The sequence below is a fragment of the Grus americana genome, chromosome 8 (genome assembly GCF_028858705.1).
Source record: "Grus americana isolate bGruAme1 chromosome 8, bGruAme1.mat, whole genome shotgun sequence".
NCBI lineage: Eukaryota > Metazoa > Chordata > Aves > Gruiformes > Gruidae > Grus > Grus americana.
Window position 1 is genome coordinate 5,679,241 of NC_072859.1, and position 511,902 is coordinate 6,191,142.

Below are 511,902 nucleotides of genomic sequence, written 5' to 3' on the forward strand. Positions count from 1 at the left end.
TTTTTTAAACACCATGAGATATGTATCCTCCTCTCTACATCCTAACACCTCCTAACTAATAAATAAAACCCGCTGGCTGAGCTGTTGGGTTAATGCAGACTCATCCGCAGCTCAAGCAAATAACATCTGTCCCACCAGCCACCCGCCTGGGGCAGAATTTGGGCAGGATGGAGCTGGGGTCCAGCCCAGCGCTGCCTCACCTACGTTCTCATAGCACAAGGATGGCCTCACCCTATAAGAGACTGGGGATTCCTGCCCGGACACCCTTCCCCAAACTCCCCTGGGAACCTTAAAAACCAAAAAAAGGAGTAAATTAAGGCAAATGGCATCATAAAAAAAAACCCACGGTAAAAGCTAGATATAAGAACTAGCATCTTCCGCCCAGCAGCCTAGCGACGTGCCATTTTCTCCCCCTTCGCCAGGGAAAGCACGCGCGGTTTCCTAACCCCCAAAGCTTCCGTCTGAGTGCCAGCAGCCAGATTTCAGCCTGAGGGCAGCACAGAAGAACATGGGATGACCCGCAGAAAAACAGCTTTTTTTCTTTTTTCCCTTTTTTTTTTCCCCCCCTCCACTTTTTGCAGTCCCAGCTTTCCCTGGGAAATTTCCTCCAAATTACCTCCGCCGTGACACCGCAACACCGATTGATTTGGGATTCACAGGCAGGAGCGTATTCTTTGCATCGCAGCAGCACTGCCAGAAAAACCCTATTTTAATGATGTTAGAAGACTACATATATTATAGCTTCAGAGCTTGAAATTTCCACCCTGCTGGGACAGTAAAAATTTTTCCCTGGTGATCCTAAGAAATAAGCAGTCGGTCTCCGCAGAATTCAAAATTTCAAATAAAAAAATATCCTTAGCACTCAGCCGTACCGAGACCCGACTGGAAGAAACACAAACCAGGGAAGCGCTGTCTTTGTGCTGCCAAGCTGCTTTGCTGGAACAAAATTAAACATCTCCTATCTGTTTGACAGCTGCCCTTCAAAACTTTAAGAGACTTTGAACAAAGTAAAACTAATGTTAGAGACAGGTCAGGTGTCTCAGGAAAGCTAGAAAATATCCCGAGAGACCATGAGCATCCCGTTTTTTAATGTATAAATATGTATATCTCGTACTTTCGCTTGGCTGCTGGCTAATAATATTGAGTTTCTAGCCAGGAGGTGACTGCTGGATGTTTCCACCCTGTTTTCTAGCAACCACACAAATTTATACTGGGAACCTGCGAGGGTTCAGCCAGCACCACACGAAGAGGCTGAGAGCAGCCCCAGCACCTCGGGCTGCTGTCGGTGACCAAACCTGGGGCATTTGGGTCACGAGGAAGACTCGGGAGCTTGACTTGCATAAAAGCAGCTGCAAGTTGTAACGCTTTGCGGTTGGGATGAGTGGAAACGCTGTACCGGTTCATGGTAGGGAAGGAGATGCAAAAATTAAAAAAAAATGCTACCGGCAACGTCGAGCTTTCGAGCAAAAGTGGTTTGAACTGGACGGCTGGGGAGCACCAATTTCAAAGGAAAAGCGGAAAAGTGCTTTGGAAGAGGAGAGAGTTGGGGAAGGAGTTGGGAAATGGGAAGTGAAGGGGAAAAAAACCAGAGATAAAAGGATCAGACAGGCTAGAAAGAGGGAAAGAAAAGGGTAACCCTCTAACTATATCGCTTCTAGCCAAGAAATTTCTGTTTTAAAAGGATTCATAGGTTTCTTGGTAACCCAAGCTCTGCGCCACGGGGCTGCCATCGAGCTGAGGACGGTTGCGAAGCAGGCAGCACCCGCCACAGATAGCATCTGTCAGAGCTGAAGGGAGCAGTACCTCTTTAAAAAATTGTATTTTTCTGCTTTAAAAGGTTTCACTGCTGTTGTCACAGTAACAAGATTAGGTGGAAAACATTTTTTCTTCATGCCTTCGGGGTGTTTGCACACCATTTTGGGGTTCTGCTCGCAGACAGCCCCGGACACTTGGGCCAGTTCCCCCCACATCAAACCCAATGGGTGAGAATAATTAGCCAAGCCTCATCAGAAATCTTTGTAACCTAAGAGAAGAAATGCAGGTAGCTTCAGGTATTTTTAGGTGATTTATGTTGTTTCTAATTGGTTCTGAGATGAGATTATTATTTTTTTAAATGGCATCAATAGGAAGCTTTGTTCATCTCCAAGCTTTAGACCCCTAGAAAAGTGAGATAGATACACACACGCACACACACTTTTTTCATGGAGGTGTCTTCAGCATCATGTCACAGCACAGGGGAGTTTGACAGGGCTGGCTACAGCCAAGAGAAAAAATTTAAACCAGCTTGTCTCTCATCACATCTGCGCAGCAGAAATGCAAGTAGTAAATGGGCTACATAAAATGTGAAAACTCATCTTAAATATTCGAGCGAAAACATCAGCCCTGAACACGCTGCCAGCACGTCAGACATTTGATGGAGTACGACATGTCACACAGACCCGGAAAACTTAACAGTGTCCAGGAGGAGCAGGATCTCGGGTTCCCAGGCAGGCTGAGCACCCGCACAGGGAGCGCAGAGCCCTCATCCTCCATCCGTCTCAACAGCCACTAATTAACTTATTAGCTTGATTGCTCCTGCCAGGCTTACAGGGAAGGAGCGGTAAGAGCCCCTGCTCAAGTTGAGGGGGACATTTGGGGCCTTCCCAGGCCAGGGACATCCCGGTGGGAGGAAGGTGGTGGCCCCCAAAGCAGCCGAGATCCACCCGCTCCCACCCGCAGCCGCTGCGTTAGCACCATCGTGTGGATTCGATCCGGCCAGCACGGCACCACCGCACCTTTCCCCGCAGCCACTTCGCGCCCTTAAAGTTGTCACCGATGGTTTTGCACCTTTCTTCCCCGCATTCGGTTGTTTCCAGCTCCGAGGGACTGAGCCATCCCTCCCATCGCCCCCAGCCCGGGCACCTACACAGTCACGTTCAGCAACATCCAGACACGCCTGTTAATTTTTTGAGACTCAGGCAAGAATATTAACTGCGTTCCGAAGGCATTCGGCACGCAGCAAATTAAGAAAAAGCATTTTACACCCTGCATCGTATCCATGGAAGAAGCAGAGCTGCAAAAAGCTATTATTTGTGGAAATCAAAGCATGTCTGTGCAAAGCGCCGTATGAGTCCCCGGTCTGGCTGCAGCAGAAAGGTAACTCCAACCTTCTGCACCAGCTCCTATTACAAAGCAAGCCCCCCCAAAAAACCCACTTTGAAGTCTTCCCCTTACTTTATTTCTGCTTCAGCAAAACCTCTTAACTCTTGGCTGTGAATACTAAGTCCTCGCTATTTGCATCTCCCACCCCTAAAGGTTGTGCTGCTGCATCCCATCCTGGCAGGCTCTGCCACGGCATCTCGCCTGCCCCGACCCACCGCCGGGAAGGATCGGGATGCACAAGAGCCAACGGAGATGCAAGAGCTAAAACCCAACCGCGTCGAGGAGGTCGGAGAGTTTTCGGTATTCAGGTCCTCTCGTTTTTCAGTGCAACACCCCTTATGTTTTCCCAGCCATAAAATTGATGTTTATCTCGCTGCTAACTGCCTTACAGAGATCATTACACATTGCAAATTCAACCATTTGCAGATAAAACAAGCACGAGCAGCCTGGAAACTGTCACATCGCCCCTGTCGCCTTGCCACATCGCAATGCGTTACAACCTTTAAGCTGAAAATTAACATATAAAACCAAGAAGCCTGGAAATATTCACCGGGCAAATGATGAAAACCAAGCAGAGGTAATTCCTCCGCCCGCCCCACACCTCCCCCTGCTCAACCAGGGGAAATTAATTTTTAAGTGAGACGAATTCTGAAACCATTCTTGTGTCGTTAAGCAAAACATACAAGAGGAAGTTATTCTTCCTTGTCTAAAATTTCCTTGCTAGATGAAATATCCCTCCGGATCTGTGTCTGTTGGAAAATACAGAGGGAACGGAAGGCAGAGGGGGACACAGATGCCAAAACAAGCCTTAGAAGAAGCACCACCGGCTACAGCTGCTGCATCTCGTGGCATGGGTGCCATGAAAGAGCAGGGGAGGGATGCTGAGCTCAGGTCTGGATTGGGCCACGCAGCTGGGGCTACCAGCCCTACTTGTGCTGATGCCCTCGGAGATCTCCACCTCACCCCACACACCTTCAGGGTCCTTTACTGGTGGCCACGGATGGAGCGAGCCGGACGCAGACCCTTTCCCAGGGTCTCCAGCAAGTGCCGGAGCGAGGAAAGCTGACAGCTTGGAAATCTTTAACCCCGAGATATTCCAGGGTGTCCTTTTGAAAAGATTGCCATCTTGTGTCTTTTCAGACACTCGAATGTTGGTTGCCTTCGTATTTAAGACCACGGGTCTCGTTCAGGAGCTTTATTGCACGCAATCAGGGACAATAAAGACCCTTGACAGTTACAGATGGCTTCGCTGTGTCCTGTTCTTAGTGCTACCTTGTAAAGTTGGACAGTAATGTTTCCCTCATTTTTTTTCATCTCAATTTATGACTCCTCTACCATGAAAAGCCACTTACGCCCTCCACGGTTACATATACCATATCCTTCAAGGCCAGTAAATCACAGTCTCAAGTCATGTCAAATTTTGCAAAATAAAACTAAATTGCAGTTGTCCTCTAAGGCAAGAAACTGCAAAATTGAGAGAGAACGAGCTCTGTTTAAAGGCAGAAATCTGGCCGGCAGCCTCCCACGGTGTGCGGGTACAAGGATCACCAAAACATCTAAGCGAAAGAGAAAAATTTGACACAAGGGAGCCCAGGGGACCCCCCGTGCCACCCCAACAAGCTGCCTCCGTAGGTACTTCCGTGGTCTAATGCCAAGAGGTAAAGCTGCTCCAAACTCGTGGGATTTCTCTGCGTAAGCTGAGCCTCCAGCTCCCCACAGCCAGGATACGGAGGGCTGGGAGCAGGACAGAGCCAGGCTCCAGCAGCATTTAGCCATTGGCGCTCAGTCCCTGGGCCGGATTTGTGCTCGGAAAGAAAACTTGGGAGCTGATGGGATGGATAGCTGCTTGCTCTAAGGGTTTTCTGCGCAGACAGAAAAGTTAGCGAAGTGCTAAAGCGGCAGGAGTTCACTTGGCGGAGCCCACCGGGGTTCGCTCAAAGTGCTGGGCACCTCCCCAGGGACTGGGGAAACTGAGGACAAAGATAGAGCACAAACACCCCCCCCCCCCCATTGACCCCAAACCCACCCTTTACATTTTTCAGGGCCGCAGTGACTCGTCTTTTCCCTTCTGCAGGAGAGTTAAACTTTCATGACAGCTGAATTAAGCTGGAGAAGAGCCAGCTCCAGGGACGGGCAGCAGCACGCTCGAATAAGAGCGGGGAAGTCCCGTACCACCGCTGCGCTTGCCAATTCCCCTCCCCGCATCCCACGCAGCTCATTTGCAGGGGGCTCAAATTGCTCCGTGTGTTGCAGATTCTCCATCACACCATGGCACAGCATCCAGCCTGGCACAGCCATCGGGGCAGCTCTTTCACCGCGTGTGACCATCTCTCAAGCAAAAACGTCGTGGCAAGCGCTGCTGGTTTGGATAACCCTCTTTTAAAGTTTGGTCCATGGTCTGAGCTCAGGAGGCAGCTCTGTCTTTGCTTCACAAGGTGACCTCACACCACGGCACGTGAGCCCAGAGCATAAGGTGCAAGCTCTTCCTGTGGAACAACCCCCAAGAAGCAGGAAAGATCCAACACGTACAGAAAAAAGGGAAAATTACAGCAGCCATGACAAAGACAAGGAAAAATGCAAAGCATCTCATGCCAGATCCGTAGCTGATAAAAACCCAACGCGCGTAAGATACAGCTTCGGGCTGGGATACGCTTGCCCATCTCTGAATGTTTAATGGGAGCGTACGCATCAGTTAATCAGCAGCACAAGACACAAAGCGTTTTGTACCTCCTCTCCACGTGTTGTGCAATTAAAAGGCTTCTCATTCAGGCACAGAGAGAAAAGTCAAGGGACTTTGGCTGCGAAACATCCATTATTCAAAAGTGTATCCATTATTCAAAGTTTTTCTTAAAATCCTATTGTCAGCTTGAAAGGAAAAAGAAAATGAGTTTTTGAAAGCTGTGCTCCGTTGATATTCCACTCCAATTTTTGCTGATTGTAAGTACTAAAACTCCAGACATTCTGAAGAGCTGAAGAAATCCTTCACAGTTCCTGAGAAAGGCAACACCCTGCGGGTAGTCGCAATTTTTCCCCCCTCACTTTGCTAACAGGGATGCGATACGCTGTGGCCAACAGCACGTTCCTTTCCCAAATTGCTCAGCTACCCCAGCGTGAGGCTGACAAGCATCTATTCAGCAGAACACCATAGCAAATGACTCAGGAAGCAGTAGCAGATGCCCACTGTTGCACCTGACCGTATTGACATCCATAAGCTCAGCTCAATGAGGTCTGGGTGGGATGCAGCTTCGGCATGGGGTGCCAGGACTAGGCTGCAGGAGGTCGTGTGGGAAATGAGTCCCAAGGGTGCCTCCCGCCACCCAGATGTGGGTGCAGAGGGGCAGCAGGCCCCACAGAGCCATTGCAAGGGAAAGCCCAGCACTACCACAGCTCCTGCTGCAAAGGGAAGATGCCAGGACAACCAAACAGTGCTGCTCCAGGGAAGATGTCAGACAGGAACCACCCAGACACTGGAAGATCTTTGGCAAGAGCAATAATCAATCAACTGCTGACACTAGGATATAAAAAGCAAGTAATAAAGGGGATTTTACCTCCTCTAGGACCTGGAGGACCTAGAGAGAAGTGTTGAAAGCCCCTACATCCAGGTTCCCAGCACCTCTGTAGGGATGAGGTGGGTCTGAAGTCCAGCTGGCAAATCCACAGGTCAGAATCAGGTCCAGAGAAGGTACCCAGGCCAAACACACTTGACTAGGCATAGGGCAGCAGAGCCTAAGGTTAGGCTAGCCAGGCTGAGCTGAAGACTAGCACTTCCACAACACAACTCAGAAAAGAAGCAGAGCCCCCCCAACGCTGAGCTTATATAGGGCCCCAGGCCTGGGGTGGGGGTGCTCAGGTGAGGCCAGTCAGGGCCACTGAAGCTTATTAAGGCACTCAGAGACACAGCAGGGGCTAGTGGGGGGTGGAGTAGCAAGAGGTGGGTCTCTGATCTAGGGCTGGCTGCTGAAGAAGAAGAGGAAGCTAGAGTGAAATTGTTCATGAAGCTGCATCTTGTATCAAGACAGTGGAGACTACAAACCTGAAAAATAATATAAAGCTGTGAGTTAAAAATAGATGCTTATTATTTTATCTAAAATCAATATTTGTGATAAAAAAAAGTCAGAAGCCTTTGAAAGGCTTCCTTGTCCTTGAAGAAATAAGGCTGTAAGGTATAGGGGTTTCTGAAGGCCTGAAGACTCTTCTACTTGGGTGAAGGAGCATCAAAAGAGGCTGTGATGGAAGTGAGCAGCACTCAGTGCTGAGGGATGTGTTGTTGCTGTAATGGTATATTAAAAAAACATAATTTCCAATAGACTTAAAATTAGTTTGTTTAGGTTTTCTCCATACATAGCACATAACTAAAATGTGGAACCTCCTGTGGGGTGACCTGAAGGCACCAAAGATGCTCTTTGAACAAAGCAAACTGATGGAAGGATGATGATTAAAGACTAATAAAGGCAGTAACCTAGGTGTAATGTATTAAAGTCTTCAAACACTGCTGGAAGCTCAGTGGGTACAACATGGTGAGAGTCCTGGTCTTCTGCCATCACGCTAACTACTTCACTACTATCAAGCTACTAATTTTAGGTGTTGTCAATAACTTAAGGGACAGCTTGAACATATAAACCATTGTTCAGTGGTCTATGCTGACTGCTTTCTTGAAGCAGCACATTTACCTAAAGTATAACGATGCTTTAATAGTGGAGACTTGTAGAGTGCTTCCAGGATGTTATAATGAGCTGGATGATATCTACAGGACAGCTATGGCTCACAGCTTATTTGGACAAATTCTTTGCTGCGATAGGCCGTTTTCTGCTATTACCAGTAAAATAAGCTAAAAAACCCATCTCTCTCCTTCTGCAATGAGAAGCTGTGCGTAACGTGATGGATTTGCAAAGCTTTGAAAGGATGAATGAGAGTTAAATAACTTCCTCCAGGGTCTAAAGCACCGCAAAGCGGGACTGGAGTTGCTGCCGCAATAGAGGCACGCTAAGAAAGACGGGAGGGTTGCTGCAGCAGAGGAAGCACTTTGTAATTGGAGGCAACACTGAAGCGGCTTGTGTAGCCCGAGTCTATGCGGTGCTGGAACAGCAGGGCACAGCACAGTCAAATTTAAGTATTGTCAGATGAAATGGTTTGACGGTTGTGTCTCCGCAGTCTGTTGTAGTTCAAGTCTCTCTCGTTAGGCTTCAAAGAGTAAAGCCAGCTTGTTACCCGAGTTTCAGGTTCCTTTTGTTTGCAGCAATGCTTATGAAGGTAACAGTATCTGTAATTACCCCTCCTGGGACGAACCTGGACTGATGCAGGGTCGGGAGCACGCTCCTTCTCCAGAAATGCCTGGGAACGTGGAGGCGAGGCAGGAGAGCAGAGGTCTCCCTTCCTTGCTGGTCGCTGCTGGAGGCGGGATGGGCCGGTGATTTCATTCTCTGTTCAAAACATACATGCAAACCTTTGTCCCTCCACCCACATCTTTCTCATTTTGGGCCTCGTTTCAGATCAGATCTTTCTGTCAAGCTGCAAATCAGATGCCTGGTGGGGTGCTGCTCTGATGTCCTACAGCGGTGGCTGCCAAATGGGGATCGGTGGGACCGCGATTAGACTCAGTTGCTCTTTGCGTAGCTCAAACTGTAAAAAGAAACTGGAAGTGAGCTGCCATCTTCTGCTCCCTAATATTCTGTGTTGGCTGAGGTTATTGGTTACGGATGTTGTCAACAAGGGAAGAGTGGTCCATGGCCTACCGATGGCGTTGGACAAGCTGTGTAAGAAGTCAGCTTAGATCTGGACTATGTATGTGACCCTCTGCCACCAAGAAATGTTGTTGGGTCAGATTTTTGAGTGCTGTGTAAACTTATTCCAGATTTTGGGAGGTCAGGCAACCTGGTGCAAATGCCTGTTCCTGCAGCTGTGGTGATACAGGACATCTGCATGGTAAGCTTGATGTGGAGGGATCCTCAGGTTTAGCATACAGCACACGTGTGCAGTCATGCAAGAGATCCCCCACAGTACTATGGGGTCCCCCGGGCTGCGTGGAGGCACGAAGCAAAGCATCAGCCGTGCGACTACGCGGTGGCTGCGAAAGTTTCCCCCTCTGGCTTGGGCAGCAGAGCTCTGAGCCTTGGCAGGAGCATCTCCAGCTGGTGGGTGAGACCAGAAAGGAGACAGGCTAAAAGCACGTGGCCATCAACAGCTGCCCCTGTTCAGCTGCTGTGCAGCAACTGCTTAAGCCACCACAACCAAGTTGTGTCCCTGACTCATTTGGCTTGTCCACTCTTGGGGTGGGAGCTTGGAGACTCTCCTTTTCAGGGCAGGGAAAGAGCAGGAGGCTGAGTCCTGAGGAAACTGCATATTTATTTCATGGAGATGATGAGCTTTCCCGTGGCCTTGTGTGGGAGGACGTGGTCGAAGGCTTCTTCTACCTGCAAACTCAAAGCCACCCATATTTATGGCGATGGCCATCCAGGCAGCGCCCTGCAGGGAAGGCAGGGGTGGAACGAGGGTGCGTGGGAGACGTCTGCATCGGAGTCTGGGCTTTCCATCCCTGGGCTCCACTGCTGGGATTGCGATAACTCAGGGTCACACCAGCTCCTGGGTATTCCTCTGCCTCACATCCCTGAATGTGCTGGGTGGTGGCTGTGTAAATATTTCCAAGGAGTTGAGCTGTTACTCAAGGATTAAAATACCATCAAACAAGGAGGAAAAAAAAAAGTGTTTTGAACACCTTCAGAGGTGCTCAGGGGGAAAATGCAAATGAAGGCACATCAGGATCCACTAATCCACTTCTAAAATATTATCCCAGCACATTACTCTTTAAGAACACAAACTCTTTGGTACGGGAGTGACTGGGTTTTATATGACTTTGCCATTGAGCACATCGCTTTCTGACCTTGCAGTACCAAACCAGGAGTTAACGACTCCCTGGCTCAAACCCAAGGAAAGAAGATTAAAAAAGGTGAGGGGAAAAGGGGATTTCTTGATTTAATATTTTTATTTCTTAGAGAAGTAAGGCTCTGGAGACTTCTGTGCCAGGAGCCTAACTGCATGCAAAAATCTGTTTCTATCTACAAAAGAAGAGCTTTGCTAGAATAATCCTGAGGAATCTGCTGCACGCTTACCTCTTCTAGTTCGAAGAGTGCTCCAACATGGGGATGGATGTTTTCTTCCTAGCAATACTGGGGAACGAAGGAGGTAGTAGAGGGGAAAAAAGAGGGAATTAGTCTTCCTGGTATGACTCAGAATGGTCCCATGGCAGACACCTTCTTTAGGAGGAGTAGATTAGTGGGAATTGAGGGGGCTTTTTCCTCCAGCAAAATCCACCCCACGATCCCGCTCTCCCAAGCCAAGCTGCAAGGAGAGGGAGGAGAGATGACGGATCTATTGGAGATCTCGCACCTTGCCTGGAGGCTGTACTTGCACTCTGAGGAGGGCTGAAGAGCTGCGGATGCTGAGCTTTCGGGTAGGAAAAGCTTTGGGCCTTCGTACTTTAGTGGTGATTTTCAGAGAGCATACTTAGAACCAAAAAAATAGTGCAACAAGCCAAGGTCCTGTCCTACCCACACCCCGTCCGTGTGCACGGGGGGGCTTAGGCACAGGCATCACCCCGGGAGGTGGTCGGCTGCATCTGGGCCCTAAACCAGCCTCCCCTTGGCTGCATCTCTGCAGACAGAGCTCAGGGTTTGCTCAGCCTCCCCCCAAAGGGCAGCAAATCCTTCACAAACAGGTCGACGGCATCCCCTGTGCTTGCACAGCTTTGTCGTGAGGCAGAGCAAGGCAGGGGTGTTTTATCTAGCGCACCTTTGCAGAGCTGCCTTGTCCCTGCTGACAGCCTCCGCTGTCCCGTTGACCCTTCTGCTGCTGGTCAGCTGCTTCAGCCCGAGCGGACAGAGGAGGTGTAGCTCGTGCCATGGCTCCTGCCGCTCTTCAGAGCCAGCTCGTCTCTGGGGGTGCTTCCAGCCGCCGCTATCGCCCGAGACCAAAGGAAAACCCACCACCCAGTGCGAAAGCTGCTCTGCACAGATAAGCACGGGGCATCGCGGGCTGGAGGTATCTTCCTTCTGTATTTTATTTATAGCAAATGGGAAGTGGGAGCCAGTGACCCAACTCTTTCTCTGCATGTGTTTAAAAAGTGTATATGTATACGGCACAGCGGAAAAACACATCATTGATTTCTGAAAGGGACAACATGTTTCCAGGCCACAGGAATCCCCCCTGCCATCAGGGATGTGCTGGGTACCACAGCCGTTCACGGGGTACCTCGGGAAAGGAGGTCCGTCCCCTCCCCGAACCCACGGCGCTGGCTCTGCCCCAGCACAGAGCTTTGATGTTGCAAAGTGAGATGATCTGCTAAGCAAGGATTTGCGTTCGCCGGCTGACTTTACAAGCAGAAGTACATTAACTCCAGGCTGTAGAGAAAATGTCACTCCTGTACTGTTCAGGCAGACCATGTAATTGCCTCTGCTGCGGGGAGGGGGGAGGAGGATTGCACGAATCAAGGTGTAGACGTGATTTCTGCAGGCTGTCCCCTCCTCTGTTGTCGTCTCTCTGTATGAACGTCAGGAAGTTGCTTAATCTCTGTGACTTTGTCCAGTGACGTTTCCGTATTTCAGAGGAGCGGAGAACTCGGCATTGCAGCTGCTGCCGAAAATCCAGTGAGTTACAGACCTGCCCCGGTACAGGTCCCTAGCCGTGGCAGAGCGGTACAACCCCGCTCCTCCAAACCAGAGCTGCTGCCCTGGAGCCCCGTCAGGAGAGACGCACGTGGACAGCGAGGTCCTCTTTGGTGAGACAGCTATACGATGTCTCCTGCCCGGGACACTTCCCAGCGAGGGGAACGGGGAATTAATTCACGACCGCATGTGGCCTGTGGCTTATAAAGTCTCTCAGTGCTGCATAAGTTCACCAGGAATGTCAAATCCTTCATAGAAAGATCGTGCTGAACACTTTTAAAGCTCGTGCTGTGCCTGTGTGGGTTCAGTGTATAAGAGTTGCCTTTCCTGCAGGCCCCCACAATTTCATATTATTGAAATTCAACAGGTTGGGGCTGCTGACCACATCTCTCTCTGGGTACATCTGCCCTGGATGCTGCACCGTCCTCACCGCCACGCGATCTGCACGCTTCCCGCCCGCTGAGAGGGAGGGAAAAATCAAGGTGCAAACCTGAAATGATCCGCCCCAGCTTATACAGATGTGTGCGGAAGAGACAAGATGCCACAACGTTTTTGACAGCCGAAATGCCCAGGTTTGGAGCGATATCTCATGTGCTGCCCTCCGAGCTGCCGCCGCCGCTTACCCCGGCTGAAGCCGTACCCTATGGCTGAGAACCGGCGAGGTTGTGGCATGCAATGACCCGCAACGCAAGTAATCCCAAGCAGGGATGGGGCTGAAGCTCTGCTGAACTGAACCCCTGGCGAGGCATCGGGCGTGGGATTGGTACGTGAAAAGGGCTGTTTGAACAGTTTTCCCAGCATTTAGCGGCCCGCGGTTTGGAAAAACTCCCCCGAATATCCCACTCTGCCAGTGGTGCCAAGGGAAGGGGGGGAAAAGTAATCGGAGGGGTGTGAGGCAGGGGCTCTGGCAGAACTAAAGCCCTGAACAAAGAGGCAAAAGTCTTTTGCAATTTTGGAAAGCAAATGCTCTGTATCCTTACCTTCTGATCAGCGACACGCTCCGCTGCCACAGCTTTAGCGCCAGTCACACCAATTACTCGGCATCCCTGGCAAATAAACCTTACGGGATGGGCGTCAGGAGAGACATCGCGCGGTCCTGCTGTTCTCTCCAAATTAAGCATTTGATTTTTCGGCATTTTCAGGAAGAACTGTGAACAGCTCAAGCTGTGTCTAATAACAGTCCACTTAGCAATTGCATTAACCACGTGTATTTACCCCCTTCATCTTCTGAGCGTGGCTCCTCACGCAGAGCCTATGCCTCCTTCATCCGGCAGAGCTCAGCACCCCTCGCTTGCACCCCCAAGCAGGATGCGCACGCTTGCAGAGGACAACCCCTATGACACACGATCTGGATCTCCATCCACAGTGACCGATGAGGGACCATGAGGCCGTTCCTAAACTCTTACATTCCTGCCTTTTTCTTCTCCCCTTTACCTTGCACATGGGTAGGTCCCTGGGCTGGGGAAGGTTTTTTTGGCAGCAAAGCACCAGGTGAGCAGAAGATGGCAGCATCAGCCCAGCAGACAGCAACTGCTTTGCTTAACCAGCTAGGGCTTGTTTTTAATTGGGAATACCAATACGTTTTTGCAGGGGAAAGGAGGTTTTCACACCTTTGAACTTCGAAAGTGTGATCGAGGCACAAGGCACAACACTCCTGGACTGGCAAAGCCAGAAGAGATGGCTCGGCCCGAGGGGTTTAGCGTGAGAAGGACCACGTAAGCATCGCCTGCGCGTTAAAAGATGCAGGGGCTGGGGGTGAAAGGGGTTTTCCTGCAAAGGGAGAGGATGTGCCGAGCAGGGGAACGGTCCCTGTTCCTGCAGGGTGGCACCCCCACCCATGAGCTGGGCTGTCTCACGGGCTTATGTGGATTATTGCGGCACTGAGGAGCTCTAGGCTTAGGACAGAAGAACGCAGCCCTGCCCAAAACCTCTCTGCCTTGGGTTTCTTAGCTTTCAGGCAAGCTTAACGTTTACTGCAGCCCTCCCCAGACTAGCATGGGTGCTCTTTGCAGGCTACCTAGAAAAAGCAAGATATTTTACAGTGAGTATTTTCAGAGAGGATGTTTAAATGTGGTGGTCTTGTCGGCTCCAAGAAGATGCCTTAAGTGATCCTCTGCTTTACCTGCAGCGACCTTCATTTCCCAGCTCTTAACCCAATGAGAATTTAACACTTTAGTTCCTTTCAGTCCCTCTACGCTTTCTGAACAGATCAGTCGCCTTCTCGCCAGGAGCGAAGGGAAGAGCATGGTTTTCCTGATACGATCCCTGGCAGGTTGAGATACCAGCAACATTTAACCTGTAGTAATGGACACCCACTGGGACCTGCAAGAGAGAAGGGGACAAACATCAACTCCCACCCCACAGCAGCAGAAGACTTTTAGAGAGGCTGCCCTGCATCTGCAGCAAAGTCTGCATAGCCCAGTCCTGACCTCCCAGGCTGTCACGCCAACCCCTGTGCTGTCCCAGCTCTGGGAAGCCACCGGTGCTCTCTAAGTCACAGCGTCACAGTATCAAGCAGATGAAACTGGGGACAGGGATGGGTTTTGCTGTGGGGGTTCTCCCATGGGATGTTGTCCCATGGCACCCGGTGGGAAATGGACAGTGTGCATAGAGGAGCTGCTGTTGTGCTGGGACAGTTTTGTGTTACACCCCAGTCTGGGGCTGTTTATTCTTTCAGTGGGTCATTATAAGAGACTTCCAGGCGTTTTACTCCTCGGTGCAGGTACACAAGGCCCTGTGGATTTTAAGCTTATCATCCTTTTTTTTCCCAGCGCAAACTGGGAATAAAACCACTTTTGCAGAGCTCTGCTTTTTCAAGGGTAGACCAAATATGTACTACATGCCCCACCACCGTGATGAGGTGTACATCAGGGTGGGCTGGCAGGTACTGGAAGTGACCGGGAGGGGGGTGAGATCTCAACATCGTGCTGCCTTGCAGCTTGGATTTAACCCTCCTCTTTCCTTCCATCTTCTCTACCATTTGCAACCTGCACGTAACCTCTGTATGTCCTGTTCTCAGATGCCTTCACTGGGATGGGACTTGGGAGATCTTGTAGCTCTGCTGCTGTTTCTTTGCCTGGAGATTTTGCACGAGTCGCTTGTCCAGTGTCCACACTTGTAACGTGGGGACAAAGACCCTCTTCTCTGTAAAGCAACGTCCTCTGCTTCTCCTGAGCTTCTAGCACCTGGCAGAACTGATGGAGCTCCTGTCAAAGAATGTGACCACTGAGGCTTCAGGCTCCCTGAAGTTATTCCTGGAGATGGAGGGAAGAAGAAGAAACAATGGTGAGTTATGGGCATGGGGAAAGAAAAAGAGAAAAAGAAAGGGTGTCTTGGAGCTTTCCGTGCCCCTCTGTGCCCCGTCTCACCTCAGGGTGGCTGGGGAGGTGCCAGGGTCGCTGTCGCCTGCAGCGGTCCAGCCCCACAGCGCAGCTGCCCGCGTGGCTGTGCATCGCCAGGGGACCAGGCGTCGAGTCCTGACTGATGCTTTCAATATTGGGTAAACATTTAAATGCTGGGTAAATATTTAAATATCTAAGTAGATCTTTGCAGCTCTGGTGAACCATACTGGTGGAAAACTCTGCGGAGGAGTGTTTTGCATCCCGAAGGCTCGATTATTTTTTTTTTTCATAGCGAGTGTGCCTTTACAGCAGCACATGGTGGTTCCCAGCAGCTATAAATGGCCGCGTGCTGCTGGTGCAGTGTCATCGCACTGGATTTCCAGATAGGGAAACCGAGCGTGCGTGAACCACGCAGGGGTCACAGACTGAGTCAGAGCTCACAGAGCCAGGGGGTGAGAAACGCCAATCTACTGACTCCCCATCCCATGGTTTAACCACAAGCTCATCGTTTCCCCTTGGGGGATCTCCCACTCTGAAGCTGCGTTGCTGTTTGCATGCGATTTTCAGAGAAAAGTATTTGCAGAGAAAATAATGTGCTGCTCCGGCTGAACCGTAGCGCTCTGTCTGGAAAGCGGATGGGAACGCGTATGGGGGGGAGAGTATGAGACAACAAATCCGAGTCTGGAGAAAGTGGTGTGGCAATTTCTTACTGTAGTGACCCTAAGAGGAAGACCACGGTACATTGAGCAGTTACTGGTCCATGGAGCAGTTGCTCAGCCTGTGAAGGTGCTGTGCTGTACGTACACCGTGGCCACCCAGCCCGTGCCATGCCATACGTATCCCTTGGCACGGAGTAAACTCTGCTGGTTAATCATATCGGAGGCAGCTCCTGCTTGGCACCGGCGATCGCACCACCTGCGTGCCCTTGCCTTTATCTTCAAGTGAAGCAACACGTTCACATGTGACCATGCTATTGCTTGGCACTCGGGATGAGGAACAGAGTTGGTTTCTTTTAATAAAATCCTGCGGGAGCTCTAAAGAGCAAACCTTCGGTGACAGGACAGACGGATGGGATCTGCCCGGGGTGCCGTGACCTGGTCAGATATCCAGCTGATGCTGCACGACTCGGAGTGCCCTGCATCTGAATGGAGGTGAGATTTTTCCATGTTTATCCCTTTTTTTCCTTTTAGGAAACGCTGGTACCATTTTCAGATATGCCGGGGCATGTCGTTACAAGATGGCATACGCAATCTGGAGTCCTGCAAAGGGATGACATACAGGCTCTTCTCCAGGGCAAGTGGATTTTAAAATATCGGCTATGGTCACAGAAGATACAGTGCTGAGACTCTATTCTTCCATGGCAAATACAGAGGAGGGAGGAAAAATAGCCTGTATATCTCCCAGATGCTTAGTATTTCTTAGGTAAAAATTTGCATTTGTGCACAGGGAGCCCTAAATATTTCGGACTGCACCTGCAGAGGTGACTGGGCATTGCACGTTTGGAGAGCAGAGCGGAAGCTCACGGGAGCATAACCTGCGGTTTGGGAGTCCGGGCTCCCCAAATTAAAGCTATATATCTGCAGGGCAGTCGTGGCGTGGGCTCTCTCCGTATATGCTGTTCTTTGCATCTGCCCTTCCCAGGCATCTACCTGTGAGATGAAGGGGACAACTTGAAAAGCTTTTTGCTGCGATTTGCCAAGAAGAAATTTGTCAGCTCATTTCATCCATCAAATAAGCATATGTCCAGTAGTAATTGCTTCTTGTCTCTGTTGTACGGGGCTTGGTCATACACCAGAGGCACAGCTGTGAAGTGGCAGTGGTGGCGCAGCATTATCTGGCCAGAAAAACAATCGCCGCTTCCCTCCCGTAAGCAACGGAAGGTCTCACGTTAATGTCCTTGCCGTAAAGGCAGATGCAACCAAATGAAATGTATGTGAACGACTCTGCCCCTGCCCAGGATGACCGTCTGGGGAACGGACCAGTGTTTCTTGGCTTGCGGTATAGGAAACAAGATGGTCAGTGCTGCATTTTCCTCCTTGAAGCAGGGCAGATGCAATTCAGATGAATCCCTCGTGGAACCCTCCTGGCTTCTGCTGAACTATGACACAGATGGGTCTGGCTCATCGCATGCAGCAAAAGCTGCTTAATTAGAGCAGCAGCTCAATTTATTTGTTTTGGATCATCTTTATTAGCTATCACTTAAGCTTGTTAATTAAGGGCAGAATAGGGACGGTAAAAATGGTACCACCCCATGCTGCTTGTCTGCTCCCGGCGTTGCAGCCACTGAGCACTGCTCCTGTCTGCTCAACACCTTCGAGTCTCTCCCCTTCTGTACGGATGGCGCTGCTGTCATCTGCACTCCCAATGCATGCTTTAGTCCTGGCAAAGCAGAAAGGAAATGGCAGTATTTTCGTCCTGGGACACTTTAATTGACTAAGGTAGAACATCTGATGCCCCAAATGCCATGCAGGCACAGCAATGAGCAGCAGGTATGACTCCCGGAGGGATGTTGCTGCTTGTCTCCTAAATTAAAAAAAAAAAAAAAAAAACCCAAAAAAACCCCGAAGCGTTAACACTCAGCAGAAGAGAGCACCAAAATTCTCGCAGAGACTCTGGCAGGCAAAACAAAGGCAGAGGGATTGAGACCTGAGGCTCGTGTGGTAACTGAGGAAGCCCAGACCTTCTTCCCAGGAGAGAGTGCTGCTCAGAAATGCCAAGCTTCATCATTGCTCTGGTTGTGGCTGTTGTTAATATTGTCATTTGGTTATAACCTTGTGTTTGGTGGAGGTGTTTCTGTTTGGGTGTCGCTTCTGAAGCGTCTGAGATGCCTTTATGGTTTTCAAACTGCCTCTGTACCACTGCAAAGTCCTGAGTTGTCCTTGCAACCCCAAATCCTGGTTCTGCTCTTTGGGCTGAAGGGCTGCTGGGACCAGCACCACGCAGCCGTTTTCCACCACGAGGCAATTCATGCTCTGAGACTCAGGTTTTTTTGTCTCGCCCAGCCCTGGGATTCCTACATTTTATTTTAAACAGGACTTGAACCAGTACAAGCGTGGGCATGTAGCTTTAATGATCTCTGTGTTTTTAACGAGTTGAGTCCACAACGACTATGCTGGTATCTTATTCATGTCACCATAATGCCTAGCCCTGGACCAAGACCCACCTTGGCCATCACCCTGCGGGGCAGGCTCTGCTCCCAGGAGGTTCACAGGCGACATTTCCATCCCAGCATCTCTGCAGGTGCCCTCCCTGTGGGACGCAGGGCTGGACTTGGCTTTGAGAGCTGGCAGCTACAGTCACCGCTTCCACGTGGTCCACAAGGAAATTCCCCAAAGTGGCATCCAGCCCCCGTAAAACCACGAGCAGCTACTGTTTGTGGTGCAAAGCAAGTGTATCAACTCCTGGGTCTGCTCACCGGACAGGGGAGAAAGCTGGATGTTGATATTTGTGTCTACATGAGCAGTTATGAAGCGACTACCGTGTGCTCCAGAGCAGTGGGGTTTTTTTCCTTTATTTATTCAACTATCTAAAGGAACAATAGGTTAGAGAATTGGGAGGGGAGAGGAGGAGAACTTATACATTTTTTGCTCCTCGGCTCCAATGAGAAACGTTGAAGGGCAGCACGGGGCACCCCACGGCAGTATTTTTAATGAAGTGCATCTCCAGGCTACACCAAAAGAGGCTATTTGTGTCCCGGTACAGCCTTTGTTTGCAAACAACGGCCTCTCTAGGTAACCACACACCAGAGCACAAGTGTCTATTTATTTGCCTCTGTCTCCACTCACAATAGCAAAGGAAGGGAACCCATCTGTTTGGGCAATGCAGAACAAAAACTATAGCAGGGAGAAGCTGGATAAATTAATAATATAGACAGGCAACCCAGAAAAAGAAGCCCATATTTGTAAAGATGTAGATAAATCCAGTGACTATTCTTTTCTCAAAGTTGAAGCCAAGTCATCTAACCTGGTGTCTGACGAGAAAAATAGGGACGAATCAATCATTCCTCCTTTGTTGGCCTCATTTCTTGCCCAAAGATAAAGCCCAAACCTCTTTAGCTGAGCAGAGGCCAGTAAACGTACCCTTGCACTGACCCCGCGTCCATCCCACAGCCTCCTCTGCACTGACTCATCCAGCATCTGCTGGCGTCACCTCCCCGACGTCCCAGGAACCGCCTTTATCACAAAAAAAAAAAAAAAAAAAAAAAAAAAAAAAAGGACCGGTTCAAAGGGTACATTTTTAAACGGCACTCCTGTGCTCCCTGAAGGTGATCCAGTCCACGAAGAGAAAGCCGGCAGGTTCGTCGCAGTCTTGCCGTTGCTTGTTAGAGCCAGTTGGCGAGTTTTACAGATCTGTTCTGAAGGTTGCTGGAGGCTGGCTGTTTTGGTTTAAAGTAGGGGCAGCAGCAGACAGGCAGCCGCTATTAAAAAGAGAAATTTAAAAAAAAAAAAAAAAAGGTGAGTTATTTGGGCTTTAAAGCCAGCTGACTGCTTTTGACAAGCTGAAGGATTTTTTTTTTGTGTGTGTGTCTGAATGTTCCTGACCTGCAAGGCGAGAGCACACGTTGGCAGAGCAGAGGATTTGAGCATCTCCAGCAGACAGAGAGGAACCTCCACCTTCTTTACCAGGGGCCCGGCACCGACCTGTGAGTGCCCTTGATCAAACTTCAGGCACCTTGGCAAGGCCACGTACAGCCGTTCCTCAAGCTTTGTGTCCAACCCTCACACCCCAGAGCCCAAAGAAAAGATATCCCAACTCAGAACTTCATATCCCAGCACCAGCCTTTCTTCATTCCCCTCCTCCCCAAATCCCACGGGAGGAGGAAAAAAAAAAATAAAAATAATCAGTGCTGTGCATCTCTTCGCATTTGCTTTTCATAAAGGATGGGATGAAGGCAGATTTCACCGTCAGAGCGTCCCGTTGGCAGGATGAGGTGCTGTTATCTCAGGCTGATCCCTTAGTCTCCTTTGTGTAGTTTTGCTCAGGGTGAGAGATCGTTTCTCAGCAGTTAGACGGAAACTGGCCGGTTTGGCGCTCTTCTGACGCATTTTGCAAAGGGATTGACTTAAACGAGAGAAAAAACATCAATAAATGTTTCCCAAACAGAAGAGTTCTGGAAGTGAAGAGCTCCCAAGGGTTCAAATGGTCACCCCTGCACCCCAAAGTGTCCACAGAATCACCAGGGTTTATATTCGGGCGATGTTCTCCCAAGACTGAGTCGTATTTCTTTCCTCAAGAGCTGTTCCTAAAGCGAGCGGTGTTGCGGGAAGGGTGGCCGTTTCTGCCTGGTTCGTGCCATAGGCAGGAGCGGCCCTTTCCGTCGCATTCAAATGGATTTGGATTACCGAACACATATGAAAATTAGACCCGAGCTGAGTAAACAAATATTGATCTACCCAACCTCAGGTCACTGCTGAGAACAGTATTTTGAAGTAGTATATCGAAGGGGCAGGATCCCGTCAGACGGTACAAACACAGGGTGAAATTCAATCCTGCTCCAGGAAGTTTGCAACCTCGGTACAATCAATAGTAGCATCTGAAAACGCTGGTCTCATCTGGGTTACAAAAATCTGTGTCTCCTAGCAGTTCCTCCTTTTGTAGCCGCGTATCAGGAAATAATTAATAAACAGTCCAGATCTCCTGAAACGAGGAGGAGAGATGCTAAAATAGCTGTGGTTTTGGGGGTCCACGGGGATGGCAGGAGAGGAACAGCCCATTTGAGATGAAAGTGGGGCAGTGGGGTAGACTTTCTCGAGATGATTAATGCCAACTTACACCCCATCATCATTCAGGAGATGAGCGTTCATTTTATACAAGCGACTTGCGCTGCTGAACGTGCGGTCTGGTAATTTTCCAGGTACTGGGCAATTTGACTTGAGGGTTTTTTAAACACGCCGAATGAGATGTGATGTCTCGTGAGCGCTGGAGTGGAGGCAGCGGAGCGGATTTTTCCCACCATGGTGAATTAAGTAGGACACGCCGCCTTCCCAAGCGGAGTCTCTGACCCTCCCGTGTCTCCACAGGGTCACAGCTTATTCGTTAACACCTTGGAGAGAAGAAGAGTCGGGGCCGGTCGGTCTCTTCTCGATCGTCTGAATTTTCCTCCAAAATCCATGTTGTGATTTCCGAAGAAAATTCAGACTGTCGAGGTTGGCTTATTCAGGCTGATGAGGTTGGCTCACTGCAGGCTTGATCCCTGACCAGCAAAATCTTTGGGATTACTGAGTAAATTGCTATTATTTTCCCCGTCAGACGGGTTTTTCCCCATTTTCTATCCACCAGGATGGAAGGACAGGAGCAAGCCTGTCCATTGAGGCACATTGTCACCAGCCCGGCAGACAGCGAGCACCAAGTGTTGAGAGGACAAGTTCTCACAAGTCCCCATTTTTAGGACCGGTTTCTGTTTCACGTCGCAGCAGGCTGGCCTCGACCTGCCGCCTGCCCCAACGGAGCGGGACACGGCGGCTTGAAAGGAGATGTTGAGTGAAGAACAGCTGAGAGCTACAACGATCCTGGCGTGTGTATAAATAGAGACAGAGCTGTTATCCTGATGAAACGAGACCAGATGTTTCTCCAAAATCCCTCTTCTCCGCTGGCGAAAATTATAGTTTAGTTACAACAGGGCTAAGCAGGCTGCAAAATATTTTAGACCTACTAATGTTAGGAAATCAAAGGAAACACCGGAGGAGCAAAATACCTCGTTGGGGCAGGGGGTGCCGGCGTAGCCACCCCGCGATGCTGCAGGGATGGATCGGGCACGGTCGGAGTGGGTGCGAGCCGGAGGAGCCCCGCGCTGCCTTCGCTTTGTTTTTCTGCTTCCTATCTCGGCATTAACGGCCTGAGTTTAAAGCCCACGCTGCGGCCGCTTTTGCGAGGTAGAAATTCAGTGTCAGCATATGTATCCTGGAGGCAGTTGGCATGAGATGAAGGAGGGACGGCAGCAGCAGTTAAAACTGGGCCTTAGCTCTTTAATATTTAACTTTCCCCAGCGCTGGGGGTTTTTTTTAATCAGTTTGCGCATTATCTGCCATCCCTGTTCAAAGAGGGTTTTAGCACGGAGATTTCAGTGCTTAATCCCAGGGGCAGGGAAAGCGGAAGAGTCTCTCTGAAGGTTTCAGGGCTCAATCTGGCCTCAATTACGCCAGCCTAAATCAGCAAAGAGTGGCCACCGTGGACTTTGCTGGGACCGCGTCGGGCTGGATGTCACAAAATCAGGGGTCAGTCCCGTATCTGGCCGGGAGCCGCCTCTGGTCCCCCAGGCTCCATCCACAGGGAGTCACCGGGAGGATATAAGCATTGCCGGGCTGGCACAGGATAAACGTTCACCTTGGGCGATAACCAGCGCCTGGCCGTGGCCAGCTGCAGATGCTTAGGAAGGGATATCGGAAGAGGGAGAGTATAAAGTGATCCTTCCTCCGGCATACCCTCCCGGCTCCCGGTAATCAGCAGTTGAGAGACTTCCTGAGCCGGAGGTTACATGAATTTGTCTAATCCTTTTTTCTTTTTTTTTCTTTTTTTTTTTTGTTTGAATTCATTTATACTTTTGGCCTCCGTGACATCCTGTGGCAATAAGTTCCACAATGTAATTATGTGTTGTGTGAAAAAGTACTTCCTTTTGTCTGCTTTAGACCCAGCTCCTGAACATTTCTTTCCACGTTCCTTCACTCTCCTGTTGAGACAAACGGGGAAAAATAACTCCAGGTCCATACCAGACCTCTCCGACCTCTTCAGACTTCTCCATCTTCACTTGCCCCAATGTTTTGTCCTTCCAAACTGGAGTCTCTTCATTTTTCTAGTCTTTCCTCCTCATATGGTATCTATCCCACCAATTCCACTGTCCTTACCACCCTCCTCCACGTCTCTTCTCATTTTATTATCACCTTTTTTTGCGATAAGATCACTGAAGTGAGACTTGCTCACTCCTGAAGATGCAAATGTGTTCTCCTGGAAGAAGGTCAGCTCAAAAGCTTTATTTTCTCAAGTCAGACTGATGTAGTTCCTTTTTTTTTTTTTTTCCTACAACACAGAGTCTTTGGCTTAATACACATGCAGCTCTCCCAACACTTTGATTTAACCTATTCTGAGTAAACCCCCAGCCCTAATTTAACTAGAGCCTGTGGGTTAACGTGACAGCCACGAGTAGATCAACTAATGGGGCTGGTTTACACGGAGGGAATTTCATGCATGTGCTTGTATTACTGCTCACTTACGCCTGCACAAATCCCCTCTGCGCTAGTGGCGGAGAAGACCCCTAGCCAGAACAGCTGAGCTGATGAACATGAAACTCGGGAGTCTCTGGTTTCCAGGACATCTTTATTTATAAAATATGTCTATTTTTGCTACTGTCATGCCTGCAAAACCAGCCTTCCTATTTTAGTCATCCCTGCTCTTTATTATTGTTTATATTGCACCAAACCCCACAAATAAAGGCAGGAGTGTGGATTTTGTTTTCTTCTACCGTGTGAATTTCAGAAACCTCACTATCCAGTCGTTCCAGACCTCGCTGTTAGGATGGCTTGATCATACTTGCAGATACAACCGGTCCTCACTTGACTGGAACCAGTTGCTGGTGTCTCACGCCGCTCCTGCGTAATCGTCATCCCAGGATGGTGTGGCAGCTTTTTAAAACTCCCAACTCTTCCCCTTTTGGCAGTAGGTCAGCAGCCACATCCTTCCCTCGCAACACGCCAGCTCCTCTTCTCTCTCTCAAAACAGCTTCATCCTCCCCTTTTCCCCTCCAGCTGCTGCTGGAAGCTCCCTACAGCTGCAGCAGGTAAAGATCCCAGACTTGTGTGAGGGATGGAAAAGTCTCCGGGAGGCTGACGGCAAGAAAAGGGGCTGCGGGGAGAGTAGGAGGGGAAAACCTTGAAGAGTTTATTGGATTGCAGCCACTAAATGATAAGCTTGGAGAACACGTATGTTGTTAGATTAGCAGCAGCGGTGGGAATGAGCAGGGGTAGAGAGAATGTAGGAGGGAAAAAGTGGTTTTCTTACTGCTTTATGGTATTATTATGGCAATTTATGCAGATGTTTGCTCTAGGAGTAGCCCGCGTGCCCTCAGCTCCCAGTCCTTTGGAAACCATGATGCAGAGCGTGTTTTGGGGTGGGAAGGAGCCAGGAGAGGTTACTGGGTGTCCCGGCTGTGCTGCTTCTGTGCAGAACTGGGCAGAATTGCCCCGTGCCTGTCACAGTGATGGAGGGATGAATCCTCACCAGATTTCAGCCTGGTTTAACTCTTCTTGGTTCTACAGGTAGTTTTAAAATCCTTATTTCCCGGAGAATTGAGGCTGCCACCACCCAGCTCACAGGTTCTCTCTTTTCCCCTCATCCTGTGTCTCACCCCCTACAACCTCAAGAAGCGTTCAACTCACTGGTCTGTTTCAAACAAAACAAACAGAGGGATAAAGGTCCAAGAGCTAATTAAATCCCTGCAGGAACAATGAAAACTGGCAGCAAGGTAAAGCAGGGCGATCCTACAAGGCTCTCCGCTGAGGGTGTCCACCCTCTGCTAGATACCAGGTGATCTATGCTGCGGCGTGAACCTGTAGGAAACTGGGCTACACCAGTTCTGCCAATCACGGAAGAACCAAACATTTTGAAGAAGGAGGTTTCTTTGTTTTCAAATTCAGCTTGGAAATTGCAGCAGGGAGCATATTCCCACCGTACAATGGCAAAACTTCAATGCGAACTTATCCCGTTTCAGAAAACAGGGCTCCCGACTGGGTAGAGAGTGACCCAGTTGTAGGGCAAGATTCAGGTCAAGCTCTCAGTCAAGCATGAGATAGAAACCCACAGGAAACGAGGTTTCATTAATTAAGCATAAGGCTGGCAGGACTTTCTTTTCTCCATTGAAATAGTTAATACATCTTCCATGGCGGAGGCAGTTTTACCAGTATACAGGTACTCCAACCCAGTCGGTTCAGGAGGCCATCGCTCGCTGCCACTTTGCAAGTCCTCAGCTCGCAAGAGGAGTTTTTGGGAACTCCCAAGACAAACCTTCAGGTTTGGGCAGCTGATTGCGACCTGCCAAGCTGCAGAACTGGGAAAGTTACGGCCCTTTCAGAGGGAAGTTACTGCTCTTCAACAGAGCTGCGGTAACTCGCTGTGTGAACCCTCTTAACTCTGTTGTAGTGCAAAGTAAAACAAGGCGATGTGGAGCACGGTGAGAAAGTGGGGGAGCTGTATCTAGTTTAAAGGAGCTTCATGGCAGTGTATCTGCCAAGAGATTAAAGGGAAGGAACGCAAAGCAAGCTGAACCCCTTTGCCCACCCTCCCTGAAAATCACAGTTACAATACCGTGATGTAAAAGATACGGTGGGATGCACGCTATATTCAGAGATATTTTATTCTGGATTTTTAAGAACACGCACCTTAAGCAATGGGAACTTCAATGGGAAAATTGAAAGCTTGTGTGATCAGGGAGATCGGTAAACAGGCATTCAGAAAACAAACCTGCAAATCCCCTAAATGAAATAAACTTAATCAAGGCAGTCGTCTTCCTTTCCCTCCAGCACATCTCCTTCCCACCTACCTGAAAGAAAAGGACTGTGTTAGTGCACGAAAGATTTAGCAGTCTCGACGCAGCATGCTCCCGAACCCAACGCGAACGCTGACAAAAGGTCTGCACCCCAGGAACCCGGGGAACCCCATCTCATACTGCTTTTTTGAGTCTAAACCCACCCTTTTCAGATTTCTGTGATGTGACCAGAGAAAGGGCGGCCATGAGACGCATGTGGCACATATGGCACGTACCACGTACCCCCTCAGCGGGCTTTATCCCCCGGTGGTGACTTCTCTGGGGTGCTTCTATCCAGCCACCAACTCCGCTGCCAGCCGCCTGCCCAGCCAGGCTGGCTCCTGCCGGGGGGGGGGGGGGTGAACCGTCCAGCCGGGGAGCTCCGGCAAGGAGGGCGGGCACGGCCGGTGGGGCCGGGCCTGAGGGGAACCCCCTCGGAGGCCATATGGAAACCCCTCTCGGGGACCAGGACGAGAAGCCCCGCCTGGGGAAGCGGGGCCGAGCAGGAGGCGGGCGCGGGGTGGGGATGCCGGGGCGGGGGGAGAGCGCTGTCCGCGTCCCTGAGGGGTCGGAAAGGCCGCGGCCAGCCCAGCGCCGCCCGCCATCGCCCACCGCCCCCCTCTCCCTCAGGGCAGGGGCGGGGGTCCCGGCTCGCTGCCTCAGCGGGCGATTACTCTGGCCTGGCCTGGCCGAGCCCCGCCGTCCACCTCCTGCCCCGTCCGCGCGGGCGCTCGGCCCGCCACTGCTCGTGCCTGTTCGCCCGGGATGCCGCCGGCGCTGAGGGCGCGGCGGGGCCGCCACCGCCGCCGGGTGTTGGAACGGGCGCGCAGCGGCCGCCGTCTCCTCCTCCTCCTCCTCCCGCGCTGACGCAGGGGGCGGCGGGGCCGAGGGGCGGGGAGGGGTGGGATGGAGCCGCGCCGCGGCGCGCACTGAGGCGAAGCGAGGCGCGGCGCGGCCGGGGCGCAGCGCGGGCGGGCGGCGGCGTCTCGTCGTCCGTCCGTCTCCCCCCCACCTCAGCATGGAGGCGCCCCCCGCAGCGGCGGGCGAACCGGCGGCCTGGGCGGCGGAGGCGTTCGCGGAGCCGGAGCTGGGCTCCGAGGAGCTGGAGGCGGCGGCGGGCGGCGCGCTGGACCGCGTCCTGCTGGAGTCGGTCTGCCAGCAGCAGGGCTGGGTCCGCGTCTACGGTAAGGGGACGCCGGGGGGGGCCGGGCCGGGCCCCGCGCAGGGCCGGGCCGGTGCAGGGCGGGGGCGGGCCGGGCCGGGGCCCGTTGCCGGCTGCGGCGGCAGGTTAGAAGCGGGGAGCGTCGGCAAACTTCCCGGCCCTAACTTTTTCTTTCTCCTTTTTCCCTGCTGCCGAAGCTCCCAGTACTCCAATTTCCCTAGTCTCCCCCCCCCCGCTTTTCCCGGCAACAGGAGCCCCGGTTTCAGCCGCACCCCGCGTCTTGGCAGCCCCTTTCCCGCCGGTGCCCCCCCCCCCCCCCCCCCCCCCCAGCAGGGATGCAGGATGCCCCGCGTTAAGCCGGGGCCAGCACCGGCGGGATGTGTCGGTGTTACCGGGCGGGGATCCGCATCTAAACCTTTTGTGTCGCCGGGAGTCAAGTACAGGATGCGAGTGCACGCGGGGCTGAGCCGGCTCTGATTAGTATTAATGAGGTACTAAAGGCCTGGGAGGTACTGATACGGTGGGTCCCGTCGCCCCAGACTTACCGGTGTGTGTTAAATTGGCACCTTTATTATTTATAAAATGGATGTTAAAATTCTTTAGCAGTCTGGCCAGCGTACAGGACCCGGTGTTGTTTCTCCTTCTTTCTCAAACTCTCCCTGGTATGTAACCTTTTAAAATTAGCTTGATTTATGTGAGCGGGCTCTGGTTTGTTTAGGCTCCCAACTGAAATGCAGTCAGGCTTAATCTCTCGATCAGCACCTAAATAGTGGAAATTCTGTTTTATCTTTTCCTTGTCTTTCCCTCTTGTTTGTCTTGGTAATCTAACGATAATTACTCCCATGTTGCAGAGTGAAGATCACTGTGGACAGTATCTTGTTTTCCCTCCTGTAACAAATTTGATGGTCCATCCTTGAAAAGGCAGCAGTTGTGGTGTTTCACGTGCAGTTACTATGTTACCGTTGGCTAATATTTTGTAGAGCCTGTAAAAACACTTTCTTTTATCGGTACTTTTTTACATCAGATCCTGTCATGCTGGTGGCTGTCCCTGTCTTCTTCCTCCTCTGCCCTGAATCCCAAAGAGATTCTGCAGGTTGTCCCTGGTCTGTAAAACTAGAAGCAAATGCTCTCTGTTACCTGTATCATCGGTCTGTTACTGCTTGCATTATTCCTGAAAGACAAAGGTGACATAAATAAGTTATCTACAAGAACTGTGCTGGATTTCTTGGCTGACGGCAGTTTAATTATTGTGAGTACCACCAGCATTAGCCTTTGCACATATCAAATGAGGAAGATCAGGCTGCAGGTTTTCTGGAGAGCACAGTCTGTTCAAAGACCTTTGTGTTTATTTTGGAAGCTTGAAAAGCTGGTGCAGTGGGATGAGGTTGTCTGTCTGCTTTCTGTCTGGTGCATCAATGAGCAAAGTTGTACTTAGCACAATTAATTGTAATAGAAGTTTGGGATTTTTAGTAGCTTCCACTGTGCCTAGCTTGCTGCTTCTTGCGTGGCTTTGTTACTCTCGGCCCAATGCTGAGACTGTAAAACCCAGCCTTCTAAAAAAAAAAAAAATAAATCTCTGCTGTTGTCAAGGGGAGCTCAGAAGCAAGCAGATTGCCTTCAAATTGTTTGTTTGTTTGTTTAGAATACTTTCCAAAGGTAAAATGAGAATGTACTTAAGAAGAGGATGTCTGGCACCAGGCTATCTGATTGTTACCCAAGGTTATATCTTGTATGAGTGGAAGCAGGAATGCGGTTTCAAAATTAGCCACAGCGAAAAAACATTGCTTGTTGATAAAGTCATATGTTGTGATGTGTTTGTAGTCTGACACTAACATGTAGATAAATAGGGAGAAATTCCCTGTGACAGAGCAGCTAGCTCACAGGCTATAAAAATCAGCATAGACTTCAAGCATGTAAAAATACATCTTGTAGCCCAAGGACAATAACTAATTATTCCTAGTCTGTGTTTAAAAACAACTCATTATCTCTCTCCCTCATAAAGAATCTGATGTGGTAGTGTGTTCTCTTGTCCCTATGAAATTGCAATCGGATTAGCTAGTATTTGTTTATTTCCTCCTGCTTATTAGCCTTTTTTTCTTGCGTGAACACATCTGGAGAAGTTTGCAGACAATGAATCAAGCTGAAACTGTGCCATGTTTGTGCACAACTAAATATGGGTTACAAACCTATGAGTGACAAGTGTTATTTATAGGATTAAAAGTAAAGCCTTGCACAGTTGTTTGAGAAACCATAGCAGCATAGTGAAAGAAAACAGGAGCAGAAAGCTTAGCCTTATTGTCTGTATTGTCTGATAAACAATGAGAACACTAACACTAATTATTTCACCATGAATGGCTGGGGGAGGGAAGGAGTATCGAATATATGAAAAGTGGAGGCGCGTCTTCTAGCATGGCAAGAAAGGCAGCTTTTGATGTCATAGCGTTTCTTTTCCATGTGTCTTCACGAATGTGGACCGCTGCATTGGGGACTTGTGCCAAATGGAAGGTGACTGTCTGAAAAGTGGCTTGAGTAGTGGAAACGTTTATTTTAAAGAAAAAGGAGTTCAGCAGCCGCTTAAAGATGACTGTTTATTTCTGTGCATCTCTGTTCTGCGGTGGCATGCCATCCACTTTGTCTCTATCCAAGGAGGTAATTACTGGCATGAGGGGAGCTGGTCCGGCTGCACAGCCTGTAAAACTTCATCTGTAAGCACAGAGAAAAGAATTTAGTAGTAAAATACCATCATTACTGGTCTCTGTGGCTTGCCAGCAGTATGACAGTGATGTGAATACAGCAGGACTTCACGATGTCTGGGATGTGATTTCAGTGTGACACGGAGGTCTCGTCTGACTTCACAACGAGATCTAAATCATAGTCTGGCTATTTTTGCATTTCGTGCGTTAGCTGCAGTAGTTAAAGTGTAGCTTTTTCATTCTGTGTTCTGGAGGTTCGGCAGCTTCTGGTTAAGTGAATTAGCAAGGACATTATCAAACCATGGAAATACAATTTCCTTACTGAAGGACAGAGTTCATAATGTAAGCAGTTTCCTCTAACCTGATGTTTGAATAGTGAACAGGAACAGCAAATTTGCTTGTCGGAGTGATAGGTTTAATTGCTCGTGAAACACAAATCATGTGAGTGTTGTTAGATGATGTTTCCAAGAACCAGTTTTGACACACAACTAATATTTCTGTAAAATATGCATCAACATGTGTTCTGGATGATGGCTTCCTATCAGACTCGTGGCATGTGTGTAATGGGTAGGAGGGAAGAGGTGGTCTTGCCTGGATTAATGCTGTGACTTCTTTTCTATGTAAAAGGGATAACTGACTTTTGAAAGCATCCACCAGTGTTTCAAAGTCTTTTTCTCTGCTCTTTGAAACAGATTTTGGGGGGAGAAGGGAAGGGAATAAGTGAATTTACAGCATTCTTGGTGCCAACTGTGAAAACGGAGCAATTATGTTGCCTGGTGTGGCTGGCTGAACATCCATGGATTTTTTGTATCAATGAATTATAAAGCCAGCATCGCAGCATTGGTGTTAAATGTTGCATGTGATGGGGGCAGAATCGGATTTTGTCTGACTTACAGCCTGTGTCTAAACAAGTCGTAAACTTCTCTGACAGTGGTTGTCAAATTTGTTTCTAATGTGCCTGTTCTAAGCTCACTGCAAATGCTCGTGCACTGAAATGATTAATTTCAAAACAGAAATTGCTGAAATATGTAGAAAATAGCATGGGGGAGAGGACATTGCTGCTCTGGGGCTTTATCTGGACTAGGAAATGTCTTTCTCTTTTAGCAGTGGTGCTAAAAGATGAGAGTAGTTGTACAAACTCAAGGGTAGATTGGACAGGGACGTTTTCATCACCTTGTCCTCTAATCCTGCGAGCAGTCTGGAGACATTCCTCGCTGCCAGAATAAGCCTCCTCACTCCCCCTTTCCTGGCAAAAAGAGAAGGCTCTTCAAACACAGACTTGAAGGGCTCCATGCTTTTTCATGGATATTGATCTACAGACAGAGCTTTGCTGGCTCTGACTCCAGAAAAAGCCCTAGACCCTGTGCAACCAGACAAAAACGTCTCTTGGCTGCCTCAAACCTGAGTTCCAGGCTTTTAAGTATTGGCCCTCAGAAAATATTAGGCTTGTGCCCAGGGCTGAAGCCACAGTAATGCACGTAGTGTCATGTGGAGATTAAAAACCAGCTCTGACTCGAGTACTGAACAGAAGCATCTCCTAATCATGTGGAATTCAGTCCAAAAGCCCGATTTCTGCAATTTCCCATTTCAGCAATCCATTGTCTACCTTGCTGAACTCTTGTACCAATGACTCAACTCTGTTCTCAGGGTGTTCTGGTTCTTTACAGCCTGCCTTGCTATGACTTTGTAGGCAGCTTGAAGCCTACCTTTTTTTTTTTTTTCTATTTCTTTCTTTTTTTTTCCTTTCTCTCCTTCTCCTCTTCCATTTTCTGCAGTTGAACTTAAAAATGCAAAGGTTATCCATTTCCAAACCATCTCTCTTTGGACGAGCACCAACAGGCTTTGGTAATGAATAGCATCTTGTCATTGTCAGCAAATCCTCTCCATCCAGCCCTGCTCATGCTGCCAGCCAGCTTTTTCCGAGATGTCCATGTGAGGATGGTGAGTGTGGTCCACTAGCCACCCTGGGGATCAGTGTCCCTTCCCCGTGGTCCAGCCTGTTCCCCCCGCCCTCTCCCCAGCCGGTGGAGATCCCACCAGGTGGCGGCATCTTCATTGCGGTGGTGCAGGAGCTGCTGAAGGACGCCCGAGGCTGCCAGAAACAGGCTGGGGGATAACGTCCTCTCCACTTCTGAACCTTATCGCTCATCTCCATAAGCTCAATTTAAAACTTGTCTGGAGGCTGTTTAACAAGGGATAGGTAGGAAGGGTGTATTTAATACAAACCCCCCAAAAAACCCTCATAACGACTTGAAGTGGTGAGGCAATCTGATAGTTGGATGGCTGTTAACAGCCATAGAAGGTTTTCTTCTCATTCTCGAGATGCATCCAGATAGTGTAGCTGGGCTAGGTTTTATATGCCGCTGTATTTACGAGCGCGTGCAGAGCTGCAATTCGTTGCAGGAGATTGTTTGCTGTTATGAAGGACTTAACGTGAGATAAGCTGAAGGTGCGGATGAGGCCCTTGGAAAGCTGGAAGGGAGCTGAAGAGCTGCACGGCGTGTCTGTGCAGGCAGTGTTGTATTGGAAAGTAGAGAAGGTCAGTGTTCATGAGCATTTCTTTCCCTTCTGATCAATAGGCTTATTTTTAACTCACCTAGAAAGTTGGTGTAAAAGCAGGCTTGGAAGATAAACCTTACTGGGCTGGGAAATGTCATTTCCTGTGTATTTGGACAATGCCTCCTATAGTGATATCTGACCTTATCGTGGCCTTCAGGTACTGCTGCAGTGTATTAGTTACGAACATTAAATAACGAAGGTATAAAGCTTTTTTTTTTATGTTGTTGAGATGATAAAGAACAATGATTTCTAGTTGGTGCCTGAGTTTAGTCAAAACCAAGGTTTTAAGTGACTGCATTTGCTACAGATTAAAAACGGCCAAGTGCGCTGTGGACAGAGATACCGCTTTCCCTTGCCAGGCAGCAGCAGGAAGTATCAAAAGATGTGACTGAAGTGCTCTTACAGGTGATCAGCTCATACCTGCTGTCTGACAGCTCTTCTGATAGCTCTTTTGGACTGCAGGGGATTCTAACAAGCGCATATGGGGTGAATTATGGGTCCTCTGTGCTACCGCAGCTATTGAATCTCTGCTGACTTTCTTGTGTATTTGCAGTGGTGGTTTTCTTCTTGGTTGCTTTACTCCCAAACGTTATTCTAGAATTCATCCTTTGACGTTAGAACTGTTTGCCTTTCCTCTTTTTAAGAAACATTGACGTTATTTATACATAAATTGATTTATTTTTTTTTAGGAGTTTTTAGCTGGGCTCTTTCAGCTGGCTGTGTTGTTGCAAATGTTGCCTAGGTTACTAATTTATTAAGTCACTTAAATATTTGGAGGCATCAACAATACTAGAGTATGTTGGGGAAAATGAGGATGACATTATTTTAAAACACCAGTTTCCTGACTCCTGTATTTCAGTCACACGATTTATCTCTGACCGAACGTTTTCATGTGGTGCCGTTTCCTATTTTTAAACAATAGGAAAAAAAGAGGGAAGATAAGAGGAGCATAACTGACCCATTGACTTAATATGAGATCATGGGTTCCTTTCAACTGATATTTATAGATTTTTATAAAAATAGCTGAGATTTCAGCATTTTCTGGCATATATGCCTTCTTAGCCCCAGGGTCACTGAGTTAAGTTCTCATCTGATTTCTTTCGAAATCTCCGTAAAGGCACATAGTAATCATGGAAACACAATTTGTATCTGCAAGGAAAGTAACTAAGTGAAGAGAAAAATTACTGCATTTTGGTTTGTAAACTTTCCATGAAGTCCTTTGTGTGTTTTGACACCCCATATCTCAGAAAACCTTTATAAAAGTGATCAGGAGGGAATAACATTTGTTAATTCTCTTTAATGGGGTTTCAAAAGGTCACAAAACTGTAGAAGGGCTCTTCTCCAAGAATCGGGATTATTTTTAATTATAAAGCAAGCTGGAGTAGTGCGAGTAATGAGCTCTTGGAGGTGAAGGGGGTCTTTGCACTTAAATAAATGTAAAACCAAGTCTTGGATTTAGATCCCTTATTATCTAAAGGGAGGTTTTGTTTTTTTTTTTTTTACAGCTGGGAATACCCCATTAAAAATTAGGTCTTATATTGCAAGCAGTCAGGCACTTAGTTAAACACATTAATTCTGCAAACTGTGGGAAAATGACACCTATTTCAGCAGATGTGCAATGCGTCTGGTGTAGATTTGCATAAGAATGCATGTGCTTCTCTGTTAGTTTCTGTCTTGATTAAAACTTGCAGGCACCTCTTCCCTTCCTGTAGTGCTGTATCTGCATTCTTGGACATTAGTGGTTTAATTGAAAATGCCCCATTTTTCTTCGGTGTTAAGATCATTCATTTTATTTAAACAGTACTACACTGTAGGTGCGCTTGGTGTTTTACAGACAGAGGCTGCTTCGCTTCCCTTTTGGAATTTGTAGCCTGGACCGGAGAAGAAAGGAAATAGCAAAGATGAAAAATGGCAAATGCATTTGGAAGAGGATGGAGGATTACACAGTAGAGTATCATGAGACAGGAGGGGTTTGTGTGTATTCAGCCCTTGCTTCCAAGGAGGAGTGGGAATGGAAGCCAGTGCTGCGGTGAGAGGAAGAAGAGAAGTGTTCAGGAACCTGTGACTAAAAACGATCGCCCATCTCTTAGACTTAACCCCCCGCAATGTTAGGCTTTCATGTAACAGTCCAAAGGATTCAGCAGAACCTCTTCACCTCCATCCCGTTCCCAACCTGGATGGCATGACAAAAGCACAGAAAATTTCAGGTAGACCATAGATACTGTAGCATTAATTCTGAGAGCGCTTTTTTCTCTGGGTAGCAGGGGATTTTAGCAAGGTGTTGGGAGGCAGGACATTGGACAAGAGGATGAGAACTTGGATTTCTACGTGAATTTTCTGACAAGGAGAGAGAAACTAATTAGGAAGTGATGTTTTGTATAGATTTTATCCACGTATGACAAACATTGGATGCCCACCACCGTGATCCAGGGCTTTGGGAGAAGAGGTTTTGTGTCAGGACTGTTATTAGGGTTTTTTTGGCATGAGGGAACAAAAGACAATTTAGCAGTATTCTAGACAAAGCTTAATGCTGGAGGAATGCAGGTCTGGAGCTGTGCTGCTCCATCTCCTGCTGGCGATGGTTTTGCATAGGCCTGGTAGCCAGCAGAGCACTTTTGGGTTGGCCAGCACCAAAAGGGAAGGGAACGTTATCTCACTAGATGAGAAGCGGTGAGCGTTGCCTGCATGCAGCACTTCTAGCTTTGTCGTTTTATCAGTTGCAAGGTATTTAGTGGCGTGGAAGTGAGAAGGAAAGGAAGGGAATGCTCTTAGTGGGCAAGCAGGGGTCTGCGGGGCTGCGAGCTGTCGCTGGATGGCAGTCAGCCACCTTGCACCTTTAACAGCTTCAAGCTCTCTTGCGAGAGAACTGATGTTCCCCAACTCTAGAATTATTAAAATGTTAGAATAGAACAGTGGTTATGTTTAGGCTGAGTAAGTTGGAAAGGCTAGAAATTTATGTCATAGCCATTTTTTGGGATATCCTTCACAGAAGAACTTAAAGTGACTACATGGAATATAGCAGCATAACTGCATTTTTCCTCTTAGGAAACACATCTCCTTTTGTCAGTGAAGGTTTGGAGGAAATATGGATGGGATTGATACTTCTGGAGAGATTTCTTTTCCATGGTTGGTACTTGTATGGCAGATAGCGTTAAAAACCTGCTTGCTTGCTTCAGTTTCTCATTACTTGAGTCAGTGGATTGGCTTGAGATAAGGTAATTCACACCCTCGTTTAGCTGACTCTTTAGTGCACTGATACCCGTCTCAACAAGATAGGGTACAGATGCCACACTAGTCAGCGCGACATGGAGCATGAGGGATTTCAGGTTTGAGGAAAATACATGTGGAAGGTAGCAGTGGCTGGGAGGGCCAAATCCAGTCTTTGAATCCCTTTAAGGAATTAAATGGTCATTTTGCTTCAGTTTTGTGTACCATTTTGTCATGGCAAATGGTGACTGCCTTATTAGCAATTCCTGTACTGCCCATTGGGGTGAAGTAAGGAAAGATCAGTTTCACTTACTCGGAGCATTTGTTGCCTTGCTATGCGAGTGCATCCAAAGCATTAACGGTTTAATTTGAGAGTGCTGCTGTGAGCTGGGAAGGTGAACAAATGAGGCACGAGTAGGTCAGATAACTTGCCCAAGGATGTACAAGAAACTTGGCACTAGAAGTCAGATCTCCTGAGACCTCCACAGCGCTTTGCTTGCATGCTTTGGGTTGTACTGCCTCATGTTTTTGGGGTACCTTTAAGTCTGCTACTTTACTTGGATCCTCTTGTGACTATTAATAATCCTCTCAAATACCCTATTAGCTGTCAGATCTGTAGGTCAGCGGGGCAAGATGCTCCCAGAGGGGAAACACTCATTCAGGTGGTTTTGTCTGCTGGCTTCCCCCCCTCCCCTTTTTTTTCTCTCAAAAAAACCCCAAATGTAAGGGTTTGTTGGCCTTCAATATCTAATAAACTTGTCTCATTACAGTGATAGCAAGCTGGACTGCTGGTATGAAGGAGTTTGGATAGCTGGCACTGATTAACTTCTCTTAATTTGTGCACAGGGCCAGGTGTTTGACTAAATCATTATTTCCAAGTAGGTAACTCTTCACTGTAGACTGTGGGAGGAAAGTATATCGCAGATTGAGACTGGAAAACCATAGAGCAATGATTAAACCACCTGAAGCTCCAACATCCTTTCCATGGCATTTGAGACCCTGTACCACTCGGTAACACTTTTATGTTTTGTTGGCTTTGCCAACAGTTGACTGATCCATAGTAGTTTTCCAGTAGTTGGTATTTTATCTCAATGTGCAGGAGTACAGCACAGAACAGGCACTATGAAAGAAGAGGAGACAAAAAGCTTCCGGAAAAGATGTTTATTTACATTACGAGGTTATACCTCAGGCTGTACAGCCAAGCTGCTGCCTTTGCTGGGTTTCCTATCTTGCTTGAGTATACTGGAACATGTACATCACGCATCAAAAACACAATGTGCTCACACTTGCTGGGAAATCATTAGACTTCCTCATCAAATAACACTGACCATTTGCTACTCTGAGGTACATTTCTGTAATTATTTTCCATCTTTTTGCTCAGGATGGTGGGTAGTTGATAGATCTCTTGGAAAATAAGAAATGAGGAAAAATGAAGTGGTATCACCGAAACAGAAAGAGAGCAATGCAAAAGGATATGGTGTTTGGGGAAAAAAAAAGTAGTAATAAAAAAAATCAACATCCTTTTAAACCTGATTTGAGAGGATTTGTCTTCTAGATGGCATAGGTTTATGGAGTCTCTTTCTCTCTTGCTTTGTGGCAGCACTTGGTAGGATGTCAGTGAGGTATGGGGTGATTGATTACCCTGTTGAATGGATTTCATGGAGTTCTTCCTTAACTCCTTCCATTAGCTAAGGCCTTGCTCACTGAAGTTTTCAAATAGCCTAAACTCCTTGGAAGTAATGACTTTTATATCCCATATAGTAAGGTAGCAGAAAAGTTTTATGGTCTTGCCATAAATATTTATGTCAGTTTTCTTTCACATGCCCTCGGCTGGTCACTCCTCTGCTTAAAGAAGCCCCTGTGGTTGTTCACGTCAAGATCTGTAAGTAGTGGCAGAGCAGTGTGAACCGAGGCCATTTCAAACTCAACTATCCTCATTTTGATTCCAGTGGTTGCTAATTTCTCAATTTATAACCATTAAATCATTATAACCATTAAATCAAATTAAGGAAGAAAGCCTCTTTTTTTTTTTTGTCAGCCTAGACAAGCTTTATAGACGGAAGTTAAGCATTTTCTGCTCTAATTTCTTTTTTGTTTTTGTTCTTTTTTTTGGACTTACTAATAGGGAAGTCAGGAATGTGAAGTAAACAGCCTCTGTTCGCCAAAATGATGAATGTGTAGGAGAAAGGAAAGATAATAAGAAGGAAGCAAATAATTTTGATTCCAGCCCAGTGCTGGAAAGGGGGAGTTTGCATGCTGTAAAAATGAAAATATGTCTGAAACTTTGGTGGAAAAAAAAAAATTGAGAGGAATGCAGTAGTAATTGTTAACCAGCTAAGTGGTATGAAAAGGCATTAATCTTCCCTGTACTGGCACAACTTGCTTTCTGCTATTTCTTTGTCAGAACACATTGCTTTTGCTGTGTTAAAAAATAGAAAAGGGTGAAAATAGAAAACTGTCCGAAAATGCAGTATGACTATCAACGATAAATAAATGTTTATTGTAAGAGCAGCATTCACCTGAAGCCTTGTGTCTCGAAGTTATCTGGATCCTGACTTCATTGGGGTGTAAGGCCAGTTATCTCAAATTGCACATTTCAGTAATTTAGGTTTAACAGCTCTCTTGGCACCTTTAACCTGATGCTTGGAAGGAGGAGGCAGCCAGTCATATATAATTTTAAGCAACTGTGAATTATCCATAAACAACTAGGAGATTATCTCCTTAGTCCTATATTCCAATTTAAATATTTTTTAAATATATTATAAGCCCTGTCTTTATGAAGAATTTGAAGTGCAATAGCTGTTACTATCAAGAGATAGTAACTGTTTTCCTTGCAATGGTCCAACTCTCTTCTCAGCATGGGTTTGCAACCAGCTCAGCCCAGGACACAGCAAGCAATGTAAGGTAGTTTACCGTATGAGTAGGTTAGGTGTTCCTGTAGACAGGTGCCAAGAATTAGATTGACGTACTTCTTCCTTGCTGAGAAAATACTCGCTGCAATTGCGGCTTACATTAGCTTTGACGTTTCACTAACATTTTAGGAAAAAAAGTGAGAGTGGACTGATGGACACAAGTTTTCCATGCATTCAGGCTGATGACCTTGGATAGCCTGCTCTGCAGGCCTTGAGATCTCTTGACTGATGTATCCGTCCAGTTGTAGACCATAACCACCACATCTTAGAGATGGCTGGAAGATAACTTGGGGAGGAATCTTAAATTAAAACTGTGGTGAGGGAGGGGTGTTGGGGGGCTTGATATCCAATAGCGTAAATCTTTGCTGTCAAGATTGCTGTTGTTGTTGATGGAGTTTAGAAGGGTTACCGTGAGTTAGATATAAAAAGCATGCAATTGTATTTAAAACTATAGTGGCTTTGCAGGAGACTTACAAAGGAAAAGCTGCAGTGCATCACTTACTGTGTACTTATATTTAATCCATGAAATAGCTTACCAGTCAAAATGTTCTAGCTGTACTTTTGATGTCCATTTATAATAACCACCCGATTCTATATCTGACGCAGTATCCCTCCCTGTTTTGTTTCCAGACTTTATTGATGTGGCTTCTTGGTGACCTACTTCGTGTTCACTGCTTTAAGGTTGCCTTTTTTTCATTCCTTTCCATAAGGAAGTGCCTTCCATGAGAAATGTTGGAAGCTCACTAGCCAGTTTTTCATACTGGTAGATGGAAACTTGGACCTGACCGACTGAGTGGCCTTCCACTTACACCCAGGACAGATGACGTGACTGACTCTTAGGTGCTTTCCTTACTAAGCTCAGTTGTTAATCATTTTAAGACCCTGGAGGTGGGTGTTTGGAGAATTAGGGAAGGAAATGCCTGTATTTCCTTGGAGCTATCATTACTCATGACTGAATTGGTTAGCCCTGTGACTCTAAGGGCATTGCGTTTGCCTCTTGTCCTTGCAAGGGGCCAGCAGTATGTCATGTGCTTATTACTTAAGCACTTACACAGCTGGAGGAAGGAACATCCCAGTTCTTACTCTCTTACTCATTCTGGGGTATTCTTCATTTGCATTGCTCCTTGTGGGTTTTTCCTGTAATTTCCGCTAGCAGTGATTCAGTTCAAGGCTTAGCTGTATCTCTTCAATTAGTGGTGCTTTTGCTTTTTGTCTGGGGCATGAGGTATGTGTTTACTTATTTGTGGGGACACTTAAAAACCAGTTAATGTGATGCAGATGTGCAGTTTTCAGCAGATACATAGCATTTAGCTAAGTCTTATGGAGGGATTAATACCTCAAGGTATTGCATGTCATTGGAAAAGAATAATTCACTTCTATAATTTCACAAAGTGGACATAGCTTAGCATTTGTAATCATCATCTCATAAGACTTGCTGCTTCTCCCTCTGCCCCCCCTGGCTCCATTTCACTTGGGTGTCATGTTGGTATAAACATTGGTTATCCTAAAGAAAAAATCCATACCAGTCCTTTTCCTGGAATCTTGATGGCTTTTTGGTTTCCAGCAAAGATCTTTATGTGTGTGTGTGCTTTTACTACAAAATGAGCATTGTGGCTGCACAGTTTTCGCTTGGAACAGCAAAGAAAACCATGAGGGAAAGAGTTTGTGTGTGTAAATGTCAAAGGAATTTCAACAAAGGTGACATCCAGCTCCCATTAGGATCTGGAGGTGAACTTGTCTTCAGTCTACTGGTGTTGTGGGTGTGCAGTGCCTCTAACCCTCTTAAAAAAACCTTTAGCAGAAGATGAGTGAAGAACTTAAACTAGCAAGAGACGTTCACCAGTGGTGCAGGTAGCAAGGCATTTGAGGAGAAATTTCTTCGTGTAGGCCACTGTTATGAATAATAACCCTCACTCCCTTCCTTGTTTCCTCGTATCATGTTTAACTGGACGCGGGCACGGGTGGTGGTACAAATACAAAGTGGAAGTATGCTTGTGAAAGGAGTGCTGGAAGAGTCTGAGGGGCTAAAAATGTAGCTAAAAGTACCTGCATTTGAGTCTCTTGCCTCAAAAGGCAAGCCTAGAGCATTTGAGTATCACCAGGGCTCTGAGGTTAAATGAACTGCATGTGATTGGCAAGAAAATGAAGAATTCAGCAAACGCTGTGAATGCCAGCTGCAGTGCGGTGGCAAGCTGTGTTACCCAGTAGATTGCTGGATAGACCAGCTATTTCTCCACGTTTCTTGCCAGCAGGGTATTGGGTGAAAGGGGGGTGGTGCTGTTTTTGTTGGAAGCAAGCTCGCTACAGAGGCCGTGCTTGTCCAGAGGCATGGCATGGGAAAGATTTTAGTGGTTTGAAGGCTTTTTTTTTTTTTTTTAGGATGTTCTTTTTCTCTGGTTGAAATAACCAGCAAAGCAGGTGAAACATTGGGAAAGTTACTAAGTTTTATACTACTTTTTTTTTTTTTTTTTAAAAAAAAAACAACTTACCCTTTGTCAGCAGATAGGAAACAATGAATGCAAATCTATTCCCCAACACGTGCAGATGCATTTTGTTGCTTGGAAGCTGAGCAGCAGCTCTGATGAATTATCAGCATCTGATTCCAGCGCTCTGACAATCTGCAATCTCCTTAATATTCTGACGAGCCATCGTGGGTATTATTTCTCTGCATTTTTTCCCCTTTTGTATTCTTCAAACCGGTATTGCAATCTGAATGCTGTTGGCTGAGGATTGAAAGAAATACTGGCTGGCTCTATGCTTTGCTCAATTTTCCTTTGACAACAGAGGGGGAGAGAGTGGATAGCATGATTCTTTTTGTCCCCTCTTTGATAGTACAAATACAGCCTGAATTAGAAGCAACTTTGAAAACTGAAGAGTTATCTCCTGTTCTGTTCATAATTGTGTGTCTCTAATATTAAGAGTATCAAGGCATATAAATTATTCATGTCAAGAAGAAATCCTCAATAAACTTTTCTTATGAAATCATAGCACTTCCAGGGAAAAAAAAAACTTTTTGCCTCTAAAGACTTTGAGCAACTCTGCTCCAGATTCTCTGGCAAGAGTATTATTCCAGTGACAGCTTATCGTTAGAAATAACTGCAGATTAATTTACACATGTCTTTTAAAATGTAGCTTGCTTACCCAGATGGCAATTACATTCAAGTTAATGGTAATGTAAAACAGCAGGATCTAGAGTAGCTCTCCAGCCTAAGGGCTGACCATTTTTACCATCCAGCTGTTTTCCAAATGATTTATTTCATTTTCCCACTTGGTTTCTTTGCCTCACCCCTCAGTTCCAGTCTTGCTGCTCGCAGTACAGTGTGGGTGGCAAGGCAGGGGAAGAACAGCTGCACTTAGCAGCTCAAATAAATGACTTTATTAGAATTAGAATTGTGTCTGCGTTACACTAATACCAAATGTCTTAGTTCATCTTGTAGCTTCTAAAACAGATTGTCATCATTTCCACCCTGCCTGCTTACAGTGGGGAAGGACAGCTCTGACTCAGCCCCCTGGATAAATAGGGATACAGTGAATTGCGTGCCACCGCCGGGTCATTTGTTCAGGCTTTGTCAGCAGCCAGAAATGTCTTTTTCTCCACTTCTTGCATGTTAGGCTTAATATGCAGGAGGAAGGACATGCTTTCAAAGAGCTCGGGAGTAAGGATGACCTACCATTCTGTCAAAATGATGTAAAAATGTGCTTATGCTGTGTTTCTAGCTTGAGGATTTACTGTGGAAATTTAGAGGCATGGTACAAATGTTATCTTAGGACACAGCAAAACCAATGCTAATCCTCCATCTCAAACCTGTGAGCTCTTTAGCGTTCCTTGCTGAGAGAGAGAGAAAATAAAATGCAAAACCTTACGCTTTTCAGGTTTTCCAATGAAGAACAGGCTCGTGAGCAGGGAGTTATTTGTTGTGAAGTAGCTCACATTTTGTATGGCAAGGTGAAAAACAATTTCTTGCTGCTTCTACTAATTCTTTGACCTTTATAGAAATCGAAGTACGTGCCAGATGCAGTAGCATTGTGTGCAATCCCGGGGAAGCCATCCCTGAGCAAAGCAAGCCTTGGAGGTCAAACTCAACTCCAGGATCCACCTTGCTACTCCAAGGTCTATTTGAAGGTCTGGAGGAGGAGGTGGTGCTCAGTGGTGCCTGGAGAGGGCCTCGCTAACAGGCTCGCTTGCTCAGGAGGAGGATTCAATTTGAAACACTGCCCCTGGGCTTCATTTTGAGGCTTCTCATCTTTTCATATCTGCTGGTTAAATGTGAGCTGCTGTTTGCGTTTGTCTGGTCTTTGGATCAAGAACGTTGGAAGCTCACTGCAGAGCACTGGGGAATTGCCGCTGGAGAAGAAGCCCAAGTGCTGTTACTTCTGAGGGTAGTAGGAAAAAACATTTCCTCTTCTGCATTTTGTAATTTCGTAATATATTTTGTCTGTAGCTAGTTATTTTTTCAAATTAGTCTTTGTCTGAAGTACACCTGCATGGACTCTTAAGCACAACTTCATCTGTTTTAGAAGTACAGGCCAAACAGCGTATTAACATCCTTTTAATTTATTTTGTGAAGGAAAGGCTAAAAAGGGAGCAATTCGTATTAGATCTTGTTCACCTTATTTAACATCAGTACTTAAAGTATTTCATTGGAACATTTCCACCTTTATTGTAAGTAAGCGGATGGTCTTCAGGCTGGTAGGCACAAGGTATATGCTTCCATTCACACATCCTTGCCATTGCTTTTTCCCCCCTCGCTTCAAATACCAGTTGTTTCTTTTGAGTAGTTTCTGGTGGCAAACAGAGTGAGTAGAAGAAATGAGGTTTAATTTCATCTTTCCTAAGGCGTGCCCCTGTCTTGAAGAAAAGATAAGTTGATATTTATAAGCAAAATAATGTATTTTAAAATGCAGGGTGTAGTTTTAGTTTTTTTTTTTTTTTTTAACTCTTCTGCTTTTAACTGGAATTCTGTGGGTGAAGTGCTAGAATAAAACCCAGCAGCTGGATGCTGTACACCCACTTTAATGGTAAAGCAGAAAAAAAAAATACCAAGAAAGCTGGGGAAATGGACGCAGCCCTAAAAATCTAAACTCTCCCTAATCCCTGCCTTATTGTTGTGTTACCCTACTCTCAGGAGCTCACAGGCAGCCTGAAAGCAGAGACCGAAGTACTTCAAGGGAGATTTGACAAATCCACTTGTCAGTGTCACCAGACAACTGATTTATCATCTTTGACAAGTAGAAAATTGCTTTGACTTGTCTGCAGGACAAGTAAAATTTAGTAATAGTGATCGGTTATTTTAAAAATTGTCATGATCATGTAAATCCTGTTATCTCTGTAACCCAATGCTAGCAAGTTCTGAACTGTAAAATGACACTGACTTCCTTGAAGAAAAAAATAAAATAGTCTAGTATTAACAGATAACTGGACATTTTTCCCCCTCAGTTAATTTTTAAATCCTGTTGCCTTTCAAAGGCTGACACTTCTGTCTCTTAGCCCTATTTCCCTGGTAATAGAATATTGAAGGAGACGTCTCTTAAAGAAAAAAAAAAAAAGAGCATGTGGCTACATCACATCATAAAATACAAAGGAAGCAAAGTATGCTTAATCTGACAAAGCATCAGTGTTTAGGCTATAAGCTCATTATGAGGCTTGTGTAGCGGGAGCCGATTTTTTCAAATTAATTTCTATGTATTACCATAATAAACATTTTAATAATATCCTTTCCTTCCCTCATATCCTCAGCAGCTGAATATTTCAGTAAGTTATCTGGTCTTTCATAGCAGCCTTTATCCCCATCATCCATGCATGATCTGTGTACAAGAATGCTTATAGGTATTTCCAGTTTAATTAAATGTTTCGTGTTACGCTGTTTCAGCAGTTTCTCTCAGTGCATTTATGCTAGCACTTGGGATGCTTCCACAAAATACATGGGGAATATTGACGCTTCCTTTTTTTTTAATTTCTAATTTTATTTGATAGTAAATGCAAAAAAAACCCCAAAAACCAAAACCCACCAAAACCCCCCACCACATCATTCTGTTTTAAATCTTTCAAGTGTATGAAAAATAACTTGCTGTAGCTAGCATCCAGTGCCTTGAAAGACAAGGCATGCACTGTGTAGGGTTTTGTTTGGTATGTTTGTTATTTGCCTACAATAATAAGTAAAGGCTCGTGTTTTGCTGACTGCTGTAACTGAAAGGTTGGGGGAATCTAGAAAGTAGGAGTGGGACACTGTTCAAGTGCAGAAATTGGTAGGGATTAGGGATCTGCTGAGAACCCAAGACTACTTCCAGCTCCTTAGAAGCTGGTGAAGTTTCAGGTTGTCAGATCACTTAGGTTTAGTCTTGCGGCTCAGTATTCTGCTATTGCTTTTCTTCACTCGCAGTTCGTGAGAAGCTCTCTAGAAATGTCCAACAAAATATGATACTGATCTAGGCATGGTCAGAACATACATCTGCTGGAATCCTTCATTTGCATCCAAAACCTGTCTTAGTTACCGGCTCAGTTTTCCCCACAACAATCTCATGTTCAGTATATTGTCCACGATTACCCCATCTCTTTCAACACTCCAGCTTCCACGGTTTCTTTCCCATCAGACACTTTGGATATTTGTCATCTTGCCTGGAGTGTCTCTTTTTTTGTGTCTCGCACTCTACCAAGCTAGTTGTCAGCAAGTAGAAGAGATGCAGCTCTCCAGTTAGAGATCTGGAAAGCTGTGTATGGGAAGGCTAGATGAGCATTTGAAATCAAATTAAAATCTCTCAGGAAAATATCAGCTTAATAATGAATTCTAGTGTGTAAAACTGATTTTTCTAACCTGTCTCTTTTCCGCCCTCAGTTCCCCCCACCTCCCATCCTTTGTTTGGCCCTTCTGTTGCCTTCTGCTTGTGCTTTGGGGGGGACACCTTTTTAAAAATAAGATGCATTAAGTGCAGTAGCTAAATTTATTGATCTAAGAAAACTGCAGAAGAAGAATGTAATAATTGTCAAAATCTCCTATCAAAACGTCTGTAATAGAAATAAAACATGGATAAAATGTATGACATTTTTGCAGTGATTACATCCATTAGTACTGAAGATAGACAGCAAAATCTAGATATGCTTTTGATTTTTCTTTTTTTTCCATTTTGAAGTTTTTGCTTGGTTGCTGGTAAGTGACAGTAATACCGCTATCTTCAGGCTTTTCAGTGGCAGCTTGTTAAGAAATTATGTTTTCCCAGAACTGCATTATTTAAAAAAGGGGGGTGTGGGGGATTGCGTGCAAATGAGGAAGTAAACAAAAAGGCTTTGGAATTCCAGGGCAATGCAAAGAGGAACAGGTTCGTTGCTGCAGGAAGAAATTGTTTCTAAGTTCTAAGAAACTTCTGAAAAAAGTAGGAAGAAAATAGCAACCCTTATCCTGTGACCTGGTACACACTTGAAAAGTGTTTCAACATCAACATGGATACAAGCAGTAAAGATGGAAGATAGACGCTAAAAGCACCTCTAATGAAAGTACTGATAAGACCAGAAGAAACAGGTTTTGCTGTAGATATGAAATGCTTCTTGCACTTGCATTTTAAGCAGTGTTATGGTTTTTTTACGAGTGTTTATGAGGAAGACAAAGATAAAGTAGTAGAAGACGTGATAGTTACATGAGGAAGCTCTTTACTTCTGGCACGTCACATCAACCAGTAAGTCAGGAGATGTGACGCAAGCAGGTTTAGAAGTTTGCTTTGCTAAACTTGAGCTGTCGTTGTTTTTCCATTTTATTTTAGTTGTAATTCTGTCATATAAAACCAGTGAAGGAATAAGTGCGTACAAATATTGCAGCCTTTTAAACTTGCCCTGTTCCCTAGTGATTGATGTAGGAAGCAGCCGCTGCCTGTTGATGCTGTCCCTCTGGATAGGGTTACGTGCCTCAGTGGCTGTCATGTGGAGTTGAGGAATGTGCTTTAAAAAGTCGCTTTTTGGAATACCAATAGTAATACTGGTTTTTTTTTTTTCCCAATCTCAAATATGAAGTTGTTGATTTCAGTGTTTTTGACCCTCATTTCCTGCTGGAATGAGATGCCTTTTTTTTTTTTTTTTCTTCTTCTTCTTCCCCCGATGTGGAGAAATACCAGTGGCCAATGAAGACACAAGCTGCTTGGACTTGAAAATTGATCACCAGGAAGGAACTTTTTTTTTCTTATTTTAAGCTATGCAACACGTATTAATTCCATGATTTTCTGTCCTCAGTGTCAACTTGCAATATCTCAGCTTCCTCCTCATTTACTCCAAAGACATCCACATATTAAAAAAAAAAAAAAAAAAGAGTTTATCTTTCCCCTTCCTAACTATAAGCCTTCAGTAACACTAATGCTATTGTTATCACCAGGCTGAAGTTTTCAGGGTGATGCTTAAGTGAGAAATAGGCAGAGTGTAAAGAAATTACTTTATCATGCTCAAAGCTTTTTTTCAAGCGGGAAAATCAAATGCCCTGTTAGAAGTTCAGTAAGCATCGATCACTGATGTCTGTTTTTTAAAGATACATAATTAGAGAGCAGACTGACAGTGGGATAGAAAGAAGATGCACAGCATCTGCTGCTATGCCTGAAATGGTACAGATTCCGTTCAGTAAACTTGGTTACTTGGGTTAAATTTTACCATAGTTTACTTAAAATGTTTAACTGGACAAGTAAAGTTTTGGCAGCTGCCTTAGTTATATATGTATGATTGGTTTCTTTATGTCTTTATTTTTGCCCTGTAGCCTTGTTAATCTGACCCTTCTTTCAGATAGCATCATTAAAATATGCAGGCTCATTAGAAAAATGCCAGTTTTACAACATCTTCTTAATATAGTCTGTGTGCATCTACTTTCTGTAGTAATAGTGTATGCAAGCCTGCATACTTTTTTCTTTTTTTTTCTTTTACTTTTTCCCCCCAGCACATTATCAGCTGTGGTAGATGAACCAAGAGCAGGGACCCCTACAGTTCACTGTTGGAGCTCAAGACTTTAGTAATGACTTATCTGAAGTTGTGCCTGAATAATGGCTCTGTCAACATTTGCTGAAGTGGATAAATTTTGCTGCCTTGGTCACAGGGTACCAGGTCCAGTCTTCTGTTAACACCTTTGACTCGGCTGGCTAAAAAAAAAAAAAAAGTCAGTCGGTTACAGGTTACTGCAGCCAAGTTACAGGCAGAGGTACATGGTTAATCCTGTCTTCATTTGAACAGTATTTTGATTATATGAGATGGAAAAGTTTTAATTGCTCTGTGTCTGCTTGGTATAGGTGGGTCACAAACACTCTATATCACTATTAAATGCAAAAGAATAATATTCTTGAAATTTAACTTGGCTGTTTTTTTTTCCTCTCTCTCTTGTGATCTGAGAGATTGGGGTATTTTCTCTCCCACTTTCCTCCTTCTCCCCAAACTCATTGTTTCTTGACACTGAGAGATAAACAAGATACAGCAAAAACTTATTTTGGGTTTGTTGCAGCGACCTGCTGGACTCTGTGAATGGTGCTTTGTAGAACAATTATCTGGAAATCTCTTTGCTCTCTTTTAGGACTGACCCATTACCTCCAAAACTGTTCCGGCTCACTGACCTTGACCAGCGTATTTGTAGAGCATCCATTGTCTTTATAAACCAAATGCAAATCTACCAGACCCCACATTTCCCAGCAAGAGGCTTTCTGTCACTCTAATTCCCTTATCATAAACACTGCAACTTCAGTTGTCCCTGAATCCTGGCCCATCTGTCTCGGATTTACTAGAACAGTATCGTGGTTTAAATAACATTTCCTCCATCTGTGGAAGCAAACATTTATTGTTTTATCTGCAAGGGGAATTGATGAATATTAATATTTGCAAAGATAACTGGCTTTTTATCATGGACTTGTACCAATACTCCACCTGGCTGCACCTGCTGTTTGAGACAAAGTGCAGGGAACAAATGAGCAAGTTGACTTACAGGCTCAGAGGAGAGCGAGTACTGCTCTACTTCTCAAAAGGATATGTTTATAAATGATTTTTTTTCCCCATAATTTGAGTCATCTGTTTCAACTTTGAGTTTTATTTTTGTGATCAAATGCTTATCCCAACTCCTTTTCCCCACTTTACTTGAGCATTGTTTTTTCCCCCGTGGGTAATAAGAAGCGATAACATGATTCAGCTTGGGGATACACATTTGTTTGAATGCTGTACCATTTGATTAGGCATCCTCGATGATCTAAACTTGCCGCTTTTTTAACCTAGCTGGCCTGGAGCTGAACTTGGTTTCAGCTTGGGAAAGATTAAAGATTCCTTGGTATTTGTGCTGATTTCACAGATGGTGAAACTTTATTTCCCAATTTTACAAGCTGATTCTACAAATATTAGGAGGAAAATCATAAATCATCCTATTGTGTAACTAGCATGAATAAGGGTGAAACCTTTTCTGTAGCTTTCCAGTATCTTTCTGCTGACAGTTTTTCTTGTTACAGTGATTTTTGCAAGTCTTTTATATCTACTTTACTGCTGGCTTTTAGCAACTGTGAGGAATCTTTTAAATAAGGGCAGTTGCTAGTGGGGGGGGTGTTGAGAAGTTATGAATTCACAGCCACTTGTATGTGCAGAAAAAATATCATTTTGAGGGGGGAAATCAGTCATTTCCATGGTCATTTCACACTGCCAGATTTCTCTGCATCCTCCAGGTACGGGCCAGCGCTGTCATCCTGAACAGCACAGCCTGCGTCGGGTCCTCTGGTCGGCTTCAGAAGATAGTAGGTCACCGTTGTAAGTCAGAGTGTATGCACATGCTCTGCTGCATTGGAAAGCTTAACTAATTAGAGGCTTATCATATTGCTCTCTGGACAGTGAGACAGAGCTGTACATAGGCACACACACGTGCATGCATTAGGCAGCTGCCGTGAAGTTTTCTGAGCCAGGCTCTCCTTTCACATCCCTTCTGTCACTTCCCGATCCCAGGAGGAGGTGATTCTCCAAAGATAAGGTCCCAAGGCACAGCCAGTTGTGCTAGGAGGAAAGACACTGACTCTGGGTTTAGCGCTGAGCAAAGGGTGTTGTGAATTTTACTCAATCCATCAATTTGCCAATCCCAAAGAAATAAGTAGCCTGTCTGTGTTGGATCACCTGTTTACTAGCCAAAGTTTAGGAACAGAAGGAAAAAGCACTATGTGTACTCTCAAAGTAGCTGCTAAACATTTGATTATAGGGTTAGAAAGAAAATCCTAAGACAGGAAGACACAAGTGCAGATTACATGTGAAAATGAGATTCTCCCTCAGCTGCTCTGGGAGCCTGGCAGCATGCTGTCCTGCTCCTCACGGGGCTTGCTGGCTTTGGGATTTCCTCAGATGTATAATTTACTTGCTTCTGTTGCTCAAATAGAATATCAATAGGCTGGGCTTTGAGAAGTCGGGCGCAAGTGTGGGAGCAGGATAGTTCTCCCCTTGTGCTTTCAGCTGGGATAAAAAGCAGGGGGAGAAGCTTTTTCTTGTTTTTTTCCACTTAATTTGCACATTACTCAGACTTGTGTTGGTTTCTTACATGTCGCAGCCTTTATGGGGCTTCAGTCTGTCTTCAGCTGTTCCTCAGGCTTTGGGACTTTTCTTCTCCATAGACCTTATGCGCTTCCTTCCATCTTGCCGCACGTGGTGCATGACAGGCACGTGACAGGTTTGCCATTCCCTATTTTCTTTTTTCTTTTTCCCTAAGCTACCTTCCTTCCTTCCTTTCCCACCACCTCTTTTTAGCATTTTTAACCACTATAACGTATATGCTATAATTAACTCTGAGCATGACTCTCGTTATCTTTACAGAGTTTAATTTTTAAAAGACAGTCTGGAGGAAGTAATGCTCATTTGGCTGAAATTCTTTTATTGTTCTAGCCGGGTGGCCAGCTTGAGATCATAACACACAACGGACTTCTTAAACTTACCTGCTTGTCCTCTTCAGGTCTTCAGCCTAGGTAAAGGATCTGATGTACCTTGTGATGTACAACTCAAAAGATATACACACATGCTCCCCAGTGCATACACTGGTTTATTTTGATTTAGTCTGGATTTGCATCAATATAATTTCTCTATCATATCTAGGTCACTGGTGAAAATAAGCTCAGGGTATTACACCCAACAACCATCAGAGCTATGTTAAAGACAATCTGATTTTTGACTTACAATACTTCTTCAGTAGGGAACATGTCAGCTGTAGGTTTTGGAAAGGTTGGGGCTTGAATGTATGGAGGAAAGAATTTATCCTTGCTTTGAAGCTTGTGCCAATTAAGGCTGAGATGGTGCGGTGGAAGCTCTGCTGCAGTGTTTCCATGGGCTGCTGTAGCCTGAGCCCTGTTCACTCGGAGAGTACGCGCACCCCAAGGGATTCTGCTCCCTATCTTTTGCCTGCAGCTGCTCGTTGCTATTCACGAGCTCTGCTACACACTTTTTTTTCAGTGTTCTTTTGGTTTTTAATCAGCATCCAGTATAGGATAACTTTTTACTCCTTTCACTCTTTTTCCTTTTTGTGCACGTATGAGTGAATTTTGTCTCGGTGTTTATTGGTGCGATATTACAAAAAAAAATTAAAAATCAAACAGGATATGGGATCATTAACTTTGACTTCACTTTGCACCATCTTGCAAACAAATCAGCAGCTATCGTAGTGCCCTTCCCAGAACTGGGTGTGGTGGTTGAAATAAAACATGTCAGGAGTACAAAGAGAACAGAGTCCTATTGTTTTGTGGCAGGCAAAAAGATGATTTCTGAAGGCCAAAGTGTAGGGGTTTCATATTTATTTAAAGTAGAATATTTGTGTTGCTCTTGTCACTTTTTCTCCAGTCTTACTATTTTGTTGATTATCTAAATAAAGCAATTCTACAAGGAGCCTTCAGGGCCAATTTCTCTATAATTCGAAGCTGATTTCGAAGTATCAGCTCCCATTTAACTGAAGAATTTCAGCGAGCAGTAGCTTAGCTTTGAAGTGTCCCCCTGCACTGAGGAGGGATTTCACCAAAGCAGAAACTCCCTTAACAGTTGCCTCAATATTTAGCCTCAGAGAAATGTTCGTATCCCTTTCTCTTCCTCGTCATCATTGTTTTATACTCATGCTTACAACTATCTCGAATTTGATTTTTAGTTTTCAAGGCAAAATAATTCCTTGTGCACTTTATGAATGCAATGCCATGCAGGATTCAGCCTTATACGTTAAACCCAGTCTAGATTTAATGCCTACATAGCAAACAAGATAAGAAGGCCTCCTATATACCTGATTTAATTTTTCTTGCTGAATAAAACTGTTCTTATCATCAATTCTTAACTGGCAGTAGTCTCAAAAGGTTTGTAGAACTAGATGCTCATGCATGCCCAAGTCCTGCTTTGTGACTTTTACCCATGTATGGGGTCTAAAGTGTATCTGATGTAAGCGTTTGTCTTGGAGAGATGCTGTGTCCTGAACAAAATAGCTGGACTTGGTACAAGGATAACTAGCTGAAAGCTTGAGGATTTGTGTTATGGAGGAGAAAAGCCTTACGAACTGTAAGATAGTCACTTGGATCTCGGAACGTGAGTCTCCCGAAGAACCCTGGATGATGGTGCAGCGTAACTAAAGATAAAAGGAAAATCATGTGTAATAAAAGCATAATTTATGATTGTGGCTTCCTTGTGCCAAATAACCACGTGTGGAGACAGTCATCCTTAATAATGTAAGGAGTGGTCTTTGTGTTTATAATTTTATTTACTCAAAACACTAGTTGAGATGGAGTGTGTTTGAAAGGAAGTGATTTTAGGGTGGCTTCCCCCCTGAAAACACAGAGTGCAGTGCTAGTTTCTTCCTTGCAAGCACCTACCTCCATGGTGCACCGGGGCCCAGCATTTGGCATTTCGGCAGATCTCTTACTGATGTCACTTTGTGTAAAGTAACACTTGACAGTGTACAGCAATGCTTTTTTTTAAACTTTTATTTTTATTTGCAATTGGCATTACTCTGTGTGGAAAATTAAAACATTTCCCTTTAAGACCTGTTGTAACTCCTTTCATATCTGATCTTTCAAATATATTCTTGTGTGGCTTCTCTGTCACTCTGTGTTTTGGAGCAAACCTGATAAAAAAAATGATTGAAAAAAAAAAACCCAACCAAACAAAAAAACCCCCACCTATTTATAATCCATTCATTCTGCTTCAGTACAAACCCAATGATAAAAATTTTAGAAAGTTAACATCTTGTCAGAGCTGTCATTTCAGGTTGTTTACCACGGTGGACTAACGTTTAATCCTTCAATCTCCTTTGGAAATATGAAAATACAAATTTTAAAAACGTCCCCTCTCTTTCAGACTGAAAGCTTAGACTGTGTAAAGTGTAAGTACGTTGGAGCAACATGTGCTAGTCAAATGAGAGACATATTTGATGTCCTTCAGCTCTGGTAACAAAAGGACCATAGTCTGTGGAATCCCTAATGCCAGCTGTGTTGAAAGTTGCTGACTGTTGGCCTGTGGCCGTTCGCTGCTCATACAGTATCGCACTTTCATAGGCACAGTCCAAGCTGTGTGCAGGGGTTTTTTTAATAAAGAAAAAAGCCAATCATATGCACAAAAGCAGAGAGATACGTGAAAGATGGAAAATAAAAAGCAGGCAACAAAGCATGTTTATTTTTGAGAGTTTCTTTGTGAATAATCTTTTTTTTTTTTTTGACTATGACACCTTCATTATCCTTGTTTCCTTTTTTTGTTCCTCTTCTTTGCAAGTGCTGCAGCTTTGCCTAATTCCTTGAAAAGAGGGGTAAGAAAGTGGTAGTATTGCCAAGGAATGCAGTGTCATGTCTCTGACTGTGCAGCCTTCTTCATGTTTGCTCTTGGACTTCTTGGTCTTTGCTACATGCAAATAATCCCTCTCCTTTTTAAAGGGCTCTTCCTGTGTGTTGAATTACACGTAATATAGATACAGCAGCTCCTGATAGGTGGTGGTTTGTTTTTTTTTTTCCTTTCTCCTTGTTGTAGTGGGGAGAGGTGAGTAATGGAGAAGTGTTTTGTTTTTTCTAACCACTGTTAGAAAAACAGAGCAATCCGTAATATGTCCAGGATGCAAGCAGGACTGTTAACTTGTGAAAGATCAATCTGTTGTGCCATAGAGTTTTTAAGCAGGGATGGTAGCTGTGCACAGATTTGATGATATCTACATGCTGGCTACTGATAAAAAGAAGAAATTGTGATATTCTTTAGAAAAGTTAAGTATTTCTCCAAATATTTTCTGAATCATGGTCTTTAAGTGTAGGAGCAAGATAAAATTGAATTAATGTGAAATTGTAGAAAACATGCCAATATTTTATGTGACTAATTTTGGTAAGCTTGACCTGAGAATGTAAATATCTGTTTCACAGTGTCATTTACACAAGAAAACAGGCAGGAACACATGTTTCTTTGAAGGGTGGCTCTTTAGGCTACAACAGAATTTTATTAGGGGGCTCTTGGGATTAGTTTGCTCTACAAAATGCATTGCACTCCAGTAGCAATTCTCCCCTTGCGGAGGAGGATTGGCTGGTAGGGTTAACTGTTGAAGGGCTGTTGGTCTGAGGAATTCACTGACACATCTTCCTTACCAAAGGTGAAGCTGCCTTCTGAAGTCGGAATCATTTTCACAACAATAAAACTGTTAAGAAAGTGTAGCGCTGTGATTTTTACTTTGGTAATGCAGTTGGGAAACCCTTCAATTTAGATGCAAGGTGAGAATTTCTATCACTAATCTGCTGTAGAAAGGCAAATTAGATTTAACTGATGTACTTCTAAATGCAGCCTGTGTGAAATGAAGTTCTTTGTAGTGTAATTTTTTTTTTTAAATATAGCACAATTTATTATTCCATAAGTAGGTAATTTCTCATTGCTGATAACCATGTGGCTAGTCTTCCCTTCTGCCATCGCAGTTCCCTTGCAATAGCAACGTTTCCTCTCAAAATACCATTGATTGAGTTGTAGCCCCTTGGGGGGCTGTATTTAGACTCGCTGTTAATAGATCAGTTCGTTCATGTAATTACCGAGCTCTGACAGAGTAGCTTCTGTAGCTCAGTGCACATTATCGCTTTACATTTGCTCTCTTTGAATCACAGGACAACCCTTCATGCTTGGTGAGGAGTTTACAGCTTTAGAAAACGAAGAAACCGTCTTGTAGCTCTCAGCAGACATTTTAATAAGTTTTAGCAAGTTCTGTTTATCCGTGAGATAGTAGGAAAATATTTTCCTGTCTGATTCTGCATCATGACTTCATTGGCTTGACATTACACGTTTTGCTGCAAGCTGAAGTGCCTCTCCCGCTGGGATGCGTGAGTTGCTGTCTTTGGCACTTGGAGTAACGAGTTAACTCCTGCCTGTGTTGGGAAACGGGCTTCACCAAAAATCCTTGGTGAAGGATCAAACATGAAGCTGTGCCCGGCTCTGCAGCCACTCTGTTTGCTCGACTTCAGGGAGGACTGACGATGTTGGAGACAGGATTTTTTTCTGAGGCTTTTTCTATGATTTTAGTTCTGTTTGAACATCACAGAGCGGTATAATGAGGCGGTGCGGAGATCGAGAGAAAGGCTTTGTGGTTTTTATTAGCAGCAACTGTGCAAGCAAACTTAATTTGGCATTCTGAAGTCCATTGGTGTTTTTCCAACTTTACCCCTCAGCTGTTGCTAACTGCATTGCAGAGGACTGTGTAATCTAGCAATTTCTCATTGTCTCCAGTCCCTGCCATTTATAAGTGGGGATTCAGATTGCATAGCAGATTAAGAGAGCATTCCCTTTTATTTTTAATTTTAATACAAGTATTTCCTCAAGTCCTTGGAAAAATATACCTGGCACTTACTAGCCTGAGGATATGTGCTTATACGCAAGGGTGAAAAATACCTGTATGATCTTGTCCCATATGCTTTTATAGGAAAGAAACAGTTATATATACTTTGCTTATTATGCTTCCTATGTTTCTTCTCTGTTCTCCCAACCCCCAAAACAACTAGCCTGGCTTTATTCTCTTCTGTTCTTCCTCCTTCTATAGTTCATGGTATATCTTATCCTATCTCCTTGTCTGTGTGTTTCCCTTTCCTTACCATTGCCCCACATGGAGCAGTGTGCCATCTTGCTGGTTTTTCTACCAAAATTCATATCCTTTTGATGAGAATGTTCTGTGGGATGTCTTTTACCTGTGGTCTTTTTCAGTCCATCAGAGAATTAGAAAGGTTTTCAGCAACCGCCGCTAAGAGGCCAAGCCTTCCCTTCTCTCTGTGCTGAGGGGATAATCTCTCCTGTCCCCTCACTCAGCTTCCATGTTTGTATTCATGGGAATAAATGCATGAGGGGATTTGTGGCTTTCACTCACCTGGCCCCTGTTCCCTTGAAACGATCATTTTACATAAAACCATTTTGCACAAATGATTCTAGGCTGTTACTGACATGATGGTGGTGATTTAACATTTGAAACCATACTTTGGGGGTCTAAAGTGGCTTTTGCTTTTCATGAAAATGGTATCCCAGAGCTGTTTTACACTTGTGGGGAAGGCTTCTCTCTCAGTATGTGAATTTTGGCTGCGTGTTGCTTCCACTGGTTGTGGTCCAACAGCCTGTCAAATGTCTGACTTACCCCCTTTTAGAAAACCTTCCGCAACTCTGGCATGACACTCAGCTACACTCTGAGGTTTTTCAGCTGGCTGTTGACTCACAGTTACACTCACAAGAAAGCAATGAGCAGTCGAGTCAACTCTGCTTCGATGAACGAGGTAACTGTTGCTCATGCATAAAGATATTCCTCATTCCTTCAGTAAAATGAGCATCTCTCTCATAAATACTACCACTGCTTCATGCTTTCACCCTCTCCAGACAAACTTTTGAAGGTCGGTGGGTTTTCTTCTTGATAGGTAGCCACTAATTGTAGTACAAACAAAAGCCCAGGACTACAAGCACATAGGAGGGTAAAAGTCACTAATTTTCATTTAGTAACATGACTGGAATCTGGTGTGAAGGTGTGCTTTGATTTTTTGGGCTACAATATCTTGTAGCTTTTTTTTGTCTTCTCTCACCTACTCTAAAATACAGGTACCCGCCCCTTGGCAGAGGTGTGCGTATGCTCAGGTAAAAATCTGCTTGGGAAAGCAGATGAGGAAGATTTGTGCAAAACAATTGAAAACAACTGCCTTTCTGTTCTGCTAAAGGAAAAACAATTGCTTCATTAAACTACAGATTTGGACTTTCACACAGCCAATGTACAAATCTATGATTTTTCAAAACTGGTAGTTTTGATTCCCATGATGACATGGGACTGAAATGCTCATTTGAGGTTTTGTAAGGAAAAATACATTCCTTTGCACGTGGATTGCCATGGGCTTTTAGGGTTATTTTGGAGAGCAAATTACAAGATTCTCATGTGGTTCTGAACTCTTCTGTTTTTCTTACGAATGTGCTCAAGTTTAGGGATTAAGAGTGGGTTTCTGGCAGCTGTCTGCCAACTGCAAAAGCCTAAGATCTCATATGTAGTCACAGCGATTAAAAATGTCTGGTTGGTGGTGGGGGCAAGAGGGAGATCCTGGGAGAAGAAAGGCAGAGACTGGCCAGTTTCTTCTGCTGTCCTGGAGGAGGACTCCAGCAGCCTGGCCTCTCTCACACTTCCAAATTCCTTCTGGGAGGATTGCTCCAGGCAGAGGGTGGCTCCGCTTCATCCTCTCCTGCAAATGCATGGTCCCTTTTAGGACCAGAGCATGGTTCTGGTTATTGCATGCTGGGGAGGTTTCATAATACACCTCAACCAGTATCACAGCTCACTGCTACCAGAATTTTTTGCCCCTCCTATACCGGCTCCGGAGCTCAGTAGTCCCTTTTACTGAAGGTTTGGGGAGCAAGCTGCCTTGAGGGTGCAGTCGCCTGGAAAGGTGACATGCTTGGGAGCTGGGAAGGCAAAAGGGTTCATACCTCTTGCATTTTTAAAACTTAACCTTAAGGCTTAGGGGAGTATGTTAATATTTTAAGAGCCATGAGAATTATTTTGAACAGGTGAGAGGGAGACAAGTTGTTATCTGTTGAGAAAGGCTTTTAAAAAATTGTTTTGGTTGTCTGAGCTTCTTGATAAAGAAAGCCTTTATGTTAAAGATTTAATATCTGCATCCTGCTTTTAAGATATTGACACCAGCAATAAACCTATTCCAGACTTGGAGTTATCAATGAAGCTGCAAATTAGTAAGTTTGATATCACCAAGGGGTGACTGAAAATGAAGGAGAGGGACTTTTTTGAATCTCTTCTATCTTGCAGAGTAGGCAAAGCTCCCATTGCTGTCAGTTACTTTCATTAACTGCATGTTTTATTTTTTTATAACTAACATTATTATTACTGAAATTTATTTGAATTTTAGTAATAACACAGTAATAGCGCTATTTTGTTATTTTAACTTGACAATATCCTACAATAAAATAGGTAATTCATTAGCCTACTAGTGAATGATGTACTCTTTATGCAGAGCACCAGTAAGGTATGTGAGAAGGCACTTCTTGTCTCTCTTTATCGTCTTTCAGTTGGAGAGCCTCCTCTGAAACAAGGGGCACAGGGCAAAGTGAGGTCTGATGCATTTTTTTTTTCTTTGCACTGGTGCTGACAACAAAATCGTTGATCTCGCCTCCCAGCAAAGTCAGTGGCAAGAACTGGGAACAGTCCTGCAGTAACAGCAATCGGAAGTGAGATGGATGTTCTGCAAGTGCAAACAGCATTTTCTCCCCGTGCTGAGCATAGGGTTATAGAAACACACTTCTGTCTCCTGTACACACCCCAAAATTATTTTTCTAGAGAGATGCCGTGTCCATTTCCAGCTTATGTATGTCTGTTTACACTGGACTAAGGACTGCAAAGTCCTGTATGAGGACCAGAAGAGTATGTAAAGACAAAACCTAAGTGTGCATTTCTTCTCTTTTTTCCCCATTTAATCTGTTGTAGATATCTGATCTTTTTTTTTTTTTTGAGCTTCCCATTCTCAGTCTCCCTGACTTCCCCCTTCCCTTCTTTCCTCCCATGCATCTTTCAAATATGTGGTTTGATTAGGAAGCTATAATCTCTTAATTGTCCATTTCATTTAAAAGCGCCTTAACCTGCAGAATGAACCACTGGCTGTTTTTTGTTCAGTTTCCAATAAATTTCCTGTTTGTCGGGATTCTGGGTTATTCACTTAGCAGTTAACAGAGGCGATGAGGCCGCTGAAAACTCCTTGCTGCTGAGATCTGCCAGGCTGGCACACACAGCTATGTGTCAGCCACAAAGGCATTCCCCCTTTACTGGCAATGGCATGATTTATCCAGTTCTTTTTCATCTTTCGTTTCAGATTTCCTGTCTTCTGAATTTAGCTGCTGCTTCTTTTTTTTTCTTTTGGTCTGGCTCAAATAGCAGCTCGAAAACAATCTTTAGCACGTCTTTACTTGCACATTTGTGCAGAAAATTGTCTGTCTTCCAGGGGAGGGAGGGCAATGGGAGAGGAGAAAGCAATCTGTAAATTTTTCCTTATCAAAACCTTTCATTGGCAGAATTTAAAACCTCACTCTTATTTATAGATTTTTTTTGTTTGTTTGTTTAGTGCGCCTTATAATACCGGATAAATTCCAGCAAAGTTAATTTGTTCATCAAGGATATTGTGCTAGAGGTAAGAAACACTTGTCTCAGTGAAGCTTATATGTTTGTGGGATTTTTTTGCCTTATCCATGCAGGTTTTGTGTGTAGGCAGAACAGACACTTGCATGCAGTAGCAGACTGCCTGTTTTGTTTTGCGACCACCTGTAGCTGCTGAGATTGCCCTGCAGATCCCAACGACTGCTTCTCTAAGGACAGACACAAGATCCCCTCTTCTAGACTCACATCCCTCTGTTAGACAACCTGCCTCATCTTCCTGTCCTCTTTTGTTCTCCGCAGAGAAAGGGACTTCTTCCAGAGGAGGTAGATTGCTGGGGAAGAAAGGGAGACCTGTTTGGGGGAAAAACCGTGGGGTTTGGAAAAATGGAGACAAGACAGCTCTTGTACCGCACGCGTTAGGACCTCCACAGCCATGGTGAACTTGGTTGTTGAGGGGAGGATGAACCTCAGCCCCGTACTGAGAACTTGCTGAGCTGCTGGTGGAAAGTTTGATTTTGCAGACAGTAAAATGTAGATAAAACAATGGTCTCTATTTCAGACAATTCATGCTGCATGCAGAAAAGGGTGAGTCCATGTTTGCAACTTTTTTACAGTGGTTCTTTGTCCTTTCAAGAGTTATTAGACACGTTTGTTTTTGACAGATTCAAGAAGACATTATGTCCTTTTATCAATGCATTTCTGGAAGTCTATATGGTTCTCCCCACACACACACACACCCCCCTTGCTATAGATGTCTTGTAAAGCATTATTGTTGTATCAGTCACAGCAGCATTAATAATGTCTGCAGTTACTGATAATTTCCTTGTGTTTCAAATTATGCTAAAGCAAACCAGAAACACAAAGCTATTGGCATTTAGACATAGAAAATATACTCAAATTTATAACCATCTCTGTCATCTCAGTACTCTTTTTCCCTGGCTATCTTGATTCCCAGTTAATGTGCAGAGACATGTGGTACTGAAAAGACTTTAAAAATTGAGGTTTTTCAGGTTGATTACTTTTTCTAGATTGGACACAATTTGCAGGGGTGGAGATTTGGTGAATATATGTAGAGATAAACCTTAAAAAAAAATGAACATGCAAATGTGAATATTTTCTTTAACAATCCAGTGGGTCTTTAATCTCTTTGGGTTGTGTTTTTTTTTAAAAAGAAAGTCTTTGAATGCATACTGTGTAAATACTTTGAGAATGATCAAAACTGTTAATGCATGATTGATTTCCTCCATTGAGTTGTCCGTTAGATATTTAATCTCTTCTTTTTTAAAAGTGTGTATTTTTCTGTTTCAAAAGCAACCTCCCACTGTCCTTTGCATAGCGGGAAGCATCTCCCACTGGCTTTCTGTCGCTTCGCCAGCCTTGAGACTTTGCTTTCAAGGGCGGTTGAATGCTTTGGACTTTTCCCATCCTTCTGCTGGAATTGGTGGAGTTGGGGTGCAGAGTCCCCCATTGCACGCTCAGCTTTGTGCCTGGCCGTGGCTGTCCCGGCCAATGTAATCTGTCTTCGGTGCCAAACCCACGGCAGGAGCAGTCTGAAAGGAATTGCAGCAGTGTCCAGGATACTCCCTGTCCTGCGTGCTTTTTTTTTCTGTACCTCCTTTCTCTTTACTTATACCAGTTGTAATCATGTTTTTTAGGTGGTCATGGGTGATGAGGTTTTTCTCATAGTAACAGCTGTTATAAAGAATTGCCTGAACTGCATCTGTTTTGGAGTTCTATAATAATTCTGTTTTTAAGAACATATTTCACTTTAAAAAAAAAAAAATACTCAAAAATGAGAAATTATCTCTTCTAGGCTCAGCACAGGTTTTGAACTTCTGCAACAACTTGTTAAGTTGAATGCCTGAGAAACAAAGTAATTTGACTCATTGCTTATATTTAGTATCATTACCTAGTGTATTAGGTTCCATTTTCTTCTGAGCATTAATGTTTTTGGTCAGGAAGGTTAACAGGGAAAACGCCCAGCAGAAGGCATTTGTGTGCTTATCAGAGGGCAAATGCATGGAAAACATCAGGTCACTGTGCTGGGTGTCAACTTTTTTTTCTTTTTTCTTTTTTCTTTTTTTTTTTTTAAGAGTCTGTAGAAGGAGAGGTATTCAAGGGTGGGGAGAGGATGTCCTTCCTCTTTGGTAAAGCCTGTAAAATTGGAGGTGCTAGTGGATCCTTAGTACAAATGGGACCTGAAATCACAACACCCTCTTTATGTCTTGATTCAGAATCGCGTATCATAAATGTATGAGATCCCAAACTTAAAATAGGATCCTACCTACCCAAAGTTATAATTTCTCTGGTTTTGAGTATATTTGCAAATGAAGCAAAAATTCTAAGTACTGCTTTTATATGTAATGTTAAAAATATGATTGATCTTATATTTTTGTTAGGAACAAGCTTTCATTACATCTTTCCATAATCCATATGGCAAACAAAGGGGAGATGCCCAGTTTTAAGGTGCTGCTTTTGAAGCTTTAGACTAAAGCATTAAACCTTTGAAGTAGGTTTGAAAGTCCTAGCCACCAAGAGAGCCATAAACCTGGGCAGGCTCTGCTCGGGAGACTGCGTGCCTCCTTGTGTTTCTGGAACCGGGTGAGGAGCTGTAATCGGCTATCACTGCAAAAGTATACAATATACCATTAAATTTGGTGTGTAGCAGGTGAAAGCCCCTAATACTGAGGAAGTGGGGTTGAAAATGGAAATGAGTGGAAGAGTTTGAGCACAGTTTTGCTGGACTGAAGCCCGCGTGCTGCTCTTCGTACTCTCCATTCCCGTCTCTGTATGTTACGGTGTTGGTTTATCCCAGAAAACCTCTTCACGGAGTTCACTGACCAGACTCTTCTTTTTACACAATCTTAAATAGATACCACAGTCAAGACAATTTTTCTTCTCCTGATGGGGTGTGAGAAGCAGCAGAGCTGCTGTCGTCTTTTTCCCTTTCTGAAAATGTGAAAACCTGTGACTCCTCAGAGTGTAGTCAGTGGAAGCAGCAATGTTTTCTTTCCATTGCTCCCAAGCTGTCTCATCCTGGGGCTTGTTATTTTTATTACGTGGAACCCCCTCTGTAACCAGGCTGAGGAGCCTCTGCTGCCTGAAGTAATCGCTCTTTTAATTGATATAAATTTGAGGCATTGTGAAGAGTCTCGCAGCGACTCCTGAGATTCCCTGTGATAATCGCATCATCCTGCCGAGGAACCCCGTTAATATTCATGCAGTAATTGTTTCAGTACTTGGCAGGGACGAGGGCGTTAATGTGAAGTCTTCTTCGGCTGACGTGTATTAAAGAAATGATTTGTGTTTTGTTCTGTAGCAGTGATTTCATTACACTTGAACAATGAAATTCTGGATGTCTTTCAGTAGATGTGCACATAAACACTTGTATTAAGGCAGTTAGCTGGCATATGGGACTACACGAACCTCACGTTATCTTGTGTACAGATCCGTTTCCCAAGTGGGACTTGCATGATGTTGATGCTGGTCACAATGTGCTTCCCAACCTCTCAAGGGCTACCCAAGAGATTGGAGATGGTCCTGCACTGTCGCTGGATGTGTGCATGTATACACACATATGTATCTAGGCACGGTCCTACGGGATGGTTTATGTCTGTGTGGCTGGGCAGTCTCAAGCCCAAATGGATGTGAATGCACGTTTTGTTATTGGAGACTGTTAATGTTTGGGTTTGTTGTTTTTTTTTTTTTTTTTTTTTAAATCATCATGCTATAGGTAGAGGTTGATCCCAGGGCCCACTTGAAAGATTAGCAGGGAAGAGTTTGCCAGAATAACAACTTGCATGACCTGTTCCCTGCCTGGATCTCAGGAGAGAAGACTGAGAGGTGAGCCAACGTCTGGATGAAGGCTTCTGGCAGGGCAGGGGCTGGCTGCGGCACATGGGATGGTGTGGCTGGCCAAGCAAAGGGGTGCAAGCACGGAGGGACACTTTCTCAGTCACTCTTACATGATAGTGTGTTGCTTCTGGTTAAATGGAAATGAAGGTTTGAAACTGTGTCCACTTCTACCATAAGGAAGTGTCACTTTTTAAGCTTGGATGGTGGGACACGGAGAAGCCCTTTGGCAGAAAATTGGTGGGCTTGCACGGTGCTTGCCCAATGTTCCCTTCTTTCTCTGTAATTAGACTTCTCTCTCTTACGTGGAGGATTGTTGTGCAACTTGTCCCGTGTACCCTGTGAAGTCTGATTTTAAGAGCAGCTCTATCTCTTTTTTTTTTTAACCCCAACCCCTTGATCTCACAGTTACATGCCTTAAGCAATAGCAGCAATTTAATTTTATTTCACTTTTATGAGAATTTGGTTTGTCCTGAAAGACACAACAGAAAGAGGGGAGGGGAAGAAGTGGACTGTGGAATCTGCTGTTGCCATATCAAGAGATTAAGCAAAAATGAGAGATCTTTTAGTAGCCAGCTTTGCAAGGTGATAATAAAAAGGATGTTTGTTGAGTAGTTGCAGATCTTTCAGTGTTCCAGCTTGGATGTAATAAAGCTCTTTTATGAGATAAGTGGTCTTTGATACAAAGATAAATAACATGCAGCTGTCTGAAAAGGCGTAAGATGGCAGCTTTTTCAGAAAGGCACTTCTTATCATCCTGGGACTAAGTATTGCCAAGCTGCCAGCTTCTCTTCACTCAGCCTTTTGTGCTGGCCACTGTGCGACTTAGCTTGAGAAACCACACAGGGGTCAGGCATTACTCCATTAGTGTCATCAATAAAGATCCGGCTGCTGAAGATCCCAGATCAAGAGCTGCTGTAACTTTGGTACACTGTCAGAGACAAGGGGAACAGTTTCTGGTGCTGTGAAGCCACATGCATCTCAGCCTTTCCTGCTGTGGATGCGTGGGGAGAAGTCCACCAGATTTGTATTTCCCAGCATCTGGGCTGCTGTGAGCCAAAAGGCTGCTACAGCTGGGCCCTGGTCCTGGGTGAGGATGGTCACAGTTTGGCTGATCCTTGTTAACACTTGGCTCCTTGGCGAGGGACCAAAGCTGCCCTGTCCGTCTTCTCTTCCGGAGGTGCTTGGAGGAGGCAGGCTTGCAGGCTTGGAGGGCTGCTGCTGCAGCCTGTTGTAATGCAGAGGATGGGCAGTGGTCTGTGTTCTGGCTCACTCCCTCCGCAGACCTGGTAGGATGTTCTCCAGAGCCACCCAGCTTGGCACGGTCTGCAGCAGGACATCCGTGAGGGCAGCAGTAGGCAGAAGTGGCTGTTGCCAGCTCTCTTGTGGGTTCTGCTTGCCCTTGCTCATCCTGTCTGCCAGGCATGTGGGCCTGCTGGAGATCTAGGTTTGGTGGCCTGTCCAATGCACGCTTGTGGTGTGTTCTCCGGTTTGCTCAGAGGTGGGAGCTGCCATGAGTTAAATGCCTTAAAATGGCGGTGAAAACCCATTGAAGATGGAAGGAGCCTGAAGCTGTGTGGGGTGAGATGGAGATCTCTCAAGACGATGTGGTTTGGCTCCTGCCTGATCCCTGCACACGAGTGCCCTCCTGCCAGGCTGACCTTGTTCCTGAGAGCTGGCAGCTGGCTTGTGGGGCAGGGCTGGTAGCCACGTGGTCTGATCCAGATGTAAGCTCAGCATCCCTACCCTGCGTGTTCATGGCACCTATACCATGAGGTGCGGTGGTTGTAGCTGGTGGTGTTTCTTTTAGGGCTTGTTTTTGCAACCTCCTCCCCTTTCTTTGCCTTCTGTCCCCAGAGCAACACGAACACTTCTCAAGGCTTTCATCCAGGCACTCGGAAGGCTTACGGGACGCTTCGTACTGGAAATCCAGGAGACCTCTCCAGAGGAGGAAGCAGCGTCTCCTGTTTGTCTTGAGATATTCTGTCACAACAATGGTTTCAGAATTTGCCTAATTTAAAAGCTAGTTTTAATCTGATGGGAAGATGTTTGTGTATTTAAAATAGTTATTCCTTGCTGGAGCCACTCCCTTCTTTTGTCCTTCTCTGCTGGACTTTTCGGCTTCGCTTAGCTAATATGCAGTGCTTGTTTACAGCAGAGATACTGGAGCATGAAGAAGGAAGTCGGTACGTTTAATACTGATTCAGTTCCAAGCTTCCTGTGCGTGTGCATGCACGTGTGTGTGTGTGTGTGTTTTCATCCTTGTTCATCCAGACGCTGTGCAGCCTCAGTAGAAAAAGCCAAGGGGCCAGCGGAGACGCAGAGACTAGATGCAGGCGGGTTTTTTTAACTCTTCCACCCGGTTTGGTCCTGAGCAGGTTTAGACAACGTGGGTAAAATTTCCAGTATGGCAAGCCTGGTGAGGAAGGTGCTAGTGCAGACAAAGCCGTTGAGTGGTGAGTATGAGAAACATCTTGCCTGATGGGAAAGATAACTGATCAGAAAGTGTTGGTTTAAGTGTCTAGGAGGAGAAACACAGTAGCGGGCAGAGAGCTGTTGCGTATTGTTGTTGTTTTCATCTTCCATTTCCAGCGTGAGATGGCTACCTGGAAATGCCAAAACCTTTGTCCGCGGAGAAGATGGTTATCCAGAGGAATGCGCTAGTTATGGGGTATGGTCACTTTTAAAGTCTGTTCCTTTGCCTGCCCCGGGATTTCTGCCTTAGCTTGGCTAAATAACTGCAGCAGCCCATCTAAGTAGGATGGCTTTTAATTTGGGATGTTTTGGGGAGAGTGGGGAGCTTGCAGGAGGCAGGCATCTCAGGAGTGTATAAACTATTGTGTCAGTTGTGATTGTACCAAAAGATGGGATTGAGAAGGAAACAATGCTAATGAGCTGTAGGAGAAACAATTTTATTGCTTCATTTTTATTCTTTTGATTTGGTGGTAGGTACCTAACTGGATTTGAATAAGGTGCTCTCGTGTTGCAGCAGTTAGAGAAATCGTCAGCAGCAGTGTTGTATATTTTGGATTTTAAAATATTCCAGTAGCAGCACCAGCCTGTGTCTGGGGTTTTTCATTTGAATTTATGGTGTTTATTCAGCTCTTAATTGTGCAAATTAGAATAATTATGGAGTGTGATTATATGCGCACCCGGTGAGTGTTTTTAAGAGGTCGGCTCAAATTTCAGGAATTTATTTTATTAGCCTTATGTCTTTCTGATGCAAGCATCCTTTCTTCAAGCTGCTGTTCCACAAAGCAAACATCATAACCTGGCACAGCAGGAAACAATTTCTGCAGCGACTTATCTGAGCAAATCAATCTTTAATAGGGCAGAAGGCTTTTCAATAACTTGGGCTAATTAGATCTGATGGGGTGAGTTATCAGAAACTGAAACGACCCTCCCCAAGCAGAGCAACTTCTCTCTGTTCCACGGTTTGATAAGGACAGGAGGGCACTATTTGAGCCATTGTGCAAGTGCCAATTTTATCAATGTATAAACTTTAATGAAAGGTTGTTCTTGGAAAATAGGACTTTTGTGTGAATTACTGGCTGCTGCTAATCTCTCCCAAGGCTGCAACTGAGCCTCTATTTGTGGAGGGGACAGTTCAGACACAGATGTAAGCAGTTTATCTTGCGTAGAAGTTATGGACTGGATGTGCGAAGTATTGCTTTAGTCTTTGCTGGGCAAATGCTATTCCCTTCCAGCCCAAACTTGGTAGTCTCTCTTTGCTCACTCAAGACTTCTCAGAAACTATGGATTTCTGCCTCTAGGAAAAATGGAGCTATCACTTGAAACAGAGTAATCTCCTTGATTACATTGTAATAGATGTGGCATATGGGAAACTGAAGAGGAGATCTCCCTGATCTCTCTGGAAATAACTTGGGACTTTGGATAAATTAGCCAGTCTTTACAAAAAGAAACTGAATGAAAATAAATAGATAGATATTTTCTTGCTTCAGACATAAGGAGATTAGAATGATTCTAGCTGAAATTTCACTTGGAAAAAAAAGGCAGTCTGAGAATTAACGTAGAGGGGTTTTTTGTAGGGAAGTCTATCAGATATTAAATGACTACAGCATATGTTCACCTTGCATAGATTTCTTCAGAGAAGTTTTTGCCCATCAATGTTTGAAAGCACAATTCTTTGATGAGGGAAACATAGCCAATAGGGAAACATGGAATAAGCATCGGCTTGATGACTTTCAGCATGACTTCAGAATCTCTGGAGAGGATTTTTTTAGACTTAAATCTCATTATTTACTCTGTGGGGGATGTGTGTTAGATGCATTTTTTTAAATACCTGCAGGATGTTGGGAAGTTCAGGATGGTATGAAATACAGCTGGTGGGAGGGTGACCCCAGAGAAAGGCATACCCACTTGGAAACCTACTTGGATAGGGTGTATAAATGCAAGCACTCGTTGTGTCCCGTGTGAAAGTGTGTGCTCAAAGGCAGTTTGGTTTCTTCATTTGGGGAGTTTGGGTGCTGAGACCTCAGTTCTATAATCCCAGGCTACTACCCAGAGCTTCATACTAGTGTGTGGATAAAAGGAACACTGCAAGGAGTGCTCACATGGAAAAAGAAATGGCACAGGAAGGAAACATTTTAAGGAAGCATAAAGGACACTTACAGTATTTTATTTTCCGGTGTTTAAAGTATGGGGAGCAGCAAGAATATAGATCTATCCCTTATGTTGTGTTATCACATGTAATTCTGGCAGAAGAAAAGTCTGCAGTGAAATAGGCTGATGCACATTGGATCTTTACTATGTAGGGTCTGTGTCTGGTTACCACTCTTCTTTATTTAACTCTTCTCATGCCATTAATTTTTTTTTTCTTTCATTCTTAGTTCCTAGTGAGTGATTTACTTATAGGATGTCTAAAAGTGATCTTGCATTTGCATGTTCTAAATTTATGCATGTGCTTAGCCACCGCCAACTGGCAGCAGCTTTCAGAGATTTCAGGATTAATGAACTAAATGAAAGAACATCAGCCTTTAGAAGAGACTTCTAGGTGGTGACTTCTGTATAAAAATAGACATGGTTAGAGGCTATTTCAGCAGCAGTTATATTCCACTTACTTTGAAACAGTTGCATGGTTTTGGTTTTTTGGTTTTTTTAAATGACCCCCTCTGTACAAATACATTTAAGGTTGGTTATGGTAGAAAACTTGTGAACACTTCATGAAGTGGTGGTGAAACTCAACATTCTAAGGATTTGATCTTTATTTAAAACAAAAAGATTATAAAAAGTCAAGGTCAAAGTAGGCAAATGGCATTTTGCCAGCTTACCAAATGCTATTGTATTTATCTCTCCTCTCCTGAGATCCCTGTTACTCTTAAAATGCTGTTTAATTTGCCTGTCTGCTGGTCTACAGCTGCAGGAGAAAATGCAAATGGTTTTTTGGATTTGAGATAAACTGAAATTAGCTTAAGCCATGCCCTAGCTGAAGAGGCACTTAAATCAACTGAAATTGGCTGTTCTTTAACATTGTTGTTTGCCTTGTAAAAATAGAAAAAGACAAACTGTATGGAAATCTTAAAATGTTAAAGAACAGCAAAGTAGCAAAGACTCATAAAGAAGGACTGAGCTAAGCAATAGCCTTTGTTTTCTAACTATATGCTGCATTTCCTTTTAGTTAACGTTTGAAATGACACTCATTATTTCAGCTGCATTGCCACAAACGATGCTGCCGTATCAGCTTGCACAACCTTCAGATGATGTTTAATGCAAGGAGCTGTTAAATGAAAGTTGAAGTTGTCACATCAAAGCTCTCAAATAGCAGAAAAGTAACAACCTTAATGGTTGCACCATCTTAACGTTACTTTCTTTTGGCAGGTAAATAATCGTAGTCTAACAGAAACCTCTGGTGCCTTGGAGGATTTTTTTTTAAGCATGAGGAATATCTTATATCTGAGAATCCTGAGGATGATACATTGGGGACCTTTACAGTAAATGGCCATACATAAAACAGTATAGATTTTAAAGGTAGTAGCCACTAAGCCGTGATATCAGAACACCATGGCTAAGGGAGCTTCAGTATTAATTTAGTCACCTGAGTGCAGTGACATTTATGCTGCCAGTTCAATTGAGCATGCTATAGAGCATATTTACTAACAAAAGCATCCAAATGAAAACCTTGCAGTACAGCTGTCAGGAATATTCCAAGTCTGGTTTGGATTTAGTAATGCTGTTTTCTTCTGTCAAGGAACCATCAGAATCCCATCTTCAGAAAGTCTTTTAATGTTCCAAAAAAGAAAAAAAAAAAAATCTGTTTAAAAATAATGTGGCGTTGCCTTGTATATTCATTGTTCTTATAAACCTAGCTAAGCACAGAATGTTGTGTGTTATTTCCTCTGCAGACAGGTAATTGCAGTAGGGAGCGGAAATTGAGCGGTGTAAAGTACAAAATCTTAAATAGTGTGTATAAATTCCTATTTCTGTTTACTGGGAACTTAAGATGGCTTTTCTTCTTGATTTTTTTAAATAATGAAAACATTTTAGCCTCTAAAAAAGGAAAGTTGTCATTAGTAATAAATCACTAAAGGTATCTTCAGAGACAATATTGTATTAAAAGTAAACTTTTTCCTGTTTTTTGTATCTCTGTATCTCCTCTTTGCTACAAATAACCCAGGGACTGCAACAAGGCTGCTTGTATTGTCCCATAGCAGCTTTTCTTTGTGGAAGTAAATGTGCAGTCCCCTTCTGATATGCCAAAACAGGGTATTTCTTTATTCCTGGAGTGCAAGGTGTATTCTCTGACAGTTCTCTGACCCGGCTTTCCTTTCTAGCTCCACAATAGATTTGGGCTTAGATTCTCCAAAAGATAATTAAGAGTTCCATGTTGTAGTCTTTCCAGCTTCAAAAACTGGGCTGATAATACTCTTCAGTGTCCTCTCTGTGGTTTCGCTCAGAGAGTTCAGTCGACAGAGCACCCTGTCAAGGGGATTTCTGAGTTTTGGAGATTTGTGCGTTCCCCACCATCACATGCTGTAGATACCCCAGCTGTTTTGGAACAGGCTTTTTTAGTGATCCATAGAATTTTTCCTGATTTAATACCAAACTGAATTAAGCCATACCAGAGGAAAGCCACTGTAATTCTGAATGGGAAATGGGGGGTTTTTTAATGTTTCATTATCCATGTTAAATTATCTTAATTGCTGGACCTAATCAGTGTTTTGAGTATCCCTGTTTATCCACCTAAAGTTTGCAGAGGGTGATTGTAATATCAGCTGTGACATGAAGCTATTTTGCCCTCCGCTACCCAGCTCTCCACTACTGCCACTATGTAAATAAACACCAATTATTCCTGGTGGTGTAAACACTCAAAGCATTTGGGTTCACTTGTCAGTATATATTCTGCTGCTGTCGTGATTAAATTTGCAATCCTGAGGGTTGTTATCAGATAATGGTAAGGGAGAGAAATGGTTTTGAAAAATGAGATTTCCAGTCTTAGTAGGGCCTGAGAGGAGGTAACAAATTTGATGATAGTTTAGGTAGAAGAGTAAATTTAAACTTTGAGTTCAGTTAATACTTAAAGTTGCTTTGGGGCTGAAAGTTATAATTAGGCTAGTCAGAAAAAGTAGAAACACTAATTTCCTGCTTGTGTAGATTTTTTAAAGCTATATGAATCTTTTGACATCGCCATACTTTCTGGGACAATCACAGGCAGCGGCTAGTTCTTCTCTGAGCTAAATTCAGCTTTTTCCTGAGTAAGTGCTCCAAAATAACTACCCTTGCTAAATTACAGCTTTCTAGCTGTCAGATTTCAAGAGCTCTGCATCAATCGTCAAATTCGTACAGCCAGGTAATGCCAGTGTTAGACCTATCTATGTCAGAAGAAGCTGCAGTGGAATTTCTTTGCAGCTGCTTTATTCCTCCTGGAATCCCTGAAGTTAAGATCTTGAGATAATGTTTCTTCCTTCTCTTCCCTTCCCCTTCCTCTCTATGTCACGTTTCCCCTCTTATTCCTGGCTCTAGATTTCTGAGCTTTAAATATACATTTATTCCTCCTTTTTCTTTAATGGGAAATTGTGTTATGTATCACTAATCTCTTTTGTGTTGCTGCATTGTTCTTTTTATTCTGCTTAACCTTCTCAGTAGTGTAGTTTGTGGTGATTGGCTTTGGTTATTTTACTAGGAATCCTTGCATTTAATTATATTGCATTTAGTAATAGAAAAAGAATGTGAAGGCAGTGATTTATTTTTTTACACGCACACACCTGGGTGAGATTACACAGAAATTGCCAGTCAGAAATTCCCTTAACTATCTAGTACAAAATTTAGAGATCTCTAAAATGGCGAAGGAGCTGAAGCTCTCATTTTAGTATTCCCCTCATTGCCAACTTTAAAAAGCATTAAAAAGAGAAAATCTAAATTAGTGTTGGAATAGATAATTTCTTGCATTGTTAAATCTATTGAACTATAATTCATTTGATAGTCTAGAGTTGTGGTTATAAGAAGGATTATCAAAAATGGACTGAAAGCAGAGGTGCAGGTGGGTGAACTCTCCTTTTAACTTCAGTGATATGCAATCTCTTAAAATCCCTGTAGATTGGAATGGAATGGATATGGACTATTCAGCTGTGAAAATACAATGACTACAACAAGAAAGGCTCCATGATTTAATCTATCTATTGGTTGTGTTTGATAGTTGTTACACGGGAAGAGCAGAGAGGAGAGAGTGGAAAAAGGAACTGGAAAAACCCAGTACAGTAGAAGAATGAAGGACAGGAATAAACTCAACTTTTTTTTCCAGTGAATGTGACAAAAAGATTCTGAATAAGGAACTGATGTGCAATTATCTCTGTATAAATCTTGCACTATTTCTGGAAAGCTTTTTGTAGACTTGAAATGCCACTGTAGACTGATTTCAGTAAAAAAAGTCAGTTTAAGAGGTCCGTGTTCTCCCACCTTTGCTACAGGTTCCTCGGGTGTGCCACCTTAAACAGTGGAGTTGCAAACCCACAATCACTGAAGTGAAAGGTTTTAAACAGCTCTGAACAACAAGTGTCTCCCACAAGGTCACCTCACAGCCAGAGCTTCTGCAAGGTACAACAGCAGCCTGGTTTGAGCAATGAGTTTTGGATTTGCTTGTGTTTGCTTGTACTTCTGTGATCCAGGATGCCCAAGTAAATACCAAATTGATTCTCTCTGGACTTGACAGTCTTAACGATCCTCCTTCTGTCAAGCTGACCATTGCAGCGTTGCAAACTCAGTCTCTGTGTACCTGAATTTCCACCCAAACCACTAAGACACGCTAAACTGAGTGTACATTCTAAGATTTGAACATGGTTTAGTGGTTTGGCAGGAAACGTGAATTTTTGTTCACTTGACAAAAAAGAGCTCTTAATTTAGGCACACTGAAAGCTTGCAAAATGTTACGACTTGGGCAGAAAGTGTGGGAGATCTACTCACCAGACAGGGTATAAGTAGTGAATTGTGCTGTCTGCTCCAGGAACAGAGCATTCCTCTTCTCAGCTGGTTGGGGAACATCTTTGTGTGTGGATCAAAGCAAGTAAGAAAATACAGGAAAAAAAGAGCTTATGCTTTCTATGCATGGAAAATAGAGCCCATATCTAAACTTTAGCGACTCAGAAGAGACCTTGTTAAAATAACTTTCAATATCTAAGGAGTGTATAAGGGTTATTTTAAATATCAACAATTAAACATGTCTTAAGTGTAAAAGTGATGATGTATTTACTGTAGGACGGTAAATATCTATAGCATTATCAGCTCTTTTCAAACACTTTGGTATCCAGAATTTCTTGGTGATCTGTGAGAGTCTGAGTCAAAAAGTTGGATGGCAGGATACCCAACTTCCCATGGTGACGTCGCTGTGTCTGGTAGATGAATACATCATGCTCTGCAGAAGTTCAGGGAAGTTATGAACAATACAAGCTGAGCCCTGAGACTTGAAAGTTTAAGAATTAACTTTCTCAACAAACAGGTTTAGAATATTTATCTTGGTGGTCCTAGAAATTAACCTGTCTTGCAGACTTTCTATTCTGGCTCCCATGTTCATCAGTTGTGAGAAGCTCAGAAGTAGGTTTGACAGGTCAGTTTAAAACACTAATACATGCATTAAAAAAATCCCCCAAATCATAACTTATTAAACTCTAAAGGTGATTCGTTAAGGATTATCTTGAGGATTGTCTTTTTATATTTAATTGCTGCAAATTATATTCCTTGAGGGGTTTATATTTTAAGAAGATAAGCTCTGATTTATCCCTGTTTTGGTTTTTTTTTTTCCTCTGTTCCAGTTTATTCCAGAGTAATACTCGTTTTCTTCTGCCAGTTTTTTAGACAGTCAGCAAGATAAAAGGAGGACTTGATAGCTTGACAGCATTTCAGACAGGAGAAGCTTGATTTTGCTTTGGTTTCAGTTGTCCTTCTGTCCCTACGTGTTTGTTTATACAGGGAGGTAATTTTTGGCCTCTGTTGCTGGAAATCACACCAACTGCATGATGTTAAAACCACGTGACTTCTCCCTGAGTCTGAGAATTGTGTGTTAATCCTGTGCCACCAGCACCTTTTAGTGTGAAGCTGTTTGTGCCTCGCTCTGCCGTCAGTTTACAGGAGGGCACAGCTGCTCTGAAGCGGGAGCCCAGGTTTGGAAAGGAGACTTTTGAGTGTGCTCCGTCACCTTTCCTACTTTTCCACGTCTGCTGTGAGCAGGAGCAGACCTAACGGGGTCCCTGTCCCCCCTACAGCGGGGTTGCAAGTGGACAGAGTTGTTCTGAGCTTTGGGGTCTTTTCCTTCTGTCATTCTTTCCCTTTTAACCAACTCTACCCCCAAAATTCTGCCGGCTGGTGATGTAAGAGGAGAACCTCATTGGCTTTTGCAGGAGGCCTGGTCAGTTAATCTTTGGTTTAGAGATGAGAAGTCTAGGAGGAGCTTTACCAACCCTAAGACCTGATCTGGATTTTCATAGTTAAAAAAATGGATGTGTTAGTATGGGATAAGAAGTTGCATGTTACCCAAACAAATAGCATCACCCCAAGCTTGTGCAGAGTTGACCGACGGAGCAGCTTCTCTGTAGCATCCCTGTGAGAGATATCTGACGTCAGCATTGTCCTGCTCTGTCCTCGCTTGCTGTGAAGTGAGGAGGGAACAGGAAGCGAAGGCCTTGTATTTCATCCAGTGATGGTGTTGGGAATGCCAAATTGGGAGGATTTCCTGGCCTTTCTTGTTTTTATGGAAAGAAGAAAACAAAACTTTTAAGACCAAAAAAAAAAAAAACCCCACCTTGTTCTGTCTGCCTCTTCCCTTGCCACTCCCCGCCACTTCTGCCTTGTGCATCGCCAGCCTAAGGGGGAATGTTTCCAGGCTCCTTTTTGAAGATATTTATAAATAAGTTGCACTCCATATGTTTGTTTTGGTTTTTTTCCCAAAATGATTTCTTTACTGTAAGTCATTGAATTTCTGTATAATTGATTTATGCATGGCAACTTGCATCTAGGGAGGGAAGTCGCAAATGGGCTTGGCCTGTGCTGTGCAAGCATGGAGAAATGAAATAAAAAAGTAGTGTGACAATAACCCTGCAATGACACCTGGGGAGAGAAACTTATTTTAAAAAAAAGTTAGTTTTAACTTGTTTTGAAACAATAAGGATAAACGTGCTACATAACTGTTATGAACTAAAACAAAGTGGGGAATACGGGGTACAGATTTCTCTCCTTTAGCCTCAGCCTGCCCAGTAAAATCGAGCTTTACTTTTATAAATATCAATAGATCAAGAAGGGCAAAGGCGTTTTAAGTCATGAGTATTTATAGCAAGAAGGAAAAGCACTTCAGTTGTGTTCCTTCCCATACGTTATGGTTATAAATTGCATCACCTTGGTATGCTTAAGAACAAATCAAGATTTCAGGTTAGGTCTCTTCAGTATGTAGATTTTTGCTTCCCAGCACAACAGGGGTGAAATTCTATTTGTTTACAGCATGTGTGTTCCTATGTGGTTTGGGGAAAGAGGGAATGTATGGCTGGATGTATGCTGCAGCCAGGAGTATCTGTGGTGGAAAAACATCAGCTACAGCAGGGCTGGGGGGAGTAAATGCCTCGCCATGTCCCGCGTAAGAAGATTAGGTTAATACTGCAGCATGGACTTAGCAAAAATTAGAAAGGATAATGCTGCATTAATTCACACAGGTCTAGTTTTGTAGCTCAATGACAAAACAAAACTAGTAATAGTCTAAAAATATAACCCTGAATAAAAGAACTTTCTCCTCCTCCTTTTTTTCCTCGTTCCCCCCTCCTCCCCTCATTTCCTGCTTGGACACCCAAAGTTGGAAACTTAGAATGGGTTTTCAATGGGATTTTTTTTTTCTTTTTTTTTTTTTCCCATGCCTTCATTTAAAAAAAATTAATAATAATAAAAAGTCTCTGTTTCTGTAGCTGTGACTCTCAGTCCTGCAGTGCCTATCTGCCTTGTGTCAGGCATGGGGCTGTCTGGGGGAAGCAGAGTACGCACATACCCAAACCGTGATGCAAGCTTTGAAATTGCACCAAGTGCACTCGTAGCATCAAATGTGCCGGATCACGCTGCGTTTTCCAGTAACAGCCAGAACTCTCTTGGCTCCGAATGGGAAAGTGGTCATGCAGCCTGAAAAGGGGAGAGAGGCCAAATTGCACATTCATTTGGATAATTAGGTAAACAGTAAATATGAGAAGTCTGTCTCCTACTAAAACTCCATTGTTTTTTCCTAACAGTCTATATTTAGATTTGGCAGCCAGATTTATCACAATAATTGGTGCATTGTTTAAACAAGGTCACTGATGTGTGTGCGTGTTTATCTCTGCTTAACTGGATTGCTTATTTGAAGTAGAAATACCTCCAAAAATATTATCCAGAGCTCTTGAAAACTTGCATATTCGACTCCTGAGGCACATGGTCTTTATTAGAAAATAGATGCAATTATTCACATTCAGTTTTGCAGCTTGAAGTCCTGAGGGATTTGTACTTAAAACTGTGGAGATTTGATTACATCCTGATTTTGTGTCTCACTGGTATATGAGTGTTTCATATGTGTAAAAACCTTTTTATAAGGCATAGATTATAATAAGTTACTAAGTGAAGCCATGCAAGTGCTGTCCTGTCTGTTGGAATTGGAATACACATGTTCATTAATTTAGTCTAGCTTCAGTGGTTGCTTATGTATTTACAAAACCCAAAGCGGCTTTGTGTTTTATATGTAAAGCAAATACTTCTGGCCGTGTTGGCAGGTTGGTTTGAAATGTCAGGATACAATTTCAAAGTCGGACTTTATTGTTCACAGCAGTTCTGCACTGCTGGGTGAGGATGGAGCAGAGTTTGCTAACAGTCTAGGGTGGTCAAGGTAAAAATAGCAAGTAACAGCTCATTTTCCTTTTTACTGATGAAGTGAGTAAACATGAAGGCCTTGAAATAGGCTCATGGAGTAGTTCGAGGAGGAATGTTTTAATCAAGTAACTTTTTGACGATAGTTGCACATCAAGAGAGGGTGGGACAGAAGTGTCTTTACTGAAACTACTGAGCCTGGGTGCAGCAGGGATTGGCAGGTCATTTCACAGAGCTGGCAGTAACTTGCTTTGTGGACAATTAGTGGCTTCTTTCTGAAAGCTAATTTCTTTGTGGCTGTGATAGTAGCACCCTAAAGAGCCTTGTACAAAACTATCTGAGGGTTTAAACATAAAGCATTTAAGAATGTCAACTGGAGAGGATTTTTCTGTAAGCAAGAGCATGCAGTATAGGGCTTTTTGTTTCACTGTTGTTATTTTCTGGTCCTGTTAAACCTTTTGGTTAAAACTTCCATTTTTCAATGGAAATACTTGAATTTATATTTTTTTAAAGAGATTGCTGAACAGTGCCTGTCTGCTGGAAGTGCCGCGTGTGCAGACTTACAAATGGGACTTTGGATGCTCAATTTGGAAAGGACTGACCTCAGAAATAGACAGTTCTGTCATCTGGTAAGCCAGCGTTCGCACCTAATGAAACAAAAACAAAGTCCTTTCGGAACATTTGGAAAGAGAAGTAGTCTTGGTACAGTAATAATGAATGGAAAGACAAAAAGAAATGAAGTGCTTGTGTTGTGGGCATGGCTCGCTGTTGCGCGCAGTTGTTCTAGGACTGGGCTTCAGCCTCCCTGACCGGCTGACACAGACAGCAGTCCCCAGAAGGACAGCTTTAACGCTTGGGGACTCTGCCTGGGATGCAATGGCTCGTGCTTTGTACAAATCCTTTTTCACAATGTCTAGGCTTTTTTTGGTTTTGGTTTGTTTGTTCTGTAGTGAGGAGGTGTGTGCATGTGTCACAAATTTGTTCCATAAATAGTCTCACAAAAAGACATTCTCTTCCTTCCCTCTCCCTCCCTCTTCAAAGGTTGAAATTATTCTGTATCTTTCTCTTTTTGGGAGAGCCTATTCTGTACATGTTACCATCAGACAGATTTTAATATTAACTTTTAATCATTCTTTAAATTACAAACACAGACTTAGATTTAGTCAAAGAGGGTGTGCTCCTTTCTTTCCCCCAGTCTGGTGCTGCTTCAGTGCCCGCAGGTCACCTTGCTTCATCCTTTGGCTCTGCACGCTGTTGCCAGTTGTGAAATCTCCTCCAGCCCTGGCGCCGGGCTCGCAGCTGGCTTGGTTTGGCTGGCAGAAGGTACGTCTTCATTTCAGCGCTTCATCACTGTCCCTGTCTTCTGGCTTTTGCACTGATTCAAGACTGTTCCCGATAGGCAACCTGTGGAGAAAGAGCCCTTCTGGTTAGAAGGTCATTTAAATTTAATAACTGCTCTTTTTTTCTCCCCCTCATCTCTCTTTCTTTCACTTTTGGTTGTTTCTTTTACCTCTTTCTCCATGCGGCGTGTAGTAGTTAGTGCTACAGCAACTGGAATTTTACACAGACCCTCTTTCCAAGCTGGTACTAAATGTTTTAATTCCAAACTCTTGGCATTTTGAGATACTGGCATGTTTCATCTTTCTTCCCTGTGATCCATTTCTCCCTTTAGATGAAGGTTTAGTATTAAACTCCTACACATCACTGATGTATTGTCAATTTTTGCACATTAATTTGCTAGTAATACAACATTCTGGAGGGGCTATGAGGTGGGTGTTAGGCTAGTTCTCATATAGCATAAGGAATTTCACTGCCTAATTTCAGAGCCCAAAATAACTCTGGATTTGTAAATTCTTCCTCCTGGTTGGTTGTATGCCCAGCTCCCAGTGCCTGTCTCTGCGGCTAATGCTGTAACGCTGTCATGTAGCAGGTTCTCAAACCATTGCTGCTTGTAGTCCGGTCTAGCAGGCAGAAACACCACCGGATGTCAAAGCTGTCGTGAACCCCTGTGCAGACTGGATATAAAACTGACCAGCAACTCAAGTGTGTCCTCGGTAAATTCAAAAATTATGTTTGTTTGGTCACATTCCTTCAGTTCACGCACAGATTCCATAGGTGTCAAACATTTTGTGTGTTAGATAGAGCAGAAGTACGTCTTGGTTTGCGTGAGCTAATTGTTCACTTTCTTGTTATGGACTGGACTTTTTAAGTCTTCCTAGTTTGGCCATGGAATACCCCAAGTCTGCCTGCTGGCATTTTCTAGCAGTAAACCAAACTCCAGACCGGGTAAGTGCTTGGCTCCAGGTATTGGAAAAACCTCTCTGCTGGTGTCCTGGTGCTCCCATCTTCCCACCTGAGCTCCCACAAAGTCTTGCCGCTTAACAGCAATGCGGAGTAAGAGCTGTGACAGGAGACAGAGTATTTCTATTAAAGATTTCTGGGGTTTATATGGTAAATGGAAGCATTATAATTGTGGATGTTGCTGAAGTTTGTTCCTTATTTATACCGTAATAGTACACTGATACACAATGATATTGGAGTGTTGTCGATTAGTTGGTGGTTATCTGTCACTGGTAGTTGGCTTCACTGCAGGACTTCCCATGTTTGAGAAGCTATGCTTTAAAATATATTTACAAAGCTAGTATTGCATGAAGGATTTGCTGAAATAATTTAGTTTATTCATGCTGTTGTAGGGAAGAGCAAAACAAAATAAGGCCAAGTGAGTTAGAACTATTAGGTTTTTAAATAATGTATAGAATGAAATTATAAATTCAATTCCTAATGTCCTTGGTGGTCACTAGAGCTAATAGGTCTTATTTTTGCAACAGTCAGCACTGAGGACGTGCTGCTTTACAGTGACATACAAATAAAGGGTGGAAAGTTTGAATATATACACCTGCTATTTGGGCATAGTTAGCAAGACCACTTTTAAGATGTTTATCCATTAACATGCCTATATACGATGACTGTTTTTCCTCTCTTAGTAATGTTTAAGCTGCAGTTGGTTTGATGCACTCAGGGATCACATCTAGCAATACTGTTCTGCAGGTAAAACTCTGCTTTAAGATTGCAGAATAATGTTGGGGGGGTGGGGTTGCCTCCCCCCCCCGAAAAGTCCAAAACACTTCAATTGGAAAAGGAGTGGGGGGATGGAAAGGTAATTTTGCCCGCTGAAAAATGACATCATTAAAAACCTACATCAGTAGCTTGCATATGATGTTTCAGATGGTACCAAACCCAGAGCGTCATAGTGAAGAACTGGATGTCAGAGTGGGGATAAGCACTTCTTTATTTATATAGTTGAAGGACAGTCCTGCAAAAGTTGTCAGTGAAGTAGGTCAGTGCGCTTGTCTGTCTTCAGGGGCTGAAGTTGGTGGCTGTGGTTCCGTGGGGTTTCTTCTCACCTTGAGCCCCCCCATACGTGTTGGTGGCTTAACAGCTCGGCACAGCGCTAAGCCCACGGAGGAGCCAGACCTGCGGGAGCAGCTGTGTTGCAGGTCAGGGCTGAGGGTTTGCCTGCCTGCCTGAAACCTGTAAATCTCTACAAATTTCCAAGGCAAGTACCTCCATTCACTACAAATGGGACTTTTTACTGTTAGGACTTCCCGTGCTACGAAGTAGCTGCCAGAGTGTTTACCTTCAGGTTATATATTTGTTTATTTGCACCAGTGCATGTTGCTAAAATACTTGGCTGGCTCGGGGTGGCGTTGCTCGCAGCTGTGTGTGGGCTCGCTTAGCCGCTGCGCACGCTTGGCTAGCTTCTAAATGTACATTTTTATGGGCCTTGAAACTTGGCATGAGCTGTGTTTTGTCGACAACAACAACAACAAAAGATTGCTAGTGAAATTAAAATCTGGCATCACTGTTCTACAGGTTTATTTGCGACATATTGAAATGGGATTTTCTTGCTAACTTTTCCTGGCGTCCGTCCAAAACTCAGCATCTCATAAATTTAGATTATCTCTGCTCAGTTGACAGGGCTGTAGCAGCTTCTCATGCAGATCATGGGAACAGCATGGGAAAATGGAGCCAGGAGACTTTCCAGTGGGGAGGTTCTATCAGCAGAGAAAGTGTAGAAGAAGAATTTGAGGTGGAAATCTTGAACAGTGGTTCAGTACCTGCCTTCAGATGCTAGGCCACCACAAATGCAGACCCGAGTCAGTCCGCATCACCGCGCCTTTGGCTATAGTGAAAGGTAAAGGGCTTGGACATGCAGGGTGATGACTGTTCAACACAGCGTGCCTTGGCACAGAAACTTCTGATCATGAAAATGAGGTGCGTCCTGGCATTTAAATGTGCTGGTATCACCATTTAGCTTGTTCGTAGGTGCATTTCATTCTCAGCATAGTGACAGTGAAAATAGCATACCTCACTGATTTATCTGGGACAGGTGAGCTTTCTGCGTGGTCACTGATACGCGTTGCCGGCTCAAAGCTGGGCACATAAACACGTGGCAGCTTTGCTCTCAGGAACTCTAATCTGGGCTCGGTAAATTATCTGTGTTCCAACCGTGCTGACTCCAAATTCCAGCAAGCCTTGCTCTTCCAGTCACTCTAATCCCAAATGCAACAATTTTTAAGGTGCTATTTCATTTTTCCTCTGTGTAACTTCACCACGCACTAAATATTAAGCGGTCAAGTAAGTCAGGTGCACTGGTTTGCGCTGAGCTGAGGAGAAGTGATATCCACCTGCAGGAAATGTTGCAGGGGGAAACAGATGCGTCTCGGTGATAGGAGATGGGAAGGGGATGTTAGGTCATTAATTACTTAGCCTTGCATAAACAAAACTTAATATTTTGAAAAGTCTCTAATTTAAAGGGAAGGAAAAATCTTTCATCTTCTATGCTATTTAGCCACATGTCAAGTTGGGTCAATTGGAAGACTTTTGTGATGGTTTCTGCTTTATATATTGATTACTCCTCCACAAACTGTTCCAGTGCAATAAGCACTGGACTAGTTTTGAAGAGGAAAAGAGCTAAGAGGAGCTAGACTGCAAAATCGAGGATCCCTGCCTACCTGAATCTCTTCTGGTTTGTCTGGGGAGGGTGCAGGGTGCAATTTGTTTTACTTTTCTACATGTTAAAGAACTTATTTGATGATTTGGGGACTTAATCTGGGATCTTCTCAGAAGCAGCGTTTTCTTAACCTGCTGTCTTTACGATTTAGAAGAGAGGACTTGGTTGAAAACCCAAGTGTGGTGAATAAATGTTATGGGTTTGTCATGGGGTTTGGTGGTTGTGTGGGGTTAAGGGTGTTTCTAGTTTTTTTTTTTTGTTTGGGGTTGGTTTCTTTTAACTCTCTTCTCTTCCCTCCCTCCCCCTCCATATCTCGGCAAATGTTTTAAAAAATGAGAAGTTGGTAAGTTTGTGCTTGGTCCAAAACTAATTTAAAATGGAGTGGTTCAGTCATGGGAGGTTTCAATTCATTTTTTTCTCAATATAAGCTGTGCGAAAGATGAACTAAAATTTACACATTGTAGTGCCTTTACTCAAGCAGTAGACGGCTTTCAGAGAGCAAGTGAGCATTTAAACATTAATTTTTATCATCAGAGACAGGTTCTCCCTCCAGCTGCCTGGCAATGATGCATTTGGGTTTTTTGTGGGGTTGCTTTTTTTTTTTAATTGGATGGTAGTATTTATTAAACAGTAGATACTCTGAGGAATTTCTGAAGCTTCATGCAGCAGAGCTGGGTAGTTTTTCTGGAATGCCAAATGGAGGGGAGCAGACTGCCCACGCAGGAGGCGATTGCCAGAGAAATATCTTCATATGCTTGGTGAAAATGTAATACTGCTTGTGTACATTTTCTGTGAGATGTTGTTATAAAGTGAAGAAAGATTGTTTTCCAATATAATCCTAAAACTGAAATACAGTTACATTCCAAAATAGCAAATCTGCATTTTGTGCATAAATTACTTAAATATCTAGGAGTAGTGAAAAATATGCTGTTAAACATGTCAAATAGGATGATTAAATGACTGGATTGTTAGGAAGAAAATAGTAATTTTCTGAAAACGCTAAATGAATGATTTGGCACAATGAACTGCAAACATTACCAAAAAAACCCTACTTCTGAGGAAAATTTGCTAGCTGAGAATCAGGTTTTTATGCAGTAGGTATTAAAAACAGGAGGTATAAGTGAAAATATTCCAGATTTTCTCAAGTTAATTGACAAGCTCCTTCCTTGCACTGAAATTATTTTACCTGCTGACAGCTGAGTGGGTGGCTCTGTATGGGTAAGGATCTCGCATAACCAATATGTTAGCAGTCACTGCTGTAAGCCGATTTCTCTGTGAAATCTTGGGTAAATGCCTCCCAAGATAAATTGCAGCTCTGAAAGGACTCGAGTTTTTGCAAGGAATAACTGGACTGCGGATCAAGGAGAAAGTTCTGCTGTGTGGATTACTTTCTCGCATGTTATATGTATGCGAGAAATGCTGGACGCAAGCGAGGCCGATATTTACTCGGTGGCGTTGGATTAGTATAGATGAAGGGTTTGTTTGGGCATCATCTTTGCTATTCGTGATGTGGATGAGGAAGAGAGAGTCCAGTTTGACTCAAAACCCAGGCTAAAATTTTTGAGCTAGCAATTTAAAAGAATTGTCTTATTTGTAGACTAAGCAAACGTGTGCATCGGCGATTTTATGTCAATAAGCATGCAAGCCTTTTACGCTGTTTTTAGAAGCGCTTTGAGAAAGACCATTTTACCCTCTGTAGAGTAAGTACACTGTGAAGTCTCAGCTAAGTGAAGGCAGCTGGATAACTGTTTTCTTTGATCATGAAGTGCATTTGTCTGAGCAGTGGTAACATGGAATCAAAAGCGAAATCAAAAGTCAGAAGTAAAGACCCTTCTTAACATTATTCAAACTTAAACTAAACTTTGACTTTGATGTTCCTGGGGTTCATGTTGAGTGCTTATTGAAACCTGTCTTTTTCTGTGGTGTTAGTTCTGTACAGAACTGTGGTCCAATCCCTGGCCACACCAATAAAAATGTTTTTAAGTAGAAGTTAACCCGTAGCTGGTTTTGCACATTGCTTCATGCTGTAACTTGATACATGGCTAATCTTTCTTGCTGAAATGGGTGGTCTGTGGAAGTCAGTGACTGATGTAACGCAAGCTGTATTGGGAAGGAGATGAAATGATCTTTCCATACAGTCAGGTGTCCACAGGATGGTGGTGAAAAACACAACTAGGATTAGAGCAGTCCTGGTGATCATCTCTGTCCTCATGCAAAGAACAGCGGCTCTTCTGAAGTTTCATTCTGTCCAAAGTGCTACTGTGCTAAATCCCTGCCTCAGAATAACGTTGACACGGCCGGTGTCATATTATCTGAGTTGAGTCATTTTTGTTGCCCATACTGAGTCCTCAGACACAGCAGATAAGTGCTTTCAAAACACTGTTTCAACGCATGGTTTGTATGAGTGCTCACCTTGGTCGTTACGTTTCAACAGGAGTTAGAAAGCGTGCTAGAAATCTACAGTAAAGCAAGCAAATCCCAGGAGGACTTCAGCTACCTCACTGTCTGTGTCTGTCTTCTGTCCTCTCCTGCCCTTCTGCACTACCAAACCAAAAGTAGATGTAGATGTGCTAGCGGAAACTTGTACAAGCAAGGCTTGCAGAGCTGACCAGAAACCTAGCTCACATTCTCAGTTTTCTCTGCTGATTATGGCTTGTGCCATTAGAGTGAACCACACTGTCGTCTGTCAGATTTATTTATACTTATTTCTGAAGTTCCATAAAGCCTATTTTACCAGACTGGCTAATTCAAAGCATTTGTTCAAAGCACTACTGCCATATTAGTAGTAAAGGGCTCAACAAGGGAAACAAGGACCCATTGCTGAAAGGGGAGGGTGATGTAATAACAGCAGACTCAATTAAAGTTGGGGTCCTCAATGCTGTGTTGGCCTCAGTCTTCAGAAACAAGGACTCTCAGGCCTCCGTGCTTCGTGAAGGGGATCAAGGAGGAGAAAAAAATATCAGCAGTGGGTGAGGGTCAGGCAGGACTTGTTTGTGAGAACTCAACCCCTACACGTGCAGGGCACCAGAGAGGCTGCACCCAAGGGTGATCAGCAGCCCCTGGGACCAAGAAACAGATAACTCTTTCCTGGTGAATTCTGTAATTTTCACGATGGGAGTACTTGTATCTCTGCACGTATTTGCTGCTCCTCGTGCCTCCTTGAGGACATCATTGCTCTGGATGGAAATTGTAGCAGAATTCTTGTTTAGGTACATTTTGTCATTTAAGACTCATGCTCTGAGCAGCATGACTTCCTACAAAGCACGAGAGTCAGCATCATTATTTTTGATGCAGAATTTGCATTGCAATGCCTGAGCTGTTCTTGCTTCTGAGGTTGGTTGTTGTAACTTCTTGAACATGGCTACTTTAGGTAGTCGCTTCTGTTGCTTCTAACTGAAGAATGTAACTTGCTACTGAATAAGGAAATTATTTCTCGATGTGATGGAGGTCTTTGGGTAACTCCATCCCTATTTTAGGGAGCAGTGATACCCTTTTCCATATATACACATAAGTATGGATGTTTTTGCATGCGCAACTTTCAGGAATGTACTTTGGCTGATGAATGCAGCCTAGCTTAAAGGCGAGATCCCATAGTGGGTCAGTTAAGCTTTATTGGTCTGCCAGACCAGATTATCATTTTATTTAACCAGCGAAGTAGTTTTCATTGTCACTTGATTGCCAAGGGTCTGTCAGTGTTTCCATTATAAACCCACTATTTTCAGGGATTTAAGTAGACTTGAGATTGAAGTGTTCTGGTCTAAAACTTGGCAAGCATGATCTGAGTTCACCAGCGGATATTTTCTTTATGAGATTTTAAAATAGTCAGCTGTTTCTTAAATTGTAGAGAAGGCAAGGTTGGGTTTTTCCCCCCGCCCTCTTGGTTAAACAGATAGGACTATTTTTTCCATCCCGTTTATTCCAACTAGATTTATAAAAATAAAACCCTGTTTTGTTGTTTAAAAAGGGGGGGGTGGATAACACATAAGAAAAGGGGAAATCTGCCTGCTGTCCTTTTGTTTGCCAGAGGATCATGCCTCAAAACCTTCCCTTTGCTTTGGTCTGTGTTTGACGAAGTCCCACCCTCTCTGTCCCTTTTCTCCTCCCGTTTACTTATTTCCCTTCAGTGTTATTTACACTCTCACTACATTAAATTGCAGCGTTTCTTCTCCTTACTCCATTCCTCCCCTTTGCCTTTCTCTCTGGGGCTTTCAGCGCTTGATTCTGATATATCTGCCTATTTTACCTCTCTCTAAAAGGCAACTCTGAGGTATTATTAAGTGATACGACGTACCTATGGTAAATACAAACTCTAGGAATCATCTTTATGTTGTATATTACTTTATACTTAACTACAAGTGTATATAGTTATATACTTTACTACTTAACTGAAGAACATAACATGCATGACTCTCAGTTGAGTACTGCAATTTTTTTAACGCTTTTTGAGACTTTTCTGTAACTCTAAAGTACTTTCACATTCTTTTTTTTTTTAAACCAAATCTTTAATGTAGACCGAAAAAAGCGAAGTGTGATTGGTGCAGAACACCACTGTGGGTTTTCATGGCTGGGCTCTTTTAGTCATTTCCTGAAAGCTTGGTGCAGAAATGTGACAGCGCAGGAAGCAGCAGCAAGCTCAGCAAGGCTTCATGTGCTGTTAGAAGTCTGCTTGCTATAGGTGAGGGCACGTCCTTCTTGCTGAGATGTAGAAATACCCAGTTCTGGAATTGATGCTCAGGATCTTCAGGAAGAACTTCTGCTGTCTTGCGGTTCACAGCAGTGATGAACAAAGTGGCTGGGATTTTAAAATGGTGAGTGAGGAACTACAGCTATGTGACTATTAAACAGCAAGGAATGTAAGTTAAGAGCTGAAATTCAAGGGGTGGAAAATGAGTGCTTTCAAAAAGCACTATAGTCTCTCTCCCAGGCCCTTCAGAAGATCATTGTCAGATCAAGATGCTGGAACTGCTGCATTGAAGGACTATCATTGGTACCACCAAATGAAAAGCAAGATGAAGAATAAACAAATGAGTTCTGACCCAGTGAAACCTCTCGGAGCATACAGGTGGCAGACACATCCTCGTTTTCCCTGGAGGATAAGCAAAAGAGAGGGCTTGTGCAGCCTGAAAGGGGAATGCAATGAGCCAAGTCTTGCCAAAAGTTCTGCAAGCGTGGATGCTACCAGTGCTGATGATCTCCACAAAGACCCAACGGAGATGCTTTTCCCGGCCAGGACTAGACCGTTTCGGGTCCCCTTCAACCGATCTCTGTCTGAACCCGTGCCACACGTTGGAAACAGGAATGCAAAGCCATTTCTGCAAGCCGTGCATTCAGTAGACTCTGAACAGCAGGGCTATTTCATCCGTGGCATTTTCTCCTCTCTCTCAAGTGGCTTTTCAAAGATAATGAGTCGAAAAGGAGAGCCTAGCAGTGAGTCAGTAAATGAAGGGAAGACAGATGATAATCAAATTGACTTGAGTACAGGTAATGAACTCATTTTGGTTTTGTTCTACTTCTCTTTGTGTAGCAGGTGAGTATAGTGAGGTGTTCTTTGAGAGATACGATAGTTGTTTAAATTGTTTTTTAACTTAATTTTCTTAACATGACATTGATGACTCTCTGATATTCTATCTTAATTTAAAAAAAGGCAACTGAAAAAGGGCCTTTCCTGATAAGGAAGTGGTGTGAGATATTTTGGTGTGTGCTTAAAAACTTGGAGCTTCCTTTAGAACAAGCATCATCTGGTGGAAGCAGTAGCATTTTGCTCCCAAACACACCACGTGTGCGGTGGATGCAGTCCTGCAAGGACGGTAGCCTCTGTGGCATTGTAGTGCCCTGACTGAGATATCAAGCCTGCTACTGTAAACGAAGTACTAGGGGGAGAGAGAAATAAAGCTGTCTTCTAAACAGTGTTTGAGACAGTGGAATGGATCTAGTTCCTCATACCAGATTCCCCATTTTGTAATCAACCGGCTAAATTGATGTCTGGTCACTTATAGATGCCAAGGACAGTAGCGTTGCAAAAGGTTTGGCCAGCTGGGATTGAGGTCAGCAAGATGCCAGTCTGAGATTTCATTTAAATCTGCCCTGCTGATAACAATACTCATAAAGCAGGAAGAAAAAAAAAAAGAAAAAGAAAAAAAAAGAGGGGGGAGAAGGGGAGAAATTTGCCTTCTGTTCTCTCGGTCTCTCCTGTAACTTTCTAGTGGGCTACCCAGCCTGAACCAAGTAACTGATGAGGCTTTGGGGGGGTGAAATAAAAGCACAAATAAACCTTCCTTCTCCCTAAAACCGCAGCACTTTCCAGAGTCCTCCAGATTATGGTATTAAAAGCCTGATAACATCTGGATCCAGTTGAGACTGCTGGACAAGTCATCAGTATTCAAAAAAAACCCTCAGCTTAGTACTAGTGGAAGAAGAATGTCCCTTACAGGCTCATGTTTGCTACTAGAAGCAGTCACATATTGCTTTAAAACAAAACCAAATGGCCCAAAAGAAGTAACGAAGGAGGACTATATCTGTTCAAACCTAGTTACATACAGTCACTGATTTGTGTTTCTCCAAGACCTTTCCAATTGGACTTTGTCTTGATGATGCTTGTTAAATCCCATGGAATAGGGGGGGGGGGGGAGTAATAAAACTATTTTTTTTTTTTTTTTCCCCTGTTGAAGGCTTCTTGTTAGGGGGTTGGTTGATTTAGTCTTTTCTCTCCTCTGTAGTCATTCACACTAGAAACAAAGATTTCTACTGCAGGATCCCACTGTTGTTGAGACTTCCTGGGAGACTGAATTAGACTGCTTGGGATAGTTTTTCTGTTTGGTCTCAAGCAATATTAGGGAGGTATTCTATGTGATATAAGCGTTTTGGATCAAAATCTTGCAGTATATGAAGGCCAGAGCATGCTGTAGTTCCTCTTTTTCCTCTGTTCTGGTGCACTTTGATACCAAATAGTTCTCTCGTAATTCCTAAGTATTGTCACTCGGCTAGGTTATTGGGACACCTTGCTTTTAGCAGCGTGGAAGGCGAACAGAGGAAAAGGATTATTTGTGAGAAGGCACCACTTGGTGAATACTGCACATCGGTTATGGGACAGTGATGGTCTTTTGGCTCTTTGGGGTCGGACAAACCTCTGTCTGAGTCTGCCAAAACTGGTTTTGCAGAGAGTCACAGTTCAGGAACTGAGAGAAAAACAATGGGACTCTAGATTAAAAGTCAAACTTTCTCGAGGGAGGAAGTCGCAGCCAGGGAGGTGTTTGGCAAAACAAGATTAATGCAGTCACCCACAAAATCACCTGAAACGGCCAGGTCCTGCTTGGGCTGCTGTCGTGGGACCACAGAGCTTTTAGTGGGATGGACACCTCCGTGGAGTTTCTCTTCAGCCTTTGCTTTCTCAAAGGTTCAGCCTCTGATCTTCAAGTAGACAACAGCTTAGCTTTAAGAGAACTAGCTCACCCTGTAAGACATGCTGCTGTGTGGGATATATAGCCATAGGACAACTAATTGCTTAACACCGGGTTTATTTTTCCTTAAAGAAGAGCTGCTCTTGCCAGAGCTAGCTGGAGCTGCTGGCTAGAGTCTCCTGTCCCACACAGTGCTGTAGGCTGAGACCTGATAAAACTGTGGCAAAACCTGTGAGCTCTTAAGGTTTAGGTCTTGGGTCTGAGGGAGGTAGCTCAGAGACAAAAAGGGCAAGAGAAATAGATCTTGTCTGTTGTGTTCTTCAGCCGCAGCCTAGATGCTCAGAACTGATTAAATCTCTTCTCCTTCCAAATACCATGAGTTTGGTTCTGTGAGGGGGTCACCAAATTGTCCACTGACGGTTTTGGTGCTTGGGCAGGCAGAAGGTGTCTTCCCATGCCTACAGTCCTGTTTACTGTTCAAGCAAAAAATCTAAGAAAATGGATTCTGTTTTCTCTGAGAGACGCAGAATTTGGGAATCCTCAGGCAACTGAACCCAGTGGTAAAAGTGTTCGGGCACAAGATGGTGTGAGACACAGGGTTTCTCCAAAGTATATAAACAGTTTAACTTGGAAAAGCTTGATGAAAAGTCTCCCAGGAAACATCTGTTTGGATAGAAATTCTTATCAGTACAACCCAAACCCAAGAGGACCTTTTCTGTGTTGTTAAATACACAGTGGGAGAGGAGTGCTTTCGAGGTCAACCAAGAGAACCTGGAGGCATGCTTTCTGTCTCCCTTCTGTCCAAGGAGCCAAGCTCACTTCATTAAAAGTATTTCTGCTTTCCTCTGAAATAATTGCAGGTTAAAAAGACTATCTTCCTACTAATGCTTGCCTGGCCTCTTGTGTTTTGCCTCATCTCTGCACCAGAATTGCAGGAGCTGGGTCATCTGCATGAGTTTGTGTAGCGAGTGGTGGAGTTTGCTACTGATCTTTGTAAGCCTAGGGAGGAGCAGTTCCCTTCTTCAAGAAATGGTTACTGCCCAAAAGAGGATCAGTTGGGTTTTTTGGCAACTTAAAGAGGGAAGTGGGATTTAAAAAGAAGGGGGGGGGGGGGGGGGGCGGAATCTGGATGAATATTTTCCAGTTGGTGTGTCAGTCTAGGAAGCATGTTCAGACACGGCTTCATCGGTTCTCGACTGTAGAAATCCCTGCAGGATGGACTCACTCATCCTCTTCGGCGATGAAAGGATGCTGAACCTCAGGAGAGCTGCCTCCTTTGGCTCTGCCCAGAGCTTTGGTGAGACGCAGAGGCTCCCCAAGGCGTGTGGCATGCTTTCTGCAACACGCTGCAGCGTGGGTTTTAGGGGGAAGAGGACAGACGGAGTTGGATGGTCGGTGGGAAGAGCAGAGCTCTTTCCTGCTGTGCTCTGTGGGTCTTCACAGGAGAAACCTGGGCCTGGTTTGGGTGTGAATGAAGGGCTTTTGGTGCATGTGTGCTGATGTTTAAGTACTTCTAGAGCCAGGCATTTTGAACGAGCATTTACATTAGCATATGCAAAGCCTGAAGGGAAGAGGATTTATATTCGATATTAAGTTGTTATAAATAACTTAAGAAATATAAGAACATTTTAATTTCTAGTAAATGTACCAGCTTGAGGAAGGAGAAGTATCATTCTGATAAACTTGTTGATTGTGAACATACCATGATTGCAGTAGAAATAAGATAAGGAAGGAGCTATGCAGCCAAAGCTTTGGATGCAAGGGTTGTACGTGAGCTGCTGCACCTTTTTTTGTTATTTCTGAGTATTACCAGTCACCCTGCAACACTGCTGAGAATGGGTTTGTGAGAGCATGCTTGGATAACGTTTATTTCACTGCTCCTTCTTACCTGGATCTTAGGGCAGTGTGAGTTTAATGGTAGATAGATGACAAAATAATTCTTCAGTAGAATCAATTACCTATATCTTCCCTAGGTATGTCTGTTTTGGTTTAGGGGGGAGAGGGTAAACACTGATTTCTTTTATTTAGCGTGCATTTAGCTTTCACAGTTGCTCTCTTGTTACAATCTTTTTATAAAGACACTTCCTCAGAATTATTTCCTTCTTTCTTCACCTGGCTAAAGATATGTTTCTTCAGTCTTTTAATTTTGATTTCATACTTTAATTCATTTTATAGAGATTTTTGTGTCTAGAGTGAGAGAATATTTTATATCCTTGCTTTTCTGGAATGGATTTTGTTTGGGTTTTTTTATAATTCACTAAAGTTATTCAAACTCTGTGCTCTTTTTAATATCTTTACAGTCTAGATTAATTAAATTCTATTTCTTATATCTTTCCATATAAACTTATTTAGAGATTTGTATTTTCACGTTTATAACTCAAAGTAGAGCCAAGGCAGTCCCACATTCCTTTCAGCAATTCCCAAAATACAAAACTGTTTCTTCCTGTCTGAGATGGGAATTTAGTATTTATTACTCATTGGAGCAGCTTTTCTATTTTCCTGTTTTTAAAACCACTTTCTCATTTTAGAAGTCCTTCTGCTGACTCATGTTCCTCCACCCCCAAATCTCTTTTGCTCTTAAGTAGTTTATGTTTGGTGGGGTTTTTATCAGGGAACTTTTACACAATTGAGCTTATTCTGTAATTCACGTGTTCATTTAAGTGCTGTGCAACTGTCAGTTTATATGCCTTCTGCTACGATCCCCTATGTTTTGTTGCAAGGTGTAGTCTTAATGTTAAAACTCGTTCACTTTTAATTGTCAGCTTTAATTGACCAGATTCAAGATAGCTGCTTATGCTTAATCCTTATGTAGCATTTAAACGACTGTAGTTTTTGTGCAGAGTTATAACTGAAAATAACACATTGCTATCGGTCTGTCTTTTTTTAACTGTAGTGTGGCTTTGTGGTAGTAAATATTGTGTTACGTGGTATATTGACAATTACAGGGGGCTGGGGATGCACAGGGGAGCGTTTCTGGCATTTGGCAGCTTTGAGTATCACTTAAACACCCCAGCACCTCCCTGCACCCCGAAGATACTTCCTTTTGCTGGTAAGCTACGCTTGGTTCATCCCAAGCATTGTAATGTTTAACGTGGGCAATAGGCTGATACTGTTCAGCTGAATATTTATGAACACAACACAAAATAATGAGCCATACTATCTGAAGCTAATAAAATTACGCTTATCTGGTTTTAATTACACTTAACAAATGGTGTCTCTAAGTAGGTAGTTGTGCTCATTTCAGCGCTGACTGTTGATTTTCATTTCTTTAATCCCCAGACCGTTTTGTCTGAATCAAAAAATTACCGTTCAGTGGGATGAATGAGGACATTTATATTCGTAAGAGCTATTTTCTGACTCATGAAATCACAGCAAGTGAATGTTAGTGTCTTGCATTCCAGGTTGCTTTTTGTTGGTTTTTGTGGTCCGTATCCGTGGGACTGTTGGGATGCTGTACTTCATGCTGCATGTGCAGAGGAGGCCGACAGCTGGTGCATGCAAGAATATTATCTGTGATTGCCTCGATCATGAGAAATTATTGCATGGGAATTATCTGAGAAGAGGGTAATTGTGTCCTAGAGCCGTCTTGTCTCCTGTATTTTCCTTTGCAAGGAGATAGGGGTTTGAAGACATGCAGCTTTCTTAGCGGCAGCCAAAGAGTGCAAGTGTGGAGATTAGGAGAAAGGGTTCCTGGTGAAGTGAAGATTTGGGGTTTTGGTGGGAGAAGCTTTTCCTTTGATAACAGGCCAGACAGGGTCGAAAGGAAGTGGCTGGAGGAGGAAAAACAGTCTTTGCTTTCCAGAGGAGGAGCTCTGTCTGGAGCAGTTGGATTTGGAGTCTTTGGCAAAGCTTCACATTTCAACTGTTGAGGCTCCGGAAGGAGAAACTTCAGCTGTGAGACCCAACGGGGCAGGATCCCCGGGAGGGCAGCGGGAGATGCTCATGGGCTGGGGGGTGTCTGCAGTATGTCGACACGAACCCCGCAGCCCAGGGGGGCAGGTGGTACTTGCCATCTCCCTGGAGGGATAAGCGAGCCCAGGCTTAGGAAGTATGAAAGAAACTGTGTTAGACTTTTTCTCAAAATTCGATATTCTTCATAAAGATAGACCTAAAGAACAGCTGGTTAGAGCGTTCAGAAAGGGGAACTGTACCCAGTGGTTCAGCTATCCTGGAAGACTCAGTCCCTGCTAAGCTCGTTCGATACTCGAAATGGGAACCTTAACTCTTGTAGATGTGCATATTTAGAGCCTGTAGCGAGAGGGTAAGTTCTGCTGTGGTAAAATTTTCTTCAGGCAAAGCTCCCTGGTTTGCGTTTCCACAAATGCTGCCTGTAATGGAACTTGGCGCGAGATGAAAATTGCCTGCATGCTTACACAACGAGCGCTTCCTAGGCATGTTGACCCTTTTTTCCTTAAAATAACAAACCCAAAGGAAAGTATTTGGTTTTTAGGTCTTTGGGTTTTTTCCAAATAATGAATGGTGTAGATTTGTAATGCTATCAGTATGTGATTCAGGACTCAAAGCAATGGCATTTTAGAAGTAAACAAACATGTACAAGATTATCTCAGTGTCCTTATTTATACCATTGCTTTACTATAGAGTTACTTGATCGCTTGCTGTAACTAATTAACTTGTATTATCATTTAGCCTTACGCTTTCTGTGGTGATACTTTCTCTGTGGTAGTTACTCAAGAGACTCTTTAGACTCTTCTGAAATAAATACTTCATAATCCTGTAAAACATCACTTGTTTAAAGGAAGCTGTTTGTGTAAACAACAGGCTAATGCATTAAACTCTTGACATGTTAGCATTGAAACCAACTGTCCCCTGAGTGGTTTTGTTCTTACTATGAGGAAATCTGAAGCTAGACATCTGGTCTTCTGTGGGCGAGAGAGCTTTTTACAAGTTAGGGGACCGCTTGTTCAAGTGAAGTTAAATATTTTGTATAGAGAAGGTGGAAAAAAAAAAAATTAGTGAAATTGCTGGTTTCTCAAAGAAGCTTATGTTTTAGGGAGTGGGCATTCTCTTTCTTTATTCCTTACAGGGAATATGCTGGTTATTTTAACGTGTGCATTTGCCATAGGAGCGTCCTTCTCAAAACCTTCTGAGAACTGATGCAGAGAGGAGCCGCATTATGGACAGTGGTGTGTGAGAACAGGTAGTGAGCAAACACACTTTCCTAGCTCAGATGCATGTATTTTTGTCAGCTGTCACCACACGTCGCTATTGATGCTGTTTATAGGTTTGAGACCGTGGGGATCAGAGTTATGTGCTGGTTTAATAGTTTCTTGTCTTTGTATGAGGTTTGCATTCTAGTCCTCAAGATGTCTTTATTTTGCAAAGCTCTCTGATTCTTCTCGTCCTCCCTCTCCCCTCATCACAGACAAATCCCTCTTTCTAAAAAGTAAAATGCAAGAAAGTATGCTGCCAGGTCCAATGGCAAGTTGTAAGCAGGCTTGCTTCTTCATTTTATGTCAGAGTTCTCACTCGTCTTCAGCTGTGTTGCTGCAGATTTTCTTCTACTTACATCTCTGAGTTTACAACGCATTTTCCTAGAAAAAATAAAAGCCCTTTTAATGTAGTCACTTTTAAGAGCAATTTTCCTCTAACAGTCATTTAGTGACACAGATGCCTCGGCAAGCGGTTTTGATAAATTACTACAGAAAAAACTGCCGCGCTTTAAATTCTTGCAGCATCTCTCCATCTACCTTATCATTCCTATTAGCTCTGGCTGCACTTGTACGTGAGAAGAGGCTTTATCAGCGACACTGCTCCAGGTAGAGCCACCGAATGAGCTGCATGCGAGGGGAAGAAGGTAAATACATAGATCTGAATAGCTCCCTGTTGCCTACAGTCATCTCCACTCAAGCAACGCTTTTATTACATTACTGATCACGTATATTGGCTGCATCCTGTATAAATAGCCTTAGTAACCAGTTCCTCTGCGAGCTTTATTAAGCAATGAAGAGCTGTGCGGTTAATATAGTAAGATGCTGGGGTTGCTGAGTGTGTGGTGCTTAGCAAGGGCAGGCTTCTGGCTGCAGTGTGGTTGGCAGTGGGTTTCCTATCAGCCCTCCTGTAGCTTGGTAAAACGAGTAAGGTTCAAGCCACTGATGTTTCGGAATGACAGTCCTTTATTGAGGTGGTACTAAATGATACTGAGGCTTATTTCTATTGAAAATAGGATGAAGTTTTGAAAAGGAATGGGAGAGGAAGGGATAATCGTTCAGAGTCTGCTGCGACAGAGCTGAATCATTTGTCTCAACGCTGGTTTTCATAATTTCTGACTGTGGTTTCCACCCCCACTTGCATGTGCTAACTGTCATGTGAAGATTTGACTCTTATTTACAATGTCTCTTCTTTAGAGATGACCTGTGTCATAGAAGCCTTTTAATCTGGAAGAATCGTAGAAAGCATGGGGCACCTAGGAAGGTGTTGAATACTCTGGCAGGCTGGGAGGTGAGGCCCTTGTGACTTTGTGGGGTTAGGCATCAAGAGGTTTATATATCTTTTACTGTTAATACATAATCTTAAGGAAATGGCTGAGCTAGTCACCCTGGTACTTCAGAAAAGTCAGTGGGATAGCAATGTACATAATTAATAATAAGGAAAGAGCAAACCAACTTATGTCAGTGAAAGATGGTGCAAAATTTTCTTTATCTTAGTCCTGCAGAGACAAATCCTGTACATGTCCAGAATCAGGCTGGTGCCCTCTTACACACTCGTTGGGTGCCGGTGAGCACAAGGGAGGGTTGGGGAGCTGAGACGGGCAGCCCTGCTCTGCCGATAACCAGGCATCTCTGCTCGGGCACTGCTACAGGCTGCTTCCAGGCTGGGCTAGCTCTCAGGTCTACCCATAAGCCATGCAGCACTGCTAATGACTTTTTTCCCCTTCCCATACAGATACCTGATGGCTGCAGCCACTACTTTAGCTGTGCTAACAAGGTAGTTTTTAGCTGGCTTGTCCGCAGCAGCAGCAGAGAGCTCAATGCAGTTGCCACAAAACCTGCCTGAGGAGCTCCTTCTAATGACAAGTCTTTTTCTCTTGCTTAGATATACTCTAATAGCTGCAAAAGGGAAAAACTTTCCAGGAAATAGGGTTTGGGGTTTTTTTTCTTTCTTCATTGTGGAGTTTCTTCTGAGCTTTCTGTGAATGCTACATGTCTATATACAGAAGCGAAGGCCCTTGAATATAATTGTAAAATGCCATTGGGTTTGTCTGGGGGGAATTATGTGTAGAGCAGGAGTTTTGAGTTACTTTAAGAAAAAACATGAATGGTTCAAATGTACTAATTGAGAAATTTGTGTTTGCGCAGCAACCAAAACAATTCATTATGTGCATGTGTAGCATCTTGAATTTGGTGGATGTAGCTCTACAACAGCCGAGCTGTGCTGTGCAGCATATGTGCCCAGACTTCTGACACCTTCCTACTGTTACTGTGGAAACTATAATTTCTAACTCCAGACTTGTATGTCCCGGAAACGAGGTTTTTGGAAGGTTTTTTTGTGGGTTTTTTGTTTTTTTCCTGCTGAGGCAAAAGGGGACAAAGTCTGCAGATGAGAAAGAAATACTCCTGTGCAGTATGAGCCCAACTGGTACACTGACTGTATTTGATTTACATGGTTGTGCTTGATGGGGAATCACATCTTCAAATGGATGTAGATACATTTATTTTAATGGTGAAACTCCAGGTAGGCGTGCTACATATAAACTTAGACATACGAATCTAAGGCGACCTATCCCAAGCCATGGAAACTGTAGAATGCAAGGGGAAGAAAAACATCCTTACTAAGTCATATGTTTCTGAATCGTCGAGTGTGTGGAGGGGAAAAAAGCCTCATCAGGCTCCCTCCCTGCCGCCAACAGGCCCAGGCTGAATTGGAAACACATATAGCAATCTCCGCTCTGAATAACTTCTGCATGGCTATATAATTTCAAAGAGAAATGCTTTCAGGGTGATGATAGGTTTTGTCTACATCTGTAATGTCTCATTTGTCTTTGGATACCCAACAGGCTTCGCTTTGTTTATTCAGAGATGAGCAAACATGAAGCTGAATGTACTTTTCAACAATCAATGTAAATCAACGTGAAAAATGGAGATCATTATAAAATATATACGCACATATATATTTTGCAAGGTTTACTAGATTGATTGCTCCTAAACTGTGAGAGCTCGACTCCTCTTATGTGCAGAGAATTCACAAAGAGACAGTCATAGCCCAGGGACAGTGAAGTGTGGTCACTGATGGATAAAATAAAATTCAAGCCTGTTTGCATTTTAATGAATTTTAACCACATGAGAGCTTGGGAAAGAAAAAATAGATTCCCCCCCCCCCCCCCGCTTTCTTCCTTTTCATCATTGTGTCTGATTGCTTCAGGGCTAGCAAAACAGGTGCCAGGTACCAAGATATCATTGTCGGTTCTCGTCCTGTTGTTAAAAGAGGCTTTTACAAAGACAAGAGATGTGCATGATCATCATTAGTCACTGAGAGCAGAACAAATAGTACTGGTCTGTAGATGTGGCAAGGAAAGCAGAGCTTAAAGATTTTGGCAAACCAAGGAGTAAGGAGGAAATGAACAAGATGCCATGCGTGGTTTTTATCGCCAGAGATTTACAAAAATAAGTTTGACATCCGTCAGGGGTTGGGGGGTAGGGTACCATCCAGCTCTAATGATGTGGAAGCAGCACCATCTGTCTTTAACAAACTAAAAGTCTTGAATAAAAGGGAGTTTTTCCTTAATCTTTCACTCTTTGGTGCTGCCTCTCATCTGTTTGTCATTTCTGCTGTCTGTGACAAGATCTTCATACGTATTATAAATGTTCTTGCTTTGTAGTGCTAGCGCAGACTAGCTCTGCCTGATTCCCCGCTCCCTCCTGCTGCCTCATTCATGCTTTATCGGCTGCTGCTTGTTTCATCTGAAACTCGATTCCCTGTGCGATAATATTGGGTGAGATTTATCCCTCAACCCCCAGAAATCATTTTTGTTCAAGAACACCATTGCAAAGACAGCTAAGCAGGGTATTTTGTGATAATACTGTCACTTAAAAAACCAAGGAGGGGGTGAAGCAGAGGATGTTTAAAATGCCGAGATATTTTATAACGGGCAGAAAATAGAGAAGCTCAAGATTTTTTCCCTGTATTTTCTTTTGTTATATCACTAAGTGGATGTTTGTGTCTGTTTATACTCTGATTTCTTGTGTGTTTTGAAATCTCATTGTACTCAGTGGTGGAAAATTGGCTGCTTAAGTAAAGGCATGTTAAGGACAGCTATCTACAGTAGCTGGAAGGAAATGCTTCTCAAATGTATTGTCCAAGTTGGTTGTAGTTAATAGTCTCTTGGGTATGTGAACTTTCCTTACCTTCTCCACCCATCTTCTGGCAGCAAACAGAATTCTTAGTATTTCAATGTAAAAATAAATTAAATAATAAAAATCTGTGCTGTCCCTGTAAATTGTTTCCCAATAGCAGTGAAATGAATTTCAGTAATAACTCATAAAATCACTTCTGTGGGTTGATTATTCCTACTGGGCAGGACCCCACAAAACAGTAATATAACGCAAATCTTTTCAAACTGGATGAAAATTGTTATATTTATATAATGATTTCCCTTTCCTCCAGGTCTGCTTGGAGTTATTGTTACAAAATGCAGATGTGCATGGGGACTGCTAATAAGATGTTATCAGACCTGTTTCTGCAAGGTTGTGACCTATAAATTTCTGTTTAGCATTGCTGTAGGAAAGACAATTTCTCTCCACCAGTTATTTATCCTTACTGGGTTCATTTGTTCTCCTTCTAGGATTTTGGAGATGAGCACCTGTGGCTTTACCCTTCTGCTAGAAGGGGGTTTAGGGGCTGTGGGGGCTTCATGATGTCAGTTTGAAAACAGACGGCAGGGAGAACATTTGGGAACAAGCGTGTGTTTGCGCTTAGGGGATTTGTGGTGTTACCACTAAGCATCAGATAAAAAACCAGCATAGTGAATAAGGAAAGGTTTAGTCCTCACAGGCTTTGTATTTTGCAGGTTTTGGGGAGGGTAGCAGGAGTGAGGAGGAAAAACTAAGGAGGCGTGAGCTCTAGAGTGGAGGGTGTTTGGGGTGAGGAGGTGGGCTTGCCTTTATTCTTCATAGCCTAGTCTACCAGAGAGAGAAGGAAACATATTAAGTGGAGGGAAAACCCAGTTGAAGAATACCTGAAATACTGCACCCTCGCTACAGATCCTTTTAATTAGCTAGCCCATCATCAAAGGATACATTAATCATGCTGATTTAGGTTTGCCAAAAGCACGGTAAACCTGCTCCACCTGTTTTGGTGGTATCCCAGGAGCCTTGATCTCAGCAGGGCTAAGATGTCCAAACCGAGCTGGTCTACAAGAATGAATTTCCCCTGACACACTGTTAGCTTGACACTTGCAATTTCTCTGCCCTGGCACTGTTATTTTTGCCCATGTTGCCTCTTTCTTTCACAGTTACTTTCCTTCAACATCCCATGGTATAGGCAAGAAGAAAGAAATCACCTGCTCTGTTCTGAAATTTCGGAACAGAATTGAGCTTTGATTTGCAAATATTTAGATTGTGTGGCACTAAGGAGACCAAGGTGCTCTGAGTCAGAAGGCTTCTTCATCTGAGCCAGCAACTCAGTGTCCTGCCTTGACCAAATTGGTGGTGACCTCCTTATGCTTAATCAAAGTGGATTTTTCTCCCAAAGCCTGCTTTCCCTCCCTAAAAACAGGTACAATAACTGGGTTAAATTACAAAGGGAAACTAACCTCATACAGCCCTTAACTAAAGGTTAAAGGGTAGAGCTGATAAAAGAGGTATTACAGGTTGTTACCTCGCTGTACTGAATTAAATGTGGGATTCAGATTATTTGCAATAAGACATCTCTTTGCATAAATCTAAATATTGCTCAGAATGCCCATTGCATTTATGTAAGATCCAGTCTCCTTCCTCTAAAGTTTTGTGTCTCAGCCATCTTTAAAGGATGAAAAAAGTCCAGTCCTTTGTCTATTAGCATTGCATTACTGAAATGCATGAAGACTTTTCAAACATTAGGGAGAAAAATGGAACGAGGAGCATTCTGGTGCTTTTGTATGGGGTTTTGTTTTTAAGTAGGTCAAATCAATGAATTGGTGTCTAATAGCTAGTTTGAGGTTCTTCTGAAAACATTTTGTAGATGCCAGACAGAAGCAGAGTGGGTCTTTTTAAATAGCATGGGGAGTACTGGAGGGCTTCTTTTACATTATATTTGAATCCCTTGAGGTGGTCCCTTACTAAGGCATTTGTTTTAAGTAGTTAAAATAAGAAAGCTAAGTTTAGCCTGTATGCCTGAATGACCTGGATAATATGCCAAAAAAAAAAAGCACATCACCACAGTAGATTTTCATGTCCTGTGAACTCTCCCTTCGACAAGGGAAATAAACTCGTCTGAGACATCAGCAGTGGTTACAACTCCTCTATTCTCTTTTCCCAAAAGTCTGTTGAGGCAAAAAATACCAAACCCAAAAGAAGCACTCCTAATTGCTCGTGTATATCCTCTGGCTTCAAGAAATCTTCAGGTTGAAAATAGCTAAAAGAGTACAGCAGCAACAGGCTGTGCAGTGATGGCCAGGCAACCAGGCATTTAAAACTCCTAGGTATGGGAGAGCATCACGTGAGAGCTTTGTGATTTATGTTTTAATTATTCTTTATTTTTCCTTTATTCTTCTCTCTCATCATGAAAACCACCACACACAGGGAGGGTTGTTTTCTGAGACCACAGAGGCTGTGTTTCTGTAGAAGTACGTTTAAGGGAAGGGGAATTCATCAATCCTGCCATTGCTCTGAGAAATGAAGTTTACAGGCTGAGATTGTTCAGATCGGTGACAATGAATATATCCATTTTCTTGAAGGAAAGCCAAAGATGAAAGCTTCTAAAAGAAACAGCCTGCATAGTGTAATTCAAACTGCATGCAAAAGCCTGAAAGACGGTGTGTTTGTTTTTCAGTTGTTCATCTTGAACGTGTTGTGGTCACTATCTCATCACCTTGTTTGTTCCTGTGGCTCGTTCTTGTCTCCACAGAAATGCTTCTTTACCTTTGCTCTTCCCATACCTCCCTCCTTGGCAGAAGAAGGCAGAAGGGTCTTGCTCTCTTGAAATCAGTCTGTAACAGATGAATGTCAGCTGGTTAAACCCATCAGGGGGGCGGGTAGAACCTTTGGTACACTGGTGCTTTTGCCAAGATCCGTGCCCTGCTTGTGGTACACATATGTTTAGCTTTGACTGCAAGTACACTGGTACATTTTTGTGCACCCAAAAAATGTGCAGGAACTGAGCAGAGTTTGCTTTTAAATTGTTGGTTGTTTTGTGTTTCTTTTTTCACAGCTGCCCTGGGCCAAGGTCCTTTTCAAGTCCAGGATGCTTCTCCTCTTGTCTTCTTCCTGCACTGCTGCAAAGAATAAAGAATTCAGAGGGAACAGCCCAGTCTGGATGCTCTGTGCTGAAGAGGCTCTAAGATGGAGATTAGGGTTTAGTGAGAGCAAGCATTGCAGAGAAAAGAACAGGAGAACGGGTATAGAGCTGAGTAAGAAAAGGGCCATGCATAAATTAAGAGGAAAAACTGCAGATTTTTTTCCTCCCACGAATAATTAACTTTTCTGCTACTCTCCATTTTCTACTTCCTAAACCTCTCATGAAATCTTCTCCTTGCTTTGGGGAGAAGTGTCACTTGAGAATCTTCTCAGAACTTGGCAGCTATGTAATAGGGGCATGTAATCTTTTATAATCCTCTCTACAGGTTTGTAATAACCATTTCTGTTTTGAGATTCCAAAGTGTTTTGTAGGCCAAGTGGGAATTTAACGGTGAGAGAAAAAAATGTACTTAATATTCAGGAGCAAAGATGAGTGGTCCTGGGCAGGGAACGAGAACTGAATAAGAAGGCAGGAAAACCTGCTTAGTATTGAAGGAAGGGTCACAGCAATGGCTTTGAGCAACTGCGGGTTCTTTGAAATCCTAGGTATCCTGGGAACCAAATTGGTTTTTTACACAGATAGCAGCTTCTGTTCTGGTGATGTCATGAGATTTACAAGGCTGCACAATGAGCCGCTTGTTTGCAGGCGCGCACGGGAGGCTGGGCTGAGCATGAAGTGCACCTGCGTGTTTTGTAAGGTCCCCACCTTGATTGGGTTGTGTTTTCTGGTTCCACTCGTTGAGCTACGAAGCACGCAGATGATTGCATGATTTGAGGTTTCTGGCACCAATCCATTCAAGAAGGTGCCGATGTCTCCCGATAGACGCATCTGTCACGCTGTCTCTCATGAACCTGGCTGGGTGCAGACCAGGAGAACAGGGATGTGGAGAGAGGCGCAGCCGAGGGGAGCGAGGATCAATTACCCTTTGTAAGTTTAGCAATCGGCTATGCAGCACGTAAGAAGCTTAGAGGAGCTCAGTGGTGTTCAAGCTAATTGGCAGCTTTAAACTGCTATTAACAGCTCCCACACCTTTTGCTCAAAGAAGCTGCACAGTGACAGCAAGCTGTTGCAACTTTCTTCTTTCTAATCAGAATTACCCTGCCAGGCCAATTTTAGCTTTATGCCTAATTTTTGCTTCTGCTGGTAGCTCCTTAGCTCTTGATTTTTAGGACTTTGCAAGAAAGCTCGAGACTTTTGGCACACTCAGCGTCTTGCTCGCTAAACTACTCGTAAGATTTTAAGACTTGCGGTTTCTTTTTTGGAACGACTCCATGATTTTCCCTTTTGAAAAAAAAATCTCGGTGAAACTGCTCGCACGGTTGTGGCCTAACTGAATTTGTGCTCTCGAACTTCCGCAGAGCGCTTGTGTACTGGGGAACACTGAGCCCTTTTAGCAAATATTGGGGGCTGAGGGTGGTAAATGTGTCGCGGGTCTTGCGAAAGGTTTGGGTTTTGAATTGCATGTGTTATGGGGAAATGACAGGGGAAATCTTGGCTGATCTCTCCTGTAGTCTCAGCCTTGGTGTGAAAACTACTGGGTTTTTGATGGGCAAAGCGGTGACGTCGCAAGTATAGGGCAGATGTACTGACTGGGGACCAAGGTAAATTGGCAGAACCGTCTGGGAGCCCAGCTGGGGGAGTGAGCCTGCTGTACCTTGCTCACTGCCGGCCGTCTCTTGTACAAGCAAGTCAAATCTCTCCTAGAGAAGGAATGAAGGAGTGGGAGTGATGTCAGCAATGGGGAGGAGAGGCAGCAAGAGCTCATCCTTCTGGGACATGCCAGGTTCGTTCAGCAGTAGCATCCTGTATTTTGTCTCCTGCTGGTTGCAAAAGGAGACAGCCCTTGGCTGGCTATTAGGTATTCTCTCATCTGATGGCTTAGCCCTTCCCACATAAATCACTCCCTACACTTTTAATGCAGATAATCTGTAGGAAATTCAAGAATCTGGCTGGTAGCTCTGATCTCGCAGACAAAACGTTGATGCCCACTCTTCCAACTTTAAAGGTTAGTCTTGCTTTCTCTGTGTTGAGGCGAGACTGCTGCACGTGAGAAACCCAGAGCAGAAAGGTGACTCTTCTCCCACCCCATCACAGATCTCATCAAAGCTTTCCAGCAACTGGTGGAAAAAAGCTGTGCCCTTATCTGTTTGCAGAAGACATGCACAGTCCTCATTCAGAGGAGGGAAAAAAACCAACCTCAAAACCTTATCCATAAGCAGTGAGCAGCAGATACCTTCAGACTTCTCATCTCTAAATTTAAAGAGAATCCTTCACCTAGAGTTGGCATACTGATGGGAGGGAAATGGAAGCACACACAATAAGTGTAAAAATTGCCACAGTGATATATCTATGAGGGTGCAGGGCATGAATACTGCACCTGACTGAACAGTTTTTACGTGAGTCTGTCTATGGCTTATGAGGTTCTCTACTGGGATAATGGAAAACCAATTTTTTGACTGTACCTGATCACTGCCACTCAATAAAAGAGTAGTGGAAAGTTAATAGGTTAGATTAGCCTATACTAGAAAAATTAAAGATCTTGTGAAGAATTCGTGTTGCAGTGCCAAATGTGTTGGAATCTGAGAAAATCATGGCACTGGTCATGGCTTTTGCCAGCTTCTAAAATACCATTTTCACCTACTTAAACCTTTTATGGCTTTATTCTGTGCAGAATGGATTTTCCAGGTAGTGTTTTGGGTGCAACCAGTTGGTGTGAATGCTTTTGAGATCACTGAAATCTGATGATTTGACTGAGCTTTCTTTACCTCCTACCCATGATAATAGGTTTCCATACAAGAATTTGATTACTGCATGCAGCTGCCAGAGGAGAGCAACTGGATTCAGCTGAATTGAGGGCTAGTCGTTCCATGTGTAATGAAGTTTGTTGAGTGTGGCTATTAAATATAACAGAAAGAATTCACACTAGATACTTACCTTTGTAATAGCATCCTACATAAATAGCATGCCTCTCATCCCAAAGGATCTGCTCACGCTTTCTATGCTTCAAATAACATGTGCTTCATCAGAGAGATCTGTTGTGGACCATGAAAATGTAGGTACCCCTTAACTGAAATGGAGCCATGCCATGCAGTGATTTAGAAGGGCAAGTGGGCAGCGCTGTATCTCGCAGTAGTAGCTACAAGAAGCTTCCTAGACAACCTACAGTCATTGCCTGTGTTGTGATTTGAAATAAAATGGCAGGATTAATGGTTTTATTTCTGTAATGTGTACTGGTCATATCTCTAAGTGTGTTGTGATTCAGAGAAGAATTAATCAACCCTAAGAGCATCATATTTTCTCTGTAGCATGTGAGTCTCTGTGTTACCACACGCAGTATGTGCTGAATTTTCCTTATCGTATTATACAATTAGTCATGAGCATTGTGTATTGGGACATCGTGGTGGTTGTCTGTACGAACTTGGATGATGAGTGTCCCCCCCTTCTCCCCAGTAAATTTGTACATCATCACAGGTTTTCTTTGAGCAGTTGTTTCTGATGTGCTTGTCTGCAGTCCTGCTTGGATCAGAAACCATTGCATGTGGCTGGGACTTGGTTTGAGAAATAAGAAATGTAAACAAAAGCTATATATATCAGCATGAGAGAAAGTGGAAGTTGTCTTGATTGTGCTTTTCCTAGCAGACCCTTGGTAACTGACCTCTGTCGTCATCTGCTCTGTGTAAATGTTGAGAGATTGTCTCTCTTTTGGTGAGCCAAGGTTGCTCCGACGCCTGCTCTCAGGGCAGAGGCGCTTGAATTTTCTTCTGTTTTAAATCCAGATCCTGCAGACCTTCATCTGAACATCACACAGCTGTCTGAAACAGTTGCATATACACACAGCTGTATGTAGCATAACTGTGCCATTGCTGTTTATTTTCACTCACATTTGTGACTTCTTTTGCGGAAATCCTGCCTTATTACAAAATGCAGGTTTAAGGCAATGAAATGTGTGGAGACACAGTGTATTTCCCTTTCTGCCATATCTTCTCCTTGAAATCACAAGCTTCATCGGCCTTTAGAGATGGTGTAAGTTTAGTAAAGGCCCTTTAATTGCTATTTGTCTTTGAAGCTTCACGTCAATAGTAAGACTTGAAGTTTCAGCTTCTGTTCAACTGCTCAATAAAGGTTCAAACTGATGATTATTGGAAATGGACTGCATGCCCACGCACAGCTAGGTAGGTTGGGATACCCACAAGCTCTCAGATGACAGCACTTACCTAAGGCTCTCTGAGTCCCGTCTCTATGGTAAATATATAAAACATCGTGAAAACATTGACATTGGGCAAGTAGACCTGTTGTCGAAAGGTGTTAGGGCTCCTACTAATCTCTCTTCAGGGGGAAAAAAAATCTTCCCTGCATACAAACCTGGCCACTACATTAGTTACTCAGCTGCTTGGCAGCTCCTTATTGGAAATACTAGGAACAGAATATGGACCCTAATAAAGCTGACGAAAGTTTGGCAAGTACTTCAGTAAGCCCTTGATTTCACCAAGGTGAAAGTGTGTGGTTCAAAAAAAGGAGCTTTGACACATGCCAGAGGTGCTCTTGTCATCACCGGGATGGAGGTTTAATTTTGTGTTTTTATTGATGGTAGGTAGAGAGTGCTTTTTGGCAAAGAGACCGAAGGAATTAATTTACCTTTAATGTAGTTTTGTTGGCCTGATTTCTGCTAATTCTGTACTTTTCACTAGTTTGGAAAAGGAGAGGAGATGCCCTTCTTCTGGTGGTAGCAGAGCTGTTGGGGACTAAATGACAGTGGAGCGCTTGTCGTCTCTTGGAAATAATTTTCTGGTTCTGCCCATTGCCTGCTTTTTGGAAAGTGTTCTCCACTTGCGAATCCAGCTGGAATTTAAAAAAAAAAAAAAAAAAAAAAAAAAAGAATTGTTGCACATTTGCAATGGAAGATTCATAAATGTTCCCATCTGATAGCACTGGTACTACTCCCTAAATACTACAGAACTGCCGTCAGTTTTCATAAAATGTCTTACCCTTTCTGCAGGGATCAGCTTGGCACTGGCTGCTTCTTTCCTTGTTCCCTCACCCTGCACCAGTCAACACTTCTGTTATGTGGTTATGGCATAACTGTTCTTTTTTCTTTTTTTCCCCTCCTTTTTAAAAATAAGCTCTGTACTTAAAGAATAATAAGGTACAAGTTGTCATTTGGCTGAGAGAAAGGGAGCTTTGTGGATATTTATAACATGCCTACTGGCGTTTCAGAGCCCTGAGAAAAAACAACACAGTTTCTAATCTTCGGCGATGTCGGATGTGGCAGGCGGGCAATGATGCTCTTCTCGGTTCAGTGGGGAGGATGTACCGAGAAGGGGATTTTTTCCAAGCTGTTACTTAACTGATATTAGCATTTGAAGGCACATAAGGCATGACCTTTAATCCTGTGTGTAGACTAACTGATCTGCTTGCTTGAATGCCTCATTGTACTGATGCAGAATGGAAAGGGTTGCATCAGACCAGAGAAAGAAATCTTCTGTCACCAGAACTTGCATATTTAGGTGTCTGGCTGCATGAGCCCATCCCACATGTAACATCTGCAAACTCAGAGCTTTCAGATGCACCTGCCTGATGTCTCCTCCAACTCCTGTCTGAAATTGCATTCATCAGTGAGTTACCCTCCAAAGCACAAGCCTTCCTGTATGAGCTGAAAGATAGCAGCCCCAAAGTGAGAAAGAACAGCCCTGACTTTCGGTCTTTCCCGAAAATGTAAGTGGTCCACATGGACTTTTTGTCATTCACTTCCATAGCAATTCAAACAGTGATGGTAAATTAGTTTTATGTGTCTTTAGTGGAAGAGGTCGGTGGGTTTTATTATGTTCACGTGAAAAGTTGGAGCCAAGAATGTAAAATGAAAACTGAAGATGAAGAGTACCGAAAAGCAGAACAGGGTTTGTGAAGTGTCCAAGTGTATATGTGATACTGTGTAAAGTCCTAAAGAGTCTTCAGTCTAAACTGGTAACATACTTCAGAATAAGTTTTGAAGCTACAGCTGTTGCAAGAGGCTCCGAAGAGGTCAACCACGCAGGAGGGCTGGCTGAGAAATAACATAAATAGGGACAAATGCACCAAAGCTATGCTGCGATTTTTGTTGCTGTGAGTTTTCTTGCAACGTGTATTCAGTATCCATCTAGTTTGCAAGATGGGTTTGCAGCATCAGCCTTGGGGAGAGGACTGAAGTTACAGGATCTGATATATCGGAAAACCAGCTTGTAACCGCTCCTCTTTTGTTGAAGAGAGTGCTTGGTCAGCCTGCAATGGTGGCGATGCTGTGTCCTGACATGCGTTCAAAAGGATATCAGTACAAACACGAAATATTAATGCTGTGGTGTTCTCTAGTGGTGATTGACAGCTCCAGATACGAAGATGGCATGTTACTCTGCCAGCAGCCTGTGGAAAGCAGTTCTGACGTAGCCAACCCGCTTGGCGGCAGAGCTGTGGCTGGCCCGCAGCGCCTGATGACTCAGTGAAGTCCTGGAGTTGTTATTGCAGTGAAAGAAGTCGTTCTGTTCTTTAATTCCTTTGTGCAGCCCATAGATCAGTTGAATGGTATCCTGCCAAGGCCTGTAGTTAGTAGAAATTATAATGCGAAAGTTTTTTGGGGCTGGGCGAGTTGTGACTGTAGATTCTGCGTTGGAGTTAATGGTCCAGAAGGGTTTTCTTTTGCCATGAGAAAGTCTTACAAGCAGTTTAAAATATAGTTTACTTCGTTATCACTCAGCGTAGCAGCTGGAGGCACTCTCTTGCCGCTAGCCCACCCACATGAGCAGGACAGGGCACGCCTTCATCCTTTTTTTCCCCTCAGTGATTTATCATGTGCTTCCATTACCCAAGAGAGACTAGATCCCCAGAGCTCTGGTCTTCACATTTCTGTAGCACACTCATGCTAGAAGCCTGTGGCTTCCTCCTCCTCGCTCATCTTCCCTCCATCAGCCCGTTGCTCATAGGTTTGTGTTGCTTAGGTGCGGGTAGGCTTCATGTGCTGTTGTTTGGGAAACAAAGGTCTAAGCAGGAACATCAGTGGTTTTATTTTGCTTCTGGTTTTTGGTTGGAAGCCATGGTAAATGTGAGTCGAAGATGTGCCAAAAGTCTACCGGGAGGGTTAATGTCTATAAGATGGACAAATTCATAACTTGTGAGACTCTGTTGTGCAGTTTGCACAAATGCACTTTTGCTTCACAGAGATTGTGGTGGTTTCCCTTAGTTATACTTACACCTAAGTAGAGTTTTGGGCAATTTCAAGATACAGAGCTTTGATTGTCACTATTGGAAACTGAGCTTTGTTAGGAGAGGTGACAGTGTGGAGCCTGATTCTGAATCTCAGCTGCTTCCCTGAGTTATCTCATCTGAAATTGAGGGATCAAAGGCATATTTCATTATTATTCAGAGAAGTCCTCTTCTTTTTCTTTTTTAGTTTGTGTGTTTCAAGCATTCTTCCGAATGATCACAAAAATCCTATTGCAACATGAGGTCAAACTAGGTACTGAAAGCCAGTTTTCAAGTTAATTCTCCAGCTTTAGAAGTCGACACATTCCTTTCAGCGCAGAGACAAAGTTGCTATTATGTGCAGGAAAAGAGCATGAAGATGTCGCAGCTTTTTTAATAATTAGGTGGGATTTGGCATACACAGGGTCTGCAAGGAGTGAAGTCAGTTGGAGGGGTTGGTTACTCAAGGTTTAATGCTTGTGTTTGGACTTGCACCCTTCCTTGCTGGGTGTTTGAGGATTCGCTGGCCTCTAGTGGTGAAGCTGGGTATTAGCTACAAGAAGCATCTCTACTTCGGTCTGTGCAAGCACTGGGGTAGTATGTATCCTAAAAGGAAGGTAACGTTACAAAACACTTTGGGTTTGAACACTCGTTTTGCCTAATGGGCTCCTGAAATAGTTGAAGGAGGTCCTGGACACCCTGCAGCAAGCCCTTGGTTTTTGCAGTGTCTGTTTTAGACCCCTTACAGGTAGCCCAGGGACTTAGGGCATCTACAGTGTGTGCACTGAGAATGGCTGATTTTTAGATCAATGCAAGTTTAAGTTTCAGTTTTAACTTGCATTCTAGTTTTATACAACTTTATGTTACAAAACAAGCAGAACTTAGTCTCAAAACTTTAGAAAGAGGTGACTTGAAACTGTTTTCTGAGTTTGTAAAAGTGGTGCTACGCATGTCTCTGTTGCATGCATCCCTTTTTCTGTTATTCATACAGCATTTCTGTCTCCTCTAAAGAGATTTTTATAAGTTGACTGCACACATGTAGAGTTCCTACGGCGGCATTCTTTGCACCCAGACTTCTCGCAGCACCGACAGCATACCTTGCTGCTCCACGGCTTTCTCTGCTTTTGAGCTTGGCTGCTTGGCAGTGAAGTCTGTCGTCTGTGCCTGTTTGTGTGCTTTCCTTTCTCAGTCTTGGAGGAGACCTCTTAGTAGTGAGTGGCACAATGTGATATGTAGCTCAAGCCTGAGAGACTTAAGGGAAATTGATCTTTAAATAAATTTTAAAAGATTAGTCCTGGGAGCCAGACAAGTTGGATTTTGTTTTGGTTGGGTTTTTGGGGGTTTTTTGTTGGGGTTGGTTTGCTTGGAGTTTTTTTGTTGGGGTTGGTTGGTTTGGGGTTTTTTGTGTTTGAGTTTCTGTCACTATAGTGGCTGTAGCTAAATGAAAACTGGAAGACTCCTATCTGTCACAATTTAATCAAATAGCTTCCCTACTAAAAGATGCTAGTAATCCCTTCTCAATTAAATGCCTATTCCTTTGAATTTTTCTCTCCCTTCTTCAAACCTGCCTTCCTTGAACCGCATCTTCCTTCCTATGTTTCTCTATCTTTAATCTCAAATAATTTATTAAGATTTAGGGTACATTCAGGGCTCTACCCATTTAACCATGTTTTTGAGAAGGGAGTGGAGGGAAGATGAAGTTTGAATGAGAGCTCTTGGTCTTTTCTTTTGATTATATTTCAGTCTTTGACAAAGACATTTATATTCATCTTGGGTATTGCTATTTTTGTAAGTCATGCTATAGGTAAATAAGTATTCATAGTGTACATTATGTAGCGTTCCACATGGGTGCCTGCCGGGATTAGCATTTTGTCTTTTAATATGCGGAAACAGGCACTGCTAAGTACAGATTGCAGTTTTGGTTTGCATCTAGCTGCAGAACCACAAAAGCAAAGAAGGTGGTTGATGACACATGCTAATGATTCTGGCGTCGCGGTTTTCTGTTCGCAGATGTGAAAGGACCACCTACACACAGACTGTCCTGCGGCCAGTCCCCCTACACCGAAACGACAACATGGGAGAGAAAATACTGCATCCTGACGGACAGCCAGCTGGTGCTGCTCAACAGAGAGAAAGAGGTGAGAGAAGCTCACATTGGCCCCTCGGGATTTACCTTTTGGCCTTTATTGGTAAAACAGGAAGGCAGCTTTTTTCATCTCCCCCTAACTTTGTTCACGAGTTCAGTGAAATGCATGAAAAGGGAGAAAAAGGGAGCTAACCTATCCTGCGTATGGATGGCATGGTAGGTACAGTTATAATCCATCTGGCCCAGATGCCAGTTGCATGGAAGACGTGACAGCAAACTGTGTGCGTCCAAAACTCCCTCCTGGAGTTTTACGGCCTGCGTTTAAGTCTGCCACTACATCTTCCTATGTTATTGCTGCTTTTATTGGTAGCCAAAGCCACCACAGCTAGATAAACCTACCTCCTCACGTCAGTGCAGACATAAAGGTAGAGAAAAGTGCAATAAAGGTAGGGAAAAAGTGTTCATTTGTGTCTGTATTGGAATGCTGGGCAGAGAAGGTGTGTGCAACCTTCCCACTGTACAGTCATCCTTGCTGCAGTCACAAGGTATATTGTTTGAGACAGAGGTTTGCCTTCTCTCTTGCTAAATGCAACAAGAAAGATTGGGTGCCCCTTGGCATGGATACTCAAAGCCATTGCAACCATCTTTGCTTGAATGATAAAACTACTTTGTGTGTGTGTATATAGCATGTAGAACTTGGCATTGTGCCTTGCCGTGAAGGTAATGTCAGTATGGTTAAAGAATAGGTGTGGTTTAGTTGATTGAAACACTGAACAAACAAATGCTGATAATTCCCTTCTAGACTATGCCATGATATGTTTTTTTTCTTGTGATACTTGATGTCTACAGATTGTCACGACTACATGAGCTTTAGTAGTATTTGATAATGCTCCTGGGTTTGTTTGTTTAGTTATTCTGCTGTAGATTTACCCTGCTTAAAAATAAATATTTCAGGAGGAGCTATAAAATAGGAATGTTTTCAAATTACTGAAATAGATTTTATTACATATAAATGCCCATGAATTTGAGTCTAATACCATGGTTTCCTACATTTGGAGATGACCTGATTTTTTGTGCTTTTTCTCGATTCCTTTGAAGCTTCTGTGTGTGGCTCTGTACAGGCTGAGAGTATGAGACCTGTTTCTGGTGTAGCATTAAATATTATTCATCCTCAGCTGTGATCAGGTTGATATACAAGGGCTGAAATATTTCCTTGCATAGGGGAGAGTAGGAGGAAATGGCTTAGAGAAGGACTCGAGCTATTAGAAGGGAACAACATCAATGCTAATGCGTAGGAGAGGTGATCAAACGCAGGGAAAATGGAAGGCCCATATCATGATGTTTGTTTACTATGTAATTCTTTTTCTAGTCTGACAGGACTGTCACCTAAGGAATTAAAGCATACACTGAAGAAACTTAAGGACATGTGAGAATTATTCCTAAAACTGTACTGTACTAGCACAGCTGGGCTGAAGGGATGCATCTCATTAAAGAAATGTAATTGAAAACAACACTGGTTCATATCACAAATAATTAGCTGAAGGTGGTAATCATGCACTTACGGGTTCTTAATTTCTCCTACCACATCCAGTTAAAAGCATTTTGCTGGGAGTAAGATGAGTCTTTTGCTTAGATCCTGAAGAGTAAATATGGGAAGTCTGATGTATCACTGGTGTATTAAGTCATTATATACTATGTTTAAATATACTCTGTTTTGGGGGGTTTTTTGCCAGAAGCCGGAGAAATTCAGTATCAGGCTATACAGAGCCTGAGTTTTAAGTACAGCAGTAACACCCAAAAATGGAGCAGTAGAGTAAATCTTTGCTCTCTCCAAGGAGCCTGCTCACACTATCACAATGCGAAATAACTTGTTTTGGGAAATGCTGCATGCAGATGGGCCAAGCAGACATGCCTTTGGTGCAGGTGTGACTCCACATGCTGATAATGTGATATTGTTTCAGAAGCTGGAGTCAGATTTGCCATTCTGATTTTCAAGTAATTTGGGACTACTGTAAGTGTAAGGAAAAAGGGAACTCCTTGCAGAGTCATGAGTATCCCATAGGAAAATAAGAGGTTGTTTTGATTTAGCTTCTGAGTCTGTACACATGGCAGCGTACACACGATCCCTTATAGAAACACAAAACATATAGAACTGCTAGTTAAGAGAGAGGGGCACAGAGCTGATACTCTGGATTTGCAAGTTCTCATTTTTCTGAACTAGAACTATCCCTTCTAGCTTTCATGAGGAAGGGAAGGGGAGGCGACCTGGTTAAATCTTACTTGGCAAGTCAACCGGAGTTGAAAGAGGCTCTATGAAATGTGATCTAGAAGTAAGAGCGAACAAAGGGGAGAGATGCTTGGGAAGAGCATAATGATTGAAAAGTATGTAGGAGGGGAACTGAAAAAAGCCTGTGGGTGGGACCACAGGTACAGGGAGCCTAAGCAAAAGACCAGGTGAGTGAGGAAGATGGAGGTTACTTAAAGAAGAAAATTGTAGATTGTTTAGAGTAAAATTATTGGAAGGGTGATGCTGGAGGAGGTTTTTTGTTAACCTGAAATGAGGTGAGAGAGGCAACAGGAAGCTGAAGGTGGAGAGGTTCCTGCTCTGAACATGGAAATTGCTGATAGAGTGGTAGGTCAGAATTCCTTTGGAGTGCTGAAGAGGATCTTAGAAACAACTTGAGGGACAGGATTATGCCCATCAGTAAGGGGGTGGGTGTGGGGGAAGAAGGAAGAGGCGTTAACAGCAGAGTGCCCTTGCAGCCGAAAGAGACCACTTACATCATCACAAGGCTGGTGTCATTTGAAAACTGTAAGTCTGAAACATTTTATTTTCTATGCGTCTGCTTTGTTACTTCATGGAATAAAAAAACCCAAGAAGCTTAGCCCGTGTGAAATTGAAAGGGAACAAAAGTGTTTGATGTTTATAATGCTGTGTAAAATCATTATACAAGTATGTATGTCAAAGCCAAAAAGTAGGAAAACACGTACAAAATGCAAACAGGTAAATGAAAGATGTCTTAATTGTTTCAGGTAAAACACTACGTTTGGTTTCTTTCAGCTAATGCTGTTAGAATACAGCTTATGAATTGCACAGATTTTTAAGACTGAGGGAACAGTACAAAAATAAAAGTACTAGTAAGTAAAGCTTTTCTTATAACACCCCACCAGTATGGATTTATTGTCAAGGCAGTTTGGATTGAGTATATGCAAGAGGGATTTTTGCACTGTGCAAGCGTAAGAGTAGGTTGGAAAGAAGAGAAATTGTGAGGTACAACTTCATCCAAAAATTACTTGGACAAAAATACTCTGATGGTATCACCTTGTGCAGTGTAGAAAAATATTAATTACTTGACACCTGTCAACTTTATAAAAGGAAAGTAGGTGAGACTGGAGAATGAGGATTATTAATGAAGAGACTGATGCCCAAAAAGTAAGTGGAAAGAAAATGAACCCCTGTAGCGACATGAGAGATGACTTAGCAAATAAGGAGTCATGAGTGACAGGAGATGTGCAATAACTACAACATATTGTGGTGTGGTAGTATCCAGCAGCATCTTCCAAGACTAGGAGAACAGGTCTAGATTGATTCACTTACAAATCAGGTTGTTTTTCTAAGAGGAAGAGACTCAGGAAGGTGGAGATGTTTTCATCATTTGTGAAACCTATTCCATAGGGTAAGAGCTGTGAGGGCACAGTAAAAGTGTCTGCAAAATCAGCGCCATTTGAACAGGGAAAGGGAATGAGTTAGTGTTTATGAAGAGCGGATTCAGATAGTTAATCCATTGCACAGCACTTTCATGAGGGATGTGACAAATGGCTGCATCTGGTTGTGGGCTGCTTTTTAGTTAGTCTTTGTCTGTAACTTGGCTGCTGTCCTGCAGAATATTTTAATTTTGTGTTCAGTTGGAAATGAAGAACACTTTTCACTGTGTTAGACTCTTCCTTTTTCCTCCCTGCACCCAAAACCTCATCTTTCTTCTTGGATTTAGAGGAGATTTTAATCAAGGGCAATGGATAGTCAAGACCTGCATTCACTGTGACAAGATCTACTACTTATTGCTGCTGGTGACAGGCTGGCGGCAGGACGTCTCTGATGTATTTTCCTACTCTGCCATCTCCTGTGACTGACACCAGCAGTGGAGTGACAGCGGTGGTCCCAAGAGAAAGTAGCAAGAGCAAACACTGATGCATGGGGCCCCGGGGGAGGTTCTTCAGAAATGCCCACTGCCATTCTCAAAAGACTTGTTCACGTTGGTATTTTACAGCGAATATGTTTTACCTGTAAATAGGAGTTTGTCAGAGCTGAACCCAGTCACAAGAAAAGATTTATGTCGATTCCCAAATGGACGTAATTATTTATTTTCCAAAAGCTCAAAGAAATGTTTGTTGTCAATGTTTTAAAAGTGGATTTTTGTGTCAAAGTTTTAGCCAGCTTCTAACCTTCTTGAGGAAGGTAAAAATTAAAATTAATTATTTAACTGTTTTTTGATGTGATTCCAAACTTCCTTACTATTAGTTCAGAAGAGGTTGCAAGTTCTCAAGGTTTTATCACGAATCAGTCTTTCCAGTCTCAAAAAATCTATCTGCAACAAAGAAACTTTTTTCATACCTCTTTTTTAAAAAAAAAAAAAAAAAAAAAAAAGAGCCTAGCTCAGTTTGCATGTTCAGTGCCAGGTGAGCTGTGATGCTGTTCAAGAGTTTAGCGTCCCAGCTCTGGACCCGTCCTCGTTAGATTGAGAAATTTGCCTGTGAAACATGGCCTATGATCAAAATTGTCAAGATTGCCAAAATTACCAGCATTTGGACTGTCCCTCCACGCCTTCTTATCCCAGAGTTCCACTGCTTGGAGTCCAGCCCTGAACCAGCAGCTTCAGCATGTCAGCTCAGGATCGGACAAATTCCCAGGCTGGTGAAGAAGGGCAAAGAACAGGATAACAAAGCTGGATGGAAAAGGAAAAAAAAAAAAAAAGAAAAGAGAAAAAAGAAAAGGGGGGGGGGGGAAAGAGCTGAAAGCCTAAATTGCCATTAGAGCCCTGACTCTGTGAGACTTTGTCATTCCCTTCAATCCTTTGCTGAACTGCTTGCTGGAATGCAGGGGCTGATTGCGGATGTCTGCCTTGGTGTTTACATGGTATTTAGTTGTGCACTTGGTTGTTTTGGTGCCACCTCATCTGTAAATGCATTTCACCTACCACAGAGCAGTTTACATACCTGTTTAAAAACATGTCCAGCCCCAAGAGATGCAGAGCTGCTGACCAAGCTCATTTGGCATGCTCATGAAGCTATATTTTTAAGAGCAGGCTGATCTTATGCTAAGCAATAAATACTGGTCCTGCCGTCTTGGTATTAGTTATTTTTTGTCAGTATAGACTGAGGCTATGGTTTTGGAGGAGTGTTACTTAAAATAACACAGCACTTTTAAGTCAGACTTAAGGGGGGGGATCTTTCCTAGCTGCTTTGCTACTTTAATCTTGTCCCTGAAATTGTGTTTGTATATTCTCTGGTGTAGATCAAGCTATGTAGTGTTAAAATGTTATACCTTACACAGTTTATAGAATTACTGAGTGAAGCAAACAGTATGAAGTTTTTCTCAAGCCATTATAAATACACTAACAAAAGCTGTTGTTTGCTGGTGTAGACTGTACTGCACTAGTTGAACGTAGCTACACCGATGAACCTTTTTTAGTGTGCAGCCTAACCATGTTTTCCCAGTCTGGGCAAATTTTAAGTACAAAAGGCTAAGTGACCCAGAATTAGGACCTGAGCTCTCAGACAGTCTTCCTGTTAATGGCTTAGTTCCTCTTTGAAGATAAAACCTATCTCTGGTATGCAGAAGTAGATTTGTTTTTGACACCGACTCCGGTGTGCTGCAGCCTGTTTGCTTTTCCCAAGGACACAAAGGACAGCGTGGCCTCGATCACCATTCTCCTCATCCTCAGCAGCAAGTCAGTACATCCATAATGTCCTCTTGGCTATTGTCTCCATTCTTATACACGCTGTTATCAGGGTGGTAGTAGCACTTTTTTTTCGTGTCAGTGGATTAAAAGAAAGGTTAAAGGGACTATATTCATTTCTCTGTTAAAAAAATCCAATAGTGGAGATATCTACCCCGCAGGAGCTATACTGGTATAGAGCTGGCAGTTAGGTGTAGGTGCAGCAAGGTGTCTGAGAAAGGAGGGTCACAGGGTGGTAGCTTGATGCTTTTAAGGTGTGCAGAAGCAGGCATGTGGTATGACTGGTAGTAACTATTCTGGAGATACAGCTTGCAGCATCCCACCAAAAAATGCTCTGAAGGAAATGAGGAGAGGCAGAAGGGCCGGTGGAGCAGAAGAGAGTTTAGAAGGGACTAAGACTAAGTGGAGCCTCCAGATGAAAACTGAAAATCTAATACGTGATCTTGATTGAACAAATGTGGCATAAACTAACAAAATTAGTCTCTGCTTCCTAATGTGCTCTTGCACAGAGATCATTCGGCAAAGGAGCTGCTGTAAAATCCTCCCAGCAAAGCAAGTAGGTTTAACAGAATAGCCACTAGGGATTTAGGAAACTTGTTTTGAAAAATGAGCACTGTTTGAAGGAGACAAATAGACTAGCGTAGTAATAAATAGCATTAAAAAATGACCTTAAGAGAATGCTAAGTGCTTAAAAGTCAGGAAATGCCAGAACTAGTTTGTGAAAACCATTGTAGTGCAGCATGTTTCTAAAATAGTATGGTATCTTGTACATCTTTTACAACCTTCAGTACAAATGAATAATATCTTTTTGTTTGCTATTAATACTCGTTTTTTAGAGATGATTGAAGATATGAAATGATAAGCAGCACAGGAAATGTGACAAGGGCTTCTATTCCTTTAGCTGCAAGCTGTCTTTTATGTAGCTATAAGAAAATAAATTGCCATATTGCATGTATCGCAGTAGTACTGTTGAAGCTATTGTCCTTGTCAAATGTGTGCTGAGATATTTTGGGCAGTGATGGGTTGTGCCTGCCTCTAGCCCCTGGATGCTGCATCTCTCTCTCATCCCTGGGATTTCTTCCAGCTGTTGAATATAGGGGCTGCAGGCAGCCCCACTGAATTACAGGTTGCAGATAGGGTAACAGATACCAGACCAATAGCTTCAGGGATAAACAATTTATCTCTAAATAACATTGCGATAACAAATACAGATCAGGACTATAATTATCCAGGTTGTTACAACAAGAAATGCAGTAACTCAGCACAGTTATCTGGGTTGAAATGACAGCAAATCCAGTAATTCACCAATCGTGAGCTAAACTTAATATCTGAGCATGCAAAGACCTACAAAACCATGTTCATAACCATGACTATCTGGCAGGCCAGCAGGAAGCAGGCCATGGCTTCCTCAAATGAGCGACTCAGATCAGCCAGCGGGTTCAGGGAATTCCCAATTGCCCGATTGGGCTGTCCTCTTGTTGAGACATGGAAGCACTATCTGGACTTGCTAATCAACCATCACATCCCACCTCTGGCTCCCCCTCTGTACCAGTTCTTTTTGGGGTGTATGGGGCCCAGAAATCCTGTAGAAAGCAATACTGGCCCCAGGTGCCCACTCGGTAGTGACTCAGTCGAGGAAACAATGGTTACCATGGGCCAAGAGCATGTTTAGCTGTGTTCCGGAGACAGGGTTTTCCCATGCAGTCTCCATCTTTGGTGACCAGCCTTTGACCTGCTTGAAGGATCCTTGCTGTCTTTTGAACCTCTTCAGAACAGTGTCTATGTTCTTGAGAAGGGTAGAGTGAAGGATGTCTTCCTCCTGCTGGAAGCAATGTTTTCTTCCTGCTGTAGGGATGTCTTCTGCGGGCTTGGGCAATCTGGATTGCACCTCTGGCGAGCAGGTAGCTGTCTGAAGTTTTTGTCTGTCTGCCCTTCTCTATGCAAAGTAACTGATGCTTCAATTAACCCCTGCTGATCATGTCAACAAAATCAGGATGCACAAAGGTGTCCATATAAATCCAGGAAGTAGTTGGATTCTCTTCCTTATCCTCCAAATCCCGTTGTACATTTTTTGGGGATTGGATTAGGAGTGCATCAGCCTCATTTCTTGTTCCCAGACATACGTGCTGATGGACAAAAAGACTCTATTGCTTAGAGTCTTTTAGAGCTCTTGGCTGTTGCCTAAATGCCCTGCAGCTGTAGTGATGGGTAGCATAACTTAACAGGTTTTTCTCCAGCATAAGCACCTCTCCAGCAAAATGCAGTCATCCAGGCAGGTGTTTAAAGTCAAGGCTGGGGGGGAGCAAACCCTGAGGGGTCAAGTTCTGCCAAAATTTCAGAAGGGAAACAAGATCTTTATACATTCAGTACTTTTAAAGAGAATTAGTGCACAGAATTTTATTACTATGAAATAGTGAGGACCCCAAGCCTTTCTTAGAGCCTTCTGAGGTCCCACTTACAGAATAAGATTGACTTAATCATAGCAGGTATTCTCTTTCTCCATGTGCCCAATACAACCAGCCAAATGTCAGTTTTCCTTTGACATGCTGAAGCTGATCACCAAATATGTGCTGAGACCGCAAAAATGCCTTTGTAATCTCAAAGTTTCGCACGTACCTATCTGACCAGCAGCCTCTGCCTGACTTTCCCAGCATGGAAGCGGGCAAGGCAGGGTAGCAATGGGTCCGGCATTGGAGAACAAGTTTCAAAAGGCAGGACTTGCCTCGTTAGTCAGATGGGTTGGCTGTGTTGTGACTTGATGCCTCTGGAGTGCAGGTTGCTGCACACCTGCATGCAGCTCTCTCCGGGCTGCGCACCCGTCTGCGTATACTAATGCTCCTGAGTGCTTTCCCAGTGAGCCTCAGGAATTTTGTGGTAAGGCCAGGCTTGGTGAACTGCGCCTGAAAGTTATTACCAGATGAGTAGAAAATTAAGTTCTTATTAAGGTGGCATATTAACAGTGTGGCCCAGTGGCAAATTAACAGCTATTGGCATCCTTTTTATGCAGGTGCCTATCGATGGGGTCCCAGAGACGCAGCCGGATGCTACCAAAGGGCGCTGCCTGCGCCGGACAGTGAGCGTCCCCTCCGAGGGCCAATTCCCCGAGTACCCACCAGAGGGGGCCGCCAAACTAGGTAAGTCCAAACCTTGACCGTAACAAATTGATTTTAATTTACAGCTGCGAGCTGTATCACGCGGCACTGCTTCCCGGGCAGCATCCTTGCAAAGGAGCCCGCTGAGGTGGGTAGTGTCGCAGCTAGGTGGTGGGGGGGGGGGGAGATTGTGCAATCACGACGTTATTTCTAAATGCCCGCCAGCAAAATGACTTCCAAACACCAGGATTTATCCAAACATCAGTGAGGTTATTATGGAGTACCAGAGAAGCTGAGCTGTTGGTGCAGACGGGAAGGTTTGTAGCTGTGTTTGTGAGATTACTAGACAGCCCTGGGATTTACAAGTGAGAGCTGCTGAATGCAGGTCAATAGGAATGCAGCTTTTGAAGAGAGCTGTAAGTGGTTCCCGCTGGTTTTTAGAACTGTTACGTGGTTACGTTTTACCTCACTTTGAGTCTCTCTGGAATTTCCTTTGCTTCATATTTTCATAACAAGTACTGGATAACAGGTTTTTCTATAACTTACCTCATGCCTGTTCAGGATGAAGTTCCTAAATGAACCAGCCAACTGCCTGCTGCTGTTGGCTGTAATTATGTATGTTGAAATCTAGGGAAAGCAAAAGAAAGAGCAGGTATTAAAAATGACAGACAAAAGCTCTGTTGCAGTAGTTTCCCAAGTCCAGATTTGGCCCAGTTCCCCCTCTTTATTCCACCCCACCTGTGGTTGCATAAAAAGCATCATTCCAACTCTTTCCAGAAGAAGGGAAGAGTGAAGGGAGGCAGCAACCACAGACAAGAGAACTCTTCTTTCTATTCCCAACCTATGCAAGAAACTTGCCTTGCCATAGGCTGATAGGATCTAGAAGCAAAATTCTTCCTTAGTTCAACTGTAAAAAAAAAAGACCAGTCCTGGGAGAGAGTGAGCTATGAGGAAAAAAGTAACATGCATCTCTAAACAGTAAAGCAGCCTTGATAACATCATTATCAAAGGTGAAGAGGGGGTAAGGTATTTTTCATTTCACAGGCTCAGCTGTTTTCTATGCCAAGGAATTTTATTCTGTGAGTATATTGCACACAAGTCATTAAAATCCCACTCTTCTAGATAGTTAATTAACACGTTGCAACTGTAGTACTTATCTATTTGTACTTGCCAATAGCACTACCTAACTCTGCCTTATTTGAGGAAGGCAGACAGGGTTCTTTTGTTGTTGTTTTGTTTGACTCCTGGATTACAAATCTGAAACAGGCAGGTCAGGGATTTAGGAGAGAAAACTGCGAAATACTTGGGGATGAGTGGCATAAACAGAACCCCTGCTGGATTTGTTTGTGGCATTTCAAACGCAGCTGTAAATGATCATCTTGGTTTGCCATATGAACAAATACTCATTCTTGTTCAGGACTAAAACTAGTATTAAACGCATTTACAGTGTTATAGGCAAATACTTATTCCAGGTGCGTGGCTAGTGAGATGAATGCCAGTCTGCACTAGGCAATGAATATTATTTGTAGCTTTGTACGCTAGAAAGACTTTTAAAACCTAGGATTTAAAGGCCCTCTTTTTCTATACCATGTGCAAAAAAAGTGTAGAAGAATTTCTAGACTTCCCTGAGCACCTGAAGAGCTGGAAATCCCAGTGTTATGTTCTTAAGTGTATCCTTGTAACCTTCTTCATTTTTCTTGAATTGCCATACAGAATGGATGACTGTGCTATTTAGGTATCTGCCTTACTATGTATTTTGCTACAATTTTAGATGCATGTGGCATCTTGTAGCATGCTACTTAGTGTACGCCTGACAAGAATCTATTAAAAATACAAGAGAAACAACATATCCACATGGTCTTCCCCATATGAGAGCTACAACTGTAGTGAATGTAGAAGTCACAGAGCATGTAGCTAAAGGAAGTGGGCATGCAGTGGGAGGGGAAGAAGAAAGGCATGAGTAGGAGAAGTTGAGCAATGCCTATGCTGTGAGGAAGGATGAGGGTAAGCGGGAGGGAAGGTTATATATAATCTCTGCAGCACCCTAGGTAGTTCCCTTGTTTTCACATCCTGGTTAGAAATGTCTCTTAGCACGATTACAGAGTTCCTGCTGATGGCAAAAAGTGGGTTGGTAGAGAGCAGTGGGGATGGCTTTTTGTCGAGGTGTTGAGCCAGAGGACAAACCAGTGAAGGAAACCACTGACCATCTTTCTAAAGAGATAGAAGCGAATGGTGGGAGCCAGAATGTACCACCAGCGGCACAGATAACAAGTGGACTAAAATAGCTTTGGAATGGACACCAAAAGCTGAAAAGCACAGCAGAGGCAGCTAAAATATCTAGCAGAGAAATTGCTATGCAGAGCTGATAAGAATATCTAGCTTGTCCTAGGGAAACACAGGCATAACATGGCAACAAGCAGGCATTGCATCTTACGATGATGCCTGAAATTACTATGTGCAGATGAGCTCCTTAGGGCTGGCTCTAGTGCAGAGGTTAAGACATAGCAATGGTGTTTGCTTTTTTCCCTAAGTAAGGTTGCCATACCTTTCTTGTGATTTATTTATTTATTTAAAGAAAAGGGGGGGGGGGGAAGGGAAAATCAGGTGATGGAACTCTTTTTCATCTGTAGCACTACAGTTACACCTTGTATGAAATGTCTAGAGTATTGTATGAGGTCAATCTTTTTGTTCATGGAGCAACTGGAACGCTGCACGTTCTTCAGAGGCTCTGCATAATCAGCAGTAGTACCCATCCTGCAAATTTTTGTGGCGTTCTTTATAGCGTTGTGCACACATCCTTGTAGTGCCGTTCCTAGGAAGTGCATGGGAGAGAAACTATCCACATTACAGCTGAGAAGTTGAAGCAAGAGATGTGTAACTTGCCAAAGGTCAACATGAAGTCAAGTGTACTTTACCCAAGGGCTGTTATAGTCATTCTTGTCGTCTCTTTCATTTTTACCCTTGCTGCAGGGTTGGCTCAGCTGTTCGTGAGGCAGCTGCTGAACCACCGTGGTTTACAGTCCCATGTACTAAGATAGACACCAATTTCCACATACTTCAGTACAGTAAGCTGTAATTTGTGATGGTTCAGCAGCTGCTAGAGGAGCAGCTGAGCCATCCCTTCTGTGCAGGCAGAAACCACTAGTCACCCTCGAATGAGAGCCGGAGGGGCGGACACAAAGATAAAACACAAGATAGAAAGTGACTTGTTTAAACAGTGAAAACTAATAAGATCATTTAAAAACTGTAACTCCGGAGGACACTCGCCATCTACTGCTAGTGTAGGAGCTTGCCCTCTGCTTGCAGGCAGCGGAGAGGTTGTTTCTAATGTTGAAATTCTTAATTCCCATCTGGAAGGTACATTGTACACAAGAATTGTGACAGCAACCCATCCGTTAAATATATGCCATGAAATTTCCTTGGTGCGTAATCTGTATCATTGTAGTAATACCTCTCTGTGAGTGAATAGGCACACTCTAAATATGTCATTTACTTGCTAGGATTTCATCTTGGCAGCACTTACTCAGAGGCGCTTCCATTCAGGGAAGCTAAAAATGTAGCTGTAATTTCTCCCTAACTCCAGCTTGACAGCCTCTTTCCTTCTTCTTTCAAGCATTACTTTCAATGAGCTAATTCTGGTATGAAGTGTGATATAGGCCCTGGAGACCAGCACCTAAATGCTATAGGAAGAGGTAAGATGAAGAAAACTTAAGCTGGTCCATCCCCTGTACTTGCCTCCCTTTCGACTTCCCATCCTGCTCTTTTCTAACAGGTGTGTTTTTTCCTGTTAGGAGATTACATACTTCATAAAGGATTTTTGTTTATAATAGCATATTGGAATTAACCATTCATACAGTAAAAGCACGATTCAGATTTCCACCATTCATACTGTTTGACAGACTAGTAACAGTTATTGCTTCCTTTCCCAAAATAATCCTCTTCTCTCTTACTCTGCTTCCTTCTCACCACCTGCTCACACTAAATGAGAGTTGTTAAGGAAAATACGTAGCAAAAGTCTCGATTCTGGCATCTGGGTGCATCTTTGTGGCATTAATAAGAGATTTTTTTTTTTTGCCTGCCTATGTGAAAATATCAGGAGGGACTGAAAGTGAGGAAATGGGTTTTGGTTTTGCTTTTTTTAATTTATTTTTAAATTGATAGGAAAGAACATCATCAGAAGGAGAGTTTTTTTGAGATTCTCTGATGCTTAGAAAGGCTAGCGTTGATGCAAATAGATTTTTCTTTTTATATTTTGAGATGAAGTCATCTGAGAAGAAAATGAAGACTGTTTCACTTGTTGAAACAAGTTAACCCTGTTTTTTCTCAGTTGCATCTATGACTGCTGAATATGAAGGCTCTTGAGAAGAGGTTGCTGAAAGCAGGTCAGAGGTGAAGATGCTCTGTGCAAATTTTCGTTTTGTCCTTACCTTGAGTCACTAGCACTGAGAAATTTTGGGTTTTATCCAGTCACTTGGTCTAAGCAATGGGAAAACATGGTTTGTACCCTCTACCCACACTAAATGCTAGATGTTGCTGCCTTCACTGATCTAATTGTTCTAAACAATATTAACATGGCATGTAGATGAGGAGCTCTGATGGAATGGTTCTGTAATACAAACAAGCCACCAAAGGTGGGAGGAGAGGAGGCAGGGAGTCCTTACTACCTTTGCTGACAAAAGTATCTGGAATCACACAATTAGAACAGCTTTCTTTTTCCTTGTTTTTTCTTCTTTTTTTATTTTTCTTATTTTTTCTTTTTTCTTCTTTTTTCTTTTTTTTTTTCTTCTTCTTCTTTTTTTTCTTTTCTTCTTCTTTTTTTCTGAAAATACACTCCAGTTTCTTGGCTGGAGAGAGAATAGCCACCAAGATTGAGGACAATCTAGGTAAGCAAGCCTTACACCTTTTAGAAGCTTCTACACAGCTCTGCATATACAGTGTCTACTGTATGTCAATGTCTATTCACCCTTGCATGGCTCTCTAGCTCATCTTCCAGACTATTGTGCTGGAGTCATCTTCACTTCATCAGAGAACCAACTGGCCTTTAGTGCCTTAGTCCTCTCTGCAGAGCATTAATAGCTGTTACTCAGCTGCTGGCTTGCATTGTGGCTCTGTAGCTCTTCTCCCCATCCTTTGGTACAACTCCATCCATGCAACGTACTGTTATCATCTGTTCTCCTCCTTGGAAAGAATCTCCCATGCCCTGATGAGTTGCCATTCTTTGAGTGTCTCTAAAGATTGCCTCTGCAACCACTAACATGGCAATGGAAGAGCAGTCACACTGATGTCCTCTACTTGGTGCTGCTGATGTACTGAGAATACTGGGTCTGGTGTTGGGCCCACCACTTGAAGAAGGATGTTAAGAATCTGGAGGGGGTCCAGGAGATCTGCCAAGGTCATTTTGTTCAAGAGTATGTGACCCATGAAAAGAGGCTGAGAGAGCTGGACTTGTTTAGGGAGGGGGGAAAAAAAGAGGGTAAGGCATTAATCTGATAGTCTATGGCTACTTGAAAGAGTTAGCGGTAATGGAGCCAAACCCTTCTTGATAGTGGCAGATGATAAAATAAGAGGGAATGGCCACAAGTTGCACATCGGGAGATTGAGAGATTAAGAGAAAATTTGGCACCAGGAGGGTAGCGCAGCACTAAAACAGGTTGCCCAGCAAGGTTGTAGAAACTTCATCTTCAGGGCTTTCATGGCTCAGCAGGACAAAGCCACAGCTGACCTTATCGGGTGTTGGCAAGGCCCTGCTCTGGGAGGCAACTAGAACTAGATAACCTCCAGGGGTTCCTTACAACCAGTGTTTCACTGGTTCTCTGTTTTACTTTCTATCCATTTTTTTACTTTCTCTTCCATGCATGTGTGTATCTATCTACCTGTTGTCATAAAGCAACTGTAACTTGTCTCGTGCAGAGATTTCTCTGATTGTCTTCAGCCTGATTTTTAGAATGAAGTAAAACTGATGCTGTATCTGTGTGAGTGTCCCTCGCCTTTCTCCAATAATTTATGTCTCCCAGCCAACAAATACTGCATTTGAGAGAGAGAGAAAGGTCTTGGATGTACTAAGTTCCTACAAATTTCATGAAAATGCATGGCCCAGTGATCATATGGGAAGGAGACTGGACAACTTCAGATGAAAACAGTATTGCAACATGTGCTCCACTTGGGAGATCAGCACTAAAATGCAAATAGGTAGGAAACTAGGCACCCTTACTTTCCAGATCACACAACTGTAATATAGTGGGCACCTAATCTGGAATTCTAGCTCAGTGGTAAATCACCCCAGTTGGATTTTTTCAAACCTGAACTTCTTCAAGTTAAAGTACATAAGGGAGAGGACTGAGTTTCAAAGCAACTGCAGCTATCGCTACCTTTTTCAGAAAGACTGTGGCTGCTAAAATTGGTTTTAGATCTCTAAACAACTTCAAGAGTGTACTTTAGAGCTAATAAAGAAAATACACCTTCTGTACTGTGGTGAACTACCTGTACAATTGTGAAATTTGGTGAAGATGGAATTTTGAGTTTCAAACATTACTTTTAACTTCCTGATTCTCTGGCTTAATTGCACAGTTGATAGATTTTTCATCTTACTGATCACGCCCTTTGCATTACCTCAAGCTCATTTTTTTTCCATAAAAATTCCACTGAATTCAGAAAATCCTCTGATTATGCAAACAAGGGAAGAAGTGATAAAAATGAAACACCAATCTGTTTTGGTGCCAGATCCATACTGCATTGCTATCAGGTGACCGGTTAGCTGTGCAGAAATCCTGCCTCCGTACTGTTTTAAAAGGTTATGTCCAGAGACTTGGAAATGGAGTGAGCAATGGAAGATTAGTTAAGTGACGTCTGGTTTGTACCTCTTACAACAGTTCCTGCAAGCAGCTGGGGATGATTGCACCAAGAAAATACACAGCCTGTGCTCTTCCTTCAGGTAAAAACTTGGCAGGAAACAACAGGCATTAGCTAAAAAGATTTTGAGGGTTATTTCAATAACTGCTGTTTCTAAGACAAGGTTGTTTGCAACTAAAACAATCAAAGCTGAGCCTTGCTTACTGTATATTCCAGTTGGAATGAGTACTTTGTGATGAAAAATAAATAGATTTACTCTGTGCTCACCACATAATGACCATCCTTTTGCACTAACGTTTAGGATGAATACCCGAAAAGGGTTACTGCTTTGGTTGGGGGGGGGAGTGAGACAGTCTGTTTTGGAAGAAGAGAGATTGTTTGTGACCTGGTCAATGAAAGAATCTGCAATGCACCAAACTTTACGTATTCAGTACAGATTTACTTAGGAAAGATGCAGGAATCTGAAATAATGGACTTTCTGTAACTTCTAACAAAAATATGTGCTGAAATGAGGGCTGTCCCTTCACCTTCCACCACTCAACTTTGCCTACAAAGAATATCTGCTAAAAAGTGAGGATGAAAAAATGCAGTTTACATCTCCCTGTATATCAGCTGTAGGGATTTATGATGTGTCTTGATGAAATAATTTTCCCAATAGCACTGTCTGCATGTTCACCATGTTGCTTTCTGCAAAATATCCATCTCCTGTCAATGGTTATGCATGGCAGGGATGCAAAATAGGGCTTTGGGTTTAGCCCTCAAATTGAGGGGTGTGTTGTATAGCAGTATCTCTGGCAGGAAGATGGATTCAGATGTGCTGACTTTACTTGTTTGCAGCTCTTTGGTTTGCCCAATTTGGGCTTGCACGAGCGTGTTTGTATATACATGCACAAATACACGAGAGAGATTTACGTTCTCCTTTATGCAGACCCAGGAGTCTGAAGGATCAGATGCGTTACTGTCTGTTGCCTTTTTCATTTAAATTAGCAACCCTCCATGAGTGGTTTGGGATTTTTTTTTTTCTCCTACCAGTAAGTGCTTTGTACCAAAAATCTAAACTGAAACGTCCCAAACAGCTGAAAGGTGATACTGTAACGAGATCAGTACAGAAAGCACCGTTCTGTACTTGTGTGGTTTGACATTGCTCAGTGGTAGCTGAAGAACTGGCTGTTTCTGTAGGCTGCAGGTGGGTACTGTGCACGTTTAGCCGCACGGCTCTCTTCTTCACTGCATTTCAGCCCTGAGCGACAGCACTGCCAGAACCTTTGCGCGTGAGCCTTTTGTGAGCTGAGATCTGAAGCCTTTGGCTCGCGTAATAACGCAAACGAGGGTTTGCTAAAGACTCTATCCTTTGCCTGCTTCGCTGTCTACTGTGTTGGGTCACGATCTCCTGTTGGGTATGATTAGTAGGGACTGTCGCTACGCCAAGATCAATTGAAATTCTAAAACTTTTAACTGTCTTTAGATGACCTTGTTTACCCATCATGTTCTATCCCAAAATGCAAATACATGCAAACTGTGAGATTGTATTTTTAAAAATCTCCTGTGAAATACAGCTGCTTTTGCGCATCATTAAAGAACCAACGGGCTACACAGGGAAACACCTACTGGGTGAAGTGTCCTGCGATCTTCTGCATCCACAAAAGAGGTTAGGAAACTTTGGGAAAAGCCCTGAAGTAATCTGAAATTTGGACAATGTACAGTGCAATTTGCCTGCCTTGGAAGGATGAAGAATTTAGACAACTCTGCTTGAAATTAAAACTGACTCCAGGGAGGCTAGATGTAACAAACAGGATGCCTGGATCTCAGTGACATTCCCCCTGGGCAATTGGAGTTATTTGTATAGAGAAAATTGCCAAGCTGCTATCTTTTTCTTCTTCTATAACGCAAGTAAAGCCAAAGGATTTTGTTTTGTTCTGAATGCTGCTGAAACTTTATTCCCTTGGACACAGATCATCTGTGCTGAAAGCCAAGTTTCATCATGAAGCAAATTTTATCTCTTTAGATCTTAAACCTTTTTAGAGCAGAGATTAACAGGGGTATGAACACATAATCTTAACTTTCTAGTATTGACACATAATCCATTAGGGGATTTTTTTCCCTTGGAAATGTATTATTACATCCCTGCCTGCTACTTCCAGCACAGACAAAAAATAGCTTTAGAGGTTTTAAAATTTTGTGATGTGAGCATAAAGAACACTTTATAAGTAGAGCATGTTGTGCAATTTAGTAATTGCTAAGAACCAGTAGCTCTTGGACCATCTGGGGTAGATTTGTTGGCTGTGTTCTAACCAAACCTCAGTTTATTATGAAGGAAGCTATCATTTTCCTTAGTTTCTCAACAACAACAAGTTATTTATGAAATTCTTTAGAGGACTCTAATTCAAATCATGCATGAACTTACTGTGGATTGTTAAATTTTGTAGGTTCTCTTTTGTAGTTGTTTGATCTCGTGGCAAAAAGTAATTACACTTCACCCAACCATGTATACTTGCCTTTTTTCCTTCAGTAACAACCGGCTTAACACTTAATGGAAAATTAACCTTCCTTCCTACAGCCTGAATTTCCTTATCTGAAGTCTAGTCTGGAGTTAATTTGAACTGTTGAACTAAATTTAAAAATGTTGATGTAATTAAATCTGGTTCAGACTTCGGTATTGGTTACGGAATTAGTTGCTGATCAGTTTATTGCTTTAGCATAAATTGATATTCGAAAATCCAAATATTTATGAAATTGGATTAGGTGCATCTAGTCTGAAGTTTGTATGAAATTAAACATAGAAAGTTCTCTCCGCTGTGCAGGGGTGTGCACGCTCTTGTCTCCCTGCTTCACCACCCTCTTTGGTGCCAGTTCTGTCACATGCTTGCCAGGTCAATCGATTTGACATCACGCAGTGAAAGCACGTTCACATACATGTGTTGATGGGTTAGCTTTGAATCTGATCTGGTAGATGTTCCAAATAACCCTGCAACCATGTGGTGGCTCCAACACAAAGGAGATGGTGAGAGCGTGTTGCTCAAGGATAGTAGGGGAGCCAAATTGTTTCCGCTTCTGCTCTCTTGCCACAGAGCAGCCTGGAGTTATAGTGGCTTGGGTGTAATATGAAGCTGCTCTCTGTGTTAGCTTTGATCTAGGCAGGGCACTTACAGTAACAGTGGAGCCAAGGCAGCAGAGATTTGAACAAGGACTGTGCAAGATTTTCAGAAGAGCTTGTGTTACTACCCACTTCTGCCACCGCTGAAGTCTGTGCTCTCACATTCTTACAGCTGCTGTTACTTGAATTACTTCTGGTATGTCTTTGTGCATTGCAGTGAGGGCTCATGCCTTGCTTTTGTAAACTATTTCATTAGGGTTGCACATTTTTCTGTCCTAGCCACAGCCTTAAGTTCCCCATCTCATCCTAGCTATGTGTGCATTCTGTTACAAGTTCATCCACTTCTGCAGGATTCATGTGTTTCTGTAATCTTCTTATAGTCCAAACTTCAAAACAAGAAGAATACACATATCATATGTGATGGACAAGCCTATACAAAAATGTGGAATCTTTCTGGAGGACCACTCAAGTCATACTTCCAGGAACCTTAAAGAAATAGTTTTAAATAGTACACAGTGCTGAGTGGTAAAACGATCACATTTTTTATTTTAATCAAGCTCGGAAAATGGGGCTGCCACTTCTGCTCTTTTATTTATTTTCCCCCTTGATCGTGTGTTGTTTCTAGGAGGTTTGAACCAGTCATTTCTTCTCTCATACCTCCCCCTTTCCTCAGCGTACTTTCTCCATGTCGTCGTATGTTGGACGTTCTCATAACAAGCAAATATGGACAAGGAGGGTTGACTGGTATTGTGCTATAACAATCAGTGAGCTGCCCTGTATCTTATCTCTAGGGTGCTGAAAATGTATAAATCCCCATATTTTTGTTTGGCATTATGGATCGTTGTTGTGGCCTTTGGCAGGTTTCAATCCGAGCTGCCCGTGCTGAAATGTCTCTGAAGGTATTCAGTGAAAGGCTTTCGTATGTCTGCGTAAAAAGTGCTGAAGAACTCTTTGTTGTTACTGCCTAGGATCCAAAGTTTTGGGGGTTCTTCCTCGTAATTAGTTCTGGTAGAGGATGGCAGAACTTGCTAAGAAAGCTATAATGGGGCAAGAAATCCATTGTCAGTTATATATTGGGTTTTTCCATGCAAGACCTCAGGAGATTTGTTTTCCATCAGGCAATAATATTCTTACATTTTCAAAATAGTCTATGAACATGAGCTAATTAATCTCTACGATACCTCTGGGAAGTAGACAAGTAGATTTTTTTTAAAAAATAAATAAAAGAAGCAGAGTTTTTGGTATTTCCTGTGCCATCTTGTGATATTTACACTTCACTGGGGCAGACACACACCTCCTGTGGGTGAACTACTTTTTATTGACGCATAAATAAAAAGGCTCATAATATATGAGGTGGCTCAGGTATTAAATTAGACTTACTCAGGCATGTACTGGATATTTTGCTAACCTGCTACCCCCTTTTGTAAGGGATCACTGTTTCATAGCACAAGGGGAGGAAAGAGTTATAACCGTGGTTTTTATCTGCAAAACAGACAAAAATGTTTCAGCAGCACAGCAGAGAGATAATTTACTTAAAAGAAAAATAATAAAGCCACAGAGGAAAAGTGGGCTATTGAACTCCGCTGGAGTTCATCAGAAACTATTCTAACGGGCACCTCTGTGTTGCAAGCAAATCCCCAATTCCCGAAAGAAGCCTTGGTGATGGAGAGGACTATCCGTTCTAGCAGCGATTAATGTCCATTAAGATTCAACTCTGTGTCCAGTAAAGTGCTTTTGGCTACAAGCTGATAATTCTGGATGCATATTTGAGACTGCTTTACCTTGTGCATTACCCAGTGAAGAACTGAAGGGGTTTCTGCTGCTTTTTTTTTTTTTTTTTAAAATCTTGGTTGGAACTGCAAATATTTCCTTGACTAGCCACTAGCCACCTTTTGTCCAGTGCGTTGGATGCAGTTTAGGTGAGAATCTGACCATTGAAAGCTCCAGTCACCTCACTTATCGCTGATAGTCTTTTCCCACTGTTATGTGGCACGTCAGCTAAAATGGTGGCAGGAAAGTTGTACACATGATGAGTGTTTTGCTTTTGCAGTCTTTGGCTGCAGGTGGTGTTGGGGATTGCTGGTCTGAAGGCTGGGAAACCCTAATGGAGCCTCCAGAGGCAGGTGTCTTGATCGTCATTGGATTAGTGCTCTGGTCTTGCTTTGACAGTGAGGTTAAGGCGTTAACTGTTTTTGCTGAAATTCAGAGACTCTGAATTTTGGAAGAGATGTTTTATTCCAGCTGCTGGTAAAGCGTGTGGTGGTGGGTTGACCTTGGCCAGCTGCTGGCTGCCCACCCAGCCGCTCTCAACCCTCTCCTCAACAGGACAGGGAAGAAAAATAAGATGGATAATCTTATGGGTTGAGAGAGTTATAGAATCATAGAATGGTTTGGGTTGGAAGGGACCTTAAAGATCATCTAGAATGAGAGGGAAACCACTCACCAGTCACCGTCACGGGCAAACCAGCCTTGACTTGGGGAAAATTAATTTCCTTTATTGCCTTAAAATAAGTTTGGAGGAAAAAAAACTTAAAACACTACCTTTCCCCTACTCCTTTTTCCAACTTCACACCTTCATTCCTGACCCCTCGACCGCCCCACACCAGAGTCTGGCTGGAACCGGTTGGAACCGGCACGAGGCAGCCCCAGCCTCTCCTCAGAGAGCCTCTGGCTGCCAGCACCCTGCCGCCAGCACCCCACACAGCTACCTCAGAGGCAGCCGGGGCTCGGAGCGGCATTGCTGGATACATCGGCACGTAGGGGGAAAAAACCCCAACTTTCCTCCACGTTGCCGTTTGTCCCGATATTTGGGGGAAAAAGAGGATCTGCACTGAAATAATGTCCTCGTGTCGTTTCTCCCTCGTGCTCTTGGTAACGTGATCAATACAGGCCTATGAGCTGAATTCAGGACTTTTTCCTGATAAAGGCACTATACTCAGCATGTATTACAATAATATAAATTTATTCAGAGTATCAGTTCTCTAAGTTGTTAGAAAACCTAATGATGTGTCTTAGTTTTTAAATTTCTGAGTCCTTTGCCTCAGACTAAGTAATGGAAACTTTGCTGAATAGAGACAACTGGGTTTTTTTGATAAATTAATCTGGAATATGCTGGATATATGAAGAGAATGTTTATTAAAGTGTTTCTCTAGTAGTTTCTCTCACTATGTAATTTGGCATTTAAAAAAAATCTTCTGTGAGCTGAGCGTTCCCATACCTCTTTCTAATTTTAAGTAGTTCAGACAGATCATAGGAAGGCAGACCTTAAGTCGACATCTCGCCTTTAATTGTAAATGATTTATACTAAAAGAAATGGATTTACATTTAAAATTTAGATTTATTATTTCTTATAAAAAAGGTCCAACTCTCAGTTATTTTCTTTTTATCTGTTCTGCTTTAGTGCTTCTACTCAGCCACCTCCAGAGTCAGAAACCGCCTGGTCTGACCAGGGGCAGTGGAACTGGCCAGGAACTAGTGAATTCATTGCACTGACATTTTTCTTGAAATACTGGGAGGCAACCTCCTCTTCTTCCAATTCAACAGACCTTTTTTTGTAATGAGAAGTACAATCTTATATTTGTCAGATGATTGGTTATTTGAACAAAAGTCACATAGTAATATTATCAGGGTGGGGGCTTTTTTTAATCATCTTTATTCAGTGTTACAATCTTCTGGAAACAACTTTGACTTCTAGACCTCGCAAATTGCATTTCAAGTTCCTGAAGCTGGGTAGATTTCTAGAATACTTAAAAGTACTTGTATACTTTGCCTTTTTCCCCCGTCAGCTTTGTTGGGTTTTTTTATATGTATACGTTCCTAATTCACTGTCTCTTCCTAAGTCTTCACCAGGTGTATTTGCTTGAGTCGGACATCCCCTTCGGCATTTTAGAAATCTTTTTTTGAGGTCGGTACAGCAAGTTTTAGGGTTGCCAAAAATAGATACCAGGACTAAACCTTCCCACATCACTAAAAATGGCTTCTTTGGAAAAAATAGGCAGATTATGGCCTTATTTCACTCCATAGTTTTAACCCTTCTCTTTGAACCTGATTTAAAACCAGAGGATTCCTAACTGATATGAAATGAAAAAGCAAAACATGGAAACAAAACCCAGAAATATAATCAGACAAACTGTTTTTGTTTTTTAAAAAAAAAAGCTAGGATTTGCCCATAAAAGCAATAGAACTCTTTGAAGAGATGTGCAGACTAACTTTAATGTCCCAGTCCTTAATTTTTCCATCTTTTCTATCGTGCCCTGTGCTATACATGAATTGTCTGATGTTGCTCCGCCCTTGACAAGAGATGCTTTTCTGTGGTGCTACAAATGTAGTTGGTGCACTGCTCTGGAATGAAGTGTTCTGTATAATTACCATAGTAGTTGGGTTTTTTTGCAAAGCAAGGGTGGTGAGAGAGAGATTACAATCGCTTATAAACTGTTACTGCTTTTTTGCAGAATCTGGCTCAACTAAGATCATAAGACCATTTTGCCCTGCTGTTTCCGGTAATTAGGCATTTCTAAGCAGTAGGTCAAGCCAATTTGTCTTTTAGAGGGACTGTCTATTTTGTTATACTGCTATTAGTGACAGGTTTTTTTGGTGGGTGTCTGTTTTTTGAGCTGCTATTCTGTTCTAGTGCTAATCTTGGTGCAAGATCCCTGGGTGTAGTTTAGTGATTGGCTTTAGAGGGTGAGAGCGCAATTATAATTTTCTATTATTTATTTGGCAGTCAGTATTGTTTAAGCACACATTCAACAAGTTTCTTTCCCAAGGGCTATGCTGTGCTTTTCATGCAGATTTCTCACGTGAGCCTTGGCAGGGGGTAAGGTGACCAAAGTTACTGTTTCTTCCAGAGGAAGCACTGTGAGGGTGTACGAGGTTGTTGCCTAAGAGAACATACAGAAGCTCATTTTAAGTAATTTTAAGAGACCAAAAAGGAGATGGGTAACATTAGAGGGGGAAAAGGGCTGAATCAGAGGAGAATATTGTGTTGCAAACAAGTGGCAAACTTAGAGTAAAATAGGTATGTTCAACGCGCGCGCGCACACACTCACTATCAAGGACTGTGGAGGGTAGGAGAGAGCGTGCAGCCTCTTAGCTCGTCATGAGCAATTTTAGGCTGTTTAGCAACAGGCTGAACAACTTTGCATTCCTCTTGTGTGTGTGCTTGTCTGCTCTGGTCCCCGACTGGCAGGTGGGATCTGCTGGGAATCAAACCACGGACTTTCAAACTGATCCAACTTGACACGCTATTCTCAGCAGGGGCATTATAATGTATAAGGGACATTATGATGGCAGCAGTAACCTAACTGTGTAGGTTTTTGCTTCTGCATTGTAAAGAGCAGCTTTTGTCTTTTTATTTTAGAGCAATGCTATACCTGGAAGTTCAGCTCTCAGCACTTCTAAAATAAAAAAGAACAGAGCTCAGGAAAAGGCTTTTGATATCAGACTTCACCATTTCACTTGCAAAGCCATAGATCATAGATTGAATTTAAAGGGGGGGAAAAAAGGCAAAAAAAAAAAAAAAAAAAAAAGTGCAGGAAACAAAAGGGGGGGGAAAAGTTCATTGTTTGTTTAAGTGTGACTCTCCAGGGCTCTTTTGGTACTGTGTATTTCCTAAGCTGTAGAAACATTTGAAGTGGAGTAACATCTTCAAATAAAGTGTAGTTTCATCAGACACATTCAGACACAGTTCCTTGTTCAGCTGACAAAAACATGTTTTCATCTTGACTGGTTTCTAATAGTCAGGACAGTGTATGCAGTGATACCCACCTCTTAAGTTTCCCTGTAGCTGATTTTAGACTTGGAGTCAGCTGCTTGAAATCCCTGAATTTTCTCAGCATCGGACATGTTTTTGCTTAACAGGAGTCTCCTCCTGCCCACACCCCCTTCCACCCCACCCTGAGTGCTTGCGCTGTCTCTCAGCTCCCTCACCCTCCCTTGGGACAGGAAAAATGAAGTGCCTACCCATCCTGGGTAGATTATGTCGCTGTTTGCAGGGAGGACGGCGTGCATCCCATAAGCTGAGAGAGAAGGCGAGCGACCGAAGGGCGGCTATTGTTCAACTTGAGCCAAGGAGCTGAACAGAGAGGCTTGTGCTTTGATGGGCTTGGGCTCTGGCTTTTCTGCATTCCAAACAGTCTGAGGCAGAGAAAACCGAGCACAGGAGAGAAGTGTGCAGAGGCTACGCTTTCTGGTTGGCATGGTGGCAGGACCATGGTAGAGGTATTAGGATTACCACAGAATGCAGTTCTCAGGTGAGATCCCTCCTGACACGGACCATGCAAATAGGGGACTGTATTGCTGCAGTATTTCCAGAGAGGCGGGATCGGGTAGGAGGCATGTAGGTATTTTGCTGGAAATTTAAAGTGACTAGACTTAAAGCAACTAGAAACTTTAAGCTGGTTGGGTTTTTTCCATGTTGCATATATATTTCAACTCTTTTCTTCAGTTTTAGGCACAAGTTTTTAAAAAGGTATTTGTATGGATTTAATGTGATGAATGTAAAAGTGGATTACTGGTACTTTTCTGCTCACTACTACAGAAATTGCATGTTAGTATTCAAACATGCAGATGCGAAGATGAGAACCAAGTTTTTGTAATGGCTTTCAAAGTTAAAAATCTAGTTTATTGCTACTTAAATCATTAGGTTTACTTCTCTTCCTCTCCCTGAAACCTATACTTACCTAACATATGTCAGTATATTTTTTATATGACATTAGATTTCTGGAAAAGGCCAGACATCATTCTTCAAGGGCACGCTGCGGGAATATTTTTTCAGTGTTTACTTGTGGCTGGCATTGCGTGATGTTTTCAGCATATGATATTGCCAACCTTGCTTCCTGTCCTCCAGCAAGTGATGGTAAATCAAAGCAGTTCAGGCAATCCTACAGGTTGCTCATAAAAACAAGAGGATTTGTTTTCTTTTCAATATAAAGGGAATTGCCTTGTAATGCTGCTTGCTTTTCTAGCAGCTTTTGTCTTAAAATTTATTGTTAAGTGATAGTAAGCTGGAAAGCATTTAAATTTCATGCCTTTTGATACAGTTAGGCATTTTCAGTAGCTGCAAAAGCAATGAATGTAGTCGAAGGAAACCAGGAACAGAATCTCCTGAGGTTTGTTTTTTTTTTTCTACCTTGGAAACATCCTTTAATAGGTACTGATTATGAAGTCCTTCTTAGTAATTTTCCTCCTCATCTGTAGACCAGGGAGAATACTAATTTGCTAACTTAGAGAGACTGTTTTTGTTAGCCTGAACCAATGAGGTTGTTCTGCAGCTGCTTTTGAATTACATGATCAGAAAATGAAAACCTTCTGCCTTGGCTTTTTTTGGACAAATGTGTTTCTTTCAAAAACAAGCAAACTTTTGGCAAACTAATCAGAAAAGCTCAAGGCAACACAATCCCAGTCCCTTCCAAGTTTCATTTAGGTGATTTTGGGGTGGTTACCAGGAGGTACACTTTAGAATTTCCTGTCTCTTTTGGGGGCTCTTTCATACGATTAACATGTTAATAGGGTAGTGAATTAAAAATACAATACTGGGGAGTTCTGGAAGGCAGACGTGAGCAGCAACTTACATTCCTGCAAATTCTTCATGTTGTGCCCAGCTTTATCTGATACTCTGTGGGTGCTTTCGTTCCTTCTCGCTCTCAAAATCTGTGGGGAGGGGAAAACTGTGTAATTGTAACAAATACTTGAGGTGACTTCTGTCAGAAAGATCTGTCATGGCTCTCTAAAGCTCATGGGAACAAATCAGCTTCATTTGTATATAAGCAGGAGGAAGGGGCATTCTGTACACTGAGGCTTGACGTGCTCCTTGCCATTTTCTGGTATCTGGGAGTAAGTATTGCACCAGCTATGTAATATTGGAAATCAGAGAATTCTGTGATGCAGCAAAATACAGGGTATGGACGGCATTTGTAAATGGCTCATTGGCATCAAGAGACAAGTTCATTTTCCAGCCTGTAGAGGTACGTACCTTTTCAAAGCTTTAATTCTCCACAAAGGGAATACTTCCTTTTATCTAGATTTCTTGGCTAATTGGCATCAGACAGCACAAATGCTTTTTAGGAGAGCTAATAATGGTGGGATTTGAAACTGGGCCAATGGCAGAAGGGAGACCTAATGATCCCCTTCCATTTAATTTTCTACATATATGGGTGACTGCTTCTAGAAAAGGAGAGGGAAATCTGCACAAGTCATCAGCAAGCAAATGATGCAACTACAGTCAGTGCTTACAGTTTCAACAGTATCATCTCCATGTGTTAAATGGTCAACAGACTTTGACTATATATGTTACGGATTTAATGGGAAATAGTGCCAAAATTGTCGTGGTAAACATAACTGCAAAAATTGGGTTGTAGAGTTGTGTAATAGCTGGTTATCTGAGCAGATGATGGCAGCTACGAATAGCTATGGTGAGTCTGGACAGTTTCCTTCCATGGCTGAACAGTGCTGTTCCTTAGTCAGGCAGTGGATCTGCTGTGATAACACACAACATTGCATTTTTCTTCTCTTGCACCTGCAGCATGCTCGGCAGGGACTTTAGGAGGGCAATGTTGTGACGTGGACACCTGCCAGAGAAGTGAAACGGCTCTGCTGACACATTTGCTTAGAGTAGGCCTCTGGGCAACCTTCAAAAGTGGCGCCAACCACAAGCATTCAAAAATGCAAGTCTGTCTTAAAAAAGAGGAGATTGAAATTTATTTATTTATTTTAAATTAATCTTCCTTCATGTTTTGATCCTTTTTGGAGTAGGTTTCAATCAGATTTTCAAACTCAGTCGCACTCAAACTGTGAAGGCTGGGTCCTTTTTTCTAGAATAGAGGCTGTAATTGTTTCCACATTTGTTTGATTCCAGGGGTAGCGGCTACAGGAAAAATGCCAAATGTACAAAATACAGCATAATTCTAATGCCAGCTGTCACAGCATTTATGCTCTTAAAGCCCTGTCCTGGAATGTCCTAAGGTCACTCTAAAATGTCAGCTATATTCTCCAGAAGAACTCTTGCCAGAGTGTCCAAGAAGAATCTTTAAGGTATTGCATCAGTCAGAAATTAAGCCCATGTCCACAAGATGGAGGACTTGGTATGTCCTTGTAAAAATTCCCTAAACTGTACAGTCTCTTACCTCGCTGTGTTTCCTTGTTTCACCACTAAATTCGGTCCCTAATTTGGAAAGAGATTAAAAAAACCCTCCATGTACTGCCTTTCTGTACTGATCTCTAGTGTTTGGAAAGGCCTTGGGCTTTGGCAGTTGCCTTATTTTGATGCTTACATAGAGATTAACATAGTATTCCTATAAACACAGGTGGAACTGAGTAGTAAGAGGCAGGGAGACCACATGATTCATAGGCAGGGGTAGGAAATCATATTGCTGGTCGTAACTACTCGTTCTCCAGAATGCTCCTGCTTCTCTGCTGCATACCTGGTAAGTGCAAGCTGCATGCTTTTGGGCTGCTAGGCACTAACAGTTTTTTGTTGGTGGCTTTCTGTCTCGTTATCTGGTGTTAGAAGTGCGGGTTATTGTGAATTAGTCTCTTTTTTGTTTTTTTTTTTGTCTGTGCCAGTCAAGGAGAGTTCAACTCCTACCTGATGATGTTGGCAAAGCTGCGGTTTCTTGACATATAAAGGGAGCAAGCAGTGACCTCAGGGTGGAGTAAAGCTCCCTATTGGCACAGCACCCTCAACCCTGCTCTGCGAGAATTGCTGGTATTTAGTTTGTACTGAAAACAAGCAAGTTGAACTCGTTGTGGGAATGCTACGTAAAGCTGTTACCTTGTACTAAACCTTGTAGGGAGAGGGTAAATAAGTTGATGGGATGGTGTGGCAGTTCCTACGTGATCTGACCCGAAGCTTAAGAAATCGTATGGTCAGTAGAGTATCATATATTGATTGTGTTGAATTGCTTCCCAAAATCCTTTGAAGCCATCTGTGTGGGTCTTATGTGTTCTGATGACACCAGAATGTTGCAGACAGAATGATAAGATGTTTAGTTCTCTCTCATCTGAAACTGTTTTTCTCAAAACTGTAGTTCTCTATTACCTATGTGATCAAGTCTAGTCATAGAAGTCAAAAAAATAAAGCCAAACCAACCACCACCCAAACCGCAACCCTCACTAAGTTGTTCTTTCATTTGTTTGATTGTTGGAGATGTCATCCCAGTAACTTAGTCTAAATAAGAAAAATCATTCCTGGCTGTTTCGCTGCTCCAGTTGAGAGTATATGCCCAAGAAAAAATAGTAGATCAGAAAGTAATAGTAGAGACCAACATGAATGATGGTAGTATTCCAACAAAACTGCCTCAATCAGTTATTTTCACTTGCATTTTTTTTGAATTTGGGCAAAATTCAGCACTTGTGAAGACACGAGTTGTGCAAACTATGTGGCCTGCAGGGTGAGCAAGAAAAATTGTTTTCCTTTTCCATGCCTGACTACAGCATTTGTGGGGAGGTGCTTTGCTGTCCCAATAGCAACTTGGAGGGCAGTTAGTGCAAGGTGTGTCCCCTTTGCCCAAAAACCTACCTGCTTGTTTTCTCTTTCTGAGAATTCATAGCACGTCAGCATCTTGAAGTGCAAAGGATCGAGCAGTTGAGTCCTCAAGGATAATACTAACCTGTCAGATTGCCGACCCTTTGTATTGTACCTGTCCCTATCAGTTACATTACAGGCACTGGGAAGAATTATTAAAAGATACTTATTCCATGGTGTTCCAATATAATTTCTGATAAATCCATCATACCTGAAGTGCTTCTCCTTGTCTGTCTTTCTAATAAAGCTCCTTTATAGTGATTTAAAACAGATAAAGTCTGAAGGGCCTTTAAGATTGTCTGTAAAATAGCGGTGGTGCTGTACCCGAACTGCTTAAGGCAAGTGCCTTTAGAGACAGGGCAGGGAGGGAGCGGGTGCTTCATCTTACTGCCTGCAGTGTTGTTTCTGGGCAGGTTTTTTTTTTTTTCTTCATCTTAATACCTGGGAGACCTGGAAGTACAGCCAGCAAAGCTTCCTTGCTTGGAAAGGTTGATTTTTCTAGGACTACTGCTAGGTGATGCAGGTCTGGGGGACAGAAGGAAGGAAGCTGTGCTCCTTTTTTTGGTCAGCAAATATTTGTATTTGGTTTTTTGCTATTTTCCTTCCAGTAGCTCTACAAAAATAGTGTTCATTCTTGTTAACTTTTGTCTTGGTTAAGTTTAAGCTGTACTTATATTTGAAGTTTGCATTTCTTGGAAAGTCTTGTTTGGAAAAACCGTGTGATGCTGATATCACTTGAGACACTGGCGATTTCAGTCCTCACAGTATCAAAGTTCAAAAAATCACTCCCCATTCCTCTTTCATACTACTTTAAAAGATGGAGGAGCTTTTGGATTTCTGGGCTGGATCTTCACATATGTGAAACAGGTGATATAACCAGACTCAGTGGGCAGGGGATCAGGCCCTGAATGTTGATCTTTTTCATGTTTTTCATCCATTCTTGAAGGTTTGGCACCTCTTGGGGCTTCTTAATTTTTCTTTCAGTCTTAACATTAAAGGAACATTTTTAATGCTGCATAACTTTAGAACTAAGATAACATTTTTCTAGCAAAGATGCTAGCTCAGAAATCAGTTTTTACATTCAAGTGCTTGAGACTCGATTCATTTCAAGCTGTCACTTCCACAGTGTTACTGAGCAAGGGCTTCCATATCAATCATTGTGCTGGAAAATCTAGGAAAGTGTGGGGTTTGTTTTGTTTTTACAGCTCCATGTTTTCAGGACATTTTCAGTCTGTTCTTTGTTTTGAACACCCAACGTTTTTGGTTGGAGGGAAAGAATTCAGAAAGTATTCATCATGAACACATTCTTAGGAAAAAAGTCATTGCATGAATACCAGCATCAGAAATTAAGTAGTCTTTACATACTGCTCATTAAATATATAGCTGGATGTATTCATACTTTAATACAAGATGTCTGTTTACATGAGGCATGTGGCTCACAGTTTGGAAAGGCACTCCAGAGTGGATGACTCTGTAAATAATGTCTGGGCCCTAATTTGGAATTAAACTAGCTTAATGTTTTTAGAGTGGTCATTAATAGATACTTACAAACTACCATACTGCTAGCAGCATAACTTAGCCAAATCCCTTGGCTATGCTGAGGATACCTGAAGTGGGATTGAGTTCAAAAATGTAATTAAGTTGGTGTAGAAATGGGGGGGAAAAAACCCATGGTTGCTTCATCAGTGAAGTTCTGGAAATCCAGCAGTTCTTGCTGGCAGAAATACTTGTGTCAGTGCAATTAGTGCTCCTGGTTAGGTCACTGTTTTGTAACATTGGCAAAGTGTTTTTCCATGGGAAAGTGGACAACAATAGCAAGTCAGTTTGACCTATAGTAGTAAAACTTTCCTATTGCTAATTTTCTGATTTTTGGAACTGGCTTACTTAGTGTTAACTTGCCCAAGAACCAAAATCACATTAATTTGCCTATTCTTCAATTACAGTAAATTTTTTAGAGGTCATATAAGACTGCATCTTTCTTGCTCTATGTGACCAGCATGATGGCTCCTTCTGTGCTTACCTCCTCGGCCTCTATATAGAGCCACGTTTCTTTCCTTACACAATGCTGGACGTTCTCTGTGGTGTGAGCACAGGTACATGTCTCGCTCACTCTGTTGATCTTCAACTGATGGTTTGACTCCCAGTCTTCCTGCTCTCCTCAAGCATCTCTTTATTAATACATCCTGGAGGAAAAAAGCATAGGAGTGTATAGTCTTAGACTCAGCAAAAAATTTTATGGGCAGGTACAGTCAGCAGCATGAAGGATTTATCTCCAGTTCCTACAGCATTACAGTCTTGTATCAGTTTTGACAGACAACACAATACTGTGATCTAGAGAGGGGACTTGGGCAGACATCCTTCTAAAAACAGCCACCTTGTTTATGTTGTGTTAGACTGTTCAGGAGGAAAATATTATGGTAAAATTGAAGATGCATTTTAAAAGTAGTTTAAAATTGAACTTCTTAGCAAGTAGCTTCATGGGCTTCTGACAGTTCTTTTTGTTTAACCTGAAAAGCATGTCTATAATTCTAAGAAACTGTGTATACTTAGAATAGTTCATACGCACCAAGGAAACACAATGTAATGGGAGGTCTCTTAAGACATAGCTTGCTATTAAGGAAAAGATTTTTGAAGCATTGATTAGATTCATATAGGCAGTTAGATGTATCTTTGTATTGCAAGGGAAGTATAAGCCAACTTCTGTGCTGCTAAGTGTCATTCTTTGTGTCCAAGTGAACAGACTTAAGTGAATTTTGTCTCAGGCACCCATGGCTAGACTTAGGTCTTTAGCCATTTTTTAGTGTTTGTGGTAGGGGCTTGCTGCTCCGTTTCCATAAAGGTGAAGTATGAATAGCCAGCCAAGGGGCCAGATGATTTTGCTAGGGAGGCTCAGTGGGTGTGGAATTGCTTTATAAAGGCTAGCTCCTTCGGGTTTAGTTTAAATTTTCATTTCAGTTGCTGGCCTGTTTGTCTCCAATGCCCTGTCAAAACTAAGTGTGGAAATAGCTTCCTGACGTTACTTAAAATGTCACTTGTACAAGGGAGCTCCTGCCTGTAGTATTCTATCGTAGAGAACTTCAAGGTTTGTTGTTTTTCTTCACCTTCATTTTGAGCCTTTCTGTCCCTATTTATTTTTAAAGGCTGTCAGCAGGCACAGCTTTTGCTGCCCCTGGATTCTTCACTGCTCCAGCAATTGCTATTTAGGAAATTCTGTGCTCTGCCTTCCTCCTAAGTAACCACTAGGTTAACATCTCTGATCTCAGCTGGATTTGGAAGTATAGGGGTATTCACTCTGGAAAGTAAGGGGAACGATTACCCTGGTAAAACATAATACTGCATCAGTGCTGTGGCATGTAGAGATTGTCATCTTCAGCTGGATGAGAGCTGTTGAGAGTGAGTGCTAAAGATCACTGACTCTGCTGAAATCACTTCATTAAGCAATCTGAAAGGATAAAATGTTAGATGATAATGTGTATGTGTGGGCTGGTACTTCATCAGCGCAGTTTCACTTTCCACAACAGAATGGACTGGCTTAAAGAGAGACTTGAGTGTCCATCATTTTTTTCTGATAAAAAGGGCTTTCTGTGTACTTTACCATGCTCCAACAGGGCTGTCCGCATCTTCTCATGTCTGACATAAATCTGCTATTGATTTACATTGCAATAGAATTATTCTGTTCAGCTGCTCATAGCTTGTTCATAGGATTGTGTCACGGTATTACACGCTGCTTTTGCTTATGTAGCTTAAGCCAAGAAGTTATCCATGTCACAAAATAATTGTGAAGCCTTTCACCGTGATTCCATAATACACAATGAGTTACACAGCCTTGTCCATCCAGATGCTCTTGAACTAGATTATAGGGTGGTTAGAAGGCTGTTATATTGTAATACTGCTTCTCAAAGCAAAATTACTTTCATTATAGATAGGCCTTTAAAATTATTTGATGCAGGAAACAGAGCCTTTTGCATACAGAATTGGCATTTTTAGATGACTAGAAAACTTATTTTCAAGCTAGCTTGCTTGTTCTGTGCTGTGGCATTGAATGGGATTGGAAAGGTATTACTGCTTTGAATTTTTCCTGGGCACAATGACTCAAATTTTTCTGTTTCCTAATGGACAAGTGTAGAGGTGAGTAGTGTTGTCTGGTACATATGACATTGATCTAGGAGTTGGAGAAGCGGGTGTTTATTGTTCTTGTGGATTAACTAGTGCTGCAACCTCAGCAAGCTCTTTTATATGTCTCTGCCTGCCTGCTTTTTGTGAAAAAAATTTGCCCCCATTCTGAAGGGTGCGTTTAATTTTTCAAGTGCACAAATATCCTGTCTTTATTCACTCCTAAATTAACTGTAAAACATTTTAATAAGAATGACTTGGGTATACAATGTCTAATGTATATTGCTGTGAAGAGATCATCTACTGACTATAACAATATCCATCAATCAGTCCATCAGAGTCTGTCCCTAGTGCAAGTAAGATCCATTTTTCCTCTTCTTGTAAGTGCCTCATGCAGAGAACATTAATATGTTATGATTTATAATACTACCATGACTTTGTGCTTACAAAGCATCTGCATCAGAAGGCATCTGTGCTCTGTTATTTGCATATATTATGAATTATCATTTACTGAAATTCCTGTAGAAAAATATGAGCACTCATGCTTCTGGGTAGTTTCACTTATCAAGAATGCTAATTTTTAAATCCATGGGAAGGCAAAGCTGCTTAGCTTCATAGGTTTCAAAATCATGACTGTAGGTGGGTGACGTTTCTGACAACTGCAGAAAGGAGCAGAAGCTCATATGCTGATAGTAATGCAAAAAATTACCAGTTGGGGATGTATACAAGTTTTAAATGTTTCATTTATATGAGAAGTTCCAAAACATAAGGGCTTGGTTTAATTTTCAGCCCTTTGGGAACTCAGGGGTGAGGGAGATGAATCCAAACACTTTGAAAGGGTTTTCTGCTGTTGTCACCTGCAATTCTGTATGGCTATGGTGCTAATTTTGGAAAACAGCAGTCCCTTAAGGCAGAGATTAGCTGCTTCTTACTCGTGGCTTTTGGGTGTGTTTTGCTATTACTTTGCTGATCTCTCCCACCTTTCTATATTTTCACATTTTGCATACTTCCACTCTGGTTGGTAGAACAATTTGTATCTGTATTTGCATTGGTTCAACAAACTTTTTTCCAGTGTAGGTAGGTCTCGCAGCATGAAAATAAATTAGTCATGTTTTGAATATTCCTCTCATGCTTATTTGCAGCTTATCTCAAAAAAAATTTGGACAAGACTTTTCAAAAGCTTTTGGTAAGCTCTAGAGCACAAGACCTGCTTTAAGATGGAGAAAGACAAATTTAAGGTGTTCACAGTGTTTCTTCTGCCTGTGGCAAGCTTTAGTGGGAGACAAGCACTAACTACATCCTTCCTGCAGTTGTGGAGCAAGTTTAGTCTCTGGTTTTCTTCCACAGCAAAAGGTTTAAAAATTAAAATCCGCCCTACAGAGGAATTTCCAGATATTTTGGAAGTGATTGTTTGAAACTAGGTATTCAAAGGATGTATCAGAAATGTCCTCTCTGTTTACCAGTGTTTGACAGTGGAGAGTGACAGAAAATACAAATGTCAACCAGTGCTCAGTGGTTGGGAGATGATGCTAAATAAATTCATTCTTGGAACTAAGGAGCAAATTGCTAAGCACAAGTGGAGTTAACCATTGGAACAGCTTACTAAAGGAACAGACTGGCTCTTTATGTCTTTGCAGTGTCTATTTAGAATTGGATGTCCTTTTTTCTGGAAGACGCGTCTTCGTTCAATTACAAATAATGCAGTCAATTGATGAGAGTGACTGGGTGATGTTCTAAAGGTGTTTCAAGCCAGGTTAGCTGATTGTAATCATTATTTCTATTTTTAAATTTGATGGATTTGGTATTTCTAAATGTCAGTGGTTCTTCTGGCTCTATCTATTGCTTTAAATTTCCCGGATTTCCAATGGGGGTGTGTTCGTGACTTACTTTCTTACAAGGACTTTTCAGTTCATGCTTTTGTTCTGATGCATATCTCCACCTTCTGACAGTCCATTGCAGACAGGTTTCCTGCATGATATTGTGTCCTGTTAAACCACACAAAAAGGAGATAAATAGTAGGGAAGTATTTATGCAGGTTTTTTCCCCTCTGTGTGTTGCCCCAGGAATGTTAATGCACAGGAAAGGTCTGCATATGGAAAACTTGAATGCCATTTCAGTTCCTAGTTACATCCTCCTTACTTTGCCAGTTCTGCCTCCATTTTTTACAAAGTTTTTAATGTTCCCATATTTTAAAATGCTCCAATAAGCCAGTTTCATATTGGATATTTAATATACTTCCCTTCTTATTTTGAACATATTATAATACATTGAAAGAGATGAATAAAGCTAAATTATGATACAAGATGAGACAGCTATGGAGGAAAACAGGATCTGTACTCAATCTGTACTTCTAGAAAGGATGCAAAATTGGTAAGCATTCATGGGAAATCAATAGTCTTAACTTTGTTTTATCTAGAACCTATTATGTATGGAGTTGATAGTTAATATTGCAAATTAAACCAGTTTTTAATGGAAGGACAGTCAGGTGGTTTTGGGCACCATATTTGTTTGACAGAAAACTAAGGGAAGGAGGTTTCATATTGACTAACCAGATAGAACAAAATAGCTATCTAATCCTTTCTATAAAAGTTCTTTAATTCTGTTCTTATTGCAAGTAGATTTTACATCATCAGTTTGCACAGTCTTAAAGAAAAGATGCTACTTGCAGAAGTTGGACAAAATGTAATCTTCCCACACACACAGTAGAATTTGTTGTAAAAGCTCATTTTGTCAAAAACAAACAGCTATTTTTTGCATAGATGGGAAATGTATCTGTCTGTCATTGGATTTTATGAGATGTAGGAATTGTTTCTGGTTTTTTTAATCCCTCTGTTCATACCAGGGGTGGAGGCATGCACTTTTTCAGTGTGAACAGGAGGACTGCTCGACTAAGGCTTCTATGCTGCTGTGGTATCTCACTCCTGAACAGTCTGTCCCGTGTTCCCTCATTAATTGTGAATTCTGTATAGCATCTGCCCTGCTTGGCAGGTGTTTTATGAAAATATCTGTCCTGCACAAACAATACTTGCTACAGTTTGTCTTAGTAATTGGAATTTTCTTCCCTGCTGGGAGTTGATAGCTCTTTTTTTCTTCATTTGTTGGTTGGTATCTAATTCTTCGCTTTGCTGATCTAATGGCTTTTTGTTGTTGCTGGTTTGGCTTGGGTTTTAGTCAGTGGTCAGCAAGTGTTCTAGTTCGTAATAGGGATTGGCAACTGTATAAATTATTTAAAATAAAGACAGGTTCAGAAAATGGTGAACAAAAGGCAGCTGTCTCTTTAAAGAGTGCAGTTTGATCAGAGCATCAGCTCCATCCCCTGAGGACAAAGGCAATTTTGATTTGTGGGGCCCAGGAGTCCCTCACTTACCGGGATTCGTCTCTGCTTGTGCATGTGTAAACCTGTAAAATGCTCTTTTGTGTAGAATAAATCATATGCTATAAATCCTGTACAATTAAATGTGACCCTTCATAAAGTCACAATGACAAGTCTTCATTGCAAAGCCGTGCAGAGCAAGCTCACTGTCTAGACAGAGCTGAATTATTTCCCATTTATCTTTTTTTTTTTTTAATAAATAACCGACCGTTAGCGTTGATGACTTCTTTGAACCCCCAAGAACACTGCTTTCTCCTTACCTCTTTCTCATTTGCCCTGTTGCAGTCGAGGCTGAAGCCCAGCGGAGCTGTGACTGCTGCTTCGCGCTGATGAAGAGGAGCAGTTCTCCTCTCTCTAATGCTGCTGTTGGCAGTCAGAAGCAGATTCCATTATTGCCGATCAATGCTGCCGCCATGCAGGAGGAGGGGAGAGGGAGGGGTGGGAGCTTCCTATTCACAGATTGATCAACCTGCCATTGCATGAACAAATTCATTGTAAGAAAGGCTGTTATAATAGCTGGAGCAGGAAGGGGCTTGTAAACAGGGGAATGCAGGCTCTTCAGTAATGGGGAGGGTATTTACATTGCCTCTGAGCTTGCTGTTTTTTCTTTTAGCATAAAGCATAATACCTGAGCCTACAAACAAAGCCAACACTATAAGGAATGATAGGGATATACTACACTTAGCTGATGAGCTATTGTGCTTACTTATTTGAGCTTCTTCAACACTGAGACCTATTTCTTCTTTTTACTTAAACTGATTCTATCATATCCTGCTACCTGTTTTGGATTTTAAAACCTCAGTTTCCCCTGCTCCCCTTTTTTTGCCTTCTTTCTGTTCCTGCTTGGACTGAAACCTGACACAAAGGGACAACAAATACAGATTCCATTTACTGCTCCCACCCATGCCTGCTTTGTCAGTACGGGCTGTCAGATGTAGGGTTGAGAGAACAGGGCAGGATCACGCTCTCATGTTGTCAGTGTAGACAATAACTGGAGTACTGGAATCCCAAGACCATCAGCTCCTCCCCACCCTTCCTACCCTGCTTCGTTCACTTATTGTTTTCTGTATGGAAAAGTTTTCTGGCTGGAGAATGAGTCTTCTTTCTCCTGGTGATGTGGCTGAATGGCTGGATAGCAGCACAGAAGATGAGAAAAGCCTTCTCTCGTTTCTTGGTACGGTAGGGTACTAACTGTCTTCTTTTTTTTCTTTTTTCTTTTTTTTTTTTAACACTTTGCTGGGAAGCCTTTACTACTTTCAGTGGCACTTAATTTCTTCAGTCCTTCAGTTACCTGATGTTATTTCTTTTTAAAAACTTATAAGTGGTATGTAATTGTTAATTAAACTTGGTTACAATATGCTTGAAATAGTTGCAAACACATTGGGCAAAGGTCAAGTTAAAAATGGGCACGTGCCATGCAGAAAACTGTTTCTGGACTAAAGAATGTTACTTACTGGTCTGTTTTTCTTCTCTGTGCCATTTGACCAGCTGATCACTGTGTTCAGTCTACTTCCACTCATTTCTGTCAGCTTGCCTGCAACTTCTCAACTGTGTGATGGTGGTAAGACAAATCAGAGGAGACTGCTGAAAGTTTTTCTTCTTAAGAGAAATGTGTAGATGCATTTCGAATAAAAATTTCAGCCAAGCGGTCAGATACTTCTCTAGCCTAGAAATTAAATTTGGGAAGCACAATCAAACAATCCTGTGGTCTGTTTCTAGATGCTTAAGCATTAGTTTAACTGCATTCAGGTAGAAAATTGAAACTGTTCTTTTATTTATAGTCCAGTGTAAATACCAGTAAGAGGTTGAAAATGTGTTAAACAGAATTCACACACAGAAGCTGATTATTGTTTTGTCTTTCCCTTCGGGCTGTTGCTATGTCAAACTGTTGTTGTTTGGTTTTGTTTTTTTAATCTCATCTCCACAAATCATTCCATCTCTCTCCTTAATGGTTTCTGTTGTTCTCAGGATGAAGTCTATTTTCCTTCTATTTTGATAATTTCCAGGTACCGAGTTGCTCAGATGGGCTGCTTGTTAAGTGTGCCCCTTTTCCTTTCCATGGAAATGTTTGTTAGAATATCTGCTATAATACCTCTCCCCCCACCCCAAACTGTAGTAGTCACCGTAACGGATCTTTGTCTGTCAGTCAAGTAGGCGACAGCCAATCCAGATGCTATTTTTTTTTTTCCCCAGTTTTGTCCTCTATCCACACCACTGGCAGTTGTGGCTGTGCTCTTTTCAGCAGGTAGGGTTTACACTAGTCTCCCTCTGGTGAGCAGTTCTCTTACTTAACAGGTCCAGAACATTACAGAATGTGGGAGGAAAATAAGGGGCTCCCACGGAGTCCATTTCGATTTGCTAACACTTCATTGCTGCGTGCTGTGGCTTTCTTTGGACATAGCACACCAGATGTGAACAGGGACAAAAGTCCCCGCATGGGCTGGGCACCAGCGCTGCTCTTCAAGAGACTGCCATTTTTCCCCCTTATACATATGCCCGCATTGGCATTTTGTTCCAAACCAAGAGGTCTTCAAGATGTCTTCTAAATCCCCCTTTACACATATGCCTGCATTCACATTTTGTTCCAAACCAAGAGATCCTCAAGATGTCTCCTAAATCTCAACCTAGGAAGTATTTATTAAGACTGGAGTCTGAAGGGTGTCGCAAAGTTGAGCTATTTTTGCTTCCAAGTACTTAAATTATCTTTTTTCTGTTATCTTAAAGAGATACCAATTCTGAAATGGTGTCTTAACTCCTGGGCCATATTTGAGGTTCAGTGACATCCCTCGAATGTCTACAGTACATTGGGACTTTTTGCGTGTCTATAACAATAATTCATATTGCTCAGGGGCAAAATTCTGCTATAGTGAGTAAGAGGTGCTGGAGCTTAGAGCAGCCTTCTGGCCCATTGAGAGGAATGACAAGAGCTGTTGAGCTTTGATGCATCCAAGAGCCAGTCACTTGTGAGAATATCCCAATAGCCAGAGCAAAGGATCGCTTTTTCAAGAATGTCTCGATTCAGAACCCTTTTGCAGAGAGTAAAAAGATTGTTTCTGAAAGCCATGGCTCAAGGCTGTTGTTTAATAATGAGGATAATAAATATTGATATCATACTAATGTGTGTCTAAGTCATAAGCCTCTAAACAAATTACATTGCAGGAACAAGTTACCATGCATCAGCTGATCTGCGTTAATTGTCTGTGTGCAATCTCTCTGCAGCAAACACAAGGTAATTTGAATTAGCAGGGGCAGTCCAAGATCATTAGGAACTAACGAGGACATCAGTGTCTCCAGGTCATGTGCAGTAGCTCCTTGTGTCTGCTTTTGTGTTGGCACAGTTGTCCAGGCAATTTGTATTGCTGTGCGTAGAGTCAACCATTAAAGGAGCCTTTAGAGGCTTTAAAGGAGGTTAAAAAGGGGCAACTATTGCAAATTTTGTATGGCCACACACATCATGCAGAGGATACGTTGAACAGTTTAGGGACGTGCATCTGTTTCGTTTCTGACTCACGTTTGCAGAGCTGGAGGATTCGTTCCTCCGCCTCAAAGCGAATGCATCAGTCTAATAACAGCTGATGGTGTACTCACTAAATGCCACATACAGTTTCCTCAGAACATTCTGCAAAAAGAAATTGTGAGAGTCAGTACTTGAAAGCCAAAAATTGTTATCTCCTATGATATTCTTGCCCTTTCTTCCAGCCTCTTCTGTGTATTCATCTGCTTTGCATGTTAGGTCTTGTCTTTCAGACTGTAAAGTCCTTTAAGAATCAATGACTTAAATGTCTTTTAAGTGACTTAAACTGTCATTTAGGTTGCTTGCTATGCACTTTCTGAACTGGGTACTAATTCAATTACACTTTTTTTATATGCCAGCACAATGCAAGTGTCTAACACCAACAGAATTACCTGTCTGTAAATTAAAAATCTTTGATATTTACCTGGATCATCTTGCAAGACTTGTCTGATCGACTCAATCCCTAGTAAAGCACAGTATCTTCTTTTAAAATCCCTGCTAATGGACTGGGAGAGGTTTTGATCATAATTGGTATCTAGCAGTTGTTTGATGATGGAGTTCTATAGCAAATGAGCTTTGCGGAGTTTCCTTTGTATTTCCCTTTCCAGGCTTTGTCGCTTTTGTGCCATTTAGTATACTGTGACTTGGTTGCATTCTCTCTAATGTATCTTCTTGTGGCTTTTTCCCCACCTGTCTAGTTGTCTTGATAAATGTAGAAAAGTTATCACTGCAAATTTCAATTTTGTTCTTTAAGTTATACCTTGTAGAATTTGCATAATGTATCTTAGTCAGAACATAAACTTGGACTTCAGGACTTAAAACAGGTCGGGGGGGGGTGTTGAGTTTGCTTTTACCCTTAGCTTCTTACATAGGCATTTAGTTACATTTTTATGACAGTCTGTGAGTCTGAATTCTCCCCAAGTGAGCAAAATGAGAGAGAATGCTTACTCCAAGATAAAACATGAACATTTTTATTTATTCTTATATGAGGGTTCCTAATTCATTAGGTAATACTCATCTGAAAGATGCTATCTGGACAGTTCTCGTTCCTTCTTATATATCTCCTAACGCTATCTTTCTGCTTTTTATTACAGTCTCTAATTTTGTCAGCTGGTATGTATTTTCACCAGGGTAGAAGAAATGTTAAGTAAATAGTGACTGCACCCAATGAGATCTCTTTCTCGTTAGTGCTGTCACATGAGTGCTCTGAAACAATGCTAAATAGACAATGAGACAAAAATAGTCTCTTCTGTCTTAACGAGGTTGTGAATGCCATAATGTTATTGAATGTATATGCTGTACTGATAACCTGCCTTGGAGCATGTTGAATTTTTGTACTTGTTGAAATGCTTATTTATTTTTAAAAGGCTCTCAAAGTGAATTACATACTCCCTTTTTAATAGGCTCAGCGCAGTAGTTTATTTGGAATGAAAGTACTAGAATTAGCAGCCCAGCTGAATATTCCCACTTGATGAACATTCATGCATGCATATAAAACATTTCTTTAATGATATATATATATGTATGTTGGGTTTTAATTTTTTTTTAAATATATGCATATGGGAGGAGACCAAACCATCATAGCTGAACAAGTGCCTTCATTATTCATACCACTTCACTGTGGTAGATGATCAGCAACTCGCAATGAAAATAGTTAATAAAAATGTAGCAGAGTAGAAAGGCAGTATCCCTGGTTTGGTTTGTTTTCCTGCCCTACAAGCTAAAAGTTTTAGTGTACTGTCTTTGTAAAGTAAGTAACAAGCTCTGTAGTTCCTGTTGTCTGCAAAACAAATATTGAGTCTCCAGTAAACAACTCAACTGGTGGTTACATCTACGAATAACATCTTTAAAAACTAGCTGCCAACAGCAAACCTGTAAGTGCTCCAAGTCTTCCAAGCTTAGATTTGGGCCTATTATTTGTGTTTGTAGAAGAAATACTAAGTCACCAAAAGTCAACTGCTGCAGGTTTTTATTCTGTATTTCTTTTGTAGCTAATTCATTAGACTAATTGGCCTTTTGACAGAGTATAGAATAGTGCTGAAGGAGGCTTTGAAATCCTGTAGTCCTTTCTAGTCCATTGCCACATCCCCAGTAGGGTCTCTTCTGACTGTCCTCTTTGAGAGAACCTCTTGTCCATCCAGTTCTTACAAATCTTCAATAACAAAGATTTTTATTTTTTTTTCCAAATCCTTCCTCAAGATACTCTTTTATTTTTACCCCCTAGGATTCAATTATTTATCTGGGGATAACTTTTGTAGTAGGAGTTTATTTTAAAAATAAATAATTACTCAGAGGCCCATGAAGGGTAACTTATTTAATTTGCATGTCTTCTTAATGTACTTCTTCCCTCCTGCCTCCCGTGTAGGATTTATCACACTCTAATAGTGCCTTGTTTCAAGTTAAGACTAAACTCTTTGGGGCAGAAATGGTGCCAGTTCAGTACTTAGTCTAGTCATGCTGCATCCTGGTAAGAGGCCTCTAGGCATTACCATATTTGAAATGTATAACAACCTGGCCAGGCAGATGAATTTCTAAAATGGCATAGATAAAAGGTAAATATTTGGATTGTTTGTCCACTGTGGTAACTATTGCTTCATGAGTGCTACAATATTTAAAACAACAGCAAATTTTGCTCTAAAAAAGGCATTTAGTATGTGTAGCTTATTGATCCTTCCTGCAGACAAGAGGCTAATTGCAGGATTGTTTGATTGTTCAGCTAATGCTCTGACCAGCAGCAATTACCATTTTCTCATGGGGAATGCCAAGGTAGCTCTATAAAGAGGCTGAAAATATTTGGGTGTGGTTTTGTTTTGTTTCAGCTGGGGACATTTTAATACAAGTGCATGTGAGAGGCAGTCTTTGGGAATGTTTGGTTCTGGACAGGTAATTGGTCATATTGAACTGGTTTTGTATTTTTCAAATGCCTGTAATTAAGCTGGACTTGAGAGGCAGAATGAATTGATTCTTTTCATGAATCAGATTTTCTATTCCCTCTAGCTGCAGACCAAGGTACTATCATATCAGGATGTGTGCAGACAAAACAAAAGGAAGTCCCAATCCCTGAAATCTTATTATATCTATCTTTTATTTCCCTAACCAGTAGATAATACACACCAGCAGTCTGCCCCCTTCCTAGTAAAGACAACACAAAGATATTAAATAAAGATATCTGGAGAATGGATTTGAGGATGGATTTTTTTTTTTATTTTTTGCTCAAGAGAATCTATGTCTTGGGAAAGAAATATTAATTTTTTTGTCAGTAGTACAATTTATTTTTCAGTGGATGATAAATGTAGCCTTTCACAAATCCAAATCTTTCTTGCACATCAGAGCGAATGATGTTGTAGCTAAGCCATGTGTTGTTATGATCTGCCAAAAGTCACAACTGGTAAAACGCTGGTGTGCAGAACGTGACCAGGCTCAGAACTTTATTATAGAAATGTAGGACCTGCCAGCCTGGAGTAGATGGTCTGATCTGTTGTCCGCTGTGACAGAGACCAGTACCAGCCCCTTATGAGTAATGACAGACAAGAGTTATGCTTGCCAGTGTGCTTACCCCTTTTTTGCATCTCCACGTAGGTCTTTGGGACTGCTTTAGAGTCACCTCCTGGACTTCGTAAGCAGGAACTCACATCTGGAGATGTTCTTGCCAGTCCTGGGAGGACACAAGCCCAGTCCGGAAGGTGTCACAGTCTTGACGCAGGTTCCACTGAGACCATGCTGTAGTTTAATTGCGTTGCCCTTTGCAAAATCATGGACGCCCCTGTAATCCTTCTTTCTGTGACCTTATTTGCAAGTTCAGTAACTTAATTCTTTTCACTCTAACCCCTGAGGATGTTTCTTTGTGCCTGATTGTTTTTCCTGCCCTTCTCCAATCCATTTCCAATTCAGAAAAATGGAGATAGAGTAGCAAGCACTGTCTTGCAAAGCTGGGAGGTTTGTTTCATCTCTACTTCTCCCACCCTGAGAAAAAGCTCTTCACAGTAGAATACGAATTCCCACAACAGCAAGGTTTCAGATTTCAAGTGGCCAGAGCACCCACAATAGGAAATTCAGGTGGAGTCAGAGAGCTGCATCCTGACTGGGGGTCACTGAGGCTACACGGCTGGGGCCAAGGCGGTTGCCTTCAAAGGAGGTCAGTCGTCACCACTACTCACAGTAGTAAGTGGCACCTGTCTTACACAAACCTGCCTTCTGGCCTACAAAACAAGCTTTGGTGTTGCAGAGGGTAGAGTGTGGTGCAATATGAAGATGTGAAAAGAGACCTACCTTCATTGTATCCTTGGGCAGTTCCCTCTTCAGAGGCATCTGCCATCGCTGAGTAATTGGCTCAGCTAATTTGCAACTATTTCTATGTAGTGTGTAAATACTTATTTGCATAAATATTTATTTACATAAATATTACTGCATATCACCAATATATGAGGTGATAAATTAAATGTGTCCCATGGGGTTGTTTACAACTCATTTGTTTGATCAATTATTTTTTTTTTAAGGTTGAAAAGGGGAAGATCTGTCAACCTTTTTTTTTCTTTTCTTCCCAGAAATTGAGAGTGGATGAAAAAGATTTCAGATTGTTTATCTGTAGAAACAATGTGATTTATCTGTCGTCTTGGTCCCTGAGAGTGAGCAATGCAGACAGCAGTTGTAATTTAATACTAAGCCAATGAGAGGTGCATTGATTTTTTACAGCAGGTGAAGATTATGCAAGAGTAGCCTCTAGCATTACTTGTGGAGCAGGGGAGGGAGCTGTCTAATTTTTTGCCTAGTGGTGACAGTATAGATATTTTTTTACACGACTCAGCAAAAATACGGTTCTACGGGCATCATAGCAGGTTGCTTTAGCTTTTGATTTCCAGTTAACATAGCTTGACAATTTTGCTATATTTAGGTCTCCTTTTTCCTGGGGACTAAGCATGTTGTTTATTTGCTTTTGTTTTTTGGAAGAAGGGAGGGAAAATAGTTTTATTTTTAGTTCATTGCAGGCACCTTGTGAATATTTCATTTTCCCTTTCCCATTTGGTATATTTCTGTGATGGTCTGAGAATGGAAGAAACTCATTTTACCGATGGAATCTCAATGTTTCATTTGCAGACAACTTGAATTGCTGCTGGGTGGATGTGGGGGGAAGAGGGGAGGCACAGAGAGCCAGCCATGTTTCTTGTTGTAGCTTTTTAACTCCATTTGGTTTAAACTTAAACTTTTTCCTAAATTGCCCCTCCTGCAGAACTTACTGTTGAAAATAAGGGGGAATTCAGACTCCTGTTTTCATTTATGACTCAGCAAAGTTAACAGACTGTGCTAAATTACTGAAGCAGCTTTGATGTGATTTCCTGCATGTGAGAAGTGGAGCAAGCCAAACCTATTACGTTATGCATTACTATTAGATGTAAAAGGTGCTCGCTTTAGTCCCCAGTTCCAAGTGAATCTATCACTCCCATTTGCTTTCATTACGTTTACAGCAAGAAAAGCAGAAGCAATCATTTAAATCCTATGTAATACAGCTCTTTTTGGGAGAGCAGTACTTACAGGTGCGGCAGGAAATAAGTTTCCCTTTGTAGTGGCAGGAGGAGGCAGCTGGTGGTATAAAAGAGCCCATCTTCAGATAAAACTAGCAACCTCTGCAAGGGCTCCTGAGATGATGTGACTGGCCGTTCCTCAAAAACCTTGGTCTAACGCTGGCCCTGCTCCAAACGCTTTGTTCTCTAAAGGTGCCCTGACAGGGACTTACCCTCCAGCACTGGAACAGGCGATCCCTCCTTAGCTGTAAGAGAAAGTGCCCAATGCTGCTCATCAGCAGAAGGAAAAGTCTCCCCAAAAGTGGTATTGCTCTGTCACGGTTATTGTGGGCTTTGAGAGACTGTGATTTACTTGGTCGGTACGAGCAGGGCTTGTGCATCGTCCTCAGGGTCGGCAGCCAGCGGCTGTGCCCTGCCCATTTTCCAGGGGCAGCTACATTATGTGTTACTTTGTTTGCCCAGTTTAGGAGGCTGTTCTCCCTCTTAGAAGTTCTTTCCCCGTCGAAGGTTACACGCAGATTGAGAGGCTGAATGTTAGTGGTATGGTTTTTTAAGAGATAAATATCTACAGTGTGAGACACTAACACTGCGTGGTCCAGATTTCTTAGCCTCTCGTTCAGTATGCTCCATTTTGTCGTTCTTCAAGCATCCATGGGAGATACGTATTATAACTCTGGTGAAATCAAAATCCGGTATGCAAAGACATCACAAGTAATGTTATCCCTGAAGAAGGCTTTTCTCATTTTTTCTTCGGTTATTTTGAGGAAAACACTGCTCTCGTGGCACCAGCTGGCAGTCTATCTCTGTAAACCTTTTTTGCTGCTGTGAATCAGGATATACAGTGAAATTTTCTGTAGCAGAGGGAAGCCGGCAGTTGGGCGTCTGTTAATAGCCTGAAAGTAACTAATGAGGATGTGCAGTCGGAGCGATTGATTGAATAGCTGCAGTCCTGTGTGTTTCTTTTTCGCTTGCTTGCTCGCTTGCTCTCTGCAAGCTGTGGGAAGGGAGGGGGAACAGAGAGACCCAGCTTTCTCTTAAGTGGAAGTAGCACGGATCCCCAGGGCCAGGCGTCCAGAAATGGAAGTTTAAGCTGCATCTGTCTTTTGAAAGGAAAACGGCAGGAGTCAAAATGTCACTGTCTGGAGTCACGGCTTACTCCTTTTCTTTAAGATTCAGAAGATAACAATGGACTTTCTGCTAGGAAGTGATTTTTTTCCCTCCCCGTGTTGGGGGATGTTTTGTGAAGCTGGATTCCTTTAAGTCTGGCAATTGAGCTGGAGATGGGCAGCAGTTGTGATAAAGGTATCTGTATGTATATGTATGTGTATCAAGCTATATATAACAATGCATATATGTATAGTATATGTGTGTTTGTATAGAGATTTTTAATAGTGTGTATACTTTACTATTATTCTAGTATTTACACTAGAAAAAGATGTAAGTGCATCTTTTGTGAATATTTGTGCTCGTCAGATCAGCCTGCATGAATTTAAGATGCCAAAGTCATATCTTAGTAAGGTCATATTGCCAGAATGAGAAGTTGACCTATTTTTTTAATCTGCAGAGATATATATGTCATATTACCCGGGCAGTTATGAGTGTTCTGTTGGTTGCGTGGCTTGAGCAAGTAGTGTGATCATATGAGACCGAACTTTGACCTTTGTCAAATTGTGTTCAGCTGTGACTAAAATTGAGCTTCCCTGTGTCTTGATTGTAGTTATCTGTTAATTACTGCATTGCTTATGTAAAAAAAAAAAATTAAAGTTCTCTGAATACTCTCTCATAAACAGTAATAGAATATTAACTATGTTTCAGTATTGATCTTTACCAGCATATTTTATTTTAATTGCCTATTTCCTACAATCAAGTCAGATTCACAACTTTGAATCTGTCATTGGAAATGCCATTGTAATTTAATAATTAAATAAGATATAGAAAAATAGGTGAGTGTAATTCGGCAGTTTAGTAATGCACTCGCAACTTTGCTGAGGCGTCTGTCCTATAGAGCATAAAACCTGACTATTCCCCACCCCCCTGTGCCCATTCACCTTCTTTTTCTTCTCTTCCTTAGAGGTCCCAGCAGAGAGATCTCCTCGCAGACGGAGCATCTCCGGGACCAGCACCTCTGAGAAAACCAACTCCATGGATGCTTCGAATACTTCTCCTTTCAAAGTGCCAGTAAGTGTGCCTTTCCTGCAAAGGAGGAATTTTTCTCATTGAATAGGAGGAGGAGATTAAAATATCATAGTGTCTAACTAACCTCTAGGAAAAAAAAAAGAGTATTTAGTTAATATTTCTATTTGACCAAGAGGCATTGCTATTAGCTGTCGTATATTAGCAATGAGATGTCTGGTAGATCCGTAACTTGCTTGTTTTCATCGGCTTGACCTAAAGTTGCAAATAGTGAAACATCAGTGTTAATGTGAGCAGCGACCTATATAAATACTTTTGAAGTCGCTGCCAGGGATTGCATTACATACTCAAGTTCTTTTAGGTTGGTGATAGCATGTTATTTTTCCCTCATGCCAATGAAGTACATAGAAAATTGAAATGACTTTATAGTTTACTTGGAAGCTGAAGAAATTTCTGCAGGTGTGTTAATTGCTCTTTACTTCTTCAGTTTTTGTCATGAGTTCTGTTGGCTGTGAGTCTGCATGACACTTTTTCAGCTAGAGTCCAGGTTTTCTTTTGTGTCAGTCTTTGGTCAGTATATCCAAGAGCACAAAGGCCTTTCTGTTGCCCTGACTGATGGCAAATGCTTCAAGTTAAAATGAGTTGCTCAATAAATTTTTTAACCATATTTGTTCATGATCTGAAATATCTAACTTCAATATTGCAAATATTTTCGTACCCCTCTCTTTATTTTTGGCAAGTAGTCTGCCTACTTTAAAACCGGAGGAAAAACAGGAGAAGAATTATCTAGTGAACATTATTTTTTTGTATATTCTCTACGGACATGAGTACCATTTCTATACCTTAGTGTATATGTTCTTGCTTTGCTTTAGATAGCATTCCTCCCTTTTAAGCACACTTGCTAGCTCACTTTAGATCCAGTTGTGTGTGTGAAACTTGGGTTTTGATTAAATCCTACATTGTGTCATTTTAAAAATAAAAAACAATCATGGATTTAATGAGAGCTATTTAAATTATAAAAGGATTACAGTTGGTCAGAATGATAGAATATATGGTGTCTAAAGCAACCTGTAAACTCGTGATTTATTGGAATTGAAAAAGGGACCAAGGAAGCAGTGAATATACAGAGTACCCATAGTTGGTCCTTTTTCAGAGTCATAGAACAATATAGATTGGAAAGGACCACCAGAAGTCTCTGATCTATCCCCCTCTTCAAAGCTGGACCAATGTATATCAGGTTGCTCAGGGCATTCTCCAGTCAGGTGTTGAAAACCTCCAAGGATGCAGACTGCACAGCCTTGTTAGACAACCTGTTCTGATGTTTGACTATCCTCCTTGTGAAGAAAATTTCTTTTGTAGAGGCTTTCTTGTCAGAATGAAATTTGAACTTCTGATGTCTATTGAAAGACCACGAGTCACATTTTCATCTAGTTCAAAGAATATCTGAAGTAGCAGTTAATGCCGAATATATTGCTTAGCCCTGAGAAGAGAAAGCTCAGAGGGAAATCTTAGCAGTGTGTCTAAATACCTGATGGAAAGGAATAAAGATGACAGAGCCAGGCTCTTTGGACAAGAAGCACTGAGCACAAATTGAAATATAAGAAATTCCATTTAAACATAAGAAAAACCTTTTTTTAACTGTGAGGATGATCAAACACTGGAACAGGTTGCCTGGAGAGGTTGTGGAGTCTCCATCCTTGGAGATCTAGTCAAAAGCAGACTGGACGCACGGTCCTAAGCATCTTGCTCCAGCTTTGAGCAGGGGCGTTGGACTAGTCAATCTCCAGAGGTGCTTTCCCACCTTAGCTATTCTGGGATTCTATGAACTATCCTGTGTCACTTAAATGATGTTTTCTGAGTGGTATGGGGGGAAAAAAGGGTCTTGTTGCATGTGAAGTTGTCACTGATATTCTGTTATATCAAGTTCTGAGTTTTTTATGCTGAACTCGTGGTCCACACAGTTCCAGGAGGATTTCTGAACTGAGAGCCTTTAAAACTCCTAGCTATTCTCATCTTCATTTATGAGAAATTCTCCGTCATCTTTGTCGTCTTCTATAAGTAATTGCCCTAGCCTTTAGATGTATACATGCATTGTCATAGTCTTTGTCTAACAACTGCAAGCTACATATCAGAAGTGTTTGATTACTATCTGTATTATTTATTTTATATGCCCCCTTTTTTGTCTTTGTTCCTTATTTTTGTAGTTTTTTTAATATTGATCCTGTCTTTTAAGTAATGTTTTAATGTTTCTCTTAGCTCCTGCTCCCTTTCAAAACAAGAACCTTGCAGAATGTTTATTTCCCCTGGCAGTGTTTTGAGCTTTTAGGACTCTGGCAAATAGGCTCAGAAAGCCAGTACATGGCTGCCTTTCTTGGGCATAAACCAGCAAAAAACCTAGAAGCTTTTTGTGCCATGTGTAGCTGGTATTATGCTTCTTTGTCTGCCTGGCCACCTGTATACCCAGGAGCATAATGCACCCTCCTGTCTTTCTCATAGGGACGAGGCTTCTGGCTTTGTACGTTTTGCTCTGAATAACCCATTTATATGCCGTTACTCCTTAGCAGGTTGTGGTACAGGTAGGGGCTGAGATCACCTTGTTTTAAAACATGCCAACTTCTGATCTGTTTAAAAGAGCAAGCTGCAATTAGAAGTCAGATTGCTTAAGAATACAGATGCGCTCAAGCCAAAACTACTGAAATAAAATATCCTGTTAACTTTGTGGATTGGCACACATCTAAAAGGTGGATGATAAGATGGGGAAGAATCAAGTTTCTTCCTTTGATTTATATTAAGAATTTCCCAGCTCTCAGAAGTAGGTAAGATGACTTGGGTGCCTCATGCAAGTCTCAGATCAGTGGTCTGCGAAGAGCTTCAAGTAAAGGACATAAGGGGTGCCTATAGTGGCTTTATATTTGTGTGCGTGAGGTCATCTTTATTTGACAGGTATTTATTGTACATATAAAGGAGATTAATAATAAGAGAACTTGTGGTTTTGTTTTTCCAAACATTGATACCTACAGTATAGGTCGGAGGGCTATAGGCAGCTGCAGTGTAGTGCTGTCTCAGTTATTCTCTGTGTGGACCTGACTCTGTGGCATACCTCTTCTACTCACTGCTTGGATTTCTAACAGAAAGCAGCTTAAGGCAGGGGACAGCTTAACCTTCTTCTATCCTGATGGAAAATTATGCTGAGATTTTCATAATAAGTTGCTTTTACAGCTTTTTAAGTTTGCCTCTCAGAAAAGCTATTTAAAAGCTGTCTTCTCAATAGGACAGTGGCTTCCAGCATGTTCTGAGCAGTTTTTTTCCTTTCAAACGCCAGGCAGTGGTACTCACTCGGAACAAGGCATCTGTTTTTTTAATACTGCTAATTGGCATTTGTTTAGCATCTGGAATTTTGATTCATAACAGCATAATGGCCTTTAAGTGAACATTTCCTTGACAAGACATTTTTTAAGTAGTCTCTTCAGTGGCAGTGGTCAATGAAGGATTTATTTTAAGGGGCTGACATGTAAAGTTCAGGAAATTTGCCTTCCTACCTCCTGCATGTGCACTGGAAGAAAAGACATATGTTTAAATTTACTACTGTGTGAAAAGTAGAATTTCAGTAGTTACAAACATACTCATTCTCAGGACTAGCCATTACATGGACCAGCATGTGGAATGTGTTTGTTCTGGTTATCTCCCACCAAGGGGAATAAAGCGGATTCTGCTAATGCTGACATTGCACAGCACAAGGCATACATACAGAGATAAGAGCTCTTGGTGCTTGTCCTTTCTTTTTCTTCCCCATTTCCCCAAATATTGTTGTCTGCAGTTAAAACATTAGTTTCCATCTAGGTTCAGTTGTGTTAATTGCTGTTTGACAATTTCCAAGTGTATCTGGGAGGAATAATGAGAGAGAACCGAAGGGCACAAAAGGTATGAAAATTGAGATGGGGAAGTGTGTGTCTTCTCACGTATAGACAGATGTGTGCTGTTTATAGATACACCGATATAGGAAAAAGTCATATTTTTTAATAATGAATATTATTTGACTGAGCAAATAAGAAGGCAGACGGAACTGGCTAGAAGTAGGCATGGTGACGCATAGGTGGGCGAGAAACCAGCTTTTTCCCTTCCCACACACACTATGTCCTGGCAGAGTGTCTCAATCTCAGTGCATCCCGTTCCCTACTGTTGCACTGTTGAGCCCCGGTAGCACTGCGGAAACGTACCATATTCTCTCATAGCTCTGCTATTGGAATTGAGTGACCAGGGTAAATAGGAGATTATAAAAATCTTTGAACCTCCTGCAGTGACAGGGTAGAGAAGAATGGCTAAACCACTCTTCAGACTCGCATTGCGCTCTCCAATTTTTGCTGCTTTGGGGTAGGGTTGTTAGTGAGTTGTTATTACAAATAATATATGATTCATCCATGTCTGCTGGCTATTAGGAAAAAAAAAAGATGAGAAAGAGGCAAAGAAACAAGTGCAAATGAGATAGGAAAGCCAGAACACAATCTTTGAAGTAAATAAAATTATTTTTGTAGGAAACCTGTGTGAATATGATGGGAAGATTGATACTTACAGATTGCCTTCCTTGATTTGTTTCTAGTCGAGGGTATAAGTGGATCTATAGATATACTGTCTGCCTCTTTGCTCTTTAAGAGTACTGCTAAATGGAACAGAAGAAAATGCAGCCAGCCTAAGTGAAGGTCAAAGCTTGATGAGATCTCGCGGCTGCCCAGCCTCATCTTTTATGCAGTCAGCAAGATTGTTGCTTCTCCAGAGCACTGCTCTGCTACCGTCATGCTGCCAGGTTAGGACAGCTCTGATCTTTTCTGGCCATGTGACCTGATGGCATACAAGTACATATTTTTAATTCTGCATCAGCGCCAATGCAGAGATGGAATTGTTGATTTACATTAGTGTGAGGCATCATGGCATCCTTCATGAAGAACTGTCTGTGCTCAAATCTGTCCTCCCTACTGTAAGATTAACATTTTTCCTTCCACTTTGCACTCTTTTCTTGCTGTAACACATTTGTTTGAATCTGTTTTAATTTTTTATCATTTGCCTGTGATGTGATGGTTCAGGTATGCTGGCTATTATTCCCTGGGTTTTGTGTCATAAGGTATAAATGGGTGATTGGCTATCTCCAGGATGCTCACCAAGTTCTCATCTGTATCTTTATTCTGGGGTAGTACTGTTCATAGGTTCTATAACCGTCACAATAGCTCTCTGCCAAAGCGGATTTGTTCATTACATCAAACTTTAGCGTTGAATCAGATGATGGATGTATCCAGTCTGTGATACCGTCTGTTGGACCTCAACAGCGGGAACACTTTTCTCGTGTTTGATGTAAACTTGACTTTTATCTAATTCCCCTGCAATTAATGTAGTGGATCTATGAATGTCTAAAGCTTTAAACACTGGTCACATTCCAGCCGTCCTTGGTTTAATAGTATTTAAACGTGTACCGACTCATTCTTTTCTTCACCTCCAAATCATGACTTGTAAAGTTATGCAAAGTTTAATTAATGCATCCTCTGCAAATCAGTCCTTCTGGCCCTTTTATCACTTTTCTTGCTCTTCTGTTTTTAATTCCCTTCAATTGATTCTCCAAGTTCTGGTACTAAAGTTCACAGGAATGTGTGTTATCAGTTTCTAATTGCTCGCAACCCTTTGTGTTATTTCTCTGTCCTCCCTGGCCCTCGCTTCACCTCCTAATTTAATATAGCTCAGTGTAATTAATGTGCTGTTTAACTTTTCTTCCAGATCATTAACAAAGATGTTAAGCAGAAGCAGTCATGTCACTATCCCCACCACATCCCATTGGACCCTTTCTCCTACCTTGATACCTTATCACTTGTCGTAATTACTCTTTTTAGATATTCCTGCAGCCAGTTCTCAGGTTTGTGTTACTAGCTTTGACAAAGTTCATTTCCATTAATTTTTCTAATTAGTATGTATGTTGTATTATCAAAAGGTATTCTGCAGTATTGGGCTGCTTGCTGGCTGTGTGCCAGGGGACTAAAGAACCAGGGTCATGAACATGATTGCCTCTTTCCTTCCTGACGTGAGGGAAAGACAAAAATGCAGCCGCTTGAATCATGGTGAGGTAGGCTCGAGGCCATCACTTCTCCACGTACTTCACCGGCTGCAGCCAATTTGTTGACAAACTGTTGTTTGATTAAACACTCTGATAAACAATAAATATTAGAAGAAACAAGTCACCTGAGTTCATCATCGTTGTTCTGTTGTTCTCTGGACAGACATCTGACCTTTAATCCTTAATTCCTGGATACGGGCTTTTAAGGATGCTCTTTTCTTACACTAGTGCCCGATGTGGACAGCTCCACAGGCTCTGCTCCCAGTTGCGTCCATGCTAGACACCTTCCTGAACTGGAATCTGAAAAGCTGATGTAGCTCTCCCCAGCTATCTGGTAGCTCTTGTTTCTTCATGAATTTTTAAGTATGATTCCCAGTGACTTGGAAATTTGATTCCTTTAGTACTTTTGACTGCATATCACACAGAGTACATGCAACCTTATGATACGTTTTATTAATAGATGTATTATCAGTGTATTCCTGTTGTGGTATCCTCTCCATTTCCTTGGTTTTCTTATTACTGTTCTTAAACTTGTTCATCCTATTCTGCATCTCTTCTGTGGCAATAGACAATTTTTCATTGGAAAGTTTAAATTGTTGTCTGGCCAAATCTGCAGTGCTGTCCCATCAGGGGAAAAATATCTTCCTGATCCTTGCTGTTGATCAGCTTGTGTCCTGAAGCATGATAATTGCTCACTCTTGTTATTTTTAAACCTGACTAATGCAGCTACATATGTTATTCTTCCTTATATAAACACATAATCCTTTTTTAATCTTGCTGAAAAAAAAATTGTCTGTATAATATCTTGTGGTAGAGAATTCTATGGGCTGATTTATAGATAGCATTACAAAAGGTCTCCTGACAATCAGTTAAATGCGCTGCCTCTCATGTTAAATTGCCCCTTGGTTTTCTTATGTAACAGGGCACATGAGGAGCTTAGTTAATTTCCATTCTATTTGTTTTATACATCTATAATCCCTTCTTGCTTTTGTTTCTAAAATAAATAGTCTTTAAAACATATCATTTGTAAATCCCCCTCTTGTCTGCCCTTAATCAGTTTATACTTCTGGAGTTCAGTTTTGTTCTAGCTTTCTTGCTGAAATGAGAACATCAGAAGAGAGTGGTGCATTAGTGTGAAAGCTATGGCAGATTTACATACCACCACTTTATTTTTTTTGTGCTTTATCCTTTGTTTATACATTCAAACATGGTTTTTATTGTTCTCTGTGCACAAACCACCTCTTCAGTGACATGATGAGTTGATGGTTGAATTTGACTGTTGTAAGTCACTGTTCTTTACATTAACACTGAGGTGTGTGTATAGTTGTTTTCATCTGTTTTTCTACTGTGTGAATGGCTGAGAGCCTTTTCAAAGGTAGTCATTGCTAATATTTTAATAATGAGTGTTACTGTGCTCATAAGCAAACTTCTCCACCTCCTTGCTAGTTACATTGGTGTTTTGTTGTTGTTCTATGGGGGATAGTAAACTTCACCATGTTAGCTCCTAATCCCTGGAATATCCTGCTAGTTGTATCTTTCCATTTTACGACCTGGCTATATTCCCCTGCTTCTTTGCTTCCCGTAGCTTTACAATGTTACTGGCACAGGACAGCGTTTTCACTTGGCTACAATTTTTTTTTCCTTAATAGCTGCTTGTGAGCAACTTAAGAAATAAAATGCTTTGTGTACTAACAACACGCAGTAGTTGGGAGGCAGTTCTGCCGTCGTCCGTAGTCACTTGAGTGTTATCTTTGTACCCATCCAATCCTTCCCCTCAGAGAGAACAAGTCTCATCTCTCTGTAAATGAAGTTACCCACCTGCTGTTATTAATAATGTATTAGTGCTCCTCATCGAGAATTATAGATGTACAAGATGCATTGTAAGGCTCCAAAAGGCAATGTGTTTATCCTCAGAAATACCTAATGTAGGTAACAGTGCTGCAAACCACAGCGCTGTACATAAGATGAACCTTTATCGTCACCCATTTTACCCCGGGTTTTGTGCTTTGAAACTTACACTAATACCATTGCATTTTATTGATGGATAATTTGTGTTATATATAGATCATGGCTGAATTAACCTTTCACTTTCAAAACAACAAAGACAATCATTATTTATTATGCATGAGCTGTTCTCTCCAAAGTGAAGAATCAGTGTGTCTGTAGGGAGCAATAGTCAAAGAGTTGAGTAGTTCCTACTTGGGCTGTCTCCGAATTTGTTGGGCAGTTCACGTGCCGCTCTACAGAGATTAAGGACAGACAGCTAGCTGGCAACGTTGGCACAAAGTGAGCATTTCCTAAAGCCAAAGCTGCCCTGAACAACAGCCATCCCTCAGTTTAAAATACTTGGGGGTCAGAGTTTCTGTGCGGCTATGGAGGGAAGTTACAAAAGCCTGCAGAATTTATCACTTCTCCTGTGGCGATTTCTTCTTGGCAGAGTGAGAGAGATGAGTTGCTTAACTTCCCAATGAGATGAATAGAATTCCCAGTGGGATTGAATTATTTTTAGATGTTGTATCATTGGGATTTCTTACCCCAGTGTTTGATGCTTTTGGCTGAGATGATGAACCTGTTCTGAACCTATTCTACATGCGTGACTGAGCGTGTGCTTGTGTGCTCTCACTCTCTCCCCGTCTCTCTTTTCTATCCCTATTCACCTAAACCTGTGGTTCTGAGGGGAATTTGTACTGAGCTTTGTCCCATTAGGTGTGGACCATCAAATCTGTCTCTTGAGGGATTAAGGCACAATTCTTACACAGTTATTCTCTCACTGGGCTCCTCTTAAAATACTGTGTGTACACAGTACTGATCATTTCAAATTACATCCTAGCTTATTTATCCTACCAAATATTTTGTACTTTTTAAATTAAGAATATATTCTCATAATTTCTGACAGTTTGGGTAATAAGTTTACATCTTTTTGTCTGAGGGTGTTTGTTTAAACAGTAAAATTCCCACTGTTTTTAAAAAAATGTTACATGATTCTTAAAACTCAGACATCTCATTACATTTAGGTATAAGAACCAAACAACAGTGCATTTTGTATTGAAATAAGTATTTAAGGGAAATACCTAAACAATAAGAAAAGAAGTAAGGGTGGTTTTGTCTTTTAATGGTACAAGCTGCAGTTATTAGCATTGGCAGGGATTTCTCTCTATAGAAGGAAAAGGAAGTAAAACTTTCAGTTAGATGGTATTGGTGCAGATAGAAGTTTATTTTTCATCACTACATCTTTTTTTATATCTGCATTCAGTTTTTAAAAGCATTTTCTTTGGCAAATGGAAATCAAAGAGCTCTGCTCAGTTCTGGCACGTGTGAATTTTTCATGCTGCTCCCAGGTTGTCCAGGTTGTAAGCACTGGCCCTGCATGAACTGCCAGCAAGGTACAGAGAGCAAATATTGCAAATGTTTTCCAGTCTTTTGAGAATGACCAATAAGTACACTCTTGGTTTGAATAATTTTTATCCTTAAGTATGTTCTTACCACTTTTTTTTGTATAGTCAACTCTGGATAGCCTTATTCAACCCCAGATAGCATATTTATTTCATTAGGGAATAGATTGTGTTCAATTAAACCAAGAACATGTTTCACTAATGTTAAAGTAATGCCAATTTAAAATTGTGCATGCACACAAAAATGAATATTCACGGTCCTTCTCTGAGTGAGATTTGGAATGATTCAATATAAATACTTTTGGACCTCTGCTGAATTGGGTCAGCTTTGTCTTATTTGCCCTTAAGGGGAGAAAAACATGTTATTTTGTGTTTGCAATTTGAGTAGCCTGAGAGGTACTGGAATGAAGCCAGGGTCCACCAGATCTGAATCCCTGTAGTTGGGTTTGTTACCTTTTATGCTGAGAGGTCAGAATATATGAAAGTGCCTTTCAAAGTGCTATACATTCTCTATCTGAATTCCACCAGTGGCCCCAAGAGAAGCCCAAGAGCATCTATTGATTACAGGGTTTTTTCAAAGGCACTTTTTCAATACCAGGACCAAGAAAAGTGCAGGAACACGGGTAGAGTTTGAGTGGCGCACACAGCTAAAAACGCTTCTTCCCTTTTGACAGTACCTTTTCCCCCAGCATGCTACGCAGATTTGGGGCGGGGGGGGTGGGGGTGGGGTTGCAGTGTCTAGATATCAGGCCTCTTCTTTTCCACTTTATTTCCTATTTCAGGAGAATACAGCAGCTTTCACTCCTGAGAAGCCTGCTGGCTGGCAAACCTCAGAAACTGAAGGGCAGCCTTAAATGTAGCACTCCCTTCAGATGCAGAAAAAAGATTCCCTCTTCCCTAGTCCCCTGCAGCACCATCCCACAGGGCATCCCAATTTCTCTGTGCTGCCTGTGGACAGGCACATGTCAAGCTACGGTGTGTGTGAGCAGATTGTTTCCTGCATAAGTATTTGGGAGAGGATGATCTGCGTGTGCTGGAAAGATCCTACAGTCAGCATCAGGTATGGATATGTATCACCATCCAAATCTCAGTGGAAGAGGAGACAGGCCATCTTGCTGTATTTGCTGAAGGTGTCATGGTGAGGGCCTGAGGAACTGTGGATTTGACAGCTGAGCAGGACTCACTTGGTCGTTCATTGAAAGAAGCAGAGTGAGAATGAGTGCGAGGAGAGAGGGAAGGAAGGAAGGAAGGAACTTGGAAGGAACTTCTTTTCCAATAACTAACCTGGCATCCACTGATGTAAAGAGGGTGATAGTCCTGTCCTTTGAATACTGCAGAATCATAGAGCAGCCCAGGTTTGAAGGGACCTCGAAAGATCACCTGGTCCAACCTTTTGTGGGAAAGGGAGTCTAGATGAAATTATGTAGCAACCTGTCCAATTGCAGATAAACCTCATTTTCTTCCTGAAGAGGTGAAAGAGATGTGAGATTTTTCAGACTAAAAGATTACAAATAAAATTGTCTTTTGTTGTGATGGCCTAATTCTTATGAGTCTGAGAGATGAACAAGTCACATATTTCAGCCTGGCTGAGTCACCTGGAGCCAACAGAACACTCTTGCTTTGTCAGTCTTCTGCACAGGAAAGAACAGGAGACCTTGTTTCTCTCCAATTTGCTGATTTCTGTATTACAGGAGGCAGCTGTGGGCAACATCTGTCACCTGTCCCAAACGCAGTGTGTGGAGGCTTGCCTTGCAAATGTGTTCAAAATTAGCTGTACTTGACTTTGATCCTAGCAAAACAGGGATGATGGGAGAGAGGGCTGGCCCTAGCTGGCTACCACTGTCACTAGACCTTTGCTAAGTAAGGCTGTAGATCTACTGGTTCAATCCACGCCAAAAGAACATTCACTTTGAGCAAATTCTACCAACCTATAACCAGCTTATAATATGCTTAACAAATGTGGTTTCACTCATGTGTGTTTGGTAAATCTCCTGACAGCAGTGGGCAGGGTACGGTGGGTCTGTGCAGCTGTTCTGTGAAGGAGCAGAACAGATTCAGCAAGTAAAATGTTGCTTAATCCTATTGGATTAAGAACCTCTGTATTTGCTTTGATTGTGCCAAAGAATATATGTGCATGTATGTCTGCAAGCCCTGGAAATATTTTGACACAATATAGTTTATTTAAAATGCATATTATGCTCAAAGTAATTTAAAGAGCATTAGGAGAAAATCAAATGTGCCAGTGTTGAAGTATTTCTGTGATTTCCACACACACACAGATGCACACACTCCTTTGTATATCAGTGGTCAGAGGTACTCGTGTTACACTACTGGTAGCGCAGCAGTAGCTCTTGATATGTACAAGGAGAGAACTATGAGGAGAGTCTGAGGGCTTGTTTATCTGGGAAAGAAAAGGCTAAGGGGTCATATAAGGCAGCCTAGTGCAATGGAGAGAGGAATTACCGAGATGATGGAGCCAAACTTTTCCCCGTAGTGGCAGATGTTATAATGAGGCAGCAGCTGCAGATTGCTGCTTGGGAGGTTTTTGTTGAACACAAGGAACATTCCTCTCACTGGAAGGGTAATGCAGCACTGGACTGAGTTGCCCAGGGAGGTGGTAAAATCTTATCAGAGGTGTTTAGGACTTAGCTAGACAAAGCTGGAGTTAGACTGACCTAGTGTTGGCAGTACACCCACATCAAGCAGGAGGCAGGCTGGATGATCCCCAGAGGCTCCCTCCAACTTAAGTGTCTTTGGTCTGTGATTGTCTGGTGAACAATTGTAGTTCAGAAGACAGATTACTTGAAGATTTAGTATTTTTAGATCATAGGTAGATTTTTGAGTTGAAAAAGCAATACCAGAACTGGTATCTGAAGTCACTAGTATGTGAAATCTTTTGAAATTTTCAATGCTGGCTAGTGAGACTATTGAAATTACAAATTATCATAAGACTTACCTGCTATATCTAAATTTAAAAAGGAAAACCTGGGTCCAACTGTGGGTGCAATAGAAGTTCATAATAAAAGACATCTTGTACTCTTAATCTGACCAAGAATTGAAACAAGGGGAGGTAGGAACAAATACTGATATCTAAGACTACTCCATATTAAATTATAATTGTGGATTTTGGGTCTCTTGTATGAAAGTTGGAATTCATTGAAGTGCACCTATAATGTGAGTAGTGCTAATTACTGCAATTTAAAGCTACCACATACTGGAACTGTCGTTGACAACCGAGCCCTGCCTTTCTTCCTGCTCAAAGGAATCCCAATACAGCATGTTGTGTAATCGTAGTCAGCGGGAATCACTGCTGAGTTTGGACTCGGTGACAGTGCATTGATTGATTTATTACTGGCATTGGTTTCCCTGTTTCATTTCTGCAACTTCTCATTTTAGGGCTTCTTCAGTAAACGTCTGAAAGGGTCCATCAAGAGGACAAAGAGTCAGTCAAAGCTGGACAGGAACACAAGTTTCCGTCTCCCATCTCTCCGCAATGCTGATGACAGGTACGGTTCAATGCGTCTCCTAAAACAGTCTCTCCTCATCCAGAGGCACTTCACAAAATCTACATGCAGCATGTGTATGCACTCACAGAATGAGAGCAAGGAAGGGGATTTATTGTTAAAATGGCAGGTGGGTGGGTTTTGGGCTGACTCCAGCGTGTTAGAGGTTATTTAGTATACAATGTACTGCTGACACAGGACTGAAAACTTTTACTGCTCTTAACAACTGATGAAAAGTTCAGGTTAAGCCTATGGACTGAAATACCTTTTTCTGCATCTGTTTCTAATAAGCTGCAGGCTTTAAATTTTATGATATAAAACCATTGGATTGATGAGCTTTAGAGAAACTTGCCTTGATGCATGCAATACTTATCCACAGATCAGTGCAGTGGCCAATATGAAGGATTATGCTGGTGCAAGCAGATCGGTTCAGCTAGTGCTAGCAAAGCACAGAGACGTACAGTGCAGTTCAGGCACATTAAGAATCCTTGCTAATGGTAGTCAATTGTATAGTTACTGCAGTGTTACTACAATGAACAGACGGTCTGTTTTTCAGAAGACTGGAAAGCTCAGTAACTTCCGACCAACTTAGTGCCCCATTTGGTATATTTTTGCTTGTTTAGTTTCTGGCTGGCAATTCAGGCTAGGAACGGATTGTATATGAGGCAAGCAAAAGCTCATACACACAGTTTTTCCTAACTATTTGTAAAGTCCCTTGATTGTTTTCATTAAACATTACTGTGTGTTACATTCCACAGTAGCCCAGCAGGAGAATTAGACTGAGTGAAAAATAGGTTACCCTGTACTTAAGGCCACGGCAGGCTTCTGTGATTTTACATTGTTTAGTGCGTTTTCCCTTCTCCTTTAGCTGAGCTGAATTCATTAGCTGTATCTGTCATGCTGTGCTGCTTCAATCAATGGTGCTATCTTCTCCATCTGAAAAGCAGCATCGTAAAATCATGGAGATAGCAAGGCTTCAGATGTTAGAGGTCTTGTTAACTCCACGAGTTACAGAAAAGACTGTACCAAATGTGACTAACGATGTGGATAATGTTGCTCCTAGAGTCATAACAATGTCCACCCAGTCTGTTTTGAGTCAAGCTTTGTTATAAATCCCTATTTTCAGGGAGCTGCATCTCAGTGAGCATAAGCATGTTAAATAATGCCACCATGTGATAAAGTACCTGTTATTTTTACCAGTGCTTGTAACCAGCTTTGCTTGAAGTTTTGTAATGCAAAAATCTCATTGCCATAAATAATATATCTTTCCCTAACTTGGTACTGATGCTGAATGTGGACTGATGATACTTCCTTTTGCAGTGTAAGGGAAACGCTATCATTCTGGGAAAGCCAATAAATTTAGCTATAATTAATCCCTACAACTTTGGTTTAAGACATGATATTATACACAGCAAAGCTGCCTTCTCTTTAAAACCGAATCCTGCTCTACTCCCTGCCAGCGTGGGCATGAATTGTCAACTAGACAACGTGATTTTCTCTGATTGCTTGCAAAGCATAAAATCCAAAGCATGCGGTGATGGTGTTAGGCATAGCTGGTCTGTTCTGTCAGTCCTCTCAAGTCTCCTTGGCATGGATTTAAAAAGAAGGATCCAGGAACAAATGAACTGAGAAGTTCCAGTGGCAGAGTCCACGAAGAAATTTGAGGGACAGGGCCCTGGCAAGCCAGTGATGTGCAGGATGTTAGGGACAAGCCGGTGGTTGCTCTTTACTTTCGATCTGGTCACCCTCCTCCTTTCACCTGCTACACTAGCCTTATAGCAACGCATCTTGCATCTGTAGGGCAGGAGATGGGACAGTGTTTTGGGGGGTTTGTGACTTGATACAGTCACTTGCTGCTAATGGAATGAAGCATTTTTGATAACCGATCTATGTGATCTTCCTCCTTTCAGAGGTATGTGTGCTCGAGTGAACAGGGGCCACAGTTTGGAGGCAAGGGACATCATCTGAGAGTGTCCAAGCTATGTGGAAAGCAAGCTGAGCTGAAGTTTATTTGGAGATAAATCTTTGCACAAATGAGTATTGCTGTTCAAAAGCATGAGCCTCACCTTAAGGTGGTAGAAGCCTTGTGCTGCAGGTGAGGGTCATAAATTGCTGATAGGCTTTCATTCCAAAAAGAACTTAACAGCACTACTCAACCTTGTAGTTACCTGTTGTTGGAAAGATTGAGGGTTTAATGGAGTTCATTTTGCATTTGTGGTCTCATCAGACAGTGCACCAATTGAATATACCAACTTTAAGAGTTTATAGTTAGAGCTATTACTTTTCTAATGGTATTTTATAAATAAAACCATAAAGGAAATTCAGTTCCACTGTAAAGTGAAACTTGCCAATGATTTCTCCCTTCCCTCCCATATGTTTCACTCTGTATCTAAGGGTGCCTGGAAAATGCAATTGGTGGGTAGAGTAGCAGGAAAAACAACTTGAAAACCATGTGGGAATGAAGCACTGAAGATGAGGAACAGATTAGTGTACTGGGAGGAGATGGGCTGGAGGAAAGAGGAGGCTAAAAAGATTGATTTGTGTTTAGAATTATGCTGTTGCTTGGGATTTTTCCAATGGGACAAATCAGGGACAACTGTTTCTGCATGAAAGAAGATAACACATAGCAGCTGACTCTTAATTCATGAGAGGGAACTGCCATTCTCTCACCTTCTGCTCTCCCTGCTTTCTGTGTGAGTCTCGATCTGTTGCAGTAAAAACTTTCCTGTCCTACCCTGGTGAGTCAGCCCTTTCCCATTTTAAGCAGGTGATGCTAGGTGACGTCATGGTGTCATACAGGTTTTCAGGGCCAGGTTGGCTGATAGCATCTACCTTTTCTTGCTCTGACAAATACAGGAGCCCTGTCTTCAAAGAAAGTATTATATAGCTTTATAAATTAAAACCCTGCAAGGACGAGAAGGAAATAGAGGCTGCTGTCATGTTGCTTTCTCATGCTTTTGAGGTGTTTCGGACCTGTTAAGAAACAGGAGATGTTTATAGATAAATACCTATAAAATTGTGGAGTAAGGAGGATTGGTTATCCTGGTGCACATCAAGATTTGGGATACCGTAACACTGCAGGCCATGCTGCATGGTGACAGAGGATGGACGCTGTCTGTTCAGAGCTGGTTTAAAATAGAAAGGATTCAGGAATGCTGTAGGAAGGAGTGATGGAAATAAGTTGCAGATTTTTTTCATAATCAGATTTTCTGTTTCAACAGAAAGCAATTGGCCAACATACTTTTTCTGGCTTTTAACTTTGTTTCAGTGTGACAGGGTTAGTGGATGGGGAGAGGGGAGAGCTGTGGTCCCCCTCCAGAAATGAGCCCACTGTGGGTCAGCATCCAGGTGTCCTGCAGAAATCCACAACCTCTCAGTCTAATTCACATCATTTACTCCAGGTTCAAGTTGTTTGCTGGGTGGTCTGTTGTACTTGAAAACTCATGTTTTGTCTTTACAAGGCTCTAACATGAGAAGACTTAGGCTCTGCTCGGTTGTGACCCATGCCAGATGTGAATGAAGCTCTTCTGAGATGTGGCCAGTACGGCATCTCACTGGGTTATCAACAGCTCTCGCCGTGAGGCTGTCTGGCACCATGTTACCATATCATCTTTCACAGCTTTCCTAGCCTGTTTCCCACTGCATTCTTGGAGCTCTCCAACCCACACATTTGTCTCCAACATTTTCTCAGTGTCAGTAATATATAAAACATGTAAAAAAGCATGAGAAAAGACTTAAGGAAAACTACATTTGAAAGGAGAGACCAAATTAATATTTTCAGTTTGCGGCCAGGAATTTTGGAGTATTTCCAAGTGGACCAACACTTCTCACCTCAGTTTTGTTTATGGTGAGGGAGCGAAGATGGTTGAGACTGGATGCATATGGTCTCAGCGACTGTAATAAAGCTCTGCGGACAGCTGGGAGGGTTTTGCCCTGTTGGGATTTACTGCCACGTGGGAATCCTCCTGCTTTACTAAAAGTCATTTTATGGCATTATCAGATAGTCATAGACGAGCACAGGATCTGCTGTGTGCTTGCTCAGAATGGGCTCCGGCAGGTTGGAGGGAAGCGGGTAGCCATGGCTCTGGGGTTCATGGTGAAACGGTATCGCTGCTCAAACGACAGCTTTTTCTACTTTCGGTAAGTTCTCACTCCTCCCTCCTGGTTTCTTTGCAGTATGAAAATAGCACAGATCCTATCAATAATAGAAGCAAATCTTGCCATGTTTTTTGTATTCATTCATTCTAATTTAATGCCAGTTTTCAAAAAAAAGGTGGGTGATTTTTATCCTGATTTAGATGTAAGGATAAAAATCTGTGTTACACAACGCGTTATTAAGGCTTGACTCAGAGCTTGTATTCATTCAGTGTATCTGTTTCTATCTGCATACAGGAGTATGGGGAAAGGGGAGGAGTGGTTTGTTTCCGGAGAGACGTCTCCTGTTTTGGTGAACGTATTTCTTTCAGCCAGTTTTTTCAATCCTCGGGCAGTTGTTTGTTTTTCAGTGAAAACTGAATAAGATCTCAATGTTAAGCCTTTCGTTGCAAACCTCCACCTAGGTGTTAGATTGCTTTGTCCCACCTGCAAGCTCACTTGAGCCCTTTCTAAAAACATATTTCTTAATGGCTGATGCTTTTCTGCAAACCCCGGGCTCCTCCACATGACATTCACCTATACATCACTTAGTGTAATGAAACTGAATTGGTTAAGCATCTCTGGTTCCAGCAAAACAAAAGAATTTGAAACATTAATAGCAGAGACCGTGGTTACAGTAAAGTCAGGAGAACGCTACCACTGTGAAATTCAGCAGCCTGTTTGGCTGTGCCATATGAGGTGTCTGTTAGACAAGCTGTGATCTGCAGGGAGAGCAGGCAGGCAGGGAAGGGCTTTGCAAATCCAGGATTCAAACAATGAGGCTTTGGGTAGGGCCTTGCAAGAAAAGGCCAGAATCTCAATGGAAGGCTAAAGCAATATGCTCGTAAAAAGCCAGCGTTTAATTGCAGCTGAGTAGAACTTACATCTAAATAAGTTACCCTAAGTTTCTGATTTAAAAAAAAACAACCAATTAATAATGAAACTGGTTAGACTTGTAGAATTGTTGACCAAGTAATAGGATGTTCTGTTAATTGGCAGTTGGAAAACGAAGTGGGGTGTGGTGCCTACAAAATGAACATTTGGACGGGGAAACCTGATGCTGCAGCACTGGTAGAGCGCACCTGTATTGCAGATGATGTTGCCGACGTTAGGGTCCAGTTCAGCAGGGCTGGGATTTCGAATAGCAGCGCTGAGCAGAAAGTTCACTGCATTACAGTCCAAGCTCTCTCCTGTGACTTTGCGAGTGGCTAAGTATTGAATTCAACTTTCTGATCTCGGGGAGCGTCTCTAAACACACGGGTATTGTGCTGGAATTATTTGAAGCATGCAGACGTACAGTTTCGCGTAAGACCAGTGGAGACATGGCTTTAGCCGGGTGCTTGGGCTGAACAAAAAACTCTTTTCAGAATTCTTTGCCTTCACATTAGTTTGGTAAAGGAAACAGATTATGGGATTCTGTTCCTTGGTAGTTCCTTTCTATATGGTTTGGGGGTTTTTTGTAATCTTTCAGATTATTGATGTCCACAGGCTTGTTTTCCAAGCAATATAGTGCTCTCCCTGGTAAGCTCAGTAATTGAAAGTCTTTTGTGCTTTGTAGGTTGGCTTTTAAATAGGTCAAAATCAGCAGGAGAGCTTCATAACCAGAGCAATTAGGATTTTAACCCTTTATCCTGCATGCTTTATAGACAGTGGAATAGAATAGAAGTCAACTAATAGGCTGCTGTGTGCCATGGGCGGCCACTGAAAGCCAGAGGTTTCTAGTTCCCGGCTTACAACTGAGATCTTCCTGTAGTGGAAAATTACTGAATTATGGTGTGCAGAGAGAGAGGGTCAGCCTGGGGTTGGGCCAGCGAGATGGTGGTGTTGAGGAGATCTTTTTCAGTAGCAGTTGCATGCTGCTGCCAGGTCAGTGGTTTGGGGCATTGGCTGGGCTCTGATTTAGAAGGAAATTATGCAGCTCTGAAGACCAGTACTCCACAGTATGTGAAAAGAGGTGAGAAGTTTAAAATGTTCCCTGACATGCTCCTCCTCCATCTGCTTTTTGTATTGGAAAGAAAGTATGGAGAATACCTATGTAAGAATTGTTTGGTGGTGTTGGTAGCTATTTGCTCTGAACTCGTATGTTGTTCCTTTGCAATCTTTTTGTTGCTTGCACTAGTAGATAAAAAAAGCAGCAGGAAAAAAAGTTGATCATGGGAGGTTAATTGTAATTTAAAACAGGATTTGTGTTGTTAATGGAGCTGTTTAACAGAAACAGATTTGTACAAACAACCCTTCCCCCACCTTTTGCATGTGGGATCTTTCTGTTTACAGTAATCTGCTTCTCTGGGATTACCTCTCTCTTAACAGAGACTCTAAGCAATACTCACTTTACCAGTAGCTTCCTACCTAATACAGGAAAGACCCTATTAATTCAGCCCCTTTGCTGGGCTTTGGGAAGTAAGTTAGCGGCATCTATGCAAAAGGAAAGCCAGCAAGCAATTTTCTTTTATTGTCACTTACAGCTTCAGAATATTGGATGAGGCTTTAAAGCAGCAGAGAACTATTATTTCTGTATAATCATTGCCTATATTGATTGGGATGCTGCTGATTTAGGCACAAGTCAATGATTTGCTTGCAGATCTCTCAATAGATGAAATATATACCATGGTGCTTACAAATGCATGTACTTTTGTTTGTAAATGCATGTGGTTGCATCTAACCAACAACTTTACGACATTGCTATGGTGTTTATGGAAGATAAAGTGCCAATTCTAAGCCACTTAATCAGTTTATTGAGCTGTTTTAAATATGGTAACTTCAAGGGATTGCTTGAATAGATAAATGTTCCTCTGCCCCAGGAGCCTGAGTCAACAAAACTAACCATGCTCCAGCTGATCTGCAACAAAACAAAATGTTCAAAGCTAAATAGTTAGAAGAGCAATGAAGCAGAATAGATGCTACTAAAAGATTTAACTTGGAAGATGGGATGTGGAGGCATGGAGTACAATTGTTGTGTGTACCTGCCTTCACCCTCGCCCTATCCCCAAAGGCTGTTTGGAGGCATTCTTGGAAGATGCCTCGCTCTCTCCCACTGTCTTTAACTGTCCAGGTCCTGTTAAACTCGTTATAGGAAAGGAAGAGGAGGGACTTCTTTCTTTCTGGAAAGGTCACCTTCGCCACGTCTGCAGAGCGGCCTCCCCGCGCCTGCTGCCTCTCCCGGCTGCTGGCCCCCCTAATCTCCTTACAGGAGGCCGCACCATGGCAACACGCACCCGAGAGCCTCTTCGTGTCACCCGTGGGGCCGGGTGGGAGCACAGCTGACAAGGAGAGAGATTTCCTTACCGGTGCGGCTGTGACTTTTCTTCTTGTCCCAGCGTATCTGCCTGGCATGATGCTCATCTGAAATTTGTAACCTAAGGCTTGAGGAAGAACTTCTGGATTTTTGTGCCTTTCTTCCTCTCCCGGCAGGATTTATTGTCTGAGATGTAGCGCAGAGAACGGAGTTTGAAGGGAAGGGCTGTGACATGTGGCACCGCTATGATTTGGGGATGCACTGCTAAGTGGCTGTACAATTGTTTCATGTAGGTGTGCTTGATTTGTCTTACTCCAAGTGCAGCCTCCGCTTAACTGGAATTTGCAAAATCTCTTTTTCTCCTTTATTTGGTAATTATTTTTCTTTTCCTTCTCTTCCCCCTCTTTGTGACCACTCTTTCCTTCTGTTACAAGGAGCTAAGGCAGGAGTTGGCTGCAGGCTTTCAGCCAGCTCCCCTGCATCATGCACCAAAGTACTTTGTTAGAACTGGAATTGCTGGGAGTTTGGGATAGGGACAGAAGCCAAGTGACCTCAGCAGTGCTTTCTTGAGAGGAGAAATTAGAGAGGATTTTGCAGAGATGATATTAAAGTGGTGTATTGTGGTGTGTTTATTTTAGACTTGCCCTACCTTAACTGCAGCAAGTGTTCAATTATACATGGCTGAGGTTTTAGGTTTGCGTTGGTACAGCTGCTGCTGTAACCTGTTATAACAAAGCATGCACAGTGCAGCCAACGCATTTGTACCAGTGCTGCTGTTTTGCATTTGAAATCAGTGTCTGTAATATCCCTCTGATGAAAGGGTTTTGCTGCCTGCACTTAGGTCATTCAATATATTAAATGGGAACAAAGCTCTCCCTTACTGTTTAATAAATCTTATCGTACATGAATCTACCAGAATACCTTCAGCATTTCATTTTGTACAAAAGAGCAGTCAGATGAATTCTGCTTGTTGCTTTACATGTATCCTTCATGATACCCAAGGTTCTTTTAAGCAGCCTTCGAAGTATTGAAGATGCCTTTTCCAACTATTTGTTGGGCTTTTTTTTCCTTTCTATTTCCCCATAGGATTGCTCAAGGGTAGAAGGGATTTGATTTTGCTACAGTTACAGAATATGAGGATTTTTTTTGTATAAGATATGTGAGGGAAGTATATAAAAACTACTTAATTTTCAAAATTAAGGAACGTGTTAGAGGCAGCTGTGCTTCTTACTCCTCCATAAATACATTTTTAATGAATAAAAGAGGACATACTGTGAGGACAAATACAGGTGAGAAAGCATTGTTTCAGAGTATCACTTTTCTCTGCATAATGTATCGACAACTGATGCCTTTCTACTCTCACATCTGCTCTTTGTGCTCAGTCACACTTGCTGGATGTGCAGGCATATTTATGGCACACTGTCATGGGTCACTGAACAGGCATAGGGACCAGCACGAGCTTCAGTATCTTAACAAAATCTAGAGCTGCCAGGTAAACAGCTCCTTTTCTGCTAACTTTTCTGGGACTTAGTGCTCTTCTTCCTTGTTGGTGATCTGTGATGGCTTTGACTGAGTTCCAGCTAGAGGAAAAAATAAGATGTGTGCGCACATCATGTTTGGTTTTTGAAGTAGAAATGCTAGTTGTGCCTAAAGTATGATAGGACTTTATTGCAGAAGCTTATAGTCCAGGTGTGTGTTTGGAAGAAGAAGGAGCACAGGTAAAGCCACCCTCACTTATAAACTGAGCATGTTTTACAGTGCTGTTTGACAGCAGAACTCTGTACTACGTACAAATGTCGCGTTAGATCAAACTGGGAGAATACCAAAAGTGTTAGAGCGCATCTTGTGATGCTGCTGGTGGTTACAAAATGCTACAGCATATTGGAGGGAGGGGTATGTCTTTGAGAAGTATTCAAGAACTGGTGGGGACAAAGAGAAGACTGCATTGATAAAAAGGTACTGTGAATTTGGGAGATGCCAGCTCTGGTAGAGCTCAGGGATTTACAGACCAGTCCGCTCAAAAAAGGAAACGGTATGTGTCAGTAAGGGGAAATTAAAAGAGAATGGAGGCATCGAAATTTGGAAACTTAAAACTGGAAGAAGCAGCTGAAGAAGAAAATGCAAAATTTAAATGTAGGTAACAGATTTGAGCATTGTGAAGTGGGAAATAATTTGCATATTTGACTTTAGTTTAAAGGCTTTGTATATTAAGAAAAATCACATGTATTGCGCGGGGGGATTGTCTGCTCTAATGAGAGTAGCTATCATTCTGCATTGGTTTAGAGATTTAGAACTTGCTGTGCTTTTTGCTGTTAATACAAAATATTCTAGAAATCAAGATAAATATTTCCAGTAATATATCCAAACCTATCTGTGGGTTTTCTTTAAATTTCAGCAGTTAAATTCTGAACTTTTTGGTTTGCTGTTGTTCTTTCACTGATGGCCCAGCAGGTAGTTTCTAGGGCAGTGGGAATGGCCTTCCTGGGCTAAGGGTAGCTGCTTATTTCCTTAGGAGTCTGGGAGTACTGGCTTAATGTTATTTTCATAAGGTTTACAGACTAATTGTAGAAGTTGTTCTGAATAAACACCAAGTTGCAGCTTTCTTTGGGATGTTGCCAACTCTTTTGGTTAATTGTGAGAAAAATAATGTTTCCTTTCCCCCTTCTCCTACAGGTCACGTGGATTGCCGAAGCTGAAAGAGTCCCGTTCCCATGAGTCTTTACTGAGCCCAGGCAGCGCTGTGGAGGCCCTGGATCTTGGGTCAGAAGAAAAAGTCTTTGTGAAACCACTTCACAGCAGTATCCTTGGACAAGACTTCTGCTTTGAGGTAAAGATCACTTTCCAAACACGCAGCCGATTATGTGCTGTCAGTCAGTCTGAACCCTTGCAGTACGCTGTTGTGTGACTTTGTAATTGGAGAACAGATCAGCAGCCGCTGCTATCCTGGGGTTTGGGTGGGGGCTGTCTAACTAGCATGCGATTTTGAAGTCCTTGCGGCTAATGGCATCAATCACTCAATAGAGAGAAATCTTTTTCAATTACCATGTCTTCTAATTGAAAAATCTCTTTAATTTGATAAATATCTAAGCATTTGTAGTTTGCATGCAAATGTATGATTCAAACATGCTATTGTTCATAAGCTGTGTATTCATCCTCTCCAAATTCACCTAAAATTAAATTTAGAAAATGTACCGTAACTGAGAAATGTGATTTCCAGTCAGAGCACCCTTCCATTAGCTCAGCCTCTCTGCTGATTGCTAAAGGAGAAGCTTCAGGAACTGCGGACGTGTCCATTGCACCGTGGAGCGGGTTGCAAAGACCATCTTGCTGTTTCAGCACAGGCTGCAGCACAGCACCATGTGTCTCTTAGCTTCGCTTCAGAAATAGGCTGTTTCTGTGAGCATAGTCCTTACCTTGCAGGACCAACAGCGTATTCGTGTGCACTATTTGGATGTGTTTGAGGCCATCGTAATCTGTCGTGGCAGGGGCGGGTGACTGACTGTCTTCGGCAGGGTTAGTCAGATGTGTCTAAACTTCTGGAACAAAGATCTGTTTACAACCTGGAAAACTGCTCTGGTAGAAAACCAGCACATCAGGCCCTTCTCTCTCGGGATGTATCCAGGAACGGTTCCTATTCGCTTCAGTCTCATTCTTCTGATTGGAAGCACTTTCCAGCTTGCTTAGGTTTGGGGACTTGAGTGAAAAAACTGGCAACAACTTAGCTCTGAGGCTGTTGCCTCAAACTGCTTTTTAACTGTGTGCACAAATGAATGAGAAGAGTAAATGAAGCTTGTCAGGCCACGTAAAAGTGAAAGAAACCAAGGTGGTTCCCTCCCACGTGAAAGCAGAGTTGTGTATGGCATCGAGCGTCGGGGCCAGATCATGGCACAACTCCTTTGGTTTTAGACTGTTGCTGTATATATGGACCGTTGGAAATATTTTGTATTTACTGAAGGCACCATTTGCAGTGTGTTTTGCCTCATACTAATACATTGTTAGTTCTGTCTGTCTTTACACTGTTAGTAACCAAATCATCTGCCTCTGGGACTTAACAGGGAAAACTGCAAGCATTTAATAGCTATGGATCAATTAATAAGTGTTTAAAAAAAATAAATTAACTAGTTGATTAAAGCCTTGTTTAAAAGTCTTTAACAGGAGCCTCTGGTGCGCCTCATGTGTGTGTTTCTTTAGTTTTATATTAATTTGAACTGACTTTTTTTTTTCCGCTCTACATTTTGTGGGCCTCTTAATCTCTCTGCCTTCTAGGCTCCCATATTGTTTTCCTGCCTTTTTCATATTTACTTTGTTACTCAAGCATTGTTTATCTTCTTCCTTGCTTTTTGCAGCCTTGTACATGGCTCCCGGGCTTGCCTGAACTCAGCCTGTCGTTTATATGTTCCAGGTAACCTACTCTAGTGGCAGTAAATGCTTCAGCTGTTCCTCTGCAGCAGAGAGGGACAAGTGGATGGAAAACCTACGCAGAACAGTGCAGCCGAATAAGGTAATAGAAACTGTGGAAATAAGATTAGCGGGGGAATGGAGGTGGTATGATTGGATTTTAGTCCAGTGTACCAGGGCTTCCCACAGATGCATGCTCAATTAATTTAGTCTGGGGAGAAGTCTGCTTGTCAGTGTATCAAAAGCTGCTGTGTACTATTCTAGTGAGTGCAGTAGGTCAAACCTTTAATGAATAAATACACATCGGTGTGCTTCCTGATCCCTGCCCCACTGCCTGCTTGTGGTGTTAGAGGCACAGTTGGGGGAAGAAAAACCCAAAAGGAATTTGAGCCAGAGTGACAAGAGGTGGTCAAGTTATTGATCAGCTGGTAAATATCTGATAAGTCACCTCCATAGCTGGCATACCACCTTTGAGGGACAGGCTAACAGCGCTCTTGGAGTTATTCACAAGAGTAAACAATGCAGCATGCCTCACCAGTCTAGCAGCTTTTGAGGGGCTCCTGTGCAGAGTGTTTGTTTTCTAAAGCATTTCAAATACAGCTTTTTGAGAAGAAAAATGTCCTAGTCCCCACCTTTGACATAAAAAACAAACCTGTGCCTCTACTTTAGAAAATGTCTGATTTTTTAGAAATTCTGATGATCAGAGAATCTGATTCTGAATTCTGTCTCTACCTTGGACACAAAAGCAGCCCTTTGCTGCTGCTTTAGAAGACAAAATACTCAATTTTGAGGGCTTTTGAATCAAAGCTGAGCTCTTTCTTCTGTGCAGGACAATTGCCGTCGAGCTGAAAATGTGCTCCGTCTCTGGATTATTGAGGCAAAGGACCTGGCCCCCAAGAAGAAATACTTCTGTGAGCTGTGCCTTGATGACACTCTCTTTGCCCGCACCACCAGCAAAACAAAAGCAGATAACATTTTTTGGGGAGAGCACTTTGAGTTCTACGGTCTACCGCCTCTTCACAGCATCACAGTTCACATCTACAAGGATGTGGAGAAGAAGAAGAAAAAGGACAAGAACAATTACGTAGGTCTGGTCAACATTCCGATGGCCAGTGTAACCGGTCGCCAGTTTGTGGAAAAATGGTACCCAGTCAGCACGCCTACACCCAACAAAGGGAAATCAGGGGGACCTTCCATTCGGATAAAGTCCCGATATCAGACCATCACCATCTTGCCCATGGAGCAATACAAAGAATTTGCAGAGTTTGTTACCAGCAACTACACTATGCTGTGCTCTGTGCTGGAACCTGTGATCAGCGTAAGGAATAAGGAAGAGATGGCTTGTGCTTTGGTGCACATTCTTCAGAGCACTGGGAGAGCCAAGGTAAGAACAGGCGGCTCCTGTCAAAATGGCTCCCTCTCACTGCTCACAGTGATATCTTTTCAACTAGAAACTGGAAAGCCGGGGGTGGTATGACCATAAGTAACAGCAGGAGGTGCCTGATGGGGTAAGGCTGAGAAAAGGGTCTCAAAATATTTGAAAAGACTTGGGTAATCGTATCTACCAGGAGGGCATGTAGATAGGCACAATACCTATCTTATCACAACAGTGATTAAGAGTTCATACAGAGATTAAAGATGCTGTGTACAAAGTGTAAGCAGGAGGACTATATAACTTCATGTTATTCTGAAAAGTGAGGGCTTGTACTTGTGTGTTCAAGACTTGCGTGTTCTGTATTTCTAAAATCATGATACAGGATAAGAGATAAGTAAGTGAGAGATTAGTAAACTGGAGAATTACTTCTATAAATAAGTCTCTGATACAATGAGCAGCAAGGTGCCATTGTTGATTCAGTGCTAACATGGATTTAATCAGCGTTTGAACAGCCATTTGGAGAATCTATACTCAGTTAATGGTGATCCCACCTGCCCCAAGGATGTTATTAGGACTTCTGGGTGCACATTGATGGTTCTCTGTGAGGCAGCAATTGGAGCGAGCCTCAGTTTCTTCGAATAGATTGTGGGATAATATCCCATAGGTCTCAGGAAATTCTGAGAAGCATTAACAAGCATTGATTTAGCTGGATGCTGCCTGCCAAGTGGGGGTGTGAGTAGTAGCAAGCTATAGCCAGCTTTTTCCAGTGATGCCAGCTAGAGCAAGTTAAACATGACCAAACACAAGTTAGAGGGTTGGAGATGTGGAAGAGAGTGGCCATAAGCAACATCCAAGGGACAGCCTAATTAAACTGCTCTAAAAAGGTCCTTTTACGTTTGCATAATCAAATGCCACTCTCTACTGTTCTCCCTTGATGTACATCTCTGAAAGGCTGTGACAGTGTGTGATGGTAAGGAACGAGTTCCTAAGTTGTTTGTCTGATCAAGAGAAGCGGGTAGCTGGGATAGCTCCTGTAGGGTTGTGTTGAAATCCTGCTGGAAAGCAGGCTCGGGATTCCTGCAGTGCTAGCTGCAACAGGGAGGTAGATAAATTATTGTTACAACTTTGCCTTCCTAGTGCCTGAATGTTTGAACCTCTTTTTACTGGAAGCATTGAGCATCTTAGGCTGCCATAACCTAAAGCTGCAAAGAGGGTATGTTTCCAGGTCACACCATACTGGTGGTAATGCAGCTGGATGTTCCCAGTTTGCACCAGGTGAAAATAATTCTCTCAGATTTTGCTGAAAAGAAACAGCAACAACGGATTGAAAACCAAGACTACTAAATGTATTTTTGATCTATATTTATCATACATGATTTGTTCTGTGTATTTTACACTCATATGCTAGCCATGCATTACGGCTTCTGTAGTTAATGGGGTTATGAAACCTTACTACAGCACTCTTTGATCTGCTTGGAGGATGCTGCTGTTTGCAGCAGAACCAGCAAGTCACAGTATCACTCAGCCCTAATTTAGGGTAGTCTCTTTGGTTTTGGGTTTTGGGAGTTCTTGTTCCCTTTGGCCAGTCTGGGTCAGCTGTCCTGGCTGTGCTCTCCCAGCTTCTTGTGCACCTGGCAGGGCGTGAGAAGCTGCAAAGTCCTTGACTTAGTGTGGACACTACAACTACCTAGCAACGACTGAAAACATTAGTGTGTTATCAACATTATTCTCATGCTAAATCCAAAACACAGCACTGTACCAGCTACCAGAAAGAAAATTAACTCTTATCTCAGCCAAAACCAGAACATAAGTATTACTGTAGAATTAGACGCTATATCAAGAGGTTATTCACTGTATCAAAACTTGCTGATAGTTCCTGCCTGGGAATTTGAGTACAGTTCAAGTTAAGCCATATAGATCCATAGCAAGTATGTCAACTTTTTTCCCAAATCCTGAACCACTTTTGGTTTGTGAATTTAATTTATATAAGCCATTCTTATTTAAATTTCACCGAACTGTAAGAACTTGTGCCTAACTTCCACTTTGGATTTTAAAATCCCAGTTTGTATGCAATATTCAGTATTAAAAGATAATATCACAGTTTCTTTCAGCAGACAAAGCCACTGATAAACCAACTGGTGAGGGGTTCTGTTCAGGATCTAAACTGAAATACAAGCTTGACTGTAAAGGTTTTCCTTTAGAGACTTCTGCTTCTCCCTTTATAATTTGTGATCTATATCATTTTATATGTATAACAAACCTAGGAGCCCTAGCTATTTCCTTGGCCCATACTACCTGTAGCATCTGCACCCTTGTCCCAAGCTGAGCAATTATTTCAGTAATCCTCTGGCTCCTCTGTTTATCCTTCTTGGCTTCTGTGATTAGCCTGGCATGACTGAGTCTGGTTAAAATAACCTCTTGGCATTTGACCTTTTCTTCAGGACTTCTTGACGGATTTGGTGATGTCTGAGGTAGATCGTTGCGGGGAGCATGATGTCTTGATCTTCAGGGAGAACACACTTGCTACCAAAGCTATTGAGGAATACCTAAAGCTGGTAGGGCAGAAGTATCTTCATGATGCACTAGGTAAGAAAGTGCCTGGTTGTCACCTGTTTGCATTGCAAGGGCTAATCCTGAACTGTCTGCAACACGACTGAAGCCTCATGCACCAAGGAATGTGGGATGGGAAGGATCTGCCTCAGCACGGAGCACAGGTGTCAAGTGTTCAGATAGCAAAATACATGCGGTCTTACTCTTGGTGCCCTGCTTTCACACAGAGAAAGATGCTCTTTGGTGCCTGCAGGAGTAGCACCTAAGGAAAGGCAAACTTGATTTGATATAGCCGAGTCCCTCTTAAAGTTTGTATCAGCACATTATGTTTTTCTGGATAACTTTTGTGTCTCTAGTTGTGATGAAGAGGTATAATACTGCAATTTGATTTGTGTCTGGTTGACACCCAGAGTTCTCATCCACAAGTGCATATTGCTGGGGTGTCTCCAGTCAGTCTTTCACTTGCCATTGTAGTTAACAACAAATGTTAGCTATGGTGTTAACAAGTGTTAAGGGTGTGATGCGCTTAGGTTGAATGTGGGTTGTACACAGAAACTCATTTCCACGTGCTTCAGCTGCAACTGCTGGTAATGCTGGCACATTCCAGAGTGACCCTTGGACTTGCTCAGCCCTTACCTTTGCCACAGAGCAATTAATTCATAAACATTCGTGTTAACCTTTTAAACTGGTACCTTGCCCCAACAAAGATCCTTAGACAAACATGGCCGGAGGGAGTGGGGCTGCAGGGCTACTGAGCAGCAGCACAGGGCAAGAGATAAAGATGCAGACTGTCTAGGGAGCCTCCTGCCTGTGTTTATCCTAAGTGCTCTTTATTCACCACCTCATTAAAACTGCCTGGTCAACCTGTGATGTCCTCCATTCCCTCCGTGGGGTCTTAATGTCCACGGTTATGTGCTGGGGTGGATTCTAATAATTGTATTATTGTCCCCTCTCCACCAAAAGGTTCTGATCTAGTCATCAGCCACTGCCTTGGGAATTACTGTCAACGCAACTAATATTGCAATAAAGAGGGCCAAAACGTGCATGTTCTCTTCCGAAGAAACTCACAGCCTCGTTACAGTTAGCTTTTTGTGACCTCCACACAATCTTTCTTACTCAAGATTGCACAATGAGCCACCCATCCCCCTGTTGTTTCTTGGATGAAGAAAGCTTTGGAAATTGATACAAGAGAAACAAGCTCAGACCAAAGCCAAGTCCCACACCACATCCTTTCACAAAAAAAAAAAAAAAAACCAAAAAAATGCAGCAGCTTGCTTTCCCAGCAGTCTCGCTTGTCCTCAGCAATCTCAGACGCTGGCAAGTCATCAAGGAGATAGTTGGGTAAATTAGTGCTCCAAGGGTCAGTATAGTCACATCTGTGATTATATATATATGCTTTTCGGCCATTTCTTAAGCGTAATGAGCCTGTTCTGGAAGTCTTACTCTCCTGGGTGGAACCGCTGAGCGTGTCACAGTTGTAGGCTGTCGCCTAGTATGGGGAAATGAGCAGCATGTTGCTTTGTAATATGCTTTTCAGCAGATTGACTGATCAGCTGTGGGGCCAGTATATTACATTTGACTGTGAGCCCCTTAATGTACAGTAATTACATAAAAATATTTTAAAATTAATGACTTCTAATACATCATTTAGAGCATTGGTGCTGAGTGATAAGATTGTAAATCATAGATGTGAGAGGTGGAAAATCCCCCTTAGGTCATCCAGCTTGTCTGTAGCTCAGGGCAAGATCACTCATGACAATATACCCATCTAATTCGCTGTCAAGTTCTAAATGTCATTTTGCTCAGATGCCATGTTCTCTGAAAGGATTAACAACATTACACTTGGTGTTAGCCATTTAATACAACTGTAAGAGCATCTTAATATATGATTAAGGCAGGGTCTTGTGGCCCACAAAGAGTAAGTTTCAAATGTGTTTAAGGGAAAAAAATTATCCAGTAAGCAACAGTTAAAACAGAATTGGCTCAACAGAAGTGATGCCGAGAGTTTTGCAAATAAGAGATCTAGATGCCCTCAGCAGAAATTTTTTGGACTCAAAAAAAAAAAAAAAAGAAAAAAAGCTTAAGAAAATGTGCTGCCTGCTTTGCTTGCAAGAACACTGCTGACTTGAGATTCGGGGACGGGGGCTGGGAGGTGTTTAAGGGGTTTTATGAAAACAAAGACAAAAAACCAAAGCCCTTTTGCACAAACAAGCCTTGTGGCTTAGCTCGGAGCCAGAAAGATCATCTGAGGAGATGAACTTAAAAGACATTGCATCATTAAACGAATGAATGAAGAGTTTTTCCTAGTGAACAACAACAGTTTAAAAATCGCTCGGTGTGCTAGCATATATAGGAGGAAAACTAGTAGTTTGTTCCAATATGTCAAACAAAGGAAACTTCATCTGGTTTTGTATGTGTCCAGTTTCTTTTGTGATGCCATGAGAGAAAGATGACAGAAATGCAAAGGATTTTGAAAGGCGCAAGCTATAAAAATGTTGTAAGCTTTTGATAAAAGATGTTGAGAAAATTAGGAGTATCTAGCTAGCACTCGAGTATTACTCTTATTCAAGAGCAAGGTGACATTTTTAAAAATTTTAAAAAATGGTAAATTTAGAAATAATAAAAACAAATAGCATTGTCAAGTGCATTTTCTGGGGAAATTATGAAGACAAATAGCACAGCTTCATTCCTAAGACTGTGGATAATTTTATAGTTGATAATACAATTGGCATACAAAGTCACTTGTAGGCTATACAAATAGGCTATAATTGAAGTGTCTGCAGGGCTTATAAGCAAAGCCACCCTGTTATTGCACCTATATTTGGGGGCAGCGAGGGCACAGGAGGCTGAAGCATTAGAGCACCAGCCGTCTGATCTGGTATGGCAAGTGCTCTGTTCTGTAAGAGCTGGGAGGACTCGTGTCCCCAACATCTGGTGTCTGGAGGCTATTGCAGACACAGGGAGCAGAAGAGGCAGTTGCCAAGGAAAGGCATAAGCAGGATTTAAAGGTGTGTCAAGGAGGCTTTTCATGTAACTACCCTGGTTTGTCATCCTCTTCCCTTTGTCCAGGGGAGTTTATCAAGGCTTTGTATGAGTCAGATGAAAACTGTGAAGTGGATCCCAGCAAATGTTCATCCAGTGAATTAACAGATCATCAGAGCAACCTGAAAATGTGTTGTGAGCTGGCCTTCTGCAAGATTATCAATTCTTACTGGTGAGGCATCTCCCCTCCCCTTCTCCCCCATTAGGTCATTTGCATGGAGGGTGCCCATTCCTCCTCTGAAGATGAGAACACAGCAGCTGGACAGGGAAATAGCAGAGCCATCTATCTTCTGAGACTGCCTTCTTTTCCTTTCTTCACTACCTCCCTGTGTGTGACGCCACATTGCTCAAATTGAGGGGTTCCAGTCCCACACACCGTACCTGACAGGAGCTTCTGCTGAAATACTCTGCCAAGGGAACACATATTGAGCTGTGACTGAATAAAATGGGAACAAAGTGAGAAGATAACAGCTTAGCTTGAACTTGGAATAAAAAGCTGAAAGTTTTGATGTGTATAGAGAACTTTCAGACCCTTTGGATCTGGAGAATTGAACAGGAAATCACAGGGAGGAAATGTTGGCAGAGAGATTTCTATTAATCTCTGTTTCTGTGTAGTTGTGAAAGAAGGGCCTTTCTGCTTTAGAATGAAGCACATGCAAAATATTGAGAGAGTTTAACAAGTAAAATAAAAATTTCAGTTATGGAGATGAGTTCAGTTTGGTTTTAATATTCTAACATCCTGTTTGCTCCAGGGTTGCAATGGATAAGTACTACTTAGCTTGCAAATCAGTGTGTCTGAAAATGGCTTCACTTAACATATATGAACAAGGGATGTTTTAAAGACTACTTAAGTATCACCAGATTAAATGGGGAATCTAAGAATAGATGCCTAATGACATTTCCTAGCCTAGAGAGAGAAAAGGGAGGGGAAATAAAAAAAAAAAAAAATCCAGTGATGTTTTCTCACAGATAATTATTTTAGGTGATTGGTCACCAGTTCAAATTGTTGCATCTCATTGTCCATGTGATTTTATTTCCTGGTTTATTGTTGCATCTCATTGGCCGTGTGATTTTTATTTCCTGGTTTGTTGTTTTTCAGTGTGTTCCCTCGTGAGCTGAAGGAGGTGTTTGCATCTTGGAAGCAGCAGTGCCTCAGCAGGGGCAAGCAGGACATCAGTGAACGCCTGATCAGTGCCTCCCTCTTCCTTCGGTTCCTGTGCCCCGCTATCATGTCCCCCAGCCTCTTTAGCCTCATGCAGGAGTATCCTGATGACCGGACATCTCGCACACTCACGCTTATCGCTAAAGTCATTCAGAATCTCGCCAATTTTGCTAAGTAGGTGGTGGCAATAAAACCGAAATCTGTGCCTCTAGGGGTGCAAGTCACTGCAGGTTACTATGGAGCAAGGAGAGCCCTGTTTGGTAGTCATGTTTGCAGGCTGCTGATTCTCTGGCAAATTGAAGTCAGCTTTAGAAAAGGAGGAAACTTCTCACTTATATGTGAAAGCTGTTCCCCTTGAGACACCTCAGTGTTGAGCTAGATAAATTCTTTTCACATGCAGATTTGGGCTGTGTTGAATTCAGTAGAGGAGAGACAGTATAAAACCAAGAAGAGCCATGCATTAGCATGTCAGTGTGTATGCTATTTCAAAAGGAAAAAAACCCCTGTTCCCACCAAGGATCATGATTTTCCTCCTTTCTTCCTCCAAAATTCCCAGCTGAATGATACAAAGGGCATGGCATGTCTCTTACAGGGGAGGGGATGCAGAGAAGGGGACAAGAGAAAGGGTGTCTGTGAGATGGAGGGGGGAGAGATGCATTGAGCCCTGATCATAATATGAACAGTGAATTAGTAGTATTTAAATTAGTCCAAGAAAGCAGTGAATCTCTTAAATTGTCTGTTTGTTTTAATTCCAGACCAAATCTTCAGAAAGGCAGGTCTAAAGTTAAGCATTTAAGTAATTATCTGTAAGCACTTGTACTTTGTATTTTGTGTGGAGGTTATTGACTAGGTTCCCCCCCCCACCCCCTTTCTTGCAGGTTTGGTAATAAGGAGGAGTATATGGCCTTCATGAACGACTTTTTGGAACATGAGTGGGGAGGAATGAAGCGTTTTCTCCTGGAGATCTCTAATCCAGATACCATCTCGAACATGCCTGGATTTGAGGGCTACATCGACCTGGGCAGAGAGCTCTCAGTTTTGCATTCCCTCTTATGGGAGGTTGTGTCCCAACTTGATAAGGTAAAGCAGGCTGGAGGCCCAGGAGGGTGAATCTGGCGATTGTATCGTAGCAACAGTAAACACTAGGAAACATCAAGGGAGTAGCTGAAGCCTGCTTTGGGGAGAACTTATTCAACAGCTTTTGCGAGGAATGTTTGATAGTGGTGTTTCACAATTGTTCTTTCCGTGATTTCAGATCAGGGCCTAAAGCGAGGCATGCAAAGTGGCTGGTCTTCAGCAGTACTGCAAACACTTTGCAGAGCCTTAAGTAAGGACAGGTGTTAAATGGTGGAGAGGGCAGTGCTTAAAAGTAGAACTGGAATTCCCTGAGCAGACAGTCCTTACTCATAAGTGAGCTGGAAAAAGGGCAGGGTGTTTGGACAGAAAATGAAAATGTTGCAGCACCCTTTTTGATGCTAATGGCGGTGCTCTGCTGCACACCAGGCCCTACCCTGCCCAGCTCTGATGGAGTAATGTCGTGGCCAGGCAGAACTCTTCTCACTAAAGACCCGATGCAAAGCCTGCTGAGATGTTCTCATTTCTGTAGTCTTCAGGTTAGTTTTTAGTACACAAGAGGATGCCATGTGCAAACCTGGATCTGCTCTGAGGTTTGAGATGCTTACTGCCAACTATTGTGCTGAAGTTGTATGTGTTGTCCAGATTCTGTTCTGCTGATCACAGTAGACATCACCAACAATAAACATTGCTTCCATTTAGCTATAGGAGGAGAAGAGGCAGTAGTTTGCTCTTCCTTAGCTATGTGGCTTTGCAGGTTCCAAACCCTTGATAGCAAAGGTAGTTGATAAGATCCAGAAAAGCTGAACTGTGAGTCAGAAATTTTTTTTTTTTTTATTGCAAGTGCTTGGAACAGTTCCATATTTCAACTTTTAGAGGTGCATTATTTTGTCCATATTCCATTTATATTATTCTTTCTTTTGAAACTGGAGAGGTGAGGTGAATTGCAATGCACTCTTAATATTTTTATTCCATTAAGGTTTGCCAAAATAGTTATTTGTTGGGTATCTATTTTCTCACAGTACATTATTTAAAACAGAAAACAAAAAAAAACTGAGCTTGTTGCATCAGAGTAAATTGAAATGTCCTTGACTCAGAAAGGCAATATATATTAATCTTAGTTAATCTTAGTTTGATAACAATTTATGATCTTGTTTTTCCATTTCCCTCATACATTGCACAGTGTACACTCAAAATGTTGCAGGCAGCAAAGTCAGCTACAAAGATGGTTCAGCAGCCTCAGGAAAACAGGCAAAGCGAGCACTCAAAAGACCAGATCCTCCAGTTCTACATATTGGGGTAAACCCACCAGTGCAGGGATCACTGCCATCTTCCTCCAAGCTGGTCAGGCATCAGGTCAAGAGAAACCCAACTCCAGCCTTTAGAACTGCAAATGGATCTTGAGACTTGGTGTTAGTTACTGTGAGCTGCTCTCTGAATGCAACGGTCGTAAATGTTCCTTAGGCAGTGAGGAAAGGGAGGAGCCAGACCTGGATAAGCTGTAAGCAGATTTGCTTTGCCCTTTCTGTAGGTTAGATGTATGGATCTATCCTAACAGGCCCTTGGGAGCTGGTAATAGTGGTTTGCTAAAAAGAGAATTAAGGGGTAAAGTTACATTGCAATACTGCTTTACTGTAGGTAATGACTGGGAAATGATGAGAGAAGTCACCTCAGGGATTTTAATAAACACAAAAGTAGTGCTGTACGAAAGTGTGGGTAAAGAGACCTTTCTCTGGAGCCAAGCTGACTGAATACCTGCTTACAGGGGGAAAAAAAGGGTATCTTTGAAAAGAGCATTGTCTTTGTAGTGGAGTTTTACTTTCTTATAAACCTCCAGCACTTTCACCTTCTTCCTGCAGTCCCAAGAGCCCGAAGATGCCCCGTAGATGATATAACCAGCAGTGACCCAAAGTGGGGAGAAAGATAAAGAGCCTGAACGAGCAGCCTTCCTTGCTGGAAGGTCAGCTGCTCTTATCCTAGGCCTGGCCAACACTTGTAATTGAACAAGAAGCTACACATTTAATCCCAGGCTGATGTGATAATGTTGGGATGAGGATCACTGATGTTTTCATACAGTTATTTTTCACTTTTAGGTAGGGAAGAATGCCTTAATTTTTGATAACAGGGTGCTACAGAAGATGGCATCAGTGTAGGATGCCAAAAGCGAAAGGCTTATGAAATGAAAACCTTCCCTTTCCCCATCTACCTCAACCCTTGCAATTCTTTCATGATCCCCCTGAATGCCGCATCCCCTTGTCTGTTGGCATGCATTTCCTTTACCACGTGACACCCTCTGCCTGGAAAGTTCCCCCCACTAGCTGAATCTGTAGTCTTTGAATGTCCTTTAATGAGTAGATACCGTAGTTTTCACTTTGACCTCACCACCCTGGACTTAGTTTGCTTTGCATGATAGTTTTGCATTGGAATGGCAGTAGTTTTGTTTTATTGAGCATGATTTTTATTTTTGGGGGTCAATCCTAATTTCTTTTCTATTTCCTTTTCTTTCCTCAATGTCTGCTGCACCCCGTTTCGTCTCCTCCATCCATCTCGTCGCCGTGGTTACGCTGCTCCGTAACACTGCATTACGGTCCTGGCACACCCGCACACAACCACCCACCCTCCTTCCTTCCACCTCCACCCCTCCGCCTCTGTGCATCGTTATCAAAAAAAAACTGGCGGATGTCGCGGTGCTTGTTGTCCAATTAGGGTGAAAATTCCTTCCTACAGGCGACCGTGGCAAAACTGGGACCTCTTCCTCGTATTCTTGCTGATATCACCAAATCAATGACCAACCCTACGCCCATACAGCAGCAGCTGAGGCGTTTCACTGAGCACAGCTCTAGTCCCAACGTCAGTGGCAGTCTCTCCTCAGGGCTTCAGAAGATATTTGAGGACCCCACTGATGGGTATGTAACAGCCAGAGCTCAAGAAGATGTGGGATCAGGGGGTTGTTAAGCCTGTTAAGAGTTGAACGTGTCATCACCTGAACTGTCTGCCCAGGCCAGCTGTAGGAGTGGGGAACTTGGGCCTCTGTCATGGGGAATACGCAGTCCCAGTACAAGGGTGCACAGAGTGGCACTGGAGACCTGAAGCTTTTGACTTACCCAGGACTCAGACATGTCTCTGGGAGTTCAATGACATCAGCTGCTAAAAACCAGATTTGCAATTTATTGCCAGTCTGAGTGACCAGATGCATGTCAGCCATAGCGTTTCCTTCTGGTCAATGGGCCGCTTATTTACTGCTAACTGGGCTGTAAGTGGAACTTGTTACCAGTGGAATAGCAAAAATAGTTCCTCCTCTGTTTAGTGCAGCATTTCTCACACTGTAATAGCTGTTAATCTGAAGCAAAAAGCTGTGACGTGGCAGAACCGCCCAAGAACTTAGATACTGTGGTCTCTGAGTAGTTTCTGTGCTGTCAGGTATGAGGGACATTTTGTCACGTGGAAGTGTCAGCCCTCTAAGCTTACCTGTATATCTACAGGAGCCTTCATACAACTCCTGTTGAATTTTCAGACCCCCCCAATACATAATGCTGGCAAAGGGTTAAATGGGATCTAAACCGCACTGAAGTCTTGCTGGAGACAGAAGTGTCTAAGTAGGGAGGATTTGGTGGGAATGGTTTGCATTTCACCTGTGAAAAAATAAAGAAGAAGCACTTCTTGAATCAAATGTAATTCTCAAAGATAAGTGGTAATTAAGGAAGAGTGTGTTCTGACTTGAACACAAAGAGCTCATAAAAGGAAATCTGGTTCCTTGAAGCTTTTAGTTGGGGGGAGGTTAAATGAGGTAGAAAGACTTCTCTGGGACAGATCTCTCAGGGTCTTGGTTGCTTAAAAATTAACCAGATTCCTTTCCACTCCACAGTGACTTGCATAAGCTGAAGTCTCCAACCCAGGAAAACATAGATGGATATTTTAGGGGCAAGACCTTACTGTTGGTTCAGCAGGCATCCACCCAGAGCATGACTTACTCGGATAAGGATGAAAGGGAAAGCATCTTGCCCAATGGACGTAGCATCTCTCTCATGGACCTCCAGGATCCTCACACGGCTCACAGTGACCACGCTTCTGTTATGCACGATGTGCCTTTGCGCTTGGCCGGCAGCCAGCTCTCTATCACGCAGGTGGCGAACATCAAACAGCTGTGGGAAACTCAGAGCACGCCCCAGAGTGCTCCCCAGGTGAGAAGGCCTCTGCACCCGGCTTTGAACCAACAGGGCAGCCTCCAGCCTCTGTCGTTCCAGAACCCGGTTTACCATCTCAACAACCCAACCCCGCCGATGCCAAAGGCCTCTGTGGACTCCAGCCTGGAGAACCTGAGCACTGCCAGCTCCCGGAGCCGAAGCAACAGCGAAGACTTCAAACTTAGCGGACCTAGCAACAGCAGCATGGAGGACTTCACCAAGCGCAGCACGCAGAGCGAGGACTTCTCCCGGCGCCACACGGTCCCAGACAAACATGTCCCCATCGCGCTGCCCCGCCAGAACAGCAGCAGCCAAGCTCAGATCCGCAAAATGGACCAAGGTGGGCTGGGCGCCAGGGCCAAAGCACCGCAGTCCCTGCCGCACAGCACTTCCTTGCGGAGCACGGGCAGCATGTCGGGAGTGTCAGGGGCCATGGTGACTGAACCCATTCAGAATGGGAGCCGATCCCGGCAGCAGTCTTCATCCTCTAGAGAGAGCCCTGTCCCAAAGGTGAGGGCAATTCAGAGGCAACAAACGCAGCAGGTAAGGAAAGCCTTGTTCCAGGTGCTTTCTGCTTTGACATTTACCCAATTGCTGCATTGACCTTCAGCGCTCTTTGACCTTTGAGTTGAGTTGAATCAAGAGTACTGGCACTTAAGCAAGTGGCCAGTAGCAAGTGTAAGAACAGTCATGCTTGTTACCATTACAAGCTTGCAAGCCTATCTTTCCTATTATTTTTGGATGCTTTTGTACTAAATTTAAAAAAAAAAAAAGTATTGCATTTGCTAAGGTAGCAGCAAGCCTGCTGAAAGAAAGAAAACTTGAAAATTTCCCTGAATAAAAAAAAAATAGAAGCTTTGTTCCAAATAGTAGTTAAGATTGCCGTGTGAGAATTAGCCCTGTAGTGCTAATTTAAAAGCATAGCTACCTAAAAACAGAGACATAAACAAAGATAAAATATCATAGAATAAACTGCTGCCAAAATAATGAATAAGTACAGTTGTTTTAAGTGTGGAGAAATCTATATTTCGCCATGATGCAACAATCTATTGCTGGTCCCCAAATAAATACTGCTTTTTCATTAATCATCCCAAATGATGAATAATGCAAACACTTTCTGGCAAGGAGTGCTTCTATGTACCAACTCTTAATGCACTTTATCAGCCCTTCAGAGGCGACTGTAAATCAAGATTTTCCTGACAAAAAGCCAACATTCCTTTACCTTTAAAAAAAAAAAAGAATATTCCTGTTCTGATTTGCTGTGTATGAAAATCTTTTCCTAAATTAGTTTAATGTTAAAAAGAAAATAAGTATTTAAATGCTTGGCACTACAATGAAGGTAGAAAATGTCTCGATCTGCAGGTCAGAGGGAAGGAGATGGCTTTTCAGAGTGTCATATTAGTGCATACAGACTTATCAGCTGGGCAGGGTGAGGCTCTTGAAGGCAACACTTGCACTATTCCTCGGGGTTAAGTGTTTTCTTTTGTGGTCACTGTGAGGGTAAACATGCTCATGTTTGATTTACCTTACCTAGTAGTGAAGGAAATTTTTTAAGCTCCTGCTTTCCACAAGACCTTCTAGAAAGGATGCTGCTCCGCACATAGGCCTGAGTGAGGAATTTGACTCCAGAAAGTTGCAGCCCCTGAGGGTGACACTACACCATGCTGCCAGTGAAGCTACATCTGCAAGGAGCAGGAGGTCATGATCCTCCTTGCTGACGTAGCCCTGTTGGCAAAAGCGCTGGTGAAAAAATGGTTATGACAGGGGGAAGGGTTTTGGCTTGTAAGGTAAAGCTGGCAGAAGAACATAGTTGCCAGCGTGAGCTCCTGCTCTGCCAAAGGTTTTACCAGTTTCCCTGTTGGTGTAGCTTTTTGGCAAACTCCTGAATGTTACAGTCGAAAGGAGGAAAATCCGGATGATGCCTGGGAACCCAGGAGCAATCCGGGCTTCAAAACTACTTTGATACTTCAAGTTCATTAAAGTACAAGGAGATCAGAAACACTGAATCACAAAGCAAAGGCTATGATGCCAAGTTAGTAATACCAAAAAAAAGTAATTGCATGTTATTTGAAGTGCATATGTTTGTGTCCTCCTTTGGAGTGTGTTTTTTACATTTGGGCACAGAGGGTTGATATGTAAAGTATACTGACTACAACTAAGCCTAACACGGAGGGGGTAGGAAACCTTCAGGCCAGTAACAAGGCTAAATTTGAAGGATAAACTCCCTTTGCAGTTCTCAGGCATGCAGTGTGAACCTGTATTGTATCATCTGCTGAGTTTTATTGCATGGTTCTGTGCGGTGTCCTAGCCAAAGTCCCCAGGGAGCCGGTGCCTATCCTCTGGGCTTGTTATGGGAAGTGCCTACACAAATACACAAAGGCTTTACTTTGAAGGTGTTAGGATAAGGAGGACAAAGTACAGGTGGTGTGTCTCCAGTCTTTGTGCGTACACCTTGCATGGATAGTTTCTGCCCTGTGTGTGTTTACAAGAAACACTGGGTTAGCTGTTTGCAAACCCCTGGTTCTTCTCATCTTAAATTGCTGATTACCTGACTGTAAATCAGTTACATTTGCTTGTTTAGCATCAAAGTGACATCTCGGACTTCCCACTTCCCTCTTCTCCATTTACTTTTTACATTCAGCTTCACAGATGCCTGCGACTGTGACTGACTTCAGGGCAGTCTCCTTCCCCCCTCTTGTAGCTGATGTGAATCTACTTATTTTTCCACTCTACTTTCCATACTAATTGTTTTCACTGGATTCATTAGAGTACTTGTTCGTACTTTATTCAGAGAAATCAATTTGTTCTTTCCTTCCCCACACCCTTGAGAAATGTCTTGAAGTGTGCCAAATCAAGTGGCCAAAATTTTTTTGAGGCAAATTCCATTGCGTCCTTTTAATTGCAAATCATGTTGTGGAATTCTGTTCTTATTTAAAAAAGAAAAAGAGAAAAGAAAAAAGAGAAGTTGGGCATGTTCTTTCTGGGCATGTTCTTTCTGGGCATGCTTTGTGGGCGTTATAATTATTAGACTCTGTTCTCTACAAGTCCCATTTGTTTCTGAATATAGAGCTGGGCCCTTTGTTTGCTGGGAGAGGTCACTTTTTGCCTCCCATTTCCATTTAGTAGGTAGGTGGGAACAGAAATGTCAGTGCGTTCCTCTGGAAGGGAGGCAAAGAGGGGAATTAATACACATTACTAGCAGGCTTTTTCTTTTTTCCCCTTTATTAGAGTATAACTCATAACCCATTAGCATGTGAAGTGCTTGCCGTCCACTTGGTCTTTGTAGGCTTTCTGAGTTTGGCTGCTGAAAATACTCTGTCCTACAGCTTGCAAGGTTGTTTGGCAAGGTTTGCTGCTGATCAGCTATCTGTTACAAGGCTTGTGATGTAGTTTACAGTTACCCTTCTGCTATCTTAGTCTTTCGCAACTCCAGTGAACGGTGACGCTCTTCATCCATAGCTGTTCCTCATTCCTCTAGCAGCTCCTAGAACCACAGCACTTACCTCCAAGAACAGCCTGTTGGTGGCAGAGCCACACACAGTTCATAGTCTCCCTTGCTATGGCTGCCTCCCTTGCTATGGCTGCCTCACAGCAAAAATTGTCAAAAATCTAACTAAGGAGCTTTGCCAAGCTGTCACACTGCACCTGAAAAGGGCTATTAGCCTTCTAGTGAAAAGGCCTCTGCCTAAATCCAGGGATTTTTGCTTAATTCCTACTCCTTTCCTTTGCCTTTATACCCATCCTTGCTGAGGCTTCTTCCAGTGCTGGAGGACGTTCTTACATTGCTGCTCAGGACAGCTGAGGCGTTGCAGGCAAATCCTCTGGCCAGAGCTGACGCAGGATGTATGCAGCACTCACCAGCCCCATTCTTGTGAACAAGAGAAACAGAAATGGAGGTAGACGTGATCCCTCACCTGCCTCATGTAAAGAACCTGTTAACTCTCCCATAAAGAGCTCCTGGCTGAAACTTTGACTTCACAAGCCCCCTGCCATGGAGCACGTTTCACTTTGGCACAATACTAAAATGAGGCAGTGAGCTGAGGAGCTGCTTGAGCACAAAAAGAAGCTACAGTTGAGGCAGGGGGGTGAAGTTGATCTTCCGCATTTCTCAAAGTTAAGACAGTGTTGCTCTTTCAGGGGTAATTATGCTAATTCCTGTGCTTATAAACTTGTCTTTGTCCATGAAAATTGCTTGGAATTTGTAGCAAGCCGTATTTTCCCCAACTGGGTGGAGAGTTTCTTGTTTCTTTTCCTGGCTTCCTTTTCAGATTCCCTTAAAGAGGATAGCCTCTGATGCTGTTTTACAGTTCTAGTAAGCACTGCTGGCCATGACTTCCTTTCACAGCCTTGTCTGGGTACATATGCTACAATAAACCATCTAAATCTGATAGGCACTGGAGTGGTAACGTTACATGTCTTTGCCACTCTTAAGTACTGTTGTGCTGTCTCGTATCCCAGCCGTGCAGCCCCATCCTCCCTTGCAAAGTCTGTCTGCAGCCTGGCTGAGAAAGCTGCTCCCAAGTTAAGCTCCTCAGTACTCCAAAGAAACCAATCTGTCTTACCTGAACGGGCTGCAAGCAAAGCTTCGTCGCTCTGTTTTCTTTGTGAGAGAAATCACAGCTCAAGTAAGCCTTACTGAAAACCTAGCAAAGGGGAAAGGTGGATCTGAACAGGATTTGGAAACAAGAACTTCTCTGAGAGAAGCTCACTTAGCAAGGAAGAAAAATTTCTCAAGTACGTTAGTTTTAGAGGGACTCGAGTAGGTGCTGTGGGCCCAAAGTCAAGGAAGGATGCAGTATCTCTGCAAGAGAGGTTTTGAGACTGACTTGATAATTTTTTCCTCCAAATAAATGGGATTTTAGAGCTGATTTATATAGTTTCTCTGAAAAATGCTTATAGATATCTCTGTTCCAGGTCCAGTCGCCTGTGGACTCTGCCACAATGTCACCAGTGGAAAGGACAGCTGCGTGGGTTCTCAATAATGGACAGTATGAAGAAGTAGAGGAGGATGCAGAGCAGAATCCAGATGAAGTCAGGCATGCTGAGAAGGTAGATTTTAGTCTGTATGCAGCCGACTTGAGGGCTGAGAGTCCTGCCCACCCCACAGCCGAGCTCACAACTCTGTCACAGCAGCGTCTGAAAGCCATTCTGCTTTCAAACACAGGTTGTACTGGCATAACTTCCTGCTGTACATGTTGTCACATATAGCTGTCGTACAGTATCCCACACTACAGATTAACCCATGTACAGGCTGGAGCATGTCAAGTGGGTGCAAACTGACAGAGCTGAGGGTTTGGCTTTACAGGCTGGTGCTTGGCACTTCTGTGCATCGTGAGTCACACTAAGTGTATGAGATCCTGCTAGAGTCATTATTTTTTATCCCAACACCATAGTTACAGCATACTGCCATTTTTCTGTGCTTGCAAAATTTTTTAGTGATCATTAAACTCCATTAAAGAAAAACCTAAAACACAATTGTTAACCTGACTGAGTATAGCTTAGGATATGCTAAGTGATTCTACAAGGCTCTGTAAATACAATTCAATCTAGTAGTAGCACTCAAATTTTGTCTTGGGTTTCACCTGAGGCAAATACCTGTCATCTAGCTGGCACGGTGTTTCTGGGCTACACAGAAATAATTTCCAAATACAGTTACATCTATATGCTGCTACAGTGACGATGTTTAGTAAAAGGTTTGGTATTTTGAGAGGGCAGGGAGCGAGGAGGAGGAGAACATTTGGTGGACAAGAAGCAGGAACATAGGATTATTTGGTTTGGGTTCATTCACCTTTCCTAAGTGGAATATGTCGAGATTCGTTGTACTATTGCAGAAATTATTATCCACAGAGACGGTAAGCAGAAGCAAGTAAACTGACAGGCTGTACTCTGAAGTGAATGATTATACTCTCCCTTCACAACGATTAGGTCCTGAGGAGTGAGTTATTTGGGTCCCATGCTGGTGTGGTTTGTATGTTTGGTCACCCCAGGACATTTTTACAGTTGAGCACTATTAGCAGGTTCTGTCTTGGAACTCCTTGAGTCTGGAGTAACTGGGGATGTTACCGGTCAGGACTGAGGAACCATGTCAGAGACCTCTGATTCCTTAAGTCATGCTAAAGAGTGACATCCTACAGCGTGGGAATAGCTTAATGCCTAATGGGAGCCTACGTGCTCCTTGTCTGTGGTGGCCACAGTTGTTTGCTTGTCATTTCCTTTACTTCTGTCAAGTTATTTTTCATGAAAAAACCAATGTCCTCCTTTGAAGAACAGCAGCAGATTATCACGGTCTGACCTCTTCCTTTTTCCTTTGCATCTGACTCTCTCCTCCTTTCCTTCCACCTGCAGTATGAACAAGAGATAGCGAAGCTGAAGGAGCGCCTGAAGGTGTCAAGTCGCCGGCTGGAGGAATATGAGCGGCGGCTTCTGGTGCAGGAGCAGCAAATGCAGAAGCTGCTGATGGAGTACAAGTCCAGGCTGGAAGACAGTGAGGAGAGACTGCGCAGGCAACAGGAGGAGAAGGACAGCCAGATGAAAAGTATCATCAGCAGGTGAGGCTTGGGAAAGTTTGGGACAGTGTAGGACAAGCAGCTCCTCTGTGTCATGTGTTCTCTTTGACGCAAAAAGAAGGTAGTTGCTCATTGACATCTCTGGACTGATACCATCCTGCCTTAGAGATGAAGAAACAGAGATGCAGGTGTGGAAACTTGCCTCAGACTTCCAGGAGAATGAAGGAAGAGATTTAGGAATTCTTAACCCTGGTCTCTGTTGCACTTCTAACAGATCTTTTTGCTTTGTTTGGAATCTGTACTCAAGGCAGTAGCTTTTCAGAGCAGTTGTATTTTTGGCAATGTCCATTTTGAGAATAACAAGGTTAGGCAGTTGGGAGTGTCAGATGGATAGATAAGCTTTTCCGAGTGCAGCAGAATTCTTCTCTTGCAGAACCAGGACAATCAGAGAAGTGAAACCAACAGGCCAGAGTACCAGAAACACTCTGGAATAGTATTAAACCGTCCTGATTTGTACCTCTTTTTGCTCATCAGACTCATGGCAGTTGAAGAGGAGCTGAAGAAGGATCATGCAGAGATGCAAGCTGTCATTGATGCAAAGCAGAAAATTATTGATGCACAGGTAAGAAGCTCAGGATCTCTAAGAACCAAGTGTTCTCTGTATGGAACCCGTTATTTTCCCCTATCCTCCTGCCCCAGCACTGTTACCTGGCTCCCAAAGTCAGTATCGGCCCATAGTGTTGCACGTGTGACTTACTGCCTTCTAGGGGAGAATTGGGGTTTTTAATTAATAAAGACTAGTCAGACACTTGGCTTTGAGAGAGCCTGACAACAAATCACAGGACTGACCGCTTCTCCAAAACCTTTTCTACTTTGTGAGCTCCCAAGGGGGTAAAGGAATAGTGGTTCATTGTGTAGACATCATTCTGAGTGTGGGCCTGGGAACTCTGGAAAAGCTTTGCTTCATACCAACATAGTTTAATTGCCATGTGCATGCATCTCAGCTATGCAAGCTAAAAGCATGGCTTTGAACGTTCGAGTCCAGAAAAAAAGAACGCTTTCAATGGAGCATCGCCCTCTATAATGTCCCGTGTGGCGTTTCACCCCATCTGACTGTCCACGTCAGTCCTGGAGAAATGCCCACTTTGCCACAAACCTGCGGTGCTTGTCTCAGTCAACACAAGTTAGCTGTGGAAAGTGGGACCTCGTGGGCAATGCATGCGGCTGTGTTGTGTGGGATCATTTCAGCTTTTCTTCTGTGTCTGTGCTGATCCCAGAGAGCAAAGCTTGGACAACAGAACCTGAGACTGGTTTAGTATCTGCCTGCCATGTTATGTTTGTGATATTTGTATTTGGAAGACATCTTTCCTGCTTCCGGGCTTTTCAGTAGTTCCAACTGCAAACTTTCCTTAATAGATAATCTTCAGGTGACCTGTTTCGGGAATAATCCAAGTTATTTCAGAAAGTTGTTTCCCTACACAGAGTGGCAGGGCGTGGTGGGAAAGCCTCAGTTGAATGTTGTTAAAGATGGTACTGGCGTGTTAAAGTATAGGCATAAGCGAGCACAAAAGGGCATGCCCTGGCCATTTCTTTTTCACGTTGAATGGCCAGCAATAATAGAAATGTTTGAGCTCGCATGGAACTGTAGGGAAAATATAAAGTAGAAAAAAGCTGTGTTTTTAAAAGCCTGGTAACACTAGGAGCATACTTACAGCTGATTTCTTTTTGATAATTTGAAAAGTTCTCGTTTTCCTGCTGCCTCTGCCTGTTTTCCCACAGTTTTTCAGAAAGACTGTTCATGAAAGCTGGATTTTTGGATCTGTCTCATCTAATCTAAACAGATCACTTGTGTACAATAACATGGCACTTCTGTTACCTAGCCTTGCAGAATAGAAAAAAAATCCTACCAGAGTTACACCATATACAGTTCCTAGCTATTGTGCAAGATTCTTTACATGGAGCCACCAGTGCAGGCACCCTTTCTAGATGCAGCTCAAGATTAAATCCTTTCAAAATGCCAAGTGGGACAGTACAGTGCTGGAGAATGAACAGGAATGTAGTCAGTCACTGTGCTTTTTTATTTTCTTGGTGGTGGAGGGAACAGTACAGCAGCCTCCTGTCTGATCAGGGAGCATGGGAAGTGGAAGCTGGAGTAGAAGTTGAACGTGCTGGGTCATTTTTCAGATAGGCACAGTCAGGGCTTTCTGCTGTTACACACTGATGGAGTGGCAGCTCATCCAAACAGCAGCCTGGTTTTTGAAGGCGGTTGATGCCTTTTTCATCTGCCTCAAGAAGGCAAAAGGGGCACTGAGCAAACTCATAAACAGCGATTTTTGGAGGGGAGGATTTGAGAGACTGTGACTGGATAAGAAAGTTACCCCTCCCTTTGTTTCCTGTCTGTGCCACTAGGCTCCTAGCCTCGGTGTGGGGTCATGGACTAGTAAGGCGGAGGGTGGACCAGTCTGGTCCCTCAGTGTCGCCAGCTGGCAGAGGGGACTGCTGCTGACTTGTGAAAGCTTCAAACCCTCAGGGCCGCAAAGGTGTGGTCCTTGATTGCACTTGATCAAACGATGCATCATTTATCACCTGCAGTGGGAATTGTTGAAAAAACAGTAGCATTAATGATTCCTCTTTTAATCTGACTTTTTTTTTTTTTCCTAAAGTGCTGTTAGCTCCTTGGGCAACCAAGGTCATCAGCAAACCCTAACTGCTTCAAGCATCAGCCAGCTCATGGGGGGAGCTTAGTTGTCATTGCCCTTTCCTGGGTACCTGAGCCAAAGAGAAAACTGATGAAAGATGCAGAACAGACACACCTGAGGAGCCCAAGTGTTTGCTGGGTTGTGTCGTAATGCCTCCAAGTTGCGCTTGGCAGATTTTTTCTTAGTCTGTGATTCATTTGGCAAAGGGATATAGTAGTGGCTAGAAAAGAAAAGGTCTTTTTTATGTGAGATTTATGGAGTGGAGTTGGAACCTGGCTTATCACACCTGTCTGAAGTCAAACGGCTGCTAGGAAACAGCAGTAACCCGGGCTCCTTGTGCTATATCACCACGAGGTGCTTTTCAGGATTTGCTCTTTTGCCTGTGGTCAGGTGCAGCACCCAATACTGCACCAGTGCACAAGGCCAGCCTTGTTCTCAGTGTACGTGCTGTTCACGCTGGTTCCGGGCAGCGCCTCGCACATGCTGTGCTTCCGGAGGCTGCCTCTGGGTGTCCCTGACTGAGCAGGGGCCAGGTCTGGCTAAACTCTCTCCTTGGAGCAGCGGAGCTGCAAAGAGTACTGGCCCAGTTGCTATTGCAAGTGACATCTCCGCTGTGTTAAATTACAGGTCATAAATGGGGATGAGATAATTCAAACAGGCAAGTAAACCCAATCAGTTCTTTAGCTGAGCAGTACCCAGTCCTGGCCCAGCGCACTGACCTCCTACCCATTCCAGCTCCTCCCGCTCCCCGTGCCCGATTCATGTGTTAGAGACATGTTTGTTAGGTTGGATTTTCCTTTGAGCGAGAAGTGGTCTCTACTCACCAAGCTCATGCTTTTAAGATTGATTTTCCAAGTGTAGATTTCCAGCTGTTTTGCTAAGTGGCATAGTGAGCACTCGTCAGTGCCAGAAAATAACCAGCCTTTCATTTTTAACTCTTTGGAAAGCCATATTCTTTGGAAAGAAGTTTTAATTTTAAATTATATATTCCAGGTGAAATTCAGTCCGAGGAGGAGGAGGAGCTTTAACTTGCTGAAGAACACATTTCTGCTAGGGCAGTTGTGTTTTGCAGTCTTTATTTCAGCATGGGAGGAAAGGCTAAGGCCTCTGACTCCTCTGTTGTCCATCCTCCTTCCTTATGTTGACTGGACCAGGGCAAGTGCTAGGGCAGGCTATAGCCTGCCTTCCTTTTTGTTGTTTTCTTGTGCCGCCTCCTCCTCCATTTGCTCTGCTACACAGAGCTCAGTCTCTTCAGGGCTGTCATACAAGCAGTACTTAAATTCTGCATTGTTTTTGCACCCTAACACCTACCCCTGTGGGGAAGCCCGCTGAGAAAAGCAAATGCTTGATTACTGACGTACCACACAGCTGATGTGCTGGGATCAAAATCTCAAGGGGCTGTTGTAGCACTTCTGTCTCCTGAGCAGTATGTCTGAACTATCCCTTAATGTTTGTGCCTTCTGTGCATCATTTTTCCTTCCATTTTGTTTCTCAATGGGCTGGACTGGGAAGAGTTCCTGCATGCAACCTTTTTTTCATTCAAGTAAATTAGACTTTTTTTCCTTCTCAAAGAAAAAAAGCCAATCAGCTGGTAGCATGGAGAGCATATTTACCTGTTGCTGTCTCTGTTGCGGCTTTGTGTGGCTTTTTTTTTTTTTTTTTTTTTGAGGAAAGATGAAAATTGACATTTGTAATTGTGCCACCCACTCTTTGGCTTGACCCTCCAGTGCCGTATCCCACTGCAGATAATCTAACTCTTAGTAGGCTGGGTTTTGGTGATGGGTTTTTTTATTTTTTATAAATTTAGTGCTCATCCTTCAGCTTTCTGAATACTACTGCTAAAAGCAGAGGCTAGTACTTTCTGTGCAGAAGAATCAAAATGGGGATGTGGGAACCTTGGATTCGGCGGAGCCCGGGAGCCCCTCTGAGCTGGAATGGGTGTAGGAGCAGTGTGTTCAGTGTTTGTTCTTTGTGTTCTGTCGATGGCGTCTCCCCCCCCTCCACCCACACTGCCCTCTTCCCCTTCGCCTCAAATAAACCCTTAGCTGTAGCTTTTGGCTGCTTCTTCTCTATGTTGCTATTGCACCCTCACTCCTGCTGGTGACTGCAGGCTGCCATTATCTGCTTTTTTTTATTTATTTCAAGCATACCATGAGTTTATTCTGAGCACACTCCATCCAAAATACAGAGACAATGGCCGTTAGATACCACTTGCACTTTTCTCTGCCAGATGAAACCTCCACCACTTTTATTTTCTGCTGCCTGTTTCTGTTTTTCTAACGTATTTTAAAAAAATAATAATAAATTGGCTATTGCTGTTATTAACACCAACATCCTTCCCCCTCCTCCCATGGAAAAATCCTGCATTTCCATCTCCCTCGGTGGGAGGCTGGCTGGACAAAGCCACGGTGACTGGATCGGGTCACTAATATCACCTTCCATCACGCAAAAAGGCCCGGAGGGCCAGAGCGGCCCAAGAAAAGCCCGTGGCACGCAGGGGCCGTGTTACCCCAAGAAAACAGAAAGAGGCAGACATCCCATTTACCAGAGAATGTTAGCCAAGCTGCCTCTGCCTAGAAATCATCTGAAGACACTGTCACAGCCCTGGGTCCTGGAAGTTCCCCGTAAAGCAGGCTTGTGGGGCAAAGGTGTTTCATTTGTGAAGGAGCTCTGACTTTGTGGGGTGTTCGTTGCAGGAGAAGCGGATCGTGTCCCTGGACTCTGCCAACACGCGGCTGATGAGTGCCCTGACGCAGGTGAAGGAGCGCTACAGCATGCAAGTCCGCAATGGCATCTCCCCCACCAATCCCACCAAGCTTTCCATCACGGAGAATGGTGAATTCAAAAACAGCAGCTGCTAACTGGGCAGATGCTGCCGGCCATCTCCCCAGGAGAAGGGCAAGAGGGAGCAGACTCAAGAAACCTTCAAAGTAGCCCCCCCTTCCCCTTACAGGTTTACATAATGCTGCTAATAAAATGGAAAAGAGAAAGAAGAACTCTGAAAGGTGGGCTTTAATTCCCCACTCAAGGCCAGGAGAACCGGGCTCCCGAGAACAAGTCCTTCCATATCACTGTGTAAATAGAGGGAGCTCTCGGGTCATGTACAGAAAATCCTGATGTAATATACCAAAAGGAAGTGAATACTGTAGATTTTTTTAATTATTGCTATTTTTATTATTATTATTTTTTTCTCTTGTTGAAAGCACTGCAGTCCTCGGAGGAGGAAGAGGGGAGTGTGAGTGCATGTGTGTTGTGGGTGAGAGAGAGATGAGCAGTGGGTTACATTAGACAGCAGCTGTATATATCAGGCTGACTGATACAAGTACATGAGTGGAGTGAAATAGTAGTGAAATGAATTCTATAAGAAAACTCATCTGCTGGTTTTATTCCCCTCTTCTTCAGCTGTTCTGTAACTGAATGCAAACTCGATAGCAAACATTTTAGCAAGAAAAATTGGCTCTTGCTGGATCCTGTTCTGACTTTTGGTAGGAGTCTGGCAAAAAATATTCAGTCTTTCTGAACAAGGTAAAAACTTGGAGCAGCAAGCTTGTTTCCTTGCATTTGCACACAGTCAGGCTTCCTGTCAGACAGACAGAGGGAATCTGCAGTTTTTCAAGGTAGGATTCTTTCTTTTTTTTACCCCAGTTCTAATGCAGTTTTATATTTCTGTTTTGAGAATTTACAGACCTGTAAATACTTTTTTTTTTTAAGACTTCTATCCAATCCCCACTTTACGCACCATGCACCCTGAAGTCACGCTCTGCACTCCACCAGGAGCAGTCAGGTTAGTGCTCCCAGGGAAGAGCTAACCAAAGGGTGCGTGCCCAGCAACCTAGACTTCTGTATGCCTAGAGGATTTCTATATTTTAACTCTCGTTCAGTTTCACTACTTCAGCCGCTAATTTAGCCAGTCTGTTCCAATAAAAGATGCTTTCTGCACGTTTGTGTTAAAAGATCTTCCATTTCCACTGAAATTTGCCTTTCTCTGGATAATCTAAAGGGGTTTTTTAACTTCTGTACACAGCGTTTTTTTTAAGGAGTTTTGACTAAGCTTTCATCTCCAATTACTTTCAGTTGCATTTCATAGAAGCACACTTACAGGCTGTATGTGAATGCATATAGAATTACAAAGTGACCTTCTCATGGAAGATAATGACATTTGCGAACTGTAAAAGATTAACAATAAATGGCACAGTATTGTCAATTCTCATGATTTTATCAAATGCCACAATATTTAGTCTGAGGGTTTTTTTTTCAAAGCCCCAGACTCTAAAGTCAAGTAATAAATAGTGTGTGAATCTTCATTTTCACTTTTTTGTTATATGTTTCTAGCCCCCAAACTCTCAAAGTAAATAAAATTATTGCAACAGCAATTGAAACATGCTAACTAACAGTGAGTGTGAATATCCATTCAAACTAGTTATGGAAATTAGAAATTGGAACAGCTGACTTCACAATCAGACAAAACCTCACGAGGGTGCCTCTGTGCAGGAGGCTTAGCGAACAGTTCAGGCTGCAGCTAGGAACAGGTTAATGAGGTAACTGTGGGGGTACCTGGCTGAAATTGTAGAGCCTGGGATACGGAGCAGGTCAGAGCTGGTTATCCTTTCTGGCCTTGCTTTCTGACTCTCTAAAGCTACTACATGCAACATATAGGTGTTTCTGAGCCAATTGCTTCACCTCCTGACCATGACCCGCGTTACCTTGAACATGAAGGACTGGCAATACTGAGGACCCAAATTCAGCATCTGTTGTCCTGTTTGTTTGTTGGAAATTAATTAATCTCACCTCTGTGGGCACACGCAGCTTGTGACAGAGCGCAGTATGTTACCTGTTCTGCCTGATTACTGTGTTACAATACTTCAGTTAAATGTCATCACACGAGTTTGTTACATTACTAACTATGCGTAAGTACAGAGACCACATCTCCTGCACTGTAGGGTGTGTAAGAAAAGTGTGTATGAATCTCTCCTTAGAAAGGTCTCGGCTGCCAAGTTACATCTGGAGAAGACTTGTCGGCAGTGAGTTGGGATTTACATTTAATGCTTAGTTCTTTCAGATCGAAGCTGCTCTGGCTGCTCGAATGTGACTTGGTATTACCGGCTGAGGAGCATCCCTGTCTTGTCCTTGGTGTATCACAGCCAAGTCAGCACTGTCTGGCGCACCTGGGGTTGTGCTCTGCATTTGCTCAGTAGGGATTTCTTTTCCATACTTTCCAAACTGTCTTCCAGCTCCAGGTCATTGCTGACCGTTGATATTTTCTTCCTCAAACTGTGCCTTTAAGTTCCTTCTCCTTTCCTCCTTCCTCCATCACAGCCACAGGCAGTCTATCAAGTCTATCAATGTGTCTTGTGAGTAGCTCTCTCTTTTACAAGAAACCTTTGCAAACCCCTTTTTGTTGAGTATTTTTGTGCGATCGGCATCTCCCCTTTCCTACGTACTGTAACTACACAGCTGCGTCATGGGAAATTTGTTCCTGAAAGTAGCCTTTTCAGATGGGCAAGTGCATTGCTTGCTTATTACACAGTGCAAATAGTACGGGTGTTCTGTGACTGAGATGTGAGAGCAAGTGGTCATAGGAATAAATTGACTAGAACAAGGCAGAAGCAGATACGTCATTCTGGTAGCGTGTAGTCTAGTGTTACTTTGGGAAACGCATTTCACTAGAGCCCCCCCAGCTTTCTGGTAATCTATTAAAGATCTCTGGTTCGATGCTGAAGACTCCAAGGTGTCCGTTTTGGTTTCTGCAGAGAAATGCTATAGGGGCAGCATTTCAGCTCTGATTTTTAGAGAGGAAATAATACCTGCTCCGAAACTGATACATTTTGGTGAGGCCTTCAGTGATGTATGATTCAATAACGTCCCTTCTCCTGTGCGTTTCTTACGCTTGTAGACTAGGAAAAATTGTTATTCTAAAAGAGCCCAACCCATCAGGATCGTGCTCATGGCTTGTCGCCAGGCTGGTTGTTTCTACCCTGAAGTGCACAGTGTATTCCTCGAACTCCCGCTACAGAGGAACAGCTGCCTGTTGACCCAAAACAGGGTGAAGGTTGCAGACTCACAGTGCTGCAAGACTAAAACTGATCAGCTGCAGAGCAAAATGTTATGATCCCAAGTTCTGCAGGCAGCTGTCTCTCCTGGTTTGTAACCAAGCAGCTTTCTAAAGAAATTTCAAGCCGACAATATGTGAAAATGCCAACTTCTGTTTTGTCCAGTCTCATAAAATTCAAGTGGCACTAAACCATGTGGCAGCCAAAAGCGCTGTCAGTTTTGGAGCAAGAGCCCTAACTGGGCCTGATCACATTTAGTTTAAGAGTAGCAGCCAGTGGGTTTCTGCAGCCATGAGAGAAGTAAATAACGCAAAGTCCGATGATGAGCATTACAGACATTAGGGTTTGGCTCATACTTTGAGCAAATGCATCGGGCTGTGTCTAATGCAAGCAACTGCTGCTCTCATTTGGAAACAGCTGAAATAGTGCAGGAAAAATTTAATGGCATGTAGGAGTAATACTCGTGTGTTCCTAAGAGTGCAACAGAGAAGTTGCCCCATCCTGGCTCTCAGTCCTTGCTGACCACGCTCCTCAGTACTGTTTGAGGACAATTCTTCCCAAAGTGCAAAGCTGCCCAGGCTTCCGAGTTCAGGGTGAAAGCTCTCAGCCCCACGGCAGGGTAGGGATCTGGAGAGTGCTGTGTAGCGCTGTGGCCTTTTTCCACATTGTGCACGGTGCCTGCAGTGTGTACAAAGAACTGAGGTGACAGAATGACGTGGGACAGGCACTGACGGAGGAGAGAGGGAGCGTGGCCGGGGAGTGGCATCCTGTAAATGCCCGTTCTTTGCAACTCTAGGAATTCAGACCCTTTTTTTAAGGGAAATAGACAGGATTCACATCCAGGAATTACCAACTGTTGTATTAGAAACAGGCAACTATGCGTAAAAGCAGAGAGTCATACAGTTACGCATTCTGCAACTTTCCTCTCCGGTGGCATAACTCAGGCAGGGGATCCAGAGGAGCATGGAAAGAGATGTGTATGTTTTCTAGTTGGAGAATATGGGGTGTATCCAGTAATAAATTCTGTATCCATCGAATAAGTCGTCCGAGAAATGGTGTTTATGTTCTTGCAGTTGCTTTGGGTTGGCTCAGGCTTGCTTTTTTTCCTGATATATTAATTTCATGATTTAATGCTCACTTAAACCCACCAGCTTTTAACTTCATCTGAAAATTCCATGATTGAAGTCCATCAATTTTACAGCAGTGCCCGTGGAATGTGTCAGCAATACTTATCTGCTAAGGTCACTGTGTATGTATGAATTCTGTTTGTGTTCTGCAAAAATGTCTGTCGTTCCTGGAGAACAATTCCTGTTGGAGTGGTAACCATTACGTGTATTTACACCAGTGATTAGCATGGTCAGCCACAGGTATCCAGTTGAGTCTGAGCAAAACGGGTTCAATTTAGGCTGATGTTTTTAGGTATTTCCTTCTCCACAGTAAGTTAACTCCCATGAGATTGAGCATGTCGTTACAGATCATGCCTGCCAGGAGTCCTACCTGTAAAAATAGATTTTCTGTCTCAAGGGCCTTAATAAGAGTGTTACTACACAGAACTGTTTTACAATGATAGCTCTAAATAATTTATTTTTTATTTCAACAAAGTACACCTTAAAAAGTAATAAACTTGTTTTTCAAGCCGTATTTTTACGCTAGTAGCACTGGACTGTTTGGTCTCTGAGATCCATTTCTGCATTTCATTGCCTGGGTTTGTTCTAAAGAAGATTTATTTTTGTTCTGTGAATAATTTTTGAAGGTTCTTGTAATATGTACAGATATAGATACATTTGAGGTCTTTTATTGATATTCCTACAAAGAATACAAATAAACTTTAACTTTAAACAGTTTGGACTCAGTAAACCGATGCTGATTTCAAATTCTGCTCATTCTGCTCTCAGGTTGTACTTGTGTTTTGTGTAACTTAATATTTGTGTAACTTAATGTTTGGGACACCTGGAGCTACCTGGGTAAACCGAGAGGGTCCGCGGCCGAGCAGAGCGGCAGAATTCATTCCTTTCGCGTGTTTCTGTGGCTGGGTGCTTTGCCGGGGTGTCCAGCACGGGTGCCAGGGCTGCGTCCCGGAGCTGTGCCTCCCTGCACCCAGAAGCTCTCGCTAGGAAATAGCTGGTATTGTGGAGTGAGAGAGCGACAAGCTGTGGAGACACTGAGAATTGCTCTCTGCTTCTTCTAGGCATGGGTTTTTTGGATAATAACAACATCTGATGTGGTGAAGAGAGAGTTACCTTGTATTAATTAACGTGTTTACTCCTCTCCTGCCAGAGCAGTGAATGTCATCAGCCCGGTTTTCTTGTTCAGTCAATTCCTAGATTACAGGTTCTCATGCACGAGCCCAAAGTTGCCGTGTTTGAGGCACAGACGTCAGAGGAATACTTATTTACAGGTTCACATAAAACGTTGGATTCTAAGCAATTTATATTTATTCTTCATACGTGTATGAAATCTGGTATATAACGAGTGGGAAAACCGTTCATATTGAGCTTCCTGAATGTAAGATCTATACTCGAGGGGATGTTTTGCTAAAAGTCTCTTTATTTTCATTTCACATGATATTTTTTTCCGTAGCTTTGAAGCCTGCGAGATACAGCAAACTTTTAGTTGTTACCATGTGCCTCCACCCTGGCCCTACGCTTTGTTCTGTTCAAGCTGCCTGCATGTTCTGCCTCGTTCTTGCTTAGGCTATAAGTTTTTCATGCCAGGAGTTGTCTTCCTGCATGTTTGTACAGAACCCAAAACAGCGGGTGCCTGATGCTCCTGGGCACGAGGGCAGCGCAAACAGCGTCTCTGAAGGAGGTGGATCTGTAAATTCCCACACCGGCAGAGTCGCCCACTGCTCTGTGGCAATGCCAAGCGCTGCCGAGGGGAGCGGCAGGCCCAGCAGCCTAGATGCGAACAGCCGCAGCAGAGGCGGGTGAGGAGGGACAGGATGAGATGCAGACCTAGCGGGCAAAGCGAGCTCAGTATAGTCGTTTGCCGTCATGGTTTTGGGAAGAGGAGGCAGGAGAGGGATTGGCAGGGGGAAGGAGGAGACAGCCGGAGGGTGTGCTGAGTGAAGCAGAGTGAGGAAAGCGAGGTAGAGCAGGAGCAGTGCACAAACGCAGGTTAGGATGGTTCTGGGATAATACAAATAAAGCTGTGGGAAGTCTGGGCTTTTCTGTGACTGCTCCAAAGCAGCTGATGCTCCAGTGCTCTAACCTGCTGAGGATGCTGAATTCCACTTTACCTGGGATGTGCTCCTTACTTCCACTGTGCTAAACTCCTGTGTATGAATGTGCAAATTCTCCTCCCGTTTCTAGCCATTCTGGACAAAGCACACGGGGCTCTGGAGCCCATCCTCATCGCTGTTGCAGTTCACCCATGCCAGCTGGGAAATAAATTCCTTCGGAGAAGCTCCCCTCCAAGAGTCCTCCTGCCCAAAGCATGCAAGTGTAAAACCTTTAATGACTTCCTATGTGCAAGAATGCATACTGCTGCTTTAAGTAAGCAGCAGCTGCTACTTTAAAGCTATTAGCAGGTGGAATACCAATTTGCTTACGCTGAGATATGTGTCTCATGAGAAGAGTCCTTGCTTTTACTAGAACCCATCTCACATTGCTGTCCTTCATCTCTCTCCTGGTCCCACAGATTAAATATCCTCATGTCTCCAGAAGATGTATTAAATTCCTGCTTTTTGCTGTGAGAGGTAGATCAAATATCTTGGTTGTAGGCATGAAACCTGGCTATCCGTTGGTTCTTCCTGCAGCGAGTACAAATACCGTGTCCTTACTCAGCTCCATGGGAACATGTAATCCTGGTGATGCGCCTGGAAACGTGAGTTCTGTGCGTCTGAACCCACTTTTCAGTACACCCGCTTAGCCCAGCTTGGCAGCAGAGCAGCTTTGGCTGAGAGAGGAATTATTATCAGTATGACAGAGTTCAGGGTAGCTGCCAGGAGCAGGGCACTCGGGATAGATAGATGTTCCCACACCCTCCAGGTGGTTCTAGCTTTCAGGCTATAATAATATGACCGCAAGGGCCATCGTGTTACTATTGGGGAGAGGGGGAGCATGAGGGACAAATACCTAGCGTTAACATCATGAGGGATGATACAGTCATGATAGAATCTCATGCAGAATGAAATGTGGTCTGCACAGAGATGAATGACATCTTTCACTCCCTTCTCTCCGCTGGCCAGGCTTCTATTTACAGCAGGATGCAGATGTTTAGACAGTTCCTATTTTGCTTGGCAAGGAGGAAGTCCTGCACACAGCAAAGGAGGAAGGGCTACAGCTACGTTGCAGGCTGCATTTATTTGCCCGACCCTTTGTGTTTCTCTCCCTTCACTTAGCTCATGTCAGTCAGACAGCATGCAGGTGCTGTGCTGCACCCTACCTGAAACTATCGATTTATGATTACCGTAGGAGTGGCTGTTCTACTGATGGGAGCTGCATCTTGCCTCCCTAAATTAACTACAGTTTTATATTTTCCTGGTCTTCAGAGTCACATGAGGAAAAGCCATTTTTAGAATTAGGGCCCAGTATATTTACAAGCAAATATGAATACTAATGAGCATAATCAAACAAATGCAGAGGTATCTTGCAGGGACAGCCCCTGCTACTCCTGGGAGTATGTGCAATGCTAGTGTGTAACCTGTTAATCACCAGAAGGCTCACAGAGGTGGCCGTCTATGCAGAAGTGTTGGCTTTGCATTTATAGGTGCAAACTAAACTTGTTGGGGAAGGAAGCTGAACACAGTAAAGCTGTGGTAGATGCCTGCCTGGGAGGTGGTTGCCTTGAAACAGCCTGCCACCAATGCAGACTCTGGCTGGAGGGTCAGCATCTGTGCTGTTTCTGGTATTACACCCCTTCTTTGTGCTGGCTGAGGTAGGAGGAAAGATTCATCTCTTCAGGAGATGTAGAAAAGCGGAGGTTGAGCAAGACACCGTATACAAGAGCACAGTGTGGATAACAGGGTGGCAAGGGCTCATTAAAGGTTAAGACACTTCTGTGAGCCCTTGGCAAGATGGGGGAGAACAACTGGCTGTTCCCTGCCCAGGAAGCAGCTGCAGAAGCAGCTTCCATCTGGAGAAGCTGGTTGTGTCTCCATGGAAATGTCTGTGTAGAAGTAGTGTGGCTGGGTGTTTGGGTCACCCTCTCCTGATCTGGGACCTGGCATTTGGAAGGAGAGAAGAGAAGTTCGTGGGCTGCAGTTTTCCCCTTTCTTCCTTAGAGGGCAAGCCTTCCCTGAGAGCCGCAGGCACGGCTCCCCTGCTCTGGCAGGTAGCCCGACTGTGACACCCTGTGCGCATTCAGCAGCTGACTTCTGTGCAGAAAATTGTTCTGCAGAGCCAGCATTGTCTCTGCAGGGAGGAGTCGTCCTTACCGGGGACGCTAAATAGGAACATCCAGTAGAAACCTACTTTGTAAAGGCCTTGAGAAGGCGCTGGGTAGATTTCAGTTCTCATCGCAGTCAGCATTTACTTGAGCCTCTAGATTAGCTGAAATGCATGGGAGTGTACATCCCCTTTGGATATGTAGAACATGTGTCCCTTCTCCCCGTTCCCTCAAGTGTGGTTACATAGTCGGTGTTTCACAGTTCAAAGCTTTGCTCTCCATTACACCTCCGAGTGCACTAGTTCCTTCAGCACTGTCAAAGGACTCTTTTCAGGACCTGGGACTTTCCTGGTGGGAAGGCAATGAAAGAGGAGGACTGACTTCCCTTTCCCTGTTAGTAGCAGAAGCCACTGCAAAACTTCATTTTATATAGCTGGATATTTTTTAGGATCAGGAATGACTGATGAACTTAGACCTGATCAAGGCTCTCATAATTGGGATCAAGTGGAGCACTGCCCTTCAGACTTGTCTCCATCACTGGGAAACCAGGAATGGCAGCTCCCTGCTATGCCAGGTCTGTGCTCTGCTGGAGTGCAGTTAGAATGTAATTGCTACAGCAACCAATAAGACTAAAAAAGCTGATAAAATACATAGCATCTCCTCTGGGGCTGACTGAAGGGCAGAGAGATTGCTTCTCCCTCAGTAACGTTTTTCTTGTGGTTTGGGTTTTTTTTTTCCTTGAAAGAAATACATTCCCTGCAGGCAGATTCCAGATTGTGGCTCTGGCAAAATAGGGAACTGAAAAGGAAAGTCCATCTGCCCCAAGTGCTGCTGACTTGACAACTGTGATGCTGGAAGAAACTGTGCCTGAAAGGGAAAGATGGGAAGACCTACGAGGCAGTATATTCGGTCCCACTCGCAGTTCACTATTGTGTGCATGGGAATGCTCTGTTCAATCACGGCTGACGTGTTTTTATGAGACTTGTGCCAATGCGTTGGTGGTCTAACAGCTGCTAGGAAATTTTCCTGAAGGGCTAGACTGGGTTTTTTGCTGTAATGACTGTCCTCTAAAGAGACAGTAGAATATCACAGGCTTTAACGCTCCCACCTGTATGCAAAGCATTTCCTATTCTGGTTAGGGACAGAAGCTGAGTGTTAGCTGGAACGCCTGTGTTAGCTGCTAAAAAGTACCAGCACCAGAGAAGAGCAACCATCAGTTATCTCGGAGATCAGAAATTCTGGGCAAAAAGAGCCATTTATGGTTATAGTACTGATAGTGGCTTTTCAAGTGCCATTCAAAACTCCTAAAATCATCTCATTAGCCACCACCTGCTGGGACCCTAAAAGCAGATTACAGCCATTCCTAAAAGAAGCTGGGTAGCAACCCCAGACCTGCCTTACGGAGATGTTTGTGTCATGGTGGCCAGCACAGCTGCTGATCCCCGCCTGCTCAGCCTGGGACAGGAGCGGCTGCAATGCTGTGGGTCAGGAATGAGCTGCATTGGCGGTGGGGTGGAAGTCAGCTGCTTGCCTCCAAAATGCCATGTTCTTCAGCTGCTTACGTCTGCAGCAAGGAGCTGCAGTCAGTCACAGAGATGCTGAGAGGAGGAGTAAAGGAGCAAGGCAAAGAAGGAAGAGCAGTTTGTGGCTGCCCAGAATAGAAATGAGCTGACAGGAACACATGTGCCCCATCGTTTGCGGACCCTCACACTGCCTGCACCAGCAGCTACGGGCAGGCCCCTCGCACTGAGTGTGTCTGCTTGCCGCAGGTAGCAGCTCTCGAGTTCAAAGACAAAAATACCAGAAATGAGACTGTGCCCATAGGGCCCCTGAGGTTTGTCCCCTTGGTAAGGAGCTTGGCTAGTCCTTGGTTCAAAAATACTCAGGCATCTGATGTCAGATGGATTCAAGTATTTGGCTGGTTTCAGTCTTGCTGTTCTGGAGACTGAGACTTGGACGGGTGTTTCCTTGGTGATTTTGCTCTGTGCAGCTTTCCTGTATTCACACCTTTCCCAGATGCAGGACTATGCTGACAGAGATTTATTCTCTCTCACTGGGACAGGCCTGTGGTATATGTGTCACGCTCATGCTCCCCAACAATACGTGCCCTTCCAGGTTGGGGAAATAAATGCTAACCTCGCCTCTTCCTAATCCTAAACAATAAAAGCAACTTTTGCTCCAGACGCATTCATTATGCTATTTGGCATAAAGTAAAAGGACAGTTATTGTCCCACTGTCTTTGGGGCATCAGCAAATCAGTACTTTGGGTGCTGACCCCACAAACAGAAAGCAGGATGCAATTAAATAATTTGAAAATTTGTATTGACAGTGAAGTTGTTATACATGCCAGTGTACACCATTTGCAGTTGACTTTGGTCAAAGATGGTATGTGCATCATCATAAAGAGCCCATTCTCATGGACTTGTCAGAATGGCAGCCCATCAGCTGATAATGAACATGGAGGAGTCCAACAATGAGGAATCTGCTTAACTTACAATTGACCCCAGCCCTGCTTGTGGCAAGCCAGCTGCCCTCCCCGTGGGACCGGTCACCCCAGTTGGAGGGAGAAAATTTGGTGAGTCAGGGGATGTTATTTCTAGCTAAATGTAGTTCCTCCATGTGAGGATTGGCATTTCAGTTGTCAAGACTCTGTGTGTAACCTGCAAGTTTTTAATTTCATTTTAGTCTCTCTAACACATATGTAAGTGGCTGTCTGAGTACATACCACACTGGTACCAGGCTGCCTGGCCGTTCTTTTCTCTTTTCTCCAGGTTCCCACTGCATTTTTCGGCTTCTGAGGGCCACAGCTATCAGAAGGGCCTCTACTAGAGTAAGTCTGGAATGAATTTGATAAATGAATCCCACGCATGCATGACATGACACACTCATTGCTACAAGTGTTTCTTTAACCACTGTTCCCTTATCAGCATGAAAAACAAGTACGTTTTGTATCTTGGGCAAATACACTTGTGCAGATGCTAGGGGAGCTACAAGCTTATCAGCAAACGGGTTCAGGGATAACATTTGCAATTCAATACGCTTTGAATTGCTGTCAGTAAAATGCTCATCTTTCCTGAAAGCCTCAGGCCATCTCTGCTAACTCACTCCCATCCTCTCTGAGACCACATCGAGATCTGTCACAGTGACAAAGTCCGCATAGACTTCCCACACATGCTGCCCTCCAATTCATGTCTTACTGAAGTATGAGGAACATAAAAAGGAGGACAAAGCAGGTGCTGACTAGCTAAGTAACAAATCTGTCCTTCCTACTCGCAGACTGGTCTGAAATATTTCTCTTACAGAAGTGATATTTATTAGGAAAAATTAGCTAATGATTAATAGCTGTGTGCGTTGGGCTGACCCAGGCTGGAGGCCCCTCTATCACTGCCCTCCTTCGTTGGACAGGGGAAAGAAAATAAAACGAAAGGCTCGTGGGTTGAGATATGGACAGGGAGAGATCGTTCACCAATTACCATCACGGGCAAAACAAACTCAATGTGGGAAAATTAACTTATTACCCATCAAATCAGAGTAGTATAATGAGAAATAAACCCAAATATTAAACCACCTTCCCCCTCACGACCCCTCCCTTCTTCCCAGGCTCAACCTCACCGTCAATTTCTCTCCTTCCTCCCTCAGTGGTGCAGGGGGAGGGACAGGGAATGGGGGTTGTGGTCAGTTCATCACACGTTGTCTCTGCTGCTCCTTCTTCCTCAGAGGGAGGACTCCTCACAGTCTTCCCTTGCTCCAGCGTGGGGTCCCTCCCATGGGAGACAGTCCTCCACCAACCTCCCCAATGTGAGTCCTTCCCATGGGCTGCAGTTCTTCATGAACTGCTCCAGCGTGGGTCCCTTCCACAGTATGCAGACCTTCAGGAGCAGACTGCTCCAGCGTGGGTCCCTCACGGAGTCACAGCCTCTTTCAGGTGCCTCCACCTGCTCTGGCGTGGGGTCCTCCATGGGCTGCGGGTGGGTATAAACAGAGCTTCCCCGTGGTGCATCTGTGCAGAGAACAAGCTTGTTACCAGATCTCCTAGAAAAACTGTGCAGAGAGCAGGTACATTAGGAAGAAAGATTTTCTTGCTTTTGGGAAACAAGGGAAAGTGGTGCTTGCAGAAGGGCTTCCCAATCCCAACGTCCAGAATCCAAGTGCAATAAAATGCCATGCTGCTGCAGGCTGCAGGGAGAGACGCAGCAATCTTTAACTTCTGGGGAGGAATTTTGAGTGGGCTTAAAAATGTCAGTTTAGATGGTCTCCTGGATGATCCATCACCTCCCAGGCACGCTTGCTGGGCTGGAGAGCTGACCCAGAAGTGTAACAGCAGTCTTTGTCCCAGGGACACAGCACATTTACGCTGGCTGCTTTGTATACTCTGTCTTGCTGACACTGCAGAAGTTGCGCTGTCCTCCCAGGGTGTATGCCTAGACCCGCTGTAATCCTACGGGTTTGCCAAGTGACTACTGCTGCCTTCCACACAGAAGCGTGTTGTGGTAGTACAATGCAGGCAACTGCTTTGCCTGACCCTCTCCACTTCACACCTCCCACAGCTGTAATAAAAAATGTTAGGGTTTGCTGTTGAATGTGCACAAGTAGTAAGTACCACTGCATTTCTACAATGCTTTGTAAATACTGGGCTACACGTTTGGGTTTTCTTTTTTTTTTTATTAACTCTTGGCCTATAGTGCCTTCTCTTGCTTTGACTGACTGTAAACCAAGACTGCAGATCTGAACAATCAAGCTGCTAATGCAAAGGATCCACATTAATGACTAGTGATAAATCCAAATTCTTCCTCTTTTGCTTTGAGAAAGCCTATCTTGTCTACCGGGCCCTTAGGGCCATCACTCTGGAACTCAGGAAAAATTTTCAAGAATTGAGAGGCAGAAGATAATATTTATGTCTGTAGCCTCCACACACCATATTTCTGAAGGTTCTTCACCATGTAACCTACTTTCCTATGACAAATTTTCAACCCAGCAAAGAAGTTAAGATCAAATGTTGAGATTATGAGTAAAGAACAATGTGTGTCTATGAACGAGGGTCGGTAATATCTCGTTTGGAAGTTGGGGCTTTCCCCACAAGGGATACACAGTAGATCTAGTTACCTGAGCTTTGGACAAATATCAGGTAACACATGGAAAGCTGTTGCTTAAAATGGAGATCAGAAGGTTACTACCAGACTGGAAGGTGAGTAAGAATCTGTCTGATAAGGAGGGCAGTAAATTGTCATGAACTGCAGTTCTGAGATCTTGTTCAGCATTTATTTTGACCTCAGGATGAACAGCATGAATGTGCTAACAAGACTGCTTAGGATGCAGATGTGGAGGCCATCTTCAAACATGGGAGGACCAGAATATCTTGCAAAATTAACTGAATGGGCCTGGCATAAGGAGTTCCGGGGGTGAAAGGAAGGAAACTATTGAAAGTACACACAGTAAGAATACTGGTTTGGATGTTATAATTAATGATTCACTGTGTAGAAGCACACAATGGAATCCCACCTGGCCTATCAGCCAGCCAAACGGTAGGCACAGCAAGGCTGCTCTGCATGCAACCATGCAAACCATGCTGGAGCCATGGGAACACTATGCAATTTGCATCTCCTTTCCTGGGACGGAAATAATTTGTTATCCATATCAGGTATTTTAATTTCTCCCATGAGCTCCAAATCAACAGCAGTTGAGGAGAATGAGCTATGCAGTCACATGGGCTGGATTATTTGCTCACCGGACAGGGCTGAAAAGAGACTCGGCTTTTCTGCCACCTCAGGCAACATTTTGGAGGGTGCCAATTGCCCTGAGAACATCATCTGCACATTTCAGTGCCTTCTTCAAAGAAGGCAGCGTCCTGTGACGATTGGCCTTTGCAGCTCAGTCCAAAAGCAAGCAGGTCAAATCCAGTCCTGAAGGAAGTTTATCTGCATCTGAGGATTTTAATAGCACGCTCCCAGCAGAGGTTATGTAGGACTTGACTTACCTTTACTTTATGCTAAGCTACAACACAATGGCATCCACTAGGGAACGTGGTATATTTCCTCCCTCCCTCCCAAGGCACCCAGTTTGCCAGGAACAGAAAATGAACACAGAAGCAGAACTTTTGTTCATGATTGAGTGCTGCAAACTGTGGAGGTGAGAAATTAGGTAAGATATGCACCTTCCTGATTCGCAGTCTTTCCTGCTGGTGCCTCTCTTGTCAAGCATAGATCTCTGGAGCCAGAAGAGCCCCCTGCAGAGTTGAAGGCAGACAAGAATAGTGCTATAAAAATCCCGAGCTCAGCTCTGACTGAAGCATTAGTGGTTTTAAAGCACAAATTTATCACATTCATCAGAGCATGCAGACTCCCGAGATGACGTGGGCAAATCCAAAGTGATACTATCTCTGCAGCCTTGACCGCACAGCTTCAGCTGTCGTGAGCAGAAATTCTTTATGTTTAGTTCAATGGAGTATTGGAGAAAGCTGGTTTTGTCACATTATCTCTCAAATACTAAAGCAGTTCTATGTGCTCATATTGTCTTCCTGCTTCCAGAGCAATGTATTCACCAGGTAATCGGGGAAGGAACTTTAGCTAGCCACATTGCTTCTGTTTTACAGCGGGAGAAACTGAGTCAAGGAGGGAACAAGACCTGCTCAAGACTGCACAGCAAGTCAGTGTTTCCCCACGCTTTAATTTGTCCAGTGCTGCATCCGTGTCCTCAGACATCCCAGCTACAAGCTGAAGTCCCTCTGTGTCAGGCCCTGTGGCCTGGCCCAAGGCTTATTTTCAGAGGAGGTGCTCTGATGTCTCCCAGCTTTCCTTGCTCTATATGGAGTGCAACCACTCAGCCTGGCCCTCCAGCGGTGTTTCCGTTTACAGGCAGTAAATACTATGTAGAGACCAGCAAATTCCAAATGGGATAGCTGGCCTGCTGCTGGTTCAGAGGGAAGGCTCGGCCCACGCTGCATCTTTTCTTATAGCAGATTAGAAATTGCCAGTGCTGGTTAAATTAATACTGCTTCCCTTCCTGTATTTAGAAACAATCAAACAGTAGGAGAAGCTGGGGAATAAATGATGGACCATAAGTTGTGATTTTTTTTTCACCAAGAAGACTTAGGAACCCAATTTTCAAATAGATTGTGCTCTTAAAAAACATGGGCCAAGCCCTTAATCCCTGACATGCACCCCAAAACTTATCCCAGGTAGAGAAAGGTTGGAAGGCCAAGAGCAGCTCTGGTGTAACTTGCTGCAGTTCAGAACTTGTTCTGTACCGTTTCTCCTCTGCCTGCCAACACCGGGATCTTCCAGTTCAGCTGCTTCTGCAAATCACACCCCAAACAGACCTGCCTCCCTTCCACCTCTCTCATATTTGCATTCCCTGAAATGTGAGCTTTAACAATTCCATCTTTTATATTTGCATACACCTTCTGGACACTTTTGAGCTGACAGAGTCATTTTAAAGGTCAGGTTTCAGTAGTGAAGTGCAAGGAATTTAAATAGATCTCTATACCTGGGACACTCAGAGAAATCACTTTGGGCTATATTGACCTGATGATACACATATAAGTACACTAGCGTCATGAAGGGTATCACACTGAATAATGCAGTGCCCAGAAATCAGAGCCAACCAAAGCTCATTTTCAGCTTCCATTGTCATGTATTCTCCTCCCCGTGTCATATTTTCAGAAGAAACAGCACAGGCTCTCAGTCACTGTATTTTACAGATACCAGATAATACAGACCACACAAGATTTTGGATGCTTACAGCTTGTCTCTTCCTTAATTTGTGGATCTGCAAAATAGGGCTGGAAGTCTTGCAAAGACTGAGACATCTGCTGCTTTCATCTCAGATTTCAAGGTATAATGTAGATGTTTTAACTGTTCAGAGTAAATCTAGTTTAATTATGTTTTTCTGATATTAAAATGGTTTCAACATTACAACAAGATCTTAGCAGGGACAGCACTGGCTTCATGCTCCCCTGTCCAGCTTATGTTTCAGCAGCGTCTTGTTTTCAAAGATTACTGTTCATGGAATGTCAAACAAGTCACCATCACCTTTGCTGGTACGTGGAAAGTGGCAAAAAAACTCCTGTCAGTAACAGCGCTTCCATCCCCTAAAGCTACGCTTTTTATGCGCTGACCTGTATCCCATTATCTCTGCACAGACATTACTTTTGTTTACCCGCCACGTTTGCGCCCCGCAGGCCAGTTTTACAGCAATTCTCCCCAACAGTGCAGCCTTCAGGTGCAATCTCAGTGCCTGTAGTAATTATGTTTGAAGGTTAATGTTTCATGAAAATATCAAAGCATTTCTGCCCCTCAGCTTTACTGCTGACTTTGGTAAAAGCCTGGGTTGTTGGGGTTTTTTTCTTGTTTGTTTGTTGTGGTCTAATAGTAATCTGCTTGGCAGCTTGACGCTTGTTCTAAGGTTTAAGCTACCTGACCGAACTTAAGTGGAATACAAACTGTGGGTTTGGTCATCTTTGGAAGGTGAGGGGCTATGAATGTCTTTTTCTCCCTGAAAATGCTCCTGACTTTTAGAGGAATATTTGGAGCTGTGTCATTAGGCTGTATTTAGCCAAAGATTTAATCAAAGGCTAGAAACAAGGGGCCTGTGCTGGTGACAGAAGGGGAATAACTGTTCTCGCTGTAAAGAGAATCCTTTTTCTCAGAAATTTGACTGCCATCTCTCTTACAGGTTTTGTTTCCCTACACAATGTGTGTGGGGGGGGAAAAGCTTCCATAAAAAACAAAAATCAAATTCCTGCATTATAAAAATACTCTAAATTGACAAGAGTCTCCTAAACCACCAACAGCACTACTCAAAAGGTAGGGAGATGGGCACAGATTGAGGGAGAATAAGGTTACATTTCATCAAAGACGCTCCTTGCTTTGCTCGTGGTACATTCAAGGTATTTGATTAACATGCAGAAAGTGATCTGTTTTTTTTTTATCCCCAGTTGATGGGCAGCTGAAAGGTTAAGGTTAGGGATGCTGACTCTTTAAATTACGCAGAAGAAGGGAGAGATCAGTGAGAAGGAACACATCCAATTCCCCCAAGCGATATTCTAGTAGCCGCTTGCCCAGCTCCCCAGTTTGGTCAGCTGTTGGGAGTCACACCCAAGCAGCTGGTTATTGGCTTCAACCAGGGCAGAAAGACGGCGTACCTAATGCCCAGGAAAGGTACAACTGAGCTAACTCTCTTGGCTTTATTGCATGCATGAATGCAGCTGTTAGAAATGAACAAGAAGCTTGTTTAGCAATGTGTCCTTGCTACACAAGAGTGGAAGGCACTATGGACAGCATGGTGTCACATAGCTGGGCCTCAGAGCGCAAGTGTAAGAGCTGAAGAAGTCGGGCTGCTTGGGCAAAGAAAATTGATTTCTTTGACAAATGACTGTTACTTCAACGCGCAGAGTTCCCAAACTCCCTTGGCATTACAGGTGTGTGCTAGCAAGGGGTCAAATTTTGAGGGTTTGGGGTTTTTTTTTATGATAAAATGCCTGCTGAATTCAAATCAAGGCAATTCTGCCTCTTCCCTGCGGTGATCCTGGTAGCAGAAGCAATGAGGGGATGGGGGGGGCATGGCTGCAGCCAGAACACAACCTTCTCTTTTAGGTTCCCTCAGGAAGCCTCATTTCTGCACAAACCACCTTCTCTCCACCTTCCTGCTACTTCACAGATTGTCATTAATACATGTGTACTAGAGCCTGCCTGAATTGTCTACTTCCCTTTCTCCTCAAAGTAAAACCCTAACAGTGCTTTACTCAATGCATTGTACAAATTTACTGCAAAGAACACTAGCTTTATCTGGTTTTTGTCACTGATGAGCTGAAAAATTAAATAGCTGCTATAAAATGTTGTGAAATACTTGTTTTACAAGTTAGATTTTGCGTGGGAGAAGAAAGGCTGGATGAATTTTTTCATGTTGTTCATGTATCATTTTCAAACCTTAATTGAGGAATGTGATATAGTTTGATAGCTAAAAAATACCAATTTTGTGATGGAAAATGCTATTAAAATGAAAATAAATATGGGCTTCTATGGAGGTGAGAGAGAAAGTGCACAAGGGAGTGCTTGAAGTGAACAGGTTTGGAAGCTTTTTAGACAGGAAAAAACCCCAGCCAATCCAGTTTTGTTTACATGCAGCACATGTTGATTTAAAATATGTTTCAGACTTTGCATATGTTTTGGACTGTTTAGCTGAAAATGAGGCACTGCATCTTATTATAATCTTAAAACTTATGGACAAATGCTACAGGCTCAACACTTTGAAATGTAAATATAACCACAATAAGGATACTCACATGGGGTAATAAAGAGATAAAAATGAGCCATGCCTTCCAAAAAGTTAAGAAAGAGCACCTGGGACAGGAACAGTGATGACACACAGAATAAAGGTTGCTAGCATTTCACAGTTATACACAGAACTTGAAGCCACTTAATCCAGAAGCAGCTCCCCAGAGAGTCACAAAGTGGTGTTTCAGTGCTACCCAAAAAGCATAATGCATGATGCTGAGGGGTTTTTTTGGGGTGGGTGATGTGGTGGTATCTGCCTGACCCTCACTTGTCACAAATTTATTCCTTAAAGCCTGTGAGTTGCTGATGTGTAGCTGAGCATGAATTAGGTCAGATGTGAACTATTTAATTACTGGCCAACCAACAGAGCTGGAGCTGGCTTTAAGTCTCTCGATGTCCCTGTAAACTTCATTTAGAGAGCTGTTTCATTCTGGAAAACTTGGAACAGGAAAAGCCATCCTTAACCACATCCCCAATTCTAAAAGGAGCTTCAGGAGTTATGTCAGAAAGTGGTGCCTCATCAGAGAAATAAAAAAATTAGAGAAAATGCAGGTGTAGGAAATAGAAAAGAGACGTTTTACACCCTAGTCACTCCCCAAATCACTGCAGAGAGAGAAGAGGTCATGGTGCTATGCCCAGCCAGCTGGTCATTTGGAAGATGATTAGTCAAGAGATGTTCAAAATTTGCCAGTACCAAAGAGGATAGTGATGGCTGATGTAGATAATCTCAGAGCAACAATTAATTCCCAGCTTTTGAAGGCAGAGGCTGCTCAGGAAACACCACTGTTCACACCTGTAACAGCTCAAGCTGTAACACACCCGTGTCCAAGCAGAGGCCTCCAGTACCTCAGCTTCAAAAAAACCAGAGTAACGTACCTGCGTGGTACTACGTACCCAGAGTATGGCCAGAGGAATGGTTTGGAACTCTTTTCATTACCACTGGGTGGAGCTGAAGCCCTTTTTGTGCAAACTCCTCCTTTCGTAACTTCTCTTTCATAGAGAAAAATTGTGAATCGGGCTGTTCACAGATCGATTTGGAGAGCTCATTATACTGATGACCTCATTCTTCTGGAAGGGGAGGTCAGTGAATGTATTTCATGGGGGTTGGGGGTTCTCCAACAGAATGCAGTTGTTTGGACCTAAATGTCAGACACAGCCAGGACTTGTGATGAAGCAGTCAGACAGTCATATAAAATCCTTCTTGTCTTTAAATGCCTGTAATAAACCAGGCAGAAGGCTTTGGCCTGAATAAATGAAGGGAAAATACAGCTGAAAGAAACCTACCAGGGTGAAGAATGTGTATGCTAAACAATTAGTTTTCTTTGTTTCTCAATTCGGCTTTTCTGCTCTAAATGATTTTGAGTGACAGCACTGGGTCTATAAAGGACAAGATGAGAGCTTGGATCAGGATAGACATAAGGAAAAATAGGACTTGTTTTGAAAGCAAATTCCAAGCAGATGGGCAGGGCAGCAGGAGGGCGAAAGCAGTTGTCCAGATCACTTGGTGCTCATTACTTGTTCTTCGTCCCGTCCCGCTTAGTTGGGCTCCAGTTCCCTGTTTTCCACCTGCAACCAGACTCCCCTTATCTCGTTCCGATTTCTCTTCTCAGTGTTTTGCTAGCTGCCCTGTTTTCCCACAGCTTGCTCAGACCACAGCTTAGTCTCTTGAAGTCTGGCCATTTGTGGGGTGGTGATTTAAGAACTTTCTGCCCCCACCCGTCCACACTGCCGCTCTCCTGGAGGGTGGCTGATGCACAGCAAATGCAGCACAGTGCGCATCTCTGTTCTGTGCACATCACAGATCACCATCTAGACAAGCAGCTTATAATGTTAGCGAGCTGAGCTTCCCAAGATGTGAATCTTGGTGGTCAGGACCTCCATTTAATGATGCCTGTTGGATTTAGCTATGGTGGCTGACCGTCTCCATGCCTCACAGCTCTGAGAGCGGAAACATCTTCAGTGGAATCCAGCAGTGGCTGTGGCTTCAAGCAAAGGTCTGCTGATACAGCTGTGCCAGGAAAAGTTATAGGATGTACCACTGTTGACCAGCACGTGCTTTTGTTACCTTGAGTTACATTGTTCAGGCCATGAAGAGACACTCACATTGCAGCTGTGGGCATGGAAGACCCTACTCTCCTCTTGTGGCTTGTTACTGCTCTTCTCAAGGCTGCAGCCTCCTTTATGTGCAGGCAGAAGAAATTGTGCCTTAGCCTCCTTCAGGCAAGGTTCATGGAGTGAATTAAAGTGCTGATGAATGTAGTTAGTGCTAACTCGTCCAAGTTTTGTCCAAAGCATGAGAGAATGCTCACAGAATTTCTTCTGTGGGCCCAGCTGCAGGGTGGTAACGCCCAGCTGGCAGATGCTGATGGACAACTGTGAAGCTGAACATCTTCAGTCACCTCAGCCAGAAGGATTTCTGTCATTGGCCTTGGGAGATGGGACAGCTAATTTGGCAGAAAAGCTCTTCCTGTTGGCTGCGTTGCTAATAGGAAGCCCTGCTGACACAGCTTTGCTGGTACAGGTGCAGCTGTGAAGATACTGTGGCATGGAAATATCCCTTGTTTTCACTTTTAAAATAATTCTGAACATGTTCAAGATGTCTGAAGTTTTCCTGTTATTCACTCATTCTCTGACACACCCCATCACCAGTCTCACCTCCACTCTGCTCCTCTCTTTTCTTCTTTATAAACCCATGCCAGAACTGGCACACAGTGCACCCCAACCGCTGGCGGCTTTTGGCTCCACCTGGCACTACTCTTGAATACATTAAACAAGACAGACATCCCTGATTTTGGTCCATATTTCCCATACTTTTTCTGCTCTACCCTGGGTCTCTGCTGATATAATTAGAGTAGACCAGCATAATTTATCATTTGACCATGACATAAAACACACGTTGTAATACAGCTTATTGATTGAAACCTGTAGAGAGGGATCTTCTGATATTGTAAACATGTTCAGATGTGAGGGTGGTGATGTGATTGTAATCTTTGCATCTATTCCCTGTCCCGTGTAACGATGAAAAGTGATAATTATTATACTCGTTAATAATTTAGGAAGCTAAGCAACAGCACCTGGAAATTAGGTGTCAATTTTGCAAGATTTCCACAGAATGAATAAGGACAAAAAATAGGTCAGGCAAAGTTATACTTTTGTCATTTTAGAGAGGGGAAGGAAGTATTTTTAGCAAGAAGAAAATGCTTTCTCTGCCTAGCTATGCAATACAAGTAGGTACCCACAACAGATGAGCTTTATTACAGATGATTGCTCTAGGCCTGACAGATCACTGATGCTTCCCACAAACACTCTGCAGAAGTGTCGGTTGGTGAGTACCTGTGCTGGCAGTCTATCTGTGGTGATTTGAAGGGTCATCTTTATTTTCTCCTTTTGGCTGAGCGGTATTGTAATTCTACAGGGCTGTGTCCTGACATGGATTTGTTTAGTTTCTGATAGTAATTTTTTAGAGCTAGCATCCTAAAACACTATTTCTCACAATTTATTTTTCTGTGCTTTCATTACTGAAGAAAAACAAAATATGTGAGGCACATACTTGTGCTCTGTGAGACAGCAAGGGCATGTAAGCACTGCAGAAAGTTTGTGCTGATATACAATTGAATAGGCTATGACAGATACAGCTCTAAAAAGACTTGGGAGTGCTGCATTCTGTGCTGTCTGTTCTGCTGTAGCTTTTATTACTGGAATATTTCTCTCTCAGTTTTTAATTCCTCCGCATCTGACAATGTGGATCATGGGTCTTTAAAAGTGCTGACAATGAAGCATTATTATTGTTGTTTATATTTAAAAATACTATTTAAAATCTAAAGCCAAGTTGAAAAGGAGAGTTGTGACATAGGGTGTGTATGTTTGGCATCTCCCAGTAGTAATAATGTTAAAAAGCAAAGCTGTTTCTAAAAATATGTCATTACAATTCTAGCCAGGGAAAGACTGCTTTTAAAATTAAACACCTATGTTCTTAAATCAAACTGCTCAATTACTTTTCAGTACAGCAGTACAATATGTATATAACAGCCAATTGATTGCTCTGCCTTATATGATTTTTTTTTTTTTTCCTGGATAGCTTGAGGACCTTTGCAACTGTTCCTTCTGAGCTTTGTGGCAAGTGAGGGTGTTGCGGTCTGAAAAATAAGCCGTCAAACCACTTATTACCAAAATAGAAGCTGCATGCCTTCCTCATTCTGCATTCATCTCTACAAGAGCAGCATGTCCATCTCGGGACGAGTAGCTGGGAGGACCTTACAGGACATGGTAGACTCATCTCTGATCAGCTGCATTAGTTTTTATGGACATCAGGGGTTGACGAGTCACATTTTTTAATCCCAAAGCATCCCAGCAATGCAAAGTTTGTATGTATTTAAGTGCAGGGTGAATATTTAGCCAAACAAAGTCTGGTGTTGGGAGTGGTACCAGTGTAGTAAGTTTTTATTCTTTAAATAAAAAGAGGATGGCATGATGACTGTAACTAGAGATCTCAAATGCAAATGGAGTGTGTGGACAGACCAAGTGAAGAAGGTAGGCCAGCTCCTATCATCTTTCCCTTAGAGAGGAGGGGACACTTTTCCTGGGGTAAAAGGGCGCATCATGGAGGGTTTTCCTTCTGCCACATCACCTAAACCAGTACAATCTGTAACTGCTTCAAGAGTTATTTTCCCAGGCTCTGATAAGCTTGAGTCATTTTATATTTCATATTTGAGTTTGTCATATTGCTTTGTGTTCCGGAAAGATATAATGGTATTGAGTCATATTTCCGAAAAAACACCTTTTCCTGCAGCTTTTGGATTTTACTATGGAGAAGTATAAGCCATTAGAAGCTCCTGTATTTCACAGCTGGTATGTGCTTTTACAGCTTCAGTTCTTCTGAACGGTAGGAAATGTTCTACATTTTAGAAACCTCACTTTTACATAGATGCTGGTGGGCAGGAATCCTGCTGGATGGTTCCCAACACATGTATTCACATTGATAGACATCTTAGGGTTGTTTTTACTTTTTAAACCCTACCATTATTTCAGTACTATTGTATGCAATTTATGATTCTGAGATGCCTTTTTTAATTTTCTAGAAAGGGAGTTGTGAGTGCAACTTTTATAGCTTCTCTGTCAAGAAGGATGTACCAGAATGACTCTTTTATCTAGAAATATCAGTATTCTCAACTGGCCCCATGAAGGAGCACTCAGTACTGGCTGGTTTTATTGCAGTGGAACTATGAACATTTTGTATACATTTTATTACAGGAACCATACAGTTAATTCATCCAGCCAATATTAATATTGTCTCAATAAAGTCTCATTTTAGCATTTGGTCACCCTCACTCCCTAGGTTAACTTTCTGTGCCAACAGGGTTTACATAATACATAAATACACTGGTACCTGTAATAATGTAGTGTATTACTTCCTGAAAGCATTATAAGCTCTTAAGCACTTAATCAAATTCCTTAGGATTATCTTCTGCATCCTCTTCTGTAGGCAGGTTTGTATACCAGTTTGATCATTTTTATCTGGGGGGTGCTTTTAAACCTGAGCACATATGGGACTTTTTGTTCTGCTGCTACAAATCCTGTGGAGGTACATCTGCTCTTAGGAGCACGGCTTGCCACGTGCTCACAGTTGACAGTGTTAGGGCTCCTTTTGTTTTAAAAAAGGCCCTCCAATAATATTTTTATACCCTTGATATAATCACTCTGTATTCCTTTGGACTAGCTATATTTCAGTTCATTCCTGTTCATTTATTTACATGGTTAGAAAGGGGTTTTTTTTACTCTTTGTAAACATTTTAGCATTTTTCTTGGGTATGCCATCTACCATAAATAGAGCATTTTCTGACTGTATGTTCATGCATTTGTTTTGGTCTTAAATTCCTTTCCAATTTGTAGTGAGTGCAATGCATTACTGCAAATTGCTTGCTTTTGGCAGGCGTGACACTGAATCCTTGTACTAATCTCTTTCCGTGTGTTATTTTTTTTTTTACTTTTGTTGCGAATAAAACTTTTTCCCTCTGTTTAGCTACCCTAATATTCTGCCTTCATACTTTGGTATGTGTTTTTTAGGAGAAAAGCTGTCATTCTCTTAGTCTCGTTAAATACTGCTGTGTGGAATTGCTGCAGCCACCAAATATGCTCTGTTCTTAGCCGTGTCCAGCTTGCAGTCACAGTAACAGTTTGTCCTTATGTCTGTGTGTGGCAGGATTTCAGTCAACAGGAAATGTGGCATTGTATATGGTACATTAACATCCCTGGCAACTTCAACCCTTTTTATTAAGAAAGGTGAAAAAGTCAGTAGCTGTAAGATATGAATGTATAAGGAACGTAAATGTATGCTTTTAAAATTGTACAATAGCTTCTATAAATGAGAAAATTGTACTGAGGCATTATCCATCTTAAAGTCTCATTACTTCTAGATAACCCAGATTATCAAATTCCTCTTTCATCTCTCCTGTGATATTCTTCCGGTGTCAGACTTCTCTCTCTCACATAAAGGGCATGCAGTAGCAGTTTAGTCCTCTTACATTGAGGAGGTGACTGCTGGCATTACCTCAGGTTGGATAAACAAGCGCGCTCTCTTCATGTGTTTTAAAATGTAAAAAATGCAGCAAATAATTAATGACAAATTGTTAATTTTACTTCACATTAGTGAACTGATAACTCCTCTATATAAACACAGACTTTTTGGGGTTATGCAGCTTTTATCTGAAATTATTTTTATCTCCTATAAGCAACAGGTCCAGGTTAGAGTGCACGGCCAATACAGAACTAGTCAAATAAATATCCTTTTTTGTGAATGAAAAATCCAGTTTGTTCCTTGAACATCAGCACATCTTCTAAGGCTATTTGTAATTGCAATTACAGAGCAGAGTTAAAAAGGGGCTAATACGAGATAGCCATACAGCTTGAAGATCATCTGAAGGCCTGATCTTGCTGTGTTATGCTTCTGTATTTCCTTCTTTGTTGCTTTGTTTCATCTAACTTTTGTTTCAAACATTTATAGTTTATTTAAAAAAAAAATATTATCCTATTAAGAAATCCCTGTGCTTCCTAAGAGTTAGAGATTATCCACTGTCAGAAGCCATCAGATCCGCTGCCTGTCACGACTTTGAGCCAAGCGGTCATGGACAAAACTCCAGGGAAGACCACTTCTGGATCAGGTTTAGAGATGCTTTGACATTTTTCTGTTTTTATAGATTCCAGCTATTTGAATCTGAACTTTGTGAAGCTTTTCATTTAAAAATACGGGAGAAATTAGATAAAGGAACTTTTTGTTACTATTATTCACGATTGCACTCACTTTTCTCTAAAATAAGCAAGCAGTCATTGAAATCTGGGTTAACCCAAACTGGAAAACTAACAGGAGTCACCCACATAGTATAAAATCCACTGTCCACCCTTCCCTCTAAGTTAAACATGGTGTAGTCCCAATTGTGTGGAATCTTCAAGAACTGAATGGATCCTGGGAAATCTTTAAGAGTATCTCTGAAACCTGAGCTAGATGAAGCATAGTAAACTACATGAGGACTCAGAGATTGGAAGATAAAACCAGTAGGAAATTCCTTCCAAATCTGCAGTTAGCTGTGTTAGCAATCGGAGTAGGCAAGGGCACTAGACTTCAGTTGTGAGCTTCTTGGTGAAACTGCAAGGAGTATGGGTTCTTAAGACTAGACTTCAGAATATTTGTATTCCTCTTTTCTGATACCTTTTTGTGGAAACCTTGCAAAATTTTATAGCTCCACAAAACAAAAGCTGCAAAAGCTTTTTGTTTTGGTAACACTAAAATAAGAAGCCAGAGGGTGCCAGGTATTTTCACAGGGGTTTTTTGTAGTCTTAATGGCCACATCCTGACCTTGCTTAAGTCACGTAGCTGGGTTTACACTCTGCCAAGCACAGGTCTGGGCCTGCATTTAAGCCCAGACTTGCCTGCGAAGCTTGGTGTTTACACATTAGCCTGTGCTCAGGAATAAAGCTTTGTCTGATCTCTTATACACTAGCACAGCATTTTAGCGCAGGCCTGAGCTGTCATTCCTCTGCCAGTCATAAGTAGAGTCACATTGCTGTGCAGAAATCCCAGCCTTGATTCTTTGTCAGCATGTGTAGATATTTTCCATTTCCACTTCAGCCAGGCTAACAGCTAGTCACGTGCAAAGACAAGATGTGGGAAGTAGAGCTCAGCAGGGCAATCCTGCCCTGAGACCCTCTTGTATTACAGGACAAAGCCAAGGAGTTCTAAAGCTGTTTGGCTGTAGAAGGATTTCCCAGGTGTCAGGAGAGGCCTGGAAAAGGTACAGCTGTGTAGACAGCTGGGGATTACCCTCATTTCTCCTCCAACACAGGCAGTGAAAAGGGCATGGCTGGAGTGCTGCTGCATTCTGTAGATCCCCTGGGGCCACTGCAGCTAAAACAACTTTAATTTGCTCTTTGGGTCCCATCTGCTGTCTGAGACGCAAGGAATCAAGTAATTGCTGAGAGGCCTATCTCTTCTCTGTGGGGACAGACTGGGCAGCATGGCAGGTTCTGGGTGATGAGCCTGGGGTGTCTAGACAAGCACACTGAGCTGCCACTGGACTTTGCTGTGCTCCGATTTTGCTCAGCAGCAAGACACTGTGATGCCAAAGGGTTCTGAGGCGGAAAATTCTTCCTCAATGCCCAGCCTGCTCCTCTGAGTGGAGAGAAGAGGGAGACTGAGGGGAGAGCATGATGGGCTGCCCACTGAAAGGCAGTTGCTGGGTCAGAGTTGAGACATACCAACTCTGATGGCCTCTTTAACTAACAAGCTCAAAAACTATCAACTTTTAGGGAACTGGAAAATTAATTGGGTCAGCACAATGATGAATGATCTGAGAGACAGTTTTGTTGTTTAGAGTCCAACTACTGTCTGCATTTATTTTCTGGCAAATGTTGTACATTTTCATGAATAATTCTTCAGCCTTTATTTGAGTGTTGCAAGTATGTCTGCCTCGGTTATTTGTACCACCGAATCCCTAGTTGAAAATAAAGCTGATAAAAAATAACATGTTGGTCATGGCTTACAGATTGAACTGCACATGGTGATATGTATGCCCACGTTTCTTCCAGAAGTGCCACAATACATACCATATTGCTGCCATCTGTATGAATGTACTTATAATATATTGAGAGAAAGATGCAATGATTAATATTAGCTTCTGTCTAGAACTAGAAGTATTGCAATTTAAAAAAAACAGGTAACTGCACTATTAAATGCAGCACACTCCAAAGACAATAAAACATGCACTACTATGTTTATTATTTACTTAAGTGTAAGATTCACACTTGTAGTAATTTCCTGCATCCTTTCAAATGCTTTTATCATACTCTGGGATAAGTAGGCTTCAGGAAAGCAATACAGAAGTTAGAGTTTACAGAGCTGCTAACGTGCCAAGTACATCAAATGCTGTAAGGTGTGCACTTCTGACAGTGGTTTGGTTCTTATTGAAACCTTCCTCAGGAAAATGAAGGGTCATGCTGATAAAAATAGCATCATAGCAAGCTTCTTTGTTTAAAAATGAAAATTGTCATATTATCTGGCTTTAGTTTTTGATCAGAAGGTATTTATGTACATTTTCTAACAGAATTAGGGTACTGATTTCAGAGTTATTCTCACAAGGGTCCTGTTAGTATTTTTTTTTAAACTGTTACCAGAGCCTCAGCTAAGACATGATAACTAGCCAAGTGCATGCACTTGCCTTGTTACGAACTTAAATGAAATGGATTTCATTAAACCACCTTCACTGACTAACTTGTTTTACTGTATTGATTGATACAAAAGTTATAATTATCAATAACATAATTTTCCCATGGAAAATCTATTTGTGCACATGGCATTCATCAGAATAATTGTATTAAAGACAGCTTATTGAGAAAATAAGTAAGAATTTATGCACATATTTGGGTAATTCCGAAAGAATTAATAGGGAGGAAGGTTCCTTCTAATTAAGATTCTATAGATTTTGGCTTCCAAAAAAATTATCTAGTTTTCCATGTCCCATTGCAGTATAAGGCATGTTAGCTACATTGGAGGAACTTATTTCAGACAGTCTTCTGCTCTGATGTGCAAGATTTGTCTCTTGGTCAGAGTTACTGTTGGAGCAAGTCCAGAGGAGGCCATGAAGATGCTCAGAGGGCTGGCACACCTCCCCTGTGGAGACAGGCTGAGAGAGGTGGGGTTGTTCAGCCTGGAGAAGAGAAGGCTCCAGGGAGACCTTACAGCACCTTCCAGTACCTAAAGGGCCTCCAGGAAAGCTGGAGAGGGACTGGTGACAAGGGCAGGGAGTGACAGTACAAGGGGGAATGGTCTTAAGCTGAAGGAGGGGAGATTTAGATGAGATCTGAGGAAGAAATCCTTCCCTGTGATGGTGGTGAGGCCCTGGCACAGGTTGCCCAGAGAAGCCGTGGCTGCCCCTGGCTCCCTGGCAGTGTTCAAGGCCAGGCTGGATGGGGCTTTGGGCAACCTGGGCTAGTGGAGGGTGTCCCTGCCCATGGCAGGGGGTGGAACTAGATGGGCTGTGAGGTCCCTTCCAACCCAAACCAGTCTGTGATTCTATGATTATAACACTTTATGCCCTGATCACTACTGATACTGTTCCTGATGCACAAACTAGCAGAAAAATCACTAAGAACTATTTCATGTGTTCTTTGAGAGGAGTCTTAATTTTTTATTGATGAAAAGTTATTGATCACCTCTGAGGGTCCTGTATAGAACTTTGTGGGCGTCAACTAAATCAGTTTGCCTTTTTTGTCTAGTATGTGTGTGGAGCCAGTTGTGCCATAACAGCAAAACCGCTGTGCTTGTGACTGAGGTGAACAGCAGAGAGGTTTCAGGGATTGCTAGGTTCCTCTGCTCTGAACCGACTCACCTCCTGTGTGTCAGGGCTACTCTAGCTACATAATAATTTATCATTTTTAACTCTCTTTGATGCTTTTTTCCATCAGACTCATTTAACCAACGATTTTGTTTTCCATTTTTTGTATGCAATACCACCCCTAGGTACGCTGTCTGCATTAAGACTTGCATTTTAGAAAGGTTCTGTATTTTTGTTTGCCATACAGTTGTATAGAAATGTGTAGTCAATTAAAAATGTACATGCACTGAGACATATGTGTGTATACATACATAATATCCACAAGCTTAGAGTATATTTCTTGATTTTCCTGTTTAGTGAAAGAGGCGGTTGAGAGAAGACCTCTATTTCACTTAGTACACTTTTTACTAAAGCCAGTATTATATTAAAGCCTGTGGTTCAAAACTCTTGACCTAAGTAAAAAAGCATTAGCTGTTTGTCACGGTTACAAATCTCACTGAGATGCTTGTATTCTGGGAGTAAAAGGCCCTAATACAGCTGTGTTGAAAACAGCACAGTGGGTTTTTTCAAAGACCTTCACCTGCAAAATTGGCATTCTTGTGACCTCTGAGATCTGGCTGTTACTGAGTTTCAGGCAAGGTTTTCTTATGTGTTCTTAAAGATTTTTAATAATAGAGGATTCTGATCCTCGATTTTGTTCCTCCTATTCCACTGTATTACAACAGAGGTTCTGGAGAACAGAATGTCCTGGGAGGGCGAAGCCATGACCTGCAAGATGACAATCAATAACATGTAACAGTCATTTGAGGCCCCAAATCCCCTATGTGACTTGCTGTCACTGATGAGGCTGGAACCTCAGATTTCCTATCCATGAGCTCTTGAGTCTAAATGTTACTCACCTCGTTTAATCACCAAATCACACTACCAAGCTGCTGTTGTGTGGGTAAAACAAAAGGTTTTTATTTATATGCTTGCGTTTTTTTCCTAAAGACTATAGCTTTCTTTCACAGGGAATCACTAACTGGTTTTGTGAAGTAAGTTTTAAAATGCCTGTTGACATTTCAAGGAGCCTGATGTTCATGCTATACCAATGCTGAATTTCTACATAACATAAAATTCTGTGTAAATACATTGTGACTTCTGTAGTATAGTGAATCTGCTACCTAGATAAACCATTATATTGCTTTTCCTATTGGTGTCATTAGGTGCGCTCACTGGGCCAGATGACACAGAAGGGCAGCTCGGTATTTCCCAAGTGAGGAACCTCATGTAACACGCTGTTAGCAAGTGAGGCAGCATCAAGGCAAGTATTAGGCAATGAGACGTGACATTGTAAGTAAAGCCAGAATATCCCTACGCAGAGTGAGTGAGTTGCTAGGCAGTGAGCTGACAGCCCACTATTGCAAGCACCTGACAAATGGTATGTTTCTTGACGTGCTTTCTTAGGATGCAAAAAAAAAAAAAAAAAGCAGGCTTTGGTGTAAATAGACAGGAGCAGAGCTTTTTCAAAAAGTTAGTCTCCCAAATCTGATTCAATTTCAATGATTTTTTTTCCTAACTTCCCTTGGTCTTCAGTACATTCCAGGGTTGATTCTTCTTTTGACCAAACAGAATAGATAAGGGAGCAAAAATAATAATAAAAAATACTGTGGAAAATACCTTGAGATTGTAAGTGGAGAGGAAAATGATTGCAAGGTGTCTCCCAATTGTAAGACTCCCCAAAAAATCTTTGCAAATTCAGGATACTTGGGAGCTCTGCAGATATTGAAAAGAATGGGGAGGAAAACAGCAGTACTGTTCAGCATGATTCTTTTGCACCTTTTAATTGCCAGACATATTCTGGATAGCAGACACTGCTGCTCAGTGAAGCATTTCTTCCACATCTATAGTTTCTCTCCTCTTTGCATGAATGTGTGTGGGAGGGGGGATTAGTGCATAGCCATATGGGAGGGAGCTAATGGGAGAACAGTTTCTTCGCAAGCCGTGCTGCGGGAATGAGAAAGAGACTGCAAAGGGAGCAGGAAATGATGGAGGAGGGGAGAGGACTCCAATGACACTTAATGGCAGTGATGCGGAATCCCCCCGAGGACCTAAGGGGCTGAGGACACGAAGGCTATGACCCTTCCACAGGCCTTGCAGACCCCAACTGGACAGGCACTTTAAGTCATTTATCAATGCGAACTCCAGAATGTGGGGTTTTTTTCCTACTTTGTGGGATTTTCCACTGGACAAGAAGGATGTGCATGACTTAATGGGAAACTGAAATTAAGGTTGGTTGTTTGATGTTTCTTCTGTAAATCAGCAGGCTGGATCACAGCTTTATGTTCAGTATATATTAAAGTGAAGGATCAGCTACTTTTAAAGACATCGTTCCTCCTCCCTGGGTACTAAGAGCCTGGAAGCTCCTAAAATGAAAGGTAGGGGAGGGAATGGATTGTGTGGGAGCAAGCAAGGACCTTATACTGTCCCCGTTTCCTTTTTCCAAGATCAAATCCTCTTCTATAATATTTACGTGGCAGCTGCAGACTTAATGACCTAGCATTCAATCAGTGACCCATCAGTACTTCTCAGTTTAAGAAAGCTGTCGCTTTATCAGCATTCATGTTTCGGCCCACAACTTCCACAGTATGTAAAAATCCTGACACCCAACTCAACCCCTACTTTTCGTCTATAGAAGGAAATCTCAGTGACAGAATTTGTTAGGATGTCTCAGATCAGCAAGAAAGAGATGTCCCACTGAAATCTGGCATGTCCTCTGGGATCTGTGGGAGTCAAGGACAGTTTTCCCCAGGCAGGCAGCTTTTCCAGCCAGCTCCCTAGCTGCATGGTCTTCCTCTGAGACACTACATGGGAACTATGCAGAAGAGATAATACGGTCCTCTGCAGATTAATTTTTCTTGGTGTTATTCCCATGGGCCTGAAGAGCAGAAAACATGTGAAGAAGTAGGAGGCAAGATCTGGCCCTGTGTATTTTCCTGAAAAGCTAGCTCTATTCCACATAGCTGCTGGAATCTCTCCCTTTACATTTTTCTTAATAAAACCAAAAGTATAAAGTTAATTAATTTTTTTTCCTAAGGATGTTTCTTGAGCTATTATGCATATTCTGTTATTGTTTTGCAAGCATTGCCTGCTTTATGGCACACTGGCATTTTTATTCCTTGTATTCTTACAGGTCAATAGACCAGCTAGTAAGTCTAATTGCCCTCATTCTGTTCTGCTGCTTTCCACAGATAAGAGCTGTAAACTGGGTGATATCTTGCAGTATACTTCAAACCTCCTACCTTATAAGCATCCATCCAACCTGCTGCCTTTTCTCATGGCTCATTGTGCAGCAATTGGTTTAAATACCTGTCTCCAGTTACTTAATAGAAAGAAACCAACAGAAGAAATTGATTCAACTGAAATGGAAAAGTCTTGAAAGATGTTTCCTACCTGTATGAATCCAAACCATAAGCACTTAACTCAAATGGGATTAGAGAATACAAGGGAGAAACAGAAGACCTTTTTCTTAAGATCCTTTCTTGATGTTCTTTTTCCAAATACACAGTGACATAAATTTCACATGTGCACATGCTTGTTCCTTCTGCCTCAAACTAAAATTGGTACAGTCTGACTTTTTAATAATATCTTAAAAATAACTAGTAATAAAAAACCAAAGAATAGAACCAAGGATTGTTAGTCTTGAGGACCTTCTCCACCTCCAACAGTAGCCTATATTAAATGCTACAGCAGAAAGCATAATGTACCTGAACTTTATGCAAAATACATAAAGGAGAGAAATTTCTCCAGTCAGTGATTAGTTTATGCTGTGAGGCATCGCCAACACTAATGCTTGCAGTTGTTCTCCCTGTCAGCATGTTGCTATTATACATGTACATGTCTAATCCTTAAAAAAAATCTTCTAAGCTATTTGTTTCATTTGCTGAACTATTTGTTCTGTAGCACAGAGTTCCAGAGCCAAAGCAGTACATTGCATTAATATGCATCTAAAGAGAGATAATGCATACTCCTATTGTCTCTTCATTTGACAAGGTGTTTTCTCTTTCTCATAGTATGTGACAGGGTGTAAGACGTGTTTCATTTGCTTCCCAGCGTCAGCTAAGCCTCCCTGCTGTGCAAAGATGTAGAAAAGTTTCCTTCGGACTCACACTGCCTGGCCCCTCCCTTCCCAAGAGGTAGGACAGAAGTCTTCACCCAGCTGCTGGTCGCAGCCTCAGTCAAACTGGGAAGCTATCACAGAAGCAGAGGTCGTGTCTGGAGCTGTGCTCCCACACTTACCTGCAGAGAGCAGAGCGAAGCTGGAGCTGGGAGAACACGGCCCTGACGGAGGGAATTGTGATGGTGTGACAGGCTGAGGGGTAAATTCTGCCTGAAAGCCTTGGTGCCCCCTCTTCCCTCAGCAAGCCCACTATGCTACTAGATGAGATCTGTAATATTGTGTGCTGTTGAAAACACTGTGCGCTTTTTGATCTTTGGAGCAGAAACTGTCACTGTCTATACATTTATGTACCTACAAGTGCATTGGCCTGCTGGTTTCACTGGATGATGATGATAATGCAGGTAAGAAATTTGTCTCTTAATTCTCATCTGTAGGTCAAAGCACTTAAACACACTATTTTTAGTTCCTCTTGTTTTACAGTCTTCTCTTGTGATTTTTTTAGGCTCTTCTTCCTAATCCTCTTTTGATACAATTTTTTAAGCCATAAGACAAAATGCAAAGTAGTATTTAAGCTAAGGATCTATTGCTGAAAATACTATCATATTTTCTGTGTTTTCCATATGCTGTGTTTAGTTATATAGTACTAGTATTCTATTCCACTTTTATTGGAATATGCCCATAGTTGAGGTCTACTACGTGCTTAATTTTAAGTCCATCTTCAAAAATCCTTCCCTGCCCCAATTCTGCGTTTCATCATGTTTCTCTTACCTCCATAAAACCCACCCAAGCTGCTGTTGATTTAGACAGAGGTTCCCAAATTCAGTTTGCTTGGATAGTATGTAGAAGTCATGATTGTCCTGGTAGGAGCAACTATAGTAGTTTCCATGCAGGCGAAGGCATCTCCTGTTCCTTCATCTTTAATCCTCTGTCATTATACAAACACACTCACCAAAGTAGTATCCCTGTCTTGGCTCATGTGCTGTTTTCTGGTACCTCTTTTTGTCCTCAACATCATGCCTTGACCTGCATGGACAGTCCTAAACCCCATCTCTTCACCCAGCTGTTTCTGGCCCCATCGGCTAATTGGTATCCAAATGCTATCCAGGGTTCACAAATTATCATACGTGTGTAACTAATGAATATTGCCTCTTAAATGCCAACTATTTAAAAAAAAAAAAAAAATGTGATGGGCAAAGTAAGTAATGAGAAGCACATCAAACTTTCTCTGCCTTGCCGTTCTGCAGAGTATTACATCATGTTCAAAGTGTTAGTCCTTAGCTGAGGTTACTTGGTGATCTAAGCTCAGTATTTCTATATGAGAACCTTAGTCCTGGAAGCAAAATTTACCACACTCATTAGACACAAAGGAGCTTTCTGCTTGATAGGTACATCTCATCTATGCAGGAGACAGAGGCGGCCAGGGTGAGACTTTAGAAAAGATTCTTATAAAAATTAAAGACCATTAGGAAATTCTCTAATTTCTGACTAAAGTTCAATATGTACCTCTTCAGTTTTATCTTCTCTACTGAAAACTAAAAGTATCTGTAGATACATCTAAAACACAAAGTGTAACAAAACAATATAGCTTATTTGCACTTCTCCAGGGACAGAACAAGACAATAAATCTGTCCAATTTTAGTTGTTATTCGTAATGTGCTGAGAAATGTTCAGTGTTGGCAAAAGCAACGTCATAAACTGTAGTATAGAATAAAATACTCCAATTATACATTATGTTAGAATAATCAGTGGCAAAGTATTCTCTCATGCAACTCTCAAAGGATAATTTATAATGGATATGTCATTTTTCAAGGTGTAATACTCCTCTGAGTCTCAGGTATGTGTTTTTACTGATATTACATGGCATAGAGCAGTAGCTGGAGAGGACATTGTAAAGTGACAAATGTTTAGATTTTAGCAGTGTTGAGTGTTTACTTCTAATGTTTTTACTTTTTTAGAATTCACCACTACATATTTACAGAAAGTACTAACTACAACCCTCATCCTAACAGTCAGAAGCTCTCTTTATAGCATAGTATCGTGGATTGACTTCCTTGTCCTCAGGATATATGGCTCCTCTTTTGAAAAAGAAAAGAAAACTCTGAAAACAGAGATTTCATTCTCTCACATATTTAGCATGTATCTGGTTTAGATTTGGGAGACTCAGATTTCAATCTTTAAATGACAACTTCCCAAGCATATCAGTGGGAAGGGATGATATGCAAATGAAAAATAGCTTATAGATGTCAGTTTTGGTCACAGAATCAATCAGACTGCAATAAAAGTTTAGGTGAACACTGGCTAAAATACACCCATCGTATTTTTGGAATTTGCTTGCCGAGTGTACTTTGAAGGCTTTCCAGAGTATACAGGAAAAGTCTCTTCAAAATTTCAGGAGTTCAGTAGCCATCTCCAGCTGAGACACATTTATAAACACTAGACTGTCCAGTCCAAGTGCTCCATGTCAGATGAGTTTTCTCAAAAAACAGGCCTTGCCTCCATATAGACTGACTTAATTTGCTTTAAAAATTTTTTTTTTCTTTTTTCATTTAACAGAAGCTATTCCGATGAAAGCTAACGTAATTTTTCAGCATGGATATTATAAGGCTGTGAAAATGGCATGGTTATCTTTTCTGTTTAAAATGAAATTTTGAAAAGTCTCTACATTCCCCATAATATTGATATTGGTATAAAAACTGTTTCACAGCTTAAGAGAGAATTTGGATCTAGAAACCTGGATTCATTTCATACATGAGTTTCTCAGTTCTAGTGAAGAATATTGAAACCTTATGTAGATCTTTTTCTAAATGCTGTTTTGTCTTTTTCTTTTAATGTAAATGATCTTGAATAGTGTTTGCTAAGTTCTAACATTCAGCTTTTTCTAGATGTCTCTGTAACTGAACTCTATCATCCTGATTATGCTTGAGATACACAGGAAAAAATGCAGTACCTGGAAAACATGGAGTACCTGAGACATTATCTTTTTTGTTTACTCGGAAATGAGTAACTAGCACTATATTATAACTTGGCTTCCTAATTTTCATTTAAGCAGGTATGGAGCATAACATCAGAATTCTTATTCCATCTAACTCCAGCTCCTGACAAGCCACTTTACATGCAGTAGCATGATACCAAAGAGATGACCAGCAGATAAGACATAGAGCAAGACATATAGACTACAACAGATGATGGCTTGCTGCTCTGCTTTTCCCAAAAGTATTCCTGAGACATTTATGTAAATGATTCTGAAAATACTGGCTACAAAACAATGTATTTTATCTATTTTAGTAATTTAAGCAATGGTAAAGCTGAACCGTCTGACTATCCACATCCTTCATAGCAAAGCTCTTCAGTAAAGGATGGCAAGGCTTTCAATGGAGCTGCACCTATTTATACTAGTAGACATTATACTCTTAGACTTTCAGAGAAGGATTATTAGCTGTGGATAAAAAAGACATCATAGATTTGCTTTGTTCTGCGTTATTTCTGAAAATACTTCACAGTGTTTTATAAACAGTGCAAAAAATTGTGGTTTTCCATCTTTGCAAGCAGTAGCAATTATAATTGCAGGGGATAGCAGAAGCATAGTAAACCAGCCAAAAGAGGAAAGGCTAAAAAGCATAGGTAGAGTCCAGTTACCTCCTATGAAGCTCAGGGGAATGACGAGGTGAAATCCATAAGCTCTTCTATACAGCAGGAAGAAACAACTAAAAAAAACCAAAAACAAAACCAAAAACATTTTGAGGAAACTCCTAGAAAATGGATGAGGTAAGTTTTTAGTATGTTTATGACAGTATTATCATTGCATTGCTACCCTACGAAGTAACACGATGCTCAGTACATCTCTAATACCTTTCAAGGATTTCAAGGTTCCAAATACGCACTAAGAGATGGATTGTGACTGACCATTCTGTGACTACAGTGGACAATGGATGCAGAGTAAAGTGCTTTCCTAATTAATGTGACCCACATGAGGACCAGGCAGGCTGTAGTCTTGCCAAGAAGACAGGAGCACAGGATATGCAAAATTGCTCTTCTTTGGTTCTCGTCACAGAGAAAAGAGAGTGAGCTATGGCTCTGTCCTTCCCCCTCCTCCGTGTCTGGACATGGAGAGGTAAGTACACAGCACATTTCAAAGAAGTATAACTGGCTAGGCTTCCCACAGGGCAACTAAAGAATTCTAGGAAGTTTCCTTCTTTTTAAAGCAGAACGTTTCCTGATTTGCCCATATAATCTTACCTCTTTAATGACAATTTGACTGATTAACTGAATGGTATTAACTTAATCTGCTCCCCATTTATTACACTCTATAATGAAACCACATTGAATCTGTGGGTGCAATGTTCCCTGCTGTATAGTCAAATGTAAATATTCCTGGAAACTTAAGTTGAGCAGCTCACTAGTAACATTTTGTATCACAGAAACAATGGAGAGCTGAGGGGGGGTGTGGTTTTGGTTTTTTAACTTTTTTCCAGTTGTTAAACATTTTGCTCAAAAATTGAAAAATACTTTTTTTCTTCTCCAAATAGCTGCTTAATCACTGCTTGAGGTTGAAAAAAGTGTGTTGGAGCAGATGGCAAGAACATAGGATTTAAGCAGGGGACAGATGTAACCATATTAGGGAGCCTGGAAGATAAATCTCTTGAAATCTTGTGGCAGATGTGATCATTACTTTGTTTACATAGATGAAATATTACTAGTTTCAATTAACAGTTGCTGTTGTCCATATTTGGGATCTTTCCCCTTCAGATGGTCATTAAAACCTGTTGTAAATCATCATGTTTGTGCTACTTCCATACTGTGCATAAATCATGCAGGCATCCCAGCATCTCCATTCTTTATGGAAAATGTGTAGATGGATATTTATACAACATAAAAAATGGTGTTTGCTTTCTATTAAGCAGTTTACAAGTACTGTCTCCAATGACGTACTGTCTCCTGTGATGTACAGGGGTATTAGGAAGGCAGAAAAAGAAGGACATCTGTATTCAGCCTCTGTGCTGCCAACCCTTTCTTTGCCTCTAGCTCCCTCCCCGGTACTATCAGCATTGTCCCTGTCACAAACAGCTCCTCTTAGGGCTCTAACATAAAGCACGTTTCTGGCTTTCGTACATCTGGAGCGTAGGAAGGCAACACAGTAAGGAACAGTATTCTCTTCCTGTGGAAAAATCTGTAGGTTGTGTGAGAGACAATGAAGTAATGTGTTATCTGTGTGCAGCTTCCTCACTGCTGAGACATGTGGAAGAACCTTTGCTGACCTTGGGAAAACAGTGCTTTGCAGATGCAAAGAGGAAGTCCTCTTAAAGTGTGTGTGTGTATACAAACTTTATTTATTTTTTTATATATATACACACACACACATGTATATTTGGGTGAATTCAGAAGCTGCTGCTTGATACACTCTTTAAAAAGTTGTGATCTTAAAAATATTAAGAAAAACCCAGAACCAGTTTAGACTGCTATTATGGTGTTATAATTCCAACTCATTCCTTCATTATTGCTGGAACTGAGAAACAAGTAGACGTGTATACCTAAGGAGGTGTTCTAGCATTAATCACAAAACCTTTAGGAGCAAATATTAGCACATCAGCTGAGCATATTGAATTAGAGCAGCTGTGAAGCACACATCCACTCTTCAGCATTCTTGGTAACACTTTCTTCCTCCAACTGCAAACTCTAAATATGTAGGGTGTCTAGTGTCTACTTGAACCAGATTTCTCTAGTATGGACACTTTTATCCATTAGAATACTTTCTATGCTTAGTTTCAAGTTTAACTGAACTAACTGAAAATTCCATTTTGTTATGATTGAAGCAGGAAGCTTGTCCTCTTTATTAAAGGGTAAAAGATAATATGTGTGTATCATGTATTAAGCATAAACATCCTCCAAAAGGAAAGAGGAAGATGGTGATAGCTACAGCAATGCTATATTTATCTGGTTCTTACTCCTGTTTTACCCATAACAAATGCAAGGACACCACAGAGAATCACAGATCAAAAAAGGCAGGAATATGTAGGTGTAAATGTCACAGACTACTTTTACTTTACTAGAACCCAGATATTAATTGCACAATGTAAAGCACTGCATTTATAAAGTCAGACCTGTATAGGTAAGCACTCCAAAATGAGGAAATAACAAAATTAAGATGGCAGGTACCACAGCTGTGCTTCAGCACTGTGATGCAGTCATGAGACATGATTACACAGTTTCAACAAAAAATTATACAATTTTATTCTCATAAATTGACAAGTAAATTTAGCAATATTTTACATTTCTTTAGCGTCTTTCACCCTGATGTACTGTGTGAATTAAGTGCAGCTGGACTCACAGAATACTTCAGTCGAAGAGTAAGAATAGAAAATAGCACTTACAGGTTATATAAATAAAATATTTTCTACTATATTCTCATTCCTTAGGGAACTATATGCTTTAGCAGTTATCCGGTTGGGACATCTCATATCAAACTGATTTTAACTAATGACTTTTTGTGATAATAACTGTTTCTAGATTCAGGCAATGTTAGAAGACCTTTACTTAGTGCCAAGTAATTAGTAATTAATGAAGTGCTAACTAGGTGCCAAAATGTAAGCTATACTCTCTCAAATCATTAGTTACCAAAACAAGATTAAGAAATATCTTTTCTGCAGTACTCAGGAAGCTTGGCTGAAAGGCAACAAAATTAATTTGATTTTATATTAATGTACATTTTTTAATCTCAGAGTTTTGTATGCAGCATATGTTTAGTTATAATCAAATATGATTTCTTTTTTCCTTAAAAATTTTAGAATAATTTGTACTGTAACCTATACAAGCAGAGCTGATTAAAGTAACTTACATTATAAATTTTTAAATCTAAAACGCTTATGCTATCTTCTGTTAATAAAAGTATAATAAACAGTGACTGTACTCTGCTAGCATTCTTATAGACTTAGATTTTACAATAGCAAGTGCTTCGGATTGCAGTCTCAACGTTTCATTACAGCTGCTCCTGCAAGCATATTGCAGTTTGTGTATGGAAGCATACACGTTTTATGATACCTAATGGAAAAATATTTTTGATCTGTGAAATTAGAAATACATGTATAAATTTCCAACCTCTCAGTTGGTAGATAATGTTGAAGATGCAAGCTGTTGCTTTCAAAAGGAAGTGTTATATCCCATACAGTTTGAGGGGTTTCTATGTACGGTGAAGCTAGTTACAGGCTTGCAGAGAAGCGTGGCTTCTTTGCTGGGCAGTGAGTTATACAAATAATCGTTGCTAATAAAATCTGGGATAAGTATGTCTGAAAAACAACTCCTGAGATCCATAGTAAGTAATTATTCAGAAGAATACTTATCTGCAGGATGGATAGACACATACCATTTCTGAATTTGTTGTCTCGGGTGAAAGTGGTGATGGCAAGTGTGATGTCCTGTGGGCTTTAAAAATTTCAGCCACGTTCATTTGGAGTGATTTGCTTAACCATGTTTGTTCAGGTTTGGCCCTCTGCACCCATTCCCTCGCAGTCTGCCACTCACAAATGACAGCGATTTCCTGTTACTTTTGACAGCAGCTTTCTTCATTATAACCAACTATTTTGCCACATATTTTCATCTAGTCATTTCCTCTCTTTTTGATGCTTCCTGCAATTTGAATATTTAACAGCACAGCTGCAATATTCAACTAATAATGAAATTTAAATGGAATATTTAGTATAATGGAAAAAATCTGCACCTATAATAAGGAACATCAGCTATGTGTATAGAGTGGGCAACTGAATATTGGAATGTGGTATCTTGGAAAAGCTTTTGGAATCATAGGGGAAAAGCAACTGAACATGGCACTCTAGTGTAAAACTGTGGCATTTCAGCCCTTCAGTGGAATTGGGCATTTCAGTTTCACAGTCTAATGTACATTTTCCTTCCCACTCATTCTTTAAAACTCTTTTTGAGATGAAATGATGGCAAGACAGCCAACATTTTCTGGTTTTCTCCATTTCATATCTTGACATGTTGTGTGCATGACTGTTCATACACTGAGGAGAGATTTCTACTGAACTACTGCCTAGGATGCCTGTGTATTTCTTAAACTCTTATCTTTGTTTCAGACCTCCCTTCAATGTATAACCAGATTTCTTTCCTTCAGTATGTACTGTGTTGTATTGATGACTATTTATCAATATTGAATGTCACTACATTGTCTTCCTACAGAGTTAGGTCACTGAGTATCTTCACAATCTGCCCCACAATTGTGAGTAATTTTGTATCTACAAATGTCTCCTTCTGTATAGCCCTTTTTCTAGATTATTTTAAGGGTATTTAGAACAAAACCTTAAAAACACCTTACTCTCTTGGCTTTTCACCATGATTATGAATGACTATGCGTTCTCCTGTTTCAGGTGTCTTAGTTTTTGGTTCATGACATTGCTTCTTCCTCACAACCCACGGTGTAGTTTTTCTGGAAGCATTTAATGAGAGAATTGTAAAATATCTTTCAAAATTTGTCACCTAACCCCATATCCACCAATTAACTAATGCAGAGAAGCTTGTTTTACAAGATACTTTGTCTCCTGCTTTAGTGAAGGAGAATAACTTACAAAAAAATTTACCTTTGCTTCCCTCTTCTGATATGTCTTTACTTCCTTTTTTCCCCTCTCCTTCCTATAATCTTTTATTGTTTGTGTTAAAAGTTGTTGTGATTCCAAATATGGTGAAATATTCTTTCCATTCACTGACTCACCTGCTGAAAACCTTGCAGAAGAATGGCATTTGGCATTTTATTTTCATTTACCCTGGTTCAAATACTTTGACAGTATACCAGATTATTGCGGTTAAAAAAAAAAAAAAGATGAAAGAATGTTCTCTTTCTAGGCACAAAGCTTTATTCATATGGGGAAAACAGCACTGTACCTAAAGGTAGTGCCGTTCTGCTTTAATGTCAAGCTTGTGCTTACAGTTTCTCACATCCTTCCTGCCTTATTTTCCTGTCACAGTTTTAAAACCTGGTACCATCTTTCCAGCCTGCTGTACTCGTTTAATCTGGGCCGCTGAAATATGCTCTGGATCCTGGTATTCTCACCAGTCTGCAACTCTAAACCTCAGGCACTATGCGTAGCAGGTGCCTATATATTGTATTAAAAATGCATAGCAGGTGGCTATATATTGGATGGCAGCAATGGGTTATCCAGTATGTGAACAAATTACTGAACCCATCTCCCAAGTATATGAAGGAAGCAGTAACTATCTTAATTCCATGACAGGATAAAAACAAGTCAGGTAACAAGTTAATGAGAATAGGTATTGTTCGCAAAGCATTCTGAATACGTATAAATGCTAGCTATTAATTATTGTAATAACTCACTCAGGTCAGAGCCTCCCTGGCAAGGGGTGTAAATGGAAAAGTGGGTGATGCCAACTCCTGTCTCCATGACAGCAGCATTGCCAACTCTTGCGACTTTATGGCAATTCTTGCAAGATCTGGTGGTTTTCTGAGAGCTTTCACTCCTGAAATGATGCAAACACCTTGAAGGCCTTGCTTTCCTCTTGTAAGCTCATCATTTCCCAACGACAGTGGGAGCAGAGAAAAATCTAGAAAGTCCTTGCACTGCGTTCCTTCTAAATGCATGAATTTCTTAGCAAAGTAATGCTTTTTTTTTTTTTTTTTCCCAGCCAGTCCCTTTCCTTCCCCCAGTTGTCTTTCCTAAGCAGGGGAGCGGCGCCTCCCTGAGAGCTGTTGGTCTTTCCGGGCCTCCTATCCCCCTCCTTTTCAGCAGCGGTAGGGGCGTATGGGTGCCGCCCGCACCCAGGGCTTCGTTCAGACGGCGGAGGGGGGCGGCGAGCCGGCACGACGAGGGCGCAGCGGGGCCACCGGCGCCCGAGAGGCCCCGTGAGGGGGTAGAGCCCGGGGCCGCCGCCCCCTGAGGAGGCAGTGCCGTCCCCTGGCGCCGGGCTGAGGAGAGAGAAAGGGAGGAACACGCCTCACAGCGAGGCCGCCCCGCGCGCTCCTCTTGTCGCTACGGCAACCCGCGCGGGCGTGGGGCACGCCCCCTCCGCAGCGGCCGTTGGATCGCTGGGCGCCCTTGCGCGGCGGCGGGTGAGGGGGAGGCGCGCGCCCGGCCCAGCACACCCGTTCGGGCGGCGCTTGCGCAGTCCGCGCCCGGCACTGGCACTCTGCCACACGGGAGGAGGCTGGCCAAGGGGGCTCGGCGCGCATGCGTAGTTGGCGGCGAGCAGCCCCCCGACCCCCCCCCCCCCACCGCGCGTGTATGGGTGCGTGTGTGTGTGAGAGAGTGAGTGTGTGTGTGAGTGTGTGGTGGCGCTGCTGGCTCCCCCGCGCCAGCGCTGAGGCGGTGAGCGGCGCTGAGCGACCGCGGGTGGAGGGGAGCTCGGCAGCCTCTCCAGCAGTCGGAGCCGGCTTCCCCGTCCTCGCCCGCCCCTGCTCATCCATCCCCCCTCTCGCAGGTGAGCCGGGCTGTCGCGGGGAGGAGGAGGAGGGAGCCGCGCGGCCGGCGCCCGCCTCCGCGGGGAGCCGCGGCGGGGCTTATTGTCCGGCTCCTCGGAGGAGGAGAGAAAGGAGGCTTAACCCCGGCTCGCACGCCGGGCCCTGAAGAGCTGCCGGCCGGGGATTGGAGGCGCGCGGTCCCCTCCCAGATCCGGGGAGGGTCCCGGCCCCCAGCCGTCACCCCGCCGCGGGCCGGCTCGTCTCCTCACGGTGCCGCGCGCTCCGCCGCCCACCTGTCGCCCGCCTCCTCACACGGGCGCCGCGGGGGGTGGCGGTCGCGGCGGCGGGCAACGGGGCGCCGTCCCCTGCGGACCGGGCCGGCGGCTCGGCAGCGCCCTCTCCCCCGTCAGTGTGTGCGGGGTGTGTGAGTGTGTGTGTGGGGGGGCGATGGTGCTGCCCGGAATTCCCCCGGCCTTGCCGCAAAATGGAGGGATGCGTGGCTGAGGAGCGAGCCCGGAGCGCGCCTCCAGTCATTTATTCCCCCTCCCCGCTACCTGCGTGAGGGGCCGGAGAGCAGCTTGTGGCCTGGGTGAGGGGGAAGCTGCCCCCCCTTTGCTGTCTAGAGAGACCCGGGGGAGTAGCCGCAGCCCGAGCGAGGGGGTTGTTTATGTGTGTGTGGATGGGCAGAGCCGCGCTCCCGTGTGGGTCACCGGGCTCTGCGCCGCGGCGGGGCCTGAGGGAGGCCGGAGCGGACGGGGGTGGCGCGGTGGCTGTAGCTGTGAGATACCGCTATCCAGTCATCCCTTCCCCGGGGGGGCTGGGGCACCTTCACCTTGAGTGGGGCCAAGTTACCGTGACACCAGATGTAGGGCAGCACGACCCCGGGCAGGGTCAGGGCATGCAGGCGAAGGTAGAAGGGGTAGTCAGGGTATTAAGCCGAAATAGTGTTTCTTTTATATAAAATGATGTAAGTCCAGAGCACCAAGAGTGCATCACCTTGCAGTAGACAGAGATCTGCTTTGGAGTGTAGACAAATAGATGCTGTTTATTTGACATCATGAGTGTTCGGCATATTTCTTTCCTGGCTGCAGATGCTGGAAAAGCAATTATATAGATATATTTTAAACCAAGATGAGTGGTGATGATGGGTAATAGTTTGAAGTAACTTGTCCTTGTGTGTTTAAATAGTAGTTACTGGCCTGGTGAAATTCTGTGGATATGTTTATCTAGTTGAGAGATGCTTATGCTGACAAAAGGTGCCTCTGCACAGGTCTTATTTCCCCCACCTCTCTTCTGTTCCTATGCTAAACTAAGGGGCTTTGCTGTCAGAGATAGCTGGAAGAGGTGGGGGGCTGTTTCTTTTCAAATGGGATAGGTGGATAAGTAGGCAATCAAATGTTTTCTGGGCCTACAGTTTTTGAGTTTCTCTCAAGACTGGAAAATGTCATAGGAGGCACAGTGATTATTTTCTTTTTTTTCTTATCGTTGCCTGCCTCTGCAGCTGACTTGATTTAGTAGTATTGTGGTGGTTTGTTTCTGAGCAAAATGGCCTTAACCTTCTATTCATGTCAAGCCATGGTTTGCAACCTTTTTTGATATATAGACCTATTGTGTTTTTAGTGGTTGTGCACATTTTTGTTTAATGAACTTCAACTCACCAGTGTTGTGGATTTTTTTACTCTTTATTAGGTCTTAGCAGGTGATTAGAAATAATACATGGACCAAAGGTTGAAAACTGCTGCTACTTTTCTATTATCTTCATACAAATGGTTTAGTTTTTTTAGCCTGTTAAACCAACATTAAATACAGGACAGTGAGGAGTAGAAAAATATATAGTCTGTCAGAGCTTTCTCTTGACAACACAGATGTGTGTTTTAATCTATTATTGTAAGGCTTAGTATCCATGATACTGTAGCTAGAGTCCTTCCATAGGCACCTCTACATGAGCTGTACTGGCTTGGGCCCTACTTCTATAAGTTTATATGATCCACATTCAAGCCAAAACTGCTTGAGTGAATTGATACCGTCAAGCACCACAGTGTAACATAGTACAGAAGTTGGTAATTGCTTGTAATCTTTACTAGGAGTGCCTCTGGTTTGTCTGAAAAAGATTTCTGGGATAAATAATTAAATTTTATTATGTTTTGTGGGTGGTTTATTTGTTTTGGGTTTGTGGGGGTTTTTTTGAGGGAAGTCTCTTGCAGAAGCAAAACTATTACTGCTTTGTACAGCCCCTACGCATCCCTGCATGTGGGTTGTCTGCAGTCTTGCTCAGAAGTTTGCTAAAGCCTGGTCACTTGAATTGAAAGGGTGCCCTCTGGTGACATCTGTGTTTAGAGTTTGGTCTGTATGTAAAGAAGCACTCCTGCTAGTCTGAAATTAAATATTCGTCCCAGCAAGGTTGGAGATGTATTGTGCACTGAAATGCTAGTGTGACATGGCTGAGATGGGGGATGAGCAGTCACAAATACATGTGGAAGATGTACAGCAGTCACGTGGAGTCTTTTAGGCCCCTTGTGAAATATTCTACCTTGCAATTTACTTTGCTGGGTTTTGATGAGAGATTCCTCAGTCTAATGGAGAAAAAAAACCCCAACTTCTCTTCATGAGGTTATTCTGTTTACTGTCAGTTTTTTCTTTCCCCTGAAACCTACCTTTGTGCAGAATTTTTGGAGATACCATCTCCCTTCTACACTTGTATCTTGCTGGTGACTGTGTAGATTGGAAATCCCAATGTTTAGATATTTTATTGATCTTGATGCTGCTCAGCACCAGCGAACAAGTATGAAGATACAGGGCTCACTCTTTAACTTCAGTTACTTATATGAACTTTGATTCTAAAATTGGCTATATTTCTAATAAATGTGTTTGAGACTTCAGAAAGCTGATGAAGTCTTAGTGTGCTAATGTTCTGCTTGACGGGTCTTTGAATATTAAAAGATTTGAATTGATAAGGACACACCTGCATCTTAAACAGTTTCTTCCCTCCCCCTTTTTTTTTCCCATTGAGATTAGGGATTAATCTTTTCCTTTATATTTGTTTGGAGCTGAGTCATTTGGGCTCCTCCTTTCATTCAATAAATAAAGCTGAGTTGAAAACTTCCTTTAAGGGTAGGGAGCATAATTGGTTGCATTTTGTTGAAGTATAAGACATCAAAGGCATGGTATATTTCTGATTTGAGTGTTGGTTTACAGCCCTTTTTAGAAAAGATACTTAAAAATGCATTTTCAAAGTAATGAGAAAACATTTCTGTTAATAACCTTTACATTTAAATACCTGGAACTACTGCAGTAGAAATCATCTAATATTTGCGTGTATGTATTTATTGCATGAACAGAAGCTTTGTGGGCTTCATGTTTTGCCTATTTATGAACTAATTACCTTAGAAGACTGCTAGAATGTGTGACTGCAACTCTTTTTTCCTTTACAAAGATCCTTAAAGGCCTCGTTGGACTCCAGGGAAAATGGCATTAGAATCCTTCTTGTAGGCAAGCAGGTACCACCCAGTATTCTGCGAGCAGAAAGAGAGGGCTTGCAACTCCTGCTGCTGCAGTGGCAGTCCAGTCACTGGGCTAAGGTGGTGGCACCAGCTTTGTGCAGTCAGGGGGAGCTGTGTAAAGCAGAAAAGGTTGGGGGGGGGAAGGAGAGGGTGGCCCAGAATCACAGAAGGGAAGGACGTATTCAGTAGCATGGTATGTTCTGAACATTGGAGCTTCTTGCTGTGTCTTTCAAAAGTTGGCATGGTGTAAATGATGGGCATTGAACCTGCTTGCTGGCTTAGGAAGAGGCAGACTGTTTACTGTGTTTCAGTTTATAGGAGCATTTGTCTAGAAAAACTGACCTGTTCGGTGAATCTTACAGTATAGCAAAATAAAATACTGGGAAATCTAGTGGCCCAGGACTAAATATTTTAAAATACAATGCTCCTGACATGCATAAAAAGTTAATGTTTACTCTCTTGGGCTCACTGTTCTGAGGTGTGCTACTCTCAAGTACACTCACAGCTTTTCAAGACTCCCAACAGGCTTCCAGATGGGTTGTAGACTGTCAAATGGCACAAATGGTGTCTTCCTTGAACCCATGGAAATGCCTTGAGAATGCTTTCAGAATCCTTACTGTCCCAGCTTTATTGTCACTGTAACTTTTTCCATGACTGTAACTTCAGTGCAGAGAAGCGACTGCCTCCATGCATACTGTGTGCCTGTCCATAAGTAAGGATAGGATTCCCTTTTCCTTTCCCCGCATGTGTTGTCTTACAGTCCCAACTACAAGAATGACAGTTTAGGTAGAGCTGCAGGGCAATAATGCTGGGAAAAAAGAAGCTGTGTACCTTTCAGGTCCCAGAAGCTTTGCCCTTGTTTCCGTAGGACTGCACCAGTCAGGGTGTGTTTTGGCTCTTTGTATCGGGTGCATCAGCAAGTCAAGGTTTCTTGCCCCAGAAAAATCTCTGGGTGTGCTGCAGTGGACCTCTCTGCCTGACACAGAGAGGTTCAAGAGCTGCTTGGTCAGAATATCAAGAAATGTCTTTGTCAGCCCCCCGTATGCATCATATTTGTGGTTCAAAAACCTGCTTATTTCTCAGTGGTAAAGAGCAGCCTCCTTTGTTAAAGATTACGCATGTAACATGGCAGTTGATTTGATGCCAAATTTGAGACCAATGCATCTGTTGCTGCTTAATGGTTAAATTGAAGCCCCCCTCCCTTTTTTCTCTGAGACAGATACTGCTTGCAGTTCCCTGCGGTAGCATTCATCTTGGTGCAAACTCTTAAGAATATTCTGTTTCTTTGAGGTGTCAGACTTGTGACCTGTTCTTCGTGCCTGTTTCAGAATTTCATTTATATGTATACATCCAAATACATTTCATAGGCAGTGTAAGCTTTAGATTGCAAGTGAAGTGGGAGAGGCATGTGCCTGCCCTATTTTGTCTGGTCTATCTGGGGAGACTGTAAGTCTCCCCCATATATTGCAAGTGTCACCACAACAGTTAATGTAGCTCAGTGCCTCATCAGCATGTAGTTGAGATTTGAACGTGGATTAGAACAAGCTGGCTGAAGTTCAATCCAGATAAAATATACATGATGATGTGGATGTAATTATCAGCCTTCCTAATTGAAGGAGTACATTTGCCATTAGGTGGAAGTGTTGGTGCCCTCTGGTGACTCAAGTTTATTAGTTGTTGTTCTTAGCAATCATAGTGAAGCAGTAAAATAAGTTTTTTAAAATCTTTGACTAGAAGATTGAGACCTCCTAACCTGATCAGAGCTGACTAGAATTTGGCTGGAAGTCGTCTCTGCCCCTCCTCCCATTGGTTTTAGATTGTTATAGCAGTTCCTAGTGCAAGTAATGACATAGAACTTGGAGAGAGCCTGGGTCAGTTAAGGAAGAAAGAACAGCATGCCTGGGGAGAAGAAGAAATGGCAGAGAGGGAGACTGATCATTAAGCTTGCTATGGGGTCTTCTGCCGAAAAGCGGTCAGCCTGATTTAGTGATTTCTTGGAACTTGTGAATCTTTTCGGTTATACTGCTTGTACTGTATGTCTGTAGGCTGTCTGCAGGCTGAAGCGCTTGGAACGCTAGAGAAGAAATGCATAAGGGGGGTTGCAGAGGAGAAGTTTGAGAGATGCTGGCTCTCATGCCGTAATTCCATTTTAAAGTGATTTGGAGGCAAAATGTGTTGCATAAGGTTTTGCTGGCTTTGGAGCCATCTCAGTGGGAGTCAGTGGCACGGATGCTTCGGGATATGTATGTGTTACTACTTATTCTGCTAATGGAGCTGTGATATTTGCAACAATCAATTAAATCTGAAATGACCTAGGACTGGCTATCAACTCTCTGACCATTGTTGTAGTAGTGTGGCATTAAAAGCTGTTTGATTTGTGCCTCCCTCATTATTCATTAAGGGACAGCTTTGAGACTATGGAATTTGCTCTCCTCATTGAGACGGGCTCAGATTGATCGTGCAGGGGAAGAAGAATATTGATCTTTTTTAAAAGTTGGTGTATTTCTTAGATAATAGTGGCTAGATAAAGCTGGCAGAGAGCCTGAAAAAGTGATCTTAATGCAGTTTGTAAATTGGATTGCTTTTATCACATTATTAAGGTGCACAGGGTTTGGGATAATTGTCTAAACCGTAGTATTATATTTTCATTTAAATTTAGAATAAGTGGTATAATGTGACAGAGTGACTGGAGTTGGACCAAAAAGTGAATAAACAGGACTAGTACAAAGCACATTTTCTGCTGTGATACAACCTTTTCAGGTTAATGTATAGGCAGGCAGAAGACTCCAATGAAAAGCTGAAAGTCTTAATTTACCAATTTTTTCTTTGTAAGCTTCATGTCTGAATTTCTAGCTGAAGAAACATGTATGCACAGGTGGACTTGTGACTTGTTAGTTCCATATAAAACTCAAATTTATAAACTCTTTACAAGGTTGTGTTTCTAGTCCAGTTGTTTTATTACCAAGTTTAATCTTCTGATTGGTCTTAAGTTCTGTTGCTTGCTTTATAACATTGGGGTCCTCCACAGTTGTAACTAATATAAATTGATTTGTAATTGAATTAGGTTGTGACCCCACATGCAGTGGGGCAGCTTATTTATTGATTGCTTGTTTCTTACGCTGTTTTGGCAGAAATGCTAGTAGAGTGAACTGCATCAGGGAACTTACCCAGCTAAAAAACTGTTGTGTTTTTTCCTTGCCTTGTTTTTCAGTTTGATAGTTCCCCCAAACTGTTTATTCTTCAGCCATACAGAATCTTGTGCTGATATCATGGCAGAGAAGGGAATGAAAGAAAGCAATTAGTGGCAAAGACGACTGGCAAGTACAAAATCAGAGTTCCCATAAACCAGCTGAAATCAATTAAATGGATCAGTTGTCCCTTTGGTTATAGCTGAGCTTGTGGAGTGCTGATTTCTGGTATTAGAGCACAAGCTCAACTCTATCTTGAATCCCTAGCTGGGTTTGCAAGTCTGGGAACTTGGGAAAAACTTATTATTTTCAGATTTCATGCAGAAATATTTGAGGCATTATAGGATCATTGTGACATTTGTGAAAATTCCTGTTGCATAAAGCTAAACTTAAGTCATTGCATCTTTTACAGTAGGCTGGTGGGGCGAGGTGGGAACGATGATGGTGTTACTGGAAACTTGGTAATACATTTGTCTGATCAAGCAACAACTAATCCAGAAGCTTGTAAAGTATTTTAGGGATTCCAAAAGCATCTGCAATCACCTTACTTGTGTGAAGTGTTAGAATGCTGGTAGCATCACATAGTTTTTGGTGTACATTTTGAATTCAAATAAATTGTTTCAAGTGCTAAATCAATAACAGAAAAAGTGTCCCAAAGATTTGGGGTACTCTCTCCTCTCCCATTAATGCATCTCTGTTTTGTATTGTCACTAATTAGTAACTGTAATATTATGAAGTGTATTGATAAAGCATATGGTGAAGTGGATGAGTCATAATCATTGTATTTCCTCTACTGCTCTGTCACGTAATTAACCTCCTCTATGTGGTTAAAGGGCACCTGAACTGTGCTGCTGTTGCTAGCAAATCCAGACCACTCTGCCAGCAGCCTTGTCTTTGATTACCAGCCAGTTTTCCCATGTGCTTTATTGGTAAGTATACCTAAGTAGTGGCAGTTCTCATTTATTTTTAGAATAATAGTCAGGTACTTTTAGACTGACCAGTTTGGGCATTAGTTTTCAGGCTTGTCTGATAAGTACCTTTAAATAATTTTGATATTCTTACTGATCAAACTTTTATGGAAATACTGCAACAGGCATTTTGGAAAGGAATAATGTATAAGAAGAGTAGAATCTATTGCATTCAGTGCTTCCGTGCAGTTGAGGTGATCTTCAGGTATCTTCTGGAGGTCACAGTGCAAAATGACTGAAGGCTTAGCAAGATTTCTTAGCTACACACACCCTGTGCTTCTGAGAACCATGAATGTGGTGGACAGTGAGTAGCCTGAAACTTGAGATGTTGGTTAGGGCAGATAAAACCTGGGCCTTGCAGGTCTGCCTTAGGATAGGATAAGGATAAACATTACCTAGGTGTAAGGCTTTATTATTATCACTTTTTATTATGCCATGCATGGATGGGTTGGGTGTGCAGTTTCTAATGAAACTGTTTTCTGTTTTATTTATATGATAGTAGCAAATGTCCCTCTGTAGTTGAAATGGTTTTGCTACTTCCTGTTTGAAAAGTGCTTGCCTAGCCACCTTTTGCTGGTTGATTGCCCTATTGATGATACTTTTTTTTTCCTCCCAGTCTGGACCTATTTTGGACTTATTTTGAGCAGATTTTGCCAGATAACTCTTTAATAATAGATTCTGATATTCATAATGATATGCGTTGCTAAAAGTGCTTTTCTTCTTATTAGCGGACAAGAACTTTCTTTTCGATCCAGCCTTGTGTATGGTATTTCCAGTCATGGTTATAGATAATTTTTAATGGTACTTTAAACAAGTACATATTGTGTTATGTTGGACAGGGTCTTCATTACAAGTGTACCAAAGGTAGCGGTACCAAATCTAATTGCAGTATGAAACTGTGATTCTTCGGAGTTTTCTTTTTATACCCTTGTATAGATCTAACTATGCTGGCAGAAAGTTATTTTATTTGTGAAAGCTGTTCAGCTTTACTGTCAATATCTGTTGAAGTGTTCAAAGTGTCCACCCAGAATACTTCCAAAGGAATTTGGAGAGGAAAATGATGTTAATGAAATTGTAGTCAGGAGATCAAACAAAAAGGCAAGCTTGATACTGTTTTCACTTGAGATGGGAGCCAGATGTTTTATAAAGTTGAAGGTATATTAAAGTGATATTAAAGAAGTGGAAAAACTGCTTTTGAGGTACAGTATTTCTTTACCTTTGAAGAACAGCAGCTATTTATAAGCAGATGTAGGTCCTAAAGCATACGTTGCAGATAGAGAGCTTTGTCAATGTCTGCCTGTAATGGCTTGCCCTTGTACTTAATTAACTTGCTGACTTTTTTTTTTTTTAATGTGGATAGGGCCTGCGTGATGACAGAACTCAAACTGTATTTCATACTGTGACTTGTGTTTAATACTTCTGAAAAGTCAATCTTGACTCTTTTCTGAAGCTGTCTTGGTGGTGGAAAGGCTTCTTCATTAGGACCTAGTTCATGTTTCAGATAAGGTAATTTAACTTCTCTTAAAAGAAGTATTCATACAAATCTGTGTACAAGCTAGCATTCAGGGACTTAGATTTGTTAGAGATGTCTAAAAAGTCTATTAGAGACTGGCAATCAGAACCACTTTAGTCCCTTCTCTTTTTGGTAACGAATGCTGTATGACTAGGAGAGGGAAAAGAAGTATCCATGCATTTGTTGTTACAGGATCCCAAATTATTTTTTGACATACAGTAGAAAGTTTTAAAGTATTTAAGGTGACATTATGCCAGGGCATCTAGAGAAAATTACAAAAAATCTTGCTTTTTTTTTTTTGTCCTATGAAATTGTCTCTTCCCTGTTCAATTCAGTTAGATTATGGGAGAAAACTGCAACATGCATGAGTGTGGAAGCAGTGTTGTGTATGTGCTTACAGCATGTGCTTGTCATAAGTCCAAAGTGAATATATGCAAAATGGGTATGAATTCTTAAACAAATTTAGAGTAATAAAGGTATATGCGCTAATGATTTGAGGCAGACACAGTTTTGTTGAGGAATAATTCTTGATATGAATTTTATAACTTAGCTATAAGACAATAAAGACATTAAGTGAAAGAGTATTGCTGAGGCCAAAAAGCCTTTTATAAGGGATAGCTTAGGAAAATGTGAAATCTGTTGTGCAGCTCTATATAGTAGTATAATTCAGAGGTGTGCTGTATTTGTTATGCTAAGTTAGACAAAAAGAAATCTAGTTAGCCTATGTTAAGTGATACTGCTAAAAAGGGAAGCTTGTTTGATAAATAATGCAAGTAGCTAATGTGAAAGATGTCTTGCTAAGCTATTGTGCCCACAAAACCTTTGTTAAATCCCTCATTTATTTGTAAACAAAGGTAAAAGTTGAGAGCTTTACGTAATTATCCCAGCTGTACCTAATTTTTTTTAAAAAAGCTAATTCTTATTTTCATGGCTTAGAAAAAAATCCATGGTTTTACGTATTTTTTCTTCCCCTCTTTCTATGAGGTGGCAGTCTTAAGTGGAAAACAGAATCGGGCAGTAATGGAGTTAGAGGACATGGACAGAAGCGAGATCTCTCCAGGGAACAGGGAGAAAGAGAGACTTCCCTTGCTGTCTTGGGATGTGCTGGAGTTTCTGGGTTGCTTTTAGGTGTCAGATTTCTGTGTAGACTGGTACTGAATGTCACGGATATCTTCTTCATTTTACTTGTCTGAGTGAGGGAAGATGAGGAGAAGTGATGGGCTTCAGCAACTGAAGTTTTTGTTGCTGGTCTCCTTCTCTGGTGTCATCTTTCCCTATTACATTCCAGGTCATTAATGGAATTGGATATCTTTTTTTCCCTAGGGCAGTAGGGCGTGTTTCTATGATCTTATCATTAGACTAGCTGATTGGTATTTCTTTGCGGCTTTTTTTGTATTTATGATTCTCCTAATGTGGTAGAAGTGCTTTGCTTACAGGAAGAAAACTGCAATCTTTTGGAATTCATAATTGGCTGCTTCTCTAATGCAGGGGAGGCCAACGTTTTTTTTAATGTAACAATCCTCAAAATCAGAAAACATATCTTGGAAGAGAAAAAGGGGTCTTGCCTAGACTGGAGATGCCATTTGCAAATTGTGTTCTTTTTTGGAGCTGGGTTAAGCATGCAATTGGATCCCAGAGTGAGTTGATGTTGAGTTTGCTTCATTCTTCAGTGAGGGAGCTGGCTTACGTGGCAGTCTCTGTGGTAGAGCAGCCCTGCTGCCTGCTATTTGATAGCTTTTCCAGATTTATGGTGTTTATTACCCACATGCAGCTCAGCTGGAAAACCCTAATCTGTTGTTTGTGAAAAAACTAGATTCTTAGATCAGAAAGATCCTGTAAATCATTCTATAAATATTGCATTTAAGTTGGTAGCTGCGTTTGCTGCTTTTGCGGAGGTTGTTTTTTTTTCTGTCTTGGAGGTAGTAGAAGATAAGCTTGTGTAGCTTATTAAAATAGCTTAGTTCTTAAGTGATAAAGCTATTTCAAAAGTATACCACCTGCCAAAAACACACTAACCATATTGTGGCTAGTGACTTCAGTGGTATTTCAACAGGAAGGTACCGATACTCTATGATGTGGCTGGCTTTTGTTTATGTTTAACATTCATGACCAAAATGAACCTCCCCAACTTGGCAAGCTGAATATGAAGCTAACTGAAAAATAAAAGTATTTTCACAGTGCAGCTAAGATATTGGCTTTTTTGGCCATTCTTTTAGAAGGTAAGAGGCAACTCACTTCCTGGTAGTATAGGCTGGGAAAATGAATTAGTAATTGGTGTGTTGTTTTTTGTTTTTTTTTAATTATTCACTAATATGGATGATCTTGACTTTGAGACAACACTGAAAAATCTGAATTTATTTAGTTAAAATATTTTTTGAACTGTAGAAAAATTTATCCATATATTAATTTCTTTCACCAAATTATTTGTAGTTCAGATTTTCCAAATCCTCATGGGCAGTATCAGTTAAATCTCTCATGGTGGTGACACCATGAAGTGTTGCAGTATCACCAGGTATGAAGACACAACGAAACCTTTCATCAAAGACGTAGCAGGGCTAGGAGAAGAGGGTGCAGATAGGGCTTATGTGTTCTCTCTCTTTGCTTCTGCCCCTCTGTCTTACTCAGCTGATTTGCTGTTACTTGCTTATTGAACTCTCATTTCACAACATGAGAGGTTGCAGCTTTTCTTTTCTATTCCTGGATTGTGGCCTTCCATTGCCAGTACACTTCATTTCTCATTCTGGGGTCCACAGGCTTTCTCACCTCTGCAGCTATGTATGCATGTTTGGCAGTCTTGCTTTTCTGTGATGTTTTTTCAGGAAGGACAAAATGGACTGTGATCTGCCTCTGGTGCTTGTTAACGTTGGAGGGGAGAGGCCACATGAATAACTGGGCTGAGTATCCATCACACTGCTGCTTTTCTTAGCTAGGAGAACATACCCATGCCACAAGTTGATTGCTTGAAGTGATGCATTTAAAAATAGTTTTCTGTGACAATTCTGCAGGATCTGCTTTGTATTTATTATGAAGTAGAATGTTTTTGTTGGAGGCTTGAAGCCAAATTTTACCAAATCTTCCTAGAAGGAATTAAGGGGAGATTCAAACATGTTGAAACGGATCTCAAACTTTTTAAATAATGTTTATCCACTCTTTTTGGAATCTAAAAACTATACATAAAACACACATAATCAAGAGAGCAAGAAATGAAGTAGATTGTGTGGCTTGACTCTGCTTGATCAGTATATTTGGATATACTACTTTCTCTCTGTACCTACACACTGTTTTAATTAGATCATTAATGCCTTTTGTGTTTTTTTTTAAACTAGAGAATCAGAATACTTTATGGGGGGACACCTGGGGGTCATCTAGTCCATGCTCAGGGCATGGCGAAGACAGTGTATTAGTACAACTGTTTGAAAATACTGCAATGTAAAGTATTTTAATATATCTTGTATGTCATCAAAGAATACCTTCTGGAATTGCAAATTCACACCATTTCTGAACTGGGAATCAAATTCACTCCTTGCCACAATATTGCAGTGATAAGGTAAACTGTCTTAAAGTCACAATAATTGGGCATTAAAAATGCTTAACTGGTGTAGAATTTAAAAGCATGTGATTCTGCACAACAGGATTCTCCATCTTTCAGCCCTTGGGCTGTGGTCTGCCTCTGCAGGGCAACAAAATGTCTTGCTGGCAATTGGATTCCCTCTCTAGCTCTCCCAGCACAGCTTTCTCTTCACTGGAGCTTTTTGCTTCAAGCTAGGCTACTCCCTGTTTGGTGTGCAGTGTCCACTTGTATTTCTTATGGTGACACATTTCCTTGTACCTCATGGACAAGGATGGTTTAATGTCAGTAATGATGAAGTGGTATCAAATCCTTGTCCTAATTGTGACTTAGGCTGCTGGTTCTAAATACTTAAAAACTGTTCCGCAGACCCTTTCAGTTGTCTGTATTAGTCATGGCCTTTTTTCACATTTTTCTTCCTATTCAAGTTGAATCTTGCATGACAGCAAGAATGCTTGTATTGGCCAAGCTGTGTATTTATTTGGGTGGCTGAAACATTTATTTATATTTTTAAACTAAAAATCTCAGGGCAGCGATACAGAGCAGGACAGGATCTCAAAGAAGTGTCGTATTTTCATTTAGGTGAAGAATTAGCTTTCATTGGTTTGTCCAGAATGGCTAATCTCTGTTGCTTAAGAGTAAGCCAGTGCTATTGATTAGTCTGTGACAGAAGATCCACTCTCTGTAGAAGGGGGAGGAGAGAGAAGACTTTTGTGCAGAATTTAGGACTTCTGGCAGAAGTTCCCAGAGAACAGAAAAGCTTACCTGGTAGGTGTTTTAGGATCTGGGGATCTTTTCTGTTATTCTAATTGTGATTTCCCCAAGATTTGCATTACTCCTTTGTTTTAGCGTTGTAATGGGTTTGGTGATCCTAGAAAGGAAAGCGAAGCATTTTCTGATCAGTGTGCTAAGATTAGACATTTCAGCCATTAGTACTAACCGAAGTAGCAGTTTATAGTGGATTTTTTTTGGAAGGTGCCAATCTGTGAGCTTTTTAAAGATACAGTTAACATAACTGAATGGTCACATAGTAATAGTGATACCCTGCCATCTTATGGTGTGGACTTTCTTGCATTATAGCATTCTAGATTTACTTTTTATCAGTTAAAAGATTAACACAAAAAGGAATGTAATTTTCTTTTTAGTTAAATGAACCATTAAACAGCATGACTTCCGTAAGAAGAATTATCTGTTGTACGTCTCTAGATTTACATTCAAAACACCATTCTCCTCCAAATCTCTGTCAAAACTGTATTGTGTACAGGCTATCTCTGTCTTGGACCCAAGTTTTCAGCTTGCACATATTGCCACTTAAATCAATTTTTAATGCTTATATCCACTGATTTGGCAGAAATGGACACAGCTGCATTTCATAAGCTGAAGGATACGTTTCAGTAATAATTATCCAGTCATCCACTGAATATCTCAAATATCCAAGTAGAATTTGGATAGGATATCACTTGTGAACTCAAGTGCTGAGTTCATAGTGCTGGAATAATCTTAAAAATCCCACTTGACAAACTGTGTCAAAGGCATACTGGAATCTTTGTGTGGGGGCTAAATGAGCTGGACTTGACTCCTAAATACTGAAAAGACCAGCAAATGCTGTTATTCTGTCAGTAGTTGACATGCTCTTAGAAGCATATAAAAACTGTAGGATTCCCCCTGCTTTCCATGAGATCTGGAAGAAAATGCTTGTCCCTGCTTTGAACATGTCCTCACTTGGCTTAAGTGTCTACAGCCTTTCCGTGCCTGTCAAACCATGCAGGCCAGCCAGAATTGTGTGTGCATGTGCATCTTCTGCCTTTACTTCTTTAATGCCAGTAAACTGCGTCCAGGTTTGTGTTCTTTCCTGGCTTGTTGATCCTGTTGCCACTAAATCCTGTGTAGAGCAAAAAGATAAATGCGTCTTTTTAGCAGTTAATGATTTTTGCATTCCCCATTTGAAGCATGGCTCGCAAACAAAATAGCATGCCTCTATCTCCTTAGGAAGTAATTTGAGAAATTATTTCATTTCCTTGGTCCCTGGCTAGTTTAAAGTTGTCATGTGTGCTGTAAAGAACTTCATCATTCATCTTTCCCCTGCAGGTTTTTTCCCGTTTTGTAACAAGAATTTGAGGCTTGCCTTTATTACCATTAGAGGTATACAAATATTTTTGCATAGTTGGTTCTTAGCTTTGCCAGCTATGCTCTTGAAATTAATGCTTGTGCTACATCTTAGTGTCTTTTTGATGTCATCTGGAAAACATTGCATTCTATATTAGTTATACAAGTTCTACAAACTCTGTAGATATTTATTATGTCATTCCTTCTTTGGAGCAGATCCTTTCATCAATAATGTAGATAGATGGCTTAGAAATAGCTCCAGCAGAGCTCTCAATTATACTGTCCATTTATCTGAAATTGCATTTAGTTTTTTTGGTGATTCAACTGTTGTTGTTAGTGCACAAGTAGTAAGGTGGGTATACCAGAATTTCAGGCCTTCAAATAAATTCCTGTCTGCCTTGAGTATCTAAAGAAACAAGATTTCCATGCAATCTACTGTAAGTTTCTGTTTTGATAACAAGGAAAAAAAATCTGATACCATCTTAAAAATATACTATCTTCCTTCATGAAAATGCGCACTCTAAATTATTTCAGTTGAAGCAAACATATGCTTGGTATCCAGTTTCAGGAGCTTTGACTAGGTCACTGACATGTGTCTGGGCCAGCTGACAAATCCTCAGTGGATTTATCTGGTGGTTCTCGAACATTTAAAATAAGGTTATGACATCCATTTGGTTTGAAGTCCTGGATTTGTGTGAATTAACTTGGATTTGGTCAGTTTCTGTATTGTGTTTTCTTAGGCAGATGTTTTGGTAGTCATTGGTTACTGACTGGTCTTGGGTGAAGAAAAGTATTTAATATTAAACTATTGGCATTTGGGTCTTTACAAGCTGTCTCATCAGTTGCCTGATTTACTGAGGTTCTTCCAAAGGGCGTTAGAAATGTGGGAAAGATGTGGATGGATAACTAACTGGTTTGTGTATTGTTTGCTTGTAGAAGTTGGATACACTGAGCTTAACACACTTTCATAAACGAATGCAGGGGATAGTGGCACAGGCAGAAAATCCAGATCTCTTCCCCAAATGCCTATTGTATTTCCACAGAATATTTGTCATACTAAATATAGGCAATTCATATACTGTTAGTTTTTCCTGTTAGCACCATTTCTATAGCAACGATGCGAACTTCCATATAGATGCATGATGTTAAAAAAAGAATAATTATAGAGAACATTGTTGAAATGTTGTCATCACAGGTGTTATTGGTAAAGACTGTACTCATCTTTCTGAAAGCTGAATTTTAAAACAGATTAAGATGTGTGTCTTGTTCAAGAAAAATACTTATTGTCTATTAATGGCATTACAAAAAATATGGTAAAATGTTCTCTCAACAGTATTTTCTTCCTGAATGAGAAAGGCATTCAGTGTGGGAGGAGTTGTACCTTCTTTCCCTAAATGTAAATCTTTTTTTGTCTTTACTGTACAAAAGTGTGCAGTTGAGGCAGATGTATGTACTGAGTATTTAATTCTATGGATTTGGAGGCTGTTACTCAGCAACTGTTGGCACTTTGTAATCTCTCGCTTACTAAAAGTAATCCTAGGATGGTTTGGTCATCTTGGTTTTGATTTGACTGTTCACAGGTTTGTCTGTAGCAGAAGATTATTCAATGAGTTTCATGGACGTTTGAGTTTGCTTTACATCCACATGTGATGTGTAGGTTTACACAGAATATTCAGTCTGGATCCTCAGTCTGTTTTCATCACTTTTTTCTTACATGTGCTTTTGGCATACGAGTTGTGGTGATTGTTGGTGACAGAGTTCCTGTAGCCTATTGACAGTAACAAAGCTCATGCTGTCAGTTGTCATCTCTGTTTCAGAACTTGCAAGCGTGCAGTTGCATGTACAATTTTATTTAAATATATTTCCCACATCTTTTTCCTGTGAAGTATTTTTTCTATTCTGAGAGAAGGTATGCCACCCACATGGGTCCATTTGGAGATTGTTATAATGATTTTCTTCAAGTTTGTTGTCTGCTGGAATTTTTAATGTTGCCTTATTTAAAATAAAAAAAATAAAAGGCAGCTTCTAGAGACTTTTCACAGTGAGCACGTTGTGATATTTTTGCTGATGCGCTGTCTATAATAATTCTTCCCTATTCATGTGTTGTTCGCATTATACAGAAACAAAGCAAAACTGTGGATCTGGAGTACCTCTGAGAAGTATATTTGGATCCTGAAGTTCATGCTAGCAGCATTTAGTGCTCCACTGTTGCATGCTCTTACATATGACTTCTCTGTTTAGAATGTTGTTCACGGATGTATTCTTCCTTTGTTAGTTCCACTGATATCCTATCCTGCTGGCACATCTAACCAATAACCATAATATTTTGCAAACTGAGCATCAGTTAATCAGCATGACATTAATCATTTACTACTACTCGTTGTTTGCAAACAAAATGGATAGCTGCATGGTCATGTGATGGGGGTCTTGGAAAATCCAACTGTAGAAAGGTTATCATCTTATAGAACTGCCTAATTAATTTAAAAGTATCTGCTTCTACTTTAAATCATTCCTATTTATTTTCTTTGCCCTCTTTTTACTTCTTATTCATGGAAATAAATGTCAGTAGTTCCCATCTTTAAAAAATTTCTCTAGGTTATGATTTCTCCTGTTTTGTCTGTTTGGGGTGAGGAGGGATCCCCCTCTGGTTCCTGACTCTGCAAGCCTGGATTTCTTCTTCAGATGTTTGAAGAAATGTTGCGCAAACAGGCTAAACTGTCGGTAGGCTTGAATTCTGGAGAGGGAGACTGAGGAGGGCAAAACTTTATATACTTGATGTACTTTCTGTGCCAAAATAATTTGGTTCCTTAATGCTTACCTTTTTGGCCTATGGGAGGAAAAACAAGCCATATATCATAACTTCAGATGTTCAGTCTGTTCTGACAGCAATTGTAAAATAATAGCCAGGTCCAAAGGAATAAAACGTTCGTCCGTGCAATGTCCTTTGTAAAGAACTACCAAACAGAATAGTCTTGTAGATGAGCTCTGAAGAAGCAGGTTCTGGGAACCTGATAATTTGTAAGCAGTTTGTGAGCAGCGACTTCTTCAGTTCTTGTGCAGTTAAGTTATTTACTTGGTGAACTACATTTTGTCTTTTAATGCTCAAACTCTGCTGGAGAGACCTTTTGTTAGAAGAAAGCAAACCCCTTGCAACCCCAGGCTAAACTTAAATAGCATGTACACATGTTCACATTTTTGGCTTACTCCATTTGTTGCCTGCAATGATTCTTTCCTTCTGCTTGATTCATGCCTGCATTGTGTGAGGGCTGGGATCTGCTACTACTTGCAGCTGTGTACCAATGTTAGTGCTAAAATTTTTTGCCTTGTGTTACGGTATCTACTAGTTAACTCTTGGCTATGAGTCAGTCCACTGAGTGTAGCTGGCTTTTGAATGGTGGAAGTCAGAACGGTAAGGATCTCCTTCCTATTTGTGTGTAATTAATTTTAAAAACCTTCCATTTTGAGCTGAACTTCTTTATTGTGGTTGCAAGTTGATTTCAAACTGAGCTAATAGTTTTATTTTTGTAATAGGATTTGGTAAACAAGTAGCTTGTGCCCTGGAGAAGAATATTCTCCTGGATTTTTGAGGGGTTTTTTCCTTTATCTCATCTGAGGAAATGGAAGCTACGAGTTGTACCAGTTCTTGAGATTAAAGAGGAGAGCACTGGGTACTGGAGCACCATGAAGAAGGGATCTTGATAGCTGGAAACAGACTAAGATGTGAATGAGACAGAGCCTTACTATTTATTACCTTAATGTTCTCTCCCCTTTCCTTTCTTTTCTTTCTCCCCCACCGCCCCTGAAATCAGAGATTGAGGTGCATAAAAGCAGCAATAAGATGATTTTGTTGTCCAGAATGTGAGCGCACACATGATAGTGAAAGTGTTCTGTGGGTAGTGTCTTCTTAAAAATGCATAATAGTTTCACTTAATTTTGTCCAGGTAAAGCCTTTATTAGAGTAAGAAGAGAGAATTGAAATTGAGGACCATATTTAAACAAAGCCACTCTTTTATTTAAAACTTCATTGTCAAACCTAATAAAACAATTTTTTGTGCTATTTGTTGCTGTTTTGTGGATTCTGATTTCATCTGTCTTGGAGCTTAAACAGCTGAAGCTGCTGTGACTTGTGCAACAGATGCTTAGGGAAAGAGCGGATGTGTGACATTGAGTTGTATGAGTATAGAATTGCTTTGAGTTTGCAGCAGAACTAATCAAACGGATGAAAAAAGGAGTCTGTGTTACTAGGTTAGCTATGCTGCTGATGCAGGCACCGTATAACACAATTTCTTTCAGGAAGGAGTCTACTATCAACTTAAGCAGCTATCGTTCTTTGCTTTTAGTACTGTTTTCTGGAAACTGTTCAAGAACCCAATGCTGTATTCTGATTTCAAGCATAAATGTACATTTTATTCATACTCCTGATTTGTCCTCCTGATATTTAAACATGACAAGTGTATCCTTGTGTTAGCATGAGCAAGCTGAAGTCTCCTGGTTTCCACTTCTGCAATGGAGTCTTCAGAGAACCTGGAACCCCTTCTCTGCATATATTTAGTTCAAAAATCTTTTGGAAACCAAGTGATGAGAACTAAATAGAGTACAGCATCAATGTCTCTTGTGAAATGTTTTGGAGGTAGTATTTGTCTGTAACTAGTACAAATATCTTATGTGGCTACTTCATGCTTACAGCATTGGTGGCAGTCATTTCCAACTGATGTGCTGAAATTCATAGCAGAAATTTTAGAGGGATCAACTCAAATGATCCTTTATTGATTGACTTTCCTTTTTCATTCTTCTGTCCATCAGATTAGTTTTATTTGTCCTGTATTATGTTACTTTCCTGTATTTCCAAATGTTGTACTGATGTTGCATATTTAATAACTGTTAGTAATCTCTTCCTACTCTAACACTGTGCTGCTCTATCTCTGTTTTTGTCATCTCTCTACCCTGTGCATGTCTTCTAGCAATGTCTCTTTATCTCAGTCTTCACTAGTGGCAGCTTATGAAATGCTTTGCCAAGATTCATGCACCTGACTGGGGATTTCGTAGTGTGTGAAATTTTAGGTCTGGGATTTGATTATCTTCAATGATAAATTTCCTGCAGGAGGATGGGGTTATGTTAAGTTGCTTGAGCTTTTATTTAATCTCTTTTGTGGAAGTTTCTATTTTTATCAGTTTTGCTATCTTATACTACCTCTTAATATTAATATTATGAAAACTGAATTAAAGCATGAGTTTAGGTGGCTTTCATTTTTATTTTTTAATGCTGTGTACATACTATCTTTATTCTTACAATGTAGTAACCTAGTTGGGTTTTCTGTTTTGGTGAGTCGAGTGTAAAACTGAAGAATATAGTTTGGAAGGTGCAATTAGGTTTGATATGAGAAAAATCTTATTTCATAATTGGATAACGTTCTTTGTTCTGCTGACTTTCTGCTTAATTGTGGGGCGCGCATGTGTGTGTGTTTTGATGTGGGGTGTGTTGGGTCAGCAGAACTTCCTGTATCTCCCCTTGCTCAAGGTGCAACACGTTACCGAAGTGAGTCTCACAACATCTAGATAGTATCTAGATCATATAGGAAGTGTAATCCATATTCTATTCACCTTAAAAAAACCAAGAATCAGACTAAAAGGTATTTCATAACTATATGCCTTATATAGATTAAGGAAAAAGTACCCGGAGAATGCATTACAGTGGCAGCATCTTAACACTGCCGTATTTTTAGTATTGTTTGATTTATTTTGGCCATATTGTTGTGACTTTTTAGCAGAGAGATTTTACCTCAAACTACTGAGGGGGTGAAGCGCACAGGAACCCAACGCCTAAACCCACAAGCATTTCTTCATGTAAGGTAGGAATCACAGCGTGCAAAATGAGTAATTGTAATAGAGGCTCTTTCTTGTAGCCCTATATGGTAAGGAACTATAGATTAATCAGCCCATTCCTTATTTAACAAGTTCTGATCAAAAGGGCAGTGAGGTATCCAAGGTTCTGAAGTGGTTCCACAAAGTACTTCCAGACAGGAGTATCCTACTTGGTACATATTAGGCAAATGTGACAGTTGCTTGAAGAACTTGAATTCCTGTTTCGTTGAAGCTTCTACCTGGTGTTCAGTGGTTAAAAGCAATGTTAACTTCGAAAGTGCCAAGCAGTGCTGGAAAAAATACACTTCTAACTAAGAATCAAAGGGCTCAGATCCAGAATTCAGTCAGCGGCTCCAAGGTTTCACTGAAGTGTCTGGAGGTCCTGGTATGGAATAGTTGAACCTAGCCAGGCTGTATTATGTGTGGAGGAGCGAAGAGTCAGTGAAACCCAATACGCTTCTGCTCCTCATTTAGAAAGAAATGGCTTTTTTGTACTGTGTGTCAAAATAACAGAGTTTCCACAAGATCAGGAGCTCCAGTTGATGGTGTTTGGAACTGATTTTTTGGTGCCTACTGTTCTTTGGTCCCCAAAGTCTTTGGTAGTGACTCTGCATTCGTAGTTATCGTAATCCATGCAAGGCACCTCTGTTTTCTTAATGGGAATCTGGGATCAAAACAAATGACATTATGAATAAGAATACAGAGGATATTGGTCATCGTGAGTCTTGAGCTATTCATAAAATTGCACTGTGGCTATGTTTCCTCAAAGCTTTCGTACTGTTCTGGACAGGAAGTTTTTAATGTAATTTTAGGGTCATCCTTTAAAATGCTGTTTGTACAGTATGTTTTTGGGATAGTGTTTGACCTAGGCTGAGACAAGAATATCCCTGGATTCTGCTGTGGAAGGGAGTCAGGCTTAGGTATCCTGTTAGGCACCAGTCAGAGTCCAAGACTCTCTGACCAGGTTCTTTTAGATATTCTACACATGCAGGGTGTAATGTTTAATATTAAACACTTACTGTTTGATGATAGTGATACAAAATATACTGAAATCACAATACAAATGCAAGTCAAACTGAGCAAAATATAGCAATTGCAATATACAGTTCAAACACAGTACCAATGTGATCCCAATGTTACTGGTCTCTAGAACATGCTCGCTGTCACGATGTTGGGCGTCCCTGGTTGCCAGGAAGGAATACGTGGGTTGAAGCCAGCACAAGCCTGTTGCTCTCTTTGAAATTCCTTTCTTAGTTATTTAGTTTCTGGGCTGAGCCACATATTCACTCCCCCGTGCTGGTCTAGCTAACTCAGGGAGACATTCACTTTTTTAATGAACTCAGGGAGAAACATTTACATCACTAGTTGATTCACTCAATTGTAATATAGTCAGTTGATCTGCTCAACTGACAGAACTGTTTATCTAAAACAAAGGCCACCCTCTGGTCCCCTTTGTGCTGAGATAAAGTCAACTTCTTGGCAACAGCTGTGGTCAGTCACACCCTGCATTATTCCCTCAGCTTCATGGGCGTGTTGCTCTTGCTCATCTTCACTGAGCTGCCTTCCATTCTGTGGGTTTATAGGTCAGTCACTGTAATGGAATGATCCTCCAATACAGCCTTAGGTGAATTTGCAGAAGAACTCAGGTTCAGTGAAGACAGCAGACCCTGCTTAGTCTAGACATTTTCATTCTTTGGGTGTGATCAATCTTATCAGTATTTTTAGTTTGCTTTTTAGTGTACAGTATGCATGGCATGAAGAGGTAGGAAGATACTACGTAGCGTGTCCAGGCTTCAGGGTGGCATAAATGTATGCTTCAGTATTTTATGCGTTGTATAAAATGTTTTCAGTTCCACAATGAATGCATTTCTGAGCACAAAGGCATTTATTAAATTGAAGAGGAGAAACAGACTGGAAGTTCAAATTACTGCATGTAATTCAGTTTTTGTAATTGGATATACAGGGTATGCAGTGAAAACTGGCTCGCTACTGCAGTGTGGTGACAGTCCTTTCACATATCCAGCTCTGTTGCTCTGAACAGCCCTGCTGTTGATCACTTTCTGATACTGCTGTTTACGACTTATTTTGGTATTGAGCAGAAGGGCACTACAGCAAGCAAATTATTTAATTATTCCAGTATTAGGATTGTTTCCATATTTGTCTTAAATGATACACTGGCCAAAATTGTTGCTGTGACTTTTCATTGTTTTGGGAATGGTGATGTTCTCATGTCTAAAGCAGCTTTCAAAAGTACATTTAAAATGTTGCAAATCTGGAACTTTAATGTTGATAAATGCTAGTTTATAGCAGTTCAGTGCTGCCCCTTACTGTATTTTCATGAATTGGGAAAAAATATGAATGTATTCAAACATACTATTGTAATGCAGTAATGGGTACAAAATTAACATTGTACGGACAGTTTTGTTATGATACAGCCTGACTGGTAGCTGTTATGTTTTGTAATCTCAGTTTCCTTTGCATGCAAGGTTTATCTAAGTAATTTTCTACTAATTTAAAAAAAAAAATCTACCTTTTATGTGCCTTGTAGGAGTCTCTTCTCAGCGTGGTGGCCAATTTCAACCATACTTGACTAGGAAACGGAGTTCTCAGGATTCTCATTGCAGTCAGTAACTGGGTAGAAAAGGAAAAGGCGGGTCAGTGTGCACCACAACTGTACCTGGAGGGTACAGTCCTCTAAGGTGGAAAGTCTATATATTTGCTGGGCTCAGTGATCCCATTTAGCCTGCTGTTAGTTGAATGAGCATGTGCTGTTTTCAGACACCACAGGAATAAGTGTCTGTGTCTGGCACTTGGAATGGGTGGGCAGATGCAAACAAAATTCATAATGGCTTAGGAAACTGCTAATAAACTGGAGCTGTTATGTTAAGGGACCAAGGGTAAGGCTTGAGATAGTGTGCGAGGAAATCTGGGAGGGAGAGGTTGCTAGGGCGTGCCTAGGTGCCTACGGGTTATGTGAGACTAATCATTAGGAGATTTAACCCAGTTGCTTACAGAGGAATTGGTTTGCTTTTGTTTGTCTAAGGCTGCTCTGCCAACTTCATAGGCTTTTACGATATGCATAATTTCTTTTAAATAGCACCATCCAAATGCCTCCACAAAAAACCCCCAAAATAACAAAGCAAACAAAAAAACACTTTAGTTTTCACTTTTCCTTCGTCAGAAACGCTTCTTCCCTAATTCTTCCCCTTGTCATCCCCTGTTAGTATGGGGAAGGGGAACCACTGAAGTATATGTGAGACGGGTCAATATATAACCTTAAGATTGACTTTGTGTGATACAATTATGGGCAATATAGTATGATGGAATTGTGCAAAGTGACAATTTTTCTGATAATTACAGTGGTTAAAAAAGATACAGATTTGTAAAGGGTAGATTTTTTCAGCAAAGATGATTAAATTGGGACAAGTGTACCATTTTGGACAAGTGTATTTTTAGTGGAGGAGACAACGTGGTCTAGTGGAGGGTGTCCCTGCCCACAGCAGGGGGGTTGGAACTAGATGATCTTTAAGGTCCCTTCCAACCCAAACCATTCTGTGATCCTATGAGACACGATTATAGCACGTGGGCTGGGAGTGTAATGTTGAAGTGAAATGTAGCGTCTTCTGTGAATGAGACAGTCCCATCAGTTTTTTAAAAAACAAAGCAAGAAAGGGTAGAGTGTGGATGACTGTTGTGAACTGCAGAAGTACAGTTCAATGTAGTTCAGATGGGAATTATTAATATCTAAAAATGCCTAGAAGCTATAGTGTTTGACTGAAATTTGTAATGTGGCTCTTTCAGTTGCCTTCCTTTCTGTATTGCATTCCTACAATGACACTTTAAAGTTTCTGCTTTTTTTTGAGGATATTTTATTATTTAAATATTGCAGTTTCCTGCCTTCCACGCTTGTATATCTGACATACTTGGTTTAGGTCACTTGGAGATAGAGCTTTTTGGATTATTTTGTTTTGTTCATTTCATTACATAGAGATCTTGAGTATCACATGCTGTAATACTATTTTGTCATGTGGTATTACCTGTCATTTACCATCTCCATTTATTTGCAGACTCTGTAATGGTTCTGAGTTAAGCTACAAACCTAAAGTGAATTTCATAAATAATAGCAACTTTGGAAACAGTCACACTTTTCATGAACATAGACCTATGAAAACCGATTTATAATCGTTTTCACACTAGAGGGCACTAACATCTCATGAAATTTAAGCCCAAACCAATTTTTACTCTATATAACACTTGAGTATTGGGTAGTCTTACTGTTTTTTGTAGTGGGTGCCACAAGTTTCAATTTCTTTGCAGCCTTTTCTCTGTAGAAATGCAAAGTAATAGTATACTTGCAAGGATGCACTACAAGTTAGTGTGTGGAGTTTTCCTGTGTGTGGTTTTTTTGGGTTTTTTTACCAAACAATAATTTGGGCGTTTTGTGGAGAAAAGTGTAAATTTCACTGGTACTCTTAAATTGCTTTTAATGTGGTAATTTTCTCTTGAAGCTGGTGAATAGGCATATAAGGAAATTATTGGATAACTTCTTATAAAAGTTATTTAATAGAGTTAACATCTGGAATATGCTTTTTAAAGTTGGTAATCAGAGGAAAAGAATCATATGTGAACTGATGTTGTAGGCCTAGCATTAGGTTAGGATTAGTGCATACATTTACATGATGATACCTGGTATATAGAAAATATATGAAAGTCTATACTGCTAGTAAGTAATGGATCGCAATGGAACCTTCAGTAGTTTATGTTGGTTTTAAGAAGGTAGTTTTAGAGGATGTGTTTGAATCTAAATTTTGGATCTCTAAGTGGTGTAGCCATTTTGGAAGTACTTTAGTTTTGTTATGGATTTTAGATAAATCTGAATCTTATTTAAAACACGCAAATAAAATGATTTCTGATTTTTTTTTTTTTGCTCTTTGTAGGAATGGTTATTCAGTTGCCTTGGAGATGATCTTGCTGCTGTAAATGTAGGGCTGAAGATTAATGGTGTGGGCAGTATGGACCTAATGAACGGACAGTCAAGCAGTGTTAATATTGCGGCTACTGCTTCAGAGGTAAGGATTCCAAAACTTGGACACTTAACACCGTAAGTACTCAATTTCTTAAAAGTACACCAAAATGTAAGTTTTTCTTTTAACAGATCTGGTGCGACAGATTCTTGTTTTGTGTGCTGGTTTCATGTGCCCCCGTTTAGATGTGAATAACTTAAAGTTCTGACCTTTGTATACCAAAATAAAGCATGAGCTAGCACTTACAGCCTTGCCATAGCCAAAGCTGCCTTTTTTTATGTTCTCTTACATTACATCTAGACAAGGAAGCTTTTCTTCTCAAGTTTTAACAATAATAGATGCTCTTAGCACAATAGGCTGGGCTGGCAAGGCCTGTGGGAAATATTCTCTTCTTTGACAGGTACTTGTGTGTGTGTGTGTGCATGTCGAGGGCAGTCTGATACAGCAGCACTGGAATAAGGTTGTTCGCTTTGTCTCTTGGACTACATTCAGGTGTTGGTATGGGTCCCCTCCTGCCCACCAAAGTTCCTGCTTTCTAGAAGTGAACAGCTCTTGAGTTAAGAGTGTGTCTATCACCCAAGCAGTGGAAATTGGCCTCCTGTTCTGATGCCTCTTATTTTGTCGTTAATATAGTTTGCCATTTGTCAGCTACTTGCTAAGGAAAAGAAGGGGCGGGGTCAAGTTAGTACCAGAACTTTTTGAATTTTTTGCTAGGATTATGTGAGGAGCTCTTGAGAGTTGTGACAGATTCCTAAATCCTTAGCGATGTTGGAGGGTTTGCAAGACCTAGTTGGTTTTGTTTTGTTTTGTTGTTCCCTCCCCAGCGTCTTGTAAATCACTCCCTCTTCAAATTTTTGTTGGGTTTTTTGTTAGTGCCTTGTAGTACTGGGATGAAGGGAACTGAAATTCTGCCCTCAGTGTATATTGAGCGATCTTTCCAGACGCATTGTTTATCTTTCTTTAGGGTGACTGAACAGATGCTTTGGCTTGTACAGATGTACAATACTAACCTAAGCTTTCTGCTCGAGGAGATGGTTACTTTATTGCTGATGCTTATTATTTTTATTGCTTTTGTCACAGTGTGAAACATACTTTTACCATAGTGGATTTCAGTTTGTCTTTTTCTCTCATTCTTCGTTTGTCCTTTGTTTAAAAGACAAGGTATTCAAGAACACTACAAAGTCAGTAGTGATGAGAGCCACAAAGTCATGAAAACAGTTGTTTCCTCGAATGAATCTTTGGACCTTACCAAAGATGTTTGTATATTTATGTATTTACACATGTGTTTAGATAGCAGAGCTGCATGTGTGCTATGCACTTGCATGTGCATATGAAAAATGGAAAGTACCACGGACAAGGTGAAAGGAAAATTGGAGAGCTGTGTTATCAAAAGGAATCAAATAATCTTCAGTACAGTTTCACAAGTATTGTCAAGATTTAAACAAGAAAGCTGGAATCGGTCTCCAAGACCATTGTTTGTTTTTATACAGATTCTTGTAATTCCCTTATCGTGTATTATGAATCATTGATTGACCCTTTGTTGGCATGCAACTGAAAAAAATTCTTGGAGGAAAGCTGTATTTTTACTCAGCAAGATAGTCTTGCATGTTTACATGATGTCCGATAAAACTGAGTAAAATATATTTTGGCAAAGTTACATGAATCTGCTTTCAGTAAGTGGTGCGGTCTTTTCCTATCTTGACTAACCAGGAGGACAAGAGGACTTGCAACTGAAGTGTTTCTATAAGTATGTTGGTTACTGAAAATGCCTGTCTGGCTTGGAGGTTTTGGTGGTGTTTTCAAAATCAGGTTTTTCAGTGAGATGGTACTGTTAGAAGAACCTAACTAAAACCAGACGTGATTATTAAATGAGTATGAATTTTCTTTATATGTCCTTATAACAACAGTATTTAAAAATGGACAAGAGTTTATTTCATCTGGCTGAATTCTCAAGGAGTTCAAATGTTCTTGTTTCTGTGAGTAGGAAGCCAAAGTCAAAATAAATAGCGTAGCCCTAAAATACTGCCTTGTTTGGTTTTCAGGAGAAGACATTAGCACAGTAGAACTATTCACCAGCATCAGTGCCTCTGTGCTGTCTTCCCTCCTGCCTTGGCATCAGCAGGCATGATGCAGGTGTTACTGAAAGTACAGTGTGACGGTGCTGAAATTTGGCTTCCACCAGACATGATCTGGTGAAGTGCTCATTCGTGTCCATGTTGTGTATATATGACCCATACCCATGGTCTTGAAAACTTTCAACGTTAGCAGTAAAATTACATGGGCTGTGAGAAAGTGCCTTCATTATGTAGGCCAAAGTCTAGTCTTTTCAGCTTTCTAGGAGATATCCCTCTGTGATGGTGGTTAGGATAGAATGCTTAAGGATGTCAGTCTCCAGCATAAGACTATGTAGGTCTTGGTTTGTGCTCAGTGTGTTTTCCACAGCTCAGCTGGAGCTCCCAGCACCAGTGAGAATAAGCACTGTGCACAAATACTAGTTTTCTTTCTCTCGCATCTCGACGCATGAAGCATTAGCAAAACTGTTGTGGGAGCTCTGTTAGCGCTTACATCAAGGCTATGCTATTGCTGAAGCATGCAGGTGCCATACTGCTGGCAAGCATACCGTTTGCTGGAGAAGTGTTAAATTTGATACAGTTATTGACTGTAGTAACTGTGGTCCTTCACGATGGTTTTGTCCATGTGTCTCATTTATTTTAGTTGAGAGTTTGCTTTATGCCCGATTTCTGAAAGTGAGAAGAAACTAAGCAGCAAGAAGCATGCCTAACCTCTCAGGTCTTCGGAGGAGAGTGTGGGGCAGCAAAGTGATTGCATGCTGTGTGTGCATTTCTGACATAAGTATGCCTGGGGTTCAGATGTGAAGCACACATCTGGATGTAACATCTCAATCTCTATCCAAAATCTCCCTTCTTTCTTGATGGCTGAACAGAATCTAGGTTTGGAATATACTAGAGGAAGTGATTACTCATGACATAGATGTATTGTTTTCATATGAGACAGGAAAACAATATGAAGTGTTAATTTCATACAAAGTGTTAATTTTTTTTAACCATATTTGTATTTTGCAGGGAAGCTAAATCTTTATGTTGTAGAGAAAGATTCATAGAATAATATTCTAGGATCTGGTATTTTTTGCAAATGTGAATTACTACCATTTAAAAAAAACCCTAAAATTGTTTGTACTAAGTGTCCTCAACAGGAGTAGTGTAATTTTCGTAAGTTTTAATGCTTCTAAGAGACACAGGAAGAGATTAATACTGTTCTTTGATGTTAACTATTCCTTTGTGGCAGCCCTTCTCTTTTTCCTCACCATAGTAGTATTTTTTCTGTTTGAAATTGTGTAACTGTTAATGTTATTGTTGCTATTAACTTCCCTGTCAATAAAATATAAATTAAATTATATGTTGAAATGTAACTGTTGTGTTTTGAGGAACACCTTTGAAATCCACTGAAGTCAGTTTGAGAGTCTGATTTTAGAGATCTTTGTCAGGAGAGAGCATGTCCTGTGACTGACTTTTAAGTGATAATTTGCCCAATAGAAAAATTCTGTGGATGGTGCTATTTGAACAGAAATTTTGCTTTGGGGAGTACAAAAACAAAAAAAGAGAGAGAACCAAAATATCATCAGTGTTTTTGTTTGTTTCTGCAGAAGAGTAGCAGCTCCGAATCCTTGAGTGAGAAAGGTTCAGTTGAACTGAAGAAGAGCTTTGATGCAGTGGTATTTGATGTTCTAAAGGTTACACCAGAAGAATATGCGGTAAGCAATTCAAGTAATTTTTATTACTTTGTGTGAATCTTCTTGGCAGCTTTTCCTCTGCTTCTCCATTTCTGTATATTTTTTTGCCTAACTTCTGCCGTCCATGGGTTTAAAAAATGAATCCTGCACTATAGTTCTTCATTGTCTGTATTCTGTTTCATGCTAAGTGATCTTTTTTGGGCTATGCCATCCAGGTGTTTTTCACACTCTTATATGTAACATAGACTCAAAGATTCTCAAATCTATATGATGCAGCTTAATTCTGACATGCATATTTTAGTTGCAAGAATATGCTTGATCTGTACTTGGTTTTTCTGGAGGTGTTTTAATTTTTAACTCTGTTAATTCTTACATCTAGGGAGGGTTTTCTTTCAGGTGCAATGATCCAGAATAATGAGTTAGATATCCTGCAGAATCAAGAACAAATGAGTAAAGATGTTTAACCAAAACATGGGGTGATTATTTTTTTATTATTATTATTACTATTTTTTTAACCCTACTTGTAGAGGTCAAGATGACAGATGGTCTTCTATTTAGGTGATTCAAGTATGCTACTAGAAAGATTGCTAACAAGCTATTGCTCTTACTGCATTTATAATTCAAGTTATGAGATTCATCGTAAGTTGTCCTGGGGAGATTATCAATATGTGATAGTATGTATCACAAAATATTCCCATTAAGTTTGTTCGGTTTTTAATCATTAATAACTATTTCAGTTAATTATTAATGCCTAAATTGTTTTTAATGAGCACACTGAATATTTAAAGCATCTGGATTATGAAGTGAAACTTACACACTAAATTCTTCTTGGATAGTTAATGGGATTTATTCCTGACCAAGGTTCAAGTCATGTAGTTCGGGGTTCTTCCTTGCTCCATTCTCAGGACCAGCTGGGCAGTGAATCACCTGCTTTTCATGGGAAGATGTTTTTGGGGCTGGCTATCCTTTCAGTTCTATCTTAGGATTTCTCTATGTAAAGGAAATCTAGGTACTTAAGGAATTTGGGGCTAGGGGCATGAATACAAGAGGAATTATGCATTCAGGCCAGAATAGCTACAGGTTCCTTTGAATGGCTGTGGTGGATGCTGTTGAGCAGCAGAGTAGATCACTTAGTCTCTGTGGAGTTGCCATCACTCACTTGGACAGCAAAATATACAAAGGTGCTTTGTCTTGTATTACATTTCATAATCCTTTTGCTCTACTAAATCATCTCTCCTGTGCAGAAACCTTTTATTTTCATGAGTGTTCTAAATGTTACCTACTTGGTAAATCTTGGTTAGATAAAAATCTTTATCAAAATCCATTGGTTTTGTGTTATACCTCAATAGACTTCCACTCACAAGCAGGAACCTTTTAATTAAGCGTTTCACATGACAACTACGAACCTGTGGTTGTATTTTTGGTTTATACTACCTGGTATAATTTTGCTGTTTTCTCAGTTCCCCGAAAGAAAACATCTTTACTGTTAGCCTTCTCCCTTTTAGAGTAGCTAGTTCTTCATATCAGGTTTCATTTACTGTAAATGGATCTGAAATGTCTTATAGATAGAATTCTGAATAATTGAGCAAAATTGCCGGTAGTCAGTGTTCAGCCCTTTGGCAGGGTTATAAATTTCATTTCTTTTTCAATATTTCTGTACACAGCTGCACTTCTTCGTTAATGTTTCCCCAGGCAAGTTTATCTACTTTTCCAGTAGGGCTTGCTTGCTTTGAATGCTGTCTTTTTCTGATCATTCTTGCTGAAGGTTGTAGAAATAAGTAAACTTGCCAAAAACTTAAGTACCCTGGAGGAAAAGTACCTTTGACCCTTACACTTGTTACTATTTTATTGGCCATTTCTTATTCTTCCTGGTTTTAGTCCTACCATAACAGAGAAATAAAAAGTCTTCATCTGGATTTCAGTGCTCATGTGAAGACTACCTGAGTGATATAGTATGGCCAAGCTCTTGAGGATACCGGCACTGATGAGAATGCAAAACTGTGTTAGTAAGGTTTTCATTACAATAGTGGGTATGTACCTCTCAGATTGGATATGGATATACTAACAATTGCTTTTTCAAAGTATGAGAAAGCTTCTAGTTTAGTGATAGCTCTTGTAAAACGGATGCAGTACAGACTACTGACATCTGTGACTTAGCGAAGCTCGAATTCTATTACCAACTGCCAAATGAATACTGTTTAAAAAAAACCAAAAAAACCAGCTTTTTTTGGAGTTGTGAACTGAGGAAATAATTTGTGAGCTGTTTAAGTACCTTATTCATAGAAAGATAATGTGATAAAGCCAGTAAAACAGCCATAAAAGCCAGTTGCTGCACAAGAGCTAGTTAGACAGCTGTCTAATTAATGGTTAGGAAACCTTGGCTCAAATGAAAAAGAATTGCAGTGCATAAGTAGCATGAAGATGAGAGTTAACTGATAAAGTCACCATCAGCATTGGGAAGTCTTATCCTGTACCTTATGTGTTGTGCTGCATTTTGATCAAAACAGGTAGCTGTGCACAGATGGGACAATTACAATTATGGTGGAGAAAAAGAGCAAAAATCTGAAAGATAATTAAGTTTGAGAGATACTGGAAATGGGATTCACACCAGTAGTTTCAATACCAGTGTGAGACACACAGATGTCTTTTCAGTTCCCACTGTGTTAGAGACATCATTTTATTTCAAAACTCAATCTGTTTAGTCAGTTAGTGGGTAAGAGACAAGTTGGACTACAAAAGCTATGGCTTGTAATCCTGTATTTTCAACAAGCTGCTTACCAAGCCAAAGAGAAGCCCAAGTGTAAATATTTTTGGTGATTTTATTTCCATATTCTTCCTTTTGGCAGTCATCTAATACTGTCCTGAATGCATAGTCGGTGTGCCGTTTCATGTAACGGTCCTTTGTTCAGTCTTGTACTAACTTTCTAGCAAAATTACACCAGCCCTTTAAGGGGTCTGGTTTGAATAGTAACGGAAATTATTATTGTAATATATTCTCTAATAGTCCAGTTATATTGTTGTTACAAACCCGGGTGTTTTAAGTTCTTTGTAAGGTTGAAGGCTGCTTTAGAAAGGGCCAAGTTATAGCTGAAACAGGTGAGATCTTAAGGTGTAGCTGCTGCTGTTGCAAATTTATAGTTGGCTTTATCCCCCTGCAGCTTAGAAAAACAAAGTTTCCAGGGGATCTGTTGAATGCCTGCATGTTTTGTATATTTTGGGGAAAAAGAATCCTATTCAATGAGTATGAAGTAGGACATGGTTGTTTTTTGCTAAGGATTCTACAGACAGCTTTCTAGCTCTAACTAATAAGGAGACTGTCTCTGTTTTAAATACCTGCTTTTAGGCTGATGACTGCTCACTTCTTTATTAAACAGCTAAAAGCCACAAAACAAGTTGGTGCCAGTATTACCCGCTGGTGTCTGGCCCTGCCGATGGAGCCGTTCAGTGTGCACAGGGTAGACAGAGTTGCAGTGAATGCTGTCCATTTTGGTTGAAGGGAGAAGTGTGGTTTCGAGTGTACAGGGCACAATTTGTGGGGCAGGGATATGTTAATGGTGCAGTGGCAGTAGAAAGGGGGGGCTGGTGAGACTGAAAGAAAAAAGAAAAATGCTTTGGGGACATGAGCTCCAAATTAAGATGCTGGCGAACCTCAGGTTGAAGAAATATTTATTTTTTTGCTTTACAGTAAATTCTTATTCCTTAGACTGCTACTGTTTAATTATTTGACTGTTTATTACTTTTTGACTCACTTTTCCATTTTATACTTCAGCTTAGCCACGGTGGTGTAAATATTTGAGGTAGAATTAAGGGAGGTGCAGCTGTATAAATCCATTGCTTTTTTTTTCCACCTGGTTATCTAAGAAGGATTCTTTATTCTTTGCCCTAGTCTCTGAAAGCGCTACGAAGTAAGTTCGCATTAGGATATGCATTTCTTTTCTTTTCGATTCCAATTAAGCTTTGTCAGATGGATGCTGGAAAAAAGAATATTGCTTAATTTGGAAACAATTTACAAATAAAGGTAATTTTAAAAATGTTTAGGTGAAACAAGGAATTTTTCTCAGAGGTGTTCTTATGACAGTTAAATATCAAGTTTTCTATATCTGAAAAAAGAGCGTGAGAGCATGTTTTGTAAAGGAAACAGGTCTCAAGGGTTCTGGAACTGCATTGCATGTGTAATAAAAATGCAGAAATAGATCTTGAGATATGTGGGGTTCAACAAACGCATTTTTTTTGCACTTTGAATGGAAGAAAAGTAACTTAAACTAGCCTGAGGTTCCCCCGCAGGAGAACTTTCTCTCTTGTGCGGGACTGGCAGATTCACCCTCCCCTCTGCAAGTTCCTGAGCGGCTGCTGGTGTGAGTTGTGCTACACGGTTCCTGGCAGTAATGTTGGTTTTGGCCTCTCCTGAGGCTGGTTGTCGGTGGATTAGGGAGTTTGAGGCAAGTCTGTCTGCCGCATCTGAGAGTGGTTTGAATAAAGTGAAGTACTGGGCCCTAGGAGCTTTTGATGAGAAAGGACTTCTGCTTGTATGTGTTCTGTTAGTTTTATTTTACAGAAGAATGCTAAAGAATAAGTATGCTCCCAAAGACAGCAAGAAGAAGCAACTTTATTATAGTGTGTGGAGGAACTATTAATGATAAAAGCGCTGGAGCAGACTTTGTGAGAAAACAAGTAGGGTTTCAACACAGGAACTTTAATCCCCCAGCGTTCATTTTGGACAGTAGAATTATTCTCCTACTGATGCAGTGCTTAACAGAGGCTTAGCTATTTTTTCAGTGAGGAAAATTATTCTGGCAGCCCAGAGAGACACTGCTAAGCCAAGTTGGAAGGCTTAAATATAATTCCTTCTAAAAATTCAGATTAAGGAACAATTTATGAAGTGCTGCTTGAACCAACATGGCTTCAAGGAAAATCAGATTATGGGAATATTCTTTAATAACCAAAATGCCCACATTTTATTTTTTTCATCTCAGACAGAAACTTAGTTTTTCTTTTCACAATGAGAGTCTCTGTCCAGGAGCTCTATGGGAAGTGCGCTGTCCTCACAGTAGGTACACAGCAGGAAAACTTGTAGTACAGCAAGCAGCCTGACAGAAGGAGTTCATGCTTGAGAAGGTCTAGGGACTGGAAAGCTGGAATTATAGTCCAGATCAAATGGGAACTTTCACACAGGGGCATGGAGAGGAGCTTGATGCAGTGGTGTTAACTGCAACTAGAAGCTCTTAAGTTAGAGTTTTATGGAAGGAGGGTAATCCATATGTCTTCACAGAGAAGAGAGAAGGAGTTGGGGAATATTTTATAATTTCACTTCATTGAGTTTCTCTGTATTCCTCAAAGAAGCACAATGAGGTGTGGTTCTTAATCATCTGGTTGTAAATTTTCTACCTTGACAACCTTGCCTGAGAGAGGAGTAAATCTTTTTATATAAAGCTGTGTGTTAATAAGTTTAGTATTTTGAAGTACTTGTTAACAAGTCCAACATCTCAACACACAGGAGAACTGAAGTATTTTTTTGGGTACTGTCCCCGGGCAAGGTCTTTCGTCTACATGCAAAAGCTCCCATGGCTGTGCAGGGGGTAAAAAGTTATCTTCTAACTACCATGCCAGTGTCTTAATTGCAAGATGATCATTCACTGTTTTTAAAAGATGGTTTTCTCCTGTAGGGTTCTTCAAGTGATTGAGGAATGAGAAATACATTAGTCATACATTAAAAACATATCTCTTCTAATCATATTTTCAACTTGTTATCTAGGATCTAGGGTAAACATAAACACAAAACTTCCATTCAGCTCTTCATTGCTCAGGGAATGAAGTTCTTTAATATATGTAAATGAACTCAATAGATGTCAGGAATGGTAGAAAATATCAAGTTTCCCTATCTTTGTGTAATCAGGATGCTTGTTTAAATGATGAATAAGAATAAATTCAAGGTTTAGTATTGCTCATGTGACTATGGGGTTTTTTTTTTAAATATATGCAGCTGATAACTCAAAAAACCAGAGAGGTTATGGTTGGCTTGCTTCATGTAAGAAAATGTTGTGAACACTTAAAATTTTTGGTTTCAATATTAAAATATTAAACCACATTTAGAAGAGGGAGCTATCCAGGAATTTGTATTGGCTGGGTTAAGGAGCCTGAATGAGAAAAGTTAGTGCATTGTAGCTCTTCGCTGTAGAAACCAAATTAGTGGCTTGTTTATTGGAGTTTGTGACCCATGATTTGGTCATAGTAGGAGTTACTTTTTTTGTAAGAGTTGAGCAATGGCATCTAACATAAATGTCATAAATAATTTTCTAAGTTTTGTCATTTCCAGTGCTATTAATTAGAATGCCAGCCTTTTGGTTTCCTTTTTTTCACTTAGCAGTGAGCAAGCACTCTTAAAATGGTAAAATTCAGTTAAGTGTTGGACTTATTCCTAAGTTAATGTTTAAAAAAAATTTTGTCAAAGGTATTTTTAAACTCTTATGTGAGGTACATTGTCACACCTACAAACCCAAATAGCTTCTTATCCATCAGCTTAGGTATTCGGCTATCAGTCGCTTGCCTCTTTTGAATTGTGAACAATGTTTTAAGTGCTTGGAACTCTTAATGGAAATTGCAAGCTCTCTAAGAAAGGAACCTCAGTAAGGATTGCTCTTGAACAAGTGGTAATGTGATAGAGTGTTACTGAAGAGTGATACTAAGCAGCAAGATATGTAAACCAAACAAGAAAAAAACCCCACCACACTAATATCCATGTCATACTAGAAGAAAGAAGTCTCTCTGTTAAAACTTCCTGGGTGGTTTTTTTAGTTCTTAGTTGCTTTTTTTTATATTATAATGTTCTTAATTGCAAATTATAATTGCATGTGTGGTTCCCCCCCATATTAGTATACCGTTCCCTATTTAAAATACATGCATTTGTTTTGATGCGAATTGTGGTGCAAAGTTACAATAACAGTCTTTGTTTCACAGATAGTGAGTGTTGATCCTATCTTGAAGTAATAATTGGTTTAGAAGTCACTACTGAAGCAAGTAATGTTCTAATTTAGCTAAGGCAGTTCAGGTTAAGATGACAAATTCTGGAGCTCTGTGAAGAAAGACAGCACTTTTAAGCATTCTCTCTTCTATGTGAACAATGAATCAGTTTCCTGGCTCACTTTTATTGTACTGATCTTGTAATCTTGTTATAGTGAGGAGGATTTGCACTGAAATGTTAATAACTATTGAAATGCCTGGGTCTCTTGTAAGGATGTCTTATTATACCCTATATTCAAATTTTATTGAAGTGTAGATTCTTTTGGTTTCACCTTCCCCACCCCAACCAATCGTCTGATTCATTGCTTCTATTGGGAAGCATAGCCATACTCATTCAGCTACGTATTTACCTAAAATAACACATATCTGAGAAAGTTTGGTAGACTTTAGCAGACAAACGGGAGACTAGAGATTGAGTTCTATGGCTGGTGTTTCAGGGCTGGGTTCTTCACCTTGGAAATCAAAAGGAAGAGTTAACTCTTGCAGTAACATGTGGCTGCTCTGTGGTCAGGATTGGATTGGGTGAGAGAAATGAATCCACGTGTTTCTTCTGTCTCTGTGTCTCTTGAGTGTTCTCTGCAGGTAAGAAAATGTAATTCTTTGGTGCTTGTGCCTGCACAGCCATGGATAGACAAAGGGTTAGATGATTTACAGAACTGGGATAGATTTGCTCCTTTCCAGTGAGTGGGAAGCTAAAAATAACATGCCCATCCAAATATCAGGCAAGTTTGTCCTAGACAGTGGTACAGACTTTCTGTATTTAGATAAATGCTGCCCTCATAGGGAAGTCCTTTTCTTAGGCATTCTCAATTTATCATCTTAAACTTTTAAGTAAGATTTAGAAATAAACAAACTTGTGCCTTAACTCCTTTTAGGTTAAGTGTTCTCTGAACACATCTTGATTATTAGCTTCAAGTCCATTTTAACTCTAGAAATTAGTTAGCCAGATTTGCCCTGCACCCTTCTTAAATATTCTGCTTTTGGAGAAAAATCTTTTTCCCCCCTACTTGTCAGATGCCTTTCCTTGCCCCAGTAAAGACATGCCTTGCCTATTTGTCTCTTCAAAAGAGCCTTATAAGTAGATATCTCAAATAAGAGGGCATACCACTATATTGTCAAGATGAAACTGTATTTGCCTCCCCAAGTACAGTGTAACATAACCCAAACTGACATCTACAACATGTTCGGAAGCTTCTAATGCTCTTCTGTGTGCAATGTAAAGATCCGGCTGTACCCTTCACCTATAGCAGAGCATTGTCAGGCATGTTGTGGCTTCTGGCAAGGTCGTGCTCCTGCCACTCTCCAAGGGTCCTTGTCCTTTCGCAGATAACCTGTTCAAGTTAGGAAAAGGTAGGAAATAGCTCAAAAAATTAGCAGCATTCTGTGCACTTGTTCAAAATCCTTCAAAAGCAAAGTTTTATTAACCCCTGTTGGAATAGTTTATGTTGTCTGGGCACACTTTCACAAATTTGTCCACTTCCCTTGCTAGGAGTGACTTGTTGCTGTCGGTACTTTTTGTGGCAAGATAAAACTACCCCTCTTGGAAAACAGGCCTCGTGTGAAGATTTCTGTGTTTCTGACCTTGATCTAAAAAAAAAATTTATATATATATATAAAATTGCTGAAAGAATCTTTTAATTTTAGGAAAAGAAACCATTTTTATTCCCTTGAATAAGTCATTTTTTCATAGGCATTATAATAAGAATAGAATGGTTTCAGTTAGCAAGGTTGCTTTCAGTTTGAAAGGCGTCTTTTGTTTTTAGCAAAAGTTTATTATATATATTTTACTGTAGTTGCTATGGGTGCAGAGGAATAGAGAAGTTATGTTGAAGGCAAAGAGCATCTTGGCCTACTATATTCCTGATTTTCTGTTATTAGTAATTGCTGCTGCTTAAAACAAATTTGGGGGGGGTAAGTATGTCTGAATTCTTGAATTCATTTGAACTTTTAAGGTGCAGTGTAATCTGTCAAGACAGATGCTGCAGCTGATCAGTTGACTGTTAAACCACATTTAAAAATGGTAGTTTGGAGATTAATTTTTAAGTTGGCATTTAAATAGCTTATGGATATTAATGAATAGCAGGTACAAATCATATGCCTCGTATCACATGTGAGTGTATGTTACAGGACCAAGAGTGTCTTGTTTGTCTAAAAGTTTTTACAGGATTTACTGTTAAAAAGGTGTTCAGACATGCACGTTACTGAATGTATATTGTCATCTTTGTAGTTGAGTATGTGGATTCATTAAATTGGTCTGATTTAATCTCACTTTAACCCAAGACTAGAAAAATCTAATATAGCTTTAAAACATCATTGTCTGGAAGAAGGAGCAGCCAACTAAAGCAGAGCCCAGGCCAGAAAGTCTGTAAAATGGGAACTCATAAAGGGCTTTTTACTTCTGTGATGTTGTACTGCAAAATACCAGATGATTGTGTCCAGCATGTTGGTTACAGAAACTGGGACTGATTATATAAATTTTTTTATGGTCATGTTTGATTGCTAGAATTCATACCTAAAAATAGATTTAGAGGTCAGGGAGATCTGCTACAAAATGAAGATTTGGTCGTCTTTAGCAAAAGACATGACTTCTTGTCTCATTAGAGCAGGTGCCTCTCTTTGCACCTGCTTTCTTTCAACTAGAGCATCCTAGTTAAAATTTTCTGCAAGGTTGACTGTATCTGAGAAGCTATTCTGCTATCCAGCAATGGCATTGAATGGAAATTGCAATTTGTGAGAGTCACAAAGCTGTCAGTGTGTACCGCTGAGTGTATAAATGGGGGAACCGCCGTTTTCAAGGAAATGGGAATAAAGCTATGCAGCTTGCAAGCTTGCATCCGATGAAACCGAACAAGGTCCCTGGATTCATTGTCAAAAGGGTATTTGTCATATCTAACTCAGACAGCACTGGTGTTTCTGGGCTACCTACATACTCTTTGAAGGAGACAGTCTCTTTCTTTTGGATCCGTAGGCAGATGGCAATCCTAAATTGTATGCTTAAAAAAAAGGTTCTGTGAATATGTTTCAAAATGCAAAACCTGATCTTTGGCTCTGTGAGTTCCTCTCTACCCTTTTCAAAGCTAAACAGACATCCCAGAATGAAAATGTACTTACTGGTTCTCACTTGCTGAAAGTGAGATGGCTGTATTTAATTTTAACTGTTGCTGTCCAATTGAACAATTACTTAGCTTAGTTATTCAGATATGGTTCAAGTATTGACTGAAACAATTTTAGGGATGTTTCAATAAAATTGTGTAATACCTAGACTAAGATTCAGAGTTTGAAGAGAAACTGCCCTTGAACAACTGTAGTTAGTTCCTTGTGTTCTTGGATAGCTTATTATGTAGTGTTTCTGAGTTCAAGCTCTGACTTTCATATGTAAAGTGCAGGGTTATGCTCCTGAGAATAATTTCTCATAATTTGTTTATTTTATTACATGTAAAGTTTGGAGAACTTTTTATTCTCTGGTTTTGCAGGATGGCTCTGTGGTAGGAGCTGAAACCTCTGAAATTAGCTACAAAATGAAAGTCAAATAATAAAAGGAAATAGAACAAATACAGTTCTCGTGCAGCACAGCAACTTAATGGAATGCAAGGTTAAGTTTGAGCTTAACTTCTGATTTTTTTTTAATTATTATTTCAGGGTCAGATAACACTAATGGATGTCCCTGTGTTTAAAGCAATTCAGCCAGAGGTAAGTAGTTCATTGGGTTTGTTTTCAAATTTAAATGAAAAAAAGTTATGCCAGTGTACAAATTCTGGAACTGCAAAGTGTAAGTATGTCAATAAATCTTAATTTGTGTCCCAGTTCATATAGCTCTGAAGCAGATGGCTTTATAACACACAAATATCTGGAACTAGTAGTTTGTTTGAGGAATGAAGTATTGATATTTAATTATGTTCAGCTAGGGCTAGAGATTAAGTATCTGGGTTTTAATATTTCTGAAAGATAAACATCTTGATTTGACTATTCTGATCATAATGTTTTAGGTTTCAGCTCCTGATGCCTCATGCCATACCTCATCCTGTCCTGTGTTTCCCTAACTGGTTCATATATTTTTTTTTTTGGAAAAAGAAAAATGGCTGTAGTGGCATCTTGTATTCAAGATGGGTGTGATCTGTGCATATATTGGGATAATATATTGATGATTTGTGTTCTCTGTTTTGTTTTTATATAATGTCACATTCCTTTCTGTTTGCAGCCTGAGCTGAACTGACGTTTTCAGGATTTTCACAGTGACTATAATAAGTGATGAATTGGTTTATCCTTATTTCTCTGATTAGCATTTTCCTGTGGGCATTGTTTTACACTTTTGAAGGTTTATTTTTCAGTTTATTGTCCGCTTTATCAGTAGTGTTAAAGTCTTCTTTAGCTCGTCAGTCACCTTAAACTATTATAAGCTATTTTATTGGTAGCAGGCTTTTGTCATGTCACTCCTGTGGCACGCTGAAGAATGTTTTGCATCAAGTAGAGAAACCTGCTGAATCTCTTGGTTGTGGTTATTGATTTCATCACTTGTGTACCCACAGATTTTTTGAAGGCTTCCTTTTGATCTGTGCTTGAAAACATTGTCATGACTTGGCTTTCATGATTTCGGCAATCCCAACCCATCTGAACTTGTGTGGGGTTTTTGGGTTGGTGTTTTTTTGTGGGGGGTTTTTGGTTGGGTGGGGTTTTTTGTTTGTTTGTTGGTTTGTTGTTGGGTTTTGTTTTTTTAAAAATCTTTGAAAGGGCCTCCCATTTGATCTCTCTGGCTTATTTTTTCTGGGCATCCTTAGAGTCTTTTGGCTAGAAGAATATGTTTATCCTGATCTTCTAATAGGATCTCTTTTTTTAAAGCTCTTTTCCAAAACTTTGAAGTATTTCACCCTTTTATCTGATTATTTTAAATATTTTCCTTATATGTGTATGTTTGTACTTCTTTTTCTAATGTTAAGCATTACTGCTATGTAGGGTTCTTTCTTCCCTGAGCGTTGAAGTTGAATAAGCTCTGGGTGCTTTTATGCAGTGCCTCATCTCTTGTGACAGTGGGCTTCAAAGGACTGGATATCGAAAAATCAAACCACCAATTTAACTAGTTAGGACTTTTCCTAATGATGTGCTGATAAAGAAATTCCACTGCTTGAGCTTGATGTGATAGTTTATTCTTTGCAGTCTGCTGCCAGCACTGCACAGGATGAGCAGTCAGCTGTGTAACAACCACAAGGAAGCAAGCAAATCAGATATAGCAGCAGTGATCCAATACTCCATACCTCATGATTAGTTGCTCTTTTAATGCTACCTCCTGTATCTTAGATTAAGTTGTGTGAGCAGACCTACGGAAAGTCTCTGGGAGATGAGAAGACATGTCAAGAAAGCGCATTTAATTTTGTTGGCTGGTCTAACACATTATTGTAAACCATAAATGGAAAAGCAGAATAAAATAATGAAACTTATCTAAAAGGAAAACTGTGAGAAAGTAGGTGAATATATCTAAAAAGTAATTCCTTTTAAGAAATTTGTGTGTACTGCATAAGAAAAAAATGTGATGCCTTCACTGAAAGATATGCATAGGAGGAAGGGTAGCTGTTTTGACACTTCTCAAGTGTTTGCACAAAAGCAATTGCAGGCGCTGACAGTGTGCAAGTGTTATCTGTCCATCAGTGCTTCTTCGCAGGTAGACAGAGGTCTGTCATCTTGTATCTGATGTGCCTCTAAATGGCGTTAAACCCCTATGGAAAAGGTGTGTACAGATTAACTCTCAGGGCAGAAGCTAGACACAATTAAAATGCTTTCCTCCTGTTTTGCAGATGGGGAACACAGACGTGGAATATTTAGTTTGCCTAAAGGTGTCTTTACAGCAGAGTAATGAAGTGTTGTAGGTTTGAGTTTATTTGAAGTATCTACCAGACTCTGTGTGTCATATCCATATGTTGAATCAAGTTGTGAATCGTTATAGATACCTTGACATGTGCACTCAAATGTTGTTGAATTTATAATTAGAAAACAAAACATTAAGATAATTTCACCTGTATGAAAGGGCTTCTGAACTGAGGCTTTAATGAGTGACTAAAAGGCATTGATAGAATTTGGTTTTTATATCAGTGCTCTATTTAGAATTATATTTCACATCCCTCACCCAGATGCATCGTGGGACCTGAACAACAACGTCTTTCCCAGTGTGCCAAGATTTGAAAACTGTGTGTTTATTATAGATTGTTGTAACTCACCAACAAATCTTGATTGTATAGGCAGTGAATCTTGGTCTGCTTCCCCAGCTCTGTAGAATGGTATATAAATTAATATTTTTAGCCTTCAATGTGTTTTCATTTGTTTTCCTAAATAAGGGTTCTGAGAGATGTATTCCAAGACACTTAATTTTTAAAGTAACTGGAGATGAGCTTTCACCATTTTTAGCAAGTGTGTGAGCAGTATTCTTTAAATATCAGTTTTTCTTGACTATCTAAATTATTGTGTTGCATTGTCTTCATTATGTTAAAATCTTTTCTTAAAGTATTGTAGGTTTGCCTTTTTTATAAAGCAACATAAGATAACCAAGATGAAATTCTGAACAAAAACTAGAGCCAAATAACACTTTTTTTACAGCAATATATAGTAATTCTTCTTCTGGCATCAAAATCAATGAACGTACTCATAGCACATGCTTATATACTTCTACAGCCTTTTGCCTCTATCTGTAGTAAATAAATATAATTCTTTCTGCCTACATTCAAATTTCCTGCAGCTATTGTGGGTTCACGTGTGTGCTAGAGTTCCTACACATCACCCACTACAACTTCCTGTTTCATACTCTTCGGAAAAACCAGACAGGGAGCTTAGTGTAGCCCACGTAACTCAGGGTTAAGGTACGGTGGATCACTTACATTTGGGGTGAGTCAGAAGCATGGACTTGAACAGTTCCCATGGCTTAGCGTATAGTGACATGATCCTCTGCCTGAGCTTTAAGCAGACTGTATCACTGCAAGTGATACTGGAAAGCACCTTTCTTCATCATTAAAAATGCCTACAAGTTACTTCTGAGAAAAGAAAGTAGAAGGAATTACTGTTTCTTTGTTTATTAATAACTAGTGGGCTGCGGTACAGAAATGAAGATAATAACACACCTCTGCTACGTGAACTTCAGTCTGTATGGAAGCAGCTGATTTGCATTTTCATTTTTGGGAAACAAAAAAAATGGAGTTCCCCAAGTCAATCATATGATTTCTGTCTATTCCCCATGAATGACAAGTGTGTTGTTTGTTGTTTTCCTTTTCTCGCAGTGGTTGTGGCTTTCTAGAGAGCAGTGATTATAAAGCAAAAAATTAGTCATAGACTTTCTCAGTTGTGCCGCTGGTAGCTGCGTTAACATTAACTAAATGCCAGATGTCCCCTTGCAGAACACATTAGCTTGCTTTTATTGGAAAATCTGATTACTTATTTTACATATTTTAACTCATTCTCCAAAATTATTTATCCATATGTACTCACGTTGAAAATCTTTACTGGGTTATTGCCTTTAACTTCTTTGTCCCCTCTGCTTCGCTAGGCTAGGCAGTAAAAAAATAATTTGCTTATTGAATATTCATCTCTACTTGTTCTGAAGTTGTATAATGGTTCCACTATTAATCCTTGCTTTTTCTCTCCTCCTATTTTTGAAACTTTCGCTTTGACCCATATGTAAAGATTTTAATGAGAAGCACAGTCTCTCCTTCTGCTGTGTAGTACAGGTAATAACTTAAGTATTCCTGTAGCATTTTTTTAAGGAAAATAAAATTCTATAGATTCAAAAAGGAATGAAAACCAAAATGAGTTATGAAGAAAGTGTAGCGTTTGTATTCTTGATCCTGAATCTTTCAGTCTTGCACATGATTTTAAATAAATTTCACAAAATAAGAAATTGGTAGTTGTAGTAATGTAGCTCCTGTGCTAGAGTTGACTGGCAGACTAAGGAAATAATCCCTGTGAATACTTCGGGTTTGAAACTCATGGTGGAAAAAGTGTAATTCTAGAGGAAGAGCAAAGAAACGTGCCTGAATTAGAGTAATGGAATGGGCAACACAGTCTATTTAATTAGCGAAGAAATGATTATTTTTATAGAAGTATAAGAATGGTTTCTGAATTCCAGTTCAGCAAATTAGTGTGCTTTATTGCAATAGTGTGTGCACAGTCAGGTCCATGCTCCTTAGGACTGTATCATACTTCTCCCAGACCAAATGCAGTGAGGGCAAAAACCTTGGTGGCTTCTCTTCTATTGGTGGCATCTTAGGGCAGAGGGAAGAGCTGTGTCAAGGGCAATGATTTTAGGCAAGTGGGTTCTAGAGGTGGGGAAGAGGATTGTGAACAACAGTTTCCCCTGAAGCAGAGTGATCAGATAATAATGCTGAGAAACTGTGGATAGGCAGCAGAGGGAAACTACTTTCTTTTCTCTTGACTAGAAACTAAAATGAGAGCTGATTGTACAGGGGAGAGAGGTTTTGCAAGCAAGATAGAGGAGCTGTGTGCAGGAGGTAGAAGAAAAGGTTCAAGTTAAAGTAACAAGATACACATGTATTTGTTTTGTGCACCTTCTTTATATTTCTTACACTAACTAAAGGGAGGGGAAAAAAGGGTTTTTGAACTCTCAAAAGTCTGTGCCTCTTCTGTGTCTGTCCCTAAACAACGGTGTAGATGTTGACTTAAGCTTTTGGAGACCCTGAACTGATAGCACAGGTCCTGAGGGCCTGTGCAGCTGTACCTCGGCACCTCTGTGAAAGGCTTTTGATGCGTATCTTTCCAGTCAGGAGCAGGACCTTTTGCTTTGCAGTATCCAGCGTGATGTGCTTTCACTCAAGAACATGGATAGAGCTAAAGGATTCTCAAATTTGTTGCCCCTAGCATTTATTGGGGCTGTTTTGTCTGTTACTTCTGCTTCCGTGCTCTGAGCATGTATAGGAGAAGCTATGCCTTTGGCCCTGCCTTTTTCATTGGGACCCTGTATACCCCAGAACCACCTCAGTCCCATACCTATCTTCTCTCTGCTGAACCCATGTATCTTTAAATTGTCTTAACCCTAAATCTGTCACTCTGCAATCAGTTTTTCTACTCTGTCTCCAGTTGACAACAACTAGTACCTCCCGTAGTCTAAGCTCATCATCTCTTTTCCCCTCAAATCGAGGAATCCAAATCTGCCTGTAACTCTCCCATCTCACTATATACCTCAACCCTGTGCCTTTGTCCAATTGTACACTTCACAAATGACTATTTCAGGTTGTGATCTTGCTGCAGTGTTGAAAGGTTTTGGGGAAGGAAGAGAAAGGAGGGTTAGTAAAAGAGTGTTGAAGCAAGTGCTCCATGCAGGTGGAGCTGGAAGCTGCTGTGCCTTTGAAGGGTTCATGTAGACCAGTAGCATGTGTAATGCTGTTTAGGGGTCACTGAGTTGGAGCAAAATGTGGTGACCTCGTAATACCTTTTGAGTGCAAGATCACAGAATGTTGCCTTTGTACAACATTTCATCTGTTAGCTTTAATGGTGGGGGGAAAATGCTAAAAACCTGCAGTAAAGTTGAAGAATATTTTTTGTCTTTTTTTTTTTTTTTTTTTAAACTTGGAAAACTTCTAATTTCAGTCAGCCCTGTTGGGTTATTCTGTATTCTTGACTAAGCTAGAATTTCAGACTTACGTGATATGGTCACATAATGTACTCATGCATATGTACACATAAAGTACAATAAAGTCTTTACCTTTTTGTGAGGCTGTATGAAAACACATTTCATTCCAAGGTAAAGACGACAGTGTACAACTTTGTGTACAACCTTCTAGCCAGCCTTAGGCCCAGGAATACAGAAATGGTCTTAGTCAGGAGAATCTCCTAGGAATGTGTTTCAGGAGCTATTTCTGCTGCCTCATTGTTTAGATTTCCATCTTCTTTACCAAAACACTTCTCTGCCATATCTTTCCATTCGGATAGGGAACAGCTCAACAAGATTTTTCCGGAGCAGAGGCTTTGGTTGTCTTAGTCTTTTGTCAAAACAGGGAGACTGCTTCTTTGAATTAATAATGGTAAATATATGTATATACATAAATGGTTCACGGTCAGAGAGTCAGATCTTGCATCCATTCCCAATGGATATTAGACCTCTAATTTTGAGTATCTAAATATAAATCTGACCTTAACATTAATACTGTTACTTGCATACTGTCTAAAGATTCTTGGTAATGTTTTCTACTTAAAAATTACCATTTCTGTTGCTAATCACATCAGTGCACAAACCCCAGTGCTAGCTAATCCAGGTCTGCCTCTGCTGTCTGTACCATGTAAGCCCTTACATGTACAGCGCCAGGGCAATGGGTAACTTCTGCCCGGAATCATCATTGTTTTTTTAGTCGGTGATGAGAATTGAAATAGCACAAGGACATGCCCTAAATTATTAAGAAATTACAGTGCTTTCTCAAAACCTGCGATGGCAACTATTTTTTTTTTTCTGCTGTTAAGGAAGCGTAATCATCAGATGCCAGTAAGGATCAATCACTTCATATTCTCCCAAGTGTAGAGCTGTGATTGTTATTGCCCTGGAGGGACAGAGAATGCAAACAAGAGTCTCTTGGACGGCTTCCTTCTCCAATAGCCCACTCTCCTTTGCAACAGGAGCAACTCAGGGCTGTGTGGTTATCCTGTGCGTAGTTATTGAAGTGCAGATATAAGGAGATTGTCATGTGTGTTCCTATACTGAACATGCCAGCATTTTCCAGGATAGGTTTTGGTGGCAGGACGTCCTAGTGAAGTTTAAATGAATGGCCCTAAATACAAAGCTGGAGACTCTGCATTCTTCCCAGTGCCTGTGGGCAGGAGTGTCTGAGTCTTCTCTAACAAATAGCAGTATGCCACAAACTTCAGGTGGAAGAATTCAAGGTGTCTCTAACTGGCATGAGACTCTTCTGTAGTTTTGGGATGTTGGTTGAAAAGACGTTAAGAAGTTCCTGATTAAAACCCCCAAAAAAACCCCCAAAACTTCACAGCTTAGAACATCCAGATACCAAATTCTTTTAAACTGACTTGTCTTAAGTGGCACAATTATTGGTTACATGTCAAGTCCTCTTACCTATGTTACATGGTAGCTGTATGTATAGCGTGATGCTGATTTCAGTAAGTAGTTTTCAATGTGACAATAAAACTGAGAGCGCTTCAGAGTGGAAGATGTGGAAAGAAAGCATGAATAAATAAAAACGAAAGGCTGTACTTTGCTATTATGCCACTTTAATAATTGAGCTGTCTCTGTATTGATTATTTTTCTTGGTACCACTGTGGAACAGGTTGTGTGTTGTATGCTGTATGTATTTGCATCTATTCTGTATGCTGTTGTATATAAATAGAAGAGCTCATTTTGGTACATTTACTTTTTTATGATTTTAATTAAAACTGCTTTATTGAAATTAAGTGGTAGTAAATTACAAGGATGATGATGTAGAACTACTAAGTTGTACAGACAGGTAAGAGGCATTGTAAGTTTGTAGTTATAAAGTAATGCTTTTTAAGGCTTTACAGGTAATTTGTTACTGTTGGGGCCTACAGTTTTTAGGGTGACATGCACAGGAAGTACATGATTTATTTTTTTTATCTTTTAAGAAGGTCCCCTTGCTCCCTTTTATTCCACAAAACTATTTGGTTAAGTGCTGAGTGTTGTTCAACTTAAAATAAAATTGGCTCCTTTGGAAGGGAAAACTGGTAATAGTGTTTCTTTTATTGTTACTGCAAAAGATGACGATTTTGGTATTTCTTTAATGCAACATGCCAAATGAAAACAATGGGACATGTCTAGATTAAGTTAATGAGGTGTTATCTTTTCAGTAGACTTTAACTATCTTCAGAAAACAATTAAAAATAAACGAACATGCTGCTCTGCCTAGGTCAGATTTAAATTTAAAGCAGGATTTTCTGTGGTAACAAAATGAATCTTGAATTATTTCACTAGTTTCTAATAGCTGAATTATTTAAAAAAAAAAAAGCGCCCCTAATTCAAACTTTTAAGATTTGTCTCTATATGCTCTTGGCTCTGAACATTAGTTATGCACTGATTTAAATATGAATTTTCATGCTTTTTCTCCCAGGAGCTGGCAAGCTGTGGCTGGAATAAAAAAGAGAAATACAGTTCTGCACCAAATGCTGTTGCTTTCACCAGAAGATTCAATCATGTGAGTTATTTTTTTCCAGTGTCATTACATGTACACGTTTAAAAAATCTGGGGAATTAAGTGTTCTGGCACATCACTTTTATTACTGATCACAGCTGATTACTTGAAAACTTAAAGTATCTGCTATAAGAAGTTCCATATCTTCAGCATATATAGAGAAAGACCAAAACAGTACTGAAGAAATAGCTGTGTTTGTTTTAAATAGAAGTTATTGATGAAGCAGGACGATATTAAGCAGGGTTTTTTTCCCCATAAACGCTGGCTGTCCTTTATGTAAAGTCAGAATCATAATTACAGGTTAAAAGCTTACCATAGAGGATTTCTGGACTAGTAATTAGATGTAATTTCTTTGTATTAGTTGCATCTTTTGCTCCACATAAATATTTTTGTCTCTAGAAATATGCGCCTTTTGTCAGTATGGCTACCTTTTTAAGGTGATTCTGGGCAAACTTTAAAAATTCCAAACAATTTTGCTGTACAAAACTTGTTCTTTATCTCTGTTTAGCATTATTTTTTCAGGTAGTGTATTTGAGATTTATGACTTTCTTAAAAATTTCTCAGTGTAAAATCACCTTTTAAAATAAGAGTACACTTTTAGCTTTCTTCACAATTAAAGCTGTAGGATTCCAGCTATGTAGTTAGCCAGCCAAGTCTCAAAAGATGCTCAGAGGGCTGGAGCACCTCTGCTATGGAGACAGGCTGAGAGAGGTGGGGTTTTTCAGCCTGGAGAAGAGAAGGCTTCAGGGAGACCTTAGAGCACCTTCCAGTACCTAAAGGGGCCTCCAGGAAAGCTGGAGAGGGACTGTTTACAAGGGCAGGGAGTGACAGGACAAGGGGGTATGGCTTTAAACTAAAAGAAGGTAAGTTTAGATTAGAAACAAGGAGAAAATTCTTCCCCGTGATGGTGGTGAGGCCCTGGCACAGGTTGCCCAGAGAAGCCGTGGCTGCCCCTGGCTCCCTGGCAGTGTTCAAGGCCAGGCTGGATGGGGCTTTGGGCAACCTGGGCTAGTGGAGGGTGTCCCTGCCCATGGCAGGGGGGTGGAACTAGATGATCTTTAAGGTCCCGTCCAACCCAAACCATTCTATGATTCTATGAAAACTGTAATGCTTTTTTTCATGTAATGCCTTCTTTTGTATTTCGGATGAAGTAATTCTATTACCTTCATGTCTCCTCTTGTAAATGTTTAATAATGTCTCAAACTTACAAGCTCTATTCCAGACATCTTCTGTACCCAGTCTCAGATCTACAGACATCTTTGTTAATCATCTAAAACTCAGACCAAACCTCTAACCTTTTCACTTTTTTCTTTTTTTTTCTTTTTTATTTTTAAATGTGTGGTACTTTCTCACTTTTCATTATTGCTCACATTCAGGATATGACCAAATTCTGTTACTTCTCAATAACACTTAAACTATTTCTTAACCTTCTGATGACTGAAATGCTTGTCTGAGCATGGATTTTGGACACTTGCTAGATGCTCCTCTTGACTGAAGAGAAAATGTTACACTGGAGACTTCTTGTGACCGTACCATCTATTGAAATCTGAGGGGTTTGGGTTGGGGTTTGGGGTTTTTTTGTAGGGTTTTTTGGGTTTTGTGGTTGCATTTAGTTGAAATTTTCCTGATCTAGCTTTTGAAGTTGCCTCTTTAATGGACTATATATCTAGCCTGGAGCTACTTTTACAATAATCTCACTCATATGCCAGTGATTTCAATATTTGCTGTCTTCCTTATTCATGTAAGTTATCTCTTCAAAGAAACATGGGGTTTTTTTGCTAATATTCTGAAATATTTTTGTAGTAAGGGCTGTGTTAGGTCCTTGATGAGGTACGCTGCCTCACTTCTCATTGGTTATTGTATGATGTACTAAAGAACTGCAGGAATTGGCTAAACAAAGTCAACTTCAGACATACTAAAGAACTGGTAAAATATACTTTGTAGCAAGAAGGAAGGAGGGGGAACCTTATCATGGGACTAAGCAATCAGCTGTCTGCAAACCGACTGTCATTACAGAGCCGCTGCTTAAAAATATCTAACCTATAGAATATGTTAAGGACAGAGGGAAGGAAGGTTTGTCTTGTACAGCTGGCCAGAACCAGGAGGAGATACCTGTACTTTAAAAGTAGCTGTTAAAGACCTTAAATGTTGCTAAAATGCTAAGTCTATTGTTAAATAGTGTTTAGAAAACTTCTAAATACAGTATTTTTAGATTAACATATAGGTATTCCATCATGCCAGCAAAATTATTGTAATCCTATCTTAAGTCTCCCCTTCTTATTCATGCTAATGACTTTTTTTGTTTTGTGACCATTTTAGGTTTAATTTTTCTAATGGATGTTTCTTTATTTTACTCTGTGGAACACTTATCAAATCTGTTCACTGGATTATTAATTGATGGGTAATATTCTTGGTTTTGTTCAATCTTACTTTTTATAAAAATCCATACAAAACTGTCTATATGCATACAACAAAGGCAGTAAGGAAGATAAGATGCCTGAAATACCTGCCTTTTTAGTAATACTTTTCTTCATAATAGTAGGTAGTCCTGTTTGTGCCCCTCTGTCAGCTGACAGGTTCCTGCACAGAGAATATCTTTGCTAATAATTTCTTAAGAGCCTTCTTAATATCTTGAAAACTTTATTTTCTGTCATTTTTAAGCTCCAACAAAGACCTATCCTGACAGGATCCGTCCCTGGCTTTCATTTGTTTACAGGGTTTCAGATGTTGCATTGGCTGCTACAGAAGATTCCCATACTTAGATGCCTGTTATTACTGCTTTTAATGGGTAAAAGAAATATATTGCCAGTAACCTGAATTGTCCTTGGGTCACCCCTGAAACAAGAGGCAAAATCTAGAGCGTGTCTTTGCTGTGTCAGTGAGTTTTGTGGAGTCACCAGTATAATCAAGACAGGCCAGTTTCAGGCTCTGTTCCATTGATTATCTCCCAGGAAATGAAACAAAAGTCTTTTTTTTTTTTAACAGGGAGCCAGTAAGTACTTGAAGCCATTGCAATTCACCATTAAATCACCTGGAACAAGACAAGTAGCTTCTCTTTCTGTTTTTCACACTTTTAGCACCATTGCATTTGCATGTTGCAGTGCTTAGGCTTTCTCTTCAACTGTTTTTAAAGCCAAAAGATGTGAAGGCAATTCTAGGTCTTCTTTCCTATTTCTTTTTCCTCGTTTGTTTCTACTCTTTAAGGTGTCATTTGAAAAACATTGATATAGGAGTTGTAGTAGCCTGTAGGAGAAACTCTGCCTTGAAGAGTCAAAGAATAGGTAATAAAGAGGAAGCCAGTCCAGCAATTTAACTTCTCCTCAGATGCTGGGTTAGTTTGCCTCTAACCAGTTTTCTGAAAACTGCTGTGTGCAGCTTTGGTGGCTGAGGGACATACTAGATGCAAGAAGCTCTTCCAAGAAGCTTCCATCAGCCTTTATTCTGGCACCAAGGAAAGTAGTCAGCCTTACCTTTGTGTAGTGGGACTGGGGAAGGGAAAGGGGCAAGTATTGTTTCAGTCGCTGGTTCTTATTATTCATGTTAGTACCTCAACTTTTGACTTACTGAGCCAGTAATTTGGCTAACTTTTGATGGGGTGTGGGCCTATGATTCCAAATGTGTCATTGCAGAGGACTTACTCATTCCAGTAGTAATGTCATATCTGGAGTCACCATACTTCAGGAGCATGGAAACCCAAGAATTCCTATGGGATAGGCAGTGGCAGCTGGGAATAAGAAGACATGGTGGAGTAAGCGATTTTCATCTTCCTTGCCTGGTTTGCCTTCTCGGCGTTCAGTTGTATCCCAGGTGTTTGCTCAGCAGAGTGTAGATCCTGTTGGGCACTTGCCCCACTTACCTGGGGGTTTCTAATGCTTAGACCTAAAACAAATAATTAGGAAAATCATTGCTACTTATGACTTTATCAGGAGTGAATACATTTCATCAAACTTTTGCTAACCTTTGAAATTTCGTTGAGCTTAAATTATGCATTATGCATCTGCTGCTTTCCTTTTTCCCGCAACTTGCCAAAAGAAAACCATGAACAGCTCTCACTTTGTAAGTAAAGAGAATATTAAATCACTAACAGCTGCTTCACAGCAAATTGATCTGCTGATACAGTTTTGGAAACAGTAATGATTATGTGCAGTTGATTGCAGTCCAGTGAGAATGAAGTAGTGTATTTCTAGCATTAGTTATGTGATAATTATATGTGTGCCTGTAAAAACAGATCAAGTTCAGGGAAGAGAAATCAATTGAATCATTCCATGCCAGGACTCTCTTATTCTTGAAGAATAAATTGCTACACATCTACTATTAAGTATTGGTTTTAAATATGTAAATTCTTTACATATTTTTTTAAAAACTCTGATCCCTTCTTTTTTCAGCTTTCTTCTGAAAGTTAGTTGTGTACTTGCATACTACTGTTGGAACTGTTAAATTTGTCAGGGTGCAAAATGATCACGTTTGCCTACTTACTAAACCATTGTTCTCTGCTTCTTGAAAATGTTTCATGGTTTATGTAAAGGTAACTGTTGCTCTGCTGGTTACAAGATTATCTGTATTAAAAACCTCTTTCTTGAGGTGTTTATTTAAATGGGAGTGGAACTGTGCTGCCATGGAGTTTAAAATATTAGAGAAGCTTGTCAACTGGATTCAATACATCAGAACAATTTTAAAGCAAAAGATCCCACCTGAAAAGCAGATTGCATGTTTTACTAACTCTGTGAAACTGTTTGTGGTGGGTTTTTTTTAAACCAAATGCAAACATTACATAGGAGAATAAGTTTGTCTTGAATATTGTAGGGTTGCTGAGTTGCAGTGAAGTGATAGTGAAATTTTACTAGGGTTATCAGAAATTAAAAAAACTGGGTGGGGAAGAGGTTAGTGTGCTTCCTTTGGAAACAAAACAAAAAAAGATGGGGATTCTATGTTAGTTGTAATGATGCAAGGTCAGTACTGTCTGATTTACAGTACGCGCTTTTTGTGTAGCATATCAGAATATTTTTAATGGGTATTTGGAAGAATGATCCAGAGACTCTATTAAAGAGAGTTTCGAATTTGCCTAGCTACTAACTAGCACAGAAGGCACAATTAGTTTTGGAACCAACAACTATGAACTTAAAAGGACCAGCATAACAAAATTAGTGTTTCAGATAAAACAAATATAGGATAATTTAAAAAGCTTAATCTATGATTGGAGAAAAGATATGTTCAAAAGTTAAGCATGTTTTTCTAGGCTGACCTTAACAGGGAAGAATATAAATACACAAATATATGTCAACGATTAAATGTTGTCTTGAACTGGTATCAAAGGCATTGATGCCCAAAGGCTGTGGGTCATCTAACTGATTGATATTGGTGGGACAGTGTGAGACATAATAACATTTAAATGCAGTGAGAGAGGACTTGAAGCAAAATAACCACAAAATATGTATGGAACAAATACATGTTATTTATGTGAAGAATGAAGCTGGATAAAATTACAAAGTGGCCTATTGACACAAAAGGGTTTAATTGTTTATTTTACAATATTTGGAATACATTAGATTATGGTGCTGTCTAAAGACACCAGTGAATAGACAAGCCAAGCCAAAGACCAATGTCAGTAAAAACACATCAAAGAGGAGTGAAGGTGGTTGGAGTGGAAATCATTAAGCGTGTTTAATTCTCTCTTCGGCTTACTCTGTCGCTGAAGGGACTGGATGACTCTAAGCTTTGAAGAAAGTTTTGCATTTTGTTCTGGTTTGTTTTTCCTGCAAGACCTTGGAAGTATCGAGACTTGGTCTGGCTGGGACCGGGACGGAAACCAGGCTTCCTTGAGTAAACACGAGAACTTGTGCAGCACAGCGCTTATGTCACTGAGATACTAAAGAACTTTCATAGAATTCAGGGCCAACATGGTAGATTGATTGTTTTTTCATCCTTACAAAAATGAGCATTGCTCTGTATTTTGGACAAGTGTTTCATAGTTGGCCTACCGCAAGCAATCTCCTATTGCATTGACGCTCTGTTAACTTGAGGCTGAGGAGATTTGGGATTTTAAGACGTAGCAATACATGTGATGTCTCTACCTGATCCTATATGATACGAACATCTATGTTAAAAATTTAAATTCCCTTGATCTTCAAAAGGAAGGCTCCTTTTCTCCTTAGAAACTCGTTCATCAGTCAAGGGTAAAGTTGGTTTTCTCAAGCTGTGTAACTGCAGCAGAACATCAAACTGAGGTTTAACTTTTTTCACAATATTTTGAAGTACTCTCAAATACTTTAGTATTTATGTATTCAATACTTGTTTATTTTATAGTAATGCTGTTTACACAGAACCATTTTTTTGTATTTGTCAGGGTAACACAGTTTATCTGGAGATACTTTGCTATTAAAAAAAAAAAGGAAAAGAAAAAAGAAAGGAAAAAGAAAACTGAGCTCCGTGGCTAATTCTTTCCTGGCTGATACAGCCTTAGACAAACAAACCAAAGGAAAGCAGTTGTCATGCAAGATGTTTGTGGAGGTTTTTTTGTGCGGTTTTTGTAATTCTTCCATTTTCTGGTTCCAAAGAGCTGTTGTGTTTTGACATCCCAGTTCTCGTCAGATCACTGTAACTTCACTGAAAACGTAGTCATTTTGGAGATGCGGATCTTCTTGTGCTATTCTGCAAAAAGAGCTGTCATACTGTACAAAGTGAAACAGGTTAAACAGGATATTTAAATTTTTTAATTGAAATTTTGGGCAGGAACCCGAATACATACACAATGTTAGTTTACAAGAAGTAGTTTAGCATCACTCTTAAAAAATCAAAGCAGCATGACAGGTTGAAAGATGTTTATGTATGAGAGCATACATTTTTTCATACGCTGTTTTCAGTAGTTACGTAAACAGCAGTCATGCTGTATCTTGCTAATGATTTTTTTCCTACCTTGTAGTGAATACATGAATAAAAGCTACAGTATTTGTTACCATTTGTTAATTCTTTGCTACTGTTTTATTACAATCGTGAAGGTTTTTGTTTTCCATCATTCTTTGTACTGAAGTGTATTAGGGCAGAGGGGATGGGAGGAGCAGAGGAGAGAGAAAAGATTAGAATTTAGACATGTTAACAAAACATTTTCAAAGTATAGCTTTTGCAAGGCATTCATGTAACTACGAAACACGGCAATTGTCCTTTGTACTATATGGAATATAACAGTGATTTTTATACAACAGTGAAGTTTATAGAACTTAACAAATGAGTATGGTAGTTGCTGTATGTTAGCATGTAATTGTTGTAGCCAGCAATAAGAGCACAAACTATAAACTAGGTTATAGCAGAGGCTTCCTACCTTATGTTCCAATTCTGTTCAGGTGATACTGATATGGTTATTATTGTTATTCGGAGATGTAGAGAATTTGGAAGTGTCAGTGAATTGTAGTTGAAGCTGTTCAACTCATCTGAGAATTGGATAGTGCAGCTTTGAAGCTGTGGAAAAGTAAAACCAAAGGATATAACTCAATTTTATTTTTTATATTCCTTCATTTTGTAGACTTTCATAATAAAATCTCGTCGTGATATTATTTTCTTGGGGGAACCTCAACTTAGCCTGAAAACGAGTCTGTTTGCATAGATTGTACATAACTGATTCTGCTGGGGGTTTTTGAGATGGCTGGCAGCAGAAGGATTTATCTCATTGGAAAAACAGATCCCAATGTCTTTGTACGCAACTAACTGATGTGACAGATTTTACAAAGACAAGTTCTACCCGCCCACGCGCTTGGTGAGAAAAGCAGGCACCAGAATGTGTGCTCTCCAACAAAATAACGGAGTGTGTGGCTACCAGTTAGGAAATGGGGAAAGTGAAGAGATTAACAAGATAAAAGATTCAGTTCTAAATATGAATTGGATTTATTAATTTGGTTTCAGCAACTGCTTGAAAGAAGGTATTTTGGGCAAGAGTGCACAGAATAACAGAGCATTTATTAGTACCTGGGTTATATTCATTGGGATTTTATAGTATGCATTTGCATCTTCTAGTATGTATTCAACTTTATAGATGGAAGTTGAGTGCTGTGAGACTTTTAATGTATTACTCATGAAATAAAAATATTAAAAGTGTGATGTTGAAGCTCTATTTTAAAAAGGCAAATTTTCTTCTTTTTAGGTAAGCTTCTGGGTTGTTAGAGAGATTCTGCATGCACAAACTTTAAAAATAAGAGCTGAGGTTTTGAGCCACTATATTAAAACTGCAAAGGTAAGAATTTGGATTGGGGGTGTGTGTGGGATTCACTATGATGAAAGTTGTTATACTGAAGTTGGTCAGAAATACACATGGGTAAATATTTATGTGATACCTGATTTAGCTGTGGTTGTATCTGTTGACATGAATAGCTGTTTGGCTTCTGCATGTAACAAAGTTGTCAGAAATAGCAACAGACCAAAATCCTGAAATGGAAGCCTTTGTTTACAGAAAAAAAAGCTTAACTAAGGAAATGCAAAGATACCTTGTTTCAAATATTGTTTATTAGATAATATAATTTAATGGATGTGTTTTCTAATGTTGGTTAAACCAAAATGCTGTATGTAGAATCAGTTCAAACAGCATCAGTCAGAACAGAAATAGTTAGTTTGCTTTTTCTATTGGAAGGGAGGGATCTGTTATCTGTTATTTCAATTGTGGCATGAATAACATCATCTTAAATATCGTTTCAAATATACATATGGCTGCTAATGTGGCGTCACTGCTCTTAGAAGGATTTTCTGTTTACACCAAAGCTATTATCAAAGCAGCTTGGTGCCAGAGGTCACACTAATTAACTTTTCTTCAGAGAAGCTGTAAATCCAATGTACAGTGAATTCTTTGTGTAGACAACTATTATCTATTGTATAGCTAGCCATCTTTTAATGATACCTCATACTATATTGCTTTATGCGTGAACTAATTGGACTTAATAGTTGCATTCCCCTGAAGTTCCCAGACTATCCTGATTGGTTATGACTTCTATGCTGTTTCAATGCTAGCAGCAGCTAGGAAAGTCCTTTCTTTTTTTCAGTTTTAATCAGCTACATTGTCCTCTGGGACAGTGGACTTTATTACCTTGTTTGGGGATGCATTTGTGTGGGGGGGAAAGAAAGAGTTATTGTATAAGTGGAGGGACAAACACTGGCAGTACTGTTTGGAAGAATAGTAGGATTGTGGTATATGACAAATATCCACCCCACCTCACCCCACAAAATATTGATTGCCCTTTATACATGGGTACTAAAGAATCCTCCCAAAAGAGGATTAGGAGAGAATGCTTCTTTGGTAGGTGCGGAAGGACTCTGGTTCAGCAGTAGGCATGCTGGAATCATAGGGTTTTAGGCATCCAGATTGAAATTGCTACTAGGGTGACCTGTCAGTAAACATTAAACGTGGCGTCTCTGAGAAATACCTATGAGGACTTCATTCTGTAAAAGGCTGTTAGTTTTCTGCCAGTGTGTTACGCAGAGAGAGAGAATCATTTGCCTTGCTCCAGAAGTATTAGCCAGAAAACCATCCTTGCAGTATCGCTTTTGGCCTTCCAAATATCAGGTCTCCTCTAATAGTCAACATTTATTCAAAATCAAGTTAGTCTAAGTTTTTGTCCTGTTATCTCATTAAATACCTCCTGACCAAGAAAACTTGGGTAAGCTGAGCTTCAAGGAAGAAAAAGCAACTTCCACCATTTCCTGAATAGCCAGAGTTCCTTATATTGTTTTATTGTTTCTAGCTGGAATCCTAACCTATCTTGGTGAATTTTCCAAATGAGTCAAAAAGAGTTTGCAATACTGTTTGAGGATTTGCAATTCTGATTGAGTATCCATTTCTCTTTATCAAAGTCTTTTTGTTAGGGGTAAAACCCCAGTTTGTGTGCACTCCACCAAAAATCCCTGAATGTAGTTCAGATCTCTGGGTGCTCATAGCGATCAGAATAATTGATATTGCAGAAGAGTTTAAGGAACAGCATTTTCTTCCAGATAATTTTTAAGCTGTCATGACAGTAGTACCAGTGTACCGGTCAAGGCAGATTGATGGTTTTGGAGACAGTGGGAAATAAAGAGGGGGAGGGAAATTCCAAATATGTAAGAAAATGCAGTTATATGTGGTGTTTTGTAGAGTTTTTAAGAAAATTCTTTATCCTGATGTTTTCTATGTTCAATTTTTATTTCATTGTTCCTTTCCACTAGTTAGTTTTAGTTATCATACCCCAAAAACTGTCTTTCAGTCAGAGAAGTACTCCAGGTACATGGCTTTTCAAATTTACCTGCTTGATTTCATCCTGCAACAATATTTTTTGGGTGCTTTGATATGCAGCCTTGGTAGCTGCATAAACCTGCGGTGCCAAATACATTTACAATATTAAGTACTGCCATGATTACATCGTTCACAACTGGGTTATCCTTTTTGGCATGTTAAGTTCTAAAATTCTGTTTAATGCTGTGAAAGGAATTTGTTGGGTTTGAATGTCAGAAAATGTCTAGCACTTCTGATATATGTCCCAAGATGTATGCCTCTATAGATTTTTTTTTTTTAAGGGTTCTTGTTTGGCTATGAAACAGCTGGTATAGTCTAATCCAAAAGTGTGTAGATGCAGTAATGAAAAATTAGAAGGTGCCATAAAAGTGATACAGGTGCACAACAGTTCACTGTAAATCTTTAAGAACATGCAAGATTAATTAATTTTTAGATTTTTATTTGTTCTATCTTCATTATTGACAGCACTTGTAATGTTGTTTGTTATTGTATATATTTTTGTCCTCAGAAACTGTATGAGCTGAATAATCTGCATGCTCTTATGGCGGTTGTGTCAGGCCTACAGAGTGCTCCAATCTTCAGGCTGACTAAAACGTGGGCGGTAAGTGAGCAGCAGGACAACGGAGAGGTTTTCGTTTATTCTGAGGAAAACACAACATTCTGTAGCTTGTTTTCAAGGATGCAATAGTTATTACAGATACTTTTAATCTTCTTGTACCGTGTGCGTAGTGTTTCTAGTGCCTTTTAAGACTATGGTTTCCTGTCGAATTATTTTCCATTCTGGCGTAGAAATATTTTCCTTTGAAAAATAGTTCCCTGCAGATTCTGCTAAATGTAAAGACTTCTAATTTGGCCAGAAGCTATTTTGTATTTGGTTGCTGGAAAACTATGAATGCCAAAGTGGGTCATACTTTAATTGTTTAGGGGTTTATACTGTTGGAATATTTTTTTTTCTATGGAGAGCAGATGTTCAGAAACTCTTGATTCAGTTTCCATAAAGAGATTTGTAGTTTCTCTGATAACTAAATCTAGCAATTTTCCTCAGAGTTTTCAGAATTATATTCATAGTTATAACAACTGCATTACACAGTATATTGGTAGGTCTGCTTTTGTACAGTTATGGAAGAATGGCATTCTTTGGAAACACTTTATTTGACATCTGCTTTTCGACCGGAATTAATATTATTTTTGTGTAGTTGTATCCTTGATCAGAAGAACATTAGGAATGACTTTAGCTCATTGGTACCTCTGAGCTGAGAAAGTGTGCTTGATTCAGCCATACATTGTGTAGTTATCCAGCTGTATAAACAGATGAACTCTGAGATTTTTCAAGTGTGATAGAAATAATCAGGTGCCTGAAATACTCCTGTGTGAAGGGTCCATATAAATAGACCATTAAAAAGAGCTAAAAAACTTTCACTGAGACATGTCAACACATCCTCACATGTTACAAAAAGTGTTTCTTTGATAACTGAATGATAATGTTGTTCAGTTGATAAAAGTTACCAAAAATTAAATATAATTCACTCCTGCCGAGATACTCATCAGGAATTCTGTGCACATTTTGCAAATGCACAATTAAGTAAGACATTGTTTCAAAATACCAAAAATCTCTCTAAGGAAATCTTAATGAAGTTAACACTTCAAAATGGTCTCGAGGAGAACTGCTGTTTTTCTAGTTTTCTCATGTTGAAGAACTGATGCTTCAACAGTTTCATATAACTGTGATGCCAAATTGATTTTTGTGTGTTTGCATGACTCAAAACAAATGTCAACTATAACCACATAAAAATATAACCATGTTAGTTACTACCATGATTATACCATTCAGAACTGGGAGTCCCCAGTTTCTTTTCCGACTTGGTCAATCAGAAGTTCTAGTTTGCAGTCATGAGGATTGTTTGTGTACTTTTGGCATATGCATCAGTTTTTAAAGGTTGCCCCTCTTCCAACCTCTGAAATGCCAGATAACTTCTATGTTTCTGCAGGTGTTTAATTTCTCATACAATCCCAAGTGAAGCTATGCTTTTCATCGCCTTACATAAGCCTTTGCAAGTTCTATTTGCAGGATAGTTCCTAGCAATGTGCACTGCAAACTGATTGCGATGTCTTTTTCTTGGAAGTTCAGTTTATAAATTGTAATAAAAGTAATAAATTGTATAAAAGTATAAATTGTATAAAAGTAATTCTAAGCCTTTGGCTTCCTGTATGTTAAAAGCAAGAAGAGACATGTCAAAAGGCACACCAAGCCATTATTTGAGTCACCAAGTCGTTTGAGTCAGTTACACAGTAACCTGCCAAAATCTTCAGTAAGGAAGGATTTCTTCTCCATTTCTGAGATAGCTTGTAGCAATCCGCAATCAACTTGACTTAGAAAGTCAGGAAAATAGCTGCAAGTATATGCACTCCCTAAAAAAAAGTCACTTTATATGGTTGGAATCTAGAGTTGAAAGGAGCCATTAAATATTTGCTTGGTAATCTAATGTTCCTAAAAAAGATGGAATTCATGTATTCTGACGGTATGTCTGAATATGTCTGAAATTTGTCTCGCTCATTGCCTGCACACCCTCTGAACTCTGGAGAATAATAAATGCTTCTAATGTGTGATTTGCCCTGTTCAAAACTTTAAAAGAATTATGAACCTTTCCAAGGAAGTACATGCAATAGAATATTCTACTTCTCTCTTTTTTGTGTAAAGGAAGTCTAGATGACCAGCTAAGACAATGTAAGCAAATAATTATTAGACAGCTGAAGTTAGGTGAGTGAATCTTGCCCCACTCTGCCGGCACACCGAAACCTCATCACTCCTTTCTTGCATTTCAAAAAGGTTGTCTTCAGTGTTGGCACACTATAATTGGAAAGCAAGGAGCAGTCTTCCAGGCTCTGAATCCTTCTCTGCTACTGTAAACTATCAGCCTGAGCTTTTGTTGTCTCTGCAGATGTACATCTCTTTACTGTTCTTTGCATCCTTTGAGCCTAAGAGACAAAAGTTATTTAGAAAAAGAAGCAGCTCCAAAACTAAAGAGATAACAACTGGGTCATTCCTTGCCCTCACAGAAACACTTTTAATATGGTTGGGTTCTCTATACTTTTCTATATTAGTCATACAGGGTCAACTTGTTAAGACGTTATTCAAAGAGCCTGAAATGATATATCAGACTTGAACAAGATTGTGCAAATCAACATGTTTGAGGAAAATACGAGATATTTGATTCAAGCTTGAATTTAGGCCATTACTATATCTGTTAGTCTTGTCTTCCAGTCTGCAAAACTACAAAAGCCTTTCAGACACCAAATGGCAGCAGAATATTTTAGAATATTATTAAAAGCAAGCTAATCTAGGCTGATGAAATTGGAACCATCTTTGAGGAGATAAACTTCAAAAGATAAATGTCATGTTCCGGTGGTTGGAAAGAAGTCATGCCTGTTTGCTGTTTCCGTGTCCTGGAATTGGCAGATGTCTGCAGTTTTAATGAACATGAGATGCTCTTCATCTGAATATTGGAACTAAAGCTAAAGATAGAAATTAATTGCTGGAATGTTAGAGATCAGTGTGTCTTGGGAAACAATTAACGTTTTTTAAAAGTGACTTTCTTCTGAAAGCCAGTGTTCCATGTGGTGGTGTGTTAGCTACTCTAATGAAAGCTAGGATATAGGAAATGTGAGTAAAAAGAACAGTTGTTTAAATAGTGAATTTACTGCTTTACAGAAGGGACATTTCACTTCTATCATGTTCACGTTGGTTGATCTTTAACTGAGAGAGAAAAAGGAATATGCATAAAAATTTAGCGACCTGACCCTTGTAATTTTTGCACTATTGAGTATCTTAGTACTCGAGTACTAAGTATTGTGACTGAGGCTAGAACGCTGAGTCTTCTGCCAAAATGTTCAGCGGTAACATCTTATACCCTTCTTTAAATTCTGGTTCTGAATTAAACTTAAGCCTTTAGTATGATGTTTGCATCAGTAGTTCAGCTAGATGTTTTAAAAATACTTTAACTTACTTAATCTTACAAAGAGAGCCTAGCTGCTGTGAATTCTGTCAAAGGAAGGGGCAGGGGGGAAAGGAGGAGGAACGGAAACTGAAGGAGATCCATGACTTAAATTTGTGTTCGAAGTGAACATTCCTGTAATATTAAGAGGCAGTAAAATTGGCAGAACAGTAATACATAACCTGTATTCAAGTCCATAATACCTTCTGTAAAGAAAAATGGATTCAATCCTTGCTCTTTTCCAGACCTTCAAGTGCATGTCTACGTGTATATCTGCGTTCATTGCTTTTAAAATTGTAGTTTAGTTTAAGATATTTATCAGATCTTAGTGGTGTTGGTTTGCTCTTTGGAAAATTATTTATTGAGATAACTCCCAAATCCAGAATAAGAAGATATTTTTTTAATTTGGGGTTTTGTGAAGCTGGAGTAGTATGAAATTTCTCAGTGTATCTGAAAAAAGTTAACTAATCCTTTAAAATTATTTAAAAGGATAGTTTAAACTTAGCAGCCAAAATAGCTACTTCTCTTTGTAAACTCTCCAAGCACTCATCCTTAAGGAGTAAATGCTATAATTTTGAAGCAGTTGTATTTAAAAACTCAACCAATAATAACAACGATGGGGGGGGGGGGTGGAGGTGGAAGCCCGTGCTTGTAAGGGTAAAAGAGAAATCATAATCATCAAACTCCAGCTCATCTGCTTTTGCCTTTTTTTTTTTTCCCCTAGTTGTTGAGTCGGAAGGATAAAGCCACCTTTGAAAAGTTGGAGTACGTTATGAGTAAAGAAGATAATTACAAAAGGCTTAGAGACTATATCAGCAGCTTGAAGATGACTCCTTGTATTCCCTATTTAGGTAAGTTGAAGTATTTCTAGTGGGAAACACTCACGACAGACATACTTCTCCAGTAATTACACGTACTAAACACCATCTTTTAAGCATTCACGAAACTATTTCAATACTTCAGTAAAGAATCTATAACCACTAGTTGGTTCTTGATACTCTGTATGTGGCAAGAAATAACTCACTAGCTTCAGAAAGAAAATACCTGTTAAACCTCACAAACACTTCAGGTTTTACATACAGTGTCAGTTTTCTAGGAAATTATTTTCCCATATGTTGTATAGATACACTCATTGACTTCTGGAGAAGTACTTAAACCATTACGCCTGCTAGCACTCGTAGAGCTGAGTACATGACTGTTATAGTAATGATGGCTTTTAATTTATGAGAGGGTATAAATCACCAACCTCTGAGATAAATAAATGTAGATTTTAGGGTTTGGAACATGCTAAAATCTGGAGATATTGCTGCATTTAATTATTCTAAGGTGACCAGAAACTGGGTTGTTATGACTGACTCAGCTTTACGGAATAATTATGAGTAAATGATATTCCTGTGTATTAAACACATAGATAAATGTGTTTAGTATGTATTGGTTTTGTTGCCGAGCTAATCTAGTGTTACTTAATGTCTCAGTTTAGTTTGTTTAAAGTGATCAGTGTGCTGCTTTTTAAATGTAGCTTTTCTTTGATTTCATAAGATGTCGGTAGTCACATAAATTTAAGGAAACATTTACACGATTTTTTTTCCTTTTCCAGAAAAAGTAGTTGATATTTTTGCAGATATGAATTGCTCTTACACCTAAATTCAAAATGACCCCCTATGGTCACTAAGGCTTATTAAACTGTAATATCTTTGTGCCTGAAGTTTGGTACTTCCTTTATTCAGCTGGGCTATTAACTTTTTCAGGATTAAAAACTTCGGTCATCTTTCTGCTGTGATCTATGTGTCCCTCACAACACTATTTCAGTTGCTTCATAGCTTGATATGAGCAGCAATGCCGTCATTGATGTTAGACTCTAGAATGATGCCTCTAAAATGCAGATATTCAAGTTATGCAAAGTTGTTTGAATTTAAATGCTTTATACTTAAATAGAAGAAAATACTTTCCTGTAGAGAAACAGTAATAATTTTAATGTCCTGTAGATTTCCTCATTCTGTCTTAATTTTTTAATTCCCTGTTATATCCCTCCCAGAAACATTCATCAGTTCCAACATGATCTTAACAGCTGTTAATTTCCTGTATTTTCAAATATCCAGTTGTTAGTAATTGTTTGTGCCTAGAATGTGCCAGCATGAGTGTATTTTGTCTGAAGTGCAGGTGTGGAAATTGCTGGTGTGGCACATCATCACAGGCTCCCCTGTTTGCTGACATAGCTCTTAAAACTAGGCCTGAATTAAAAGGGGCAACCCCCCCCCCCCCAGCATAGTGTACTGTGATTAAACGTCATTTTGTAGCCTTCCCGTCATGTGTACACATACAGTATATACGCACTATATATGGTACTGAAATGCACTTTCTAGCTTTACAGATGCTTTTTACCTATATGCCATGATTTTTGAAATGTGAAGCCAAGCTCAAATTGTTTTCTTGCTGATTACAAAAGTCCCAAGTGAACCTGCTGTCACAATTTTTAAAATCTCATGATACTCTGACCTTTGCTGTTATGGTTTTCTGATACTTACTGCTGTACAGAGAAATCTTTATGCTTTGGTGTATTTCTCTGACACTTTAAAAATACTGCCTTACTACCTGGAAGTGTATATTTAAAAAAAACCCCAACCACCCAAACAGGTGAAATGTTGGAAAATAATGCTTTAAGTTTTGTTCAGTTACGGATGTCTTCCTCAATACATTAGCAACTTCTTGTCTAGTTTTTACATTAGAATAAGCCTTGGGCTTGACTTGATAATTTGTTGAAGTGAAATGTATATTTCTTTTCTACTTAGAACAGAAGAAATGCCCTTTGCTGTGACCTGCTGTAGTTAGAGAATGTGTTGTGACCTGGTTTCGTATGATATCAATTCTTACTAATGACATGAAAAATGTCCTCAAGCCTGTTTTAATTCTCCAAAGGAATAGCAAATGCCCACTGGTGCACTCCCTCTAAAATTAATTTTGTAAGGTTTAAATGAGTGGCAAAAAGAACAAAATTGCTTTGAAACTACAGTTGTGATAAATCTGGATCTATCTTGGATGATTGGCTGTTGAGTCCAGTTTTTCTCATTTGATCAAAGGTTTACTTTCCAGTAAGACCTGAGTAGATTTGCAGGAGTATTATTTCTAAAATTTTCTTCCCAAGGCATTTTAACTAATGTTAAGAATCATATGGAACAGAAGTTACTGGAGTTGCTTGTTTTGCTTACTGTTTTAAGCTCATCAGCTATAGGTTATAATTCCTGAAAGGATCTCTCTTTGCTGTTGCTTCTGGTATAAAATCGTATACAGGAGTAGTGCTTGCTTCTGGATTAAAATGTCTAGAAAAGTCTACCAAAAAGTCTGCAGTTTGAAATTGTGATCGTGCCACGTACCAGGGAGGGGGATTAATCGTTAGGTCAGTTTCCTCTCACAGTAAAAGAAGGGGTGTGCTGGGGCTTTCTTCACTGTGGGTGTGGAGATCCTGCAGTTGCTGCACTCCCCTAAAATGCTCTGTGGAAGAGTGCAGAGAATCAAGCCTGCCACACAGTTACGTTTCCCATTGCAAACCCCCTCCGGAGAAATATTGGCACTGGTCATGAAGGACCACGTTTGGAAGGTCATAGGGAAAGTGAGCATATAAAGGAATTTCAGCTGCGATTTCAAGGATGAATGTTTTATCCTTCAGAGGTTACTAGGTTTACCCCTGTGCAACCAAATATCAAATGTGAGTGTGGAGTTTTTTTCATGACCGCCTTAGCATTATAAGATAAAGCTTAAATGTTTTTTGTGTGTAGTGTTTGCAATGGGAATGGAGCCACAGAAGTATAGATTGTTTCCTGATTACCACAGCTCACTCACTGTGGACAAGATAAAGACATCTTTCCACGTATAACTGGGGGAAGGGGGAATAAAAGTATTTTTCAGTTCCTTGCAGCAGTAAGTGTGATATCACTCCAGAGTTCTAGAAATGCAAGTGAGAGCAGCAGATCATCAGTGTGGGCTCACTAACTTAAATGTGAGTGCTAAGGGCCACGCAACACCAATAAAAATGTTCAACGTTAGGCTCTCATTATGCAATGTGGGGTATGTCATCAGTGTTGCATCATCCAGCCAGCTAACGTAGCCAAAGCAAATGGGAGCTGTATGTGTGATGTTATATTTCACCTTAGAATAAAAACACATTCTCAGAGGGAGTTCTGATTAATTTGAGATTGCACAATGAAACAATTGAGCCATATCTTGAGAAGTAAATTTTTATTTAACTAAGCAGTACTACCTTGTGAAATATTTTCTTATAGCTGTCTTTCAGGAATTATATCCAGAAACAGAAAAGCTGAAAACAGGTTATTGAAGTATTCATCTGATGAATATTCAGCTACTTTGGTGATAATGCTTGCAATAGACTTTGGAAATATACGTGAAAACTGTGTTTCAGGTTTAGTACAGGTTAAACTTTTTCAAGGTCTGCTTGGTTAAATTTGGACTGATTAGTACAGGAATGGTGAAAGCTATATCCTTCACAGATAAACTGCTTCTGCATGTTTGGTACAATAGGCTTGAGGGATGCTACAGCCTCTTTTGAAAAACTTTCCTAAAAGAAGTGACAGAGAAAACATTGAACTCTTTGTCATTTACCCTGCTTAGAAAATTCAGCCCAAAAGCCAAGACCTGATAGTTACAAGCATTTGAAAGTAGTAAATTATTGTACAGAGTGTGAACCAACCTGAAAAAGAGATGCTATGCTTTCCCTCCTCATAATCTTAAATTGGCAACTTAAAATTAAGTCTTTCCTTTGAGAGTGCAGCATTTTTTACAGTCTGAGCTTTCTGGGTATATTTTGAAATAATGTTCAGTTAACATCATCCTGCAGCTTTAAATTGGGGAAGATTCACTTTTTAGCTGTCTAATATATAAGGTTTAATGTAAAGGCTGAGTACAAGCTAATTTTACTTAGGGGTTTCTGCAAAGTACACCTTTCACTGACCGCCCTGAATGAGCAAACACTGGTTTTGTAGCAGACAAGAGATTCTTGTGGTAAGATAACATCTCTTCCAAGGATAGGAAATCCATGGCTGAATGAACTAAAGCTTCAGAAGTGTTCATTAAAGGAACATTTTTGAGGGCATTTTCAGCTTTTAAATTTACCTGAACTGTTTTTCTATCCAGCTACCATAGAAAAAAAAAAATAGACTATAGATAGTCTGAATTTTGTGTTGGCAATTAAAAAGCATTTTCTAGAGCACTCAATCAATGAGGTCTGTATGATATTTGTAACAAATATTCCTTTGTATGACGACCAGTTTCAGAATTGTAATCTTAAATGTTTGTGTCAGTTAAAATTCTTGGAATTTGGGAATGGCATATGCTGGGACTGATTCCCCACCTACCCATCCCTGCCAGCCGCAATTAGTGTTGAAACTTTTTGGCTTTGCTCTCTGACCAAAGATTTAACTACAACCCTTGCAGCCCTACATTATCAATGAAGCTTTACCTACTCCAGAGAATGTGTTTTGAAAGGATCATGCTATTTTCTCTCCTCTGAATTACGAATGAGGGTTTGCATAGCAATTGATATTGACTAGTTTAACATACCAACTAGTTGAACATAACAATATTAGATTATTCTTTTAGCTATTAGGATTTCTTATGTTAAATAGGGGCAAAGTGCCTTAAAATTCTGAAGGCACATGTGAGTCCCCAAATACATTGATTATAGTTCAGAGCAGCATATTTAGTTTTTGTGTAATACCAAATTAAATTAGGTAAGCTGTGTGGCTAAGTACAACTATTAAATAATTTTATATACTAGGAAGAAAGCGTTAGTTTTGGAGACTCTGGTACAGAAAGTAAACATTTTGTGGTTTCTGATTTTGGAAATACCTTGTTTTGATGCGGTATTTTGTATGGCTTTTGTTAAAGATTGGAACAGTATTTTCTAATTAATTTCTTAAATTACATATTAGCTCCAGTAGAAATCTGATTATCTAGAAGGTAGAAAATTTAATATAGACAGTATCAAAAGTTTGTATACGTGTAGGAGAAGGGAAATGTGTATGTCATAAGAGCAGTCCAAGTTTGGGGTGGCAGGGAGAATACACTCAGCTGATTTGTAATGTCAGTTTTCCTATGTCAGCAGAAAGCTATGTTGGAGGAAAACTTCTAATATTCAGAGACTTGGTCCTTCTCTAAATTAGTGCGTGTGAACACTTATTCAGACCTCATCACTTCTAGTTGGAGCACTTATGTTAGGAACATTTTGCCTAAGTGTTTTACAGAAGGTAGGGTATGCAGATCTTAAGGAATTCTCTACACCATATTTTATGTTTAATTCCCCACTTCATTTTGAAATAATTATTTGTTGCAAAAAGCTCTCTCTGCTGGCAAAGCTAGAATGTCTTCGATTTTTTGTGTAGCTTCTTGGAGTAAATCTTAAACAGTAATGTGAAGTCAGATTTTTCATTGAAAGTAATACCAACATTTTTAAATAAATTGTTAAATAACGAATCAATTTTCACATTAAAGCAAGACAACGTCATTTCACATATTTACATGTATGAGTTGAGCTAACCTGAAAAAACATAAGCTTTTTAAGTGAAAAAGCTTATATCTTGTCATATATCTGGAATTTTTAACCAGCTTTAGTGACTGTTTACATAAAGTGTGTTGGACTTGAACAAAGATAAATATGCTTTGCGAGCACAAACATCTGCTTTTGTGAATGTGTGTTTAAAAAAAACACTGTCTGTCACAGTAGAAGAAGTTTCTAAAAAAAAGGGGGGGGGGAACACAACAGGGTAAAAAAAAAAAAAAGACAGGAAAACTGTAGACCTGCTTTTTGCAGGGGCAGACTGTGCAAAATAATGATTAAAAAGTAATATTTTATTTTTCTGGAACTCAAGTGCTGAGAAGTTTTCTATGTGATCACTTGAGCACTGTGGGATTTTCCTCCTCAGTCTATAGGTCTGATCATCATTTGAACTGCTTTCAAGGAGTAGGAACCTCCCCGGTACTCTGCCCAAAAGATTCCGTCCTGATACTTGCTCCTGTAGTGGCCCCCTCTGTACCACACCCCATTAAGGTTAGAGTGGGCACACGCGTTGTACCACCAGCCGCCTTTGTGAAAATGAGCACAGTTTCCTGCGGGACAGAAAGAAATGGGTGAACTTCAACATTAAAGAGGAGAAATGGAGATTAGCAAAGGCTTTCATATTCTGGCTTGTTCTTAGAGGGAACTTTGAAGTACTTCACAGCCTTTTGTGGTCATATCAATTACTGCTTCTACCTACATTATAAATTCTGTTGTAACAGCAGCTGTTGTCTGGAGGGGGGATTATTGACACGGTATTTAACGTGACAGCTGAAAACCAAGGAGACCAGCTCTTCTCAGACTACCAGCGGTGCTTGTCTGTGAGCTAACATTTGAGGAACTTGGATTATGTACTGTTTAGAAATACTTCAGTGGAAGCGATGTGAGTTGATACAGTCCCAAGCAGCGCAGGGCCACAGATCCACAAAGAGTTGCTTGTAACTTGTGTATTTACTGTTACAGGCTTGTTAAGGGTTTGCAAGATTTGTCCAGCTTTATGGTTATTGACAGCTGAGAAAAGGCAGTTGAAGTATTACACTCTGCAACCTATCTTTTACTACTAAGGCTTTAAGGGGAAAGCTGGAGGAAGAGCGTGGAAATGCAGAAAAATTGTTCTTTAAGGAGAAGGAAACAGAGCGATCTGCCTGTTTCTCAAATATTGGTACATAACTAAGTTCATGGTGATTATTGTTATGTGGCCACAGCACTACTCTTGAGATCACCTGGGCAGGTATTCTGACTCAGAGCCACATGCAAGTGGTAAGGATGTCATTGAGCTAAATAGAAAGCTTGCTCAGGTGTGCCTGCCATGAGGGTAATAGAATTTGAATTTCTGAGTGGCACAGGGGCTTGAAGAGGGCCCTGTCAACGTGATTTTTATCACTATCAATTTGAAGCATCTTTCAATAGAGTTGTTTTATCAGAATTTACATCCTTTTTTTGTACCATATTCAATTTTTAAAGGTGATATCACTAATGGAATCTATTGTATTCACTTTCACATACATACTAGTTTCCTTACCTGAATACATATCCCTGTCTCTGTCCAGTGTTGTAAATTGCTTTCCATTATGCCATATCATGGAATCGCCTGCGTTTCCTTGGTATGTTCCTAAGCGTAGCTTGTAGAATTCGCTTTCGGGCTCCAGGCGGAAACTGCTGTATTCTGCATAGACTTTCTTATTGCTCCAGTCCTCTAACTCAATCAGTAGTCTGTAATTATCCTGATTGGTAAGCATGTAAATATTTTCTAGTCCCAGCCAGTACTCTCCATCAATGTTTCCAAATCCTTTCTGTACAAAAGAAGATCAGAAGGTGATGTTAGCTTAGCTTTTCTTGTTTGTCAAAATGCTTATCAGCGGGAATATTTTAAAACAGTGGAACTGGGGTACTGAAAGCCTTTAAGCTTCTGAATGACTACTCAGCCCATGCATTTAAATGCTTTATTTTGCTGCACTTGGCCATTTACTCAGTTGGACTGCTGGCTGCAATGAAGTACTACCAGAATCAGTAAAGGTGGCAAAACTACCTGTTTTCTGTGATGTCCTCTTCTTTTTAAGGTAAAGAGAATAGGGAAGCTGAAACAATATATTTCTTGATAAAGCTAAGGGGATCTGTAATAATGTATGAATAATGAAATTGAAGGGGGTGTATTGCCAGGTCGGAAAAGGTATTTATGGATCAACAGTCTCAGTGTTCAAGGTAAATAACTTTTTGTTGCCTTTTAAATACAACTAGTGTTGTGTTTTACTGTAAATTTAATCATATAATAATCTGTGCTCTTTACTTGATTTATTAGAAATGAAATATAAAGACATCTTTCCTTTCAAATCACAGGCTACCAGTACGGTAGCTTCAAAGTGATATTTCATATCTGCTGTTTCCTGTAAACCAGCGTTGTTAAAGTTTGGTGCTGCAGCTAACGCAGGTACGTCACCCACCGTAGTTATCTGTTACACTTCCTAGTTTCTGAGGTCTTCCCACCCTCCTCAGGCTGTTGATTATGTGGGACCTACAGTTGATGTCCTGCTTCAAATCACTTTCTGGGGAGGTCTCTCTCCAGTAAACAACTCAAGCTGCAGTTTCAGGAGTGGCTTAAGTTGATCTAGCATCATGCTGCTGCCAAAAATGGTAGCGATGCTTTTCTCCTGGCTCGTGGCCACATTTGCAATACTTCCCCTGCGTCAACACTGTAGCTGTGCAGCCACACAGAGATCAGGAAAGAAGTAGAAATATGGGCATGGGAGACATCTCTTTTGTCAGTGGGGCAGGCTTTAGTTTAAACCAAGTCACAGAGGAGCACCTTCAGGTTCTTGAAGTTAGGTAATAGGAATACCATCTTCAGCCACTGCAATTTAATGAGAAATCTCTTGGGGGCAAATCAATTAGACACCAGTTATATACTCTTCTATGGGTTTTTTTGCATTATGTTCAAAATGTTTATGGTTACTTTATAAGGCACTCCGTAACTGCCTTACAACATTAACAAAACAACCAAAACCCAACAACCAACCACCCAAAAACCAACCACCTACTTTTCTGAGAAGTAAAGACTGTGAATAACTGCTACTAAGGAATGATTAACATTTGAATCATTAAATTCCAAGAGAGCAAAAAGTGAAAATCCTTATAGTAATCTTTTGTCATTTCCTTTGTGTATATGATATTATTTTCAGATTACTGATAGTTAAATGTGGCTCAGATCTCTCTTCAGGTACAATGCACATGGCAGTTGTAGATCTATTTAAAGTGAGCAGAGCATCATAGGAGGAAAAACTGTCCTATATGTATGAAGTCAGCACACTATTATTGTTGTTGTTACAAAAACCCTAACCAAATGGATTTTCAGATTTCCTGTCTAGCATGTAATTACTGCAAAGCAGCATGCGTTTGTCATCCTAGGCATTATGCCTGCCAGTGCACAACATCACAGTAACATGCAAGAATTGTGTTTCCCTTCACCAGCCCTACATCTTCAGATTTCTAACCTAATTTTAAAGGTAGAAATTATTTCCATTAATTCATTATTAGGGATGTTTTTAAGCTGAGGCCCTGATTGTGCAAATCTATTAATGTGCTTAAATGAATAATTCCACTGGCTGAGATTGCTTATTCATAAGGGAGACAATTAAGCTTTTCAAGTACTTACTGTAGTTCTCAGCGTGTTAATAAAAATCATGTGTTTAGTTAGGTCTTTGTAATAAATGAGTTCCCAGTCACTGTCTGGAATAACATGTGCCTCCCCAGTTGTGTTGTGCATTACAAATGCAGGCTATTTCAGACAATAACTTGGTACAAAGTTAAGTAACGCATTGAGTGAAATAGGACATTCTCACTGAAATATGTTTGCCTCTGAGGGATGGCCACTCTTTTCAATTATCTTTGTTCATAAAATTAATTTCCCTGTCTAACTTGCACAGCTATCTGTTTCCAACTCCTCAGTGTTTATCACTCACTACAACCACTTGCAATGAAGAATTGCATTGGGAACGTTCACGCCATCTTGATTGTGATAGATAATGTCACTGCCGCACTGAAATGAAGCCGTTGATTTTCTACATTCCAGAATTTACCTTGTAACTGTCCCAATTCCTGAAAAAGTTGACAGATCCATCTGTCCTCTTCTGAATAACTGCCCATCCTCCAGGGTCCAGGCTGTTCTCACACCATAGTTGCATCGGCTCGTTACTATTTTCAGGTTTGATCATATAAATTCCGCTGTTGGAATGCCCGGCTTCCCTGGCTTGTTGGCAGTCTCTGAATGGACCTTTTTGAAAAGAAATACTGTGAGCATTCAAGCTTGACTTTGCAGTGCACATTGTTCAAGAATAGTTTGTAATGGTAATGGAAAGTCAGTAATTCAATTAAGGTAAAACTACCATGGAAAATGGTGTAAAAAGTTACTTTTAGATTAATTGTGTATATATAAACAAACATGTCAATATCATATATATATATTTTTAAACAAAAGCTTCATTTTGCTAAACAGATAATAGACTTTGGTTACCAGCACCCAATTTTTAACTTTGTCTACTGTGTCAAAGATTTATACTCTGACTCTTGATACTCAAGAAGTGCATTATGCTTTTTACTAACTGTTTTCTCCTGTACCACTTTTGTAAAAGGTAGACATCAATTTACTTCATTGTCTCCTAGTGCACCCATTTGAAACAAAACAAATCCCAGACACCCAAACAACCCCCACACACCTCTGAATACATAAATAGTTTGAGAGCTGCTGTGAGAAATATTTAGTGGAATTTAGTGAAAGAGTATTCTTACACTGCATAACTTTTTTTTGCCTTTATGTACTTACCCAGTTCTGGGATCAGCCTGTTAGCTGTGGATAGGAGTCTTTACATTTCATGTGTCATCCTGGTGTGATACGTGTAGATGGATACTGATGAAGAAAATAAGCAAGCAGTGGAGAAGGACTTTTGAGCAGCTCAAAGGGCTCACATACTTGTTTTCAGGGCTGCGATTCTACAGAAATGCTGTTGCTGTTGAGAGTGCTGCTTGAGAGCTCTATTTCAGACCATGTGAATAGTGGTTTTACAAATACTTACAGAAGAGCATCTGGTTATTCCATAAGAAGCATGGAGCTTATGTATCTCTGAAAACTTTGCCTCGTTTGCCTTTCATTTTTTTGGTAATATTTTTATTTTCTAATTTTTAGAAAAGGATTTATGTTCATGTATCATTACTTCAGTTGATTTAGAGAGACTGGTCGCTTATTGATGAAAAGCTGGATATGTTCTGATGGCTAGTTAGTGGTGGATGCCCTAAATGTATTTGAAAACTCATACTCAGTAAACCTGAAAAGAAATTACCTACAGCTCTCCTGTCATTTTAGAAAGCTCATTTTCTCTAATCTACTTGGAAGTTCAGAGAAAACTCATCAGTCACAGCAGAAGCTAATGTGCAAAGAAGTGTAGAAGACAGTTGTTGAGGTTACTTAATCAAAAATAGAGGTCGAGTGAAAGTGACCTTCATTGCAGATTAAGGTTGTGTGACAAAAGCAATTTGAAAGTCGTGCTTTTTTTAGATTTTAAAGTAGTTGGATAAGTCTGTAATTGGCAAGAAATCCAGAAAGCATTTCATAATAGAGTGTAAAAAGCTTGCTTATCTACTGAAGGCAACTGTGTGGAGCTTCTGGCTGTGGCAGTTCTACCAAGAATGCTGCAGGTGTTGAGCCATCATTGTAAGTGGTGCTGCATACTGTACTGTCCCTATTTGACAATGATTTTGTCATTCTTGCAGTGGGTACTGTAGTAGTTTAAGAAAGAAATACTGTAGCTTAGGTATGTGAGTGCTTTTTCTGTTGTTCACAATTAAAATTTCCACATAGATTGTGCACATTGCAAACTTTGTCCAGTGGATAGATAATTTCCCGGGCTAAGTTGGGTCTCATTCCCTTTCCTCGAACTGTCTAAAGTAAATTTGGGCGCTGTATAACTGAACAGAGAGCTTGTTCTAGAAGTATTATTGTAAAGCAATTATCGCATTAGAAAAAGCGTAAGCAGACAAGTAGTAGTTTTTGTAACGTTAATTGAATATTAAGAACAGCTCAGATCTGCTGCGTATTATTTCACATGATTTCTACTGGAGGAGGAATTGAGGACTCATTTTTCCATGAGAGACCCAAGCAGATGTTTGGAGCGATTTAAGTAGCTTTTAAGGCAGACAGAATTGTACTGGTCTGTTTCTATAATACACTTTGATCACTTCTGAAATTCAGCTGGTATCAAGGTCACAGGATGCAACTTGTCTGCTTTTGATGCTCAGATTTGTCTATGTGCTTATCATAAGTTAATGTTGTAGTAGAGGTAACAGACTTCTGCTCTTAGTATAAGGAAATCTGTCAAATCCCATATCTTCTGGTGTATAGCCTTGAATCTTTTTGAGAAGTAAATTCTTTGTTATATGTAACTATTTTAAGTTCATGGTATAAGGACTGATCCATTTCTTGTTCAGTGGAAATGCCGAGATTTGTGAAACAGTGTAAGATTCTCCACAGTGGTGGTGTGAGTGGGGGCTCTGGCTAATGAGAAAAGCATAATTATTCTGTTTAAAATCTTGTTATCTATATCAGGAATAAGTGTCTTATGCATATCTAAGTTTTGTTACAGTCTGTGTATACTAAGTTTCTGAGACAATTAGTTATAAGTTAGAAATACTCTGAGAAAATGCTCTGTTAAACATTTCACTTCTAAAATTGTGTTTTGATGTATGATTTAGTACAGATCATTCTATTGTAAATTAGATGTAGTAGAGAAGGAAAGTGATGAAATATTTTAAGTTGGAACCTAAATAAAAAGATGGATGAATCCTATTTTAAGACACTAAATGTTATCTTGAGCGGATGATATAGAAGCTGTGCTTGTGTAAGCTTCATATAGGGGTTTTTTTTGGGCAATAGCAGAGGAAAATTCCCAAATAAAATTGGGCATATGTTAAATTAAAAACAGAGTTACATTGTTAACTGAGAGGTATTAGCAGCAGAGTGAGGGGATGTGTGGCAATAAAATTTTGGAGACACTGGTTATTATTCCAAGGATTAAGATAATTGTGAAAACTATAATTCACAGGAACACTATTCTTCCTCAATTTTTAGAGCAATTTTTATGCAAATTAACCAGAATACTCTTCAGAAAATACGATCTCATCCTTCTGTTCCCCATATATTTTGACTTTTTACTCTCCACTCACAATATTAAGTTGCAGATTGACCCTTCTGTAAACTTCTGCGTGCAAGTATTTGTTAGGTACAGCTTCTTCAGTTACAGTAGGAGAAAGCTCCTACTTGTTTGTCTAGTTGTTTATTCTGTCATAGCCAAGGCTTTGCCAGGCCTGTTTCTAGATGGGACTGTTTGGGTTTCATTGGTCTCTTTCGATATCTTTATAAATAGTCATCAACTTTTAACCGGAAAGTTCATTTTTCTATGACACAGACAATTTTGATTCTGTGTACCATTAAATATGGTCACCGTAATTTAAAAAATCAGAGGTAATAACTGGATGACGCTGTGTTGCAATTTAGAAGTTTTGGGTTTGATGATTGATGCTTTACTAGCTGTAGCAATTCTCAGCCCTCATCTTCTCAAGGCACTGCAAGAAACAAACTTCAAACTCAAGAATCTAGTATTAAATAAAGGAAGTTGAATAATGTTAAAATAAACTTCCTAAGATTTCTTTGTATTCCCTTGCAAAAATGGGTTCAAATTCTGAACTTGTAAGGGCAAAGGGGCTAGTGAAAAACATGGTAGATAATTTAGAGGACAATATTTAGTGCTGTTTCCTCATTTTGTATGTACAGCAGGCGTATATGGAGAGAGGAGGGATTTATAACAAAACCTTGAAGCATGGGTTTGCTGGGAAACAGGAATTCTCCGGTTTTTAAATGATACTTTTACTGTCTGACCAGACATTAATGTAATGCTTTTATATTAGCTGTTTCCTTTGTGTCATGACGTGCAATTTAAATTCTCGTGACATCTGGCATTTTACTTGGGCTTGTGCCTGAATTTTCTGCAGACCCTGAATAAAAATAGTTGTTCTTTACATCAGCAGCTAGTTGTTTGTAATGCTGTAGAACAGTCACAGATAAATGTTTGGCTTCATCTTAGGAACCAAGTTGAACTTCCAACTGTGACTTAAGGCAATTTGAAAGCAAAAAAACCCGAAACCAACAACCCAAACACAAAAAACCTGACCCAACCAAATCCTTTTGCTGTGCAAGCTATCAGAAGCCAATAGCAAGCACTTGAATGGATGTCTGAGGAAAAAGTTGTTTTTCTGAATCCTTAATTTTTTTTATTGCGCATTCTGTCAAAATTTTAATAAAGCAAGAATCATGATAGAATTAATTTGGGGCAGCTCAGAGGTACTTAATTTTCTTGTCACTAGTTTTATTTCTATTCATAAATGAATTTAGCTGATGACCTGGAGAATGTAACACATGAAGATGTGATACAGTCTCCTGAATGTATTTTCATAGTATTTATGGTATTTGTTTAACTTGCCATCCCGTACGGACATCAAATTACTAGGAACGTAGTTACTCATTTTAAATTTTCAAAGCTGAGTGCATCTAATCGGGTCCAGCCTTGATTCAATTATCCTTTCAAACTTATCTTACTCTCTTGAATATTTCAACCAAACACTTAGAGACCTAATGCACAACCATGTTGGTGGATTTAGATGTTCATTTTAAAGCAGCTTAGAATAGGAGGCGTAAAATCCTTCTAGCAGGGTTAACTTCTGGCAAATGTATATGTGTAACTGTAAAGGACAACTACTTAAAATGACTTTAAGATGAATTAGCTTCTCCTACTCACCATTGCTGGTTACTGTAACTTGTAGCTAGTGGGCATCTTCGAAGAAACAAGGCTAAATAATAGACAATATATGCAAATACTGTATTTTCATTCCCATAACTCAAACCAAGCTGGAGACAGAAACCCCAATACTTTGTGACTCAAAGGCGTAAATTCTTCAGACTTGAATTTCTGAGTATTGACTATTTCAAGAAATTCATCTTAAGTAGCTATAGCTTAAGAATTAGACTATTTGGAAAAGTAAAGCTTTTCTTGGGGGGTGGGGGGATAGGAGGGAGAGAAAATCAGAATCAGGAGCAAGGGTACCAGATATTTTAAAATCTTCATTCTGTTTCTATAGCTAGGACAGTTTCACTCTGAACTAGAGAAATCTCAGGTTAGATAAATAGTGACAGGTAACTCACCCTCATTAATTAAAGCCAGTGGTGGTACTCTGAAAGGACTCTTTGTAGGAGAAGTAGCTGGATCAGGTGGTGGCCTTACATCTCTGTCTCTAGGGTAACCTGGGTCTCGCTGTATCTCATTACCTCCCAGGAGAATGGGAGTGTATGGCTGGCTGTTGGGAATGTGCTGTGGCACAACTTGAACAAGAGGTGGAGACCCGTGGGTGTCCTGTCGCGAGAAGATTCTCAAGCACTGCTCTTCCAGCAGCGAGATAGTCACAGACTGATTATTTACAAGATCAGTTAGTGCTGCATATTTTACTTCAAGCTCCTTGTATTTTGTTGCCATCTTCAACATTTCTGTTGTAACATTGAGGACTTTGTTTTCTAGTTGGGAAAGCTCAAGTGAGTTATCACGCTTTCGAATTATCTCATGCAAGAGTTGCATATAGAGTTGGGTGACCCGAGAGTTCATGTTACGACTTTCTTTCCTCAGCAATTTTACTTCATTCACAATGTTTCCATCCACATCCACTACCAATTGCAAAATGTCAATCTCCCGCTTTTGCTTGGACAGGACATCCTTCAAGTTTTCTATGTCCATTCTTGTGACTTCGTCTTTTCTGTTACCAGTACCTGGTGCGTTAGTATTCACGCAAATTGGCCCTGTGATTTTTTGTTCTGGGACCAAGAATGTGTACCCACATTTCTTCCCTTCCTCTCCGCCGTCTGCTGAACGAGGGTGCCTCCGTTGGGATGTTTTATTAGGCGTAGATTGTTCTGTACAGCGCCCGATAGACAACAGCAGGAACAACAGTACACCCAAAGTCCATTTAAGTATCTTCATTTTGAAGCAAGTGTGATGACTGTCAGAAGAGACTATTGAACAGATAGAAGATAAAATAATTAAATTAGAGCCATAATTAAGGCTTTTGTACAGCTTAAACTGCCTAAACTGATGGGTTTGCCATGCTTACATGTACGTAGACAAGTCTTTGGAATCTGTTACTTGAATTTAAACTCTCTTAGATTAGCTTCAAAGAATAACTTTTTATTTTGAATAGAAAACCTTCAAATTTAGGTATTGGTAGAAAGGTTGTTGCAATGGATAAACTTTCAGAAACAATGCTCTGCTTAGATGATGTGTTATGCTTTCATTATAAATTTGACTGCTTAGATGTGTACATACTGCAATTAAATGCATGAGGTTATGGAACACACAGAGTGCTTGCAGAATACCTTCATGGAAGGGAAGTAGGGAGACAGAGTGATAGTATTTTCAAAAATATTTGTATAAATTTTGGAATTTGAATTAGATAGCCCTTCTGGTCCTCTTTTAGCTTTACATATGTATATATAGATGTATAATTTAAATACTATATACGTATCTATTCATGTATACACACATTTTTCAAGTTTATATATACACAGATACAGTAGACTTGAAAAACACACAGACATCTAACACTATTTTTGGACATGAGTGTTAGGCAGGAGATTAGCTTAAGATAGTTGTATTAAACATTGAAAATTACATAGCCAAGTAATTTTAAATTTGTAAGGAAAGCCTATAACGCTGTTTGCTCTGCATGCGTGTCCCTACTTAGTTGCCTTTTGAGATGAATATTTAAAACTGTCCCACTATTTTTGTATCTTTGAGAACATTTTTGTCTAAATGACACTGAAGTATCAGGTGTGTTATCACTGTAAATACCATAGTGAAGTGTTTCATTCACCTTTTAAAGAAAAGAATGTATTTCTTTGAACTTTGTGTAAAGAATTAAAATGCAGTGATAAAGATCCAAGAATGTTTTGAGACACCTGGTTTTTAACTTTATTTTTTAAATACTTGAGATTATAAAAAAAAGGTAGCACTTAAATCAGGAAAAACCCCTCATTTTTCATGTTTTATTTGCCTTGTCAAGCAGGTCACTCTTATCTCAGCTGTTGATCTGGCTTTCCTTTCCAAGCTACTGTTAGCAGTTGTACAAGGCGTTGTACAGTGGCCTTTGTATAGTTAAAAAGAGAAAGTAAAACCAGAGAAAGTTAATTTCCGTGGTGTTCCTGCCAAGTTCAAGTTTAAGTTCATTTGGCAGTCTGGAAACAGTCACCCTGAAGGAGAAGCAGACCTGTACTGCTTCCTTTACGTTCACATTTACAAATGATAAGGTGACTTTTGTGTCAGGTCACTTCTACTTATTGCTGCAAATAACGTCTGCTCAACCTCAGAGTAAATGTATGAAGTCTTTGGTTTTGGCTTCACTGAGAGAAATTATATCAAGGAATCTTGATCAAATGTTCCACTCTTGCCTAAAACATCACTTTTTGTTTGGCTGACAGTTGTATTGCAAGCCCTGCTTTTGGGAGGGGGAGAAAACACTTGCTTTTTAACACATACTGAAAATTACTTCTTACCCTACGTGAATGGAGGGAATACATAAAAGTTTGAGAATGTTTATATTTAAAAATTTATTTCTGTATGTTTCACTGGTGTCTACTAGTAAATATTTTTTTCAGAAACAGAACTTGGTTACAAGTTTTATTAACATTTCTCTGCTGAAGGTATAACTTCTGCTAAAAAAAAAAAAGTAGGAAAAAGTATCACTTTTCTCCAGAGTTAATTGTGTATTTTTCTTTGGTAATTTCAGACCCTTAAAATATTAATCACTTGAACAGTGCTCAGAGTTGGAAGTTCATTAGGTTAAATTTTCACATCAGTCATGGTAAACACATGGGAAACAGGTCTGTGTGTGGTTTCTAACTGGACAAGGATGAGCTGAACTAATTGTCTGAAGTGCGAAACCTCTTCACATCTCTGAAATTATATTTCAATACCTTTATGTTCAATGTTCCCAGATGCGGGGAAAGTGACTTCATGGCAAATGGTTCAGGATGAAGCCATAGTACAAGTCCAGTATTTTACTATTTTCACAGTATATAATAGCTACTTCATAGTCTAAAAAGGTGAATAACACTTTAGTTCTTGGTAGGTTTTAAAGACTCTGTACAGTTGCTTAAGTAATGAATGGCTGGGGGTTTTCCCCACAGCAGCACATTTTTCCCCTGAAATTCATTAAAAGTTAAATGAGTCTTTCAAAACCAAACATTTTGCAATGTATTCAATGCCTTTCTGCATTTCTTTTACTATTGTATGCGTTCATTTTTAACTTTTACCCTTATGTGTTAAAATTAGAAGTTCTGTGTCTATGTGCTGTCAGAGCATAAAATGAATTAAATGGTCTAATATAACATAACCAAATGCAACAGCTGCATCAGATTATGCCCTAGAACTTTGGAATAATTCAACTGTCTTGTATTAAACGCAGACATTCAGATCAACGGGGATGAGTTCCTTCTGAGAATCTACCTAGTAGGGAACATAGATGCTTCCATGGAAATGTCAATGTTGTAAAAATTAAACATCTGACGATATCGCTTGGCATGTGTGAGCAGCTTAATGCCTGACTTGTTATACAAGAATAGGTTCTGAGCGAAATATTTACCTGGAGTTTTAATCAGCTTTGAAAGAAATGAAAATACTGTTTCAGAAATTTCCTGATGTTCTGGGCAAGCAGCTTAAAAAAATATAAACTGTTTATCCAAAATATCAGAGAATGATAGCCTAATACATAAGACCTAAAAATGACAAATATTGGAGTTGGGAAATAGTTTTAGGGGTTTTTTAATCAGACACATTATGTCACAGATTCCCGCATCTAGGTGTTTAGGTCATGTCATAACTGTTACGGGACAAAGCGGTTGAGGCTCAGGGTTCAGATTAGAGAGAGCCACAGTCTCAAACCCTTCCTGCAAGTCTCGAGTTGCTTGTGCTGAGTGGGGCTGCTGAAATACCTGAATGCAGACCTTGGAAATTCAGCAAGAGAGATTGTGATTACAGCTACTATTGCTTTAAAATACGTTATTTAACTCTTAATGAACCGTTGTGTTTTCTAAGTTAGAATAGACTGTCACTTCGTTTGGTTCTGTCATGTTTCTGTGTCACCCAGTTTTGGGTCTCAGATTTCTGTAGAAGTTGCATTACATATGTTCTGGCATGCTGATGTTTATTGCTTCTGCAGGAGAAAATATGCAACTATTCATAGCAACACAAACTTCATCATCATCATCTTGTCAGAAATACTCAGAGCTGTGGATAGGACTTCAATACCATTTTACATTTAATGCCATTCCTTTTCTTCTCGTTTCTTTCTTTTTCCAGACTGCAAAAAAAAACCAACTTGGTTCCAAAATTAGTCTTTGATTTATTACTTTTAAAAGTGTTTAAAGGAACAAAATTCCAATTTAAAAGAACAAAATAAACTGGTAACTACCATTTTTAACTTTCAATGAGAAGCTACTATAACATGGACTGTGCTACCCCAAAAAATAGTGTATCACTTATGAATGTTAGAGTTGCAGGGATAAGGTTGTGTGGAAGCTAGTATATATTTGGCATTTTTTAACTTTCTACACAACAAACTATTTGTTCTTTGTATTGCTGTGACTTTCATGTTCAGCAGGATGTAGAATTTGGAGACCCACAACACAAATTAGAATCTGTTCTTTCAGAGCTGACAAAGACTGCTTCTCCTGGGCAGTGTAGGTTGTTACGACTGAATGTAATGGAAGTGTTGCAGGTAAATGTGAATGTAGGATTCCTTTTGCATGGAAAGCATGGTATCAGTACATGTCTTTAATCAGAATATTTATTAAAAGAATATGGTCAAATGATAAATACCAACAGTGCCCCCTCTCTTACAAACCTCCATTTATAAACTTGTAAAACAGGAAGAGATATTTTTTTTGGAGCAAGTAAATGATAATACTGAGAATAAAGATCCTCTGAACATGATACTAGTTAATCTGAAAGCTCAGTTATTGATGTTACGTGTACTTCGTTTTCTGTTAACCTTTGTTGAAGTAGGTAAAATCAATAAAACCATCTATGTTCCCCTATATCTACAGAGAATAAGTGGAGATTTTTGTGCATTTTTTTAGCTTAAACCTGGATTATTTTTTTTAACCATAACATTAGAAATAATACTGATGTGGGGAAAACACTCTTACTATAGAAGAAACATTCATATGGATTTTTGATGTATGTGTACTTCAGTAAGTTACTCTCCCCTATATAAACAAGTGCTTTTCCAGCAAGTCGCTCTGCCTCTGCTGAAATAACAGGATTGCTTTCAATTGTATTGACTGGGATCCAGGAATAACACTTTCTTGGGTTTTGTTAGTCAGATACATGATGTATTGAGTCACAGAATTCTGCTTCTCTGAGATTAATGGAAATCTGACGCATTTTAGGAAAGGCAATCAAAAAATCTTCAGGGGTTTTCGAAGTAGGCATTGAAAATGTGTCACTTTTAAAAATGATAGATTCTTAGAAATTCTCTGCTGAAGAGATTTGTAAATCTTGTCATACTAGATACTCTGAAGACACAGCAAAACAATATAACATCTCCAGAGTTTTTGGTGAAGTTTTTTTTTTTTTTGAGGGTTCCTTCACATTTGTTTGCAGCCATTGTTTGTGTTTGCCCCATTTTACCAGGCAGGTACAATGGAGTGGTGCATTTTGCTTTTGGAAATGTGTTATTTAGGGGCTCCAGAATTCTCTGTAAAAGAGATACTGAAGACATGAAGCATCTAGCAATGTTTGCTATAGGATGTTTTACTTCATTTATTGGTGTATAAATTTTAAGGACCAGCCTAACAGGACATGTTACAAACAACAAGCTAAGCCCAGTAAGGCAATAATGAAAACCTGATAAAGCTGTGCATATACTAGCAGAAGTTTAAAGATTCAGAATTTCAACTCTTTAAAGTGAATTCCTGTAAAATTTTAAATGGCATATTTTTCCGTCACCAGCATAACTTTAGTAGTCCATTACTTGTTTAAAATTAAAGTTCAAATTTTGAAATGCTTAAGTTGGAGGACAACAAAAAGAGGGTCAAAACCTTGCATATAGCCAGTTTATTGCTTTAAAATTATTGACTCAGCTGTTTTCATTTGTGAGAGATTTAGGAATTGTTCTAAGCAGTGTAAATCAAAACCTTGGCTGATCGTGAATGAATGGAGACTGGTGTCCAAAGCACACAAGGTAGGCTTCAAATGGGGTTTTGTTGTTGTTTAGATTGCTCTCTTTAATATGTAAAGAAGCACAAAAGGGTAGTAAGAAAAAGGGCTCAAGAACTTGGAAAGGATCCATCTTTCTTTTTTGTCAAGACTGCTTTAGATTTTTTTCTCCCATAGCTACTAAACCTGAATTAAGTTTGCTTTCTGTAACACTTTGTCTCTTTTCAGCATCCCCCCCTTCATTCTCTCTTAATGTGTCAAACATGTCTGAGAGTTTGTTAATACAAAAATGTAACTTAAATTCTTTTCCATTGTTCTGGATTATTTACCGTATTTTCATTTCCAAGTCAACATAAAGAAAGGCAAAAAGTAGAAAATTTTGTATTAGCGATTCTTTCTTGGTTTTTAGCTGTGCTTTCATCTTCTGTTTGTAAACAGCTTGCTTGGTTTCATCCTTGAGTTGCAACTGCATCCTTCCCCCTCCCTCCCCCCAAAGAACAGTAACAAACCCCTCTATTTTCTGCTTAATATACTGTTCCCCTGTATGGTGCATTTCATGTTTATGAAACAAATCTTTATTTAAAAACAAACTGCTGCTCAACTGAGGTACAATTAACTTCCTCCTTGTTCCACAAATTGTTAGAGGAAGAGATTAGTGCCTGTTGCAGCAATGTCTTTTGGATTTTCAGCTGCACAATTGTTTGTGCTACAGACGTGATTATATTCTGAATTAATGTATGACTCTGGTTTCTTGGTTGTACAACTCGGACTACGTCTACTGCTCAGAAGTACCATAAATAAAAATCCAGTTGAAACTATATGCAATGATCGCTACTTACAGATGTGCGTTGATTTACTTGGAACTTTTTACAGTGGTTTTATTGAGGTATCCATTTTCTAGTTCTAGTAATGCTAGGTCTATGCTCTGATATTGGGTGAAATCCAGCTTCCCTGAAATCAATAGGATTTTTGGCTTTTGCTTTCTGGTAGGATCAGAATTTCACATTAATATGTTCACAATACCCAAATTACATGCTTAGCAAAGAATTGGTAGTACTAATTTTCTGTAACTGTGGATAACAAAATCCACAGAAGATGTACAGCTAAACAACTGAAACTGTTCATCCTTACAACTGGAATGAGTTAGTCTCTGCTCTTATGCAGAGTCCTTTTTAATTCTTTCCAAGTTTCCAAAGTCTACCAAATGCCACAAAAATGAGTTTTATATTTTAGTTGTCAAACTTTTCTCAGGCTGAGATTTGTTTCTTCACAATTGTATGTTGAGGGAGACGTATGTAGAATTCACAAATAGCTCAAAATTAAACTTGCAAGTAAGAATAACTTTAAAACTTACCACGAAAAAAAAGTCTTCCAGCTGTTTTGCTTCTGTGGTAGATGGAAAATCCAGAGGCCAAGTTGCTTTTTCTTCTATATTACCCGATGCTGTGGATTGTTAATCTGCAGTTGGAGTTGAAAACGGCTTTTGTCTTTCTCTGTTAGGTCCAAGCTGTGTTGAGGAATTGGGTTTCTCCATACGATAACCAAGCTAACTAATCATTTAAAAAAAAAAAAAAAAAAGAAAAAAGTAATGTTCCAGTATGTTTTATTCCAGAAGAGAGAAATGTTTTTTGAAACTGCAGTGTTTTACTCTCACATGCAGAAGTGCACTAACCAGCTACAGCTGACCCAGATTCCATATACATCACTTTTGGACAGTTTTTTTAAACAAACACACACTCGACTTAGACGTTCAGCCCACCTATGATGTCACCGCGAACACACTGTGAGCAGAAGAAACTCCTCCTTCGGATTTCCTATCCATACCCTCCAGAAAAGGAGGGGGTAGGGAGGCTGAGAAGTTAGAAACAAGGAAAGATTGTTTGCCAGTAGAAGGGAGGGTACCATATGGCAACAGACTGTGCAAGAGTTCAGCAGGCAATTACAAATCAAACATTTTTACTATGCTGCCTAAAGATGCCTTTCAAGTTATTACAGTACTGGGCTTCATTTAGAAGAAAGATTCTTTCAGGCTGATAAAACTCGATTTGTGTTGCTGGGAATAAAAGGGGCAGCCTGGCTGGATACAACAGGAAAAATGAACCATTTATAGTCTAGAAGAATGTTCAACAGAATGTCGCAGTCAATTTTTGACGTTTACTTAATAAGAAACAGTTCCAGTTGTTAAACGCACGAAATCTCCGATACATGTGGAAAATGTTAAATCTGTGTGTGTGATGGTTTTAGGTAGGTATCAGAATATTCGATAACATCTCAGTGGTGTTCGAAGTAGCAAAAGCCACACAGATTATGCACTGGGAGGAGCGCAGGATACTGGTTTTAGTTCTGTCAATAGTCAGCACTTAAGTACATTCAATTTGCTTTCATTGATCTTTCTGGTTTCTTCACAAAGGATGTGCCAATTACATTTGAAAGAGAATTACCCTAGCATGCTTTCACAATTATTTTAGACTTCATAGAAATGCATTGAATAGGTTTTGAGAACAGCTCTCTACAGAAGAGAGTTCTTGATTTAGCTAAAAGAAAAAAAATCAGTACTTAATTGAGCAAGTCATTGAGAAAGATAATCCTGCAAATACATTGGTTTATAAAACCCTGCATATTATTGCAGGTGCCTGTTCATAGTGAATTTCCTTAATTATAATTAGTAAGCATGATTTACTACTTTCTGTGGAAGACTGAGGAGGTTTGGGATTTTTAAGGCCCGTTTTGACATTGCTTAGCAAAGTTAGGTTTGGGATGGCTTATGCAGTCTAGATGGCTTAGCAATTAAATGAGACTATCTGATGCTTCTGATTACCCTTTGTATTTTTTAATAAACTGATTCTAGCAGAATAGAAAATTGAGAAATTGAGTAGTATATCAGGTCATGTGTAATACCTTTTTATTCACTTTTTTTATATGTCACCTTTCAACCACAAGTATTTTAATTTGTTTCTGTGTGTGTGCGCACACGCGCGTGTATGTGTTGATTTTGGAGTAATGCCCAGAGTTTCCCAACTCACATTTGAGGACTGTGCTGGGTAGGTGCTATACAAACACAACTGCTGTTCTTGTGAGGTTGTATTAATAGTCTTCCACCTGTAAAGCCAAACTTCTTGTTATGATTTTGGTTACACAAGGCTGAGAGGTGAAACAAAATATAGTTTTAGAAATTCCCTGTTACTGAAATAAGTTTCTTAAAAATACTATTTAAGTTTGTATATTTTTATTTTATGTGGATATCTTGTGAAAGATGCAGAGGATGAAGAGCAATTCCTTTTAATAGCAGAGCTGGCCAGGATATGTTTCACTTAGTTGAGACAAAAATGATTAGTCTTTGGGTGAGGTTCAAGAAATGGAGTTGCATTTAGCATTAAAATAAGCAGTTTGTTTACAGCATTAGCGTGTAAGGAGGAGGATTGTCCTCTCTACATGATCAAGGGATTGAAAGAGTAGTAAGGTTACAATGGTGGTGGGGAAGAGCATAGGTAGAAGACTTGAAGAGAGTTATCTATAAGGTTGTTGGATCTTTGGAGGTGTGATTAATATGAACTGCAAGAGTCGTACCCCATTTTAATCTGAGTGCACTTTTTGCCTACTTCACTTTTCCCATGTTGCTGCAAGTCGAGTTTGAGTTTCTATTCAGCTTGAAGAGTTATAAATAATGCTATTTTTCCTTCTGTTATTTTTTAATTGCTGAGTTGGAGGAATGAAGTAGTAGACTTCCTAAAATCCTTAGTAATTTTGGTCATGTATTTTAGCATTGTGTGTTTAGTATGCTTCATATTTGTCAAGGGAATAATTAATTGGTGATGTGGCAGAAGATTAGGTTCACGAGCAGTTGTGCATGTCCTTGTAATTACATTTAGATTTAGAAATAATGACACTGTTAAAGACAATGAGCTAGTACAGGCGCCTAGTGGGATGCAGGAGGAAAGGATCCTTTCTGCCTCCCCCTGTCCTACAGAGAGTGAAAGCTTGTATGTGCAAGTCTAGCTGTGCTCGTACCCTCAGCATCTGCAAATCCAGCTGAGAGAAGGTTGACAAAACCAAGGATTAAGTGATTGAGGAGAGTGCAAATTCAATCCCAGACAGCGGTGGCACAGCGATGTGCTTCTGTAAGTCCAAGCATTATTACTGTTTTACTCCGAGGTCTGAAGGCTCTCGGAGACCTTGTTGAAATGATTTCTCCGGAAAATCAAAAATACTGTTCTGAGGCAATGCTGTTGTCAACTTGCGTGCACGTTAGTCAGCGAAAGCAAAAATTCTTCAAAATATTGTTTGTGAGTTTTTTCTGTTAAATGTGAGACACTTTTCACTTTTTAATCTTTCAGGTATTTATCTGTCAGACTTGACGTATATTGACTCCGCCTACCCATCAACAGGGAGCATTCTGGAAAGTGAGCAAAGAACAAATTTAATGAACAACATTCTTCGAATTATCTCTGATTTACAGCAGTCGTGTGAATATGGTAAGCTAGCTTGTAACTATTGTAGTATTAAAGAGAACAACTTTAAAAGCTTTAATATTTATCTTCTGTAATGCAATGTAAGTATGGGCCAATCTATTTGAATGCCATTAATGCTCTCCCTCACCCTCTCAGCCCAAAAGTCTAAGTTTATTCTGGCATTGTTGGTTGTAACAGAGCATCAGCATGAGGAGACAGAATAAAATTGCCCTTTTCTTACGTCACACACGTTTTTGCACTCCATAGTTTCTGATGAAAAATGTGGAATACATTGTACTTAACGGTAGTTTTACTAGCACGTTATAAACTTAGATCCCCGTGTTTCATAATTTTATGACTATGAATTCTAAAAATAGTAGGATTCCCTTTGGAGGAGTAGTACTTTTACTGGAGATAATAAAATATGTTCAGCTTGTCTTTTGGACACTTATAGTTCTGTTCGTAGATCAGATGTATTTTTCCTTCAAAGGTGGTCTCACTCACAATCCTTTTCAAGTTCTAGCAAAGTCATAAGGCTGTGTTTGTGATGGTGGAATGTGAATTAGGACAGGATTTCACATTCATGAAAGCTCAATATATATATAATGAGTATGTGGTCTGCAAAGGAGTCCTCAGATACAAACCTCCAGGTCTGGGCCTTCACTTTGGCCAGGGGCAGGCTCTCACTTTTCCCTTGCATGTTCTCTGATAAGCAGAGCAGTTCTAGGGGAATATGTACCTGGCTTTATGGATGTGGGGAATACCAGCTCAATGCACGAGAATTGCTATAAAGGACAAAAATGTCAACATCAGTAGGACTGTAGTTTGTACCTCCATCTTGCAAGAGATCTGATTCCGTTTAAGTGGTTTCTGGAAAATAATTTTGCTTACCAGTGAATGGTATGGTGATAATGAATGTCATCTGTTCTCCAGATATTCCTCTGTTGCCTCATGTCCAAAAATATCTAAACTCAGTTCAGTACATAGAAGAACTACAAAAGTTTGTAGAAGATGACAATTACAAGTAAGTATGAAATGTTATAACTGACTGTAACTCATTACAAAATAGCTTTTAGATCACAAAGCCTGTCACTCTTAAGATCGCACTTGTATTGGCAGATTTTGCATCTCAGATGCACCAGTTGTAAGTAGTGAGGTTACAGCAGGGTCCTGTGCCCAAGACAGTTTTCAGCATGCTGACCACATTGAGCCAGAGCTTTCAGGCCTGTTTGGTCTGGCGATTTGATCTGCAGACCTCTTTGAGTGTTCACCAGTGAAGGGTCCGTACTTCTGGCTCATGTGCAACACTGTTTAGTCAATAAGACGGACTCCACGATTGGTGATAGCTTATGTCATTTTTCATCAGAACAAAGTCATCTGTGCGTCCAGTCCCAGGTTCTTACCGTGGGTGAATTAAGGCTTTCACTTCCATGGATATTTCACTTTTGTTTTATAATTTTCTCTTTGATTAGGTTATACAGCGTAAGTAAAATATCGACACTTGATTTTTTTGAGAGGCAAGATATTGTCCATCTGTGTCCCTGCCCATTCCTCCCAGTATACTACCCAAAACAGAGGTTTCTACTTCCTTAATTAAAAGACTATTACTGTATTAAGTGGTTTGGCATCCAGCAAAATTGGGGAATGGAAATCTCTGGCAAGAGACAGGAACAAGCCCTGAGGATAGGAAAAAACCTAAAGCAAATCTGCTGCATATGAAGAAAATTTTTGTTCACTGGCTGATCTCCTTGAGGAGGTTCCCCACCCATTCCCATCCTGCCCGCCCTGGGAGTCTGTCACCTCAGTTGTGTTGAATTAGTTGCTTGTGTAGCTACATTCAAATGGTGGGAGGGGTATGCACGCTAGAGGAACAGATACAGTTTGCCATTTAGTAGCCTTAACTTGGATTTACTAAAAGGCAGCAAATGGGGACCCTTTGGTTTCTGTCAAAGGACAGTTAACGAGGGCTCGGACACTCGGCTCCCTTCATGTGTTACGATCTTTAGGATTTGTAAATTGTTCTCTGCATGTTCAGAGGCAAGCATCTGGCTTTCCCTTTTTGCTGAAATGTTCTGTAGCATGATTTTGAAAGTAAAGCTTCATGGTCAAACATTTGAAGGAGAAAAAAACCAAAACCAAACCCAAGTTTCTTAACTGCAGTGTCCGCTTCTTAGCAGCATATTGTTTTCATGAATTCCACACTCCACCTTCTTCTCCCTTCACTAGGTAGGACTCACTACTAGTGGGAATTTTATTGCTGAAGGAGCTACAGTCTCTTCATCCTGTACAACCCGTGTTTTGCTAGCAGGGAAATGAACGGAGACAATTGCATGTACTGCAGAAACATGGCTCTATTCAGAAAGTCTGGTTTTACACCTATGGGTTTTGTATGTCTCCAAATTGAACTTTTTTATGGGGGAGGAGTGTATTTTGAAGAACTATGCTTACTATAAGTGACTATTTTACTTTTTATCCCCTAAAGTGTCTGCAAAAAGGCTGAACTTAGAGAACAGCCATTGCCATTGTAACTTGAATACATGTTTTTATTTCCTAAAGTATTTTCTTTTAAAAAATTAAATTTTAAAATGGTAATGAGTCATTGCTAAACTCTCTGGGGAGAGGAGGGAGAGGAGCTGTCAACCTTAAAACTTTTTCTCCCCAAAATTAAGTAGGTGCTTTTCCAACCTGCTAATTTCAAAGATTCTAGTTCTGCGAACTGTGTGGACAAGATACGCTTGATCTTCCTGGACTTCTCTGCTCCTGGAGTCTGCCCTCTTTGTGGAACTGTTGGAAATGGCATTAAAAAGTGCCTGTTATAGAAAAAGCTTGAATTATGGATGAAGTCAAGTTGATAATGTATTTTCCAAAAGGCAAAAGAAGGATTTTGGCTTTTAGACCAGTAAAGACAAAAGACTTGGCCCGACACGCTAGTGCACTTTATAGAAAAATTTAAAATCCGGAGTGTAGTAAGTATAAATATTTTAGCCAAGGTGGGGGCCAGCTCTTACGCTAGAGTAGTGGTATCGTCACTGAATTTCGTGTATCTGCTAGCAGTCCCAGGGCCCTGTAGGTCCTGGCTTTTGTGTGGCCATGTTTTCCCTGGAGCATGGTGCCAACGCAGAGCAACGGCCTCTTCCCCTGCTGCTTCTGCCGTGTGTCTTTGCCACAGCTTCTTAACAGCTCAGACCGAGGAGCTTTGGCTGACGCAGAGGGTGAAGATGGCAATTGGTGGCAGCTTGTGGCTGGCTGTGCCAGCTGCGTCAGGGACCCTGGTGCAGAAGAGGTTGCAGGGCTGTCCTGTAGCTGAGATTTTGCTGTTGACTCTGGTCTTCCTTCAGCATGATATTGCAAACCTGTCCTGGTCTATATGAACCAAAGCAATAGACTCATTTACTACGTTATGCCCTAGCTTGCCATTTTTTTTCCTGCTAAAGATAACTATGCATGGTTTGTATTAACATCATAGTGTTTCTTGCAATTATAGAAACAAGCAGCTTTCAATTGTAAATTTTAAAAAAGTATTTTTCAAAAACTTAACTTTTATGTGCTTCAATTTCCTGATAAAGTAATTTTTAATGCTTCTTTAATGCAGACTTTCATTAAAGATAGAACCAGGGACCAGCACCCCACACTCTGCTGCTTCCAGAGAAGATTTAGTAGGTAAATGCTTAATAAGTGTGAGAAGACTTCAGCTTGTCAAATGCATTATTTTTGAGTTGCGAATGTGGAAAATATTTGCCTGAGGCTAATAAAGTGTGAAATATAAACACTGTTTATTTGTAATAAAAAGTCTGAAGGTAGAAATTCTTTCAGGGAATTGAGTCAGATTTTAGGTTCTTGTATGTATTGTGGCACTAACTTGTTAGTGTCATTTGGGGTGAAGAGCTATTAAATATTCATTCTTTGTTGCATCTAGACAGAAAGGCCTTCATCTAAACTTTTAGTGGTATAATATGCTTCCAAAAATGTACATTATTTTTCATCAACGCCAAAAGTAGTTGAAGGTCAGAGTTTCAAAACGTAGAATCAATGGGACCTGTTTAATGTCAATGTAGCTAACGCAGCAACTTTTAGGACTCACAAAATACTTGTAATTAGATGGTCTATTTGAAATAAATGTGCTTGCTTTTTTAAATCCTGTGCAAAAAAACCTAAACTACATTTTTTAAAATTATCAATCTGAGTATATCAATGAGTTTTACTACAGGCCATCCCTTATAAGTTGAGTGTAGGAAGTTTTGTGCAACTCTTCCACAATTTTCTTAGAAAGTAGGTAATTCTAAAGTTACTCGGGACTAATGTCTTTTTTGTTCCTAGGCTCTGAAGTCGGAGCGTCTCCACAAAGTGGACGGAAAAATGTTGCAGCTGAAGGAGCCTTGCTACCACCGACACCCCCTTCGCCTAGGAACCTGATACCACATGGACATAGGAAGTGTCACAGTCTGGGATACAAGTCAGCATTTTATTTAACCTTAAAATCCTAAGCTTTGTGATGTATCATCTTTCCATACAGAAGCTTTGCTTTGAAAAAGTAGCATGATTAGGTTAGCATGAGTAGGCAGCTCAATGCCAGTGTAATTCTTTCAAATTCAAACTGAAATCATTGCTTTATTGGTGTTTTTATGATGAGAGCTTCTTTGTAGGCTTTCATATAATTTTGTGTAGTAATGGCTTCAGGTTTTTTTCTATGTAGGTGTACTTGTAATTAATATTTTAATCATTGTATCATTAATTTCCTTTGTCATATTTTAAAAAAGCAAGATTTTAGCTATTCAGTAATTCACCTCAACTTACATTGTGTAAGTTTACCTTTTATGAACTACAGCGAAATTCTAAAGTTCAGTTATGTGTTACAGTAAGACAAAAATACTTTAGGATATTGAATGTAATTTTTAAAGTATTCCTGACTTTCTCTTTGCTCCAAGAGTACTGTCTTAAACCTAGCGATTCCTATAGGTAATATAGTTTGTGCACAAATACTTATGACTTGAGCCGTGATTTAGTTTGGTATTCGGAACACACTACATGCAATACTGCAGGATGTTCAAGCAAGAGCTTTTGAGAGGTATCAAGGATAATGTTGTAACAATTTTTATCCTTGTTCATTTCTAGTTTCATACACAAAATGAATACGGCTGAATTTAAAAGTGCAACATTCCCCAACGCGGGACCAAGGCACCTACTGGATGACAGCGTCATGGAGCCTCATGTCCCATCCCGGGGGCAGGCAGAAAGCTCCACCCTTTCTAGTGGAATTTCAATAGGTAGGAACTATAAACGTACCCGTGCAGTACATGGTCTTTTAATAGATTTTAGCATGATTAGTTAGCAATTGTACAAGCAGTGGTACTGTTGTAAAATAAAAATTATATTTAGAAAAAACTTGAGAAATGTAGGTGGAGGAGGGCAGCATAATTTATACAGCATGAACTACATGCTGACAAATTATAAAAAAGCAGATTACTTTGTTTATATCCCCTTTAATGATACAACTGCTGTTGTTCCTCCTCTTCCTTGATGGGAGTGGAGGGAAGTTCCGGGCACCATTTCCTATTCTCTCCCCGCCGCCCCCGCTAAATCAATCCAAATTAAAAATGTCTTGTCGTATGATTTCTATTTAAAAGGCCATATCAAATTGACAGAACTGTAAATTGCTGACAGTCTTTAAAAGCATAATTTCTAAATACTCCTTACTTTTGTCAGGAGTAGATAGCAATTTAACTTTCAGATACTTCAAAGTGTCAGAATCTACTTCATTTTGGTAAGTTATTTATCTTCAAATATTTAGAGTATTCTTTTGAGAACTTCTGCTTCCTGAGTTTCTTATGTGACAGCAGTTGCTCTTTTTCCCTGTTATGCACAGATCCTTCAAGCGGAGGGAGGGCAGAGCAAGTGCCTCTCGGATCCACATAACTGCAGCCAGGGTTGAGAAATGCAACCTCTATCACAGTCCTTTTTCTCAAAATTATTAGCTTGATAGAATTCGATGCTGTTCAGTTTTTATGCATTTATGGTAATAGAAGATTTTTGTAGTGCTATGCATTTCTTTGGATAACTTAATTTTAAAAAAAAGTTTTGATTTTTCGCCTTCATGGAGAGAAGCAAGAAATTATGCTGCATTCTCAGGGATTGCACAGTACAGGAGATTAAAGCTCCTCATGCATCTATTACCCTTCAAGTGCAATCCTCTCAGTTTTATGCTGGATTTAGGAGGAAGAAACCCCAGACTTTTGTCACCTTTGAGATGTAGCATTGCCCTTTTCTCAGTGCAGTTTTTTTTACTGAGGCTTTCTGTCTAAATATCTAAGAAACATCTCTGCAGTGGATCCTTTTTTCCAGGGTAAATTATTTACCTCCATTAGAGCCTAGCAGGGAAGGTTTGCCAGACCTCTCAGGCAATTTCTCATGAAGTACAACTAAGAAACAGTCACCATCTAGACATTTTGGAGAATACAGGGTTTTCCTACTTTGTCTCATCTCTGAATTTTTCAACTCTGTTCTCCTGTGTAGCTCAGGCATGACCTTATTGACTTGATGTAGTCACCCTTACAAGCTGGAACAAAATCGCCACTTCAGAAGACTTGTAAATCACTTGTAAAACAGCTGCCTTATGCATTTTGTGTAAGATCAGGATTTGTGGTTAGAGCGTCCCCTCTCCCATTCTCTTCCACCTTCAGCCTCCCCATAGTCAGATGTTTGTTTTATCACTGTTTTGACAGTCTACCATCATTTATATTTTTGATGCTTCTCGATTATGGAAATTTCAATGACACAAAAGATTAGTAGAGGTGGTAGAAATACATATGGAGGAAGAGGGTAAATTCTGGAGGCTTGCAGTATTTATTACTGAGGAATCATTGGAAATGTAAGTTATTTGGCATTCTGTACTGCTGCTTCAGCAGGATTTAAGGAAGTTGATTGAAGCTGCTAAGTTCCTCCATCATGTTTGAAGTAGTCTGTTTACTCAGTACTTGGAAATAGTACAGTCACTGCAGCAGAGAGGAGGTTTACAGTATTCTACAACATAACTTCAAAAGACGGTCAGGAAAACTTCTTCTGAATGTGTGTACTGAAAAGAGTGTTATTCCTCACCTTGCTCATAAATGTGGATTTAAACCTGTTGCTCCAGAAACAGGACTACCTTTTCTTAGATATAAGCCTATATAGGACTTCACTTTTTGGATAAATGATCCCTCTTTAAAACACAGACAGTTTTTCTGATATGCCAGCACCTTGAATGTGACCTTGAAGACTACTACAATACTACTTTAAATCACTCTTGTGTCTTGAGGGCTTAGAGGTGTTCAGACCTTTCCAATCCTTTCATATTAGAGATTCTGATATAATCTGACTCTATGTCAAATATCAAAAAAGCAGCAATGTAACAACAGTGTCTAGGCTGTTTGTATGCAGCACTGTACCATTATGATGCTTTACCTAAATAATTTGAACATGTGAGTTTGTGCATTTTTTTTATCAGGCCTCGTGTCTGAGTTGCCTTTGTGTTAACAGATTACTGTAGTCCATTTGCAATTCAGTAAAGCAATTTATAGGCATGTTATGAAGACTCAGCAGAGGACTGTTTCTTTTGCCGCTGGTGAACACACCAACTACTTCAGGTACAGAAGGGCTCTACCACTTGGATTTCTTCAGTTATCTCTGTGATAGAAGTTTTCAGTCTGTGATAGAGATCGGTTAGAGCATCATTAGGCTTGAGATTCATGGCTGGATGAAATTCTGCATATTAGCGTACTAAAGCTGAGCAGTTAATCCAGCAGTGCATGTGTCTCTAAACTAAAAACACACATTCAAGTGGTGATGGACAATTTTGATTGTGTTGTGCTGGGAAAGACTGATGATCCATTCTGGAATGGTGCATAGCATGCCGAAATTTTTACATCCAATGTAATTAATCTTTCAGATGTAAAGGATACACTAAGTGGGTATTTTTCTGTGCAATGAATGATTCCTAAAGTAACAGCAATGCAGAAAGTGACCCAGGCATGGGATTTCCTGAAAATAGGTCTATCTGTAACGTGACAGCCATGGTCAGAGATCTTTATCAAATTCTTATCTTAATCTCAGGCTCTGGAGGCTGATTGTGTACATTCAACTGATTCTACAAAAATCTAGAACTCAAAAAAAAAAAAAATTAAAGATATAGCCCCCATTATATTAATTTCTTGTGCTTGGGTCAAAATAGTTCTTGTTCCTAGAACTATGAGACTGTGTTCAGCAGACGGTTGTACATTATGCTACAGTAAGGAAGATGTGCCTCTGGTTCTGTTGCTGTTTTACTTTATAGCATAAGTGCTCGTTATCTGAACAAAAGTGAGAAATCTTTTTCCGGCAGTGCTATGTTAACCTAATTAGAAGGAAGAAACACTTGACCAGTCATATATACAATATCAGATCGGAAATGTTTTCTTGAGTTCAGGAATGTAATAAGAGGAAATAGTCTCTTCTAAGTTTTAGACATTCGTAATTTAGACAGCTGCATTTGAGGTAGTCATTGGAGCTCTTTATAATCACATAGAGAATAGAGATCTTCAATAATATGATGCATCTTGTTCTTAAGTGGGTGGCTAAAAAGAGGTTATATGACTTGTGTCCTTAAATCTCACTTTATTTCTGTTGACTGCAAAGAGACTTTTGAGAGATAACACATGAAAATACAGACAGATGAATACCACTGAAAATACGTCTGGTTTGTGCAGACGATCCAAAGTATCTGCTTTTAGTAAATTGGGACGGATGCTTTTACTTTGCAGTGACAGGTCATTGAGAACCCCCACTACTTGCTATCAGTAAGTCTTAAAGCTACTGCAGTTATGTTCTGTGATCCCTCCATTTTGATGAGGTCACTGTAGTACACTCTTTCAAAAGAGTGAGTTTGCCCTTCTGAGGTCTAGGCATTGCTCTTGCCTGGGTTGAAGGAACCACCTGTGCGCTTTTACCAGCTGTACTCCTGCATGTATTTGCCTGCTGTCACCTCCTCACCTAAAAGTAGGATAAATTAAGATGCTTTTACTTAGACTGTGTTTCAACTTAGAAATAGCATGAAAATTCCTTTTATTCATAAGATTTTTTTTTAAGAATACACGGTTTTCTAGTACTCTATTATTTTCTTATAATTTTAAAATACTCTTCTTGCTTAAGCACATTCTTAAGTATCTACAGCAATGTTCACTCGCCTTCATTAATGTTCTCAGAAGTTTTGGATTTCCACCATCTCTTACGCTTTTGCTCAGCTGCACTACTGAATTTCTTTTCTGAAGCTGGATTTGTTTACAACGGCTAATAGCTCAAATAATTCTGTAGAGGTAAAGGGACAGTGTAACGTAGACCCCTCTTTTCATATATTGCTTCTGTATGTCTTTTCTCCTCTTGCACCACCTAACGTACTCAGTGCAAAGTAATTTTGCTTTAGGAGGTGGGTTTTTTTAAGGGTGTAGTCTCACATGTATACCACTTGAGAATACATGTTGAAGTATAAACACAGAAATACTCAACTGAAATTGAGAATGTAATTTTAGGTGTTTAAAAATTCAAAGAAAACACACGTATGGATTATGTTTGTAGCAGGGTTGGATGCAAATTCTGTTCTAACTTTGGAGTGTTTTCTTTCTCAAACTTTCTTTTTTTCCTCGCTTATTCTTCCTAATCTACAATGATATGGATGAAAGCTCTGGAAAAACTAAGGCTCTTGAACATTTAGCTTAGTTTGTGTGTTCCAATCACTTGAGAATAACTTGAGCCTTTATTCTAATGCAATCAGAGAAATTAATGCTGCAGAGTCAAAGAAAGGTATTTTAAATCAGTGTTAATGTAAGAAAGTGCCTTTGTAAGAACAGTACATTTTCAAACCAAAACTGGCATAAAATGCATACAAGAATATCAGCATTTTAATGAATTCCGCTATTAAGTCACCATCTTGAAGTACTTGAATTCTACAAGGGATTATATTTCTCTTTAAATAAATGAAGTATAGGTGTAGATATACAGTGTATGCATTTACTTTCAGGTTTTTGGCAGCTTATACAGTAGGGAAGAACTCTACACAGCCAATGTTTGTTCGATTCCTTACCTTGTAGTGTACTGTTCAGGTGTTGAGGACTCTGAGTCATCAGTAGTCTGTGTCAGAAGAGCAAAGTTCGGGTAGGGTTTCAGGCAAAAGAAATATTTATTTTTTTAATACTCCATTTAAATGAGTATAAAGGTGGCTCTTGCCCTAAACGTGGATACCCTGTTTTGCTATTGTGAACTACTACTTTAGTAATAGGGTAAATGTAAGAGCTGTATAGTATGTTAGGTTAAAAATGCACGTGTAGATGTCTGGATTTGAGAGGAAGAGATGGATATACAGTTTCAGTACCCCATTTCTTCCCTAATCCTTATTAGTACTGTTGGGTCCAGGGTATATGGTGTGGTTTTGTTGTTTTTTGTGATTAATGCAGCCATACAAAAGCCCTGTTTCTGCCCATCTTTATCCATTTGGTTACTTGCCTTTGTTAGCTTTTCATGATGAAAAAGTGATGGCATTAGATGTTTGTGTTGATTCTCAGGCAGCATATTGCTTGTTTGCCAGTCTTTACACCATTGTTATTTGGTTAACTAGCAAGCCAAAGTGGAGCTATTTAAACTTTATTGTACAATAGTCAAATGGTAATGAACTAATTCAAATACACATGAGGATTTTCAGTATGGTCATAGATGTCAACAAAGCACAACATAACTTTTAGGGCGTGGAGTCCATCTCCATGATGCTAACTAGGCTGTATTGTGCTACAGCAATTGATGCTCAGGTCTCCAGGCCAATTTTTTTCTGTTTTCTCATTAAAATTTCAAGTTCTGTCAGGTCAGTCAAGAGCTATAGTGACTAGAGCTCTTGGAAACACTGTGTAACTGGAGCCAAGAGAGTGTCAGTTGCAGATTTGAGAAGGGGAAAGAATTTTTCGTCTGAATACTTTTTAAAGTCTTTGGGGTTGGTTTGTTTATATTAACACCTGTCTAACTTTGGGGACTAACTTCTGGATAAAGGAAGCCTGTGTTAAATGTTCAATATCCTCAGACTTTCAGCAACGAGTGGATGCTCTGACCAGGGTGGAATGGTGGAATTGGGTATGCAGTGGTATAGGCATTCCCTATCACATAACTAGGAACCTAGCCTCATGCTGTAGCATAGACGTGTGTATATGCGCATCTACAAATGCGAACAGAAAATTCACGTCTGTATTCAGCTGCAGTACTAGAGCTCTCTGTGAACAATCCTGAAACTTCTCAGACAATCATCAGCATGGTTAGTGAATAAAACCACTTTGCCAATTGCTGTTATTCCTAAGATAGGAAAAAGCTGTCCTGTTATGTAGTAAATACAAACACAACTCTTATTTTTTTAATTCTGTACAAAAAAAATTTAATTTTATTAGCAATAGAGAAAACTAGGAAGATAGTGGTTTGTGTCAAGTAGCTTCTTACATAAACCCAAACCATGTGTAGAACATTACTTAATAGAAAGGATTTATACTACCTAGGATTTGTTATTAAGTTTAACCTGAAGACCTACTTGAAGTTATTGGAAAAACTCAAATATCGAGTACATACTTGAGAAGAATTTAAGAAGGTGATATATTTTTAAAGTACTGAATGAATGAAATATTTCCAGTTGAGGTGATAGTCAAATAGTGCACTTCATGTTTAAACAGAATTTGTCTCGGCATCTAACTTTTAATAAGTTAAAAACAGTTCCTTTCACCTCTGTTTTGTTTTGGAGGGACGGATGTAACATATATTCTTTTGCTTTTTGGGAAAGGGGTTTTTTTTAGTATCAGCACTTTTGTAGTGCAAAAAAATCTTCCAGAGGTTTTAGCATCTAAAAAAATCCTGTTAGACGCATTCTATATAGATGTTAAAGAGGGCTAGTCAAATCCTAAAATTCAACTTTTTCCAGTTTTTCATTACAATTTTTTAAAGCCTATATAAGCATCAATAGAAATGTTAAATCAATAGCTGTGATGTTTGGCCCACTTTTTTTCTAAATTAACATTGCTTTTAAAAGTGTAATTGGCAATTTCTGTATAGATTATACTTTTTAAATGAAACTTTTTGTTTATGAATCCTCCAAATTCATTTAACTTTTCGAACTGTACTGATACTGTAACAACAATTAACACTTTCTGAAAGATGGCATTTCAGCTCTTTTGCTCTAGATTTTTGCATTTTTAAATAACACTAGCTTTTAAATCTTTCTATAGACTTAGAGTGTTTGAAATATAACTTTCTTAGTGAAGCTAATTGCCATCAAAATGTCTTTTCAGATAAAATTTTCATGTATCAACCTATTTCAAATATAAAAAAATTACTTCATAATACAGTATTGTTAGTGGGTTCTAATTATGTGGCTTTCTATCATGTGAGCCTCAATCAAGTAGAGCTCTAGTCATATTGAAGTTGCGCTTCTTGTTAATAATAAAGCGAAATCTGTGCAGTAATAAGGAAATAAATAAGACTTTAATTATATCTAATAAGTTCAGTGTTGGCTGGATGATGAGGGCAAACAGGAATTACTGCACCGTTTTGCAGAACATACTGCTCCAAGTAGCAAAAAGGAGAATTTTGATTACGTGCAAGGAAATTTTTTTTTCACAAGCAGATTGTGCAACACAGTAACAGGTTGCTCAGAGAGATTGTAGGCACCTCATCCTTGAAGAAGGTGGCTAGATGAGACCCACAGCAATCTGATTGCCAAGTTAACTTAGTTTCGAGTAAGGTGTTGGACCAGATGACCTCCCAAGGTCCCTTCCAGCTAGAATTATTGCAAAATTCCGAAGTAGGCTAACCAAACAAATAGGAGAGATTATCTGTGTGGACAGGTTTGGATCAGACCTTCTTAGAAACAGTCCAGAACCTGCCATTCTGGACTGTTACATTTCCTTAGATTAATGCAGTCCACGCCTTAGTTTGATGCAAGTGCACCTGATAGTAGCATCAGTTATTCACTTCCTATTCATGTCATTCTCTCATTTGTGCTCCTTGGTGTTTAGATGGCTCAAGAAATTCACTTTTGACTTCACAGCAGTCCAGGGTGCTGGATTCCCTTTCTTGACAAATCATCATGCTGAGAAGTCATCATACTTGAAACCTACCTCCCTAATTGTCATTCCACTTGCTGAAAGGATTTCAGAACTTTAAAATCTTACGATAAGATATTCTACTATAAACAGTCTTCCTCAAAATCAGTCATCTGGGAGGTCTTACCCAAAATACCTGCGTTAAGCTGTAATTCTGTTACATCTGATTCTGTCTCTTCATCGCCAAACCATGCTACTTGTTTATTTGAAGAGACTTTGTATATCGCCTTACAGAGAGTGCAGCTGTGGTTTTGTTTGGATGAAATAAATCATTGAGCTTTCCACTGTGATGTGGATGTAGAATTTGCTGAAAATCTTAAGTGACAGTTGTTTCTTCCAGGAAATGATAAGCTTTGTTTTAGGATTTTGCAAAGACTTCTGCTGTAACAGCAGGCTCCATCTGGATAGGTTAGTCCAACTGCTTACTCCGGTTTTGCCTGAGATACTTCATGATCTCTCTGTCAGTATTCCTGTGTAAAAGTACGTAGAACAACGTGGAGTTCAGTCCACACATTCTCTTTTCCATGGTGCGGGTCAGGTATAAACTGTGCTGAACAGAACTTCTGATTATAGTCACTTTTTACTCACCTGCCTTCTGGCACCAGAATGACTGTTTGCCGATAGATCAAATTTGTGCAGACAGTCCCTTGAAGTAAGAACACTTACTCAACTGCAGTAACTGTGGCTCTTTGATACGTTGTCCTCGCAGCTACAGAGGAGGTATAAGTCACAGAAGTATAAGTAACTGTACTCTTCTTTTATGGACAAGCTACCTGCTGCTGTAAACTTTTAAGCAGTTGAATGCTTAAGGATCAATGATCTGAGAATGTAAATACTAAAATCGTAAAGATGCTTTTAGAAAATAATTAGTCACCTGCTGAGTATTTTACTCCTCTTCTTGCAGACCTTTCTGCCTAGCTTATGAGCCCGTAGCTCCACTGGAATATTGCTTCTATATGTTTCTTAGCTTCTTCCACTATACGAGTACCTTTTCCTGTGATGTCCATGTAAACCAGGTTTTCCTTTAGGAAAAGTTCAGGATAAGCTGAGACCAAATTATTTAGTATCCCTTAGAGATCATGTTAATATGAGGATGGTGAGCTAATGTTTGGAAAAGAGGCATCTAAGTTGAATTGGCTGGCAGAGAAAGGCATGTATTTTCTCTTGGCTTTTGCACAGAGAGAACTTTGGTCCATGCTGAGATTTTCATGGCTCTTGGCTGGAGTTACCCCTGCTGTGGGTGAATTTTTATTGCCTCCGTCTTTACTCTGTGTTTACTCAGTTGATATCCAGACTTACCTTTATACAGATTATCTTTATTCTTCAGGGCACCACTGTTCCCTGCCGATTTTCTGTGTAAAATTACAGGGAACTTGTTCCCATTTTCAGCCTTTGTTTCTCTGTGGGAACCCTTAAGAAAGGTGCATTTAGACTTTTATTTTTCTTTTCAGTTTGCCTGAAAAGCATTGTAAATCAATTCTTCCTTTTATGTATGAGTGTTCAAGAGGCAGAGCAAACAAGCTAAGTTAGTGTGCCAGAAGGTGGGCTTTCAGCAGTGACTGGCATTGAATTAGGCTGAAGCTGAGGAGTTGGGATTGTCTGGAGCCAAAAACACGTTGGCTTAAAGTGAAGGGCAAGGATGGTAGCTGGAATGGAAAGCTGCTCTGGACTGAAAGGTGAAGAGCTAGCTTCGACATTGTTTGTAGTGCAGTTGGTAACTGAAGTTACTGAGTTCTGTTAACAGTATTTGTATACTGATGTGTATTTACTGATTTTTAAGAACAATAGAGGTAATACTACCTTGTGTCTGCATTTAAATACTGATTTTTCAGGCTGATAGGATTTAGTGTAATTGCAAAGTCTGCATGTTATTTGTGGACTTGCCTTGAATTGATGCATCAGATATTTGGATTCTGTGATTATTTTTTTTCCTCTGCGTATATTGTTTAAAATACTTGCAGTGATATTGGATTAGTTTATGAAGCACAGAAGGAAAAAAACACTGTTGTGATCTCATGTAATAAGTGTGAGATAGCTTTAAACAGTCTCAGGCTTCTCAAATCAGCAAAGCCTTCTAACGTGTTGGACATTCAGCGATGAGTTTGTACTATTGTGAAGTTCTGCCCCTTTCTCATGACCATATGTGATCTCAGAAGGAATTATTTAAATAAGCGACCTTTCTTTTTAAGTGCTTGTTGTGTTAGTCAAACAAATACACATTTTAGGATGTTCTTTAAATTTTGAAAATGCCTTTCACATTTATTAGCACTCCCCTAGACCCAGTCCCTTCAAATCTCTACCTCAGTTTATGTGAAATTCCTGAAGCAAATAACGAAGTATTTTTGTTGTAGTATTTTAGTGGAGTAACTTTTACATCTTTAATCTTGACTATTCCAAGGAGAAACAAATATAATTGAAATAGGTGGGTTGTAGGTGATGAAATAAACTATCATTCATTCTTATCTTTTTCAAGGTAGCAGTGATGGTTCTGAACTCAGTGAAGAGACTTCCTGGCCAGCATTCGAAAGGTAAGAAAAAGTGCCACTCAGAAACTGCATTTCTCTATTCAGACATTGCTACTTACACTCTCTCACTCAGGTCTGAAAATGATGCTTTATTTTAGTGATCTATATATAAGAATATTAATAAACTGTAGTAAGTTAAAGCAGCAGAGAAGTAGCTTCTGCTTACTAGTAGTTAATAGGGCTTTTGTCTAGTTGGATGCTCAGTCATTGCACACATTCTTCTAAATAGTTCTGCCAGAGTACCATTAAACCCCAAATGATTTGTCTGTATTTATATATTTGCATATCCTGTGTATGCTATTCATGTGACCTATCTGGTTTTCATTTTCACTTTTCCTGAGACATTTCATCCATTCTTGGTCCCTTTGTTCTTGTAACTGACCTTGTTACCATTTGGTCTCTCCCATCTGCTCTTCACTTTGTCGTTATTTGCCCACGTTACGTGGGAATGCACAGTAATGCCCCTTGCTTATGTCTGATTTTGTGGTTCAGAATTAATATCTTGCTCCTTATCAAAATACCTGCAAATGCTGAGGTGATATTCATCACTTCAATCTTTTCCCATGTTGTAATTGAGAATGTAGAAAAAGACTAATAGCTATAGTTTAATATAGTAAAAAGTGGAAATTTCATCTTTCCACAGCTCAGTAAGATGCGCCATACAGCGCGTAGTTTGCTTCCCTAACTCAATTTTAGGTAATTCAGCTTCAGAATTGCCATGGATGGCTTTTTCTACCATACTACGAAGATACATTTGATAGAAATTTTTGTCAAAGAACCTTATAATTGGGAACTGTTGCCACAAACCTTACATTCTACTTCAGTTCATTGAAACAGTTGAAGTGTTATTTTTTGGAAGATATCTTAGAAAAGAATCTCAGTGCCAAAGGTGAACTCTGATATCTCATGCTATAAATATTATTACATACATGAGGAAATGCCCTTATGATTCCATTAGATAAGAAATAAGAACATTGCATATGAGCATAGAAAGAAAACAGGGGCAGAAAAAACATCTGTAATCTGTATGTGCTCTGTTGCTTTTCCTTCCCTCTTGCATTACAGAGTTAATCAAGTTCGGGTTATTCCTCTAAGCCAAAAAGTTACATGGAAAAGCCTTAGACAAAGTGGTGAACTGAGTGCTTTTAGCTTAAGTAGCATAAGAAACAGAAAAGTTTAAGTAAAGTTCAGGCTTAAGCTCATATTTTTAGAGAATAGTAACATTCTCCAGAATTGTGTGGACTTCTGAGACAAAGCAGAGGTTTTTCCATCCCTGTCATAGTGAGAACTGGCTGGCCCAGACCCACCTCCAGTTAAAAGGTTTGCTCCACATCAGTTATGTCAGAAGATTCCTCCTCCAGATTACACTTGCCCTTAGTACCTTCCTCTCTCCTGGGAGAGAGCACTCCTTGGGAGCTCTGAAGTTGCATGCTTTTTGAGGGCGAGTTCTCTGCCCGCTTCCAGGGAGAGGGATCGGATTCCTTGTATCGTGTGAAGTTCCTAGAGATATGCGGCAACCTTGTGTCTGTTCCTTGGTTCGTAAGATGATGAAGCATGTTTTGGAATTCAATAGGTAATACACTGAAATGCAAATGTTAAAAATTAAGACAACTAGAGAAGGTGTTTCTCTAGTTTTGGCCTGTTTCTTATCAAAGAGTTTTTAAGTGAGGGAGAAGCATTAGTTGTCTGGAATTAACAGCTACTGGCAAAATGGGGATACTTCCCATGTTACTAATGACTACTTCCTATGCAGTGCAAGTGGGAATTCAGTATTCCCTGGTGATTTAGGAACAGGATCTTTGGGTAAGAGGGCTTAAGTCTGCTAAATATGCCTAACAGGAAGTAATGAGATACTCCACACACAGACTCTCCAAGTGACAGAAGGAATTGTATCATATATTCTAGGTTTTCCTGGCCCTCGTGTTGTTTGTAACTGGGAAATGCGGAAGGGCTGAGAACTAGAGTCGCTGATTGTTTAAGTGCAACAGAAACTTAGTTTGAAACTTGAGTAAGAGCTTTCATCATTGGGGTGTCCCTTTAGACTAATCAAAATTACTTGAAGGACTTTAATTCCAAGTCCTGACAGTTATATCGTGTTAAGGGCTTGATACTAAGTGACACCTCAGTCTCATTGGTTGTCATCTGAGTGTCTCTGAATAGATTTCCCTGAAATAGCTTGAATGCAAGAGTGATAGCCTCCTTGTTATGCAAAAAAACCAAGCTTAAAGGTAAGAAGAAAAGGTATTTCATTTGCATGCAAAATATATGTACACACAAATAGACAGCTTATCTTAGGGTTTTCTTTCCTTCATCTTAATTATTGTTTTATTTGTTTATTTGTCTGTATCTTGAATGTATTTTAAAACAAAGATAGTTAATACATTCAAATATATCACTTATGTTGAAAACCGAATTATGGCATCTTCTGGAATAGATTAGTAGCTGGTAATTCATTAATATCTTTTTGATAATTCTTCCTGCAGCAAAGGCAATAGTTTGAGCTGGTTTAAAACCAAAGGAAAAAACCAAACAAAAACAACCAAACAAAAAGCATACTTCTTGTTTAATGCTGCTGACCTTTATTGTCTCCCTTCTTTACAACTGTTTTGTTTGCCAGCTGTATGCTACTCTGAGTTCAGATTGAAACATGGTAATGTTTCAATGCCACTTGCTTAGGTTTCACATTCTGAGGAATACAAAGCCCCTCTCACAGGTGACAGATTGTTGGGTTTATAGTACGTGGGAGATTTTTCCCTGTAAAATTCTCATAGGCTTGTACTTAACTGCCTGCTTCTGCAGAATTAGAGCTGATTTTCAGTATTTCAGCATAATACAAGCAACTAGAAAAATGGATGAAAAATAGGGGGTGAGGACAAAGTGCCTATGCTTCTGTGGACTTAAATGGAATTCAGTCAACTAAGGGATCTGATCCAGAAAACCAAGGGTCGATGGAGCAAAGTAGTATTCAGAAGGCAGGTCTAGAACACAAGTCCTGGCTATGGATAACAGTATAGATCAGGTTAAGGACTCTAAAATATGAAGCCTATATGTAAAGTTTAAAGCTTGTATGAACTGGAGAATTGAAATATTGCTTAGCTTACTTCAGTGTTACTTTATTTTAAGCATTGTCAGTCATATTTTGATAGTGCTTTTGATTCCTTTCAGCCCAACAACTTGTGTGTGTGCACATACTCATAGAATTTGAAAAAAATTTTTGAAGTAATATCTATAGTCAGAATTTAAAGACATATGGATTTTATTAATGTGGTTCCTTTACATTGATTTAATTCTAAGAACTAAACACAGGCTTTGCTCTCAGAATGTATTATTCCTCAGGGCCAATAAAGCACTTCAGTATTATGAGTTCTGACAAAGAGAACATCTGAAGAAATAAAAAACCATGGTGTCTATCTCTGCATGCATTTTTCTAAATAATATTATCCTTTGTTTCTTAATTGGAAGCAGTGGCTTTGTGATAGGCACACAAAAAAAATTACTATGCTGTTTTAGCAGTCGTGCTGTTTGTGTGAATAAAAGTATATGTAATACGTACAATTTATAATGGAATCCAACAGGAACAGGTTGTACCATTCTCTCGGTCCGGGGACAAGAGTGTCACGAAATGGCTATCGAGGCCACATGAAGGCCAGCAGGTACAATCCCCACTGCACACAGAGGTGTCACATTTTCCCTCTGGTGTTGGTGATTTGGTTTGGTTTAATAATTAAGTGGGTGTTTTCTGATGTTACCTTTCTAACTTACATGTCAAAATAAAAGTAGAGACCTTTTGCTTCAGACTTAAAGCTTTCCTCTTCTATGACTTACTCTGTATCACCATAAGGGCCTTTGTTCATTCTGGTCTGCAAATCCAAATTCTGAACCATTGGATCTTTATATCAAGGCTTAAGATGTTTTACCAGAGGTAGCTTTTAAACTGCCCACCACTGTGAAGCAGTGTTGGTAGTTCTCATGTGGACAACAAAGCTGCTTCTTGTGCTAATAGATGGCATTCAAGATGTTTTCTTTGCTGTGATAGTTCCGTATTGAATTTCTTTTCCCCTCTTCCCTGAGATAATAAATATGGCTAAAATGAGTAATGCATGAAAATTGGCCTCAATTCATTATATATAGTATTATTTGCAAGCTGACATAGTAGTGTAACTGATGATTCTGATGAATTAAAATACAAATTCTCTCTCCAGCTGTGTGGCCCTGTAACTGGGGAAGAGATGGCCATTAACTATGAAACATTTTTCACGTTAAGAAGCAAGCATTGTCTCACTGAATTAAACCATGTTCACATCTATCAATGTCCAAAACTGTCTCCATATCATCATCCTAAGTAGGTGCTGCAATGAAAATGTTTGCTAGATTTCCAGTTTACTTTGAACGTTCATGAACGTTAGGATGGATGAAAGAGCAAATCCTAGTTCACTTCAAAATGAATTTCAGGCACTGTTCATTTTCTTGGCTTTTCTAGAAAGCTGCTGGGTTCAGCAACTTAGCTATATGCTCTGATTGACATTTACTGAAATTATTTCTGTTGTAGTTTTTTTCTGATTGAGAATGTTTTGTAAGCCAGTCAGCTTCATAATTTCAATAAAGTTTTCTTTTCACAGTGCTGTACCCAGCATTTATTTTATCCCACTGCTCTTAGATCCTCCATGGCGTAGATGATTAGAGCTTCAGATGCATTAAAACACCTTAAAGCTGTGGTTTGGGTTTCTACTCTTTATTACTGCTCCTGCCCACCCTTCTTGCTTTCAGATATTTTAAAGATTGTGCATGTTTGAGCTATGCTTTGGTTTTGATGTGCTAATGATTCCAGTGTTTCTAACAAAAAAAATACTCGATCTTTCTTGCAAGGGCTGAAGGAGAGGTTTTAACACATACAGCAACAATATGACTGTACTTCAACCGTTTGCTTTTAAAATTAATTGTTCTTGTATTTCAGTTGTCTTGAGTTTCAATTTTTTTAATTAAGGATTACCTGCTTGGCTAATTAATTTTTCTGATCACTTTTGCTTGTGAGCATAAATTCCACAACAGCAATTCCTTGTAACAGCCAAAGTCTCTTTCCACAATGAAGTCCAATAAATAAAAAGTTGACACTTCTAAATTAAAATACAGATGTTTGCATTAGTTTGTGGTAATACTTGGAAGATTGCTTTAGGAACAATATTTTTTCACACAAATCTTCACATGCTCCTTTCAGCTCCCTAGAATCTGAAGATTTGGCTGTTCATTTGTATCCAGGAGCAGTTACTATTCAAGGTGTTCTCAGGAGGAAGACACTGTTGAAAGAAGGCAAAAAACCTACAGTAAGATTTTTTTTTTTAAATTCATTTTCTCTGCTCCTTCCTTTACCCAATTATAAATACAATAAAGTGGCCATTGTGCAACTAATTCAAGTGTCTGAGATCTCCTTTGCCTTGCTGATTAAGGTTTAGCATCGCTGCTAGAGATTGCATTCTTGTGTTTGGTGGATTTATTCAGTTTATAAGGCTATACCTGTAATCTAGGGAGTAGAAGTGTAATGCTACATAACATTTCTTCCAATTCCTGATAACCTTAAAAGAGAGGAGCATGCTCTGTCTTCCTGAATGGTATGTGGATCCTAACACTTTATCAATAGATAATAACCCTTAGCATTTTCCTTGCAAATGCTTGATTATCAATTATAAATCAAAATACATATTAATGACAATGGGGGATACCTTTTGGCAGTACATAAAATGGAAAAGGGGCAAATGTACTCTAACTCAGTGTTCTGCAACTCAAAGTATGAGTTGCAGAAAGTATAGAATAAGATGCAGAAAATTTTTCTCAGATTAGTGAGGGAAAGGCACATATTCTTCTTTCTGCTCTCTAGATTTTTTTAATGCATTCATAGGCCTACACAAATAACTGGAAACAGCAGCTTTGAAACATGGCTGATGGTTTGGCTGGACAGTTAGTGCTGTCATGTTTTTGGACGATGATGTCTGCTATTTTACAGCTCAATATTATGAAACATTTCACTCATCCATTGCGCTTCCCCCCGCCCCCCCCCCCGCCTTTTCTCTCCAGGTAGCATCTTGGACAAAATACTGGGTAGCGCTGTGTGGAACCCAACTCTTTTACTACGCTGCAAAATCCCTGAAGGCTACAGAAAGAAAACACGTATGTAAAACAGGCGTATTCCAGTATCATCTGCCAAAATGAAAATGTGATTTCCTGATGTAAACACTGAGAGTAGTTTAGGACCTGCGTGATTTCTAGTCAGCACTATCCTGTCTTCCAGTCAATCGGTCACCTCATATGGATATGCCCTAATGGAAATACCACGCACGTTTGTATGCTACACCAAGAATATCTGCTTTGAATGTGCCATGGGTCTCCCTGAAGTTGTTGGTCTATAGAGAATGGAACTATGTCATTGGGTCTGTCTGCTTTTCTAAGGTAGAAGTTGTATCTTTTGATGATCTCTGAGTCTTGCAACAGTTTGTTGCTACTGGAAATCCAAACAAACATTGATGTGGAAAGACTGAGAAGTCACTACATATGACATTGAACATGTACTGATTTCATATATGTGGTAAAATTGGACTATACTCTTTTTCTCTCTAATCCTGTAGTCTGTTAACTACAACGGAGTACAGAACTCTTCATCTGTTACACATACATATCATGTGATGCTGGCTTTCCTTTTATCCGCTGCAACTTAATTTGAAAGAAGCTAAAAATACTTTTCTTATGTGGGAAAGTAATAAAAGGATTTTCTGTAGATGTTCCAGGGCTGTTATGATGTGCGTAGTTCCTGTTTTCACTGGTGAATTTAAATGGAAGAGGATGCCGCCAGAGATTCTGTATAAGAAACTGGGTAAAATTTTAGATACTTGGATCTTTTTCCAAGTTTATTCACTACTCAGAACTATTACTTGGTTGCCTTGGGCAATGCTTCAGTTTTATTTATGACAACTGTCACTGAAGGACATTTGCTTTGCACAAAGCTTATGTAATTCTACTGTGGTGGGTTGACCCTGGCTGGGGGCCAGGTGCCCACCAGAGCCGCTCTATCACTCCCCTTGTTCACTAGACGGGAGAAAAAGTATAACGAAAAGCTTATGGGTCGAGATAAGGACAGGGAGAGATCATTCACTAATTATCGTCACGAGCAAAACAGACTGAACTGAGAGAGGAAATTCATCTACTTTATTACTAAGCAAAACAGAGTAGAGGAGTGAGAAATAAAATCAAATCTTAAAACACCTCCCCCCACCCCTCCCACCTTCCTGGGCTCAACTTCACTCCCGGCTTCAACCTCCACCCCCCCTCAGCGGCACAGGGGGACAGGGAATGGGGGTTATGGTCCGTTCATCACACGTTGTTTCTGCAGCTTCTTCATCCTCAGGGGAAGGACTCCTCTCATCGTTCCCCTGCTCCAGCATGGAGTCCCTCTCACGGGGTGCAGACCTTCACGACCTTCTCCAACGAGAGCCTCTCCCACAGAGGCGCTGATTGGCTTGGCCTTGGCCAGCGGCGGGTCTGTCTTGGAGCTGGCTGGCATTGGCTCTATCAGACGCAGGGGAAGCTTCTAGCAGCTTCTCACAGAAGCCACCCCTGTAGCCCCCCCACTACCAAAACCATGCCACGCAAACCCAACACATCTACAAACTGAGATGTGCTCCTAGAACCCTTGTAAGGGCACTATCTTCTTTCTTTCTGGTACAAAATGCTGTTTTCTTATCATAACATTTTTATGTTCAGAGGGTAGAGATCTGAAGCTTAAGATTTCTGATTAGTAGACTTCTGGATATTTGAATTTTCTGTGTAGAACGTTTGTGTGTAATGTCTTCATCTACAAAAAAATGAGTTATTTTCCACTTTTGTTGGAAGTAGTTCATTAGGAAACAGTATTCTAATACTCAGTAGTTTTTAATAACAGCCAATTACTTGTGGAAATATTTGCATAGTTTCTTTGCCATCATCCCTTTGCTGCACCCCTCCTAGCCTTGATTGCTTGGCTAAAATTGAAACTGATCCTATTTAATTTGTCTTGCTAGTTAAGCCAACACAAGCCCAGACCACAGGGCTGTTAGCCAAGCACCCAGTCTCCTGGGTGCCTGTAGAGAAAGTACATGTTTGGATGCATTTGCCTCTGGTATCAGTGCAAACCTTACGGAAGGAGTCTGTCTCATTAAAAGTAAAGGTAGCTGGAAAGAGCAGACTTGTAAGCTATTATGAGCAGAAATACGAAGCATTAAAAAGCAAAAGAAAAAGAAAGAACCAAGGGAGAACTTGGCTGGCATTATGTCACTAACAGTTAGTTGCTTGTTTTTTCTGGAAACATTGAGAAATGGAAAAGAAATTTTTTGTAATGTCAGACTTTGTGCTCCTGGTACTGATGTGATGATGCCTTTAGACTTTATGCCAAAATTGCATTTTGTTTTCTTTTAAGGATAGAATATGCATTTGTAAGTTTCTCTTGTCCACTGTCTGTCAAAGTACTGAATGATGGGAGACTTGACCATACTTGTACCTATTCAGTCAGAAGCTTTCTCAGTATTGTGTATAAATATTTTAAAACAATCTAAATAACATATGGGTTTAGAGAACTTGGGAAAATTGCATATCTGGTAATTTTATTATTTGGAAATTAAGTATATTGAATTTTTGTGGTCCATTTGCTTATATGTTTCCTTCAGAATAACAATTTTCATCACTTAAATGGTCTTGCCCTTTCTTTAGGAAAAGTAAATGAAGTAAAAAGGTAACAAATGTAAACATTCAACTCTGGTATCTGATCCTCTTGAGTCTCTGTTACTGCCAAAGCCTTTACTTTTGTCTTGAAATGCAGTCGTATCCATTTAGAACGCTCTTTCAGAAATTATTTTCTGAACCTATTGAATTGACTTTTAATACTCCCCAAATCACTGATGTGTTGTGATACTTACAACAACTGAACTACTAGAGAACAGACACTGGTGCCTAAGACGCTAAATCTGTCTTGCCTCCTCAGGTTCTTGTGTTTATTTGTCCAAGGATGTGCCAGCAGACCAATGGCAGAGTCTGCAGATAGAGGCTAGGAGACATTCACATCCATAATGCTGGCAGGATGACCCACCAGAAGCCTGCCAGCATTATGGCTTGCAAATAATACTGAGCGGAGTTTGAGCAATGCACTTCCCAGGAAAGAGAGATGGAGGAGTCGTAGTAAAAAGCAGTGACTGCTAGAGCAGATTTATTTTTTTAACATTTGGCTCTGTGCAATTGGACCGAACTACCCAGCACAACCTTGGATTTGTCTATACACAGCTGATGTCTTGCTTTTAGCTTTTCAGGGCAATGAACATATTTAGTTCTGTTTGTGGACACAAAGCAGGTTATGAAGCTGTTGTGTTTTAACCCTAGCCGGCAACTAAGCACCACACAGCTGCTCGCTCACTCCCTGCCCTGGTGGGATGGGTGAGAAAATCAGAAGGGTAAAAGTGAGAAAACTCGAGGATTGAGATAAGAACAGTTTAATAATTGAAATCAAATAGAATAATAATAGTAATAACAATCAATTGTAATGTAAAGGAGAATAACAAAAAGAAATAAAACCCAAGAAAAACAAGTGATGCAAATGAAAAACAATTGCTCACCACCCACCGACTGATGCCCAGACTGTTCCTGAGCAGTGGTGGCCCCCCCAGCCAGCTTCCCCCAAGTTTATACACTTGAGCATGACATCATATGGTACGGAATATCCCATTGGCCAGTCGGGGTCAGCTGTCCTGGCTGTGTCCCCTCCCAGCTTCTTGGGAACCCCTGCCCTCTCACTGGCAGGCCTGTAGGAGAAGCTGAGAAGTCCTTGACTGCTTGGCAGCAACTGAAACATGAGTGTTATCAACATTAGCCTCATCCTAAATCCAGAACATAGCACTACGCCAGCTATTAGGAAGAAAATTAACTCTGCCCCAGCCAAAACCAGGACAGAAGCTCAGGTCTCTGATCTGGTTTCCCAGATGCAGTCATGGTTAAAATAATGTAATACCTATTAACTGTGGTTTGGATTGTCTTTTATTTAAACAAATAGTTCACATTGAATGCACACATAACTTCCAAAGGTTGTTATTATGCAGAATATAATCTTTATGCTGAAATTAAGGTGGAAGATAACCTGGGAACTGCTGTGGGAGACTGAGGTTGGGGGATTGGGGGGGGAGGCTCCAGTTTATTAAACAGCCTAATACTAGGTGGTCAGTAGCTTTGTTCAGCTAGTCTACCTGTGTTGTACTTTTAGCCTAGCTATTGATAGCTTAGACTTCCATCTATTTCACTGCAGAGTTATTGTACAAAGCCTCGGCTTTTGTTCTGGAGTCTGTGAAGATGACTTATCAGGTGTCATGCTTCAATTCAATTTGTCTGCATTTTCAGAAAGTTAATCAAGAGAGAATAAACTTTAGATAGTCAACCATCTGCAGATAGCTAGTGCATGAGTATATGTTCACTGTCCAGTGATATTCCTCAGAGGTCCATTCTGCAAAACAGAGAGATTTGAGGCTAGATCTAGGTTTTGTTTTGTTACTGTCCAGATTAAATGGATAAACAGGATGATGCTGTCTACTTTGACGCAGGTTGCTCTTTCAAAGATTGGTACATTTGAGACTTACCTAGATAAAATATTCCAAGCATCTTCTGGAGCCATGTCAACATCTGTCTCAGCTTCCTTTCTCAAGGCCTCTGTGACATGGAAAGGAACGCTGGCAACGAAGAAGTCAGTCTGCTATATAAAGTTTCCTGGCGAGAGCTCTCGTGGTAAATGTGTCTTGATTACAGGCAGGCTTTTGACCGTTCTGCTGCTGCTATTGCTTCAGGCAGCTGAGACTGAGGACTTGGAATGTGCCGACACTCAAAGCTCTTCCAGGCTTATAATAGCCAACCTCTTTGGAAAATTACCTCATAAAAATCCCAGTGTAATCCAGCAAAAAGGGCAAAAAATCCCCTCCCTTTTAGACATGGGCAAGCCAGCTCTTCTCATGCCTACCATCAAAGACAAAGGAATGCTTCCAGTATAGCATGTATTCTGGATGTGAATCTAGTCCAAAGGAAGAGGATGCTGTGGATACCTGGATGTGACAAATTTTCTTGTGCTGCATCTACTAAGACAGACTACTAAATATAATGAGCTTTGTATTTTAAATAGTGAACCAGGTTTCAGTTATTACAACAGTAATGGAAAATTGCCTATAATGAGCATGTGGACTTCAGAGCCCAGAGATGTGGTTCAGGAGAGTCTGAGAGGAATGTGTGTAGAATGCTTAAGGTTTTATCTCCTATGCTGAAATGGTACCCACAAACAAGCTTCTGTGATAAAACTATAGCACTTGCACACCTTTAGAAAAGGAATATAGTAAAAATAGCCAACTTAAAATTAGTCTTAAAGGAAGCATTTGCCCTGAAAAATGCGAGTACACCTATAAAAAACCTGTTCGTAGTGACTGGGCTGGACAAATCTTGCCAATTTCTGTGACAACATAGCACGCATGAGAGATTTTTCCATGTTTGTGGGTACTTGGAAAAGCAACAGAGACTTTGAGCCTTCATGCTCCAGCATGAACCCTTGTTCATTCCAAGCCTTCCATTGCATGTTATATTCGGAGTTAGTCCCATTTATTGGTGCTCCAGAAAACTTGGTAGTTGTAGCTCAGGCACTCTCACTGAAATACCCTGATAGAGAACACTGTCATTCTAGGAAGTATGTTCAGCCTCCGAGACAGTGATTTGAATATTAGAAGGCTGTAAAATCTCAACAGGAGATGAAGAGGAGGAGGTTTGTAGGTGCCAAAAGGTTGGAGTGAAAAGTCTGTTCACAGATTAATTCAGATTTTTTTTCTTCAAATGTTTATGTATAAATGCCTTTGAGCTCAGAACAACAAGAAGAAAAAAAATTAATTCTGTGAAGCCTAGAGCCAGAGCTGTGTAGTTTTCTGTGTATATAATAGGAGTGTCATTCCAGTGGCCTGTATAAAAAAAAAAAAAAAAAAAGAACCAGGAAGGTGAAATTACAATGAAGCTTTCATTCCCTTCATGTTAACAAAGCAGACTTGCTGTTAGCAAGGCTCCATGCATCAGTGGAGAATGAACTGCCCTGGGGGACTATGTAAACATGGAATACAAATCCCGCCGTGCACAGGGATGGAGAACTGACATGTGTTTCAAGCGATGACGGATTGATGCTGGCAGGAAACGCTTCCCTTGTGTGGAGCTTTTTACTTTTTGGAGAAGTACCATGATTAACTAATTGTTTTGTATAAAATGAAAAAACAAGCGAGCTCTAGCAGGTTTGATTGCATGGTAATTTCATGTATTGTATACCTGCTGTTATGATATATAACTAAGATAGGAAAGTGCAAATGTGCTATTTTCATTAAACTCTAGAAATGAGCGCAGTTCAAGAGGTACACCGTTGATCTGTAACCTATTAAAACTGCTTTGTGACTCAAATTTCCACCTCTATGAAAAGGACCTATTAATGCTTATAGGGCTACTTGGAAGTTTGCATTTTGCAGGTCCCTTTTCAGTGTAAGTTGTGCCATCTTATTTTTCAAGGCAACGTCTTCAATGAGTCCATACCAAGTCCTGAATATATACTTATTTTTTTTTAAGAATTCACAATCTATATCCTTCTTTTATTCCCTTTCCCTGTCTTTATGTCTTCTTTCAAGATAAAATTCCTTAATGTTTTTCATTACTGACTAGAATCTTCAAAGGAATTTTAGTTTCCATTGGAAAGAAGTTACATTATCCAGCCCTCACTGTAATGAAATGTTGTGTGGTAGAGCTTTGTAATTTACTACTACTACTTATGCGATGTTAACCAAATCTGTCTACCTCCCAAAGGCAGTAGAGTTACTTAAGTGGAGTGTATGTGATTCTGTGGGGTTTATGAGGAATGGTCTTTTCCCATAGTTTTGTCCGTAGTAATATGAAAAAACGGGCATCCGTTTTGAAGTTTGGCAGGCAGGTCTTTCCTAAGAACAGTCATCGTCACTTTTACGCTTAAGCTATCTGTATAAGCATTCCTTCAAAGTTTCCAAGCTTTTATATTTCCACTGACGTTCTAGAAATGTCGGCTGAACATGGCTGATAGGAACTTGTGATGGAATGGGTCCTGCAAGTGTAGCTATAGTGATGGGAGAGGGCAGGACACAGATGATGCATTCAAAAGTTTATAAGATACAGAGACTCTTAAATTATTTTGAACTTGGTTAAAATACTTTCTGTTTCAAATGCTGGTCTAACATTTGTTCATTTAAAGTTCTAGCATATTTTCAACAGAGGTTTAAAATGTAGCATGTTGCACAAGTCCCAGACAAATAAAATTATCATCATGTTTAATTACACAGTTGTGTTATCTTGTCCACAGGATTCTCGTTATGTGTAATTACAGACTATTATAATAATTAATGCATGTTAACTTTGAATAATTATGACACAGACAAGTTTAATTCTTCTGTTTGTTAATGGGGATTAGCTTTGCTTTTGTTAATGCCCTTTTTTTGAACTGTAGTATGCATACACGTGCAGTAATGTGGTAAGGAATGCTATTGTATTCATACAGTGCAGTTTAGATGTCTGTTGACACGTTTTGGGGGATTGTAGTACTCCTTTTAATTTGTTTGGAATATCATTCTTTGTGGTAAGTTCTGTTTTCACCAATTCCAGATAAAATTCATAATCTTTCTTAATTTTATGAAATGCTGTGCTTCCTTTGAAGTTATTCTGTGTCTATAACAGTCACTGAGAAGAACTGCCCTTTTGAATACTTGTTCTGTGCAGTGCAGTTGGTCTGGCTGAAGCTTTTTGTTTTTCCTTTAGTTTACATCTCTGCTTGTATTTTCAGTTCAAATCCACGCCGAGTAAGAATGTGTCAGTGGTGGGCTGGATGGTCATGATGGCAGATGACCCTGAGCATCCAGATCTCTTCTTATTGACTGATTCTGAGAAGGGTGAGCAATGCTAGCACCAAGAGGGCAATGATTCCCAAAATAAACATTTGCTTTGAGGTATTCATAAGCAACTAAATGAAATGGGAAGGATGTTACGTTTCACTTATTCAGCTGCCCTCCAATGTGTCATGTTTGCCTTTGGAATGCTATGGGAACAATTGTCAGTGGAGAATCCTTAGAGTTTTCATTAAGTTCTAAGAACTCTCCAAACTCTAAGAAATCCACTTGTGATTTTTATTGGAAGTATTCATCTGCATTCTTTTAAACTATATTTAGACCACTCAGAGGCATTTTCACATATGTGAAAACGTAAGTAACAATAAACCAAAAAGTTCAATATTCAGCTAATACTAGGTGCTTGACCAGTCCCTTCTCCTCTCCAGATGAAAAACAAAACCATCTGTTCAAATGTAGCACTATTACCAGGAAAAAAAACCCCAAGAGATCTTGACTATTTTGCAGAGAAGCTTTGATTTCTGTTACTCCACCGTAGTGCCCTGGTTTCAGTTTAAACTGTGAAGAAATTGTTACTTTTCCATAGCACTTCAAACTATGTATGAAGAGCATCATTAGCAGTTCTGATAAAGGAGCTTCACATTATTTATTGCTTTGTCTACTTCAAATCTTAGTACATTTTATTTCCAAGTATCTATGCTAGCGCCACTGATACAGTCATGTAAATTATAACTGCTTATCAGCTTAAACTTGGCAACAGCAACCTGAAATGTTTTTGTAATAAATGGCCTTTCTGAACCCAGGCAAGCACTGTATAACACCGGACACTGAAAATACTTGTCTGAAATATATAAATATGCTTAGGAACAATTTTCAGATATTTTCAAATACAGCTTTCTAGAGTGTGTTTCAGTGCTATCTTGCACTTCATTAAGAAATGATGAAATTATGTTATAAACAAATTGTAATAATAGCAATGAAAAAACCCCAAAACATTTTTGTTTTATGGTTCTGGGAAATGTTTTGTTCTTTCCTAGTTGACACCAGTGTTAGTTGAAAACTAGAATGTTGGAAAGGAAGACAGGCGAGCTGAGACTTCTCTCGCACTAGGTCAAACAATTAAGTTGCACTTATGCCAGACGCAGTGTAAAGTTATATGAATGTTCTGCTATTAAATCTTTTTAAAGTTATTTGAATATGGGTAGGATTTAAGTATATAAAATTGTTTGTGTTTATCAGGTTTTTTCCTATCTTTCTTACTTAGGAAATTCATATAAATTTCAAGCTGGAAACAGAATGAATGCAATGCTGTGGTTTAAACACCTGAGTGCTGCCTGCCAAAGCAACAGACAACAGGTGAGAGCAAGACATTGAAAAGGGACACGAAAGAGATAAGAGCTCAGAACTGATAGATCTTCTGGGTGACCGAGCTGTAACTGATTGTTTTGTATGAAGAGCAATCTGCTCTGAGCAGCCTCTGCATTGATTTTACATGCTTATTGATTTGCCTTAGCTTTCCTGTTTGTCTCTTTATAAACAAGTCCTCAGAGCTTCTGTAGTAGTGAAGAAAGATTTGGGGCTATCTTGAGGCTCATTTAAAGCAATTGGGAAAATGGAAGAAATGCTCTTAAAATACCTGTCCCAGTGGCAGTATTTTTGTCATTGCCCATTTTAAAGAGGCTATTTTACAGTTACATAAAAAGCTGTAAACTGTAGCATTCAATATCGATTCCAGATAACTCTCCTGTAGTGCCATTTTGTCAGGTCTTGGGCATGCATGCTTTCTGTTGTTTGTGTGTATTTCTAAAATATATTAAAAAAATAGCTTAGTCCTGGGTACATTTAATAGACTTTGAAAACAAAGGTAGAATTTTCAATGAATCAAAAAGAAAGATAAGACTACTCTGACCCCTATTAAATTTGGTTCCCATACAAATTCTTACTTGACCTTTTTCATTAGCAATATCCTTTTTAAGTTACCACTTTGTCTTCCTGAAATCTCCCTTTTCCTTTGCACATTTGTTTATGGAGTTTTCAAAGTAAAAGACTAATGAATTTCAAGGTGAAACAAAAGGACTTTTCCAGATCCTTCCGTGCTTTCTTGTTCAGTTCTGCTTCTGAGAAATCTAAGGAGTAAGGAGGGTTGCAGAAGCTCCCTTGAAAGTATCTGAGACGGTGCAAAGGAGAGGAAATTGTGTTCCTGGCTGTAGAAGGTGGGAATAGTAGCAACTAGTGGCAAAGAGTTTGCAAGAAAGTGGTGACTGCCAGGCAGGCCTGAAAACTGCCCTCCGAGGACAGCTTTTGTTCAATAAGGCTTAACAATACGATTTAATGCAAACTTGTTTAAAGCATTCAGCCCCTAGCTTGTGCAAAGCAGCAAGCTTGAGGATTTTGGCAGGGTTTCCTTTGGAAAATATGACAGCAAGGTGAAGATAAGTAGGATATTTTAAAAGGGAAAAAAAAAAGGAGGATTAATAAAAAACCCCTATCACTAAAAACAGAACCCCTGCTACCATGATTTGTTGCATATTTTCTGTTTTCTGGCATGTTGTGTAGTAGTGCTATATGGGTTCTTGGCAGCGTAGTTGCTCCCACAGAAGAAGTAGCACTTCACACAAACATCAGGTTACAAAGGTTGGTTTACCAAATGAGAAAAAAAAAAAAAAAATCCTGTAAAATTTTTCTCTTGATCACGATTTGACTCTAGTACAGTGCTTTCGCTAGAGAGATGCCTTGTAGTACTGTTTAAAATGGAAGATCTTGTTTGCTTGCTAACAGTATGACTGCCCAAGAAAGACTGGATGTTTAAATGTGTTTTCGATAGTCTAGACACCTACCCAGTTGAATAATATTGGGAACCATTTAAATAGATATTATTTTTAATTTTAATGGTGGAACTTTAGCCCCGTTGATCGTTCTTGGACCTAAGTGGTAAATGCAAAGCAAGAAATCCTTGCTTCAAATCCACCCAAACTGGGTATTTATTGAGAGTCATCAGGAATGTGGTGGCTCTTTAATAACCTGAGTAAACAAGAGATGTTGCTGTCAGGCAAATTCCTGATGGAGAGAAAATGGGGATGTAAACTAATGTAATGCAAACTAGCTTTAATCTTCATGAAAGGGAGTGATGTCTGCAGCAGGCATTCAGGTTTCCTATGGGAAAAGCCCAGGCAAGTGTTTATGCCTCGTTTTTTTAAATTAGTCTTAAAAATACTAGAGGGCCGACATCAATCACTAACCTGTGTGCCAAGAATTCTCTAGCTGGGACTCAAGTGAGAAGGTTCTGCTTGTGTAGTTCAGTGCTGAGATTTATCATGTTAAGGTTGTTTTGCTGACAACTTAAATCTTGAATGTCATCAAAATTAAGAAGATCTACGGCCATATAATAAAATTATAAACCATGCAGCAGTTTAATATTTTGGTTATACCTGGGTTTTCTACCGCTCTAAGTATATTTGTACTGCTGAATGATAGTTGCATGCCTCCTCCCCTTTTTTTGAGACAGGAGTGTTAATGATCTGCATTTAAACAGGTGGCTAGTCTGTGATACAGTGGAATAAGTAGCTACTACCCAAAGTAAAATCTGCTATCATTTATATTTTTGTTTCCAGGTTCCTGCCAACTTGATGACCTTTGAATAATAGGCTAATTCAAAACAAACAAAAAGAACAGTTTGAACCATCTCATAATTGAGAACGAGGTCCTGATGAAAAATGTGCCAGCTGTATTTTGTGCCAGAACAGAGCCTGTCAACTCGATCTCTGAACTCTGGAGCCCTGAACAAAACCACTAATGGTTGGGGATAGAGTCCCCCAAATTAAAAATGGAGTTGCAACATGAACTGCCATGGACCATGCTTCGTTATATTCTCTGAACTGACCTGTGGAAACCACTGCCTTAAAGAATGAAAGGAAAAACAACATGAAACACCAAATAGTGTGTGTGAAACTTCTGGCGGTGCTGTGCTTGAGTTAAATAGATTGTAGCTAGTTTGAGTTTCTTTTAACTTTATACTAATTTTGAAAATAACTCACCTTTTTAGGCATTCTTAAGAAAACAAGTAAACTGGTATTAAAGAGTTGTATCAAAAGCTATGTATGAACCAGGTAAAAGAGGTACTACATGTTCTAGAGATGTTGTTTAGACTATACCAGGAGCTCTCAATGGGACCTTGTCCCAGGCACGCTTAGCCTGGAGCAATGTTATTTCTCTCTGAGCTACAAGTATAAGAAATGTAACAACTGCGAGTTTAAAACAGTGCTAAGCTTGCAAACCTTAGTACTGTATGGGAGCCATATTCCCTATGAGCAGCACAAAGGCTGAGCACTTAGACACCAAAAATTGTTTTGGTACGTTGTTACCTAATTCCTGGTTAAAAACGTAGTTCATGTGTCTTGGGGGGTCGGGGTATGTGTGTGGAAGAGACAAAACTGAAAGCACTGTTGGGTCAGAACGGAGTGTTTTCTTCCCATTTGTTTCTACACCTGTCACTCCTCCTACGTACAAAGGTTGAATGACAAAAAAAACCCCAACACCTGGGTATAGCTCACTGAGACATTTTACTTCTCTGGGTATCTGTTAATTATCGGTTAGGGACCACTGTTAGTGTGTGGTGTTTCATAATGTCACTTAAGATCTACGTTTTAAAAAGATAGAGGCACAATTTCAAGCCTTCATGTTCTCATTTGGCAATAATTGATTTTAGTATCTGTCCTGGTCAAAGTAGTTGACATTGTGTGGTATTGATAACATGGCCTAAAGCAGACCTTCCATACAGAAGCTCTTTTGATCTTCAGGCAAATAATTAATTTATTAGAAGGCAGGATAACCTAAGGAGAGAAAAGGTGTGGGACTATCAAAATTCTGTCCTTGACAGGAATAATTCTTGGTCACTGAAATTACTCACAGAGAAAAATATTATGCTTGTAAAAGGGAGCCATGCTTTATATGTGTGTTTTTTGCTTAAGACTTTGATTCTTGCTTTATTTGGGTTTCCTTGACGTCACCTAAATATAGTTTCCTGGATGATTAGTCTTTCTTTGATCTTCAAAAATATGATCTTTGTAAAGCAAGGGAACATTGTCCAAAATATGACTCCGATATCAGAACTTTGAAGTCTGTGAAAAAGTAGTAACTGTTCCATTGACATTGTGGTTTAGTGGCCGTAAATACGCTTGCAGATTCCACCATGAATACTCCTTTTTAAACAGAAACAAGCTACCTACTACTAGACTGTGGCAGTTCTCTGACTATCTAATAAAGGTTTCTACTAGTAGTGATTATTTTGCAAATGTACAGTTTGTTTATTGCATCTGAGTAGAAGCCTATAAATTCACTTTTGGATGTTTTCCAGAGTCAAATTAATCTCTTAATGGAAATGATTAATTTCTGATTTCTGGGGGGCAAAAAAAGAAGGATAATCCATTCTCACAGTAAAAAAAAAAAAAACATACCAAAAAAACCAACAACAAAACACAAAAAATTCAACCATTTGGTGATGTAAAGGGTAATAGGCTGGTTTATGTTTCCAAGAATTGTTCTTGTGAATTGGCTCTTGGTAGAAAGCAAACAGTAGAAGGATGCTTCTGTCAGAATTACACCACAAGCACTGTGGGAATTTGTGTCCCTTTGCAATTTATTTGTTGTTGTTTTGATGGGGAATGAATAGTCTGTTCTGATCCTGAAGCCATGTATTTTGGGAAGAGGTTTGCTTGTGCTGAATCCCTCTGCAATTCACACATCTCCCAAGTTTGCCCATGTTGGGTGTACAGTAAAGACAACATCTTCATAGCCAGCAGTGTTACTGTAGTAGACTTTGCACAATTTTAGTTTTGTTTTTTGGGGTTTTTTTATTTTAAAAATTACTTACTGTGTCTTTCTTCTCACCAACTAAGTGTTTTTTAACAATGTGTGTACGTTTTTAAGGATTGTGGATAATAGCCTGTGGATTTTGAATTTTTAAATAAGCTATTACAGGTTCATTGCAACATAACTTTATCTGTTCTTCTGTTAGTGAAAGGAAACATGCAACTGGGAGCCACAGCCTGACATCACACAGCTTTGGTAAAGACAGAGCCAGGTCAGATGATGTCGTTTATTATTGGGTTTTTGTATTTTTCCAGCTGTTTTGAGTTAGGTTTTTATGGTAGGAAGATGGTGGGGAAAACAGTTCACAAATCATCATTTAGCGAATTGTTGCTGTTACCAACTTTCATTGTTCTTAGGCCTCCTGCTCTTCTTTGGTTTTCTGTCCTCGGATACGCTGTTTTTCATGGCAGAGATTGAATATTGTGGGAGGAGTTTCTTAAAATGTGTAACCAGAATAACTGGAGTGATTAATGACAACACAGAAAACATTACTGGCACTTGTTACAATGAGTAGTTCAGTACTTTCCTGTTGTTTATCTCCTATTTAGCCACATAGTCCTACAGGGCAACACAGAAATACTGAAATCTTACATATCTCAAGAGAAATGGTGCTCAGACAGAGGCGGAGGTCCTGTTCCCTGAGGGAAAGCTGCCTCAGCTAAGCTTTGGAAACACTTGGACAAATCAAATACACTGTAAAGAAACATAGTAATGTTCTTTTTAAAATTAAAAAAAAAAAAGGGTTAAAAAATATAAATAAACTAATGCTGAGTAAACAAGGGCAGCAACAAGCTCATGGTATTCAGGTAAGACTGTCATCCAGACTACTTCAGCGAGTTGGCAGTTTCTCTTTGATTTTGATTTTTAATGTATTGCTCTAATTCTTTATCTTGTTAACAACTGCTGAAATACTTCAGCTAATATTTTTCACTTTATTTCTTAATGTTTTGATTTTTCAAAACTAAAGATGCCCCTTACAGTTCCCTGATTTGGAGGCATGTGAGCAAAAAGTACTCAAAGTAGATCTTCATAGCAAGACTTCACACATAAATGTTCGTTACCTGCTGACTGCTAACCACCTGGTTAGCTAAGCTACCAGCCTGGGGAAAGATTGAACAACAGGGAATGCCTGCTTCATGAAATTGGTGCAATGCATTAGAAATACCTAACGTTGCACTGGTTGTTGAATGCTTACTGCTACCTTTTATCTTTCTAACTTAATCTGTACTAGTTTTTCTATTCCGGTGTTCTTAGAAAGCAAATAAGGAGATGTAGTTTTGAAAAATTCAGACAATTTGAGTAAACATAGCTCATCCCAGACACGTATTTCATTTTGCAGACATATCATGCCAGAGGAATATTACTCAGGCTATTATGATTCATTAAGTATTTAGGTGCAAGTTATAGGCATTAAAACTACAAATACTAAATGAATGCATGTAAATGCTTAATGAATGAACTTTAGCACTTTGTGTTACTGTTAGCTCTTTTAAATTACTGTGAAAATCATATCCTACTTAAAGATTTGAAAAGGAAAATACTGTAGCAGCAGACATTATTTGTCAACTCTGCAGCTGGCGTATTAAGCAGCCCCCTAGTTACGCAGATGTTTTAACCTCCTGCTTGAGGAATGGGTGTCTCTCTTGGGGAATCAGCTGATTAACTTTCCTCCTCAAAACACAACTGCAGAGCACTTGAACTTTTACCAAGAAAAGCATTTAGAGAAGTATGCATATTTGAAAACATATTGGGAGCAAAAGAAAGCATAAAAAAACCACAGCAGGATTTTATTAGTTATCTTTTCCTCATTAGAAGTAAATTAATCTAATCTAATTTTTCTTGCAACATCGGCCTCCTCTGTTTGTATTTGTACGTTTTTCAACAATCATCCTCCTTTATTAGTATCAGACATAACAAATGTTAAAAGGAAATGCTTTCCCTTCCAGCAGATGTAATTACAGGTTTTGTGCTGCTAAGGCACTCAGAGGTGAAGTCCCTTTTGATAAAAGGCAAGTTGATCTTGTGGTTTTGGTTAACTGTAGCAAATCTTATCCGAATCAAGATAAGCCATGTGGTGCTGTTTCTTCTGGCTCTGTCAGTGGCATTTTTCTTCATTTGTTGTCCTTTTTTTTGGCTATGCTAACTCACCAGCATTAGTAGTTCCAGTCTTTTCCATGGCCGGCTGTAGTATGCTGCCTGTTCAAGCATCCAGACACCAGGGCTGGTACTAAATCACATTAGTTAATTGCTTATTCTCCCTACAAGGACAAGTTTTTAAAGTTTTGTTATTATTAAAGTATTGCCCTTTTTCTTTAATTTTTCTCTAAAAGTGGCTTCCACACGAGGCGATTTGGCTTGGGAAAGTTGTTATTAAAAGAATCTGTACGAGTGGACATTGAAGTTGTAGAGATTATCCTTTCTTCAGAACCATCATTCTAATTTGTAATGCATCAAGAGGTGAGTGCTTGGATTTAAGGAGGACTTTTGTCAGTGCCTTATTATTGACTCAAAGACCAATTCCTTTAGTTCAGTGCTGAGCGTACCACAATGGCAGGCTTACATACCGTGCCCCTGATGTACCAGGGGCTAATATTCCTTACAGTCATTATGTTTCTGCAGAAAGTTAGTTGGTTTGGTCAATGTAAAATAGTTGTGGCTTGAGTTGCATTAATATTTTATTTTTTTCTGTATTTGAATAGCCTCTTAGGAAAAATGTAAAGGTATTTGGTAGCTTGGGCTTGTTCAGCTTTTATCAGAAGTAGCTCAAACTTCTTCAAAATTAATTTATTTTTATTTTGCTATGTCTCTAAATAGATTGGGAGGGGAATTGAAAAGGGTAGTCCAAGTCATGGTCTAGACCACATGAACTTAAGAGCTCACACTATTAGAAAGGAGCTTGCTTTTCTCTCTCCCATTTTGATTTAAATATTGAAGGGCATTCTTATGAGAAGGTTAATTTCTTACAAGCTTTTTGTTAATGTAAAATAAATACTACAGGAAAAAAACGTTTGGGGAAAGAGAAGGCTTGATAAATCTTATTCTTTCTTAATATCCCATAAGCTCCGTTTTTGTACATTGTATTTCTAGTGCCAACACTATATAGAGACTACTGTCCACTGAAACAACTGCTAGAGATTGTTGTAGTAGCAAGGCTTTATAAGCTTTGGAAGGGGAAATGAAAGAAAGTGTTGTTCTTAAGCAATTAAATATTTGTTTTCCTGAAACACATCCGTATAAAAACATAGCAGTTTAACTATAGTGTTTATAAATTTAGATGCTGGGAAGGGAAGGATAATTTGAAAATTAATCTTAGGCTTTCTAAGAATCTTCAAAGAAAATAGAAGGGTTAGGTCAAAGGAGAAAAGACCGATGACTTAGTTTAGCCATGCCTGTTGCAGAGCAGAGCATGCAAGTTTTCTTGAAGTTATGTTGCTAAGAAGAAAGGTGTAATGAAATGCAAGTTCCTGCAGATCATGGCGTGGTTATGGCTGTTAGCCTGGTCTTGCTCTTGAATGACTAAAGTGTCGTAAATACTCTGTTTCCTTTGTGTGTTTGACTAGCATATTATTTCTCTTTATTTGGGTAGGTTCTGGCCTTCACATGTGTTTCTTGAAGGTATTTCTTACCATTCCAAAGCTGTTCACAGATGAAAATGGAATGCAGTGTATAAAGTGATAAACTACACATTGAAAGAAAGAATTCAGGGGTGCCTTATTTAGAGGCACTTCTAGCTCCTTGTGTACAGGAGCGCATCCATTCAAATACTACTGTACTGAAGTATGAAAAGCACCGGGAAATCATATGTATGTTTTATAATAATCCTGTAAGGACCAACCATCACTGGAAGCGGGATCAAGGTTGTCATACAGTAGACGCGAGCCATTTGTAATATTCCCTGCTGGTGTGAGGCATTGTAATGGTGGAGTGATTGCACTATGATCTCATTGAGTGATGTGCAGTTTGGCTATCCTCTAGCCTTTTTTCTTCAACTTTTTTTAATACTTTATTCTGTGTGTGCGTGTGAAAATTGTGTGTTTGCATAAGCTAGTTTAAATGAATTTAAGTAAAGGTTTCAAAAAAATCTTTCCTACTGAAATAAATGATTTAAAAGATGGTCTGTGTCTGAAGTTTTAATTTCTCACAAAAAAACTGCACTGATAACTGCAGCCAGGTTTTGCAAGAAGACATTAGGTCTGTTTTTCAGAACGATACTGAGATCAGCTGGAATTTTGTAGCTCTCTTCAATGAACCTCTGAAATGTAGCATGTAAATAGACCGTTGTCTGTTGGTGCAAAATAAATCCAAAAAACTAGCAGGAAAATAGAATTCGTCGAAGAGATTTATGTTTGGGTTTTAGAGATCATTCAGTTAAACAATGTAGTTTTTCTCTCCATGGTAGTTTATCAGATTTTTTTTCTCTTGTCTCTATACTTACAGGTGTGATAAGATAAATTCACTGAAAGCAGTAGTCGGGCAGATTGGTTCTTAAGGAACAACTACATAGAAGGTAAACTCAAAATGAAGAACAAATGAATAGCATGCAGAGCCTTGTACTGCATTAGCTTTTCATTTGGTGTTGCTTTTCTACTTTCTGTGCCTCTTTAATTCTGTGAAGCGTTACTGAACAGGGATCATACAGCACTCCCTGGGAAATGCTGTGGGGTCAGGTTGTGAAATGCTTGTCAGATTGAGCCTTGGGCTCGTTCTCTTTTTTCTCCCCCCCCCCCCCCCCCCAATGGAACAATTAATTTCAAATGTATTTACAGAGAGAGAAGGAATAAAGTAGATTTTTGTACCCTCCCTTTTTCTGATTTCCAGATTAATGAGTTTAAGGAAATGCTTTGTGCTCAGAAGTGTTAAAAGAAACATAGAATTAATTACCTGGTGTTTTCTATTTTCCTTTTCTCGTTCCTTTTCAAAGTTCTTTTTGTAACTCATCAGTTTCTGGCAAGCAGATTTTCTGCTGAGCTGCTTTATTAAGAATTGAATGCTGACTCCGTGCTCTCAGGCAGGAGCCTGAGGCTGCAAGTTGGGAGGCACAGAAGTGATTCTTGGTTCAGATGCCTTGTCTCAGAAAATACTTTTTCTCCGCTGTTTCAACTGCATCTCTCTCTACAACAATGCTAGTGATACTAAGTGTGGCACTCTCCTCTGCTAGCTATGTCATTTACCTGTGACTTCTCTCTTTCAAATACTTCCTTGCCTTTAAATACTTAAGGGCTGTAGCATCTTTCTGCAGTGCCTGATAGAAATAGCCGGAGCGAGAATTCTCTGAAGCTTCCCCCCCTATATCAAGGAACATGGCAAGGACTCCTTTGGCCTCTTATGGTTTTGTCTCTTGAACTGGTGCTTACAGGAGAGGGCCTCCAGGACACAGCGTGAGAAGACAGACCTAATCTCTTCCTTGCTTCCCAACTGGAATGATTTCATTGTGGGTATACTTCCTGCTATCTTTCACCAGGTCCATCTACTGAGTCCATCAACTGAATGTTCCTTTTGAAATTGTAAGAAGGATGAACTACCGCTACCTTGGTTGGGGAACTTCATCTTTGTTTATTTTTTTCTTTTTGCATGTGAAGGAACCACAGTTCAGGGAGAGGGGGCTGCACATCTGTGGGAGAAACAGAGAAACCAAACCACAGATGCATGAAATAAGCTGAAGAGGGATGATCTTTTTCCTTTTCCGAATTAAGCTTAGTTTTTGTCAGTGAGAATGTTAGGTAACAAAAACGTAAGCGGATGATATCATTTTGGCATGAACTGTATGCCTTGATTAAACAGTGGGGAGATGCGTTTTTATAACAGCAAATAAATTGCATACAGAAGACTGAATCCATGCTTCTAACTTGTAAGTAATATTTTTATTTTCACTTAAATTGAGCATTATTACTGAAACATATATCCTTACATAGGTGGTATTTATCTTTGCACTGGTATTTGCCTCTTTCAGTTCCCTGTTTTTAGTTCAATTTGGTACTTAAGGACAAAATGCAGATGCAAAGTAAAACCTGCTACTTGTCTCCCTGAACTGGTACAAGAGACTGAGTTGCTGCTGTGCAAAACTTGCCTTTACTAAATGTCTTTATCTTGCTTTTTAAAAGAAGCGGTTGGTATATAATGCGCATAATGTGATAAAGCATGTCAGGGACCTGATGAAAAGTTCCAGTGTATAAGGTGTTGCAATTTTTATTCTGAAATATTCAAAAGGGCCTGCCCAAAGGAGATCTGCAAAGGGAAAAATGAAAGTGTATTTTTTTCAGATTAAAAAAGTGGAGGGTTTTATGTGTACCAATATGGGTCTGAGCCATGTTTTAAGCTAAAGAGACACTTTGTACAATGCAGCCAGCAGCAAAGTGCTAATGCATCTTTCATTTTCTTTTCAGGTAGGAAAATATTTCACGTTTGTTATGGAAAAGGGATAAGGAGCTGACTTGTTTTAAGGTCAAACAATATAGCTAACCATTTAGGTAATTTATTGCTTGTTGAAGATGCACATTACGGCCAAGGGTAGACTGTGGCTTGTGTTGCTCACTACCTGACTGCGCAGAATTTCTTTAATGTTTTAGAATGACTGACTGGAATATAGAAAGTAGCTCATTCTGTAGGCGAAGATGTATGGAAATACAGTGAGAAGCATGAGAAGAGGGAACCATTGCCTCATACAGGAGCAATCCCAAAGCAGTGGCTTAGGGGAGAATTTATGGTTTTGTGAATAGCTCAGTAGCGTTACATGATAGAACTGGGAAAAGCATATCCAAATTCTGAGTTCCTAATGCTGAAACAGCAGCGTGCTCTTTAATGAGTATACACTTTATCTCAGATTCATTCGAAACCAGACAGTCTAAATGGGATAGTTGTGATCTATTAATATTTCTTGATTTGGGAATATTTGGTATTAGCAAGCATTTTATGAACTTTTGACTTGTGCTACATAGCCAAAATACCGTGTGTAGGTAGTTACTAAAGCCAGGTCGCTCTCACCTCAGTAATCAGCTCCTCATCAGTATGGAATCTGTGATGTTACACCAGTGCTGCTTTTGTTCTAATACCCTCTCTCTGATACCTGTATCAGAGGCTTCAGAGGAAAGAGTAAACCTGCAGTGTGCAGATGAGGAGTAAACTTTTAGCAAGGTAAGTAACTTCAGACACTTCATGACTGGCTTATATATTGAAAGCTTTATGGTTTCATTTTCTTAATTTCATCCAATATGATGGCTGTAATAATGAAAATGTTTCTGCTAATCACTTTGTCTCCTTGATGTAATCCATCAAAATGTGTATTAATGAAAATTAAAACACTTATAATAAAAAAATGAGGTCTATGTTGAAAAGTGTGTTTAAAATAACCCTCCTCCAGAAGCTTTTTGCTGTTGACTGTTTCCGTAATCTGGACTACTGAACAGGCCTGCAGTGAGCACAGTTGAGAACTGTAGGGACTTCTCAGGTAAGATTAAATAATAATTAAAAAAGTAGCATATACCAATGCCACATCTAATCTTGTTTTGACTCAGAAGCCTTTGCTTGACAGCACAAGGGATTAGATGGGAGCCCTCAATAGCCCCACCTTCCATTGCAGAATGGATCTCTTAAAGACCAGATAGCCAGTGAATGGCTCAAGAGTCATCTTGGTCCTTCTAGAAAGGTTCTAGTCTTTGCACATTTGTGAGGAGTCATATACATCGAAGTACTTATAGCCATCGTGTAGCATGCCCTGAAATGTATCAGGCGTAATGGCTTGGAGAGAGCATGTTCAACAGGCCCATTTGGCATTGTTTTGAACTGAATGTCTTTGACGCTCACCAGAAGAGTGCCAGGTAGAAGATAAGGATCATGTTCTCCACTTACTTGCTCAGTTTTAGTTTAACCTAGAGTCTTGCTTCCAGTAGTCTCTGAATACCACAGCCACAAAGAAATGAGAATCCATTCCTGATGTCTCTTGCCTGCAGTACTGTACGCTACCAAAGCTGTAGGAGAGTTTTGCGACTGTCAGCTGGAACCGAGGTTGTACGTAAAACGCTCTGTATGAAGCTTTTTTTTATAAATCCCAAAGTGTGTTTGGGGAGTGGACAGAGGGAGAGGAGATGTGATGCTTTTGGTCCCTGTTCTAGAAAGACTGTTTTTCAAAAAAGGATTGAAGTTAGCATGTAAGATGATAAAGAGCAGAACCAATGTGGCATGAACACACCAACTTAGAGCCAATGTGAAATATGCCTTGGGCTTTGTGTTAAGTCTTGGTTTACGTCTTGTCAGAGACATCTGTATATTATTACTTATTTTTAGGAGTCAAAATACTTCATGTAATGTCTACACATAAGGTTATTGCACACAGCTTTGCATTTAACTTGTGAGGGGTTGGAATAAGGAAACTATTTCAGGATAAATGTATTAGCCATTTGGTTATCTGAGAATATCTGCTAGCCATTATAGAGAGACATATTGTGCTTGCTACTATGGTATCTAGTAAATATTTACTAAACAACATCTTGCTTAAATCATATTCCTTGTGCTGCTGTTCTTCCAGTCACATTTGGCTGAATAAGAGCTGTCAGATTAAGTAACTTGAGGAACAGCTTCCCCTAAAATCCTACAACCATCAAGAGTGTGGTGATACCTTACTGCCCAATTCTTAATATCAGCAAGCAGTTAATATGTCTGCTCTTACCATGGGATTCATCAATTGGTCTGAGTGCCTTACAGGGGAAACCAGTATCATACTGTCCTTGTGCTACAGATGGAGAAACTGAGGCACAGCAGAGTAGTAGTAAGTGGTGTGTTCAGTGTGCAACAGTACTAGTGCCAGGCTGGAGATTAAGCCAGCTCTGCTGAGATTATAACCAGTACACTTTCCAATGGGTCATAAATGCATAAAATAATTAAGCAACAACTTGTTGGAGCACATCTGCTCCAGTGTTTCTGGCAAAAGTTATATCCGTTAACCTGATGTAAATCATAGTTTTTGACACTGATGATGTGTGGAGGTAAAGCCCACTGGTGGCCTGGCCATGTCTGTCAAGTCAGTCAGACCAAGAAAAATGTTGGGCAAGCTAAATCATTTAAATCCTGGCACTGCCAGGGCTGTAGATAGGCGTACGTGGAAGTGGAACCCCAGGGATTTCAGTCGGGCTCCATGCAGACAGAACGATCTTTTGCACTCAAAGAAGCTTATAATATTAAAACCACTATAAGAAAAGTCTCTAGACGAAGCTTACTGAGCTGAAGACTTTCCAAGAGCACATCAGGTAATGCTCCCAAAAAGTGGTTTGCTTAAGATTAATAATGCACTTGGATGATTGTGAGGTAGCCTACTGCTCCTGTTAAGTCTTCTGCCTGTCTCACAAGGGGTAAGCCACTGTTCCTCTTGCCATTTTGTTTGTGTAAAAGTGGCCAGGGGAAAAAATAGTATCTTCAAATTGAAATGGTACGGAGATTGATTAGGTCCAAGTATAAAAAAGTAGTACACAAACCTCTTAAGTCACCTCCATATTATGATTCTTTTCAAGAGTAAAAAGGAGATAGTAAATCATAATCATGCAAGGCTTATATGTTTAGTATTTTCTATAACGCAGTGCTTTGTGGTGCCTTTTGATCCTTGAAGTCCTCCTTTTTCAATGCTGAATGTAACTGAGGAAATACAGTGAGTTTCTCCCCCTCCCGCTGTGCATGTACAAAGAGCTTCCAAAGGAGGATTTTGTGATGCGTCAGACTGGTTCACCTTGAGCTCATCGAGTCCTTCAGTTAAGCATGGGTTCTTTAATACATTGTTCTGCCTGTCATTTCTAGTTAGATAACGACATGGAATGCTCTGATGATATCAACCCAGTATTTGTTCCTTCAGTGTCAAGGATATGCAACGAAAATGTAAGAGGCAGTTAGATTAAAGGAAAAATATGCTGCTGGCAAGGAAATAACAAATTGGATTAAGTCAATGCTGTTTTGAATGTTGGTAAGTAGATGAATTTTAATTTCTCACGGTTCATTTTAAAAAGCTATTTAGGCACCCAGCACTCCATATTTTAAGGTTAAGTTAGTTTTAAATCTATTTGCCTAATTCATTTTAGTACGTCAAAAATGTATTATTCCTGCATTGTGAAACATGAAGAGGCTCTTTACCCATATCCTTTACCCTCTTTACCCATACACAACAAATGGAAAAGAACCTTCTAAAGTAGGAGAAGATGTCACATGAACAAGCGTGCATAAACTGCCTCTAAATAAAAGGGAAGTTTCACATCATCAAGGAGGGAAAGTTTCTGTTACAGGTTCTCAAAGGAACAGTGGGGAGCAAGCCCCTAACAGGGGGGGCTTTTTGTGGGGCTTAATCAGATTATGAAAGAAATTATACTACTACTTCGATGTCTGCAATACGACGAGACAGCACTTAGGGATGTCGACAGTCTCTTCTGGGCTGTGGTATCTCATGAACAGTCTCTGAGACTGTTAAATATTGAAGGAAATGTCATCTTCAAAAGGCACTTGTTAAAATATCGTATTAGTTCTAGTTTGTAAGCAGTACGAAATATTAATTTGAGTCCAGTTGTGCTACAGGGACAAGTATGTCGGGCTTGAATGAGGCAACTCTTACTGAAATCTGCCGCTTTCTGGGAGCTCACAGGGTAGCCCAGAATTTCCTTATGTTATACCTTCTATTGAAATTCAAATTTGTAAGATGAAAACAAGAATTTGAGGTTTCAAATACCTTTGAGCTTCTATTTATCTTAATGTAAATTGTGGGGGTCTCAGCTACTCTGAAAATGTCAGTTTAACTGATGCAACTTCTCCAAAGATAGGCTCTGTTTCCTTTGTTAGTACTAGAAAATTAGTCAGAACAAAGGATAAACAGGTATTTTGTACATAACTAATTACAAGCTACAGAAAAATGTTCTTTTAATCTTCCTTAAAAGATCAGGCTAAAAATTTGAAGTCGTAACACATTCATTGTGGTAACACAAATTTAAGTCATGTGAATTGAGAACTGTAAGGGTTCCATTAGCACACACAGAAAGTGGGATTGGATCTGTAAAAGGATTGACAGTATGTCCTGTTCAGAAGTATTAATTTTTTAACTTAAAAATTAAACAAAACTCAAGTGGCTTAACAATTAGTTGACAGTGCCAGCAGGCTTTAGTTTCCATTAAAACCAAAGTTGCCATACTCTTCATTTTAAATGGAAACCGTGTTCTGCTGATGTCACTAGTGAGCTTTATTTTCTCCTGGTAAAAATATGTTTGTATTAGAGTGGCTTTTGACAGGAAATCCCTGTGAATATGTTTGTCTTGGTGATCTGGTGCTGCTTTAGATGAAAATTGCTATACCAGTCAGCTTGTGGGAGGATAAAGTGGTTTTTTTTTTTTTTTAATTCTGTCAATTTAAATCCAATGTATGCTGCTAGATATTGGAATGAATGTGGCTTGTTTCTGCTTGGAAGCCTGTTCTGGGAAGAGGTGTCTCATCCCAATGCACAAAGGCTGTTTCTCATTTTGTTGATTTTTTTTTTTTTTAAAGCAATATCTATCTTTTCTGCTGGAACGTGTCCATTAATCCATGTGTATAAACAAATTCAGGAAATCCTCTCTCATACCTCAGATTTCTGCTTCTCTTGTTCCTTTCCCCAGCCCTCAAAGAAGTTGTACAGCTGTGTCAGGTTACCCTCAGGACTGATTTTGGGGATCCTTTCGATCCCCATCTGGCGCTCCATAGTAGCAGCTACTGGATTCATGTACACCTTGTGCTCTGTCTTGATGAGCTTTTCAGCAGAGGGTTGAGCAGAAGCCCTCCTCTTCTAGTCTGCTTCAAAACCTGCCCCTTCCATCTGCCCTGTAGCAGCTCTTTAGGCAGAACCTCTCCAGGTGTTCAGGGAATAGGATAAAGTCCATTTTTCTGTTGCCATGAGATTATAAATGCTTCATCAACATGCAGTGGTCCTCAGTAGGACCATTCAGGAAAATGTTGTTACCTGTGTTTTCCAGCATTGTAAGAAATGTTGCTAATCCTAACTGAAGAAAACAAAACAAGTTTAGCTAATGTGGAGCACTTTCTCCTGATTCCTGAGAATTTAACGCTTCAATTGAGTCCAATAGTGATTTTTTTTTTCCTTGATACAGCTTTCATCCAAAAGGGATTGCCAAATGCTTTACAGATCATACAGAAAAAGAAAAATTGTTTCTGTCACCTATTGGATCAGCCAACAGTAAGCAACCAGTTTACCCAACTTGAAAAATAGAAAAATTTTATTTTGTTAGGACATACAAGTCTTTCTGCCATCAAACAAAAAAACCCTATCCAGCTTAACCTGCCACTTCCCAAGCTGGCCTCTGTTTTTGCAAAAATGCCCAATGGTTTTTTAGTTATTTCAATGGCCACTTATTTATATTTCTACTGGAAAGTGGTGGGTTCCCATGGTTTGTATTTCCACAGCACGGCATCAAAATTCAGTACTGAGTATGGCTTTCTGTCAGGGATTTGGAAGGTACCTCGCTAGCGAAGTGTTTGGAGGAGAGGTACATCTGTAAGATCATCTTCCCTCACCCTGGCAGGGCTGGGAATTACGAACTCCAGAAATGAATTTCCATAATAGCCAGTTGGTCTGTGTGTCTGAATTGGTGTAGGATTAAAACTGTCACACACTGTTTTTCTAGAGCTGCACTTTTGTAGCAGATGGCAAAATGACCTCTTTTTTTTTTCCTTAATTTGAACTCTAGGAAAAGTAGTGACGTATTTCCAAACAGGGCTTGTGCCAGTGAGATGTAGCTTTTGTAGGTTCTGCTAGCTCGTCTCCAGGGGAAGGCTTTCTTTGCCTTCTATTTGGTCACCATTTCTCTTCCACTTTGAGTTCACGGTAACCAAGCACAGCTTGCCACGTGCAGGTGGTATAGCTGGTGCCAGGGCAGTCGCACAAGGTGGGTTGTAATAGTGAAGTCCCTGAAAACCCAGACCAAACACAGTTCTGTTTATTTATCTTTTCTTATTTTTCTGCTTTCTGCTCTTTTTTTTTTTTTTAAGGCTGGCTTGATGTTGTATCATTTCAGACTAACACAATTAAGCAAAATCCCACTTCAGATTCCTGATGATCCCCCCTCTGTTTTGTGTTAAGACCGAGAATTTGTTTCTGTTTTGTTTGTGGTCAATAGGCTTCCCCCCTCCCTGGCCCGAGATTGTTCAATAAATGTTGAACGGAGTGCTTAATGATTTCCAGTGCTTTCTCTTGACATTTTCGTTTTGGAGAATGAGCAATGCCTCCACTGGGGACTTCCCTGGCAGATCCGTGTCTGAACAGCCAGGGCTGGCTTCCAAGAACATTAAATTCCAGCTGCTTTTCCATCCAAGGCAAGGTTAGTTTAGTATCCCCCTTCCTCCCTGTGTCTTTACAGCAGGAGATATTCTAGCCAACGTATTCGTCATGTTTCTGAGCCTCCCTGCTGCTTGATTTATGCAGAGAGGACTAGAGAGAGAGATTCCAGAGCTGTATGCCGAGTGTGAACTACCTGCAGGTGTGCAGCAGGGCGCGATAGCCCGGCACGGCTTGGTCCGTACATACATGGCTACGCTGGGTAGTCCCCACGTGTAGGCGAACAGAGCTGAGGTTATACACCGCAGGTTCAAACGCACAAAACGTGGAGGTATCGGTGTCGTTTCGGTCGTGTGGATGAATCTTGTGACATGATGGAGGCTTCGCTGCATGGGAGCAGCACGGAGATGCTGAGATGGAGCGAGGGATGCTGAGACAGAGTTTCTGAGCTGATTTTTGCATCCGATGTTGCTTTCTTCATTTATGAAAAGCAGCAGTGAAACAGTATGGTGAAATACTAAGTTAAACCGTAGATAAGAGTATGTAAGGCTTCAAGACAATTCACCTTATGTCTCCATAATATTCCCTGTTATTTTTCCATGTTGTGCAGTTTATGCACTGAGGCGAAGCAAGTGACTTATGCCTGTTTTTATTAAGATTGGTTATGCATATTTGGTGCCTGGCTTAAAACGTCAAGGGACATAATTTTCAGTGGTATAAGGGACTGCTTGAGTCTCTCTTGTCAACTGGGAGTTTGAGCATGTGGCACATTTGGAAACTCAGCCCATCCTGACCCAGCAACTGGCAAAAGAGCAATCCAAACCTACCGGTTACTATTTAAACCTGAGATTTCTGCTTGGCTTTGTCTCGTCTGAGCACGATAAGATGTACGTTGCCGGCTCTTTTAAAGTTGGTTTCACACGTGCAGCTTCATGATGAAAGGCACTGCAGTGTTTTTAGAAACCCCAAATGTAGCCGGTCTCCAGCTGGTAAAATTGTCATCGTTCGCAGCCTAATTGAACTACGGAAATTTACCCAAGTAGAGGATCAGGTCCAGTGTACACAGCTGGGAACCAAGCTGAGCTCAGTAGCTATCTGTGCTCAGTACGAAGCCCAGGCCAACCGGGTTCTGCACAGATATTTCTCCTAGGTAGCAGCACGCGGATCAATGTCCTCTTGTTCACTTGCACCCATGTCATCCCCGTTCTTCTTTCCCTTCCTAAGCAAGCAATACCTTATTGACACCAAAGAGGAAAGGCATCATAGATGAAAACTGATCACCTTTTTCTGATGATTCGGGGGAAAACATTACTGCCCTTACACTTTAACTTCTCTAGCAGTGTTTATAATTTGTTACGTACCTTTTCCTCATTTGTGAAACCAAGTACTGGTTTTGCTTGGTATGAGTACGGGAGAGAACAGAAGTGGGTATTTAGGGATGGTTATTCTTCATTGATAGCACTATTGTAGACGAGAAAACTTTAGGTCTTTTATTTCTCTGTGACTTTGGGTCATAATTTTTCCCAAAGCTTGTCTACAGAGCTGTACTAGGACCCAAACCACTAAAATGCTTTAAAGTCGATCCTTTTATGCCCCTGTGTATTCAGTTAGTATGGTAAAATGTTTTGTTTTTCTTTTTTTTTTTTCTCAGAGTCTATGAGATCATTCAAGTATGGAGACTTGGCAGCTTCTCTGTACGTACAAAGACGGCTGTTTGAATGTCGGACTGAGTGTCTTTCTGGCTAAAGATAAATTATTTGGTGTGTTAAATGAGAATCTGTTGCTTTATCTGGCATGAGTAAGGTTCGTTTATTATCAGTGTGCCATCATGATTTACATTGGACTGCAGTTTTCTATCTTTCAGGTTTTTCCATGTTTTATTACATAAAAGCATAAGTATTTCTTTTAAACAATTTGGTAGTAGAAAGGATCGTAGTATTGGAAGGCCAAGAAAAGGCATTGCAAAACAGAAAATAAACGGGAGTAAATACAAAAGTAATGATGGGATTGGAAAAACAAGGTGCATATTTGTCTGGGCTTCACTGGCCATTTACATAGCAGCCTGTGTAGAACTGAAAGGTCACTACAAACAGTGTAATCTCTGGAAAAGGTGAATGGGGACTTTCATAAATACGAGGGATTCTTGAAGACAGAATTTACAAAAAAAAAATTAAAAACTGTTAGTATCTTTTAAATTTGGTTTTGGTATCCAAAATGCTTTGTAGCACTCAATGGAGAGAAAAAAAAATTTAAAATCTTGTTCTAAAAAGAACTGCATACACGATCAAATAATTGTGGTTGTCAGCTCAGAAAGTGGGTGCATTTTATGTGCAGCAATGCCTCCTGTTTCAGAGAGACACTAGTCTGGAAGTCTCTGTCTTGGCTCGAGGAGGAGCTGTTTACAAAGAGATCCACTGCTTGAACTGTGTGTAGTTGCCAGGGTCAAGCATGCCATCTGCACTCTGCAGAGGGTGGGTGCTCTGCCCCGCTGAACTGCTTGGAATGCTGAAGGGATGGAATAAAAGCCTTTTTTAATATATAAATTTAATGAGCATTACAGCTTGATTTACAACATCTGGGTCCAACTTGAAATAGTGTTACAAAAAGTAAAACATCTGTGCATACAAGCCAGAAAAGATTAATAGAGGTTTATTTGCTTCTAAATCCTCCAGCGTAGATTAACAGTGTAAACCACCTCTCTCTCTTCTTTTTTGTTTAAGTTCCACAGGCAGCTAGTCCATCTCTATTGACATTTGTGATGCTATAAAACGTAACTGCCCCGGTTTGGGCCCCTTTATTTGCACACAGTGCAAATGAGTGTCAGTAGATATGCACCTACATTTCTTAAACTGGCAAATTGCTTTGTCCTTCATAGAGGTTGTACGCATGCCATTCACAGTGCAAGTCTGAGGGGTTTTTTGGGGGCAGTATATGAGAAATGCTAAAAGCACAAGAAGACGATGGCATAGACGTATAGTTTCCACATGCTCTTTGACTTGTTACCTGCTTCCGTTCTTTATGTCACAAAAAGTCAAGAAACCAAGTCAGTACTGTTAATTGCAAGGTAGGACATGTTGTTAAAGCCCTGTGCTTACCAAAGGAAAAGCTGTTCGTCCTTTGGCCACGTTTCAAACCAGAAAACAAAAATGTTAAATTGTGTGCGAAAGAGCCTTCTGCCTTTACTGGTAGCTCGAGAGACTTCGGGCAAAGGCAGGCAAGTTTCCTTTCCTGACCAGAGGAAAAAGAAAAGCATCTACATTAAGGTTAAAATGGAATATAGCTCATAGGTTTGTGGTCATCATCTTTAACGGGAAGGGGGGGTAACTTCTCGATTGTGGGTTGTTTAACCCAAGGGTCCTGTCTGGTTCCTGTTTTGTCTCACTGTAGCCCTTACGCTGGCAGGGCAGAATTGAAAAGAGGTGCTACGGAGCTGAGCGTCCTTGGCTCTGGATTACTGGGAGCCCTGAAGTTCAAGACCAGGATTTCATTTTCTGTTTGCACAACCAGTGTTGCGATAAAGTGCTGGAGTAGTATCTTGGCCTGTGTGTGTCAGGAGCTTGAGCTGCTGCCTTTTTTCTTTTAGCAGCTGAAATTTCTTCAGCATTTGTGTGGATTAATTTCCAACATATAGTGCGTTGCGAGTAAGTCAGTGTTGGAGGCTGTGAGATGAAAGATAAGCGAGTGGGAGGGGAAAGAAAAATAGAGCAATAACCAAGACTACTGCCAATAAGAACTAAAAAACCAACACCAAACGGTTGGCAAAGTACCCTGTGGCTTCTTTGATAGTCCCTCATCACAAGTAATAAAACACCTCTTGAGTTGTTCTTCACCTACTGGTTGTAAATCCTAATGTAAAGCTGCCTGTGTTTCCCGGAGTCCTGGGGACCTCACAAAAGCCTCTGGTCTCCCGGAGTCCAGCCTGTCCAGCACGTGGAGGAGCAGAAATGAAGGTGGGAAAAGTGGGAACCACTGAATTTCTCACTCTCCTTCAGGGGAGATTTTGGTGTTGTAGAGGGGTCTCGCTTGAATGTGAAGTCTACAGGCCATATTTTAAAACAAAACACTAGCACATTCAATGTTCCTTACTTTTGCTCCAAATCACTGCAGCTGTGGTATGTATGAAGCTGTTACTGTTGTGTCTTTTTTAATGTGTTTTAAAATGTGCCTGGAGGTTTGGGGAATTTCTTATTTCTTTTATTTGTATTTTTTTAATTCCTGCTGAAATGCTCTCCTGTTTATATTTAAGCAAAACCTCCAGCAGGAATGAATAAAATCAAAGAGCATCATAATCTTGAAAGGCAGATCGGAGACTGACAGATAGGTCTGGCTGAAGGAGCCTTTTCACGAGGGATGGGGTAGGCAGGGGTTTCGGGAACAGAGCAGCCCCTTTCCCTTCCTATCTCTGTGCGCTCCGTTTCCCCGTCATCTCCTCTGCCCCACATCTATCTCCTCTGCGTGAAGCGCATATCAAAGCCAGGGTTTCAGCAACAGTGGCAAGTTTCAGCAGCATCCAAAAAAGTGAGGCTTGTTCAGCTGGGCAAGCCTGTCCAGCCCCTTGGCTGCTCACTCCCTCTCGCTCTCCAAGAGCAGCAGCGCTGTCTCGCGCTTGGAGAAGCCGTTCCTTCTGTTTTCCAGTGGAATATCTGATGAGATTTCAGTTTCCACGCTATAATGCTCTTTAATTTGAGTGCAATTTTTAGCAGCCTGTTTTCACTCAAGAGGACCAGTAAACTCTGAGGGTTTGGGTTTTCTTTTTCCTTTTGTTAAGCTCCCTCTGTCAAGTGACCTGGTGTCACATTGTTGGCCAGGGGAATGCTTTTGGCTGCAAGCACATGGGGTTTGGTACGAGTTCCTACCTTTATCCAGGAAAGAGTCCAACAAAACGAGGTTTATTTCTCACTACGCCTTCTCTATGCCCCTCTCTCCCAAAAAAAAAAAAAAAAAAAAAAAAAGGCAAGCCAGGCTGGGCAGCAGTGCCAGGCTCGCAGTGGGGCTGTAATGGCAACGCTATGGAAAAAGAAGCTTCATCACAAGGAAAAGCAGCTGGCAAAGGTGCAATAACGAGTTTTATTCTGCTTTCTCGCATTGTGCGATGAAGACCCATGTGAATTTTGGAGAGAGGAAACCAGAGAAAATTAGCGCTTTTTTCAATTGGGTTTTTTGGTTTGTTGGTTTGTTGGTTTGTTTTTTTTTTTATGTAAGATCCCAGGCTTTCTTGCCTTTTTAATCCTAGAAATCGAGACCCCTGGCTATCTGAGGGAACTCTGTAAAACTTTCCAGCTAATGTTACCCCCGGGTTGGTGGCGTTATTAGCATTAGCAGCAGCGGGGAGTCTGTGCTTAGATGAGACCATCGGTTTCTGGCGTGTATTTACCATCTTGTCAAATAGTTTTAACTGACTCTAGAAATAACACTGGGAGCTGCTAGGGCCTTGTTTATTATGGTCATCTGCTGGTGCTAATATACCAAGTGATTCTTGCAGGAGTCATTTTCTCAAAATTGAGTCTGGTAAATTAAATATGTGGGTGATTTAATAACCTAGTCTTTATTTCATTCAGGGACTGGAAAGATGCCCCTTCACTTCTTTGGTCTAGCAAAGCAAAAAACATCTTGCAAGGACAGTGGAGGAAAGAATTCTTGAGAGTCCTGCCGGCACGAGTTTAGACAGGGAGATGGGAAAGGAGACCACGAGCTCGTGTACCTTTAACACACTATGTTTCTACCATCAGCCTGCTTATGGCCTCTGCTTCTGTCCCAAGCCAAGCTAAAACTATCTATCTGAAATCTTTCCTATATGAGCTTTTCTTACGTGACTCTTTTGGCCAAAGATCAAGCCATTTCCCAAAAGCGTGTCTTCCAGGAATGGCTTAGTGTTGGCTTTGAGGCAGGTGTACAGATACAGAGCAGCAGACGCTGTTTTCTGATTTACGCCGTCTTTGTAGCACACCTGCAAAATGGTATATGGTTGGATTTTGAGCATCTCTTCATGCCTGGAGATTAACCACAGTTGGAGTCCGTTCTTTGAATCTTGTCCATGGTATTTGCGTCTGGTGGTTTCAGCTGCTGTAGCGCTACTTACAAAATCACAGAGGATCTATATAGAAATTACCCATTTCCCTCATCTTTAAAGGGAGCCTTAACCTGCAGTATTCTGATAGATCTTCAAAATTTATTGATGTTTGTCACAGTAGCTCTTCACGTTTTTGGTTTCAGGTGGCCTATATGTTGTTACTTGACCTTTTTTGAACAGCAAACAGAGCCAAGTGTACTCCTTAAAAGAATTATGTGATCCCAGGGCAGGCGAGGGGACAGGAGGCAGTGACCCAGGGCAGCCCTTCCAGGCCTTGTTCTCTCTTGTATTGGAGTAAAGAATAATAATTATCCACATTTCCAGGATTATTTTTTCTTTTTAAACTCTGAACTGGTGGTGTTAGTATGCCAAAGACTGCAACTGATTGCACTTCTGGGCAAAATTTTCAGTTCTCTTTGATACTGGATTCTGTCTTCCTTTTCTAGAGAATTATAAAACTCTTCTTGTCTTCCAAATTAGAACAACTGTGTGAGTGATGAACTATTTTGTCTTATGTCAGAATGCCTTTTCTCAAGTACTGTTTACTCTCCTGAGTAAACAAGTTGTGTCCATTATACTTCTTTTTTCATTAATTTTGAAGGTAAAGTATATATACAAACAGCTGGTTTTATTGGCCTGAAGTTCTAAGCTGCCAAGAAACTTTCCTACTAATTTTAACTCTTGCAAGCATTAGTTATTTCAAGAGTTATTTGGTTGTGTTTGTGTGCTTGGGGCTTTTTTCAGATAGGGGAAGAAAAAAAAAAAACCAAACCAAACCCTGAGCCTGGACCATCTCTTTTAGCTCAAGCAGCAAAACCAAAGGGGAATGTCTGGTTTATTTCTGAATTCCACTAACGTGGACCTCCCTCATGAAAGAAAGAGAATGATGTCATGTTCAGCGGTGCAGAAGAGGATTGGAACATGCTCCTACCAATTCAGCATACCCCAGAGGTAACATCATGGGCTCATACCCCGTAATAAGGCAATGAACTACCTGACGCTTACTTTCTTGCATATAAATGTGTGCATGCATATATGTATATATATTTGTGTGTATATGTTTGTATTTGAAGAACTACTTTTACAAGCTCTTAGAAGAAAAAGAACTTTTAAAGGGAGTTTTGGTTTCTTGTGATTTTTCTTTTTTTTTTAATCTTTAATGAATTCCCTTGGTGTTTTGCTGCAGAAGGTGAGGCTTTGGTCACAGGCTCGTTTGGAAGCTTTGTGCTTTGCTTGACTTTGTATTTCTAGTGTTTCAATGGATCAAAAAAAGCAAAAGCAGTCACATTTGACCTTCTAAAGCTGGCAATGCCTTCCCCCCCCCGCCCTTTATCCTTGTCTTTTCATGTTGAAGAAATAGTGTAAAACTTTCAGCATTTGTTTCCAGGTGATCTGTTCTTTTTCACCCTTCTCCTTCTCTCCCTTGAGATGGAGGCCCCTGCCATCCTTTGAGATGTCAGGAATTTTAGGAGAGGATTTATGCAGCAGCATAAAAAGGCATTGGACCATGTAGCGCAGGTCAGACATATGGTAGCAATGATTGTACACCCCAGTAAACCAGCTTCCCTGCATATATTTGAACAGATTATTAGAAATCTTACCCGGGGAGCAAAGTGCTTAAAGATACACCGTGTATTCTGATCTTGTCAGGTATGCATTGTGCAAAACAAATAACTATTTTTCTTGCCCCAAATAAGTTAAATACACTTCTGTGTGGAAATGAGATTAAAGTCCTTGTTTTCTTTCTATCTGGACTCTATCTGTTGAGAATAGCAGCTCCTTCAGGTCTCTGGTAATGTAGTCTTCACCTCAAATAAGGATTCTAAAATATTTAAGCGTCTCTCTCGTGAGGCTTCTTGTTTCCTATTTGTTTTTTGTTGCTAAGCAATGCATTTATACCCCCAAACTTAAAATTTACAACTCTCAAATTGTCCCTCAGCCTTATTCTCCAAACCTCACATCTGTAATGGGTTTTCCATCTGCCAGTTTTCCCAGGTCGCCCCATCCATCCTCAAGACTGTAGAGGAAAAAGCCTTGTGGTTGAGGGTTTGGGGGGGTTTTTTAAACTTTTTTTAGCCTCCATCTGTAATTAATTTAATGCAAAGCCACATCTGTCTGTTCGGGGCAGGGGAAGTGGGGAAGGGGAGGTAAAAAGTGAAGTCACTCTCTCCCTTTCCCAGTAAAATGCAGAATTTGGCAAGTGCGATTGTAGTTCCTCGGGGCATTTAAGCCTCTCCTTCCATCCTCCAACCCTTACCACCCCCCTGCGCCAGTGCACAGTCTTACAGCATCTTACAGCAGGGTGAAGTGCTGCTGTAGTTCAGCTCAGCTGGTCGTTCTCCCACCTATGTGGAGCTTGTGGGTTTGGTCTGTGCTACAGCCCACATCTGACACCGCAGTGTGTTTCTACTGCTGGGGTTGCTGCAAAAGCTGCTGGCATCCTTTGGAAAACTTCCTTCTGTCAATATTTGAATTTTCAAAAACTATACTAAATAGCTTACATGATGTTTCTTTTTTAAAGACTTAAGAAATAGCAACAGTGGTCTCAGTCAATATTCCTTCTCTACCATCATCTAGTGTAGCTGTTCCAAAATCTTTTTATGTTCTGCAGACCACCAGGTAGCTCTGAACAGGAGCAGCAGGGCTTGCTGTGGGGCTGGTAGCCTGCCTGGTGCCCTGCTCTGCTGTGGTAGGGGAAAGCAGAAAGAACCAGCTGTCCTAGTCCAGCCAGGACAAACCCATAGTGTAACGACTGCTCTGGAGCCTTGGTGAAGGTCTGCGAGATGTTGCCTTGTTCTGGAGATTCTTTTTGGAGCATGTGATTCTTCCTCGCTTTCCTCTTGAGAATTGCAGCTAGAGGAAATATCCTTCTCTTCAGTTTCTGTGCTGGAAATAGTTGGCATTGGTCCCAGAGCCTGGCCTTCCATCAGGTTACCTGTCCAATGTAAGGCCCTTGTCCCCTTATGTGACCTGCCACCATCACATCCGAACTCCTCCAGCTTTCCTCAAATTAAAAAAGTAGTCGTAATTGAGTAGAGGTAGTTGTCATCCTACAGAAAAGCCTTTGAAAAGGGCTATAGCAGGGAAGGTTGGCCACTGTGCGGAGGACCCACCGACCAGCTCTGCCTAACTGTAATCTCATGAATGACCACCTGAGAGCTGCCGAGCTTGTGGACTATCAACTCAGAGATCAGGAGTCCAGCTGCCTGTTCCCAGCCTCTGAGCTTGTCTGCTTGCAGACCTTGGGACAGATTCGTCAGAGCAAGCAAGCTGGTTGTGTAGGAAGAACATGAAAACCCTGAAATCTATGGGAAATCGGACCCTGGGTATTTTTGGAGATCTGGGTTTCATCTCTTCGTTACTCTTATGCAAGTCAAACTCCAAGGGTACAGACTGAATGTTGCTATTGTCAAGAGCACTGATTTGAGTGGCCAGCACCTCCTTCCCACCCACTGTTCCTCCCATGCTTGTTCCTGGTGGCACAACTACTGCGTAGCCAGTTGGTGAATTAGATGGGATAATTAATCTGGGTTAAATATATACTTACTATGTTGCCAGATTTTTTTTTTTTAACCGAGGTCACTTCTGCAATTCAGTTTACTGCACTCACAGGCTACTGTATTGGCACAACTGAAGGGCTGGCATAGGGATGGGAGGATAAATAGTGACAAGTGTGGTGGGCAGGCAACTTAAATTGGTGGTTTTGCTGAAAAACACTACTGCTTGTCTAATACCTAAGGCAGAGCTTGTCCTCTGCAGGACCAGGCACACAATATGCTGCCTGTTTGTTGCCTGTTCCTATCCAAGTGCATTCCTGAGTATTGCTTTCAGGAAAAGTTCTTTGGGATGATGTCCTTAATACAGATAAGAAATGCCCCAGTTTAGAATAATATGATAAAGAACTGAAATGCAGAGTAGTTAATAATTGTAGAAACTTGCTGACCCAGGATTCATCCCTGTTGGACATATAACTGAGGTCTGCCTCCAATAACTCTCTCAAAATTACAGGTTAGAAGGGGAGCTATTGTATGAGTAGAAGTATTGTAGAAGGGAGGCTGGACTGACGGAAACTGGAGAAAGCCACTGAGAAGGGGAGCGCACTGGTTCAGAGAGCATCCTAGCAGAGCCCCTGCAGAAGAACTGAAGCTGGTTTGTGCTGTCACCTGGAGTACGCAGGTCGGTGGGGATATTGTGTGTCGCACCACACAGCTGCCAGAGTACAGTGGGACCTTGTTTCAGCACAGCCGTATTAGTAACGTGTCTGGAAAATAATTTTTGGCGTCAACTTAAACAGCTTTATTCTGCCTCAGAGTCCGCTCCCAAATGCTTTAAAACGCAGAATGGGTTGCAGCAGTCTTGAAGCGCCAGAGATGCTCGTGGTTGTGGCTACGTATCTGTCAAGGAAAGCCCTTGGAGCTCTGGATCACCTGCTGAAAGATCATCACCCAGCAGGAATTGGGAATCCCACCAGCAAACTGGTAGCACATTTGGAGTGGTGAATGTCAACCCCACTTCAAATCTCTCTGAAATCGTCCCGTTGTCCCCAGACCACCATGACTGTGTGTTTGCCTCCCCCTTTTAAGGAATTTCATTTTAATGCTGGCTGCAGGAGGAAAGGAGGAGCTCTGTAACAAGCCGGCTGCGGTGGCAGCAGCTCTCTGAGGAGCAGACTCGCAAAAATAATGTGGTGAGAAATCGGTCTGATTCCAGTGTAAAATGACCCAAATTTGAAATAACACTGACACCCTGTGGAGACGTGTGGTGGGACATTCTGCAGGTCTTGATCCTTGTTCCTGATACTACAGGCCAATAATTAGATTTCCTTCCTTACAGAAAGCCTTAATTTTTCCAGTGAAAAGTTCAATTTTTTTTTAAGTCTAATTAAAAAATAAAAATCCTTTATATATTTTCTATTAGAAATAATTCTTTTTTTTTTTAATCTTGTAGCTAAAACCACAAAAGCTCATTTGCCAAAAAGAGGACGATGAGGAATATTCTACAAGATCTGAAGAATGTACCTGTAATGGGTTTTGTATCCCAAAGGATTTTCTTCTGCACAGCTAGAACCATTGGAAGGAGCTGCTCCACACCGAGGTGAGGTCAGGATGCTAAATATTTCCCTTCCAGTCTGGACTATTGTTTAAAAATGCAAGAGCAGAAAGGTTTCTCTGGTTGTAAATGGTTTTTATTTTAATATGCAGAGCAACAACTTTGCGTTTTGTCACTTAGTTGACTGACGTCTGGCTCTTAGGAGTGTGCCTTGAGGTGCCTTCCTGTTTTTGCGTTCCGTATTTACTCCTGGGCAGACAGCATCTCAATTAAAAAGGGTTAAGTTTCCCTTTTCACTCCAGTTGAGGGCAGGATTTCCGTGCAGGATTAAAGATCAGAAATAAGAGGATGGTTATCGAGGAGGTTCCTGGTGATGTGAGTGCAGCCAGGCGTTGCACGGGAGCCGATGGCAGGAGAGAGCACTCGTCTTTCTCGTAGGTTGTCTGAAACACAGTGAACCTGAGTGCTGGAAGTGCACTACTCACCTCGAGAATTGCCTGGTCTAATTAATTTCCTCCAAGGACAATAACATGTTTAATTCTCTTGTGTTTGCATCGTCTGCAGAAGGGAAAACTCTTTCTGAGCCAGACTGGGCTGAGCAGGGACAGAATATGCAGTAGAAATGAGTTGTCATATAAACTCAATGGTTGCTAAAGCTGTTTGCAAGGAGCAGCTGATCTTTGGTGTTGTGGGTAAGCCAGGTTGGGTACAGTTAGTGTTACACTGTGTTCAGAAATCATTTTCCCACTGAAGGAACAATGTTGGTTGATCGGCCTTAGTATTAGACGCTCACTCCGTTTTTGGAGATGCCTTCCATCCTAGAGGAAGTTCAAGCTCTAGTGTATCGAGGGCTTTAAAGATACCATCTCACTTATCAAAACAATGGATATAGCTCCAGGACTGCGGCCAAATTGCAGTATGGTTTTACTTAACTAACTAGCCATGTCAACCTTCCCTCGAGCTCCACACTTTCATCTCTGCTGAGATCAATATTTAATGTGCTATGCAAAGCTGCTGCATGGGCGAGCAGTAAGCTGGCCAAGCAGTCACTTCATTTTCAAGCGGAAGCCCTATCTGAGCGATTGGCAAAGAGATTTCTGCGCAGATACCACAAGCCTGTTTGTAAAAAGCTTTGAGATGAAAAGTATTTATAGACACTTAAAAAATTCTTACGGAGGGATCCAGCTTCCAAGACTGGAAACGCTCATGGAAATAGTATTAAAGACTTAACATGTGAATAGCTGAGCCCCAAAATGACTGGGCTTGCTCTCTCCCCGTGTCCCACCCCCCCAAAAACCCCTCCTGGTTGTGCTCTAGATGCAATATCCGCAGCCCTGCTAGCTGCAGATGGGGTAATGTGGGCCCCCCCTCCGCCGAGCTGACCCTGGCCCTGAAGGCTGCTGCTTTCCTTTTGGGTACCTCCTGAATTTATGGTCACTGAGCGGTGCTACGGCCACCTTCTGAACAAAAGGGGACAGGTAAACTCACCCCATATTCTGCAGCAGTTGTGTACCGCCCTGAAGGGAAACCGTCAAGAGGGTTATCCATAAGGAAGTGTGTCAACCTGTAGCCATGGAGGTCAAACAGCATCAATCCTTTTAAATAAAGGTTAGGTAAGTTTGGGTGATGTCCCATCTCACCAGGAGAAGAATTGGAAGCCTGTTTCATGAAAGCATCTCTCTCTCAGCCCTAGAACCGTAGCTGTCGTGTAAGCAGCCAAGTTGGGGTCAAGATTAAATAACTTACAAAGAAAAGTTCCCCAAGTCGGTTCTTGAGCCTGTGTTTAGGATCCTTGCTCTGACCTCTCTCAGAATGGCTGAGCACACTTGCAAGGGCTCACATGAAGAATGAAGGACTTTCATACCAGGAACTGGATAAAAGTCATGCATATAAAAAAATATCTGTGTGACTCTGCTGACAGCCTGCAAAAGTGACGGGAAGAACCGTAAGAGCCTCTGTATGACTTACTCAGTTTGCTCTAAAGCCAGCTAGGTATTATTTAAATATCTTGAATGATTTCAGGCTAATACACATGTACAGGAGAAGAAGAAAAGTATATGAAAAGCCTACCCCACCTGGCTGGAACGTCATTGTGGCACAGTGACTTGTTTCAATCTCTTAATTGAACGGGGCTTGATTTGTTATGAGAAGCTTGAGAAAACTATTGTTTTGATCCAATATCTGTAACACTTCTATTATCTCTAGTGAGAAAGGGAAAAGTCTTTAGGTATTGCTCCTTTTCTTTGGCACCATCTCACTCTGGGGAGTTTGTTTTCCAAGCAAGGCAACCCCTCGTCTCCCTTTCTTTTTCCAGGCTGTGCTGAACCCTAATTTTTTAAACAAGGCTCAAAATAATGCACGCAGCTTTCATTCACCGGATTCTACCATGTAAAAATTTGTTTTGGTTACTGATGCTTCGTGAAACAACCGAACCAGACTTGCAGTTTAATTTCAAAATACTCTGAGACAAAAAGAAGAATTTTTAATCTTCCATTCCTTTTGTACAAAACATGAAAGCACAGAAAACCGCCTTTAACTCCCTGGGTTTTGTTTTTGCAGCGACTGAACTGACAAATTTGAAATGGCCACTCCAGTGCTGTTGTCAGGTTGCCGGTGTGCGTGCAGCTCTGCTGAGATTTTAATGATCCCCAAGTTCTCCTTCTTGGCCCGGCACAGCCTCAGGTGGGAAGGACGCAGAGGTTAGTAGTTGTGCTCCCAACCACATCTGGGCTTTGTGAAACCTCTCCTGACCCAGCTGCTTCTTGTTTTGTTCTTCCAAGGGACCAGGACTCTTCCCCTCTCACCAGGAGGAGGTTTGATCTATAGCGAGCTGGCTGCCGCTTCAGTGGGAGATGAGGCTGGGATTCGGCAACTCCCACGCAGGAAAATGGGCGGGAGCAGGCACAGGGCTGTCAAAGGTACACACACACAGGCAGGGAGTGTAAAATCACCTTGTGCAATTCCAATTTGTATTGCGGTGCCGTTCCCTTATCAGCCTTCCTGCTCAGGTGGAGAGGTGATGTCTTAGTGCTGCACGTCAGCTATACTGCAAATAAACACGGTTTAATTTGTAGTGACATTTAAAAGCAATTAAGGAAGTTAAATGTATGCTTTTGTCTTTCCAGTTAAACACAAAGTTTAGAGAAAAAAATCCTCAATATTTAATTGTAAAAATTACAATCTAATTGTATAAATAAGCCTGACGCTGCTTACTAGAAAAAGATTTTAATCTCTTGTGTAACTTCTTTAACTTCATGCTTCAGGGTGTGATGCTCTATTAAAATACTAAGAGGTGCAGTTTCTTTTTGTAACTCTTCTACCCAGCATTGTCTGGGGAGCAGTCGGGGGGTGCGTTTCCTAATCTGCTTCAGGCAAAATCACCCAAGGTAGCTCAAAGCACCTACACAAAATGACCCTCTTGAAATTTACTTTTTCTTCTTTTTTTTTTTTTTTTTTTTCCTGAAGCAGATTAGGGAATGATGATGCAGAACTTCTCAGCTGGCAGCTTAGCATCAATCTGTACTGTTTGAACACCACAAGTAAGGGCAAGGTGTTAATTTTGATACTCTGTGTGCAGCAACCAGTTTGAGTTTCAGTGGCTTTTGGGGAGCATCAGAAGTTTTCCCCAAAGCAGCATCCTGCCCTTCCCTCTGGACACGTCCAGGAGAGAGGAGCAAGCCCTGCCTGGCCTGTGCGCTCCTGAGGTGCCAGCAAACCCGCTGTAACTGATTAGGTCACCTTGACTGAGTCATGATGTGTCACGCTTGCTTTTGGTGCTTGCTTGGGAGACTCCTGCGTGCTTTACACCTTGTCCAAAGCCCAGATCCCATCCATCTGATCCCAGTACTAAGGATCTGGCCTTTTTGACTGTATACTGAGGGGGACCCCTTTGCCACTTTCTAGTCACGGTGAAAGCTTTCTCGTGGCATCCTTCCACTGAACAATGACCTTGTGGCCCTTCCTTTTGCCTGTGGGTAGCACCACAAGGAAGGCGTTGGGGAGGTTGCATTAACCACCATACTAAATGATGGGATGCAACCAAGCCTGGCAAGATGGAGAAGACCCCATGCTCATAAGTTCTCCTGAATCCACTTGCCCCATCCTTCCCCAGGCTCTGACTCATCTCTGCTGCCCCACGAGTGTTGAGCTGGTCCCACTATTTCAGGTTCTTTCACCGTTCCTGTTTCACAATATCCCGTAACTCCTCTTCAGAGGTAAGTCGAGGCATCGATACCTGTTCTTCTCACCACTGCCAAGCAGGGAGAAACAGAGTTGGGGATAGCACCTATTTAGTTGGAGAGTTTCCATCTGAGAGCCTGTGCTTGATACCTGACCTCAGCGTCACCCTGTCTGCAATTATTTCTGTAACTTTAGCTTATTGTGTTTCCATTGGCACATGGTTTTATTATATATAGATATCTTCTGCAAAGTGATACTTAACATGCTTCGCTGGGTCTAAGTGGTGTTCTTGACTCAGGAATTTCTTTTGTATTGTATAAATCTGATTTCAGTCTGTTGCCAGGATCACACACCTCTTTGAATAGGAAGATCTGCGCAGCATCTGGTGACAGTGTGTATGTTGATTTAAAGCTTTCTCCTCCTGAGCACACAGATTTTCCTGGAGCAGATAGAATTATTTAACAGTCTCTCTGGCTTCCTTCCCACACCAGCCCCAGCTTTTGAGACGGCCCTTTGACTGCTCTTCCCCAGTCAGACCTTGTTTTCCAGCCTGAGATAGTCCTTGTTCCCAGGACCTACAGATTTTTGTAGGCAGCCCCAGCTCCATCAGCTCTTTTTCTTGATCTTCCTGGAGTCCACCGTCTCCTTGGCAAAGGATAATGGAGCTCTTCTGCCTGTCAGCTTCAGAAGATGATGGCCCATTGTGACTACCCTGGCTGTCTCCTCCTGGTCCCTCTGCCATCCATCATCCCCAGCTCCATGGCTTGTCCATAACCTAATCTACTTGGCCACTTCTAGCTCTTAATGTTTCTATAGCTGTAGTCAAGTGCTCAGCACTTAAATATTAATGTGCTAATTAATAATAGAAACCATAATTGTAGTTGGGTTTAAAATTTTAATTTGGTGAGGAGTTAGCAGAGATGCAGTCCATAACAATGAAACTGTGCTATTAATATATATATTTAAGTATCTTTCCCTCTAGCAAAAACATTGCACAAAAAAAGTATCCTGTGTATGGATGTCTGCAAAGATGTTTGCTTGTGACGCTTGGAAGCTTGGAGCAGGAAGTCATAAAGTACTAGGTATGATTTATTTTTTTTTTTCAAAGGGGTTTTAAAAAGTCCCATTAAAAAAGGTTTTCATTCTGAGGCTTAAAAATGGAGGAGGGGAGGGGAAAATTCCTGGAAAGAGATATTTATTTTCCACTTCAGACAGGCCAGTCTGCAAATGCAGCATTTGTTATAGTCTTAAAAGTAGCCGAAGGTATTGCATTATAAAGTCACGGCGAGCCAGTGATAATAAACCCAGTGCTGTTAGGATGCACGGTACCAAACAAATCCGGGATGCTCTGCACAGGACAGGTTAGAGCCGTGTGCAAGATGAAAAATTCCCCACCAAATTCTGTCTGTCTCTGTGAGGGACTGCTTTCCAGCACCACAGAAAGAAACTTTGGCTTAGGAGGGAGTTGGTGGAAGCCAGCCGGATTGGGACATAACCGCAGAGCATTTCTCAACGAGCTCCCCTCTTTCCTGACAGCCGATCCCATGTCTGCGTTCCCACCACGCCGCCGTACCTGGCGGTGAGCTCCTTCCCTCGCAGCACGGAGGAGGAGAGCGGAGGGATGGAGCTGCCGCGTAGCAGCCCGCTTCCTCCACCGTGAACTCCTGCGATGGAAGCCTCGTGCTTCTGCTCATTGCCCTGGTAACTGAGATCTGGCACTCCCCGTTTCTGACTTGGCCTTCAGACCTGCTTCATTCACCTCTCTCGCCCAAGGGTACGGAGTGGTTTGTGTAGGAGATCATCTCCCAAGTATATATGCAAGGGATGACTTCTCCCCCCACCCCAATTTAAAAAAAAATAGTAGTGTCCAGAGCAGCAATTTCTGCAGTAAAAAGCCGGGTGCAGTTGAGGAAGACCTGGATGGTGGGTACTGGGTTGGTGAAGAACCACAGGAGGTGCCCTCAAGAGGTCTGAAGAAAAGGAGGGAGGGATCTTCCATGGTTTGACAGGCTCATTCCAGGAATCAGTGGAAGCAGGGTGAGCAAAAGGGACAAAGGAATAGATTAGGAACAGCAAGCGGAGCAGGAAGGATGGAGAAAGTGTTCTGGATAGTGAGGAACCATGGAGGAACGGGATATATGGGCTGTAATTATGGAGTGCGTATGGTGCCTGTGTGCGTGACCGGAATAGCCGTGCCTTGTCAACCCGCTGCTCCGCCGCGCGCCTTGCTGGATTATTTTTCTGAGAACATTTCAGTGCTGTTCAGTGGTGATTCCTGCTGAGATAGGTTGGCGTTGCACCAGCTGCGCCTTTGCTGCCAAACTTCAAGTAATGCCTGCTAAATTAAATCGACGCTGGAGCGTTATTTTTTTATTAGGAATGTGTAAACATAGGGGGGAAAATTAAATTAATGTATTACTTGATAAATATACAAATACGGCTAAATCTTAAAAGGATGTATATCGTTTAGGAGTATAATATAGTATAATAGGACTGTGTAGTATAATAATACTTTATAATATAACAGATCTATACTTATAAATTGACAGGAGCCAAACACCTCTCACTGTCGTTGTGCGTGGTAATCTTTGCACAGAAACCCGTTCACGCAGAGCGCAGTATTTTTAATAGATTTAAAATCTGCCTCTTTCCTTTGAACCGTTCGGTTCCCCACACAAAACCTGCCCCTCGCGGCGGCGGCTCCTGCTCCCCGCCGGGCAGCACGGGGTTAATCCCCGCTCCCACCCCATTGGCCGGCCGGAGGTGGCGCTCCCTCTGCCGCTCCTATTGGAGGCGAGAGGCCGAGGGCGCTAGGAGTCGGCCTATGGGAAGGCGCGCTGCGTCCCGTTGGAGAGGGAAGGGCGGTCGTCTCATTGGTCAGCAGGCGGGCGGCGAGTGGAGCGGGGCAGGCGGGGCGGCCGCCCATTGGCTGCGGGGTGGGGGCAGGGTGCCGGGCGGCACCATGTTGGGGAGCTGGCGGGGGCTGGCGGCGGCGCCGGCTGGGGACATGGAGCGCGGGCACCGGGCGGGGTGAGTGCGGAGCGATGCGGGGGACGGGCCGGCGTGGGCCGCGGGGCGCTCCGCGGCGTCGGCGGGGGATGGGGGAGGCCGCTCCCGCGCCTGCCTGCGTGGCTCGGCGGGGCGGCGGCACCTGAGGACGGGCACGCCCCTGCCGCCTCGTTCTGCCCGGGGCACCGGCCGGGGAGGGAGAGGAGACGGCCCCGCCGCCTTCCTCCGGGGGGCAGGGGCTGTGCGGGGCCGGGCCCGCTCGCCGGGGTTGCCGGCGGGGGTGTGGGGTATCTGCGGGGCTGGGTGCCGGCTGTGGAGCCCCGCGGAGAGGGAGGGAGGAGCCGTTAGAACCGTTACGGCTGTTGGCCAGGGGCGCGGTGCGCTCGCGCAGGTGTGCAGCTGTTCCGCCGGGCCCGGGCCTGCCGCGGGGCGGCGGGGGGGGGGGGGGGGGGCGGTACGCGGAGCGGCGGGCCTGCCGCTGAGCTGCCCCGCGGGAGGAGGAGGCGGCGGGGGCGGGCTGCGCCCCCGGAGGGCTCCCGCAGGTGGGGCCGCGCCACTCCGCCCTGCGGTGCCGCGGGTCTCTCCGGTCGGCGCTGCAATCCGCACGGCTGGGTCCTCCGGCACGTAGGTCGTGTTCGGCCTGAGCAGAGCCGCCTCACTGGAAATACCTCCACGGTTTTCGTGTGCGGAAGGTCAGGTTCCCGAAATACCTCCTGCTTTCATCCGTGGTCAGTTAAGGACTTCATGGACGTGGCTATAGCAGATGTGAATGTTTATCTGCGCTCTTATGTTTCCTTCCTTTTCTGGATCCTTGTTTTCAGATGGGAAAAGAACCCTGCACAGCTGTGAAGCCTGCTGCCTTTCTAACGGTGTACTCACGCTTGTGAATAGCCGTCTGCACAGTGGACTAGCTCACAGAGCACCACTTGCAGCTTGGCTACGGTCATTGGCCAGTTGCGAAAAATAAAATGTGTATTGTTGAGCAGAAATGCTGATTGTAGTTGTCAAAGCCGTGGGTTTTGCTGTTTTTAAAGGACATCTGTCTTTAGATCCTTTCTGGATACAGATGTGTATAGGCAGTGCAGCTGTTTTGGTTTATGCTAGCTGAGGCCCTGGTCCTGCAATGTACATATGTGCTTTAGGGTTTGAGCAAACAGAGAAAACTGTAAAATGCAGATTCTCGTCTTGCAGTGAATTCCATGTGAATAGATCCACCTGGTACTTATTACAGCACAGGGCATTAGCATTGTGGTCTTATTTAATTTGAAAATGACTTCGTGCACCCCTGACGTCCTTAAGTCTGACCTACATAGTTGCAACAAGATTTGTCTCCATTTGCAGTACAAACTCTCAGGAGGGTGAGGTGGATTTTATTTTGTCGCATATTAACAAAGTTGGCGACTCAATTCTGATACCAAAATCTTTTGTTCTTTGGCTTATTGTCCGCTGCCTGTCTTCTTGGGAGTGGGGAAAATTGATTGGCCCTATTTTATGGCGGAGTCAGGCTTACTGCTGCTAAATGTCAGACAGGTATATGGACCCTGGTTAAATTTTTGGTGCCCGTCTTAGGTGCAAACTGAATAAACGTAAGACCATCAAGTTGAGAAAGCAAGCTACAGGATTTTCTCACTGCTTTGGCTTCACTTCCAAGTTGAGCAAGGCTCCCTAGAACATTTCCAGCTCGTGTTACTGTTGTGTATCTGCCCACCCACAACGGTCAGGTAGAACTTCAGTAACTGGGATGGGGGAGTTCTTCCCTTAGTAGTGAAACTGATGTGTTTTCTGACCAGGTCCCAGCATTTTCTGTTTCGGTACTCTTGGCTCCTGCCCGTGTCCCATACCGTTCTGCTTTACAGTCCTTTCAATTCCTTCCTTCTCATGCAGTGTTTCCAGCTCCCTCTGCGTACCAGCTGTGCGCACACTGGTTGCCCAGATGGCCAAGGCGAACAGACAACTGTTGAGCTAACGCTACAGCCTTTCCCTCAGCACTCCCCAGCTGCCAATTCCCAGTAAACACATAAACTCTGCCTTCAAAACATGTACTGTTCTCTCAGATGCATTTGAAATTAGCCAATGGATCCAAAAGCTTACCGGTGAAAAGTGTGATTATATAAACTTTGTTTCCATAGGAAACCATGCTTGAAGGAAAGTTGTTCCGTGAGGAGAATTAGGGAAGCCTGGTTTCCTGGGGACCGGGAAGGTATATACCGAGTTGTCCTTGGCTTCTTGAGGCTTCTATCCTCTATCTGGCCAGTTGTCTTTGTAAAGCTCACGGAAGCATTCCTCTGACAAATTTGCTAGAATCGTGGGTAACAGATTCTAAAGTTACTGAGGAATATAATGGGGCAGGGTGGACAGACGGATGAATGCAGTTATTTCATTTCTCATAGAAATGGTGTGAGAATATATCAGGCAGTTACTGACTTTTGCAGTTGCAGGCGTGGATAATGCAGCTGTTAAAATGCTTGTGATCTTTCATACTTTATCTGCTCTGTAGCTCTTGACTAGGGATAAAGTTGTGCATGTGCAAAGGAAAGTTTGAGCATAGACTGGTGCAAGGATTTTGCCTATAGGTAAAACAGAAAAAGAGATGGAGAAATAGCAGGCAAGTAAATATCTGTGAAGCCTTGTGCACTGGATTACCAAACTTGTACGCAAACCAGGCAGCATACAGAGAGTGGAAGTGACAGAATGAGTCTGAAAAATCTAAGCAAAGATCTGTGGGAGCCTGCCTGTGAAAACTGAAATAACAAGGCTTATGCAGAGAGGGAAAGCGTGAGCTACCGAGGAGTTGGCCAGAGAGGGGTGGATAGGAAGAAAGATTGATCTGGTGATACTGAAGTACGTTTTGGGAAGAGGAAAATGTCGCTACTGTGTACACAGTTTCTTCAAGGCATTTCCCAGGATTTGCTGGAGAACTTTTAAAGACCTTTTCATAGGAGAGCCCAAAAAGCATAGAGTATTTAGGAAGAGAAAATGTGCATTTAAACAGGAGGTAGAGCATACTTATTCATATTTCTGTCAGATCGACATCTGTTTAAGCTATGATTTTTTTGTGTCCTTGTGCTGGCAGACCAAACCTTTGCCTGCCCTCAGACCTTATCTGTCATTTGGAGCATAACAAAATCCTTGCATATTGTATGCAAGTATTCTTGAGACAGTAGCTTTCTTGCTTTCCGATACAAAAATAAGATTGATATGTGACATGGTGTTGATCTTGTGACTCTAATAAAAATCATTTTCTGGTATATGATCCTCTGCTAATTTTGTAGGCTGCTTACAGTAGCTATGTTTGTAGTGGGCAAGTTTCATGCTGCTTTTCAGACTGGGACTAAAGTGGTATGATGTTGTTATTTAATGCCAGTGGGCATGCTTTAGTTTAGGCCTTTGTGTGCAGTGTGACCTTGCTGTGATTTTTAGAAGACGCTGTTATTTGGATATTGATTTGGAAGACTTGTTACTTGCTGGTTGTAACGAGAGAGAAAATTGATCAGGAAATATCCCAAAGAGGTAGTGAAAACCAAGAAGCATTTCTTATGCAAACCTGCCGGTTGACTACACTATTAAAAAGCTGGTATGGTTGTTTATTTCTGACTATTTTCTTTTCCAGGTTCATCAGGAGTATGGGAAAATGGTAGACAGGGAGATAAGGTTTTCTGTACTTTCTAAGATGGAGATGGAGTTTGGGTGGTAAAGCAACAAAACTCTTTGGATTATGTCTTCTGTTTAGTAATGGTAGCTGGAGATAATGCTGAGCAGAAGCTCAGGAAAAAAAGAAAAGAAAAAAGAAGCCACTTCTAGAGTTTCCTGGCCTTGATAAGAGATCAGCAGCTGCTGCCCAACAGCAGGAGGGAATGTGTGTTGTTCCGGGACTGTAGGTACACAGGGATTACTCTCATTGTTAGCTCTGATCAGACATGTAAAAGGTACTTGACTTCTGAAAACTTTATTTGGGTTTTTCCTTCTCTGATGCCTTCTGGTTCAAAGAGCATCTACTATCATTTTGTGCATCCCGCATTCCTACGTCTCTTATGTAGAAGTAAGTGGTTACTCTGTTCCTTTGCCCCATTTTGTCAAGCGTGAAGACCCTTGCCTTACCCTCTCAACCCTGCCAGTTTCTGGAGCTAGTTCCTTTCCGGGTCTCCTCCTGAGCTTATCCCTGGGTTTACTTCTGTCATTGTCCTGGAGCCTTTTGCCCTTCGTCCCAGAGAGTTCTGCTCACAGCTCACCCTATTTTTCCCTTTTTAAAATATTGGGGTTTTCTTCTTATTTCATGTGTTTCTGTGGCCACCTTTCCCATCTCTGTCCTCATTCCAGGACCAGCTTCACGCTTCCTGAGCTTTCATAATCTTCTTTTCCAATCCAAACCTTTTTCCAAAGACATGTCCTTTTCTTCAAATTGCTTTCTTCCAAAACAGTGTAAATGTTTTCTTACACCACCTCGGCACTGTCACTCTTGCCATCTTCAATTTAAAACAACAAAGCTTAAGTTCTTGCTCTCCGTGTTAAACATCTTCACGAAGGGATTCATTTTTATTGGCTTGTACAATGAGGAGCATAATGTTGGCACCCAAGGAGTAACGTACGGGCTCTGCAGCTAGCGGGTGGAATCAATTGCATAGCAACCTCAGGGGTGTTTTGTTGTTTGTTGGAGAAAAGCAGCGGATGACTCATTTTGGCAGATGTCAGTAAAAAGTCAGAGCCAACTCACCTGCTTAAAGCTACAGAGAGCAAAATCAGGGTAGGGGTTTGGTTGGGGTGTCAGGAGTAATTGTATAACTTCAGGAGAAATGTTTGGTGAGGATTGGTTGTTCAGTTAAGGAAATTGCTGAAATGTCTTATAGCAAACATTTTTTGGTAAATTCTATCTACATAGGTGGAGGTTTTCAGCCAAAATTGGTTTCAAAGCTGTCACAAAAGATAAACTAAGTAAATTTAAGTGGTGGCTCTAGTTATATTCTCCTCCTCAGCCCCAAGAAGCATACCTGGAGAAACTCAGCATTCCTGAAAATAAATCTAGAACAGTGAGTGTCCAGTGTGGGCTCCAAAGGTATGAAACATTTCTGTCCAGTGCTTTAATTGGCCATCACGGGGCTGCGAGGCTTTCTTAAAATATATGTGTACATGTATACATATCTCATAACTAGGAGTAACTGTTCTGAAATGACCTGTGTTCTTCTCTGTAACTTCTTAAAATCTCTAATGGATTTTAAAAATGAATGAAAGGAGATCTTGATAACAGCAATGTTCAAAATGATTTAGAGTGACTAGTTTTAAAGAAGTGAAATTACGAAATTACAATGAACGGGTACAGTTACTGCCTGATCTGCTTTACTTGCTTTCTTAGATTTAAGAATAATGTTATTATTTAGGGCTCTCCTCCTGGGTGAGTCTGTATTTGCAAGAACAAGGGCTTTCAGGTCAGGTGCATCTTCCTTGTCTGTGCTTCTCATTCTTGTGCTTGCAGTGTGTAATATGCAGATTGACACGCTGCTTGGAGAAATACAAGCTGCCTAAACAGAACTGAGGTGAACAATAATTTGTTTTAATTTCTATATAAACGTGTGGCTTGTTGTCTTTCACTATTACTACAAGCACTTATTTTCCAGTAGATTAAAATCAGCATTACATAGTTAACAGGGGACCATAGTAGTAGTTTGAATCGTCACTGAGACCCTACCTTCAACCCTTTGTGGGGTTTTTAGTGGTTGCTGTTAACATTAAACCACTTGTTCACACTTCAGTTTTAACTCATTGTCATTGGGAGACTTTCACTTTCTTTCCTGCTTTGGCAGACAGGTTTTATAGGAAGTATTTAAGAGGCAAAATGTGTAACTTGGGAAGGGCCAAACTGAACCGAGCTGTCACCTAAGGCGGGACAATGACAGCAAAATAATTCAGATGGTAAACTGGGCTAAAAGCCTTGCTTCTGCATCGTCGGAGCATGTCGCCTGTAAGTTGAGTGGTGCTCAGCTTGGTAGCTGTGCTGAAAAGAGCGATTTTTGAAAATAGGAAGATCTGACAGTTTGTTACGGAATTTCCTTGTGATTTCTAAGTGGTTCAGCTGCTGGTCCTTTGTCGGGCTGGCCTGGGCCATAGTTTTACCTGCAGGTATAATCACTAGCACTGCTGCCAAGAGAAACGCTTGTTCTTGGCCTCGTGGTGTGCCTTCCTCAGGTGCTTGTGAAACTACATTGGAAACCAGATTCAGGGGAAGGTGCCCCTTCTGTAGATAGGTAGGCTTTGTAGGAACTCCATGGGTCATCTCCCACTATTGGAGCTGCTGTGCCGCCCTCCCTCGTTTCTCTGACTTGCACCAGTAGTGGCTCAAAAACTAGCAGTAGTAGGTGGTTCACACACAAACCAAAGAATGTGGTTAATGTTTGGGTGGGTTGGAAACCTGGATCCTTGAACTACCTTGCAGCTGGGTTGTATGAATGCTAACGCTGAGGCACAGGAAGGTGGGAGAACCACGTAGCTGGGAGGTAGGGTGGGTCTCCTATAGGCCTAATGTAAATTTATTTAAGGTGCTGTGGAGTCATTCTTTGGCTTGCATGTGTTTTTATAGTAGTACTCTTACACTGTGCCAAACCTAATTCTGTGCTGGTGACTTGCTCAAAGGATGTGTCACGTACTGTTTGCCACAGCCTTAATCTGTGATGGAGATGTACCTCAGCAATGTGCTGAGGCCCCTCAGAACCATCGTAACCCTCCGTGACCTTTGCACGTAGGGCACAGTATCACACAGATGCTGAAGATGGCTGTGATTATGTGGCCAGCAAGTCACGGTCTGGCTGTCCTTCGGTTGCTGCTGGTAAATTAACTTAGCCCGTGCAGCTTGTTTTTCTGGTGACATGATTAATAATGACTGGTTTGTACACTTATTGTTAAATCGCATGAGAAGGCTTTTCTATATTAGTAAGGCTTTTCTATATTAGTCCTACAACAGCTCAGGGTGCCATTTGTGGTTTTCAAAGTCTTGTTGAGGGGTAAGACATGTCTTTGCAGCCTACTGTAAATATAGAAACACAGATGAGGCTTTAACTGTGTTGTAGGTGAGGTTTCTGAGAAGAGGCAGTATTAGTGTTTGGGGTTTTTTTCTTTGTTAGTTTGGTGTTGAGATTACAGATATTTTGTATATTTTTTGTGGTTATTGGTTTTACAGTTGACTGCACAAGGTATATAGTTAACCACAAGGAAGCAAAGATGTCCCCCTTTTTTCTTTTTTTTTTTTTTTTTAAAGAATGGGAAAAAAGATGCATAAATTATAGTGACAGCAAATGAGAGGCAATAAACAAATGAAGTCTATTCTGTTCTTATGTCTTGTACCTTCAGGAAACTAGGCTGTACAGCTGTTCTCACCGGTTGTCAGATGTCAGAAAATCTACCTGGGAGCTTTGTCTTGAGGGATGAATCTTGAGGAAACCAGAGGTCATGGGTTCTCTTGCTAATGGAAGAGTGTTTGTGAAATTGGAGCCATCAACTTAAACTACAGTTCTCTGCAAAAGTCTTGCCTATGGTAGTTGCAGCTGTTATGATTTCAGCTGTGTAGATGCTATCAGGCAATTTCCCCTTTTGGGCAGATCACTGAAAAGCTACAGGAAGACAGCAAACCCCATGGGTTTTAACAGAAGTGTTTGGGCTTTAGGATACAAGTGTACATAAATGCAGACTTACATTCCAGGTGTAAACTTGATGTTGAGTTTGGTGGGATCTGTAGGAATGCAATTTTGTAAGTTTGTGTTTTGTTTATTTTTAGGGGTACAAGAAGATGCTTCAGTGGTGATACCTCTTTCACAATGCAAGTTATGAATGAGATTCATTAACTAACATCCCCTTCCTCACCCTGATCTCCAATAGACTTCCTGTAACGCTTGGAAGAAAAGGTCAGGGGAGAAGGGTTGAAGGTCACCATGAAGCTGAAGCAGCGAGTTGTGCTGTTGGCCATCCTCCTTGTCATCTTCATTTTCACTAAAGTTTTCCTCATTGACAACTTGGACACCTCAGCTGCCAACCGGGAGGACCAACGCGCCTTTCACCGTATGATGGCAAGCCTCCATGTAGAACTGGACCCCCGACTTGACCATACGTTGCAGTCCCCTTGGGAAATTGCAGCCCAATGGGTGGTGCCCCGGGAGGTGTATCCCGAGGAGACGCCCGAGCTAGGGGCTGTTATGCATGCCATGACAACCAAGAAAATAATAAAAGCTGATGTGGGATACAAAGGGACCCAACTGAAAGCTTTGCTAATACTTGAAGGAGGACAGAAGGTTGTCTTCAAACCCAAGAGGTAAATATTGCCTTCAAGGACTGAATTAATAGCTGCTTTATGTATTACTTTTTTAATCTCCATGTTGTTGCATTAATCTTTAAGTTACAAATCTATATGTAAATGGAAAGGCCATTCTCTTATTTGTGAAACAGTGTAGAGCCGTGCTGATGCTCTAGTAACATCAGGTTGCTGCACCAGCTGTCTCAGGCTGTGTAGCTTTGATGCTCGAAGCAGCCTGTCTTTAGGTTAAAAGAATAATCGCTGTGTTCAGTCCTGAGGGAATGTTAGTTAAACCTGATGTTTCTAAGCAATATCTTCCTGATCGTGGCAGGGCAGGTTCTGGCAGTGCAGAGACAAGTCTGCCTACTCTTTTCTGAGTAAGGGTCACATCAAACTGCCATGAGAGAATGCAGTTCAACAACAGGGAAGGAGTGAAAGTCGACAGTGGTCTTAAAAGTAAATCTGGGTGTCTGGTGTAGCTGCATGAAGATTGTAAAAATGGCTTGGCAGGTCAGAGTGAAAGCCTCAGAGTTTCCTGTCTGCCAGTAGTGAATATTGGAGGAGTAATGTGAGAATGGATGAGTAGTGATACTTCCTTGGTATGGCCTCTGTTTACGGTGATCCACAGGGAAATTGGACAGGATTGAACATTTATGGAGTCTTGTGGATGTCTGTAAAGCTTTTTGAACTGTTTGCCTTCAGGGAAAAGGAGAAGAAAGAAAAATGTAAAAAAAGTAAGGCAGGTGTGTTTTATGGGAGTACACTGCAAATGTTAAGTGTTGTCATCGCAGAATGAGTACATCTCTCTGCAAAGGATATTGAGTTGAGCAAGCATGAAGTCCTTCTGTCATGTTAATGGATGATAAGAGAATGAGGAAGAAATCTGCCCTCCACTTCTTGAATTTGCAGGGCTGTTTCTGTATGGTTAATTACTGGTCTGGCTAGAGCTTCATTCTGGGGCTAGGCTGTGTTTAAATGGTGTGAACCTTTCACACAGAAGTCTTGGTGGTACGACAGATGGCTCATCCAATAAATGCAGTAACAAGACATGGTGTTTCTGTATTGCTTTCTGTATATGTGAGTGCTGTAAAGCATTTCACCAAGCATTAAATTACATTCCCATAATGGAATGTCTGTGCAGGCTAGCACAGTGACTATGCTTCCATCAAGGACACGTGCAGCTGGGAAAGTATGTAGGAGTGCTAGATGGTATGGCCCTAGCCATGCTGGTAGACCCATGTTCTGTTTGTGACTTCCAAATAGTGAGGCTTGTAGGTAGAGTCTTGTTCTGTCATTGCAAGATAATCTCTTTAACTAGCTTTTGACCTGAAAAGTTTGTGAGAGTTACTACTAAAAACCATTTCCAGAAAACTTAGTGGTTGGGGGAGAATGAGTTCTCTTGATTTGCCACCTTTGCTCTAGAAAGGACTAGATTCCTACTGTGCGTGGAAGCAAGAAGTTGGTTGTGTTTTACCAATAAGTTTTAGCTCTGCAGCTTTTAAAACGTGACCATGTTTTCAAAAGCCTGCTGTAGTGTATATATATAAAGATCTGAATTCAAGGAGATGTTCTGAGGGTTAGCTGCCTCATTTCAAAATCACTTGAAACCCAGCCTAAGTTACTAATGATTAATAGCTGCTACCATCGCTTGTCAGTGGTATATGTGAAATGAGATGCTTGTTTGGAGTAAGTTCCAGTTTGGCAGGAATCTGTCAAATCCTCCTCCCAAAACCTCCATGCCATCCTGCACTGGTTAATTCTCTTCTGAGATGCCTTGCAGAAGAGCTAAAACATTTGCTCAGACTGATGCAACGGACTGTCGCCTTGCTCCAGATCTTCTCTGAGTAGAGTATCAAAGCAGAGCACTGTGGCTTCTCTTACACTGCTGCTGCTACTGCTTGAACTCTGAATCTGTTGGAAATAATCTAGTTTACACAATTCAATACACAGATGGAAATGACAAAATAGATAATCTAATTTGGCCTTACTTTATTTGGAAATGTATTGCATTTCACCCATTTGCTCGCTATTGATTGTGGTATTTTATACTCATCTGAAGCATGCTTCTTGAGCAGTATCTAGACCTGATTCAAATGTCATGAATCTTGGAAATTTGTGTTTGCCTTGACTGTTTAAGTAACATCTATTAAAAAAGAAAAAGAATCCCAACACTTCACCAAAATATTCCATTGTTGTTGTAATGAGTGTCTAATTTCTATTTCTTGCTGTTCATTGCATCTTTTCTCCACCAGAATAAAGAGTCTTTTTATATCCAGTATTGTCCTCGAGTTCATGCTTGCTGATCTTGTAGCTACTAAAGATTGCATTTGGCATTTCTTCCACAATATCAGATTGTATTTGCACGTTAATCTACAATCCATTCTAACCCCCAAATCGTTTGTGGAGTTGCTGCTTTCCAGTATAAATAGTGCCCTGTTCTGTAGCTGGGTCTGTGCTCTTTGTTCTTAGATGTGACTTGGCATATGATTGAATTAAAACTCATTAATTTGAATGGACACCGCTTCCCAAGCTTTTGAGACCACTGTAATTACTGACCTTTCCTCCTTATTTACTACTTCAACAGTCTACACTCTTTAATCTCATTAATAATTTTTCCCTCTCCCATGGGCAATCATTTTGAAAGTGACCCAGAGTGCGTTTAACTTAGCACTGTTATTGCACTTGTTACTCTGAACAGCAGAGTTGATGGGAATCCTGCATGAATCGCTTTATTTGACTTATTTGGATTACAGATATGCCAGGGATTATGTCGTGGAAGGAGAACCGTACGCTGGCTATGACAGACACAACGCAGAAGTGGCAGCCTTTCACTTGGATAGGTATGGAACTATTGGGTTACCTGGTTTTATTGTCTCTGGTGAATGCTTTTTCAGAGTTGGGGAAGAAGGAGTCCCTTGAAGAATACACCTCAGGTGTGAGCTATTTCTAACCTGCCAATGTACCACATTGAAGCCAAAATAAAAATTAGCTTTTTTTGTGAAACTTCGTTTCAAAGATCTGTGCAAGAATCTAACATTTAAGATTTTTGTGAAGAACTTGAAAAGGAGCATGAGCACTGAAACCACTGATATTTCATATTATATGAAAGAAAGAGCTCAGCTAAATTCTGTGGAAGAGTCTGGAATGCTGAATGTATGTGCTAAGTTAACGTCCAGTATGCTAAAAAGTTAAGTCTAATGTCTAGATTAAGAATTTAGTCTAGACTAAGCATGAATCAGTGCATCCTAGATGAAAAATGGCTATTCATATATTAATTGTATTCAAGGGTATCCAGGTGGGTTTGTGGACCTGAGCTGGAGGAAAAAAAATCAACGTTATGGGACATACAAAGAATAGGGCAGAAATTACCAAACCCTAAACATTGATGGTTACAAAATAGGAGTTTGAGGTGCAGTTTCATTGAGAATAAATGAGCGCGGTCTTGGTCTCCTCATTATAAGATGACTATATTGTCACTTTGGAGAAGATTTCTGAAGATAAGTAAAGCTGTGAAAAATTCTTATATGAAGAGACTTAAAATCTTGGGGAAGAAAATAAGGAGGGACAAATATAATGAAGATTCGAATGATTGAACTTAAACCGAGGTTTTAGTCTTCCTTTCCTAGTACATAAATAAAAGGCTCGTCACTGTGACTGAATTCATAGGTGGTAAAAGACATGTTAGTCCTAATTCACCTGTGGAACTCATTGCACAGATAATAGAAAGCAGTAATTCTAGTTGTGTAAAAGTAATGGTGTAATACCCATCACTGTTGATGCAATCTTTAGGTAGGGGACCAAAATCAGAGTATTTTAAGACCAAAAAAAAAAAAAAAAAGTAGCCACATGTCTGTTGTCCGTTTGTGATTTCAAGAAAAACACGGACTTGTGTTTCCCTGAAAAAGCAATGATTAGGCATGGTAAAGCAACAATTCAAAAGCCTCGTTCCAGTGTCCAAACCCCTCGTTCTTATCCCTTCCTTGCTTTCTCTTTGGCTGTGTTTTGGTGCTTGTTCCTCTGGCCTTTCTCCTCTCTTGTGGGTTATACACCTCTATATTCGTCAAGAATACCTAGCAGAGGCTACCTGCCAATGTAATTTTAGTGTGTACCTTTGTTTTGAATGGTGACGGTTACATATTTTGTCTGAGGATGCTATTGTTTCAAGAAGGACCTGAAAAATACTGTATGTTTACCAGTAATGGGGAGGCTGTGCTAGCCAGAATACTGGCCTTTCAGCTGTGGGTCTGAAAATATAGGGACAGGTTTTTCCAGATCATATTTACTTGGAACACCTGTATTTTCTTAAGCTGTGAATAACTCTGTGTTGGCTATGAATTTTGTCTTCATGCATACATGGTTTGTTCAGGGAGACATTTTGCGTTGCCCTTTCTTAGAGGTATCTTATATTTATGGAAGAGGACTTCCTCTGATATCTAAAAAAATAGTTTGCAGCTGTTAGAGTGACTCTCCCAGCATCTCTGTGGAATATAGATTGTCCCTTTTTCAGAACGGACAGTCCCTTTTCAGTCTCTTTTTCTGAGATGCAAAGACTACCAAAAGGGTATCGAAAGTACATTAAGAGAGTTGAGGCTGACGTTGTACTGATGTTTGTACTCCTCCTTTAAGCACTTTTAAAATTCCATTAGAAATACCCAAGTCATTTGTGGTCTCAGAGCAAAGACTGTGGCAGACATGGGAGTGGAACCTGGATCTTGTGACTGCAAGTTTTATGATTATTTTTTCCACCTCTTTTCTTTTTTTTTTTTTTTTCCAGACACTTCAGGCATTCAGTTTTGTTCTCCCATTCTCTCTTCCCTTCTCCCCCCCCTCATGCCAAACAAAATAACTCCCAGATTGTTTACTTTCAAGTATAATTGAATTGGGCTTAAACATTACATTTTAATAAATAGTAATCCCCACAAATTATAAATGATCTTTCCAGGTGACCAGCCCAAAGGCCATATGGTTACTGCTTCAGCCTGTACAGAAGACAGATGATGGATATTTCTGGTATGAGGTCTGATTTCTGACAGTTGGACCATGGTGCATCCTGTGTTGCTCTGCTGCAAATGCTCTAATAAAGGAGTGTCACTGATGGCCCATAGAGCAAGTTTAACATCCAAGCACTTAAGAAAAATGAGTTTCCTTACTTTGCCTTGGACAAGAGAGGAGGTTTCTGCAGAGTTCCAACTTTATTCTTTGGTCTCAGCCATCTCAATTTCAGACAGTGGCACAGACACTGTGGTTTTGTTTTCTTTTAATTTAGAACTGCTGCCTATGTTGCAAATTCTCATGTCATGTTTTTTCACCCCAAATCAGAATTCTGGGTTTCCGACGAGCTCCACTGGTGGTTGGCAGGTTTGTGAATCTACGTACGGAGATCAAACCGGTTGCCACAGAGCAGCTTCTGGGTACCTTCATGACTGTGGGTAAGTGAATTCCATGGATTGTGCAGCCCCGTAAAGAAAACATGTTTAATGGGAAAAAGAGCCGTGGGAATCTGACACGGTTATAGAACAGTTAACCATGAAACAGGAAGCTGGTAAGTCTCTTTCTGTGCCAAGAGAGATCGTAACGCTTGTATAACCCCATTTGGCGGGGGAGGAGGACTTGATTTTCCCCAAGTAGTTCTTCCTCTATAACTTCTCAGTGTTCCCTCATGCTGCTGTTACAGATGGGATTTTTTTGAGTAAGAATTTTCTCTCTGCTGTCAGAGGTGGTAAGAAAAGTCTGTGATTAGACCTGAAAGGAAAAAGATGGAATTGTATTTAACACGAACATAGTGGCGATTTGGGATAATTTATAGACCTGATGCATCAGTTGGTGTTAGATGTTGTTTGTGCTGCATCAGAGTCTGCTGAGCATTCATAACTAAATGTGTCAGAACTCCCGTATGTTGTTTACAGTAATAATGCTGTGAAGGGCACTTAATGGGAATTATGAATGTGAACTCCTACCAGGTGGTCATTAAGCACCAACAAATGACTTATGCTTCAGTCTTAACTCCTTCAGGCTTTCATAAAATATCCAATTATTACTCTTTTTTTTTTTTTTTCCTAATAAGGAGACGCTAGAGATGATTGTTCATTACAACTGATAAATGTGTGCCTGTGTATATTTGCATTACAAACACTGTTGGTAGTCTCACCTACTAAGTTTGCCTAATACTTTCAGTTACAAGGTGTAACTTACAGATGAGAGTAGCTCTGCCTTGCCAAACTCTTTGCATTCAGATCGGGTGTCTGCTTCAGGCAGACTTTACTTTTTCTAATTTCAGCCAAGATAACTAAGCAGTTTTCTAGCAGAAATGCTGACTTGAAAAGCATGGCTCCAGAAATTTTCATTGCCGGAATTTCCTTAGGTTCCTTGAAACCGCCTGTTCTGCAAAGCATGAACCAAAGAAATGGGTGGATCTGGGGAGAAGGTTGTGATCTCTTGTCAACCCAAATTTGACCAAGTTTCTGAGGTTTTGAAGAAAAGATAATTCATGCATGCTCACCGCAGATTTGCTAGAGTCGCAACTAGAATCTCAAAGAATTCTGTCTCTTGCTAGACCTGCGGCAGGCCATGGATAGGAAGAGAGACTTGCAGCGCTTTCCATAGAAACAAGAGATCTGGTCTGCTGCAAGCTCTGTGTTGTTAATGTTCATCTCTCTGATGTCCTCAAGTTGTCTGACGGAGGTAGTGGGAGCACAAGAGCCAGGTCTGGATGGAGGACTGCAAAGGAGTGCTAGCTGGCTAAGGGATTGTGATGTGTAAGAATGAAAAGCAAAAAACATGTCTTTCGGTGAGCTGGGCCTGATTTGGGGAGGATATTGGATGCAGAGCCAAAGGAAGAAAGGACAGGAAATAAGTGGAATCGCGAGGAAGGGAGACGTAGTTGAAGAATGTTTTGGAAGAACATCCGTGAGTATGGAACTGGAATTAACTTGGCAAGGATCAAGCAAAGGCAGGTTAGAAGGGTGAAATAGAAAAGGTTAAGCTAAAAATGTTCATCTAGGCTATGTAGATTATGCTATGGGCTACGTAGGCCTTAACGGACTAAAGCCTGCAGGGTTTCATTGTTCCTTTCCCATCAGAAGACATTCGTGCAACATTTGACAGATTTGCATTCCTAGGTCATGTAAGAATGGCAGCTTGTTTGTGTTTCCCTTGCTGAGTCAGCTCAAGTAACTGAGACGTGGCAGGTTGTAGGACTCCAATTTGAGTTCTGCTTAGTTTTTTCTCACTTGTCTCTTTTTGGTCAACTTTTTGAAGTGGGAAATCTGACACATGAACCCCGAAATGTAAAAACAAGCAGTGCTAGGGTTGCAAAGTGAAGGTCCTAAGGACGAGGAGAGGATCACAAAAACTTGTTGATAATGTAATGTTGTATTAACCCTGTGAGATAAACACATTAGAAAATATAATTACTCTCTCGTTTGAATATTAGTCTTTAATGTTGCTTTGAATTAAGAGATGCCTGTTTAATCTCTTTTGAGCCGCCTCCTCTCAGAGATAGGAAGCATGAGGTCAAGTGCAGTGAAATCCTATTGCAGGGAAGGCTCTGCTGCAACAATATGCTCCTGAATTTCAGGTGGCATCCCTTGGATTAAGTTCTGCTCTCTTGATACCTCTTCATTATTTTTTTTTTTAAGGTAATAACACTTGCTTCTATGGGAAGTGCTACTATTGTCGGGAAACAGAACCAGCTTGTGCAGACGGGGACATCATGGAGGGGTCAGTGACTCTGTGGCTACCAGATGTCTGGCCTCTTCAGAAACATCGGCACCCTTGGGGCAGGACTTACCGTGAAGGCAAACTTGCCAGGTATGAAAATATGATAGGGTTATTCTTTATACATGATAATTTGTACTGGAATAACCCTTGCAATACAGCGGCTAATTAAGGAGCAAATGCTCTCAGAACCTTGAGCTTTGCCAACAGCTTTCTTGATATGACAGTAGAAGTCAAGAAGTATAGGATGAGATTTAAATTGAAATAAGCAAGAAAGAAATCTTCATTGTTTTCCACAAGACTTAGTGCTGTCCTTTTCCTACTCCTTGCCTGGAACAGAACTCCACCGTGCAGTCACTCCAAGCTCTGAAAATCTTGGCTCTGGGCAAACCAAGACTCTTCTCTTGTGCCACTATGCCTTTTTTTGACACTGTGCCTCTCCGTGGCCCACTAAAATATGGTAGCATTATGCTATTTTCTGCCAGACCTGATTTCATGGTCCTTGTGTTTCTTTCAAGAGTTGCAGAGCTGGTTTAGCTTAAGTAGGTAGGCACTGAAAAGTTCTTTGCTTTGAATACCATCAGTATTTGGTGACCATGCTTAGCATCTGAAGAATGCTTTTAGAGGAGGACAAAGGTGGAGTCTAGCAATCTTGTACAATAGGTAGAACATGTCGGAGTATTTGGGTTGGAGATGGTTTTGCCATGACCAGAGCAAATGGTTTTGAGCTTAGTAAATTTTTCAAAATCTGTGTCCTGGACAAGTGATTAGAAAGAGATTTTTAGTCCTTGATCTAAAATAGCCTTTGATTTCCCATGACATGATTGTTCTCAGAATCTCATCCAAAGGCTTCATTGAATTGTTTTAGAGTATTAAACGTACAGTTTGATTTTTGAGCAGCAGATGTTATCTCCTTTCCAACAGGTCAAACCACTTGTGTTTAGTACATGGTAAATTGCAGTAATGAAGGGACTGAATTTCTTGGAGGTGTTTCTTTTTTGAGAGAGAGAGTTTTTCATCATAAACTGCCTGCTTACACAGGCGTTTACCCTGATACCTATGCTGTTTTGATATTTGCTGTATTTTAAACTTACTTCCTCTTGCCCCATTCAGATGAGATTGCATGGTACTGTTGTTTTGCACCTCATCGTGTTGTGCTTTTCACTTTGAGAGCATCAGGAGAATTAAATGTTCTATATGTCACACTCTCCTTTTTCTGTGTCTGGTAATCACAGAAAAATAACTCTGTAGGAATTTTTTCCTCATCTAACTGTTTCTACTCTGTCCTGAGTTGACCTTTTGAACATAATTCATATAGTCACATTAGTGTACGTAATCTTTAATGGACCTGTAATAGATAAAATCCCTGACCTTCGAAGTCCTATGCTAATACAATATAAATGATCGGAAATAAATGTCGGAGAAAGGTCTGTCTTGAAAGGCTGAGTGGAAGATGAGAAGACAGCATAGTATATCTGAAAAATTGTTGCAAGGAGATTAAGTACTGATCTAAAGTAAAATGAGAGAAAGAGAAACACTTGAGGGAGAGAGGGATGTAGTATAAAAGAAATGTATGCAAGGAGGAGTATGTTCTGAGACTTTTGCCTTGTGGATTTGTGCTATAAGTTAAATGTGAGTTGGACCTTAATACAAAAGAAAGAGGGAACTAGAGACAGCATTTGAGGAGTGTCTGGACATAATGACAAAAACATTAAGAAGATAAATTTTTGGCCACTCTGATTTGAGTAACTGGAGGCTCCGGGCTCCTAGAAGACGAGGTGGGGTATGTGGCAGTTCTAATAGTTGGATTCTGATCTTTCCCTGCTTTTATGACTCTCTGCAATTTTGAGCATGTCAGCAAGTCTCTCCAGCTTGTGTTTCCTCCATTTCTGTTTCCAAGTCGCAGATGGTTTAAGGCATTTCCAACTTAACTGCTATTTTGCGAAGGATTGTTTCAGTCCTTACATGGAGGATGTTATAGATGTACTTGTCATTTAGTTTGGCAGATGGAAAGGATATACACCAGAGATTTGGCTGTTTTGTTGGTGGTGTTGAATAGTGTTGAAAACTGTAAAGAAGAAAATGAGAAAATTTTAAATCCTAGCTTTGGAGAATTGAGATATGACATTGGCGTTATAAAACCAGAAGTACATGCCTAGGTTATGCGTAGAAGGAGAGGAGAGAAAAGGGAAGCTTGAAATCATGCCAGTGGAGACGGAGGTGAGATACTCTGAAAGGAAATTAGGGAGGAAAGAGATAACTGTGAGTGAAGGAGAATGAACACATATGAGGCCCTTCTCCTCAGGACAGAGGAGGTCATTAGTAACCATGATGAGGTTATTTGCATTAGAAGGGAAAAAATGAAGAGAATGGCTGGAAAGCAAGACTGATGGGAGCAGGTCAAGGCAACAGAAATAGACACAGTACGTGAAGTCTTTAGTTAGGAAGTTAAGGGAGGCGAGTCATGACAGTAATCTTGTCATGAGGCAGCCCAACCACTGCCGAATTGTGAGCCATGAGGAAGCAAACTCTGACCTTGTTTTCTGTAGGAAGATGATGTGTAGCCTTGCACTGAAACTATAGCTTGCTCCATACGCTAGGGTGTTAATACAGGATTTACTCTTTTAATAAAACATTTTTGTCTAGCTCGCTCTTCTTGAGTCTAGCCTTGATTGCTGCGTTCACCTTTTCTTTATGCACTCATAAGTGACTCAAGGGGCAGCTATAAATACCGATGGTATGCAATCATGGAATGTTCCTTGAAGATTTGATTTGGTTTCTTTTGCTGGCCCGCAGGTGGGAGTATGACGAAAGCTATTGCGATGCTGTGAAGAAGACTTCACCATATGATTCGGGCCCTCGTCTCCTTGATATCATTGACACCGCCATCTTTGACTATTTGATTGGGAATGCTGACAGGCATCACTATGAGAGTTTCCAGGATGATGAAGGAGCCAGTATGCTCATCCTCCTGGATAATGCCAAAAGGTGAGGGTAAGGGAAGTCCTGGTGGCCAGGAGTGGCGATCACAAGGGCACACACTTATCTGCTCTGTATCTCTTTGTTTTCTTTCTCTCATTAATTGTTTCATTAATAGCTTTTGTGCTTTCCTTCTTATCAGAAATCACCGAATATTAGGGTCCTTCAAAGGCTGTCGTCCTTACTCTGTGCTCTAGATATGATGACTGCTTTGGGCAAAGTCTTACTTAAACTGTAGAAACTCCCAAATTAGCACAGTATGACCTTTTTTCCCCAAGCAACTTTTAAAGGTTACTTAAGTCTCTCCTCCTATCCCCAGAGAAGCCCTCTCCCTATTTAATTAATGGAAGATTAAAAACTTACTATTTACCAGTGAGTATTAGTGAGTGCCATAGTAAAATTAGATCTTTTAAAAAATATGCCTCTGAATAATTTGGCATTCCCTGCCTTCTGGATATGTCTACTCTGGCGTTACAAGGTTAAAATGGAGATAGAACTGATACTGAGAGCAAAATATGATGATGTCCTGAGTGTGGACGTTAACTGTTATTGAAACAAAAATGAAGCGTGTAGTAACTGATAGGAACTGATGAGAAGTCCTTCTTGAGGCCAAACTTTACTAGGCATACGTGTTTAAAATGTGAATTGTTCTTTCTCTGCTATAGTTTTTGTATGTCGACTGTATAGTTTAAGTTAAAAATCCTGTTCAAGATACAACCTTGTTTAAATCATAACAATTTTCTTAATTTTTCTTAAAACCAGAGATAACCTATTCCACTTTCTCATGCTTTAGTCCAGAGACTCTCAAGGTTTTTTTTCTGATGGGCATTACCACCTGCAGTGGCAGTGAGTTTCCCTTTCTGTGGATGGACAGATCCTTGGAAGGCTTGGAGTTACCGTTTCTTTCCCCATTTGCCTTTCATATAGTGGATTCCTTCCTTCCTTTCTCCTCTTCCTTCCTCATTTCTCTGTAGTGGCTTAGTTGCGTATTTGGTCTTTAAGCACCAGGCTGTTCAGTAACACTCCTTCAGTTATGTCAGCAGGATGCATTCCACCTTGGGACTGCTTAATTATTGCTGCTTTCAGACTGCTTTAGGTGAATTTGGGAAAAATTGTCTTTCTATAATGCTCTGGCATTGTGCTAGGAGGAAGTTATGTATTAGTCACTGGAAGTAAATATGGTAGTTGAAGGTCACGTCAGACCTTTCATTATGGTACGTGCTTATAACGTTATGAAAACATTTCCGATGGGGCTTGGCAAGCCCAGAAGTAAATTGTTGTCTTGAAAGCTTAAGTAAAGTTCTTTCTGCTCCTTTGAGATAAGGGATAGGGGGACAGTTTTTTTGTAGAATCATAGAAGATCTCAAGTTGGAAGGGACACATAAGGATCATCGAGTCCAACTCCCTGCTCCTCACAGGACTACCTAAAACTAAACCATATGACTAAGAGCATTGTCCAGACGCTCCTTGGTGCCACGGTCACTTCCTTGGGGAGCCTAATCCAGTTTTAAAGCTACTAATAACAGAATTATTTGAGCAGAGTAATGCCAGACTCCTAGAGTAAGTTATCTTTATTGAGGAGAAAGTTCTTTGTTGAAAACAGTATTATGAGGAGGGTTAAACTATTAAAAAAAACCAAAACAAATGTGTTTAGATGAAGCTCAAAATACCATGAAATTCTTTTGGCAGGCCTCCCTGAGAAAGTGTGATCGTGTTAGAGTTGATCACCTTGTTAGCCGAACTGTTGATCTAAGCTTGGCCACCTAAACCAGCACGTGGCTGCTGTTCTGTTCATTCCCTGTACAGCTGTGTCAGGCAAAGCTCCCGCTCTGTGTCCAGAATACCAATTATTCCTTTCTCCTGCTTTGGAAGATGAGCTCAATTTCTAAACTCCTCTGAAGTTCATTTCTAAGGTGCCTTGGTCTGATAAAGAACTAGGTGTGCTGGTGTCGGCTTCTGTCTACCTGATACATTAGCTGATGCTTTTGAGAGTTATATCTGTAATTGGTCATGGCCTATTTATATTTTCATTTAAATGATTTGATCTGTTGGAGCATGAAATTGCCTAGTATTGATTTTCTTGAATTCCTTACAAATCTGTTGATGTTGAGAACAACATTACGAGTTCAACTGCTTCACTTGGATTTAATTTTGCTTTTCAGCTTTGGAAACCCTGCCCTGGATGAAAGAAGCATCTTGGCTCCTCTTTATCAGTGCTGCATGTAAGTGAAACACAGGGATGCTGTTCACTTTACTTATGTAATTGCTGTCCTTAGGTTTGCAATGTAATTAAGTTTGAAGCCTTCTGGCAACCTGAAAATGTTCACTTGGGTATATAGTGCTTTATGTTTTTGAGGTACTGTGTTTGTTTGATGCATTGTCACTGCTTAAGCTGAGAAATACATTTTTATTAAGGAAGTAAATCAGATGGTAGACTGTAGGAAGTAGTCTCGCCTCCAGGTCGCTGATTCAAATCTATCCTTAGCATAACAGGTACTTTGCATCTGCAGCTGTCTGCATCCAGCTCCTGCTGAATAAAAGTTCACGTCACAGTTTGAGTTCTGCCTGACAGAAGCTAAGGACTCAACGTGTCTGTTAACTAACTACCTTCATTTCCAAATGTTCTTTCTGAACAAGACTGCAGCACTGCTCAGGGTACTCCTTTCAAAGCGAACTTTGTAGGTTTTTTGCAGGATTTTGTTTCGACTTTGGCCTTGTGAGCTGTGTTTGGGCTCTTTTTATTTTTAGAGGCTTGTGACTTATTGATTTCTGGTTTTTGTGGCTGCTTTCTCACCAGGCCATTGCTACTTCTCATTAACAAATAGATAAAAGTACCAGGAAGAAAAATACTGATATATCCATTTCCTCCCTCTGCTACTTCAAGATAACATTAGCTCCTTTAAGCCTTCCAAATTAAGCATTTAGCTGAGAGTTCCTTGAGCCCATCCTTGGAGGGTTCTGTCTCCTGAGTTCCTTGGGGCCTGTGAAACCTGGGTGCTTTGCAGAAAGCCTGAGCTCTCACCCCCTGCTTGCACTAAACCGGGCTCTGTGCGTGCTACAGTACACCTGGCCTACGTTCTGCAAGAATCTTGCAGAATCCATATGGAGAACAATTAAAGTGAATTATTTTCAAATTCTTCAGTTTTCCTACCTTAACTTTAAATGCATTTTTGATTTCCTGTTTTATGAGCATCGTTTGAAGTCTTTCTCATCTAGCTTCTCCCAAATACAACCAGAACAGACATTCATCCATGTAAGAGACTTTGCAGTTTCCTGCATTTCAGATATCCTTTCTTTCTGATACCAGGCAAATGCCATGTAAGAATTCATACGCATAATTGTTTTAACCGTAGGCTTGTTACAACACTTGCTTATATTGCTGGTTTCTTTAGAAACCATCAAAAGCAGACAGTTTAGACCAGTGGTGCTGAAACAGAAAAATTTGGGAAGAATCCCAAGAGACTTCTCAGAACAAGACAGTTCAGGTGGACTGACGTGAACAAGTTTAATGGCTAGTGAAGCAGAAAGATCCCTGCTGCATTCACTTTCTGTGGAAGTTCAGTTGACTGAGTTGTGTCCTTTGTCATTCATTAATTGTTAGTCAGTGATGCTCTTCCTGAGGTAACATGAGTCTTGGTTTTGAATTAACAGCCAGGCTGTTAATTTCCTTTCCTTTCCTTTTCAAACTGTGTGTGGGAGGCCTCAGGACTGAAGAACTTCCTTGCTAGCACTTGAACACATTCCTGTATAACATAAGAATTACATCACATTAGATTATTTCTTCTTCACCTTCAGTCTTCAAGTTTTACTTAGATATTGCATGAATGCAGTGCAGTTATACCTGGACCTTCCCATCCCAAAGCCTTTTTTGTAGTAAGACTCCGTTCTATTTAGATAAGATCATGATGTAACAGGCTCCCTCAAGAGGTTGGCTTTGGTATTGCTGATGGAACTTCAGCAGGACAGTGGTACGATGACGTGTTTGTTTCTTTTACAGCATCCGGGTTTCTACCTGGAACAGACTCAATTATCTGAAGAATGGAGTACTGAAGTCTGCCTTAAAAACTGCTATGTCGCATGACCCCATCTCACCAGTGCTTTCTGACCCTCATCTGGATGCCCTAGACCAGCGGCTTCTCAGCATTCTGGCTACAGTGAAGCAGTGCACAGACCAGTTTGGGCCAGATGTTGTGCTGGTGGAAGACAGGATGACACTCTCTCATTTGTAATTGTAGTGGAACACAGATGAAACTCCTTTTTTTAAAAAACAAACAAAAAAAGCGATAGAAAAACAGCACAATCAGTTCGGAAAGGCTGTGGCCAAGATGAACTGAAATGAACAGGAAAGCTTCCGAGCCGGAGAAACAGGTGACGCTGGCTTTTACCTTGGGCTGACAGCAGTGAGGTGGGAAGTCAGAGTTTTGGATGGCTCAGTACCCATAATGGCATCTTGGCCGTTGTGGTGTGTCCATTGCCGGCAGTGGACATTGCACTGGATAAAAATGGCTCTTGGTGTTGGTGGAAGCGTGTGGAATACAGACACTAATTTGTGGACTGAATCTAGAGGGGACAAACGGAGATGAACGATATGGTCCTCTCCCCTTCTCTTCCCCACATATACTCTTGCGAGTTTTTTTGTCTGATTCAGGGTTGTACATAATCAGCTGTGAGCTGGTTAGGCATTTTACTGCTTCTTTAGAGAAAGAGGAAGTGGTGAATAAAATAATTATTAGACTGAAGAGTTGTGCCACCCCCCCGGGGGTGGGATGTTCTTCTGAATGCCATTAGGGGTGGGAGAGGAGACCTCTGCTGCTCACTTGTCTTTTCCTCGATAAAAGGCTGGGAATGGGGTTTGCCTCATATGTGATAACGCTTCAGTGTTTTTGCTGAAGTCCTATCCAAGAATTATCCACAGGGATGGAGATTTAGGGGAGGACAAGGTGGTTATACAGCACTTGGTAATTAAGGGGTTAAAGTAAGTTTCCACTTGTCCTGTCACTGTTTTCCATTTATAAGGAACCTGGCAAGGTCTGAGTAGAGGAAATAGCCTTGCAGTTCTGTGTCCATACTAACCACATTTTCATCGTATTGTAGCCGAGGAGGAGGACAGCATCTGTCCTTGGAAGCAGGTTCTGTTTAGCGAGGTCATGCTGCTTACTGTATGCCCTGTTTAATTTGGGGAATCTGGGCACGTTGCACTGGCAAAAGAGAGGTGTACTGCTGGACTTCCCCAGCAACCAACAGCCATGGCAAGGCCCCGAAGAGTGGAGAGAACCCTGAGTTGTGCTCTTTCTTCCTCATGGCATGTGGAGAGAGATTCCTGCTGCTCGAGGTTGTAACCACAGCTCACTGCTGCTGTTTGGTGGACACTAGTAGTTTTTCAGTCCCGCTGTCTACCTGGCCTGGCTTGTGGGTGAGCTCTGAAGCTGTGAGCATTTCCAGTAAGTTTTCTGCCTTCCCCAGCTGCTTCCTGCAACCCCCACTCTGATGTTCTGACTGGAGCGATCATCCTGGAGTGCTCGCTCCTCATGGTTTCGCCATAGATAGGGGACAGTTGGTGTAAGTTGGCTTTTCAGGGCAGACTTGCAGCACTTGTCCTACTCCTGTCATCCTTCAGCACTGTGTCAGCTTGCATTGCTTATGAGCTTGTGGCTGTAAAACTTGTCGCACTTGTGGTAGGTCTGAATCTCTGTCTCTAGAAGGGAAGCAGCTTCGTCATTGCATTTCCAAATTTAACAGGTTTGCTTCGATTTTCAGTTCAGACAGTATGGTCCTCAGAAGTAAGGAAGGACCCCACTTCCCAAAGTGATCATATATTATTGAACTTGTGAGCAAGAGCAGCAAAATGTCAGTTTAAGACCTTTTTCTTGATGTCAAAATCTTTCTAGCTCTGCAGTAGTGTGGCAGGCAGATAAAGAGCTGTTTCCTGTTCTTGCACCTGAAGCCATACTGATCAAAGAGGTGTTAGTGAGTTTATTTTTAAAATGCAGTTTTATTTTGTTGAAGTTTTTTATCATTGCCTGAGCAGAGTATCTTGAAAGCAGAATGCAACTGTTTACCTGAAATTGAATTTTATGTTCTAGATCTCTTCTGGACTTGGCCACATCACAGACCCACCCCACAGTTGGGATGGGACGCAGAGTTAGTTATTGGTGTTACTAGTCAGGACCGTAACGCACAGCCAGCTTTTAGGACACTGGTGTTAAGCTAGTGCCTGTTTATTGCTGTACTTGATAATCTAACACATGCTTTAGAAGCCGTGGTCCTTTGGGGAGCGTAACCCACCAGCGTGGATTGTTCCCTTGTGTGCTCAGCTGACGGTGAGCATGGGCAGGAGCCACGCAGGGATCGCTGCCCGGCTTGGCTGGCAGGCAGACCTTGGTGCTTGAGCGAGACAGCATTGGGAAGTACTGTGGGCAACAGCGAGGTGGTTAGGGAATGCTTTTATTCTAAAGCAGAACAGATTCATGCTGAGGCATTTTGGCATAAACTGTTTCCCAGGAAATTGAAGATGATTTACGCAAAGGGGAGATGGCGAAGCATGTGGTAGTGGTAGAAAACTATGTTCTCTTTGAGCTTAATCATGAGCACTTAATATTTTGGGAAGGATCTACCAAAATTTGAAGTTTTGATTTATATTTGATCACTCTGGATCATTTAAATTTGATTTAATAACAGAGTAAAAAAAAAAAAAGTCATTCTGTCTTTATGAAATTAAATTAGTGTTCAGGGCTTATGTATTGCTTGTTCACGGGGCTCTAAGCTGAAGCTTTTGCTGTCAGATGGACCCTGGGGATAAGTTTTCCCCCCTGGTGTGAATGTCAAAGATTTAAAGCATTGTATTGGCTTAATTGTAAACAAAGGGCATGAAGTCTGGCATCATCAGTAGGAGGAAGCAAGAAATGATTACTTTTTTTTCTTCTTTTTTTGTCATGTTGATGCTTCTGGTCACTGTAAACACCACTGGAGCTTGGTGTTCTGCAGCAGGAAAGAAGAATAAATTCCTCTCTTACCCAAAATCAGGACGATCTGAGTTTGGCCTTGTGATAATCTCTGGCATTTTGGCAGTGATTGTTGTTTTGCTTGAATACAGAACCCTGAGAAAATCTAAATTGTAACCATTGCAAAGGAAATCAGAAGCAGCACCCCCATGCAAACAGGGTCTGCTTGAATCTCTGAAAAATAGCGTTGTTTGTGAGGCAGGTGCTATGCGCTGTCGATGAGGTTTTCATGACACCTTCTGATTCTTGTTCACTGTGCACACTGTAATTCGCTGGCTCCAGATGTTACAAAATGGTTGTGTTGCGGATATTAGTAATATCAGAGCGCTTGAAGCACAGAAATCAAGAACTAATTAAAACGAGAGCATCATCAGCCATCTGCTATTTATCTCCTCCTTCCGAAGTCAGCAGTCGGGCTGGAGGAGACACTGAAGTCGGCTCCTCTTCCAGCAGCTAATGAACTGGAGTGTGTCTTGCCAAACAAACTTCAACTGAAAAATACTAATTTATTAAGAAGGTAATTTATTTGCTGTGGCAGCTGGAGCAAGATGCTTGAACCAGACACCCCTCTTGGAGCTGTCAGAGGATTGCCCCTGGGAGCAGCTGCACAAATGGAGATTGCTAATAAGAAAACAGAATGCAATCATGACTTTCTACTTGTATCCCCCGGGGTCAGATTCCGCATAAAGCAACATTGTGTGAATAAAGATTTTAATAAAGCAACATTGATGGATTGTTTAAGTCTCTCTCTCTCTCTCCCCTGTCTCACTCTCTTGTTCCAACATGTGGTGGGTTTGAATGTTTGAAGTGTCTGGCGGCTGACGTTTCACAGTTACTTCTTCACTAGTAGTTATCAATGGCATTTATTCCGGTCATGTTTTTCAAGAATGGGGTCAAATGCCCAGGTTATTTGCAAGAGCCTTGTTGGTAAGGAAAGATGTGTTTAAGAAGTGTCCCAAAGTGATACAAAAGAAGAACACACCTGGCTTTAAGTGGTCTTCAGACAGCTTTTGAAGGTGCGTCCCGTGGCCCGGTGTCTGCCAAGCACCTAGGCTGATTCCTGGGTTGTCCCCCAATCGGTTGGCTTTGTTACAGGGAGCAAGGGACGTGTGACGGCTTGGAAGGAGACGTATGTAGCGTTGGCAGGTGTCCAGGGTTGGCTTTTCTAGGCTTTTATTGAAGCCCTTTTATGAGACGGGGCAAGTAAACAGCCATCAAAATCTGTTCCCACAGAGTGCAGGGATTTAATCTGCCTGTATCGGAGCGTGTGCTCTTCATGACCCACTGCAGCGAGTTTTTTCAGAGGCAGGAGGGTGATGCTCAGAGTTCTGAATGTCACATCTGGAAGCCACGGAGAGCTGCCCTGTACTTCTGCCCTGTACTTCTGTCCCTGCATAGCTCTTGGGGACGGGACACCCCAGAACCACTCCTGGTAATGCAGGAGTGGTCTTTGACCTGGCATCAGTGTGGTGGTGGGGAACGCCAAAGGCACCTGCATTTTTTTAAACTAGCATTTCTCAGTCGAAAGTTTGGACTTCAGCATTGCTGAATTTTCTGTTTCTTGGGTTTTATTTTGGGGCTTGGGGGGGAGGATGCTCTGGGGGGTTTTTTTGTCTCCTAGTATTGTGTGGTGACAATAATTTTTCATATGCTCCATCTCTATTTTTGAGGTGTCAGTTTGCTCAGGGAGCAGGACAGGATTGTTGTGTATAAGCAGTTCAACAACTTGCAGAAACTACAGATGCTTTTAAATTTTGAAAAGCTGAAATAGCTACTGTTGAGAGCTGTTTTTACAAGCACTTTGTTGTATTGCTGCTATGTAAATTTGGAGTGGGTGGCCTTCGTAACACGATGAGAATTCATATAGCTGGAAAATGTTAAAGTATTTCTGATTATGTAATGAACATAATTTTCTAGAAGAATGAACAGAAACAACTTTGAACAATGGAGAACCAAACAGTTTTGAAAATTAGCACTTTCCCTGAATTTCTTTCAAATTTTTTCCCTACATATTTTTATTGATTCTAAAAGTTAGAAGTTAAAATAAGTTCTTAGTTCGTGTATCCCAAGTGTGGGACTGGGGCTCTGTTTTTTTGTGGTGTCTCTCAATATTTTTAGGCAATTGGGGATAGGACTTTGGGGGAGAAAAAACTAAAGGAAGGAGGGGGAAGGACTCCCCTATGATATTTATTGTTGAACTTTCTTTTATTTATTGATCTAATCTATGGCTGCATTATACTGAGCTGCTGGAGAGACTCTCCTCTTGCTGCCTTCTGTCAGAGTTCATCTGTGGATGTGCAGAAGGAATTGCTGTATGGAAAGGATGCTCGGCATTGCCTGTCTGGCGGATACAGCCTGTAGTATAAAATCCTGGACCGCAGGGTTCCCTCCGAGTCTTTGCTTGTACCGAGTTGTGTTAGGGGTGCTGAATAAGCCAGGCATAACCACATTTTTGTGGCGCTGTTTTTTCTTTCTTTTTAGATGATACCTGTGGTGTAAGACCTGACTTGACCTGAAATCACAGATTTTTAATCGTGCGGTTGCTGCTCGCCAGGACTGCTTTGGAATAACCAGCCGTGAGGTGAAGAGCCGTGCGTCCTAGTGTCATCTCTGGGGCCGTGCAGATCCCTGCAGCTACCTCTGCCTGCAAGACTGTCTGCTGCAAATTAGCAAATACTATAGTGAGCGTTGGAGATGCAGCAGAGGAAGCAAATAAAAAGGGGGGGATATAATCCCAGCAAGCTGTACTTGGGCTTCTGAGCCCCATCCTACCCAAGTCCTGTGTGAGTGAGTTCTCGGTGTAGGGCACTAGGATCTTTTCCAGTCTCCTGCAGCTTCCCTTCTAATCCATGGGGATAATTTCTTCCCTGAGGTCCTGCAAAGGGAATTGAATTATTTGGGGGGGGGGGGGCAGGGGGAAGAGACACATGGATGGAAGCCTTTGGTCCCCCCCCCCCCCTTTCTTTTTGGTCCCCCCCCCCTTCTTTTTGGTTTCCCCCCCTTTTTTTCCCCTTTTTTTCCCCACTTCAGTGTCTTGTTAACCTCAGAGCCAGGTCAAAGAAGGTATAGTTGGCAGATTATTAAACAGCTGCTTTATTTTTCCCTCTAGCTCTTACGATGTGTTGCGTTTGAGCAAAGCTGACATCCCAGGAATTATGTTGGTTTATCTTTCAGAATTTGCTTTCTCAAACTTTTTTCTTTTGGAATGTGGAAGCCTCTGTTTTTTATGAAGTCTGTCCCTTTTGATATGCTCTCTTCAGCTAAAGCACTTATCCCTGGGAGGGTAGAGTTTGAATGCCACAGCTAAGAATTTTTTTATAAATGTATATAAATGCTTCGATTCAGATGCTTCAGCTAGTTTTCAGAAAGGCTGATAGCAGTTTAATTTGCTATGGCTACAGTGAGTTCGATTTTTAATTGCTTTTTTTTTTCTTTTAATGTGCACACGTTTTAGTTTTAAGTTATTTCAACTGGTGTCGAAGTTTTAGCCTCACTGATCATTTTCAAAGCTGGAGAGGGCAATTATGTTAATACCAGTATCTTTAATGGCAGTGTGTAATATATATAGCCACCTGTAGATGGTGATATGCTCCACTCCATGCCTTGGTGGTGCCAGATCCGCTCCCCATCCACCTGAAGGAGTAAATTGCCAGGCTGGATGAGTTGCATTTATTATTTTTCTTTTTCTGAGTGCGTGGGATAACCTTCAAATTCTTTCCATGTCTGAAGCATCTTGGCTTTGTTTCAGTTAGGGTAAGTTGTGGGTGGACTTGTCCTAATGCTCAATAAGAGGTGTTAGTCTCTTTTAGTAAGCCAGCGGTGGGTACAGCTTAAGGTAAAATGCATGTTATATGAGGTTTATCCGCTTTTCATCTCCTCCACACAGCTGAGTGTGTGTACTTAGCATGGCAGCCCTTATCGGTGTGCTTTGGGGGCTTGTAGTCTACCTGTTTCAAAATCAAAGCCAGGCTTTGCATGGGGTCCTAGAATCTCCTGCCAAAGCACGGGCAGCCAGCCTCAAGGACTGTGCTTGCTGCTTTCCCATACAGGAGGGGGTTTACAGCTTGTTGGAAAAACTTGCTGGAGAAAACTGGTTGTTGGCGATGAGCTTTGTGGTGGTAATGAGTTGTACCTCAGTTCTTGTACGTGATTTCGTGGTGGTTCTGTGCTGATCTGGAGTTATTTTTTTTTTTCTGGCTGCTCAAACGGAGCCCACCCTACCTGTCTTAGTGTTTGGACGTACTGGTGTGCGAAGATGCGCTGCGATGTAGAAGTAAACAGCAACACTTCTTGGGGTCAATGAGGAATGACACAAGCAGTGTCACGCAGCAAGCTCGTCCCAGAGCCAGCAACAAAAACGCTTGTCCTAGAGTTTTGATCTAATTGCTAAACTGAACTCATAGCGCAGCAGGCAGCAAAATCTACCCCGGACAGCACTGTGCAGCTCCCCGTGCTGCCGGTCTGACTCATCCACTGCCTCCTGCTCCCTTGTTTATGCCTGTTACTTTTGCGTCCCCTTGGAAATGACCCTCACAAACAACAACTGCCAAGGCCTCTTATATTTGTGGCAGCAAAACTTCAGTGGGCTACTTAAAAACCACCTTACCCAGGCATTTGGCGTTAGTGCGGCAACTTTTCCTGGTGCGGAGGCCAGGAGGAGGAGGGCTGCGGTGGTGCGTGAGCGGGCTGGGAGTGGGGAGCGGTGCTGGGGAGCTTCCTTGGGCATCTCTCCAGCCCGTCTGGAAGAGGAGCACTCGCCTCGCCTCCCCTCCCAGCGAGGGTTGGCAGGACCTGGGGAGAGGATGGGGGGGCCAAGTTTTGTGCAGAACAGACTGGGTTTGTGTCCGGTGCCTCCTCTCCGGAACAGGGTTTTGGATTTTGCAGCGTGGTGCTGGCAGAAGCCGTGCCAAGCCCGGTGCTGGGGCACGGGGGAGGCTGGCGGGGTCTCTGTTCACGGGACAGGGGACAGGCGGCCACGCGGCCATGCCCGCCGTGATGGTGACGCCATCCCACAGCTTTTTTCCAGCGACTCCAATTGCAGGCAGCCAGGAAGTGAGATCACAGCTCGGGCGGTTTAAGGGAGGCCGGGAGCCTGCGGACACCCAGTAGAGCCGGGGCAGGGTCTGCTCCCACCCCGCTGGGGATCCCCGAGCCACCGCCATGGGCCAGGGCAGGCTCCCGGCCCCCCTGGGGCTGGCCTGCTGTCTGCTGCTCCTGGGGGGCTCGGGGGGCCTGGGGAGCCGAGGGACGCTGCACGGGCCCTGGGAAGAGGAGCAGGGTCCCGTGGCGGAGGGAGGACCCTGGGGCAGGGCGAGGTACGAAGCTGTGAAGAAGCACTTGGGAGCTGTGGGTGCTCTTTCCAAGCAGTATTGGCAGTACCTGGCGTGCAAGGTGTGGCAGGAGGACTGCAAAGAGGAGGAGGAGGAAAAGGAGGAAGAGTCCAGTCCCAGGCCAGGTAAGCACCTTCCTCCTTTCTCTCCCTCTCCCATGCCTGAGGTCTAAACACCCCACTTCCCCCAGCTCCTGTGGATGCTGCCCTTCCCTTCCCAAGGGTGGCTGCCCTGGGCATCTCCCCTCTTGCTCAGCTTCCCCTGGGTTGCCATGAACATGTCTCCCCGCGCCCACCTGAGGCAGCTGCTGCCCATTAGGTGCTTATCCCCCTCCCCACAGCCCAGGCTGCCTGCCAGGGCAGGGTCTGATCCCCTGCACCTGGGCAGAGGGCTGCCGTTAACCAGGCTCAGCTGAGCCTCCATGCAAAAATACAAAAAAGACGCTTGCTGGCACATCTCTGCTCAGTCTGCTGCCTTTTCCAGGCTGGAGTTTACCTCTGGTGGGCCAGGATTACCTGGAGATCCTCTCTGCCTGGTACTGCAGCTTCGGCAAGTGCTGCAAGACAGGAGACTGCAGGATAGTCAACAATATCACAGGTAGGTGCTGTGCTGTACTCAGGAGTGTTTGTCTCTGCTGCCTCTCCTTGTTGTCTCTTTTGTTGTTTGGTTGTGGGTTGTTTTCTTTTTAAAAAGTATATTTTAACAAGTGATGTAAGTAAAGGGCATTTCTGAGCAGGATGCTGAGCCATGGGAAGGCAAGGGGCTGAGCTAAGTCCTGGTTCCCATTATTCATTTGTAGTTCTGAGGCTGCAAGAGAGTTTGCTCCTTCCTGTACAGCGTATCTGCTCTGGTTTGCCACGAGCCCTGCCTTCATCCGGCAGCTCCCAGGCACATGCAGTGGGACGCAGCCTGGCCCAGTATCCATCCCCAGGCCAGGAGGGCACACGAGAGCTGCGTGTAAGCCCCATGCAGGTGTCATTGTGGTTTTCTGTCCCTGAGACTGGTGGTATCTGTACCCGCTGCTGGGGGCTTGTGAGGGCCCGTGGCCTTCGGTGCTCTCTGCAGTCATCAAATACCTCCTCCCCTTCCCAAAGGAAAAAAAAGAGTCAGCGGAAGATCTGTGTCTTTTTGCAGTCAGCGGCAGATGCAGGCAGGGTACAGGCAGCCTGCCTCTTTAACCCTGTGGCTTTAATGCCACTTGAGACTCCTCTCGGCAGGGCAGTGTGAGCTTAGTGCCCTGCCACATCATCTCTTACTCCCACCTGCAGCGCTAGCAGAAGCTGGGCTTGCAAGTCAAAGCTGAGCTCTTGCTCTCTCTTTCCCGCAGGGCTAGAAGCAGACCTCAATGGGCAGCTCCACGGGCAGCACTTGGTCAAAGAAGTCGTCATCCGGGCGGTGCAAGGGTTCCTGCAGAGCCCACGGCCGCAGAAGGCTCTGGTCCTCTCTTTCCACGGCTGGTCCGGCACAGGCAAGAACTTCGTGGCTCGGATGGTGGCCAGTCACCTGTACCGGGATGGGCTGAAGAGCGAGTGTGTCAGGGTGTTCATCTCGCTCTTCCACTTCCCTCATCACAACTACGTGGATTCGTACAAGGTGAGAGCCAACAATGTGGTGTTGCCGTGGGGATGGTCCGGTGTACTGGGTCTGGCTGGGATGGAGTTGATTTTCTTCAGAGAGCCCATACGGGGCTGTGTTTTGGATTTGTGAGTAAAACAGTGTTGATAACACACCAGTGTTGCCACACTGCTGAGCAGTGCTCGCACAGCCTCAGGGTTTTCTCCTTCTCCCACTCTGCCCCCACAGTAAATAGGTTGGGGGGTGCGCAAGAATTTGGGAGGGAGCTGACGCCAACTGACCAAAGGGATGTCCCATGCCATTTACCGTCCTGCTCAGCAGTAAAATCTGAGGGGAGGGGGCTTGGGGTAGGAAGCCGTTGCTCAGACACTGGCTGGGCATCAGTCTGTCTGTGGTAGGTGTGAGTGGTTGCTTTTGCATCGCTTGCTTTGATTTCTTTCTTTCTTCTTTCTCTTTCCTTTGCTTATTAAACTATCTTTATCTTAACTCACTCATGTGCTTGCTTTTGCTCTTTCTGTTCTCTGCCTTGTCCCACTGGGTGGGAGGGAATGAGCGAGCGGCTGAGTGGTGCTTAGCTGCCAGCCAGGGTTAACCCACCGCATCCAGGCTCAGCCCCTGCACGATCTCCTGGTGGCAATGACTGCTGCTGGGCTTCTCACGTTCCTCCTTCCTGTTGTGCAGGCTCAGCTGAAGAAGCAGATAAGTGAGACTGTGCAGCTCTGCAAGCAGTCCCTGTTCATCTTTGATGAGGCAGAGAAACTTCATTTTGGCCTCCTGGATGCCATCAAGTCCTTCATGGCTCGCTCTGACGAGGGCCACGTGGATTACCGGAGATCCATCTTCCTCTTCCTCAGGTGATTTCTGGGCCCCCAAGGACGTGGGTTGGGGAAACAAAGTGATGGGATTTATCCCCTGAGGTGTGCGATATGAGGGGCTTAGGCTGTAGAGGAGGGAAAAGAGATGTCTCGCTCCTCCAAGAGGCGGTTGCCTCCGTAGTCAGTTTTGCTTATTGATGCTGGGCATCCTTCCTGGGTACGGGGCATTTGCAGGAGGAGCTGAGGTCCAGCTTAGCTGGGACACCTGAGCCAGTGTCTAGGCTCTGAGACAAGGAAACAGGGAGAGTCAGAGCTAGCGTGGTGGCACCCTGCACCCTGGAGAGCTGAGCTAGGAGATCCCATGCTCCAGGGAGCAAAGCTGGGGCTGCAGGTCTTGGCGGCAAGTTCTTGTACAAAGCGTCACTGTTAGTTGAGAGCGGGAGGTGGGGGGTTCCCACCGCCTGGCTGTGGCTGCAGGCCGAGGTGCCATCTGTCTGCGGGGCTGTGAGGGAGGATCCCGGCATCGGCTCACCCCGTGGTTTAGCGATTGGAGGTTAGCTCCTTTCCCATCTGGAGGGAGAAAGGTTTTTGGCATGTGTGCACCCCAGTGCTGGCCCTGATCCAGGCCTAGGTGGGAAGGATCTGGGGGGAGAAGTGGGACATCTCAAAACCGAGATGTGAGGTAGGCAGATGTCTAAAGTAGCTAGTGAGAAACACCAAGAAGACACGAGTGTCTTGGACCCCCTTCAGTTTAGGAGGCAAGAGGTGTTCTCCCAGGCTGGAGGTGGGCAGAGCATTCGTTCTCCATCTCCCACCATCCAGGCAAGTGCTCTCACCTCCAAGCTTGATGGTTCCCCAGGGAGGTTTCTTGGCCCATGAAAAACCTGTGCCCGGTGCTCATGGGGCTGACCACATTTCAGTCCTACCTGTGTGGAGCTCTGGCAGGAGCTGTGGTGGAGGGGGCAGGTTCTCCCTTGTTGCTAGGGGCAGGGTGGACATGCTGCCAGCTGACCTTGTCCTACCTGGCAAGCCGTGCAGGTGCAGCAGGCTGTCGACAGCCCCTTCGTGCTACCAAGCAGAGGAGCAGGGTTGCCTTGAACTGCAGCTGTGTGTAAACCTTGGGGGGTTTCACAATACCTGGTGGCAGTGTGACACAGACCTGTTGTAGGAGGGCTGGCTCTGCCCCAGGGCTCCTTTGGACACCAGCTCCTGCAGCTTCAGCCAGGTTTGGGGGATGGGGATGGGGTGGGACAGGCTGGCTGGCCTCAGACAAAGGGGCCGTTTCTCCAGTCTGGGTGGGAGGAGGATCAGTACAAACTGTCCCGTTCCCCCCCAGACAAGGCAATGTGGGGGAAACAGTGGTGGCTTTTTAGTTTTGCCTCCCCTCAATTTGGGGAATGGGTCCAGAGCCTCTGACACAAGAGGAAAGATGGGTGCAAGATCTATGTCTCCCATGGACCTTTACTTCTAGTGGGGCTCCCGCCATGCGCTCTGCACTTTAACTTGGACTTTCAGGGGTGGTTTGTTGAGAGTTTGGTGTGGGGCCAAGTGTCACCTGCAAGGTCGATGGCATCCCAGCCAGGACAGAGGACTGACGGAGATGGAGGATTCCGCTGGCTCCTGGTCCTGCCCTGGGAGAGACAGCAGCTGCCCAAGGATCTGAGCTGGAAGGATGGAAGATAGCTGTACAGATGCCTATGGAAAGGGGCTCTGTGGAAAGAAAGCTGATTCCTCTGTGTGCTGGTCTTTCAGATGTTGATCCTACACAGCAAATCCTTCATTGGCAGAATTGCTGGAGGGGAGGCTGCTGGCAGCTCTCAGCAGTTCATCTCTGATAGCATGGTTGAGTGACTTCCCTTCCATGTCCACAGCAATCTTGGCGGCAACACCATCAATGAGGTAGCCCTGGATTTCTGGCGAGCCGGCCGGGCACGGGAGGAGATCTCCATGGAGCTCTTGGAGCAGCGGCTGCGGCTGGAGCTGCTGGAGCCTGCAGGTAAGAGCTGGGCTTGCTTTGCAGGATGCTGTGTTACACGGTACCATCCACCTCGTGCCGCACAAGTGTGTGCGCTGTGGAACAAACGTTTATTCCAACCCTCACCCCGGGGTTATTTGCAATGTGAGCCCCTTCCTACATCCACATTAACCCAGCACCACGAGCACAGCACCACTGCAGCAGCGAGGCACACGAGGAGGGAGCTCCAAGTCCTTCCTGCCCCCTTCAGCCCTGAAAGGGCCAGGTTGTGAGAGGCAGCCTAACACCGTAGGGAGGCATCAAGGGGGATTCAGGTTTCTTTTGGCCTGAGACAGCCAAGCTGTGGTGACATTCTGTGATCAGACTAAGTGGTGGCCAGCTCTCTCCAAGAGGGAGGGTGTGTTTCTCCCACCACATGTGGCTGGATAAGCCAAGACAGCCCTCAAGGAGCGACCAGCCTTGCCTCACAGAGGGATGCCAGCTCTCAGATGAAGCTTCTGAAGTTTTTGTCTTGCTTTTTGTTACAGAGAACGGTTATGCTCGCAGCCACCTCCTCAAAGAGAACCTCATTGATTTCTTTGTGCCATTCCTGCCCCTGGAGTACCACCACGTGAAGCTCTGCGCACGGGATGCTTTCCTGGCCCGTGGACTTCCCTACACCGAGGCAGCCCTTGACGAGGTGGCCAGCATGATGGTGTTTGTCCCCAGAGAGGAGAAGCTTTTCTCTGCACAGGGCTGTAAATCTGTATCCCAGCGCATCAATTACTTCCTTCCTTGAACACCAGGTGGGACTACGCCAGTGGTGAAGGTGGTTCTGCACGCTTGGAGCTGCTCTCCTTGCAAAGGTCAGGCAAGCAGATTACCCAGCCCTGCACTTGCACAGGGACAGAGACTTAACCCTTTGTTACTCCAAGGGCTGTTTGCAGGGAAGGAGGTGCACCCTGCCCAGCTTTACTCATGGGACATGGCGCAGCACTTGGCTGTGTTTGCAGTCTGGTGTTTTAAAGTCCCTTCTCTTAGCAGGTAGTAGCCCAAAGTGATTTGGTTGTGCTGACAGATGCTTTGTTTCATGTGAGCGGGGGTGTCCAAGTCCTTGGTTTGTTACCATGTAATGAAGGCTGTGGACAGACTGGCCCTGTTGAGCCCAGCAGAAGCCACGTCCCCATCCTCGTCCCCAGTTTTGTCAGTCACTTTATGAGCTCTAAAATGGCACAGACCTGTCTAGCTGGAGTGGAGTTCTTTTCTCTTTTGCTCTCCTGCATTCACAAGGCGTCTGCTGGTCAGGGACGCACATGCCAGGATCATGCTTTGTGCAGGGAGGCCCTTGCATAGAGAAAATGACTGAATAATCTCCTCCGGAGATGTCAAATCCATCACCTCTCACTTTGGAGTACCCCTGTCTCGTTGGAGTCTTTCGTTGTATGGAAGCAGCTGCGGCGATGAGGTGAACTTCTGCTGAAATAATTTTTCTAAGCAGTTTGGTGAAGAGCCTTTGCTGCAAAATGAAAAAGGGGAGACTAATTCCCCTTTTGAGGGCAAAGGGCAGTTGAGGAGGATGGTGGCTGAAGGAACAGGCTGCAATTTAATTTGGGTTTTCAGGGATGCAGTAAACTGCTTTCCCCCCCGCCCAGTACGTTGCATGCTGTGGATTTTTGGCTGGTATCAGCATTACTACACCAAGGGGCTATTTGCTGTCTGGGTACTTGCGGGGTGATAAGTATGTTACAGCAGGACCAAAAAATTTCAACAGTGTTGCGGGAATCACTTTGTGACCTCTAGGTCAAAACTCCCTTCCAACACCGCTGGGCTGGGGCGAGGAGGTGAAACAGCACACGCCAAGGCCAGGGCTTAGCTCCCTGGACACCCTTCGTGTGGACCTTTGATCTATTTTAAGCTTTGAACCTCTCTGTGGTGCCAGCAATGAGCAGCACGACCTCTGGGAAAAGATTGACCAGACACACTTACTACTCCCACAGACTCTGAGTTTGTGTTTCCCTCTGGGCACGCTGGCTCCGTTATCTAATGAGGCTTCACAGTCCAAGGCAGGAAGACGAGCCAGCTGCTTTCTTACTGCTCAACTTTAAACTTACCTGTTGGCTCTAGGTTGGACCTCAGGGCCCGTGCACCATTATCGGGCATTTCTGAGACTTGGTTTATGGATAATCTCTTAGTCACAAACTGTCAATCCTAAAGTTTCAGCCTGGGAAAGAGCAGAGGGCGATGGGCCTGGGAAGTCGGCTGCATCCTCCCCTCCCCAGCTCATAACTTGGGTTGTGTTTTGTAACCTGGGCAGAAAGTTTAGAAAGTTGCTAATTGCTTAGGTGGTTGTATAAACCAGGATAATCTATGATATTTTTTTTTTAAATAGAAAAGAGTCCTCAGCTGTCCAGGTTAGACTGATGCCATTTGGAGTGGAAGGAAGTCACTCTGTCAGCCATTTCCCCAGTGCGGGGCTGGTATGAAGTTGGCAGGTCAACAGTTCTTACTCTGTTACTGATTAAGGAGGTGGTGGTTTTACTAATGAGGGCAACTGTCAAACCGATGATGCAAGACCCTGTGCTCTGCCAGGTCACACTTGTGTATGTTTGTGATTTAAGTGAGCATTTGATTACGCAACCTCAACAGCAAGAACCACTCTCCTCTGACCACTCCACGGCAACGTTAAGTTTAATTTTAAAGGCATAAATAAAAATTCTGCTTTTCTTTGCAGTCTGGCAGGATTAAATTATTTCTCTTTTTAACAAGTTTATAATCATCTTGCCTTTTCTACCCAAAATAACAAACTTCAGGTTAGTACCGAGCAGCTTCAAAAAAGAAAAGCAAGGAAAAAAAAGCAGCATACACTCTGTTTTTTGCCAATAAAATATTGCAACCTTTATTTAAAACAAAATGCAAATTGGCAAAACTTTGTGGAACGACAGGCAAAGAAGCCCTTCAGAGGGCCTTATTTACATCAAGTTTAACACTGTTCGCAGTTCACAGTCAGACAATAGTGAGAGAATTAAATTAGAAAAACAACCAAAATATATTACAATAACAATTAAAAACAAAAACAGTTGACAACACTGGTAGAGTGATTGGTGATTAACGTGTTTCGTTTTAATCCGTTCCTGCCCTCAATGAGTTCACTACTGACACAAACAGCATGCCGAGCCGACTGGGCTTTACCTCCCACGCACGACAGACACATTTGGAAGAATGACCTCCTTTGGTACAGATGTGTCTTATCGTGTAGGTATTATAAATAAGCCAGGTGCACCATAACCTCTTATTTCCTAGACCATGGAACAGGCTGAAGGTTCTGTTCTACGCTACAGGCACTTGGAGAGCAACCCCAGTGCCTGTCTGGGCTCGATGGTGCCACTCGCACTGAAGTGGGAGGTTGCCAAGTGTGCTGTAGCCGCTACCCTTTGGTTTTTCCTGCTGGCTGCTGATTAGCAGCGGGGCTGGGCTGAGTGTTTTAAAACAGGAGACAGCAGCCTGTTATGTTTCCAAAAAAAAAATCTTCTGGATTCATTAGTGCTTGTCACAGCTGCAGATGCCCAAGAGCACTGACAAGCAAAACACAGAGCGCCTCAGCTGCTGGGGAAAGCCTGCTGCAGGTAAGCGGTACAGCCGTCAGGGTCTGGATTTCCTTACTCGATGACTGCATGGTGTAACCCATCCTACCCGCTCTGTTAACGCAGCAGTTTTGGGGCAGCTATTGCCCCACGCTGTGGGGTTTAGTTCCTGCTGCCTGCAGAGCGGTGTGCCATAAAACTCTTGCATAAGCACGCCTGACGGGATGTCAACACACGTGTGTTTGTGTCTCGCTGACACAAGGCCAGCAGAGCTCAGGAGAAATGTCCTGTGGGAGGAGGATGGGAACTGAGAGCCCCCCCCTTCCCAACTGTGTTCTGCATCAGCAACGCTGCTCCATTCCATTCCACTTTCCCAGCAGCTAAATTTGACCCAGACTCTTAATTCAGTTTCACCCCTGTCCGCACTAATGAAAAACAGGATTAAATCAAAGCGCTGCCAGTCAGACAGCTGAGTGCACCACTTCTGGGGTTCCAACAGTGTACAGTGCAGGAAGAAAGGAGAATTGCACCTGTGAGTCGGCTAATTGCCCACAGTAGCGAGGGAGAGAAAGTGCCCCACGGCAACCCACTGGTGTGAGCACATGCTTTGTGCTTGGCGTTACCAGGCCCTACGTGATGCCATCCCCTGTTGCAAAGACTACTTTAAAGCCTAGCCCATACTAGTGCAAGTGAGAGAGCCCGGCTGCAATCGCATCTTTACTCCACAAGGCCTTCTGACAGGGTGAGGAAAGGAAACACAACAGGAGTTTGTGCCTTGTCCCCTACCCTGAACAGTGGAGCAAGAAGTGCTCTTCACTGGGACCAGGAACAGGGCTTCTCCATCCTTAGGTTACTTTGAACACACTGTGCAAGGCTGAGAGCAGAGAAGCTGCTCCTGCAGAGACCTTTAAGGCTGAACAGAAAGTCAAACCTAGCAAAATGGAGAAGGAATGGTAACAATTTCAGGAGAGCAGCTGTGGCAGGAAGAACAACCTAACGGTGATTTACAGCAGAACCAGCTTTCCCAGATACCTTTCTTTTGCTATCCTGGGAGAGGGCAGGGGAGAATTCCAGCTTGGGAATCACTGTTGGGCAGCAGAAGCAGCAGCAATTCTGCAGCTTCCTATTTAGGGGAAAAAACCCTAGTGTCGAGTCAGCACTACCTCTGCCACCATCTACCTACCTGATGGAAGACAATAGGTAAGCAAAGAAAACGCTCGCCATAGGAGTGATGACAGGCAAATCCCCGACTTCCACTGTCCCACGTTTTCCCTCCACTGGAGGGATCAGAATGGAACAGGCTTCTGTGCTGCCCGCAGAGGTTGTGGAGTCTCCATCCTTGGAGATACTAAAAAAGCCCGGGATGTGGTCCTGGGCAGTGGCTGGAGGTGGCCCTGCTTGAGCAGGGGGATGGAGCAGATGGCTTCCACGGGTCCCTTCCAGCCTTGGCCATTCTGTGACTCTAAAAGCAGATGGCTGCTTTGACAGTTACTGCCCATCACCTCTGCCAGGAGGGAGAAGAAACCAGTCCTTTGTTGGGGCATGGTTAGTTTCTTCAGGAAGGGTTGAAAGAGGGGAGTTTTAATAGTTAGAAATTCCAAGAATTGTTGGCCATTCTATCACTTTTGCTGGAGCTTTTCTGGAAGACTGGTATTCAGGGAGGGAAAAAAAAGGCTTCTTTCAAAATACTCATCAGAACCGGACTAACAGCCTTAAAATTTTCTGGTTATACTACCTTTCCCCTGAGAATCACTTCAGTTTCAGTCCGTTTGTCCTAGGCTGCGTAGGAGTACAATGATGAAACCATGCGATTGTCTGCCAGGGCAAACAAGACCTGCCTTTCTGCCCCAAAGAAAGCTCCCATACTTTTTTAACCCTTGTGATTGTTTAAAAAGCTGTGTGAAGCAGTATCACAAGCCGCCTCTTCTTCCTTCTGCAGGTCACTTTTCCAAAGGCGGGTTAGTTTGGTGTGCAATGATGCACACCTTCAATAAAGATGACCAAAAGAGATAAGGTAAACCGCAAAAGCCCTCAGTAAAGTCTACAAGATAACGATTTGGTACGCTGCCTTATGGCTGAAAAAGGGCTGCAGGAGAGCCGAAAATCCTATCGCAGAACTAGACAGCAGGCTTTGTTGGGTGGGCTTGGTCCTGCTAAGTCAGGATGAGTAACCCACGCTGTACTTTCATTTGTCTCCACTTAGCTCACTGGAGTAAAACTGACTCATAGGAATAATTAATTCACTTCAATGCCTATCAGTTAGGGTGGAGGGGGGTTGCTTTTTTATTCACCATTTCACTTACTTGGACAGTGTAGCTCACGTGGTCCATTTTACCTCACGTACTGCTCTACTGGTGCGCATTCATGCATCGTGACACAACTTTGTTTACCACAGACCAGTAGTAAAATGAGGATTCTCAGACACCAGCCCATTTCTAAAGATTTTTCAGGCCGCTGTCTCGCTATGCTTCGTGGAAAAAAACCAGGGAAGCTCACCGAGACAGCCCAGCCTACTTCCAAGCGCCAACAGGGCAATGCTTCTAGACAGAAATGGAAGTGCCCATCTTCTAAATTCACACCTGTGCCCCAGCTCAACTCTAAATGCTCGAACTAAAAGCAGCGCAGTCACGCTTTAAAAAACAAGTTAAAAAAAGCATTTTAGCCAAAAATAAAAAATTTAAGGTGCAAAGCAAGCCAGATCCTCTATCATCACTAATAGTGTGAAGTGAGCAGCAGCATGCAGGGTAATGTGTATTTGGAGCCAGGTATCAGGACTGTTTTCTTCCTCTCTCAAACCAACAGTTAGTTGAGGTCTTCCAACTTGCCAGTACATCTCAGGGAGTTGTGCGTATACGCAGATGACTGGCTTTTTGAGGCCACAACAGTCTACAAACAGCACTAGGACCAAGGAAGACAGCTTCAACCATGCAATTGCTTTCATTCTGGGATTGTCAGTAGGCACCAGACGGAGACCATAACACAGCGGGAGGTCTCTGAGGCAGAGCCGTAACACTTTTGTCACGTCTTAGGCAGACGAGCGCGCAGTATATGTGCATGTTCCCTACACCACAGCATGAGCTTCTGGTCTAGCCTTTAAAAGAGAGGAATAAGTTAAAAAAAAAAAAAAAAAAAAGATGGCTATGATTCTCCATGTGCTGACATACCTAGTCACCTTTGTACGCAAGAAAGCTGAAAGCCTGCAAGACAGGTAAGCACTAGAAAAATCCCAGGAAGCCGTCAGCATGATGTGTTACTGTTATGCCAGGACTAGGGACTGGTCCAGGGAATCCTGCAGCAGCGAGGCACATGGTGGGCAGGCCAGGCTGTACTTTCTGGCTCTCCAGCTGGCCCCACAGTGCTGTGACTGCTAAAGGAATGTGGAGAGCAGCCAGGGCTGGTGGAGACTCTGCCTTACCTACCATGGGTCCTCAAGGAGATGAAACTGAATTGGGGAGTCAACCTGGTAATGAGTGAAAAACAATCTAGAGCTTTAAAACAAAAACCAACCAAACAACCCACCCACCCCAATAACAACATTGGCAAGTTGTGCAACAGCTCCAAACTACTCACAAAAGACCATCGAGCAGCACCTGTGCTAGACCACTAGAAATAGGTATCAACTGAGTGAAGGCGGTGTGGTGGGGAAGGGGGGATTCCAGTGGTAAGTCTGCCCAGCATCCCTGATGCTTCCAAGACAATGAAGATGAGAACGCATGGTGGATGAGGAGGACAGGAGGGAAAAGGGATAGTTTCATATATTAACTAATTTTGCAGTTCTCATTACAGCAGCAACAGCGCTGTGGAAGTAAGCCATCTGGGCTAGTGCATCCACCTCCAGCAGCTCTGAATACTGTCAGTGCATTAGACCTTTCCCCCAACCGCACGCGACCTCCCCCTTCAGAGCTACTCCAGCTTGGACTGCTTGGCAGTTGGTACTAACGGAGCCCCAGTGCCTTTCCTCTGCCTTGTCAGGAGGCCAAAGCATGCGTTAGTGCAGACAGGGGAGGATCCGTACAGCCGAGTGGCCTGCAGCCACTCCAGTACTCCAGCTATCACACATCAAACCATCCTTCCCAGAGCGAGAACCTGCCATTGATTCTCCTGCCTCTCCAAGGGAGGAGCAAGGAACTGCCTTTCCTTGCCATACCAAGCAGCTCAGACTGACTAGGTAGGGACAAATACTTGATGTTCTGCCCCTTACAGCTTTAACCTACCCTCTCCATCCCCATTTTTTGAGATGAACCTGTAAACGTGAGGAGAACTCAGTGATGTGAGGTACTTCACATACTCAAGTATCAGTCTTTCCTTTTGAAAGCATCAGTACAGGAAAAAAGTGTCCCTGTCTCCCCCCCCCGCCCTCCCCCCCCCGGTGTGTATTTCTCTTACCCCGATTTGACAGTAGCTACCTTTGCACCACATCGCTGATTTCTTGGACACATGACAATAAGTTATTAAGGACGGGGTTTGCCCCAGGGACACTAGCAGCTGTTGAGGACACCTGCAGTTCCTGCAGGCTGAGTTCCAGTTTGCTCACGGCTTCCCGGAAGGCAAATTTGTTGCGTGTATGCGGGATGCAGTCCACATAGCCTGAGCAGTAATCCAACAGCTGGTGCCCTGTGTCCACCAGCTGGCTGTTTGGTGTCGGCTCGGCGATGGCACTCGAGAGAAGATCTGCGCACTCCAGCAGTGCTTCCTTGCTGATTTTGTCCGCGGAGATTTTCTCAGCTGCCTGTTTGGTCTTTCTTAGCGCTACTTTTGCGCCGGCCGTGCCGTTGGCCATTTTTACTGGGGAAGTGGAAGACGATGACAGAGGCACTTGAGGTGGAGGCATCACGGGCCTCCCAGATTTTCCACCAACAGGTGCTGCCGCTGCTGCCTTCTTACTCCCTTCGCCTGATTCCAGTCCGTGCTGCGCTCCCGCCACATTGCTCAGCTCTTCTGCTGCGTCTGAGCAGGCAGCTGGCTGTTGGAGGAGCCTCATCACTGGTGGTGGAGGTGGAGCACACTTTGGTTTTACCCGTCTGGGCCGGTCCCTGTCGCCAGAAGAAGTGACCTGATGCTCAGATAAGAGCTTAAATTTATTACCCTGAGAGTCTGTGCCAATGAGCTGCACGTCTGCTGGAGAGTGTTTTAGAGTGGGTGAGATTAGGACTGGCACTTTGTGGTTATGAGTGGTTGGAAGTATTGCTGCAGCCTTTACTGGAGATGACCACCCTGGCCTCTCGCCATCCTCAAGGGCACCTTGCCGTGGGACGCTGTTTTTTTCTTTGCCCTTAGGAGCTGCTGCTAGGCCTGGACCCTCCTTTTCTTCCAATCCAGAGGGGGTTCGGAAAGGGAGTGCTGTGGCACCCCTCGGCAAGAGTTTTGCTTTTGGTCTCTCTCTGGTCAAAGCAGGGCCTTCTTCAAACCTTTTGGGAAGCAGGTCATTGGCCCTCCCTGTGCTCTCATCGGGCTGAGAGGAGGTGGACACTGTCCGTTCCAGCTGGATTTTTGATCTCTGGGAATTTCTGGGAAGGGTCATTGCCATCCTATCCTGCTCTGGAAGCCCTGAGGACATGGAAGATGTAGAGTTTGACCTTGGAAAAGGCTTTGAAGCTTCTTCATTGCCAGTGGGTTTTCCCGCTCGTAAACCCAGTGTCTTTTTAATCAAGCGTGGTGTAAAGAAACCAGTGATGCCCGACCACCCACCACCAGTGCTTACTCCCCCACCACTGCTGGTACCAGTGCCATCATCGTTGTAGAAGGTCCTCTGCACAAAGCCCCCGCCATAGCACTTGGGTGGCGCCAGGCTTGCGTCCTGCTGCGTGGGAGCAAAAGAGAACCCATCCACATGCTGCAAGGAAGCAACAGATGAAAAGTTACCCGTCAGCTCGTATTTCTTATGGGGCTGATTCTCCATCTCCCGGAAGGAACTGCTGCGCTTGGGAGGTGTAGGAGCATTCCTCTTCTTCATAAAGGAGCTGAAGAAGCCACCTTTTCTGTCCCTGGTGAAAGTGGTCTCTTTGGCATCCTCCAACAGGCTGCTGGGTGACTTGTCCCTCTGCTTGCGAGGCAGAGCGGGAGACCCACTTGGTGGCTGTGTGCTTCTGATAAAACCTAAATGGAAGAAACAAGTGTGAATCTGCAAATCAATTTCCATTTCCACTTCTCTGTCCTGCAGTGGGCTTATTGGCCTGGGATATTTAACTGCCCAGGTTCTGCAGACATAGAGAGAGGAAGTTAGCACTTTTATTTTTGTGTGAGGCTGGCGTGCTTTTGATTATTATTTTCCAATTCTGTACGCATGACTTGTCTGTTGTCTATACTGAGGAGGTCACTTAGGAGATTGGTCAGGAGAAAGTGAAATTGCTCTTTTTTTCCAGTTTCTTATTCCCTTCTTCCTGTAGTTTCCTCCTCCTTCCCCAAATACCGCAAGTATAAAAGAAAATCTCTTGTAGCATTGTCAACTTTAGTTTTGAAGCTGTCATTTTAAAAAAAGCAGCAAAACTAAGTTTCAAAGAAAAAAATACAGTGAGATTTACTAAAAGAACATTGAGCAAGCTGCAGTGCTTTCTATTTGCTAGTAAATAATCGGGGTGCTGAGGTGGCCAACAGCCCTAATGATATAGCAGCGCAAAGCACCTTCCCGTGTCATGTTGTTCTGTTTACTGTTTCTCTGGCAATTTACACCAGCAGCAAACCTATCCCAGAACACGTGGCCTCACTGCCACCGTCCCAGTGCCCGTACCTGGTGCTGAGCTGGAGGCTGAGTGCTCCACAGTATCTTGTGTTCCTTCAATGTTCTCCTTGTTCTCTGCCTGTTTCTTCAGTGTTCTGGTCTTGGAGGGAAGCATTGGTAACCGGGGCAAGTAAGGAACTATGGAAGAGGAGGAGGCTGTTCTTCCAAGCTCCTCTGCTACCTCTGTAAGGAAAAACAAAAGAAAAAAAACACGGAAAAGGGAATAGTTGGAACAGAGACCAGCAGGGGAAAAGAAAACCTGGGTCTTTACTGCAAACCCAGACTGGCAAGAGGAGATACGTGACTGAGAAATACATCGTTTATGGATTTAGTTTTTGCTTAAGTAGTCCGGGGGTATTCAGGGTAAGAAAGATGTTTTTCATAATGCTTTCAAACTCATTTACGTCTTTACAAATTCAGCAAAAAAAACCCAAACAGTGACAAGAGGTCTGGTACAAATATACCTCTCTGCTGGGTTAAGGATTACTCAAGAGCTAAAGCCAGTACTAAATGCATTTGCTTCTGTTTTTAATTAAGGTGCCTCCTGTTGATGCTCCTGGGATCCCCAAAAAGTTGTGTCCTTGTGTCCTCTCTGGATCTAAGCTGCTTTGCTTGAGGCAATGCACTGCACTTCCCTATTAGAAATGCAGACTGATGTTTGGAGGGAAACGTGCAACACAAGGTATGTGATTGAAAAAGAAAAAACCACAACCTCCTGGCCACACCCAGGTTGGCATTTGTGTGGGTCACTTGATGTGCCTGTTACAGATCTTCCCTGGTAGAATTCTATCTGGTGTGTTTTTTCTGTGGTAGGGAAGTGGATGAATCAGCTTCGTATTTAATTTAAAAACATAGATGATGCTGAGACAGTTCGGCTTGTCTGCTGTCTCGTATCACACTTCTCACCAGTATTTACCTACTAGTTGATTATGTTTGAGAGTTGAGTTGCAAAGATTTGCTCCTAGAAGTAGCTAAATAGAAAATTCAGAGATTAAGACACACTTTTTAAAAATGAAAGCTGATAGAACAGCATTTCATGATCTAATTGCTGCAGTCAGTAGTGGACTGTGATATGCATAATACATCTTTCTCTCTCTCAGCATCACTCACTATTCCTTACACTTCAGTTCAGGAAACAGAGTTGCTTCCTCTAATGGAGGAGACAATATTCTTTAAATTACCTCTTTGGCATCTTGGTTCTCCTGCCTTGCTATATGTCTAAGATTATTTAGTATTTGTGCACCAACTAAGAGCATGTATTTGCAGACTTATAGTTAAGAAATTAAGGGGCAAAGCTTCTCACAACCTCCACAGCTAGCAGATGAGCCTAAAAAGCCCATCCATAAGAGAGAACTCTCTGGGGGATAAACTCCAATACTGTTTCAGAAGTACACAAGAGGGGCTCTCACCCTCTGAGATGCTCGAGTCATGGAACATGGTTTCAAAGGCCTGGTGGGTCTCAGCAAAGGAAGGTCGGTCTGGTGGGTTCCACTTCCAACCTGCAATGTGAGAAAGCAGAGTAAGTCTCAATGCCTGAAACAGGTAGGAGATGATTTTTTTTATTGTGTTCAAGGAGACAGAAAATACGTAAGCTTTCTCAACCGCAGTCAGACTCTGATCTCCTACTATTAAACAGGCTTTAGAGTCATTCACAGATATTAATTCATAGCAGCAGTCAGTCACCCTACTGTATCCTAACAAACAGGTCTTGAGAGGAAGGAATCAATTCTAAAAATCCCAGCTCTCTGCCAACGCCACAGCTTCTTCTGATCTCTCATTCCTCTTCCTGATTTTTTTTGGCAAAGAAGAATTCCACGTTTGCTACCACGGCTGTTTGGACTGAACTCATCTAACCCAGTGTTTTTGTGTGCAAAGCTCCAGGCAACATTCTGTTGAATGTAATTCTACACACTGTAGAACTGCCCCTTAAGCCCTGGTTTGTCTGTCTCGTATGCTGAGGGCCACACAGATTGCTTGAGTTAGCACCAAGGAGTCTCTTCCCACCCTGGTCATACTAACAGGGCCTCTCTGCTCAGAGCTGCTTACCTTACTCAGCACCACGGCCTGGTTTGCTCACTAGGATCTTCAGCCTTTCACCCAATATATTCTCTGCTCTGAAGGAGACTGGCAATGCCCTGAAACTCTGTTGCTCTCTTCCTGCAGCACACTGTTGTATCTTTTGGTCTTTTATTAGTAGATTTTCAATTTGTTATGGAGCACTAGGGAGCTTTTCATGGCCAATACTAAGTAGCATGCTTGGAGGATGCATTTTGTGCAACCTTGTCAACTACGTGTGTCTCTCAGTTTGCAGAGAACTAAATATTCTTCTATTTTGGTGATTCCAGAGTAAGAGTCCTACTGACAAAATACCAGTGCAATTAGCCACAAAGTACTATCTGGCTGTACTCAGAGATGACAGTTTTTGAGAGCGAATTCTTGTTCCCTAGAAACCAGACTCATTTTGCATCAATAACCAAGTATGTCTCAGGTGAGGGGGCCTTTTCCACATTAGCTAACAAAATGGCACGTAAGAAGCAAGGACTTCAGAGTTAACTACAGATTTCTCCCACCCTTCCCAGGCTTTGTCCCCCAAACTGGAAGAAGATACTCACATGCCCTCATCAGTTCATAAACCTTTGGAGGGCACCCCTCCGGTTGTTCCATCCGATAGCCCTTTTCCAGCAGATCATATACCTGAGAGAGGTCAATGCCTGGGTATGGTGACATCCCATAGGTAGCAATCTCCCACAACAGCACCCCAAAGGCTGCAAAAGGAGGAAAACAAAATTCCTAGTCATAAGTCTGCCCCTGTCTTGTGTTGCTCATTACATTGTGGCCTTTACTGCAGCTTGAGGCAGCATCATTTTCTTGCAAATATTTCAGGCCAGTCTAGGTGAAGACATTACATGCTAAAAATGCTATTGATTCATGAAGCTGTGGGTTAGCATGTGACCGCCTTCTCCCCACGTTTCTGCCCAGGCCAGAAAGCAAATTCCTGTCTAGGCTGGCAGAGAAAAAGAAAATGAAAATGAGCAGAACATTGAAGTGGAGTTTTCTTACCCCACACATCTGATTTGATTGAAAAGGTGTTATAGGCCAGGCTCTCGGGAGCCGTCCATTTGATTGGGAACTTGGCTCCAGCATGAGCTGTGTAGGTGTCTCCAGTCATAAGTCGACTTAAGCCAAAGTCAGCCACCTTCACCACATGATTTTCTCCAACTAAGCAGTTCCGTGCTGCCAGGTCCCTGTACAAAGGAAAAAAAAAGCAGACTGCTTTACTGGAGCAAGAGCAGGGCTTTTGAACAGTCTTGTGGCTGCATAGCCTGTACCTCTCTTCTGAATTGGGAAGCAGGTAAAGGCAGTGCGAGCTTTGCTCTGAACAGTGTCAGAAATTGAGTAGACTTATTCTTAGGATTGATAAGGTAAGTCAGGATTAGGGCTCATTCTTTAAATTCTGTTAAATTTCCAGGAATGATAGCTGTTATGATGAGACGCGTTTGTTTCCTGAGAACAGGGTGAGATCAGCAGCTCATCACACACTGGTAACAGCTTTATGGCACAGCTTTATCTGACTGGATTAAAATAGGACTTGGGGTTGACAATGTCTTGCATATAGGGGGTACATCAGAACAGGACAAGACCAACTTTCATAGCTGTCAGGCAGTTGTGCACAAGAGTGTAAGTGCGCTATGGAAGACAGTACTGAAACCAAAACAGCCAATGGATAAGCCAGGGTAAAACCTAAGTCTGGAAGAAACCTCCTCAAAAAAGGAGGAATTCCTGGGCCACCATGCTGGTGGCCTGTTCATCATTGCAATCTGAAACTGTACCAGCTCAACATGACTTTACCCACCTGTGAATGAAGTTCTTCTTCTCAAGGTACTCCATAGCAGAAGAGATCTGAGTGGCCATGTAGAGTAGCACAACAGCACTCACTTCCTCCCGGTTGCATTCCCGTAAATAGTCTAGCAGGTTCCCATAGGGCATGTACTCTGTCACAATGTAAAAGGGTGGCTCCAGGGTACATACACCTAGCAGTGAGGAGGAGGGAGCATGTGAATAGAGCTTCCCTTTCTTACCGCTATTCCTGATTTAATATCCATTTGTTGCATTTTGTACCAACAAGTATTTCTCTGAAAAGTGAAGACTTCCATCTACAAGACCCAGATCAATGCAGCCCAACTTAAAATTCAGTGCTTCTGTCTATTTATCTGTCCATCTACTTTATGGATAGAGAGAAACGGGTCTATCAAAGCACTACTATTCCTTTATAATATACATGAAGGAGTAATTCTGTTCATTGGAGGGATACAGAATGAAACAGGAGCTATTTTGAACACATATGATTTGCTTTTCTTCCCCTCTCTTCCTTCATAAAGCTGGAAGCAGGTACCTTGTCAACTGGCAAGATTTCCAGACTGAAATGTCACTACAGAGTAATGTGAAGTACTCCCATGTGTGCTAGCTGGGTAAGCGATCAGCATGGTGGGACCTGCTCCTAAACCAGCATTCTCACACATTCCTCAGATGACTACTTGCTACAGTCACTGCAATTATGTACCAAGTATGTATTAGCGGAGGAGAAGGGCAAGAGCACACTCATGTCAAATCTCTGTCAACTCCCGCTACAGCCCTGCTGAATGCCTGTTCATACCGTTACACATAGGAGTAAAACACAACTACACTGTGCATCAGAAAGAGCAAAAATGCATCCCTCTGATGAGAAATCTTTTAGTCTCTACTCCTGGAACCAGACAGGGCTGGGCAGACACTTCATCTGTGCCCATTTTTCAAATGGGTACGAAATAGCTGCCGTTATTAAAAGTCTTCACATTCTTCACATTTCTCCTTTCATCCTAGGCTTGGCTTGACAGCTTTGCTCCTGAAAGCAGCAAAAGTCCAGAGGCAATTAAACACTAGTGAAGGTTTAGAGTGTCTCCTTAAGAATCTTTGTACATGTAGAATTAACAGCTATGCAGACTATTTAATAGCGATCATCATATCATGCATTTGTCAGCGAGACAAACGGGGCACAGCCAAGCTGTAAAGCCTGCAGATTTCTTCCATTTGTGTGCTGTTTGATCTGACTTGCATCTCCACTGCCTTGATCTCATGTACTTATTTGGTGATATACAGGGTCCCTTACAACAGCAGCGATCTGGTTGTCTTCTGCTTAATTATGGACTATTTTTTATTTAGTGCAGCTTTTTCTATAAATGTCTCTGATTTGAGAAGTATGGAGAATGGTATTTGTTGTGCTTCCAATATAATTTTCTTTCTTTCACTTTGAATTTTCTTATAATTTTGTTCTGTTCTATTAGAAAAATAAGTCATGGAAAATAATTTTGTAAATCTGATTTAACACAGCAGAAGAGGAATCTGACCTTGATAACTGAACCCTGGAGCACGTCCAAGGCCAATGGTACAAACTAACAGGAGGCTGATATTGCAAACTTTTATATAATGCACAGTTGTGCCTCAACACCAAAGTTGTCTACTAATGTAAGTGACTATATTTGATATTTTATTTAAAATTAGTGTCTCTTAGCTCCAATACTACATAAAGGAGTAAGCTGCCAAAAATACCACCCCTTAACCTGACCCAATTCAAAAAGTTATATAAATATAGAAAATCTGCCACTGCTTTTAAACAAGGCAGATTTCATTTCTGTGGAAACTCAAGTAAGAACAGATAGAGCAAGGAATTTCACTAACCTAACAACTGCACTAGATTTGGGTGCTTGATCTCCTTCATCACAGCAGCTTCTTTCAAGAACTCTTCCACCTCCATGGTATCTTCCTAGATAAATAGAGAGGCAAAAGAAAGGAAAATTTATCTTCATGACCAAGGTCTGCTCAACACCACGTACCTGAGCTGAATATAAATGATGACATCCTTCTCCGCTGTTCTGGCCTTTACCAAAGCAAAATGTAAACACCCCTGAAAAGCTGCCTGGCTGCCCTGCAGCATGGCCAAGTGAGAGATCTGCAGTACCCAGAAAGTCCTAGGCTTTTTTGTTTGGTAGCTATTGTGGCTACCAAAGCATTTGTGGCTGGTGAGAGGAAGACTCTCAGGATCACTGACTTAGTTCCTAGCTATAAAAATTAAGCTTGAAAGCTCCCTTACTTAGGGGCTACATAGAATCTTAGCTGTTGAAACAAACAGAAGGCTTTGAAAAGGAAGATAAATGGAGAAGCTGAATTTTTCCAAGAGCAGGGGAGAGGTAGTAGAAGGTATTTCCAACACCTTTGATTTCTTAAAGCTTCCACAGCTTTTCTGAGGGAAGGGAAGTGGACTTGGTAACCATTTCTACAGATCTGGCTTGGACATTCCTGCAGGAGCTTGCTGGGCCAAAATTCCAAATTGTTTCTAAGCCGCATGTCACTGGTGCAAGTTTGGTAAGCTAACTTTGTTCTGCAAAGCTACTCTCAAGCATGGATTTTATGCAGATCAGCACACTCCATGTTCTGATATTCATATCATTAGGAGATATAACCGAGAATGTTACAATTTCCTTACCCTTACCATAAACAGTGACCAAATGAACAGCGCATAACAATCTGAAAACTCACCTTTAATGTTTTCACAGCAACCGTGAGATTGTATTTCTTCCAGACACCAACGTACACCTCGCCATACTGCCCTCCCCCAAGTTTGTGCTTCATGGTGATATCAGTCCGCTCCATCTCCCACTTGTCGTGGATGGGGGACACTCCATACACAGTGGGCTTATTGCACTTGGGTGCTGGGTAATGCAAAGTTGTCACCAGTCCATCTGCTACTGTTGAGTGATGGTGCACCAGCTCTGCTAGTGTGCTGAAACGGCTTTCTGCTGTCACATACACCTGTTAAGAACAAACCAGGAATCTACTTAAATGAAGGCAGCGGGAAGCTTTCAGGAACACTGGAAAACAGGTACAGTAAAAACATTCTCGCAGGTTTAAAAAAAATAAATGTAAGGGAACCAGACTTTAGAGTATTTGTTCTCATGTTGTTGGGCAAATTAATATTAATCTGTGGGATCTTTACGTGCAGAAGGTAGCTAGATACAAGCTATCATTTGAGAGCAGTGCTGTCTCCTGCCTCATGCTTTTCAGGACTAGAAACTGGAATTCTTGTAACCAAGTGCAGGCCAGTTTCTGCATCACTCAACACATCATACTGCTTTTTGATCAAGGTTTCAAAACGCTGATCGAAACTGCTGACTTAGCAAAGCTCTGCTCGTTTTTAAGTAGATCAATGGAAAGGTATCACGTCAAACCACAAATGCTTTGCTCCCTAGCTGCTTTCAGCCAGGATAGGTACCATCTGCACTTCTTCCAAAGTGGTGTTCGGTGAGTTACCACCAAACTCTTGGCATACGTGTTCTTTTTTTTTTTCCCAATATTAATCAACCAGTGAACCTGTTTTCTCTCACATACACCACCCTCTTAACAGCCTGCAACTTGAGATTCTGTGCCACCTCTTAATTAATATCCCTATTTCCTCTCCCCACAGCGTTATCCAGAGATCCTTACCTTTCCATCTGAGGTGGTATTGATCCTGTAGTGGTAAACACGTCCTTCGTACCTGAGCGAGATGGATAGCTGCCCTGGGCTGCTCTCGCTTTCACGAACCAGGAAGCTGCCATTGATGAGACTGCTCAACAGATACTCTGCTGCACTGCGTGACACTGGCCCATGGTACCATGAATGCTTTTCCAGGCTGTTCACTGGTGTGATGTAGTTGCTTGGTACCCAGCCCTGCCCATTCTTCGAACGTACCTCACTCCATTCACCGTTCTGGTTGTAACCCAGGACTCGCAACTTCTCACCTAGGACCAGAAAGAAAAAAAGCAAAATAAGCACAGTGCAATCTATTTGGTCTCATTAAGAGAGACACTCACTATCAGCTGGCTAAGCCTGGGTTTGTAGTTTAACGACAAAAATCTGCAGCAGTGATCCTATAACTAAACTGCTACATATAAAGTATGAAGTAAAGTACAGAACAGTATCCTAGGTATTCTGTCTGAAAATTTACTGCAGTCTGATTGATGAGCTCAAAAAACTTCCTGTAGTCCAGCTTTTTAGACTAGAAAGACTTTTTTTTTTTCTTGGAGGGATGAGGTTTGTCTCCTTCTTGAAGCCTTAAATGGCAAGTGATTTGAAACAGTTCTGCAGCAAATCATATTCTGATACATGTACTGAACAGAAAAAGAAAATCTCTGTGCAATTCTTAATTCTTGATTTTGCCCCAGTTAAAACTGCTGAATTCTGTTATCATCAATAACATAACAGTTTTCCTCTGCCCCTCCCTAAAATAGGTGTCTCAACAGGCCGGTGGTTTGGGGAGCCTAGAACAGGGACAACTGTAGCAGGGCTAGACTGTTGTGCAGTGTTACACAAAGCTGTATCTGTGCTAGGAGAACTGCCCGGCAGGTGTCTCTCTCCAGCACAAGTGAGAGAGAGACCGAGACCGTCTGCTTATAATCATCACTTTAGAGAATTATCGTCTCTAACTGCACTCATTCCTAATTCCTGTCCGGGGAAGGATTCTGCTTTCTACTTTCCACTGTTAAGCTTTCAACTTAGTAGCTGCTCTGCGATTCAGAGCCTTACCTTTGGTGATGCTGAGCGTGTTGTCACCGCTTGCTACAAAATCGTAAAGTGCAACAAAGAGATTGGGATCGCTCTCGGTGGCTCCAAGCAGGTTCTCCTTGGAGCTCCATCTGATGGCTTCATTCAGTGCCTGGGGTTCAACATCACAACCGTAGGGGCGGTGCAGGGCCTCTGAAGGAAGAACAGAAGAGGAAATTACCTCGTGTACAACTGTAAATAGATCAAAACCCAGCATACAGCAGAGTGAAGCTCCTCTTGCACAATATGCCCTTTATGGAAAGGGAACACCACGGCTGCACATCTTAGATCAGTGGTTTTCAATCCCCACTTTGCTGACTGTTCATTCTATAGGTTACTTCTAACAGGCTGGAGAGGGTGACTAACTGCCTATATAGCAAGTAGCAAGCTATGCATATAACATTTCTATTTAATACTTATTATATATACTTCTATTTATAGACACTTGTTTGAAAGTATTTAAGCATTCGTAAATAAAAAATGGGTGAGAACTTAGAAGTGCTTTTTTTAATGTCAAGTAGTGAAGGAAACCTTTCAACACTGAAATATTATGGTATATGTCTTTATTGTTTCTGTGGCTGAAGTAGACAGCCTGGATCTGAAACCGACACTACAAATACAGGTAAGACAAATTGAATTATGGCACCAGTGAGATCTATAGGTTGGGACAGTAACTGATTCAGTATTAGCAGGAATGATGGTGATTTGTAAATACATTTCAAGACTGTGTAAACAAGAGGTGGAAAACTGACAGGGACAGAAAGTATGTAAGGGTGATGCTAGGTATTTAGCAGCAGTGTTTCTGAATACCCAGGCAGTTCTGTTTTGCTGTTTCAAAGGGCAACTGATGCAAACTTGATAGTGTAGGGGAGTGGGGAGAACAATCAGACTTGGTTTAGAGACAAAAGAAAAAAGTCCCCACAATTCCTTGGATAATGAAAAACAATCTGAATACACCGGATTTTGGAAAGAACTGTAGTAAAAAGCAAAACTGACTGAACACTTGATGGTAGTGCTATGCCAAGACCATCCTTGGCTTTCTAACCCATAGAGAGGTTGTCCAGAAACACGTAGCAGAATAAATTTCAATATTAAGACAAGAGAAAGAGCGATGATGTGGTTTCATATATGTGGGTTGCTCAAGGGGGGCAAAAAAATATGAAGGTGTAAACATATATATATTTTCTCTGATGACACAACTGACATAAGTTCCTGTCCCAGTATATATTTCCAGATTCTCTTGTTGAACTTACAGAAATTCACTGTAAAAAGATGTAATTAAATGCACCAAACATAAAAAAATCCTCTTTAAAAAGCTGGATGCTTTCTTCACTTTACAATCATTACTTTGGCCCATTTCTGAGAGGCTGAGAAGTCAGGCTTAGGATGTTCTTAAGCAGACCGCTGCCAGAGAATGTGTGTATATAATCCCCCCTCCCTGCACTCCCATGAGATTTACATTCGTGAGTGAGAGCTAGTCTATAAGGCACTTTAAAAGAGAACAAAGAGCTCAAATGCAATACAGGACAGGAAAACTGGGAAGTCAGTGAGACACAAAACAGGAAGAGGCCTGTGCCAATAGGCAAACGTAGGCCAAATCTGTGTCACAGGACAGAGCTCAAGCCTGGAAAATGAGGACAGAGGGGGGGTTCCCAGCATCTACATGCAATTTTTTGACTGTATTATAGATACATGAGAAAGTAAATGGTTGAGGTTTGTTCCGTTTTGTTTTTAACCACATAGCTAAGTGGCTTTTGATTGCATTTCTGGTAATCATTCAGAGTTTGCTTGCATAACCTGCTCATCTTGCAATTACTTAATAACCTACCTCCTAAGCCTTGCCAAGGTAGCACCCTTTCAAGGTCCAGAACAGAAGTGACTAGAAATTAAGCTACCAAAATGTTGCTTCTTTGATTTCATTATCTGCAGATACAATATTTACATACGCTTCTTGTTCCTGTCAACTGCAACTAGTTTTACAATATACTAACCCATCAAACTGGGTGCTATCACAGAAAAGAGAGGAAATCCCAATGTTTGCTCAGCTACCTACATTATAGCATGGCTGCTAACATCCCACTGTAATTTTTTAGCACTGGGTGTGTGCATATGCATGTCCAGTTGTTAAGCACCAGGAAAGATCACCAGTTCCTAAATCCAGCTCTCTTTATGGAATAAAAATACATATTTAATTAAATAATACATTCTTTATACTCCTACAGTGACTTGAGTTAGAGAGTGCGTTTCAGTGCCTTAAGCAAAGTCACTCAGCAAAAGTGCTGTACAAGAAATCTGACTTACGCATCTCTGCTAACGAGCAAACACAAAAGCAGGCAGTGTTTCCAAAGAATATCTGACCTTTCAGCTCCAAAATACCTTAATGGTGTTTAAATAACTTCTGACTTTTAATTATGTACCTGCAAAAATGTGAAAGGCTTTAAACAAAAAAAATATATGCATTTGTTCTAAATCAAAGCATACTTTAAGTTTCTTTCTCAAGCCAGAAAAGCTCATGAACTGAGAGCATCCAACCCCTACTTAACAGACAGCACAGAGTTAAGCAATTAACCACGTACTCAATGGGTAAGCCTGAAGCAGCCTAGTATCAGCTCAGCTTCAGAGCTCCTGCAGCAAATCCCATGACCAACTAAGCCTGCCCACGCTGAGCCCCACAGTGGGCACTTAAACCAAGGCAAAACCAGCAGAAATGCCACCTGCTGCTTAGCGCTGAGCGGCTCTGCCCACATGAAACCATTTGTGGTGCCGTGCTGGATTGCCAGCGAGGACTCAAAGCAGATGTGGGACTACTACCACTTCCTCGGGAATGTCTGGGAGGCTGGCACATGTTCTTAACACCCACTTTATGTACAAAAAAAAAAAAGCCAACAGAAGTTAATGTTTGATGAGGAGGTTCAATCACTTAGCTACAGCACTTACCTAAAAATGACATTACCTAAAAATCAAATGCTTTTAAGAGTTTGTGTCTCACCAACTTCCTTCACTTTCATTTTTAGAGTGACTTGGATGCTTAAGTAACTGTAAAGGTTACCCAATATCTACTGTAGGAGAATTTACCTGGATATAAAAGTACCTATTGCAGGTTATTATTACATAATAAACTTTGCTGCTCAGTATGGTGTGGGATCTATGCCATTCAACATGTAAGCATATGGAAGGTCAGTGAAACAGGATAGTCACATAAACCTCATTAAGGAAAATAAGATAACCAAAGTATATCACAAATGATACCCCTCCAACTGAATAGTCTGCAAGCTCTATTCACACCAAGCGTAAGGAAATTAGCTGGGAAGTTCTGGTTTATATCAGCTCCTTTTGAAGGCTAACCATAAATCATGTATTACCACTTTCATTTCCTACACAATGGAAAACTTACATCATCGTTTAGTGTACAAGGAATACACAATCACCTGAGGAGGTTATGCTTCATCCATCTCCTTCCTTTTCTTTATTCCCACAATACAATTTGCTTCTCTCCGGATATGAATGCTTTTTCTATTCAGCCAACATGTAAGGAGTGTTCTGTCCCCCACCCTGTGCTGCCAACACAACAATTACCACTCTCTTTGGTCCAAGACCAGGAGGTAGTATATGCCAAATCTTAAAATTTTAGGATCACATCAAGTGCTGAAGTGATCTCTATTTCTAAAATACTGTGTAACTGCTCATAAAAAACGAAGCAGTTCAATAATCTAAAGCCCGGATAAAAGCAGGCCATCTCAGTCCTGCCCGTGACTGGTCTCATACTACAAGACAAAGATAGCCTGGAAAGGACCCACATCCTCCCTGAAGCACTCACGGAAACACAGGAAAGGGATGGCGCAGCACTACGACCCCAAACATCGTACCTGTGAAACTCAACGTGCCAGGCTCAGAGGCTTCCTCACCAAGGCAGCAGAGCAGCTTGCCCTCTTTGCCATAGCTGCTAGACTGGAAGAGGACCGTCCCCACAATCATGTTGTGCTTCACAGCAAACAGAAGAGGCTGCTTGACCCAAGAAGTCCTGGACTGCCGCTGCCAGCACAAACGCCACCACGTGCAGACGCTCGCTGCTCGCAAGGCTGGCGGCCAATGGAAAAGTAAGCACTGCCGAGCAGGCGAAGGAGAAACTGGGAAAATCAAGCCGCGGGTTAACGTGGTTATTAGCTGGAAGTGAGGGTGGAGCTTCCAGGGAACGCTGAACAAACAGAGGATGTGGGGACTGGACTGCAAGTTGAAACAATTTTGAGATGAGCTATAAAGACAGAGTTTTGTTCCGCTAAGAGTTAGGCAACAAAGTGTTTGGGAAGAAAGCAAACAGTTTCCTTGGAGAAAATCCTTTGTACAAATTACAAAACAGATCACCCATTGGGGGACCGCCCAGATTGATTCATTTTTCCACTCCACATACCATTGCTGGAGCACTATTTACATGAATCAACAGGAAAGGATCTTACTGAAAATACACGTCTAATATGTACAAGCACTAAGCAAGTAAACAATCTTGAACATTTCAGAATTTCAGAAAGAAACAGAAAGCAAGGGCAGTACAGTATGCCCAGTCTGAGCTGCACTTTTGCTGATTCAGTAAGACTCAGGACAGCTCTCTGAAATGGCACCATCAAACTACCTCTCAAAAAACATACCATTTTTTGGATGAATTCTTTAAAAGCCCTAGTACGGTTTGTAGCAGGACAGGCTCCTCCTAACCCGTGGACAAGGAAGGGTTAAAGAACAAGCCATCACCATCGCAGTCTCACACCTGGGAGGGTGGTGGGCCTGCAGAGGGGTATAAAAGAGAGCAGGGAAAGGGAACTAAGTGGTTTGGCCTTTCTTTTGGGAGGGGAGAGGAGCTGTTACAGCCCACTGAGAAAAAAGAAGCAGCATTTCTATAATCCCTGAACTCCATCGTTCTGTAAGAAAGGTAGCTGCACCACGTGATGAGGACTCAGATCAAGCTAAAGGTAAGAAATGAGTAACCTGGCTTATTCCAAATGTTTGTGTTTTGTAAGGCTGTGGATGTGGAAAAACACTGTATAAAACTGTAGATATGCTGTGGGGATGAGTTGCTTTTCCCTATGTGGCCTGTGACACCAGTTATTTCCCCTGCCACCATCACCTAATGTATAAGGAAAAAATAACCAGACAAAGAAAATATCTTAGGATACTGCATACTGTTGTCTTCCTAAAGTTCTGACAAGTGGGTGACCTCTTTTCCTCCTCCTCCAAAGCCAAGCTCAGTGAGTCCTGCAGCACGCTATCCAGTAGTTAGAGGGTGAGATGCCTTTACTTAAGAGCTCCTAGGCTTTATCTCTTTCCTCTTTGTTTTTGCTTCTTGCAGTTTATTGTTTTCTCCCCTCATTTGCTCCAAGTACTCTTAATTACACTGGTATTTGTACTACCATTAGCATATCTGGTAATACACAAAGAATAAGCAGAATCTGTTGGGAAAAACAGAAAACATGTGGATAAGCTTTGTGATAAACCCACTTTTCAGGTGGGTCTGAAATGGTAGCAGGAAATAGCAAGCTACATATGGATTTGTGGTTAAATTAGTCTTAGCTGTAATAGTTAACAACCTTAGCTGAAATAACAAATATACTTGTTAGTTAAAATACAACAGATGAATAATTGGTATTTGGAACAAAGAAGGATTAGCAGAAAGTTAGGCTGGATTAATAATGTAACTTGCAAATATATCTGTTGACTCCATCAATTTTAGCCTCTGTCAGGAGAGTATTCTCAGCCAAAGCCTAATGGCTGCCTGGTCTGTTAAGGAGCTCCTGATGGGAATCAAGTAGTGGCCAGCACTGGCATTGCAGGCCAGTAACATTTTGGCCGTAAGTTTCCTGTAACAGGGCAATTCTGTGCCCGCACCTTCCCAGCCCCCACAAAAGTGTTTCTCAGTGGGAAGGACATGGGGTGTCCCTGCACAGTGTGTAGCTGTTCATAGTGTCCTGCACCCAGGCAGAATAAAGTCAGGCATCTTTCTACCTTCTAGATGAGTATTACTGCTTTTACAACTGATTTTCCTAGATAGTTATTTTACACTGTAGGCCATCACCTTGACATCTGCATCCTGTTCCTATCCCCTTCACAGTAAGTGCACAATATAAAATCTTAATTCTGGTATACTCAACTTCCTCGGTGGAAGAGTCCACCTTTCAGGCACAGCAGCTCTTCCCAGCTCTTTAGACTATTCCCTGTGGTGCCCTTCAAAGCTGTTTCCTGAGAGTGGTTACCCTTCCTGTACAACTTAAATCATCCATTTAGGAGCATTTCTCTAGTTCTTCCAGCAGTGGGAAAAAGTTGAATAAAAGGAAATCTTGCTGACTACACTACTTTGAAATGTACACTTCAGGGAGCTTCTAAAACATTCGCTATACTCTGAATTTCTGAACCAACTGTCAATGTCTCTTAATCAAACATTAAGAATGTGTAAATGGAAATAGAGCTTTGAAAATTATTTGGTGGTGTTGGCAGCAGGCCAAAGTGACTGGCTTGTCAATGGAAGGAAGAGAGACAAAGAAAGGGTTATAGGGTAAATCCTGGTTACTGCATACAGTCTCAATCTGATATCTCAACATTTTGCATCAAAAACCATAGGGTGTATATATGTGTGTGTGTGTATATACACACACACAGAGTGTTCTATCTTCTGGCTTCTCACGTGCCTCTTTTTCACAAAGGGACAACTGAATACAAGGCCACCAAGATCCCTGCATATGCCACATCTTTCACATTATTTTCACTTCAAACTAAATACCAATATAAATATCCATGATGCTATTTTACCCACAGACTCATTTTATATGCTTACTTTTAACACTATCAAAGAATAGGTATTGGTCAACTTAGAGCATAGAAAGTAGGCCATCAAGTAACTAACAACTGCTAGTATAATCGGTATTTTCCACTGCATCTTCAAAACATGCATCACTTTACATCACTAGACTTCAAGATCTTTAACCAGCTTGTTAGTGGGAGGATTTCTGCCTTAATGAATACGAGGAAACAAAATTGATAACACAGCAGCAAGTGGGTTTCCTATTTTGCTGACACGATTGGAATAGTATCAAGTTCTACAGTATCTTTGTTTCTGAAGCCAAGTCTCAGCACTTCCTACTATCCAAAAATACTCAAGGCAAACTACATACTAAAAAGCAAACCAATGCTGAACACGCCAAGTTCCTGCTGTCTAATAATGTGGTAGCATAGAAGTGGACCTATGAACTTTCTTTACCTTAGAACAGACTTAAGCCCCTACCTAAATGGACCACCTAGTCTTTCTGCTGACATACATGTGGCCATGAAAAACACCAGTTTAAAAGGGCTCAGACAGTTCACATATGGCTTTGGTAAAATGCAGGCAATCTAACTAAATGCCATTCCTAGGTGTTCCTCTCCCGTAAGCAACCAGACTCTTAATAACGTGGTTAGCTTGAGCTAAGCACAGATCCATAGTTAGTCTTTGGGCCTCCCACAGAGTGGTGCAAGGTTTAAGTACTGTAAACAACCCACTGAATAAAGCCAAGAAATACAGCTCCAAGCCAAGAACTTGGGATGGGCAAGGAATAGGTTTCTATTTATGGTACCAGGCTGGGAGAGACAGAATGGGAGGAGACTTCAGAGCCAGCTACAAAATTGCATCACGAAGAGCTCACATCATAAAAAAGCTGGTAGCACTGTCTTGCCTCAATTATCAAAATATATCTGAAATAGAAAAGGTTAATAAAAGTGATCTTTGGTATGAGAGAGACAAATATACGGAGAAAACTAAAAGTTTTTCATACAGCTCATGTCTTAAATGCAGATTTATTTTGCAACACAACAAACTGCTGCATGAGGTATTCCCTTGCACTTATTTCATTGTTAAAGTGGTGGGTCTTCACCTAGAAGACATGCTTTTTGGCTAGCTTGACAAAAAATCCAAGGCAAGAAAAGGTTTGGGGGTTTGGTGTCAATTAATTTTAATTGGTAGGAGGAGACAGACAGATTGATCTCAGCTAGTTACACCAGTGTATGAAGAATTCAAGACATTGTCTGTCTACCTGAACATGACAAGAGGTTAGCTATGTTAAAATTTAAACAAACTGATGTTGACAGAAGGACAGTGTCTTCTGTTTCACTGGTTCCAATTATGCTCTTCCTTTGTTATTAATGCTATCAAACATTCAGAGGTGTCCCTCAGCCTGTTTCCTTGCTCAGATGTCAGTGACACATAGGTATGCAATTTTTCCCAATATCAACCTAATGCAGCCCTTCCCTATTTTTTCTCAGCTTCTTTCTGGTAAAGAAGCATCTTTTTGGTACAGAACCCAGAATGAAATAAATAAAGCTTAAGGCTTTATTTATGCAAGATGCATAAATATATTCATAGATCAACAGGCTGTAAGTGACTGAACCTTCTACTGAAGCATTTGGTAGCATTGCTGTTTTGAGAGAGAATTCAAAGTAGATGAAGTTTTGATCATCTTCAGTACAAACACTGCTAACTCAATAGACTGGCTCTCGTGACCTCTGAGATTTTCTGTCCTCGCAGAACTCTGGCAGGAAAGCGACCCTGAGATAAATGCAGCTAGCAGAACAATGCGGGTTTTTAGATGCATTTAAAAAACACTTCAGGGTGAGGAACTCATGTAAGCACGTGAGACCTGGACCTATCAGTTATTAAAAGGTGCAACAGATGTTTCCTGTCAGAGGTACTGGGAATGGTCAGAAGCACCAGAATCCCCTCAAAGTACCAATCTGACTTCTTTGAATGTACCTCTGGGTGAGGAACCAAAACACAACAGCACAACAGATAATAAGAAAAACACTTTCCTGAAGTGAAGAGAGATATTTTAATGCAATTCAAGCGATATACAAAAAAGGATTTTAGAACAAAAAATCTACAAATGTAACCTCTCTGTAAAATCCTGAATACTGCATCAAAGCACTTGTTACTTTAATTACTAAGGATTTGTTTAGCTCCTATAAAGCTAGTCAGCTTTGCAATTGCTGGTATCTAGAAACAAGCAGAGACCACCAACTTCAGATGCTCTGTATTACATACCTCTTTCCATTGAGTACTGAGGTGATGAAGTTCCAATCTTTGTTCCTCTGAATCCTACCTATAGTGGACAGTAACTACTCCCCCAATGACACTTTTAGGGAAAGGAGTGCTATGAAGGGACACCTGGATTTCAAAGATAACTAGGAAACTGCACACGCATAGATCAAAAGGCTATTTGACATTCTTCCTCTGTCGTCGTAAGTTCCAGTAAACCTCTCCAGTATGAAGGGTAAGCAGGATTAGGTCACCCAGTCCTTCTCCAGGAAAGGTGGGATGGCCAAACATTATGACAGCTTACAGCAAGTCATTTAGCATTTTTTTTAATCAGTACTGTGGGAGAGAAGTTGCTTAATGTGGATTATACTTCACTCCAACAGAATTCCTGAGGAGTCATAATACTGGCCAGATCAAAGTGAAGATGATATCTACCTCTAAGCAAATCAAATGAATAGCTACTTACTTACACAGTGTTAAGGCAAACATTTGTAGTAAGGGCTCTTTTGCAAAAAGAATACTTGAAAAATCATGGCTCAACTGACCCCTATGCAAGCCAGAAATATCTACACTAGCAAAGTCTAGCTGGCAAGAGGTGTATTTTGCAGATGTAAGGCACTAACTGATCAGACCTTTGAGTTAACATGACATAAATGTCCAAGCTGCTTTTCAAGTGACGTAATTACATCTTATTAGAAGTCCTACAGTATTTGGTACTCTCCTTAGACTCAGCACCTGGATCCATGGCCACATTAAACTGTTTCTCAGCCAGCTTTTTGAAATTTATTTTTAGCCTTCCTAGTTAGTGGGAAAACATGGAAGGAGAGAGTAGAGCATAACCCACTGACTTGTGATCTCAGGAGTGAAAGAAAACATCAATCTAACAGCCCAGATTTGAGCTGATGTCACAACTTGAGGTCCAAGTAATTATTTTTGCAAGTGCCCTGGACAGGCAGCACTGCTTACCTTTTGGAGGATATTCGGAGGGCAGAGCTCCCCAGGTGAGCTGATACAGCTTCAGTTTCCAGTACATGAGTTTAATTTTTTTAATGCAATCCCAAAATGCTTGTTAGCACAGATGCGATTTCTCAGTTCCATCCACCCACACTGAATATGCAGCAACTGCCAAAGCTACACAGTACTTCTGTTTTAAAAAAAAATTCTCTAGCTAAAAATAAATCACAAAACTGTCAAGCTCATTTGTCAGCAACCAATATGCTGTTCAAGCCATTGTCCACAGCCATTTTCTTCTCTTGAACAAAAAAGGGGGTTCCTTTTTAAAATATTTACTTCATTGACTAAAATACTCTTGTGATCTTGCCTCCTTTGAAATATATTTGTCTTAGAAAATAAACCAGCGCTTCCTTTCCTCCAAGAAAAGCCGAGCTTTAGCATGAATACTTGCCCAAAAATTGCATGCTGTCTTGGTAACTTCAGAACCAGGGAAAAATCTTAATGTGGATGCTTGTCAGGAGATCCCCGGAGTCTGACATTCAGCTGAGCCCTGGCTGAGGGAGTTTTAGTTCTCTTGCTCCTTCTCAGCCCAATGGGCTGATTCACTTTTGTGGGGGGCAGTGTGAACATGCACGTATGAAGTCAGAGAAACACATCGATCGCGCAGAACTTAGTTACTGGCCGCTGTGCCGCTTCCCGTTGGTGAAACCCAGACACTCGTATTTGGCTCTGCTGACCAGACAAGGGACTCCATTCACCAGCGCCGCTTCCAACAGCTGCTAAATAACCAGGGTAACATAAACCCCAGCCTCGGCACAAGGGGAATTCCTAGCTCAGCACCGACAGCTTTGCAGTTTCAGGCTGTGTCACTACATTTGCTATTTCAAATCTACTAACAGCAATGTTTAGCCCTTGTGTGTCTGAGTCCAGTATTCTGATCAGAATATACTCACAGAAACAATGTTTTTGGAAAATCCTTTCTGGGTTATGGCAGAATTAATACAACTTTGAAGGAAAAGAGATGATAGTGAGACTGAGCAAGTTCAATGCTCCTATTCTGGAAGTAATCAAAGCTACAAAAAAGTCACTGTTTGAATTGCTGGTGTAGTAATCAGTTTTATTACAAGGAAGGATAACTGTAAATTAATAGGCAAAGATTATTAACAAGCTGGATCTGGATTGAAAATGCTAATACAATTAAGTAGGTTTGTGACTGATATTATTCAGTAAAGATCTGATATTTTTGATAGAATAATAAAAGAAAAAACATGTTTTAAACATAAATAATTGAAGAGAGGTAAGACTAGCCAATATATTCAACTTGAAGGAATTTTATGCAGCTAAGATAAAAATGTGTATTTTATGTACATCCACTACTGCAGTGGTAACATCTACATCTGTAAAGCTAGGCATTGAGATTATTTTTTCTTTTTAGGAAGTACAAATACTTCTTGATTGTTAACATTGTAACTATCGAACATTTAAAGGAAGTATCATAGGAAAAACAAGTCCTGCCTCTCGGATTTAGCAGAACACTTAAGAATGTCAAAAGCAAGGCAGCTAGCTGACAACTGGGATTCTTCAGTCACATAACAATAATCATACTGGGTCACTTAGAGCTCAGCATCCTGCCGCTACCATTGCCAAGAGAAGTTGCCTGGGGAAAGGGTAATAATATTATTCCAGAATACTTTCCAAGCCTCCAACATGTTGCAGCTCAAGGTCTTTCTGAGCCAGAGCTGGCGTCGTCGTAGTTAAACTTCCTAACAGGCTGCTTCCATTATTTTGTCCAGTTGCTGCCTGGAGTAATGCAAACTAAACTCACCACACAAACAACATCCTGCTGCAATGTTATCAATAGCTCAACTGCACACTGTAGAATAAAGAACAGCCTCTCACTTGTTTTGAGCACGACAGCTGCTAGTTTCATTTGATGATCCTCGGTCCCTACAGTGGCAAATCCTGAACGATCACTCCCTGCTGGTGTCTTCCCTGCCACTTGTGATTTTTATAGGCCTTTATCCTATTCTACCTCAGGCACCTCTCTTCCAGGCTGAAGAGTTTGTCTTAGGCAGGCTGATGTTGTTGCCTTTGGTCACCTTTAAACAGTCCTCCGTTGAGCTTTTTCTAGCTCTACCATACACCTCTCCACATAACCAGATCAGAATTATGTGCTTTGTACAGCGTCAGGACTATATATTTTTCTACTCCTAACACTCTGCTTTTTGGACTATAATTCTAAATGTTGTCATGACGCTGTCTTATTACAGCTCAAAGATTTATTTCTACTGTTATAGTAGTCAGTTTAGAGCTAAATACCTCACATGCAAAGCTAGAACCATTTTCTTCTATATGCCACCTTCCACATGTTTACACTGAATTTTGTACCACTTCTTCAGCCTGCAACCTCTTGTAATTCTTCAGTCAACTTTTATCTCTACTCCCTTTAATAACTTAACATTATTAGCATCTTTACCATCTTGCTATTTGCTTTCTTCCTCTTCACATCATTTGTCACAGTCTGATAGCAGCTTTTAATTAAAAAACAGGTGAATTGAAGAAAAGTTAGAAAGTTGAGTAAAAGATGTTTTCTTTATTCCTATTTGATAGCTGCTTAATTTCTAGCATCTTTTCACTAAACAAAGACATTAATGCATTCCAGCCAGTTATATATTATAATCGGTGCTTAGTACAGTATATGATCTGGTTAAGTCATCAGATACTGCTATCCTGTGGTGAGGAGCATTACAAAAAAAAAAAAAACAAAAACCTAAGCAAAAATGACTTTGCAAGGGAAACCACTGAACTAGAAGACTGTTTAAAGAAGGTATAATTGGCTCTGGGGAGAAATACTCCAGGAGATGGGAAACTTGAATGTGCCTGGATGCAAACAGAGCAGAAACATCCTCTAGATGATGTTTTTTCTACTAATTTGTTTTCAGAGCAGTAAAGAAAAGCAAACAATGTACAACAGTGTGGAAATGAGTGACTTAATTCCCCAGAAACATTAGGCCGCATCTTTTGACTAAGTTAAAGATTGCCTTTTCAAAAACCAGAAACTGCATGAAAAAACGCTGATTAACCTTCAATTAGGCTAGCAAGGACAGAATCTGATCTATAGACAAACACACATCATAAAGGAGGTAACTGCAATTCCAGATTTATCTAATAATTTGTCAAAAGACAAATCCCCACAAGAGCCAAGATCTGTTGCCAATTTACAATGCTAACCTGAACACTAACAGTTTGTTTTTCTGTAACACTGCAAACAATCCCACCTTGTGCTGGGGAAATATGGAAGAGGAAAATAGTTGTATGGATTTATCTAGGATCGTAAAGGGCTTTGAGGCAATCCTAACTAAATGAAATCCTATTTTATTGAATTGGTACCACAAAGCCTTCTATTCACCTGGAGTAAGAGGAGACAGACAATGTAAGCTATGTTGTAAGAGTAAGGCAGGCTTTTCAAGACTGGATTATGTACACTAATTTAAAAGCATGCTAAGATTAACAATGAGAGGGGAAGGGATTAATGCTGCCTTAGCTCCCTCCAAATACAGATGCTCTAAAACCAAAATACAGACAAGTGTTCTTTTGGACTGCTTCTGTAATGAAGTTCAACTGAGTGCTACTCCCCCGATTATAGCCAAGTTTAGTCCTCTTTTGTTCTGATGTTCATCATGTTGCTTAGAGGTTTTTCAACAGAAATGCAAAATGACAAGGAAAGTATTCACTCCCTTCTAAAACAGATCCAGCAACTAGAAAAAGTAAAAAAAGAAAAAGATTTCATTTTGTCACTTGCTTGCCCCATGAGTACTTGACTAATTTTTCCTGTTCAGAGGGTGAAACAACAACTCAGTGTTGACACAGTCAGGGAATAAGACCCACTGCTAGTTATTTAAAGAGCCTTCCTCCCACTTAATACTGACATAGCCTTCTGAGACATCTCTCCTGCTGCCAGTACTTGTGGTGGTACCACTGGGATGCTCAGAGGATTGGCCAGTAAATTGTCAGCTGGTTTTACCTGAAGGCTACTCTAGCCTCTATTACTGCTTCTGCCTTTGGGTGCCACCTCCCCCCAGTGCTTAATTTACTCCATTTACTATATATATTCTGAGGGAGGAAGGAAGAGGGAAAGGGCTGGAAATTCCCAGTGGGAGGTCTAACATTGTGGCTCACTCAGCAGTTCATTTCCTCTCCCTCTGTAAAGTACTGGTTAGTTCCTAAATTGCATCCATCTACAACATCAGGTTTTGTGGGTTGTACTGTGGATAGTAACATACTTTTCTATAGAGCCAAGGAGTATAGCACATCACAAATGGGGAGGATGCATCAATATTACCATGCCTCTTGGGCACTGATAAGAGTTTTCACACCTGCAGCAATGGTAGCAGCGACTAGTAGAAATGCACAGAAAGTGCCATTCAGGTTGATACAAGTTACTGCTGATACATGACATGCATGAACAAGACAAAAATATGACCAAGTCATACAAAGCAGAGAAATCAAACCATTCATGTAGCTCATAGGAGTACTCACAGCCCACAGGAGGAATGGTATCTGTACTCTGCTATCACCATCAATCAAAGAATGGGGAAATTAATGAAGTGGAAGATGATTAACCTAAACTAGAAAATAAGATCTCTGACAGGAAAAGGTTAGCTGCATTCAGTTTTGTGGCCAGGTTTTTGCCAGTTGTGCCATAGAGCTTGCTTTGAGGGAGGTATGTAAAACTGCTTCTTAACTTAGGAGTGTTGTTCTATGAAACGTAAATTTTGAACCGAGATGGAGGCCAAAGTCTAACTGTGCCATCTAGAAGGGAATTTGCTTGCAGCATCCCTACATCCTCTGGTTTGAAAGGCCAAGAAAGGTCCCTTTTATCTTGTTAAACTAAGATTATTTTTTTTTTCTGATTCAACAGAGTTCTACCTCATTCCTTCTTCCTCCCACTCCACAGAAAAACATTCCCAGTTGTTGCTGGCCTAGATAGGTTGTCGGGACAGCTGACTGCTTGGATTACACAGGGCTATATTGTATCCCCCCAAGAACCAGCCACAGTAAGTGCATCCTTTGGGATCAGGGCTCGCTCCCTGGGCTGATACCAGCACACCAGGTGCTGTCTTGCAGTTGGAAATTGCAAGACAACAGGCAGCCCTGCAAATGCTCCTCTCAAAATCATTCTCCCTCTTGAGCCTCTTACAGTACAAACCTCCTCCAGATCAGACAGCTGAGTAACCAAATGCATGGTGAACTTGTACTCAGTTCTTTTTGTCCAGTTACTAGAAACTGAAGCACCTCTGGCTTTTGGTAGCTTGGGAGAAGATTTGCCAGTTACATTTCTACTATTTACAGCAGTTACCTATGGCAGTTCTGTATTTCAATATTTTCAAAATAACTGTAGCTCTCCTCAGTGCAGTAGTCAGAAAGCAGAACATTTACCATCCCACATAGATACTGCTTCCAGCCAAGGACTTCTCTATCTCATCCTTATGGAGACCTCTTATTTAGCACTACTGCAAGACAGTCAATTGCTGCCAGCTTCTTGAGATGCCATTAAACCCCTGCCTTTTAGGCCATTTCTCTATTGGAATTCCATGTTGTTATGACATGTTACTTAACTCTCAAATTTCTTTGAAAAAAGTACCCTTGAGGTAAACTACAAGACATGCCTCAGCTCAAGAGCTGCTATTCAGCAAGTAATGGAGCATCCAGAAGTAGATACAATTACCTTCAGATTGAAAGCTGCTGTACCATGTAGACTTCACATGGGTCTTTCAGCTTAGAAGGACTTTATAGCATCAGAAGCTAATTAATATTTGAAAGTTATTTGAAGGGCCTTTAAAATTAATGACATGTTTCCTGCTCATCTACATCACTGCCAGAAACAGTCTTCCCATTGCTTTCAAGATACTTTAAGCACTTAAAGCCAATATAACTATCTGCTGCATGGGCTGCTTAGAAGAACTTCCTGGATAGGTTACAGAACCAAGCAGATGCCGAAATTGTCAAAAACAGTGAGGGAAGTAAGGCAAGGAAAGATGTTTATATGGACTTATTATTACTTTGAGTTCTAAGTCTCTTAAAATCAAATATAAACCATACAAGCACAACAACGTTATTTTTTTATAAAGCCTGCATGGTCAGTCCCTGAAAAACGGAACCAAGACCTGAAATTTAGAAACCTGGAAGCACCCAGCACATTTAAGCTCCTCCAGCAAGGGTGCTGAAGCTCCTGCATTAAGCATCAGCAAAGATTCTGGGACAAACACCCCATAAGGTCATGCTCTGATCATGAACAGTAGATTGTCTGTGCCCCCAAAAAAGGAAAACATCTAAAGCATCCACAAAGACCAAGTGAAGAACCCAGGAAGGTGAACAGCAAACAAATCAATGACTGAAATACAAAAGATGAGAGCCTGGAGAATATACAGCAGAGACCTGCATAGAGTACAAATTTTTTTTTTCCTCACTAAAGACCAGTAAATTAAACATGCAGGGTCACACCTCAGGTTCTGAAGCTGGAAAAGCTGAGTAACGACAAACGTCAAACTGCCATGATCAAATACACCAAGCAGAATCAGCCCTCAGAAGGACTGACTAATCCAGGTTGGCATGTTCTCTTATTAGTAAGATCAAATGTGACTGTTCAGTAAAGCATCTATATTGAGAATTGGATCTAACTGAAATGCAGCAGCAGATTACCAGTGTAACAACTTAATTCCTAATGACTAGAGAAACTCAACTAACAGATTTATTCATAGAACTGAGAGTCTTTTAGCAGAAATATTGGTCAAATAATTCATGTGGTTATCCAACTTTAAGTTCACACCTAGTTCAGCTTGAAGGACAGCCAGCCTTTTCCTTTAGCTGTCAGTCTCACCAACTCAATGACCGCAACGAAGAGCTGCTGTTGATGGGCACTGGGTTATAATCAGCTTTTCATTCAAGGCATACATGTGTAGCATGGTAGAAAGCCATTAAAGCCAAGAACTCAACAAGCACTGAAGTAAAATATATGTTAAAAACCCGCACCAGTATTTTCTAGATCAATTTACAACCCTCTCTATCTTAGAATACTTGAATTAATTTTTTTCTTACTTGGAAAATCCCTGGCGAATTTTGAAAATTATGTATTGTGAGTACTGTAGGCAGACTATTTATAACGGACTTCATACTACTGATACTGCTACTGTTGGCCCCATTAAGGGGAAATTACCTTAGACACAATAGACGCGTGCTATAGCAGCAGGACTGAAACTAAATGACTCACGCAATTAAAATATATGGAATCTAATGATTTTACGTCTAAAGAAAGGGCAGGGCTTCCTAAATAATGACAGGTACAATATAATTATGGGGAAACCGACAGTCTTGGCTTTGTTCTTAATACATGAAGGTGGCTGCTGTAATCTAAGACAAATACATAAAAAGCAGGTCGTTCCTTTAAAGTGGGGATGAAAAATATTCAGGTCTGGGTGTGGAGGTCTCAACCCAGTTTTAGTGGGCACTTTGCCAATGTTATGAAAGCAGTATATCACGTAAGGGTGGTAGCCTACTTTCAAGGAAAAAAAAAAACCTGGAAAAATCAGCATGTGCAAAAAAAGGTACAACCTGGGCAGGGGGAAAAGAGGAAGGAGAACTGAGAGCACACTGGTAGAGCATAGAACACTATGGTCTATACGAGCATTATTTATGTTTAGAGGGAAGTGGCATCCACACAGGCTCAGACCACCAGAACTCCACCTCTTTAAAGAGGTTAGCATTATCTTGACAACTTGAATGAGGATACGTAGCCCTTACATCCATCATTAGAGACTTATGAAAAGAAACACTTCAAATAACTCCTTACCCTAATTAAGATTCATAAACTGAGCCTTCTGCAGCTGTTGAGATTCATCTCCTGTTTTTGTCTGGAGATTTGGGGTGGGGATCATTGTGGAGAGCACAGACCCTGGCAGACACAAATGCTAACTGCGCAGCTGTCTTCAGAGACACGCTGCTGAAAGGACTCGGCATTCCTCTTCTGAGATCAAGCCTGAGATGCGCAGTCGTATTTTTTCAGATTTAAAATTGCATGAGTGCTAACACACAAAGTTGAGAGCGAACACATGTCACCCAGTGATGTGCCTGTTCTTTTACACGGGAGGCAGTCAAGAAACAGCAGCATGAATATCTCATCCCAAACAGTAAAGTTTTCTAAATCTAGATAATTGCTCTCTGGAGGCTGACATGTTCTCCAGGCTTGTGACAAGATGCAATGATATTTTTCCAACGAGGATATGAATTCTAGTAAGACTTATTTCCAAACCCTCTAGCAGGTAACCATCTAGCCTGCTCTGATGCCTACAACTAAACAGTAAGATCCACAATTTTGGCCAAAACTCTTTGTTAGTAATTTAAGGAGAAAAGAGAAAGACCCTGTATCAGACCCCAGGCTTTTGCTGAGGCCGTACCCATTTTGTGGGCAACTACCCTCACTAGTGCGAACCATGCTGTACCCTTCACCAGCAGTAAATGCTTATTCTCACATGCATTAAATTCACAGCCTACGGAACATTCTCAGTCAGGGCATGCTAATATTATGACTTGATACTACATGGGATATTTTTGTAGCACTTGATATCTAGAGTGCCTCACAGTTTTGATATTTTATTCTCTTGGCAGTCCTACAGAGTAGGGTAAAATTTGTACTATGCAGAAGAAGGTCTAAAGCAAAGAAACAAAGTCATTTGCTAAATATCAGACTGGAAGCTATGGCAGAGCAGGACTCAAACTGGTGTCATCAGCCATCTTTCCTAAAGTGCAATACTTAAAGAGCTTTCATTACAAAATCCTTACAGTATCTAACTCGTGAACAACCTTTCACTAGACATGGAACACTGTGAAAACACCTACTGTTTCAACTACTGATGTTCTCTAAACAAACTCCTACGCTTCCTCACACTAATGAAGTAGGATTAAAACAAGTAGCTTTAAGTTCAAGCATCAAAAAAAGGGAAGAAAATCTTTCACAGGGCAAAGAATAATAGAAAGCCTCTACACTCAAACTTGGAAAAGAAAGCATGTTCCTCTGGAAAGGGTGCTGTGTTAGTAGCTCTACTACAGACCTGCTGCATAAACCATCTTGTGTACTCACGTCTCACACATCTGTACAATAAAACACTGTCTTCCTTTTATAGACTTACTACCCTACCAGTGGGGAAAAAAAATAAATTAGGCTAAATAGTTAACTACTACAGAAAATAGTTTTCTTAACTGCAGGGATTTTTACTCATGCCAGTAACTCATTTTTTAATGTTTAAACAAAGCAGTTACCTTCATGGGGAGAAACTTTTTTTTTTTTTCAATTTCTGCATGTCTGTATTCCTGGTTTTAGAGCCAACATCCTTTCTCTGTCAGCAGAAGCAAGGAATTTGGGAACAAATTATTTCCCTAAGAGCAGAGACAGTCAGATAGAAAGACACTGTTCATATTCAGAACAGATACAGCTCCAAACGAAAATACAAGCAGCTCAGCAAGAATGCTAAATACTCATAGAAATAGTTCTTCCTAATTTGTCACCAGCACCAATTTCCTGGACATTCAATTCTGTTTCCCTTTAAGCCTCAGACAACCTCATTTCGCACAGTATTCACCACAGAATGAGACTTGTTCTCACCACACAGGTTCACTATCTCATTTCTAAAAGCACAAGAGCAATCCCAGGAAGGGTAACCTTCAGCTTGGTGACAGGAAGCACCGCTGTACCAGAGCGGTTTATTCTATATACTATAGCTTGCTTCTCTATTAACAAACCAAGATGCTACTTCTAGAATAGCTTTCATGGTTTCAAAAATTACAAGCCCACTTCCCTGTAGGCTCAGGGGATGGAGCACAAGAGGTAACTGTGATGAAGAGTGTTTTCATCTTTCTGTAAGAGGATATAACGGATGGGTGGATGTAACAAAGCCAGATGCCAAGGCCTGAGACGCACTTAAGATCTCAACTTCGTAACAAATTAGGAAAGTGCAGGGGAGAGAAAAAGAATAGCTACAGCATACCACAAGTCGTACCTTTGCTTTTACATGATAGTACACAAGACAGGAAGTCTGTCTTTGTTGTATTTTAATCAGATTTTTGTATCTTCTTTCTAGTAGTCTGTTTTAGGACTGATTAATGTGTTTCTTTCAAAGTGGCCTTTCACTGACTAGTATTAAAGGGAATGATAAGTGACTTTCAGAAAAACACAAACTCATGCCAATTCAGTGTAACAACTACCCTATTGCTGAGCAGTCAATGATGAAAACCACAGTAGTGTCAGGTTATCTTATTTTTTCATAATTACATGCCTAAACCCTAAACACCAGGTCTGGGATATCTTTGCAGAGATCCTGTGTCCCAGCCAACAACCCAACTGAACAAATGCTTACTGCAATTCACTCATTTGTATTGCTCTACTGCTAAACAACCAAAAACACTATACTAAAGTTCTCCATCTGTTGCTAATTCACTGTAGCTTCAGCCTCTTTATAGATGTTTGATAGATAACATTCAGCAAGGCACAGTGCTTTCAGCTCCCATTTCAAGGCAAGTCAAACAATTAACACAAACACTAATCTTCTTTCAGACCTATTACCATGCCACAAGTGTTTTGAAATACAGACTAGAACCACAACAAACACATGTTTCTCTAACAGCTAACAGGATGAGACTAGACTGCCTGACTGAACATTCAGCCTGCAGACAGCTTTTCTGTGTTTGTTTATGCAAAAGTTAAGTCTAAACATCTCCATAAAACAAGCGAGTATTACTGCCATTTTACAGAAGAGAAGTGACCAGAAGCAATAAGAAGTCTCTTAATTTGAGGGCTCAGATTACCTAGCAGAAGTATCAGATTTAATGTCTTTTCATGCACGAAAGGTTGCCTGCATGCTTATACATAAACAAGTTGGAAAACCTCTTTTACTGGCAGATGAAGTTATCTAGGACAAAGCCCAACAGAAACAAAACAACTAAAAAGGAAGCAGTTCAGCTCTAAAAGCAAAATAAACATGTAGTCCCTTAAGTTTTAAGATAGCTACATCTGCCTTTTGATATGTGGATCTTGCCTGCTTTCATAAATCAACAGTTACTTAAAACACTCTTCACTGTAACACAGTAATGTTGGGGGGGGGGGAAGCCCTCCATTTTTCCTAACAGGAAAACTTTTTAGCCATGGATAAATTAAGTCAAAGCCTTGTAGCACCCTCTCGTGGTAGGCTAAGAAATCATGTTTTCCATATGCAACTGCAATTGATCATCTTACCCTCTTTATAACTCACACAGCCTCCTGTGTGCTGCCCAGGCTCCTCAGCTAACATGGTAATTCTGCCCAGCATGAGGCTGGGCTCTTTCATACTTGCCTGCTCCTCGCTGACAATGCAGTGCGTGTTTCAAAGCATGCTTCCCTGCTCCAACATAACAAGGTGAGCTTTGTGTGGAAAGGGGAAGGCTGAAGAAAGCAGAAAAGCTGTCTAAGATGGTCCTCCTAGTCAAGTGCTGTTCTTGTTCAGGAACAAAATAACTTACTGCCAATGCCTCACACATATCAGCTGCAGTGTAGTTCTGTAACAGAAATCAGGCTAGTAATCAGCACCTGGGGATACCATTCCCCCATGTGTAAAGCAACAAGACTAGCACAGCTCACCAGAGACTAAACAACCTATAATTATGTTGCCCTAAGGCATGCCAGTTTCCATAGCCCACAAGGCAAGTGAGTATAATGCCAGGGCTAAGTCCATCCACCTGTGGCTCAGCAGGTACCCAGAGGCCAGCTGAGCATCATTCTAGAGCTAGGCTGCACCAGAAGCAGTTATATACTTTGTCACCAACCTCTAAAATGAGAAAAACTTTATTTAGCAGAAACACCAACAAGGCAAACAGAAAAAGTCATTGCACCTCTACTCCGTGGTGCAAGCTTGTGTGTGGATTGAAAGACACATACCAAGTGTCTTATTCAAATTTAGCTTGACCATTTGACAGAAAAAAATAGATGGAAGCTATACAGACTTATTCACATTAAAATAAAAATTAGAACTTCCGTACAAGACTACTGACAAGCTTAGCTCTGACAGACTTAAGCTTATGGCCTATTTCAACTTCTCAAAGCGTATCTGTATTTCTAACTAGGTGCTAAAGTGCAGGAATTACCACACAATTAAGTGACTCTGATTTAGAGGGCAGTGCCCTCTTCAAACATTTTACCCCTAAAGAAGTTAAATATATTTAATTATGGTGGCCTAAAAAACAGAAAATAAAAAACTTTTCTGCCAAAACAGATTTAGTATTGTTATGACAACAGCAATAATTAAACCTGCTAGATTTCTGTTTCACAGGATAGCTATGGAAGGCTAGCCAAACCATCACTTGAGCATCTACTGATTTTTGCACATCAATCCTAAGCTATCTAATGCACCTCTGGAAGAAAAAATTGTGGAAAGTGGGCTAGTTGTACTTCTATAGTTCATATCAATACTCAAATTTATAAGATTACTCAAAAAAACAGATCTCAGTTTCTTCTAATATGAAAAATCAGCTCCTTCCTCACAGCTATGTTGCAAACTTAATATCCATATTTTTTTTGAGATCCTGAAGAAAAAAACCTAAATATAACTTGAAATACTTAGCACCACAAGACACTATATACCATTTTCCTATTTGTTCTAAGGATCTTCTCTAGACAAAGCCTTTTTAATCTGATAAGGTACCTCTGCTTTCTCTGTTTATTCTTAGGATTTCAAAGAAAGCAAGCCATAAATCAAAATTAAGTAAAACCAACAAATATCATCTTGAATAACAAGCATACAATTCATAATTAGTGGAAAAGTATTTTTGCTGTGCTTCACTGGGTAATTGGGCCAGAGCATGGGTTTCACACTGGTATCAATTACAAAAGCACTGATCATCCCTCCCCAAGCTGTATACATCTTTCTGCCTCAAAAAAAGAAGACAAAACCTACCAAAAAACCCACTCATCCTCCTAGGAGGAGAAAGTACGAGAATTCCCCAGGGCCTGCAGAGAGCTGGCTCGCACTATTTATATATGTTACTGCCACAAATGGTAAAGCTCATGGTGGCTCACTTGATGCCAATCCAGTCAGGGAAAAAAGCAGGTTTGAAGACAAACTAAAGTGATCAAAGAATCAACTTTCAGAGCCTCTGTTCAAGGTCTTGCCTATACTACAGCCTTTATGCTTTGATCAAGGTACCGTTCTAAGAGTAACTTTACCGAGACTCAACTCCATTACTATCAACAGTATTCTAAAGAGCACATGTAGGACACTCAGCAATTTAAAGTTCAAGTTTGAAGAACTTGTTATTTTAACTTTAATATCTTAAATTTGAGCCCGAGAGATGCCAACTATTAAACTGAATTTTTTTATTTGCCAGTTTATAGATCAAAAAATTTATAGGAGAAAAGGAAACACAAATCAGCTCTCAGACAATGGACGCTGTTTCCCCTTCACTTGTACTGAAGTGAATGGTGGACATAAAGAAAGCTTTACAATTAAAACATGCATTCTAAGACAAAACTGCATTAAACACAAGCAGCAAGTAAGCCCATGCTTAAACAATCCAGCTCAGGTCAGTATAAGCTTGAGTTCTGCTGCACGCAGTGACTTAATGGAGGAAGGAAGCTATGCCACTAACTATTTCAAAAGAGTTTCAAGGTTATTCAGATCTCTAAGAAGAGTCCATTTCACTCTTGTATCAATTTTTAAATAGTTTGCATAAACAGACTTTTTTTTATTCTGAAACAGTCACCATAGTTTCATTAATTGGCAAATTCTGACAGATTAGATTGCTGGACCGAAGATAGCACTTCAAAATTATTTCTTTTTAAATCCCTTCAAGGCTAATCTAAATCTTTCCAGTTTTCTTCTATTATTAAGTAAATTCCAGGGATACTAGTATAGCTGTATCTTGTCTCTACTTCTGCTCTTGGCTCTTCTAAGCAGCAACACAAAATTTATATTCTCATCAGTTGCACAGCCTCCCACAGGTTTCTGAATAGCAGCAGTAAAACTGAACAGTCATGTTAACTCCCTGACACTGCTGGTTAGCAAAATGAACCCTGAGCAGCAAAGGCTTTGAAATAACCTTCAGAAACTGAGTTGACCCTGTAAGCTAAGGAAGGCCTCATTATATTAATTTACACTCCAGCTAGGGTTTGAAGGGTTATCTTTACAATCCAGGGGCTACAAAATTAGAATGTACAAATGTTTTTGGTTTTTGTCTAGAAAACAGATCTGTGCTCTGTAAACACCTTTCAGACCCCTGATGTTTAGTGTAAATGTAATACCAATCAACTTGGATATGACAATATTTAAACAAGCTTCTAGGCTAGGCCATGTTGGAGTGCACACAGATTTGTGATAAAGAAGCATTTCTTCACTTTGCAATTCCTATATGTTTTGGTGTGTCTACTGTACAGGCACACTATTCTCTACAGTCAACTTTTCAAAAAATTATGGGTCTAATTGGACACGGAATCTGAAAAACATACTACCACCCTAACAGCCAATATTAAATTCATTTCTTTCAACCAGAAGTAAGCCTGACACCTGTTTCAAAATTAGCCATGGTGCTGAGGACACTTAACCTGCAACAAAAGTGATTACTGGTAGCTTAGGCCAACTCACTGGAAATCCCGCATGCGAACTCTAAAGAGTGTACGTGTGTATTCACTATTCCATTGTACTTTATTCTACTTCTGGTAAGAAGGGAACAGGAGGAGGAGATCCTGTGGGTGGGTTTTTCCTTCCCAAAATGAACGGTCCTTCAAATTAACATTCAGTTGTGCTCCAGGAGCTCGGAACTCCTCATCTTTTTGTGCCTGGTATCAGTCATCAACTATGTGGGGAAATCCCCCAACCGGTGTGCTGCCCATTACAGGGACCTCGGTCAGTAATCCTATTCTAACTTAACGTAGATCAGTTTAGAAGGCCCACCTGTCTCATTCAGCAAGTATTAAGTATACCCAAGATTGTACTTTAAAAGCATTATCTCTGAAGCTGAACAACCTAAATAAAATCTCCAGTGTACTTAAATGCACTATTAGGGAGAAGCTGTAAAATCATATTTTACCTTCTTCTCTTTTTTCCAGTCTTTGCTCATTCCTGTTCTTTCCTCCCCAGCATTATCTGTCTTTATGGAGATATTCTTCTCCATAGTTGTTCATCCTATATACCCTAGTTGAGATGTCAACAAACAGGAACAAGACACACGCTTGATTCTTTGTTGTTGGGATTATTATAGGAGAAAGGAAGGAGAAATAGACTGGGAGGTGCAAAGGGTCACAAATCCAGAATGTTCTCATCCTCCTATCTTCTAATTTCATTCCTAATTTGACCCAAAAGCCGCAGGAGATGGTTCTTATGCCTTTGCCATATATAGCTTATAACAAGAAGAAGCTGCTTCAGTTTCACTTTCGTATTAAATAATAAAACCAAATCACCAACAGAAATCAAAATCCAAACCAGTAACATGATCAAATTAAAGGATGAGGGGATGCAGAACTGCGCTATAGAAAATGAGGTTTCCTTCACAGAAGGACATTTTCTTACATAACTGTAGTCCCAATTTTCACATCACTATTGTCATAGAATACTTTCCAATCAATGTAAGTGAAGCTCCAAGTTTATTAACACATGTAATTATTTTTAATGGAAGTATCATAGTAAGACTAGGATCCTAAGGACAATGTTTGGACAGGAGGGACAGGATAAGAGGAAAGGAATTTCTTGAAAAAGTTCAGTCTTAAAAGAAATACATTTAAACGGCCTTTAAAGAGCACCAGAAGATTGAAATGAAACCAATTCAATTCCTAGTGAAATACTGCTGTGCATCTTTGTCTCCCCCTCAAAAAAGGCAAAGTTATTTTTGAACTGTCTCTTTTTTTAAATTCCTGTGCTGATTTAGCCATTACTGAAAGTTAATTTATACACAGTTGCAGATAAGCAATTGTACTGGGAGATGCGCATGTCTTTACAGAAAGACCACAAAGCACATGAAACTTCCTAAGCAGATATGGGTAATATAACTAAGCTTTGTTGTTGTGGTTAACAGTGTTACCAACAGGAAGCCTCAATGGTTTTATAACAGTCGCTTATTCTAGAGAGAATAATCTCTATGCATAATACCAAGATCAGCCTTTAAAATAAAGTATTTCATAACCACAAAACCAGAGAAATGTCAGGGTTGATACAGTAACGGTGAGAGAACCATTACTTCAGACCCAGCAAGTCAACTGTGTTACCCCACTCAGCACAAGCTTTTGTTCCTTTCCTGCTGTGGTGAGGGAATGAGAGACTGCTGGTGGTCCAAACAACTATGAGAAATATTTCTTTACCAGTAAGTAATTTTTCCAAATGCTGTTAAGAAGAAACCTGTATGCTTACTTTGCAGATTCACCTGCAAAGCCACTCAAGGGGCCATTCACACTATAGCTACCATGCTTTGTGTCATTCATAATTACATACTGTTGAAAGAACTAACTATTTGGCAAGCAGTGATTTAGGATATCAGATTCTGAAACAGTTATAATGTAGGTGAGGCTTCAGTCTGCGGTCATCCATCCTTGGCTTTTGGAAATACAACCAGGTGAAAATGAACTCGTTGAGTCACTAAACAAATCCTAGCTGTCTTAATAACTTCCACACACATCCCTACTGGAATAAGTATAAACTGCTGTTTCTTGTTTTATATTAGTTGGATTTTAACATAGTTTCTTATGAGTGTGAATCAGTCAGCTGTCAGCAGTATTTAGAAGACAGTTTATGGATAATAAGTATACTGGAAACATTAAGTTGTGACAACTAAGAGAAATGGGTTAGAATAAATCACGCTAACGATCATCTAGCTTTATCTATAAAACAAAGATCTAAAAAGTACGATTTGACTTCAGCAAGGACTGGCCTGCTTTAAGAACAAACAAACATGACATATGCTGAAGTAAGTGGGTCACAGAATAGGTCACTTCTCCTGAACACCAGTGAAAACATGATTTCAAGCCCACTGTCCCAGAATCTGTAATTAGTACCAGCCATAAAATATTCCTGAAGCCAACCCACTACAGCATCTCTAGGAGGTAGCCCAACTATCTTCCAACTCTAATTATGTGAGCTGTCAGTCCCGCTAGATTAAAAAAGATGATTTAAGCCACTTGTGACAATTTGCTTTTGTGTCCAATAGCTCACATGTTCACTTTCCACCGATTTGTTCACTTGGCCATGTCCCTATTTCCAAAAAAAAAAAAAAATCCCACAAATTTTTTTTTTTCAAAACATTGCACTTGCAAGCAATAGCAAGTTTGTGAAATATTGCTAGAACAACTTGTACCACACCATCTGCTACATGTGGAGAACTGAGAAATCAGAGATCTGTCTGGGCTTTGAAATTTGTTTTTTAAGTTGGTTCTGACTAACATCTTTTGAAGTAACTTCATTTCAGCCTTACCTTCTGCAGACTATGGTCCCCCGTCTATGTGAAAAGTAGATAGGAAATATACGTACACCAGGCATTGTAACAGATTGGTAGTCTGTATTACATTGTCCCTTCCATCAAGTTGGTAGAGTCCTCTCATTTGTGAAATACAGTATGCTAAAATCCCAACTTAAGACAATGTATAAAAATGAGTATTGAATGCGACTGAATCTGCAGGAATAATTTAGATATCGTGGAGAATGATGCAATAGAGAACACGCCTATAATTTCATGTTCTACAGGAGATGTTCCTCTAGACGCTTAGCTGAACGATCCTTTATTCCCCAAATAATTAGTTAAGAGTTATTTATACATTATGGTCCCACAAGATTTCTGATTTACAGTACAAAGAGTCAGGCACTGAATACAGTGATTATATTCCATCTGCACGGGGCATTTACCGACAGGAAAGTCTGCGGGCAAGTAGCTCTGGCCCGAGCTTGCTGCATTTCACTGGGATGAAAAATAAAGGACATTTTAGGCGGCTCACAAAGTACGGTTGTTAAACTGACCCTATTTTCTCTCCTTCTTTCCATTTTCCTGCATACAGCCCTTCAGTTTCACTGAATTTCAAAGGGATAGTGTTATTTATGCTTCTTCCTATTTTAGAATGTTTTTATCATGTGGCATAGCACTCCAACTGCCTTAGGGGAGCTTTAATGATAATTTTATTTTTAAAAGTATAGGCTTATCTTGCCTGACCTTGATGCACATAGTAAAAGGTTGTCAAACTCCTCCTCTAGAAAACAAAACAGGGAACAAATGTCCTGCACGTGCTGGATCAAAAGCTCAAGTGTGACAGAGCCTTCCGCCACCCCAAAATATATCACCAAGGCAACTGTAGCAGTATTGCAAACAGGTATCGCAAAGACTTCCTAGTCAGGATTTAAATAATCTGATTTTCCTGCAGTATGTTTTCTACAACACTCAGCAAGTCTTTTCGGAGATGAAAAGCATGCTAACACCATTCCAAAGAATATCTTGGTACAGTAGGCAGTTATCGCTGCTCTTCAGAAAGAAAATTAGAGCGTGTCACTCTTCAAAAGGTCATACGAGGAGCCAAGTAGAGCCCATGCAACTTGGAAGTTGTTGGTTGTCATCAGTAGTACCCCTTCCCTCAAACAAACTATTGAAAGGAGAAGGAGATAGCCTACTTCCCTGCTCTCTCCTCTGTTCTTTCTCTGAAAGGGAAAGCAAGCTCATCCTGTAATGGCACCAAGAACTACTTATCTTTCCTGGTTGCACTGAACTGTAAGAATTTTATCGTAACTAGTGTTCACTACAGCTTCTCCCTCTTGAGGTGTTGTCCCTGTGGTACTAGTTAGTTCTGATGCAGCGTACATGGGAACACCAGTGTTTGAATAATCCTCTTGTTTACACTCTTCCTTTCTAGTACATTACTAGCAACCAACATGCTTGATGATGCATTGCTTGCTTTTATTGGTCACAGATTACATGCTAAGAATGCTGGCAATGGGGCACTTTGAAGGGCTAATTGCAAAAGGCTGCAAAATCCATGATTATCTTGTGCATCTTGGAGAACTCTGCTCTCACAGCTAACGAATCACATCAGTATATCAGCTTGCTTAGGACTTTTCTGCTCAACTATACAGCAGTGCTCACAGAATTCAATACTACAGTGACCTGAAGCCGCCAGGAGTCTAGGTGTCTGTTCTCATGATAGAATAGTGGGATGCCACAATACAGATTTCCCTGTTCTTTCCATAAAGCAGAAAACATCTTCAAATTCCTCCCTTCTTCCATCCTGAAGTAGGTAGTGCCTGTATACCTGTAGTGCTTCTCCTATACAACTGTAACACGGCAAACAAGCTTGGGACAAACTGCTTCAACTCAATCTCTCGATTTTTCAAGGACATTTCAAGTTAGTTGCATAAAAATGCTCACCTTGGGTTTTCAATAGCCTAGCGTAAGAGATTTTACACTCTTGATTTGACACAAACTGTTCTTCAAAACCCTGTAGCAAAATGGGTCTGAGGCTGAAAACATTGTTTACTTCCATCCTTTTCCTAAACAATCCAGAAGAAGTAACCCCTCAAAACAAATTTTGGCAAGAGTACTTAGTAAGGTTCAGGTCGATCCTGGCAGAGTATAGTGTGAAATCTGCTGACATGAGCCAAGGCAGAGATTTATACCTGTAAGGATCTAGCACCAGTCAACAGGTTGTCTTCCTCGCATCCATGAACATATCAAGGAAAGCCAAGGAAGGTAGATAATCCAGGCTCATTCTTAGACTGGCTGGTTTAGTCAGTGGTCCCAGCATGCTAGCCCATAATCCTGTGCTTTTTCCATCACTTTTCATACACTGTGAATATCGTAGAGACAGGATGGAAGTGTCAGGTTCAGAAAGAAATGACTAGAAAAGAGGAATCTGGATCAAGTAATATTGCCAGCAACCACAGTGTCTCAGCAGAAGAAAAGAAAGCTAGCAGAAAGCCAGGTTAAGTAAAACAGAACAAGGTCAGTAAATGAAAAATAAGAATAGAAGTTGAGTGAAAAAAAAAAAATCCATGAGGCAAGGGGAGTCAGGATCATAAGAACACAATTTCTCTGTGAAAGCAAGTGAACTCCAGATTCAGGAACATGACAAAAATATTTTACTGCCTAAGAGAAGTACTTACATAGGTATCCAACTTTGACTAGCATTTGCTATGGATTAATAATAGTGAGTTGTTCACTCACGTCTAGTACAATGTGCATAGATAGACTCAGGGAACAACTTAACACAGCTGAGGTATTCACCAAGATGGGATGGGAGTTTGAAGTGTGCCCTGGAACTCTCAAAAACTGGACTGCCAAAAACCCCTACTCCTTTTACATAATCTAAAAGAGCAAAAAGCTGTATCTTATTTTCAACAGACACATCTTCCTTTGCAGTCTGCAAACAACAGAAGCAACAAAAACCTAAGTAAAATGATTCATTAGCTTACTGCTGAAGCAGATAACCTAAGCAACATAAATAGTAATTATTTTAAAAGATACAATTGCTGTTATCAAAGAGAAATGTTCTTTTCATATGCCACCAAACAGTTCTATTCAGAGTGTGTTAGCTTTCCAGGCTCATTCTCGTTTCCTGGTCTACGGAAGACAGAGTACAGCACATAATTTGTCTATTTAGCGTGCATGCATGCTTAAGAAAGCTTTTTCTCTCCATTTCCCTGCCACTACATGTAAATAATTCTCTCTACCTTCTACCTTTAAAATTTAGTAGGGCAGAGGGAGGAGCTAGAAGAATTTATTCAGGATGCTGAACTAAATTACTACTAAAACACGCAGCACTAAATGAAAAGATGCACTTGAGTCAGTCTTAACTGTGTTACTCTGAAGTAACTACACACCCCCACATGCTGCACCACACTTCCCACAAACGCCCTTTCTGTCTTTGCCTTGTGAGGGCAAGAACCAAATAGTCCTTTTGGTACCAAAACACGAAAAGACAGACAGTTTGTCATAGCCACGAGTGCTCTTGCCTGCTAAGTCACACTTAGCAGTCTATACAGCAATTTTGCTCTGCTGCTAAAGACTTAGACTTCAGCATACTGAAAGCAGCGGGGTACGTGCATAACTTCTGAGATCTGCTCCTAACGTTGCGAATTTACAGTATTAGTCTATTTTATAGCAATTTTTTTCTGCCCAAGTGCCTTTTAGAGTACAAAAATACAAAGACGAGAGTAAAACATGAAGTTGATGATACTATGGTTGAAAGATGCAATAAAATAGTAATCTTTGGTTTTAATCATAGTAATAGCAGGTCAGGTGTTCCAGCAAGCACAGAGTTCTGTTTGGGTTTTAAAGTTGATACTGCTCCCTGAACTCAAAAGCTGTGGTAACACTGAAATTTTTAAGAACCAGATTTAGTACTGCGCTCTTGTTTTGATAGATACTTACGCGTCAGCAGTCACAGCAGATGATATTTACATTTAGACTGCTGGTTGTGTGTTCCTTAATCTCTTTGCCTATGCTCATTCTATTGAGCAAAAGAAAATATGTATTGTCAGAAGCAGCCTTGCTCTATAAACACTGACATCTCTCTCCACCGAAAGCCAAACCAGCCAAGCTCTCCATAGTAGATTCAGTTCTTTAGGATGAGAGATGCATCCATGCATCTATTCTCAATACACTTTATGAAGGCAGACAGGTTTCAGTTTATCATACCTTCCAAAACTTGTGCATTATATTAAGATGTTGCCAAATACATATATTAAAAAAAAACCCCATAGTTAAAAAGGGGGATTTGAAGTTGTGGGATCCTCCTAAGAGAGATTACAGAAACTAATCACGTTGCATTAAATATTTCCGGTATCAGTTTACAGCAATAAGAATAGAAGTGGACAGACAAAAACTTCAACTGAGAATCAGATGGCAGCTTATAATACCCCAGCCAAAACAGAATCGTTTGCTCTGCCAGGAGCTGTATAGCAACAGAGACTTATAGATCTAGAAGGGCAGGTTATAAGCACCTCAGTAAACAGAAAGACAAAGCACATGTAACGTTTACCTTTGTAAACAAATCCAGAGCTAGGAACCGCTGCAGTGACAGCTACCAAGCACTGCAAGTTCTCATTCCCGGTGATGCCACCTCGCTCCCGCTGTGGATGGCGGGGAGTCGCTGTCCCCAGCTCGGGCGGCGGGGGTGGGGGGCAGTTTCTGCGGCCCCGAGCTCGCTGCCAGGCTCCGGGCTGGGCCGAGGCAAGCATCCCCCGGGACGTGGCAGCAGCGGCTGCCCGGCTCTCCCCGCTGCCAGAGGCGCCTCTCCTCACCCCGACAATTCCCGCAACTCTCCCCTCCCCCAATTAAACCAACAACAACAAAAGAGGGAGGAGAGGAAGGGCGATCTTGTCCCTTTCCCCCGAGCCTCCCCCAATCCGGGCCGCTGGCGGGGGGCGAGCGCAACCGGGCGCCCCCCTCCCCCCAGCCCCTCCCGCCCGGCGCCGCGGCCCCGGGCCCGGCCCCTCACCGTGCTGGGTGAAGATATTGAAGCCTCCCTCGGCGGTGCGCCCGGTCGCCTCCCGCCGGCGGCCCGCCGGCCTGGCCGCGCTGCTTCCCCGCAGTCCCCGCGGCTGCTGCTGCTGCTGAGGCGGCGACTGGTGCTGGAGTCCGGCGCCCGGCTCCCCGACGCGGCCCACCTGCTGCCCCATCGCCGCGCTCCCGGCTGCGGCCCGCGCTCACATGCCGCCGCTCCCCGGCCCGGCAGGCGGAACTCCCGCTCCTCCCCCCGGCGCGGCCCGGCGGCTCCCGCCCGCCTCGCCGCCCCCGCCGGCCCCCGCGGCGCTCCGGCCTGGGAGTCACGGACTCGCCCCCTCAGCCCCCGCCGCCATCTTAAACCACAGAGCGCCGGGAGAGAGGGGACAGAGCGGCTCCCGCAGCCACCTCCGGTCCTCCGAGGGAGGCCGCCCACCCCGCGCCCGGCGCACACAGCCCCACACAGTGACACAGGCAGGTCACGCAGGCGGCGTGGCCGTGCCGGGGACAGGCATGGGATCACAGACTGGTTTGGGTTGGAAGGGACCTCAAAGCCCATCTAGTTCCACCCCCCTGCCATGGGCAGGGACACCCTCCACTAGCCCAGGTTGCCCAAAGCCCCATCCAGCCTGGCCTTGAACACTGCCAGGGAGCCAGGGGCAGCCACGGCTTCTCTGGGCAACCTGTGCCAGGGCCTCACCACCCTCACAGGGAAGGATTTCTTCCTCAGATCTAATCTCAAATCTCCCCTCCTGCAGCTTTAGGCTATCACCCCTTGTCCTGTCACTCCCTGCCCTTGTCACCAGTCCCTCTCCAGCTTTCCTGGAGGCCCTTTAGGTACTGGAAGGTGCTGTAAGGTCTCCCTGGAGCCTTCTCTTCTCCAGGCTGAACAACCCCACCTCTCTCAGCCTGTCTCCACAGGGGAGGTGCGCCAGCCCTCTGAGCATCTTCATGGCCTCCTCTGGACTCGCTCCAACAGCTCCATGTCCTTCTCGTCCTGGGGACCCCACGGCTGGACACAGTACTGCAGGTGGGTCTCACCAGAGTGGAGCAGAGGGTCACCCCCCTTGACCTTGATGCAGCTGGTCATACTCCTGGTGAGGCTTTCTGGGCTGCAAGCGCACATTGCTGGGTCACATTGAGCTTCTCATCCACCAAAGCCCCCGAGTCCTTCTCCTCAGGGCTGCTCTCAATCTGTTCTCCACCCAGCCTGTAGCTGTGCTTCGGATTGCATGGACTGAGGAGCAAGACCCCGGTTTACTTGTCAGATTGCGCCCTCAGAGGTTCCTCCCACCTTGGCCACAATTTGAGGCCAGGCGCAGGTGACCCAATCGAAGGCCATGGCCATGGCCCCAAGGCTGCCCCACTCGTGGCAAAGCTGCGCCCTGGCCCCATGAACACACTTTCCCTGGAGGCTAAAGCTGGGCTGGTTCACCTGCGAACCCAAGCAGGCATGAGGTGTGAAGCTGAGGTAGCGTACGAGGCCGCAGAACGGAGGGGTGGCAGGCCTGTCCCAAGCCGTGCACGATCTCCTCCTCCGTGTCTCACCAGGCCCCGGGCAAAGTCCCCAGAACCTGCTCTTCTCCACCCCTTGTTCTCCTGGCCGAGGGTGTGGAGGAAAAGGAAGGCACGGCTGTATGAACAGTATCGGGCGTGTTGATGGCCAGGCGTGGTTGGCAGCAGCATCTTGTCATCGAGTGGCTGAACTCTATTCTGTGACTAATTGGTAAACTCTCATCTTTCAGCTTCTGTAACATTAGCATAAGACTCTCCAAAGCAGAAGGGAGGAGGTTTCACCCTGAAAGATAAAGGTGCTTGTTGCAGTTTAGAGGACCTAGGCACTTGGAAGTCTTTCACTCTTATGCTAGCTACTATTTCAGCAACGCTTCAGCAATGTTGCTTCATCATGGATGAGCCACAATGCATCTCATCTCAGATGCCCTCACCACATCACTGAGAACTAACGTGAAGGTGACAAACTGCCTTGGTAACACTCAGAGCCAGCCAGCTTCCAAGGAGCCACAGTGACCTGTGGCTGGACCAGCCTTTGTGTGTGGCTGTCCTGGGGTGGGAAGGTGAGAAGAAGCTCTTCTCTGAGCTCCATGAAAGTGAGCTTTCTTGCATGAAATTTCTAGCAACGAGAATTCTAAGGTCATATTCTACCTTCCCCGGGGTGGTGAGGTGCCACCAAAATGCTATCCATACTGTCACATGCACTCAAACTGTGCCCTGCTGCAATAATAATTCTGCCTAAAATAGGGGTGGCTCATCCAGCTGGGCTGGTGTGTACTTTGACACAGGCTGGAATAAATGGGAGTGAGGAGCACGTGGAGCCAGAAATGCCTTAACTCACTAAATTAATGGACTAAGAACATTGGGGAGATCAGGAATTACAGACAGACTTGCTAATAACACACAACAAAACAGTTCTTAAAATAGGTCTGGGAACATCTGGGGTGTAGCATGGGGTACGCGTTGCCAAGTCCGGGACCTTGTATGAGCATGGTTATGTGTATGTGAGCAGAGGGTGTCCCTGCAAGATGGACAGTCTTGGGCAGAACTGGCCCACATGGGTAAATTCTGCAGTGGAGACATTTCCTGGTTACATTCCAGCTAGAATTTGCAGGGTTTGGCATTTTTAAATGGTTTGCCTTGTAAACAAAATATATGTTCTCTGGAGACTGTAGAGAGACAACAAACACAAAACTCCCTCATGCCATTTGCAGTTGCCACTCTTTAAAAATCAACAGCAATACTATTTTTCTTTCTTAATGCCTTTTACTCGCTGATCCTAAAGAACTATCCAGAGGAAGGCCATTAGCATTTTAAAAGAAGATGCCAGTGCCAAGAGACTATTGTACGTAAGTGCACTAAGGAGAATTGGGTTTAAACACTGTTCTTCCTCAGATCTCATGAAATCCCTCATTCTCCATACCAGCAGCTTGTGCGCATATCGCAGCTCGCTGTGACTTACGTTAATGTCCAACTGCGTGGAACTTGTCTAATACGCAGAAACATCTTAACTGGGGATGGAGTCAGGCAGGGGCTTTCTGTTGCAAGGGGAAAGAGGGCTGCAGCACAGTTCCCATTTGCTATTGTATAATAGTATTTTAAGATCATGCTGTACCCTAGTGCCCCAGCCATTGCTGGTTGTGGACAGCATACTAAACAAGCTCTACCCTGTGCTTGGTCCTCTCAACAACATTGTTTATGTGGTATCATATAAACAGGGGACGCTGAGCTCTGGTTCGTGGCCACTCTTCTGGAGTGCCTGCTAGAAGAGCATTGGGGATATAAACAAGAAACTCCCCAAACTGAAAATGACTCTGTGCTACTGAGTCACCAATGACACTGAGCCACACCGTTCCTTATTGTTAAAACGGGGGCTAATAAGTATTTACTTCACAGAGTATCATGGTTATTAACCATGCAAAGATTACAAAGCGCTTTGAAGAGGTAAAATCTGCATCAATGCTACCTGTTATTATCAGCTGTGATGTTATCAGCCTCATGTAGTATCAGGAATAGGTTGTTTTTCAGAAACTCTTTTGAAGAGGTCTGGCACCGTGCATTAATGAGGCATCAGTAAGTTACTGTCCTCCTGGCCATTTTGGGCTTCCAGTTGATCTGCCGTCTCATGACCTGTTCGAGTAAGGGATGAAAAGGACCAAGGGACAAAGGCAGCATTGAGGTTACAGTAATGTGCCTGATGAGAAATGTGCTATTTCTAGAATCACTTCTAAACTGACTTTAAATATTCACCGTATATCCATTTCTTGAAGCTTCTTCTAAGCACTGACAATGCTCCACATCCACAGCGTGCTCCAAAAAAATCACACAATCAAATAATTGCTGGCTGAGCAGTCTTACATACTCAGCATTACATGTCACGAGTGTGCTGCTGCCATCTGCCTGAAGTACAGGTTCTGTGCCAGAAGCAGCCTGTGGACAAACTGGAGTCTTCTCAGCCTCAGTGTTGAGTCAACTGGGCAGTTTCTCTTAGTAACTTAGGAAATATTAACTAGCAGTACTCTGTTGGTGGCTTGAAAATTAATTCTAGGAGTAATCTTTGCTCTTCTTCCGGCTCATACACCTTCTGTGCTACACCTTCTGTGCTACACAAGCTACACAAGGAAACAGATTTCTGTTAAGCATTTGGCTGGTATTTAGGACACGGATGGTATTAGTTCAGGTATTTGTTAAATGCCTAGAACAACAGAGGCCTGACCAGAGTCACCTCTGCAGAGGTCTCAAGAGTAAGGGATACATGTGTGTAACATGTCAGGATTTTTGTGCTTTTATTGCAACACCAGAAGAAGCTGTGGAGCTCAGGGCAGTTGTTAACTCCCCTGGGATGTCTGCAAAGGCAATGTGTAATGTCCACTAGATGGCCCGTGGCATTGTTGCTCGTCGTCCCTGTAACATCCCGGACTTCACCTACGTGAAAACCGGGCAGCCACCTCAGCCTTAATGGAGGAGTTCTGGGGAAAGACATTAAAAAAAGAAAAAAAAGATAGATTTAAAAATCTGAAAAAAGTCTTGTGATACAAGTTACTCTGCAATAAACCCTGAAAACTTGTCAGTGCTGAGCCATTTCAAAGGAGAATGTAGTTTCTTGGTGCAACATGTACAAGCACTCATCCTTTCGTCTCTGATTGACAGCTCTTAAAATGTACTGTCTGCGCGGATCTTTCATGGCACAATAAGTAGTGTTTCAGTGTTATCTTAAAAGTTATTTCGACTCATTATTATGACTTAGATTAGAATTTATGTACCGTGCATGCAAGGTAGCTTGGGATACTCACATGCCTGTTCAATGCGAGTCTATGAACACAAAAGCTTTCTGGGGAAGTACGGTTTACTAACATATTTTGCCCAACAGCACAGAAGGGTTCACGTGCAGCCCTTGACAGATGAAATTTCCTCTGTTAATAACTATTCTTTCTTCCACCATAGGTAAAATAAAAACTCCATATACCCTCCCTCCCCCAAACGCTGCATCCCACCACCCAACTCAGCCCTTTCCTCAGTGTGACCAACTTTTTGTTATCTCTTTGATGCAGCTGCAGCATTATCCTCATTGAGACTACTCTTCTGACACTCCCAGCTACTAAACGTTGATGCCTGCCAGGAGAGTGAGCAAAGGGCTCTGCGCGGAGGAAGCAAAGGGCCTGGGTGTACGGTGTTGTAGCAGAAAAGGTGAGTTGGTGTGTAGAGACAGCCAGCTCACTGCAGCATCTCAGGCATCCCGATTCTTCTTTTATTTGGCCCTGTGTTTTTGTGTTAGGTATACTGAGTATATGGTACACACATGGTATAAACCATAACCTTTTCACAGCCTCCAGAGGTGGGGAGACATGGAATAAGCAGAGTATAGGACTTCATCAGTAATTGTTTTCCTGTCTGATATATTTCTGTAAGTACTACAGCTGCATCATCCTTCCCAAGCTTCTATTTAAGGCACGAAAGGTTGTATGCACGAAGGGTATGCTAATAAGAGCATTAAGAATGTTTGTTTGCCTTTTTCCATGGAAAATGTTGCCTCTACCAAACAAAAATGATGACGAGTCTCTGCATCTGCTGAAAATTGCAAATTAGTACTCAGCTTGTACAATGTGATCGCTGATAAAGTACATTTGCTGAGGTAATACGAGGTCCCTCGACAGCGCTGGTGATGATTCAGGCTTTTAGGCATTTGTCCGCAGGTGGGACAAGTGTTTTGCCACCAGAGTTCCAGGGTGGCCTTAATTCATGTTTAGGAGCCTAATTTCTTTGGTTCCTAATTTGAAATCTTACTAGCTTACTGGACAGCGAGGGGGTTCTCTAGTTTGCAGATGGAAGCTTTTCTTCCTGTGTTTCCTGTTTTCTTTCCCTGAGAGGTTTGTAGCCAGACAGCTGACATTTAGATAAGGGATAGCTTCAGAGCACTATACTGTACTGCAGTACCTCCATCAATGCCTCTGAGACCGACCTCATGCCATCTTAGATTCCTCTGATGACTCCCGTACTGTATTTCAATTAGAATAACCACCATGATAGTCCAAAGCAAAGTAAAGGCTATAGTAGCCAGAAAAAAAATTATCCTTATCTTGTTTTTTCTAAGACATGCAGCTAAAATAAGACAGTATTAAAATCATAGATTCATTTAGGTTGGAAAAGACCATTAAGACTCCGGGTTTAGCAGTGCTTCCTCTCCATGCTCTTTGCCTCATGTGCTAGTTTCCCCTTATAGCTCCTTCACCTCTCTCTTCTTGCCTCCTCACGCTGTCACTCACGCTCAGAATACTTTGCCAGCCAGTGAGTTCCTGGCACCTGGACTTCCCTTTTCTAAATCAGACTGAAAATCCTGTCTTCCAAAGTTGCACTTGTTGCAATCATTAATCTCTCTGTGATTGCATTCCTGGTATTGTTTTGAGTTGTACATGCTTCTGAATTTAGTCTTTGATCTTGTAAGGATGCCTGAGGGTACAACTTCTTGCAGGATTGGTGCTCTGTGTTATAAATTTATGATGGCAGGGATCCAGCCTTGCTCTGGACCACTTTGGTAAATGCCCACGTGCCCTGGCCCATGAATGGTGTCATGCTCTAAGCAATGGTCCTAAGTAATTAAATCACTTTGAAAAGTCAAAGATGGGTCTAAAATATTGTTATTGTTCCATTCTACAAAGTCCAGATAGATTCTTCCTTGGCAGGCTCTTTTATTTAATTATGCAAGAACTGTAAGTGATTACCTTTCAAATGACATTGTGTTCCTTTCTCACACAGTTATACAGTATTACATATGCATGCTTTTCAGCTTCCAGCTTCAATGTTATTTCTTAAAAAAATGCTCAGTAGTGTGAAACTACTCTAAAGAGAAAAGTAATTGTACAAATGAGGCAGGAGAAAGCATCAGGGCTTTGTAAGATGTTTCTGTGAACGCATATGTATGTGTGTGTGCACAGAATAGACTAGTACCCAAGACAGCAGCGTGTACATTTGTAATCAAATCTCACTTAAATTTGAAACTTGTTCCTTCTGTTAAACATGCAAATATTTCTGTTCTTTTTGCAAATTCCGCCTCTCTGCTCATTACCAAACCTTTCAGAAAAGACATAAGCCCAAATCTTCCTCTGATCAGGCTCTTAATGTGTTTTGTGTGGTCTTTATTTAGACTGTAAACTTGCTGAAGTAGGAAATGTCTTATAAAAAACCAACTACACTGTCTCATTTCACATCCAAATTCTTCTCCCATACCAGCTGTGTGTGTTTGCCTAGCAGCAAGTCTTCTGTTAATGAATGACTTGTTCTCATTAGCTTGTCAGGCTGGATATGTAGCCTGTAGTTCTCACTCATACAGAGCAGCGCTCCTTCCCTTGTAGCTTCTGGGAAATCAAACAATGAGATATACAAAGCCTCGTGTCTCTGAGTCTGATCTTTGTACTTGTAATCATTAACTAACACAGAATGCCAAAATAAAGTAACTAGCTGCTGGTTAAATGTATTTAACATAAGCGGAGTGCTGTGGACTGCCTGGTGTGGGGATTGTTGCAGGCTTTACCATCGGCTGCCGCTTCTAAGCCTTCTTTAAAAGAGGGGAAAATTAATTCCCTGATCAGCAGAGCCAAAGGAGTTGTGCTCGATACATTTGTTTTGCGAAGCTGAGGTCCAGAGTAGATTCTCTTACACCTCGGAGGTTTTAAAAATGAGGTCCTGAGCAGCCTCATCTAACTTTGAAGCTGGCTGTGCTTTGAGCAGGAGACTGGACTAGATGAGCTCCAGTGATCCCTGCCAACTTAAATTCTTATTCTAATAAAAGTTGAGTTCATCTGCAGGTTTCCTCCATTCAGAGCATTAATTAAGACTCTGTCCTCTAACTAGGCTGAATTTTTCACAAAACTCGTAGGAACTGAATATTTCTGTCTCTCCGTCTGATTTGCATAAAATTGGCCAACAGGTTCAAATGTTACCAGGAGGTAAAAGACAGCTGGGGCAGACAGACAGACACTCCCTTCCCCACACACACAGGACAACTGTATAAGCCTTGTTTTCTTAAGAAAACCTTTCTTCCCTTTATGTTTGTGCAGAAAACTTGTCAAGTGTGCATCTAGTGAGGCCTGAAGTCATGCTACGTACTCCCAGCTGCAGCCAACCTGAAATAATACCTCCCCAGAGCCAACGGCACATTTCATACAGCTGAGGTATTTACTGTGCAATCCAAACTATGCAGAGAAGTTGAGACATTTAGGAGCGAAACCCGGGCATCTTCTTTCTGATAGTTGGAGATTATAACGTTGTGCTCACACGTGTGTGCGTTTAAGTCTGCCTGGTGCCTTGTCCGTCTCTGCCAGCAGACACGGGAATATATCTGTTACCTCTCTGTGTCATCCTCAACTTTCTCATACCCGAGAGTGACAGAAATGGGAATTTGACCTCAGCATGCTAGAGACCGCCCGGCTGTCTGCCTTTCCCTTTTTGTCTACTCTTTCTTAGGATGCAGTCACACTACAAAATTACCTTGAGTCATCTGTCTTGGAAGTTTGCTTGTGACAAAGGGCAGATATACTAGGCGCATTAATAATCTGTGCTGCTAGAGGAGACGCTGCCACGGCGTGAATCCGCTGTGGATTGCACGTGCTTCTGAGATTTCTGCCTACCTGAGGCAACTTCACGTACCCCCACAATGTCTCTTCTGCAAGGGACCAGTTCTATAGCTTCAGTCCGCAAAGCCTGATCAGCCGAGAGACTCCTTGAGCAGCCGTGGCAGCAGCTTATTGTGTTTCCCTTTCTCCCCGTTTGCAGAGAACACACCTATCTTCCTCTGCTTTCGATGACCATGGAAAACATTATTTCTGTGTTCCCGGGAAAGAGCTTCAGAGCACTTCTATTTTCTGCCTCACAGGGAAGCAGAAACTGTGAAATTATCAGCATCCTCTGTTTGTATGTTCCCTGGAGCTGTTATACTGCTCAGTCTGAAATAGAGCGCCAGCCTCAGGGATTTGTTAATGATGCATTCAGTCTCAGCATGGCACACGCTCATTCCTGGGGAGTTACTGAGTTAGCATTTATAGTTCTACACTTTTCCTCTGAGCAGATGAAACCCTCTGATTTTCCCTCAGCACTGAGGTCTTGCGCGTTGGATTCTCTTCTCATGACAGCTTACTTGGAATGCCACCAGAAAGTTTTCAGCCTGGATCCTTCCTCCTAAAATCACAGACTACGGTAGCATCACGCCAATGATTCTCCCATAACGTGGAGCCTGATCAGCAGGCAACAGTAAAATGAGGTCGTTAGACACATTTTCAAAATAATAAAACAAAGACTTCTGCACTGAAGATGGGTGATTGTTGTGGTGGGCACTGGAAGCCTTTTGCAACTGGGTGAGTAAGCTCACGAATTGGAAGCAAGGAGCAAGCAGTCGGTGCAATGGAAAAACCGTGGGGAGTGAGCACTGCTGGTTGTTTTGATGGTGCTAACGTGGGTCCCTACTGCAGAGAAATGGCAGTGGTAGAGGATGAAGTGAATTCACTCGAGGTTTACCCTGTTCTCTGGTTGGTTTGTCAATTCGTGTTTCTCCAGCCACTTTATGCAACGAGGGAATTTTTTTTTGTGTGGGCAAGGGTTGAACTAACAGGAACACTTTTACTATATTTCATATTAACTTGCTAGCGAAGACAAGACCTCTCTTGCACAACCTGAACTCAGAATCCCTCTCCTGGGTCTGCCATCTTCAGATTTAAATCTTTTAAACAAGCTCAAGTTTTCATCTCCTCATCCATATTTCCAAAGCATGTAAGCCTCAAGGCACCAGGCCAACAACGGAATAGTGCTGAGCACAAAGATGTTTTTGTAACCACATCAACTCAGCCCAATGCAGATCAACTGCAGCAAACCCTGCAGATTGCTTCACCTCCCAGTGTAGTTCCATTATAACCTCCCATTTTTGCTAGTCCTCAGCTGATAGCAAAAGCTCCTCTTTCTTTGTAACTCTGACTCTCTTATTTTTTTCACTTTCAGTGAAATGCTGTTGAAAGCTGCCAGAGACTCAGCTGTGACATAGATGTATCTGAATTCAGGGTTTTGGAAGTGTTCCTTCACGCTTGTCATCTCCTTCAATAAGCACTGCATTGTACCAAGTCTGTACATTCTTTACTGCTCTACTTGTTGCTATGGCCAAAGGTGCCAAGTTTCAGTCCAATTCTTTTGAGAGACTAGACAGAAATCTGGATTTTCTTTCTTTCAGCTTTGTTTATGCTCCTGGCCCCTACAGTGTTCTCGCTTACCATCGCCGAAAACTTCTTTCCAAGGCAGGAAGGTTGGAAGCCACTGCCCTCTCCAGTCCCTCAACTTGTATAACGAGCAGCGGTCCCTCCTTGGCCTGAATCATTGCAGCAGAGAAGCGAACACACGGATGGATTCCCTCTCTAGCCAGGTGTTTCCAAAATCAGGGAGAAGCAGAAAGGAACAGATGGGATTGGCCTTGAGCAGAGAAGAGGGAAGTTTTTGGCAGGGGAGCTACGAACGCATGGCATTGTCGGTCCGTATCAAGCTTGGGAAAGGCTCTTGCAGAAGGGAGAGCAGCAGGACGCGCTACCTCATTGCCATGGAAACAGCCAAAGAGCTGGCTGGGCAGATTTAGAAATGTCTCCTGCTTGGGACTACTTTCAGTAGATGTCATCTATCTTTGCAGAGAGTAAAACAAGGTAGAAAAGAGGAAATGTCCAACACTGAAAACGTGTTTTCTTTCTTAGTTTACAATGGAGAGTCATTCTTCCATGGCTTTATGAAGATATTTGTTCTCCTCTGAGAAATATGTCCTGGTTTTGATGGGGGGATTACTTTCCCCTTGTCCTTATGGTTTTTTGGGGGGTTCATTACAAAGATCAACCGCTTCTGGTGTTATGATTCTAGCTGCCATTTTGATGCTCCTAGACTTCTCCATTGTGTTCCCCATGAGTCTTGCAAGCACACTGGCTACCTAAGTGACATTTTTTATCAAGATCTCTCCTTGATGACCCTAATGATCTCATTCTCCCTCAAAGAGGCTGATCTGTTTGCACCATAGCACCTCAAGGGTTTTTTTCCCCCACACCTTTCAAGTCCAATACTTTTCCCACAGCCTCGTAATGTTATTTTTTAGGACATCCTAAAAGATTTAAAAATATATATATATATTATAGCTCATGTATGAAAGCCCTGTCCTAAGAACATGCTTCTGTTTCTACAACCGGGGAGTGGAGAAAGCCGTGGAAATCTCCCACATTAGAAAAGTGAAAAGGTTGATTACTGCACATAAAAATTTACTAGTTCCCATAGCCTGCACTTTGTAAAATACAGAATAGGTAGGACTGTACAATTACCTGCAAACAACTGTCTTGGGAATCATCCCGGACTAGTCATTCCTTAAGCACTAATTCTCTTCCATATCCATCAGAAGTCAGCGCGTTTATACTGTAAAAAATAAATGGGAGACAAGGAAATGGTAGAAAATTCTAGCTTACACTGTTTTGTCCACCTAAGCACCTCAGCAGCTACGGGAAGAGCAATAGCAAACCGTGTTGTATTTACTTAGGAAAAAGAGAAAGGATGCACATTTTTATGAAATATGGAGAGGAAGAGATTACTACTACAGAGTGGTAAGCAGTCATTAAACTAGGTGTAAAATGTCTACTCTTCCACCTGCTGTGTCTTATCCTCACAAGGAAGGGTCCCAGCTGTGCAACACAGCTGGCAATCTGTGGAGTCACAAGGAACATGTACAGTTGCTACTGTAGGAACGGGAAGGAGATGCTGGCCAAGTTCCGTGCCGCTTTTCCACAAAAATATTTAGAAAGCCCTTATAAGCAGGAGAGTCAATACTAGTAACTAGACCTGTTTGTTCTGGAACTAATCTCCCTGAAGTCACTCTTCCAAGGCTGACTGCACATTTAACACCGTGTGTTCCTGCTGAAACAACTTCAGAGAGCCTCTCATTGAGGCGGTTCAGTATTTTCATCCTGCAAAATAATTCTGAGATCAGTTTGAGCTGGTGTCACAAGGGGAATGATGATAATATCTAATGTGGTTGGGACCCAGGTGAAATTCTGAGACTAACAGAAAGAGAACGCTGCTATGTTGCAGAGGGTAAAGAACAGTTTCAGAAAACACGGTTCAGCTTAGCAGGGTTAGTCAGTAGTTATACGTATAGAGTCAATACCTGCTGTGATTTGTTTAGCCAGGTTAGAAGGGTCTTCTCCTTTTTAAATATACTGAAGAAATAACCTCCTCAATTTAAACAAACAAACCCCCAACTATTACGCCAGCCCAGCTGGCAGGATTCATTCTATCACTTCAAAATGATAGGGAAAGGAAAAATTATTTGCTCCTCAAAAAACAAAGCAAGTTTCCCTTTTCAGCGATGGAATCACAGCAATTAAGTTGGCCATTGCGCCTCCTGCTTGGTTGTGGCAAGAAGCTCAACACTTGAATTTCTGAGCTTGGAGAGGAAGCCAGCAACCTGCTGCCTGGCAGCAGGGCTTCACTTTTTTTTTATTGAAAGGATGATTTTGGTTTAGTAGCAAAAAGTGATGTGATGTTTGAGTAAGGATACCACTGCCCTCTGCTGAGAGAGATGCTATTTGTTTCTTTCCGACTGTTTCATCTGCCAGCAAAACCAGCAACTTCATTGCTTGGAAAGTAACTGCGCGAAGAATTGTTTGCTGAAGTTGGAGTTTAATTCCTGCTGCTTCTGTCTTTTCTCCAAAGTTTGCTGATTTGAATCTCTTTCACCAAATATTTTGAAAACTCTACGCCTCATGCAAAGTAAAGAGGAGCGAGGGTGATTTAACACAAAATCTTGACATGACGATATCAGGAACTGTGAAACCTTGAACCGGAGTTTTTAAAAAGCAATCTTTATGATTTATAAACACTTCAGGCATCCTCAAAAATGTGATATCTGCTGGAGCTAGTTTTCGGCTTTCCTGCCAAAATTCAATCACGCATTATCAGATCAGGCTTACGTCCTCTGCAGTTTCTGAAATTTTTTAACTGCAGCACTTGCCTGACTGAGTTTTGGCCTCAGTCTTACATCCACACCATTTTTTTCTGGTTATGCAAAAATGGAAGCTCATTCATTGCTATATTTATTACCGGCTTTACATTACAGATCTAACATTACTGTCATTTTGTTGTTAGGGGTTTTTTTAAAGGAAAAAGTTTAAGTGAAACGTGTAACGATATTTTTATCCACTTGAGGGAGCTCTGTCATTTGTACATTAGGATGTTGCTATTGTGCATACATGTTGGGAAATTATAAACCATACTTTTAAGCGGCTTGTTATAGGACATAGTACACTTTACTGAAATATGTGAAAGTATTGAGGCTCTTGGGTGACTGACTTTAAAGCCCAGATAGAAGTTTTAAAGGAATTAATCATTCTGGTCAATAAATGGAGGCATCAGAAACAACCACAGCTACTTACTCCCTGGGCTGACTGACATCAAAAATCTTCAAATAGAAAATAAATTAGAATTATACAGAATTAAAAGTAGGCAGCGTTAATTACATCTATTTTGCAGCAGTGCCAAAAAAGACAGGAAGGAACAGGCGCAGATTTTACACAGGGGTTGTGAAAGCCTCAACCCTCTGCCTCGCCGCTCCTGCCGTCCCCACCTCTCCGTAACACCGGCCAGTACAGGCCATGCTGCTGCCTCCCCAGTGCCTCCCCTGGGCTGCGCAGACCCCACCAGGCATCGTGCAGATGTATCCGTCCACCCTGGGCAACACGTGTGCGTTACCAGCAAAGGCTTTGCTTTATGCTCCCCCTGAGCTGATAGGCATCAGCCCGTCACTGCCGCAGTCACCGGTCAAAGTGATGGTACATAGCGTGTGGATCAGAGCTGTAAATTGTTATGCAGACTGCCTGGGAGGGGAGAATAGAGAAAGAAAGAGAGAAAGAGAGAAATACAGAGAAATACAGAGAAAAGGAAGGAAGGAAGGAAGGAAGGAAGGAAGGAAGGAAGGAAGGAAGGAAGGAAGGAAGGAAGGGAAAGAGGGAAAGAGAGAAAGAAAGGAAGGAAGAAAGGAAGGAAGAAAGAAAGAAAGAAAAAGTAAGAAAGAAAGAAAGAACGAACGAACAAGTACTGCAGTACTGCAGAAATCAAATTGCTGGCTGACACTGGGTAGGTGAGAGCAAGTGAAGCTGAAGCAGAAGGTTGGGGTGTCAGGGCCAGAGGTTCCCATGTCAACAAAGGGGAACGACCACGCAGTGATTCAGCCAGGAGCGCTCAGAACAGTTGTGGTTAGGCAATCATTGAGCAATGCAACCCATAGGATTAATGTAAAACACTCCAGCAAATCAAGATTGCAAGCACCGTGGTGACAAGCAGAGTAAATGATGTAGATGATGAAACAGTGCAGCAGTTTGGACCAGTGAAAACAACAGCAGATGATGGGCATGAATGGCAGAAAGCAGAGGTGGTAATGCCTTCTTCCAATTTCTTCTGTAAAGGTTGGGAAGAAAGGTAACAGGAGCAGTTGCTTTGCTTTTCACCCTCGGTGAGCTGCAGGTGAACAGCCCCTAAAGAGAAGGGAACGTAGGCTGTGAAACACCTCTGCTAGGGAAAGACGGAGAGACCAGGGAGGGAGCTAAGTGCCCGTCACACCTCTTTAAGGCAAAATATGAAAAACCAACTAGCTCTGAAGGTCACGTGCACTTTTCTTTCTGTTAAAAGTATCTCATTTTCCTACCCCCCCCCCCCGAGTCAGGCTTTTGCTAATGTGATGTAACAGGGGTTTTTTTGCTTTCCCACTTGCTCACCCAGCCGATGCTGGCACCACAAGACCCTTCAGTGTAAATAGCTAGCTCAGCATTTTCAGCATGAGGGCACCGGCAATCACGTAGAGCCTGACTTGGGAGTATCTCTAAGCAACATTGTGTGAAAATTGACTTTGTAAGAACAGGGGCAAAGTTATGTGAAAATTCCTGGTGGTATCACCCATGCAGCTATTTCCATTTCAGCAATGATAGGATTTTTATTGTTTTCTATTATTATTTACAACAGTTTTCCTAATAAACATTATGAAGGATGGGTGGTGGGATATTAGTGTGAACACACATTGCAAACTGAAACAGCTTCAGACTTTTTCACTCAGCGGCTCTGCTCCGAGTCCCCACAGGTTATTTAAAACCACTTCTGAGTAGTTTCAGCGGAGTTACACATTTTAAAAAGTGTGTCGCGGGTATCTGCTGGTCAAAACAAATTTGTTTTATTAATGGGTCTGATAAGGTGAAATGCGATAGAAATGTTTTAATACCTCATCATAGCTTTGTACCGTGGTTGGGGACAACCTTTCAGGGTGCACCTGGGTACGTATTGTGCATAGCACAGCCCTGAAGTCGTGAGGAGAAGGAAAGACACGTACTTGCCTGTAGGAAAGTCAATGGCTTAGTTCTCCTGACTTTGGGAAAACTTCCCTATTTATGGTGTGAAACACAGCTACTGAGAGGTTACTAGAGTTTGTTTGCTGGTGACGTGTTCCTGTGACTCAACCATCCGTCACAAGCCTGTGTCTGCCTGGGGAAAGAAAGCAAGCAAGAAAGCGAGGGTGCAAACCCCAGCCTTTCACCCAGTGTTTGACCCTCTGGAGCACAGGCTGGGACCGGCACGAGACCTCTCCAGCCAGGCCATGGCTCTCGGCTCCCCGTGTTACTGGTGAGCTGCAGCTCACATTCCCCAGGATAAAACTGGTGAGGGTGAACACCCCCTTGGCACAGAACCCCCACTTCTTGGGGGACAGGGGGTGCTCTTCAAGTTGGCAGGTGCTCTATTTTCACTTCCCTTTAAAAATATTTGCCATCGATCCCATAAAGCTTTTTGGAGGGACCTCACTGGGGAGGATGCCTTGTGTTCCCTCTGAAGGAGGAGCACAGATAAAGCTGCCTGGTCCTCCCAGCCTTGACTTCTGTGCCCTCCCAGGTCCTTGAAATCAAGTTTTCCTTGTGCCGGCGGGTAGAGGATGGAGGGGGGGGGGGCCTCAGGGCGAG

The 511,902-nt window shown here is 41.7% G+C and overlaps 6 protein-coding genes and 2 long non-coding RNA genes across 25 annotated transcripts; 5 read left to right on the forward strand and 3 right to left on the reverse strand.

Annotated features, from left to right (window-relative positions):
• Window positions 1-26,571: 26,571 nt before the first annotated feature.
• On the forward strand, window positions 26,572-213,470 carry RASAL2 (RAS protein activator like 2). Of its 10 annotated transcripts, none has more exons than XM_054833245.1 (19): window positions 26,572-26,836; window positions 109,990-110,117; window positions 119,030-119,156; window positions 158,170-158,276; window positions 171,114-171,223; window positions 181,263-181,416; window positions 182,992-183,090; window positions 183,817-184,371; window positions 186,804-186,948; window positions 189,982-190,126; window positions 191,054-191,290; window positions 191,995-192,196; window positions 194,897-195,096; window positions 196,056-196,917; window positions 201,289-201,423; window positions 202,720-202,922; window positions 203,415-203,502; window positions 206,207-206,237; window positions 208,276-213,470. In XM_054833245.1, exons 1-19 carry the CDS (start codon window positions 26,671-26,673, stop codon window positions 208,416-208,418), a joined length of 3,837 nt encoding a protein of 1,278 aa, XP_054689220.1. In that variant the 5' UTR covers window positions 26,572-26,670; the 3' UTR covers window positions 208,419-213,470. The 10 variants fall into 10 exon arrangements, with proteins under 10 accessions (XP_054689220.1, XP_054689221.1, XP_054689222.1 ...); XM_054833248.1 differs by lacking the exon at window positions 26,572-26,836 and adding an exon at window positions 64,892-65,048; XM_054833241.1 differs by lacking the exon at window positions 26,572-26,836 and adding an exon at window positions 85,562-86,404.
• A 113-nt stretch (window positions 213,471-213,583) lies between these two features.
• Window positions 213,584-251,790, reverse strand: LOC129209198 (uncharacterized). Its single transcript, XR_008578012.1, has 4 exons — window positions 251,548-251,790; window positions 245,847-245,914; window positions 220,570-220,957; window positions 213,584-215,526 (listed from the first exon to the last, which is right to left on the reverse strand). It is a non-coding gene; the product is annotated as an uncharacterized LOC129209198 (long non-coding RNA).
• Window positions 251,791-252,456: 666 nt separating this feature from the next.
• RALGPS2 (Ral GEF with PH domain and SH3 binding motif 2) lies at window positions 252,457-375,062 on the forward strand. Of its 3 annotated transcripts, none has more exons than XM_054833811.1 (20): window positions 252,463-252,647; window positions 278,270-278,401; window positions 282,021-282,128; window positions 292,764-292,814; window positions 301,184-301,267; window positions 309,395-309,484; window positions 312,015-312,107; window positions 316,223-316,349; window positions 341,697-341,834; window positions 342,744-342,834; window positions 345,403-345,470; window positions 346,128-346,263; window positions 346,923-347,074; window positions 357,414-357,468; window positions 361,041-361,118; window positions 362,681-362,786; window positions 363,535-363,627; window positions 371,336-371,441; window positions 372,661-372,752; window positions 375,008-375,062. In XM_054833811.1, exons 2-20 carry the CDS (start codon window positions 278,345-278,347, stop codon window positions 375,035-375,037), a joined length of 1,755 nt encoding a protein of 584 aa, XP_054689786.1. In that variant the 5' UTR covers window positions 252,463-252,647; window positions 278,270-278,344; the 3' UTR covers window positions 375,038-375,062. The 3 variants fall into 3 exon arrangements, with proteins under 3 accessions (XP_054689788.1, XP_054689786.1, XP_054689787.1); XM_054833812.1 differs by lacking the exon at window positions 252,463-252,647 and adding an exon at window positions 252,970-253,032; XM_054833813.1 differs by lacking the exon at window positions 361,041-361,118 and having other exon boundaries at window positions 252,457-252,647.
• Window positions 307,968-339,072, reverse strand: ANGPTL1 (angiopoietin like 1). 2 transcript variants are annotated; one of them, XM_054833815.1, is made up of 5 exons: window positions 338,717-339,051; window positions 331,305-332,162; window positions 326,137-326,330; window positions 323,586-323,856; window positions 307,968-308,715 (listed from the first exon to the last, which is right to left on the reverse strand). In XM_054833815.1, exons 2-5 carry the CDS (start codon window positions 332,128-332,130, stop codon window positions 308,684-308,686), a joined length of 1,323 nt encoding a protein of 440 aa, XP_054689790.1. In that variant the 5' UTR covers window positions 332,131-332,162; window positions 338,717-339,051; the 3' UTR covers window positions 307,968-308,683. The 2 variants fall into 2 exon arrangements, with proteins under 2 accessions (XP_054689790.1, XP_054689789.1); XM_054833814.1 differs by lacking the exon at window positions 307,968-308,715 and adding an exon at window positions 319,717-322,614 and having other exon boundaries at window positions 338,717-339,072.
• Window positions 375,063-408,780: 33,718 nt separating the features above from the next.
• FAM20B (FAM20B glycosaminoglycan xylosylkinase) lies at window positions 408,781-435,562 on the forward strand. 2 transcript variants are annotated; one of them, XM_054833616.1, is made up of 8 exons: window positions 408,781-408,877; window positions 416,616-417,146; window positions 419,882-419,968; window positions 422,448-422,557; window positions 424,766-424,937; window positions 427,641-427,832; window positions 429,986-430,045; window positions 431,821-435,562. In XM_054833616.1, the coding sequence occupies exons 2-8, from the start codon at window positions 416,770-416,772 to the stop codon at window positions 432,050-432,052; spliced, it is 1,230 nt and encodes a 409-aa protein (XP_054689591.1). In that variant the 5' UTR covers window positions 408,781-408,877; window positions 416,616-416,769; the 3' UTR covers window positions 432,053-435,562. The 2 variants fall into 2 exon arrangements, with proteins under 2 accessions (XP_054689591.1, XP_054689593.1); XM_054833618.1 differs by lacking the exon at window positions 408,781-408,877 and adding an exon at window positions 409,341-409,548.
• Window positions 435,563-439,882: 4,320 nt separating this feature from the next.
• TOR3A (torsin family 3 member A) lies at window positions 439,883-447,228 on the forward strand. The gene is made up of 6 exons (XM_054833411.1): window positions 439,883-440,279; window positions 440,638-440,751; window positions 441,482-441,747; window positions 442,411-442,583; window positions 444,416-444,540; window positions 445,047-447,228. Exons 1-6 carry the CDS (start codon window positions 439,985-439,987, stop codon window positions 445,295-445,297), a joined length of 1,224 nt encoding a protein of 407 aa, XP_054689386.1. The 5' UTR covers window positions 439,883-439,984; the 3' UTR covers window positions 445,298-447,228.
• Window positions 447,229-447,367: 139 nt separating this feature from the next.
• Window positions 447,368-496,156, reverse strand: ABL2 (ABL proto-oncogene 2, non-receptor tyrosine kinase). 5 transcript variants are annotated; one of them, XM_054833409.1, is made up of 12 exons: window positions 495,891-496,156; window positions 463,396-463,566; window positions 462,316-462,611; window positions 461,371-461,643; window positions 460,513-460,597; window positions 458,651-458,828; window positions 457,858-458,042; window positions 457,410-457,562; window positions 456,207-456,296; window positions 454,807-454,980; window positions 453,942-454,175; window positions 447,368-453,626 (listed from the first exon to the last, which is right to left on the reverse strand). In XM_054833409.1, exons 1-12 carry the CDS (start codon window positions 496,069-496,071, stop codon window positions 452,482-452,484), a joined length of 3,165 nt encoding a protein of 1,054 aa, XP_054689384.1. In that variant the 5' UTR covers window positions 496,072-496,156; the 3' UTR covers window positions 447,368-452,481. The 5 variants fall into 5 exon arrangements, with proteins under 5 accessions (XP_054689384.1, XP_054689385.1, XP_054689381.1 ...); XM_054833410.1 differs by lacking the exon at window positions 495,891-496,156 and adding an exon at window positions 467,280-467,523; XM_054833406.1 differs by having other exon boundaries at window positions 447,368-454,175.
• On the forward strand, window positions 455,352-461,549 carry LOC129209252 (uncharacterized). The gene is made up of 3 exons (XR_008578022.1): window positions 455,352-455,479; window positions 460,168-460,299; window positions 461,414-461,549. It is a non-coding gene; the product is annotated as an uncharacterized LOC129209252 (long non-coding RNA).
• Window positions 496,157-511,902: the final 15,746 nt, after the last annotated feature.

Coding starts and splice junctions, on each gene's coding strand:
- FAM20B (XM_054833616.1), top strand. CDS start 416,770: ATGAAGCTGAAGCAGCGAGTTGTGCTGTTGGCCATCCTCCTTGTCATC. Junction 419,969..422,447: donor GCAGCCTTTCACTTGGATAG/GTATGGAACTAT, acceptor ACCCCAAATCAG/AATTCTGGGTTTCCGACGAG. Junction 422,558..424,765: donor GGGTACCTTCATGACTGTGG/GTAAGTGAATTC, acceptor TTTTTTTTTAAG/GTAATAACACTTGCTTCTAT.
- TOR3A (XM_054833411.1), top strand. CDS start 439,985: ATGGGCCAGGGCAGGCTCCCGGCCCCCCTGGGGCTGGCCTGCTGTCTG. Junction 442,584..444,415: donor TCCATCTTCCTCTTCCTCAG/GTGATTTCTGGG, acceptor CCATGTCCACAG/CAATCTTGGCGGCAACACCA. Junction 444,541..445,046: donor GGAGCTGCTGGAGCCTGCAG/GTAAGAGCTGGG, acceptor TTTTTGTTACAG/AGAACGGTTATGCTCGCAGC.
- RASAL2 (XM_054833241.1), top strand. CDS start 85,810: ATGAGTGCTTTCAAAAAGCACTATAGTCTCTCTCCCAGGCCCTTCAGA. Junction 181,417..182,991: donor GACAAGACTTCTGCTTTGAG/GTAAAGATCACT, acceptor TATATGTTCCAG/GTAACCTACTCTAGTGGCAG. Junction 191,291..191,994: donor AATCTCGCCAATTTTGCTAA/GTAGGTGGTGGC, acceptor CCTTTCTTGCAG/GTTTGGTAATAAGGAGGAGT.
- ABL2 (XM_054833406.1), bottom strand. CDS start 496,071: ATGGGGCAGCAGGTGGGCCGCGTCGGGGAGCCGGGCGCCGGACTCCAG. Junction 460,598..461,370: donor TTGCTGTGAAAACATTAAAG/GTGAGTTTTCAG, acceptor CTATTTATCTAG/GAAGATACCATGGAGGTGGA. Junction 458,043..458,650: donor AAGAAGAACTTCATTCACAG/GTGGGTAAAGTC, acceptor TCCTTTGTACAG/GGACCTGGCAGCACGGAACT.
- ANGPTL1 (XM_054833814.1), bottom strand. CDS start 332,130: ATGAAGATACTTAAATGGACTTTGGGTGTACTGTTGTTCCTGCTGTTG. Junction 326,331..331,304: donor ACTGGCTTTAATTAATGAGG/GTGAGTTACCTG, acceptor CTTTTCAAAAAG/GTCCATTCAGAGACTGCCAA. Junction 323,857..326,136: donor GGAATTGGGACAGTTACAAG/GTAAATTCTGGA, acceptor TCTTTTGTACAG/AAAGGATTTGGAAACATTGA.
- RALGPS2 (XM_054833811.1), top strand. CDS start 278,345: ATGGACCTAATGAACGGACAGTCAAGCAGTGTTAATATTGCGGCTACT. Junction 341,835..342,743: donor ACAGCAGTCGTGTGAATATG/GTAAGCTAGCTT, acceptor TCTGTTCTCCAG/ATATTCCTCTGTTGCCTCAT. Junction 347,075..357,413: donor TTCTAGTGGAATTTCAATAG/GTAGGAACTATA, acceptor ATCTTTTTCAAG/GTAGCAGTGATGGTTCTGAA.